This window comes from Ictidomys tridecemlineatus, chromosome 16 (assembly GCF_052094955.1).
Source record: "Ictidomys tridecemlineatus isolate mIctTri1 chromosome 16, mIctTri1.hap1, whole genome shotgun sequence".
Taxonomy (NCBI): Eukaryota; Metazoa; Chordata; class Mammalia; order Rodentia; family Sciuridae; genus Ictidomys; species Ictidomys tridecemlineatus.
The window spans coordinates 45,430,162-45,962,135 of NC_135492.1; the positions used below are offsets into that span (position 1 = coordinate 45,430,162).

At 43.5% G+C, this 531,974-nt stretch overlaps 2 protein-coding genes, 1 long non-coding RNA gene and 1 other non-coding gene across 23 annotated transcripts; 2 read left to right on the plus strand and 2 right to left on the minus strand.

The window, feature by feature from the left end:
• The first annotated feature begins 17,269 nt into the window (after positions 1–17,269).
• Positions 17,270–17,477, plus strand: LOC120891921 (small nucleolar RNA U3). Its single transcript, XR_005736511.1, has one exon. It is a non-coding gene; the product is annotated as a small nucleolar RNA U3 (small nucleolar RNA).
• Positions 17,478–86,402: 68,925 nt separating this feature from the next.
• LOC120891483 (uncharacterized) lies at positions 86,403–101,671 on the minus strand. The gene is made up of 2 exons (XR_005735926.2): positions 101,359–101,671; positions 86,403–90,301 (listed from the first exon to the last, which is right to left on the minus strand). It is a non-coding gene; the product is annotated as an uncharacterized LOC120891483 (long non-coding RNA).
• A 7,615-nt stretch (positions 101,672–109,286) lies between these two features.
• Positions 109,287–410,988, minus strand: Itpr1 (inositol 1,4,5-trisphosphate receptor type 1). Of its 18 annotated transcripts, none has more exons than XM_078033551.1 (62): positions 410,816–410,987; positions 409,908–409,984; positions 385,275–385,382; positions 381,050–381,120; positions 301,168–301,283; positions 292,378–292,464; positions 289,950–290,108; positions 288,081–288,179; positions 286,870–286,953; positions 285,730–285,876; positions 282,858–282,953; positions 281,495–281,539; positions 277,563–277,717; positions 272,339–272,438; positions 271,181–271,341; positions 270,417–270,558; positions 268,991–269,149; positions 266,522–266,694; positions 265,420–265,539; positions 264,072–264,266; positions 262,016–262,267; positions 261,188–261,329; positions 260,329–260,482; positions 259,020–259,207; positions 256,792–256,930; positions 256,085–256,169; positions 255,132–255,297; positions 254,872–255,042; positions 254,326–254,388; positions 252,849–252,986; positions 249,873–249,998; positions 247,204–247,404; positions 244,864–245,115; positions 243,473–243,598; positions 241,819–241,947; positions 238,306–238,426; positions 234,881–235,065; positions 230,873–231,021; positions 229,858–229,969; positions 225,104–225,136; positions 217,373–217,408; positions 215,983–216,030; positions 210,701–210,833; positions 208,568–208,758; positions 180,892–181,072; positions 178,424–178,677; positions 171,533–171,733; positions 169,831–169,941; positions 167,324–167,419; positions 164,498–164,620; positions 163,187–163,291; positions 160,345–160,537; positions 154,382–154,504; positions 148,733–148,908; positions 144,408–144,572; positions 139,795–139,990; positions 138,179–138,271; positions 136,656–136,795; positions 136,068–136,233; positions 133,908–134,068; positions 118,345–118,506; positions 109,287–110,585 (listed from the first exon to the last, which is right to left on the minus strand). In XM_078033551.1, the coding sequence occupies exons 3-62, from the start codon at positions 385,364–385,366 to the stop codon at positions 110,499–110,501; spliced, it is 8,274 nt and encodes a 2,757-aa protein (XP_077889677.1). In that variant the 5' UTR covers positions 385,367–385,382; positions 409,908–409,984; positions 410,816–410,987; the 3' UTR covers positions 109,287–110,498. The 18 variants fall into 18 exon arrangements, with proteins under 18 accessions (XP_077889677.1, XP_077889668.1, XP_021585980.1 ...); XM_078033542.1 differs by having other exon boundaries at positions 215,983–216,033; XM_021730305.3 differs by having other exon boundaries at positions 215,983–216,033; positions 256,115–256,169; positions 260,302–260,482.
• Positions 410,989–431,531: 20,543 nt separating this feature from the next.
• On the plus strand, positions 431,532–514,857 carry Sumf1 (sulfatase modifying factor 1). Of its 3 annotated transcripts, XM_078033558.1 has the most exons (9): positions 431,532–431,830; positions 441,607–441,780; positions 445,552–445,626; positions 465,364–465,446; positions 466,988–467,110; positions 467,837–467,951; positions 474,829–474,942; positions 503,335–503,394; positions 513,586–514,857. In XM_078033558.1, the coding sequence occupies exons 1-9, from the start codon at positions 431,561–431,563 to the stop codon at positions 513,694–513,696; spliced, it is 1,125 nt and encodes a 374-aa protein (XP_077889684.1). In that variant the 5' UTR covers positions 431,532–431,560; the 3' UTR covers positions 513,697–514,857. The 3 variants fall into 3 exon arrangements, with proteins under 3 accessions (XP_077889684.1, XP_077889686.1, XP_077889685.1); XM_078033560.1 differs by lacking the exon at positions 474,829–474,942; XM_078033559.1 differs by lacking the exon at positions 445,552–445,626.
• Positions 514,858–531,974: the final 17,117 nt, after the last annotated feature.

Below are 531,974 nucleotides of genomic sequence, written 5' to 3' on the forward strand. Positions count from 1 at the left end.
GGAATCTCCTATAGCTTTCCAGATTGGGCGCACTAATTTGCAGTCCCACCAGCAATGTATGAGTGTGCCTTTCCCCGAATATCCTTGCCAACACTTATTGTTGTTTGTATTCTTAACGGCTGTCATTCTAACTGGAGTGAGATGAAATTATTTTTTTAATATATATTTTTTTTAGTTGTGAATGAACCTTTATTTTTATTCATTTATTTTTATGTGGTGAACACAGTGCCTCACACATGCTAGGCAAGCGTGCTACCACTGAGCCACGACCCCAGCCTGCTTTTTATATTTCATGTTTGTGTAGTATACTTTTTTCTGTCTACCCTTATACTTTCAACCTGTGACTTTATATTTGAATTTTTTAAATAAAAAAATTAATTGGAGATGGACACAATACCTTTATTTTATTTATTTATTTTAATGATCAAACCCAGATCTCATAGTGAAGGTAAGTGCTTACCTCATATGTGCTAGGTAAGTGCTTCACTGCTGAGCTACATACCCAGCTCCTATATTGACTTTTGTATTCAGAAATAACATATTGTTGGATTTTGCATTGATTTTAAGCTGACAATCTCTCTCTCTCTCTCTCTCTCTCTCTCTCTCTCTCTCTCTCTGGTACTAGGGATTAAACTCAGAGGTGTTCTATCACTAAGCTATATCCCCAGTTATTTTAATTTTTTTTTAATTTTGTGTCAGGGGCTTGCTAAGTTACCCAGGCTGGTCTTGAATTTGCAGTCTTCTTGCCTCAGCCTCCCAGGTTGCTGGAATTGCAGGTGTGCACCACCCGGCCTGAATATAATCTATACTTTTTAAAATTTCATACCAGAGATTGAACTCAGAGTCACTTAACTGCTGAGCCACACAACCCTAGCCCTTATTTATGTTTTTTTTAAAGAGTGACAGAGAGAGAGAGAGAGAGAGAGAGAGAGAGAGAGAGAGAGAGAGAGAGAGAGAGAGAAAGAGAGAGAGAGAGAATTTTTAATATTTATTTTTTAGTTCTCGGCGGACACAACATCTTTGTTGGTATGTGGTGCTGAGGATCGAACCCGGGTCGCACGCATGCCAGGCGAGCACGCTACTGCTTGAGCCACATCCCCAGCCCCCTTATTTATGTTTTATTTTGAGGCAGGGTCTTGCTGAGTTGCTTAGGGCCTTCTAAGTTGCTGAGGCTAGCTTTGAACTTGTGATCCTCCTACCTCAGCCTCCTGAGCTACTGGGATTACTGGCATGTGCCACTGCACCCAGCTTAATCTCTACTTTTTAATTAAAGGGATTACTGTATTTATGTTTGATAGAATCATTATTATTGGTTTAAATTTGGGCTTATTGAACCCATATTGGTGTGTAAGTTTTACTTATCTTAGTTATTCTTTGTTTCTGCTCCTACTGTGTGCTGTCTCACTTTGGCTATGTTGCATTTAAAAAATCATCCTATTTTATCTCTTTCTCTCTGTCTCTTACATACACATGAGCACACACACAGTATTTTTCTGTGACCATTCACCCCGCCATGCTGTAGAACACGAGAACTTACTCCTCCTGTGCAACTGTAATCTTGCACTCATTATCCTCCCTAGCTCTATTTTCTCTGCTCCTGCTCTTCCCAGCTCAAGTCACCACTATTCTACCTGATAGTTCTATGAGATCAGTGTTTTCAGCTTCCACATGAGAGGTCTTGCAGTACTTGTGTTTCTTTGCCTGACTTATTTCATTTACATAATCTTCTCCAGTTCTATCCATGTTGCCACAAATGACAGGAGTATAGTCCTTTTTATTAGAGCTTAAATTTTATGCATAATAGTTGGGTTAATACTGACAAGGTTTATAGTCTTTTATGGCTGAATTACAGCACTATTGACAATATCCAAGTTACAAAATCATCTAAGGTGTCCATCAGCAGATGAACAGATAAAGAAAATGTGGTTTATATATACAACGGAATATTATTCAGCTATGAAAAAGAATGAAATCCTATCACTCGCTTTCAGCTGTTTTGAGGGTGGGATTAATGCTTTGCCTTAGGCAGAGTCTGGGACCTCAGCATGGGTGAGATTCTTGAGATCTGCCTGGACTTCAAAACTGAGCTGACAGGTTTCAAGACAGTGAGAGATCTCATCCTGCTCACAGCCCAGCTGATAGCCTTTTTTATTGCTTTTTGCCCTTTGTCCCTGCTCTCTGCATCTCTGAAGAGCTCCCTCAGCCCTCACTCCCCCAGCTTTGGCTTCTCTCTGGACTCTGTGAGAACCCCAAATGCCTCACAGAGTCTTCCTGAGCCCTTCTTTCCTGCCCTCAGCACTGATGGGCAACTCCTGCACAGGCAGGCAGAGAGGTGCGTGCTCACGTAGGTGGGGGCTCCTCAGCCTAGGAGTTTGTTACCATTTCAGTTAAGTCCTCACCTGATGGTCACAAATTCTTCGTCTGCCATCACAAAATGACCCTGGGTGTCTCCCCTCCTGCAGAGAACTTGTTGCTCTCTTGAGTTCAGTTCATGTAGGCTTGACCCTGCTCTTGATGGGTTTTAAAAAGCAATTATTTTGAGCTTACCTGCCTTGTTTTGGTTGTTAGAGAACAGTGGTCCCTTGGAACCCTATCCATCTGATTCAGATAGAAATGCCCTAGACGGATGGATGGATGACAGCCTCTTAGAAATGAAAGGTATGTGGGAATCAGAAAGAAGAGACCAATCACATCAGAGCTTCAAATTTTAAAGCTGAGGCCAGCACAGGGTGTGTGTGTGTGTGTGTGTGTGTGTGTGTGTGTGTGTGTGTGTCTGGCACTGGGGATTGAACCCAGGGACACTTAACCACTGAGCCATATCCCCAGCCCCTTTTAAAAATATTTTATTTAGAGACAGGTTCTTGCTAACTTGCTTAGGGCCTTGCCAAGTTGCTGAGGCTGGCTTTGAACTCAGGATCCTCCTGCCTCAACCTCCCAAGCCACTGGGATTAGAGGTGAGCACAGGGATTTTAAAAAGGAAAAAAAAAATGAGGATTTTGTTGTGTAGTGCAGAAGTGCTAACACACACACACAAACACAGATTAAGGCAAGGTGGCTTTTATTTTCACAGAATGGATTGTGGGCTACAATGTGCTGCTTTCTTTGGACAACATCCCACTCCCCACTCTGCCTCTTAGGACAGCAGTTCTCATATAGTATTCAGGTTCTTTCTCAGTAGAACTAGGGTTGGGCTGAAGCTTCTGCATTTCTAACAAACTCTCAGATAGTGCTAATGACACGTGACTGACCAGCAATGTCCTAGAGCATGCCAGCCTTCATTTTTAGGTGGATCATAGCCATAGAACTCAATCCCTTTGTGCTAAGAAGAGTTTTTAGTGTCAAGGGAACACAGGAAAGATTTTCATCATATTGACCAAAGAAAACCAATAGTGCAGAACTGGAGGTAGCTAGAATGTGGCTGGCAGTCATGCAAAGAATACTGCGGGTTTAGTGTTGAAGAAATCTAGGAGAGGCAGCCTGTCAGACTGCCTTCTTTTATTTATTCATCTGTCTTTTGGGCTGGGAATATTGAACCCAGAGGTGCTTAACTATTGAGCCACATCCCCAGCCTTTTTTTTTTTTTTTAATCTTTCATTTTGAGTCAGCATCTTGCTAAGTTGCTGAGGCTGGCTTTGAACACACAATCCTCTTGCCTCAGCCTCCCGAGCTGCCAGGAGGATAGGTGGTATGTGCCACCATACTTGTCTTATCTCAGACTGCCTTCTCAGGTGGGGGTTTAAGTTTATTTTGTAGTGGGAGCTGATGCTGGGCAGTTTGTGGCCATACAAAACCAGGCCTTTGACAGCTCTGCCCTCTGACTTCTGTAGGGAGGGAAGGATGGGAAAAGGATAGAGAGGCTTGGGTGGCATTAGGGAACCCCAGAGTCTGGCTATTTAAATAGACTACTGGTGGCACTGACGACTGCAGAAAATACTCATGGAGTGGTTATAAATTAGCGCCCAAATCCCACCACCCCTGTTTACCTTCCAATAACCACATTTGTTTGCTTTTCACCAAAAGAGACTTAGCAATTTGGACTGTAGAGCTCTGATATTAACTACCAGTCCCATGTTATCTACTAATGAATAAATCCAATCCACAGAAGAGAGAATAAATTTTCCTTCATTGTGTGTGCTTGTCTGTGCCATCCTAATCTCAGACAGAGATGATGAAGGTCCAAATCACCTCATCCTGTGTTAGGAAGACACATGGAGAAATCTAGATGAGGATAAAGATTTTATTGAATGCAACTTTACCACTCAAAGAAATACAAAGAGCAGGGGAGTCTGATGATTCGGCCACATCCAATTAAAGAAAATGTGAGGGGCTTCCTTCATTTATTTAATTGAAAACATTTCCTGAGTGTCTAATATCTACCAAATATATACTGTATGAACAAAAATTTCAAGATCATACTCTCGTAGAAATAGCAATTTTATGACCTCTAAACTATAAGTAACCTGAAGTAAGTTGTTATGTCATCACATTCTTTTCTCTTAGGGCAACTGTTTAATAAGTAAAAATTATTCAAAATCATCATTTCTCTCCCTACAAACAAGGGCATTTTAACTAGAAAATAATTTGTTCTCTTAAGCACTGAAACCAAGTTTATTCAGTCATTGTCAACAGTGTTAGTTTGTTCTTGTTGTTGTACCAAGGATTGAACCCAGGGGTGTTCAAACACTGAGCCACATCCCCAGCCCTTTTATATATATGTATATATATTTAATTACTTTTTGTAGTTGTAGATGGACAAAATGCCTTTAATTTTTATTTATTTTTATGTGATGCTGAGGATCTAACCCAGTGCCTCACACATACTAGGCAAGCACTCTACTGAGCTACAACCCCAGCCCTTTTTAAAATATCTTCCTAGTTGTCAGTGGACCTTATTTATTTATATGCAGTGCTGAGAAGTGAACCCAGTGCCTCACACATGCTAGACAAGTGCTCTACCACTGAGCCACAACCCAGCACCCCCAGCCCTTTTAATTTATTTTGAGACAGGATCTTGTTAAGTTGCTTAGGGCCTTGCTACGTTGCTAAGGCTGGCCTTAAACTAGCAATTCTCCTGCCTCAGCCTCCAAAGTCTACGGGATTACAGGCATGTGCTACCACACCTGGCAATGGTGTTAGTATTCTTGATCAGCCTCCACTTCTTACTTAAAGATTTAGTTGGCTCATCTGTAATATAGAGTGACAGTAGTGTCTACTCAGAGAGCCATTGTGAAGGTAGAATTCAGTTTTTCATTTAACATACTGTTTACTGTGCCTAGCATATAAGAATGACTCAATTTATGTTTGTGACTACTGTTTATTTTTATTAATGTAATGCTACTAATTGCTTAGCCTGTCTGAGCATTTAGTCACATGGATGTAGTTTAGACATCAGTAGCATCAATAGACTTTTCTCTGCAAAATGTACTAAAGATGAACTTGGGTTCTAAGACTGGGTAAGTCTATATAAATTGTTAATTGCTGTTTGGGACCATCATCAAGGAAACAATTTAGGAGTCCTAACTTTTTGCCCAGAAAAAGGTAAAATTGACCCCCCCACACACATTTTTTTTAAATTCATGCATTATAGTTGTACATAAAGATGGGATTTGTTGTTACATATTCATACATGCACACAATATAATAACATAATTTGGTCAGTATCACTTCCCAGCATTTCTTTGACCTTTCCCAGCTTATGTGGTTGCCTAGAATAACTAATAGTTTTTTTAAAAGTAAACAAGGAAATTTTAAGTTTTAGTTCAGGGCTATATGAAAATACATTATCCTGAGGACTAAAAAGTTTTTTTTTTGAGACAGGGTCTTGCTAAGTTGCTTAGGGTCTTCTAAGTTGCTGAGGCTAGCCTCAAACTTTCAATCCTCCTGCCTCAGCTCCCAAGCTGCTGTGATTATAGGGTGTACCATGTGCTCAGCTCAAACCCATTTTTGAAGTATTATTTCTTAGAGTTTTAGAAGAAAATATATTCATTTTTCGATTTAGCCTGTATAAAATCGTTTTACAAAGGCTCACACAGTTCCAAGGAGGTGTTCAGAACTCTCTGAACAATTCAGTGTTAAAACTTCTGAACAATTCAAACAATTACAGTTGACCAATGATTAAAAAAAAAAAAAGCTATTTGACAGATAAGCTAAGTTAATGAAGATGTCTGATCTGGTGGCCAGCTGTGCACATGGACTTTGCCTGGATGTACCTTTCAATACCATTTAGTACTAATAGGGATATACGATAAGGGTAGCAAAGAAAAATAGACGAGTCATGTTTAATCAAGCTCCATATCACAATGGCCCAACAGAGTATGAAACTCTGACCAATGGACATTAAGAAATGTCATCTAGAACCACTCATTCTCATTGCAAAACACAGTTAACTCTTCTTTTTTCCTCTCTGTCTTTCCTTCTATCTTCCCCTCCTTGCCCCCTCCACCTTCTCTTTCTTCCTGTGGTGTTGGGAATGGCACCTGGGGTCTTGCCCATGGTAGGCAAGCCCTTTACCACAGAGCCATGTCTTCTGTCCTATAGTTGCATGGGGGCACCTTCCCCTCTTCTTACCTGGCAGAAGGGAATGCTGGTGTCTCTCTTCCTATGAAGATACCAGTCCCATCATGACTTCATCTAACCCTAACCACCTGCCAAAGCCTCCTCCACCCTCCTTCCACCCTCCCCCCAAAACCCAAACAGCACCACACTGGGGGTTAGGGGTTTGACAATGGAATTGGAAGTGGAGAGGGTACAACTCAGCCCCTCACAAATGCCCCACTGCATTTAGCTCCGTATTTGGTACTGGAGATACAAACATGACCCTCCATTCTCCTTCTCCTTGAGGGGAAGGTAGACAGTAAATAAGTAGACAAATAAAGAAGATTTCTTCATTCCTGGACATGATGGAACTGAGCAAGGTTTTGAGACAGACGAAATCTAGACAAGAGGAGTGAAGACCACGGCCTGTTTCAGGACCAGATTTAAGACCAGTGTGATTCAAGAGTCACAATTATAGGATGAGAGGCACAGGAAGAGACTGTAGTGGCACCCAAGGGCTGGATTATTTCTTTTTAAAATTTTTACTTATTATTTTTTTTAATTACTGGAGATTGACCCAAAGGAACTGTCACTGAATTACGCTCCAGACCTTTTTATTTTGAAATCAAGAGTCTTACTACAATGCCCAAGCTGGCCTCACATTGTGATCCTCCTGCCTCAGCCTCCCTAGTAGCTGGGATTACAGGTATGTGCCACCAAACCTGGCTGGCGTTTTCTTAGTGGTTAATTAACACTTGGATGGTGTTTGACAATGGTTACAGGTTAAGCTTAATTAGCTGGGTGAGGTGGTACACACCTGCAATCCTAGAAACTTGGGAGGCAAGACACAAAGATTGCAAATTTGAGGCCAGCTTCACCAGCTTAGTGAGATTTTCAGTTAACTTAGCAAAACCCTGTCTCAAAATAGAAAATAAAAAGAGTTGGGTTTGTCGCTCAGTGGTAGAGTGCCCCTGGGTTCAGTCCCCAGTACCAAAAAACAAAAAAATAAGTTAAACTCAATCACCTTTAACACTGCATGGGGTTTGTTGATAGTTCAATGAAATGTAGGAGCAATGTATGGAATCGACAGTTGTGACCTTCCGGTCTGCAGTTTGGAGGTTAAGGTTCAGTGACTTTAAGGACTTGGTATGTTGCATAGATCCCCAGGGATCAACCAGTTGATTATGGAAATGAGGAGTATGTTGCAAAGCTAGTGGAACTGTGCAGTCTTCAAGGAGAGGAAGAATAACATTTCTTGCAAGGGTCTCATCTAAGGAAATGCAAAGGTGGCAAAAGAGAAGGGACACTTGAAAAATGTAAGAGGGGCAAGAAGAGTCCAGCATTTCACAGGACAAGGCAGACCTGGTGTCCACTTACCTGCCAGACGGAATCCTAAGAAACACAGAAAAGATCTTTTCAGCTCTTGGACCTGGAGTGTTAAGTTCCTGGTGCCAATTCTCAGGAAACCCCATGATTGCCCAGGGAGCGTGTAGATATTTAGTGAATACAGTGACCATTTTAATTCTAGAAATAGGAAATGGGTTCTTTTGGCTGTTTATTCTTTCGTGAATGGGGTGATGACATAGAACTATTTTAATATCTGTTGCTTATAACAGAGTCTAATTAGATCAACTACCAAACAAAACTTTATTGATTTTTTTTCATCTTTATTTTTATTATTTTTCCCATATTTTTATTGGTGAGATGCATTATAAAATATTTGTACATGTACACAATATAACAATATAATTTGGCCAATATCATTTGAAGCTTTGTTTGTTATGTCATAGTACAGCATGTCACCTGAATGGACATGGTTATCACGCCAATGTAGTATTTAAAAGCCATATATTTTTACTATATTTATTTAGATTGTTTTTACCCTGAAGTATTTTCACTTCAAGAAAAAAGGAGGGGCCAAGACACTGAATCCCAGAGCATATTAAGTACCCCTGGACTATGCCTCCATAAGCCCTTCAAAATGATTCTTTTCATGGATTTAAAGAAACCAGAAGACAGAAAATGGGTGAGGGAAAGAAAGTGAGTTTGCAGAGTGTACACACTTTCTTGAACAGTTTGTTCTTTTTGCCCCACCCTGCTTTAGTCATTAACTCTTAAGATCAAACAGGACTTTATATTGGGAGGGACATTAATGAGGAGACTGTACAAATGGAAAATAGCCCCGACCTAAGCAGAACTTCCGGCTCAGCAAAGGGACTCTAGACAGAGGCTGGGGCCTCCCTGATTCCTATCAGTTGCTTCTTTGCCTCTTCTGGCTTCTCTTGTGTTCATTCATTCATTTGTTTGTTCTTCGTTCATTCAACATCTGGGTGCCAAACACTGGCCTAGTTGCTAGGGAACCCTCTGCTGACTTTCTCAGGCTCTCCCTGATTTTCAAGAATAAAGGGGGTCGAGGGCTGGGGATGTGGCTCAGGCGGTAGCGCGCTCGCCTGGTATGCGTGCGACCCAGGTTCGATCCTCAGCACCACATACCAACAAAGATGTTGTGTCCGCCGAGAACTGAAAAATAAATATTAAAAAAAAAATTTCTCTCTCGCTCTCTCTCTCTTTAAAAAAAAAAAAAGAATAAAGGGGGTCGAGCTTTGAGCAGCTCCTTCTGGTGTGGGAAACAGACAAGTTCCACTTGGGCTTGCTTTCCTTGAACTGGTCTAATGGGCAGCCTCACCTGCTCAGAACACCAGCTAGGTCCCATAGCTTTTGGCCAGACCTTCGTGGAAGGCTGTGCCTCAGGGGCAGAGCCAGAAAGGGACACCACTCCAGAACCACTGTGAAATGAGAAAAGAGGATTTAGAAGCCAGTATCATGGTGCACACCTATCATCCCAGTGGCTCAGGCAGCAGGATCACAAGTTCAAGGACAGCCTCTGCAGCTTAGCAAAGCCCTAAGCAACTTAGTAAGAGCCTGTCTCTAATTAAAAAAAAATAAATTAAAAGGGCTGGGGTGTGGTTTAAGTGCCCCTAGGTTCAATCTCTGGTACACCCTCACTCAAAAAAAAAAAAAAAAAAAGATTCAGAAATGTAGCTACATATTGCAGAATGCTCCCCAAATCATGTATTTGGAACATTAGTTTCCTTAATGGTATGAGGTATTCTTTCTGGTCAGAGCCTGGGAGCAGGCAAGTGACATACTTAAGGTACAATTTTTTTGTATGTGTGGTACTGGAGATTGAACCCAGGGGGCTTTTACCACTGTGCTATACCCCCAGCCTGATTGATTGATTGATTGATTGGAGACAGGGTCACACTAAGTTTCCTGTGCTGGCTTCAGATTTGCCATCCTCCTGCCAGCCTCCGAAGAAGCTTGGATTACAGGTGTGTACCATCATACCTGGCTATTGGGGTACTTTTTTTTTGGTAGTGAGTTTTGAATCCCTGGTCACTTTACCACCAAGCTACTTTTCAGGTCCTCGTTTTATTTTTTTATTTTTTTTGTTTTGAGACATGTCCTTGTTAAGTTTCTGCAGGTCTCACTAAATTGCTGAGTCTGGCAATCGTCCTATCTCATCTTCTCCAGTGGCTAACATGCTCAGCTGTTAGGATACAAATGTGACTTGGTCTCAAGAGTTTACAAGTGTTTTGCAAGTGGATATTTTCTTAAATATGGGGCCCTCTAGGTCTCATTTGCCTTATTCTAGTTCTGGCTCTGGCCTCTGTTCCCTCCAATCCTGCCCTAAAAAGTCAAATAAATTTGTAAAATAATGTTTACCATCTATGGTAGATTACTAAATGCCCCACCTTCATCTTCTGGTTCATGTACTGTGCACATGCAGTCCAGTAAAGACTCTGAGAATTCCTGAAGTAAAGAAATTCTAAGACCCTATTTAATCCTGCATATCCCACATGGATTAGATTGTCAAATTCTTTTTTTTAAAAAAGTTTTATTTATTTATATGTGACAGTGGAATGCATTGCAATTCTTATTACACACATAGAGCACAATTTTTCATATCTCTGGATGTATACACAGTATATTCACACCAATTCGTGTTTTCTTACGTGTACTTTGGATAATAATGATCACCACATTCCACCATCATTAATAACCCCATGCCCCCTCCCTTCCCCTCCAACCCCTCTGCCCTACCTAGAGTTTATCTATTCCTCCCATACTCTCGCTCCCTATCCCACTATGAATCAGCCTCCTAATATCAAAGAAAATATTCAGCATTTTTTTTGGGGGGGGATTGGCTAACTTCACTTAGCATTATCTTCTCTAACTCCATCCTTTTACCTGCAAATGCCATGATTTTATTCTCTTTTATTGCTGAGTAATATTCCATTGTGTATATGTATGCCACATTTTTTTATTCATTCCTCTACTGAAGGGCATCTAGGTTGGTTCCACAGTTTAGCTATTGTGAATTGTGCTGCTATAAACATTGATGTGGCTGTGTCCCTGAGCACTAATCTCTAAAGTATATAAAGAACTCAAAAAGCTAAACACCAAAAAAAAAAAAAAATAACCCAGTCAATAAATTGGTCAAGGACCTGAAGAGACACTTCTCAGAAGATGATGTACAATCAACAAATACATGAAAAATGTTCATCATCACTAGCAATTAGAGAAATTCAAATCAAAACCACTCTAAGATTTCATCTCACTCCACTCAGAATGGCAGCTATTATGCATACAAACAACAATAAGTGGGGGCTGGGGGTGTGGCTCAAGCGGTAGCCCGATAGCCTGGCATGCGTGCAGCCCGGGTTCGATCCTCAGCACCACATACAAACAAAAATGTTGTGTCCGCCGAAAACTAAAAAAAAATAAATATTAAAAAAAACAAAAACAAACAACAATAAGAGTTGGTGAGGATGTGGGGGAAAAGGCACACTCATACATTGCTGATGGGGCTGCAAATTGGCACAGACAATATGGAAAGCAGTATGGAGATTTCTTGGAAAATTGGGAATGGAACCACCATTTGACCCAGCTATCCCTCTACTTGGTCTATACCCCAAGGTCTTAAAAACAGCATACTACAGGGACACAGGGACACAGCCACATCAATGTTCATAGCAACACAATTCACAATAGCTAAACCTAGATGCCCTTCAATAGATGAATGGGAAAATTATAAAATTTTCTTTTTAAAGAAATACTTATTAATGTCTCCTGAGATAGTCATAAAAGCCAGGTGGGAAATACCCCAGGATATTTATCTATGGAACATACTCTTTATTTTGAAAAGTTTTCTTAGCTGCAAAATAGTTGGTTAATCAGCCTTGAGTTACTGTGACAAAATACCTGAGCAAATCAATTTAGTAGGAGGAAAGATTTATTTCGGCTCATAGCTTCAGAGGTTTCAGTTCATGGTCACTTGGACCTGTGGCCTTTGAGCCTGTGGCAAGGTAGCATACCAGGGCAGGAGTGTGTAATGGAGGAAGGTATTCACTGCATGGTGGACAGAAGTGAAAAGAGAGAACAGGGGCCAGGGTCCCAATATCCCCTTCAGGACATGTCCCCAAATGATCCAACTTCCTTCCACTAGGTTCCACTTCCTAAAGATTCTGCCATGTCTAATAGCAGCACAGGTGGGTGACCAGGCCTCTGATAGGGGTCTTTGGGGGGTGTTTCAGATGCATGTGATAGCTAATAGCTACTTTCTTTTCTGGGTATAGATTCACTTGCAAATGGCACTAAATCCTTGGCATCTGAATAAGGAAAGGACTTGGATGTTGTTCATGCCTGTTATCTTCTAACTTACTGGTTCAGTGATTTAGCCAGCCCTGAGTAAGCACTTACTGTGTGCTAGGAATGCAAAGACCAGTAAAATGGAATCTATGGAGTCTCACCCCAAGGGGCTCAGGAAGAGCAGAGACTTGCACAAGTCTAAGCCCAATTGCAGTTTGATAACTACTGTAAATGAATGTCAAAACTCTCCTTAGGTCATCCTTCCTAACTAAATTAGTTGCACCTTACAGAGAAGAGTTATTTGTGATATTTTAAAATCCTTTGTATAACATCTGGCAGGGACTATGCACATACTAGATGTGCAATATTTGTCAAATAAATGGTATACAAGGGGAAATCTTGCAACTTAATTGATGTATATTAATAATCACTTGCAAAAACACGTTAAAAAAAGAAAATCCCAAGGAGAACATTTGCCTGTGGCCCTGGGTTTGAACCTCAGGACTGGGGGTGGGATGAAACCCAAAGATTGTACTAACCCCTCTAAGTTTGGTTCCCCATCTGTGGAATAAGGACAACAGTCCTACTTTCCCAGGGTTCTTTTTTTTTATTGTTTGTTCAAAACATTACAAAGCTCTTGACATATCATATTTCATACATTAGAATCAAGTGGGTTATGAACTCCCATTTTTACCCCAAGTACAGATTGCAGAATCGCATCGGTTACACATCCACATTTTTACATACTGCCATATTAGTGACTGTTGTATTCTGCTACCTTTCCTAGCTCAGTTGGTAGAGTGCTTGTCTTCTATACACAAGGCCCTGGGTTCAATCCCCAGCACCACAAAAAAAAAAAAAAAAAAAAAAAAGAATTTTTCCCAGGGTTCTTAGAGGGTTAAATAAGAATGTACCTCAAGCAGTTATTAAGTCCCCTGGCATGTAGCAGGTAGCCAGTGAACGATAGTCACAATGACTACAATACACTATGCTTTTTATCCACAAGGTTACTATAAATGGCACACTCTGATTTGACAAAAAGGTCACGTAGAGCTTTTTTCGGCTCCATCAAATGTTCTCTTGCTGGCTGAGAACACAGTTCTGAAAGGTTGGGCGAACACATGGCTTTTACAAGAGAGCTGGGTAAAGACCTTGTAAGATTAGTGGAATGGCCTTCTCCTCCCCACCAATCTCAATGCACCCTGTGAAACCGATCGGAGCCACATTTACCTTGATACCTCTGCCTGCCCCTGCGCTGTTTCCTAAACCAGAAGAGGCAGACATATTTCCTGGGTGACTTGTTAAGCACACTGAATCTCTTGCAAAAATCTCTGGGGACTGGGCCCAGAGAGCGGCATTTTTTGACTTTGGGGACATTTTAGGCAGCCAGTGTGATGTCGGAAAGCACTCTGCTATGGCACTTGGCTTGATGTCTTAGAGTTGACCTTCCATGTTTAAGGAAAGAATGAATGACGGAAGAGAAGGCAGGGCCTTGAGCAGACATTTGGCAGAGGGCTTCATGCACACACGCATTTACGCCATGGCCTAACAAGTGAAGTTCAGTCTGTGACATAAGATGGTGCCGTCACTTAGAACCAGGGGACCAGGAGCCAGAGATCTCTTAAAGGAGCTGGCACTGAGGACCTGTGAAGCAGGACCTGTGAAGCAGAACCTGTGAAGCAAAGCAGATTGCTTTTTTTTTTTTGCCGGCAGTTGCCAGGCAGAACAGCCCAGCTGCTCACTGTAATAATTTGGATTCTTGGTTGCTGGTTACAGCTCCAGGTTTGCATCATTCTGCCTGGAGCATCCCAGGGGAAAGTAAGAACATCCATAAATAAGTCAAATACCTCCCGGCAGCCATAAATAAAACAGGAGGGTAGGAGCCTGATTGGTCCAGCCTGGGCCTCCTGCCCTTCTGGGGGCTGAGCACTGTGACCAGGGAGTAGGGGACATTGTTGGTCTGTTGTGTGTTACTTATCCATCCTTTGGCCAGGAGGCAGAGTCTCATGATTGGCAACTATAGCAAACACCCATGGAGTGAGAGGAGGTAGTTCCTTGAGGTATGGTTGCTACTGCCAGAGAAGTGGGTCTGCTCCAGCCCTGCCCCTGACCTGCTCTAACCAACCTGGGCAGCTGGCCAGCCTTGAAGGCATGCATCCTTTGTCCAAGAGCAGAGCTTCTCATGCCTCCTCGTTAAAGCACCTTTCATCTTGAAATAGCTTTGAAGATAATAAATTTTTATTTTCTGTGACTCGAGGATCATAACTCAAAGTAGTCATAGTCAGTCTGAACATCTCCTTTACCCTCTTCCTCTTCTTTTTTATCAGTATTGGGGGTTCTATCAGGAGCCTACTACCTCTGAGCTACATCCCCAGCCCTTTTTATTTTTTGGAAAGTCATTGAGGCTGGCCTCAAACTTTGATCCTCCTGCCTCGGCCTCCTGAGTTGCTGGGATTCACTGGAATTACAGGTGTACACTACCACATCCAGCTCCATCTAAACTTCTTTTGGAAGTTTCTTGTTTTAAATGAAAAACATTTTATGAATTCTGTAGTATCCATTTAGTGTTATAATAATGCTTTTCCCTCTATGTTTATTTTGGAAAAACTTCAAGCCTACAGAAAATTTAAAATAAAATTGTACCAGCAATACTCATTACCCTTCAGAGTCAACAGTCAACATTTTACCATATTTACTTTCTTTCTCTCTTCCAAATGTGTATGAGTGTATAAATATTTATATTTACGATAGGAATATATATATATATATGAAGAATCACACAAAACGTACATATTTACTCTTATATACTTTATGCATATATATATGTATACATATATATGAAGAAATACACAAAACACATATTTACTTTTTTTAAAGAAAACTTTTCCCCCATAGCTTTATTGAGGTAAAATTAAAGTACAAAAAATGCACGTATTTGAAATATGCTGTTTGATCAGTTTTGATATGTATACAAACAATACAATCAATATAAAATCAGCTATGCATCACCAAACAATATAAAAAACATTTCCATTTTTTTTAATTTGAAGTCATGCAGTGTTTCCTGCATGATTTATTACATTTGAAGTTAATCACCTTAAGATTATAGAACCCACCCCCACATCAAGTATTTCAAAATTAAATGGCACACTTATATCTCTGAGGTCAGGCTGAGGAGCACCCATTAACTTTACTTTCTAAACCAGTTAAGAGTTAATTGTAGGACTGATGATAATGCACCCCTTAATATTCCAGCATATATTTTGAGATAGCCATGTTGGTTCTTGCAGGTGTCCTTACTGTCCCTTTTTCTTTCTGTGCTATTGGGCCCTAAACCCAGGGCTTCATGCATACTAGGCAAGTGCTTGACCACTGGGCTACATCCCCAGCCATTTTTATTTTATTCTTGAGGTAGGGTCTTGCTAAGTCACCCAGGCTGACCTTGAACTTCTGATCCTCCTGCCTCAGCCTCCCCAGTCTCTTAGGTTACAAGCATATACTACTATGCCTTGCCTCCAGCATATATTTTTGAAAAACAAGCACATTTTCCCACACACCCGCAATACAATTAACAAACCCAACGTTTTCAACAATAATGTAATATCATTCTCTAACATATAGCCCCTACTCAGTTTTTCCCACGTCAGTAGGTCTTTGATGGGTATATGTGTTTTTTCCTCCTGCTCTTTTATTGATAGGTTGCATTTAGTTGTCTTATTTCTTTAGTCTTCTCTCTTGGTCTTCCATACCACTGATATTTTTGGAGCCCAAGTTCCAGTTGTTTTGCCAAATGTGCCTTTATTTGGAACTCAGTGATTTTCTTTCCTTCTGATTAGCATCAACATCTTTGGCTGGAATGCTCCGTACTCCTCAGTGCTTCCCCCGGGGGCACATGATATCAGTTGCATGATCGTTTGGAGATGTTAGCTTTGATCACTTGGTTAGGACTGTGCTTGCCAAGCCCACCAATAATGCAGTACATTTTTCTTGTATAATTAATAAGAAATCTGCATGAGATCCTGTGAAAATTCTGTTGTCTCAAACCTTCTGCCCAATGGTGATTTTTGCTTGAATCAATTATTACTATGGTGGTTGTAAAATGGTGATTTTCTATCATTTATTCTGCATTTTTTCATTGGTAGTCTATTTTAAAAAAGCTTTCCCCAACATTTGCAATTTTAGTAACAATTAGCAACAATAACCCAACACACTGTAATATATTCCTATCTATTCATTTTTGTGTTCATATTGACCAAAATGTGGCCAAGGGCCCTTGCAGGTTGGCACCCCTGTCCTTTTGAGATAGCCATGTTGGTTCTAGCATGTGACCTTACTGTCTGAAGATGTTCCAGACTTATCCTGGTACCATCTTCATCCCAAACCCTGGAATTACTCATTTGTTCAGGGATCCTTGATTTTTTTTCATAGAGAATGGTATCTGGATACCAAGTGCTCTGTGTCCTCAAAATCTCATGTGTTGGAAACCTAATCCCTAAAGCCTCATGCTGATGTTATTTGGAGATAAGGTTTTTGGGAGGTACTCAGGATTAGATGAGGCCAGAGAGTGGAGCCCCCCTGAAGGCATTAAAGGCTTTATATAAGCAGAGGAAGAGAAACCTGAGCTAGCAGACTCGTGCTGACTCACTATGGGACACCCTCTGCCATTTGTGATTCAGCCAGACAGCCCTCACCAGCACCATGCTCTTGCACTTCTCAGCTCCAGAACCACGAGCTAAATAAACATCTTTTCTTTATAAATTACTGGCTCTCAAATATTTTTGTCATAGCAACAGAAACAGAGTAAGACACCAAGGTATAGGTGGTGGGTGTGCTCATTACTGTTGGAATGCTGCTGCTCCCAATCTATATCAGAATACAGGATTAGGGAATAGATGTATATATGTACATACACACAGAGATATATCTACAGCTACTCTATGTTAGAAACTATGAACTTGTATTGATTGCTACCATTCTAATCCAACACCTCAGGATTCGTTCTATTTTTCTCCCTTTCCATATTTGCAATTCAGTACTTCAACAGTGAGAAAATAAAAGAAGAAGATAAAAATCAAAAATTTTGAAGACTGTATCTTCAGGGATCATTCCTTACCAGAGTAGTTTCTCAGAATGCAAAGAGCACAGTGAACCTGAGGAGGGGGTGCCAGTGTTCGCTTTCCAGGATGAAGCCTGCTCTTGGTGTTGCTTTGCTGCAGCTGCCATTTGTCACTGATGATTGTTCTTTCCTTCCTTTTGCGGGAGCAAGAAGAGGAGGGTGCTGCCTGAGTGGTCTCTGTGGGAAAAGAAAAAAAAGGAAAGAATTAATTTTTGCAAGCATTGTATTATGTGCACAGAATAGAATTCTCCTTGGTAATAAAAAATGAAGGAGCTAATGCTCAACACACAACATAGGTGAGCCCTAAAAATTACGTTAAGCCAAAGAATTGGACGCACGAAATAATCAGCTACGCATCTCCAAACAGTTCCTTTATACAAAGTCTAAGGACAAGCCAAACTAACCTGTGATATTAGAGCTCAGAAAGTGTCTGCTTGTGGAGCAGCTGGAGCTGGAAAGGAGCGCACTGGGGTTTCCTGGAATGGTGGAAATGTTCTAGATCTTGTCTCCAGGGTAGTTACACAGAGGTATTTGTCAAAATTCATTGAACCAAACATTTAAGATCTGTACATTTTATTATGTACAAACTGTATCTTAATAAAAGAAACACATAAAAATATATAAAAGACTTAAAAGTTATTAAGCTTCACTCATAATAAGAGAAAGCAAATTAAAACTTCACTAAGATACCAGTGTAGCTATTAAATAGGGGAAAAAAAATCAAAAGCTTGACAACACATACCGTGGGTCAGACATTCTCATTTGCTGGTGGGAATGCAAGAGAGAACAGTCCCAATGGAGGGGAATTTGATACCATCTAAAAATAGCTACTTTTACCCTTTATGCCCCCAACCTCACTTCTGGGAATTTATCCTGAGTATATAGTCTTATGCTGGATTTCCATGCACACTTAGGTCTATTTCTGGACTTCCTAGCCTTTCCTACTAGACTTGTCTATTTATGTTTCAGCACTACACAGTTTTAATTATAGAGCCTTTAAAATATGTTTTAATGTTTTTTAAAATGAATTAATTAGTTTTAATCAGTCATACATGACAGTATAAAGCTCTTTGATTCATTGTACACAAATGGGGCAGCATTTTTCACTTCTCTGACTTGGCATGAAGTAGAGTCACACCCTTTGTGCAATCATATATGTACCTAGGGTAATGATGTCTGTCTCATTCCACATCTTTCCTACCTCTTTGCCCCCTCCCTCTACCTTTGCCCCATCCAAAGTTCCTCCTCTTATCTCATGCCCCCCTCCTCCATATAGATCAGCATCCACTTATCAGAGAAAACATTTGGCCCCTGGTTTTTTGAGATTGGCTTATTTCATTTAGCATGATATTCTCCAACTCAACCTGCAACTGCCATATTTTATTCTCTTCTTTTTAAAATACTTTTTAGTTGTAGATGGACACATATCTTTATTTTATTTATTTATTCTTATGTGTTGCTGAGGATCTAATCCAGTGCCTCATGCGTGTGAGGCAAGTGCTCTACCACTGAGTCACAACCCCAGCCCTATTTAATTCTCTTTTAATGCTGAGTAATATTCCATTGTGTATATGTACCATAGTTTCTTGATCCATTCATCTACTGAAAAGCATCTAGGTTGCTTCCACAGTTTAACAATTGTGAATTGTGCTGCTATAAACATTGAAGTGGTTGCATTACTGTAGTGTGCTGTTTTTAACTCTTTAGAGTATAGACCAAAAAGTGGGATAACTGGGTCAAATGATGGTTCCATTCCAAGTTTTCTAAGGAATCTCCATACTGTTTTCCAGATTGGTTGCACTAATTTGCAGTCCCACCAGCAATGTATGAGTGTGCCCTTTTCCCTACATCTTCATCAACACTAATTGTTGTTTGTATTCTTGATAACTGCCATTCTGACTAGAATGAGATGAAATCTTAGAGTGGTTTTGATTTGCATTTCTCTAATTGCTAGAGATGTTGAACATTTTTTCATGCACTTGTTGATCTATTGTGTATCTTCTTCTGAGAAGTGTCTGTTCAGCTCCTTAGCCCATTTATTGATTGGGTTGTTTGTTTTGTTGATGTTAAGTTTTTTGAGTTCTTTATATATCCTGGAGATAAGGGCTCTATCTGACATATGTGTGGCAAAAATTTACTCTCATTCTCTAGGCTCTTTCTTCACCTCATTGATTATTTCCTATGCTGAAAGAAGCTTTTTAGTTAGAATCCATCCCATTTATTGATTGATGATTTTATTTCTTGCACTTTAATTATCTTGTTAAGGAAGTCGGGGCCTAATCCACCTCTATTAGGCACAGGGTTTCTTATCTAATTCCTAGGTCCTTGATCCACTTTGAGTTTTGTGTGTGGTGAGAGAGAGGGGTTTAGTTTAATTTTGCTGCCTATGGATTTCCAGTTTTCCCAGCACCATTTGTTGATGAGGCTATCTTTTTCTCCAATGTGTGGTTTTGGCGTCTTTGTCTAGTGTGAGATAACTGTATTTACGTGGGTTTGTCTCTGTGTCTTCTCTTCTGTACCATTGGTTTGTTTTAATGTTTATCAAGGTTAATTTTCTCTCTTTGCCTTTCTTTCTTTGCTTTTTCTGCCTATTCTTGTGTGCTTTATCTTTTTTAAATGCAGTGTATTTGAAGGTTAGAATCAACTTTTCTAGATATAGAAACATAAGTGTGCCTTTTGCGTATTGAAACTACAGTAAATTTATAATTTAGGGATAAGTGACATCTTTATGATGGTCCTACTTTCCAAAAACAGGGTATCTTTTCATCAAGTCTCCCCTTACATTTTTTTATGAAATCTAAAGATTTTCTCATTAGTCTTTGCACATTTTTTTAATTAGTACCTAAGTATTTCTTCCTTATTGTTCCTGTTGTAAATGTAGTTTTTGCTTTTATTACCCCTTCTGCTTATGTTTTGTATGAGGCTGTTGACTTCTGTTACTTTCATATCCTGCTCTATTATTGAATTATTTTATTGTTTTAGTCTTACCATTTACCCTCTTGTGTTTTGAATGCATAGTCTCATAGAATCGGTAAGGAAAACTAATTTTACTTCTTCTTTTCTTATTCTTATGCTTCAAATCACTTCCACTTGTCTAATTGCTTTGGCTGATATGTCCAATATGGTGTTAAGTAGGAGGAGAGATAGTTGGCATCCTTTCCATATCATCTGACTTTAGTGGTAATTTCTCTAGTTTAAAAAAATAAAATAAAAAAGCAGCTTTTGGATGTAGGATTTTTGTTTTGTTTTGTGCCAGGAATTGAACCCAGGGGCGCTTATTCACTGAAGCACATCCTTAGCCATTTCTATTTTTTTTATTTTGAACAGAGTCTTGCTAAGTTGCTTAGGGTCTCACTAAATTGCTAGAGCTGGCCTCAAATTTGTGATCCTCCAGTCCCAGCCTCCTGGGTTACTGGGATTACCAGTGTGTGCCACCATTCCCAGCAGCATTTTTCTTTTAAATGTGCTGGGAAACATGAGCACCCATGTCTGAAAGAATTTGTTAGGCATGCAGGGCTTTGAAGTTTTCTCATCTGATTTATATTTGATTGGTTCTCTCCTTCCCTCCATTTTACTCTAGCTACCACAATTGAGAGAAAAAATTCGACCTTCAGGTTTCTGATTACTATTTTCACTTAGCATGATATTGTTCATTTCTATCCATTTACTGGTAAATGTCATAATTTCATTTTTTTAAAAAAAATATATATTTATTTTTTAGTTGTAGTTGGACACAATACCTTTACTTCACTATTTATTTTTTATGTGGTGCTGAGGATCCAACCCAGGGTCTCGCACATGCGAGGTGAGCACTCTACCGCTGAGCCACAACCCCAGCCCCTAATTTCATTATTTTTACTGGATGAGTAGGACTCCATTGTATGTATATACCACAATTTTTAATCCATTCATCTACTGATGGCGTCTGGGTTGGTTCCATAATTTAGCTATTGTGAATTGTACTGTTATAAACGTGGGCATGCCTGTATTGCTATAGTACAATGACTTTAATTCTTCAGGATAAGTACCAAGGAGTGAGTGGTCTAGCTGGGTCATGTGGTAGTTCCATGCCTAGTCTTTTGAGGAACCTCCATATTGATTTCCTTAATAGTTATACTAATTTATAGTCCTATCGATAGTGTAAGAATATTCCTTTTTCTCCATATCCTCTCTAGCATTTATTATTTCTTGTATTCTTGGTGACTGCCATTCTGACTGGTATGAGATAAAATATCCATGTGTTTTTTTAAACATATATTTTAGTTGTAAATGGACCTTTATTTTATTTATTTATGTGTGGTTCTTAGTCTTGAACCCAGGGCCTCACACATGCTAGGCCAGTGCTCTACCACTGAGCCACAGCCCCAGTCTCTCAGTGTGGTTTTGATCTACATTTCCCTTATTGCTAATGATGTTGAACATTTTTTCATATATTTGTTTTGCCAGTAAAGTATTATTAGAACTCAGGTATTCACATTCATTTATATAGTAATTATGGTTGGTTTCTTACATTTGTTAAGTTGAATGGTCATAAGAGAGACTTTATGGCTCACAAAGCTTAACATATTTACCATTTGACCTTTTTCATTTATTTTTTCTTGCAGTACTGGGAATTGAACCTAGGGTCTCCCACATGCTAGGCAAGCCCTGAGCTACATCCCCAGCTCCTTTTAAAAAATATTTATCTTTGAGATAGGGTCTTGCTAAGTTGTCCAGGCTGGACTTGAACTTGTGATCCTCATGCCTTAGCCTCCTGAGTCACTGAGATTACATGTGTGAGTTACTGACTCCTTTTGGAAATTCTGCCCAATGCCTTTGTTAGAGTTCCTCAGAATTCTTTTTTAGATTTCAGTTAGCATTCAGCTGATCTGTCTTTTTTTTCCTTTGTTCTAATTAGTTATACATGACAGTGGAATGCATTTAACACAGTATATAGAAGTGGGGTCTAACTTCTCATTCTTCTGGTTGTACGTGATGTAGCATTACACCAGCCACATAATCATATATACATATAGGGTAATAATGTCTGATTCATTCTACTATCTTTCCTATCCCATACCCCCTCCCCTAGAGGATCTGTTTTGATCCTGCTAATTTCCAGGCACTGTTCTAGGTCCATAGGATATATTAGTGTAGAAAACAGATAAAGAAAATCATGCCTGCTCTTTGAGAAAAGTATAAATATACATATAACAACATGAAATTATTATAAAAGCTAGAAGTTCATAAATGCTTTAGAAAATAAAATAGAGTAGGGGGTAGCTTGAGGGAGAGGGAGAGTTTAAAGAAATATGCTCAGAATAGGGCTTTTTGAGATGGTGATATCTGAATAGAGCCTTAAAAAAGATAAGGCAGCAGACATGTGGACATCTAGAGGAAGAGCTTTTCAGGCAGAAAGAATGGCAGTTTGAAGACCCGATGGCAAGGATCCTGTCTGCGATGCTGGAGAACCAGAAGAATGGATGTCCTGTGGTGGGATGGAGTAGGGGTGGAATGAACAGCAGGACTGAGGGCTCTGGATGTTGTTAGGTCTCGTGAAACCCAGTGGGAGGCCCTGGTAGTGAGTCAGACCAAAAGGGCACCAGTGGAAAGAAAGAGGAGTGATCATCTCTGTTAGGAACTTGTGCTCCCTGGCTGTAGTTACCACTCAGGTAACAACACCCTCCAGTTTGTTCTTTCCAGCCCAGATCTCTCTCCAGAGTTCCAGACATATGTATCTAAACTCCTGCCATTCCTCCCCTCTTTTAATGTTCCATAGGTACTTCAGCCTCTTCTTAATTTTTTTAGGTGGACATACTATCTTTATTTTTTATTTATGTGGTGCTGAGAATCAAACCCAGTGCCTGGTGTGTGCTAGGTGAGCCCTCTACCACTGAGCCACAACCCCAACCCCCTTAGAAAACTTTTTCTCCTCCCGTGTTACCTTTATGCCACTATGAAAGCCAGGCAGCCACATCTTCCTATTAAGGTGTTATCTTAAAAAGCCACTGTCAACACATAGGTTAGTGGACACTCTGTTGACCCATAAACACTCCCCCCATCTTAGCTCACCATGATGGTTTAATTTATTAGATTTTCTGTTTATAATGGTAGCTTAATGGATTGGGCATGGGATAAGGTAGGTTTCAGTTGGGGCAGGATGATGAAATGCTACCTTAGGACACAGCTCAGAGCAGGTTGCCACATGGGAGGGGCACTGGAATCCCTGAGGATAGACAAGGGGAATCATAGACTGAATTCCTTTCATTTTGTAGTTTTGTCCAACAGGGATTGTGATTGGACCATTTTGAGATGGTCACTTTTGTTAAAAATGGCAAAATTATCTTGTAGCTTGTATGCAAAAATTAAGGCTCTCTCTATGTTTCAGAATCTTAATATGGAACTTCAATTTTCTTACATCAGGAATTTTTTTTTTTTTTTTGGCACCAGGGATTAAACCCAGGGGACTGAACCACCAAGCCACATCCCCAGCCCTTTTCATTTTTTATTTGAGACAGGGTCTTGCTAAGTTGCTTAGGGCCTTGCTAAATTGCTGAGGCTAGCCTTGAACTTGTGATCCTCCTGCCATAGTCTTCTGAGATCCTAGGATTACAGGTGTGCACCACCATGCCTGGCTTCTAGGGATATTTTGTTTGTCCAGACCCATTATAATTCAGGGATTTAGTATTCATTTATTTTTTAACTTGTAGCAAAGGAGCTACTTTGCTCTGGAAACTGTTTAGTCAGAAGTATGTGTAATTTCTTTTTCCATGATCCTTGTTTTTTCATAATTTTTGTGCAAAGGAACTTAAGAAATATCTTTGTCTTTTGTATCTAATTCTTCCAAGTTTTTAAATAATAATAATAAATACTAGGGAAATAAGTTCTCCTATATTATATTTTTACATTATACTTCTATGTGGGAAAGAGTCTTGTAAAAATCATTAAAGTGAAACTAACTAGGGCAATGAGAGCTATTATTTTTTATTAGATTATTAACTTCAAAATAAATGTTTAGATGCAAGGTTAACATAGTTAAAAATGCAATTAAGTCTGATTCCTTGACACTTGAAAGCACTTTACATATTTATCATTTATTCAATAAATATTTATCAAAGGCTCGCTCTGTACCACCAAGTAAGCTTATGCATACATGAACATAAACCAAGACAAGAAGCCACCATGGGGCTTGATACTAGTGGGGAAGGCAGACAATAAATATGTAAAAAATAATTACTGTTTGCAATAAGTGCTAGGAAGGAAATGAACACAGCAGCAGAGACAGAGACAAACAGACCTGGGGGGGGGGGCGCTTGAAGGAGGACCTCTCTGAGAAGAGGGCCGTGGACTGAGACCTGAAGGTAAGAGCATCAGCCAGAACTGGAAAATGCCCCCAGGAGAGGGAGGGAAAGGAACAAGGGAAAGGGGTCAGGAAAGGCCAGTGCTGAAGAACAGAAAGGAGGATGCGTGCAGTCCCCAAAAACCAGAGGCACAATTAGGCTGGAGAGTGGGGGAAGCCAGAGTGGCAGGGCTTTGTAGGCCTTGTTTGGTGGCAAATTCGGATTTTATTCTGATTATGATAGAAGGAATGAATGACGTGATGGATGCTGTCCTGTGCTTTTTTTCTTAAAGTTGTAAAAACAGATACACATTTTTAACCATTTTTAAATGAATAATTCAGTGACATTTAGTCCATATCATGGTGCAATGTTCCATCCACGGATCCATCTCCAGAACTTTTTCATCTTCCCCGAATGAAACTCTGTCCTAGTAAATAATCATTTCCCATTCTCCTTTTCTCTTGTAATCCGTATTCTCTGTTCTGTCTTTCTGAATTGGCATGTTCTAGATACCTCTTATGAGTAGAATCATTCAATAACTTTCATGTTTTTCATATTTATTCATGTTGTAGCATACATCAGAGTTTCATTCCTTTTAAGGCTAAAATGATATTCCATGGAATATACATGGTACATTTTGTTTATTTGTTCATCCACTGATGGGCACTGTCCTGTTTTTTAGTGGAGGTTATTATCTCAGTACTTTTTATGGGAAGAAATAACAATGTAAAAAAAGAGTTGTTCAATAAGGGTGCATCATGCAGGATTTATACCCAAAGTAACAATTATTTAAGATGATACCAGTTTGTTTTAATCCCACGTAGAGATAGATAATTCAGGACTACTGTGAGATAGCTCTATAGTTACAAGACCCCAAATCCCTGCTTGCTTTTTTCTCCATCATCAGCACAAGGCATTCATATTCAAGTTCATCTCATGGTCACATTATAACTACAACCATCTGCGCACTCAACAGCTTGCCCCACTGTCTGTGTACTTACTCCAGGCATCAGGAAGAAGAAAGATGGGAGAATAAAATGGCGCCCTTCCAATTGAGTGATGTTCTGTAAGGAGCTCTCCTGCAAGCTCATTGGTCACCCTTTCCTGCAATGTCTGTGGAGTCTAGCTGTGAACCTTGCCACACCTAACACTATCCCAAGATCTTCCAGAAAGGAAATAGAAAAGATATTCTTGCTTTCCTCTGGAATAATGGAAGTGTTCCTAGTGTTTTAGACTGTTGGCTACTTCTGATAGTTGAGTTTTAACATTATAACAGCTCAATGTCAAAGACAGCCTCTTTTCAGGAGGAACCAGTGTGTGAAAGTGAGCTGCTTGCCATTACCTAACTCATGAATTGGCCCATGAGCTATTTCCCTGTCCTATCAATCATGTTTGGAATATACTTTTAAGTGATATAATTCAGAGGTGCATGGATTTATAGCAGAAAAAAATTCTTTTTTCTTTTTACATTTTTTAAAAATATTTTTTAATTGTTGATAGATATTTATTTATTTAATTAATTTATTTATATGTGGTGCTGAGAATTGAACCCAGGGCCTCAGACATACCAGGCAAGTGCACTACTGCTGAGCCCCAGCCCCAGCCCCAGAAAAATAATAATTCTTAAGCAGTTGCAGTGGTTTTTCTCTTCTTTGCTTTCTTTCTTCTTTTGTTTTTCTTTTTCCTTTTGGGTCCTGGGAATTGAACTTGGGGCCTCTCCCATATAATAGTCAAGGAATGTACCATCAAGCTCTTTTTTTTTTTAATAAAATTAAAAAGAACTCAGGTAATTTTGGGAATTTTAGGAGTGGGCATAGTTTAAAAATAAAAACAGCAGAAGAAATTAAAGGGAGAATCTCCAATCAGATGTCCTTTCCTCTTGTTAAAAATAAGTAACACTATTTTTTCATGTTTTCTTCAGCCCACTTAAGAAGCATAAGATGGATTTTCTTCCTCTTTTATTTTGTCTTGTGTGCTAAGGTGTGATTTATATAGAGCAATGCCCCCAAATCTGAAATGTAAAACTAGTTGAATTTTTAAAATTTGCATTTACATTATATACCTGTGTCACTGCCAGTTGGATCAAAGTATAAGAAATTTCCTGCTTCTAGAAGTTTTCCTCAAATTATTTTCCTACCAGTTGATTTTCCCCTAAAATGCAACCACTCTTCTAGTTCTTATTATTAAAAGTTAATTTTGTTTGCTCAGTAAAATACATCTTTTTAAACCTTTATATAGAAGCTTGCAGAGAGGTTGTAAGAATAGTGTGAAGAACATTTTCACACCTTTTACCTAGGTTCATTTGTGGTGAGCAGTTTTGCCTTTGTTTCCCCCGTTTCTCTCCCTCCCTCTTCCTATCCCCCTTCTCTCTCCTTCCTTTTCTCTCCCTCCCTACCCCACGTGACTTTTTGCTGAAGTACTGGAGAGAAAGTTGCCTACATCATGCTTTTTTACACTAAATGAATCAACATGTATTTCCTAAGAATAGGTTGTTCTCTTACGTAACCAAAACAGAGTTATCAGCTGTGTTAGTTAGCTCTCCATGGCTGAGAAAAACAACTTAGAGACTCACAGTTTGAGCAGTTTCAGTCTGAGGTTGGCTGCCTCCATTATTCTAGGTCTGAGGTGAAGCAGAACAACCTAGCAGGAGGGCGAGATGGAGGAGAGCCACTTGGCTGCTGGGAAGGAGGGGGGGAGAGAAAAAGGGGGGAGGAGAGATGGAGGAAGGGGAGATGGAGGGAGGGAAGATGGAGGGAAAGGGAGATGGAGGGAAGGGGAGGAAGGGACTGGGGTAAGAAATATCCTTCCAGTGCATGCCTCCAGTGACCTACTTCCTCCAACTATGCCCTACTGCCTATGGTTGCCATAATCTTCCAGTGTCCTTCCAGCTGTTGGTGGATTAATCAATCCATTGGTGAGGTCAGAGCCCTCATGAGCTGGTCATTTCCCCAAAGACCCACCTCTGAATGCTGCTGCATGGGGGACCAAGCCTTAACACAGGAGTCTTCTGGGGACAGCTCATATCCAAACCATATACCAAAAGAAATTGAGTAACATAATAATATTTTTATTTAATCTACCATCCATATTCCAGCTTTGTTCATTGACTCAATTATGTTCCCAGTGTTTTATTTTCCTTGTTCAGTAGGCTATCTAGTGTGGGATCCAGCATTGCTTTAGTCGTCAGATCTCTTCAGACACCACTCTGAACCAGTTTCTCAGCCTTTCTTTGTCTTTTAGGACAATGACATTTCAGTATTGGGAATGTAGCTCAATGAGTGGTAGAGCTCTTGCCTAGTATGCACAAGGCCATAAGACCAAGGAAGCAATGCCTCCTCAGAGTCAAGTGCAGAGTACAGTCCCATGATGTCCATCTTTTCCTCACTGATGTTTATTTTGATCACCTGGTCAAAGCTTTGTCTGATTTTTCCACTGAATCCTTCTATTTTTTTCTTTACAATAAATCAGCAACTGTGGGTGGTGAACATTTAAAGATCATGCAAATATTCAGCTCTCATCAAACTCATCCCTTGTGTTAGTCACCTTTCCGCTACTATGACAAAATACCTGAGTAGTCAACTCACAGGAGTAAAGGTTTATTTTGGCTCTGGTTGCAAAGGTTTCAGTACATGGTTGCTTGGCCCTGTTGCTCTGAGGCTATGACAAGGCAGTGTGTCAAGGCAGTAGCACGTGGCAGAGGTGGCCTATTCACTTCATGGTGGAGAGAAAGTAGAGAGACAGGGAGGAAGGGCCAGGGTCCCAATATGCATTTCAGGGGTATACCCCCAATGACTTCACTTCCTAACTTCCTTCTATACTAGGCTTCAGCTCCTAAGGTTCACCACCTCCCAATGGCACCACAAGCTGGAGACCAAGCTTTTAATACATGGGCCTTTGGGGACACTTATTCAAACACCCCATAGATTTAATATCCATTGAAATTCTTAATGTCATCTGTATCTGTATTAATTCGATGATGGCAAAATTTATGATTTTCTAATTCTTGTATTCTTCCCCCGACCCAATATTGGAAATTAAATCCAAGGGTATGCTATCACTGAGCTACATCTCCAGCCCCGCTTTTTTTAAAATTTTTTTTTTAGTTGTAGATGAACACAATATCTTTATTTTATTTATTTATTTTTATGTAGGGCTGAGGATCAAAACCAGTGCCTCATGCATGCAAGGCAAGTGCTCTACCACTGAGCCACAACCCCAGTGCCCCTAGCCCTTTGTGTGTGTGTGTGTGTGTGTGTGTGTGTGTGTGTGTGTGCGTGCGTATTTTAGTTGTCAATGGACTTTTATTTTATTTATTTATATACAGCGCTCATAATTGAACCCAGTGCCTCACACATGCTAGGCAAGTGCTCTACCACTGAGCCATAACTCCAGCCTCTCCCCAGTGCTGTTTTAGTTTTTATTTTGAGACAGGATCTTTCTAAACTTCCCAAGATGGCCTTGATGACATTAGGATTTAAAACCTCCCAGAAAGACCAAGCCAATGGCCAATTCCTAATTTCTCTTAACCTGGCTCTTTATTTGGCTTGCTACAGAATTGCATTTCTTTCTTGGTTACTTTCACAGCCAATTTTGGCCATGGAAAAAAATTTCCAGGAATCAGGCTTTTAAGTACATCTAGTACATAATACCCAGGTATTTGATATCCACGATTTTGACCATTAGAGGATGAAGCAACTTGAAGTTTGAGAAATAATCACACATGTATACTTGTGTAAGATAATTATTCTAAAGAGGAAAACTGCATTACTTACTTGTAGAGTAGTTCTTTGGGGGAAGGGGAAGATATAGTTTTACAATTTAATATGATATTTCAGATAAACACTCTGAAGACCAGCAATAGAAGTCAACTGGGAGCAAATTGTTTTTGTTTTTTTTTTAAAGAGAGAGAGAGAGAGAGAGAGAGAGAGAGAGAGAGAGAGAGAGAGAGAGAGAGAAAGAATTTTTAACATTTATTTTTTAGTTCTCGGCGGACACAACATCTTTGTTGGTATGTGGTGCTGAGGATCGAATCCGGGCCGCACGCATGCCAGGCGAGCACGCTACTGCTTGAGCCACATCCCCAGCCCGAGCAATTTGTATTTGGGGTAAAAATGGGAGTTCATAACTCACTTGAATCAAATGTATGAAAGATGGTATGTCATGAGCTTTGTAATGTTTTGAACAACCAATAAAAAAAAAAAAAGAAAAAAAAGAAGTCACCTGGGAAAAACTAGAAGTGATGGGGGAAATATGACGTTGATGTTATGAAATGGAAGCTGTCCTTCTTAGCATCATGATACACAAATTGCCAGTAGATCATCACAAGAAACATTTCAGCTTTTTATGTTACTATAGGAGGTTGCTGTGTTTGAGAATCATTTTCTTTTTTTTATTTTTAACAGAAGAGTTTTTTTTAACATTTATTTTATCTATTTATTTTTATGCAGTGCTGAGGATTGAACCCAGTGCCTCACACATACTAGGCAAATGCTCCACCACAGAGCCAAAACCCCAGCCCCATTGAGAATCATTTTCTGTTCTTTGAAATTTTGTATACCCTGGCTGAGATATAGCTCAGTGATAGAGTGCTTAACTAGCATGCATGAGGCCCTAGGTTCAGTCCCCAGTTGCCCCAAGCAACCAACCAACAAACTTTCCTAGCACCTGGCACGGTGATACATGCCTGTAATTGCAGTGACTTGGAGGCTGAGGCAGGAGGCCAGTTCCAGAAACTTAGCAAGACTCTGTTTCAAAATAAAAATTTTTAAAAAGGGCTATAATGTAGTTCAATCCCCAGTATTATTTTTTAAAAAAGATCCTATTAGGACCTTTCTTAGAAACTCTCCCTAAATGGTTATCTTTCCACTCATTGAAAATTGTGATGGTAACTCCAGCAGTCTTCCTTATTCTCACACCTGTAACTCAGACTAGATCTTGAATCTGTTCTGAGACACTCCTTCCTCATCTCACAAATCAGCTATGCCAATTGGAAAACAGTTTGACACTTATTCTTTTCTTTGTTTCTTTTCCTTTCTTCTTATTTATTTTTTGTACTGGGGATTGAAACTAGGGGTGCTCTACCACTGAGCCACATCCCCAGCCCTTTCTATTTTTTATTTTGAGACAGGGTTTCACTGAATTGCTGAGGCTGGCTTCCAAATTGCAATCCTCCTGCCTCAGCCTCTTGAGTTGCTGGGATTATAGGCATGGGCCATTGTGTCCAGCAGTTTGGTAGTTTTGCAAAAAGTTCCATGTTCCAAAAAGTTCTATGATGTGACCAACACTTCTCCTAGGGATCTCCCCAAGAGGAATGAAAATATGTGTCCACCCAAAGTGTTGCACTTGAATGTTCAAGGAAGCTTTAAGCGTGGTAGTCCCAGGCTGAAGGAACCCAGACATCCACGGCTGGTGAGCAGGCGGATGCCATGTGGTGTCTCCATGTGGTGTTGGAAGAGTGCTGACCCATACCACATCCCAGATAAACCTCAGGAATATTATGCTAAGAGAAAGAAGCCAGAGACGAGTGAGCGCAAACTGTATGACCCCATTCACAGGAGACATCCAAAAGGCACATTTATAAGGACAGAAAGTAAATTCATTGGCTGGAGTTGCAGCTCAGTGGTAGAGCTCTTGCCTAGAGAACCCGTGTGAGGCACTGGGTTCTATTCTCAGTACCACATATAAGTAAGTAAAATAAAGGTCCATTGACAACTAAAAAAATGTTAAAAAGAAAAAAAAAAGAAAAGAAAGTAAGATTCATGCCTTCCTAGAGCAGATCTGGGAACAGAGATTAACTAAAAATGGGCATCTCGGAATCTTATTGTAGGGATGGAGCGCTGTTCTAAAGCTGACTTATGGTAATGGTTGTAGCATTCAGTAAAGTCACTAAAAAACATTGATTATACAGTTGAAGTGAGTGAGATTTATGCTGTATAAAGTATACTTTAATAAAACCCTGAAATCAGTCATGAGGTCAATATCCAGATCAACAGTTTGGGTAAAGTGCTGTATTTACTGTATGTGTTTGGCTGGAGCAGTGTCAAAACATTGGCATCACAAAATAAATGAATGAAATATTTAATTTAGAACTAGAGAGAAAACTTATAATATTGTTGATATGTCTTGTGTGATCTGTGACAATTACATTTCAAAAGCCTCTCAATTTATTTTAAAGGGAGTTTAAAGTCCCTAAAAAACATTTGTTATTTTGAGACAGGGTCTCACTAAGTTGCTATGGCCTTGCTAAGTTGCTGAAGCTGGCTTTGAATTTGCAATCCTCCTGCCTCAGCCTCTGGAGTTGCAGGGATTATTGGCGCACACTATCACACTGGCTGTCATACTTTTTAAAGGTCCTCTGAGTAGGCAGTTTAAAAATACACTTTCACCATCCATTAATTCTCAGACCTGATATCTATTACCTTTTGTCAGTAAAACTGAAAGACCAGCAATTTTTAGTTTTTCTTAAAATATTTTGTTTATCACAAATTTACATGGTACAAAATTCAAAATGAACAAACACTTGTAGTGAAATATTTCCCTTTTATTCTTGTCCCTCAGCTATCTTGCTCCCTTCTCTGCACCTAGGAGGTTTTTTTTTTTAAATTTTGTTTTAATTGTAAAATGTGCGGAATGTAGAATGCACCATTTTATTTTATTTTATTTTTGCAGTGCTAGGAATTGAACCCAGGGACTTCTGCATGCCAAGCAAGTGTTCTACCACTGAACTACATATCCAAACCCATTTCAACCATTTTAAAGTATATAATTCAAAAAACAAGACAAAACAAAAAATATATATAATTTATTTTTTTCTTTTAATAAGTTCACAGTGTTTTGCAATCTTCATCTCTAACTAATTCTGGAATATTTCCATTGCCCCCCAAAATGAAACTCTGTACCTCCCAACTCCCCTTCTTCCAACCCGTGGCAACCACTAATTTACTTTTTATCTCTATAGCTTTGTCTATTCTGGACATTTCATAGAAATGGACTCATACAATCTGTGCCCTTCTGTGCTTGACTTCTTTCACTTGGCCTAGTGTTTTCACGGTTCATCCAAATTACAGTGTGGATCATCCCTTTGTATGACAACAGTGTTTCAGTGTGTAGATGTGCTGCTTATTCTTTTTTTGGTACCGGGATTGAACTCAGGGGCACTCCACCATGGAGCCACATCCTAAGCCCAATTTTGTATTTTATTAGAGATAGGGTCCCACTGGGTTGTTTAGCGCTTCCTTTCGCTGAGGCTGGCTTTGAACTTGGGATCCTCCTGCCTCAGCCACCTGAGCCACTAGGATTACAGGCATGTACCACCATGCCCAGTTTGTGTCAAATATTCTTATCAAATCATCCATTGATTGACATCTGTGCCTTTTGTTTCCTCTCTTGTGCTATTATGAATAATGCTTCTTTGAACTTCTGTGCACAAGTTTTTGTGTGGGCATAAGACATCAGTTCGTTTGAGTGTATTCCTGGGAGTGGAATTGCTAGATTATGTGATAACTTTATGCTTTACTTTTCAAGAAACTGCCAAAGTGTTTCCACAATGGCTGCCCCATCTTATATTAGAAGTGTATGAGGGTTCTGATTTCACCACATCCTCACCTGCACCTGTTACTTTCTGGTTTTCTTTTTGTGTTTTTATACCATTCCTAGCAGATATGAAGTAGTTTCCTCTTGGTGATTTTTACTTGTATTTTCCTAATGACTAACTGGCCATTTCATGTACTTACTGGCCATTTGTACATCTTCTGTGGACAAAAGTTCTTCCAGTTCTTTTCTCATTTTTTGAATTGTATTTGTTTATTGTCAGGCAACAAGAGCCATTAAGTATTCTGGATATTACACCCTTATCAAACATATGATGTGTAAATATTTTCTCCTATTTCGTCAGTTTTCACATTCATGACAGTGTCATTTGATGCCCAAAAGTTTTTAGATTTTGATGAAGTCCCAATTTATCCATTTTTTCTTTTGTTGATTGTATTTATGGTGTCATGTTTAAAAAACATCACCTGACCTAAAATCACATACATTTATAAACGTGTTTTCTCCTAACTGTAAACATAGTTCATAACTGTAGTAGTTTTACAGTATTTGTAACCCTGACATTTAGGTCCCTGATCTACATTGAGTTTATTTTTGTACATGGAATGAGTTGGGGGTCAATATTCATTCTTCTTGCATGTAGATGTGCAGTTATCCCAGTACCATTTGTTGAAAAGGCTATCAATTTCCCCCCATTAGACTATCTGAACACCCTTGCCAAAAATCAATTGACCCTAGATCTATTGGTTTCTTTCTATTTCATTGATCTGTCTCTCTCTCCTTTGTTGGTATCACACTGTCTTGATTATCCTCATTCTGACATAAGTTTTGGAATTGGCAGTTGTGAATACTCCAAATTTATTCTCCTTTTTCAAGGATTCTTTTGGCTCTTGTATGGAGTGCCTTCCATATGAGTTTAAAGCTCAAATTATTGTTTGGGCAAATTGGAAAAAAGGCAAAAGACAGTTGGAATTTTGATAGGGATGGCACTGAATCTGTAGATCAATTTGGGGAATATTGTCATCTCAACAATACTAAACAGTCCAGTCTATCAACATGGAAGACTTTTCATTTATTTAGATCTTTAATTTCTTTCAATGACTTTTTTTAATAGTTTTCAGTGTACAAGTCTTTCATGTCCTTGGTTATATGTGTTCCTGATATTTTATTTTTAAGGCATTACAAATGGAATTGCTTTCTTAATTTCATTTTTTGTTCATTGCTAGATACAAAAATATAATTTTTTTATCTTAATCTTGTATTCTGTAACTTTGCTGAACTTATTAGCTCTAATAGGTTTTGTTTGTGGATTAAGGATTTCTATATATTATATCATGTTATATACAAATACAGATAGTTTCACTTTTTTTCTTTCCTACTTTTTTATAGATGTGTATTCTTCTAAAAAGAGTTTATTTACATATAATTGTTAACATAAATGTTAGCTAATTACACAGGTCTGCACCTTGCTTTTTAATCTAATATTTTTAGATTAAAAATAGCTTGGGGCTGGGGTTGTGGCTCAGGGTAGAGCACTTGCCTAGCATTCGTGAGGCACTGGGTTCGATTCTCAGCACCACATACAAATAAATAAAATAAAGGTTCATCAACAACTAAAAAATATTATAAATAAATAAATAAAAATAGCTTGGAAATCATTAGATCAGTACTTTATTTCCTCATTTAAAAAATAAAGTTGCTTAATTTTTTGTTGTTTTATTTCCTCATTTAAAAAATAAAGTTGCTTAATTTTTTGTTGTATGAGGTACCATTATTTATTTAATCAATCTTCTATTGAAGGATAACCTGGTTATCTGCAGTATTATCATCTGAATTAAAAATCAACAAACGTTTATTTACTTCCTAATATTTATTTAGCATTACTATTGTGCAGGCACAATGAGAATTGTTAAAGAAAATAGGGCCTGCCTTTTATTTGCTTCATTTTCCCACTTTCATTTATGGAAAGTACCATTTCTTTCAACTTTCCAAATTTCAAACACAAAAAAGAACTGAGAGATTTGTATGAGGAAAATCAAATAACAGGGCTGGGGATGTGGCTCAAGCAGTAGTGCGCTGGCCTGGCATGCGTGCGGCCCCGGGTTCGATCCTCAGCACCACATACAAACGAAGATGTTGTGTCCACCGAAAACTAAAATAAATAAATAAATATTAAAAAAAGAAAATCAACGGGGCTGGGGATGTGGCTCAAGTGGTAGCGCGCTAGCCTGGCAAGCGTGCGGCCCGGGTTCGATCCTCAACACCACATAGCAACAAAGATGTTGTGTCTGCCAAGAACTAAAAAATAAATATTAAAAAAAAAAAAAAAAAAAAAAGAAAATCAAATAACAATTACTTAGATTCAACAATAATTAACATTTTGCCATCTTTATCTGAAATGATAGGTATATTTGCTTTGTTTGCTGAACTACATGAAAGTAAGTTGCAAATTTCTTAACATTTTCTCCCCCCAATAAGGATATTCTCCTACATAACTACAATATTATTATCACCCAGAAATTTTAAACATTCTTCCTAAATAGCATCACTTATCTCATCCATATTAAAATTTTCCTATTTATCCCCCCAAATGTCTGTTATAGCTATTTAAAACTAGGACTCTATCAAGGTTCCAGACATTGTCTTTTGGTGGTTACCTCTGTTAAGTGTCTTTTACCTACTAAAACAGTTGCCATATGTTTTTTTATTTTTAATGATACTGATTTTTTGGGCTTAATTTTTTTTTCAGTGCAGGAGATTGAACCCAGGGCCTCACACATGCTAGCCAAACACTACCATTGAGCCACATCCCCAACCCTGATGCTGACATTTTGAAGAGACTAAGCTACTTGGACTCTTAGAATGCTGTACATTCTGGATTTTTCTGATGGTTTCTTCAGGGTGTTATTTACCTTACTCTTATTTTCTGCAAATTTAGAGGTTAATTCTGAATTTTTAGATCAGATCCAAGTTAAATATTTTTGAAAAATTGTTTAGTAACTGAAGATATAAACTCACTGCATTCTATCAAGAGGCATATAGTGCCAACTTTTCCCCTATTAATGATACTATTTATCTTTCTTTTTTTCCCAGTACTGGAGATTAAACCAGGGGTACTCTACCACTGAAGCCATACCCCAAGCCCTTTTTATATTTTTATTTTGAGACAGAGTCTCACTAAATTGCTGATAACTGGGATTACGGGCGTGCACCGTTACACAGGGCTATCTCTTGATTCTAGTGGTGTCCACCAGAACTCTTTGTTGAAGAAACACATTTTGCTCTTTTAAGATGTGAAATAGCCACTTCTTTAACCATGATCATATGTCAAAGATTTGGGGGAGTTGAGATGAGGGGAATCCATTGGTTTCTTTTATTCCTTATATATCTCAACTCCAATTAGTGGTTCAGAAGGCTTTTAGGTACAAATAGAATTTGCGAAGCAGGAGTGCAGTGGATCATGTGGGATTCTATAACCTGAAGTGGTAGGGTGTAATCGTGATGTCACTGAAGGGTCACTGGAAAGGTTACTGCATTGCAACTCAAGATGAGGGACCAAGCTTTCATTTGCTAATCCACCACTAAAGGATCAGTCACCTTAACCCATGTAACTTCTCTGGGTAATAGTCCACTCCTCTAAGACTTAAGATAGTCTTTATAGTTCCCTGAACCTTCAGCATCAGCTGTGGAAAGCTCTAAGGGACTTGGTTACATAAAAAAGGCCTCTGAAGAATATAGACCTCTAACACAAAGATTGATCTGCTAAAAATTTCTGTTCATCTCTTGATTTTGCTGTAATCTTAGAATGTGAAGCTCAACACATGTTATACTTCAATAAATAGTTTTTTAAAAACCACATATGCAAAAATGCATTTGGTTCAGACGAATGGCTTCAGAGGACCATATGGATCTAGTGGTTTCATGGGAATGGCTTCATCTTTTATAAAAGGATAATTTGTTTATTCTGCTTTGGAAGATTTTCCTCACCAGTGCCCTGGTGATCACTATGGTCCCTTCCATTTTGTAAAATAAAATCAGGGCATATGAACTTTTCAAATATGATCCCTTTCAAGGGTGGCAATCTGACCTAGGTGTTTGTCCATTTTTAACAACACAATCATCTTGCAAACCTATCAAAGAAGTCTGGTTTTTGTTATCAAAAACTTAACCTTGTATATCTCTGGCTATGCACTGAGATTAAGAACAAAATACTTAAGAGGGGATTGACAGATCTCAATAAATGAGGGGTGATGAAGGCTGGGGATGTAGCTCAGTGGAGAGATTGCCTAGCATGCAAAAGGCCCTGTGTTCTATCCCCAGCACCCCCAAAGAAGGGGGGACAATAATGAGTTTTTATACTTACTAATGAGTAGAGTTCACATATATCTGCAACAAATGCCCTTTAAGGTTCAAACAAAATGCACTTATCTACCTGAAATGAAGCTCATCTTGCACAAAATAAGAATTTAAATTGGTTCCATTTTGCAAAAGGTAAAGTGTTTGGAGATAATGGGGACTTGCATTCATCCTGAATACTACTGTGGTTCTTTTAGTGGCCAGAGGGTCGCTGACAAAACTCTTCTGTGCTGATATTGAAATGGAAGTGTTTTGCTTCCCTGTGTCCTGGGGAGCGAAAAGTCATCATGCAGAACATCGAAGTTCTACAGTGGCACGGAAAGACCGGGGACTTCAGATTTTCTTCTTCAGAGTCACACAGTGTTACAATGTAAAACAGAAATCAAAAACGAGCTCCTTTGAGTCCAAAGCCTCAAAGACTGTCTTCACTTGCTTCCAGGGAAATTCTTACAAACCCAGAGGAGGCATCATCAGGGCTAAAGTTTATCCCATAGAAACAATCTTTTCTTTAAGGATGCTTCTGGAACCATTAGCACTTATCTCTAAAATTATTCAGAAAATGACTCTATAGTCTGTAATTTATCTCTGCAAGTGTGCATTCTAAGAGCCAACTCCAGTAGTTCCAGTTTCAAACCAAAGTAATATAAGCAGGATTGTAATTTGTCACAATAATAAAGGTAATAATTGGTGACCAAGTTTCATCTAATTCCAGATTTTCTAATGACATTATGATGTTAACAGTGGTTTGGCTTCTAAAAATGATGTAATAAACACACTTTTAAAAAATGCAATTGTTTATATGATCTCATTTCAGGTTACTCGAGATATCTTTAATACATATTGAACATTATACCCTTTATTTGATTATGTTTAGATGCATCTGTTTCTGTTAAACCTACACTGAGTTAGGTTCTTGAATTATGATAGTGAATTTCTTATTTTGATAGTTACTAATTCATTTCTTTTACTATTTTCTAGGCAGTCTGGGCTGCCAAACACAAGCTCTGTGGGGCTTTCTAAAGGCAGGGAAGGATTAACTCTTTAATATAGTCATTTGTTTCTGCTTTCTTCACAGGGATAATGTGTCCTTAAGACACTTAAGACATGCCCCTAGTTTGGGGCCCTCTCATCCCCTTCCTTTAAACTCCCCAGTGTTAGCAGATATGCAGAGATTCAGAGATATAATTGCTCATAAAGTACCAGCTAGTACTCGAAAAGATCCCAGATTCATAGCCTCGGAGCAGCCCACAAGCACCATGCATCTCACCCTGCCATGGAGATGGCATGCAGAGTCCCATTTGCTCCCCAGGTCTGTGCTGACCACGCTTCCCTTTAAGGGCCGAGCCATGTTACATTCCGTGTGTGCATGCACCCTCCTGCACCTGGAGACCCTCGTCCCAGTCCTCTGCCTTTCCTATCTTCAAAGTCCAACTGGAATCCCTTCTGCAGGGAAGCCTTCCTTCCCAGCCTCGGATGGGGTGTGGGCCAGGGCTCCCATGTTGCACACCTGTAGAGGGCGTCCTATACCTTGTGTTTTGAGTGGCTGTTGACCCCGCATGGAGGCAGGCAGTGAAGCAGCCCTCCCCTCCGGCCCCTCTTGGCTGCCCTCGCAGCACCCCCGTGCGCACTAGTTCCACTGATTTCACGGATTACGTACTGGGGAATGAACCCATTGGCACTCTACCGCTGAGCCAGATCCCCAGCCCTTTTTATTTTGAGACATGATCTTGCTCAGTTCTGCAGACTGACCTCAAACTTGTTCTCCTTCAGCCTCAACATCCTGAGTAGCTGAGATTACAGGTGTGTCCTGCTGCACCCATTGAAACACTAATCTTCACATGGTGTGTGCCCAGTAAAGGTTCATAAAGGACTGACCTGCACTGTTCTATCCAGTGGCCCTGCGTCCTGCACTCTTGAGTACAGTTTTCAACAGCCAACGCTGTGGTCTTGCTTTGGAAGTGGGGTGCTACTAAACCCCCTTATGAATGTCCTCTCCTCCCAGGCCTCAGTGCCTTGATGGCTTCTGAGAGAACAGGGCTACCCGAGGTGCTGGAGTGGGTGGGAGGGGTGAATAAATCCAGGAGCCCAGCCTTGCTTGGCCATGAGACCAAGTAAAAAAACAAAAAATAATAAATAAACTTAAAAAAGTCATTCCCCCTTTCTATGACCCACTTTTTTGAGGTTAACCAGTTGGTTCTAAGTTCAAATTTTAGTGACAGAGATTTATATAATCAATAACATCAGGTTTAATATTAATTTTTTGAGTGTATAAGCATATATGGAATTATCAAAACCACTGAAATCAAAGGATTTTGATTCTGCTTTGTGGAAAACAAAGCCTTCTGCTGTAGTACATTTTTCCATTAAAAAAAAAAAATCTGATTTTCAGAGTCCTGCCAACAACACTCTAAATGTAAGTGCTAGATTTGCAAATAGGCTTATATTCATATTTAGAGAATATGCATATTCAGAGACTTATTATTCAGGAAATATTTGGTTATCTTCAGATTAAGTAAAACTTATGGCTAAAAATAAGAGGGGTAAAATATAAATAGTGGGGAAAGATAGGGAGCAGGAACAGCAGCCACGACAAGAATAGGGTGGAGAGGAAAAGGAAAGGAAACCTGGGCGTTATTTTCTGTTTGGGTTTTAGATCTTCACCACTACCTGAAATGCAGATCCATTCCATTTATCAGACATTAATTGTGCCTAGCACACAGAGGATCAGAAAACCTCGTCTGTCCCCATGTTCTCAGGATGGGACAGGGAGAGCACCAGGGAACAACAGTGGGCCTCTCCAATGTCCTATGCTCTACCATTTCATAGCTGCCATGTGGTAGGTAGAGAAAAGCTTGGGCAGTAGTTCCAGGAGGGCTCTGATTGGTCAAAGCCTGTCACAGTGGCCCCACCCCATTCCCGTGATTGGTGCAGACACCCAGCCCTTAGCCCGTGCAGCATTCCTCTGCCCAAGGTGGTTGATTCAGGAATGGTTTTGTGACACATTGCATTGATTTAAGCCAGTGAGACCCGAAATGGACTTTCCCCGAAGGTTCCAGGGAAAGTTCCAGGGAAAGTTCCTTGGCTCCTAAATCAGAATACACAGTAGGGTGTTCTTCCTATAACTCCCACTGGGCATGAAGAGTAGGCCCCCACTTTTCTTGCTTCCTGTCTCAGGATAAAAGTTGTGCACACAAACTGTCAACAGAACCACAGAGAAGTGGATCAAGAACCCGAATCCCAGCTTACTTACACCCACCCTGCCACTTAACTTTTAGTTATATGAATCAGTCAATCATTTTTATGGTTAAGGCAGTTCGAGTTGACTCTTCTCTTTCTGATGCAGGCCCTAAGCACATTGATACCTGTGGCACTTATCGATATGATGTATAGATTCCAAAGAAGAAAGCAGAATTCAGCAGGGATAGGATCCTGTAACTAGTAATCATGGAGTGGAAATAATAATAAAAATATTACCAACTGAAAACTGAAGTGGCTTATGAAAATGAACCGAAATCCAACAGAATAGCAAATATTGAATAAGAGAAACTTAAGCTGGAAATGAATCATAGAATTTGAGACTTAAAAGAGATCTCAAAGGTTAGATAGGAAAACCCCTGTATTTCCTGTAGAAAAATAGGTCCATAGAGGTTAAGTAATTTGCCCCAAATCATACAGCTGTGATGAGTATAAAGTTGGGGGCCCAGTTTTCTTGAATTCCAAATGAGGTTCTTTCTGCTAGTTGATGTAGTTTCCTGTCTAAAGGTATGAAATGAAATAGGCAATTGGTATTTTGAAATGTCAGCATAGGAAAAAGAGTGAGGAAAATACTGCATTTTTATTTGATGGGAATTTGGGAAGCTCATAATAGAAAAATTTGGATATTTTGTTTTTAAATAAGACCGTGGCCTTTACTAAAAGGTTGGACATATGTTCCAGTTGGGAGCCACCTGGGGTAGCAGCATTGCTAAGCACCCCACCCAAAGAAAGGCAGTGCTGGTGGAACCCATCATCATCCAAACCGGAAACAGCTTCCTACAGCTGTCAGTCAACTGGCTCTGTCTCAAGTTGGTCTCCATACATTCTTTGATGAGATCAAAGTTCAACCCACCAGAGTCAAACAAGTACTATATTCAGCCTGGTATTCACCCCAGCAGTGGGACCGAGGGATGTTTTTCTCTTTTCTTCTACATATTCGGTGAGATAGGCGATTCCCATAGAACTATATTGGGCTAAAACTGCAATAAAACCTATCTCCAGAGTGAGAAGTAGGCCCTGTCTCAGGTGCTCTGTTTTAATTGCTCTGAGATCTTAAACATGTCGTTGAATCTCTGCCTTCGTTTCCTAGTCCATTAAATAACTGCCCTGCCTGTCTTTAGGGTTGCAAGGCAGATCAAGAGCACGATTGTGCAAGCAGGGGTGGATTCTACAGCTCTGTTGTCATGCTCTGCGTCAGGCCCCTCTGTTTGGGGATTGAGAGCCAGAAACCACTGGAGTCACCCAGTCTGTTCCTGACCAGTGCACCTGCCCCTTCCTGAGAATGGTGAAAGACAGGCCCCAGTACAGAGGTGCAGAGTCACATTCAAAACAGTCACAGGATCAGTTAGATTCATCCAGTAACTGCCCACAGAAGTTGTATGCTGACGCTGGGTTCTGCCATTTCTTTTCAGACAATGCCCCAAATATAGTAGTAAAACATAAAATGCCAAGAGAGATCAGTGTGAACGGTTAAGGCTAATGAAACTCATTTCAAAAAAATAGTTTACAGCCCCATTTTTGCTTTTTAGCTAAAGAAAAAAAGATGTTCAAAGGACAATCAGTTTAACAAAGGAAACGGAACTCTTCTTTGTGGATTTGCATTAGTATTTCAGCCAGCCAATAAATCCTTCTCTTTTTTCAGACCTTTTGTGAATTCTTCTTTACTCTGAGTTCAAGAGCCCTGCAACTTAAGGGATTTGCTCACTCTCAGGGTCTCCTGGGTTCAACGAGCCATCTCTCTGTTTAGCCAAATAGATGTTTGCCATCTCACCATCTTTCATAGTAACCTCGTTTTTATACTATATTTTATGTATTTCTCTGTTTGCAGCCTTCTGCAGTGTATACAAATATATGTTCTGTCCAAGAATAGAATAAGATGGAGTGTGTTAAGGAGAGACAAAAATATCAATAAGGAAATAGGGTGTTCTGCCAGACATGCATATTCAATAGCCAAACTCAGATGCAGGGGGTGAGAGGCCAGGAGAGACTCAGCTTCCTAGCGGCCAGGGCAAAGATGAGTCATTGCTAACTGGGGATTGCTGATTGGCTTGCAGTCAGCAGCCTGTGCTGAGCTGGAGAGAAGGGGTGGAAAAGAGTGTGGCGTATAGCCAGTGCTGTGTAGTTCTGTGGAGACATTAAAGAAAACATGTAATTGCACCCTAAATTCTGAACATTTGGTTTTAAAATATCCGTCCACTGAGCCCAGCAAAATGGAGGCTTCATCTTTCCCATAAGTAGCTGATGATCAACAAACTCAACTACTCAGAGCCTAGTGGGTCATATCTGAATTCAGAGGCTGCATTTGCTCCTACAGAAGCCACTTGGAGAGTCTGCTGCCCTCCGTAATTTACTGTCCTAGGCAACTACTTTTTCTGACTTTCTTCTTCTCCCAGCTGGAATCATTATTCCAACTTATTTGTATGATAAGTTGTTCCTTGGATATTCAGAAATCTATTCCCAGAGCTTACTCATTAGTCATATCTGTTTTTTTTTTTAACTAATCAATTATGTCCTCTTGTATACTAGCTAATCCCAAGAAAAGTGAGTGAGCAAAGTATTTAAATTGTCGTAATAGAATGTTTCCATGAACAGTGCTTTTGCAGACTAGAGTCTAGCTGTGTATGTGAATGAGGCAAATAGTTCTAGGAGCCCGGGAACAGGTGTTTATCCTAGACTTCCTTCTCTCTTCAGGTGTCCATTTGGCCACTGTGCTGCAAAGACTCAGTCCTTGTTGGCAGTAAAGACTGTGGCTGGGTGTGGTGGTTCACGCCTGTAATCTCAGCTATTTGGGAGGCTGAGGCAGGAGGATCAAAAGGCCAAGGTCAGCCTGGGCAATGTTGCAAGACCCTGTCTTAAAAAAGGGGAGGAGCAGGAGATGTAGCTCAGTGGTAGAATGTCCCTGGGTGTAATCCCCAGTACCACAAAAAAGAAAAAAAAAAAGAAAGAAAGAAAGAAAAGAAAAAAACAGTAACTGTAAAATGGCAGGACAATAGATGTACAGGGTGGTAGGGTGGAGATATAGGAAGCAGCCAATGCCAGCCAGCCAGATTGATTGAGCAGTGTCTACAATCATTACTTCGTGATAATTTATTTAGTCACCATCTGCTTACTAATAATGTTGTAAAAACCAGGACCTTAATTCAACCCCCACAGATTGTTTGTTTTAAATTATTTGGTCTATCTAACAACTGGTGAGAAATTACCAGAAGCTTTCAGAGAGAATTCTTTAATTCATTTACACAGACTTGAATGTTTAAATTAGATGAGCATATCATCACTTTTATTTTAAGTCACAGTTTTCTTCTCTTGTTTTGATCTGCTGTTTGACTTTTTTTGCCTTGCCAACCCAGATTCAACTGTCTTCAGAGATGTCTTTTGCTATCACTTAAAAAAAAATCAGCTCTCTTTTCTTTGGATAATTCTGGAACCCAAAGAATTAAAACAGTATTGTCTAGTTATGCTCTTCTCTCATGTTCAAACTTCAGAAAGCCAAATCATTTTCACATGGCTTATCAGATTTTGTAGCAAGGTAGCCATAAACATATGTTCCTTGGAGAGTGGCAATAATTTTGTCTGTTTTTCTTTCCTGTTCTTTGTAATATAGAAATGTGGAGGATATATAGGAAGGTATAAATGACTTAAGATTCCAAATACCTGTAAAATACATCTTCTAGTCAAAAGATTTTTATTATTTTTGTTGAATTGTATCTTTTGGGAAAAGAAACTATTAATCTATAAAACCAATGTCTGTCATAGTGTGTTTGCTGTTGCTATAACAAAATATCAAAAGCTGGGTGATTTATAAAGAAAAGAGGTTTGTTTTGTCTAATGATTCTAGAAGTCCAAGAGCATGGCACCAGTACCTATTCGGCTTCTGGTAAGGGTCATGAGCTAGCTATGAACAGTGGGAAAGAAGAAGGAACACATGTACAAGGGGGAGTGAGGGGAGGTGCCAGGCTCCCTTTACTGCAACCTGCTCTCATGAGAACTAACCAACTCTTTTTATTTCCTCTTGGTACTGAGGATTGAACCTGGGGGTGCTTAACCACTGAGCCACATCCCTAGCCCTTTTTATTTTGAGGCAGGCTCTTCATAAGTTGCTTAGGGACTTGCTAAGTTGCAGAAGCTGACCTCAAACTTGCAATCCTACTGCCCCAGTCTCTCCAGCCACTGGGATTATAGGTGTGGGCCACTGCTCTCAGCAAAAACTAACCAACTTTTTGAGGGAATCATATCTGTCCCTTTGTAAGGACAGAGCCCCTGCATGAACTGATTACCCTCTCTGAAGATTTCAGCAACTCTCAACACCATCATTATGGGAAGAAAAATTGAACATGAATTTTGTCAGGGGAGAACTAAAGCTCTATTAAAATGTGTTCTATGGATTCTTTTTATTTTTTTCTTGTCCATCTGTTACCACAAACTTACAAATGAGAAATAGCAATTATTATGAAGGCAGAAGAACCAAAGCATGGTCCTTCCTACTTTTGAAATAGGTTATAGTGCTTTGTATTTCTGCCTCTGAAGAAGGAAAATCATTAGTGGAAATCTCCATGCCTCTAGGAAGTAGATAATTTTATATATTATTCTTATAGATAAAGATAATGAAATACTAAGAGGTTAATTATGTCCTGGAGTCATATCACCCAACCCCGAATTAGGATTTCAAAGTTCAAATTCAAGTATCAGAGGTATGATTTGCCACTAAACCACATCAGTAGAGATTGCCACATGCTGACGCCAAGCTGCATTTATTTGTCGTAATCATGGGCATGCAGGTGGGCCTGGCCTGAATTTTGATCCATCTTTCCCACCGCCCCTCCCTTTCATTAAACCCATGTAGATTCAAAAACAAGGTTTTAGCTGTCTTGCTCTCCCCAAAGTTTCATCTCTCAAATAAGGGTTATAATACTAGTTCTGAAGAAATATGAAAGTGGGAAGAACTTGGAGTTTAATAACTGTTAACTATCATTGTCATTATGATCCATCATAAAGGAAAGAAATGGAGGCCTTCAAAACCCTGAGTTGGTGCAGTTGGAATGAATCCTTGTCCTAGTATTTCTTCTGAAAAAGAGAAGGTTCTGGGCTGGGCATACAGCTCAGCTGGTAGAGTGCCTGCCTTACAGGCACGAGGCCCCGAGTTCAGTCCCCAGATCAAAAAGGAAAAAAAAAAAAAAAAAGGAAACTTGGAAGGGATAAAAGACTTGTGTGGCTGTACAGTGCTTAGAGCAGAAATCCTATCCCTAATTACCTATTATCTGTTACTGTCTATCTACTTCCCATCATCCACATGTCTATTATGTATCATTTTCTAGTTTCTGTCTGTTATCTATTATTATCTATTACCCAAGAATGAATTTTTTAATCCTGTAACTGTCCTATTTACCCCTGGCCAATTGACAAGGGTCAAGAAGAGTATGTCACAGGAAGGACAAAGAAGAAACACCCAACTGGTAGCTAGCAACCACTTGTGAAAGCGCCAAAATTTGATGATATTTTACCTGAACAAATGGCAATTTTGTGTGATTCAACTTAACAGACCCTGAATCCAGACATATCAGATTAAGAGTTCAACACCGGAGCAGACAGTACATTCTCTGGGTTTCTTCTTACCCTCTTTGAAAACACAAAACAAATCAGAAGCAAAAAATAAACAATAGAATGGGAAATAGTGATTCACTAGAGTTGTTGGAAGCTTGGAAAGGATAATTAATTCGGTACAGTCTCAGTGTGTTACCTTTTCCATTTTCAAAAGCCATTTTAACTGTAAAAAGTGGCATTTCCTAAGAATATAAGTAAACCACAAGTGATATATAGATTTTCAAATTATAGTGATTGCTAGTGTGAAAACTCAATATCTTTTAATGAGACGGAGAGCTTTTAAAAGTTGAGCATAGATCAGCTTAACTTTTACAGGACCAGGTCATTTTTAATAAAACTCTCTGCTGCCTTATATTCAATTTTTTTTTTGGCACCAGGGATTGAATCCAAGGATGCTTAAGCCCTGAGTCACATCCCCAGTCCATTTTTAATTTTTATTTTGACACAGAGTCTTGCTAAGTTGCTGAGGCCAGACTCAAACTTACAATCCTCCTGCCTCAGCCTCCTAAGTCACTGGCATTACAGGTGTGCACTGCCACACCTGGCCATATATTCTCATTATGTACTAAATAACTCTAACTTCAAAGAGTATTTTAATTACATAATTTTATGCCTTCCTTGTTGTGATCTGCTTCCATGGCAGTCACCTAGCTAATGGAACTTTCTAGTGAAACTCTGGCTTCCCTGTCAAGAGGAAGAAACCAACCTGCTATAATTACTGCTATCTTCAAGGCTTAGATTATTACACTCCTGTCCATCTGACTTTCATGTACACAGAGCATCCATCCATTATAATGTGTGTGTCCCACGCACCAAGACAGACCAGCCTGTTAATGACCTCACTGCCTGCCCTCCAACACACAAACACAATACAGTGCAGATCAGGGCTCAGAGGTGACACCTTTCACACAATTCTAGCTGAAAAAGTTTCCCAAATCATATACTCTGGCAAATCATCAGCAATACCGAGTCAACACTATGTTCAGCTGGATCTCCTCTGGAAAACAGGCTGGAACATTAGCACGAGGTTTTCTGAGCAGCTCCCTGTGGCACCTTTGCTGAAAAGATGTTAGACCAAACAGCTGCTGATATGGAAACCGGCTGTTTGAACTGTAACTCAGTTAGATATGTTAATGGGGGAAGGCTATGATACCGATATGGGAGGCAGGAAATGACTGAGCATTTAGTGCTTACAATTTGCAGCATTCCCAGAGTCAGGAAGATGGTGTGCATGGCATTGTGTGGGCACCTATGGTAGCAGAGTCAGTGAGATTTAGAAGGGACATTTTCTTTGTCCTTCTCTCTGGCGAGTCTGGCATTATAAATATCCACCTGTCCAAGATTCTGCCTGACAGCCCTCATTGACAGGGACAGATGAAACATTTTGCAACACCTTAGGAAAACAATCCTATCAGCGTTTTAGAGCTTAGTTTTATTATCCCACTTCCTAAAAAAGCCACAAGACCTCATTAGCCCTGGAAGAATCTGGGTAAACCTGATGGAATTTGGCCCTTTAATGACGCAAAAGGATGCATGCATGGATTTTGCAAGTTCATAGTTCCATATATGTAAACACTGGGTTTCACCCCTGTTTTCCTTGTTTGGATTTTTGGAGACAAGACAAATGCAGATATTATCCTGTGGAATTTCAGAGAAAAGCTCTCCAGAGAGCTTTAACAAAAAGTTGAGTTTAAAACAAGTATCTGGGGTTGGGGGTGTAGTTCTGTGGTGGGTGGAGTGCCTCCTCAGCCAGCACGAGGCCCCAGCAACACACACACACACACACACACACACTATGTAATTGCACTATGTGTTGCAAGAAATCTAGCCCCCCCCAATTAACCTGGAAGTGAAGAAATGAATTTTATATTTTTAAAGAATTGTAAAAAAGAAAGAAGAAGCATAAGAGATCATTTATGTCTAAAATATTTATTAACTGGTCCCTTGTAGAAAAAAAATGTGCAATCCTCAGATTTCCCTACTGTGTGAGGGAAACTGCCATCTCAGACTAGGCAAAGGTGAGTAAAACTGTCCCTGCCCTAAAGTAATTTATTATCTAAAGGAAAAGGCCAGTAAGCAAGAGGTAAAGAAAGATGGCGTTAGATAAGGGCTTCTAGGGAACAGAGGCCTGGGTTGGTGGAGAAATAGGGAGTGGCTTCTTAGGGAGGTGCTCTGCCGATCAACCTTGAAGATAAAAAGATGTTGTGGGATAAAGGTGGGTGGAGGGGGTGGGGGTCTGAGACCCAGAATGCAGAAGTGTGTCCTGGAGCCCTGAGAATTCCTTCTCAGTGGGGAACTGGAGGATGGATGGGAGGTGGGAAGGTGAGTGAGGGTGATGGGATAGAGCCATGGTGGGCACCCCGTACAAGGGAGAGAGCCACTCCCTGAGAGGCCCAAAGGACTATCCCACCTCTCCTCTGGCAGTTACCCAGAAGCCTTTTATTGCAATCATTGAAAAATTAGGACAAGCATGGTGTGGTGGCACATGCCTGTGGCTGAGGCAGGAGGATCATGAGTTCAAATTCAACCTCAGCAATTTAGGCCCTAAGCAAAGCAACTCAGTGAGATCCTGTCTCTAAGTAAAAAGGCCTTGGCTTAGTGGTAAAATGCCTCCGGGTTCAATCCCCAGTAGCTAAATAAATAAATAGAGCTGGGTTGTGACTTAGTGTACAAGGACCCCTGGGTGCAATCCCTGGTATCCAAAAAAAAAAAAAAAAAAAAGTCACTAAGTGGTCCCTGTTGGTAAATGAATGGCTTTGGCTGTAAGTCCATGAATAACAATATATGCACTTACCAAGTCATCACTAAGAAAGCCCTCAGGGTTTCAATCTATTCATCAGACTTCTTCAAAGTCCTATTTTGAGGCAGCTCAGACTGAAGCGAGACAGCCTAGCCTGGGGAGGCTGCCAGGAACGTGGAGTTCTGCCTCTGAATTCTTGCTCTCCACTGCTCCCAGTCTCAGTTTCCTCCCCAATGAAGTAGGGTCCACAGACCTCAGCCACTTCCTAGGAGTGTAACGCAGAGTAAGGATGTCTGGGGAAACTGCTCAAGATAAACGTCGAAGAGGGAGGGGGAGAAAGCTGTCTTTGGACAATTTGAGGAGGAAATAATTAAATGATCAACATTAAAATACGATTCCCTTTATGGCTTGGAAAAGCCAGGGCTTTTCAAAATAGAAATGATTATTGATGAATGATGAAAAGCCTACAGATTGTTACAGGTACCCAGAATCTACCAAATTCTCTGACAGTGTTTTCTGTAGAAAAATCAGGTCGCCTTTCATTTGTTCTTTCAGTTGATTTATTGATGGGAGAGAAGATTCAAGATTCAATCTCAGCAGCTCTCTTGACCATGCGACCACATGTCTTTTCCACCGGAGCTTACAACTTTTGGAATATTCTGCTCAATGCCCCTGAGTAATGTCTAGTTCTCAAGGAGCAGAGGGAAGACTTCCCTTCTGCACCTTCTTTTCAGATTTTCACAGTCTGTCCTGGAGCAGGACGGTGGCAGGGTCCGCACACCAAAGGGCAGCCTGGCTAGAAGGCTACATCCAGCCTCTGCTGCTCGCCCTCCGAGGCTGCGGGAGATTGCCAGAGTCTCAAAGAAAGTTGCACACAAACTCTGACAAACACCCACACTGCACCTGGAGCTGACTCCTGGCATCTGAGCCGTGCTCTGCTCTGGAAAGCTTGGGTGGGGAAAGATTTCTTAGGATCCTGACAGTAACCACTTGCCTGCCTCCCTGTTTCTTGTTCTCCCTCCTTTTCTTTCTCAAAGAAATCATTACTTAGGTTGGCTAGAGAGGAGAGAGGGGCCAAAATACTTCCATTTGCTATTTTGCTGAGAGGACAGCAGCTCAAAACCACAGAGCCCTGAGTTTGACCCTAGAACTCTAGCTAATGATGACTCATCTTGATAATTATCAAATTGAATCTTCTCTGCTGGTGTGATAACAACTGATGAATGGGAAAAGAACCTCCATGGAGTGCACATGGCTGATAATTGGCCTCCCTTATTGCTCTGGGAAGTTTTCTTTGGGTTACCTAAATTTCCCTATATGTTTAAGAAAGTTATGTTATCCATGAGATCCTCCTGGACTGCTTAGTTAAAAAAAAAAAATTAAAAATCGGGGCTGAGGTTGTGGCTTAGTGGTAGAACCCTTGCCTAGCACGTGTGAGGCACTGGGTTTGATTCTCAGCACTGCATGTAAATAAATGAATAAAATAAAGGTCCATCGACATCTAAAAAAAAAAAAAAATCAGACTGTTTGGAGGCCCTTGCAGAATGCTGCTTGCATCGAGAAGGGAAAGAGGCAGAAGGAACAGTCAGAGGTGCCTGGAATAGGAGAAAGTGCCTGCCTATAAAATCTTGAATTTCTGTGGCTTTTCTTTGCAATAGAATTGCTAAATAGGGAAGTCACTAGAACTTGACTGCGGCATTTCTGCCTTGGGAGCTCAAGGTTACCAATGCCCCTGCTAACCAGTTGTCCATCCATCACTTTTCATCACTTTTTCTTCAAAGTAAGGCACGTCTCCCAGAAAATCGCCTTTGTGACTCAGCAACATTCCAGGTCCATGGGCACTTTCTCTGCATTCCAAAAGCAACACTGGTTTGAATTCAGCTGCTTAAAAGAAACACCTCTCCAGGCAGCAGCTTGAAACTTCCTTAAAGTAATGATTTAGGTTTTGGAGGGAAATCAGCCTCTTTTTAATTGCTTTAACTTTTCATGTAATTAATTCTTCATCCGATTGGGTGTGGTCTTTTCAACCCAACGCTCTGCTAAATTAAATCTCAGCATTAAAGTGGGAACAAGACAGAATTTCTCTCCACTTCAATCATGTGCCTTCTGACATTGGATCAGTCACAGATCCATAGTAAAAACCATGTGTGCAGGATCCATAGTTCTATTCCAACAGGAAGGTGTGTATGCATGCACCCCAAAATTAAATTGTTCACAGCAGCGCTATTCCTAATAGTGAAAAACTGGAAACAACTCAAGCATCCATCACATGTAGAGCTGAGTAAATGAACTGTGATATATTCATGTAGTATGTAGGAACCACTCCTGTGCATACACCAGTAGCATGCTGAGCTAAAAAAAGCAGCCACAAAGCCATGCACACTTATCAATGCATTTGTATGAATATCCTGAACAGACAAAATCTGTAGAGATCTATTTTGTTAGAAGCATGAACAGTGAGTATCTTTGGGAAGAGGGACATAATGAGTGAAAGGGGTAAGAGGAGTTTCTGGGGTTTGGTGGTAGCTAATCAAGTATATATTTACTTTGTGACAATCATTAATGATAATGACTTGTAAATTTTTTTCTATACATGATATACTTTAATTAAGTTTTGCATATGAACATGTTTAGTCTTTTCAATGGTCTGAGTGTTTGTGCCCTGACCCAAATCATATATTGAAGTCTTGACCCTCAAGGTGATGGTAGCGGGAGTTGAGGTCTTTGAAAGGTAATAAAGATGGTTAGGTCATGAAGGTGAGAATGAAGTCCTTATAAAAGAGGCCTGTGGGGCTGTTCCTCCCTTCTGCCATGGAGAACACAGTGAAAGATGGCTGTCTAATGAACCAGGAAGTGGGCCCCTCACCAGACACTATATCTGGCAAAACCTTGATTTTAGACTTGCTAGCCTCCAGCACCACGAGAAAACAAACTTCTGTTTATAAGCCACCCAGTGTATGATATTTTACTATAGCAGCAATTCTGGAATGAAATGAAATAATCATTATTACCAGTTATGGTTTGGTGTTATTTTACTTTTCATTGAAATGAGATCGTGTGAATGTTTTTAAGCTGCCAATAACAGGAGACTCAATTTGAAATAGCTTAACCCAGTCAGGCACTGTGGCACACACATGTGATCCCAGTGTCTCAGGAGGCTGAGGCAGGAGGATTGTAATCTCGAAGACAGCTTCAGCAAATAGCAAGATGGTAAGCAACTGACTCAAAATAAAACATAAAATATGGGGTGGGGCTGTGGATCAGTGGTTAAGCACCTCTGGGTTCAACTTCCAGTACCAAACAAAACCAAATAAGTGACTTAAACCAGGAGCTAGCAAACTTTTCCTATAAAAAGACAAATAATAAAGATTGAGAGGCTGGGGTTGTAGCTCAGTGGTAGAGCACTTGCCTAGTATGTGTGAGGCACTGGGTTCAATCCTCAGCACCACATAAAAATAAATAAATAAAATAAAGGTATTGTGTCAAAAAAAAAAAGATTGAGGTACTTGGTGGCTCATACCTATAACCCCAGCCACCTGGGAAACTGAGGCAGGAGGATTCCAAGTTTGCGGTCAGCCTCAGCAATTTAGCCAGATCCTCAGCAATTTAATGAGATCCTGTCTCAAAGTAAAAAAAAAAAAAAAAAAATTGAAAGTGTTGGGGATGTGCCCCTGGATTCAATTGAGAGGGGGGGGGGGGTGGAGGAAGGTTGATTTTGTGTCGGAGCAAGAAAGCAACAAACTTGTAAGCAAGTGAACAACCCAGTGTTCTAATAAAACTTTATTCACAAAACAGGTGGTGAGCTGGATTTGCAGTTTGCTGGCCTCTAATTTAAACAGTAAGTGGACTTATTATCTTACTGCAAGAAGGAGTCCCAGGGGAGCATTAGCTTGCGGATTGGTTAATTCGGTGGCACCACAGCATACTCTGGAATCTAAATTCTTTCCATCTGCTGCGCCTGGCTTCGTGTAACTGTGTTCTCTTGGGCTCTCCCAGTGCTGAGAGGGCGATGGCCCTCCACGCTTATCTTCACACTGTCACCAAACAGTGTGGGTTTCTTTTGCTCAATTCAGGATAGAAATCAGGAAAAGGCACAGTACAGCTCATTTCAGTATTACCATCTTCTTTCGGTGTTTTCAGCTCTTATTGTTGCCAGTGCATCCAAGTGTTCTTTTGCTCCATTGGAGACAGAAATCAAGGAAAGGCAGCAAACGCACCCGTCAAGGCTTTACGGGGCTTTTCTCCGGTACCAGGCAAGGAGCACATGGGATCATGCTTCTGTACCCACCTTCTGAGAATGCAAGGAGCAAAGCTGATATTATAAAAGTGGATGGGTGTGTGCAGATGCATAGTCAGCAGTTGCACATGATCTCAGGACTCCTGCACAAGTCTTGTCAATTCTTTGCTTTTGGCTCCAGGGTCTGCAATGGACTTAAAAAAATTTGCTCATGCGCAAACTTAAAATTTGCATCATGCTCCTTTAAAATGAGGGAGGTGGTTCCTACAGTCTCCCCAGGAAGTTCATGTATCTGTCAATTTCGGGCATCTTGTGTAGGTGGGGTTGTGGGAAAGCTTGGAGGAGGAGTCAGCAGCTCCTGAACCTGGTCATTGTTGGAAACTTTTTTGAAAGCAGCCTGTGTTAGGAGGGAAACCTTAGTGGAGGAACCAGGGCACTCCTTGCTCTGTCACAGGTATCCAAAGGTCACAAAGATCTCTTATGGGTCTCCTTTTTAGGACCAAGGGGAAACTTTTTAGATGCCATCGCAGAAACTCGGTTTACTTTCTAAGACTGGGAAAGGAGATGAACTATGTGTTTAGACAGGCAATTCACATTATGAGTTTAGTTTCCTATTGCTTTGTAATAGATGACCACACATTTGGCAGCCTCACATAACATCCAAACCAGTTCACAGTTTCTTCGGGACAGGAGAGCTGGCAAGGCGAAAGGTGCTCTGCTCAGGGTCTCAAACGGCTGCAGTCAAGAAGTCGGAAGCCTTTATTTCCTCCTGGAGCCAGGAATCCTCTTCCAAGCCTATGTGATTTTTGGCAGAATTCAGTTCCTTGCAGCTGTAGGACTGAGGTCTCTGTTTCCTTGCTGGTGGTCAGCTGGGGGCCCTGGCAGCTCCCAGAAACCATTCTGTACCTTCCACAGGCCCCTTAGAATAAAACATCTCATTTCTCCAAGGTGGCAGGAGAACAACTCACTCCAGTCTGTAAACAAGGCCTCCCAGAATGTAACCTAACTAAGGGAATAGGCTCGCATTCTAGACTCACTCTGCCCTATCCCCACTGCTGAGAGGAGGGACCTCAGGTGTGTATTTTAGGAGACCCCACAGAGAAAGGCTGAAGCCAGGAGTGGGGAAACTCCTAAAAAGGGACAGATGTATTGTAGTGTTTTGTTTCTTTGAGGGGTTGGGGGGCTTATGGCTTCTTGTCTTAACTACTCAATGTTGAAGCTCAAAAGCAGCCATAAGTAATATGTAAAGAAATGAATATATCTGTGTTCTAATCAAACTTCAGTGAACTGTAGCCCATCCTGGAATTCTGCCCACCACCAGCTTTCCCCTGAAAAATGAAATCAGGTACCTCACTCTAGAAAACCACACATCTAGAAGAAATAGTCTTTATTTGGCACTCTCCAGGCTTAGTGGATGTGTGTGTGTGTATATATACATATATATATATGTGTATACATATATATATGTGTGTGTGTGTGTGTGTGTGTATATATGTATATATATATATATATATACGTATATATAAACATGACAGCTGGACAATTATATATATACATATATATATTTTATATCTATCTATCTATCTATCTATTTTGTTGTTGTTGTTATTAGTAGGTGTTGAACCCAGGCATGCTGTATCACTGAGCCACATCCCAGAGCTTTTTAGTTTGTATTTTGAGACGGAGTCTCACTAAGTTGCTTAAAGTGTCACTAAGTTGCTGAGGCTGTCTTTGGACTTTCAATCCTCCTGCCTCAGCCTCCTGAGTTACTGGATTACTGATGTACACCACTGCACCTGACACAGGATTTATATTTAAAGCACAAGATTGTATATGTACCAAATGAACTACTGTACTCTGTACATAGACATAATTAGAGTGGAAAAGGCTTTTAATTATTTTAAATTTTATTTATGTTAGGGGTGGGTAGATCATTCGAAACCTTTAAATTTCTAAGATAAATGGATGTACAGTGAAAATCTTCTTCCCAATTGTCTTTGGGGATAGAAATGACTAGTTTCTTATTGACTTCTTACTTTGCATAAGATCATGGAAGTCATTTTATATCAATACATAAAGAGCTTCCTCATCCTTTTACCAGCTACATAAATAATATTCCATTGTACAGTTACAGAACCTCTTACTTAACAAATCCCTATCAGTGGGAATTTAGATTGTTTCTCCTCTTTTGCTATTATATACAAACATGTATTCAATAACATTGTACACACAGCATTCCATACATGATCAGGCCAGACCAGATGCTGGATAAATCTCTGCATGTGGAATTTCTGTACCAAAATATATGTTCATTTATAATTAACATGATGGATTGTCCCAATTTATATTGTCACAATGATGATGGAGCATCTGTTTGACAATGCTTTCTCCAACAGTGACTTTTACTTGTTTTTTTTTCCTAGTCAGGGGAAATGGACTCTTGTTACATTAGAAGTGAACTGTACCTTTTTTTTTTTTTTTTTTTTTTTTAGTTCTGGGAATGTGACAGGGCCTCATGCATGCTAAGAACACACTCTGCCACAAAGCTACACTCTTTGCCTTCCATTTGTATTTCTTTTGCATAAAATTTTTAAGTTAAAAATCTTGATATTTTCTAAATGATTTGTAGAGCTTCATAATCTGTTACATGAATGGCAGTTTGTTCCTTCAGTTTGTTGTTTTTCTTTCAGCTTTGTCTGTTTTTCGCTTAACTGGCTTGTTTTTGCCATGGAGAAATGTTTGAGTTTATGTGCAAATCAATCTTTTATGAGTACTGGCATATATTTTCTACTTTTGAAGGCCTCAGGCCCCAAGATTATATTTAAAATTTAATATTTATCATGGCACTCCCAATTTTTTTTCTTTTTAAAGGTATCAATTCATCTGGAATTGATCACATGGACATGTGTGAGTTTGGATCCAATCTGATTTTTTTTTTTCTGCCTTTACAGGGCTGCCCAGTTGTTGAAGTATCTCTCCATCTGATAAAAGATGTCATTTCTTTTTTATTTTTAAAGATGCCATTTCATAATCAACCAAACTTCTTTTTTATATTTGGGTCCATTTCTGGGCTTTTCATTTCTGATCCATCAAGCTACCTTTGTATTCACACATCATAAGCTTTTGATTGTCGTAGCTTGACTTATTTATTTATTTAACAGAATACTGGGGACTGAACCCAGGGGTGCTCTACCACAGAGCCATATCTCCAGCCCTTTTTAATTTATTTTGAGGCAAGGTCTCCTTAGTTGCCGAGGCTGGCCTTGAACTTGCAATTCTCCTGCCTCCCAAATTGCTGGGTTAGAGGTATGTACCACTATGCCTAGCTGTTGAAGCTTTATATCTTAATATCCTATATAACTAAGAGACCCGTTTTTTCTTTTCAGAAGTCCTCTACATGGTCTTGTTTCTTTATTTTTACAAAGTAACGTTATAATGAGCTTGTGTAATTTAACAAAAACTCCTTTTCAAATTGAGTATTTTGCATTTATACATTAATTTGGGAAGAATTGACATCTGTATATAGTTGGGTCTCTTTAGCTAAAAGCACATAGGTTCTCCCATTTGTCAAGGTATGCTTTTTTTAAAAAATTTTTAAATTGTAGATGAACACAATGCCTTTATTTAATTAATTAATTTATTTTTATGTTCTGCTGAGGATCAAACCCAGTGCCTCATACATGCCAGATGAGTGCACTACCACTGAGCCACAGCCCCAGCCCTGTTTCTTTTGTAAGCCCCAGTAGTGTTTTAAAGTCTTTCTCATTAGTTCCTATTCTTAAATTTATTTCTAGGAATATAATCTTTTTGTTTTTAATTAAATAGGGTCTTTTCTCCTATTTCTAGCCTAATATTGTTTCAAGGATTCTTCTTTTTAAAAAATATTTTTTTTAAGTTGTAGTTGGACACAATACCTTTATTTCACTTATTTATTTTTATGTGGATCTCACACGGTGAGGTGAGTGCTCTACTGTTGAGCACAACCCCAGCCACTCAACAACTCTTTGTGTGTGTGTGTGTGTGTGTGTGTGTGTGATGGTGGTGGGGAATATGAACCCAGGGCCTTGTGCATGCAAGGCAGGCACTCTACCAATTGAGCTATATCTCCAGCACCCCTGCCCTCCACCCCAGCTCAAGGATTCTTAGGATAAATCCTATCTCAGTAAGTGAATTTTTTTTTTGTGGGGGTGCCAGTGATTGAACTCAGGGGCACTTAACTACTGAGGCTGGCTTTGAACCTGTGATCCTCCTGCCTCAGCCTCCTGATCTTGCTGAGATAACAGATGTGAGCCATCACACCTGGCAGCAAGTGAAAGTTTCTAAACCACCATTAGTAATAGTACTTGTAATTTAATTCTGTCCCAAATAGTTCATTGGTAAGGAGGAAAACCCTTCCCCAAATTCATATAAGTAAAATGATTTTAGGAAGAACTTTAAAAAACTCTCTAAATTCTTTCTTGACTGTGTGTGTGTGTGTGTGTGTGTGTGTGTGTGTGTGTGCGCGCGTGTGTGTTGCTGGGGATTGAACCCAGCGCCTTGTGCTTGTGAGGCAAGCACTCTACCAACTGAGCTCTATCCCCAGCCCTTCTTGAACTGACTTCTGAATCTTAAAATAGAAACCATATACTTTTCTTGTCCTCACAAGTCCCTCATGTCTGTCCTTTGCCTGGTTGGATACTCATATTGTTTCTTGGGGTGGTCTTTCTGATGGCTTTCTCTCCCCTCGGGGAAGGGGAACCACTCAGCTGTTCCAGTTTTTTCTGAGCTAGATCTTCAGAGACACGCTGTTCTAGGAATCAGAGCTCCCAGCTTGAGCAGCAGAGGCAGCCGGCGCCTCCCCTTTCCCCCACCCCACTGGGGAAGCAGCAGGTACCAAAGCTCTGCCCAGAACTGAGAACATTTCCAGCATCAGCTGGGAACTGGAAGGTGGAGGCATTTTAGAAGACAGCCATATTTGTTTCCTGGGAGGGTGCAGGAGTAGACTGCTATGGGAGGGGGTCTGGACCCGGAAGGACACAGAGTGGCTTGGCCTGGTGGCCTGGGAGTTTTCCTTCAGTGAGTGGCCATGTTATCATGTCATTCTTAGGTATGGATAGCTTGGGTCTAACCATGGAAGAACCAACTGGTTTAGGAGAAGAATGAGTAGGGGTGACTTGCTACTCCTCCTTTTAGTCAGGGAGGGGACTAAAAGCTATAATTGCCTATTCCTATCACCTCCGAGCCCTCTCACAGGCCATAACTCCACTTCCCACATTTGCTTGGGCTACCTGGGGTGAGGTCTCTGTACTTATTGGAAGGAATCAAGAGGCCTCTGCACATTATGCTGATAAGGAGTAGAAAGGCTGATGTCTTCGGAGTACCCAGCCCTGCCCCTGTACATGTAGTCCTTGACCGTCATCCTCACAAGCCCTATAAGCTAAACATACTATTATTATTAGTAGTATTATTTTGAATCAGCAGATGAGAAATCTCAGGTCTGGGGAAATTAAATAACCTGCTCATGGTGGCACAGAAAAAGACAGGGTCTGAAACCAGGTGTTTGACCTTGACCACACTTTTTTCAACATGCTGAGTGAGCTCTTAGGAACATTATAGGTGGACTGGGATGTAGCCCAGTGGTAGAAGTGTGCTTAGTGTGCAGGATGACCTAAATTCAATCCCAGCAGCAAAGAAGAAGAAAAGAAAATTACACTCAATGGCAAACAGTTTAAAATAAAGAGGAACAAAGGGTGTTAAAGTATTTATATACTAGGGGCTGGGGTTGTGGCTCAGAGATAGAATGAACTCTCGCCTACCATACATGAGGCACTGGGTTCAATCCTCAGCACCACATAAAAATAAAATAAATATATTGTGTCTACCTATAACTAAAAAATAAATATTAAAAAAGTATATATGAAATACTTCCTCCTATAGTTTTAACTTGAGTTTCACTTATATTGATGAGGTTCAAGTCTACAAGGGTTGGTGTACACTTATGGGCATGTTTTTGCCTTTGAGTGACAGATACAGTCAGACACTGAGACATAAATAATCAATCACCTAGAATGTTTATTCTACATTGCTTTGAAGAGCATTCTACTTTCGACAATAATTCTGTTCTTAGAGTTGATAACATTCTTCCAGAGCTGTCAGCATGTGTGTGTGTTTATGAATAATGTGATTTCCTTGTGGGTGTAAATTTCATCCTCCTGTGATTCCTGTGCCCTAAACATATTGCTAGGCAACACCAAGCAACACACATCCCACATTTTCCTAATTCTGTTTGATGTTTCACAAATGGACTTTTGCTTTCATCTGCAAGCAGAATAGCACAAGTGAGTTTAGGAATTTGGTTTTTCAAATAATCAAGTGTCCCCTTGAATAGAAGCTAAGTGGCATAACTATCAGATGCTGGCAGAAAAGGGGACACGGTCTGCACAAGTCTTTGTTCTAAGACTTTGGCTGATCATTCCTTACTGATGCTTTGCATGACTCCTGCCCTCCTGACTCTCTAGATGACACAAGGACAGAGACAGGGCTGCTTTCTTTCCTAGGACTTGGGTTTCCTAAGACTTGGAAGGTAATTTTACATGGGGAATACTCTTTCTGATACTGGTGATAATTTTCCAGATGAGAATCTGAGGCACATCTTCTCTGTCAAAATCAAGAACATTTTCAGGTCAGGATCCAGAATGCAGCAGAGTATAACTAACAGATCCCACACCAGAAGCTAAAGGGCTTTGACAGCCCCCCTGCCTTCTGTGTCTAAGGAAATGTCAGAGAGAGGCATGGAGAATGTCAGGTTTGGGGCTACAGTAGATAAGTGTAGGGCCCTTCATCACTACAAAAAAAGATCACAGAGAACTGATTGCCTCACCCCAAAATAGAGCAGTTTAAAACAAGAAACACTGACTACTTCATACAGTTTCAATGGGCCTGGACTCGAGGAGTGGCTTAGCAGGGTAGTTCTGCGTCCGGGTCTCTCATGAGGTTGGCTACTCAGCCTGCAATCCTCAGAAGGTCAAACTGGGGCCAGAGGGTCCATTTTCAAGATGGTTTATGCACTTAACCAGCAAGGCACTGCTGGCTATTGGTAGGAGAGATCAGTTGCTTACAGTGTCTTCACAACACTCTCCTTACAGTATTCTCCAGAGTGATCAGTCCAACAGAGAACAGGGCAGAAGCCATGGTAGCTTTTATAACAAGTGCTGAAATCATACTCTATCATTTCCACAATATCCTGTTGGTGATAGGCGTCAGCTCTATTCACTGTGAGAATGGACGACATAGGATGGGAATCACTGGGGGCCTTCTGCGAGACTACCACCAAAATTTTTGTGCATACAAGACTGAGAAGGGCTGGTTGTGGTGGCACACGCCTGTAATTCCAATGACTCAGGAGGCTGACGCAGGAGGATTGTGAGTTCAGAGCCAGCCTTAGGAAATGAGTGAGGCTCTAAGCAACTTAGTGAGACCCTGACTCAAAATAAAAATCAATTAATGGGGCTGGGGTTGTGGCTCAGTGGTAAAGCACTTGCCTAGCATGTGTGAGGCACTGGGTTCGATCCTCAGCATCACATAAAAATAAATAAATAAAAACAAAGGTATTGTGTCCATAAACAACTAAAGAAATTTTTAAAAAATCAATTAATAATCAAGGGCTGGGTATGTGGCTGAGAAGTTCCCCTGGGTTCAATCCCTGGTACCAGAAAAATAAACAAACAAACACCAATCCCCAACATGATAGGAAATTCTACAAGGTATAAAAGAGTGTCACTAAAAAAAGTCTCTTTTTCTACTTCATCCTTCTAACATCTTAATTTACCTTCCTAGAAGTGATCAGTGTTAACTAGTTTTTTACTTATGCATTCCTTCAGCAACATATGGATATATAAAATATATAGGGGAAATATTTATGTATTTTTAAGGCAAATTAAAAAGATATATACCAAAAGAACAAGTTGACTTCTGATCTAATAGCCAGTTCTCCTGTGCAGATTTAAACACTTCACCAGTTGCTTATGTGTCTCTTTCAGAGATAGACTGTTGTTTTGACAAGTGGCTCAGGTGATTCACATAAGCTGGTGTGTTGTTTGGAATGCCCCTATTCTATGATAATAAGTTGAATCAGCTGGAAAACCTCACTTGGTCATGCACGTGCTGGTATCAGTCAGACGCTGTTCTGGGTACCTTGCTTATATTGTGCACTTAGCTGTTTGCAGAACCAGGCCCCTCAGTGGTGAGCCCAGAGCCTAGCACACAAGAGCTTGCTGTCCACTAGAGTCACCAGCCACTCTCAGCCGGTATACCTAGGGTGTCACAGATGCTGCCTGACACCAGGGCTGAGGGGAAGACTTTGGAAGGTAGGCATTTCCATACTGAGGAAAAAAGGATGAGGGGGTGGGAGCCAATGGAGAGAAAGGTGTTCCTGGCAGAGGGAAAAGAATACAGACAACACTCTCAAGTTTACATCCAGGACATGCTCTCAGACAACCAAACAGGACAGCATTTTGGTGTTTGGGTACAGAAGACCTTAATATGAAATTAGGGAGGCAAACTGAGATCAAAATAAGAAGTGGGCAGGGCATGGTAGCGCACACCTGTAATCCCAGTGGCTCGAGAGGCTGAGGCAGGAGGATCACGAGTTCAAAGTCAGCCTCAGCAATTTAGCAAGGCCCTCAGCAACTTAGTGAGAACCTGTCTCTAAATAAAATATTAAAAGGGTTAGGGATGTGACTCCGTGGTTAAGCAACCTTGGGTTTAATCTTAGATACAAAATAAATAAATAAATAAATAAAAGCAGGGTGTGGGGTGGAGGAGGCTGGTAAATTGTCTCAGCAATAGAGCCCTTGCTAGCAAGCAAGAGGCCTTGAGTTCTATCCCTAGCTGTGCCTCCCCACCTAACCCCAAGCTTTAGAAGATGAGAAAACCATTATGGCTGTGAAGTTAGGTGTTAATTTTGGAATGGTGTTATCAGTGGGGGAATGGGTGTTGGTTTTTAAAAACGAATGGATTGGAAGTGGGTATGTCTGGGGGGTAAAAAGAATTTTAGGAGGTTTTTGTTAAAATTCAATTAAGAGACCAGAGTAGCCTGAATTAGGTAGCCATTATAAAGACAGAGAAAACTGGAAACACTTGGAAGTCATTTAAAAGGTGGTTCTGCAGAAGTAGGCCATGGATTGAAAGGGGGCCTATCTGGGACCTCCCAGATTTCTAGCAGGGGTTTCAACATTTTTTTTACTACAGTAGGAACCCCCAGCAGGAAAGTACTTTGTGGGGACTATGTAGGAGGGTGAAGGATGAGCCTGACTTTTTGAAACTGGAGAGAACAAATTGAGTTCTGGAGGCTCACAGACAAATGAGAGTCAGGTGGCAATAACTAGCCTCCTGATTCCTTTTTAAATCTTGTTGAGTTTGCATCCCACCTCTCCCTGAGCTTTTCTTGCCCGAGTCTCTCCTGCCCCTCATTAAGTGGGTTTATAATCCCAGTCCTTGCACCTTTCTGAACCTGTTGGCGTGACAGGCATGGGTACACGGGAGCTTCTGAATGCTAAGCTTCTGCACTTGGAAAATTTGGTAGTAAAGGTAATCTTTGTCCAGTGGTTATGACTGGTTTCATGTTGATCGGAATAGCTTACAAAAAACAGACTCATCATTGATTTCTGTTATTCATTTGTTCCAGATGGTGATGATACCTCCTTCGAGTTACACTGGCAAGCCGGGGCACAGGTAAGCCTGCGGCGACCATTTTCCATGCCTTTTAGAGTTTGGGCTGATATTAATGGTGTTTAAGCAAATTCAATATATGAAAACACTCACCTTGGCTTTCTGCCGTGAACCACCAGCCAGAGGCCTTTTAAATTGTGACAGTGACTAACAAAATAAGATCTTTGCTGTTGTGGAGAGAAATCTGAAGCATTTTCTCCATTCTTTGGTTCTTGCTGAAAGGCTCATTGTATGCTCTCTGGACGGTGTGGGTCTAGGACAGATTTCTCTCTGAACTTCACAGCATGGGTGGAAGAGAGTAATTTGGCCTTTCGTTTTTCCTGGCAGCCGGTGCCAGTCCATTTATATGGTATGTTCACAGGAGAGCTGACAAGTGTTGAGAGGTTTTATTTGATATGCATTTTTTAAGTAGAAAAAACCTCCGTAAAAATAGGTACTTGTTAGCTAGTTTTCCTAGTTAGTCTTGCAATCATAACCAAATGCTTCATTAAGGAGTTTCACCTCAAATAGACGAGTTTGGTTGAATTATCTGGGCCGTATTTAATTTTCACAATGAAACCATATCCTGCATGGACAGTTTTTAATGATATAACTGCAAAACCACTTTATTTTTCCTGTGTAACTTGTAAAAGTCGTTCCTTCTAAAATGGGGCTGCTTATGCTAATTTGTTATAGTTAGTGAATCGCAGGCAGCTCTGTGAATTTACTTTTCTTGGCAGTTCTAGAATATCCTGCCATAACACATACTGAAAAACTGTTTGACGGGTTATGAAAATCTGGATGTATTAAAGGTACATCTTGTGCAAACCATAAAATAAATAGATGATTACATTTTAAAAAATCTGTTATCTTATCAGGTTAAGGAAGTTACCATTATGCCAATTCAAAGAAAATTCAGTAGTTTTGAATGGAAGATAGACTTTCTGCTTGTATATACTGTAAATATTTTTAGTATCCAACCCTAGTACAGTTCTGCTGGTCTTTCTGCAGATACTGGGCTATCAAATGGAGGTACACTGTCTTTTCTAAGTAGCCCACCTTGGAGATGGGTAGCTAGCTACTCCTTGCTCTAGTTGAGAGTCTTGATAAAGCTCAAAAAGTTCTGGTTTTGGTGCATATTTGATGCAATATATTTTGTATCAAGAATTGTCTGAATGATTTTGTGAAAAATATAGTTTGGTGTTTTTTTACTTTCAATGTAACCATCCAAGTTCTATTTCTTTAATGGTACTGACTTACTGGGCCTGTCCATATTCGTTTTGTATGTGAGTGCTTCATTAACGATAAATGAATTGGTTATAAAATTTGGTTCCACACTGTGTTACCTTTTTTAACCAACCCTTTGGAAACAGTCACCTCTAGGAACGAGTAATTCTAACAGGGGAAAAGATCTTGGAAAGAAATAAATGCAATTCATTTGTTCAGCAAATAGATATTAGGAATCCACTGTGTACAGGGCCCTTGTTATGCTTACTTGGGCACGGGGAATACGCTGGGCTGAAGGGGAGAGATTTGATGTCTGTCCTTGCATTCTATCAGGGAGATAAACAGAAATAATATACAATTAATTATTTAATAATTATGATATTTATTGGGTGAGTTGAGGGTATATAACAAATAGGGTAGAGAAGTGAGTGTGTGCATATGTGTGGGGATACAAAGGGGCTTGAATCCAAGGGCACTTCACCACTGAGCCACATCCGCAGCCCTTTTATTTTTTACTTTGAGACAAGGTCTCTCTGTTTCTTAGGATCTTGCCAAGGTGCTAAGTCTGGCCTCAAACTCAAGATCCTCCTGCTTCAGCCTCCCATGCTGGTGGCATTATAGGCATGCATCACTATATTCAGTTTGCATCCAGCTTTGAAAACAGTTCTTGAAGTTTAAATTGTGTTTGAGATGAACTGGAATAAAATCTTAATCATGCCAATAAAAAAGTGCTTGTATTTAAATGTAAAGGGTCAAATATAATCTGGAAACAAACTATGCAGTGTGATGTGAATCTTATATGGGCAAGAAAATATCCTTTCATATATTGAACACAGTATCTTAGAGTTTGAAGGAAAGATTTTTAACCTTAGGATAAAAGAAGGATTTTATATCCACTCTAGAATGAGGAAAATAGATTTTTAAAAAATGCAGATGGTCAATTAACTTCAGTCAAACTTTATGCACGTGATGAAGATGTAACTTAAACATTAAAAAACTTTAAAATGGTGAAGTGCTTATAAAAGCTTCAGATTGATTAAAATACTCTAGTGACAAGGTTGGCTCTTTGATCAGTGAATGTTCTCACTTGTTTCTAAGCAAAATGAAGCTGAAGTATAATGACAGAGTTAGACACAGCAAGTCGACATTGACTAAGAAAAGTCAAGTATATGATTAAAATAATTTTGCAAGTTTCTCGAAATAATGAATTCCAACCAAGCTGAATTACTTTCTTGTGGGAACTGAACCCAGATCCTCACACGTGCTAGGCATGTGCTGGATCACTGAGCTACATCTCCAACCTGAAGTGTAATTAATTCTAAATGTCTAGTACAACATGCAGTTTTAGAAAATGTCTCACTAAAGAGATATATAATCAGTAGTAAATGTAACTATTTTGTCTCAGATTAGGTAAAAATATTTGAAATTAGTTTGAAATTTTGCTTGTAGTATATTACAGATACATTGTGTCTGCTATCTCCCAAACCCCCACTTATTTCTTGCCAGTAAATGGATGGAGTTGGAGAATATCATGCTAAGCAAATAAGCCAATCCCAAAAAACCAAAGGCTGGGGGTTGGGGTTGTAGTTCAGTAGAGAGTTTGCCTTGTACGTGTGAGTTACTGGGTTCAATCTTCAGCACCACATAAAAATAAATAAAATAAAGATATTGTGTCCATTTACAATTTAAAAAAAGTTAAAAAAAAAAAAAAAGAACCAAAGGCTGAATGTTTTCTCCAATATGCAGATGCTAATTCATAATAAGGAGGGGGGCTAGAGAAGAATAGAGATACTGTGTATTAGAGGGGAGTGAACAGAGGGGAGGAAGTATGGGGATAGGAATGATAATTATCATAATGATAATTATGATAATTAATAGATTCATTATTAATTATGTGCATATATGATTACACAACCAGTGTAAAACTCTACATCATGTACAACCAGAAGAATGAGGAATTAAACTTTATTTATGTATGATGCGTCAAAATGCATTCTACTGTCATGTATAAGTAATTAGAACAGGGACTCAACGGTAGAGTGCTCACCCAGCATGTGCCAGGCACTGGGTTAAATTTTCAGCACCACATTAAAAAAATAAAGAAAGGTATTGTGTCCAACTACAATTTAAAAAATATATTAAAAAGGTAATTAGAACAAATAAAAAAGCTTCTTTAATGTATAACCTTGTGATAGTAATATCACAAGTATATGCACAGAAGTAGAATCCTTAGCCAAAGGAGTAATCATTAATAATTTTGATAATGTCAAAATGTCCTACATAAAAGTTGTAGTAATTTATACTTTAATCAGAAATATGTGAGAATGTTTATTTTTCATGTGATGTTATCAAACTTCTAGAATTTTGTGTATGTGAATAACTGGAGAAATTGCTATCATTTTCTCATAAGATTTTTCTATTCTGTTAGTCTGAATTTATAAGGCACTCTTTTATAGTAGGAAGATAAGCCTTTCATGGGTAATAAGTTACAATTTTTTTTAAAACATCTTATTGCTTATGGTGACTTTTCTTTGTTTTTAAAAATTTTTTTAAGTTTTTTATTTATATATGACATAGAATGTATTACAATTCTTACTACACATATAGAGCACAATTTTTCATCTCTGATTGTATACAAAGTCTATTCACACCAATTTGTGTCTTTATACATGTACTTTGGATAATGATGTCCATCACATTCCACCATCATTTCTAACCCCCTGCCCCCTCATTTCCCCTCCCACCCCTTTGTCCTATCTAGAGTTCATCTATTCCTCCCATGCTCCCCCTCCCTACCCTTCTATGAATCAGCCGCCTTATAGCAGAGAAAACATTTGGTTTTTTTTTTAATTGGTTGTTCAAAACATTACAAAGCTCTTGACATATCATATTTCATACATTAGATTCAAGTGGGTTATGAACTCCCATTTTTACCCCAAATACAGATTGCAGAATCACATCGGTTACACATCCACATTTTTACATAATGCCATACTAGTAACTGTTGTATTCTGCTACCTTTCCAAACCTCTACTATCCCCCCTCCTCTCCCCTCCCCTCCCCTCCCATCTTCTCTCTCTACCCCATCTACTGTAATTCATTTCTCTCCTTATTTATTATCCCATTCCCCTCACAACCTCTTATATGTAATTTTGTATAACAATGAGGGTCTCCCTCCATTCCCATGCAATTTCCTTTTTCTCTCCCTTTTTCTCCCACCTCATGTCTCTGTTTAATGTTAATCTTTTCTTCCTGCTCTTCCTCCCTGCTCTGTTCTTAGTTGCTCTCATTATATCAAAGAAGACATTTGGTATTTATTTTTTAGGGATTGGCTAGCTTCACTAAGCATAATCTGCTCTAGTACCATCCATTTCCCTGTGAATTCCATGATTTTGTCATTTTTTAGTGCTGCGTAATATTCCATGGTATATAGATGCCACATTTTTTTAATCCATTCATCCATTGAAGGGCATCTGGATTGGTTCCACAGTCTAGCTATTGTGAATTGCGCTGCTGTGAACATCGATGTGGCAGTATCCCTGTAGTACGCTCTTTTAAGGTCTTCAGGGAATAGTCCGAGAAGGGCAATAGCTGGGTCAAATGGTGGTTCCATTCCCAGCTTTCCCAGGAATCTCCATACTGCTTTCCAAATTGGCTGCACCAGTTTGCAGTCCCACCAGCAATGTACAAGAGTACCCTTTTCCCCACATCCTCGCCAGCACTTGTTGTTTGACTTCATGATGGCTGCCAATCTTACTGGAGTGAGATGGTATCTTAGGGTGGTTTTGATTTGCATTTCTCTGACTGCTAGAGATGGTGAGCATTTTTTCATGTACTTGTTGATTGATTGTATGTCCTCCTCTGAGAAGTGTCTGTTCAGGTCCTTGGCCCATTTGTTGATCGGGTTATTTGTTATCTTATTGTCTAATTTTTTGAGTTCTTTGTATACTCTGGATATTAGGGCTCTATCTGAAGTGTGAGGAGTAAAAATTTGTTCCCATGATGTAGGCTCCCTATTTACCTCTCTTATTGTTTCTCTGGCTGAGAAAAAAAACTTTTCAGTTTAAGAAAGTCCAATTTGTTGATTCTTGCTATTAACTCTTGTGCTATGGGTGTCCTATTAAGGAATTTGGAGCCCGACCCCACAATACGTAGATCGGAGCCAACTTTTTCTTCTATCAGACGCAGAGTCTCTGATTTGATATCAAGCTCCTTGATTCATTTTGAGTTAACTTTTGTGCATGGTGAGAGGAGGGGATTCAGTTTCATTTTGTTGCATATGGATTACCAGTTTTCCCAACACCATTTGTTGAAGATGCTATCCTTCCTCCATTGAATGCTTTTAGCCCCCTTATCAAATATAAGATAGTTGTAACTTTGTGGATTAGTCTCTGTATCCTCTATTCTGTATCATTGGTCCACCTGCCCGTTTTGGTACCAGTACCATGCTGTTTTTGTTACTATTGCTCTGTAATATAGTTTGAAATCTGGTATCACTATACCGCCTGATTCACACTTCCTGCTTAGAATTGCTTTTGATATTCTGGGTCTTTTATTTTTCCATATGAATTTCATGATTGCTTTATCTATTTCTACAAGCAATGCCATTGGGATTTTGATTGGCATTGCATTAAACCTATAGAGAACTTTTGGTAATATCGCCATTTTGATCATGATAGTTCTGCCTATCCACAAACAGGGTATATTTTTCCATCTTCTAAGATCTTCTTCTATTTCTCTCTTTAGGGTTCTGTAGTTTTTATTGTATAAGTCTTTCACCTCTTTTGTTAGGTTGATTCCCAAGTATTTTATTTTTTTTTGAGGATATTGTGAATGGAGTGTTTTTCCTCATTTCCGTTTCAGAAGTTTTGTCGCTGATATAAAGAAATGCCTTTGATTTATGTGTGTTGATTTTATATCCTGCCACTTTCGGATTGGCTAACTTCACTTAGCATTATCTTCTCTAACTCCATTCATTTACCTGCAAATGCCATGATTTTATTCTTTTATTGCTGAGTAATATTCCACTGTGTAGATATGCCACATTTTTTTAATCCATTCATCTATTGAAGGACATCTAGGTTGGTTCTACAGTTTAGCTATTGTGAATTGTGCTGCTGTAAACATTGAAGTGGCTGCATTACTGTAGTATGATGTTTTTAAGTCCTTTGGGTGTAGATTAAGGAGGAGGACAACTGGGTCAAGGTGGTTCCATTCCCAATTTTCCAAGAAATCTCCATACTGCTTTCCATATTGTCTGTACCAATTTGCAGTCCCACCAGCAGTGTATGAGTGTACCTTTCCCCTCACATCCTCACCAACACATATTGTTGTTTGTATTCATAATAGCTGCTATTCTGGCTTGTAGTGAGATGAAATCTTAAGAGTAGTTTTGATTCAATAGACAAAGGCGCCAAAAACATGCATTGGAGAAAGCCTCTTCAACAAGTGGTGCTAGAAATGAAATTAAACTCCTATCTCTCACCATGTATGAAACTCAACTCAAAATGGATCAAGGACCTAGGAATAAAACCAGAGACTCTGTATCTAATAGAAGAAAAAGTAGGCCCTAATCTCCATCATGAGGGATTAGGCCTCAGCTTCCTTAATAAGACTCCTGTGGCACAAGAATTAATATCAACAAATGGGATGGACTCAAACTATAAAGTTTCTTCTCAGCAAAAGAAATAATCTGTGAGGTGAATAGAGAGCCTATATCTTGGGAGCCAATCTTTACCCCTTACACATCAGATAGAGCAGTAATCTCTAGGGTATATAAAGAACTCAAAAAGCTAAGCACCAAAAAAAAAAAAAATCCAAATAACCCAATCAATAAATGGGACAAGAACCTGAACAGACACTTCTCATAAGATGATATGCAATCAATCAACAAATATATGAAAAAATGTTCATCATCGCTAGCAGAAGTTATTTCTTTACGTAGTGGAATTCATCAAAATTTTCTTAAGATACTTCTTTATTGGTACATTGTAATTGTACATAATAGTGAGCTTTGTCACATATTTGTACATGCATATAATTTGGTCAAATTCATTCCCTGATACTTCCCTTTCTCTGCCTCTGATCTCTTTCCTTTGCTCTATTGGTCTTGCACATGTGAGAGACAACACAGGACTCTTGACTGTCTGAACCTGGTTTATTTTCCTTAAGATAACGCTCAAGTCCTAACCATTCTCCTATAAATGATTTGATATCTTTGTGGCTGAGTAGAATTCCATGATATGTGGGTAAAGAAATGTGGTATATATACATATCTGTTGATGGGCACCTGGGCTGGTTCCATAGCTTGGCTATTGCAAATTGTGGGGCTGTAAACATTGATGTGGTTGTGTCACTGTAGTATGCTAATTTTGGCTCTCTTAGATAAGTTTTGAGGAGCAGGTCATATGGTAGTTTCATTCCTCATCTTTGGAGAACCCCAATACTGATTTTTATAGTAGTTATTCTAATTTACAATCTCACCAATGGTGTGTAAGTTTTGTTTTCTTTGAAGAATCTTCTTTTAATTTGATGTCATCCTATCTGTTAATAATTTGATATTATTATTATTTGATATTATTTATTGAGCTTTAGGATTCCTGTTGAGGAAGTCACTGCCTGCACTTGTGTATTGGAGTGATGAGCTCATATTTTCTAATAGTTGAAAAGTTTGTGGTGTAATTGCAAAAAATTATAAAATTTTTTGATAGCTTTAGATGGACATTATGCCTTTATTTATTTTTTTTATGTGGTGCTGAGAATTGAACCCAGTGCCTCACATATGCTAAGGCAAGTGCTGTGCCACTGAGCTACAACCCAGCCCTCTTTGACCCATTCTGAGTTGACTTTTGTAGGGTGACAGAGATGGATCTAGTTTCATTGTTCTACTTATGAATATCCTGGTTTCCTAGCAGTATGTTGCAAAGACTGTTTTTGGCCCTTTTGTCAAGGATCAGATGAGATTGTATGTGTGGATTTGTCTCTATGTTGTCGTCATCTTTTAAATAGTTGTAGATGGACACAATACCTTTATTAATTTATTTTTATGGGGTGCAGATGGAACCCAGTATCTCACATGTGCTAGGCAAGTGCTCTACCACTGAGCCACAACTCCAGTCCTGTCTCTGTTCTGTGGGTCTGCTTTTATGACTGTACCATGCCACTTTTGTTACTACAGCTCTGTAGTTTAAGTTGAAATTGGGTATTGTGATGCCTTCAGCCACCCTGCCTGCCTGCCTTCCTTTCTTTCTTAGAATTGCTTTGGCTCTTTGGGGTCTTTTGTTCTTCCATATGAATTTTAGGACTGCTTTTTTTTTTTCTGGTTGTGTGAAGAATGGTATTTTGATTTCATTGAATCGTAGGTTGCTTTTGGCAATATGGCCATTCAAATTTTTCTTTCATAGCTTTTGGATTGGTTGGAAAATAATAGTATACTCCAGGGTCATTCTTAATGAATATTCTATTTTATGGAGCTGGGGTTGTGGCTCAGTGGTAGAGTGCTTGCCTAGCATGTGTGAGGCACTGGGTTCGATTCTCAGCACCATTTATAAATAATATAAAGGTCCATTGACAATTAAAAATAAAGAATACCCTATTTTTTTTCTAGGGCTTGGATGCTTTTATGTGTATGTGTTTTTTTGTTTGTTTGTTTGTTTGTTTTTCTCAATTCATTTGGAATCTGTCCTGGCAGATATAAGGGGCTTTTCCCTAGAGTTTTACCCTATTATCTCGGCATCAAATACTAAACCGATCTCCCTCAACTCCAGACTGATTTGAGATGTAATTTTTAACTCCTGTCTATATGGATCTGTTTCTGAACTTTTATTTTTCTTTTCTACTTTTTACATACATATTTTTACATGTTTCAATTCTTAAAAGTGTTGCCATGTGGTGTCTGTTTTTAGGCTCCTTTTAGGTAACTGTGGTGTTCAACAGGAAAATCATCCTTAAGATACAAAATTAAAGGACTAGGGTTGTGGCTCAGTGGTAGAGCACTTGCCTGGCATGTGTGAGGCCCTGGGTTCGATCCTTAGCACCACATATAAATAAATAAAGTGAAAAATCCATTGGCACCTGAAAAAAAAATCTTTAAAAAAAGATACAGAATTAAAGTTTGCCTTACTTGCTTTCTTGAACAATATCTTTAGAATTTACATGGAATGAAAAAAACATGTTTGCAATTATGTGGAAAATATTATTCATATCAGAACCAATTCTGTCAAAGTTGAAATCTTGTGAGAATGAAAAATCTCCTTCACCTGAAATCCCCTCCATGCAGAGGAACCTCCATATATTCACCCCAGAAACATTTTTAGATGACACGTCATGTATTTTAAAAGTGAAAGATGGATCAATGGGGCAAAAGGTTGGAAGTATTTTTGATCTGTGTCAGAATACCCCAGTGTGGTGAGTTGGAGATTTAACTTTAAATGGCATTTGTTATAGGGTGGTTTTGTCAACTTGAAAAACAATTTTAATTGGAAACAACAATGGCTGGCTATGTAATATTTGTAACTGCAGGATTATAATGAAAACATGACGCCTGCAGGTTTCAGATAATCGTGTGCAAGTCACGTATGACAGTGGGAAAGAGAGGAGAAAAGAGATGTCCATTCTATTTGTACTCCATGGGGAATACACAGATTATTTCTGGTGCAATTTAATCTGGAAGATTATGTATCTTAAAAATGAGATCATGGGGCTGGGGTTGTGGCTAAGTGGTAGAGCACTTTCTTTGCATGTGTGAGGCACTGGGTTTGATCCTCAGCACCACATAAAAAATAAACAAATAAAATGAGGGTATTGTGTCCATCTACAACTAAAAAATAATTAAAAAACAACTAACCATGAGATCAAATGGAAATCCCTGAGACACCAGAATCTTACATGTTAGTTGTAAGCATCAGGTACATAGATGGCATTTGATGCTGAGTGATTTGTTCATGTTCTATTCCTGACTTTCCTTAATCAAGTAAGGTCTGTTGGAAAAGCTTGAAATTAGTATTTGTATAAACAGGTATGGATGTGCTGAAACTAGCTGGCATGCTGTAAATGAAATCAATGGAGCAGAAACTTGGAATTTTTTCCCTTGGTTACTTTGCTAGGTTGTCACTATTAATGGCCCAGACCTAATGCAGTGCTGTCATTCTTCCTGGAGAAGACATTAACAATAGCATTTTACAGGGCTTAATGTATGATCTCCCCAATGTATGATAAGTTTAATATAAACATGGATATTTATAAGAATAGAATGACTCTCTGATACTTGGGGGAAAATTACATAGAAACAATCATGACTGGTCATATAATTGTAATTTCAGGATTATAGTGAAAATATGAGGCCTGCAGGATTTGAAGTCTTCCTGGAAGAAATAAACAATTTCATTAGTTTTAGAACATGCAGTTGAAGTTAGTCTTAGCTAGATTTTACATTTGGAATTTAAATTAAATAAAAATTTGGGAGGCATAGGCACAAGTTCAAGGCCAGTCCCAGTGACTTAGCATAGCCCTAAGCAACTCAGTGAGACCCCTTCTTGAAATACAAAATAAATCAGGCTCGGTGGCACATGCCTGTAATCCCAGGGACTCTGGGAGGCTGAGGCAAGTTCAAAGCCATCCTGAGCAATTTAGTGAGGCCCTAAGCAACTCAGTGAAACCCTGTCTTTAAATAAAATACAAAAAAAGGCTGAGGATGTGGCTCAGTGGTTAAACACACCTGAGTTCAATCCCTGGTACAAAAAAATAAATAAAGCTATTCTGTAAATTATGGTCAGAATATCTTTATTCTTCAGAATATTGACCCTGAAATTAAAGAGAACATATAAAAAATATAGATCTGATTTCTTTCTTATAGACATAATTTGATCACTTGAGCGGGGGAAAAATCTCAATAACTATATTCTGGATAGTTTTGCCCATAAGCAACAACACACATCAGTATAATTAAATGAAGTTAATTTTAAGCCCTTGCTCAGTAAATGTATATTACTCTGTATTTTTCATAACTAAAAGGACAAAAAAATCACTTGAAAATGTTCAAACTTAAAAATGAATATGAGCACTGAGCCACTTTCTTATGTGAAAATTGACCAATGTGAATTTTTTTTTTTTGAGTATATAGAAATAAGTGAGTCAAAATAGGCACTAGAAGGCTGGAAGATTGACATGCTATGCTCATTTAAATGTTCTATTGAACTCTAAAAAATAGCATATTGGGGGACTTGTCCATATAGTAGTGAAACAACCTATGTGAGGTAACAACTGCAGTAACTGGAGAGTTGGGAAATGCCTGGGCGGTTACCATTGGTGAAGAAATTACTGCAGTACGGTGGGAGAGGGGAGGGCAGCTGCAGAGTTGCTGATATGAAGCACAAGAATGATTGAAATCATGGGCAACAGGCGATTGTTTTGTGGGAAAACAACAAGGCAGGAATTTCAGCCTTTTTTTTTTTTAATAGCTGCCAATCCTGATATAACTTTCATTATTAGCTGATTTTATTGCCTGAGCACCTTGGATCTCTATCCTGGTGGTTCTTCATTAAAACTGTGAGAAATAAAAAGCTCTTAAAAAAAAAAAACAAAAAACATAGGCATACCAGGCACACATGTAATCCCAGTGGCTTGGGAGGCAGGAGGATCACAAGTTTGAGGCCAGCTTCAGCACCTTTGAAAGGCCCTAAGCAACTTGGTGAGACCCTGTCTCAAAATAAAATAAAAAGGGCTGAGGATGTGGCTCAGTGGCTAAGCACCCCTGGGATCAATCCCTGGTTACTCCAGCCCCCATAAAAACAAAAACCCATAACTCACTGGCATAAGATAAAATTACTCTTTAGCTAGTGCATAACAGAATACAGTCATACTAATTTAAACCTCCTCTCCTAACTTATTGCAGAAGTTCTAAGGTTTGTGTCCTTTTTAATGGATTTAGTAAGTGCTTCCTATGCTTAAAGGGAAGAAGGCTTAGTCCCTTCTCTTTCAGCAAATTATTTTATTTGGGTGACAAAAATCTATCTATGTTCCCTTATATGTAATATTTAAGTCTATATTAAATATCTAAGATGATTCAAGTCTCAGAATTTCAGAAAGAGACTATGTGAACTGTCAGCCCAGGCAAGTTTTCCTGAAAGAGATTAAAGTCAGGTCTTTTCTCAGAGAAGTGAATTATTTGTGCTTAGAAAAAAAATAAAGGGCAGGATTTATGGGACTCAGAAACTTCCTACATAATCTTGGAAACAAGTCTACTTGTCATGGAGGGCACTTTGAGGGTGTAGGGTGTGTGCTCCCCACCTCAGTCTTTTTTTTTTAAGCCCCCGGAAACTTTTCTCTTTCTTGAGTTAGTGGCCAAACATGGCCTAGGTAGGGACAGAGGTGGTAAAGAGAAAGGCCAGGAAAAAGTGGTAATGCACATTTCTGGCTGAAATTCATTTCTAGGAATAATCTCCTCTTTTGAAGAGAACCCCTCATGGTCAGAGTCCAGTCTCCTGCTTTTCACTCTTAACTTATGCCTCAGATGAACCTCTGAAGTCCAAAATGCAGCTCTGAATTCTAGGAATGTTCTGACCCCTTGCTCTGGTCCCAGAATGAACGTTTGCCTAGATCAATACTCAGGTCATTTTCAGTCACTCTGTACACACTATCAGACTGCTGGAATCTAGATCTGGATTTTCTAGAAAAAAATGCTTTTTTAGGGATGTTAGGGATGTTAGCAAATGCAGAGTCTCAGGGTATCTGCCAGACCCTGCCTCTACTGAAGGTTTTATGGCAAAGTGGTCTATTCTTTTAATCTAATTACAATTGAAAAGCGAGGACAATTTACCGTGGTCAATATGTCATCCTAACCCTCATTTAACAAATATCAGTTCTAAGATATGCTTACTACTACAATGGTTTATTCTTCCTCTGAGGAAAGTGTTGTAATGCCTCACTTGTGTTTTCGGACATGTAGGCTGCTGCTTGTCTGGTGTACTTCTCTGCCATCACATTTTTTCTCTAACTTTTTTTGTCTTTTTCTTGTGCTGGGGATTGAACCCAGGAACACTTTGTCACTGAGCTACATCCTCAGTCTCCCTCGCTTTTATTTAATATATTTATATATTTTTATAAATAAAATATATTTATATATTTTTAGTTGTAGGTGGACACAATACCTTGATTTAATTTTTTAAAAATTTATTTTTATGTGGTACTGAGGATGGAACTCGGTGTCTTACGCATGCCAGGTGAGGGCCCTACCACTAAGTCCCAGCCCCAACCCCAGCCCCATCCTCAGCCCTTTTTATTTTTTATCTTGAGACAGGGTCTTGCTAAGTTGCTGAGACTGGCCTAAAACTGGTGATCCTTCTGCCTCAGCCTCCAGAGACACTGGGATTACAGGTGTGCTCTACCACTCCCAGCCTACTATAACAAAGCTTCTGAAAAAAAAATATTATACCCTCCAAATGATACATGGAGACATACATATATAGAAAAATATAATTTCAAAATAAGGTTTCATAGCTCAGAAGCTTTATTAGTAGTGACATCTGATGTTTTTCTAGCATTTCACCATACATGCTATACTTCAGGTGCACTAGCTTTAGTAGTTAGAAGTCACACAATTATGATCATGGCTCTACCATTTACCAGACATAGCTTGGGCAAGCGTGGACCTCCTTTAAGCCCCAGTTTGACCTGTGTCCTATGGTGACATCATTATGGGTACTTGGTGGAATGACCTGTGTAACTCACAGGAACTAGGTTATAGTAAATGTTCTTTCACATTACTTATTGCCCCACTTTTTTTTTTTCTCCCCAACACCCTTGTGAGAAAGTAGGGCATGTGGGATTATCATCATTTTACCAAAGGGAAATCGTGCTCAGAGAGATTAGTTGAAATGACAAGTGACGCTTTAGTTTTTAAACTGAGTTTCAGTTGCAGCCTTACTGCCAAGACTGGAAAAGGCAATCAGGTGAGTTTCCTGGGATCTTTCTCTAGGGTGGGGCAAATAGGGAACCAGAAACACCCGTCAAACCACTCCTGTGGGGTTAGCAGAAGCCCTCAAGATCTGATTCTGTCAGCTTTTCTATTCTATACAGTCACATGCATAGCCAATGGCCTCAACTTCAACTTGAGCTGAGCATTAACAGGACAGACCAAACTCGTTCTTTACTTTTTTTTTTTTTTTTTTGAATGCTGAGTTGAAGGGTATGATGAAAATAAATGTAATAATTCCCATCACTTTCTCATCTCTAAATGAAAATTACTTGTCTGAGAACTTCTGAGAATGTATAGCTATAAAAGCTACTTTCAAAATTCGGCTTCCTTGGTAATGTGGCTTTGAAAGGGGGCATACAGAAAAGCCTTCCCGCTGGAGGTCGGTGGCCCTTGCCTTATTTGGCCAGGAGATATGTTGATCTAGTGGCTTTGTTTGACTGACGGCTCTCATCTGCTTGTAACAAAGATGTGCTCTGTGATTCCTCTTAGCTAATATATTTCTTGTTCAAGATTAAAGTTCCCTCTTCACAGAATTCTTTCACCATTCTCTGGCATTTAACCTAACATTTTTCCCTGACAATTTGAAAACAAATTAATTACTTTTAGAATGAACCAAAATGTTAAAATGTTGCAGCCAGGAACCAACTCCACATGCTATTGTTGTGCTTTTTGCAAAAGTGTTCTGGGATTGCTCAGCTTTAAAAGTGATAAACTATGAAAATGAGAAATTCCCAATAAGCAACTATAAAAGGGGAAAGAGTTCTTTATTCATTGAGTTCTGTTAGCATTATTTTTGTCTATAGCTATGAAACATAAGGAGTTGACCAGCAAAATCTGAAATAAAATTGTTGAAGATGGCTTAAAATGCAAACATTTGATATATCCCAAAGTTTTTAATATCCAACTATTTGGCAAACATGAAAGTTTAATCAACAGTATTTGGAAAGCCAATGTTAAAATATTCATGAAATCATATTTTCAGGTTATGATGATAACATAGCTCAATTGTAGAGGAAAACAAGCTGTAAAAACAGGGTTAGAAATGATAACACAGAAGTCTTCAACAGAGGCAACATAATCTTCAAGGAATTTAGAGAGATTTTTTACTGGACATTTATTTTTACTTTTAAATTTTAAGAAGCTGTCTCACAAAATGACTACAAGATGCCACAGAAGCATAACATCTTTCTGCAATTGGTATAAGTCCTGGGGCACATTTTTGCAGTTACAGAAATGTTAGTTCTGTTGTTCATACAAAATCTTCAGTTTGACTCATTAAACTTTAACCCTTGTGTGATTCCTGTTGGAATTAAAGTAAGATGCCGCATACTTCCTGTCTTGACCATTTGAGTGTTACTGGGCAACAGTTAGAAAAGACACCATGTCCCTTTGGTATGGCATTGCTAGGGTTGAGAAAAAAGGTGCCAATCAAGCTGTGCTGAGAAACTGGAAATCACTTAGGAATAAAAGATACTACATGACTGTGTTTGTGTTTATGTGTGTGTGTGTGTGTGTGTGTGTGTGTGTGTGTGTGTGTGTATAGACCTGCATGCATGTCCATGTAAAACTATAAATTGTTCATATTCATCCAAATCCTGTTACAGAACATATATAACTTATTTTTAAGATGGTAGCAACCAGAACAGATTAAATTCCTAACATCTCTACTATGCTCTCAATATACTATTTGTGTTGAATGTAAGCAATTATTTGAACAATTTTTTTAAAGAGAGCAGCTTACAAAATAGCAGTAATGGTGTGGATTATTCATACTTTTCTTTATTTCTAATCCAAATCCTTAGGGGAGAGGGAGATTAAACTATAGCTCCACACCAAGTCATCTGTAAGGACTGAATTAACATTTAGAAGTATTGCAACTAGCAATGTGTTCTTAAATACTCAAAGCTCTTGGAATTAGATTTTTTTTAATATCAAGGTTTATAGCCCTCAGATGAAATTCATATGCAGAGTTTGGAATTTGAGTGAGGTAAGATTTTGCTACCCAAACATGGCAGTCCCAACCTAGCCTCTCCAGAGCGTTCTAACAATGTGATGTTGTTCTTCCTCAAGTAGTGGGACTTAATATGTTCGGTTCCTTGAATAGTCCAACAGTAGAGCATAAGGTATGCTGTATGACTTTCAAAGTTAAGGCATATCAAGTGACACAGATTCTGCTGGAATTGCTCTGTTGAGGGTCCTGGCCTGCATCTAAAGGCTCAGCCAACCTGAAGCCACCAGGCTGGAAGGCCATACAGAAAGGCTCCATAGAAATACCCCAGGAACCCAGCCATCCTAGCCCTTGCTGTTCCAGTCTTTTTCCCAACACCCTCCAGTTACCAGAGAGCCAGGCTTCAAGCCATCCCTTGCTGATGCTGAATGGAACAGGGATTATTTGATCCCATGGACCCCTTCCCAAACTGCAAAGTAGTCAACTAAATAAGGACAGCTGGCCCTCTGTGGTAGGTTATGTGCAAATATTACACCTTTTTATATAAGGAACTAGAGTGGGTTCTGGTATCTAGAAACAATCCCCTGTGGATACTAAGGAATGATTGTAATGTTTTCTGGAAGTCTTTGGCATACCATTAGATAGCTGGCATATAAGGATTTGAAGAAAATTTTGTTAAATGCTATGCAGGAGGATCACGAGTTCAAAGCCAGCCTCAGCAACTTAGTAAGGCCCCCAAGTACTTTAGTGAGACCCTGTCTGAAAAGTTAAAAAAAAAAAAAAAAAGGTTGGGGTTGCAGCTCAATGGTAAATCATTTGCCTAGCACATGTTGGGCACTAAGTTCGATCCTTAGCACCACATAAAAATAAATAAAATAAAGGTATTGTGTCCATACACAACTAAAATATTTTTTAAAAATTAAAAGTGCTTGGGATGTGGCTCACTTGTTAAGTGCCCCTGGATTCAATCCCTGGTAGGAGGAGGAAAAAAAAAACATTAACATTCTCAAAACATGGTTGGCTGATCATCAAATAAAGAAAATATAATTTATATTACAAATTAATTGTCTGAATTAAACTAGAAAATCTTCTTAATAGGAGTTGTTGACATATATGGAAGCTTTGGTTGTATAGGTCTCTTAATAAGACTTCTCAAACCTAACCATAGACATGTGTTCTGGTTTCTTAATTCTGATGAGTTTATAAAGTGAGGCAGAGGATGCAGCATTCTTTGAGTTGTCTACTTTTGGTGATTCTCTGGGTCAGGAACTGAGGTGGAGCTTGGCTGCTTAGCTTAAGAACGCCTCCTTCCCTCTCATCTGCCACTCTACCCAGACCTCTCCCAGTCCATGCACTGGGGCTCATCACTCAGAGTAGACCAGCTCAAACCTTTTTTTTTTTTTTTTTTTTAAATGTTATTAGAGATTGAACTTGGGCACTTTACCACTGAGCTATATCTCCAGTCTTTTTTTCTTATTTATTAACTTATTTTTGAGATAGGGTCTCATTAATTTGCTGAGGCCACAAACTTGCAATTCTCCTGCCTCAGCCTTCCAAGTTGCTGGGATGACAGGAATGTGCCACTGTGCCAGCTCTTAATGAACGGTGTGTCATGCACGAGTAGGGTGGAAAGAAATTGACAAAGGCCATTTTGGAGACAAATGGGAAGAGCAATTGGCCCTAGATAGGGAGAAAGTAGTTCTAATCCTGATTCTCCCATTAAGTAGCTATGTGGTGTTGGCCAATCAGATGGTACTTCATCTGCTTGTTCAAATGACAGGTGAGGAGAATGTGGAGCTGGACAGGATCTTGCAGCTTACGGCACAAAGTTGTCGTCATCTATATTAGAAGGTGTTGGGAGGGAGAGGATATAAACAGTCACTAAGACTTAATCATACATTTGGTCTTCTGAGCTGTGAGCTGGGGCTATTAGCTGTGGAAAAAAGTGACATCTCCCTCATCAGTCAGCAAATTACCTCTGTTTCTGAGGCCTATTCCTTTATCTTCAGGACTTTGATCCTGTTAAACTTCTTATTCTTCAATGAATTCACAGGGTGGGAATTCAAAAGAGCATTCAATTTTTCAGTAACCATGTAAGGAGTTCCAAGTTTTTGGATTTGGAAAGGAGTTGGGGAAAGGATCCTGGAAACCAGGGTATGGCGTAGGCAACTCAACACTTGAAGAACATTATGTCATGTCGGACACGTGCAACAAGATGAGACCCCCCAGAGTGAACTGAAACAGAGTTTTTGTTAAGAATTTTCAACTATGTTTTTTATAATTTTTGAAATATACAATTCCTTCAGCAGTTATTCTAAAATATAACTACATTTCATTTTAGGAAAACTACAAATTGCCACAAGGCCCTCCTGAATTAGATCTTTGATCAGTATTTAATGAGGTTTGTTGTTATAATATCTATGCTGGGTATAAAGGGCTCACATCTTCAAGACCTCAGTAAATTACTTGGTAAATTAATTTTGTGAGCCTAAGTTTAGGGGTAGCATTTGAGCCCCTACTGGGTATACCTGCTTCAAAAAGTTTAGCAACAAACCCCTGGTTGAGACAGAGTCCTGTGAACCTGGCTTCAGTTCCTGACTCCTGCATTATGGAGACCAAAAAAAAAAAAAAAAAAAAATGGAAACTCAGATCCACTTGAGCCTAGATTATTTTTCTGGCATTAAGCTACCAACTCCTCCCTATGCTGTTCCTATTCTATGGACAGGAACTCTCAGGCCCTGTTTAACCAAAATGACTCCCCAAATGAGGTGTGGTAATTTTTTTTTTTTGGTCACAATGAACAATATTCAAATCCTGGATGCTCAGAAATGTAGTTTATTATAAAACAGAATAATCTGGTAGATGTGCCTCTGACCCTATTTTTTTTTTTTTGTATTTTCTAAATTGTCATTGTATGTCCTTAAACCAAAATCTTTTCCTCCTTTCCCTACTACCTGACACTTCTTCCCACCTCATTTTAATTTTTTAAATATTTATTTGGGCACTGAGTATTGAACTCAGGAAGGCTTTTTCTCTGAGCTAAATCCCCAGACCTTTTAATTTTTAAAAAGTTGACATTCATCCTGCTAAATTTCTGAGGCTGGCCTTGAACTTGCAATTCTCCTGCATCGGATCTCCTGATAGCTGGGATTACAAGCACGTGCCCTCCTACCCCATTTCTACTGCATTTCCCCTGCCAAAATTTCACTATAGACCATACAAACCAAACATAGAAAAGAGATTCTTTCATGTTATGAACAAAGATGTGAATAGAATCAGTTGATGAGCAGTCATCCAGCAAGTTGGGGAACCAAAAAATAAAGGAACCAAATCAGTGAGGGTATTTGTTATTCAGTTCTCATTGTTCCTCAATCCTTGTACCATGCTCTTTTCTCCTTCTAGTACTCACCATAATGGAAGATGGAGGGGGAAAAAAAGGGACTAGTAGCAAATCTATAGTATTAAAAGGAACATGAAATCTGGGGATGAGTAGCAGCTCTTCAGTGACTTCCCCATAATATCTGCACCCAGGTGTCAACCTAAAACACTGTCTACAGAAACTTATAAACAAGCCAAACTAACTGCTGCCAAATGTGATAAATGTGGGAAACATGTTCCCTTAAGTCCTACCCCAGGAATGCCCCCTATTACCACATGTCATCAGGCCAGCTTCAAAGCACTGCTAGAAACATCAGTAACAACACAGAACTCCCTGTTCTGAAAGACCCGTGGTATAAGCATATGCACAGCCCACTCAAGGTGCGTATTTCCGATTTTTAATATCACAGCGCAGTCTGGATATAGTCTTATCCTCCCTGGATGAAAGCACCCGACATAAAACTGCATGAGAATCCATGTAATTGGGTTAAGTTCATGGATGAAACCTGAAAAGCAAAGTTTCTAAGAGCAGGTCACTGCCTAACCGGGTGGCTTCAAGTGAGACAATCTCAAAATCATGAAGGCTAACAGGAGGCCTGAACACGTGGCCCACGGAGTAGATCAATGGGTGATCAGGATATTAGCTTTGAGCTGAGGAGTTGCTTATGTGTCCCCCACACTGTGGGGGTAGTCAGAGGGAGAGTTCTAATGATTTTCATTTAGCCATAAAATGGAAAAATCTGGAGCTGCTCCTTCTGATTTCTTAGTTTGCCAAATGGGCAGTATATACAACCTGGGAGACCCACTTCTTTCCTTTTTGGGAGAACCGCCCCTGCCTCCAACACAGGCTTCTCCTCCTCCGCCTTCCTCCCAGAGCTTTCGGCCTCAGCCTCAGCGTCCTCAACCGCATCCCTCCCCTGGCCCAATCCCTGCATTGCCAGGGTACACTTCTCTGAAGGCGGAGGTGCCACCACAACGCGGAGCCGGGCCTGAGCAGCTGCAGGGGGCGTGGTGAGCACCTGCACGTCCTGGGCGGCTGGGCCATGTGGAGGCCCGCGTGAGCTGCCTCCGGCTGGCCCGCAGCCAGCTTGCGCAGGCGCACAGCAGGGCTGGGGCGAGAACGGAGGTGGCAAAGGGGTGAAGGCAGAGGAGGGAGTGCCTGGGAACTGGCTGTCTGAGTGTGGAGATTCCTTGCAGCTGGCGGTGGATGGGGCTGCGGCTTTCACCCGCAGATGAAAGCCGCTGATGGGGAAACGACTGGGAGGGGAGTGCCCAGGTCCTTTCCCCTCAAAGGCTGCAGGAGCCTAGGTCTACTGGGTAAGCGAGGCAGAGGTTTGAGGCAGTATTCCTAAATGAGTTGCAAAGATCGGGCTTGAGCCCTTCTCTGTCTGACACCTCCCCGTGACCTTTGGCAAGTCACTTGGCCTGCGCCTCAGTTTCCCCAGTCTTCCTGAGGGCCTGCGGCCTGTGACTGGTTCAGAAAAGTCAAGTCGCTAGCTGAGTACTGAGTGTCCAGCCACGCCTTCACCCTGGGACCTGGGTGCCTTGTGTGAGCGCTACGGTGTGCTGCGTGCCAGGGGTCCGAGTTGGGGCGGAGGCGGGGCGTGGGGGTTGCTGCGAACTTGTCTTTAGTTTCCTCGCCAGGGCACAGAACCTGCTTCAGAGGTAATGAAAAGAGGTGAGGTCTGTGACGTGCTTCCTGCAGTCCCTGGCACAGTGTGTGTTCCTAACCCAAGGTACAGGCTTTAAGCCACGCCAGGAGCTGGTAGATGCAATTGTTCTTTTCAGAGCAGCAGTCTGGGGAAGTGGAAATCCAGATCACGTGAGCTGGGTGTGCACACCGCCGAGCAGAGGTCAGTTTCCACTCTGTGGCTAGCCAGAGCGAAGGAATGCAATTATCATTTATTAAGCACACTCCCATTGATCCCTGCCGAAGAAAAGGCTTCCCAACCTTTCTTTTCTAATATCTCTAGTTCAAGCGCTGCTTTAGGAAAGTTAAAGGTAACGTTTCATTGACTCCCCCCACCCCAAATTCTCACATTTAGTCCTTTTCTAATGAACAGGAAGGAAATGTGATTGATCTTTGTGGCAGTTATTGTGTATTGGTAGAACTTGGGATACATTTATCAGGATTTAAGAGTTGGCAAAACCAGATGCTTTTCAACAGTTCCTGTGACCCATGTTAAAAGCTTGAAAAATACTTGTATCAATGCCTGTTGCACTATCAAAAATTATTCTACCTCCTTCCATTTCTCAAGGTGGTCCTTGAAAGCTTTTATTATTATTTTTTTTTGTAGACATGTGTTTGACCTTAATTTCACCTTCTCCTACCAGTAACCACTTTCAGATCCTGTTGCTACAAGAATTAAGGGAAAATCCATTTGCAATATTATTTAGAGAAGGATAACCACACCCTGTTTCTACAGAATGTTGAGTAAATCCAACTACTGTTCTTTCTGGAAAAAACCTGCAATTGAAACTGGGATTAGGGATAAAGAAACCCAGGTGGATTGTACCCTTGATTGCTGGCTTCTGGTCTATTTATCATACAACATGTTTTGCTAGGATGTGACTAGGGTTTTTTTTTTAATATTTTTATTTGTAGGTGGACACAATGCCTTTATTTAATTAATTTATTTTTTATATGGTGCTGAGGATCAAACCCAGTACCTCACACGTGCTAGGCAAGCACTCGACCACTGAGCCACAGCCCCAGCTCTGTGACTAGCTTTTTGTGAGCCTACCTTGAGTACCCATGGTATATGACTGGCTTGCATCTAAAATATGTACAAGTAGCTGATTGATCCTGACTCCCCCTTGGTTTACTGTTTGCTAAAGTCTGTGGTCCGCTCACATGTGACTTGCCTTTAGAAAAAGCAGCCATTTGATTAAAATTATTTTTCATAAATAGCATTAAACTATTTAAAATACATAAAGGGTCCTAGGATTCTGTTTTTTCATTTAATCTATTTTTTATTTCAATATTATAAATAGTTGCTGTAGAGTTGCATGTTTCAGGTTCTTGAGATGGGCATGAAACAGCTAGTTGTCCTTGTTTTCACTTCAGATCAATATACATTATTTAACAGGGAGTATAATTTGTAGAATAACTATAATGATCATAAACATCCACTGAGAATGTATTATTTGACTTATGAATTGTATTATTAGACTTATGATTTCATATTACTTTATTGGACACAAGGAGATAGAGTAATGTTTATATGCTGTTCTACCTTAGGAAATTTATGGTACTATTTTCTGTGTTTTTTGTTTAAGAACAAATCTTCCTGAAAAATTATGCTTTTTAATTGATACAAGTCTTGATAATTCTTTTTTCCCCATATTTTTATTGGTGCATTGTAGTTGTACACAATGATGGGATTTGTTGTTACATATTTGCACAAGAAACACATTATAACAATATCTTTTGGCTAATATCATCCTGCAGTATTTCTTCCCTTTCCCTCCTTTCTTCCCTCCCTCGGGTCCCTTTCCTCTATCAGTCTTTTGCATTTCATGAGACATCCCCCAACCTTGCTTTTTCTTTTCCCTCTCTAGCTTCTACATGTGAGAGAAAACATACAATAAGCCTGGCTACTTATAATATTTCATTAAGAAATACTAGTTATCTCTTCCATTTTTGTTTTAAATGAAATAAATAAATCTGCCAGTGTGATTGGGGCCTTATAAAACACATAATTTCTTATTTTAATAAAGGAATCAGGAATAACTTAAGACATAGCAACTAATTGAAAATCTCTTACAACTGATACCAGATAAGGAAATTTTTAAATAAAGGTCTTAGACTTCAGAAAAGGAAAGGTAAATCTGTATTTATGCTGTCTTTATTAAAATAAAAAATTTGAGAATATAGGAAATTGGTATACAAGAAATTAAAAATAACCCATTAGGAAAGACCTCCCATGTTCATGGATAGGGAGAATTATATTATTAAAATGGCCATACTGTCAAAAGCAACATATAGATTCTACAAAATCCCCATCAAAATACCAATAACCTTCTCCACATAACTAGAAAAAAAGTCCTAAAATTCATTTAAAAGAATAAAAGACCCTAAAAAGCAAGTCTAAGCCAAAAGAGCAATGCCAGAGCTATCACAATACCTGACTTCAAATTATATTAGCAATGCCGACTTCAAATTATATTACAGAGTTACAGTAACAAAAACTGCATAGTACTGATATAAAACCAGATACAGAGATCCATGGTACCTAATAGAAGACAGGGAGACAAACCCACACATCTATAGTCATGTGATCCTTGACAAGAATGCCAAAAACATACATTAGGGTAGGAGAAAACATATAATAGGCCTGGTTACTTATAATGTTTCATTAAGAAGTACTAGTTACCTCTTCCATTTTTGTTTTAAATGAAGTAAATAAATCTTCCAATGTTATTGGGGAAGGAGGGAGAAACTACTGGGAAGTGATGCTGGCCAAATTATATTGTTATATTGTGTTCATGTATAGATAAGTAACAACAAATCACACCAACTTTGTATATGTGCAACTATAATGCACCAATAAAAAAAATGGTGGGGGAAAAAGTAATCTATCAGTCTTTGGGCCCCAGGGATTATTTATGTGTGTATACATACATATGTATATATGTATGCATGTGTGTGTATACATATGTATACACATACACATGTATACAATGTTGGGCATCTTTGTTCAATTTACAAAACTCACTTTATCTCCTTTCATCTGTTTCTCCTTTATCGGTTTGATATTGGTGTTGCTTAAACCATTAAGAAATGAGGAAAACATTTCAGAGAGGGTAAAGGGAATTGCCTAAAGTCATCTGAGTCCAAGTCTTGCCTTTTATAGTTAAAAGACACTGTAGGCACTAATTTTTTGATTGAGCCCTTGGTCAGCATAGTGGACTGAGAATCGGTATGCCTAGATGATGGTCCCCACTCTGCCGTCTACTCCTTTTGTTCTGTAACTGGTTCTGCTAATAAACTAAGAATTACAGAATCTAACAATAATGATAGAGAGTGATGAATAGAAGGAAGAAGTGGAGCAGCTCAGGGCACATGGATGTATCCGTCTAGTGGCGGATTCAGCAAAATTGCTTCAGTGTGTTAAGTGCTAAAGAACACACAACCCAGATTAAGGTTCTCGTACAACTTCCCAGGAGAAGAGTTACTTTAACTGACACATGGAGCATAAGTCAAAGTATTATCAAGTGAAGACTGGCGGAAATGGATTTCCTAAGGAACAGCAGGAGAAAAGACACAGGGCAAAAGAAAGCACCCATCACTTCAAGGCCTGGAAAGTTCAGTGTTCATTTTTATAGTGTGTGTATGTATATGTGTGTGTGGGGGGAGGGCAGTGGCTTCCATGAAGGAGGAAGTGGTGAGAGATGAGGATAGATAAGGAAGGAGGAGTGAAAGGACTTCAAGTCTGTGAATAAAGGTTTTTGGAGAGCAGGGTAGAGAATGAGCTCTATATATGTAATACGAATTGTAATGCATTACGCTGTTATATATAAATAAAAATAAAGAAAGAAAAAAAGAGAATGCTTTAAGTAGGAGGAACAACTCTTCAGAGATGATTGCATAATCCAGGTAGGGAATAATGGTTACCTGAAAAAGAGTAGTAACATGACAGATGAGGTAGGTAAGGAAAAGGGCCGATATTTGAAAACAATTTATTGGGAGAAACTTAATAGGGTTCTTTGATAGGTTTCATGGAGTGAGGAAAGAGAGCAATGCCCAGGTTTCTGGGCTGGAAATTAGGAGAATAGTATTACTGTTCTCTGAGAAATAGTACAACAAGAGTACAAATTTTATTATTATTATTTTTAAATATTTTAAAGTTGTTGATGGATCTTTATTTTATTTATTTGTATGTGGTGCTGAGAATCGAACCCAGTGCCTCACGCATGCCAGGTAAGCGTACTACCACTGAGCCACAACCCCAGCCCCAAGAGTATAAATTTTAAAGAAAGAATGTGGGTGGGAAGATCAGTTCAGGTTTAGACATGTTGAGTAAGAGGTACCTGTAAAACATGCAACCAAAGCGGTTAAGTAGAGTTCTTAGTGGATCTGTGACTGGGAGGTTTGACTTGCAGGAAGGTTTGGGAAGTTACTGAAAGGACAATATTTGCTTCTAGCTATCTCATTGGTGTTGGGAAAAGAATAGAAATGTCAAGTATTCAAGCTCTTTTTGAAGGAAACTATTGTTTAGTTTGCATAACAAGTCTATAAGCCACCTCTAGAACAAGAAAAAGTCATATCACATAGAATTAGAGCTAGTACCTCGAAGGGTTGCCTAATACATACAGACATATAAATTTAAAAATGAGAGGAGAGATGATTTGTTTTCAAAACTATGGCAGTGATTGTCAGTTTGGATTAAAAAATCAAGACCCAACCAGTTTGCTCTGTAAAAGAACCCTGCCTCATATATTAAGAAAAAAACCAAAAACATAGATATGTTTAAAGTAAAAAGATAGAAAACGTTATGCTATATGAAAGACTAATTAAAAGGAAGATGAAGTAGCCATCATCCACAAAGTAGACTTCAGAAAATATTATCAGGAAAAAAAGAATATTACACAGTAATAGTCAATCAAGAATGCACAATAGTCATAAGTATTAGTGCTCTAAATCCCCAAACTGAAAGATCCAAAGGTAAAAAAAGATGAATTCAAAATTTTAGTTGGGAATATCAATGTTCCTTCAGTAATCTACAGAACTAGGAGGCAGAAAATCAGTAGGAATATAGAAAATCTAAATAGCCCTATCAGCCAACTTGATCTTATTGGGTTGTAGGGAATACTTTATATAAAAAAATGGCAGAGCATGCAGCCTTTTCAAGTGCATATGGAAATTTACCCAGTTAGATCATATACTGGGACATAAAACAAACCTCAATAAATTTAAAAAGATAACTCCACATCATATACAATCACAGTAATGAGATCCTAATTGGAGCGAGTTATACTTATTCTATGTATATAATATGTATACATAAAATATACCCTACTGTCATGTATATGTAGAAAGAACAAATTAAAAAATATTAAAAATCATACAAGATACATTTTCTAATAACAGAATCAAACTAGAAATTGATAATGATATATGTATGATTCTCAAATATCTGGAAACTAAAAACCAAACTTCTGAATGATTCATGAATCAAAGAGAAAGGCATAAAGAAAATTCAAGTGGAATTTGAATGGAGTGGCAGTAAAAGTGCAGCACATTAACATGTGTGGGACTAAACTACAGCAGTGCTCAGGACAATGCATAGCCTTAGATGCTTATGTTAGAAAACTAAAAGGCCCCAATCAGTGTCCAGAGCTGGTATCTTAAAGAGAAGAGCAAATTCAGATCCCCCAAGAGCATAAACTAGGAAATAATAAGCAGAAATAATATTCAAAATAAAAATAGAAATAGTTAATGAAATCCAAAGCTAGTATTTGAAAGATAAAACAGATAAACTGTAGCCAGACTATTGCTAGGACAAAAGAGAAGACATAAATTTCAGCATAAAGAATGAAGAGGGGAGATCCATCGGTGTGAATCTGAGAGTGGCTGCAGAAAAGGAGTTGGAGGTGCTGAGGAAGACGAGGCAAGTCCAGCTGCAGGGGAAACGGGGGCATTCCAGGAGGGAAGCGGGAACGAGAATACCTCCGTTCAGGTTCTGTATCCGCCACCCAGGCCAGGGTAAGGACTAGCATTTGTAACACCTGAAAAACGAAAGCAATGGAGAATTACCTGATACAGAAATTAAGATATGGGCAACTAAGTGGGAAGCTATCAGAACAAGGTTTAATAAATTCTTGGAAAAGCAAGCCAACAAACAAAAATGACAGTTGAATTCAACAAAAGATAGTTAGTGGACTCTGAGGAATGTGATGATGATGACTGAACGAAAAATGTTTGGAGACTGGAACTTGATGGGAGAATTCTAGGACAGAAGTTGAGGTCAGATTTAATGTTAATTTTTATTGTCTGTCCACCTTTAAAAAAACATGTCATGAAAAAAAGACATCATTATAGATCCTACAGTTGTTAAAATAGGGAATATTATGAGCATTTTTTTTCATGTCAATAGATTTGATTACTTGGATCGACTGGACAAATTCCTTGAAAGAATTTAAGAAGGGCTAGATTATATAAAATCTTTTCCATAAGAAAAGTCTTAGGGTTTCATGGGCCAATTCTACAAACATTTACCAATTCTACACCAACTTTTCCAGATACAGAGAATGAGTGAACACTTCACAATTTTATGGAGACCACATTACTTTGATACCAAACCAGGCAAATATTTTATAAGAAAAGAAAATTATAGCCCCAATTCCTTCTTGAATATAGGCACAGAAATATTTTATTTTTAAAAATATTTGTTGTCAAGGGATCTTTCTATTTTATTTATTTATTTATATGTGACACTGAGAATCAAACCAAGGGTCTCACGCATGCTAGGTAAGCGCTCTACCACTGAGCCACAACTCAAGCAATACAAAAATCTTAAACAAGTATGGTCAGCTTTCCATATCCATGGGTTCAACCAACTATGGAACAAAAATATTTGAAAAAAATGTTTTACCTGTACTGAGCATATATGGGCTTTTTTTCCTTGTTATTCAAGATACAGTAAAACAGTTAATTTTAAGCTAATGGGAGGATTGTGTAGGTTATATGCAAATCCTATGCCATTTTATATATGGGACTTAAGCATATGCAGATTTTGGCATTAATGGGGTGTTCTGGAACCAGTTCCCCACTGGTACCAAGGAGTGATTGTTTTAGCAAATACAGTCTGTAAAAAGAACAGAAAAGCCTGGGAAGGTGGTGTACACCTGTAATCCCAGTTGAGGAGGGGCTGAGGCAGGAGGATCATGAGTTAAAAATCACACCCTGCAACTTAGTGAGGCCCTGAGCAACTTATCGAGACCCTGTCTCAAAATAAAAAGCAGGATGGGAGATGGTTTAGTGGTTAAGTGTCTCTGGGTTCATGACAAAGTGGGTTTTATTGTGATAATGCAGGATGGTTCAATATTCATAAGTTGGTGATATGTTAATAAACTAAAAAAGAAAAATATAATCTCAATCGATGCAGAAAAAGCATTTAACAAAACTAATCAATTTCTGATAAAATCTTCAGAAGACAAAGAATAAAAGGAAACAACTTCTACTTGATAAGGAGCATGTATGAAAAACCTACAGTTAATATCATACTTAAAAATGAAATACTGAGGGGCTGGGGTTATAGGTCAGTGGAGAGCATTTGCCTAGCAAGTGTGAGGCACTGGATTTGATCCTCAGCACCACATAAAAATAAGTAAAATAAAAGTATTGTCTCCATCTAAAACTAAAAATATAAATATAAATGAAGTGCTGAATGTTTTCCCTAAGGTCATAACAAAGCAAGGGGTGTTGGCTTTCATCATTCCCATTTAGAATTGTCTGAGAGGTTCTAGCTGAAGCATTAAGGCCAGACAAGTAAAGAGGCATACAGAGTAGAAAGGAAAAAATGAAAATGTCTTTATTTGTACATAACATGGTTGTCTGTTACAGAAAAGTCTAAGAATCTATGAAAAGCTAGTTGGGTAACACTATTACTGGTTTTAGTATATTGTTAAGGTCATAGGACACAGATTCAGTATATGAAAATTAAGTATGATTTTCTATGCTACCAGCAAATGTTTTGACCTTTAAAACTTATGAAAGTACTATTAAAATAGCCTCCAAATAATGTGAATACTTATGGATGTCTAACAAAATATGTACAAGAGTTACATACTGAAATCTACAAAACAGAGATGAGCAACATAAAAAAAGACTATTCTATGGCTAGATATACTTTACTCACAGACTGGAAGGCTCAATATTATCAAAATGTTCTTCCTAAATTGATGTATAGATTCGGTGAAAATTCATTGAAAGACAGTTTTTGTGGCAATCTATGGCTATTTATAAAACTTCAATACAGAAGTGGGGAAGGTAGCCAAAACAATGTTGGAAAAGAAAAAGAACCCAATTCAATCAGATCTCAAGACTGCTTCTTAAAAACTACAATAATCAAGGCAAAATGAATATTTTAAAAATTGTGGTTAAATAACATGAAATCTACCCTTTTGACAAATTTTAAATATATAGCACTGATAATTACAAGCACAAAGTTGTACAGCAGGTGTCTAGAACTTTTTCATCTTTTTTTTAATTGGTTGTTCAAAACCTTACAAAGGTCTTAACATATCATATTTCATGCATTAGCTTCAAGTGAGTTATGAACTCCCATTTTTACCCCAAATACAGATTGCAGAATCCCATCGGTTACACATCCACATTTTTACATAATGCCATACTAGTAACTGTTGTATTCTGCTACCTTTCCTATCCTCTACTATCCCCCCTCCCCTCCCCTCCCATCTTCTCTTTCTATCCCATCTACTGTAATTCATTTCTCTCCTTGTTTATTTTCCAATTCCCCACACAACCTCTTATATGTAATTTTGTAAAACAGTGAGGGTCTCTCTCCATTTCCATGCAATTCCCCTTTTCTCTCCCTTTCCCTCCCACCTCATGTCTCTGTTTAATGTTAATCTTTTCTTCCTGCTCTTCCTCCCTGCTCTATTCTTAGTTGCTCTCATTATATCAAAGACATTTGGTACTTGTTTTTTAGGGATTGGCTAGCTTCACTAAGCATAATCTGCTCTAGTGCCATCCATTTCCCTGTGAATTCCATGATTTTGTCATTTTTTAGTGCTGTGTAATATTCCATGGTGTATAGATGCCACATTTTTTTAATCCATTCATCCATTGAAGGGCATCTGGATTGGTTCCACAGTCTAGCTATTGTGAATTGCGCTGCTGTGAACATCGATGTGGCAGTATCCCTGTAGTACGCTCTTTTAAGGTCTTCAGGGAATAGTCCGAGAAGGGCAATAGCTGGGTCAAATGGTGGTTCCATTCCCAGCTTTCCCAGGAATCTCCATACTGCTTTCCAAATTGGCTGTACCAGTTTGCAGTCCCACCAGCAATGTACAAGAGTACCCTTTTCCCCACATCCTCGCCAGCACTTGTTGTTGTTTGACTTCATGATGGCTGCCAATCTTACTGGAGTGAGATGGTATCTTAGGGTGGTTTTGATTTGCATTTCCCTGACTGCTAGAGATGGTGAGCATTTTTTCATGTACTTGTTGATTGATTGTATGTCCTCCTCTGAGAAGTGTCTGTTCAGGTCCTTGGCCCATTTGTTGATCGGGTTATTTGTTATCTTATTGTCTAATTTTTTGAGTTCTTTGTATACTCTGGATATTAGGGCTCTATCTGAAGTGTGAGGAGTAAAAATTTGTTCCCATGATGTAGGCTCCCTATTTACCTCTTATTGTTTCTCTTGCTGTGAAAAAACTTTTTAGTTTAAGTAAGTCCCATTTGTTGATTCTTGCTATTAACTCTTGTGCTATGGGTGTCCTATTAAGGAATTTGGAGCCCGACCCCACAATACGTAGATCGGAGCCAACTTTTTCTTCTATCAGACGCAGAGTCTCTGATTTGATATCAAGCTCCTTGATCCATTTTGAGTTAACTTTTGTGCATGGTGAGAGGAGGGGATTCAGTTTCATTTTGTTGCATATGGATTACCAGTTTTCCCAACACCATTTGTTGAAGATGCTATCCTTCCTCCATTGCATGCTTTTAGCCCCTTTATCAAATTTAAGATAGTTGTAACTTTGTGGATTAGTCTCTGTATCCTCTATTCTGTACCATTGGTCCACCCGCCCGTTTTGGTACCAGTACCATGCTGTTTTTGTTACTATTGCTCTGTAATATAGTTTGAAATCTGGTATCACTATACCGCCTGATTCACACTTCCTGCTTAGAATTGCTTTTGATATTCTGGGTCTTTTATTTTTCCATATGAATTTCATGATTGCTTTATCTATTTCTACAAGCAATGCCATTGGGATTTTGATTGGCATTGCATTAAACCTATAGAGAACTTTTGGTAAATCGCCATTTTGATGATGATAGTTCTGCCTATCCATGAACAGGGTATATTTTTCCATCTTCTAAGATCTTCTTCTATTTCTCTCTTTAGGGTTCTGTAGTTTCATTGTATAAATCTTTCACCTCTTTTGTTAGGTTGATTCCCAAGTATTTTATTTTATTTTTTTTGAGGATATTGTGAATGGAGTGTTTTTCCTCATTTCCGTTTCAGAAGTTTTGTTGCTGATATACAGAAATGCCTTTGATTTATGTGTGTTGATTTTATATCCTGCCACTTTGCTGAGTTCATTTATTAGTTCTAGTAGTTTTTTTTGTAGACCCTTTTGGGTCTTCTAGGTATAGAATCATGTCATCCGCAAATAGTGATAATTTAAGTCCTTCTTTTCCTATTTTTATGCCTTTAATTTCTTTCGTCTGTCTAATTGCTCTGGCCAGTGTTTTGAGAACTATTTTGAATAGAAGTGGTGATAGAGGGCATCCCTGTCTTGTTCCAGATTTTAGAGGGAATGCCTTCAATTTTTCTCCTTTCAGAATGATGCTAGCCTGGGGCTTAGCGTAAATAGCTTTTACAATGTCAAGGTAAGTTCCTGTTATCCCTAGTTTTCCTAATGTTTTGAACATAAAGGAATGCTGTACTTTGTTGAATGCTTTTTCTGTGTCTATCGAGATGATCATATGGTTCTTATCTTTAAGTCTATTGATGTGGTGAATAACATTTATTGATTTCCGTATATTGAACCATCCTTGCATCCCAGGGATGAATCCTACTTGATCATAGTGCACAATTTTTTTGATGTGCCTTTGTATCCGATTCATCAGAGATATTGGTCTGTAGTTTTCTTTCTTTGAGGTGTCTTTGTCTGGTTTCAGGATCAATGTGATGTTGGCCTCATAGAATGAATTTGGAAGAGCTCCCTCTTTTTCTATTTCCTGAAATAACATGAAAAGTATTGGTATTAATTCTTCTTTAAAGGTTTTGTAAAACTCCGCTGTATACCCATCCAGTCCTGGGCTTTTCTTGGTTGTTAGTCTTTTGATTGCTTCTTCAATTTCATCGTTTGATATTGGTCTGTTCAAATTGTGTGTATCCTCCTGACTCAGTCTGGGCAAATCATATGTCTTAAGAAATTTATCGATATCTTCACTATCTTCTATTTTATTGGAATATAAAATAATATTCCAAATATAAAATAATATTCAAAATAATTTCTAATTGTCTTCTGTATTTCTGTAGCATCTGTTGTGATATTGCCTTTTTCATCCCGTATGTTAGTAATTTGAGTTCTCTCTCTTCTTCTCTTCATTAGCATGGCTAAGGGTCTGACAATCTTGTTTATTTTTTCGAAGAACCAACTTTTAGTTTTGTTAATGTTTTCAATAGTTTCTTTTGTTTCAATTTCATTGATTTCCGCTCTGATTTTAATTATTTCTTGCCTTCTGCTGCATTTGCTGTTGTTTTGCTCTTCCTTTTCTAGGGCTTTGAGATGAAGTGTGAGCTCATTTATTTGTTGGTTTTTTTCTTTTTTTGAGGAATGACCTCCAGGCGATGAATTGCCCTCTTAAAACTGCTTTCATTGTGTCCCATAGATTCCAATAAATTGTGTCTGTATTTTCATTTATCTCTAAGAATTTTTTGATTTCCTCCTTTATGTCTTCTGTAACCCCTTGATCATTCAGTAACATATTGTTTATTTTCCATGTGATATTGGATTTTTCCTTCCCTCTTTTATCATTGATTTCCAGTTTCATTCCATTATGATCAGATAAAATGCATGGTATTATCTCCAGCCCTTTATATTTACTGAGGGTTGCCCTATGGCATAATATATGGTCTATTTTTGAGAAGGATCCATGTGCTGCTGAGAAAAAAGTATATCCACTTGATGATGGTTGATATATTCTATATATGTCAGTTAAGTCTAGGTTATTGATTGTGATATTGAGTTCTATAGTTTCTTTATTCAACTTTTGTTTGGAGGATCTGTCCAATCATGAGAGAAGTGTGTTGAAGTCATCCATAATTATTGTGTTGTGGTCTATTTGATTCTTGAACTTGAGGAGAATTTGTTTTATGAATGTCGCAGGACCATTATTTGGTGCATAAATATTGATAATTGTTATATCTTGTTGTTGAATGGTTCCTTTTAACAGTATATAATGTCCTTCCTTATCCCTTTGGATTAACTTAGTCTTGAAGTCGATTTTATTTGATATGAGGATGGCCACCCCTGCTTGCTTGCGAGGACCGTGTGCGTGGTATATTTTTTCCCAACCTTTCACCTTCAGCCTGTGTATGTCTTTTCTAGTCAGATGTGTCTCCTGGATGCAGCATATTGTTGGATTTGTTTTTTTTAATCCATGTTACCAGCCTATGTCGCTTTATCGGAGTGTTTAAACCATTAACGTTTAGAGTTACTATTGATATATGGTTTGTACTTCCAGCCATGTTTGATTATTTATCTTTTTTTCTTTAAATTTAGTTTGTTTCTCCATGATTAGCTTTCCCCCCTCCGTCTGTCTTTACTGAGGTACTTCCCACTGTTGGCTTTGGTTATTGTTTTTCATTTCTTCCTTGTGTAGTGTTTTGCTCAAGATGCTTTGCAATGCTGGTTTTCTGGCTGCAAATTCTTTTAGCTTTTGTTTATTGTGAAAGATTTTTATTTCGTTGTCATACCTGAAGCTTAATTTTGCTGGATACAGAATTCTTGGTTGGCATCCATTGTTTTTCAGTGTTTGAAATACGTTGTTCCAGGATCTTCTCGCTTTCAGCGTCTGTGATGAAAAATCTGTTGTTAACCTTATTGGTTTACCCCTGAATGTAATCTGCCTCCTTTCTCTTGTAGTTTTTAATATTTTCTCTTTGTTCTGTATATTGGATATCTTCATAACAATGTGTCTTGGCGTTGGTCTACTGTGATTTTGTATGCTCAGTGTCCTGTATGCATCTACAATTTGTGTATCTGTTTCCTTTTTTATTTCTGTAAAGTTTTCTGTAATTATTTCATTTAGTAGGTTACTCATTCCCTTGGTTTGAATCTCTATCCCTTCCTCTATCCCAATGACTCTTAAATTTTGTTTTTTTATGTTATCACATATCTCTTGGATGTTTCTCTCGTGATTTTTAACCAGCCTATCTGAGTTGGCTAGACTCTTCAAGATGATATATTTTGTCTTCATTATCTGACGTTCTGGTTTCTACTTGCTCCACTCTATTAGTGATACTCTCATTTGAGTTTTTAATTTGATTTATAATTTCCTTCATTTCTAAGATTATTATTTGATTCTTTTTTATAATCTCTATCTCCTGATAAAGATGCTTAACAACTTCTTTTATCTGTTTATGTAATTCATTCTCAATGTGTTCTTTCACTGCTTGAATTTGCTGTCTTGTATTCTCTTTAAGGCTCCATTCCATCTGTCTAAGGTATTCCTTGAGTTCTTTATATGACCATTTTTCTGATAACTCTATATCCTCCTGAATATTTAGGCTGTCCTGCATTGTTTGTATTCCTTTTCTTTCTTGCTTTTTCATACTGCTCATGTTGCTTCTTGTTCTGTTTGACTGCTGAGTTACTGTTTACTCCTATAAATTTATTTGATGCTTGGGAGGAAAAGTATTAGCAGGGAAAGGAAGAAGTCACCAAAGAGAATGAGAGTAGGCAGGTAGAATTTAATTCCCAGCAGGTCTCTTTTCAGTGGAATTTTCTCAGCAGGTCGCATGTAGGTGTATTAATGGGTCTCTCTGATCCCATTACTGTAGAGGCATTGAAAGTGCTGCCTCCTCGCCAGCCGCCATGTTGGGTCTATCTCTAAACATACATTTCTCTCCAGGACACAGGAAAACCCCAGTTAGTATGTTGAGTCAGTGACCTTTTCTTTGTAGCAATCTCATTCTTAAGTCAGGTCAAGGATGTGAGCCGAACTTTTTCATCTTGTATGATTAAAACTTTAGACCTAATGATCAATAACTGACCACTGTCCCCCCACCCAGGCCCTGGCAGCCACCATTCAACTCTATGCTTTAATGAGTTTGACTCCTTTGACACTTCATGGGAGTAGAATCATGCAGTGTTTGTTCTTCTGTGATTAGCTTATTGCACCCACAATAATGCTCTCATGGTTCATCCATATTAAAGTACATGAAGTAATTCTTTTTTATGAAAGGAAATTATCTATTATTATCTCTATATTGTAGATTCATATTATCTATATATGTCATAGATAAATCAAGATAGATAAATATATAAAATAGATAGGTCTTTATATTTATAGCATTTTTTTAATGGTTAACCATCAGTGGATGACCAGGTTGTTTTTACGTCTTGTCTATCATGAAGAATGGTGCAAGGAATGCGGTGGTGCACATATCTCTTGCAGATCATGATTCCAATTCTTTCGTACAGATGAGCCAGAAGTCTGATTGCTGGATCATTCAGTGGTGCTATTTTTAGTTTTTTGAGGAACATACTATTCTCCATAGTGGCTACATCATTTTATATCCCCACCTACACTGCACAAGGTTTCAAATTCTATACATCCTTGCCCACACTTATTTCCTGTTTACTTTGTTGTTGTTGTTGTTTTTATAACGCCATCTCAACAGGCATAAAGTGACATCTTGTTGTGATTTGGATTTGCATTTCCATGATGATTAGTGATGATGAGCATCTTTGCATATTCCTCTTGGCCATTTGTAGGTCTTCTAATGGAGAAATATCTATGTAAGTTTTTGCCCACTTTAAAAATTAGGCATAGTTTTGTTTAGCTGTTGAGTTGTTGGGTTTTTGGTTGGCAAATATTTTCTCCCATTTTATAGGCTTGTACTTTTATTACATTGTTTGTTATGCCAAAGTTTTTTTAGTATGGAGACTCACTTGTGTAGTTTAGCTTGTGTTGTTTGTACTTTTGGTATCATATTGACAAGTTTCTCCAAGGCCCTCACAGTTTCAGGTCTTAAGTTTAAGTCTTTAATTGATTTTTTTTTTGTGTGTGTATGTGTGTGAGTGTGTGTGTGTGTGTGTGTGTGTGTGTGTGTGTGTGTGTGCACATGATGTATGATAAGGGCCCAGTGTCATTTTTTTGCACGTTGGTATTGAGTGTTCCCTGCACCATTTGTTGAAGAAACTATCCTTTCCCCATTGTATCATCTTGGCACCATTGTTGAAGATGAATTAGACATATATGAAGACAACATAATATTGATAAAAGGGTAGAAACACACAGGTCAACGGGACAGAGTAGGGTCCAGGAATAGAAGCATATTAACACAGCCAATTGATTTTTGACAAAAGTACTGAGATGACTCAGAAAAGATCTTACTCATTTTTATCCGTGGAGAAAAGATGGTGGTTCTACAAAATGGTGCCGGAATAAGTGGGTATTTATATTTTAAAGAACAAGACTTTACCCATACGTGGTACTCTCACAAATATTAACTAAAGATGTATCATAGACCAAAATGTCAAATCTAAAGCTATAACACTTCTAGAACTGTTTCATATACTTTTGTGTGTGTGTGTGTGTGTGTGTGTGGCCATGCTATTTAAACTAAATAAAACTTAAAGTTCGGTTCCTCACTTGTTCTGGCCAAGTGTTAAGGCCTCAGCAGCTACTCTGGGTGGCTCTAGTTAGTGCATTGGTTAGCACAGATTACAGAAGATTCCTATCAGCACAGAAGGTTCTTTTGTGTACTCTTCTTTGAGAAAATGTAGGGGGAAACTTTGGAATCTTAATTAGGCAAAGATTTCCTAGGACCCAAAAAAATATAAACAATAAAAGATAAATTGGAACTTGGCAAAATTAAAAACTTTCTAGACTTCAGGAAACTTAAGAAAATAAGACATACCAGAATCAGGAAAAAAAACATTTGCAAAACATAATTGATAAAGAACTGGCAATGAAAACACAAGAAACTGAATTTTCAAAATTTAGTAATAATTCAAGAAATGTGACTAAAACATTTGAATAGACGTTTCACCAAATAAGAGAGATGGATGGCATATTATTTAAATTTTCTAATCCCATAATATGAGTATGCTTTAATATATATTTTTTAATCAGTAAAGATTATCTTATGGAGAAGTTTTGGATCTTCCTTTTTTTTTTTTTTTTTTTTTAAGTGTAGGGGTTGGATCCCAACCCTTGCTTATGCTAGGCAAGTGATCTACCACTGAGCTAGACCCAAACCTGGATCTTACTCATTTTTAAAGTGCTAAGCCTCACAAAACCTGAGTAAAAAGATTTTAATGTATTTGTCCATGTATTTGTCTAAAAAAAAAAGTAAGCATCTTTTTATGGTTGTTTTTGATGTGTCTTAGAGCAACAGGCTCTTAAGTAATCATATGTAGCATTATTAGTTATATGATCTTTAATGAATTGACTCATTCAGCCTGTTTGGACCATGAGAAAATGTGACCTTTCTGGTTGAATTTAAGTCACTCAGAGCTAGACAAAAAACCCAAACAAAACAACAAAAATATATATACACACACACACACACGTGTGTATATACACCTTTGAGCATTATTGTCTTAAACCTAACCTGCCTAGGTTTTATGTGGGTGAACACGGTACTTGGGATGGTGGCCACAGTAAGCATGTGTCCTAACCACTAAGAGCTATGCTACCAAACATGGCAAAAGGACTTTGTAGGTGTGATTAAGCATCCTGGGGTGGAAGATTTCCTGGATCATGCTGGTGGAAGCCAAGCCAGGTACTCCAGGGTTCTGGTGAGAGAGGGAGGGAGGCAGGAGGGTCAGAGTAAAGCAGGATGCAGGAGACTCACCTGGACACTTCTGGCTCTGGCAGGGAAGGCAGTCAGCCCCAAGAAGCTGCAAAATATGAGGCAGTGGATTCTCCCTAGAGCTTCCAGAAAGAGCCTAGACGGAACTACATGATAATAAATTAGTGGCGGTGTCTTAAACTGCTAAGTTTTTGGTAACTTGTTATAGCATCAATAGGAAACTAGTGCAACATGACATTTACAAGTTCTAAAACACAGGCAGTAAGTAAAAAAAAAAATTTAAGTGGTAGCACACATTTAAAAAAAATTTCAAAGTCCCATTGCCAGCTCTACCAGGCTCCCTAGTGAGCAGATTTTTGGCCTTTATTCTTGTACCCAACTCTGTGAAATACGCTGTTCAAAATGTGTGTGCACTGAATGTGCTAAAAAGGCTGAGTGTTGTGAATCAACCCGAACATGAGGGGCGCTTCTCAGAAGGTGGGCTGTGGGCCACCTGCCTCACAATTAACATTGTAGGTTTCTACCACAATGTATTCATTTATCAGTTGATGGACATGTGGATTGTTTCCAGTTGGGATAGTGTTAATAATTATCTGTTTTTATTTATTTGCTGTGTACTAGGAATTGAACTCGGGGGCACTCTAGCACTAAGCTCCATCCCCAGCCTTTTTTTTTTCTTTTTGAGAAGGAGGCCTTGCTAAGTTATTGAGGTTGGCTTTGAATTCGTGATTCTCCTGCCTCAACCTCCTGAATTGCTGGGATTACAGGTGTGTATCATTGCACCTGGCAACAAAATTGTTTATAGTTTGCATAGAGGTTTTTGTGTAGCCATAAATTTTCATTTCTCTTGGGTAGCTGCTTGGTGGTTGAGTTTCAGGATCAAATAGTGTCGTTCCCCAGCACTCAGGTTGTAGATACTGCCTGATCTTTAGTTCTATAAGCCACTCCTTTTGGGGCCATTGCTAGCTATTCTTTCCTCAGTGAAATACTTCATTGTCCTTGACTCCAAGACCCTCAGACAGATTAAGGGAAGATCCCCTTCAAATGCATTGAGCGCCTTTCTGGGAGGAAGTGTGCTAGGTCCTGAGGATACAGAAATGTTCTAGTGGCCACTTTAGCCCTAAGAACTCCCGTCTGATACTTAAGAGATTTCCTCGGACAGGGGATCAGGGGAGGTGGAGGCATGGGACCCCAGCTGGGTGCACCCAGCTAGTGAAGCCCTAGAATGCGGAAGAATGGAGATGATTTGTGAAATCGGGTGATCTGGCTGTGAATCCCAGATTAGTTCTGTGTTGGCCGCGATTTCTTGTTTGGTAAGATAGGAATATATCAGGAAGGGAAAAAAATGCTATTTTAAAGGCCAGTTTGCTCTGTGAGTTGGCAGCTAAGGACTGCAGAATTAGTCTGTTGGGCCAAGGTAAAGGGCTAATTTAGATGGGAGTGGGATCTACAGAGTAAATAGGAATTTCTGATTTACCTGAAACTGAAGGTTTGTTTTTGTTTGTTTGAGCAAGAAGAGTGGGAGAGAGATAGTGGCCCCCAGCAGGCTGAGAGGTTGTCTGTCCAAAGGAAGGGGAGGGAGCCCTGATGGCTGTTTCAAATTGTTTCCTATTTCTTAATGTAATTTTCTTGCAGTAAAGGTCTTTTCTTCACAACATCCAGATATTAATGATGCTTTGGGGGCAGAACAGAGAGAGGGCTGGACCCACCCTGGGGGTGAACTGCAATAAAGAGAATGGAGATGTAGCCAGGTTTGACAGCACACACCTGTAATCTCAGCAACTCTGGAAGCTGAGGCAGGAGGATTACAAGTTGGAGGCCAGCCTCAGCAATTTATCGAAATCCCGTCTCAAAAAATAACAAGGGTTGGGTTGTAGCTCAGTGGTAAAGTGCCCATGGGTTCAGTCCCTAGTAGTTCTCCCTGCTCCCCACCAAGAGAGAGGGAGAGACGGTGAGAAGGAACAGAGATTTGGGTTGAAATCGAGATTTAGGATTAAAAAGAAGCAAGGTATCATTTGAAAGGTTTAAGTACCTTCTAGGGTCCTTGAAATTACTAAGGAAGGTTCTGGGCCTTTGTAGTTCTGTGCAGTATGGTGCAGAGTTTGTATTTGAATGTTAAATGAAAGATGGTGTCTCTGATATGAGTCACCCCAAGATACTACTTGCCAAAGTTGGGAGGCTCAAATGAGAATATAGGTGACAGCACTCCATAAACTAAGGAAATACATATCCCCAAGATAAAAATTCTTTCCTTGCAGATTCTTTAGAGAATTCAGATTCAAATTCCACATTGATCACAAATATGAGGAATAATTATCTGGAAGTCATGCGCTGTATGATTAGGTTTCATTCTTTATGAATTATTCAGTTTGAACCGATGGTTAAAACGGAATTTGGTTGAGATAAAATTTTAAAATGACTGGATGTGACCCAAACATGTCATGTGAAGACTACAGATATAGGATCCCACAGTAACAACATCAGAGCAATTCAGTAGGAACAGAAAGTAGCTTTTGGTCATGCAGTTGTTAGCTGGGGTTGTGGATAGGAGAGAAATAGGACATGGTTATGCTGCGAAGGAATGGGTGATAATGTGACTTGAGTACGTATTGGACATGTGGCATGTATTGTCTTAATGTTCATCATGTCCAAAGAACCAAATTCAAGTATTCTTTACTCTTTGGAAGGGGGGAATTGAAAATGGAAATGATTAAATAATTTGCTCAAGGTCATAACATGGAAGTGGTTGAGCTATTAAGGCTTCTCAAGTTCAAGGTCTATGTTCTTTCCACCCCACTGTGCTGCCCCTGGGCTCTGGTGCACTCAGCTCCTAAACCCTGGGTGGCTCAGGTCTCCAATGTCAAACCAAATCTTAAGCTTTCTTCTAGAGAGCTTTGACAGAGAATTCCCAGCTTTTCTGAGATGCTATTGGTGATAACATTTGTGAAAAAAGAAATAAATGTCTTGCATATGCTGAGGAGCGAACAGATTAAAATCCTGAATTTTCTTAAGTTTCATATACATGGGACCAACTATAAATATAAGTGAGTGAGTGTGTGTGTGTGTGTGTGTGTGTGTGTGTGTGTGTGTGTGTGTAATTTTCTTTTTTTGGTGAGGTCAATTACAAAAAATGCTGGCAAACTCTTTCCATTTGCGGTTCTTGCATGCAGTGAGCACTGATGTTGTGGGACTCTTTGTGTTATTGTTCAGAACCCACCTTAGGGGTTTTCTCAAACTCTGAAATCTTATTCTATAGTGGTTTTTAGCTTTCTTTTTCTTTCCAGGCTGGGCGGATGAGGAAGTTTCACTTCTAGGTGTGAGGATTCTCTTTCACACTAGTTTGTCATGAACTTAAAGAATTGTTAGTTTCTCCCTTGGTATTTTCTTTTTCTTTCAAGTGGCACTCCAGTAGGCTAGAGATTTGTTGTACCGAATGAGTTTAAAATGCCACCATGGGGAGAGTCCATAGGCATTGTCTGAGCTGATCAAATAAATGTGAAACACCTGACAGTGGTCTACCTTTTAATTTTCTTTCTGTTGTTAGGTTTTTAGGTTCAGACCTGGAGGCTAGTGACGCTTCTGAGTTGGGCTTTAGGTTGAGAGTTGGTCAATATGGCAGCCGGTGCTCAAGGTGGAAAAAGTATTTGTTAGGATCATAATTCTCCTAATTTTAATTGCCATCATTGCTCTCTCCTGTCAGATAATTGATGAAGCCTAAGTCATTTTGAGTTGCAACCACCCACAAAAACCACACACATGGTGTTTTACTCTAAACTTGACTTAAACCACTACTTTGTGATGCAAAACTGGTGGAATTTTGGGTACTTTCTGTAAAATCGAAATCTTGATGGGGGTTTTCCAACATTCTAGTTGATTTTAGCAAGTTATCAGTGTAAAGAAGAAGAGCAAAGAGTTTGCTAATAGATACCAACTTCTGCATTGGACAGAATACCAGCAGACCGGAAACTTTTTGCTTAGAGGCAGCCATCCTGATTGGGTTGAGAGTGATTCTCCTTTGGAAAAATGCAGCTAACTATGAGGTATTTACATATGCAATGTATAGTTGTCAGAAGTGTTAGAAGATCACCTGGTTCTTATCTCTGCCACAGAGTTTTCAGTCTTCATAAGGGATTCCTAGTCAATACTTTCTAATTTGTAGATTCTCTTATGAGAGACAGTTGAAAAGAAATGTGAGTCAATTTGTGTTGTCCCTCATGTAGGAATCAGGGAGAAGTATTCTGGAAAGTAGTGACTGATAAAATAGTAGAGCTCTGTTCTGGAAGGAAGACAGTAATCGGAAGAACTACGTATTTGTCTAAGCCAGGATATCCTGTTTGTTTTGGAGCCAAGTCTCTGGGCAAGTTACCTATTTGGGGCTCAATTTCTTATCTTTAAAACAAGTTTCATTCCTGCTGGGTGCAGTGGAACACATCTCAGGAGGCTAAAGCAGGAGGATCTCAAGTTCAAGGCCAGCCTTACCAACTAAGCAAGATCTTAAGCAACTTAGTGAGAATCTGTCTCAAAAATAATAAAAAGGGGGGCTGGGGATGTGGCTCAAGCGGTAACGCGCTCGCCTAGCATGCGTGCGGCCCGGGTTCGATCCTCAGCACCACATACAAACGAAGATGTTGCGTCCGCCGAGAACCAAGAAAAAATAAATAAATGTTAAAATTCTCTTTTAAAAAAAAAATAATAATAATAAAAAGGGATGGGGTTGTGGCATAGTAGTAAAGCACCTCAGGGTTAAATTCCCAGCTACCTCCCCCCCCCAAAAAAAAGAAAAAAAAAGTTTCATTTGTGTCATGTGGCTTAGTAGATCATATTTTTTTCAAAAGCTTCCAATAAGAGTCTATATGCTTTCTTATGTAAGGTGAGTTCTATTATAAAGTTTTCTAATAAACACAATTTTTTCCCTTTCCTAATCTGTAAAAACATCATTTTGGCAAAAATCCAACTTCTTTCTATGTTATTATGTTCTATATTGGTTTTGAGGATGGAACTCAGGGGTTCTTTACTATTGAAGAATAGCCTTTTTATTATATTCTGAGACAGGGTCTTGCTAAGTTGCCCAGGGTGGCCTCAAACTTGTGATCCTCCTGCCTCAGCCTCCTGAGCCACTGGGATTACAGGTGTGCACCACTGTGCCTGGCCTGCTCCTAATATTTTTAGAGGAATACATTTTCCTAATTAATGATCTTCTGATTAGACTTGAAATAACTATCAGAAACTTTTAGGCTATTTCCTATTAATGCTTTATCCAAAGTATCTACAGGAAAGAATTCAGAAATCAAGAATTGAATTTTTTTGAAAACAGGTTAATTACTTATTGAAAAGATCTTGATAGTGTTCCATTAGTAAAGCTTTGTTTGGTTAGCTGCTGCAAAGACTGAGTTGCTGATCAGCTTTTGCAAATAAAGTCAGCTTGCTTTATTATTTGATAGGAACTAGTAATTTAAATAGAGTGAAAGTGTGGGTTTTACTGGAGCAAAATCAAGTAGTCCGTTTTCAGAAAGTACAACCAAATTTTAAAAATGTCAAATGAAGAATAATGAATAAAGAACATGGTCTTGGAAGGAAAACAAAACAAACAAACAAACAAAAGCAAGCATGTTTGAGAGGAGTAAAGATAGAACTAAGAAAAAATAGAGCTAAGAAAAATCATACAGGAGGGGATATCATTTAGGACCATAGCCAGAATGGCAGCTTTCCTTATAGAGGGAAACAGGTTTATAACTGTACAATTTCAGGAACAGAAGTAGAAAAGGGTAAGACGCCATAAATGTTAAATGGAATGGAATTTCTAAGACCTGCTCTTTAGCCAGTGGTATTAGAGAAGGAAATCTGACAATGTTTAAAACGTGAGCTGGTGTGTGGCAGCAGACTTTTGTTTTGGGTACTGCAAATTGGACTCCAGGGGCACTTGACCACGGAGCCACATACCCATTCCTTTATTATTTTTGAGATGAGGTCTCACTAAGTTGCTTAGGGCTGCAGTAAGTTGCTGAGGCTGGCCTTGAACTTGTGATACTCCTTCCTGAGCCTCCCAAGTTGCTGGGATTACAGGTGTGTGCCACCATACCTGGCTAGGCAAACTTTTAAAATCAAATAGAGGGAAGCAAAATGGCTTTCCTGCATGTTAGTCCTGTACCCCATATTTGATGCTGGGTCTGATGACACTCCTGTCTGGACAGGTGACTCTAAAGGCTAGGAAAGCCAAGAGAGGTGTTGGGAAGGTGGTGAGGGAGAAGATGGGCAGAGTGGCATTTGCATAGCAGGGCCATAGCCTTGACCTTCAGACCCATTTTGAGTGCAGTCACTCCAGTGGTGACCCCCTGACTCCAAGGGCAGGACTTGCTGCATGCAGGGTGGGGTGACATTCCAATTTCAGTGATTTTTCTGCTGAAGCTGGCAAACAAAATGAAGATGTGTATCTTCAGTGACAGGATTCAAATTAAACATGACAAACCTGTAAAAGCTGCCACCTCGACATGTCACTGCAGAACTTTCCAGAGAACTGGCAGGGGCTTGGGAGACAAACCACACATGCTGCCACATTGTGTTGGGCAGCAGGAGACATCAAAGAGAAAGCCCTGGGGAGAGCAAGTCCTTGCTGGCTCAGGTGCCTGTCGTGGGGTTGAGCACCGAAGCCTTTCTGGGTTCAGATAAAAGCAGGCGTCTACTTTGGGCTGGTCTTATGATGGAAAAATTTGGTAGAATTAGACTGTACTGAGAAATTATTCATTTTGTATCGAATTTATGAAGGAGAAGCACTGGTTATAAAAAGTCATCCTTTAGCTGTAACTTCATCCAGATCCAGTTCCCAGCGTTGGGTGGGAATTATTCATACTTATCAAAGTATAGCAAAAATCAGTGTCAAAAACAGCAGCCAGCGTGAGCACTGCCTTGAGGAGGAACAGTTTTTCTACATTTGTTTTCCCCCAAAGCCAACTCTCACATCCAAAACAAAAAGAAAACATTTTAGACTCTCTACTGGAGGACCCTGACCAGGTGGCCCGAAACCAGCTGTTAGTGATGCTTACACCTGGTAGGTACCAAGAGAAAGATCCCCAGCAAAAGTCCAAACTAAGGGTGAAGGGAGAGAAAGGAGAGAAAAAAGGGTGAAAAGGGAATCTCATCAAAATAGAGGAAAGGGCTTGCCTCGCACGCAAGAAGCCCTGGATTCGAGCCCCAGTTCCAAGAAAGGAGAGAGATAAGTAGACAAAGAGGATTGAGGGGGAGGAAGGAGGGATCGGGAGAGGGAAGAACAGTGGAATGTGTCTGACTGAACCTTTGCATGTGCGTGTGTGGGTATTCCACAGTGACGTTCAACACCAAGTACACCCACAGGATAGTAATAAAAAAAAAAAAACTATAAATAAATTACAGATAGATCAGTGGGGGGGGGGCGAGGGCAGTGCTTGGGACTGCCTTAGAGCAAATTATATTTCATGCTTTTGTGATCATGACAAATATATCCCAATATTATAAAGAATTTTTTAAAATGCAAAAAAAAAAAAAAATCCATGGGAAAAGCCTCTGAGACAGAACATGCCTGATTTGTCAAGAGTATCAGGGTAGGGCTGGGGATGTGCCTCAAGCGGTAGCGCGCTCGCCTGGCATGCGTGCGACCCGGGTTTGATCCTCAGCACCACATACCAACAAAGATGTTGTGTCCACCGAGAACTAAGAAAAAAAATAAATATTAAAAATTCTCTCTCTCTCTCTCTTTAAAAAAAAAAAAAAGAGTATCAGGGTACCCATGACAGTGAGACTGGCAGTCAGCATTCTAGATGAAAAAAGGAATAGGGTATCATACTCCCCAATACTTGTTCCAGTGGTTCTCAGTTACTGTCATTTTTTTTAACATCTAGCTCAGCATTTTTGAATCATTTTGATAACCAAACCAGCTGGGGTTGAAGTTGGTCCTAAAGAAAGTAATTCACAAAGAAACGCCCAATGAAAGCCACCAGTTACTTCATATGATTCTGCATCATTTATTAAATACTTTCATATATGCATTTACAAACTTGACTCATTTCAGAACTCTTTTTAAAACATTTTTGCAGAGAGATTCTGTAGTAAAATGAGACCCATGTACAAAACTAGGCAACAGGTATAAAAGTTTCCTTTCATACTTTCCATCCATCCCGAAAAGAAATCATGTGACACAGAAAGAAAATCACAACGTGGCTCTTCCAGAAGAATAACATGTCAGTGTTCAACTCTGGGTTCTAAGGGGCCAGTTCCCATTTCACCTTCATGTGGCTGTATATACTTTTAATTATTTTAGCTACAAGAGCATGTTGATTTGGATGAAGGAAAAACCGTTTGGACTAATACTCTAGAAACCATCCAGTCCTCGTTTCTCTATCCCGTGACATCCAAACTCACCCAGGAGATGACAATGATTCCCAACGTTGTGTAAAAAGTTCCCTTTAAAAACATCATTCCTCACAAGCTACAGTAGTGAGCATCTACCGTGGCCTCTGATTTAAAGAAAGAGTTTAATAAGTGATCAATTTAGAAGTATTCTTGAAACTAAAGTTGCGTTTCTTAAAATGAACGCCAGCTGAACAGCTGATAGACATGGAGCGTTGTCAGGCACGGATGCCACTAGCTATGACAAACAGCTTCACCGTAGGATAATTACATGGTACAAAATGCCCAGGGGCCTGAAACTCACTAGTAATATAATTTTGGCAGCAGCATCATTTGATATTTAACCATTTATTACATAGTATTAACACACCAGCTTCAAAGATGTGCACTCCCTGTAGGACACTGGGGAGTTACAGACTTATTGTGATTGCGTAATTCATATTGCACTGTTTTATAAAAAACATAAATACTGGCTATTCTAGTTTTAAATACAAAATACATGTCATATGCTTTTAAATCTATAATCTGGTTCAAGTGCAAATCAGGTGCTTTCTTTAGTCCTTCCAAAAAAGGCATTTTTAATATTTTTGGCACAAATGAAATGTCATCATGCCGTTCAACAAATCTAGTTACAATACATATATATCCAAACCTTTAGAGTAGCAATCATATACATACAGTATAAAACTGAGTTATTTACAAATATACTAAGCATAAATGTCACTTAGTGGGTGAATCAGAACTAATTAGCCATACCCACGCTAATAATTAAAAAAGGTCAACACAGTTCCTCTCTCATTTGCTTATGCTGGTTGCTGTGGGTTGACATTCATGTGAGGCGGATGTCCTAGAAGACCAATTCTTTGTTTCTGCTTCCTTTGTTCTGTCATCTGGAAAGTTAAAAAGTTTCATCATTAGACCCAGACACTTCCTGTACGTCAAATCATATTCTGAACCATAGATTTACCTCTGTGGTTACGGTTTGTACTGAAACCCACTTTCTACAAATAGTGTACTGTCACCGTATCAAACACACAGCTTCAAAAAGGGAATCTTCCGAGGCAGAATGGGGAATTCTGTGACCTCGTCATGCAATGGTAACAGTCACAGGTACAGCTTGCTCCTTGTTTCACAAGGAAACAAAAAAACGTGAAAAGCATAGGATTCTTGATTGTTTCCCAAACCCATTTCCAAATGACTGAAGGACTCTTTGGAAAATGGTGGCTCTGTACGACAGTGACAACACGCCATACGACCCAGAAAAGCAGCAAGGTCAGAATCCCAGGGTTGAGAGAGAATAAGTCCACGCTCTTCGCTGGGTTCCTCTCCCCAGTGATGCTTGTGAGGTTGGTTAGAGGGGGGAAAAACAAAAAGTGACAGTCATCTGGGAAGATGAGAAATGTCCTCACAGCTCCCTGAGATCCAGAATAACCAAATACTGTCCAGAAGGCCCTGGCCACCAACAGCTGCTGAGTGTAACTGAAGGCCAGGAGAGACCACTTCCTAAGCCAGGCTCCAATGAAAAAAGGCTTGCGCAACCCAAAGCAAAAAGGGAGGGTTCCACTCTGAAATGCTCCTGAGGATGGGGCACAGTCTCGGGAATAGATAGGGTATACTTAATCTTCTGAATTCTGATCTTTTTCCTTGACCCAGTTGGTGCTAGTTCTGGTTTTGAGACTATAGATTTAAAAGGCTCTAGGAGGGATGTGGCTCAAGCGGTAGCGCGCTTGCCTGGCATGTGCGCAGCGCTGGGTTCGATCCTTAGCACCACATACAAATAAAGATGTTGTATCCACCGAAAATTAAAAAATACATATTAAAGACAGAATTTTTTTAATATTTATTTCCTAGAGCCTTTTTTAAAAAAAAATTGTTGTATGCAAGTGGCTTAAGGTCCTACTCTAAGCTTTCTGGTTTCCTAAAACTGGACAGGAGTAAAAAGAGCATAGAGGCTTTGGAACCAGAACTGTTTCTTTGGTTTTTTTTTTCACATTTCCAGGTCATTTCTATCTCATAGGAGGATGGAGGCAGATAACCTAGGATAAGTCAGGTGTGTGGTGCCCACCTGTAACCTCAGCTACTTGGAAGGCTGAGGCAGGAAGATTGCAAGTTGGAGGCCAGCAGCAACTTAGTGAGACCCTGTCTCAAAAATAAGTCGGTCTTTGTCATTTTTTTCAGTATTAGGGGTTGAACCCAGGTGTGCCTTGCCACTGAGCTACATCTCCAGCCCTTTTTGTTTTATTTGGAGACAGGGTCTTGGTAAGTTGCTGCAAATGGCCTGGAATTTGGGATTTTCCTGCCTCAGCCTCCCAAGTCAATGGAATTACAGGCATGGCCACCATGCCTGTCTTAAATCTTAGTTTTTACTTGAACTGATTTTTGGTACAAAATATCCTAGTTTCAGTATGAAATGGTTATTTTTTTTTTCTTTTTTAGAACATCAGTTATCTTCCCAAGTAATTATTTTTAGGCTCTTGTGGAAATGCTTTCTCTCCTGGTAAATCTTATCTAAATTATAATAGACTTTTCCAAAAGGAAGCTTTCAATAGAAGCTTTTTGTAGGGTACTGAATGAGGATGTTTCAGATGCCTCTAAAGTTTCCTTGGGTGAGTGACAACTCTTGAAGAGAAGTGTCACCCACTATACTACATTCACTGGTTCTGCTAGGTTAAGGACAGCTTTGCGTGCACAAGGAATACTATTCCCCATTGAATTCAAACACCAGCCATTCAATCCTTTCACTGCCTGATCCCTCAGATATTTAGCTCGGAGTCCCTCCCTGCCAACTATGCCCTAGACAGGTAATCCTGAGAGGGAATCCAATAACCCTTAAGTGGATAATCCCAAGCATTCAGATGGATTTAGTAAGCCTGATCGGCTCATCCCCTACGAAAAATACTTTTCTGAAGTTTCTATTTAAAGCTGCTGAGCTCTTTTTTTCTGTCATTTTTCTTTCCATAATTATTGGTACTAGAGATAAGCTTTCTTTTATGTATACATGTTTACCTCCCGGTTGTTAAATCGGTGCTCCTTGACTCCTCAATTACTTGGTCATTCTCTCTCTTAAATTTACAGCCTCTAAAACACTATGGAGTCTTAAGTTGCCAGCCTGAGGTCCTGCTCAAGCTTTCATAGGTTTGCCTAAGTCATCACATCTGGCCAACCCCTAATGCTCCCCACTGATAGAGGTTATTACCTAAGAATTTGCCACTAGCCTCTAACGGATCATTACAAATACCAAGTACATATCTATCCAAGATTGTTGTGTTGCCCTAAAAAAGAAAATTGTGGCTCATACTGAAGTTCAAGAGCAATCCCAGAGGCTTTGTTAGAACACAGATCAAAGGGTGTGCAGAGTCTGATGTAGTAGGTCTAAGGTGGGGCCCATGAATTTGCATTTCTAACAAGTTCCCAAGGGACAAAGACGCCACTGGCCTGGAATATGTTCTGAGAACCATTGTTCTAGAACAGCTTTTCATTAATAATTTTCAAAATCAGCCACAATCACTTTGGGTACATTTTCCTATACTTGAATAAGTTGAAAGAGCCCAGTATTTGGTGGTACATATAGTCTTTTTCTCATCTAAAAGGTGGCATGGGAGAAAATTCTTGATAGCTAGTGTATACAGCAAGCACACACAATGTCTAATCCTGTTTTGATCAATCTCATTAGCTTTTTAGATAAATGACAATAGCATTGACTTAACTGCCATCTTAAGTGATAGAAAGAGAAGGAAGTGGACATTGCTAAAGCATTTGGTCCTCTTGTCAGTGGTTATCATCCAATAACAATTAGAAGGGATATAAGACTAAACTGTAGCAAAAGCCCCCTAAGGAGTAAACCTGACCTCTAAAGAATGGGGCCAACACTGCTGACCATCCAGGTTTGCCCAGTCCTTCACGGCTTACATAGCTTCTGGCTGTTATTTTCTCAATTCTGCCTATTCACACACATGCTATATGTATCTATAGTTCTTACTATAACAGCATTCTGATCTGTTACCTATATCAGAGCAAATAGTTGATCCTCTGCCTAACGTCACAGGGTTCTCTCTCTGGACATCTGAAACAAAGCTATCCATTAACATTCACATCTAAAGTAACCACAGTTGAGATTTTAACATCAGAACATATTTAGAAAAGTCCCACTTATAATACAGGTACACTCCTCAGAGTTCCCACATAGTTGAGAATGCGCAGTGGAAGCAATGCTGACCTTGGTATCTATACAAATATATAAACTAGCTTAGAATTCTTTATTCCCCCTTTTCATTCCAGTCTAAATCAGAAGCAAAGAATACTGTAGCTGTATAAGTCAGATGCAACCACACATAGGCCGAGGGCACAAATGGGCACAGGAGGAAGGTTCGCCCATGACACTAAAACACCAGTCTGCTTTATAACCTTTTTTTTTTTTTTTTTTTTTTTGTACTGGGGATTGAGCCAGGGTGCTTAACCACTGAGCCACATCCCCAGTCCTTTTATATATATTTTTAGAGACAGGGTCTTTGTGAGTTGTGTAAGCCTCACTAAGTTGCTGAGACTGGCTTTGAACTTTCAATCCTCCTGAGTTGCTGGGGTTACAAGTGTGCACCACCATGCCTGGCTCTATAACAGATCTTTATAGTGTTTGAAGAGCTGCTTTCAAGTTACAATAGGGTCCTTATTTCAATCATTCTAAACAGGAGATATTGTCAGAGTTGCTTTTTACAGTCCTGAAAAACTGAGACATTGAACTAAAGCGTTTCTTGAATACAAATATTGATTCAATAGAACTGTGTACATGATGGTGTTCAGAATCTGGGAGTGGCTGCCTAGCACTGTCTGCTCCTCTCCCTACCCTGGGCTAGGTTTCTGTGGTCTCGACCCCAGTCCTCTCCCTAGGCTCAGTCGTAGGCATCTCTCTGTTGCCTCATTCCCAGAGCGATCTGTGCAGACCTCTAGTGTACACTGCTTAGGTTTAAGCATAATTGATGCTGAACTTCCTTGTCTCCCAATTTAGACTGTTGGTTCTGGAAGGCAGAGGCTAGACCTCTCATCTTTGTGTCCCTGTACCTGATCACTCTGTGGTTTGCAATGTTGGTTGAGGAAGTGATGTGGATTAACCAGAACATTCTGCCATTCCTGAGCGTGCCATGCATTGTCATGCTTTTGCTCATGCCAGTTCTTTTCCTGGGAAGCCCCTTACTGCGTTTCTCTGCCAGCTCAGAAGCCACCTGCTTAAGGCTATGGAAGCTGAACTCTTCCCTTTCAGCCTCACTGTGGACCCGGGACCTGCTTCTCAGCTCCTCACACCACACAATACTCTGAGACATCTCCTTCTCCATCTCGCTCGCTAATTATGGGACCCGAGAGGGCAGACGTTGTTTTAGTCCTCTTTTATGATCCCAGCATAATATAAGGAACATGAATGCATTCAGTAAGGTCTGTTCAATCCTCCATTCCACAACTTGGGACCATATTCTCTAATCTTTTTTAAAAAAATTATTATTCCTTAAGCAGTTAATGTTGGTAAGATAACCTTTTTGCATGAAAAATGCAAATGCTGTAACATGCTAACATGATCCAGATTTCCAAGCACTTCTTATATTCCTAGCAATGATGGGTGACTGTCCTATGGGAAGCCAGACGCATTTTCTAGAAAGTTAACCCTTTGCTCAATATAGGCTCTTTTGCATTATGAAGGAAACATGCAAAAAAGAAATATTAAGGTCTTACATTAGTTCTCCTCCTTGGAATAAGGATGTAAGAGAATCACATTTAGTATTCAGAATCTCTTGGGAGGGGAAACTTGAAGATGAGATGCATCATTAATACTTACTTAGCATAACAGAAAAAGGACCAACCACCTGTGGACTAATATTCTATAGGAGCAGTTCCTCCCCCAGTTGGTCATTTAAGAAAACCACCACCAAAGAGGTCAGGGACAGTAAGGATTAAAACCAGAGCCAGCCACATTGAAACCACCCTTGTCCCATTATGCTCAGAAGATCTACAAAATATCTAAGTGATGAAGCAGCTTCTGTTTTCCCACATTTTTCTCAGTGAATGGTGTTCTTTCATGGTTGTTTTAGAAAATATCTATTACAGAGTTTCTTGTTCGTTAATCATTCCTGGGGCTTAATTAAAAAATTTTCCCTTTTGAGGGCAAGAATGCTCACAATTATTTCAGATCCAGGAGCTCTCCAACATATCTGTGCGATTTCTTTTTAAATGCAAAATGGTTTAAGAAATTTTGATTGTTATAACAACATTAAAATTCAAATCTATTCAACATGCAAATGCACTAAAGGTTTGTTAGAAATCATATAATTGAAAGAAAACACTGACTGGTTCATTTTGAAGGAAGCAAGTGCCCTCCCTGCAGAAGCTATGCTGAATTTTTCTGCAATTCTGGGCACCTTAGAACTTAAGCAGAGCAATCCTGTGAAAAGTGCTGAAGAATGTGTTACTGATTCTTCATGTTTCTTTGTAGCTTTTGCTATCTTCTAAGAAAAAAATAGTTCAATCTCGATCTTTCTCAGGGAGGGGCGTGCTTTAAAACCAAAAATTGAAAAAGCACTGGGATTAAGCAGTATAAAACCATTCTAGTTCTAACATCTATATTTAGTCAAATCTTAAGTTTAATAGGAATGATTCTATGTTGTATTTAAAAAATGCCAAGTCTGTACCCGTTTCAGGGGTGTAAAATAAATGCAACCCCCATTCCACCAATGGGCAGGATGCAACTTGTGAAACATTACGCCTCTTTTAAAAAAAAAAAATTAAACAGTGAACAAGAAAATGGAGTACAGCAACAAAACAAAGCAAATCAAAACAAACACATACACAACACAAAAACAAGCCCACGCTGGGGGGTCAGGAGCTCCCACCCTGGCAGTGTCCCCTAAAGTTGCATAAGTTTCCTAAGAGCCTCCTGTGTTCCTGGGGTGAAATGACTTGGCTCAACTCTTGCACCATGCTCACTGGTGTGCAAAGCAGGCACAGAAGCGTCTGCTGAGTTGTCCTCGGTGCAGCAGCTTCTCAGAACCCAAAGGACTGGGAGAGGCTGGAGGGAAGGGCTTGTTTGGTTTTACCACAGCAAACCCCAAAATATAGCAGTTTTGTATGACAAATTTTAAGAGACTCTCTAGTAAACTGGAAACATCTAGTTCCTCATATTAAGATATGAGCCCTTGAAGAGCATCCAGGTGTGACAATGAGAATTAGTCACGAATGAGCAAGAACAAACTTGGGCTGCCGTGGGACACAGGATATCCCTATAGCTGGAGTTCTGGTGCCACACGCACCTAACACAGATGATGCGTGTCACCAGACTTTCTGGTGAGCCAGTTCCTTCATTGGTCTGTCCTAGATCAGTGTGAGCTTCTTTGGGAACCTAATTTAAAACATCTGGTTAAATTTAATTTCTTGAAGCCACAACTATCTCCAGAGGGAAAGGATGAGAACTCGAGCTTGGGAGGGTCTTTAAGAAATTGCCCTGGGGACTGGCAAGGACAGAGGCAGCTGCAGCATCACATGTCGGTTCAGTCTTGCCAAGATTTGTCAAATGTTGCACAGCAGGGCGAACAGTTAATAAACAAAGTAATCTAGTTAGATCTTGATTAGTCTTCAGGTATTACTCATTTTAGGATGCCACCAAGCTCAGGGCTGTAGGCAGCCTTCATCAATAAGGTCTGCTTTCTTTATTCATCTTTTTAAAATTTATATCTGAATACATACGAAAAAAAAGAACTTGAGGCCAGCTGGCATTTGGGGGGCTTAGTTGAGAATAATTTACTTTCAAAAGGAATAAACTTAGCTTTATCTCGAAGAATTGGTGGTAGATGAAGTCTTCACCAGTTATGTACTCAATCACCTGAGGGGGTGCATCCTGCAACTTACCTCCGGGGCCAAGTTGCCTGGACCAAATTCATCTAGTCTACAGAAAAAGCTTTCAGAAACAAAATGCTGAACTGTACCTGTCTGTACATGATTATCCCTGTCAGCTACAGAAATGCAAGATCAGTCTGCTAAGGAGCAGGGCACAGGCCATCCTATAACTAGGTCATCACCTGGTGACAGAGTGTTCAATTTAAGGGGTTATACAGGGTTTGGTTTAAATCCCCTTACCTTAAAAGGTAAAGCATTTATCATAGGAGCAGGAAGGGCAGTGTGGACTCCCACCCTCTGGGAAACCTGAGATTATGTCTCTGTCACTTTCTATCACGCTCCTGGCAGCCACTTCATAAGCATTTGGCAAACAGGCTTTTCCATGACTATAGTTTATCCCAGGATGCCGAATTTACATCTCTTGGATGAAGATTTGAGAAATCTGAGGGCTAAGTAGCCAAACAAGAAAGAGCTTTTCATTCTCTGTCTCCGCAAAGAGAACTAGGCATTTTTTTTTTTTTCTTGTCCAGTACTTTGGTAAAGTAGTTTGCATTTTGACTTTTTTTTTTCATATTAAAACCATGTCCTTAGCAGCACTGAAAGTAGTGTGGCCACTACTACTGGCCTTATCTTTTGATGGTGCCAGGTCTGTTCTCTCCTCCCTAGTCCTTTCAGGCTAAGTACTTCAACATGGTAACATGACGACTGCAGAACTGTCCCTCCAGTCCCATTTCAGGGGCATGTGTGTGTTGGGAAGTCGGGGTTTCCCTCCTTTACCTGGTCCTTTAATTCTGACAGCTGTCCAGAGAGATTAGTGACAAGCTTCATGGTAGATTCCAGCTTCTCCTGCAGGTTCCTCAGCTCGTTCTGTTCTCCTTCGGAATCGCTGCTGACCAAGGACATGGCTCTCATCCTGGGGAACCAGTCAAGGTTTCTTTCCTAGAATCCACATGAAGGAAAAAGAAAGAGTGGGAGTTAGTAGAAGGGCAGAAAGGCCGCCGTACCATGCCGTTTGGGGGGCGTCTCTATGTGATCTGTCCCTTGTGAAACAAATGTGCTATTATGCTTTTTAACTATTCAGTAATGATCTTTTAAAGGAACATAATGGACCTCTTAATTCTTAGAAAAGGAAGTTGTTTTAACATTTAACTCGGGGGGGAAAAGAAGGTTTCCAAATTAGAGTCCTCATCTGTAACTCTGAATACTGCTGCGGGGGCTCTGGTCTTTTCACAGGATAGGGCTGGTGATAAGGTCTGTTTTAAATTGTGGTAAAATGTGCATAGCACACTTTAGCCATTTTTGAAATTTTGCAGTGGTATGAAGTACATTCACACCACTGTGCAAGTATCACCACAACATTTTTTTTTTCTTTTTTTGTGGTACCAGGGATTGAACCAGGAGTGCTCTAGCACTGAGCTACAATCCAGTCCTTTTTATTTTGAAGCAGGGCGTTGCTAAATTGGTGAGGCTGGCTTCCACCTTGCCATCCTCCTGCTTCAGCCTCTGGAATTGCTGGGGTTACAGATATGCACCACCGTACCTGGAAACCAGAACATTTTTCAATCTTCCCAACTGAAATCCCAAACCACTGATGGCAGCCTCCATTTTATAATCTGAACTTGCCTACTCTAGGTAGCTCATACTATGCTGCATATTCTTAAAACTTAAATTTTTTTTTACGTAGTACTGAGGATTGAACCCAGGGTCTCACACATGCTAGGCAAGCATGAGCTGAGCTATACCCTCAACCCCCTATGCTGCATATTTTAAGAGCCCACGGGTTCTGGCATTTCAACAGAATAGTGCAATATAATGTGCCTGGTAAGGGGATTGTTGAAGAGGCTGAAAACAAGGCCTGGGGGCTCCCCAATCATTTTCCCAGTTTCAGAGCTTATGGACACCACCCTACTGGTTTCCTGTTCTTCCCATGCTGAAAAGCTTAATGGGAGCTGTCCACTGTAGGAGGCAGAGTGACCGTTCAGCCTCCTTCCCCGAGGGCACAGTGTTTCTCACTGCTGGTTAGCAGGATGGGTTTCCTCTCTTCTGGCCTCACTTCCTCCCACGATATATGCCTTCTCCTTCACAGCTTTCTTCATACCTAGGCTCTATACAGAGAGGCAGGTATGAGCAAAAGAGCAGCTCAATCAGCCGGAGGAAGAAAGCTGACTCATTCCAGAAGTAATCATGCTTCTACCTCCCCAAACACGCACAATAAACATGTTATCTCTGCTTTGTGTACACCAGGGGTCAGGAACATTTTTTTTTTTTTTTAATATGAGAATGTTGACAGTCAATGTTCCTGGCTTTGTGGACCACATGGTCTCTGTTACAACTACTCTGTATTGTAGTCCCCAAACAACCACAGACCATATATAAGTGGATGGTGTGGCTGTGTTCGGTCTGCTGGACAGAGTTTGCCAACCTCTGTTATACACAGAAGGCTTCAACTGGGTGTGGTGGTGCATGTCTATGATCTCAGCAACTAGGGAGGCTGAGGCAGGAGGCGCTCAAGGTTAGTCTGTTCAACTTAGCAAGACCCAGTCTCAAAATAAAAAATAGAAAGGACTGGAGATGTGGCTCAGAGGTTAAGCATTTCTTGGTTAAATCCCCAGTACCCCTCCCCCGAAAAAAAGTAAAATCCATGAGGCATATGTAAATATTATGAATCAAGTGAAATGGTTAAACTGTGTCATGACCTAAGGCAACCTCACAGGGTAGAAACCATCTAAGAACTAGTTGGAAAATGTCACAACAGGCACAGCACACTGGTCACACAGCAGCACATCTACTTTAGGGTGTTTGTTCAAGACATCAGGAGAGTCTCGCAGGCAGGAACTCACTAGCCCGCCTGCATCATGAGGGCTGGGGCCACCTTTGGGAAATCGCGACACTGTGTCCTGTGTGCACCCTTGATAAGACGTGAAAACAGCATGTTGGAGTTGCCTGCAATGACTGCAGGGGAGGAAAGAGATGATCTCTGCCTTCCCAGACTTTGAGATAAGCACTTCATTCAGAAGTGCCTTCACGTACCCCTCTGTTCATTTCCCACCACAGAGTAACAGGCAAAGGATCATTTCACAAAATAACATTTTTTAAGCTACCATCTTAAAAACATAAGTGTTTCTCCACTGGTAATCAGTTTCCCCGGTGTGGCCATCACTAATTAGATTCACTGCCCCAGTGTCCACCCTACAGATCTGATAGCCCCATTTTCCCACCAAGGAAACAGCCCACATTCAATATTGGTGCAACTTGGAGGAATGGAGCTACCTTTTCAGAAGAGCTCTCCCCGCCCCCCCGGGCCAGCTGTGGAGTGGAGATGGGGAGCACCCACCTGAAGGAGCCAGGAGCCCAACCCAGGCATCAGAGGTCCTGGACACCCCAGTGACTGCTACTAATTCCAGAGGAGGAGACAAAAGTCTCACTTGCCTTGTCAAAGGGGGGAGCCCATGGTTAGGCCATCAACTGGGATGTGACAAAATGTACTGCCAGGAGGGAACTTAAGAGATCACCAGTCCCACTACTGTAAGTAAAGATGCGGAAATACGAGGCTCTGAAAGAGTAGTTTGTCAAGGGCTGGGGAGGGTAGGGGTAGGTGGCAGCAAGAAACCAATAGCTATTTTTCAAAGCAGATCCTGAAAATTATCTAGTGCATAGAAATCATAGACTGCTCCAACTGAGTACTTTTTTTTGGGGGGGGTCAGATATTTGATAGTTACATGAATTCGAATAAAAAGTGTAAACACTGGAAAGTATTTAAAAAAAAATACTTCTGGCAAACTCAACAAGCGCTTCAGGAGCCCACTGCTCTATGCTGAGGATACAGCAGAGAGCAGTAGGAAGCCAGTCACACGTGTGGCTGCCATTTCAGGGAACAGCCAGGACTTTAGCTGACTGAGCACGGAGGTGCAAGTGATTCTGACCTCTCCTGGGTGCATTTGCTTAGCAAACCCTCTAGAAAAATAGAAAGTGAAGATTTCCAGAGTCATCTTCAAAAGTCTCTGGAAGATCCGTGCACAAGTCTGCACACAGCGAAAGCTCAGGGAGTAACATCTCCTAATGACAAGTGACCAGACAATGACAGATGAAAATGAGAATTGTTCTGTGGCAGATTCCTACCTGCTTTCACAGTGTATGTGGTTCCCTGGCCCCAGGAAGAACTTTAGAAAGGTGTTTAAACAAATTGGTGCAAAGTGCACAGACTTCCTCCATTTAAGAGCTGTTTAGGGAACTTGCACAATTTCTGTGCCCAGCCCAGGCCTGAGAGCATGAGGAAGTACAGACAGGAAAGATGGGGTCTCTGCCCTGCAAACATCTTGAGTCGAAGGAGCTCCCTAGCTGGCACCAAGGCCTGAGTGCCTACAGGTGTTCTGGGAGTGAGGTGGGGACCCTGGCACGAGGATGACTGCCACTCACCTCATTGTTGAAGCAGAGGCTCTCAGATCCTGTGATTTTTATTTATTCATTTATTTTTTACTTGATTTGTGCTTTTGTCCGAGGATACCTATAATCCTGGGGCATGAAGGCACTGCCCATAAAAGCACATGCAGAAAAAACACATCTTTCTAGAGTGTCCATTTTAGTTGATGGCAGATGATTGAACATATTTTTATATCCAATTCAAAAAATGCCTTGCAACTGAATCAAACTTCAAAATCCACCCCTTCACAGGGAGGCTGTGCTTGCTGGAAACCACATATGAGGGATAACCCTCTCTTCCATTTCCCAGCATACCTTCAATGCAAAGGTAGGAAAGGAGTTTCCTGGTCTAGTTATTTACCAGCCCTCTGCTTCAGGCTCCTCTCCAAGGCCTCCTTATGAAAAGCTGGGGTGGGTGGGACCCCTCCAATATCCCAGTCTGCAGGGAATGGTACGCCCTGGACAGCACACACAGAAGTGGGTAGATCCCGTATGTTGCCACTATTTTTTATACATATCTATATCTTTTTAGTTGTAGTTGGACACAATACCTCTATTTTATTATTTTTGTGTGGTGCTGAAGATCGAACTCGGGGCCTCCCAAGTGCTAGGCAAGAGCTCTACCTCTGAGCCACAACCCTAGCATTTTAATTAAACAAATATCCTGGGCTGTTGAGTCAAATCTCAAATTATCAAATAGTGGCCAGTAGTTAAATTAATTAGTGATTCTAGCCAAGCTGTCCTCTCCCTTTCCAGCTGGTTTTGCCTCCTGCTCAGGAGGAGAAACTCCACTGACCTGACCCACCTGAGCACAGGGAATCCAAATCCCCCAATGAAAACATTTAGACTCTCCCAGTGCCTCCCACAGGAACAGAGACAACGCCCGAATCCAGGGACTTCCTCTTTAGCTAAGACTTTCAACATGGTGAGCTTGTGTGCTCCGTCATTCCAGGGAGGCCTGTCACCCACAGCTCTCCAGCCAGCCGGTGTCCCAAGGTCCAGCATGTTTGCACAATCCCACGTCTCACTGTTCTGGCTTCTACTGCCTTTTTGGAAAGTGCTGTTCAACAAACTCCCTCTGTTTACACAGGGATTCACCTTGGGGCCAGTGTGTGTGGCTGCAGGGCTGGGAGAGGGTCTGTGGGTGGCATGCGTCTCTGCTCCCCTCCCTCTCCTCACTGCTGGCATCTCACATGCCAGTGTGATGCAGCCCTGTCTGCACGGACCTCCTGGTCCAACCAGGGCGGTTCCTGTCACTGCTTCCTCTGTCAGAGCAGACAGACTAACTGAAGCCACAGCCGGAAGCAGGCTGACCACAAGCGCTGGGTTCTGGTTACTTCTTTTCTAGGTAAAGTTGGAAAAGTCCCTGCAAAGGCACACCCTGAAGTTTAGGACGTGGGGGTGGCACTGACCAGCCTCTCGAAACGTCCTTGACTGGAAGGAGGGAGGAGGAGGCTGGACTGTAATGGCACTCTGTTTGCCATTCTGAGAAGTTTTTTGTTTTTCCCCCTTTCCAGGTTCAACTGAGAGGCTATTCTAAGAAAGACTCCTGAGAATCCCTCACCTCCGTAGGCCAACTGGACAGGGGAACACTAATGGTTGTACGCTTTGTTCTTCTCTAGCCAGATGAGAGAATGAGGTGTTTTTGGGGGTGGGGGCTTGATGATGAAAGGGTCATGGAAGGAAGATGGTTTCTAGGAAAAGAGAGAAGTTGCTTCTTTACTCCTGAGAAGCCCCTCTGGGAAGATTCTAGAAGAAAGACTGTCTTTTCAACGGAGGTGGCAGCTGCATTTCTGCCTACCTTACAAACAGGAAGAGGGATAGGAATGACTGGAGGGGGGGGTGGAAATAGGTTCAGTCTCCCCACTCAGAGGATCCCTGGGGGGCGGCTGAAGACAGGGCTGAACTTCACAAAGACAGGAATACAGAACACTGGGTACATTTAAAGCCCCTTTGGTGAGTTAGGATTGTTATTTCCACTGAAATAATTACCAGTTATCGCTCATTTTTCTAAGATCACAGTAAAAGAAAAAGCCACAATCTACCACTCTCAGTAACAAACTAGGGTTGATCTCTATGCTCAAAGAATAAAATTAATCCATGAAAAAATAGATCCCAGCTCTGGGCACATCAAGATAGTGAGGGGCGACTAGGTGAGGCATGGAGGCCTTTTCAGCACACTGTAACTATTCTGTGTGATGCCCTGATGGTGGGAACATGTCATCACACATTTGTAGCCTGTGTATCACCAAGAGTGAGACCGAATGAAAACCTCTAGATTTGCAGTGAGCTGTAATCCCAGAGACTGCAGGGGCTGGGGCAGGAGGATTGCAACTTGGAACTTCGGCCTCAGCAGGACCCTGTCTCAAAAAAAGACTAGGGATGTAGCTCACTGGTTGAACACCCCTAAGTTCAATCATCAGTACCAAAACAGTAAATAAAACAGTGCAGAATTCTGGCCTAGCAATGTATACCACAGGGATGTGAAATGTTAATAATCAGGGAAATGGGGTGGGGGGCGAGTAGAAAGAGAAGGAGGCATATGGGAAATCTGTACTTCCTTTTTCATCCTTCTGTTATTCTGAAAGTCTATTAAGAAAGGTTTCACACCTGGGGATTTTTTGTCTACCCCCAAATTCAGGTACCAGAAAGATAGGGATACTCTGTCACACAGTCCCTATATTTCTACAGCAGCCTGTGACAGGATAGGGATTAGTGCCTGAAATTTCTAGAAGCCAAGGGGAGTCTGAGGTGTGGTTCTTCCAAGTGTGTACCAGAGAGTTAAAGTGTCAGCTCATTTAGCTCCTGGGTTTTTGGTTTTGTTTTTTGAAAGCGATCACCAGCTACTGCACTGAGATCACAGGGCTGTGTCCCATAACCTGGAAAGCACTGTGCAAAAGCGTCAATCAATAATGTCCCCAGCCCATGGTCACAAAGCCAGCATCGAGGGAGCATTGCACTCCAGGTATGAACTCGAGTTTCAATGCTTCTCTTCTGTGCAGCTTCTATCTCTGGGCTTTCAGAGACCCCAATTTCTCTTTTACTAACTAAGCCCCAGAAAGGCTGTCCAGGGTGTTCACAAGGTGAGGTACAGTTCTGTTTTGAGCTCTGAATGACATTACCAAAACAGGCCACGTTATATAATCTTCAGTTAGGCACTAATGACCAATTACCCTTCCCAGACTCGGTTAATAGCTGTTCTTGGACGACAGAGAGTAACAAAGACAAGCTCCTGCCAGCAGGGAGAGCCACACCCACTTCTGATGAAATCCCCAGAAGAGCCAGCTGCAAAATCATTCTTTGAAGTCATTCTGGGGCCACAGGTGCACTATCCCCTGGGCAGTGAAAAGGCAGGGCTCACCACCTTTCGTGGGGGCACAGCTGGGTCCTAGGCACCTGGGGCTGCCATGTAAGGAAACCAGAACTCACAGAGGAGGAGGTGGAGGGCAGGGCTAGCCCGTTGGAGATGCCTAACAACAACCAGGCTGACTCGACCCTCCCTAGTCAGCGTCCCAGCTGGCCCTGGAGATTCCATTTGTGCAACTTCCCGGCCTTCTCAATTAACTAAGAAACTTACCAGAACATTCTCAGTGGTGAGATGGGGGATTTTAGCAATCTTCATTGGTTTTCTCCTATTCTTTTCTGGTTTCCATTAGTTTCTAATCTTGCTCTTATTAATTTGGTACAAAATACAGTTTTTAAGCCCACCTACACAGCTTTCTGAAGTTCTTTGCTCTTATTTCAGGGGAACGCACTTTGCTTATCTTTGTGTACCTTCAAAGATAAACCTGTCACGAGCCTCACTAACAAGTTGTTCCACAGGACAGAGCCTTGCATCTGATGGGTTCATAGATGGGACAACTCAGGACTGCAATGGTTTTACTCAAGGTCAGCCCTGCTGGACACACTGAGAAACAAGTGCTAGGCAGGTGTGATCTTGATCACCGTCCACAGGACTTCATAAGGAATCAAAGCAGCTGTCTGCTGCCCTGAGAGTGGTTTGCCAAGTAAGGCCATGCTATGCTATCTCCTAAGGGTGACAGAGATTATCCTCCAGGGACCATTTCTTCAAATCCCCCATTTCCTAATCTCCCCTGTGCATTCTGACCACAGTATTTACCAGGTCACCCAGGTCTACCTTCTCCTTCTGGATACCTTGTTCCAGTTACAAACCCTGAGGCCTGTGCTGCCCTCTGTGGTACTTCAGGAACTCTTGACTCAACTTTCAAAGTTGCATCATGGAATTTCAGAGCTCAAATGGGGACTACAGCCTCTTTGGTTCAACTTCCTCACTGGACCCATGGAAGCACGAAGGTCTATGTAAGGTGAAAGAAAGCTCAAGTCTGTCTGTCCTTCTCACGTTCCCAGGGGCATGCTAGGAGGCTTCATTTCAAAGAGATTCAGAATTCTGTAAAAATTCTATGTACTTGATAAAGACAGTGAAATTCAGAACATTTTCCCAAATGAAGTATTTTTATGGATGCAAACCTCTCAGTAGCAGAGGACCCTGCGGTCTAGCTCTGTCAAAGTCAATTTTAGAATAAAAAGGAAATGTAGGCAGTAAAAGTAGTTAGTTAGGATGTCTGGAATCTAAGGGGCCAGTGGGACAACTCCGAGTTTGCAGTAGAGGAAGCCTCAAGGTATGGAGGCAAAAAAAAAAAAAAAAAAACGGCATTTTGAGAGTTATCAAACCTGCCAAGTTGAGGAAAGTGCATGTTGTGTATGCATTTACAGACAGACGCGGGCGAACCTGCGTTCCCACTCATATCCTTGGATGAAACAATCAATGGGGAGAAACCAATTCTTTTCTATTGCCAGACCTAACCCTTGCTGTGCACAGGCCCCTGACCAGTAACCTGGCCCTTTGTGCTCTGCCTTAATGCTTTGTGCTTCTGCTCCTGTCACGGTTATAAGCCGCATGTCAATGCCTGGGAGAGCTGGGGTCAGGTGCTAAGTGCTTCAGATAAAAAGAAAGGTATTCAGTGTGGAGAGTGAGGCGACTGCATCCCCTCTGGACTAGAGGGTAGGACATATTACGAGGCTGGGTGGGGACAGTTAAGCTCAGCAACTGCTCTGTGTAGCTGCCACCGGCAGGAACCCCAGCTCAAGTGAAGAGGGTGGGGCGAGGGTCTGGCTGGCGGGGAGGCAGCTCCAAGGATGCTGACATGCTCTTTCCAGCCACAGTGAAGCGGATGCCAAGTTGCTCTCCATCTCTCTCTCCTGTGATAGTCCTGCACTGCTGTGGTGTCAGCTAACTCCAGCAGGCATTCTGAGAATCATATTTAGAGGGCGGCACAGGGGGCCACACATGGCTCTCGGAGCCCAGATGACATTTCAACCAAGGCTCATGGCCTCCTAGGTTAGTAACGAAGCTGTTGATACAGCACTTGCCAACACCCGAACATCCAGATTCACAGCCCCAGAACTAAACACCTGCCCCCCCCCAGCATCCTCACTAGAATTCTAGAATAAAAGTCCAAAACCCCTTCATCTGCATGAAGCAAAGGAGTCAGCGTCACATTACCAACTGCCATGACCTGCCTGCCTGACAAAGCACAGAGGAGGTGCCACCCGGGGCATGGGAACGTCTAGAGAGTGAGGCACATGGCCTGCAGGGCTCGCCCTCCTCTCCCCTGAACGTTACACCATCTGGCAGGGACCCTGATTTCTAACTTCCTTGAACTGAGACCCCTCAGGACGGTGGTGCCAAGTTTCATGTTCCCTTCCTGACAGTGGCCACCACTGTCGCCAACCTTTCCCTCTGACATCCAGGGCCCCACTCCCATCTCATCACGATCCATGAACTCTGAGTCTCTTTTCCCCCCCTGTGGGTCTCCTGGACTACCCCTCTCGGCAAAGCCATGTCCCCACCGTGCATAGTGCCAGCCTGCAGATTTTTACAGCACCAGGCTCCCTCTCGGGTCACGAAAAGGGCAAGACTTTGGCCAGTTCTGCTTTCAAACAGAAAGGAGTGTCGTGTAGGTGCTCAGTTCCCATTTTGATCCCCTGCCCTTGTTAATGCACTGTCTTCTCATCAGATAAACACGGTGCCAGGGCCAGCTGTCCCACTGCATCCTCACAGATGTTCAGCGGCACTTAATTTGCTAAAAGAATTTAGTTGCTTGGAAAACTGACCCAGGAGATGTTTTGAGGCATAAAGACTCACATATTGCTTTTCTCATGCCAACTGTGCCAGGCTTTTAGGAAAGTTCTTTTCTAGGAATGCTGGCTCCTTTCTGCCATGCCTGAGCACCCCACGACCTGACAAAAGACGGAGTAGGGAACCCTCTGCCACTGTGAGAAAGTCGGCCCTGGGATTAAAGGCTGACGGACCAGACGCTGTTTAGTGACTAGAGAGACCTGCTCACGGGGATGAGTCACCTGGGTGTGGAGCTCGTCTGGTTGTGGTTCTGGTGAGTCGTCTTTCCCTGGGACTCAGACACCACTCTGCCCTCCAGATCTGGCCACCAGAAGACAAATATTCCCTGTCTCAAGATGAAGTGAGGCAGTGGAGTTTATGATAATTTAACCAGTCAAAATTCTCATATATTCTAGATCCATCTGTGGCAAGAGCCACACGCTCCCCTTTCCGCCGACTCTGTCCTTCAACAACCCCTCTGGTGCTTGATTGAGGTGGTCGCCCAAGGAGCTGTGCAGGGGGAGTGGCTCGGAGAATGAAACCAGTCCAACTAGAAGCTCCTGTGGAGTCAGCCAGCATCCCCAGGAGATCCTCTTTCACACCCTCCTCCCTCTCCCCACAGGGCCTTTTCTGCTTCTTTAGAGGCTAATTGAGCCCCAACAGTCTGGGAGTTAGGCCAGACTGGGTCAGAAAAACCAAGTGCAGCCAGGCAACCAATGCCACAGGCTGTTGACACACAGGGCCCTGTGTGCAGGTATAGGGGTGGTCCCGCCTGCAGGCACACGGGGATGTGTGGGTCTGCACACCTCAGGACTGAGTTCTGAGTCCAGCTCTGATCCAGCTGAGTGGCCCTAGAGAAAGAAGCTGCCCAGCCAACCTTCTGGAACTTGAAGTTCCCATCTGAAAAGTGGCCGTAGTGCCACCTGCTACATCAAGGGGAGGATTACACAAGATCTTACATTATCTATTTTGCACATGAAGATTAAAGATGACCTGTTAGTGGGCTGGGGACATTGTGCAGTGGTAGATCCCAGGATGCACTAGGTGCTTGGTCCCCAGTGCAGCAAAATACAAAAATAAAACCCTATCATCTGTTGTTATCCAATCAGCCCTAGCAGTAGCAAAGCAGAGCCGGCTCTCCCAGCAGCCGCAGGGTTCCCAGCCACTCATGGCGAGGTGGCTTCTCCCCAGTGGTCTTACTGCCCTTATTCGTGGTGATTGAACATGCCCTCCTGGACAGCAGTGGCCACAGCAGCCCAAGATACCAGCAAAGGAACAATACTCTGTCTCTAATGCAATTTCCTCAAAAACATGACTAAAAGAATAAGATGTGTTACTGAGGGAGGAATCCCAAGATACAGAAGTCTCCTTTTTCAATCAGTTTGCTTTTCTTTAAATTATCCTCTAAAAGCCAAGTGGGTAGTCTTCCAGCATCTGACTTAGTAGGAAAAAGGGACTGCTCCCTCTTTCCTGGGAATCATGTTCTTTTTCCTATAAAACTGCCATTTGTGCAGAATTTCAACACTCTTGGGCAAAGTAGTCATAACGAATTTCTCATCCAATAGCACAGCCTTCCCAATGACCATCTGCAGATTGACCAGCACAAATTCTGTTCTACTGGCACAAAAGGTACTAAAATAATAGGAAAAAGGGGGTGTGTCACCTAAATAATCATGAACGTTTATTTATTAAGATAAGGCACCACCCAAACTCTACGATAGCATCAAAATCCACCTTCCCCTGTGAAAGGGGAACTTGGCAGTCTTCTCTTTCTCTGGCTGGCCAGGGGTTGTGTGAGGTCACTCCACAGGCCGTCTCCTCCTGAGTGGTGCTGTAAGAAACAGTGGAGGAGCCTGAGCCTGAGCCGGCCTGGCCTTGGAATCACAGCAGCACCTGCCATCAGGTGCTTAAGTCAAGGGACAAGTCTACCAGTGAACCAGGTGGCACCTCACAGCACACCCCAAGAACCTGAGACCACTTCTCCAATCAAGTACAGCTCAGATGCCCAGCAGGGAAAGCACAAAGAGACCACCAGACACAAGGACAGAATCCGTAGGTCTCCTTCTTGGGGTCCAAGAGGAAAGTGACATTGGCAACCATGCCCTGCCTCACAGTTCAGGGACAGTTAGAGGAAGACACGGGTTTTCATGGGAGCAGGTTCTGAGAGACAGATGCCCATTCTGATCTCTGTGAGTAACAGCTGACCAAGGTGTGTCTCACAGTCCTGGAACTACAGGAAACGAAGCTTCTGGTACCTCTTCTGTCACCCACGGCCCTCTGCTTCCATGATCTGAGGCCTCCCTCATGAGTGCCCACCACCCACCAGGTTCTGATGGTTCATCTCACTGCCACCCTCAACAGATGTGGAGAGATCAACCCTGATTTACAGACAGGAAGCTCAGGTCAGTACTGTCCCCTGACTGGCCCAAGTTTACATGGCTAAGGACCAGTAGGACTGAAACTGAAAGCTTGGACCTCCTGCCTCCAGTTCCTGGGGAGGGAGAAGTTGGTCATGTCCATCAGTCTAGCCCTGGTTTGGTCAGGGACATTCCCATCTTCAATCAAACAGAAGAGGAGATGATGGGAAGAAGACAACATTCCATCTCCTATTAATTTCTGGGTAGCTACCACAAGGTTCTTAACTAAGACACAGGTCCTCCTTTCCCTCCCTCCAGGGATGGCATGAAATACCCTCTTTCCAGCTGTAGCGAGCAGCAATCCTGCCCCTGACTAGGAGTTAGTGAGGGTGACCCATGTGACCTGGCCAGCCTGTCTGTTTTGACACAGCCAGACAGTGAGCAAAGGAGGAAGTGCACCTTGGGACCTGGGTCTAGGCTGGGGGGGCAACGCTCAGGACACTGCCGTCCTCTCCTCCCCTTCCATCTGTGGTTAGTCATCAGTTATGCCCCTAGAGCCAGCCTGGGTTTCCCAGAACTCATCTCAACATAGCACTCTGGGCAGACTCTACCAGATGGATGAAACCTATCTGCCAATCCTGATGCTACTGTCTGCAAGGGGCTGTTCTGAGGGCACTGGGACCTCCCACGCAGTGACTGCCCCAGGCCCTGGCAGCTGGCCTCTGGCAGAACTGAACTTCCCTGCCTCTCACATTAGGCAAAGGGTGGCTTTCCTGAGGGCCACATACTCCAAAAGGACCTGTCTCAAAGATTTGTTTTGGGACACGAGGCCAGCAGAAGGGTGGCACCCCCCCCCTTTTTCTTTCCTCTGCCCTCAGTGATGGTGAGCTGTCCCTTCTCTCCGATCCAGGAGGCACTCCTGGCAGGCTTGAGGGTGGCTCTAGGAATAATAGATCACTTGATTTTTTTTTTTTTCTTCCCAGGACCAGTGCAGAGCAGGCACACTTCCTCAGAGAGAGGCTCCTGGGGACTTCAGGGTGTGACTGAGTCGGGTCCACCAGGGGGCAGGCAGCCTGCTCCACTGCAGCTCTGAGGGCCCCAGGACTCCCGACCCTGCCAAACAATTCAACGAAGCACCTTAGTTCCTACCTTCATTTGTCTAATGCCCTTTTGGATTCATGTGGCATCAAGGTCAGACACCACTGAAATCAGTGCTGCCCTGAGCGGCACTTCCTGTCGGCTGGTGGTTCCAATACTGACTGTGCCATCGCTTAGCACACACAACACCTGGCTGCTCAGCAGCTTTGACATTCACATATAAGAATTCCTTGATGCCACAGATCCTGAGGCTTTCTAACAGGACGTCTCATACAATCAAAGAATAGTGCTGGCAGAGCAGTGCTCCCAAGACCCAGAGCCTCAGAGCATCCTGTGCAGAAGGCTCGGGTGGCAGGCAGGGTTACCCTGGCTCTTAATCCTCATCAAGTGACTGCTCACAAGACTCATTTAAGTCTGCACAATTGAGACAGAAGCTCACAAGGGCACGAGAGTTTCCTGTGACTGTAAAGTAAGGTGATTAACAGAAAGCATCAGTACTGGTCCTGGAGAGATTTTTTTTTTCCTTCGGTAGCAGGGACTGAACCTGGGGTGCTCTACCACTGAGCCACAACCTCAGCCCCTTTAGAGATGGGGTCTTGATAAGTTGTTTAGGGCCTCACTAACTTGCTGAGTCTGGCCTTGAATTGCACCACCCCACCCAGCACCAGAGAGATTTTTAAAACACGGGGCACATTCAGACACAGACAGAAGGTGACAGAATAAGGAGAGAGAAGAGACAAGAGTAGCTTTTCCATGCAGGTGCACAGATTGGTGTTGGGCTGAGGACATGGTTTGATTTGCCAGTGTCACCAAGTAGAGGAGGAAAAAGCACCTGAGGGCATCTCAGATAAAGTCTCCTATGGAGGTGGCACCGGCTCCCCTCCACAGTCCCAACATCCCGACATACCCTCCGGCTGTCTCCCACAACACAGACCTCAAGTGTCTTCTCTGAATCCTGGCTCAGGACCTTTGGGGCAGTTAACACTCAAGTCACCTACCCACTTCCAGGCTTTCATGTGTAAAAGGAGACACCATACCCTTGTCCTCGGATGTTTCTCTCCCCTTCCTTCTCTTGGTTCATTTTTTCCTCCTCCTCTTTTTCAAGTCATCTTTGCTGTGACCCCTCATCCCTTTCTCCTCAACCCCAAAGTCTCCTGCTCCGCGCTGCCCACTTGGGGTCATCTTAATAACTGAATACAACGCAGGAAGTAAAAGAACCAGGCACGTGGAAGCAGGCACACGACGAGGTATGCTTCCCTTCACCATCCAGGCTGGACCAGGACGCGTCCTGCCTCTTCTGTGGGCTTCAGAGCCCCCCAGGGAGGTGGATGGAAATGGCCAAGCCCTGGCACTGATTGCCTAGTCACAACTGGAGTTTTAGTGAGATCGCAGGTGATTCATATGTACAAGGAACTGGACCCTGAAGACCTCAAGGGTACGGACAGCACAGGACTCCTACATTGTGGACACCCTCAGAAAGCCCTCCAGAACCTGGGGGTGCCAGCCATACTACCAAGTGACTGCTGCCTGCACCACACACACCAGTGGTGCTCACAACCCCTGAGCTGCATGCTGCATTGTGACAAGACAAGCTTCACAGTACATTGTACACGAGAAGCTCAGTTCCGGGTGGTTCGCTAGTCCTTGGGATAGGAAGGAAGGCAGTGGGACGGCAGTCCCCCTCCCCCGCAACAGAGAGCGAGTGCACAGACCCCTGACTTCACAGCTCTGCTGCCTCACGTCACCACACACCCCTGCACATTGTAATGACTTTGGAAAGCACAGGTCTGAAAGCACAGCTGGCCTGGGACCCCCACAGCACGCATCTGGTGCTACCACCAAGCTCTGTGGGCAAGAGCTCTCAAGCCCTGCAGCAGCCTGCCTTCTTCCTGGGATGCAGTGGCCCATGTCCCATCAGCAAGAAGATTGAGTGGGACGCAGATTACTCCAGCCTGTGTCCCTGCCTGCTGAAGAACAGCGCTGAGCCCACGGTCTGGCCAACTGTGCCCCACTGCACCAAGTGAGTGTTTTGCTTTTATGATGTCTTGATGTCTCGGGGAAGCCAGGTCTTATGGAGGGGCAGGGCATTACCAAGAGGAGGGCCGCCTTAACAGAGGTGGAGAGTTGGGCCTGGCCCCAGCCCTAGCCCCACAGAAATGGTCCTGTGCTGACGTCTCTGAGCCTCAGCATCTCCTCCCTGGATGTGGGCTGAGAGCCATCTTCTAGGGGGGCACCCGGCCTCCGTGGTGAGAAGGGCTCAGTCAACAGCTGTATGAGCCTCTGCTGCACAGCTCACCCTCAGGCTGCCTCCCATGTGGTCGGCTTACCTTGATCATCTCTGCCACATAGCTCTCGGGCCCAGTGTACTCGGTGGAGTCCTTCACCTTGACCAGCACGATGAAGCACAGATAGTGCCACATGTTGTGCTCTTCCTTGATGTGCTCCTCAAAGGTGACCGTCTTGTTGTCAAACTTGTCTCTCTCCAGGCCTAGAAGAGACACAGGAAAACCCACTGAGCAACTTTGAAAAATCCATAGTCTCATGCCAACCTTTACAACACATTCACTTTATGATGGGAAAACACAGGCGGTGAGGTCTGACCCAGCTGGGCATGAATCCCACCTCTGATGCTCAATCTCTTCAATGGGCCTTGGTTGCTTTGTCAGCAAAGGGGAAGAAGACTGCCATCTAGGTTCCAGGGGTGTTCAGGGTTGAATGAGAACGTGTGAGGTGCTCCTGCCTGCACAGGCAACCAGGTAAATACCAAGGTACAGACACTTTACAAGATTTTGGAGGTCAGGGACCTTGGCACATGCCTGTAATCCCAGTGATTCAGGAGGCTAAAGATCACAAGTTCAAGACCATCCTCAGCAAGAAATAAAAGGACTGGGGAGGTGGCTCAGTGGTAGAGCACTGAGAGGTTCATTCCCCAGTACCAAAACAAAAACCCCAAATATACCAAGAATAAGAAAATTATCCTTCAGTCACCATTGTGATAACAGATTCAGACAGGAATCATCAGCGATGCCAAAACTAGTGGTTGAAAGTTTCCTTTAAGAAATAAGAGGATATTTACTAGTGTCAAAGTATCTCCCCATAAAGATAAGCTTCATAGTGGAGAGAACTTGGCAGTTACCATGTTAACCAGGTGATCAAAGTGAACAACACCAGCTATGAGACGAACCCGTGTCATATGTTCCTGGTATGACACGCTGACAAGAACACATCTTTGATATTCCTGTAAAAAATGTATAATCTTGACTCTACCATCAGGAAGCACTAGAGAGACCCAAATCAAAAAATGCCAAAGGAGGCACAAGAAAACAGGGCGACCACATGCTACCCATGACCTGGGTCTTAGAAGGGTGAAATTCGAAGAGGGTCTACAGACTAGATGATAGTTTTAAATCTGTTTTGATTTCCCTATTTTGGTAATTATATTGTAGATAGGAGAATGTTCTAGTTGTTAGGAAATATGTAACTGAGACATTTGGGAATAAGAGGACATGTGTCAGCCACAGACACTCACATGGTTCAGAAAAATAGTGTGTGTGAAGCAAATGAGAAACAATAAGATCTGGAGGATCTGGGTGAAGAGTATTTAGAAATTCTTTGCACTAGTCTTATGACTTTTCCATAACAAATTATGTCAAAGAAAAGCTTTAAAAAAGTTTTAAGTGGGGGCAAAAAACAAGAACTAAAAAAATCCTTTCAAAAAGAAATTTAAATCTTTAAAGGGGAAATACTCATTTGGCTTTTTTTTTGTTTTGTTTTGTTTTTAGTGTCCCTACTAGGGAACAATATACGTATTTTATAACTATATTATGAATAATCCTGCAGTGATTACTCAGTTCCTATGTTTATAGGATTAGTTTTCATTTGCATATATTTTCCTGTTATACCAAAAATGATTTTTTTCAGTAGCCAAAGCCCTCTGTGTGCACAGCTCGATACCTGGCCTCGGATGCCTAAGCCAGGGTCTGTGCCAGGTGCTCACCTGAGCGCTCTCCCACTCAGTAATGCAAGCAGCACACATGGCTGCACCCATATCACAGACAAGGAGAACAGGCTCAGAGCAGCTCAGTGATTGCTTCATGCTGGTGAGTGGCAGATGTTTAATCAGAGTCTAGGTCTGGGGCCCGAGCCCTAAACTCTTCCACACACAGTCTGATTCCAACAGCAGTGAAGATGTCTGCGGGCTGGAGGGGACACAGGATCTCCCTTCTAGTTCACTATGATGGAAGCTCAGGCAGCCCTACCCTAAAAGACCCTGAGATGCTTTTATTTAAATAATGTGCAGTCAGGTTTCTGCTTCCAAGAACTTCATTCCTAAAGATAAAGGAGCAATGGCTGCATAGAATTTGTAGGCACTCTGAATACTTCCCAGAACAGAGGTGGGAACATAGTCATTGTCACTGTCCCACAGAGCACCCAGCACAGCCCACCATGACCCCACCTGGCTGTCCAGAGCCCAGGAGGCCACTCACCACAGATGAAGCATGTGGTCTTTAAGATCTCTTCTTTCTTCTGCTTCTCACTTCTCAGGTCAGCAAACGTGTCAATGATGACACCAAAAATAAGGTTCAGGACGATGATGATGACCATAAAGAAGAATAAGAGGTCATAGATCACTCTTGCAGCAAAGAGAGGTTCCTGGAGAAGAGAGGCAAGGCAATTAGGTGCTTCCCTCACTGTCCCCTGCAGGGCTTGGGGCCCAGCACCAACTGGAGTGGAGGTTAAACTGTCTCTTTTCCTACCCTGGGTCTGTCTACACTGTGAATTCTCCAGGTATTGTCTGGTACACCCAGGAGGGTTCTGGAAATGTCTCCTTTAGGCCAGACTCGAGCCTGAAGGAGACAACCATTAATTCTAGGGAATGGGGCAACGTGGGGGGCCCTTCCCACGCAGCGTGGCCCCAACATGAGAAAAGAAGGAGGGAGCAGGGAAGCCTTGCCTAGCTACTTCTGCAATGGCTGCTTCCCCTCTTCCCAGCTCTTCCTCTGTGCCTTCAGTTTACACCACCACCTGCCCCCACACGCCCCCTCTGCCCTTCCTTCCCCTGGGGATACACCTACCTCTTTGGATGGCTTCCTGAGCACATCTCCTACTCCGCCCCCACTCCGCAGCCCATGACTCAGGACAGTGACAATGCACATCAGCAGCGTCTCGCACGTGTGCTCCTTATCCTGTTCCGTTTCTTCCACAGGGACTAGCTCTGTCAGTGGGGCAAGTCATGACAGTTAAAACATGAGGGGAACAGCGGTACTGTGATTCTGAAATGACGCTCCCAAATGTCGTCTGAGCAGCCAGCAGGTGCCAGAAAGAATCAAGAGTCAAAGACCTGTTTTACAAAGGGGGCCACTCTGTTCTCACCCCTTAACCCCCTGCTAACTTCTCAAGCCAGGTCAGGATGGCCCTCCCTCTATGTCCTGCCTATGAACAGAGAAGTCTTTTGAGGTCTGGTAAGTTGTTTACCACTCTGGGTTACAGGCATCTTGCTTCTCAGATGAGGGTCTGTCACAGGATCCAGGTTTCCCTGTTATGGTCAACATGTGAGGTGTCCCAACTGAAGCTCAGGTATGGCACAATGCAAGAAGGTTCAGAGGTGAAACAACTGGTATGAGAGCCTTAACATAACCAGTGCATTAATCCCACTAGGGATTACCTGGGTGGCAACTGTAGGTGGATGGGGTGTGGCTGGAGGAGGTGGGTCCTTGCGGGGGTACCTTCAGGGTTTATATTCTGTATCTGGTGAATGGAGCAGCTCTCCCTCCTTCCTGGTGCCATGTCCTGAGCTGCTTTCCTCCACCATGCCCTTCCGCCTTGCCTCACCTCAGTCCAGAGCTATGGAGTTGGCTGTCTGTGGACTGAGACCATGAGCCAAAATAAACTTCCTCTCCTCTGCATTGTTCTTGTAAGGTCCTTTGGTCACAGTAAAACATGGGAATGCTGTGGGCAGGGCTTAGTGAGATTGCACAGCAGGTCCACTGGCTTTACCCTGGGTTGTTCTCTCTCACTGTTTATGGAGAATGCTGCCCACCTCGTCCCCTTCTCCAGCTGCACCGAGGACGGTCTTGTTAAAACACAGACCTCATCTCCTCCTGCCCCTTTCAGCAACTCCCAGCCCAGCTAGACCCTTCCTAACCTGGCCCTTTGCTTCTGTTGTTGCTTGCTGCTCTTGTTCTGCATAATCATCTCCCCAAGTTTGCTGGATTCCACCATTACGCCTTTCTATACCCTACGCCCGCCACCAGGAACACTTGTCCCTCTCTGCTCAAGAGTCCCCTATTTTAGTAGATGACACTGGTCCTGATGGTGTGAGTGTGGGGGCCTGTCTTCTGTATTCTGTCCTGACTCCCAGCACTTGGCATTCTCTCTAGTGATCCCTATTGACATGTTCCCCCTACTCCTCTGCCGGCTCTCAGAACAACACAGGGCAGGAAGATAGTGGGTGCTCGGATCAGGTGAGCACGGGCCTGCCTTCCCCTTGAGCCCCCTACAGCTGTCACCAGCCTTCCTCTGGGCAGCATGTTTACTGCACTCTGCCTCCAAAATCACCCTCATCGTCTTGGCATCCGAGATTCACATGGGGCCCTACCTTGCTTGGGTCCAGGAGAGGAACAGTTCTCCCCCGTCTCCACCCTGCACACATCAGAGTACAGAAACTCGCCTGCCAAACTCTCGCCGGTTTCTGGGAAAGAGAAGGAAATTTCATGATGAAAAATCTGGCAGCATACAGTTAAAATGTTTGAAGTCCCCAATTCACGGCTGATTAAACAATTCTTTACATAAATAACACCCTTCAGTCCTGCATATAAATTCAAAGCAAGAGATGCGATTTACACTTTCATTTGGTGATCTGGATGGGAAAAAAGCCAAAAATGTCAATTCCTGTAGGCTTACTAGAAATATCGCACTTAAATAGCACCTCTCCGACTTTAAAGACAAACAGCTGAGACTTTCAGACAAACACTACAGTATGTACAGACTCCAGCAAGATTTAGACCAAGACTGCAGGGGAAGTTTCAGTGGGTACCAATGGAGAGCCAAGGTCCAGCCCAGGTTGGTTCAGAACCCGGAGATGGCCAACAGTAAGTGCCACGAAATGTCAACTGGAGGCTGAATGACATGCCAAAAAAAACTTCTGGAAGGGAGGAAACCAGGCTCCTGCCTTCGCAGGCCACCGTCAGTTTGTTCCTGAGATCAAGGAGCTTGATCCAACGCCTGTCATACTTCACTAACCAGTGGCAGCTCTGTTAAGAGGGAGAAGAGAGCACTCAGGCACCGAGTACTGTTCCTCTCTCAAAACTGGAAACCTCTTCTGTCTTTGCTATACATAAAAATAACATCAGCTCGCTATAAAACCTGCATACAATTAAAAAAAAAAAGCCCCAGGATAGCCACTGCTAGCAATCTGATAGTATATCTGTCTACATTTTAAAAGATACATATAAATTTTTTAACTTAAAGAAAAAAAAAAAAAGGCTAGGCATGGTGGTACAATCCTGTAATCCCAGTGACTCAGGAGACTGAGGCTGGAGGATTGCAAGCTTGAGACCAGCCTCAGCAACATAGACCCTGTCTCAAAATAAAAACTAAAAAGGGCTGGGATGTGGCTCAGTGCAGGGGTAAAGTGCCTCTGGCTTCAATCTCCAGTACCAAAAAAGAAAAGAAAAAGTCCTACTCTTGTTATCCCATAATTTCTCATGGTATCTTCTGTGATATTTTTCTAAGATGCCTTATAAAAATGGACCCTTGGTGCAGGAGACTCCACCCAGTGGATGGGCCATAATCTAAGAAAACGCCCCCTGACACTTAGGTTGTTTCCAGTTTCGCACTGCAGAGAACCTTCTCCCAGGTTTTCACATGCACCGTCAGCAGGGGTTTTCCTTAGTAAACCTACTTCTGAGAATTTAGGCTAAGTCAAGAGGCTGCACATCTCGATACTTTCAACATACATGCTCCAACTGCTTTATGGAAAAAGCTGTGCTGGTTTAAAACAGGACGTTAGTGAGCGATCGTAACGTCTGGTCACTTGCCCTCAGCATGTGACACACAACATCCCCCTTCCGGCAAAGGGAGAACCAAGTTCTGTATTCATGACTCACACTCTGGGCATTAGAGAGGCCTACGATGCCAATGGCACTGTTCTCTAGCTGAGCTATAACCAGGACATATCCTTGTAATGATAAAGAGAGAAGATCCCAGACCTACCTGGAACAGCTGTTTCATTGGGCAATCTGTCTACTTCCAAGATAAAATCATCCTTGAAGAAAAGATAGCCCACGATCGAGAACAGGTAAACCAGGATCAGAGCCAGAACCGCAGTCAGGATGATGGACCGTCCATTGCGGGTGACGCTTTTAATGACATTAAGCAAAGTCTCTTCTCTGTACACTAAATCGAACAGCTTCAAAAACAAACACAGAGATGGCACGTCAATTTTTAAGAAGCCTCTATATTACACACACATCACTACCCCATGGTGAAAGCAAGGCTTACAGACCATTTACCCTCTTGGACACTGAAAAGCATTATTTTAAACATTCCACATCTTTTTTTAGATGGGCATAATACCTTTGTTTATTTATTTATTTATTTACGTGGTGCTGGGGATCGAACCCAGTGCCTCACATGTGTTAGGCAAGTGCTCCACCACTAAGTTACAACTTCAGCCCAACATTTCACATCTTGCCTATTTTCACAGCAAGAACTGAGATGGTTTTAAAAAAAAAGAGGAAAAATAAGCATGCAAGAGGGGCGAGGACGTAGGAACAATTTCCAGCACACATGGAGCAGGCTAGGGGTCCTGGAAATCCAGCACGTATGATGCAGAGAGTAAAGGGATACATTTATTCAGGCCATAATTACTGCTTCAGCCAGCGTGGTCCCGGCCTTCCGGAAGCCGAGTGTCTGCTGGGGAAGGCAGACATCATACAAGCTACTGCAAGCAGTGAGGACCTTGGGCTTCCATAATAGGTTTGGATCTTAGCTCCTCACTGCCATTTTGGGCTAGATACTGTCCCCGTCCCCTTTGCAGAGCAGAGGATGCAGTTTACAGACAGTAAATAGGCAATGTGTATCCAGGGCTCAGCATTCATGCCAAGTAAGACAATACATGGTAATTATCAGTTTCCTGAAGAAGAGACTGGGGCAAGGTCACATAATCAGTAGACGGCGGGGACAGGACAGTCATGGTATTGACCTACCAGGAGGCCTCAGCCCTTCTGTCCTCCCCAGGGTGGGGGAGACCCCTGCAGTTTACAGTCTGGGCCTGGCCTTTGCCAAGGGAGCTACTGTTTGCAGGATCCTGTTGGACCATGGAGGTCTGAGAGGCCCTGGCTAGATTTCCAAGAGCTGTGCTATAGTTCTGCAGCAGGGGAATAATGGGGAGTTACAGGAGGAGAGCTCTATGGGGTTGCTCTTAGACATGAAATCTAGTGTGTTATATGGTTATTATTTTTAGTTTTAAATTCTGGGTTTCCCTTTGTTGCCCTCAGCATGTGACACCCAACATCCCCCTTCAAATTTGTGATCCTCCTGCCCCAGCCTCCTAGATATCTGGGATCATAGGTGTGCACCATCGGGCCTGGCTGGAGTCTAGTTTTCAGCACAGCCTCTGAGCTGACGCTGAAACCTCTCTCAAAGGTCCAGCCTTTGCCACAGTTGTTGGTCACCATGAAGCCATTCAGCGGAAAGGGTCTGGCTCCCGACTCTGCTTCCCCTTTGTTACGAGATGTTGATCAAGCCATCTAGCGTCTCTGGACCTCGGTTTCCCACCTGTAAAAATACGTGGACTGAACTAACTGATCTCCGAGTCCCTTCCAATTTAGAATTGTATCATCTGAGGTCATTTTATGGTCAATTAGCCTTTCTGCTGCTCTAACACCAATCTGTGCTCTAAATACTAGTTCTGCCAAGAGAACCGGGCAAAGTTGGGTCCTTAAAAAGAAGCGAGGAAGATGCACTTAGTCAATAGGAGGGAACAAAAGGCTGAGTGTTACTGTTAATGCTGGTTAAATATTTTCTAGCAACTCAATCCTAAGAGGCCAGTAAAAACACCGTCACACCATAACAAAAGAGACTTGTTTTCCGTGGTCAAAAGCAATAGCAATTACACAGCTCCCAATCACAGAAAGGACAAGTGACTTTTCAACCTTCCCCCCCTTTTTAACTTTTTGAATTTCTGATTTTAAAACAATGAACATTTACTATTTATACAAAGGAGAACCTGATTACCTTCACTTGCCAAGTTACTTCCTGCTCATATTTTAAAAAATATAATAGATGCATATTTTTTTTAGAAAAATATTATACCATATTATTTTTGGTACATAGCCAAAATCCCTTATGCCCAGCAGTAATGAGCATTTTCATGTCAAAAATGATCTCCTAGTATTTGTATGAAAAAAAAACCACAAAATAACCAGTATCTTTTTTTTTTTTTAAGTCGTCAATATTTTTAAAATTATGTGCTGTTGTAAACAATGCTGTATATGCCTCTATACACACTTGTCTATTTCTCTTTGGTTCATTTCCAGAAATGGAAACTTGGAGTCACATGTTCTAACATAAGTACATTGCCTACCACCGTCCAGGCAGGCAGGATCCATGCATACTCACACCAGCAAAGAATCATCCCCATGTCATCCCCAGCGTCACCAGTACTAACCATGATAGTGTTTTTTAACTTCCCCTGACAGACATCACAGGTAAGATCTGTGGTGGGACCTGCAGTCATTTTAACCATCATGTCTTGGTTTAGCAGTAAAGATGGACGTCTTCCTGTGTTTGCTGCCCATCTGGACTGCTCCTCTGGCTAATTACCTACTTATGAACTTTGTACATTTCTTCTTGGATGTTAATATTGTTCTAAGGACTTAGCTTGAATGGAGGCCCAAGGTAACAATCAGACAGTCTCTTGGGTTCTCCTGGCACTTTATTTGGCCACCGGATTCCCCTCCCTTCCAGTCTGCTAGGTTTTCTATGCTGCAGGTCTCTCTCCCTTTACAGAAGCCCAGTTTCTGTGGGTGCCTGGCTTTCCTTATTTGGGGAATCATTTGAACAGTTCCACTCTTCTGTCTGTGGTTCTTACCAGGTATGTCCACCAGGTCTGATTTCAACACCAAAAGGGACAGACATATCACTTGAGGCCACTGACACGTCAAGGTTCAGAGGGCTTAGAAAGGTCCCAGAAGCACACAGAGAGCCATCTGTCACCATCTAGACCAACCAAATTCCATTTTTCTAAAGGTGAACTGAGCTCAGGCAATACGGTCTCAAGCTCAAGTTTCTCTGTAACTTTGTGTGACAAGTGAGATTTGATAACATGAATGCAAAATGGAACACGAAATTCCAGTTTCACAGAGGCAGGGACCTTTTCACATGTTCCAAATGAAAGGGGAATAGACTTGGGGATCTACAGTGTTGAGGTGCCATCCTGTGTCTGCCACTGACTGACTGGGTGACAAAATCCACCTGATCTTGCCAAGCCTCAATTTCTTTTCTCCTATATTTTAAAATTGGTTCATTTGGGTTTTACGTACTGGTGGGATTTGTATTTATATATCCATACATGCACACAGTATAATGATACGATTTGACCAACATCATTCCCCAGAATTTCCTAAAGGGGATGTCTTGCCTCTTGGGAGAGACCCCTTAGCAGGGACATGAGAGACGACCAGCTGTGCTCCTGCCACTGGCAGGCAGGACAGGATGATTTTTGGATTGGCAGATGTGGGTCTCCTTGACACACAAGCTGAATCTCCCTCCAGGAACATTATTGCATGATACAAAAAGGCTCTAAATATTTTTGATACAGACCAGGTAATGGCAATAACAAGGGCAGTCCAAGACCTCTTTGCCCAAAACCTGATCACAGCCAGACCTGTTTTAAAATGAGAAAAAAAGGATCCATTCCATTTAGCCCACCAACATCCATCACTAATGGAGTAAGCTAATCCTGGCGAACTCTTCATGGCGCGGTGGATGGGAATGGGATAGAGCCATCTGTGGCTAGTGACCCTCAGGCTATGCTGTTCTATGACATGGACATGAACAGTGGCACATAATTCCTGCCAAGGTCCTGTGGGATGTATGCTTCTCACACCTAGGTGGGGAATCTGAGGCACAGAGTCCCATGGGTAGCACCTCCCTGCAGAACTTTCCTTCTGTTCATCAGTACGAGGCCTTGATCATTTTTATATACATGTTCCTAGTCCTGGTGTGTATAATAGTCATTTTACAGTTTCTGTCATGTGAGACAGGCCCAGGAGATGGTTCTCTTCCCCAATTCTACAGATCTAGGTTTCTCTTAACTACACGACAGGAAGCAGTTATGTGATCTGTAATTTTAAAAAAACCTGCTCAGAAGAAAGGAGATAGAACCACTCACGTGATAGACCTTAACCACGTGGTGCAGTTGGAACAAAAAGAACTTCTACTGAAAATATCTCCTGGGCCTTGGCAAGTCATTCCTACTCTTATGGTCACTGCATAGTTCATTGAGAAATGGATCCCACAAAGACTGCACAGGACAGGCTCATGAATATTGTCCTCAGTAGGTGCTGGCTCATCCTGAGAAACCAAGATGTATGTTGAGGGGACAGCTCCTGAATCAGACAGTAAGCCTCGTACACTGGTGCCAGGTGACAAGTGTGCCGTGCCTGGAGCACAGTGTGACTCTGCACCTCAGATTCCCCAAACGCTGGGTATAGGAGGGGCTTGACCTTGCAGGACCAGGCACATCAGTTGCCATTACAAGGAAGGGTCTCTGATGAGAGGGGGCATAGGACACGTAAAGCATCTTAACACCTGGTACTCACCAGCAAACTGTAGAAGAATTCATGGACAAAGAGTCCCATGGCACAGATCAACAGATACAGCAGGTGATACAGGAACTCGACATCTAGAACCATGGCTCGGTAGCCTCTGGTGAATGTCCCACAGTTGCCCACGAAGCTCATTAGAAAGATGATTTTATTACAGACCTGAGAACCAGGACAGAAGAGTCAGATGGCACAGACCATGACAAAGTGTGTGCGTGAGCCCAGGGAGATTCTCATGCGAATGCAGTTAGGTTCCACCGCCTGACAAGAGCTTGCTTTGGTGCCAAGTGCCCACCGTGTCCAAGAACCATTCTGTAGTTCCAAGTCACTTCACTACTTTGCTTTTTCAGGCATATTACAAATTGCACAGTAGTCAAACAATGTCATGTGCAACGGTAAATAAGTAGCATTTGTATATGGCAAAAACAAAATTAACACATACTGAGATTACGATTTTCAAAATGATATGAATCATTTCTAACATTCTTACGTGAGTTAGTCAAACACAGAAGTCACCTCTACCCACGAACTTCATGATCAGCATGATTACAAGTATTTTCTGAATTTGTTACATTCTAGGCATTATAGGGTTGCAATTTAATGAGAAGCAGGCAATTCTTGTCTTTCAGTGCTTCTAAATTTATAGGGAAAATAAGAACTTTGGCGGGGGGAAGCAAATAAGGAATGTCAAGATGAGTTCAGTTTCCCAGCCCCTTCTTCTGGGAATCACTTCTAATTTCCCTGGGGGATCCATCCCTTTCCAGGAATCGGTTCTTGAGGTCTGGGTGGGGCTCCACCCTGAGCAATCAGAATACTGGAATCTTCTGGGATTGTGCTACTGCATTGTTCAGGGATAGGCATGTGATCAAAGGGAGCCAATAGAGTTTACTGAGCCCTTCCCGGGCATAGCACTAGAAAACAATTTTGTCTCTCCCCTTGATCTTAACAAGACAGAATAACCTCTGGAGCTTTTGGCAGCCTCTTACCATACCACAGATCCAGAGAGCACAACCAGTACACAGGACACAGATCTGAAAGAAGGGACAGAGCAACAGGCCCTGATGCCACTGTCTGAGATCCTACAATCAGCTATGCCTGAAGCCAGGCTCTTGATTTTTTTTTTTTTTTTTTTTTTTTTTGGTCAAAACCAACCAATCCATTGTCTCCTCTGCATAGACTTTCTGGTACCTGTAACTGAAGGAGTCCTAATTGATGTACAACAGTCCCACTTTTGCTAGAAAATACACTACTAGAAGTCTATCGCTTCAACAGGTTGATAGAAAAACTTGAATTGGAGGAGGCTGGACAGAAAGTACCTTGGGCACCCTTGGTAAAGCCACTTTCTGCTACTCCAGCTCCCCTGGCCTCAGGTGCTGGGAAAATTCTGCCAGTTAACCTGGCAGGTCAGTGTAACAGAGCCTCTCAGCAATCAGAGAGGCAGTACCCAAAGAGAACTTCTGGCTTTCTGGGGCTCCGATGTGCAATCTGCCTGTTATTTTTTTCCCCTCAATATTTTCATCTTTGCTGATGAGGGTCTTCCCTAGGGTGGGCACACATTGCTGACTCTGGATGATGCATATTGATGGGGTTTTGGGCAAGGTCCAAGGAGGCAGGGAGGGTACCAGGATACTAGTTAATATCACTGGATGCAACAGCTCCTGTCATCGTAACAGGAAGGAAAGCAATCCACTTCCCCCGAATCCACTCAATCCTTTAACTTCCATTGCTCCCCAGCAAACATCTCCTGTACACGGGTGGTCTCGTGCTGTCCACTCCCTACACTCTGCTTGGCTGGCCTTCTGTTTGCTTCCAGCTCCACCCTGCTACAGAAGCAGCCCTTGTCAAGTCCCCCAGGGAGGCTGCCATCTTCTATCTGCATCTTCCCCTGTCTGTCTGAGCTCCTCACAGCACAACAGAGCTCACCACCCCGTCCCTCTCAGGACAACAGCATGCTCAACGTGCAGTACACCAGCCCAGCCTCCCCCAGCGCTCAGACCTCCAGTGTTCCTCCTCTCTTTTTCTATGACCATCTTCCTTCTCCCATATGCTTCTGGTGGTTGGTCTGTCTCTCAAATCTCATCTAAATATTAATAACTGTCTGGCCCTTTCCCCCTCTAGCAATTATTATTACACAAGAAAATTGTCTAATTTGAGACTTTCCCATAAGCGATTTAGAAGTGATGACCACAGGATGATTAAAGTCTAGAGTAAAAGAGAATGAGGCAGTCCAGAGAAGACGACCTCTAAGACACTGAGGTTTTCCTTTCCATCCGTCTATTGACGCACCCACCCATCCAGTATTTCTTCATCAATAGCTTCCTCTTGCTGTTGGTGATCCCCCTCCCCAGCAACATCTCTCTGCCACTTCTGGCCAGGCTTTTCCATATGTGACAGTTGACAGTCTTAGCACATCTTGTCATCTCAAGCCCAATAAGTCACCAATATAAATGTGTTTTCACCATGAAAACTCAATATTTTCATGACTTCCTTTTTTAGCTTTTACCCAGTGTTATTCTTCTCTTAGTCACCCATGACTGGAAACCTGAAGTCCTATTGGTCTCCTCCGTCACACAATGCCTTCTTGTCCTGAAGAAGAGGACCCAGCTGCACCTTGGTGGGGGAATGCCCTGACTCTGAAGCCCCACCCAGGACTCTTTCCTTCCCATCAGTGTATACTGTACACAACGACCTGGGCTCAGGCTGGCCACACCTGATCAAAATCACCCCAGGGCCTCCCTGCCTCCGGAGTCCACACACCAATGATGACCTTTCTGAAAAATACCTTCGTGTGTACCAATGGCTTGGCTCAAAAACACTTCTCACCAATAGGAACAGAGTGTCCCAACATCTACTCAATGCAAAACCAGTCCCCAGTAATACTTAAAACAACAACAACAGAAACAATCACAGGCAAACGTGGGAAACACAAATACGTGAGTTCCCTTTCCTGGAGACTCAAAATCCATATAAGTATCCTAAAGTCTCTGAAAAGTCCTCTGGTCAGAGATACTCTTCAATTTTGTTTAATTTCTCACAATGACTTGACCACTTTTTTTTGTTGTTTTGACTCAACATTTATCAAGTCAGGTCATACTTTAGAAATGTGGACCTTAGGATGAAGTCTAAAAGCTTCTTCCTAAAGGCAACTCATACAGACAACTACGAATGAGGTCCACCTCAATCTCTAACGATCTCTGGCTCACACCCAGGTGTCCTCGCTGCTCTGCGCTGGCCGAGGCCTACGACAACCAGAATGCTCTTCTAGGTTCCTGTTCTCTGGCTGTGCCCTTCAAGACACAACTTAACCCTGCTTCCTCCCGCTAAGCTTATCTTCTCGACATGGTCTCCTCTCCAGAGTTCTTGCTTCCTGCGCCATAAAAAGACCCAGTTGGGGACATGGTTACCTTATTTGGTAAAACCACCTCCACTGTTGCACAGGGACCTCAGCTTCCTTATACACTTGGGATACAAAACTCTGGACGGTACCTTCAGACACCGACAGTATCTCACATGGCCAAATTTCATCTTTCCCCTCACCAGACACCCTGTCCCATGAATGGATTGACATCACTTACCTCCACCTCCCGATTGCTCCTGAAGAGGCACTGGACTCCTCTCCATCGTACCAAAGCAGCATTTCCCCCAGCACCACCGACTCACTAACTGTCCCTGGTGCTCTTCTTACCTCTCTAGCTGCTCCACCAGCTCTGGACACTCCCATTCACCTCTCTCCTCTTTTCTACATGGCTCCCGCCAGAAATGGTGCTGGGTTAATATCTGCTTGTTTGACTTATGGGCAAACCTTTGGCCAGATTGCCGAAGCAACCTGAAATCTCAGCATGTATCACCCTATCTGCCTCACTCCCGGGAGGGATAGTCCCTGAAGTTGAGCCTGTCGACGCCTGGATGATGCACCAGGAGGCTCAACTGCCCCAAGAAGGCCGAGAGGGAGTATGCGGCCATGACCATCTCTTCCTTTTGTTGTTTTATTTTTTATAACGGGGGACTGAACCCAGAGGCGTTTTACTACTGAGCCACATCCCCAATCCCCCCAACCCACTTTTTTTTTTTTTTTTGAGATTGGGTCTTGCCTATTTGCTGAGGCTGGTTCTGAACTTATGATCCTCCTGCCTCAGCCTCCGGAATCACTGGGATGACAGGTGTGCTCTACTGTACCCAGTCCTTTTGCTCTTTTAGCAGCTGACATAGGCAAAATCTTTCTTTTTCTTGGATTGAAAGCTCAGGCTAAGATGCCAGGCACCCGAACGGAAGGCGTTAACCCACAAACAGAAAACAGCAGCAACCAGGACACTCATACTTACGTTGAACGCTCCCAGCAGAAACAATGTGGGTTGCAGCCCGACCGAAAATATCAATCGTAGAATTGTGGAAGCAATCAAGGCCCGGATGCCGTGGGGCTTGGGTAGGGCAATGACGATGGCCAGGGAGATGAGCATTGCTGTCCACAGGAGGCCTGACCAGTGTGGCTCCAGCGTCCCTGGAGGACAGAGCAGGGCTCTCAGGGATCAGTGCTTTCCTGGAGTGTGGGCAAAGGTCAAGGCAGCTATGCTAACGTTTTCTTCAGTCCCCTGCTAGCCTTGTCTGTTCCAACTGTCACCTCAAACTCTCTGCCACAGTTACATGAGGTCACATCTGTGTTTTCAGACTTCCCAGCCATCACCACACGTTTTTCCCCATGTGGGGAACTCTTTCTTCCTATGCATGGTAGGTTTAGCTGAGAGGTGACCCCTTCTGGGAAGTCTCTCCCACCCCTTTCTCCTTGCAGAATTTACAATCCAGCTGTTCCCTCCAGCTCCACATCCCCCCACATTCTGGTCATCCCTGCAGACGCTACATTCTAATGATCGATGTGTGTTTCTCTCACTCTCCAGACCCTAAATTCCCCGAAGGAAGTGCCTGGTGCCAGGAGGCCCTCACCAAAGGCTTGTTCAGTGACTACAACTCATACCTGGGTCCCAACTCACTCTCAGGCAGGACCAACAGGAAGCCTGAGCTTACTTTCTATTAAAAGTGATGCAAAGGAACACTGCAGGTCCCCTGCCTGAATTGGATTTCTTCAAGGGAAAGAGGAAGACAATTTCCGTATCATCCTACAGATTATCCCTGCAGTCAAAGAGCCTCTACCACTTTTTGTCATCTCTTGCTATTGCAAGTTCTATTTAGAGTGTCCCACGAGATGGCTTGGTTATATAACATGAGCCAATGTGGCTAAAAATACAGTTCTGTAAAACACTCATTAAAAAAAATAAAACACCCCTATTGCAAATGCTGTCACATCTTGAGTCTCCTTCGGATGTAAACAAGCAGCAATACACGATTAAGGCCACTTATATAAAGGGGTTTCACATCGTCAGGACGGCTGAGATTGCAGCACCATCCAGGGAGAGACCAGTACACAGACTCCCGCTCTTCCACAAGCTGTTGGCCGCCCTCTGCACTGAGGCCACAGATGCCTGCACAGATGCACTCTCTCCCCCCACAACTCTTTCCCCAGACTCAGCCACTTAGCTCCCAGCCCCTTAACATTCTTCAAAAGGAAAAGCTGATTAGAAATGAGCACGAAGAGTCACAAGCTCTTCAGAAATCCAAAGTGTCACTTTGTGCACATTTAACAATTACTAAACATCTTATTGGCCCCTTGTTGTTGACTGTCATTTAATCTGTCCTCTCGACTATGCTATGAGGTTGCTACTGGTAGCTCTACTTTTTTTTTTTTTTTTTTTTTTTTTGCAGTGCTGGGGATGGAACCCAGGGCTTTGCGCATGCTAGACAAGAGCTCTGCTGTTGAGCCACATTTCTAGCTCTCTACTTTACTCTGAAGGAAACTGAATCTTGGGTTACATATTTTGTCCAAAGAGAGAGTGTGAATGGCTCGAGTTTACATGTCTCTAAAGTTGATGGTGTGTAATCATCATTTAAATAAAAAAACCTACCCATGCCAGGTACAGTGGCACATGCCTGTGGTCCCAACAACTCCGGAGGCTAAGTCAGAAGGATTGCAAGTTTAAGGCCAGCTGAGCAACTTAGTGAGGCCCCAGGCAACTTAGCGAGACCCTTTCTCAAAATTAAAAAAAATAAAAATTGCTGGGGATGCGGTTCAGTGGTTAAGCACCCCTGGGTTCAAGCCCCAGTGTCAAAAGAAAAAAAAATCACTCAATTTAAAGGTTGCATTTGGTGAGTCTTGGCAGTGTATGTAGCCAAGCCAGTTGAAACTGGCCCCACAATTGAGATACAAAATATCATCACCGTAAAGTTTCCTTGTATCTCTCTGCTTTCCATGTTTTGCCCCAACCTCTCTCACTGATGTGCTCTTCTGCTATGCTAGTCTTTCATTTTCTAAAATTTTATAAAAATGGGGGGAAAGTACACAAGTAGGTAGTCTTATGTATCTGAATTCTTTCACCTATCAAACTTTTTTGAGTCAGGTGACTCTACTGATATTTCATTATTTTTATTGCTCAGTAATATTCCATAGAATGGATACACTATAACTTACCTATCCATCCATCCAACAATGAAAGGATATGTGGGTTACTTCCAGCTTGGAGCTGTTATGAATAATGTAACCAGAATATTCAAGTGAAAATCTTGGAGCAGGTATGTTTCCATTTCTCTTGGACTAAGGTGAGGAAGGAGATTGCTGGGTTTTAAGTATAGGTGTAATTTTATAAGATACTATCATACTGCTTTCCCAAGTGACCGTGCATATCAGCATATGGCATATGAGTGTTCTGCTGGTCCCACATCATCACCGGTACTTGGTATTGTTGGTCTTTTTAGTTCACCCATTCTAGTAGATTTGCAGTGATGTGTGTGTGTGTGTGTTTAAATGTCTTTTTTCTTTAATATTTATTTTTTAGTTAGGTGGACACAATATCTTTATTCTACTTTTATGTGGTTCTGAGGATGGAACCCAGTGCCTCATGCATGCTAGCAAGCACTCTACTGCTGAGCCACAAACCCAGCCCCTGTGTTTTCTTTTGTTTTTAATATTTTTACTAGTCATTGATGGATCTTTATTTGTTTATTTATTTACATGCAGGGCTAAGAATTGAACCTAGTGCCTCACACATACTAGGCAAGCACTCCACCACTGAGCCACAACCCCAGCCCTCATTAGTTTTAATTTGCATTTCCCTAACAACTAATAATGATGAATGTCTTTTCACGTGCTTATTTGTATGTATGTGTGTTGATGTTGTTGTTATTATTTACAGTGCTCAGGATCCAGTCCAGGGCCCTGCGTGTGGATAGGAAAGAGTCCTGCCACTGAGCTATGCACCCCAGGTCCTATGTATCTTCTTTTATGAACTCTCTGACCAGATACTTTGCCCATTATTGTAAATGGGGCAGGCTTTATATTATTAAGTTTTAAGGAATCTTCAAATGTTGTGGATATAAGTCTCTAATTAGATACCTGTTTTCTAAGTATTTTTCTCCCAGTGTCTGGCTTACCTTGCATTTTCTTAAGCACATGAACACCACTTAATATCTCAGTCTAATAAATATAACCATATATGCAGATCCTGAAGAGGCCAATGTAAAAACCTGTCTCCCCACTATAAAAGCCGTGTTAAAAAAGAGTGCTAGATTCCAAAAAGCAACTCTAGAATTTCTAGACATCTTTGAGACAGCTGGAGAAATCTGAATTTGGACAGACTATTACAGGATTTACTGTTAGTTCTGTTAGATATGATAATGACATGGTGATTATACAGATTTTAAAATATGCTTATAAGTTAGAGAGGCACACTGAAATATTTATGGTCAAAACAACAAGATGTCTAAACTTCTTTAAAATGTTTCAGAAAATATAGCAGGGGGATAGATGAAACAAGACTGGCAAAATGTTTATTTTTAAAGCTGGGCTGATAGGTACATGTGGGTCATTATATTGTGCTGCCTTCTCATCATGTGTGTATTAGAAAACTACCATATAAAAAAGTTTAAAAAGTAGTACTCTGCATTTGCTTTAATCATGATGCATGCCTACAAATTCAGGAAGCATCTGAGCCTGCCCAAGTGTCACGCTTTTTAAAGACTTAGCTACTCACCAATTCTGATTTTTGTTGTTGTTATTTTGTTGTGTTGGGGATTGAACCCAGGGCCTTGTGCATACGAGGCAAGCACTCTAACAACTGAGGTACATCCCCAGCCCTTGACAACTCACCAATTCTGAAATGAAAGGGGATGGAGGGGGCTGGGGAGATGATACTTTTGAAAAGGAGCTTTTAAGGCCACTGCTGTTCTTGGCAGCCATGTCTGATGAGCCACAGAATCACATGGCACGCACTATAAGGACATTTTGGAAATTCTTTTCTTAAGATGCCAAATATCCGTGTGTGTACGTGTGTGTGTGTGTGTGTGTGTGTGTGTGTGTGTGTTTTGTGGCAGTGGGGATAGAAACAGAGACCTGTGCATGTGGGCAAGTGGTCTACACTAAGCTGTAACTCCGGCCCCTAACAGATATGGATCTCAAAAAAATATTTTCAGGTCAATGGACCAGGTGTTATTTCTAATCAGGGTTAATAGAAGCCTTCTCCTCCAGAGGTTTACTGGTTAAGTATAGCAAATGCATTCAACACATGTTACAAAAGGAAAGAATAATCTGAGGGTGAACTGATGTGCTTTAGGTAACTTCAGTCACCATATGGTGGAAGGACAGAAAGGGCCCCCTTAGGTCACACTGACCTCCCTTCCCTCCCAGGAGATCTGGTCCTGCTGTCCCACATGCCCACCCCATGAAATCCTGAAGCCCATGTTTTCCAAACAGGAAGCCTCATCTCCCATGAGTTTTTAAGATGCCAACGCAGAGGGCACCATGTTAGAGTTAGAAGGATCCTCAGCAATTAGCTCATCCAGTGGGTCTCAAATTTGATGGGAAAGAAGCAGGAGGCTCCAGGGAACCCTGACTAGGTTGCTAGTTTTCCCTGAATTCTGCAGGAAGTTCAACAGCCACACTCAAGTCTCCCAGCCTCTAGCTTGGTGTCAGTATCCAGAAATGCAGAGGCATGTGACCAGGAGCCAAGGAAGTGGCCTGCCCAGAGGTGGAATGGCAGAGCCAGGCCCGGGTGCTAAGTCTCTGGACTTCTTTGACCATGAATTCCACTGTAGAAAGCTTAACACTGAAAGGTGAGGCCTGTCAACCTACTGTCCCCAGATGCTGGCCTGAGTGCTGCCACAAATAACCAGAGAAGAAATGGTCACGGTGAGTAATAAAAATCTCTTTGAAACATTTTTTTTTTTAAATCAAAGGTAAATACAAACATGATCAAGGCAGTGACTAAATAACCTGTTTTGACGAGCAGGAGTTGGGGCCTCCATCACAGCCAATGGAGTCCTCCACTGAACCCTCTCCTGTTCACACCCCTGCCACCTGGCAGCTTAGTGAGGGCAGACACCCTTCAGAAAATAGCTTGCAGCCCTGTGTTCCTATCAGATCTTTTCAGACATGGGTGCTCATGCTTCCTGAAATAGCATTTAAAAGAAAAATGCTGCTCAGCTCAGTGGCCACACCTGTAATCCCAGCAACTCGGGAGGCTGAAGTAGGAGGATTGCCAGTTAGAGGCCAATCTCAGCACCTGAGCAAGGCCACGTCTCAAAATAATAAATAAAAAGGACTAGGGATGTGGTTCAGTGGTGGAGTGCCTCTGGGTTCAATCCTCAGTATCCAAAAGCAAAACATAACAACAAAAAAATGGGGTTAAGATGATATTTCAAGTTCAATAACTCCTTCTCTTTCTTGACTAAAATACACATACATAGTAATAGAATATTTAAATTATTTTAAGTTAGACTTAAAACTAAAAGCTACCATCTCATTCTTGCCTGAAAATGGGAACCTGCGATCCTAAACATGGCATAAATGCTTCCAGGGACAGTACTAAGGCTGTAGGTCACAGCTGTCCAGTTGCATCTACTCATTTTTTCAAAATTTAAGCCATCGGTACCTCCTCGCACTCCTTTAAACGGGTAGAAGAAGGCCACGAGCAGGTTCATCAGGACGGCCAGGTTGAAGGAGATGCTGCTCCAGAAGGACATGTTGCGGGCACACCAGTAGAGGACAGGCTGGGCTGTGGGAGGGCAGAGGCCACGTCAGAGAGCTGGAACTCCACAGCCCCTCCTCCCCTCCGTCCCCGCAAGTCCACTTGTGCCACCGGTTTCCTTCTCAACAGTAAAAATGATCATTTGTTTCCAAATTGGCACGCAGTGACATCTCATCGGTTCATTTCTGTTTGGAGAACTCGGGAACAGAAGGCCTATTGGGGGACACTGAAGAGGAGGAGGAGACAAGTTGGGACATTTGAAAGCCCTGCGTGCCCCAGTCAACAGCACCAGCTGCAGGGGCTGGGGGTCATCCAGGGTTCATGCACGGAGGGCCTGGTTCCCCTCGGGCTGCTGGGACCAGATGAGATGCCCAGAGAGACCCAAGAATTTAATTAGGTCTCTAGAAATGTTGGGGAGACACAGCGCTCAGAGTTGGTCCAGTTGGGCCTCAAACAAGGACTGGTCCCCTTTTCACATCCCTCCTGGCTCTTAATGCCCCACAGCAGAACAACAATCCCCTTTCCAACACCGAGTCACTTGCCGCCTCCCTGAAGCCTGATGGTCACTCTCAGGGGGCCGGGGAAACAGGAACACAGGGTGCCAACTGGATGGTCAGCTTGGAGTCCACGTTTCCAGCGGCTCCAGGAGAGAAAGGGTGTGGCACCATGTGTCACACAGGGGCAAGGCACCCTGTGGAAACCACTGCCTTCTCAATCCATTGTGCCCTACGGTGACACCACGTGGGCTGGATATTCTAATAACAAGGCTATGTCCATGCTCGGCGGCTCCAGGGCACCTTTTCCATTGGTGCCAGGGTGGAGCCGATTTCAGTGTAGCGCTAGCATCTCACTCAACATCAGCCTCCCCAGAGACAATGGAGCATGTGGGCAGGGGTCCCTCGAATGCTTTTTTTTTTCCTCCTTCCCCAGTGAAGTCATCATTTAACTTTAGCACAGAGGCCAATGACAAACCCTATGGCCCTATAATGATACTTGCAGCTGCCAAGCCTTTGGAAGCTTCCCTTCTGAACTCGGTTAGGGTCCAAACAGACAGATCCCTGGGTGCTTAACAATCGCTCACAGCAGGTCTGTACTTGGTAAGAGGCGATGTTTCCTAACTGCAGAGTCGCAACCCAGCCTTCAGATTAAGAGGCCTCATTTTACACACAAGGGAATGCCCAGCAATGCGTGGAGGGTGTGGCAATGCCATCACCCAGGGGATCGATGCTCTGGGGTCAGTGCCGGGGTTAAAGGTAAATGGCTTGTGTGACCACTCCAGAGAGGCCAACCAGGATCCGGCCAATCACTGGGTAATAATTCATCTTGAGGAAGCGAACTTGAGAAGAAAGATCATCTGGCTTTGAAAACAAAAGCAACTGCGATTCTTTTGGGGCTGATGCCCCCTTTCTGATCTAGATACGAAAACTCCAGAACTGGAAGGAAGAGATGAACGGTAAGGAGGTGCTGAGGCTAAGGAACAGGCACAGATTCGCAGCATCTCTCCCCATCGCGGATGTACCAAAAGCAGGTGGTAAGTTGGGGGGTTGGGGAAGGAGCCGGCAAAGCCTAGGATGGTCAGAGAGCCAATGTGAGCATCCGTTGTAGGATACCTCAGTACAACCTTGAGAAATGTGCAGTTCACAAGTACATCTTATTTTTATAAAACTAGCATTCTACTTAAATTGTACTACCATTTTGAATCTGAACAAACATTCAGCCCTTTAAACCAAGTGGCGTTAATCCAAGAGCAAGAAGGTACTTGGAGACCCACCTGGAGGTGCCATCTCTTATTTCCTGGGGCATGTGGAACAGTATTCCATCCACCTGCCTGGACCCTCTCCCTCTTCCCTTCCCTGTCCTCTGCATCCCAGTCTGGTGATGATTCTGTCTATACAGGTGCTGTCCCTCAGGGCTCCCTGTACTCTTTGTGAGGATCTAAAACCATGTCCACAAGGTCTCTGATACTCTTCCCTTCACAAGGTGTGGCTAAATTCTCCTCCCCCGAGTGTGTGTGGGGCCAGCAACTCACTTCTAATAAACAGAACACAGCACAACTGTTGGTGCCTGACTTCTAAGGGTAGTCACGAAGGGCTCTGTGGCCTTCCTCACTCTCTGGACTCAGCCATTGGCTCTGCTGGGTTGTGAGGACTTGCAGCAGATTCACCCAGAGGCCCATGTGCAGAGGAACTGAGACCCCTGCCAACAGCCACCTGGGTGAGCTAACAACAGGTGGATGTTCCAGTCCAGGCAAATGCACAGATGGTGGCCCTGGTTGGGGTCTCAGTTGAAACACTCTGAGTCAGAACCATCCCCCTAAGCTACTCCCAAATTCCTGACCCCAGAAAGCGGTGAGAAAAATCAATATTTACTTTTTCAAGCCACTAAAATTTGGTGGGTAACTTGGTACACAGTGATGAAATGCAATGAACATGCATTCTACAGTAGGCAAAATGATGGGCCCTAAATGTCCCTATCCTAATCCTCAGGGCCTGTGACTGTCTTACCTTACATGACAGAAAGGACTTGCAAGTCCTTGCATGTGAAAGACGGAAGCAGGAGACTCAGAGCCAAAGCCATGCAACACAAGAAGGGTTCTGCTAGACACTCTGGGCTTTGAGGAGGGAGGGGACAAAAGCCCAGGACCTCAGGCAGCCATGGCTCTACCAATTTGATAACAGGCTCGTGAGAATGGTGTGGTAGGTACCAGAATTCGTGACTAGTGGTTTCGGCAGCAAGAGAAGACGGATACATCTCCCCCTCCTGCAGGCTCTCTGGCTGTGCTAAGTCCCCACTTCCCATCTAGATGCTATTCCGGTCCCACCTGTCCTCCCAAGTCTTCCTTTCCCATATTCGCATAACCTGCCACTGCCTGACTACAGGCCTAATCATAATCAGCTTGGTATGTAGCCACTTAAAATATGCCTGTGTTGTCTGCCCACTTCCAAAGGAAGAAGCCACAACCTTCGCATGTTGGGTTCTCCACTGTAACCTGCAGCAGGTTTTCTATGTCCTTGGGGCTAAAAGTTGCCTGGATCAACAACATCCTGCCATGTCCAGCAAGACAGTGGGATGCCATGAACCCAGATGGGCGAGTGATTTGACTCACTATACCTAGGACACGTTTTGGTGACACTCTTTCCTAGCCTTTTGCTTAAAGGAACTGGGCTTTGCCAGCTGACCTGGATTCCACATATATGTGTATAAGCAGCATTTCCCAGCTCTGTGCCCATCAGAGTGACAGTCACAGGGCACAGGCGTGAGCATGTGCAACTCTATCTCAGTTTCCTCTTCTAGTTTTCACAGCCCAGTCTGGACTTCACCAGAGCTGTGACCTTCAGAGCGGGAGGCAGAGACAGGATGCAGGTGGGAGAAGGGTGTGTGTGCCTGCGTGCCTGCTGCATGTGCTGGGTAAGCAAAGCAGAGAACAGGGTTTCTACAGGGCAGAGCATCTAACTGGGTGTCTCAGTTCTTGCAGAAGAAAACACTAAGCAACGTTAACAGTGGAGTCTCAGCTACAGATGTCCCAAAGCACGGGTGATGTTCAGTAAAAGGTAAAGCTGAGCTGCTATGTGAGTAAGCCAGAAAAGACCTCTTCTGCAGAATTACTAGAAGAGAAGATAAACCCTTGGAAGGGGAGAATGCATTTCAACTTCACTGCACTTCTAATGAGTATACTTCTCCCCTCCCTAGATATGCAAATCATGTTTAATTCAGTTATTATTTTCAATTTCTCTCTTACCAGAGGATAGCTTTGAAGCCAATTAAAATCTTCCAGTTGACAACTATACTTGTGTTTAAGCTTCACAGAAATAAAAACTGTTTTCCAAAAACAGAAAGACTGAAAATAAAGGAAGGCAGGAGTGACACTGTGACATGAATCTGGGAATGCCAAGATGGCCATTCTGGAATAAAAGGAGTCCAAGAGGTCATCCTGCTCCTCGACTTATGGATGAAGGTCTGGGAGCAGTTAACCCACCTGCTGGGGGCCACAGAGCAGGGGGGTGGCAGAGAGAGAATGGAACTGACATCCTCCTCCTTGGGGCTGAGGTCCCCCGATCTCCCCAGCTGGAGACACCATTTCAGAAAGAGCGACGTGAGACACCGTAACAGAAAGGTCTCTGTTGGTTTACCAGATTTTTAGAGAGACACACGTACACCCCCTATATATATATATGGATTGACGAACAATTCTGGGAGATGAAATATATCTGATCCACTCAGCAGCCACATTCACTGATAAGCATAAAATTAATTGATAAGATTTGGAGGCATGAAATCGGGACCATTCCCTAAAGCTGCGACTGTGGTACATCGCGCTGACAGGCAGAAGCCACAAAGCAGTTCTCTCTTCTCTCTAGCACAGAACTAGAAAGGTGAGCCCGAGGCAGATGGGGCTTTTCTCCTCCTCGTGGCAGGGGCATCTCTTTCTTACAGCCCAGCATGGTGCTATCAGGAGTGCCAGTGTTCACCATGATGCCCAAATTGGAAGAGTGTCGGAGGAAGAATCTACAGGAGGCTCCAAAGACAGGCAGTGGTAGAATCGTGCCTGCATCCTCTGAGGTCTGTACCAAGGAGGATACCCATGCTCACTGCTGTGAGCCTTTGCTCCCTGGGTCAGACTCGAGACATGTGGGTACAGGATGGTATGGCCCAGAATGTTTTAAGATGCCCCTTAGGGACGGACGAGAAAGGAATAGGGATGGGGTGAGGTGGGAATAGGACCTTTTGGCCAATCTGCTTGGACAACCTTCTTTGTCACTAGCAAAGCTAAGGATGCAGGTGGGTGAGGAGAGAAGTAAAGCAGCAGCAGAGGAGACATGTCTGGTCCTCAGATTAGCAGGGATCAGGGAGAGGATGAGAGTTCCCCGAAACTGACCTATGACACATCTCTCCCCAACCCTAGTCGCACCCCATAGAAAGAGCCAAGAAGATCACAGTCGTAGCTGGACTTCAGCGTTTCAAATAAAAGCCTGGCTCCTGACAGAAATAAAACATGATCCTTTTCAAGTTGGCCACAACAGCTGGTGCCAAGCTCGTCGTTGGGGCTGAAGGACCATATTAAACCCCTAATGAAAACCAGGAGCAGGGGAGCCCCCTGCGGAAGCCCTATAAAGGTGCCTACCATGAGTCATTTCAGACAGGCCTGCCTGGGCCTCTCCATAGGACTCGCTGGAGGGCAATGATGTGTCGTACATAAAAAGTTATTCTGCCCATAAAATGATTTAGAGCCTCAAACCTGAGCTCCTCGGTATGAGGGGAAACATGGGAGACTCCAGAGCAGGTGTGCTAGTAAATGAGCAATCAGGCCGAGTGCACTTTCTGCCCACTGAACCATCCTGGGCGCTCAAGGGCCTGGTCTTTCATCGCCCTCTTTATTTATTTATTTATTTATTTGGTGCCAGGGATTGAACCCAGGGATGCTTGAACCACTGAGCGACATCCCCAGCTCCTTTTTAATTTTGACACAGGGTCTCGCTGAGTGGGTTAGGGCCTCCCTAAGTTGCTGCAGCTGGCCTCAAACTTGCAATCCTCCTGCTTGAGCCTCTTGAGTTTCTGGGATTACACCATGCCCCACTTCTATTTCTGACATGGAGATTACAACAAAAAAGGGCATTCTAAGTCATCCATGGAACTGCCACACATCCAGTCAGGACAGATGCTGCATGAAGGAAGCCTCTCTGGGGAACTGCCACACTGAGGCTTGGCCCCATTTATCAGCTACTAAAGGGCCACCACTGGCCTCCAGGAAAGCACACAGATGACCCCCACGTGGCTTCTCTTGGGAGGCAGAGGCACCCCTCAGCTCGAGTCTATGAGACACCCAGGACCACACCTCTTAGGAGCAAGTCCCCGGCACTGGGACCCACCTCGCAGCTTCTTCTGCCAGTTCATTTCGTTGAAGAGGTCTTCCGAGCGCAGGAAGAAGTCGTTGATCTTGCTACCCTGCTCGTCCCGCTCCGTGGTGTAGTATATTCGCAGTTTTGACTCCTTGGTTAGGAATTCACATATGCTGGGTACTGGGAAGACAATCTGTTCCATTGTTCGGTCTAATCGGACAATCTGGTTTAAAAACAAAGGAGAGACTCAGCGGTCGCCTCCGACACCTTGTGTAGGCTGCAGGCGGACTTGGGGTTCGAGGTTCAGAACAATAAAGAACAAACTTTTCAGATTCGATGACTTTGGCTGGGCCATCTCACTCAGACTAATGTAAAAACCAGTTCTGGTTAACTCTGCTTTTCTAACCTCAGACCCCATTCGTTTTAATGTGACCAGCTTTTACCGGAAAATCACATTGCGTTTCACATACATATTCACATGAGGCTGCTATTGCCTGACAGAACTTTCTCTAAGATGGGATGGTTCTCCATCTATGCTGCCCAGGAGGATGGCGGGCCATAGGTGGCCTCTGGGCATTAGCACATATGCTTACTGCAACTGAGGAGCTGAATATTCCGTTATATTTCATTTTCATCTCAGCAGCCACACAGAACTCTCACACTGGACAGGGTGAAATGACTGGACTGAGAGCTGCAGCCTCAGCAGTCCATCCTAATGGGCTGACGGGTCCCGGTGACCACAGGCAGGTAGGGTGTGGCTGGAAGAGGTGGGTCACTGGGGGCGTGCCCTGGAAGGGTGCATTGTTCCTGTGGCCCCTTGGTCCCCTCTCTCCTCCTCTGCCTTCCTCCTCCCTGCTTCCTGGCTGCCACGAGCTGAGAGGTTTCCCTTAGCTGGGACCTGGTGTCATGATGTTCTGCTTTGCCATGGGCCCAGAGCAATGAAACTTTCTAACCATGAACTGAGATCTCTGAAACTGAGCCCCAAATAAACTTTTCCTCCTCTAGGTTTTTCCTATCAGGTATTTTGGTCACAGTGACGAAAAGCTGACTAACACAAGTGGGAAGGTGTCCCAGAGGTGGGACGGGTTCCCAAGCCCTGGCTCCATATTCTCTGAGGGACGTAGACCAGTGCTTCCTGAATCTAGCTGGAACTCGGGTTTCGGAAGCCTTTGTTCTCACACTAGTTCTGCCCACAACCTAACCTCATAGAACTAGAATCACAATGTGAGGGGTTAGTGACCAGAACCTGCCCATGATCCAGCTCTCCAGGTAATTCTGGTGTAAACAGGGGTGCAGGGACCATTCTGCAGTGTCCTGCTATGGAGAACCTGTCTGCTCCACACAGTCAAGCCACTGGGAATCAGTCCTGCCTTCTTCTGAAGGACATCATGAGAGATGTGCATCTGGGCTCAGGAGGAAAAGGAACAGGAGGAGTTCCCGAGCCTGGGGCCACCTAGCCTGATTCCCAGTGAGGACACTGGGGCTGCAAAGAAAGCCCCAGGAGGTGGGGAACTGTTCCCTGGTTCCCTCAGGTAACCACCAGGGGAAACCTGAGGGAAGGGGAGGGTGTTGGCCAAAGGCAGGGACATCTAGGCATTTCTGTCCTTTTTTTTAAAAAAGCCACTTAAAAGTGGGAGGCAGGAGAACTTCTCTAGTGCTTCTCCAGCCTCTAGTGGGTCTTCTCCCCAGTAAAGCATGGAGCTCAACAAAATGACCTCTAAGGTTCCGGTCTCCTCTGACATTCTAAGGCACCAACACCTAACACTTGTCTTCCAAGGGTTCCAGAGGACAGAACTGGCCCTGTGGCCAAGCTCCTCGACACACATGATGAATCAAGAATATGTGCTCACCTACTCTGGCACATGAGTGAAATGATACATGACATTAGGATGGCCTGGAAACCTGATTCATCAGAGAAGAACACATGAAAAATCTCCATCTTGAACATGCCGCTGCTCAAAGGAATGTGCTAGTCCTTGTGAATGTGAACCCTCCTTTCAATGCTGATGCTGAGCTTGGATATTTCCTTGTTGGCAAAACGTGACGCATCATCCCTTACTGCTGCAGGACTGATGGAAGCCCGTGTTCCCTGGGATGCTAAGAGACAATTCAGGGGACATAAAACACATCCCCAGGCTCAGGGGTCAGACAGACGGGGATTAAAATTCCAGCTCTGAGAGTTGGAGAAGGAACATGACTCCCCTGAGCCTTACGGCAGTGACTCTCCATGTGAAAAATGGGGACATTACCAACCAGTTCAAGGAGGATTATTAGTAAGACCTTTTTTGTTTGGTTTAACATGCAGATGTGACTGTAGTGTGGCTGAGTGAGGCTCCCTAGTGGTCCCATTGCCCTGGGTTCCAGTCTGGACTTCTCCCAGGGATGGTGCACCAGTTCTGCAGGCTCGGGGCTGCCCCCTCCCTTCAGCTCCCTGAACTGCAGCCCCTGGGCCTTGCTCATCTCCATCCTCCCGAGAATCTCCCCTCCCAGGGTCTGAGAAGCTCCTCGCCCGTTCATGAGGGTCTGCACTCAGAGGCCACCTCTTCAGAACAGGCCTCCTGGGCATCACAGTCTGCAGCACGTCCCCTCTGCTGAGCTTTCTTTTATGCCATATCCTTGTGGCCTGGCCACAATCTGACATGAGTGAGATGTCTCTGTTTGGCTCTGCTCAGAGCCCACTTCATCTCCAGCCCTCAAGAGACACGACCGACGGCCATCACTGGTTAATTCACACCTTACACAAGACCTGGTATAGAGGAGGTGCTCACAGCACCTTCACCGCTCAGATAAAGAATGTGCACAGGCCTGGCACAGGGCATTGCTCAGTGGAGGCCTCAGCACTGAAGGTCGGCGCCAGGCTGACCACGCTTACCTCGATCTGTGCCGTGTGCTTGGCATAGAACTCCAGAGCTTCGTCTCCATCCACCTGGCCACCAGGCTTCAGCATGGTCTGAAGTTCTTTGTTGTGCCGAGCCAACTAGAACACAAGTACAGAAACACAGGGGCGACATCTCCACAACAGGAATGCATGAGCTCTTTCTAGCTACGAGTTTCAAACAGTGCATCGCAACCAGCAGCAAGCAGAGGGCAAAGGAGCTGGGAGGCTTGCTACCTTCTCTCCAGGTGCCTCTGCATGGGGGTCACTTGGAGAGCCTGGTAGAAAAGTCCTGGAAGCTCATACAGAGTCCTTGCTTCCCCTTGGTTTCATTTCTTTTCTTTTTACAGGGAGCAGGGGGTAGCAGAGATTTAACCCAAAGGGGCTCGGCCTCTGAGCCAGATCCCCAGCCCTTTTCATTTGTTATTTTGAGACAGGATCTTGCTAATTGCTGAGGGCCTTGCTAAATTGCTGAGGCTGGCTTTGAACTTGCGATCCTCCTGTCTCGGCCTCTGGAGCTGCTGGGATTACAGGGCGTGCCACTTCATGAAGGTCCCCTGATTTCTATGTAGACAGGAGGGTTTTCTGGACAGTCCTGCAGAGCCTCCATGTGGAATGTTCAGAAGCCCTTTTGGAGGTCAGATGCTAATCATGGGATAGAAATGGGGTGGGGACCTACCAACCTCGGGCCCAACCCCATCATTGCTTATAGCCGGGTCTCTGCTCGAGGGACAAGGGGGACAGGAAACAGGAGCTGAGCTACGGCCTGCCCAGACCCCCCAAAAATCCAAGAGACATCAGCACCCGGAAAGAGGATTAAGAACCTCCTACAGGGAACAGGATAAAGAAAGGAGACACTGGGATGCCAGGGCACGGAGCATCACCCTATCCCCCAAGGCAGAAGGAAGTCCTAACGACAAGTTCCCACGGACCTCACATACGGCTGGGGGAGAAGCTGGAGTTTACTCCTTTAGATTGTTAAGAAACTTGGCTGTATTTATAAGAAAGGCTGGGACGCCTTTCACAGGACTCCAGACAAGATCATAAACCACCGACTGTTACTGCCCAGGGGTGGGTGCTTATAAGGGGGATTTCCAAGTCTGTGACCTCAGCACAGAAAAGTCCTGGGCCTCAGATCAGATGCCAAAACTCCCGGGAGCCACACTCTCATGAGTGCAGCCAGCCCTCAGAGAAGGCCATCAAGGAGGGCCAGTCCCAGGCCCACAGCCCTCAGTTCCGGAAGGCCCTTGGGCTTGGAATGGTTGGTGGCCTTGGGCGCAGAGTCTGCAGGGGCGTAGGAGCTCATACCTGGTGTGCTAATATGTAGATGTTGTGCCCCACATTCCTGGGGGAGGCAGCTCCGTCCTCACCATTTTCTCCATCCTCAAATTCGACTTCGCCTTGCATGTAAGCCTTCTTGATCACTTCCACCTGCAAGAAGGGCCGAGGGGACCCTCTGAAGACTGGCGTCTGTAGCACCCAGGTGGTAATCTTCCCTCTGGGGCAGATGCTGCTCACCCAGTGCAGCAGCATTTCCTAGCGGGCTTGGAACGCAGCCTCAGAATCCTCCTAACACTGCTGCAAGCAGTCGAGACCTTTACCCTCCACAGACAAGAAGCAAATTCATTTACTCTACTTGGAGCAAGAGATATTCTATGGCTCCTAATTTAAAAGGGGGCAATGGCTATAAAAGCACTTTGAAAAGGCAAATATGATATAAATGTAAGTTAGAAGCCTGAATTTTCCTATCTCCACATTTCTTTCCATCAACTCTCCTTAATCCCAATTTTGTCCTTTTAGGAAAAATCTGCTAAGAAATCCATTTGTTTTCAGAACAGCTTGTTTTCTTTTTTTTTTTTTTGGTGCTGGGGATTGAACCCAGGGTCACTCCACCACTGAACTACACCACCTTTTTGCAACAGGTCTTGCTAAATTGCTGAGGCTGGCCTCAAACTTGTGATCCCCCTGTCCCAGTCTCCTGAGTCACTGGAATGTGCATAACTGTGCCTGGCTGTGAAATATTTTTCTTATTCAGTTCCCTTCCCTGACAAGCCTACACTATGTGAAAATAATAGACAACTAGTAACATCTATTGACCGCTTCTCCTTGGTGCCAGGCACCGTGCTTACTATTTTCATGTTCTTTTTAAAAATGTAATGCTCATAGGGCTGAGGCTCTGGTTCACTCGGTAGAGTGCTTCCCTCGAATGTGCAAGGCCTTGGGTTCAATCCCCAGCACCACCCCCCCCCAAAAAAAAATTAATGCTCACAAACATTTTATAAAGTTACCAGAGGTTCCATTTCTTTATGGACAAAGACACTAAGAGAAAAGAACACTGATGAAGTCACAGTTAATGAGCTTGGACGCCTTCACAGTGCCACAGCTCTGTCCCTGGTTCTATGCACTTGGCTTGGCTCATGCCTCCAGCATCCTGGAGCCTTTCTGTCCCTATCTTGCTGTTTCCACTCACCTCACCTCCCAGGGAGCAGGAGCCAAGTCTGCCTGTATCCAGACCCTGCCCTAGTGCCCAGCACGGTGCCCTAGCTGATGGAGGGCCTGGCCAGGATTTATTAAATGAACAAATTGTTCAGGATTTCATCATTTAAAGAGTAAGAACACCTCCACCCCCTAAATCGTATGAAAGATTCATTTTTTTTTGTTTGTTTGTTGGTATTTTGGCTTTTTTGACGGTTCAGAAGGCAGTTTAGCCACAAGGCAGCAATCTGGAATTATTACTCATTACCCCAAATCAAACACGTGGAGAGCCACCCATTTCTGCACTGAGGCCAGTTCAGGCACTGGGTTGAACTTTGGAGACAAAGCCTCCTTCTCTGAGCTTTGATTCCTGCCAAGTTCCCTCCAATATCCAATCAGGCAGACAGCATGTTGTGTAGGATGCAGGGCCACAACACACACAGTGCACGCTTGCACACACACACTGGACATCTGAGCGTCCCTCTATCTAGACACTTAGAGCCATATTTGTTCCAGGAAGTCCGACTCCTCCTGTGAGCCAGAATGATGTTCTCCAAGCACAACGGGGCCAACCAGGAGCTAGAGGCAGCCACAGCATGGGGTGCTGGCATTTCCCCACCCAGGACAGGCCAGAAGAGCTGGGTGCTTTCTTAGTTCATGAACGGGATCTCTGCAAGGTCATGCTGACCCTACTCAAGAAAGATAACCCTGAGTCCCCAGCACTCCCAGTTATACAAGCTGTTACGCAAACGCACAGAGGACTCCCAGCTCGGGCTGAGACCTTATTCCCTGACCTCGGAGATCAAAGAACTGGGCTGCTCTTAACTTTAAATAAAGAAATACATGAAGGGACTTTGGCCTGTGCACATCTAGGTCAGCAGGAGGCAGAGCTGTTTTAATGCCCTCATTTAAGTCTGTCAGCTGCAGTTTGTTTGTATGGGGAAAAGTCCAAAAAGAGAGCTCTGCCCTCTGCTCTTGTCACCATCTCTGAACGCTCCTCGTCTGACAGTCTGCAGCCCCAACTCCAACCTGGAAGTCACAGCCCCCTGTGAATATCACCCCTCAAAAATAAACCAGATCGTGTTTTCTCCAAAGAAAACTCAAGCCAAGAAAGCACGCCAGCCACCCAAGAAACTTCTCTTCCATTGTCCAGACCACTGGCAACAAGAACGGATGTGATCTTGTCACCCCTGGACAAAGATGTGGCAAAAATATCAGCAAAGAATAGGGGTGAGCAGAAAAGGGGCTTCGATTCACAGAGGACTATCGTGTGTCAGCACTGCACTGGGCTAGATGTGAACCTTCTCATCTAGTCTTGAAAACAACGCTTTGGCCCAGGTGACTTCATCTTTCTTTTATGAATCAGGGAAGTGTGAGGTTGGAGAGGTCAAATGGCTGCCAAAACCTCACCGTAATGCATCTGAACTTGGCCAGTGAACTTGACCATGCTCTGCACCCAGTCCTCCATGAGCGGAAGACAGAGAAGGTGGCTTCTGGATGCTCCAGGGACAGGGAACACATGTCCAGTGCCCTACGCTTCACCTCCCCACCGGCTCAGGGGCCTGAATTGCAAGTTTTCTTCATCCTTCTGGTTTGATGAATCTTGAAGAAAGCTTCCTTGAGTGGGTCCCAGGTCCTACTTTGATGTTCCCAACTCACCAGCTCCTTCGGCCGCATGTTGTAGAGGATCCTCTCGGCATTCTCACTGTCGTGTCTGCTCTCCATGATGGCCAGCAGCAACTTGGAAGCGTTGTTCTAGTTGGAGAAAAGCCAGGGTGAGAGAGGCAGGGGAGATGCGAGGGCGGGGGACTCAGGTGTGCAGCCTGGCTAGTCAGACAGGCATCCACCTGGTGGGGAGAGGATGGCACAGACGCTCTGCAACAGGCAGAGGAGGTGCTACCTTCAGACCCCGCGACATGCACACAATCCGATTCAGGTCAAAGAGACACAGGTGTCAGCTGTTGGAAGACTAGCAAGTATTGGAATTCTAAACCTGGGTGTTGGCGGGTGCCAGTCACCCACCAGTCTCCATGGGGGATCGGTCCCAGGACCCCTGGGGAACCAAAACCCAGGGATGCTCAGGTCCCTTATAGAAAATGGTATAGTCTGTGCATATAACTGAGAACATCCTTCCAAATACTTCTTCTCTGGACTATTTATGATAATACATAACACAATGTAAAAGTACAAGGTCAATAATTGTTGCTGTGCTATATTTTTTTAGGAAATAATAACAAGAACAAGACTGTCTGTACGTTTTCAGCATAGGTGCAATAATTTTTCCTCAAATATTTTGATCCTGCGGTTGGCTGACCCTGCAGATATTGAGAGGCACACGTGGAGGCCTGACTGGACTGTCACTCTTGGTGACATGGCTGTGCACAGGCCCATGCTGACTTGATGCTCCTGAGGAGTGGAGTGGCAAGTTCTCTGCAGGGGCAGATGAGTGTAGGGACACTGCTGCTCAGCCCAGCAGGCCAGAGAAGACAAGGCAACCAGGATAGTTCTTCGTGGTCTGAAAATATTTCCATCAGTACCCATAACTCCAAATACCATGAGAGTACAACTAACACACTTAACCAGAGTGACCCAGAGGAACACTGCCTGCCTGCCTGCCAAGCTCTGTGTTCCCATCCTATTAACAGTGCCCATGTGGCTACACCCTGTGGATCTTGGCTTGACCTCACTTGAGGTCCTGGGCCATAAGGATTTCTATGCTTTTTGTTTATAGGACTCCAAAGATCTTGGTTTTTTTTTTTTGGGGGGGGGTGTTCCTCCCCAAGCTTCACAGCAGCTCAGTTAGGTTGCTGTGCTGTCATAAGACAGAACTTTCTATAATTATCCTCAGATCATCAGACTGTTGAATTAGTGGAACAGGTCACTGAAATGCTGCCCTGGAGCACATGAATGTCTCAGAGTAGTCCAGTGGCTGATAAACGGTGTGTTTGCACGATGCTCAAATCAGGTGTAAAGCAAAATTTCTCGAAAGGAGCTAAAACCACTGCCCCCTCCTCCCCCAAAAATCCATATACCCAAATCAACTAATTAGACCCTCCACTGAAGTATTAAAGAAAAAAATAAAAATAACTGGGCCTTCCATGCAACCAAAACAGAGCAGTTTTTCAGTGAACCCTGTAGTTCTGGGCCTTTCCATGATAATGACGAAGTGCTCAATGCTGTATGTGGCTGTAAGCAAGGGTACAGATCTCAACTCGCACCAACATGGGGACAGCTAGGAGGAAATGTGCTCAGTGACAATAACACCTTTGCACACACCAGGGTGGGTTTCAAGTACAAGTTTCAGAAGTGAACCTCTGGATTTTTTTGGGGGGGGGGGCTGGGTAGGGTGCTAGGAATGGAACCCATGGTCTTGTGCATGCTAGGCAAGTGGTCTACTGCTGCACTACACCCCAAGTCCTAATTCTTTGGATTATGTGAGAACCTTTGGAACCTCAAAGCAAGGGGAGAGTTTGGGGGCTCACTCAAGAAGTCACTTTCCGGGATGGTATATGTGTTGTTCACATATTTCAAAACCAGATTATAAACCCTGCAGCTTAGGGACCTTGAAAGCACTGCTTTTACTCTGAAAAGCTACTTCAGTGTTTACGGAGAGTCAAAAGCCGGTGGTGCTTCCGTATCAACTACATGAAGGCCTCCATTCACACATGGGTCATCATGGGCCTGAAGGCACATTCTCAGTGTACTGTCCTTACTTTAAACATTACTAGCCACCTTTCTGCTAATTCAGGACCGAATTTTTAAAAAAATGTATTATCCTGATTAAGTAAAAATGGATTTTTTGAGTTGCTAGATTGGTTGAAGCTTAGTACAACCAAACCTATCCTTTATCCTCAAAGGGGGAAAAATCTGGAAACCCCAGAGAGAAGAATCTTTCCATCGTCTCCCGGCCTGTAGCTTTTGGAATGTAGGCTTCTGGTTCTTGGATGCCAGGTTCGCTTCTCATCTCTTAGTGACATGTGACCTAACAATTGAAAACCTGGTACCTGCCCCAAGGCCCTTATTTGGATAGTGCCACATTTCAGTGAGTACATGTGACTTGGCTCTTTCATGCAGCTCAACAGAACCGCCACTACTACCTAGCTCAGGACCCTGATTGTGTCACGACGCAGCACCAGCACCCCTCCTCTCAGGTCTCTCAAACTTGCCTTCAGTTCTAACACGAGGTCCATGCGCTTCTTCCCCAGAGGGTTGATGTCGTTGAGGATCAGGGCTGTGATGATGTCGATGCCATTGGACTCGTGGGTGGCGATGCAGTTCTGGGCAGAGAGACACACAGACATTCACACAAATGCCGGACATAAATCAGAAGTCAAAGGCCAAGAGGCTCAGCGGCTATTTCAACACAACGTCTGCTGCTCCCAGCAATGTCTCTAGGGGAGGGCTGCAATTTTCCGTGAGAAAGTAGTAAAAATAAAAGATAGATGAAAATCTCTAGTTTCAGAATTAACAGTAAACAGCAGGAAAGTCCCCATGCATGCTAACTGATAAATTGGTCTCATCTGATCCAAATAGTAGTGTGCAGTAAGCTTTTGTTCTTAAAAGGAAAATACAGTGCGTGACTGATACCAGGGTCTGAGCCCTTTTTCCCCTTTAAAAGTGTATTCCATTCCCCTTGACGTCACTCATTTTGTTTTGGTGTCTTTGCTTAAGGCATAAGTTTGGAAAGCAAACTTCTGGTTTAATTCACACAATATCAAAATTAATCATCTTCCCAAAGCACAACCCCCTACAGCCTCTTGCTTTCCAGGCCTCAGTTTGGCAGAAGAGCAAACCCGAGGTTTTAAGGAAATTCCCTGCAATGTCAAAGAGAGCCTTTCCCTGAAGCCTGGGCATTTCTGTGCTCCTTCTCCTAGCTAGGACTGCACCATCGGCTCCATCAGGACACCAGGAGGGGAAAGCAGACGTAGCAAAACACTAGTCTCACATTCCCAGGTAACCGAGGCCAGGTTTTATGCAGGCCACCAGACGTCTGTGAAAAACTACTCTCCTTGGAGTGAAGGTCCTGTCTCTCCAGGTAACCAGCACTGCATGCCTTCCCGGCCACCTGAAGACTTGCTCTGCCCACCACAGCCAGAAAGGAGCTCCAGCGTAAAACTGTGAATCACACTCGGTCCCACACCAAGGCTCAAACTCACCCCCTCTTCCAGATGCCACCTACAAGCCACAACCCTATCAGGAAGAGAAGTTCCGGGCTCCACTCCACAGCACACTTCCAGGGGGCCAGAGACCCACCTGCTTTGCCTCAATATCCACAGCGTTATCATGGCAACTAGAAATGTCCTCATGTTGCTTTCAAGCTGTTTTGTGTGGAGACCTTGTCTCTATCTAAGTTCACATCACCTTCAAATAGCCTCTTTTTAATCTTTCCTGGTATTTACAATAAATCACCATTTTTTCTGGTGCTAATGTAGCACCCCTCTTCCACTTTATCACCGACCCCTAAAAAGTCAAGTTAGAGTTGAATGTCCAACCAAACCAAACCAACCCCAGAGGCCAAGGTCAAGCCCTCCAGAGTCCATCATTAGGTGAATCTTCTGAAGGCTGACAAAGGGGGGAGTGTTCTTTCCACCTCAAGTCCCACTGACTCCCTAGGGCAGCAGACAGATGTGAGGTGACTTCTGAACCAGCCTCTTTTTTTCCCCCTGTATTTTTATCGGTGTGTTTTAACCATATCTAACGGCAAGACTTGTTGTTACCTATCTGTACATGCACAAAACAAAACCATATAATTTGGCCAACATCATTTCCCATTTCCTCTCCTCCACTGATATCCCTTCTGTTTTCATGAGACCTGAACTAGTCTCATCAACACTTCCAAAATGATAAAGCAATTGCAGATGGAATCACCTGGTTTTCATGGCAAGGTCCCTGACAGTATTCAGTCAGACTTTCCAGGGTTTGATTGATAAGCGCGACATTCTTCTCGTTGATGTACAGTCCAAGGAGCCCAAGGCCACCAGTCGTGCTCCCACAAATACAGTCCAGAAACTGCAGCGTCTCACACACCAAATTGTAGTTGGTCTTGTTATTTTGGCAACGAAGGAAGTTCTGCAGGTGGAGGTTGGGGAGAGAAGAGGGTCAAGGTCACTGCCATGCTTACAATCTCTAACAGGTTGTGCCCTGGACTGGTCAGCAATTAGGCAGACAGATGCAGCATGGGACAGAGAGTCTGTATGATTCCCATGATGGTCCACTAACCATGATGGACTTAATGAGTGGCAATGGCCATGAATGGTGTGGCTTGCTCTCCAGGGTTTCTGCTTGGGATGTAGTGGAGGAGGGCTTCTCCTTGTAGTCCAGTTCCAACTCTTCCAGTCTTTTCGAGTTCTCATTTCTCCATTTAATTCTTACCCCTCTGTACCCCTCCCTCTACCAACCTCCCACTCAGTGATGTCTGACATTTTAAAGGTGGTTCAAAACTACACTAGGATTTCATCTCCCTCTAGTCAGAATTCCAACCATCAAGAACACAAACAATAATAAGCATTGGTGAGAAAGTGGGGGAAAAGGTACACGTGTACATTGTTGGTGGGACTGCGAATTAGTACAACCACCCTGGAAAGCCATACAGAGACTCCTCAAAAAACCAGGAATGGAACTACCACATGACCCAGCCATCCCACTCCTCTCTCTATATCTAAAAGAAGTAAAATCAACAGACCACGGTGACACAACATGCGCGTGAGGGCTTACAGGAGCACGATTCCCACCAGCCAAGCTAGAACCAGCCCAGATGCCCATCAACAGATGCATGGGTCAAGACAATGTGGTGTATGTACACAATACACAATGGAGTTTTAGTCAGCCATAGAGAAGAATGAAATTATGGCATTTAGAAAATAAAAAGAAAAAAGGGATGGAAATGTAGAACATCATGTTAAGTGAAATAAGCCAGATTCAGAATGTCAAGGGCTGAATGTTTTCTATCATATGTGGAAGCCAGAGAGAAATAAGGGAAAAAAGTGTGCGTGCATGTGTGTGTGTGTGTGTGTGTGTGTGTGTGTGTGTGTGTGTAAAGATATCATTAAGACAGGAAAGATAAGAGGAGCAGAAGAAGGAAATTGGGGGGGAAGGGAAGAAAGGTGGGAAAAGCAGAATGAAGGTAGGAAAATTATGCTCTGTGTGTGTGTGTATAAGTCTACCACAGTGAATTCCACCTTTGTGCATCTGTATCACTACCAAGAGCCAATCAAATAAATTTAGATAAAGGAGTGAAAGGAAGACCAAGAGGGAGAAGAAGGAGAATATCAAGGGAGGGAGGAGAGAGAAGGAAAGGTGGGGGACTTGGGAATGAAATGGAGTATATCAAATACCCTGCACGTATTATTTTTTTTTTTTTTCAAAATGAACCCAATTCTTATATATATATCTGTAGTGCACTAAAAAAAGAAAAAAAGAGATGATGGTGCAGCCTGGGTGCTGAACACGCATAGCCTAGCAGTGGGGACAGTTCCCCATGGAATTAGATGTTACAGGTTGGTTTATGGGCCATGGAGGGAGCCTAGATTATCCTGCTTGGCCATTCCCATTCTTAAAGCACGGGGAAATAATAAGGTGATATTTTTCATCTCACGGTTATAAAAGTGACACCTTATTTACTGCAGAAAATGAAAAACAGAAAAAGATAAAATCACAAGATGATATGAACATAACCTCTGACTTGGTAATTCCACGTTTGTGAAATACTCATTTTTACTAACAAAGTATGTGCATGGGGTGCTCACCACAGCACTGTTGATAGTGGTGAACAACTATAAGTAACCTCAAGGGGTGTGGTGGCACATGCCTCTACTCCCCACAGCTTGGGAGGCTGAGGCAGGAGGATCACGAATTCAAAGCCAGCCTCAGCGACTTAGTGAGACCCTGTCTCAAAATGAAAAATCATAATTTTCAAAAGACACTGGGGATGTGGCCCCCGAGTTCAATTCCTGCTATAAAAAACAAAACAAAACAAACAAAAACCTCAATGCCTACCAATTGAGGTGTAGTTAAAAATAAAAGTCAGGGGCTGGGGTTGTGGCTCAGTGGTAGAGTGCTTACTTGGCTTGTGTGAAGCCCTGGGTTCAATTCTCAGCATCTCATACAAATAAATAAATTAAATAGAGGTCCATCAATGACTTAAAATAAATAAATAAGTAAATAAATAAAAGACACTACCCATATCATTCATGGTTGTAAACTAGAAAGACCAAGCCCATCAATGTGTGTCATAAGGAAAGATCTAGGGCACAGTGTTAGGTTAAAAAGAAATTGGCAAATAGGTTAATTGGTGACACAAACACATTTGTATTAAATGTTTCCTTTTAAATATAAAGAAAAAAGTCTGAGATGATGCTTCTTGGATAGAAGAAAGAGAAGTCTGAACTAAAACTATTTTTTTATTCCTTTATGCACTTTTTATTTTTTTATGGTTGTAATGCATTCCACTATTGTCATGTATGTAAGAAATTAAAAAAAAAACACGTGTATTTTTGTTTGAACCTTTATAAAGAGGATATATTCACGTATTCCTGAAGTCAAGGATTGTTTTTCTCAGGACTACAGGCAGCCAGAGGAGGGTTTCAGACCCATATTACCCACTCCTCTGGGAGGGTGCTGTTGCCTAAGGGCCTGGAGGAGCCCCTGGCCAGGTCTGGTGGAGGAGCACTGGGTGGAGAGGGCCTCCTTCTCAGCATCTCCTTCATATTCCAGTCACTGTTCCCACCACACCCTGCTCTGCTCATTGGGGCCACCTGAATGACCACACCCTCTCTGCTTGGTGACAGCTGGGTTCCCACCACACCCCTCTCTGCATTGAGCTTGCTGCTCATCAAGCACTCTGTTCTTTTGCTTCTGGGGCTCCAACTGCGCCATCCCCCTGCCTCCACCCCCTCTAGGATGTGGCCAGCCCCCAGACGCTGCAGCCCCACCTCTGTGACACAGCTCTAGATGGCTTTCCCCAGAACCATATTGACAGCACCGAGTCCCCAGGCAGCTGGCACGGGGGCTGGTGCCTCCTGGGCACTTTACAAATGCTGGCTGAATCTCTGCATTTCACGGGACAGAGGAAGGAAAGGGCCCTGGGGAAGCCGCCTGCTAATACTGCACCCACGTTTCCAGCTCCCCATGGAGGCCAGCTAGCTGCCCTTTCTCCAAAGCCTGTCCCATTTCCCAGGGTTTCTGAGGCGACTTGCTGGAACCTCCCATTCCCTAATTCAGACCCCTGTCCTCTTGTCCTCTACAAACACAGAGGGATGCTGTCAGCGTACCCAGGGGCTGCTCCCACGTGCTGCCAGCACCAGCCACCTGCTGTGCTGGAGAAGTCTTCCCATCAGCCAGGCCAGGCAGAGAGAGAGTAAGTAGGGAAGGACAGGGAAAGAAGCGAAGGCCCCAAGCCCAGGCTTAAGTCTACCCAGAGATCTGGACCTGCTTTCCTTAGAGCAGCAACTGCCACTTGGCACAAACTCCGTGGTGGCCTCTCTACTGTACATTTACCAACAGCAAAGTTTAGGTTGTACACAGGACAAGAGGCTCTGGGCAGGAGCCCGGGGGCTGCCGCTTCAGGAGGCCCGTTCCTTCTCTCTAGTCAATATGCTCTTCTCAAACCAGGGAGCCAGAAACCCCTCCAGAGACAACTCCACTTCCCTGGGACCCACTGCCAGGACGGAACGCTAGAAACAGGTGTCAGTCACAAGAGTGGATCCCCACGGAAAACCGTCACAGGGGAACTGCACTCCTGAAAATCTGATTTCACTGGGGCAAGTTCACCACCTGAAGGATTTCGTGGAAGGTGTTTTTGTTTGTTTGGTGGCCCTGGGAAATGAACCCGGGCACTCTCCCACTGAGCCACATCCTTGGTCCTTGTCATCCTCCTGCCTCAGTCTCTCCAGTAGCTGGGTGTGTGCCACCACACTCAGCCTGACTTTGTGGGAGTTTTGACCTACATCCTTGTGACCCATGGGTCCCGTTCACTGGCTTTCTCACTGGGCCTGTAGAACCTTGGGAGAGGTCCCTGGAATACCCCCACCTTCCAGGGCTCTTACAGACGGAGGGGGGCCTCTAACACTCTCTGGTTTCCACTCTGAACAGAGCAGCTTTACTCTCATCTGCTCAGTGCATTTCTGCATAAATGTTCTTCAAACAAAGGATTCTATGGCTTAAAAAAAAAAAAGGAATTTGAAAGCACCAAATTGGATCATCTTTATATACCTTGAAATTAAATTACCAGGTCTTTTTTCCCCAAATATATGAAAATATCTTTTAACCCCTCCCCACAGCACCGTATCTCACAGAGCTGCAGACAGGAGAATCAAGTTGGAAAGACTTCATTAGGAGGAGCTTCTGCCTGTGGGCTTCCCGGGGCGCTATTCTGAAGGACAGTTGTGGGAAGAGCTAGAGTATGAAACTACAATTCTGAAGACTTCCAAATAAGAAATAATGAATTTTAGGCCTCACTCTACTCCCCCTGTGGAGGAGGGCGCGTGTGCTGGCGAGGGAGAGCTTGGGAGGTGAAGAGCAGGGCAGGGGCACCACCCAGGACCATAACCGGGAGGCTCACGGCTCTGCCCTGGGTGGCAGGAGGGTCCACCTGGGCAGCCCTGGGCGTGGTGAGCGCAGAACTCCCATATCATCACCCCCGAGAAGCCCTCCGGGGCCGCACACACGGGGCGGCCCCCTTCCTCTGACCTGGTGAATGCCCTATGATGAACTCGTGCAACACCCAGCACTGGCTGCCATCTCTGGTGGGCCCACGGGCTCCCGACCAGACACTCAGGACTGTGACGAGGTCCCGTCACCAGGTGCCCCATAACTGTTCACTGGCACAATCATCCCATCCCTGCTTCCCTACTGGTGCCCACTGGTGATGTCACACAGAGGAGCAGCACAGGGAACTGTCACTATGCTTAGTCTAGAAATGGCCCCAGAAGCAGGGTGGGCCCTTTACCCACAAAGATGCCACACCCAGCCACCCTGGCTCCCCAGGGCACTAACTCCACCTTCACAGGCCTCCTTCAGAATTAACGGGGTCCCTTATAAGACAGAGGGGCAGATGACATCTGGGCACAGTCACCTTTCAGACAGTGGGACCAGCTAACAAGGCAACAGTCACACCGGGGTGTCCGGGCAGGAGCGTCTTGCTCCACTTGACTGAGCCACGCAGGTCCAACCAGGGGTCTGGAACTAAAGTGCTCTCGGCCACAGGAAGGGAGCTTGCAGAGGGGCTAGAAAACTGACAGGCAGGATCCCACACGCAGGGGTTGACAGAGTGCACAAAGGTCAATGGCTGATATCAACCAGCAGCAGGAGAAAGACCCTGGCCCCATCTGGAGGGACTGACTCTGCCTCAGCCACTCATACCCCCTGGCCCTGCGGGTTCAGCGTGGCCACCTGCAGAGTCTGTGGGCAATCTCTTCCTTTTAAGTCGTGGGTCAGACTTGGCCAGACAATGACCTCAGATCTGAGATGCTTTTTCCAAATTCTGGCTCTTCACTCCTCTGCCTTCCTCCATAACAAGTCCTTCCTATCTGGCTGATCCCCACAGAGACTGGGTGGCAGCAACTCACAGTGGCAACACCAAATGGTCTGCCACAGTCAATGTGTGACAGGCCATTGTGTCACCTGTGGGAAAGCCAGCAATGGCAGTACTTATAGGTGACACCTTGCCCTTGCCAGATGTGACTAGTGTCATTTCAGCCTCTGTTTTTTTCCCCTTTTTTATTCTAAGCTCAGAAACTCCCAGTGCTGACTGTGATCCTGGGAGGAAGCATTCCACGTGGGAGGAGCTGTCCAACATCTTTTCCTTATTCATCCTCCCTCTATTCGGGCAAACGCAGGTGGTGTCCTTGGGCTCAAGAGTTGGCAGCCAACCCAGGCAGTGGCCATGGGCCCAGGGCTCCAGAATGCTCTCCTGGGTGGGACTGGGCCTCCACATACCTGGGCCCATTTGGAAGAAAGAGGCCAGTCTCTGGCACCCAGCTGGGGCACTTTGGCTGGGAAACTCTGCAAGGGAGTTAGCGAGCCTCTGATGCAGCGTGTGGTCAGCAGCTCCGGCCTTGGGACACCTGGGTCCAAGGCCCTGTCCTGCCCTCCTTCCCGCATCCCCTGCCTGCACTTCAATTTTCTCATCTCTGAAGTACGACAACTACGTATGTAGTTACCCAAAGCCACACCATGGCACCCAGGGCACTCAGAAGACCCAATAAACCTTGGCTATGGTTATCATCCCCAAACAAGAAGTGAACAAAGAATTTCCAAGAGTGTGAGTAATGATTCCTGACTATCTGTGGAAACTCTGGAAGGCAACTACTCCATTCAACTGGTAGCCATGCTTTGCTTGAGGATGGGGATAACTGCTGAGAAATAAGATGTTAGGCAACCTCTTGGTACCAGCGTCACAGAATGTACTCACGTAATGGCACAGTCTACTACCCTCCTGGGGCAGATGGCACCTACCATCGCAGGTGTGGTCTGCCACTGACCGAGGTAATGTTGTGCAGTGTGCGACTGAGTTCATGAGAACTTTCTATGCACCTGATTTTGTAAGGCTAACATCTTTGATTTTTACTTGAGACTCTAGATGCTGCACAGTGACAGGCTACAAGATCCCCTCACTCACAGGCACCTCCCCTGGATGGGGACCGAGGCCTGGAGACTCCAAAGTCAGCCACCCATGCTGCAGCTCAAGCCAGCTGTCCGCAGGAGAGGTGCTGAAGTGTGGGAGGAAGGTGGCTGATGTCCCTCACCTGCCCGGGCCCTCACCTGCAGGTCTCGGTTGTGGTTTTCACAGAGCAGCTGCAGGAAGCGCAGGATGGGCTGCATGATGGTAATGACCGCGCTCATCTCCAGCTCGTCCTTGGTCTTGTCGGTGGTGGTCTGGGTGCCCTCCCCGGACTGGTAGTGGTCGTCGGGGTCAGCCTCCCTCCGGAAGGTGGTGAAGGCTTTCCTGGTGGCAGCAGAGGCCTCCAGGAGCTGATCCCGGACCTCTTCTGTTATCTGTGTCGTAGGCTCTTTGGCTGGAAGGCAAGCGTGAGATGATCAGTATTGGACATCCTCAGGAGCGCCATTCTCCTTTCCAAAGGGACCTCAGAAACCTGGGTCTCCACTGGAGACCCGTGAGGCTGGCACAACATCCTGGGAAGCCACAGTCTCCTCAGTCCTTAGGCAGGATAAGGGTGGAGTGGACCCTGGCCAGCTGCTCCTGGTCCCCGTGTCCCGTCTAGGCTAGGCCCATGTCTAGAGAAGAGCTTGGTACAGCTCTGTGGACCCCACGACCAAGGCTCTGGGTCTCGGGTCCTCCTTTGCACCCTGGTGAGCACCAGTGAACTCTATCTCAGGCAGCTGGGAGAGGCTCACCATGACGCCAAGCGGTCACCTAACACTGGTGGTCCTTTGTGTGGCTTGTCCGACCCAGTCCTCAGGATACCTGAGCTAAGTGTGGCATCGTCGTTAGGAGCACAGACTGCAGTCAGATCGCCTAGGCTCAGATGCCAGCTCCACACCTTCCAGCTGCATGTCCCTAACAAGTCAAGGACCATGTCTGGGCCTCTGCTTCCTCATTGGTAAAATGGAGACAGCGTTCTACTTAGTTTGCAAGGTTGGCTTGAGCTTTAGATGAACTGAACAGGAAGAGGGGCTCTGCTATGCTTTGGGTCTGCAAAGTTCCCCAGTGGGTTAAAGGCTGGATCCCCATCCCAATGTGCCATTGGAAGGTGATGGAATCTGTAAGAAGCATGGCCTCTTGGGACATCTTAGATTCACTGGGGGGATGTCCTAGAGGGGGACTGGAGGGCCTTGGTCTTTTCTGTTTTTCTGCTTCTTGGCCATAAGGTAGGTGCTTCTGCTCTGTCACATGCTCCTGTCTGACATGCTGCCTTAGGACTGGACCAAAAACAAAGAGGCCAACTGGTTATGGATCAAAACTTCCAAGTTAACCTTTTATCTTTATAACCTGATTATCTAAGGTATTTGTTATAGTGACAGAAAGCTGGCTAATATATGACTAATTCATTTCAGTCCTTAGGCATCCTTCATGTTTCTTCCATTTATCCCCATTCTAGACTAGTTGTTCTCAATCAAGGGAGATGTCTTCCCCAGTCCCACTCAGGGAATAATGACATTGTATCTGGAGACACATTTGGCTGAGGGTGGGGATGTGCTACTGGTATCTAATTGAGCAAAGGTCACATATGCTAATAAATATCTTATATAGCTGGGCATGGAGGCACATGCCCATAATCCCAGCAACTGGGGAGGCTAAGGAAGGAGGACCACAAGTTTAAGGCCAGCCTCAACAATTTAGCAAGACCCTGTCTGAAAATAAAAAAATAAAAAAGGGCTGGGGATGTAGCTCAGTGGTAAAGCATTCTTGGGTTGAAGCCCCAATACACTGAGAAAAGAATTTTAAATAAATAAATAAATAAATAAATAAATAAATACCTTATAATGCACAGGACAGTCCCTAAAACAAAGAAGCTTCCAAAGGTCAACAGTGCTGTGGTTGAGAAATCTAGCTCTAAACTTGAAAAGCAAGATTCACAATGGTTAATTTATTCAAGATTGTCTGATTCCCAAAACTGTGGGTCTTCCACTCCCTGTAGCACTACTGGGAGATGTCAGACAAAAAGCTCTGTCCTTTACAAAATAAGGAGAGATCACCTGACCAAGGACAGACACTGGTAGCTTTGTTTACTTGTTTGTTTGTGTGGCACTGGGGATTGAACTCTGAGCCACATTCCCAGCACCCCCTCCCCACCCACATCTTTTTAAAATTTTGGGACAGGGCCTTGCTAAATTGCTAAGAGTCTCACTAAGTTGCTGAGGCTAGCCTCAAATTTGTGATCCTCCTGCTTCAGCCTCTGGAGTCACTGGAATTTCAGGTGTGCACCATTGTGCCCAGCTCCCTAAGACACCAGTTTTAGAGTATGCATTACTCTAAGACTACATGGAAATGACAGGAAAAGAATATCCACAGATTCTCTACCGATAAAACCCTCAGCTTGACCAAAAAGAATGTCCACATATTTATTAAACAAGAAGACTCTCCTACGCAACAGGACTTCAGCTCATGTCACCTAGGGAGAATTACTTCAAAACCAGAGCAGTTGTTTTCTTCAGAGAATTCAGGTCGTGATGCATCCTAGAGTCTAAAAAATGATGAAAAAAACTTAAAGGAAACCAAGCCTCCTCTCCCTTTCCCAGGCCAGCAGATGGAAGATGGGGAGCATTACCTTTTTTTCGGGACGGGGCCTCCCTGTCCGCCTCATCATCTTTCTTTTTGTTTCCCAAGTCACTGGTGTTCACAGTCACAGTTGCCTTGATTTCCTGCTGGGCCATTTTCATTCGGTCATAAAAGACCTTAAAGAATCTCTCAGACTTCTTATCTTCTGTCAACCGGCAGAAAAAGGAGTGCTGGAGGGGCAAACACACAGAGTTTCAACACTAACAGGCCCCCCCGTAAGCCCCACTGGCCACCACACTGACTGGAGACCAGAGCCAGCCCCAAGCCTTGCAGAGGACCCAGGGTCGGCCCCAGGTGAAACATGGTGGCCCGACTCTCGCTCCCTGGGTCGAGCATCAGAGATCGTCAACACAGACTTCTAAACCTGTGGTGGTGGAGGAGGCACATGGGCTTTGGAAGCCTGCCCAGGGGTGGTGGGCAGACTGCAGCCTACTGAGAGCCGCTCCTCTACTGCAAGCACACAAAACAAGGCTGTTAACAATGAAAACGGAAAATGGTTTTGGAGACAAATGCAGGGCCATCATTTGCTCGAGGAGTCCCCTGGGCTCCTCCCCAGCACAGAGCCCCGTGAACAATGCACAGATGACTCAGATGGGCCACCTGCCCCACAGGCCTCCGTAACAGGTAAGGATGACACATTCTTAAGTCAGACTTAGTCAAAAGCACCCAGGGAAGGCCTGTGAGCGTAGATGCTTAGAGCTGGAGGGGCTGACGCTGGGCCGCAGCCATCTCAAAACCTTCATGGAAACGGTGGATTTTCCAGTAAGTGTCGAAGGGCAGGGAAGAGTGGTTAGAGGAAGAAGCTCCAAATGCACAGGTAGCCCGCCTCTTGGAGACACATTTGCTTTTGGACCCACTGCAAGCAATAGTATACACTGTTGATATGAAAACACAATATGGTATTTCAACTTCATTTATGAGTATTCTCTTTTCACCCCCTTGCAAGTTCCACACTGTTGTGAGTTATTTACATACAAATACAACACGGTCATTTCCAGCGGAATAAAACAAAGCTCCAAACAATGTATTTGCTTCTCCAGGTCGATCTTCCTGCCAATTTTGCATCTTCCCATTTGGAAAGATGGCGCTCCCCTGCATGGTGGTCTTTAGCTTCCAATCCTAGAAAAAACTCAAGCCTTACCAGCCCCTCGATCCCCCCAGGCTCCCCCACTGTAGCCTGTATCCACCTGCCAAGGGCTGATTCAGTCACCACCTGACTACTACACCTTCGTCTGCCACCACACAACCGCAGCCACTCTGGCCCTCTGACCCTCAGGCCACATTGACTGACATCTGTCCCATGAGCACTTCTCCATCAGGTCCCTGCTTCTCCCCTCCCCGGTCTTGACTTTGATGCTTCTTATACAGGACCAACTTCCTACCTGTGTTCTTTGGTCCTCCTGCCTGCCAATCACTCCCGAGTGCTCCCCCAGGCTCCATGTCTGCAGCTGCTTAGCCTTGAACCAAGCAGAAGTCTTGAGTGTGTGTCCTCCACTGTCCTTTACTGCCTTATTTCCTGCTAAGTTTCCTACTGTTCCTTCCACCCACCATCATGGGGTAGGCATCATGATTGGGGCATGGTGTCAGACACACGAGAGAAAACAGTGAGTGCAAAAAGAAAACCATAAAGCCAGAAGCCTGGTGAGAAACAGACACAGTACTGCCAGTCACCCTAAGGACCACTGACCACCCTATAACACAGCCTTCTGTCCCCATGAAAGTGACCCAAGAATGTGCTAGTGAACGGTCCTGTGGCAGACACGTGATGCCACTGCCCTAGTGTCTTGCTCTCCCTGGGTCCTCATCTTCTGGTCTCACCACAAACATCACTTTCTCAGTGAAGCCACCATGAATGTCACTTTCTCAGTGAAGCCATCTCTAATGCTCCCAGGCCAACTGCTGTGTTCTATTCTCTTCACTGCGGAACACTGTTGAGTCGCACCGCTGCTATATTTATCGTTCACCTGCTCACATCTGTCTCACACAGAGCAGAAGCTCTGGGAAGGCAGGTGCTTCACCTGTGATTGACAGCTGCCTCCAGAGCACCCTGAAGGGGCCTGGCACACGCAGCACTCCTTAAATGTCTCATGAAATAGTGACTCTAATAACTCAGAACGTGGTGGCTCCTCCTAAGTGGATCCCCCTGCTCAGATCTGTATACGGAGTGGACACGACACAAATAAGTGCCACCAAATAAATTAATTCTGGGAAATTGCTCAAATACCCGGAACCAAGTTTCAACCCTTCATCTCTTTTAGAGCCAACACACCCACAGATACAAGATGATGTACATGAGGGCAGAGAAAGCAACCTCCAGCTGCCTAATCTCAGGGACCCAACTTCTGCACCAAGACCCATCTTCCCACACCCAGGGTCACAGGAGGCTGCTCACTAGTGCGGTGGGCCACCAGAGGGCTGCCCCTTTAGGACACACCAGTCACCTCTCCAGCATGGAGGCTGCTTGACAAGCGGGTGGGGACGAGCTGGTCATTCAAGAAAACAAAAGCACTTTCAGTAAGAAACTAAATACGACAAATGAAGCCAGCCACCTGTCATCTACAACCGCTCAACCCGGCTGCAAACCACGCTGCTTAGCATCCAGCCAGCCCAGCCAGCCCACGTCAGCTGACACCTTCAGGGTAAGGGAAGCGCCTCTGAAATGGGAGAAGGGCAGGGGACGGAGGATTTTGTGCTTCTATATATGTTTCTGCAATGGACAGTATGTTTATTCTGTATTATTTATACCAGTCCTCAGTAATCCCTTAAGGACTGGAAACAGCTTTACCAACAGAAGGTGCTCAACAAAACAATCCAATGGATAACAAGCTCTAGAAGACACGAAGAAGATTAGAAAAGCAAAATTAGAAAAGGATGGGGATGGGCAGAGAGTCGATTCAGGGGAGTCTCAGGTTTGGCTCGAATCCCTGGCCACGGTCAGGCGGAAGCGAGAGGCCTCAGTTATGCCACTGGAGAAATTCAATCAGCACTTCAAGGGGAGGTCAGCAGGAGAGAGCAGGAGAACAGGGCCCTCCACATGGTTCCTGGACCTGTTCAAACCTGTTCTGTAGTAGTCTGTTTGCAGGACTTAGGACAGGGAGAGGGAGTGCTGTGCTCAGGACACGCATGCTAGGTGGGACCTAAGACCAGAGCAGGTGGGTACGTGGAATCCCAGCTTTGGTCTGCCTGGCCAAATGCCCACTTTTCTTCCTATTGAACCTATTTCAACTCATCTCCCCTTCCCCAAACCAAGAGCTTATAGTCACAAGGAGGTTTTACCTCTCCAAATCTTTCCCTCCATCCCACCAGGCAGGGGTGGGGCAGCCCTTCAGCATAAATACGGCCTGGAGCAGGCAAGGTGGGGAGATAGAAAGAAATCAAAACTGTGGTTGCCTCAAGGGGCATGCATGGGAAGGGACTACAAAGGCAGCAATGGAAAGTTCCAGAACAAATCATCTGGATGAGAGTGAAGGTTACACAGATAACCACCAGAATAATGTCCCCTCTAAGGCATCCACATGCTCATCCCTGGAATCTGCAAATGAGTCACCTCACAGGGCACAGTGGCTTGGCCCAGCAGAGGGCACAAAGGCTGCTCACCAACCTCACCACGAGGAGCAGATCCTGGATCACTCAGGGGGCCCAACGTCATCACCAGGGTCCTTCAGAGTGGAAGAGGGACAGACACATCATGAGAAGGACCCAACTCTCTGCTGTTGAATTGGAAACAGGGGGAAGAGGCCATAAGCCAAGGACTGTGGGTGGCCTCCAGAGCTGCAGGCACCTCCAAAAATGAGGACAGCCCTGCAGCACTCTGGTTTCAGTCTAGTGAGTCCAATTTGCAAAACAAAAAATTCAGGAACTCAAAGCCACTACATTTGTGGTCATCTATTGCTGCAGCCATAGCCAATGACACAACAGGCATAAAACAGCTGTCAACTGTAACTGAGCTCTACCCTGAGCTGGCTATTACTCGTAATCCATATCACAATAAAGAGAGAGGGAAGAGATACTTTGCTTCTGGAAAGCTAGGGAACTACAAAAAGATGTGCAGACAAGGAGCCGCCTTCAGAGACTCCCTGACCCCCAGGGGAACAGCACGCACAGCCCCACGGCTGACCTGTCCTCGCCCTGCCGTTTATCTCCAAATCACATTTTATTCCAAAGCCCTTCTAATAGGTGCTGTCTCATCCGAGCCCGAGGAGATTGCCAGGCCAGATAGCATCATTCATAAACCCGTCAGAGTGCAGAGCAGAGCGCCGGGGTCAGGAGAGGCCGGTGGCTTGTGGCGTGGCCCGACATACTCTCCACCTCCTGTCTGCATTCTCAACCCACATGAGCCGCCTGGCCCCCACCAGACAGGAGCAGAAGGTTGGAAAAGCAGAGGAAGTGGAGCTGGTGGGGGGCAGATGCTCAGCGCCAAGGCCAGACACCATGGACAGCAGGCCTGCCCGGGACATGCTCAGGGGAAGGAAGTGGGGTCAGGGGCAGGGCGAGGAAGTGACCAGTGGCCCAGGGCATCTCCACAGCAGCTGTGGGAGAGGAAGCAGGCATGGCTGCGGTCAGCAGAGCTTCAAAATAAAACAAAAGAGCAGGCTTTTGCACATCACGGAATGTGGAAGCCGGAAGCCCTCTGCTCCAGCAGTTTCCAAATGGTTTTCCCAGTAGGGAAACTCCTCGCTCCCCTTTCCAGATACATCCTCTATGAAGACGCCAGCTGGGCAGGAGAGAGACAAGGCAGAGTGACTCCCCTGAAACAGAGAGAGGACCCTCCGTCACGCCATGGGAACTAACTCTGGACTCTGCTCTGCAAACCACCACTGGAGACTATCCTTCCACTTTTCAAGATGAGGAAACTGAGACCCAGGCAGGAAAAGGGCCTTGCTGAGGCTGCAGAGAGATCAACTCCTCAACTTCCCAAGCCACCCCCTCGACCTGCCTGGATGGGGGTAGTTCAAACAGCCTGCGCTGACCTTCCTGCCCTCTGGTAACACCAGAGGGCACTCAGGTGTCCCTCCTTGGGCTGACTGAGCTGGATAGGGACCAAGGAACAGAGGTCTTAGATTAAAAGGATAATCAACTAGCTCTTCATATCAAGTCTTGAAATAATAAGATATTGGTTAATTAGCCTAGCAGACACCCACTACCAATGCCCAAGTCCTTTGCAAAGAAATGAAACCTGCTTTCGGGCAAGAAGGCCCCTGGGATTAGGGCCTAGCACTCTATAGACAGCAGGAAGGCAGTGGATAGGGGGTGGGGTAGACACTGCCTTTCTTTGGCACAAGGAGGTCACAGCTTGAAGCAAACTAATCGGGTAAGGGATCCTGGGGAGAAGACTTACAGGAGCTGAGAGACTGGACACAGACCTTGGAACATAAACCAACAACGGGCAACATCCTCTGCATCAAAAAGAAGGAACTTCGGGGGAAAGACCAGCTTTGAGCTCTAAGGACCATGATGCTCCCTGGCAGACCAGGCAGCCTGCCCACACCTGCCCAGGCAGAGGCCACTCTGATGGCAGGAGTCCCTCTGTGGGCATCTCGGCTAGGGGATGGGGCAGTGGCAGGAAGCAGACATAGAAGTGATCAGAAAGTCACCTGGCAGGAGAGGGAGGGCTTGGGGACAGCAGCCGGAGCCAGTCTGGCCGCGGGACTTCGTTCCTACCCTAAAGGAAGGCGTTTCTCCCTACAGCTGGTCCACCTTCTGGAAGCGCTTGCTCTGGGCCTTGGGAGAATCCAGAGAATGAGTTTTTCCATCTGACTGTCTTCCAAGACCTGACCCTGGCCAGCACAGCCCGTGGCACTCGCTGCCCTTGCGTGCTTATCTTCTGGGACATGAATTAAGTCTTTAGGCTAAGTCCAAGAATTCAGAAAATGTGGCTGCCGGGCAGGGAGCCAGCACCCAAGTGTCCAAGGGCTGATGGAAATTCTTCCCTAGAGTCTTTGCTTGTCTCTTTTCACACCAGCTCTGGGATTTAAGAGGACATCTCCACTAGAACAATGTGTCCCTGCCCTGCTGGAACCAAGTGATGTCAGTGGCCACCAAGATGTGGGTTAGGCCTCGGCTCTCCACCCGTGATGAACTGAGAATGCACCACATCCCAGGGACCCTCTGTCACCCAATTACAGTGATGGCAACTGAATGTCTCCAATTGGCCAGGCACTGCCTGAGGGCTTGACACACACAAACAACATCCCAGGAGTAAGTGCCCTTATCATCTCCGCTCTACAGAAGAGGAAACCGAGGCACCCAGAAGTTACAGAACTTGCCAAGTTCTACATCTACAAAGTGGGGTCATGCACCTGACCCTCAGCCCAGGCCCTAGACCACCTTCTTCGTGCAACAGTTCTCAGCTGAGCACGCATCTCTGTCATACCGTGAACACCTTTTGGGTTTTATAATTGCCCTCATCCTCACCCTCCAAGTCCCTCCAAGAGGCACAGTCACCCACTGCTCTCTTAGGAAACAACTGCTGGGACAGGTTCTCATGCCAATGCTCGACTCACCCAGGACAGATGATACATCTGTTCATAGGGACTCCCAACAACCTGTCTGCTATTTGAAGGTTTGCCGAGTTGGGGGCAATGAATTGTTAAAAAAAGCCATTGTCACACCATGACTGCTGTCATGAGTCTTAGAAACTAAGGAAAATATCCAAAACTTAAAGATCAGGAATCACAAACTAAGTAATAAAACAGCTGGTCAGGCCCAGAGCACTTGGAGAACCGGAGGTGAGCAAACCTACATTTCAGCCTTGATTCCCCACTGGCCAAGATTCTGATCTTGGGAAATTTACTTGTTCTCATTTGTGCCCTGGAGGCTCCTTATCTGAAAAAAAAAATGAAGGTCAGACCACCTTCCTTGTCTGAAGCTGAGGGTCCATCAAGGTTGAGGTTATGAACAGTAAGTATAATATTGTTACTTAACAATAATACCCTGTTCAAAGGAAAGGCTCGGGGCGGTGGGGGGGGGGAGATGGATCTATGAATGAGCTAGTGTGATGGGAAGACCAAAATCTGATACTAAACAACATCCATTGATAAATAATTCCAGCTGGGCCTGGTGGTCAAGATGGCCTCCAAATTGACAGTGAAACACAAGGAACAGCAATTCACGGCAGCTTTCGCAATATAGGAAGTTCACAGAGAAATCTGGCTGGAATTTCTCTAGCTACAGAGACCATCCAGACTTCCGTAGATGGACAGGCAAACATTTTTTCGCTTCCATTTCTCAACATTCTCACCCAAGAACAGAATTTAAGATCTTCCTCTTAGATAGTCCCCAGTCTTTCAAGGTGAACTTTCCCCTGGTATTTGCAACAACTGTGGACTTCAGGGTCTGATAATGAATAAAATGGTCATTCAGAATTGAATGTTCCCTAGGAAAAAATTATTGTACACTTCAGAAGTCAAGTTTTCCAAGGTTTGATGGGCTTTGACCAGTGAACATCTGGAGCTCTCGCTTTACCAACAACCTCTCTGAGGATGCCTCCAGCTTTGATGAGTCCAGAAATAAAATGGACTTCAAAGTGGAAAGGGAGGAGGTGAGCAGGTGAACCAAGCGTGCATTGGAAAGGCTTTGGCATTTCAACGTCATGGTCCTGAAGCGAGGCCCTCCTTCACCCAATGGAGCCACCTCTTGACAGCTTAGAGGCAAGCACTGTTTCTATGACTGGAACAGATGTCCTGGCCCATGCCTGAGAGATGGGATGAGGAACAAGGAGACCTTCAATCAGGATTAACAGGGACACTGGACCTCAGGGTCAAGGCCAAAGCAGGGGACCTTCATGATAGCTGTCTGTGTAGATCAGAACACAGAGATGCTCTCACCCACATTCATCAGCACCTCAGCCAATAAAATTAAAAAGGCATATCTTAAGGCTGGGGGTACGGCTCAGCAGTAGAGCACTTGCCTAGCACATCTGAGGAACTGGGCTCGATCCTCAGCACCACATTAAAAACAAATAAATAAAGGTATGGTGTTCCTCTCCAACAATTTTTTTTAAGGCATATCTTAAAAAGCTCCCAATTGTGTAGGTAAACTGTTAGCGATCACCATCTCCCGTAATATTTAACAGTCAAACCAAACACATTTCAGATAGAGGGCTCAGACACATTGCTCCGGAGGACCCTGCCCCAGAAACAGGAAGTTAAGGAGACTCCAAACTTTCTCTAGGTTCAATTATCAACACTTGTATGTCTCATGGGGATCCTCTGGTATAACAGTCTCCATGAAGAGAAAAATTGAAATCTTCCAAGGGAAAACAGAGACAACCCATGGAATGCAACCTACATGTAACCCCGCCCCTGCCCCCCCCCCAAAAAATAGATGCAATCCAAAAATTTGCAGAAATGGAAAGAGCGACAGTAGGGACCACTCTGGTAATCTTCCATAAATGCAAGGATTTTGGTGCCTCTTTGAATGAACACAAGGCTTGTTCTTAAAAGGTACTTTAAATCTCCACTAGCCTTCAGGAAGGACTTCTGTTACAACTACTCAAGGAGGCTTCAGAATCTTGGTCCATGGACATCCCAGAGGGGAAGAGAATGAACCACCATCTGAATTGTGTCTGGGGCTGCAGGAGTCACTGGCCAGAGGGTAAGGCTGATTCTACAATCCATCGGGCAAGTCTCTTAGCAGTTTGGGTGAAACCCTCAGGCTCCCAGCAGCTTGCCCACAGCCCTGCCACAGGCGGTGCTCTGGGGACACACAGAGGCCTCTTCTCATGAGGCCTCCAATCTGTACCATGAGTCCCTGAAAAATGCCTGTGGTGCTTGGACATCCCCCTCCTCACCCAAGAAATGCATCCTGCACCTCAGCCTAGGAGGGTGCTGGGGAGCCAGGAGCAGGGCCCAGTACTGGGGCCTGGCTGCCACCAGACTTTGTTCTTTCCCACGGTGGGGGCGGGAAGGGGAGGTGTCCCAAACCATCAAAAACAGGACTGAAGCAGAAGCTGGAGGGTCTGAGGAGTTGGGGGACGAATCCTCTAGATCACATTTCCATTTTCTGTACCTGAGGGATTACACATTAGCACTAATCCATGTTTCCTGCCCTCAAAGCTCCAAGGTTCCCAGGGAGTGTGACTTGAGATCTACACCAAGGTCAAGAATCATCCTGACCCACACATTTTCTATACTTGTGCAGAGTCACAGGCCTGAGAGAGCACCAAGCCTCTCTCCTAGAGGCAGAGACCCTATATCCTCACAAGGGGTGGCTGAAGAACTGGGTGAGTCTGGACTAACGTCCATCTTCAGTTTCCCACCTGCAGTGGGGAAGGAAGAGGATCAGGACCTTAGGAGAGGCCTGTTGAGAGGAGTCAAGGACAAAGCACAGGTGAGAGCCCCTCTAGCACCTGACACCTGGCAGGTGTTCACACTGTCACACTCCTTCCCTGCTCTCAACACACCCAACCGCACAGCAAGGCCACTGGACCATAAAATGCAAAGAAAAATAAACACACCCAGGCCTGCCAGAGGCAAGGACATTGGTTCACAACAAAAAAGGATCAGCTGAAATGACTGCCTCTTTGACCAGGACCTGCAGTCACCCCGTCAACCTGCTCCCAGCCCCGAAGGCCTATTTCATAGCACGCCAGCCCATCAGGACACAGCCTGGTGGCTGCAGAGGCATCGGGCAGTAACACACGCTGATGGCAAAACAGACGGGGGTGCAGGATGGAATTACACAGCGCTCATCCGTGTATGCACTGCTCTGTATATTATGGCCCTGGCAGGGGTAATGTGTATCCCAGCAGGTGACGGGCCTGAGCCAACCCGGTGCCCTTTAGAAGCACTGACTCGGGGCTGGCAGGGATGGCCAGGATCACCTAATTGAGCCTCCCACCTGATGACAGGCGTATTACCGTGGCTGACAGTCACTTCATGTCCCACCACCTTGGCCTGCTCGGCTCCCCCTGTGTGCCAAACCCACGGCAGCCCAGCTGTCCAGAACACTCCTGCTCTCTGCTCCTCTCATCTGCAAGGGCTCTGCTGAGAAGGAGCCTCCCTAGAGAAGCCTTCCTGACCTTCCTAGGTGAACCCTGTGTGCTCACCCATCGAGGGCTCCCAACCTGCTATCCACTCGATGAACTGATTCCCAGCTCTCTGCTGCGCCCCCCAGCAAGCTCCCAGAGGAACTCCCTCATGTGGAGCCAGTCCCCACCTGTATCACAGCCACCTCCCACGGTGCTCAATAAGTACCAGATTACCTCCTATGGTGCTCAGTAAATATTTACTATATGAGCAAATGAACAATAATCCTAAGGGTGGTGTCATTTCAAAAATGTCAAGCTTCAGGTCTCCGTCTCGGGAAGCTGAAGTTTAACTCAGTGACCAGAAGATTCCTCTATGTGAAAGCTAAAAGTCCTGCTAAACGGGGACAACACAGCACACCAGGGACCAGCTGAAGGTGTCGGATGTGGTACTGGCACCTCTCAGAGGCTTATCAGGTTTTTGTTCATAACTCTGGCTGGGGAGCCTTAATCCACCTAGTTAGTGGTTCACTACTGTGGCCCCACTGACATAATTGCCCACATCGTTAACAAGGGAGCAGGCAGGACAATCACCCATGGGCCTCCCACCTCAGAACCTGGCTTCCTCCCAGGATGGTTGGCTACAAGCTCCTGACTGAACAGGTAGTGGGCTTGGGCTGCAGGCAGACTAATAAAAACATGCTTCTCGAATGCTGGATGGCGAGGGCAGCTCAAACACATCCTCCTTGAATAGCAATAGAATTTTTGAAAACCCTGAATTCAGAGGGAGACGTGTCCCCATATTAGGAGTCAAGCAGCTGGTAGTTTATAATGAGAAAACCACCGGCCGTCACTCACCGGTAGAGCACTCGCCTAGCATGCACAAGGCCGGAGTTCTATCCCAGCCCTTCAAAAAAAATAAATGAATTAAATGAATTAAAAGTTGCAACCATAAATTTAACCCTGCTGTTGCTAGAAGAAGTCCAAAGGGAAAGTCCCTCCAGTTACTCAGAGCAGGGCAAAAAATTACCTACATGATCTGGAATCTGGGGCTATTTTATGCAAATGTCTGTAGCACAAGTTAATAAGGGGAAGTCGGCCTGCCTTTGATTATTCCAACAGGCTTCTGCTGAGGACTGCAAAACTCTAAGCAAGGCAGGGGTAGGTTTGGCTTTGCAGATTTTTTTAAGTTTTCTTTTCTTTGAGTCTTTCATCATGGAACTACTTGTTCTTTTGTAAAGATCTTTCATTCCAGAATCTATTCTGGTGGGACAATATGAAGCCTCCTCAGAAGGCTCTCTGGTCCCCAGCAGCCAGAGTTTTGCAAGTTCAATAGGACAGCGTGTTTGGCTTTCCTGAGGAGAATCTGATGGAATAGTCATTGTCTTCATTCTTTCTTCTTCTTTCTTTTTTGCAGTGCTCAGGATCAAATTCAGGCCTTGCACATGCTAAGTGTGTGTTACCACTGAGCTACACCCCTAGCCCACCCACTACTTTTTTTTTTCCTTTAAATGTGGGTTGAGTAATTTCAACTCACAACCTTCAGGTAATAGTTGCCCAAACTCCAGGAATTATCAAACCCACTCTCTTGTTTTCTTGTGGTTCTATTTTATGCCGGAGGAGACAGGAGAGGTCACTCTGCCTGAGGAGAGAGCACAGAGGATGACATACTGAAACACAGCAGCTCTCCTCCTCCAGGGCATAAGCACAGTGGAATGAGCCACGGAATCCACCTGGTTCCAGAGCAATCCAGCACGGGAGAGAGGGAAGACGGCCAGGACAGGCCCCTCTAATGGAGTGAGTGACCTTAAACAATCAAGGAAGAAGAAATAGAGATGGTGGGAAAAATACACTTTACCGGGGGAAAAGAAAACCCCAAACTCTTGTGATGTCCTGGAGCTCCACAACTGGGGAGCTCTTGACAGGGAAAGGGAAAAATATTCTGTTTCCGGAGGCAGCTCCAAGAAATCATGAGTAGGTGCAAGAAACAAGGAAGCTTATGGATTAAAAAGAAAGGAAAGAGAAGAAAAGGAGGGGAGGGGGGGAGGAAGGAGTCAGGGAAGGGGGAAGTGAGACTTTTGAGAGACAGGGGAATTAAAAAATACCATGGCAACAACTCAGTCCACCTACCCTGGCCGCCCACCCACAGCCGGATTCTTTACTGACGCATTTGAGAACAAGCTGGTTCGTACCAGCTCAGGAAGGTGAGCAAACCCATAGAGCTCATTAAATCCCTGTGCAGCCACTCTTGTCTGCCTGCAGATAGTGAGCAAGGAGGATATAAATAGAAGTTATATAACATCTCTTTGTTGATTCCTGTGCTCACCGAAAACATGCGGCATGACCCGGTTTTCCTTTCCAGTTTGCCGCGGCCTGCTGCTTGAGGACTGTGAGCCACTGAGGAATCGTCTTAGAGTTCCAACAGCAGGATGCTCATGGCCAGCTTAGAGGAGCTCAGGGTGGGTGCCCAAGTCAGAAACCCTCAGGGCTGAGTCCTCCTTGGATTAAAAAAAAAATCCACTAGGTATACTTCAAAAAAGTAAGTAAAAAGGTAAGGAATCTTGGGGCCACCTCTTGGAACATCTCCTCATGAAAATAAAGGAATACCAACTCAGCACCCTGGGTCCAAGAAAACCATAAAAAATGGCACTGGGGTTTTTCTAAAGGAGGCCGAGATCCAGCTCTGCAGAGCTGAGGGTTTCTAAATACGCCCCTGACAGAAACAGTTGTCTTTTCCTCCTTAATAGGCCAGGACAGGTAAGAGTCCAGGGGACTGAACGTGTCTGCTCCCCAAGATGCTGAAACAGAAGACAGCTGCACTCAATGCTCAGACCAAGGGCCCCCAGGTCCAGTCCAACCTGGCCAAACCCTCCAGGCCTGTCAGGCTCCCTCTGTGTCCTCCTCCTTTCAGAGGAGCCTGCACTCATCAGATACGCTGCGGAGCCCCAGGATGGACTCCTTATCTAACCTGTTGATGCCACCAGACTGCTTCAGAATCGGTTACCATGGGAACGCTTCCCTCATGAGCATTCCTTAAGACACTTTGCAGGTGCTGCAGAATTTGCTGCCATTGGTCTCAGTTGGCTTTCTGTCAGTCCTCGGATGTGTGGCTCCAACCGGGAAGACATTCACCCAAGGATTTCAGAGGCAGCTGTCTTCAAGGGTTAGGCAGGTAGACTGAGGCCAAATGGGAGAGGGGAGCTATGCTGACTCTCACCCCCAAGTATGTGGAAGCCCCCTTTAGCATTCGAATCTATCTGTGAACCAAAAGACCCTGCAGGACTCTAATCAGCTCAGACTGTGACCTTAGCAAGCCATGGTGTGACTGTCATTCCTACTGTGGGATGTCTTTTCCCATCAGAACTAGTGGGTGGCCAAAAAACACAACAGTGCACGCTCTCAGGCGGGGAACTGGGTATCAGAGACGAGCAATTAGAATATCAGGGAGCTGCCATTATAGTATTAGGTGTCTAAATGATTCATACAATGACCAGAGCTAGGGTTTGTTGTTGTTTTTAGTTGAAGGAGATAAAGAATCAGCAAAAAAGGGCTGCCACTCAGTGGCAGAGCGTTTGCCTAACATGTAAGGTCCTGGGTTTAATCCCTAGCACCGCAAAAAAAAAAAAAAAAATCAGAACGTATCCAGTGTTACCTAATTACAAACCCTCTGCTATAGTGTGAGGAACCAGACACAGAATTCAAGGGAGGTGTTGCCAGACAGGACAGGGGGCCATACTTGCTGCCCAAACCCTGGTCTGAGGTCTTGCCTGAGCCCCTGTGCCTTCCCCTATTCTGCATCCCGCAGAGAGCACATGTTCTCCCTTCTCCAGTCTGAAGAGTAAGGATCTGGCAGGAACCACTACGTCTTCATGTGCCGACAGAGCAATGTTGCCAGGTAACAAATGTAGAAATGTACTCTGAAAACTGTATGTGACAATATACAACCTCCGCTCTGCAACTGATAACCGAGGGAGTGTTAAAACACCATGTTCTCTTAACACTTGGGCTTTTGGTGTGAAAATAAAATTAAATGGGATACTTCCTCTTGTAAATATGACACAGGCACACAACTGACACATGCATCCACTCACTGGGAAGATAAGAGCCGCCTGAGCAGCCATCTGCAGTGCACCCTTCTGTGTCCACGATGGATTCCAGAAAACCAAGAACTAATGGATCAAGAGCCTTTCTAAGGGACAAGTTCACCTCTGACCAAAGAAAGCTGCTTCCTTTGTGTAGGTTCACGACTACCTTTAAAACTCACTGGGTAACTGGGCAGAACCGACTTGCCTTGAAGATCTATTAACCCACACAAACCCTCAACGACGAGACATTGCTCCCTAGCAACAGGGCACCACAGTGACTACAGACCACAGGCTGGTGTCCTCACAAGGGACCCATGCAAATAAAAGCTTGTGTAGCATGAGAAGCAGTCCAGACAGACCTGTGTTCAAATCCCTGCTCTGCAACTGAGTGATCGTGGATAAGACACAAGCTCTTCTGAGACTCCATTTCCTCCCCTAAAATTGGGACCATACCATGTAGCTCAGATAAAGCACATACCAGCACCACGAACAGTTACGGGCACAAGATAGAGACAAGAAGTATGCCCTTCCTTTGCCTTCCCTCAACGTGAATATTCCTCAACCAGCAAAGGCTCAGATTTGGGGAGAATCTGGTACATTTAGCATTGCTGAGCAAAACGGGCAAACGCTGAGATCTGATAAGCCTCACATTATGCCAATGAACATATGCTTCTTTAGATGCAAATAAAAAACAAAACTCGTTGGTAATATAATCTAACTTTTCACAAGAACCCTCATTAAATGAGTTGCCCTCGATCTCCACGGAGCGAAAGTTACACAGGAGAGTCTTCTCATTAACTTTCATAGACCCAGAACCCGGAACTCGCAGGAGGGGAAGCAGCGAGCACGGCATGTATAATTTTTAGGTGGCAAACGAGAGACACCTGGTCTGAAAGAAAAAGCGTTTCGGTTTCCTCCTCTCGTTCACAGCCAAGTTTATAAACAAAGTCAACACATGGGCCGGCAGAACTGTCTTCTGATGTATCATGAGGAGAGGGCGTCTTCCACAGAGGGCCCACCACCCAGGGGAACACAGGCAGGAAGCCTGAGAGGCCACTTTGCCAGGTGAAGAGGAGCAAGGTCCTTGAAGAAGCCACATCAGAAATGGTGGTTTCTTTAAAAATAAGGAAACAGGGGTCAGACCTCAGGTTCCAGAAGGAAACACCCCTGAGGCAGCTACTGGCTAGCTCGGGATTCTGAGCTAACAGCTTCACCTCTCAGGTCCTGTATCCTCATTAGCAAAAATGGGTCAGATCAGCGCCAACCTCAAAAGGCCACTTAGAAGAGGACATGAGCTCAGGTAGAGAACACTTCTTAGCCTGGCTCCTCAGATTCTGGAACCCATCATTAGGATCTATAATTATGATTAAGAAGAGGAGGAAATGAGCCCAGGGAGGTGTCTCTGACCTTGCAAGGATATTTCTCCAAATTGACATTATGTATTTATTTCCCCTGGGCTCACATTAACTTACTTCTCTCCCACTCCTGAAGAAGTCCCCTGTCAAAATGGTAACAAGCATTAAGACACATCTTCATGTTGACATTCAGGATGGATAAGGAGAGCTAAAGTAGCACTGACCTCACAGGGTCAGACTATTTCCTCCTTCATGGAGCACCCACCAAAGCCCATGTGCTGGGAAGTCAGATGGGGAATAATTCCGGAAGGAATTACAGTCTTGGGTAAGTAAGTGGGAGAGGGAAGATACACAACCCAAAAGTGACCAGAGCTGTTATTCACAAGCAATGACTATGTGTCAAGCACCAAGCTGAGCCAAGCTTTCTGCATATGATCTCACTGGGTTCCCAGAAGAAGCGACAGGATAGGAATGTGCACACTGATCAGTCACACGCAGGCTGAGCACCCTTCAGCTACCACTTGTGGAGACATCTCCAGGGCACTTGGAGGTGAAGACAGACTTGGACTTTGCCTGGTGTGGTTGGACCATCAAACCGGAGTGGAGAAGCTGTCACTGCTATAGTTGGGGAAAAAAATTAACAAAAAAAGCACTGTCCGGAGGTGGAGACCATTACCTCTGCCTCAGGGGGTTAGGAGGAAGTTTTAGGGAAGGAGACATTTCAACCAAGACTTGGGGAGCCTGCCAGGCAAAGGGGAAGCAAGCACGTCTCACTGGGATGCAGAGAGGCACCCCAGTGCGTGGCCAGGCCTGGGATGGAAAGGAGGCAGACACAGTGGAAGGACCGAGTGGAGGGATTAAGTGCAGGAACCCAGGCAGTGCCAGATCCTGCAGGATGCCATGGATTTCACCAAGGTGGCAATGCATTCCATCCTCTAGGGAATGAGGTGGTCAGGCATCCCTGGGGGGCCTCACTGACAACACTGATCAGAGAGAAACACCCAGAGGCAGTGGAGCCAAGGGAGTCTGTCTCAGTCTCCAGGTGAAAGGCCATCAGCCCCAGGACTCAGATGGCCCTATGCTGGCAAGTGATATGCAAGGTGGTCTAGAGGACATTCAGAAGCCACAGGGTCTCATTCCCAATCCTGCCTCTTCCATCCCTGCCTGGGCTACTTCAGACATGATATTTACTTCACAGTGCTGATGCTTCCTGAATGCCCTAACCGGGTGCTGGGTATCACACCACCGGAAGGCAGAATGGGCACAGAATTGGTTCCTGGAGAGAAAGGTAGCTAGCTGGGGTGACCGGGACCCACTGACAGAGACGTGACACCAGAAGAGGCAATGAGCTGAGGAGAAGGGACACTGGGGTCAGGCCAACTTCAAAATTCACAGGTGGAGACACCCAACAGGGACTGGAACAGAAATCAAGAAAGTGGCAGAGAGGTGGGGTCAGGAGCTAGATCTTTGGGAACTGTTGGCATGAATGTATCTGGAAGGCTTGGGAGCAAATGAGATCACAAAGGAAGTATGCAGAGAAAAGCCAAAAGGGCTGCAGGTGAGATTCCCACGTTTCAGATATTTTAAGGGCATTTGCCTCGGGGAGCCTGGTGTTAACCACCGAGAAAACCTGTGTGGAGGCTCAGAAATAGAATGTGAGGCCACCAGGAAGTGACTAACCTTAAAATGAGATGCATTGGGTAGGACAGTGGGAAGGGCTCGCATAACACAAGCCTGGAATCTCAGGTATCTCAACTCTCAAGCTGCTTGTAGGATGATTCCCTGGAGGATGACCACCTTGCCTGCCTCCCAATCCCTGTGGAAAGGCGGCAAGCAGGGGCGGGGGCACCGTGAAGGGAAAGGGAGGACCAACCTTAGGGAGGACACTGTCCTCTGAAAATGAACCCCATCTGACCCACTCCACCCCCTCTCCCCCTCCAAAAAAAAAGAAAAGAAAAAGAAGAGATTTCTCTTTCCCTTAATCCCCACTTAGCTAAGTGACTGAGGACATGGCTCTTCTGAAGAATATTTACCTAAAACCTGTCATCACCATTTCCGGGATGGGGAAGACCATACACCAGAGGGGTAAAAGTTCTTTCCCTTAAGCAGCTTAATGTGGAGGTAATAAATTCAGCAAACCCAGGAGCTGGCAAATCCAGGAGCTGAAGGACTAAATGGCAAATCTCTTAGGTGTTGTCAGCCACAGGGTTGCTATCACAGCTGCCTAACTTTGTCCTTGAGGCACAAATGCAGCTGCAGATAATCCTGAAGGGCCAGCCCTGGCTATGTTCCAATAAAGCTTCATACAACTCAGTCACCGGCTGGATCTGGCCCTGGGGCCACCACTGCCCATCCTTGGACATGTCACAGATAGAGAGGACATAGTGGGGTCAGCTTGGCAGTTCCTAAGAGGTGTCCCATACTCAGAAGTCATTAGAGAAAGTTAGGAGGGGCACAGAACTCTTGCTGGACCTGCAGGACAAGAAAGAGAGGGCGGGGGCTCAGTGGTAGAGTGCTTGCCTCGCACATGTGAGGCACTGGGTTTGATGCTCGGCACCACATAAAAAATGAATAAGACAAAATAGAGATATTGTATGTGGGACACCACCCATAAAGCTACTTGAGTGGTCTTTAAAAAAAAAAAAAAAAAGAAAGAAAAAGAAAAAATGGCGAGCAACCTAGACCCAGTGTGGACCCAAGCACATAAAATGAAACGCCAGCTTAGTAGCTTAGTTTACTGCGGATAGTTCCCCCCCCCTCCCTGCTTCTTATTCAAATTTTGGAGACCACAGAAAACAAGAGGGTTCTTTTGAAGACATCTCCCCTTAGAAACTCCTTCCTGATTATAGGTTTCCCAGGAAGGCAGGAAGAATTAGAATTCTGCTTCCAAAGATCTCCTCCTCCCCCACAACTGCAGTCCTCAGGGAAGATGTACATCGAGGTCCCCTCCTGCTCATGTGGTTGGCTTGCCACTCACGAAGGAAGAGAATAATACCAGGTTTCTAGTTGCTCTATGAACGCAAAAAGGGTGAATTCGTCCACCTCCAAGGGACAAAGGGACTGCGCTTCTTCTACCCCAGGTGAAGCAGGCTGCTCACTGCTACAGTAACATCCTTCCTTAAAATGCAAAACCGAGGGTCAGTAGGTTCAGAAGTCACTGCGTGTGTGCTGACACTTCAAGAGTCAACATTCATGACAACCAGGGCTGGGCTGAGCTGCTCAAGGCTGACGTGCCCAAGAATGGTAACTACTTTTGGAATTTGGAGCTTCTATCTCAAGACCTGGATTAGACGGATAATCCTAAAGAACTTGTTCAAGGACCCTCTGGTTTCTTGGGAATAGAGAAGATGGTAAAGTGCTTATGTCCAAAACACCAGAGGGACAGAAGGAAGGTACGGGGCCAGGGAGCCCTGGGCACCACAGAGAAGCCAGGGCACTGTCCTTCTGCCTTCTGCTTCATCCCGAAGGAACGCAGGTCTAAGCCACTTGTACTGAAGGCAACCAAGTTTCCCAACCCTCTGGGTCTCCAAACTCATTTAAAATATACAGACAATGGGATGGAGTTAGGGAAAATGAGTGTACAAACAACAGGAAAGACAGCATCCTGCAGGCTCACTGATGATAAGCCACTTTACAACACAAAATAAAAACCAGAAGTAGAATTTTTTTTTTTTTTTGGTACCAGGGACTGAACCTAGGGGCACTTAACCACTCATCTACATCCCCTGCCCTTTGTTATATTTTATTTAGAGATCTCACTAAGTTGCTAAGGCTGACTTTGAACTCAGGATCCTCCTGCCTCAGCCTCCAGAGCTGCTGGGATTAAAGGCATGAGCCAACACACCCGGCCAGAAGTAGGATTTTTGACAGAAAACAAATGTCATAAAATGAAGACTGCCTCTGAATAACAAAATGTCACTTATCAATAAAAAAATAAGCACCATGGATCTTGGGTGTGCTGCAGGAGTCGGCACATGGGAAGTCCTCTCCGAGATCTCTTGTCCACTGGTCCAGAAGCCCCCTGAGGTAGGCGCTGCCATCAGCCTGCTCTCCAAGAACCAGGCAGGGAGAGGTCAAGGACTCTGCCCAGAGGCCTGGGGTAAACTGGGGGCAGAAGCAGGGACCTGGCCTTCCCACTCCATGGAACTTAGACCAGCAGCAGCCACTCTGCAGGGTCCCCTGGGCCATTCAGTTGACCCCTAAGTTCTTTCATTACTCTTCTCAATCACCCTGAGATGGGAGGACCAGGTCTTTCTAACCCTCATTTTAGAGGATAAAGAGTTCCAAAGGGGTCCTGGGAACAGCCAGGGTCATCCGAGGCTGGCAGGACAGAGCAGGACAGGCCGGCGAGGGCCCTGCCTGGGAGGCCAAGGTTCTCTCCCCAGATTCCCAAGCTTCAGGCCACCATTTCTCAAAGGAGGGTCAGCACCCCGAGTGGGGCCCCCACACCCATCCTGGGGCAGACCCCTCCTGGCTTCCACGCAGGGGCTCAGCCTCCGGGGGAGTCTGCAGGAGACGGCCAGCTGCCTCCCTCCCTCCTCATTGCCTGCAGCTCCCTAACCCCCGCATGCTGGGAAGAGAGCTGCCGACTCCCCTGCTGGCCAACTCCTTTCCCACATGGATAAAACCTGAGGTTAGAAAACACCACTCACACTGACTCATCTCTGACTTCCCTGCCAAAAACAACACCCATTTACGTAACTCGCTCACACACCAATCTTTTCCTCCTCCTCAGGGTGACCGCCCTGTCCAACCAAGGCCAATCTCCTCCCAAGCTGACCTTCCACTGCCACAGAGGCAAATCAAACCACCCTCTCCACCCTCGTCTCCCTGCTCCGTGGGGTCAGGGGCAGCCCAACCCACGCGTCCCTCCCACGCTGGGCTCCAAGACGTAGCTCTTGGAAGGGGTGCGAGATGTCATCTCTAATACCGGCTCTTGGGCTGATTTCTTAAGTCAGTCTCAGAAAGCAAAAGAGTGATTGGGGGAAGGCCCCAGAGAACCAGGGATCCCTATCCCAGGACCCAATTTGCAGGCCAGCTTCCTGAAGGATTGCCTCTCACATTTTCCATCTCTGGTTGCCTACGTGCAGAAAGGAAAACTCTGTTGGGGTGTGTCTGGAGCTTAGACCTTGGCAAAGAAAGAGCTGTGGGCAGCCACTCGATACATAAAATTCACTGAGCTTCTGTAAACCGGAAGCAAGTCGTCCAAGAAAAAAATTTAAAAAATATGTACTCCCTCAGTCGGCTCTGAAGTCCTCCACAGCGGGGCTGGCTCACACATCTCACATCTGTATTTGCTTTGAAAAAGAAAAAAAAAAAGCCAAACATGTGCAACCACAGACTCTCCTCCTCTGGGTTCCAGGTAAGGACAGCCCTGTCCTCCTGCAGGCAAGAGGAAGCAGGGGGATCTTCCCCCTGGGTGCTGGTGGGAACATCTTAGGAGGAAGGAACAGAGAAATTGGCAGGGACTCGAAGGACGGATATAAAGTGCTGTGAGGCTTGCGGAGCCCTGTGTGTGCCAGAAATTAATTCATAAGCAAATGCTTATTTTATAGTTTCCCACTTGCTACAAAACATCAAGCAGAAAGGAAATATTTCTTCTGGGGGCTGGCAGGAAGGGGGTGGCATCACAGTGGGGACAAAGAATCAGGAAGCACGCTGGGAGACGAGCTTCATCCCACGGCTTGATAACTGTGTCCCTGTTTCCGGAGAAACCAAGGTCTCCTCCAAGCATCGGGCTCAGTGTGACACCTGAGCCGCTTGGATGGCACCAAGTAGGAGGGTCTAGAGGTGAGATCCATCCTCAGATATTCCCTCCATTAGAGAAGCTGGAGCAGGCAGAGAAGATGCTGGAAGCCTTGGAGGCACTGTCCCTAGGGGCCCATTCTGCCAGACTGGGAAACCACCTCCATTTGCCCTCCAGGCATCCCAGGGCTTTGGGTGGTGAGGGCAGAGATGACTGGGTTTCAGAAGAAGGGAGCGGACTGCAGGGAGGCTGAGCAAGCCCTGCTTCATCATTATTTTTGGTTTCCCACAAACTGAATCCTTCGGGTTCTGGGCAATGAGATTCACAATGTCTAAAGAGCTGTGTCCCAGGGACTTTACCCTTAAGACAGGACTGAATTTTTCACACACCTTCCAAAAGGGGACGATGAATCAACACTTTTGCAAAGGAGGAAATGAACTCCCAAGGAAAACCAAACTCTTCAGTTCCCCTAACGATGGTGTCCCTCTACTCTGGAGCTGCAGCACCGTGCTCGGAGGCTTGAGGGACTCATGATGGGTGCTCCCTCAGTCACAATCAGCCCCCTTCCCACAGGGTGACAAGGAGACCCAATTGCCTCCCTCCTGCTCTGCATGTCCCCTTCACAACCTGAGGCCCAAGTGTGCTTCCTCACCCTTGAAACGGGACTCACCACCAGCTTTGAACCACACCATGCGTGGGGCAGAAGTGACATTCTAGGAATTCCAAACCCGGGCCAAATACGGGCTTTAAAAGGACTGAGGGACAGAGCGCTTCCACTTCCTGTTTCTTGAAGCTCTGCTCTCAGAACCAGACTTCCATGCTCTAGGAAGCCCAAACCACATCAAGAATCAAGTCACAGCACCAAGTGCTCCCCCGGCTTTCCAGCTGGATAGAGCCCCGGCAGCCCTGGCCCAGCCACACGGAGCCTAAGAAACGCCCAGCTGAGCCCGAGCTCAGGAATCATACTGTCATGGCTTAAGTTTTGAGGTGGTTTCTCAGATAACAAAAATGGACATGGTGGGTGGGGAGGAAAGAGGCTTAAGACCCCTGGGGTGGAATCTTATCTATTCAGTAGCTCTAAGTCAAAGCTTCCTTGAACTTCTCAACCACGAGGATGCTGCATGCCCAGCACATCTCACAGTGGCCCAGGGGCATTCAAATGAGCTGCCTTGAATACAAGGGCTTCCTAAATGGTAAACCACCAACAGAATGAAGCTGACCACTAGTCCTATTGATCTTCTCTACTGAACTCTCCAACTCGGACTTCACTCCCTATGCCTCTGTCTCTGGAGGTGACAAGCTCTGACCCTTCCAGGAGGAGCCACACCATCCTCCTTTGTAGGGCACCTGCCACTCTTGCTGCTCAGATCATGCTGAAGAATGAAGCCACAGAGTGATGGAGGAGTTTGGGATGTCAAGAGCCTTGGTTCAAATCTTAGCTCCGCTTTTTCCTGCTCGTATCTACTGCCGGCAAATTCCTTAAGTTTTGCTTTCCTCATCTATAAAAAGGGACATCATGGATTCCACCTCTGAGGGAGACTGTAAGGATCAAATGAGATGCTCTATCCAACGCAGCTGCACTTAATTCTTACCACTTTATAAGCACTTAATGAATGTTGGTTATAATTACGTCCTCAAATTTTTACTTTTTTCTTTTTTTTGGTACCAGGGACTGAACCCCTAGCCATTCAACCACATCCCCAGCCCTTTTTATTTTGAGACAAGGTCTCACTAGATTGCTTACAGCCTTGCTAAACTGCTGAGGCTGGCTTTGAACCCACAATCCTCCTGCCTCAGCCTCCTGAGCCGCTGGGATTACAGGGGTGTGCCACTATGCCCAGAAAACTTTTACTTTTCTTAATTTCTAAAACTATCATATGGTAATAATTGACTTTTTGGTTTTTGATTATATCAGTTCTCACACCTGTGTAGATTTATGTGCTCCCCCTCCCCCCTTCAAAAGGCAGACAGAGAGTTCTCTCTCGCCAGATACTTTTTGGTGATATTCCTTTATAGCTAAATTCTCCTCTTACCCCAAACCCTGGTGGGTGGTGTTCTGTTCTTTTTTCACTAGACTCTTAGAACCACTGTGTGTCACCTTCTGTGATGACTTCTTTCACTGAGCCTACTAATACTGCTCAGATACATCCAAATTACTGCATTTATCAACAATGTGCTCCTTTTTAATTGCTGGATAGTATTTTGCCACATGGCTATACTGTGGCTGACTTGCTGAATTATCACTTTTTAAAATAATTATTTCCACAAGCCAAGGAAGGACTCAGCTGTGCTTCACTCCTAGGTTCTAAGACTCCCTGGGGAAATTTTGATGATTGCTGAATAGTGTCCTGGCTCAAAGCATGCAAGGGACCCAGAAGTGCACACATTCTTCATACTCGAAAGACATGGGAACCAAAGCCTAGGGATAAATTGCCTAACCTCACACAAAACTAATTCTGAAAGCTGGTCTCTTTTTCTCCTGCCCATGGGAAACCAGGTCCTGGGAGGATTTCTTGCTAGACATATGTACCTTTTGCAGACGACACTTGGACAGGCAAGGGCTAATCCTGCCTGCCTGCCTGCCTCCTGGTGATTGCCCTTTCTGCCACCTGTCACTGGGAACACTGGGAGCCCACCCGACCAGAGGCCAGTTTCCCTTCCTGGGGCTGCACACGTCATCACATCATGCAGAACAGGAAGTGATAATGTGCACGGAGTTCAGCTGGAGCAGCCCTGCCCTTAATGGATGACAGCACTTCAGCAATCATTAACAGCCACCGTTGCAGGCTGAGCCAAAGCCAGACTGGCCTCCCAGCTGCTCATTTACTACTTTGAACCAGCTTCGCTCCAGCAAGATGAAACTGTGAATCACCCTCCCTGGGGCTTCAGGGTTCCTGTCCTCAACTGGCCCCAGACACAACCCTAGTTCCACATTAATTTCTCAGAGAAAGAGAAGCCTGGGGACAAGGGGAGCTCACAGAGTCAACTCCAGGCTGGAAGAAATTTTCCTATGAGGCACTCTGTCAGAACAGGGCCCCCAGAAGTCACAGTGGGTACAGAGCCACACCCTCCCATCCTGGCCCGGGGCCTGCGGACCACCACCCCAGGCCCCCCACTCCTGAGCACCGGTTCCCTGGAAGGATGGCAGCTCCACTTTCCAAGAGGCTGAACTCCTACCGCTCCATTGAGGGGTTTCATCTGGATCCCAAGCAAGTGAGTCATGAATGTGTGAAAACATGAACTAATATTCATAATCACTGTACAAGTTAAAGAACTCGAAGGAAAACCAGCTTCTGTGTGCCTCGCCATTGCCATCTGGGGTGCACTGTGGAAAACACAGCTTCTCACCGGAATCCCAGACTTCATCTCCCCAGCTAGCCCCAGCCCTGGCAGCCCTCAGCCCCATGAATCCTTCATCCATGGCGTCTCAGGCACCTACCCATCCCTGGGATGTGCAGCCTCCAGAGACCCTGGGACCTTTGACTCCACTGCCTGCCTCCCATCAGGTGCCACTTCAGTCAACATCCACTGGTGCCCAGGCTGGACCTCAGGAGGGAACATCATAGTGTCCCTGTCCCTCCTCCCTCCCCCATCGGTCCCAAGAAGGCCCAGGTTCTCTCTTCCTCCACCACAGTTTTCTGAAGTATCACTTAGGTGCAGCGAAGCACGCCAACTTCAAATGTAGGCGCCATATGTCAACCTGGGTGCGCTGGTGCAACCGCCACTCAAACACACAGGTTGTGTTTCCAGCACCCGAGGAGCTCCCTCATGTCCCTCCTAGAGAATGCCCTCTCCTAAGCTGTGGCCTGAGATTCATCTGGAGTTCAGGTTCTTATTACCTCTCCCCTAACTTACTAAGTAATTTCAATAGATAAATTTTATTGTGTATACTTAAGGTCTACAACATGCTATTATGAAATGCACACAGACAGTAAGAGATTGCTATAGCGAAGCAAATTAACCATTCATCGCAGCTGTGTGTGTGTGTGTGTGTGTGTGTGTGTGTGTGTGTGTGTGTGTGACAACAGCAGTTAAAGTCTTCTCATTCAGAAAGAAGTCCACACCCGGTGTGACTTCATTACCCAGAGTCCTCACAGTGCTCATCAGATCTCTACACCTGTTGATCTCACACACCTGCCACTTGGCAAATTAAGTTTGCAATTACTGACTGCCTCCTTTTCGACCCTGGGTCCCTGAGCTGACCTGTGCTGTGCTGCTGGATTCCTGAGGTACAGCTCCGAGGCTCATGGAGGCTTCAGGGTAGGGCACACACCTCCAGCCTCAGCCCTTCCCCTCTCCTGCACATCGTCCCCTGGTTTCTCTGGGTCTTGTCTTTCATGGAGTGTGACCAAATCTCCCTGGGCTGCAAGCTCCAATCCCAGTTTCTGTCTCGCAGACCCACGGACTCCTCACCCGGGTGTTGCTGCTACCTCTTAGATGCACACTATCGATCCTACTCTGTGGCTCACACTACATAATGTGCCAGCCAGAGTCTCCTGTGTCTATATGCACTCTCACATCCTTGCTGTTCCAGTTCTTGAGATAGCTTCTGGAACTCTGGAATTTCTCAAATTAGCTTTTTTAGAAATTGGGGAAGGGAGGAAATGACCTAGGATTTCTTATTTGGCCCAATATGGGGGGCGGGGGAATCATCACCCACTATCAATAGTATTTCATCCATGTAAAGACTCCGGAGTGAAAAATGAACACTGCAGAGAGATAACCTCAGAATGAAAGGATCTGGCATTCCGTCAACACACTGGCCTATGAAAAACCCACATTGCCCTCATTTTTTTACACTTGCTCTAAAGAAAATTCCCGTAGACCAACTGATTCCAGGGCCTAAAGACCCCACTGCCCTGCACCCCCTAGTATAGAGACACCGACACAGGAAACGCTCAATGGGTGCTCAGTGCAGCTGCTCTGGGCACAGAAAACCATGGGGTTCACAGACAAGCTGCTTTTCAGCACTCCAACACGTGAACCCAACACCACGAGGTTGGTGAGGGGTGACACCCCAAAGACCAGGAGGACAGAGGACCTGGCCATTCTCAGTGGCAGAATCGAGAAGCAATCCCAATGTGTTATGTGTCCACATGACAACTCAAGATAAGCTGCAGGCTCTGATGTTGGCACAGGTGACTGTCATTATCACTAATCTCAACCCTGCATGGTACATAATAACCAATCCTGAAGTGCTTATGGGGGTAAGTGGAGGCCAGAGGGCCAGGAGGTAGGGCCACCACAGCCAGCTATGCATGGCTGAGAAGTGAGCCAGGCTGAAAGCTCACCTGTGCTGCACCCGCCGTGCAAGTGCCCTGGCCTGGGGTCCTTCTATCCCCTAGAGGAAACGCCCTTTTCTGATTTGCACAAAGAACCAAGATTCTAGTGACCCAGAACCCTGGATTTCAATTCAAAGCTCACAATACCTCTGGTCAAATATACACATACACATATACACACACACACACAAACATCCAGTGAATCCAGTGAACCCTTGTTCAGAGAGCCAACAAAGGATGCATGCAGAACAGGATGTTAAAAGTATTTAAGGGAACCACCTTAAATGACATTTCTAGTTCAACATGGAGGTGGGGCACACACAGCCACTCAGGAGGCTGAGGCAGGAGGATCACTGGAGCCCAGGAGCTCAGGGCCAGCCTGGGCAACACAAGGGACTCCCTTATCTCCAAAAAAAAAAAAAAAAAGGCCATTTTTTTCTTAAAAGTTGTATTATTTACATGTTTTTAAAATTCATTAAATTGTCTCTTGAATGACTTCTACCAAGGTTCTAGCTTTAAACATTAATTTTTAATAAATATTACACCCAGTTAATAAAAACTCATCTACTCATATTTGACTATTCTGGTTCTTCCTTATTTGTTCCTATTAGTTTAAAATAGTTTTATTTAACTTTAGTGAAAAGGTAGAGAAATCTATACTAAGCAGCATCTGAAGTGTCTACAGATATAAAAACTGAATTTTTTTTTTTTTTTGTACTAGGGATTGAACCAGTGCAGTGTTTAACCACTGAGTCACAGTCCAGCCCTTTTTGTTTTATTTTGAGACAGGGTCTCACTAAGTTGCTTATGGCCTTGCTAACTTGCAGATGCTGGCTTCCAACTTGCAATCCTCCTGCCTCAGCCTCCTGATCTGCTGGTATTACAGGCACTTGGCTAAAATTTAAATCTTCTACATAGTACACAGAGCCCAAACACTCTTTGGGTCATCTAGTGATGAACTCATCCCCATTGTTGGATGAAAACTATAAATAAAATTCATTTTAACGGTTCATTCAACAAACCTGGGTCAGGTTTGTTTGTACATCCTCAGTGTTTTCTCAGTTCTCAAATGAAACTCATGTTTTGGAACGATAAGTGAAATGACGAAACATTTGCAGCGAGGTATCAACGTGGGCGGTCCCTCGTACAAGGCCTGGCCCTTCCCAGGTAAGAGGCCCCAGAGGATGTTCCTCCCGCTCGGCAGACATGTTCCAACAGCTGTCTTCTTACCTGGATGGTGGTGTTGCCTCCTTCCAGAAGGGCGATGGCCAGGAGGATGCTTTCATGGAACACCCGGTCACTGGATGCATTCATGATGAGGTCGATGACCAGATTGGAGGCCCCCTCCTTGTCAAGGTGACACTGAACCTCGGCCAGGCTCATTTCACCCCTGCTCATGGAGTTGGATCCCGAACCTCCCCCTGAGAAGACAGAACATTGCTCTCACCAAACGAGACAGGGTAGTGAATGAACACTTCTGCACGCTCACACTGCCGGACACATCAGACACTCACGTTTTCCCTGAACGAGCTCTCCTTACCCTCTCAACACCCCCCAAAGGAAGTGCTACTTACTAACACAGAGAGAAGAAGTGGGGTGCTCAAGGATGCCCATCTTCCAGTAAAGTGGCAGAGATGGTGCTGAGCTCAGGTAAATAAGATGAAGGAAAAATGACATTTCCTTCAAAGTCCTCTAGCCAGGACTAGTCCATGAAAATGCAATCACTTGGGGAAGAATTATCAAGTACTGGTTTAAGAGATGGACCACACTGACCCACTATGAAACACTCCTAAGGAAGCATGACTGTAATGATCATTGCAGCCCTCTTTCTCCAAACCCACCATAGCCCCAGACTCATCTGGTCCACTCATTCAGCATGGAGCCAAGCACTGGGGACAGGGAGAATGGGCTGCTGAACTGACAGAAAGACCATCCCTATCACATAATGGGCAACTTGGAAGCTCCGTTTTCATACAGCTTCAGACTAAATGGATACACCTAAGAAAATGAGCCTGTGCCATTCCTTGGAAAGGATTCTGCATGGTTGCAAAGTATTTAAGAACATGCCTTGTATGACCATGGGCAATGCCACAAATGTTAGTGCACATGGATAAAGGGGTTGATCGGAATCAGGAAGCAGAAAACTGTCCATCAGCCCTTCCCTGCCGAGGTCAAGTAAAATGCCCTTCCTTTGCACTGCTTGTCCAGTGAGTACAAGGTGGAAATGGCCTGCACTATCTTCTCTGCTACAGCTTCTTACATCTGAATCTGTCTCCTCGAATTCCCCCATGATGCTTCTCAATGCCCTCACCTATTGTCAAAGGACCCTACTATAGAAGGTAAAGAGAAAACACTTTCAGATGTTGCCCAAGAAACATGAGAACGACATGGGATTTTAAGGTTTGAAAAGCTGAGCTCAGGGATGTGCCAAGAGAACCCCATTGTTCCCAAAGTGCACACAGCTCCAGGAACTGAGCAGACAAACTTGAAGTTCCAGCTGGTGAGGAATCCCCACTCCCTCCCTAGGGGCTGCTAGGATAAATGTATTCAACCTGAAGCACAAAGTATCTCTGTGCTTTGCTTGGGACCCATCAAGGATCTGAAGATTACTTAACAATCACCAGGCAATCAGACAACTCTCATTGGTGCTCTGGGCACTGAGCTCCCAGATCACCCCAAAACTCAAAACTATGTAGGACCCAGCATGGCATAAACGTTTTTAAAATTTTTCACTTTGATTGTGCTTACTCTGATTTGGAACATCTTCAAAGATCTGCTCTTAAGCTCTTTTGAATAGGAACCCTTAGTTATCTTGTCAACTCCCACAGGAGTTTGGGGGTGCACATGGCACGCGAATTGGAACTATATATGCCAGGTTCAAATTACAAATGAGCCCTCACAAGCTTCCATTTCCTCTGTTGAACTGACATAAAGACAGTACCCCTCACATGATGGGCAACTTGAAAGACAAAATGAGACGAAGGATACAGAGCACTTGGGAAAGCCCCTGGCACTCAGTAAGTACATAATACATGGCACTTTTCACCTTCCTGGCTGCCAACATCCTCCTCATTTTATGGGAAAACATGAGTCCTAATGGCCACAGGGAAATGTACAATAAAATCTAGTTTCTTGAGTCATTCAAACATCACCAAGAGGGCTATCACTTGGGAAAGAGGGACAAAGCCTTCATCAATACTTAATTGCGGGGCAGGGCTACTTTTCAGGGAAACAGGTTTAGACCTCAGTTTGACAGCAGATCACAGACCAAACACATTGCTAAGAAAACACAAATCCATCTAGGTTCAACCTGTGGAGCAGCAGTATACATGCAGCTACTCATCAGCACGGTACGCAGCCTACCTCCTCCCCCAGGCTTGCTGGGTCCTCCTGGTGACAGTGGGCCATTGCCAAAGCTGGTCAGGCTCTCTCTTCTTCCTGAAGGTCTGATGTTTCCATAGTAACGGTTGACCAGAATTTGCCTGAGCGCCTCACCCTTGATTCAAACAGGATAATGAAATCAGGTTCTAGATTTAATGCATAACTGAACGACTAATACTCAAAAAAGAAAACAACAGCAACAACAACAAGGGGGTATTTGGGTATAATTGGCCCAGTTTCACTCCATGAACATAAATAAATGATTAATAAAAGCATTTGAAAACTCTGATGTTGACTTCAATATTTTCTCCAGAAAAATGGATTTTTTAAAGGACAACAATCTAGAATATGACATATCTGAAGTGATAATCACACATTGATAAAGAATGCTAATTTTGAAGAGCAAATAACAATAATAAAGACGTATGGAAAATGTAAAAACACTGAAAATTCTACAGGTCAGCTTCTATATGCTGATATAAAAATGCTACTCCAACCACAGGGCTTCCTACCAAGGTCCCAAGAAAATACTAAGATACCAGAGTAAGAGAGAATAAGCCAGTATAATGACATAAGCCCAAAGTAAGTCTTTCTTACAATGATAGTTGATAGGCTAAATGGTAAAGAGAAAATAACAATATAGGGGATAAGTTAGTGGCAGGTGTCAAACATGTCAATCAAAAATAATCATCAAATGACTTTGTGGTCTGGAATTTGCTTTAAAATAATATGGGAGGAGAAACTGGGAGGAATATAAATATGGTAAGTGGATCCGATTTGGCGTCTTGGTGAAGGTGAGTTAACCACAGGGCTTGTCAAAACAGTCTCCATATTTCAACTTCTTCGTCATAAAAAGTTTTGACAATATAAACATGCAAGGAATACTGGACCAAGATGACAATAACTCTCATAACTAAAATAGATGATTGACTTTCTCATTAATACTAGGATGCTGAGCTAGCAGGGACCCATATTCTAATCATTCTGATTTTCAGGCATTTTCCCCCAGGGACTCCCATTCTACCTCTTTCTGAAAGTCAAAGGCTTGGTGGCTTTCCTCTGGATTGTTCCCCAGGGACAAAGCGGGAAGGCATGGAGATCCTGCAGTGTGTCATGGAGAGAGGTGAGTGAGAAGTCTAGCAGAGAAAGGTGCTGAAATCTAGCAGGTCTCTAAAATAGAGACGCCAGAGCACTCCAGAAGGGACCTGCAACTGTAACAGGAGCCAGTCCGACTTTTAGAGACCTGTTAATAAGCTCTGAGAAGACCTGGGTCTGGAGACTCCAAGGGAGGGTGTCTGGGGAGGTGGGGCCAGGGAGGGAGGAAAGGGCAGAGGACACTCCCACCCTATTGACTGACAAAATCACCTAGAGTACCTGGCCATCCAGCTAGGTTCCTCTCCCTGGTTCACTCACAGTTGCTAATCAAAGATTTTTCTCAGGAACAAAAAGAATGAGGTAAACAGGTGTGGTGAGGGACAAGCCAGGGAAGAGGGATGCTGAGTTTTAAACGAATGTGAAGAAAATGAAAAAAATAAATTCCAATTTTCCCTTCTCCATTCTGACCTGTATGTTTCTAAAAGTCAAAGCCTTTCCCCCCCACCCCCACAAATGAGGGAAACAGCTCATAAAACTCATTTCCCATCTGTACTATCAATTCAAAATTCCAAGACCAGATCCAATGAGGAAGTTCCTTATAATGTCTTATGTACTTTATTAAAAAGAAACTGTTTGCCCTGGTGGCGGAAAAAGCTTTCCTTACAAGATTCTTTGATGGCTGAGAAAACCCCATTTGGATATTGAGACACCTTTTCTGGTATTGCCTGCCATCTCAGGCACCAGGAGAAACACAACAAAATTCTCCAAAGTGATCACTGGGAAGTGGGGGATTTAAAAGCTGGTCTTCCTAAGAGAAGCAAATTTTAAAGAACATTCAAAGAAAGAAACGGGGAAAAGAAAAAGTCAGCCACATGTTAAATACCAGAGATGAAAATGATTTCCCCTTTTAAATATATCCCGGGGCATCCAGCTGATGTTCTTGGAGGAAGAATAGACTTTAAGTTCCCAAGAGAGAGGTGGCTGGCCGGACACCCTCCCCAGTCGCTGGCTGAATCCCTGGGCACCCTGAGGAGGCTGTTTGGAAGGCAGATGGCTTCGATGACAGCTGGAGGCAAGAGTCGGGAAGACCACAGGGCCGGATGGTCTGATGAATGAAGTCTGCTGGGCACCTGCCCTGCGCCTCCTGCCACCATGCCACGCATGGGCCAGAGTGACTCAGTTAGGTTTCCACCTCCTGGTGGATGTTTTTCTCTTCCTTCCACATAGTGAGGAGGGGAAACAGCAAGACCTTGGGCAGCGGCATGCAGTCCGACAGGCAGGAGGGAAAGACAGGAGCACGTGGACGCCAAACAGGAAGTCCACGTTTATGAGGACTGGATGCCAGGCTGCAGCTACGGAGGGACTGCACATTACCATTCAGCCTCTCCTCTAGCAGAAAAGCCCCAGCAGTTGCCATGGTAACCGATGCATCAAATGGTACATCTCCCCCAGAAGAGAATATCATGAACCGTTCTCGTTATGGGGGGGAGGGGCAAAGAAAAAAAGGAGCACATTCCCCACAAACTTTGCCCCCTCTTAATTATAAGGTCTCAGGCGCACAGTCATCTCACCTGCTCTCTGCACACATGCAAAATTTAAATGTATACAGAAGGAAAAAACCCAAAGAAACCAGCAAGGGGGACTTACTTTTGTTTTGTTTTTTTAAATAACAAACGAGATGCTTTTATTTTCCTCAAAGAAAAAAGATGGAAAATTTGAGGTAAGGAGGAGAATTGGAAGAGAAAAAAAAAATGGCTAAGCATCATTATTAAAAGTTATGCAAATCCCTGGTGTGAACACTTAGGTTCAAGGAAAATTTCTGTGGTTGTTTTCCTTTTCCTGAGCCATTGGTTTAATTTAAAAAAAAATCAAAATCTGCAGAGAAAAGCCCTTCCAATCATCTTGATAATCATCACTCAAAAGGAATGAGCTTATCACAATCTACCAGGCTAAGAAATCTGATGGCAGAGGAGGGGCAAATGTCTTTCCAAATAGTGTCACCTCTAGAGCTTTAGCATTTGGTTGTGCATTTAAAAAAAAAAAAAATGTGGGGCTGGGGTTGTGGCTCAACAGTAGAGCGCTTGCCTAGCACGTGCAAGGTGCTGGGTTCAAGCCTCAGCACCATAAATAAATAAATAAATGGATGAATGAATAAATAAATAAATAAATAAAGGTTTTTTTTAAAGCTAGTTTTTCCCCTCCCCAGTAATTTACATGTACAGCATGCAAACAAATATTGGATTTGTCTCCACTAAGAAATTCCATACATACTGTTACCTAAGACTTAGAAAAAGGAAAAGTTACAGGGAGTTTCATTTGGAATAAAACATTGACGAAATCCACCCTGCCAGCCCCCTGAGTTTTTATTTCTATCAATTAAACCAGGGACTGTGAACTGGGTGGGAACAAAGCCACTGAGTTCACACAGCCAAGTGCAAAGAAGAGGGAAAGCCATCTTTTGGGTTCCCAGGTCCCAGCCATGTGCCTCCCGCAAAATGGGTCTTCTCAGGTGAGCTGTGAGTCTCTCACACCCTGGTCAGTGCTAAGGTGGCATCTGAATTTAAAAATACCTCCCTTTTTCTACTTCTGCTGTGAACAAGACAACCTAAGCATTTCAAAATGCAAGGCTGACTACAATCCGATAGATTCTCCTTCACTGGATGCCAGACGCTGTGCTCAGTGCTTTATGGATCAATTTGTATGACCGTCCAAAGAGGGATGGAGACTAGTATCCCCTCCGTTTTGCACAGAAGAAACTGAAGCACAGGGAGGTTAACTAACTTGCTCCACAGCACACAGCAAGTACCTGGAAAACAGAGACTGGCATCTGTTTCTAATGCCAAGGGTTTTCAATACTCAGTCTCCTGAGAGCTTAGACCTCAAGGGACAGCTAGGTGCCTTTGCCAGCTACTTCTAAGACCTAGGATAGGACATCAGTGGCAGCCAGGATGGAAACTATGAGAGTTCAAGGTGCCCATGGTTGATGAGCTGCAGGAGACACAGGATGCTGGAGGGGCTACAGGACTGTGCCCTGAATTCTGCAAAATGCAAACTTTCCCGGAGCTCCTCTCAAGCCACAGTCTGAGGAACGATAAAGATCGTTTCTCCATTAGAGCAAGAGAACAAAAAGGGATGTGGTAACGCTGGCCAGCGCATCAGTGCGTGAGCATCAGGCTGCCCATTTATAGCAGGTGTGAACTCTCTGGGACACGGAGGCCCCCCAATTCTTTACCGTGGCTGTTCATTTCCTGACCCCATGACCTTGGGCAAGTCATTGAACCCATCTGAGTCTCAGTTTCTTAATCTGTGAAATGGCGATAAAGGTCATGGCATCGGGTCAGGGCAAGCATTAATAAAAACTGATGCATGGACATATGACGCCAATCTTAGCATGGCCATAGGCAGATGAAAAAGCTCTCACAAAACTGATTATCCTCCCAAAATTGATATGATGAAGATTGGTGCTGGTCCAGGTGCCGGTAGATACAGATGACTTTTTAGAAAATAGTTCTGCAGGGTGGAGTCAGCACTGTAAGAAAGAACCACCCTTTGGCCAAGACAGTCCCCTCCTAGGAATCCACTCAGATACACGCCTGCTCGCCTCCTTGTCAAATGAAAACCTTACAAGCTGCACACGAACCTGAGGACCTGTGTGCAGCTGTTAACTTTCGAAGACTTTCAACAGAAAACTCAGATGCAACAGTAAATGATGAAAGCCAGGAATAGAAGCGACATGCTTAGAATAATCTCAGAGAAAACGTGCCCATGTTTATTGGAACATGTGGTCCCATGGTTGAAGGAAAAGCCATCGGCATTTACAGCTGGGTAGTGTCACTATGAACTACCTTCGTTATAGTTTTGTGTTTATTGTTATCTATAAAATCATCAGTTACTATAGGAAAAAAAAACTTGTTTAGACTCCACCTAAGTAGAAAGGAAAAGCTTACGTGGTCCTTATTTAGAGCCCGGCTGGTTACAGTGCCCTGATTGGGTAGATAATAGGTAGAACTGCTAGTTACTTTCACTTACACCAAAGGCCACGATTGGGCCAAGGAATGTTTTAACCATAGTAACAACAACAAAAGCTAACTTTAAATCTCAGGGTATGGCTGAGAGGGCAGTAAGGGTCAGTCAAGAGCTCCCAACACAGAGGACTCTCGGCTACCTACCCTTTTATGGTCTTCCAGTTGTCTCAGGGGTGGACTTGATTCAAGCTCCTGCTAAGTGTGCAGAAATTTCTTTTTAAGTATCACACTGAGGAGACTACCATCTTCACCAACACACAGCAGGCTCATACACAGCCACAGTCAGACAGACAGCAGGCCTCTTTGTGCATTTCTTCAAATACAATACCAATGCTAAATTATGTTAGGCCCAACCAACTCTACTGCATGTTTTTAATAAGACTTTCTAGAAAACAAAGTCATCATCATCATTATCACTGGTATTGACCTCAGAGGTGCTTAACCACTGAGCCACATCCCCAGATTCTCTTTTTTTTTTTTTTTTTGGAGACAGGGTCTCACTAAATTATTGAGACTGGCCTTCAACTTGCAATCCTTCTGCCTCAGCCTCCCAAGTGGCTGAGATTACAGGCGTGCATCACCATGCTGGGCTTGGCTATCATTTTTTTGCATTATGTTTTGCAGAGGTTATAAAATGTATGTTCTGTAAGCTACGGTATCATATTAACCCCAAAGGGGGCTGACAAGCAAGACTCAATCAGGCAGGCCTCAGGATTCAGGCATGCATTAAGGCACGGTTCATGCAGTACACACGCTTCTGGGTAGACGGACGCACACACAGACCACAGCTCCCTGCAAGCCCCGGACAGACAAGTAAGTATTCTAATCAAAACTGAGTGCAGAACTGATTAGAATATGATGAACTGATCATTAGAACAATTCACTCAACACAGTCATCTACGTCTGTGCTTCATTTTTAAGATCTTCCGTATGCGACTTTCCAACAAAGTGCATCTCATTCTAGCTAGAGCTCCTGTGATCTGCAGTTTCTGAAAGCAAATTCTGATACCTAGTAAACACAGCTCCCCCCAGAGCTTCCCTTTGATCTTGCACACTTCAACACATTCTAGCCCCTCGTTTAGTGCGCAGTGTTGGCGGCAGGAAGGACAGGACAGAAAGGAGGTGTTGGTTGTGAAACTACAACTTTCTCCACAGTTTCGACTCCAACTATAAATCAATATCCAGAATTTCAAAACCGGATCATCTTTGTACAGGGTCCAAAGTCAATTCTGTGTGACAAGAGAAAGATCTCATCGTCCCAGAATTTCTCAATGGAACACCTCAACGGAGGCGGGTTCTGTGTGAAGACCTTCCAAGAGGCACATTCATTCCCCACCTGGAGGACACTTGGCACAAGGTCCATCTCTGGGGGCCTTTCTTTCCACACTGAGAGTCCCATCCAGCACAGTCATGATCAGTTCCCTCCCACGTCTACCACGGAGACAGACATCCCCCTTGAAATTCAGACACGCAGCCAGGACAACCCAGAAGCACCCGTATTTGCTGGCACAACCAATACAGGTGAGCGACACACCTCTGTGGCGTTCTCGGATTCCGGAGCTTGTGGCAGCTGGTTGGGAAGAAAAAGCAGTGCGTTAGTCAGGGCACCTGCATCTCACAGGCCGCAGAGAAGGGCAGAGACAACATTGCAGGACGAGACACATGGCGAAGACCAAAGATGAGGTGTTCCTGCTGCATGGCCCACTCCGGTCACTAGGGTCACTTGCTCTTTTCAACTGAACGTGGTTGTGCGGGAATAGATGACCAGCCCGAGAGGGGGAACACATTCAAAATAAGAAATTAAAAAATGTGTACTGCTGACCAAGAAGGAACGAGTCTTAAAAAGCCCCTGAAGAAGAACCACACACATCAAGGCTCAAAGGGAACAAAGCAAACCACGCCGTGCGCACCCACGGTGGCTCGTGGAAGAGAGGAATGGGTGGGTGACAGGCGGCCAAGAGCTTGCAACAGTGGGCACTACTGCTCCTCGGGATGGGGGTCTGTGGAGGGCTTCTGCTCTCTGCCCTCTCCCCTTTCCCACCTACACGCGGTGGAATGTGTTGCCTGGGCTCAGGGCACAGAGAGTCCCCTGCAGTGTCTCTGGGAGAAGGAGGGGAGGCTGGGATCCAGGGTACTTCGTGCACGCCCATCCCCTCTGCCTGTTTTCCTTGGGGGCCTCATGGGCTGGGTTCCTCGACCCCCCGCCTGCCTTACCACAGAGACAGCCACCCCGCTTCCACCGCTGCCTCCTTATCACAATTTTTAACCCACAGAGGAGAGAAGGTGCTGGCAGGGACCTGCAAGTGACCTCGGAGGAGCATCTGGTAGCTCTAAGAAAAACGTCCACCACTGCATGTTGGGACAGCGCCACAAGTCTGGCCAAAGGACACGTGCCCAGGGAGGAAGCTGATGTGGGGTGTGACTGCCACACTGTGCACGGGCTGCCCCAGACCCAAGCCATGCACCAGGGGCATGACTGGAACAAGGTGCAGACTGGGGCTCTGGATGGCAGCCAGGGCGCAGGGCGCTCACGCTCACTGCAGGACCTTGGCCTCCAGCAGCCCTCCCACAATGCAGGGCAGCCCTCCACAATGCAGGGCAGCCCTCTCGCAGTGCAGCACAGTCCTCAGAGGCCAGGAGGTGGCTGCAGGGGACAGGCCAGGGCATGTGTAGAGAGCAGCAGGAACTGCAGTGTCACAATCCGCTGGCATTATCTTCCAGCGGATTGTGAAGGTGCAAAAAACCCTCTTAATCTAAGACCACTGTCACGTGACCTAAGAATTTCTGGTTTATTTTTCAATAGGTAAAATGCAGAGAGAGAGAGAAAAAAAAAAAAACAAAAAACAAAACAGGGTATTCAAAATTGCTTAAACAAAGGCAACCGGATGTTCTTGAGAGCTGCTCACTTAATTCTCCACAGAAGACCTTTTCTGTCAGAGCCCAGCTCAGCAGTCTCAGGGAGAAGAGTCTCCCCTTGGAAGACCCAGCCTCCTGCTAGGGGGTGGGACCCAGGACACCAGTGTTGGAGGGAAACCAAGAACAACCTAGGGGTCAGTATTTCCTAAATACTACAAATAACAACACAATCCAATTCTTCACACTTTAGGGTGAAGAATTAAAACTGCCAACGTTTGTGCTTTCTGAAATAAATAAATAAATAAACAAACAAACAAACAAACAAATAAATAACTGGTAAGAGGAAGCAGAATGAAAGCCAGGGTCAGTGTGTTTGAGAAAACGGTATTATCTTCTATATTACATCAGCACACTCCTGCCGCCATAGGGATGGGGTTCCACAGACTCGCCTGCCTAGTCCCCCGTCAATCAAAACCAAAGCTAAATAAAAGAGCTGGAAGTGGAACAGTGTTGCTCCTGTTTGCTTTAGTTCTCCTCTTGCCTGGGCTTTCTTAGTCCAAAGAAGCATCTAGAATTCTTTCGCAATGATCACAGGTAATATATTCTTTATTTCCTAAACACTCTGAAAGTAGGGGCTTCTGATTTTTTTTTTTATGATTGTGATCTTATTCTATTTCCTCCAAAATGATTGTTGGGCTTGCTTTAAAATGAGTTTAATTGATTGTTAACAATAAACATTAAATTTAAAAATAACTGCATTTTTTTTCTCCACCTTAAAAACATCATGAAGTGGTTTGAGAGAGCAGGGGATGCTTTGCAACCTCAGGAATCATTATCTAATCAGAAGGGTGATTTTCTTTTCTTTTTGATTATTTTTTTGATACCAAGGATTGAACCCAGGGGTGTTTAACCCCTAAGCCACATCCCCAGTCCCTTTTTTGTATTTTATTTAAGAGACAAGGTCTCACTAAGTTGCTTAGGGCCTCATGTAGTTGCTGAGGCTGTCCTCAAACTTGGGATCCTCCTGCCTCAGCCTCCCAAGCTGCTGGGATTACAGGTGTGCACCCCTGTGCCTGGCAGGCAGGGAGGCAATTTTTAATGTGCTTCATTTGGGACACTGAATGGAAAAGTCAAGAGCACCGGTAGGTGTCCATTGACTGAGGACCATCAGGGTTCAGCTCTGGATCTGTGAGACCCTGTGCCATTAGTGAACATCTCTGGGCTTCCACTAGTTACCTGTTCAAGGAGATGGGGGCAGGTACTCCCTGGGATTCCTTCCAGCTAAAATATGAAGTCTCGCTTTGTGTATTTTCAGTAAACTTCATAAAAATCTAACAGGCAAGTTCCCTAAATAACACAACCTGCTAAAACAGAAAATGCTCTAGGCATGGGAAAGACCAGATCAAACCTAATTTATATTTTGGTAAAATAACCAACAGTCTGTCAGGATTTCCTCTTAAGAGGATTTTAGCCTTTGAGGAACTATCCTTGAGGATAAAGTGATTTTTATGGCAGGAAGGTGTTATTTCAGTAAATAGAAGCACATTGATCAGCTATACATGTTCAAAGAAGACAGAGGCACCTGAATATAATACATAATACCCAACGTACAAGGTAATACTTAATAAATTAATTGAACTTCTCAGCACAGTCTTATTATCAAAGGGTTTTTTTTTTCTTTTTTATATGAAAGGTAAAGGCTTCAGTAAACATGTTAAGGAAGACTGAGGGTATGGGCATGTATGAATCTCTTCTGTCCTGTATTGTCCCCACAGGGAGTGCCAGAGCCAGCCATGGTAGTCAAGCCAGCACCGCCTTTCAAGGGAGCATCTCCCAGATTATGAGTGATCAGCACCAAGCTGATCCTGCCCAGCTCTGACCCTGGAGACCTGGCATGGTCCCGACTGCCTCTTCATGTTCATGCTCTTGGGTTTTAAGTCTTCCCCATGTTTTCAGACAAGGTCAGCAAAATCTAATTTCATAGGAAAAAAAAAACAAAACAGTCCAAGTGACTGGCGCACCTCAGGTCACCAAATCCTAAGTGTCATCTCGGTAATCAGGGCCTCCAAACTAGGGTACCACAGCAGGACCCAGATCTGTTCCAATAAGACGCTGCTACGTTTGTTTTCAACATATAACACACCTAATATTTTATCAAGGGATGCATTTCTACCGCACTTTATAATTCTCAAATGAAAGCAAGCCCACACTTTCTGAATAACTATTTCTTGGTGTTTACAAAAACATTGCCTTCCCTCACCTGTCCGTCCTTCCATCCATCATTTCAGGTATGTCACAAACCAGCACAGAGCACCGTATGCAGGTACCCTTTGTTCTCTGCTGGCCTCAACAGGAACCCCTTTACGGTCCCCGGGCTCCTACAATGTTCCTTCAAATGGAAGGTCTCTGCATGGACTCTCCTGGCACCAAGTGTGACACATGTCAAGAAATTTAACTGTGACAGGTTCAGATATCAGCACGTCACAGAAAATTTACCACCTCTAACCCTTGAATAAGTCTTCAGCTCCTTTTTTATCCACTTACAACCTCAGGAGAGGGAGATCAACAAAAGTGGATAAGTTTGCAGGTAGATTTACCAGGACCTGCCCTTCGCTAGCCTTTGAAAACCCTTCATTAAGAGAACAGAAAGCTTTCAAAGCAAATTGAACCAAACTAGCATTTTACTCGAACAATTTCAAATCTTCACACCTACTAACATAATTCTCTTTAACCCTATTTGCTTTTAGAAACAAAAATAAGTTGCTCTGTTCCAACAACGTGGCCCTACCTACGTTAGCTAACACAAGTTTCAGAGTTCGATGGTGCTGTTTGTATTTTTTTTTTTTTAAGGCATTGATTTGACTAAATGAGACAACTTGGGTTATGATGGGATAATCTCAGCGTTAAGACAAAAAGTCATGCTCACAAGGCCTGTGCGGGCTTCTGTGCGCTCCGAGGTGAGCTTTCTCTGTGGTTGCCAGTGTCTGACAGTAAACAGCTCACTGCATTTATTGGCAATTACTGCTGAAGGTCACACATCAGCAGTGAGCCTAAATTCCAGGAAAAAAAGCAGCTCTTATGTAACTGCCACCCGAGTGTTGGCAGGTGCCCAACTCAGCAGTTCACAGCGATGTAAAAAAGTAGGGCACCTCCACCAGGGTAGGACGTCATGAGAACGCCCCCTGAAGGTGGAAATTCACAATTCTTATGGCACTCTCCTTTTTATTCCCGGCTCCGAGTTTGACCAAGTTCAGTGGCATCTTTGCAGAAGCAGCTGGGGGCGGCAGAAGTTGAGGGCTCAGTTGAAGCTGGCGGCCGCCTCTCTGGATAACTGGGAACGTCAGTCTAGCTTTTTTGTTGGGCAGTAGGCAGCCCAAGTTGCTAGTTGTCCCCAGAAGCTTCAAGGGACCACGATTCAATGGAGAGGAGACCTCAAATGCATAGAAACGGACACATGCACCGAGCAACAGCCCACACTTTCTAAACTGCCCATACCTTTCCAAGGACACATGGGTGACACCTAGGTGGAGCTTGCCACCTCTGCCTCAAGTCTGAGCCTCTCATCACAGGTTAGAAAAGTGGCTCCCGCCATCATCTCCTGGGGCTACCATCCTACCTGACCTCCTGCATAGGAGTTCCCAGACCACATGTTCTCACGGTTCCATGGACTTCTCTTTTTTGACATTTCTCCTGACAGCTGTCATTTTACACTAATTTGTATCACTGTCTCTCTCTCCAATGAAAGTGCAGGCTCCAGGGTGGCAGCTACTGCATTCCCTGGGGACACTGTTGTATCTGAGTTCTCCAGCACCTGCCTCAAATGTAACAGGCCCTCGGGACCCGAGTCCTAGAGATGCATGCCTTCACCACCAGCTGGGGTGGTTCTAGGGAGGTAGACACATTGTACACCTTGGCCTGGGGGATGGTGACGCAGGCGTGTGCCCACAGAACAATCTATCAAGACTCAAACCTGAGGAGGAGCTGAAGGGACACAGGCAAGCAGTTTCCTTCCGCAGCCCCTCTCCCCACTGTCCCCCAGGGCCCCAGTGGAAAGGTCAAGCCAGAGGGTGAGGGGACTCTGCCCCTTTATTTGCCAAGAAACCAAAACCCAAACCCCAAACCCCTCCTCTTCCCGGTGTCAGATGGAATTTTATTCTAGAAGACAGCTGCAAAGGGCCCATCGCATGTACGTTTCTTGTCCCCACTTCACCCTGTCTTCTCGGGAGCCTGGACGGGGATGCAGCAGGCACTGGGCCTTTTTATAGGCTCTCTTGGCATGCCCCCCTGGCCTTTATCATCAAAGGGCAGGGCCTGTTCTCAGTGAGGGCTGCTGGGGTGCCAGGCAGGCCCTCCTCTGTCCTTGGGGCGTCCCCCATGTCAGGCTCTGCAGTGTGGCCACCCCAACGCTGGCCCAGCCTGAGCTCTCATTAACCGCCTGCAGAGCCATGGCTGTGACTGCAGGCTTCCAGCAGAACACACCCACTAAAGGACCAGTAGGGGGAGAAACCACAGGAGCCGAGGTCGTGCCCAGAACAGCATCGATGATAAGACCAATCCGTCATCTCTGCCTAGAGGGCCAGACCCAACAGCCTGAGGGACTGGGGACAGGGTGCTAGTGTCCTGGGGCTCTGACGGTTACCAGGGTAACAACGCAGAGGGGATCCACAGTTGCCTCCTCAGGGAATTTTCAAAGAATCCCAGTGCCCGCCAGAACATTCTTCTTTTATAAACAGACAGTATTCTATTTCCTAGAGTATAATTATAAACACACCTGCTCCAACTGTGGAATCTTTCCATAAGCAAGCCATAAACTCCCAGCCAGGAGGACAAAGTTGTATCTTGAGCAAGCAAACACAACAACTCATTACTACAGTGCAAAACAAGAGTATTAATAACACCACGGACTCTGACCCGCCAGGGAAGGGCTTCTTTCCTTGACTTTATGTGTACTTCAGCAGAGAGAAACTCATCCTCCATATTTCAGGGGAAAAAATGCAAATCAGTGAGGCATTTACAATGTTAGGTAGAGACAAGATTTCGAAGGCTGCCAACGTAGAAATCAGCATAGGGTATTTTTCAGTGTAGTTAAAAAAAAATTAATGAAACCGCTGAATCCCTTTTTTCTTCACCTTCTGTTCTTTCCAGAAGGAACCGCCTCCTCCCCTGCCCATGTCTGTGATCTCTGTGCTTCAAAGATTCACTGTGCTGACCTGCCAGGAGCTGAGCCCGCTGCATGCTAATTTGCCACTTTCTTGCTGTGTGGGCCGAGACCTGCCACTTAGCCTCTCTGTGCTCCATTCCCAAAGCAACCAGACCAAATTCACAACCATTTGTCTTGTTTTGATTTTAAGTCTCTGATTCCAGCTCTCCATTGGTGATCTGAACTATTTCTTAATACCTCTGACATTAGCGCGAATTAATTAAAATACATATCATGGTAGACAACATGTTCTGTCTGATAGTGCTCTCTCTCACTCAAAATAAGGTATTAATTAGTCTACCAAAAGAGGAAGTAGATCATTAAAACAGACCAGAAAAATGACTACAATATGTCAAATGAAATTCTATTCCAGTGTGCTCAATTTGCAGATCAATTAAACGATCTCAATCACACACATTAGGTCCTCAAATTAATTTTTTCCCAATACCATTCACTCAGCCTAAAAACATGACAAGAAATGTTGGGAAAAAAATTCACAAAACAGACAATATGCAAGGAGCCCCCAAGTCCCACACAAAATGGCCACCCCACTTTTCCGTCTCCAAGATAATTTTGGGTAAATGCAACGAATGTGACACATCCCTACAGAAGCCACTAGGTGACCTCTCAATTTCTGGATGTACAGATAAGGGAAGCCATGGGTACAGGGCATTCCTCATTTCAGGACTAAACACCACTTCCAAATTCACAATGCCTCTCGAAGCCGTCTACGTGGGCCCCCAACTCAATACTTATCACCAGACACCCAGAAAGCAGTGTTCCTTTTTGTTGTTGTTGTTTAAAAAAAAAAATAGTTTAAAAGTGGTTTAAATTCTCATTGCATCAAAAGCTTTACAGGGCAAAAAGGTTCCTTAGGCTAACATCAAGATGGAGTTTCAGAGATAAGTTAACGGCAATGTCAACCACAAATTCAGTTTAGATTCTAGACGTTGAATGAATGGAATCTTATCAGAGTTTTAAGAATCTTTGTCCAGACTCAGATGGGATCTTCAGCGACAAATGGCAAACAAACTCATGGGAAATGCTCACAGAGACAGGAGAGATTCTATTTACTCCACAAAGGACGCTACACAGAGTCAGGTACTTAGACTCATGGAGACCAGAAGACAAAGGCACAGGCTAACTGGAAGAGCGTCATGGAAACGCCACCATGGGACATTCAGAACAAAAAAGCAACCAAATTAGGACCTCAGCATTATCCAACTCATCAATGGAAATTTGCTGGAAAAGAAAAAAGGGGGAGAAAAAGAAAGAGGTTAGAAAAAGAAACATAGCCTGCTAAGCATTAGAGACTCTGCAAATGTATTCTTGTGGGTCACCTTAAAGGGCTATTGGATAGTGACGGTTTTTAGGGTCTGGGGCATCGTGGACATGACCACAGCTTGCAGCAACATCTGTGAACATCCAGATCAAAGCAGGCAGGATGCTGCCACAATTCATTCGCATCCAGGTATCAAACCTCCCGAGTCACTAGGCCACAGGTCCAGAGGGCCCTGCGCTCCCTGACAGGGACACAAGGTGGAACTGGGTGGGAACAAGGGCCAATTCCCCAAGCAACGCTTCTTTTGGCAGAGGACAGGAAGAACAGAGAGGAAGTCTAGAGTAGGACTGACTCAATTTAGAAGGAAGTTGTTGCCCGAGACTCATTTCAATGTTTCAGTGGGGTCAGGAGCTCACCCTGCAGATGAGCCCAATGAGACCCAGCAGTCCTAGGCTAATTAATACTGCTGATGACCGAGGGACGGGGACAGCACAGTTGGTGCTGACCCAAGTCACACCCGTAACACAGCACGTATTAGCTCAAATACTAGGGAAAGGAAAGACTCACGAGAGAATGATCACAATGATCCCTGTTTCAGGATAGAGGGAAGACTCTCATGTGATTTTACCACATTTTGTATTTAGTATGTTCTGCGAATTGAAGTGGCTGTCGGAAAGATTACTGGCTTGAAATGTCAATGCTCTACTCACCTAGAACAAAGCAGCTTTGGTAATTAACTAGGATTACAGGAAAGGGAGACCCCGGCCTTACCTGGGATCCTGGCTCTCTACTACCAAACAGCTAGGACTATTCAGGAGGGAAAATGGAATTTTAAAAAAATTCTGAGTTATCCTTTTACACGAATTCCTGGACTCCAAATTCCTTCCCAGAGCTCTTTAATAATTTAAGTCAACAGTAGCCAAATAAAAACCTAGTCAAGTACAGGTAGCCAATTCATGAAATAACCATGTCCCCTTTTCCGGCATGGCCCAGGGGCCTGAAGATTTTTGTGTGTGTGTTAGAGACTGAGATTTGAATTAAATTTAGAGATGCTTAGCCATGGAGGTTTTTAAATTTTATTTTATTTGGTTGTTCCTTAAATATGGACTTGGTTTTAATCTGTAGATTAAAAGCAGAGTTTAATAGGAATCCCTTAAAGTATTTATAAAGTCCTGAGATAAACTCAAATAAATTGGAAGTTTACTTTGAATAGTCAGGTTATACAGTTACTATAAGCATCGTACAAAAATGTATTCCACCATCATTTCAGTGATGATTTTTAATATTTTTTTATCTCATATTCCACTCTGAGAACACTCATTTCTGGTCATTTGCACTTTAGAGTCTTAGTAACTAATGATATTTTTGTTCCTAAGTGATTGCTAGGGTTTGGGTATGTGTGCCCCTAACGGTCACACATAGGAGGTTAGACCTCAGTACAGAGATGCCAGGAGGTGGTAGGACCTAGCAGGATGCCTTTACGTCACTGGCAATCCTCCCTGGAAGAAATGAAGGTTCTTCTTGTACAATTTTGAGTTACTTGCCAAAGTGAGTTCCCTCTCCATCAAGAAGCTGGCTCAGAATGCGATTTCTGGCTCCCCCAGAGGGTCCACCTGGTGCCAATCCCCATCTGGCCCTTATCAGAGGGCAAATTAATGAGGTCGCCTGATCTTAGACTTTAAGTCTTCCAAACTGGAAGCTAAATAAACTTCTTTGCTTTATAACATCACCTGCTCCTAGTAATTTATTATAGTAAGAGAAAAATACACTAGCACAGGGATCAGAAGTAAGCTAAAGCCTAGTGTTTAAGATCTGCTATACCTGATTCTGTTGGGTCCAGTGGCCCGGTTGACACTATCATGTAACATGATGAAAACTTAAGATGTTAAACCTGTAGGTGGACTTAAAACACTCAAATGGTGTCTGTTCACTTAGGTGGGATCCAGTTGTGCCGAGCTGGTCTCTGGAATCAGCCTGTTGGTCTGGGTTTAAGTTCCTGTCTTGCTGGTTATTGGATGTGTGACCCCAGGCAAGTTTCCGAATCTCTCTGAACTGGAATCTTGTAACTCATGTTTAAAAATAGTAACAATAATGATACCTATCACTGAGACTGATCTGAGATAAGGTAGGAGACGTGCTCAGTGTAGTCTGTGGCACCCAACAAGAAGCCAATAAAAGTTACCATTGTTATTAAAGACGTCCTCTACCAAACTGGTGGGTACACATAGTAGTCACAGTCTGAAGGGGACTCTGGTATATTTTAGTCGATTTTTAATACAGGTAACAGTTCTCAATGGCTTCTTCTTTTTTAATTTTGTTTCCAGACAAGTAGACTCATCTAAGCACACCACTGTTTTTGAACAGGAACATACAGGATGATTTCAAGTGTATTATTTATGTGTGACCCTGACTCTATCCTAAGGTTGAATAAAATGTAGAGATGAGGGAAGGCTACCTAAGCCTCGTCACTTATAAGGATGACAGCTTAGAAAAGACAAGACAACATGGTCCATGCTGGTGGACGACCCTTGGGGAGGCTGGAGACCTTGGTTCCAGCCCTGACCCCACCACAGACACTTCATGCAACTGTGGACTCTCGTCTTAGCCCTCAGCTTGGGCTCCTTGGGTGCAGGGGGAGGGCAGGGAAGCCAAACAGCCCTGGCACCTACAGGAAGGTGACGGTCATGGGAAAAGCTGCCCATCGGAGGCAGCTGAGATGGGAGGAGGAAAACGCCTCAGCTCCCAGGCCAAAGAATACCTCTTTGATTTCACCCACGAGAGCCAACTGGTTTGCTTGGGAAAGGTTAGTTCTTTGGCTCCGGGTGACTTCCACCCTTGACGAAGTTGGCCTGCCCTGTGGATCACGCTTCTTCTGTCAACGGGAACAGTTAGTAAGGTGTCAAAAATATCTTCAGAAAGCCTGGGGGGAGCGGAGTTAATACTAAAGACCAGAGGAGGAGAAGTAGAGTGCTTTAGTGTCCTCAGTCCCCTCTAGAGTGGCACTCATGGAAATGGCTGGTTGGCATTTTGCAGCCACCAAAGCTCTTTACTGGGAGCTGCTGGACAAACATAGGTTTCCAGAATGCCTTCCTCAGCTTCATGACCATCCTCATCCATAGGATTTTCCTTTTGGTGATGGGGGATGACAGGCCCAACCTCTGGAAAGAAAGCTCTCTCCTCCCAGCCTCTCTGCTTGGGTATGATGAATTTCTTCACCCTATTAAGAAACTTGAGTTAAGGGGCTGGGTACAGGGATGCATGTCCACAATCCTGCGACTCAGGAGGCTGAGGCAGGAGGATGGCAAGTTCAAGGGCAGCCTCGGTAACTTAGCGAGACCCAGCCTCAAAATAAAACATAAAAAGAGCTGGGAATGTGGCTCAGTGGTTAAGCACCCCTGGGTTCAAATCCCCAATGCTAGAAAAAAGGGAGGGAGGGGGAAGACCTGCCTAGGTGTCTAGGCAACAGCTGTTTGAATAGACCCTCTCATATTTCTCCAATGTACTAGGGTTCTTTGCTTCTATTTATATTTATAAACTCTTGCCTGGCATGATGCCTCCAAAAATTCCTACTGAGTTATAGAAAACTGTTTTCTAATTAGTCACTATTTGTTCACCTTTTAATTTATGTATTTTAAACTTTAAGAGTAACACTTAAAAGCCTCGTGATTGGGGTGCAGTGGAGGAAGACTGAGCACTTGGAGGATCAGATGTTTTCTTATCCAAGGACCCTCTCGTCCGAAGCTGTTCTAATATGAATGAGAGGAGTCCTGGAGCTCAGAAAGCAAGGTTCCTGCAGTTGTTGATACGTGGGATGGCCTGGTGGGCACCACCTATTCTGACAAGGAAGGCTGTCATTTAATTATCAAGGCTTCTTCATAGAGCTGAAAAAAATCAGATCCTGGGAATTTTGAAAGGCCACCAAGCTCTGTGTATTGACCTATCACAAACCACTGCCAAAGGGCCCAGCAGACATTGAGCAGACTTCGCACCTCCCAAGGCAACCAGGTGTCACTGGAGCGCAGGCCTGAGATGCTGTGTTGGAGACTGAAGGGACAGTGTGGTTGGAAACGCCCACGTGGCCCAACATGGGAGACAAGGAGGACATCCCGGCAGATGCCTGCTCACTGTGTATCCTCAGCAGCAGCAGGTCTTGGGGATTGTCCCTTTCACAATCCCACTCAGAAATGGTGTAGCGTCTGCCTGCTGCTGAGTTTCCAGTTAGAACCGGACGGTGTTCCTTCATGCTCTGGAGGGGTTGTGCAACCCCTCGTTGGAAAGAAGCAAGCAACCCCACAGGTGCACTTAGCTGGAGCCCCAGTCCAGGAACATGGACTGTGACACTCAGAGGTATGTACTTCTCACTGGGAACTTAAATGAGGAAAACCTCTGACTTTACATGTCGAGCAGCCCTTTAGAGACAACCAAGTACATTCAAGCTTTCTGGATGGAACCCAGGGCTTCAGACACCCTAGGCAAAAGCTCTACTAGTGAGCTACATCCCAGCCCAGCACATCTGACTTTTAAGGAGACACTCATATGATTCAACTACCTTTAGGAACAGGTTAAACAGCTTAAAAAAATTAAGCTCCTCAAATGCCTGAATTAAGGTTATTTCTAAGCACTCTCATCTCTTCAATTTAATAGCAAGGCATGTTTTTCACAGGAAAATAAAACACGGTACCTTTTCTCCGTAGCCTCTATCTTTGGTCATCATTTCTCTGAGGGTCTGTAGGACTTTAATGCAAAGTTTCTCCTCATTTTCTTCTAGTAGCTGTTTAGTATGCTTTATTAACCTGAATGAGGGAAGACCACAGATTACAACCCTGAAATGATCTTTCCGTTAAAAACACTTTACAAGAAACTTATGGAACTCGTCGGTTAAAGAACCAATATTTATTAAAGTTAAACAGACTTGAGGACATGGTCACTGCGCCCAGAAGAGACCCAGACTGTGGCTCAACAGCGACACCTGCTGGCCATTAACAGCCCACGGGCTCAGCAGGCAAGAAGTGACCATGTACAATGGAGAGATTATATGCAGCTGAGAAACCAGGAGGTCCACTCATGAAGTGAGGCTCTTTATCCACTGAAGACTGCCGCTGGGATATGCCAGCAGGGTATAAAAAATAACCTCAACAGGATAAAGTTCCCTAATCCACAGCCTTTGAGGGGTTCTCCAAAGGAAGAAACTCATAGGCAGGGGCCACCCCCAAGGTAGACAAACTCAGGGTAAAAATCAAACAGAGCTCCCTAGTCAAGGAACCACTTGCATCTTTCATATTATGCCCCATGGCACAAACTAAGAACTACCCAACTTTTCTGTTAGGAAAAGATCTGAGGTCATGTGGGCCTGAGATTTGTAAAAGCTGAGAAGTCATGATTGTTTTACGTCTGAGCTGCTGAGCGTGGAGGGTGCTCTGTCGAGACTTGCTGGAGGTCGAATGAATGGGCATGCAATGAAAAGGAGAGTCTCACCAAAAAAAAAAAAAAAAGAAAGAACAAGGAAAGAGAAAAACAAGTTGTCAGTTAAGTATGATTTAATAGAAGGACTGACATTGGGAAGGTCAGAACAGTACTCTAGCACATGACCTTGCAAAGTCAAACACCAGGACAGCGTCTCCTTCTGTGGGAACAAAGGCTCAGTCTGGTCACCAGACTTCTGGCCACTGACTACCACCAAGAAGGGGGCCACTTACTTGCAAATGAAACCACCACTTTCACATTTCCGTCGGGCATCTGTGTTCTCTGGGAAAAGCAGCTCGGGCCTGTGCAGGACATCGACGAGCACAGACAGCTCGGCTTGTACCAGTGGCCTGAGGCGGTCCTCCAGGGCCGAGACAATGTCCTGCAATGGAAGCATGGCTTGGTTGCCAACTCTGGCCAGGGCTGGTGGCAGCAGGGCCGGAGCCCACTGCTGCCCTAAGCCACAATGCACAGGCTAGGCTGGGTTAGGGTGACTTCAGTACTGTGTGGCATTTATCTCACAGGCTCAGACCCTGTGCAATGGTCACCTGAAGCACTGCCTCCTGATGCAGAAGATGCCGAAAGGACAAATCACGCCCCGCCTCCCCTTCCTCTGAGATGGTTTTGTGCTACTCGGGGGATCATTCCACATATTTTAAGATAGGATGCAAAAATGCAATTAACAGTATGGAAAGATGTCTACGATACAAGTGTAAAAATGGTCAAGCAACACCATGGACCATGATGCTATTTTTATAAGCAAAATCCCAAACTAAAGGATACATATGGACTACTTTGAAAACATCATTAATGCTTTTCTCTGGGTGGTGGCATTACAGGTGATGCAGATTCTCCTCTATCGAGTGTCAGTGTCATGTATTTTCAATGAGCATGGATTACTCACACAATCAAGTCATATCAACATGAGAACACACATATGAATGAACATGCTGTATCAACATGCTAAATACATGTACCCTGATAGCATGATGGTCTTCAAATGCAAAACACACAGCTGCAGGAAAGGAAAACAGAGAGAAGTTGAAAGAGCAGCAAAACCAACAAAACAAACACCATTTAAAGGCAAATGATAGAAAAACAGATGAGAAATCATCTTCAAAAGATGCTAAGCCTGTTCTGTGGCTCGCCGATTAGAAACTTAACTGGAAGCATGCTAAGATGGGCAGAGAACACTGGATCATCGGTGGGGGTTGGAGGGGGGTGTTTAAACAAGATTTGCAATAGCAGAAGCTGCTTAAATCGGCATTCACCTCCACTGGGGACCCACTGGGACCAAGAAAGAATTGACTAGTCTTTTATTCAGAAACTAAAATTAAACCACATGGAGAGAAATTTACCTTATATTTAACAAAATTAGGTGATAATTGTAACCACTCAATAATGTTTAGTTTACGTAAAGAATAGATAAATGAACCAAATATATATATTGGCATGGGGCAGGGAGTGGCAATTTTCCCAGTAAGAACTGGAAGACAATAGATCGCAATATCTATTAATTTGTGTGATTTTCATAGCAGTCAAAAAGAGGGGTCATTTTTGCAACATTCTCTGGGGGTCTTTTTCCCTAATAGCTTCCCCTTGAGAAGCACTCAACTTTCTCTTCTTCACTAGCTACTGGCCCTAAGACTGGCAAATCTTTGTTTAAGGCACTGGCATGGGACGGACTGAAGTAGCTCTTTCACATGACATCCACGTATTTCATGAAATCTTGCATCTTTTGCAAAATCTGAACTTGACACAGCAATTGATCTGCATTGTATTGTCAAATGCAGGACATCCAGCAATCAGGAGGGGCCAGCCAAGACGGCAAAGCGATGGGTTGGGGAAGATGCTCAGGGGAAGAGTGTCTAAACAGGACTTAATTGTACAAGGGGTCAGTTTCCCAGCAAAAGTTCTTATATCCTGACAGTTCTTGTTGGATCATGGCAAGGCTTGGATAATAATTTGCAGAATGGGGATCCTGTAAGCCCCTGAGCAAGGCTTTTTAGCTAGTATTACCTACATACGTGATCTATTTCATCCCAAGAATATGCATAATAGATGGAAGAAAAGCACAAGAAACGGCTATGTTTGACTGCAGTAATTGGTGTAGACTGAATGAGAAGATTCTGTGCATTCAGAGTCATGAGTATATATTATTACTCCTCCCCTTTCTAAAAGCATAGTGAAGTCAGGAAGCATTTCCATTTGGAATCCAGCTACCTTTGCTCAAGAACAGGTTCTATCATGATACAGGATAGATTTTTTTTTTTTTTTTTGGTAACAGGGATTTAACCACTGAGGAACACCCCCAGTACCTCCCACCCCCTAGGTTTTTTTTTTTTTTTTTTTTTGAGACAGGGTCCCGTTAAGTTGCTTAGGGCCTCACTATGTTGCTGAAGCTGGCTTTGAACCTGAGATCCTCCTGCCTTATCTTCCCAAGCCACTGGGATTACAGATGTGCGCCACCGTGATGGCTAAGGATGGCATTCTTAGTTGGATGTGTGAAGCCTGCCAGCCTCCCTGGTCCCCAGAGCGCCAGCCGCACCAACCTCCCTCGTATCTCTGGATGCTCCCTATTCTTCTCCGTATAATGGTCTTCGCACGTGCCGTTTGCCTGCCTAGTTCTTTAAATCCTACTGTTTTCTGGCCTGGTTCAAAAGTTATTCCCTCAGCAAAACCTTCCTTGTCCCCTCCCCTAACCAGCCCAGGCAAGATCGGCTCCTCATCTGAGACCTGCAAGAGCTGCTCACTTCTCCATAGGATTTGTGCCTCTGCCATTTTACATTTACCTGCACAATTAGCTGATTAATGTCTGCCTCCTCTCCAAACGTGAGACTCTAGGAGACAAAGATCATTTCTGGGTTTTCTCCTCACTGTATATCCCCAGTATGCATCAAGGAGCTGGTGGACGCATCTGCAAACTTGGCTGTCTAACCTCACAGAGGCTCAGTTACTTCACCTAATAATAGTAATTATTATTATAGTCGCAGCAGTAATAAGAGTTGTAATAATAATAATTACATTGGCAGCTCTTAATAGAGTGCTCAGGACGTGCCAGGGACTGTTCCACTAGCTTGATGGGTTCTGAATTTTCCAAGGATGTCTACACGTTATCCCGTTTTCCATATTGTTCTCACATGTGTCGCTGACATCTCTCTCATTCCATGGTGGTCCATGTTTCCTCTCCTTGAAACAGAGTGGACCTCTGAGGCTACTTTGACCAAAAGAGCACAGGCCAAGTGATGCTGTGTGCTTTTTGACAGCCAGGTGATAAAGACAATCAGCCTTCTCTCGTCTCCTTCCAGAAATGCTCATCTTGGGTCCCAGCTGCCATGTTGTGAGGAAGCCCAGGCCACATGGGGAGGCTCCATGTGGATGTTTCAGACTCTAGCCCAAGACCCAGCTGACCATCAGTATCCAGTGATCAACACGTGATAGAACAAGGTTTAAAGGTGAGTCTAGCCATGGCCACCACCTGACTGCAACCTCATGAAAGACCTTGAACAAGATACTTCGCTGGGCCAGTCAATCCTCATAACAAAGAGAATAAAGTAACTATCATTCTTCGTTTCACAAGATGTAGAGATCTGGGACATGCTATCAACTCTCTTAATGCTCACATCACCCCCAGGAGGCAGGGGCTACCATCATTCTATTTTACAAATAAGGGAAGTACAGGGGAGTTAAGTACCTTTCCCAAGGTGGTACTACTTCTGAGCAGTGGTGCCAGAATCTGAACCCAGGCACTTGCTTGAGACCATGCTTTAATGGAGGGAGGACAGAAACAAAGAATGTAGTCCAGCTAATACTTCTGTTTTCACGTTCTCATTCTGAAGTTTCATTTCTCACAACTTCCCTCAGGGATCAGCTATACTCATTTGTCCACTGATTCAAGAGCCTAAATATTCTGGGGTGTTGGGAAAAATGGACCTTTGATGCCCTTATTCTGAGCATCCCTTTGTCATAATTAAACACACCTTGCACATGAGGGCAGAGTCCCCAGTGTTCACAGAGAGAGCTGCACTTCTGTGTATGACCTTGACCTCATCAGGAGCAGTAGGCTTCCTAAGCAGCTCTGTGTTCCTGCTACTCATCTATGGCCACCTGTGATTCTTCACATACTTCATGGATGTCTCCCTGTGCCTGAGCGTGGACGCTCCTAGGCTTAAGGAAGCACAGGAGCATGTGGGAACACCTCAGCCAGGTGAAGCGCCACTTCCCTCAGCACTAGGCATTACCTGCAGTCTCTCGATGATATTCCGGTAGTCTCTGGAAGCTGCCAGAACAGAGTCTCTGCGAGCGGCATTGCGGGCTGACAGGCGCCAGTTCATGGCCGTTTTCTGCACAATGTTGTGTGACTTCAGGAAGAGGTTGTTGACTTGGCTGTCCAGGTCCACAGGAATGGCAATGGCCCGGCTCTTGGCTGCACAGGAGAGAGGACTTGTAAAGGCCTTACCCCTCATCTCCCGTCAGGCAGATTGTCCATGCCGACCACATGCCAGCTTGCATGGTATCGAGGGTGAAGACTGAACATCCTGACACTACCCCACCATCTTTGTGGCACTGTGGATGGAACCCAGGGGTGCTTCAGCACTGAGCTACATACTCAGCTTTTGGCACCAGAGATTGAACCCAGGGGCACTTAACCACATCCCCAGCCCTTTTTTATATTTTATTTGGAGACAGGGTCTTACTGAGTTGTTGAGATTGACTTTGAACTTGAGATCCTCCTGCCTCAGCCTCCCAAGTTGCTGGAATTTCAGGCATGTGCCACTGTGCTTGAATCCACTTCACTATCTTTTAGGTTTGGGCTTCCCAAGGTTCTGGGGATGGGAGCTCTTCAGAACACTAAAACGATCTCAGGTCATCAAGTTTGGGCAAGTTAGGGTTGACCGATTCATGGGTTCCCTCCATACATGCCTTCTTCAGTGCACTAATGTGTTCTTTTATTTTAAGAATCAAAACAGGGAACTCGTTTGGCCAGTGGATTATTTTTCTAAAGATTCTCTTTCAAGTTTGTTGTTTTACACAGCTATCCACAAAACGCTGATGTGAGATGAACATCACACAGGTGGCATTCACGATGACACATAAAACTCTTTTGAGATACTCTTCTTTTCCCTTCTTAAAAAAAAGACTAACTTGGACTGAGGTAGCTCAATGGTAGAGTGCTTCATGTGAGGCACTTAGTTCAATCCTCAGCATCACATAAAAATAAAGAAATAAAATATAGGGATTGTGTCCAATCTACAACTTGAAAAAAAAGAGACAAACTTCATGCTGGGCATAAGGGTGTACACCTACAATCCCGGAGGCTCAGGAGGTTGAGGCAGGAGGATGGCAAATTCAAGGTCAGCCTCAGCAATTTAGTGAGATCTAATCAACAACACCCTTGTCTGAAAAAACATAAAAAGGGCTGGGGACGTGGCTCAGTGGTTAAGCACCCCTGGATTCAATCCCTGATACAACAACAACAAAAAAGCAAACTCCAATCTAATCATGAGAAAAACATCCGTTGATCACCACAGGAGACATTCTACAGGATACTAACCATCGTTGGCAAGACGGCCATTGAGAAACAAGCAAAGAACAAGAACAGCCACAGACCAGAGGAGATTTGGAGAAATGACAACCATGTGCAAGGTGGCAGCCAGGACTCGCCCCTGGCATGAAAGGACATTCGTGGAAAAAACTGGTGAAATCCAAACCAAGTCTACAGCTCAACTAAGAGCCGTGCCAGTTCCTTGGTTTAGACCAATGTCCCCTGGGAGGTGCTGGCCCTGGGAGAACTGGGTGAAGGGTACACAGGAGCTCCCTGCACCATCTCTGCAACTTTCCTATAAATCTAAAAATATTCCTAAATTAAAAGTTTATTTAAAAAAAGGAAATCGAGACGGACAATTCTGGCTGCTCTATGGGAAAACCTCCAACATCAAAACAGTGATTTCCTGTGGTCAGGGCTTCCAAATGTCAGAAGGAAAGAAGGTGCTCTATTACCTGCATCTAATCCAAGGAACAACTTTAACATCTTGGAAGAAGAACCACAGAAACAACTGTTTAAATTCTTATAAAAAATACACCACCTAGGGCAAGAACTATTAGCCTTTCAAGAATTTCCTAATGATTGAATACAGAAAATGAGAAGTTTGGAAGCAAGATACAAGTGATATAAAAATTAAGAAGCAGGACAGGACACAGGATTCACTCATCTCAGCTAGAAATCCTATGCTTCATCACGAACTTGTAGCACCTAGACTTTCAAATCTTCATCTCTTACTGTGAAACACTGCCACCTAAGTAAGAAGGCATCAGTACCTACCATGAGGGAACAAAAGAAACCAGGCAACGGGTCCTAATAAACACGATCTATCCTTGCTGAACAGGCACTCAAGAGTGCCAAGACTCCTTTGCAGGGACCTAAGTAGCTACTCCGAGGTGACATCCTTCTCAAGAAGAGGAAGTCTTACCCCCTGCACACGGGTCTTATAGGGTGGGAAATGGGTACACGGCAGGCTGGGTGCTTAAGCAGATCTCACAGGAGGAGGAGGACAGTGGTCATTAGGGGCTGGCAACGGCAAAGGGGAGAGACAGGTTGATGCTAGAGTTAGATGGGAGGAAGTAGTTCTAAAATGTGCTCTAGCACACAGCGGGGTGACTACGGCTTACAACAGTTAACTGTGTGTCTCAAATTAACTAGAAGAGGGTCACCTGAAGCTCCTACCAGAAAGAAAGCCTCATTCTGCCCACGGGATCAGTACATACTGTATTATGCAAGTATCAAATAGTCACACTGTATCCCAGAAACATGTGGGGTATCAGGTGGAAATTAGAGAGGTTTTGTTTTGTTTTGTTTTTTGGGGTACTTGGGATTGAACCCAAGGCCGCTTAACCACTGAGCCACATCCCCAGACCTTTTTTATATTTTATCTAGAGACAGGGTCTTTCTGAGTTGCTTAGGGCCTCGCTAAGTTGCTGAGGCTGGCTTTGAACTCGAAATCCTCCTGCTTCAGCCTCTGGAGCTGCTGGGATTTTATATATATGGGAAGGGAGTGTTGCTTTTGTCACATATGGAGGCCCTGTGTTCTGTCCCTAGTACTGGAGAGGAGGGGACCACTAATAACGTCAAGAGAAGTAATTTTCTTAACTTTTTTCTTAACTTCCTTCAAAGCCACCCATGAAAGGTGACAGGAGAATGGATAGGGGACAGAGGGCCACTTATCAGAGAAGGGCCAGCGGGAAGGAGCGTCACTTCTGAGAAGGGATGTTCCTGGGGTTCTGACCAGTACTTTCCAGGAAGAAGGGCTAGGACGTGGTCAATGTTTCTGTTGGATTAAACACGCGAGGGACTTCCCAGGGCCTTCAAGAACCCACCCGCCCTGAGACTTGCCAAGAACCGCCCCACACTTGACCACGGACTCTTTCTCAAGACCTAGCTTACTTCTGGAGGTGTGGTTCTCACTGCAGGAAGTGCTGGCCTGGCAGATGAAAGGGAGGCCGAGGACCCAGGAGACCTTTTCAGGGAGGCTCTGTAGTGTCACTCTGTGCAGCCTTAGGAGGCCCGGGGAGGGCCCAGGGCAGCGGGCGACGCCCATCACCCCATCGTCCACACAGACATCTCACATACATCCAGAACACCGGGATCCCGTCACCCCAGACATCTTACCTACGTCGGAGAGCACCCGGATGCAGCTCTCCACGGAGGCCTTCTGGCTGGGCATCAGCCAGTTGCAGTGGTAGACCCGGAACACGCCCTGCAGCAGCTGCACGAAGACAGGCTGGCGAGTCTGCAAGAAAGGACAGGAGGGGGGGGGGCACGGGGACAGGGTGACTCTTTGGAGGTCTCCAATGACCTGACTGGAAAGAGACGCTGCCACAAGCTAGTTACCAGGCCCCAAGGAGGATTGGGAGGTTCTGGGGCCAAAGCCCAGGGTTCCTGCTCTAGTTCGGATGTCCAACATCTCCCAAAAGCCCACACATCTTGGTCCCCAGAGTGGTGCTGGCTAGTGAGGCCCTTAGGTCACTGGGGACACTCCCTTGATAGGGGACTGGGGGAATCTGGTGTTTTCCTCGTGCTCTTTTGTACCCTGGCTTGCGATGAGATGGGTGGTTCTGTTGGACCACATCCTCCTGCTATGGCCTGCTGCTCCCCCAGGCCCAACCACTCACACACTGCAACTTCCAGAACAACGAGCCCAAATAAACCTTTTCTCTTTATAATTACCTCAGATGTTTCATTAAAGTGACAGAGAGCTGACCAACAGTGCCTACCTGAGAAGAAACACTGAGAAGCATTTGAAGGCAGTGATAAATGTGATGTCATCTAATGGAGTCTGACCACAGAAATGGACAGTGGAATCAAAGTCCCAAAACTTGTCCAGTTACCAGCTAGCTGTGTGACCTGAGGCCAATGACTGCATCTCCCTGAGCTTTAGCTTCATCCCAAAGTAAGTGGATGCGGGCAAATTAACTCCAAAGTTAACTTATACTCATTATATCCTGTGAGCAGAACATATATATTTTAATTGGTGAAAAACAAACTGAGAAGAGAGTGAATGACAAGTCTCTATTTCTGACAATATCTTCAATGTATAAAGACAAGAGAAGTCTGATGGGTATTCTTCACTTACTAGGGAGGAATACTCAGAAGTTAATTGCATGGGAGGATTTATCCCTCTAGGAAGAAATAAATTTGTGCTCATTCTAAAGTACAAGACCCCAGACATCCACTCATTCCACCTCACACTGATTTTTCTGAATGTATGGAAAGTTTGTAAATTTTGGTCTCCATCCAAAGGAGGCTTTGGGCCTTCAATGAGAAGGCCACTATAAATGGGGAGCTGCTCTGCTGGTCTTTGCTTTGGGAGAGAGGACTCACAGAGCCCCTCCAGAAAACACTGGAATTTAATATAACAAAGAAAAAAAAAACATTGAAAACTCTGAGCTAAAAGAAAAACAATGGAGGGCTAGGGTTGTGGCTCAGTGGTATAGTGCGTGTCTAGAATGCATGAGGCCCTGGGTTCGATCTTCAGCACCAAATAAATAAATAAATAGATAGATAGATAGATAGATAGATAGATAGATAGATAGATAGATAGATAAAATGTGTTATTTAAAAAAAAGAAAAAGAAAAACAATGGAAAGTGCTAGGGGGTACAAAGGAAGTCCATTGTGCTGGGTGTGGGGGTGCCACAAGCTTGTGGTCCCAGCAATTCAGGAGGCTGTGGGAAGTTTGGGGCCAGCCTCAGCAACTTTAGGGAGATCCTGTTTCAAATTACAAAAAAAAAAAAAAAGGGTCAGGACGTAGCTCAGTGGTATGGTGCTCCCGCTCGTTTTTTTTTTTTTTAAAGGTATATTGCAAGAAAATGGAACATTAATAAAATATTCAGAATCTCCCCGATACCTCAAGCCATCCAAGACAGGAACACAGGGAGGCTGGGAAATTGGCCAACAACCCTAGTTTTAGCCCCTGAGCTTTGTGGCTCCTGAGAACTCCAAGGACCCAAGGAGAGCGGCCGCTGGGCTGCACCCCTGTCCCACCTAGCCTTGCCAGGACCCTGAGGAGGTGAGTGGTCCCACAGGTGCTGGACGTGGGATGAGAGCCCGGCAGCTTGACTCGGAGAGAAGCATCCCCTGACCAGTTCACTCGAGTGAGCCAACATTTACTGCACATCTGCTTGGTTCCCTTTGACATCTGAGTAGAGACGAGATGAACAGATGGCTCTGAAGACCTGCCTCCTCATTGCTCAAAAGCCATGGGCACTCTGGGGGCATCAGCTCACTTGACCTCTTATGCAGAAGGGCATGACTGCTGCTATGATTTGTTGAGTGTCCCAGTAGGGGCTAAATGTAATTGAAGGCTTTTCCCACAAGGTGGTGCTATTGGAGAGGTTGGAACCTTTGAGAGATGAGGCCTAGTGAGAGGTCTTTAGATTATGGGGTCTGTCCTTGGCAGAGATTGTAGGACTCCAGTTCCCTCTGCCCTTGCTGCTCAAGTTCAGCTCATTTTGCTCCTAAATTCTCCCAGCATCCTTACCAAAACTGAGCTAATCTAAGTACCATGTCTTTGAACCTCTGAAAACGTGAGCTAAAGAAACCTTTTCTCTTTATAAGTCAGTTGTCTCCACCATTTCACTGTAGTAACTTGGAGCTAATACAGCAGCCCATCACCTTCTTCCAGGCTTTAACAAGGGACATAACACTGAGAATCACTGTGGAAGGGTGCAGAGTTGTGCACTGCACAAATCCAAGAAGCGCTATTGGTAAAGAATTCCATGGGAACAGTGCATGGGGAGCTGGGCAACGCAGCAGCCCTGCTGTCGCAGCTCATCAACTTCTCATTCTAGCCACACAACGCTTCGGAGTAACTCTCCATGTACATTCCAGCTTACCAGGGAGAGTTCCAGGTGTTTGGGTTGTTTTAAAAAGAGGTGATAAGCTAGCAGCTATTTAACAGGTTCTTCTCTAAGACTGGAAGGAGGGAAGGGAGCACTGACAAGGGGAAAAGAGATTTTAAGGAAAATCAAAAAATAACCAGGCCTGGAGACAGAGCTCAATGGCGCTACACCAAACAGGAGGCCTTGGTCTAATCCCCAGTTCAAAAAAAAAAAAAAAAAAACACCCCCCAACAACAACAAAACCTACAGCCAAGAGAACCGTTTGGGATAAGGAAACCTCCCAGGTACTGTCAGTCCTGACTACAGGTATCCCTCTCTGCAGGCTCCCCCCCACCGAGGATGGGAACTCTGGGATAAAAACATTGCACCTGCACCAATCCCACGTCCACTGTATCTTCCTGTCATTGTTCCCTCTATAATACCATGTAACCACTACTTTCCCAGCCCTGACGTTGCAGTAAGTACTACGAGTAATGCAGAGATGAGTTAGGATCCGTGGGAGGTATGCGTGCAAGGCTGTGCCATTCTATAGAAGTGGCTTAGCAGCCATGGGTGTTGGAATCTGGGTGGCCGGCCAGCCCTGGGACCAGTCCCTACTGCTGCTGAGGGGTGGGTACTCTGTCTACCCCAGGGCACCTGTGATACTGGCCCTCAGGGAGAGGAGTGCCTCTCTGATCAGTGCTCTGCCAAGTGGCTCACTGGCAGCTGCAGGCTCCCACGTCTGCATCACCTCTGCCCTGTGGGGCTCCTGCACAGACCCGGCCCTTACCCGCGCTCCTCACCTGCAGAGTGGTGCTCTGGTCCGAGAAAGGCGAGCTGAAGAAGGTGGTCACGATGCTCATCACGATCTCCGTGACGTACTTCTCGAGGATGGAGTCCGCGTGCTTCCTGTCACTTGTGTTGTTGCAGGCCTGGAAGATGAGCAGGCGCTTAGAGTGGACCCTAGACCTACCAAAGGCCTTTCCCACTGCCCACCCACGACAAGGGCAAGGGCAAGGGCAGAGGTACTCATCCCTCTAAGAGATCACAACAATACAAAGTAAGTTCTGCAGAGTGGAAAAGGAAGGTAGCAGGGTGCAGAATCACAGAATGTTCAGAGTGGGAAGGGGCTGCAAGGCCATCGTCAGTCACTTCCTAGATGTGCCCAGGGAGCCTAAGACCCCCAGGAGCAGGAGGCAGCAGGGGATCCCCCAGAGTCTCCATGGCCCCCATAGGTGAACTGCTCTCCTGAGAAAGGCCTTCAGCTAGGGTAGGCCAGACTGTTCCCGCCTGGGGTCACCATGGGGCTCTGGTCCCACCATATTGTTTTATTTTATTAGAGTTTTACTGAAATTCACTGTTCAAAACAGTGGGCCCTGGGGGCTAGGCTGTGGCTCTGTCATAGAGGGTTTGCCTAGCACGTGTGAGGCACGGGTTCGATTCTCAGCACCACATGACTATAAATAAATAAAGGAAAGGCATTGTGTTCATTGGAAACTAAAAAAATATTAAAAACAAAAACCCGTGTGCCACAGGTCAGCACCACTGACCACGTGGGTTTCAGGGTGAGTAGACACCTGAGGTTTCCCCTGTAGCCTACTTAAATTTTGCTGCTTAGAGTAAGATTAGCCATTTATAGGACTGGAGACTACGTCTGATTATTGGATTTATTAGTCCTATAATTTCAGATATAGCATTGGTTAGAATTTTAAAATAATGGATTTAAAAAAATCAAGCTTCATTCTCAGACGGTCATGCTGTAATCTGAACACGAGGCGGTGTCAGAACCCATTTGTCGAATCAGGTAAAGAAATGGTTTTACAGCGTTTCTCAACAATTTAATGGAGGGCTCCGCAGATCGAGGACCAGTTGCCGTCTGTATAAATGAGGTTCATTGGAACACCAGCCACCCCCCTGGTTCTCAGGACACGGACACAACTCACAAGGCTGACTGGCCTTTCATAGAAGAGCTAAAAGGCCTGGTTTAAAGAAACCCAGGAGACCCCCAAGTCTAAGCCGGAACCTTGGACTGGTGGGATTCAGACTGGGAGATATTGAGAATAAATACTAAGCTCATTGTCAAAACCACATAAGTGTCCTGAGGTCCACCCTGCCTCTGGGTCAGGAAGGCCAGAGACAGGTGACGGGCTCTGCGGGACCCTCAACACCAGACTGGGCTCAAGTTCAGGGAGGTGTCCCCAAGCACAGATGGATGATCAAAAAAGGGCTTCATCTTCATGTGACCCAGGCCATCATCACAAACCCAGCTGTGAGGGGGAGGGCAACCTGTCCTTCCGGAGGTTGACCACTCACATCCATACTCAGTTAAAAGGACAGGAAGGAAGGAGACGTGAGAGAAGAGCAGCAGGCACCTCTTCCCCACAAATGTCTGCACAGGGCTGTGGCCAGCGGGACACACCCTCACCACCCTCCCTCCTGGGTTCCAGAAAGACTCACCCTGCAGATGTCCACGAGGAAGTTCTCAAACAGCTTCCACATGTGGTTGCTGGTGTAGATCTCCTTCATCTCTACCTCCGTGTCCACGTAGCAGTGGTTGAGGAAGTTAATGTAGGCGATTTTAACCTGTAGGCAGAAACACACCTCTGGGGGACCGTCCTGGGGACGGAGGGAATCAGCTTCCAAGTGAGGAGCCGGGGACAGGATCCATCCATTTTCTTAGACCCTCAGTGTATGATTATAAAATTCAAAAGCACAAGTTTTAGGAAGCGAGGTTGTTCATGACCTCCAGGTAAAGACCCATGCAGACACCTCGACCACAGGAGGGCGGCAAATTTGACCACATTAAAATTAAGAACTTCTCATTGAGATTGAAATGGAGTCAATTATGTCATGTGCACTGATGAATATGTCAAAATGAACCCACTTATCATGTATCGTTATAATGCACTAACAAAGACATTAAGAACGTGTGTTCATGACAAGGTACCATTGAAGAGGTGGCCTGGGTTGGGAGGTGATTGCAATGCTTGAATCAAAGAAGAAAATCTAGAGCAGCAGCTATGAGATGGACACCCCAAGAGAACAAACTCGAAAAATGTGATAGAATGTTTTCTTAAAGGAATATTATATATCTCAGGGCTGTGGTTGTAGCTCAGTGGTAGAGCACTTGCCTAGCATATGAGAGGCACTGGGTTCAATCCTCAGCACTGCATAAAAGCATATATGTATTTGACATCTAAAAACAGTAGTATAAATATCTCGTTTGCATCATATGCTACACATGATTTTAGTTTACAATATAAACTAAAAATCTATCTTTTCAAATATACAAGGAGAAGATATATACAGTGTGATCCACTTTTCTGTTACCAATATATGTGAAAAGGGAAAAAAAACAAAGAGGCCTGGGAGGATTAAATTCAAATTTTAACAGTTGGGGTGGGATTCTGGGTCATTTTGATTTTCTTACTGATTACCTGCTGTTTCTGAGTTTCTCATAATGGTCGTTCATTATTTCTATCGTGAGTTTTCATTTTAAAGGATTCCCTCCTGGACAGAGCTCAGGGACACTCATGTGACCTGTATCTCACTCCACTCCCCACCCGTGTGCAAGGTGGTGGCCCAGGGCACATCCTCTTTGCACACTGGTTGAACTAGTTCTACAGAGCTGAGGCTGTCTCCCCCTGGAAAGGGGACAGAGAGAAAGACTGACTTTCCCCGTGTTCCAATCACACCAACTTCATGCCCAAGAAGCTGCTGTCCCAGCAGAACAGTATCCTTCTGCAAAATGAGTGCAGGTCTGAACACCACCAACCGCCCACCACACCACGGCCCCAGGTGCCACGTGGAGGCAGCTGGGGAGGTCCCACTGGGCTGGGCTGGCTCACTTCGGGGATGCAGTCCTCGTGGGTGACCACACGGACGATGTCATCCAGCGGGAGCAGGGAGTTGCACTTGATCTCCGTGTACACATTCTTGCCCTCGGTGCACACGGCCAGCAGCTCCACCAGGTGGATGTGGTACATGAGAGGGCTGTTCTCGTCCATCCGGTCCCGCTCAGACCGCATCATCTGGATCAGAGTCTGGAAGGAGGCTCTGTCGTTGTAGAACACGAGCACGTCTTCTCCAGAGTTGACCAGCTGTGGAAAGGGCAGGGGTCAGGCAGCCTTATCAGATTCCATGTGCCCAGAAAGAGGCATGCTCTGTTGGCCTTTACCTTCCCAAACCCATGGAACCTGTATTCCTAGACTCGTCTGGATTTTTTATTCATTCACATAACTGACCGACTAAAATCTCCTAAATGATCCTTTTACCCCCAGGATACAGAAATACCACAGTGCTCCTAAAAAAATATTAGGGGACAAGAAGGTCTACACACCATGTACACATCAGTCAGAAAGACAGACTGCAAACTAGCACCTGTATTCCCAAACCTAATGAGGCTACGGTTTTTCTGTTTTAAATGTTTCATGTCCTTGTTTTACTGAACCAAGTATCTTTACAAGTCTTTCATCTAATGTCTTATCTCTCCGATCACCAATTATGAACTGTCAATTCAGATATGCTTTCAACATTCAAAGAGCCTGAGGACTCCTGTTCATAAACGTGCCCCTAGGACACAGTTCTTCGTAAGTCGAAGACAAGACACCGACTCAGCACGAGACGAGTTACAGAAGATCCCAGGAGTCAAAATAAAGAAGGTCAATGTTACTTAATTAACCACAGCTAACCTTCATGCTCTATGGGCCAGATATCAAGATAAACTCCTTAAATGGTGTGACAGTTTGGATGTGAGGTATCCCCCAAAAGCTCATGTGTGAGACAAGGCAAGAAAGTTCAGAGGACAAATGACTGGGTTGCGAGAGGCTTAACCTAATCAGTGCCTTAATCCACAAACAGGGATTAACTGACCTGTGCTTGTGGCTAGGTAAGATGTGGGACTTTGGGGAATATATCTTGTGAGCTTGGTCTCTCTCTCTGCTTCCTGGTGCCACGTCCTGAGCTGCTCTCCTCCACCACACCTTTCCACCGTGATGCCCTAACCTCGGGCCCCAAAGAATGGAGTCAGCCATCTATAGATTGAGACCTCTGAAACCCTGAGCCCCCAAATAAACTTTTCCTCTTCTAATTGTTCGTCAGATCTTTTAGTCTCAGCAACGAAAAAGCTGACTAAAATAGATGGATTACCTAACCTTGCTGTGCCTCCATTTCTTCATAAATAAAAATGGGAACGAATACAATCTCTAACTCAGGGTGCTGTTTTCTAGAATAAGTAGATTACTGCCTATTCCAGAATATGGCAGGCTTCTAGTAGATGTTAGCTATTATTGTCATTTTATTTCATTTAATCTACATACTGACTCTTTCAAGTGAACACCGCTGTGCATTCACTTTATGGGAATGCTCATTGAGGTGTCAAGTAACGCAACCAAATCATGCAGCTGGGACAGCGCCCCAGCCAGCTTTCCTATCCTCTCCTAAGCCCACTCTCCTAATCACACCATTCTGCTGCCACCGGAATCACAAAAGTAGACCGGATTAGAAATCCAAGCATTACCGAGTTGACTTGGTATCAGATTTTATTTTAAAGGATTCCCTTCTGGACAGACCTTTTTTCTAAGGTGAAAAGATTAAATACACTGCAGTCATGGTTCGATAGGATGATGTGAGATAGCCAGGAGTGGTGGCACACACCTGTCATCCGAGCAGCTCAGGAGGCTGAGGCAGGAGGATCATGAGTTCAAAGGCAGCCTCAGCAAATTAGTGAGGCCCTAAGCAACTCAGCGAGACCCTGTCTCTAAATAAAATACAAAAAGAGAGCTGGAGCTATGGCTCAGTGGTTAAGCACTCCTGGTACGAAAAAGAAAAAATTCAAGCTAATGATTCAGGTAACTATAGATAAAAGTCATCATCTGTGAGCAGGAAAGCTGCACTGGCTTCCAGGCCCCTAACCACATTAAAGCCCCATGCACCACGTTCTTGGTTTACTGTTCCTCTTCCTTTTCCCTCTCAGAGGAATTCAAGTCAAATGTCCTTAGAGTTAACAGCTTCACTGCAATGAAAACCTGGATCATACTCCTGCTGGGGCCCCAGACACAAAACCATACGCACACCATCACAAGCTACCCTCCCGTAGGACTCCTGCCAAGGATGCAGACCACGCAGCGAAGACCAAACCCGTTTTACATTCCTACAGATGGAGCTTCCCAGAAATGTGCGATCGTCACCTCAGCCATGACCATGTCTTGGCACTTCTTAATAAATTTCCCTTCGGCCTTGACGATCGTCTGCAGGAATTTGATGTACTGGACATTGCGGCCGTGGGTCTCGATGCAATGGACGAAGTGCTGGACCACCCTCTCATTGATCTCACTGCAGAGCTGGAAGTTGTTCATGAAGATGTGCTGCATGGTCACGGCTTCCAGGATCTGCCGCAGGGAGGGATGAGAGCATGGGGGACAGTCAGGAGGAGGCAGGCACAGGTCAGTGAGAACAGTCAGAGGGAGGCCTATGACCCCCAGGGAGGCTTCCTGTTCCACTGTCTCACCCTGTGCTTTTTCATTTTTTTTTTCTTTTTTTGTACGAGGGATTGAACCCAGTGGCACTTAACCACTGAGCCACACCCCCAGAGCCCCCACCTTTTTTTTTTTCTGGTGACAGGGTCTCACTGAGTTACTTAGGGCCTTGCTAAGTTGCTGAGGCTGGCTTTTGGCTTGGAACTAATGATCCTCCTGCCTCAGCCTCCCAAGTCAATGGGATTACAGGTGTGCACCATCGTACCTGGTTATCTCAACTTTTCCTAAGATAAGTGCACAGAAAAATGAACCACCCAAGAGCATCCACCTCAATGGACGACAGAAACAGGCCTTCTCCACACCCATCCCATGATCTGACTACCACACATTTGTTTTGGGTTCATACCCAAAAGTAGAATTCAAGTCACAGGATATGAATATGTTTGTGTTTAGAGGGTTTGAAAAAGGTATTTCCTGTCTACGCTCTACAATACTGCTACTCCACATTCCTGTGGGTGCTCAGTATCAGACTTTTAAATTGTAGTCTTTTCTTACAGCGCACACAGATGCATCAGATAAATTTGCATTTGATGACTCAACTCATGATACGGAGCATGCTGTCCTATCTATTGGCCATTTCAACATTCTCTACTAACAAGGCCCTGTTTGAGAGCTTTGCCAGTCTTTACAAGTGGGTTGTCTATTTTTTCCTTCATTGATCTTTTTGAATTGGTTATGCATGTTCTGCACGTGAATTCTTTGTTGAACATGGGAGATGTGATGTCTTGTCCCGTTCTCTGGCTTGCCACTAGGAATAATGACCAGAAGTTAAATTTTAACAAACTCCAATTTGTTAGTATTTTCCTTTATAATCAGTGATATTTACACACTGTTTAAGAAAACTTTACTTATCATACAGTCATGAGATATTCTCATGCTATCTTTCAGGAGCATTATCTGGGACCCTTTATACATAGCTGCTGAGTTTTATGCTTGGTGTGAGGAAGGGACTTCAATCTTTTTATTATTTCTTTTTCTTTCTTTGGTACCAGGGATTGAACTCAGAGGCACTTAAGCACTGAACTATATATGCCCAGTTCTTTTTTATTTTTAGATAGAGTCTCACTAAGTTGCTGAGGCTGGCTTTGACCTTGTGATCCTCTTGCCTCAGCCTCCTGAGCCACTGGGATTATAGGAGTGCACCTCCACACTCACTCAATCTTTCCGTCTTTTGCCTTTTCTTTTTCTTAATGAGGCAAACAAGTAATATTATCCTACAACCCAGCAATCATTTTTCTGGAAACTTCTATGTTTATGTACATGTACAAAGATGTCCTCCACAGTATTATTTACAAAGGCCAAAACTATAAATTGCCTCATTACCCATTAATATACAAATGGTTTTTAAAAAGCTATATCCATTTAATGGAATGCTGCTTGGCCATCAAAAAGAATGAGAAAAAATAAGAATAGAATTATGCCATTTGCCAGTAAATGGATGCTAAGCAAAATAAGCCAATCTCAAAAAACTAAAGGTTGAATGTTTTCTCTAATATGTGGATGTTAATTTACAATAAGGCAGAGGGCACTAGAGAAGAACAGAGTTACCTTAGATTAGGTAGAGGGAAGTGATGGGAGGGGAGAGGGAGGAGGGTATGTGGGGATAGGAAAGATAGTAGAAGGAAACAGACATTATTACTGTATGTATCTATGTGACTGCATGACCTATGTGATTCTGCAACATGTACACTTTGAAAAATGAGAAATTACATCCCATCTATGTATGATATATCAAAGTGCATAAATGCATCCTATTATCATGTATAACTAATTAAAAAAATTAAAAATTAAAAAGAAAAAGAATGAGAACAATGTATAGAGTTGATTTGCAAAGGGAGCCATTGTGCGTTAAATTTAAAAAAGGAAATGCAAGATAAAGTACTATTTAAAACATGTAATACATATGTCATATATTTATAAATATTTTTAAATGTGTAACACATATTTAATATTTCTTTAAATATGTATTGAACAAACTCACATGGAATATAGATTTTTTTGTAGATACATTATGCATTTGGCTAGGTAGTAAGACTTGGCATTTCCATATTGCTAAGTCTGATACAATAAGAGATATGATTAGGAAAAACAAAGAAACCCATCTTCTTCTGCATCTATGGTTTCCTCCCTTCTCCCCTCTCCTGCACCACCCCTTTCCTATCCTCAAAATATGGGGGATATTTATGTCCTCCTGACAGCTGGTCACAATGTTCCCCTTTGGAATGAATACTGCATTACAAGTCCCAGAAGTCATAACAGCAAGAGGACAAGCTGTTCCAGCCCCCTCCCCAACAGCTTTGCAGACGGGCCTCCAGCCTTACCCCTGGGTTGAGGAACAGGTTTATGTGTTTATGCAGCAATGCTTGATTCTGCTGGTTGCCTGCACAGAAATTCTGCAAAAATTCATGAGCCAGCCTCATTATCTCTTGCATCTTGGTATCTTCAGCCTGTGGCGGGGACAGAGACAGAAGGCACTGATAACCAGGCCAGGCAGGACACTAGCTTCCAGGCAGGACACTTCCCATGAAGGTAGAATTCAGGCCCCCACTGAGGGCCGGCTGTGGGTAAATGCTGAGGCACTGCATGGTCCGTCCCAAGAGGCAGCCAATCACTTATCTAAGCCTCATCCATGAGCCAAATTCTCTCCCACTAGCCTTAGGGTACAATTAGAAAAGACTTTATTCATTGCCCAGTAATGGCTATGCCTTCTAAACCCCCAATTCTGAAAATGGCTGAGAGCAGGCCAGGCCCACCTCCTCCCAGCTGGTGAGCGCTGGTCTCCCCAGCTCCTGGGCTCACCTGTTTAAGTTCCCAACCTACAGTGGCACATTACTCTCCAGAAGCAGGTAACAGGGCAGGGTGCATCAAAAACAGGAGCAAGTGCACCTGCCACACCTCCTTGTCACCTCAGGCATGCTGTTTAAACCCAAGAGTTAGCAGTCCCCTCAGCAAAATGGGGACAGTACCTTCCCTGAGCATTGCACATGCATCATGATGTGACTCTCCACAAACAAAATGATGGGATTCTCATTCTATATAAAAAAAGTATTTCCTGCATTTAAAACATCAGTTTGCAAAAAAAGTTAAATATCCTGTAATAAGACAATTATATATAACCAATTGTTATTCTGCCCAATTCTAAGTTAGAAAACATTTAAGAGAGCAAAAACAGAAAGAGTCCATCAGTGGAAATCATCCTTCAGATTCCTGCAGCCCCCAAGAGTCTCCCCAAGACATGTCACATCCATCGTCCCATCAAAGAGGCAGGAGAGTGGGGAGTGCAGAATGCAGACCTGGAAAACAACTCTTCAGCTCTTATCCCAGCTTGACAACTTCCTTGCTATGTGACCTGGAGCAAGTTACATAACCTCTCTGGGCTTGTTTCCTTATCGTAAAACAGATACTAAAAGCACATCATGTTGGCCATTGGTTCTGGACTAGACTGGGGTCAGCCAAATTTTTCTCAAAGGGCAAGACAGTAAATATTTCAGGCTTAGCGGGTCCAGGAGCAAAATCAAGTAGAGAGAGTACTCAGGTAACAATTCCAAAATATGGCCATCATTCTGACGTGTCCTACAAAAACAGACAGTGGGCTGCATATGGCCCATGCTAATGGCTTTGTCTCCTCTGGTCTAAAAAAAATAACTCTGGAAGAAAACAGGACATACCCGCCAGGAACAAGTGACAGAAGGAATCTGAGTGACCAGCTCTGATCATGGAACAACAACAGGAGAATAATAAGGGATCCGAATCACAAGTCCCAGCATGACAGAGCAGGGGTTACATTTGTCCCTTGCCAGTGGGAGTGGAGAGGTGGCAAACCCTCCAACTGGAAGAGATCGGAGGGCTCGGGACAGAGAGCTGCTGCCTTGGGAACCTTCAATAGTACCACGCTTGCCTCTGCCCATTGAAAAGCAACCTCCAGGTGCTCAAGGCACCAAAGAGCCTCCCGGGCTTGAATTCAGATTTTTTAAGGCGAATAAGCTTTGAAGACATCACATCTCACAGGGTTCCTTGTTGATGGGCTCCCTGTATACCACTCATGCACAGGGATGTCTGTGCCCATCCCAAAGTGAAAAAAGGCAGGCGCACGCGCGTGCACACACACACACACACATCTTTAAACCACAGACTGCAATCTTATCTGGGTGCATGGAGCCTGATGCTGTTCTGAAGATGTCCACTGCTCATTAGGGAAACCAATGATATTAGGAGACCCAGCTATGGTTGGCAAAATCCCACACGAGGAAGCAGAAGCACCCTTCTGGTCCTCCTGGCAGCCAGACTTTGAGAGACAGATGACCCATGTTAACTGCAAGTTAATCTTTCCAGCCTGCACTGTCCTATTGGGGCACTGAGCTTACATTGGACTTGTGGCTGTTGAGAGCTGAGACCAACCTGGCTGATTCTCAAGGTCCTTGTGACTGAGGGGGAGGGTTCTCTGCAGGAACTTTCTGGAATATAACACAGCAACAGGCCCAACTCCATGGTGGAGCAGAGCTGGCCCTGCTATAGGTAGCTGTATCCCCCTGAACCTCCTCATCTAAGGTGGGCTGATGACATCACGTCTCATCTGCAGGACCACGAGAGCTCAAGAGAGCTTGCGAGCACTCTATGGGCAGTGAGCCCTCTTCAGGGGCCTCTTCACCAGCAAGCCAGCCTCTCTGAAGTCACTGGTGAACTTGACACACTTGAGTTGTGGCCCTTGGACTCCAAACCTGCACAAGCCTCAGTTTCTGCCGTCAAATGGGCTCAGCATGAAGCCCCACTGGCTCTTGCAGGATAGAGTGAGCAGGGCCTGAGCAGCATCGAACCAGATGCCAAGGAGTTAGGCTCCTGCTTCCCTAAACCCAACCTCCATCCACTACAAGGACAATCTATAGCAACCAAATAGAAGACCTCAATCCAAGTGTCTTCACTTGAAATATGCACCCAGAAGATGTCAAGGATGGGCAAGTCCCATGTTCCCACCAGCATTCAGCAACCTGTGACACTTACATTGCTGCCGCAGTATTGTAAATGAAACCACAGAGGCCCAGGCCATTGCAGGTGTAGGGTTGACCCCTGATAGACACACTTCTATGCAATGTGGCTTGGGAATCAGAATAAATGGACTCTTCTTCCATCAGAGAATCTTAAAAATGGTGCAGCTGGCTGGTCTGTTTCATTCAAGCTACCTGAAACTGCCTTATAGTCACAACAACCCATGAGCTGCATGGGTTTCCACGGATGATTTCCATCAGAAGGGCTAGAGGAATCCCCCTGGGAGCGCAGCCCCGAGCCAGGGGCCTGTTCACCTTCTCGTAGGGGATCTGCAGCAGCTCCAGCACCACGGCGTGGGCGCCCATGTTCCGCAGCAGCCTCTGCTGCTGCTTCCTACTCTTCTTCACAGAGGCACTCTCCTGCACACAGAGCTTGCTGAGCCGGATCAGAATCTGGGAGAAAAGAAGCACCTCAAAAAATTAGAAAAAGCACCTCAGAAATTAGAAAAAGACCACAGGGCAGGCAGGCGGAAGGGACCACAATACATTAAAAACCTCAAATAGCCAGGCATGGTGGCGCACGCCTGCAATCCCAGAGGCTCTGGAGGCTGAGACAGGAGGATCCTGAGTTTAAAGTCAGCCTCAGCAAAAAAGTGACGCGCCAAGCTACTCAGTGAGACCCTGTCTCTAAATAAAATACAAAATAAGAATGAGGATGTGGCTCAGTGGTCGAGTGCCCCTGAGTTCAATCCCTGGTACCACTCCTGTCCCCTGCCACCCCCCTCCCCCCCCAAAAAAAACCAGGGCAAACCCACACCACACTGTATGCAGCGTCCCTGTCAATTGCATTAAACCAAACCTATGCAAGATCAACAATGTGCCTTCTAGAATTAGCCAATTATGGCTTCAAGAACAAGCGGGACAGTTTCAGAGAGAGCACTGCCAATCCTACGAGCAGGCCTCAACAGCCGAGAGGGGGAAGAGTTTGCTCTGGGGTGTGAAAACACAAAGACCCCAACCTGCCAACTCTGAACCACCTCATGCAAAGATTTCCAAAGAGCTGTGGGTGTCACTGGTGGGTACCATGGTGCAGAGACACACACCTGACGATCACACCAGCTAATCCTGTATCTGACTGCAAAGTTTCAGGAACACGGAGTGCCTATAAAAAGGCTGCATCTCTTAGAGGCGAGGAACGGACCACACAAGAAATGGCAGGGCATGTTCAAACTCAGATGCTGAAAGCATTCGACGCCTGAGCTCTACTTTCTTTCTGCTAAATTTTACATGAAAAAGAAAGTGCAGGCGTTCCTGCCTTCCACTGGACCACCAGTAACTAGAGCTCCCTAGAGAATAATTTATTTTGTTCTTTTTAGTAGCCTGACAGTAGAGTGAATTTTGACATATTATACACACATGGCAGATAACTTCCCCTTTTGGTGTTGAACGTGATGTGGAGTGGAGCTTCACTGCTCGAGTATTCACGAATGAACACAGGAAAGTTAAGTCCATTCATTCTACTGTCGTCCCTATTCCCATCCCCCTTCCTTCCCCTCTGTCTAATCTCCTCCCCACTTATTGTGTGTTAGCACCCACATGTCAAAGAGAACGTCCTGGGGCTGGGGTCCGTGGCTCAGAGGTAGCAGTGTGAGGCACTGGGTTTGATTCTTACAACCACATACAAATAAATGAAGGCCCACTGACAACTAAAATAAAAATTAAAAAGAAAAAAAAAAAGAACATTCTGCCTTTATTTTGGGGGATTAAAGAAGGGAGAAGGCCAAGGGCTTACCTCTTTCACCACTCTGTAGTTGTAGCTGCTGGTGCTTTCTTGCTTTTCTGACTTATTCCCCTCCTAGAGACCAAAAGGAACACAACTGTGGTTTGCACAGCTCTCAGGCGAGTGTGGGATTGCTAGGGTGAGCACCACCTTTCATCAAAGAACAGGAGTTCTGTGCTATTGTCCAACAGCCATGGTGGGTCTGCCCCTAAGACATCTACACTCAACAGGAAGAGGATGCCAGGCCTTGGCTGCAGAATAGGTTTATTCCTGGGGCATCAGGAAGAGAAGTATGGCGCTAATTCCCTCCACATCCGGGTCTCTCCTACATGGCCCGGGTCTCTCCTACATGGCCCCGGGTGGCCTAGAGATGCAGGTAACCTTTGATTTTGTACCTTTTTTTCCTAGAAGAATAGTTGCCACCCTGGTGTCTTAACAAGGAAAACTTTTGCAAATGAAGCCCAGCTATAATCTGCATTTGTATCTAAGGACAACAGAGTGTCCTTGCTTTGAGAGGCCCGTCCACCTGCCCGGTGCCCTAACCTGTGCTCCTCTCACCTCGGTTTTCTTATGTTCGTTTTCACCAGACACACCATCCATGGTCTCATCGGGGCCTTGCCCTTTGTAAACCCAGAGCTCAGACTTTTCCACGATGGACCGCAACTGATCCAGGTCTTGTTTGATCTGTTTGTAGTTGTCCACATCCTGGCTGGTGACCAGCAGTTGAACCTTGAGGAGTGCAGTGCGTCAGCGGAACGGGCCTTAATGGACACAGTCCACTAGTCACACACCACACACCCGCTGGCCACGTGAGCTACCTGCTTGAAGGCCTGGAGGACCTCCTGCCTCTGACTGAAGTGCCGAAAGAGGAGCTGCAGGGCCCCGGACACCAGGGGCGGGTAGTCGTGCATGGTCAGGTGGAGCAGGACGCGGAGGAAGGTCCGGCCGCCATGATCGTCCAGGTCCAGTGGGGTGTTCTCCTCACTGCAAGAGCACACAGGAGAGGAGAGGAGAGGCCCAGTGAGCCTCGGGGGTCTCACTCATACCCGGCCTGGACAGGTTTCCAACCCTCTATCCCATTTCTCAGGACTTATTCCTTTAGTGCTAAAAACTTACTTCACCTTCAACTATTCCATTAGGGGAGGGGACAGTAGGCTGTTTAACTGTCAAACTTTTTTTTTTAAAACCCCTGAGCCACACGAAACTCTAAGCTTTTGAATCCTCAAGGCTTTGGGAGGAGGCTATTACGCATCAACAAAGAATCCCCCCAATGTGGGTTACTATAAGAATGATGGAATGGGGTATTTATACTAAATTCTAAGCTGCCAGGTGTATGCGTTTACAACAATAATAATATTTTCATTCAAAACTGAGTACTGTGATATTTTAGGAGGGATTCAACAACAGGAACAAGGAACAGACAGACTGTTTCTTTGCTGCATTGCTAACACCACGGCCCACCAGTGAAGAGGCTTGTGGTGTTTGGAAGCTCTGTTTTGAGTCCCCTGTTTCTTTTGCTTCTATTTTCTCACTTAAACATAATTTTCTCATTTAAACATGATCTTGTGATGTATGCACTTGGGGGGACACCTCCTTAAATCCTTTCTTCCCTGGGCAAGAAACACGCTCAGGCCACCTCACAGTGATGTGAGAACTAAGAACACAGAGATCAGCAAAGCAGGCAGAACCCAGAGATTAAGAAGCTACTAATGTGGCCGACGACAAGCCGTTTAGAGCTGGAGAAGAGTGGCCTTCCACCTCCCGGTCCCACCTATGACACAGCAACTGAAAGTGCACTTTCCTTCCTCCAAAGATGCCCTCCGCTTGCTCCTCGATGTGTTCAAAGTCAAGAGCCCCTGAAAAGTTAGAGAACGTAACTTGAGACACGTGCGTGGCTGGTGAACCTCTCAAAAGGTGAGCAGGGAAAAGCTGCGGGGCTAACCCACATCTTCCGGAATCACCCACTGCCTAGGTGGGGGGCCACGCTAACCCAGGGGACACCCTCTAGAGCCTCACTGCTGCCACTTCTCTTCGTGCTGAAGGGGAGGGTGGTGACCTCACCCAAGGAAGCGTGGGATTAGAAGAGGATTTTTTCCTACCACAACCTTCTGCCTAACCTGTCTCCACTACTTCCTGGGCAGAAAAAAAACTTTCAACATGAGTAAAACTGCTCATGACACTGAAATTTATTTTTTCATCATTCTGTTTTATGGGGACTTTGTAGGTAACCACAACACTGAAACCTTGGCTGTCTCAAGTCCCCAAGACAGGAGGAGATAAGATCCTTCAGTGAAGCCATGTGGGGTCTTTCCATTATTTCTCCTGCCCCAAAAGAATCAGTCTCAGGTACATGTCTCTGAAGTATAGTTGTCCTCAAAAACACTCCCACTGTACACTCCTTTCTAGAAGACACCGTTTGCATCTCTAGTTTTCCCAGGTCCCATTCTATGGCCAAAATCCCACTCTGGCATCACCAACCTGGAACATTACTGGGCCCTTCTTGGCTGCTGTTTCCGGAGGATGTTTCCGAGGTCTGGGAGTTGCTTTCATCAAACTCGCGCTTAAATATACACAGGAGGCAGGAGATCCTATAATCCAGCCTCACATTCAAAATGAACTAAAGATGGAAGAGGAAACGGAAACAGGTTGGTTATATGAACATGCCACCTTCAGCCCCTCGCCAAGCCATTGTGCTCGGGCAGGGCCCAGCATTAGCTGCACCAATTCCCTTAAGCACTAAGCGAGGCAAATACTTGGCTTAGATTTCAAGTCACGTTAACAACAGCAGAACTTCCATGGGACCTACCAAGTGGGCCCACATCACCTTAGTTTCAAGGGTGCTTCGGCATCCGGCAACTCACTCAGCTACATCACCCTCTCCCTGCTCCACCCCGTGAAGCAGGACTTCTCAGCCACTGCTAACCGCCAGCTCTGGGCCAAACACAGGGGAGAGTAAAGTTGGCTGCTTTGGAGAGCCCTGACAGCAGTTTTCTTTTTACTACTGAGTTTATGTTTTGAACATGTTTCTGGCTGTTTCCCCTGAATTGGGGAACAGATTCCTGGGCTCCCTTTTTTTTTTTTTTTTTTGATGTCCTGTGTTCCCTCTACGCCAGCAGAGTCACTTTTCCCAGGATGGCTGCTCAGGTCAAAAAGAAAGAACAGTCACCTGGCTCTGCTGAAGGAGCTCACGTTCTTCCTTCCGTACTGTCTTTGTTTCTGGGTAGCCCTCTTGGCAACCTAACCCCATTTCAGGGCTGTTTGGCCTGCCTCCCGACTCCCTGTCTGTTTCCAAACAACTTCTGTACATCCCACTTGGTATCTTCCCAGAGCCTCAAAACTCACTACGATGGTAACTTGTAGTTGTCGGCATGAATGGGTTACGGGGTAGCCAGGCGGCTGACAGGAGGAGTGAACACACTGAACTCTTGTGGGTGAGCTGGCTGTAAAGATGCACAGAGAGGGAGGAAGGTGGGCAAGGAGCAACTGCTGGTAACAGAAGGATTTCATTTTTGCTGTAATCTTTTTTAAGTTGTGACACTGTAGCAAGTTTGCATGGCACATGGAAATCATCACAGAATGAGGGAGAACTTGTTGACAAAGGCCGGGAACCATTCCAAGAGCACGGTCCTTGAAGAGGCAAAAGCCGGAGACTCCGTGCACAGGGGAGGGTCTGTCCTGGGTTTGTGACCCTCTTGGCTTCACTACAGCTTGAAACCCCTGCGCCTGTGCTCCCCCTTTCCGCTCCTTGTAGGCGATTTTCATTCCTGAACAAAGTCATCTTCCAAATGGTAAAACTCTGAGCAGGTTTGGGTTAGAGCAGACACACAGAAGGCATCCTGAGTCGCTCACTGTTGAATTCATAACATCCAAAAGCGTTTCGGGCATTCTGTCCACCTGAGCCACCCTCTCCCGTCTGCCCCTGAACAACCTGTTCCCCAACTTGCCCCCACTTCAGGATCTTTGAATTTGCTCTTTGTCTTGAGACTCTTCCTGGATATCTGCAAGGGCAGCTCCTCATTTCATTGAAGTCTCTGATAGTGACATCTCACTAGAGAAGCCTTCTCTGATAATGCCATCAAAAACAATGTCCCCCAAAGCCCAGCTACCCACAATTCTGAACACCATCCCAACCCTCCTTTGTATTTTAACATCTGAGCACCGATTTTTAAAAATATATATATATGCCTACACTTGCTATCCAAATGAGCTCCTTAGGAGCAGAAATTTAATCTACTTGGTTCATTGTTAGGCTTCCCAGTGCTTAAAGGGACTTGGCACTGGCTTGGGCTCAAATATTTTACAAATGAATGAATGAATACAAGAAAAATGGCGGGAATAAGGAAAAGAGGAAAGTTCGCAAAACCAGTGGAACCCCGAACAGATTTAGGATCCCTGACAGGGAGCTCAGGGAGCAGGAGGATCAGTGAATTCCAAGGCAAGGGGACAGAACAGGCAGAGACAGGGAGGCAGTGACCTTAGGAAGCTAAGGGGAGTCCAGCAAGTCCCGGTGTGGCTGGAGGGACAAGGCTGTGCTGGGCAGGGGCAGAAGATGGCAGTGAAGGAATCGAGGAGTCAGCTCCACAGCAAAGGGAGAGCTGAGCTAAGAGACTTTCCCATTTCTTCTCAGAATGCCTTGGACTCTGTCAGAGCAGAGGGCAGATGCAAACAGTACCTCTGGGAGCATCTTCCCGCCCCTCCTCCCATACCTGCAGGATCTCGATGATCTTCAACTTGGTGTCCATCACCATGATGTCCTCCTTCTCTGGCTCCGCCTGCTTCACGTTGCCTTCAGGGGCAGCAGTCATGGGGGTCATGGGCAAAAAGCCACCTCCCCGGAGCACCACCTGGGTCATCAGCTCCCCGACTCCGTGGATGGACCTCATCACGTTACTGCCTGGGAAGGGCCAGGAAAGACCTGGATCAGACCTCTGCAGAGTTCCCTGAGCACCTGGCAAGGGGCAGGGGCGCTCTGAACAGGTCCTTTAACCTGGCCCCTTCCAAAACACTCTCGGGACACCAGGAACCCGAAAAGGTGGGTGCCCACCCCAAAGCTGAAGACTTCTGAGAACAGTAGAAAGAACTTGGGTTTTGTTAGCCAAAACTTGTTTTGTTAGCCCCCGTGGGTGAAATGAATTCACCCCCAGGTTTTATTCCTCAGCAACATATGTGCTTGTTAATGTGCAAAGTACTTAAGATCTCAGCTCCAACCAGGCACAAAACCTGGCACTGCTCTCAAAGGCAGCTTGATCATGGGGACGTCATATCATCCCTCAGTTTTCTCACATATAAATGAGAAATCTTTGTGTGTATGTGTGTGGTGCTGAGAATCAAACCCAGGACCTAGCGCAAGCTAGGAATTCTATCCCTAAGCTACACCCCAATCCTTAAAGCAGAGTAAGAGCTCAACAACAGAATTAAATAGCATTATTATGCATGCAAAATGGCTACAGCACAGGGCTTAACAAAGAGCAGGAGACACATACAGAAAACCAGTTGAAAAATGAGACCAACTCTGTGCTCACTATGTTTCTTCCCACAACCGAGGAATAAATAAGCATATAAAGGGGGTTTTCCTATTCACAAAGTGGAAACAAATACTAAGACACAAGCCTGGATCATGTTTCATGTGTAACTATTATCATCCAGGGTCCAAGAACATCACAAACAAACGAGGATACGTATGTTTTTGAGAACTAAACACTGAAAATGCCAGGTGACTTTCCAATGGTTCCACAAAGTAGACACAGGCTCTCATAGGTGAATGCACAGGAGAGACCCCAAAACACTAATCATGAGACTCGATGCCAGGGGTGTGGGAATTCACACAACGGTCCCTGGGACTTTTCTTAACATTTGAGAATGTTCATGATGAAGAGCGGAAGGAATGGAGGGGGGAAGGACGTGATGTCACAAGGCAAGGCAGGACATGACGGGGACAGGGAAGGCTGGGAGGGCATCTCAGATGTACGGGCACCATCAGATACTCACTCTTCAGCTTCTCCACATCATCGTTACCTTTATTCTCTTCTCCTTTCGCCATCTTGCTGATGGGGAAAATGGTCGTCACATGCACACAGTCTAAGATGGCGAGGAGGATCTTGGTCAGCCGCAGGAGGTCAGAGAAGTTGTAGAAACCAAAGTATATGAGGTTCCTGGCTAAGTTGACAACCTACCGTGGGCGAAAGAAGATGGTGTTAGAGGAACAGCACCCTCCTGCTCCACCTGAGGTCGACTAGTTAGTAATAGATGAGAGACCTGACCTTCCTCATGGTAAGAGAAGGCAGGTATTTCCCTTACAGTCTCTGTTAATGAGTAATGAGAAACAGAACCCTGCAAATCTGCTCATTTGCTCTGATGACTAGTTAATAAAATTGTCCTAGTCACCAAGTGTGTGCAGCTGCCCCAGGCTAACACTGAGCAAACCAAGTAATACCAACATGGACACAAATACCACTACTACAATCCTCAGAAATACAACCCCAAAGGCAGAAGTGGTCCCAGAGACATTTTAGGTTAAAGGTAATAAGGTTTTATGTTCCTCAAAGGATTAATCTATGGCAGATCCCAAGCACAGTGTGTTTCTCCTTGACATTTTTAACACGAATACGGAGCGCACGTCACATTCTGTCATTTTGCATCACCCAATTGTCTTCCTGCGTTTCTTCCAAGAGCCTCCTTGAGCCACGTGACTGGTGTTGGTTCTGTTTTAGGCTGGAACAAAACTGAGTGGATATTCTTTTTGATGACACCAATCAGAGCATCGTGACAAAAATCACCACTTACTAACATATTTTATATCTGCCCCATTGCCGTAAAACGTTCTTCATGACCACTGAAAAAGGAACGAAAACACACAGGTCACATCGTGCGTTACCTCAAACGTAAGCTTATTCTTCTCCTTATCAGAAAACGGAAACCTCTGGCAAACCACGTCCCGTAAATACTCCTCCACAAACTCCATGGTCTGAGCAAACCTCTCCTTGATTTCATCTCGGGATGCTCCACTACTGTCATAGCTGCAAGGAGGGACAGGGGAAGGGAACACCGTGTCACGCTGTGCCCAGGCTGCTCAGCCCCAAAGTCAACGTCCCTGACACTTTGTATCCCTGCACCCTGGTTCTCCTCTTCCTCCTCAGCACATGTCACCACATACACATCAGTAACTGACCTTGTTCTCCCGTCCTCCCCACTAGCATAGAAATAAGGTGTCCAGCTTCTTCATTAATATTCTTTGATCTTAGCACACAGTACACATTCAAATGTAGAGATTATTAGAGATACACGAAAGGTATAAAACACAATCATGCCATCTCTTTCAGGGGACTGAACCCAGGGACACTTAACCACTGAGCTTCATCCCCAGCCCTTTTTATTTTTTGAGACAGGGTTTCACGAAGTTGCTTAGATCTGCTAAGTTGCTGAGGCTGGCCTTGAACTTGAGATCCTCTTTCGTCAGCCTCCTGAACTGCTGGGATTTAAAGGCATATAGCATTGTGCCTGGCCATCTCTTACTTTAAGGAATGAAATAATATTTGCCAAGCAAATGATTTCACTTTAAATTGAACAATGCCAAAAAATAGATAAATAAAAACTTCATCTTTCTTCCATGATTCAGTAGAAATCACACGTGGCTTAGCTACTACTGCACCGAACATTATAAACACGAGGTTTTGGGGTCTCCACAGGAAGGAGCCAGACTCACTCATCAATGGCGATCTCCGAGGGGATCTCGGACCAGAGGCGGGCGTATTTCACGGGAGTGACTTGCTCCTGGGGGTCTCTGTCCACGTGCATGTGGAGCATGAGACGGCAGAAGGAGGCTCGCAGGTCGTAGGGCAGGTTCTCGTCAGACATGCAGCGCAGGATGAGGTCCACATCCAGCTGGCCTGATATCTCATTGATGGCCAGGTACTGGCGGTCCAGACACATCCTAGCAAAGAGGTTCAGCTGATACCTGAGGAAAGAAAAGGGGCATCGGGTTGGCACTCTAGGTATCCAGGCAGGCCCTGTTTCCCTGGGGGCACATTTGGCCATCTGAACTTACACCCACACCCCCATGTGACTCTTCTACACCCAACTTTGGCTCCTGTAATAAAACAAAGTTCATGCTATGCCAGAGAGCCAGGAGAGACAGCCGTCTCACGAGTCCAGCCATGCTAGGGCAATCATGTCATAACTTGATTCCATTTTACCCTGAAATATTTCATAAAATAATCAGAGGAACATGGCTAGGCCTTCGATGGTTCTTTTGGATGGTACATTAATAAAAGAGAATACCACCTAACTCAAAATTAAACTGTCTGCCTCTATTAACACAGATACGTTTTAGAAACAATATTGAATGATCAAGGCCAGTTTTAGAAGGATACCTGGTGTAGGGTATAATTTATATGAAATTTTAATAAGGGAAAATTATGTGATTTATCGGGCATACGGATGTAGTAGAAATTGAAGGGATGAATATCATGTACAATGGGAGGGAAGAAACTGGAATGCTTGAGGTAAGAAAAGACATTTTAACTGCTAAGTTTTATTTATTTTATTAGAAAAATACTAGAAGCACTACTTTCTTCTCTCTTCCTCTTAGAAGTATCTACTGAATTACTTCCCTCTTGTTTCCTTCCTTTCCCCTCAGGAGGCAGGGCGAGAAGCCTCAGAGCTGGGGGTGGGGTGACATCCTCAGAGCTGGGGAGATGACACAGAGGTGGAGACTGGTGGCAGTGGGCATGTACCAACAGGAAACTTCCCAGGAGTGACGAGAGTAGGGGGAGTTATGATCACAGGAAGGGTGATGGCTAAAACAGACCCCGCAGTGTTGTAAGAATTTGGAAGCAAAGGTCACGCATCCCTTGTTGGAAATGCTCAGGAGCAGAGTTTCAGGCCTTAGAGTTTTCTAGACTTGGGAAAACCTGCAGTCTATACTGATCTGAAAGTCTGAGAGGCTCCGAAATCTGAAACCTTTTGAGCATCATGTCGGGGTTTGAAGTTTCCGATTTCAATTTCAGATTCAGGAGAAGGAATGTTCACAGTTTTCATTCCGTACTCGCACAGAGGTGTACAGATAGATATAGTAATGCAGAGGTATGTGCACACATGGGGTCATTGTCTAGCTCGGTCTGTAATCATTCCAAAAGGTGGGTACAATCACCACTATTCTACAGATAAAGAAACTGGAGGATGAAGTCAATCTTGGTCAATGTCAGAAAACTAGTAAGAACATAGGTCAGGATCTGAACCCACACAGATTGACGCTTAACTACCACAATACATGCAGCCTTCACTGATAAATGGTGATGAAGGGTGATCCCAGGCCCTGACAGGCTCTCGCAAGCCTTCCTCCTACTTGTGACCCCAGCATGCCCTGCTATCAATGAATTACATATTCAGGAGATCATATGCTTGCAAATTGTTTTGTTTTGTTTTGTTTTTGTACCAGGGACTGAACCTAGGGACACTTAACCACTGAGCCACATCCCCAGCTCTGTTGTGTTTTATATATAGATAGCAAGGCTCTAAGCAACTTAGCAAGGCCCTAAGTTGCTGAGGCTAGTTTTGAACTTGTGATCCTCCTGCCTCAGCCTCCCAAGCTGCTGGGCTATCAGGGTGTATCACCAGGCCCAGCTTATGCTCTTAAATTGAAAACACCACCCCTGTCTTTCTGCTGGGCAATCTCCCAGAACGAGCAGCCTGGTGACTCCCTGGAGCAACCAACAAGCAAGCAGCATATTCCAGCCGAGCCCCCCACATCTCCCTCGCACCTGTAGTAGCTGAGGACATCACGATCCTCCTTCTGCCCTTCCTTGGCATCCTGCGCCAACTCCCTGACGCTCTTACTACGAATTTCTTTGTTGCTGTCTCTCCAGAATAGCCACACCTCCTCCTCGTCCTCCCCGGCCTCCAGAGCATTTTCCCCGGTGGAGACGCCTTCGAATTCAAAACGAGAGAGAACCAGCCTAGAGATGGGGAGAAGAGGAAGGCGTTATTTCTGAAATCCTTTGAAATCCAGCTCCATTACACATATGAAGCAGCTTCGTATTTTATCCTCCCTCCAGCAGAGCCACATGGAGCAGAACCTCCACCTCTTTCTCAGCTAGGTGGTTCTGCTTTTCCAGTGGACCCCTGTAAATGTCTGGAGACTATTTGGGTTCTCACACTGAAAGAGAGGGATTGTACTGACATCTAATGGGTAGAAGTCAGGAACACTGCTAAACATCCCACAACACACTGGAAATCCCCCACCGCAAAGAATTACCCAGCCCCAGAGAAGCTAAAACATTGCATTAATCCAAGCCACATGATAAGTTATGAATAAGAAACAAAAAAAACACAGTTTTTAAGACTACCCATGCTGGGCACGGTGCTGCATGCCTGTAATCCCAGAGACTCAGGAGGCTGAGACAGGAGGATTGCAAGTTAGAGGCTAGCCTGAGAAACTTAGTAAGGCCCTAAGTCACTTAGCAAGACCCTGTCTCAAATTAAAAAAAAAAAAAAAAAAAAAGGAGGGTTGAAGGTATAGCTCAGAGGTTAAATGCCTGAGTTCAATCCCTGGTACCATAATAAATAAAAGACTATCCACGCTATTGCATTATACTTACCAGAAAAACTGCTTCGTAAAATATAGGAAAAAGACCAAAAAAAAAAAAAAAAAAAAAAAAAAAGCCTGCTTTCTTCCTAAGACAAACTACTGCCATACCTAGAACATCTATGGACCAATGAACACTTGTGAATAGTGATCATTTAAAACTCTTCTCAATACTGATTTCATGTTTACACTGAATATTAATGATATCCTTTAAAATTTTTAATTGCTCATCCCACTTAAAGAATTTTCACCTCTTAAAATTAAACTAGCATCTGTCTAGTGCTCCCCAATGAGCTTACATGATGTTTAAGCCAGGACGATTCGAAATCTGCAGAGAGGCCACCCCACAAACTCAAATGCACACCCCCGCCCCCCCAGAGAAGAGCTGCAAAGTGAAGAGTGAAAGGCGGCCAGCCTGACTCAGATTGACTCAAGAAATGAAGGGGCACAAACCTCCATGGAGCCTCCCCGTCCACCCACACACCCCTTCTTCCACTTGACCCTAAGCCCCAGCTCCGACTCACTTGGTCTCAATCAGGATGTCGGCGTTGGTGGGATTCAGCACAGCTTTGCAGATCAGCTCCTGGGTCACTGGGATGGATTTGTTCATGGACACGCAGAGGTCAGAGAGGTAATCCAGGAACCTAACCAGAGACGGAAAACAGAATTGGAGAGAAAGCAGAGGCTTGGCAAGAGGGGTTGATTCCTACTCAGGTGGGTAGTTCCCACACGAAGGCCAGGGTGCCTGTGACCACGGCACCACCAGAACCCCGGATGAAGGAACAAAGGAGTCAAAGAAGAGAGATGACAGTGATTATGGTCAAGGAAGAGCGGATCAGGCCAAAATGAGAAGGAAAGCAAGAGAAAGAGTCCACGTCAGGAAGAGGTGGTGGGAGCCTGAGTGGTTGGGCTGGGCTCTGGGGCTTGACTACCCAGGGAAGCCTGGCCGGGGTGCTGACTCACTGTGCTGATAGGGACTGTCATTTGGAGAAATCACTTAACCTCATTATACTTCAATTTTCCTATCTACAGAAAAGGAGGTTTAATTCCAGAGCTCCATCCTGTGGGTACAGGAAGTGCCTCCTGGGCTCCCCTCCTGGCCCCCAGCAGCCCTGTGAGATGCAGGTTGTTTTTATGGGTGCAGTCATATCCTCTAGCAGCCCTAAGCAGCTCTCCAGTGGGGGCACTCGTAACAGCAGCAACAGCTGTGTCTGCAAAAGACTTACTGATGATATCCTGGGGGTGGGATCTGCCTGGTATTCACGGGGTGCCAAAAAGGAAATGAGTGGCCAACCGTAATTCCAGTTTACTCTGCATCCATTACAGGCTAACCTCTCTTCACGAATAGTTACTTGTGTCTGATTTTCATAACTACCTGTTGAGCAGGTGAGGGAATTAAAACTGGGGAGGAAAGCCACGGTCCCCCAACAGGGAAAGATGTTGGTAGCTAGGATCCCACCTGGTACCTCATCCACTACTGCATCCCTGCCAATCATCCACAGCCACCTGAGACCTGCCTAACTAAAACCTACCACTGGCAGCCCCCAGGACAGCGAGCCCGGTAAAAGCACCAACCCGTACCTGAGATGCCCAGACACCTCCCCATCCACCCCGCTAGTATCTCACCTGGGCTCCCTGTTCTTTCGCACCAGACTGACGAACGTGTCGATCTCAGCCGCTGTGATGTGCTTCTCCAGGAGTTTCCGGTTATTGTGGAGCAGGGCAGTAATGGTGTCCTCGGCCAGTACATCATAGCCGATCTGCTTCTGCATGAAGCCGAACTGCTTGGCTATGTACTCCTGTAAGGGGCAGAAAAGAAAGGTCAGCAGAATGATTGACAGTGTGGCTCCCATGTAACAGGACAGCAGCAGCACTCCCGGAAGAGAAGTACCCCTTAGCAGGCAGATCCCAGGGCCACCTTCCACAGCTTTCTGTCCTGGGGCAACAGCTGCCAACTCTCTGGCACCCCTTATTTTACTAAACCTGCCCCACAGATATCATTAATCAAAACTCCTTGTATTTACATGTGGATTTTTGAAGTATATGGTATAAATTTTAATCAGATGACTTATTTTTCCACAAGGTCAAAAGTTATTATTCAGTTCTGTGTTCAGTACTAATTCAACAGGACTTAACTGTGCCTTGTTCCTCTGTGTGCTGTTGAATTGATACCGACAAAGCCTATCTAGACATTTGGAATCGTGTTACCATATTTTGCTTACATGGGGTGGGAGGGTGGAGATAATAATTATTATTTTTATGGTACCAGGGATTGAACCCAGGGGTACTTAACCACTAAGCCAACATCCCCAGCTCTTTTATATTTTTTATATTTTGCTTAGGCCCTCACTAAATTGCTAAGGCTGGCTTTGAACTTGCAATCCTCCTGCTTTAGCCTCCTGAGCCACTGGGATTACAGGTGTGTACAACCATGTCTGGCAAAAAATTCATTTTTAAAGTCAATGAATAGAAGAAAGTTGGAAATATCTAAGCCAATTGATCATATTAATAGGCTACTTCCTATTAATAAATAAACAAGCCCATCTTTGGCCTTCTTTCTTTGGGCTCACACATCACATTCCATAAAAAATATCTGTGAACTCAAGGAACCTGTTGCAAATAGTTGTTTGCTTTTATTCAAAAACAGCTCCCTGCCCAAAAAAAGACTGTTTCCTATGGTATAATTTGCCTCGAATCCATTCCAAGTTGTATATTTGTTTTCCAATTAAAAAATTACAATAAAAAAGATTGCATGCTCCAAGTTCAAGTGACTCTTCAAACTGGCTTTATTTTTTATTAGTTCTTACATCTTGGGGGCAATTCAGGATTAGCATGGTGGCTGTGGGGCACATATACTCAATAAGAGTACATGTTTGGGAATTCACTGGCCTTCAGAGATACAGCTCTGCCAACTTGCACAGGATCCATAAACCACTAAGGAAAGACATCCACTTCAGCAGCACCAAGAGGGACTGGTTTAGTTTCCTCACAAACAAGCAACATGTCCTGGTAGACACGATGGGGCCTGCAGAATCCTCCTCCCAAGAATGAGAGAGGAGCAGAGTAAGATCTCCATCTATAGTATTGTACACAGAGCAGGCTTTCTTAATCTCAGTATTATTATTATTACTATTGCTATTATTCTGGTTTCAGTACTGGGGATTGAACCCCAAGGATCTTTACCACTGAGCTACACCTTGTGTTTAGTTTTGAGACAGGGTCTTGCAAAGTGTTGGAGGATGACCTCAATTCACTATCCTCTTGCCTCAGCTCCCAAATCACTGGGATTACAGGCTTTAATCTCAGCACTATCAACATCTGGGGCGAGATAACTTGTTACTGCAGAGGGCTGTCCTGAATATCGTATACCATCCTGACCTCTACCAACTGGATGACAGTAACACTCCCCAGCTGTAACTGTCAAAAGTGTCTCCAGGCATGCCAGCTGCTGCTTGAGCTCACAATGACCCCTGGTATAGAACCAATGATGTAGCCACAGAGTTCTCAGTTTCATTGGATCTCTGTTTTTTGGAATGCCACTCCAAGAAGTCACCCCATTTATTTCATGGGGAGAATATATTGCATTATGTGTGCATAGACACAAAAACAAACACACACACACACACACACACACACACACACACATATATATATATGGTTGTAGTTATAGTTAATAGCTTAGGATATCATAGAACATGAGCTGAAACCAAACTAAAAAAGTTATTAACAGAGACACAGGATCTAGAAGGCAGTAAAAAGGCAAGATTCCACTGTACTTATAGCATAATCACTTTACCACTCACCCTTCAGGGAAGGGAATATGCCATAAAAAAAAAAAATACCATAAATGTCCTATCAGTTTCAAAATCAGAAATCTCACTGAAAGGGGAATTTCTGGTACCTCTTAATTTTTTTTTAATTTCTTATTCTTTTCATTTTCATAATTGGACCTATTTTGGTGGCACCATATGATGTTTCTCCAGTGTCTTTCTATAATACATCTTCTCCCCAGGCTTGCAAACCACCTGTGCTGCTGAGCAAGGCACATGAACTCCAGAGAGGAGACAGTCGCTTCCCATCACCCTTGACCCCCACCTGGTTCTTTCTGTAGTCTTGCTGCGAATGTCGCAGGACCCGGTAGCAGAGCCGGCAGATGTGTCTGAAAGGAGCATGCCGCTGGTCCCCCAGTTCCTCCAGGCGAAGCATGGGTCCATCGCCACAGTCTGTGAATGGGGCCTGTAGCAGCTTGAAGATCTGCGTGTGAAAATCAAGAATATAGACTGCTCACTGGATGCTTGGCAGGAGCAAGCCCTCCTCGGGACACCTGCATCCATCCCATCAGAGAGCTTTCCCACCCCAGCAAGTCAACAGCCTGAGACCTGCATTCATTCCGTCAATTGACATCAGGGGCTCAGTCAGCATCCCTTCCTGGTCCTCACAGGCATGAGAGGACACTGCTGAGAGCAAGGAAGTGAAGGGCAGAGGCTGCCCCATATAGATTTCAGACGCACCTCCAGGACGGCTTCTGAATCCAGGTGTCTGCAGGTCTCCATCCAGGTACATGCTGATCTTGGGAAACAGCTGACCTGTACCTTCTGGGAAACTCACTAGCCTTTGTAACCATCTGTGATGCCATTGCCCTTGCTTCCTGAGACTCTGTCTGGTCCCTTTCTTATAAGACAGGTTGACCTTTACTGCACCAATCAGAATTCCGGATGAGATGTAATTAATAAACCCCCTCACAGTTCGGGCTATCATTAGATTCCATCTTATAAAACCTCAGAGCATTTTTTCAAAGATGCTTCATTTGGATGCCTCCATAATTGTACTCAATGCGACGGAGGTGAACATCGTCTTTCTTTATTCTTAATTTGATCTAGGTAGATACTTCTTAGTAGTACAGATCATGGTCAAAGTAAGATTCTGTCTTCTCATCAGTAAAATGCAAAGAATAATACCTGCATCACAAGGGTGCTAGAGAGAAGAGAGCAGATAACTGTCCATCTGGAAGCCCAGTGGCCTACGTAGAGATCGCTGAAATCTCCTGCCACTGAATCACACTGCCTTGGCCCCTCAAGGAACTGCTGTTGTGGAACTGAGTGTTGGCAGTAAGCCAGATGTCTAATTTGTCTACTCAACACTTGAAACAGCTGGATATAATTTATTCTTGGATTGAAAATCCTTGTTTAAACATGAATTTTGTCTATCACAGACCCAAAGGAAAAGGACTTCCAAATGCCTAGTTCCCAGGAAGAACTTTGGGGCTTGTCACTAGTGCATTTCTCTTTTGGCTCTATAAGCCAGCAACACCCGAGACAAGACTGTAAGCAAATCTCCAACCACTTAGAGAACTGGTATGTATTTCTACATATTTATTCTATCCTGGATTCAGGACTTTCCTGCCTCAAATTTGTCTTTACACAAGTATGTTAAAGTTGATACCATCTCCGTATTTCCTGCAACCACCGATCACTCTATGGAAAGCACACAGCTAATCCCCGCTACACCACAGCTCACCTACCTGCTTCAGAATATTCTGTTCTCTCATCAGCTTCTGCCGTTCTCTGTTGGGCTTGGAGAAGACCACTTCAAGCACATCTTGGCCAGAGTTGGTTCCACCAGTGACAAAGTAGACCAAGTCCTCCAGCAGCTTGGTTACAGACCTTAGGAGGAAAGAGGCCAGGAGAGACAGTGTTCACCCTCTAACAGGATGGAAGCTTCTCCTGGGCCTCCTCAACCCCCTGGACAGGAAAGGACCCTTCTTTCCAGTTTTCTTAAAATCCACAACCAAGGGCTGGGGTGGTGGCTCACTGGTAGAGCATTTGCCTGACACTTGTAAAGCACTAGATTTGGTCCTCAGCACCACATAGAAACATAAATAAAATAAAGGTATTGTGTCCACAACTAAAAAAAAATACTTAAAAAAAATTCACAGCCAGGTCCATTTACTCGAATGAATGACATCTAAACCAGGCAGTGTTTTCCATAAGAGGATGACCACCTTCACAAAATATCAGCCATGAGAGTAACCCCTGACATTTAGTAAAGTAATCCCAGGATGGAGGGAGGGGGGCAGAGAAAGAGTGGGAAGAGGGAGCTCTTCACAACTGTGGAAGCTCTCAAGAAACCAAATGCAAAATGACCTATTCCTGGGAATCACAAATGGAAGCCACCCAGGGACACTCAGAGGCGCCACCAAAGACATGGCTATTTGAAGCCACCATCCTCTCACTCCCCAGGGGATTTCTGGGATCCACAGGGGTGGGGATACGCAGGGGCCCTCACCTGCGCTCATTCTGGGTGATGGTGCCCTTCTCCAGCTTCCCAGCAATGGAACCCAGCACCTTGCTGGCGTCGTTGGCAAAGTCCAGGTCCCGAACTTCAGCAGGAGAAACTGGAACTATGGCAAATGCCTCCTTGTCCTCCTTCACGGGAGAGGTGCCAATCTGAAAGTCAAGATGGTCTTTGTGGGACAATCTTGGGTGGAGAAGGTAAGGCATTAAGTGGATAACTCATCAAGCAGGTATCGGGCAATCCAAGCAACTTGGAGCTATCTTGCAATTAAATGAGATTCAGGAGCACATCTTGAAGGATGCACTTCAAATGGCTAATAGCTGTCTCTAAAAGCTCGTATCATAGGGACCACTCAGGTAGGAAAGGGGCACTATTATCAGTTTACAGCTTCACTTGTCAAAGGAAGCCTATGAGATTCTTGAAATTAAAGAAAAAATGTTTATTATTACAGAAAAAAAAATACAAATGGTGGGTGATTTTAATACCAATTACAGAGTACCATAATGATAGACAACTGTGCCATTCTTTCAACTTTTCTAGAAAGCTGAAAAGACTCAAATAAAAGAAAAAAGAATCCAGTCACCTTCCCCATCACCGCCACCCCCCAAAAATGTTATGTTAGACCATGCTTCCATGTTTTAAAGACAAGTGTGTTTAGGCTGTATGAACCTGGAGGCTGTGGGGTAGGAGAAGAGGGGAGAGGGAATAAGAGACTGGGAGAAGTTTTGAGAAACAAAAGCATAAAATTAAATACATAGAGAGATAAAGAAATAATAAATATTGAGGGAAATTAACTGGATATCTGAGGTACCTCAAGCCACAGCAAACATTCCTCTCGCCAAAATTATCATTCAGACAGACATGAGTTACAGACAATTGTTCAACTGCTGGGGCTGGAGCCATCAACCAACAAATAAATCAATAAAAGATTCTGGTTATTTCAAAAGCCCTGACTTTGCTTCATCCAGGTCCTATAGAGAAAATTCTTTCATCATATTCAAGTTTGGCTATAATCATGCTTTTGTTAAAGCTAAAAAAAAAAAAAAAAAAAGAGCCCACTTCACAGCTCCGTATTTCCATCTGTGCTCAAAGGAGCCCTTTCAGGAGGGAGCATGGGGCAGAGGGGAGGCAGCTGAGCGCAGGACTCACCTTCAGCATCACGGGCTTTTCCTCCTCCTTGTCAATGGGAATGTTTGTGCTGTGGACCCAGGTATTTGTGCACAGGTGTCTGAGTCGGACATAGGAGTTTCTAAAGGGTAATAAAAGAGAAGGGTTTAGGGACAAGAAGAGTTAGGTTTACTCCACAGCCCTGGGTCTAGAATACATTCTCTGAAGAGAGAAAGGGACACCCAGGTTTTCTCCCTTCATACCGCACAGTAGGGACTCAGGAGTCCCTGGCTCTGGTCCAAGTCACACACAGTCTGATGTACTTACAAGAGAAAATAATTCATAAGGACTCTAGGGTTACTGTAACAGTCTATATTTCTAAATGTAAGATTGTACCCTGTGAATAAACATCTCAGTAAAAATGGAACATGAGACAGAGCAGCAAGAAGTTCTTATTCAGTATCTATTAGTGCTTGTCACAAGAGGCAATAACCGAGATTTCCATATACACCAATAAAGAAAGAAATGAAATCACAAAACTCCTGGAAGAAAATTATGAATACTATTTGCTAATCTTGGGAAGGAAAGCTTTCTGAAGTATGTAATAAAGTATAAAGTCTCTAAATTTTTAAAAGAAGGATAAATTTTATATCTTCTGTAGAAGGCTGTGTGTGTGCGCGCGCGCGCATGCGTGTGTTTATTTTGAACAAAGAAAGGTAACACATAACATAGAAAGGTAATTAACTAATCCACATATATAAAGAACTCCTACAAATCAATAAGAAAAACCTGATGTAAATGGGACAAGGACACAAACCAGTAATTCAAAAGTAAAATAGAAATGACTGATTAACAAGGAAGTTTTACATTAAACATTTGCAGTATATAATTTTCTCAAATTATGACAACATACCATTTTATTCCATCACATTTCAAAGATCTTAAAGTCAGATAAAAGTTAGTATCAAAAAGAGCTTAGGGAAATAAGTTCTCTTGTATATTTTTTTGTTTGGTGCTGGGGGTGAAACCCAGGGCCTCACACATGCTAAGCATGAGCTCTACCACTGAACCACACCCCATTCCTGTGCACTGTTGGTGAGTTGGTGAGAGTATAACCAGGTAAAACTGGGGAAGAGTCTGGCTCTTTGTGTAACATGTACCTGTCCTTTCATCTAACAATGGCAATTTTACATGTCTCCCTTAAGAGATAATAGCTAAGGTGTAAAATGTGGCCCAAGGATGTTCAACAAAGCATTATGTATCATAGCACAAATCTATAAACAATCTCATGCCTCAGGAAAGGAGGAGTTAATTATAGTACAGCAAGAGAATACTACACAGTTACTTAAAATGATGATCATTGATGATTATTTACTTGGAAACATGTGCAAAACATGTTATTTATAAATTAAAAAAATGTTAAAAGTGTTGGGTACAGTGGTGCATGCCTGTAATCTTTGGAGGCTGAGATAGGAGGATTGTAAGTCAGAGTCCAGTCTCAGCAACTTCACAAGATTGTCTCAAAAAAATAAAATTAAAATGGCAGGGAGTGTCGCCCTGGGTTCAACTCCTAGTATCCCCCTAAAAGTCAAAAATAGCTTATGATAAATCACAATCATCTCTGTGTGCCCAGAAACCTCACTAAAACTACCTGAACCAAAATTTTAAGTCAAATTCTGAATGGTTGAGTTTTACTTAATTTTTACTTGCTTCTCTGTTCTCCACAGGGTTTATAAAACTGCTGCTGTTGTTCCTACAGCAAGTGTGAATAATGTTTACCATGCTTTTCTTCTGAAGATGTAGCAGAAAAAATATGACATAATTCTTGCACTTCAAGAGCCTATCATCATCCCCTTAGGGAGACAAGGTGAATATACACCAAGTGATTAGAAGTTAGAGGACTGGACAGAGGCACTGAGAGGACCCAGAGAAGCACAAAGTTCTCTGTACCGGCTGGAGCTGGGACAGGGGCACAGAGGGAGAATGGAAATCATTTATACCCAGAGGAGTTTAGAACAATCACAGGCTACCTTCATGGGACAGGGGAGCAGATAAACCAGACATACACCTGTGTACACCCTCTGCCTGCCGTCAGAGCTGCCCCAAACCCTGCAAGCCAGGCCAGAAGGAGCAAACCGGGGTGGTATTTACTCTGATGAGCATGAATATAAATTCAATGACAGGAACGAGATGTTTAACAAAGAGATCGGCATTTATTTATGTTTTGTTGTTGTTCTGAGTGACTTGAATTCATTTTCTTTATTTTCAAGGCAAAACCAAAGAACAGCGCTTAGCTTTTAGCTGGTAACATTCTACACAGTTCTAGATCAGATGTCATTGAAGACCCAAAGGGCATGCTACTGATTCTTTTAAAATCTAAAATCTCATTCCCAATCCTTAACTCAAAAACCAGGAAAGAGGGGCGGGGTTGTGGCTCAGCAGCAGAGCACTGAGGCCCTGGGTTCAATCCTCAGCACCACATTAAGATAAAGGTATTATGTCCAAGTACAACTAACAAATGAATATTTTAAAAAATATGGAAGAGAGCCAGGACAAAAAAGCCCAAGCAGATGCTCTAATGAATGCATCCGATTTATGCATGCTGCAATTTTATTATCTTGCTTAGTATATCCAGGGTTGGCCATTAACCCTCTCACTTTGGCTCAGAGGATTCTTTCAATCAGTGACTGCCACTGCCACCAAAATGCTCTTCCCACTAACAGCTCTCATATGTTCATGCATTTAACCTGATACTTTCTGATCCTCAAGCAAAATTTAGCATGACTTTAAAATGGAGAGAAATAAATATGCTCCTTCTAAAGGTCTTTCTTGGAATCTATGAATAAGAGGCCTTGTTCTCCTCTGGCTCTGAAGTAGGAGGCCAAGGGCAAGAATGAAGGAAAAAATGTAAGAGCTAAGACCCAGTCCAAGACCACAGGTGAACAGACGAGTGGACGGAGCCAGATGCTTCCCCTGCAGGGCTGAACACAAGCCTTCCTTGGCTTCTGAGTCCAGAATCAGTCTAAGGACATCTGTCTACAAAGAAAGTCGGCCAACAGACAGAAAAGAATGGAGGGAACACAGAGGCTGGGGACACCAACCAGCCAAGACTGCTCAGTCAGCTGATACAGACACTCCTGCTCTCCCCGTCAAGGGGATTTCCAGCCCCCGGGGGGACAGGCCAACCGGTTCCCCATTGCCTGCGCCAAGGGAACCCCTTAAGAAGGTTCCCATGGAACACATACCCTTCTGTTCTCTGCCCTCACAAACTTCTACATTTAGCATAAAATAAGAACATCTTTGTCCTGTCTTCTGAGATGCTAAGAAAAACTCCTTAAAGAACTTTCAGAATTGAAGATACATGTAGAAAGTCACTTAAACTAAATGCAGGTGGGTTCTCCAGACCAATACCCATCCAGGTGTGACAAGGAGGCCATCAATGAGAAAGGAAGCTTTTGAAAAGCAATAAACCCTACATCCAAGACACTTTAAAGGACCTCAAAATGAATCAAAGACCTACGTGCAAAGAATGAAAACTGCAAAACTGTTACAAGAAAACGCTACCATCGATTTTTTGAGAGCTTGTATCAAAAACAAAACCATGAGTTCAGTAAAACAGATACATTAGACTTCTACAAAATTTATAACTCTCGTGCATCAGGGAAATAAAAAGACAAATGGGAGAAAATATTTGCAAGTCATTTATCTGATGAGGTATTTGCAGCTGAATAAAGAATGCCTATCACTCAATGATAAAGACATAAAACTTAAAGTTGTTAAATATAAAAGAACAGCAAAGGGCCGGGCACAGTGGTGCACACCTGTAATCCCAGCAGCTCAGGGGGCTGAGGCAGGAGGATCAAAGGTTCAAAGCCAGCCTCAGCAACAGCCAGGTGCTAAGCCACTTGGTGAGACCCTGTCTCTAAATAAAATACAAAATAGGGCTGGGGATGGGGCTCAGTGGTGGAGTGCTCCTGACAGTTCAATCCCCAGTACCTGCCCCCCCCCCAAAAAAAGCAAAAGATCCAAACAGATATTTTTTCAAAGAAGACAGACCAGTAGCCAAACACATGGAAAGATGATAGACATCATCAACCATCAGAGAAATGCAAATCAAACCTACAACAAGCTGAATCTTGATGCCACCCAAGCTGTGGTTGTTAGCTTCCTTGAGCAGGAGAGCTACAATGCATCCATGAGGAAGGAAACACCGAGAACTACTCAGTGAGAGAGTCCGACGTAGAGCCCACCATCATCAGGGACATTCCCACCCACCAATCTTGTGCTGAAGACTTAGAGGGGCTGCCCCCACGACCCTGCCATAGACATGTAAGATCTGGGTTCTCCTATGAGACTCTCTGATGTGCAACAAGTTGCTTTATAGATAAAGTGTGGACACTATATCTGGCAGAATTTCTTGCAGTGACAAAATTATATAAGTTACATACTCAGCATTGTGCTGGCCATGTAGTTAGTGTTCAATAAATGCTAGCTATGAGTAATAATATTGCTGTTCACCTTAAGAATAGGCTTTTGTCCCATCTATAGTCCAGTTATTTAAAAATGTATTCTCAACAAACTGTGCCATGTGCATGCATGAATGTATCATAATGAATCCCACTTTATGTGTAATTATAATGCACCAATTAAAAATAAATAACTAGGAGGGAGACCAGGAGAGGAGAGGAAAGGGGCAGGGTGGGGGGAAGAAAAGGGGAGTATTTGGGCATGAAACGGAACAAATTATGTTACACACAAGTATGAACGGGTCACAATGACACCTGCTATTATACCTAGTTAAAATGCCCTAGTAAGAAACCTAATAAAAAAATGCATTCTTAGGCAACAAAGACAAGAGTTAAATCGAAGATTCAAAGAATGCTGATCTAACTTCTCACTACTTTGGGTAAAACTTGACACACAGAGTGAATTTTAGTAGTTTGTCTTCTAAAATTTCAAGTTTTTATTCAGTTGATCAAGAGGTAGCCCAGGTATGGGGAAGGAGGGAGAGGAACTTAGGCAATAATGTGCCACTAAGGGTTAAGGTCTGGCTTGTTACCTACAGATGATAAACTTATCCAACCATGGAGAACTTACCACTGCTGACCATTTAAAAATCAGGTGCCCTGTTGGGGCGGCCAGTCCGAATCCTTTATAAAGGCTTAAAGAAAAGGCCATTAGGATTTGGATTCCAAGAAGCATGACCCAGTTGCCTTGACCCCGTCCCCCCATCCTCTTGTTTGATTAAACAACACTTAAATCATACCTTGGGACAAGGCTGTCACCTCCACGGAGCGTGGTGGGGTCGAGCTCAAAAATGGAGGAGATGTCATTGCCTTCAGGCACAGAGACCAGGGAATAGACCATCTTTTCCTGGGCATTCCGCAACCTGCTTCGGGAGGCGTCCTGATCGGGGTCCACCTGTGGGTCAAAGTCATCCAATGAAGACCTGCATATGCCAAAGCCCTCACCATAACCATTCCTGGGTCCACGGGAGCAGGAGGGACACAGTGAATGGAACGGTGGCAGCCGGCAGGAGGACCAGGTTCAGAGCAGTCCTGAAAGGTGATCATCGGCCACCTGAGAGGAGAACACTGGCTCTCTACCTCGTCGCATTGCAATAAAGACATTCACGTGAAGGGGGCGACAATAATCTCCATGGAAAGAGAGGGGTAAAGATCTTGAGAGAGCTGCCCACCTGCGGCAGCTGGGGACAGGGGACACTTTGAGGAAACTATCTGGTGGATTTAGTCATTCACAGTTGATGATCTATAGTGACAGGTGTCTCCCAACTACACAGAACAGCTGCTTCCCAGGAGAGAAAATACAATGAAACCCAAATCCAAGTGTTCATAAGCAGCAATCCCAGTGTGGCTTAATCACAACCAAAAATTATATACAGATGAAGTCACGAGCCCTGAAAAATACTATGTGCAATTAACTGGGGGACTGCTGGGACTGCTGATGGCCGTGCAGGAAGAAAGGGCTTTCTTAGTACACTGAACTGTGGCTGAGGTGGAAGAAAATCCCTAATGGGCAGGCTGAGGAGCAATGACGAAAGCTTGCCTGGGAAAACAGAGCCCATGGGCCCAAGGACATGGAAAGAGCGGGCTCAGTGTGGGCACCTGCTCTACGTGAGCTTTGCAAGCTCCTCCTCAGCACGGTGACTGTGCATGGGACCATTTTAATGCACGACAACCCTGCAAGATGACAACATCCACCCACATCTACTGGGAAGACCACATTCCCCCCAGCAGTAGTTTGCTTCTGTCAGGCTGAAGCAACATCTCCTTCCCACTCAGAGGAAGGGGACCAAGAAGACAAGAGAATCGAGAAAACCCAGTCAATTAAAGGCAAAGGGGAGGGCGTGAGAGAGTTGAACTCAACCGGCCTGAGACCCAGGAGCGCAGGCAGTAGCCTGCTTATTCCTTTCATTGGCAGCCCTGATTTCTGTCCGTTAGAACCAAAAAGTTCTTCAGTAGGGTAGACAGGCCTGGTGACTACCCGCAGGTGCACCTGAGGCCCCAGCTGCTTAGCAAGCCAAGACAGGAAGATCTCATGTGCCCAGAAGCTCGAGGCCAGGCTGGGCAACATAGCCAGACCCCTTCTCAAAAACAAATAAAAGCTCTTTTAATACCCCCAACCTCTGTTCCTTTCCTCCCTCCTGCTTTGCCCTCTAGTAAACTACACCTCTTCCTAAATGAACCCAAGCTCCTTTATTCTTTCTACGCTGAATTAACAGCTGGAATACGGCTGGGCCACCTCTGCACCCTTAGCTCAGAATAAAGGACCTAGGGCCTCTGTTCTCTCCTCACTGCCATCACCTGTCAATCACTCCACAAACTACCTTCAAAATCAAGTCAGACCCGATTTTATGGTTTGAGACACAGGGTTCGGCTCCAAGCAGCTCGTGGCATCTCAGAGACCTGCAGCAGCCCTCCAGGAAAATGTGTGAGGAATTCTATTGGCGTGTGTGGAAATTCCACAAGCTCACACTGCAGCTGCAGTCAGCGCCTGCCACCTAGTGGGGAGAGAGTGCTTGTGCAAAAAGAGCAGAAGAAGCCTAGGTGCCCTTTTCCTCGCCCTGGGAGCAAGTAAGTGGCCTGGGGGTGCCATTGAATTCAGAATGAGCCTATGAAAGCTGAGGTGTTGTTTGAAGCGGAAAAACCAGAGGCAGGGGAGGCCAGCCTAGGGGACGAGAAGGAGCAGAGGAGAGTGAGATGCTTCCTCGACCGACTATACAACCCTAGCTTTTCCCTCTAAGTTTCCAAGCCAAGAAGAGGGTTCAGGGTGCAGGATCCTCCCCAAACTAAAGCCCTGCCCACAGATGCAGAAGAAGGTGTGGCACTGGTCTGAGGGGAGCAGGTAAGGTCCTCTTACACTCCTGCCCATGGGACCACAGCCTGAGCCATCTCAGACTAGCTAGCAATGCAGTTCCGACCTGCACCCCACCCTGCAGTTCCTCCCACCTCCCTGGCACAGAGAAGCATGAGACATAGAAAGACTGCTGAACCCGGAAATGCATGAAGAGTAACTCAAAACAGCAGCTTCCTCCTCTGTCAGATGAACATCTTAAGACCTGTCCTAACCCCCTCCATGCCTCTGCACATAACCTGGTGGATGTGAAGGTCCTAAAAATGCTAATAATCTTAGACAGCTTTTAAAAATGTCCTTGTAGAGAGTAAAGAATTGAGGCTCAGAGAGGGAAAGTACCTGGATTAAGGGGGCACAGCTTCTAAATGGTGGGACTGGTATTTAAACTCAGGTCTGTCTTACTCCCCTGCTCCCTGCTTGTCATTGCTAGGCACTTCTTCCTGCACCAGAAATGCCTGTCCCCCCTTGAACACCAAGAGCCCAGGAGGGCAGTCCTTCTCCCCCCAGCACCCAGGGGTCACTAGGATAGCAGCGCCCACTGCAGGAAGCCAAGGCTTGCCTAATCTCAGAGGTGACGCTCCGTATTACCTGATGGCACCACATACAAGTTGAGAGAGACAGTCCCTGCTTTTGACATTAAGAAGGTGCTAGATAGAAGTGGAAATGACATACAAAAAAGAAAGCCCTGTCAGGCCAAGCTGCCCCATAGTGCCCACGTGTCCCAAAACCTGTTGAGGGCTTTTAGGATGGGTTTCCTCACATGGCGCCAGAAAGCTGGATGAAGTCAGTGCTTTCCAAGCCACAGCAACCGTGCAAGGTGAGCTTTCCAAATGCCTCCAACGTGAGGGTGACGAGGACAAAAAGAAGCAAGGGGGCTCCACCATGCAGCAGGAAAAGGAACAGAAGCCTCAGCAAGACCATGTATTCACAAGCAGAGGCCCTGAGAGACAGCGTCTAAACTTCCTTCAGAGCCAATCTCCCACCCGAATACAACTAGAAGGTAAGCCGTTAGTGCAGAATTCACAGTTCCCACTCCACCTCTACTCCCTTCATTCATGTGTATTTTCAAGTCCTTCTGATGTTCACCAAAATTTTTCTAGAAAAATACCCAAGATCACCTACCACATCTACCAGATGCACAGAACGTCACATGAGCAGCCACTGTTGGTTTTGTTTTGTTGTTTTTCAATCCCAGACCAGAACCAAGCACTCCACAAGAGAACTATTTTATACCATAAAACACAGCCACTGCCTTCTTCAGCCGTGACCATGGACTCCTGGACCCCAGCGCCTACGTATCAGCATGACCTGGCAGATGATAGTCTTCAGAGAAAACTCCATCTCCTATTGCTATTCCAAATCACACTGTAAATCATGTTATACCCTGAAGCCTTTTCCTGACCATGTAAAAAGCAGGACAGGGGGTCAGACAATTATCCCTCAGACATAATGCCCGCCAGGCCTCATGGGCTACTTCTACTATCCATTTAGCCTCATTTCTTGAAAAATAGTCACAGATTAAGGTTTACAGCAGTAAGACAACTGCTTGCCAGAGCATCATCTCCAGCCTAGGAGGACTCCAAAAGATGCCACGTGTTTCTCCAGCCTAAGAAGTGGGACACTGGACTGAGCACATAGCCCAGCAATCCCTTGGACGAATTGGGACATAAGAGGACATGATTTCCTTTAAGAGAAGCACAGAATGAGACCCTCTTTCCCCTTCCCAGTGCTCCATGGCCACCCTGGTAGCTTCTGAAATGGGGTTCCAGATCATTTGGCCTCACCCTACCGCATGGACACAAGAAGGCTCTTTCCCATACTTACTGAGGGCTGAAACTCCAGGCACTCTTCCTCAAAGTCAGGGTCTACCTGATGAAAAAGAATCATGAGGATATTAAAACATCCGTTCCGGCTTTCACAAGGAATGGGACCCATCTGCAGGAGACTTCCACTCCTGCAGCCATCCTGGGACAGCTGGGCAGCTGTCCCCCCTCTATCCACGAAACCAGCATGCCACAACACCACCACATGCCACACAGGTGCGACACACACGAACAATCCACCAGCCACCAGAGGACGCTGTTGAGTACACACAAGGAACACACCACCAGGTCACTGGCAAAGCAACAGGCAGAAGCCTGCGGTGAGTAAAAGATCAATACGCGGTCCCTGACAGTCCCGCTGATTGTTAGTTAAAAAGAAAAAGGAGGCCTCTAAGAAGAGCTACTTTCACCTCAAGACATAAAAAGCAAACACCATTGATCTTCAGCAAACCGGGTAATCAAAGTTTCTCACGATGGATTAGCTGTGTCTGTAACTCCCTGAGGCTCCATTATGAATTTCAACTTAGCCTTCTTGATCTTTGGTTAAATATTTTGAAATCACTGGTCCATTCCAGTCTCTGGTGCCCCAGGGAGTCACAGGTTAGAGTCCCCATTCCAAGGATGAGGGGTGAGCAGTGGGGTGGGGGGGTGGTCAGCCACACAAGCAATACTAACACCCTTATGCCCACTGGGAAACCCCTGGGCAGTCCTTTTGGGTGGACCAGGTAACAGGAGGGGTCATTTGAGGCACAAGTAGAATCTGACATGAATTTGCATCATACATGATCCAGCAGGACCAAAGACAGATTCAACATCTGCCACGCAGTAGGACAGCTCCTTCATTTAATATAAAAATTAAAAGGCAAATTCCTCCTGTCCTTTCATCAGAGGCCCTTTATAGACAGGTAAGGTCAAGTTAATTTCTCTGATTTCTGACATTCTATTTCACTAAGACTCTGAATAATCAGAATTTTTTCCTAAAACTGTCCATTTCTTGATGCATTTTAATGCTTATGACTTTATATACCATGTGTCCACTATGGCTTAGTCTCAGGACAGGAGTGGGGCTGACAGATGAGATGTGAGGACAGGGAAATATCCCAGGGCAAATACAAAGATCATCGTCCAAACACAGAAGAGCCTTATTCTCTAACTTGCTTTCTCCCCACATCTTGATCAAAACCCCTGCCAAGTTCTTAAACGTGTGAGTCATTTTTATATCTTTTCTTCTAGGAAAATGAGGCAGAAGGATGCAGAAAAGCAAGTTGACCGAGCAGAACCCGGAGCCTCCATCTACTAGGTGAGTCGGGAACGTCAACCGGATGCCTCAGCTTCAAAGCGAACAACCCAGGGCTGCCACTTACCTCTGCTGCTAGGTAGTGTCCTGTGGCCAGGTGCTTGAAGCGGAAGAGGCTGTTCCAGTACCCGGCTCCGCCTCGGCACGGGTCATGTTGGACTACCTGAGAGTGTTAGAAAAGATCAGTGAGTCGGAGAAATGCCAGCTCACACCAAGCTGGTGCGATCTGAGACATCACAAGTTGAGTTCAGAAAGGGGCATTTTCAAGTTGGAAAAAAAAAGTATCAGTATCTTCCAACAAACCTACTGCAAGTGTCACATGTAACATTCAAATTCAAACACCTGAAAGTATTAAAATGATACTTTTCCAGAGAAGGTGTAAAGTCTCCCAGTTAACATGCAGTGTTTGGGGTAAAAGCTTCATTGGATTTCAGATTCTTTACCTCAATGCTCATGAAATAAAAGATTCTGAAACTCATCCACAAAACACACAGCTGGTAAAAAGGATTTTCATGGGGAACTTTCAAAGCAATCTACATATCCTCCTGTGCCAGAAAACACGGTCAGGCCTGTGCTCAGAAACACAAATCTCTGGGCCAATTGATTGAGAAAATACGTGTAACTTCAGTTTCTAGCCACAATACAACAATCAGCATCGACAGGTGGCACTGTGACAATTAGATACCATACGAAATAGTGAAAATCTCCATTCAGAAGTAGAAAACTGGGCAAATCGTCTCAGATTCCCCCACCTCACCCCCCCCCATACTGGGGATCGAACCCAGAGTACCATGCATGCTAGGCAAGTGTGTTACCACTGAGCTACATCCCATGCCCAAATATCTGGGTAAAATGTATGAAACAACCTGTCGGACAACAGGTGACACACATGTGATCTCTGAGAATAGAGGCACAAACAATGCAAGCTCTAGGATGTCTCTGGTTTTCTCACTGGGGAATTCAAGCTGAGAGCCCTAGGTTCATGGAGTTGAGGAGATGAAGTGAAGTTTAGAGAAACCGAGGCAGCTGGAATTTGTGGGGTAGAGCTCTGAAGAATATGGAGTTACATCCAGAATGAGCCCCAGAAATGTGCAGAGAGGCCTCCTTTGAGTTGTGGGCTGAGTATCCAACAGTGTATTTGCAAGACAAGACCCCACGAGGCCCAATCAAAAACAAGAAGGGGGACTGAGGGTGTAGCTCAGTGGTAGAGCACCTGCCTTGGCATGTGCCAGCCCCTGGGTTTAATGCCCAGCACCACAAAAAGTCAGAATGATAAGAAAATGCAAAGCTCCAAAGTCCCAGAGCTCATGCAATTGGAAGTCTCCTCATTCGGAAAGCCAAGGCAGAGAGATTCTATGGACCACCTGGAGCACTAACGGAGACAGCAGAAGGGTCCCCTTTAGTCATAGGGCTAATCCAGTCCCAGGATAAAGGCTGCACTCTTCTGACCTAATATAGCATGAAAATGATCCTCCAAAACACCATACTGATCCACCACGGTGACTTGACTGTCAAACAAAACTCTCTAGATTCTTTAAAGGAACAACAGATTCCAGACACCCAATAAAACAGTGGTACCATGTTCAACAAAGAATCACAAAGTACTGGACAAACAATCAGGAAAACATGACCCATAAACTCAATCAGATAATATCAAATGATATAATTTATGTCTGGGTTTATGTCTGAGTGGATTGGTGGGGGCAGAAAAAATATTTGAGAAATCATGACCTCAAGTTTGCCCATTTTGTGACATACCCACAGATTTAGGAAAATTGTGAAATACCCACAGATTTAGGAAAACTGTGACATACCCACAGATTTAGGAAAATTAAGGGACTCCAGCAAGAGAAACATGTATGCACATATATCCCAAGTCAGATCATGAACCTATTCATGCAAAACAGAAATTTTAAAAAAATCTATAAGTAACTGATGAGAAAGGGAAGGGAAAGAGACTACATATTAGGAATGAAGATCTTAAAAATCACTGAGTTCACATCAAAAACAATGGAAGCTGAAAGCTAATGGATCAAAATCTTGGAAGTAGAGAAAGAAAAAAACTATTCAACCAGAATTCTATACCCAATAAAAATATCCTTCTGAATTCAAGGCCACATGTAGAAATTACAACTGAGATACACTCCTCCTGGGAGAATAACATGGCGTAGACCTTTTGGGGCTCCTCCAACACGCATTTACACGTCACCCATGATTCCTCTCCCAAAGGCCTGGAAACATGCACACCCAAAATCTTATATAGGATCCTTCACAGCCTCCCTCTTCACCACAACAATGATCCAAACGCAGTCACATGATAAAAGGATAAAAAGTGGTATATCCACACAAGAGAATGTTATTTGACAAGAAATGAAGTGTAGATACATGAGGCAATATGGTTGAACTTTAAAAACACCATCTGTGGGGCTGGGGTTGTGGCTCAGCAGTAGAGTTCTTGCCTGGCAAACACGAGGTTCCTCCTCAGTTATCGAAACCTCCAGAGCACAGGGAACGAGCTTCCTACTACCCTGACCATCTGCTGACCATCACCCTGACCATCCTGCTGTGCGCTCCAGGTACCTGAGTGCTTGTCTGCTCCTTTGCCAATGGGGAATCACCTATCAGGTGGACATTTGGCTAAGGTTTGTGGTGACAGATAAATGAGCAAGGAAAGGAAAAGAAATAGAAGACATGATTCTATGACCTAGAAAAAGAGTATTTCCAGTCTGTCTGAATCCTTCCCAAGTGGATACACTGTTTCCACACAAGGACACACAGCACCTCACTGCTAGGTCAGAGTGCACTTCGTTTGCTAGAACACCCCAACCCGCTTTTGGGATGAGGTAGGTTTGAGGACCTGGGTGTGATTTTCAACCATATGGGGTTAAGTCCTATGAGCCCCCATGTCCTTTCTCCTGTCCTCCCATCCCACTCCTTACCTCCACTTCCCACAGGGCTTTTGAACTGGTGGCAGATGTGGCCGACTGCCGGCCCGTGGTCCTCAGGAAGACGTGCTGCTTCTTCCTGTGCTCATCACAGGTGAGAAACTTCTCTTGCTCAGCGTGAAACAGCCTCACCACATCACCCTAAAAGTCAACACAAGGAGGAATGAAAATCTGCATACAACAGGCCTGCACCCGCGTCAGTGTTCACAGCAGCACAAGCCACAGTTGCCAAGTGAGGGAACAGTCCAGAAGCCCATCCACAGATGAATGGATCCAGAAAACGTAGCGGATTTACACAGTAGAGTTGGACTCAGCCAGAAGGAGGATGTAATCATGGCACTGGCTGATGGAGGATGGCACTGGACAACGCCATGGTCAGTGAAATAAGTCAGACTTAAAAATCAAGGGTTGGGTGTTTTCTCTCATGTGTGCAAGCTACAGTACAGTGAGGGAACAACTTGGGGGGAGGTTGGATATTGTAAAGATACAGGGAGGATATCAGTGGAGTAGGAGGAGAAGATCAGAGGAAGGAGGGATGGGAAAGGCAGGAAATAAGAAACAAATCAATTCAGCTTTGTGGATTCCTACATGTAGCACAGTGAGTTCAACGCTTATGTACACCTATACAGCCCCAATCGAAAACACACAGAGGAACAGGGGAAAGGAGACCTGCAAGGTCGAGGAAGGACCATAAGGGGTGGAGGTAAGGAGGGAAAGGGGGTGGCTACTGGAAACAGAAATGAAGTCCATGAAACTCCCTGCACATGCTGCTTTGTCAAAATGAACCCGAATATTATGCATAACTATCATGCACTGAAAAGAAAAAAGAATTAATGAAAGATGGTTTAAAAAGAAAATGGCCTTGCTACCCCAAGAAAAACCAAGTATCAAAAAGCTGCCAAGCCCATAAAGCACCAAACTAACCCCCTTTTTCTTTCTTTTTTCTTTTTTTTTCTTTTTCTTTTTCTTTTTCTTTTTTTTAAGTAAGAACCTTTGGTTTCACTAAATCATGATCCTCGGGTACACTTTTGAAAATGCTCCTTGTGATGACTTGGGGAGCACACTCTGTAGTCGTTAATTTCGTCTTGCCCAAAGAGAGGTCTGGTACTTCTCCTGGGCTCAGGGAAAACTCACCCCCTTTAAAATGTCATCTTTGTTGTCACTCCATTTCATGAAAAGGACTATTTTCCAGCTTGTGTTGCAGTTGACGGAATTGACCTAGAAAATAGATTAGTTATCACATTTCTCACCACGATGTGTTACACAGCCCCAACATTCCAGAATCAAGGGTGTGCCTCATCCCGAAACCCCTACAGACTTAACCATATCAAGATCCCAGCACCGGCAGAGTCAACTGGCCAGTGAGAAGTATTTCATCATAAATGGCTCATCTATGCTCTCAATAAGACCAAAGGAACACCATGGTAAGTGAAATAAGCCAGACTTAAAAATCAAAGCTTAGATGTTTTCTCCCACATGTGCAAGGTACAGTAAAATGAGGGGAAAAACTTCCCCACACCCCTCCTGCAATGATCTTTTCCTTTTCTTCCAAGTCTCTCATTCTGTAGCCAAAAAAGTAAAGGCCAAACAAAAAGGACTGGTCAAATAGAATGAGCCACAAAGCCAAGAAATGAATCCAGTGTATACAGATGAAAATGTTAATGACCATCATTATCAGAAGGGCCATTACTTGTGCATTCAGCTGTGTACGAACACTATTGCATTTAACACTCAGCAATACCCTAAAGAGCAGGTACACCCATCACACCCATTTCAGACAGGGAAACCTTGAGTGGGGTAACTAATACACAGTACCAGGGCCAGGGAATGACAGACTTGACATTTGAATCCCTATCTGTCCCACCCCAAAGCCTGAGTTCTTATCCATTAAACAGATACTCATGTCACCAACTAGTTAATGTCCTATGTTCTGTACCTGTCAATTTAAAGGCTAAGCAGCTATACTGCAAAAGCAAGACACCCTTGCAGGGCCACTCATGTATTATAATGGACCCTTCTTAGGAATTAGAAAAAGGCACCCTCTTCTTTAGAGAAGCAAATTAGAAAGAGGCATCCTGGTGGTCAGGAGAAACATACTGGCAACAGAAGCCCTCTCAAGATTAACAGATGAGGAAACGGTGCGTCCAAGGCACTGGGCACTGGGGTGAACTACCCGCCCCCACTCACTGCAGAGACATGCACACCTAGTGTGGCAGCTCCAACTTTGGAGCTCAGGTTCTTCACCTGCAGGATGTCACAGAGCTTGAAGTCCCTTTCAGCATGCACAAGCTCCAGCCCCAGGAAGGCCTGCCGCTTCCCAAGAGCCATGACTTGGTTTCCCTTACCTCGTTGCAGCCAGGGTTGTCCACCAGCTGATGGCTGCTGGCATGCAGGGGCTGGCCAGCATTGACGGGGTTCAGAACAACCTTGTCACCTATGACCACCTGGAAAGGAAGGAGCAACAGGTTTTCACAGGACGGATCTGGACTACAGACTGAAAGCTGGTCTGGTCTGAGAGTAGCCAGACGGGCAGCTTTAAAACCTGGCTCTGGGCAGGGGGTGAGGTGGGGTCATGCCCAGAGGCTAAGGCTGAATTCTGGTACAGGACTGTCAATACTTATACAGTGTTATAGTGCAAGTTGGTCCAGAGCCGCAAGAAAAATCTCATATCTCCATTCCATTCAGTTAAGGTACGTATACAAAAATAAGTGCTTGACTAAATTTTAGGAAAAGTAGGCTACTAAGTCTTTTCCTTTGCAAACAACAAAACCATACTTACATGTTTCTAAAGTAATGACCTTCGTACTTTGGTGACTGTAATAGATTTCCTAGTATGACTCATTTACATACAGCAACACACACTCTAGTGCGTGTATGTGTGTGTGAAGCACAAGTTATTCCTAAAACAATATTTGCCTTCATGGGTATCACACTCTGGTATTTTCCATTGTATCCTACTTCCCAAAATTATTGTTACATGCCACTAAATTGATTCCGCAGCTTAGGAATAGGTTATGACCTGCTGTATGAGAAGGACTTTTCCAATAGTATAACTATTTGAGTCATCTTCTCAACTAAGTCACAGCTAAATGGATTAAAGAATAGGAAAGCAAAGAACTGGCTGAAAATGAAATTCAGAACAAGGCACATTTGTTTTTCATTGTAGGGCTGGAAGAAAAGGGAGTGGAGGAGATGATTTCCTTAGACGTAAACCCCATCTATTTTTGGTGCGATACTTTTGGGGATCATGCATTCCTAAATTTTCTCCAGAAGAATAAACAAATATTTAATAAAACCATCACTTGTGGTGAAGCCTAGATATTTTTTTCTCCTATTCCCAGTCTGGGTTCAATATTCACTGTACACCAATGGTGAGGGAATGCTTTCCTCTATCTTATAGCACACACCCACACACACACACACACACACACACACACACACACACACACACTCTTAAACTGCTTACAGCTTATAAACTGAAATGGCAGTATTCAAAAAAATGTTGAAACCTAGTTTTAGATTAAGGCTAGTTCAGTATTTTGAGAACACTTGATGCTGTTTAAGGCACAAATTTCTTTTTAGCAAAAATGCAACTATTTTAGAACCTTAACAAGGTCAAGAATACAGCTGATAGCTTTCAAACATATTCATTGTTAAGTGTGTGCCCACGTAATGGCTCACTAATTTAGCTAACAAATATTGGGACTATTCTAAGCAGCCCTGAAAAGAGGCTCCTGTGGCTTCCTATTCTGTAGAGACCTCAGGACTGGGGCCAGCTCAGGACCAACCATGTCAGCGGAGCACCTGGCTGCTAATCCACACGGAAACCTCAAGTCCACTCTCCTTCCCCACTGCTGTCATTTCTTCTCCATGCTCCTTCCTTACTAGGTTTATTTCCAAAACAGACATTGCTATCCCGCTGATGGATCTGGAATGACGGGGATCCTCCCCAGGATGTTAACACGGGATGGCTGTTTTCGTGGTAACATGAATGAGGTAATGGACCCTCCGTAGGAGTGTTTCAGAGGCCCAGGAGGAAAAACATAGCGACCGTATTTAGGTCACATTCTCTCCACATTTCCTTGTTTCCCAAACACTCGTTTCCATAGTGATTCCAACTTCTCTGGTTCCAACTTTAAAGTTCTCCGAGTTGATTCCCGTACCCAGGGATGGCGAGAGGCCTGGTGTCCAGGCCTGGAGTGTGCGACACTTACGCTGTCTCCAATGGACCGCAGCTTGTAGAAGGGCTGAATGTAAAACCAGGACCCCTCGTTCCCAGCTTCGTCCAAGGTCACCCTCATGGCGTTCTTTTCCAGCAGAGCCGGAAGCCTCTTGTTCACAGTGAGGTATTTATTACTCTTTAAATGCAGGAGCTAAAAACCCAACAAGAGAAAACCAGGAGTGTCAGCCCACCTCTGAATTCCCTGACATTTCTTTCTCAGATGTATAAAATATGCATCAGATGTTCGTTCAACCACTGAGCGGCTTGTGAAGAACAAGGCCCACAAAGTACCGGAGGCTGGGGATGATGTGAAAAGAAGGAATAGCAAAGGAAGCAGAGGGCAAAATAGAAGAAAAAATTTGTTTTCTTTCTCTGCACGGCCTTGGACAACATGGATTCTGCTCAGGTCAAAGGTACTGTCACCGGCCAGCTGTTGGAGGGGAGCAACCTTACCCTGTGCAAAGGAGCTGACGAACTGCAGTCCGAGTATGCCCTGCCACCAACGTGGAGCTAATCAGGACAATTCTGAGCACAAGAAACAGGGTCCTTTAAAGGGTAACCCCATTAGGGGACTGTCACTTCACATGGAAGAACATGGTAACCATGGACTTCCACCTCGTAGTCTCCCACACTTGAGTCTTGGAGGATGGCGACGAGAAGGGATGGAAAGACTGGAGATGGAGTGGGAGACAGCTCGCCTACAAGCTGGTCTAGACCAGGAAGAGCTCACCATGGCTTCTCAAGTCATGAGTCCAGAGAAACAATGGAGGGGGACATGAAGGATTGCCCAGTTCCTAAACAAATGGCAGGACCCCCTGGAATTCCAATGCCAACTCCCATACCCCGTTCACCTGCTAACAGAAACCACTGCCAGGGCACTCCCAGGACGTCCCCAGATATTCTAACAGGGTCGTCAAGGGAGGGTGACAAGCTTGTCTGAGCCCCAGACAACCTCTGGCCAAGATAAACACAGGGAGACAATGTCCTTCCAAATCCTCACTGCTCAAGTGAGTGGCCTCTGATCCCCATGAAGAGGACAAACCAGAATCACCAAGAGGTGGATCCCCAGCTGCAGGTTTGGGGGCAGTAATAAAAACCATTAGTTGCTAAGTCTCAGGCTCACTCTCCGACAGGCTCCTCTCAAGTACCCAAGGAAGCAGATACCATTACCATTTCCATTTTGTTGGAGAGCAAGGTGAAATATAGCAAGATTTCTTGCCCAAAATCTCACAGATCCTTCACTGAGATGCATTTAGGAGTTTAGGTGCTTGGTCCCTGTATGCCTCTTTCATTCTCAGTTCAAGCCATGATCTCCAGTCTAAACAAACCAGGGACCCTGCGCTTTGAGTCTCAGGACACTGGCTTTGCTCAGCAAGAGAGCTCATGTTGAATTCCAGGCCCAAGTGACCCCTGTGGCCATTCTCAATCAGATGGAACTTAAAGAGGAGTGGGACCAACAGGACTTAACCTCCAAACAGATTTTGGGAGCTACTTTCACTATTCCAGAAAGCCTCATCTAAATAACCCATTTAACTATCACAAGTTCCTTTTAAGTCTGGGGTTTTCTTTTTTAACTACTTTTCCCATTCTCCTGAGTAGCACTATTAGCAATAAGAATGGGAAGGAATTCCTTTGTAACAAGTAAGGTTCAGGGTAAGCAAAATTTTTCAAAAAGGGAAATAATGAAGGAAACCTAACGGGCCAAGTATTCCGAAGTTGGTAATCACTATTCTTTGTGCCTGGGTCAAAATGATGTGCTAACTGGACAAAGGGAGAAGGTCCCCAGGCATTGGGATTCCTCACATTCTCTTCTGCAAGACTAGGATCCACTCAAATGGATTTTCTGAGCCAGACCTGCAGAAGCTGTTTCCTGGCTTATGTTTTATCCTGGTGACGAATTGAAGAGCAGAGATAAGTCAAGTAAACCTTCCAACCTGTAAGATTTAGGAATGATCTAATATTTTTCATTAATATAAAATGCATCAAAATGATAAATGCTTCTGACTTTAAAAATTTGGAAGGCTCAGAATTGGTCATATTATCATCTCTAGGCAAACAACTCTTGAACAAAAGATAGAAGTTACAGGGAAACCAAAGAGAAAGAACTTCCAAGCTCCTGAAAGTTCAGCAAAACTGTGACAGGCTCCTTTTCAGGTAGGAAGGTTCCCACTTGAACTATCTGGACCGATCTTAAATTATCAGGTGGAGGTAGCCAAAGCAGATGGAGAGATGGCCAGCTACAAAGCCCAAGAGTGCATCACTGGTAACCAACATTAGGCTTTTGCAACAAACTGCCTGACTCCATCCGTGGAGTCCTTCTGCACAGGCAGAGTGTCCAAATTCTGTTCCGTGTGTTTACTTTCTCAGTGTCATTCTTTGTCATGCGTCACCTCCAGAAGAGAAGATCACACTTGACCTACCTGGATCACGTTGCCATACTGGATCACAGTCCCCAGCAACTTCCTGTTTTCTGTCTCGTTCTGTTTCTTTTCCAAGTCCGCGGCATGCTGTGCGGGGCAGGGGGACAAAGATGGTCACAAAGAGGCATCTATGGGTTCTGCTCCTCTGCAACACTGAACCCATGCCCGCAACACAAGAACCACACAGGCAAACCCCTCCGTGCGCCCCAGGCTGTGGCAAAGGAGCCTCCACCATGCCTCGGCCCTGTTGGTCTCTCTGACTTCTTTAAAATGAGCTTTTTCTTAACATGGACATTTGCTTAGGGAAAGACTTCTTCAAAGTTTGTATTTTTTAAAGAAAAGAGAGTGAGGGTAACAGCACTGGAGCACCCTTTTGTGATTAGCAAAAGTCCTCTTTAAAAGTTCTAGAGTAAAATAAAACTGGATTTGAATGCTGGGTTTGGGGGTAGTTTGTGCTTTTGTGACCTTGAATTAGTTATTTAACATCTGTGAGCCTGCTTCCTTCTTTTGTAAAATGATAATAAAAATGATACCTACACCTCACATTGCACGTGGACTGCTGGCTAGTCTTGTCGGACATTAATTATAATCTAGGCAACTTATGCAGTAGTTTTTGAGGGGAGATCATTAGCACAATTTACAAAAAAAAATGATAATAAGAAGTCACCAGGGTTGTTTAATAGAATGTGGACTTGGTAGAAACAAGTTTCAGAATTTGAGCCTTAGCACAGAGAGAGAGAGAGAGAGAGAGAGAGAGAGAGAGAGAGAGAGAGAGAGAGAGAGAGAGAGAGAGAGAGAAGGGAGAAAAAGCAAAGAGACACAGAAGGGCTGGGTTGTGACTTAGGGGTAGAGCACTTGCCTAGCAAATGTGAGGCCCTGGGTTTGATTCTCAGCACCACATATAATAAAAATAAAGTCCTATCAACAACTTAAAGAAAGAAACAAGACACAGAGAGTTTAAGCAGTGTGGTCCACGTTCCACAGCCAGCGTTGGGTTTGTTAAACCGTTTTCTCTACTGAGGACAATAGAAATTTTGCTGAAATATTTTTAGAATCACCCATTTATGAAGTGGCTGAGAGAATTCTCAAATTCACAACTGGGTTCATTCCAAATCTGTGCTGTTACAGTGAGGCTGGGAGACAGGACCAGTCCAACGCTGGCAGGCAAGGAAATGTGCACAGGCTGAATAGAGTGTTCTAGAACATTGCCAGGGCCTGCATCCTGAACAGTTGTCTCTTGTGCATTCTCCTGGGCCACTCTGAGGGCACTGCTGTCATTTTCAGTGATGCTGAAGGAGGAATAGTTAGGCCCCGGCAGTTAGCATACTGCTGTCCCCATCCCCGACTCTCAACCCTGAACTGAATGACAGAGAAGTCAAATAACGGGGTAGGGTCAGGATGGATCTGTATGGAAGGAAACCCTGATGACCACAGTGTGCTTCAGGAACCTTCCAAACACTCTCCCCTTCCCTGGGGGCTGTGGAGGTCAGTGGGTCCCTCTCCCAGGAAACCTGTCTTTATTTTGCCCTTCTGGACTTCATCATGGGTTTCTCTGTGCCACCTGTGTCCTTTTGCCCTGGTCACTTAATCTCACTCGGTGTAGTCATCAGAAAATGGGAACGCACGCTAGGCTTTGAGACAGTGCCTGCTAGGGACATCATAGGCATTTGTAATATTTTATTCAATAAATAATGGGGCAATGCTGGAGACAGAACCCAGACCTCACATGAACTGGGCAAAGAAACCGTCTACACTGGGCCCCCCTTCTATCCCCTTCAATGACTTTGCACTATGATCATGATGTACAAAGCTCTAAAACTAAGAATGTTCTGATGATCAAAATTTCAAGTCAGCTGGGTCAAGGATCTTCCCGTTCCCTTCAATTTCAGCATCTGCTCCAGCTCCACCTGAGGGGTACGTGTTTTTAGAAAGGCACATCTTTTGAAAACAGTGGTAGGTCAGGAGGCAATCCAGATCCCCTACAGAACTGTACCCCAGGAAGGAAATGATCTGCCCACGTGCGTGGGGGTCACCCCAATTCAATGGAGCCACTGGGTTCAAGACAGGTCCAGAAACAATACCAGGGCAGACCCACGTGGCATTGCCCGGGGCCACAGTTCTGCCCTCTCTCCTTCCCCTCCATAAACTCTCTCCTCTTCTCCCTATTTTCCTGCCTGGGCTTCATTCCTTCCAGAGAGCTCCACAATACCCACAGATTCTGAAGCCGTTTTCCAAACAAAACACTGGAGTGGATCCATTTGGAATGGGAGTTTGTACTGTACACAGGGTGATTTGTTCTTTCTGCCGAGTGGTTCTCAGCAAGCACTGACTGGAAACTCAAGAGGGGGAAAAAAAGTCAAAGGAAGAAAAATAAAATCAATGGATTCTGTGTAACTAAACCTAACATTTTTCAAGAAGCAAATAAGGATCTTCCTCTGTTCCAGACATCACCCTGGAAGGGCTCTTAACCACTGGGCCACATCCCCAGCCCTTTTTATGTTTTATTTCAAGACAGGGTCTCCCTAAGTTGCTTAGAGTCTCACTAAATTGCTGAGGCTGGCCTTGAACTTTCGATCCTCCTGCCTCAGCCTCCTAAATCGCTGGGATTACAGGTGCGTATCAACCATTGCATCAGCTACAGAACTTGTAAGTAGCATTTCTTGGACTCAAATTATTTAAGGGAAAAAAATTCTTGTGGACATTCCCCTTACTCTTAAGAAATTTCCAAAGATCTCAATTTAAGACAGTTTAATATACAATATTAAGTTCCTACCTATTAGACTAGATGTAAAAGCAGCAACTCATTGAACACTACTATAACTGAAAAATGTCAAATAAGCATTAGAAAGGTGCCTGAGTAATATTAAAGACAGCAGCTTTATGGAGCAAGTACAGTTGTCTAAAAACACATAGAAAATAAACAGAAAAATCAAACAAAATTGGAGAAGGACTTCTCTTCAACAGAGATATTCTCAAATGTGGCATCTAAAATTCAGTTAAGGCTCTCTGTTAGAATAAAAATTAAGACTCTCTTCATCTCTATGAACAACTTTAGTGGCAACCAGGTCTACATGTCACTACTGAAGAAACGCTAAAGGCATTCAACTTACGGGACCATTCTAAGAATTCACTTTTCCTAGCCCTTTGTTTAGGGAGAAAAATCTGTAATTCTCCTTTTGCTAAATACATAAACATCAAATGCATTCACCGGTGAAGGCTGGTTCTTTGGAAGGAACACATGCTATGTTATACCTCATAAACGTATTCCACATGCTGACCCACACTGCCAAAGACTGACACTACCCTTCTAAAGGGGAGTCCAGCAATACTGACCAATGCGACCCTTCAGTGGGTCTAATTTTGACCTACCAATTCTACTTCTAGGAGTTTCTCCTGCTTACATAACCTGGCGTGTGCACATTTTTTTCCCCAAAGTGGCAAAAATTGTCAGGATCCTGAATGTCACTTCCTACCCTGTCACAAGGACTAGTTATTCAAAACTATAATCATGCCACACAATGGAATAATCATGTAGCTATTAAAAATAAGGATATAACCAGGTTTGGTAGTGTACACCTGCAATCCCAGGTACTGGGGTAGGAAGATCTCACATTCAAGGCCAGCTTGGGTGACTTAGGAAGACCCTGCCTCAAAACTGAGTTAAATTAATAAATAGATGGATAGCTGACAATGTAGACCAGTAAGCACTTGCCTGGATATGTGAGACCCTGGATTCCATCCCCAGTACTGGGGTGGGAGGGTAGATATAGATTCCTGTTTATCCATGTCAGAGTGAAAGAAACAAGTTAAAGCAAAGTTTAAAAGTATATTTCTACTAACTATATAAAAATCTCCTTGTGGGCAAGCAGGGCACATACCAAAATAAAAATCAAGGTTATCACTAAGGAGTTTTGTCTTTTTTAGGGGCAGGGGGCACTTAATCACTGAGCCACATCCCTAACCCTTTTTAATTTTTATTTAAATTTTGAGGCAGAGTCTCACTAAGTTGCTTAGGACCTCAATAAGTAGCTGAAGCTGGCTTTGAACTTGTAATCCTCCTGCCTCAGCCTCTTGAGCTGCTGGGATTACAGGTGTGCACCATAGCACCTGACCAAGGAATGAGATTTATAGATCCTATCAATTAAGTTTCTTTCCTTCTGCTACTCATACCTACTTTGCAATTCTTCTCCTGCAGTACTCATGTGTGTAAATTCTAAAAACATCTTGGTTGTGTGTCTGTGGCGAGTAACCTGGATTTTTTTTTTTTTTTTTTTTTTTTTTTTACCTTTTCAGTCTTTAAAAATCCTGACAACAGGAATCCCCGGGACTCCCTTCCTTTCACACAGGTGGGGGTGGGGGGAGGGCTCTTTTTCCATGGGGAAGGAAGAGAACAGTCCATGTTAGGATTTCTGCCACACTATCCACCACCTGTGTTCCCTGAACAACATCAAGGTCAACCCCATCATAGTCACCTGCTAGTTTATTTTAGAAACACAGAAACCATTACTGAATCACCATAGAAAGGTCACTGGAACACTGAGGAAAGGTTAGTTAAGGTCATCGAGCTCTGATCACATCATGTGATAATGAATCCAGGCTCCTGAAAATAATAAACAACCAAGCTTTAAAAGACAGTGAAGATCTGTCAGTCCTCTGGTTCTCCTTATCAAAGGTACGGCTTAATCTAAGTGATCATTTGTCCTAATCCAAATAACGTAGGTGCCTGTTTCTTGGGGACAGGTGGACGGCTTTAGGGAGCTCCTGCTTCAGGAGGAATTCGGTGATGCAAGGGCCTGGGAAGCTCATTTTCCCAAGAGTCTTCTGGGAAATCATGACCCAAAGACAACATCCAGTTCTTTCTGCAGAGGGAGCAAATGCCGGGACCAGCCACTAGATGTCATTCTCCTTCAAAGGGCTGTTGGTGCTGCTTTTCCTGGTCAAAAGGAAGTCAAGTGGTCTAGACAACCAATTCCTTAAATGGCATTAATTTAAAATAATCTGACCTCTGACTGGGATACTGCACAGCAGTGGACAAAAATAAAAATGAAGGCCGAAGGCAAGTGGCTGCCCCCAAACATAGCCCTTTTAATGACTATACCGAAACATAATGACTTTCAGACAACAGGAGGACAGTTCCAGGGACCTACACAAAATCCAGCACAGACCAACACGCAGGGCCTGGAAAAGTCACACGGGTAACCCTCATTCGGGGGAAGACGTGGTCTTCTTTGACTTCAAAATACAAACAGCCTGGAAGATCCTCAACTCTCTCTCAAAGTTCCTGATCACCTGAAGGACCAGATGGGTTTTTTCCCCTACCTTTACTACTTATTTCACGATCCACTGGCAGAAAAGGAACATCAAAAGGAATTACTGATAAAACACAGCCTGAAGATGACAGGCTGGGGCTCAGTGGTAGAGCATTTGCCTAGCATTATGTGAAGAACTGGGTTCAATCCTCAGCACCCCATAAAAATAAATAAATAAAGGTATTGTGTCCACCTACAACTAAAAAGTATATTTAAAAAAAAAAAAAAAAAAGATCACCAGTGGCAAATGAGACTCCACCATCCCATTCGGCCTGAGCCATTTTGGGATTGGTGTTGAGTGCACATTTTCAGCTTTAATTGAATCAGCTGCCAACATGTTTTCTAAATGGAGGTCTTAAACGTAAAAGCATGGATTCCCACACAGTCACCGCAGGGAGAGAGAACTGCCCCCTCTAGACCCGCACACAGGCTCCCTCCGTGGGCAACAGTGCCATCCAACCCCCTTTCTCCCCGCTGGTCTCCTGCTTGGCCAAGAGGGACACAAATCTGCACCCCCTGCTGAAAAAGTGTAGAAGAGAAAGAGTTGGAGGTACACGAAGGTGACCTCGTGGAACAGAACGATCTTTAGAGAAGCAAACGCTCAAGACACGCAGAACTTCTACAGAGACGCCCCCTACACCCAACAGCTCTCTCCTAAGTGACATGCAAGGACAATTTCCTACCCACTATTCCCAGCATAGACTTCAGGGGGATTCTGCACGGGGACAAGGACTGCAAGAGGAGAAGGATGCTACTCCTACAACAGAAGCCAGGCACGGTGCCCGCCATCAGAGGCTAGCCGAGGCTCAGATCTATCCAAGGAATTGCCACTCATGCTGTTTAAGTGCAGGGCTGGCTGGACATTCACTTAAGTTAAAAGGTGTCTGTGACCGTCTTAATCTAGCACCTCACTCCACTTTACACAAAGATAAAATCTTGTGTAGTTTGATTAACACTGTTAATAGATTTTACAAAAGGGCAAGTACTATTGGACAAAGGAAAATGTCACTTTGAATTCTTCGTAGTGCTTCTGAGAGCTGCTGGCCCTTTTGGAAAAATCACAACACAGGTAACATGCGTTCTGCATAACTAGGACTGGGTACCTGCAGCGTGCAGAAATAGACGCAGGGCCAGATTCCCTCATGTCTTCTAGAATCGTTGTCCTGAGCATTAGGTATCCAAATTTTTATGCAATTTATTCTTTTCCTTTTATTTGTCCTCTATAACTGACTTTTTAAAGTTTAGCATTATGAACTGTATCACAGATTCAGAAAGTTATCTATTTCCTGTGAATAGGGAGCAATGGGCGTGTGGAAATTAAGTCCACGAAATACCATCACTGCTATAAGGATGATGCTGTTCTTGAAGCGTTCAGAGCAGTGTCTAGTCTCCTGGGTCTCACCTCCTGTGTCTTCTTCTCCCCTCTCACTCCCACAGTCATCTCAGGCTCAGGTTCACGAGTCCCTTCCTTGTCCCCCTAGGAAGCCCTCCCTGACCACTGAACCGCACCTCCTCATCCAGCAAAGCCAGACTGTGGTACCCTTTCTGTGTGCTTTCCCTCCCTCAGGTGGTCTGCCCTGCAGAATGGCCTCTGTCACACTGTCATTACCTGATTTCCCCTCTTTGGGGCTGGGGCCCGGGGCCTGGTGCCTCCTCGGCCGGTGCTCTACCACAGAGCTACACCTGCAGCCCACCCCTTGACCCCTTCTTCTCTAAGGAGCTCCTAGAGGGCTGAGACTGTCACTATTCTGTCACCAGCACCCAACACAGTGCTCACCCACTCAACAACTGTTTCCAAAGCTCTGACTACGCGACAGGCACTGTCCTATCAAGTCAACAAACAGGGAAGTGACCGTGCACAAGACAGACGATGCCCCCGACCTTGTAGAGCTGCTGTTCTAATGAGTGACCGATAATTAAAAAATGATTAAAAGTAACTACAGCCTATGATCAGCGCTGGGGATGGTATAAACAGAGAGGAAAACAGGCAGGTCATATCTTAGACTGGCAGGGGTGGCTTGCCAAGATGAGAGGCACAGTGAGTCAGGAAGGATGCAAGGTCCCCGCTCAAGAGAAGCCAGGAGACGCTTTCTCCCAACAGGACACACTGTGGGTGCAAAGGTCAAGCGACTGGTATAATCCTGGGGTGTTCAAAAAAAGAAAAAAAAAATGAACTAAATCTCATCTGTCAGCAACTCAATAAGGCCCTAAGCAACTTAGGAAGGCTGTGTCTCAAAACTTAAAAAAGTAAAAGGGCCTGGGGATGGGGCTCAGTGGTTCAGCATCCCTGGGTTCAAATCAATCAAGTCTGGCTGGAGGGCAGTTCAGAAGCTTTGGAGGGTCAAGCAGGGTCTGGGCATGTGGTCTTGCAAATCACAAGAAGTGTGCACTTATCTTTGGTGCAATGCATGTCCTCAGGCAGGGGCTTCAGCTTACTGAGCCTAGGTACCTGGGCTCTCACTCCTCCTGGATGACCGCCTCGTGAGACAGCAGGTGCTGAATGAAGAGGACAAACCTCCACCCAGCCCCTACCTTAGTGAATGCCGCTGGCTAGGCCACTGTCCTATCAAGTCACAAACAGGGCAGGCGGACCTAGGGGACCTGGCAAGGTCCTTGGTGCTCACGGCTACTCTACTGAGGCCCATCACCTCTATTCACTCACCTATTTGAAGGCCTACTATGCGTTACTATGCTGTAGGCACAAGGGACACACAGCAACAAGCAAAATGCCGCATGCTGGTTATTTCCTTGGCAGGGATGGACAACCAGGGAATGAAGCACATTAGGAAGACCACAGGGACGTGGAGAAGAACATGATGACAGATGACAAGCAGGAGCTGGGTGGCAATTTCAACACCACAATAATGGATGTCCATCCAACCCGCCTTCTAAACATCTAGAACTTCCACACAGATTACCCTCTGAGCGCCGGGTACTAAAGAAATCATGTCAAGAGAAACAGGCTCAGAGAGTTACAGAAACTTGCTGTAGTCACACAGCACAATAGCAGTGGCATAAGCACATTGCTTAGGTGACAAATTGGATAAATATAATGATAAAAGTCAAAATTTAGTAAGCATCATTCATGTGCCTTTTATGTCACTTTTCCTATAATCCTCAGGTCATCCACCTGAGGCATACATTACCATCATCCCCAGTTTACAGGTAAGGAACAGAGTTGGAAAATAGCTGTGAGACTTGCTCAAGATCGCATTCATGATCTTGTGCTGGTAGCCATTCTACTGCCCAAAGCTGCCCGTGAAAGGGGATGGCTGGGCCAGAGTGGCTCCCAGACATCTCAAGAGGGCTACAATGAGCCTCTCCTCCGGGTCCTCTCCCTCGTACCCCTTTTACAAAGGAATATAAGAAAGCCAGAAGCTGGAGAGGAGGGTTGAGCCAGGTGCCAGCCCTTGTGCTCGGGCACCACCCAGGGACCGGTCAAGGTCACCATCACCCACAGCCCGGCCATCCCAATACCTACGTGCAGTTTGTTCAGCAGCACTGCGTCGGTTGTGCTGTTGGCCCCTGGCTTGGCAGCTTTCCAGAACTGCTTCTGGGCCGAGTAGCGATTCATAGGACACAGCTTGAAGAGGCAGTCTAGGAGCAAAGTGACAAAGGGCAATGGTTACCATGGAGGCCCAGAGGCGACCCAAGGACCCAGGCTTCCCACCTGCACTGACGTAGGGTATCATCACCTACGCTGCTCTTCAGGAATGCTGAAAAACCCCTCTACATAGCTCTCTTTTAAATTCTCACCACCACAGTGTGAGGTCACAGATTAGGAAACTGAGGTTCACAGAGAGGAAGTCAATCGTCCCTTGTCACAGAGCCACTAGCACAGCTGGGCTCCATGTCCAAATCCAGTGTTCTTAATAACCCCCTCCCCCCATCTGCTTCACTTCTTAGTGGAAAAACAGAAGGACAGCCAATCCTCACTGCACAAACCAGTCTCTTTGGTGCCCCTAGCTTCATTTGGCCTAGGCCTCCTGGGACAGAGTGTCGGTTAAGAGGACCCCTGGGGTGCAGAGCAAAAACACTTCCCTCCCTTGAGACAGAGTGTGCCCTTGCTGACCCTCATTATCAATATCCTGATGTGCTTCTGCTCAGGGTGCCTGGGCTCATGTGACTTTGTACCGTGTCTTAGGCAGCACAGCCAACTCCTGCAGCATGGACCAGTGGCTTCCAAAGATTTATGTGAAGAAAGCGAAACATCAGGGCTAAGGTGGTGGCTCAGTGGTAAAGTGCTTGCCTAGCATGTGTGAGGCCCTGGGTTCCATCCTCAGCAATGCATACAAATTGATAAAATAAAGGTCCATTGACAACTAAAAAATATTTTTTTTTAAAACAGTAAAACATCAAAGATAGGAGGGGTACAAGCCCAAAAAATAAGAAAAAGCAGAACTGAGCCCAGTTTTCTGCAGCCACTCAAAAGGTAAAAATAATGATGATCTAATCAGATCTGAATAGAAGTCACCCAGAAATTAAAAATCACCATTTAAGACCCTGTCTTTAATGACGAACTCTATCCTTCTTATCGCATGTGTGTGAAGTATCAATGGGCATGCGGTCTTGCAAATCACCATGGTGAACCCCACTCTGCCTCACTAGTTTTATAATGTGTACAATATACTAGGGCAATAATATGGATATGTGGCTTTAAAAGTACATACACACACTCACACACACATACACAGAGTTGAGGACTATGTTCACCCAAATTTGGGATGGAGATTTAAAAAAAACAAAAAAAACAGTGGGTTGGGGGTTTATTCCAGTGGTCCAGCAATGCTCAGCACACATGAGGCTCTGGCTCAATCCCAGCACAGAATAAAACAAAGCACAACGAAAATACGTCCAGAAATAATTTCCCGAGAAAACTAATATCCAAAATTGACACTTGCCTCCTGAAGAGCTTACACTTTTACATCCTGGGTTTTTGAATGGTTAAGTATTTGTAGAGTAAAATTAATAAATTTCAAGCAAATACTCAGATTTGGAAAAACTGCACCTTGAAAACAGGTCAGAACTACCCACAGGACTTCTCTGCTCATTATGAAAGATTGTCCTTGAGGACCTTTCACAGGTTAATACCTAGCTATTGTTCCAGACAAGTAAATATCTGAGAATTAGAGAAATCCATTTGCTGTCAAGTTCATCAACACTAAGACTTTCCTTCTACTCCAGATGGCTCCTCCTTCCAGTCATGATCAATGAACTGTTAACCACGTGCTCCAGGACCAAATTCTCAACAGTATTCAGGAAAACAGTGAAATAGCACCTAACTGTAGCAGCAAAAGGTACTTCCTCTATGGCTATCATCTCCTTCATCAACTCAGGATCTCCACCTAGTCAGGGCAGTCATAAAATATAGGAACGCTGATATTCATCTTTATCAGAAACCTGATCCATCTACTCCAAGTAATTTTCAATGCATATGAAAGATACTGGCTAGTTCTTGGGAAAACAAAGGATATGGCAGAAAAAAAAAAACAGTTTAAAAGTCGGGCTGCTCCGTCTCTTCTGAAAACCACAGGTCATGGTCATTTACTGTCTCAGTGGAAACTTGACTACAGAGATTTTCTACCAACCTGATGAGTATGAACGTCCATAATAACCACAAACCATGAGACCATTGGCCAGAATGCCCCATCTTTGACACAGGGCCCAGGGTGTCATCTGGACTGGACCGGGATAACTTCTTTAATAACTAGATGTCTTTGTTTAAAAGATGTCGCCAGCCCTGTCATTTGACATATTGCTTACCTTGTGGACCAAATGGAGCTAACGATGTCAATCTTCATCAATAGTAAGACATGGAGAATACAATGACCTATTTTTCCCCTTCTAACCTATTCTCAGACTGATAGCTAACTGCTCTGCATTCCAACAAGGAAAAAAAAAATTGACTTAAGTGGATTTGGGGAAGAGACAGGCTGGATCTACAAGGGTGAGGGGAACATGGTCCAGGAAGCACTACTTTCCAACTGTGCACGTCACTCCCAAGCTGGGCCCCTTGCTTAATAACGGGTGACAATACAAGTACAGAACTTCAGGTAACTCCTCGGTCCCTTAAGGTGAGCGAGTAGATTGAAAGCACCATCAATCCAAACAAAGCCTCGATATAGCTTCTGCACCAACTATTTTCCTTGAACAGAACAGAGACCTGCATTGGCTAAAGTGTATTTACAACCGTCTATGTAAATATAAGAGATGCTAACATACTAGTAACAGAACCAAATTAGCCTTGCTGATTTTGCCCTGTCTTCCTGGTTGCTTAGCAACAGATTCAAAGTGAAAATTAAATTAAGCAATTCAAATGTAATGTTAAAGTAACCTTCCGAAATTCTGCAATTCAGCAGCTCCATGAGGCCCTTTGCTATTTGGATGGTACAGCGGGGCAAAATTGAAAGTTTGGCTGGGTCCTAATAGTGCACTAGATATTGAAATGCACAAATAGAGGAAATCCAGAAGTCTACATATAATATCTTTGTGGAAGAAGGTGAACGCGTACATTTATGTGTGCAAGCGTGCATGCACACTGTGGTTTGGTCTCATCCCAAAAAAATGCCACAAAGGAAATCTTATGTGACAGGTGTTATTTTGGGGCCTTTGAGGAATAAACTAAACTTAGCTTTCAAGAAACTACTTTGGAATGTTCTAAAGCTTTAGCGTATGCCGCATTCAGTGAGCAGATAGAATTCAGCTGAATAGAGGGGATGGGCTGCATGTTCAAGGGGCCACAGGCAATCTGCCATGGTGAAAGTTGCATTCTAAAACTCTCCTAGCTGCTGAGAAAGGAGTTAACTATCAAATAGGGACTGGTGTGTACAGTGAGGAGCAGATGAGAGCAAGAGGAGCCACAGTGTGCCTCGAACACCCTGGGATAGAACAGAAGGAGGCAAGGTCACAGAACGTGAGCAGCCCTTGAGAGGCGTCCAGGTCTGAATCTCTCAGAGAATGAAGGCTGCCCAGGGTGAACCCTGCATCTCCACACCATCCTCTCTATCTCTACTACTCTGCACTCCTGAGCCCAGGTTCCTGGGGCCAGGGTCTCAGAGGTTAGGCAGGACAGCAGGAACCCAACCAAGGTGCTGAACTCATGATCCCTGGGGCCCCTGAAGCAATGGCAGACAGGTCCTCTGGAGCCAGTTCTGGCTCTCAGCTTCCAGGATTCTCTTCACAGATTTGATTTCTGATTATCGAAATGCCTCGTGTGTGCAAGCTCAGCCCTGGATGCTCAAGGTAGAACACTGAACCTGTCGCACAAACTTCTTAACACAATCCTGGTGACACACACTCGAGTCCAATACATGAGCTGAATTGGGGCAGATTCAAATTTCTGCAGAAGCAAGAACCATCTCTGGACACAGTATGCCTGGGGTGGAGGCAGCCCACAGCAGGGGTACTACGGGAAGCATCTGAGACTGAATGCAGAGCTGAAGGACAGCAAGGAGGAGTCAGCCTGGAGGAAAACCTGGGGGCAAAGCCTTCCAGGTAGAGAGAAAAGCAAATGCAAAGGCCCTGGGCTGGGGAGAAAAAAACCTGACAGTGGCAAAAGAATAGAAAATTGAGGCTGGAGGATAATGAGGGAAAGCTGTGACTGCAGAAGCAGATGGATAAAGCCTCACGCAGGGTGCACAGGCCTGGGAAGCCATCTGAGTCATTCAAAGCAGAGGGATGCCACTCAAGGATTCTAAGCAAAGGACGGACTTGCTCTGGCTCACGTTTCCAAGGGAGCTTTCTCATCGCTGACGGCACCCAGCAAGAAAGGAAAGGCTGGGGAGGAGCAGGGCTGGGGGAGAGCGACAGAAGCCAATCATTTCATTTTGGCTCTGCTCAGTTGGCGCTGCTCATGAAGCATTCATGCTGACTGAGGACCAGGCCAACCATCCAGAGACAGGCCAAAAACACAGAACAGCCGGGTATCAAAAGGTGCCAGGGGGCCAGGCACGGTTGTGCACACCCGTGATCCCAGCGACTCGGGAGGCTGAGGCAGGGGGATCGCAAGTTCAAAGCCAGCCTCAGCAATTAGCAAGGGTCTATCTCAAAATATAAAATAAAAAGGACAGAGGGTTTGGCTCAGCAGTTAAGGACCCTTGGTACTCCCCAGTTAAGTACTCTGGGTACTCTCCGCCCCCAAAAAGATCAGGAGGCTAAGGCAGGAGGATCACAAGTTTGAGAGTAGAAATTAAAGAAAAATTACAAGAAAATTTCCTGGAACCAGAGATGACTCTCCTAGGTAGGAAAAAACAAAACAAAACAAAACCCCCACTAACTCCCCAGAACTGAATGAAGTTAATTCTCCACTTGGAATTCTGAGATGTGTTCAATGGGTGACCTCATGTGGGAGAAGAATCAAGTCAAGTCTGCAGTCAGGAAGCAGCTAAAGGCCGCCCTCCACCAAACACAGAGAAGACATTTCTTCAGTCCTTTGGTCAACAAAGAGGTGGCACTGGCCTAGTCCTGCTCTGCGGCAGAGATAGGAGGCTAAATTCTGGTCACCAATGTCACAATTGAGGGAAGTCCTATGATGATGCTGGGCAGGGCCTCTCGATGCCACAACCTGGAGCACAGGTACAAAAGTCTTCAGGGACAGAGGACCACAGTAAGGGGGGCAGGTCATGGGATCTAGTGCCACATGGAAAATATACTAAGGCTTTTAGAGAGAAGACTCAGCAAATGCTGCAAAGACGCTATGCAAAGAAAGAAAAATAAGATTATTATTCACTCCAGGGGAGAGTTGCATATTAAAATCCCGTGCTCAATGGTGAACCGTATTTACGTAGTCATAAAAATATGAAGACTGAGTATTAGTTTAGTGCGAGAAAAAAAAAGGGAGGGTGAAGAGGAGACAGAGTCCCAGAGCCAAGCTCATCTATAATAATAGTAAACCAACAAATGATATTTAAAATAGATTAATCTACAGACATCCAGGGACACTCCTCATCTAGAACTATAGTGGTAAATGCTAGAAGGAATGTTAAAATATTCAAAGTGCTGATCCTGAGAAGTGGGAAGGGGTGAGGCATAGGCCTGTTACTTTTATTCTGTATTTTGCTGGTTTTTGACCTTTTGGGGGTGACTCTCATGTTACATAAAATCAACCATTTAACACATTTGCAATGTCTTGTGACCATCACCTCTGTCAACTTCCAAAATACTTTCATCACCCCAAGAGCAAACCTGGTACCTAGTAAATGTACACCCATTCTCTAGACTTTTTAAAGGGATGTGCATGTCTCATTGACAATATTTAAATTTTTAAACTGCCTTCTGGTACTCGCCTGTTCTTCAGTTTTTACTGAGACATTACTTTGTGACGACAGACGCTACCCTTTAATTGTCTGACTCCTACAAAACTCACAACCACCGACAATAGAATAGCCTTGAAACCTGGGGCCCTTGGAAAGTGGTGAGGCCATGAGGATGGATTTAATGCCCAAATAAAAGGGGTTGGCAAGTGGGCTTTTGATCATGGACTGTCCTGCCATGTGGGGAACAGCGCCTCCCCTTTGGGGTGCCACGCCCAAGGTGCCATCTTGGCAGCAAAGGTCAGGTCCTCACCAGACACTTCCAGCCTCCAGAACTGTCAATCAATATGCTTCTGTATGAACAGAGTCACCCAGTCTGTGACACTGTGCTGCAGTAGCACAAATGGACTGAGATCCAAGTCTCAGAACAGAGAATACTGTTGATGGGTACACAGACATGGGGCAGCCACTGTGGAGAGCAAGCTGGCTCGAGTCAGAGAAGGAAGATACATGGCCTCGGATGTACCAGGCCATGAATTCTGCTACTGGGCACACATTCCTAAGAAATTGTTCCACAGGCCTCGGGCTCACACACCCCGTGCAGGAGCATAGAGTGGGAAAGACAGCAGCAAGGAGGCACTCAGCTCTAACTGCCCTGGATAGGACATCAGGTGACAGCTGCATTCACACAACATCCCTGACCATCAATCCCAAGACCTCACCAGGGTACACGAAGTGCATCTCTGTGCCCAGCCAGCCTCGGCCACCGTCCCTCCTTCAGGGCGACCACACCGTTCCTTCTCTCACCACCCGCCTCCTGCCCCACCCACCACGGGAGTGGAAGCCCTCCAACAGTGTCCTCTCTCCAGAATTTCAACTCTTTGAAACATCACATGACCAAAAAGGAATCAACAGAGGCTCAGTGGTGGAGCACTGGTCTGCTATGTGTGAGCCCTGGGTTCAATCCTCACCACCACACAAAATAGACGAATAAAATAAACGTCTTGGGTCCATCTATGACTAAAAATATTTTTTTTAAAAAAATCAAATAGCTGTCACTATTTAAAAATTTTTTCAGTCAGCACATATAAATTCAGTTTTATATAGAAAGAGATCAAGGGAAATATAAACACACATTAAAATAATGTAAACATAATGTGTATTATATATAATATATAAACATGACTAAATTTTGGTTATATATTTACACATTATACATAGCATATAATATATAATCATATGTATAATTTATATATTACTATAATACATGCACAATATATAATTTACATATATGAATTATGTGTATATATTTACATATGTATCTGTAGTCTATAGTGAATAGATATATAACATTTAATTTACAAATATGTTTATAAATATGCTGTTATATACTTAATACATATTACATTTAATTTGTGTACATACAAATTATAATACATATTATTGTAATATCATAACTGATACATATAAATATGTTGTAATATAATATAAATGTAAGATATTAAACTTAATTGGTATATATATAAAATATATATGTAATATATATTAAATATAATATGATTACACATTTATGATATATAATGTAATGTGTAAATGTTTTACAGTTACATATTTATACATGATGTGTTACATGTATAAATAATGTATCGTACATCTGTATTACACACATATAGTATATGTTAAGTATATGTAAGCTATAAATATGAAGCATTTCAGTGCTGATTTTTCACAGCTTGCCTATTTTGAAAAGGACAGAGTTGATGGAACAAAAATTATAGAAGACGACATGACTGACATCCAACATCGAGAAACAGGGGCATCCTTCCCCACTCAGGTGATTCACTCCCTCCAAACCAATGAACGGGACATAGTGAGATAATCCATGCTTGAACTCTGTCTCAACCACTCTGTCTCCCAAGGTCAGGACTTGCCTACTCTCTTGCCCTTCTGTGCCCGGCCGGGGCGCTCATTGCACAGGGGGAAGTGGACGTGTGAATAAAGGTGCCAGGGGAAGGGCAGTCTGAAGTGGCAGTGAGCGAGGGGAGAACCCACCTCTACTTCAACAGGCGCCTCCAGAGCAAGCGCTCCACTCCAGTCATAGTGAGCGGAAGCCTGTCACCCCCTCCTATGTCTGTACGGCACCCTAACCCTGTTTCCAAGACGTGACAAAAGCTTTTTGAAGTTAAGTGACATTTACCGATTGGGATTGCCAAAGAAACCTTCCATTACCTTCTGCAAAAAACATAAATATTGTTTTTAAGAGACAAAGGGCAATGCAGTAATCTTTTTCCACTTGAGAGGAGTGAAGGCTTTCTCTGAATAGAATCCCCAAGCTGACAACACCCACGGTTATCACCTTTCCTGTGCGGGACCATAGCTCACAGGCACTTATGAACTGGAAACGTGGGCAGCGACTTCCTTTACGACCTCCTCTGGCTCAGGCAATTACATTTTGATTTACCAATTTGCAAGGATTATGGAACAAGGATCGGCTCTAGCCCAGCCACGGATCAGCTGGCAAGGCAGCTCCCCTTTCTGCTGTAGGAAACAGCAGGGGCCAGAAGTGGCTTCCAACCAACAGCCTAAACATAGACACCGCTTACACTGGGACAATCAGACTTTCCTCCCCGGCCTCTGTGCCTGCAGAGATAACTATAGAGTTCCAGGGCCAGTGAGAGACCTCCTGTGGACACGGGGTGACATGGCCAGGGGCAGTGAGGGTAGTAGCATCTGGAGGGCTCAGAGGTCACTGAGAGCAGGATAGCACCCCTTTCAGAGGGTTCCTAAGCATTCACCTGGCTGCACAACACCACCACCCTCAGCACTAGGGCCTGGCTCCCAGCCTCCCTACTGAGTTACCCAATATCCTGCCACAGTTTCCTTTTGGGGCTTCTGTTAGTTGCTACTATTTGAAATAAAAAAATCCTAGGAAAGCCAGGCATGGTGGCACATGCCTGTAATCTCAGCAGCTCGGGAGGCTGAGGCAGGAGGATTGCAAGTTCAAAGCCAGATTCAGCAACTTAGGGAGGCCCTAAGCAACACAGTGAGATCCTGTCTCTAAATAAAACATTAAAAGGGCTGGGGGTGTGACTTAGTGGTCAAGTACCCCCAAATTCAATCCCCGGTTCCCCCCGCCCCCGCCAACCCTAAAAAAAAAACCCTAGGGCAATCTGCAGAGAGAGAGAAAATATTTGGCCCTATTTGACTCTGCTGGCAATGGAAATAAACAAAGGCTTTTACCATCACCAAAAAGAATGCCAAAAAGATGAGACAGGGAATCTGCACACACAGGTTCCAGCCACAGCCTGAGCAACCTGGCCTGGGCAGCCAGACCTTTCTGTGTCTGTGTGTCTCCTTGGGTCAGCAGGTCCCTAGGATCCAACCAAGGATGTGCAAGCTCACGTTCCACACCATGCAACGGAGAGACCCAGATGGGCAGGTGGTAAAGCGTATGCTGGCTGGAACCGGCCGACAGGTCTAAACCAGCTCCAACGTGTGTCAGCTGTATGATTTCAGGGACAATTATTGAATCGAAGTTTTAGGTTCTTGCCCATAAAGGGAATAATCACAATGGCCAACTCACTCATTAACTCAGAAGACTAAATTAACTACTTCTCTTAAAGCCCTTCAAATAGATCTCGGCGCAGAGGAAACACTCAATAAATACGGCTGCAGTGACCAAATGGGTAAACAAGCAGCAGATTCATGTGGCACTGCACCACTGGAAACCGCTGCCTCGGAAAACAAAGATAGTTTCACAAGACATGAGTAAATATCACCGATATTATTTGAGTGAAAGATGCCAAAGCAACAAAGAGTCCATTTGTATTCAATGAATCCACTTTTAGAAGTTTCTAGAAGAGGCAAAACTCATTGATGGCATCCAAAGAGTGGTGCCCTTTGTTCAGGGATGAGGTCTGAATTCTTGAGAAATGCTTTCTGGGGAACTGGAAATGTTCTCCACCTGGGCAGGGGTCTTACGGTGCAATCTACAAATATAAAATTCCATCGAGTAACACGCCGCAGCTGTTATTCACAGTAACATATAAGTAGGCATGCACGCACACATGTGTGAAATACCTTAATCAGAGAGGAAATGAAATACCTTTCATGTTCTCATGAAAAGAAGCATGATTTTGCTGACAATGAAAAACCAATCTTTGCCTTTGTGGAAAAGGTTAAGAGGGTCCGATTTCCATCACTAGAAAAGCATACTCTGTTCTAACAGGGTTTGGGGTGGGGGGTTCATCAGCCAGGCCCCCCATGGACTCCATCACAGGACACTGGCCCAACTGCTAGTGCCCAGAGGGACTGTGCCCGAGGGGGCTTTCTGCAGATTCCCTGTTCTTTGCCAAACAGCTTTATACTTTAAAGGCAATGGCTGGAAAAGGTAATCCTCAACGAAATGATATTCTGATATCTGCTTCAAAATAATTAGGGGGGATATAGAAAAATCAACACAAGCACAGGCAGGTTATTGTCAAAGGTGGGCATAAGAACATGCAGATTCATTACATTACCATCCTCTCCAACCTGCCTAGGGGCTTAAATGTTTGCATAATAGCATGTTTTAAAAATCACCTCTGAAATTTACTTTTGAGTATAATTTCTTTCGTTTTTTAGTTTTTTACAAAAACTAAGCAAAAAGTATTCACTGAGTTCGTTCAAAGCTGATTAAAGTTTATTTTTTCTTTGAGTCCTGATTTAACACCAAGTGGGGGAGGGGTGGCCTTCCACTTGAAAACTAGCATATTCTAGGAAAGAGAACTGGGCTGGGTGGATCTGTCTTGTAAAAATCTGACAGACAGGAATGCAGGGAAAGTCAGAGGAGATGCCTGGCTGTATGTCAGACCTGCACACAGCGAACACTACTGTGGCCTTGGGTTGAAAACTCTTGCTGTGTGGAAGGTGCTGAGGATCCAAAGAGTGGTCAGCACATCCCTAGCACCTCTCAGAGTTTAAGGCACATGACAGCCCCCGTCCACTGTCCTCACTATTTCAAATCTCACAGCCCTGAGAACCTCTGGGGATAGGTCCACACAAGTGCACTTGGGAGGCCTGGAGAAGGAGGCAGGATGAAGGTTGCATAAGCTGCCAGGCTTGGACATCTGGAGATGGACTTGCTTTCCCATCAGCAAGTCCCACTACACAAAGGAAAGGGGGCTGCTTCCCTCGAAAGAATTTTAATTTCTCCCTCATTCTACAAACATGGATCAAGTGCCCGTGTGCTGGGGAGACAGTCAGTGAAACCTGGTGCCCAACAATCATAGGAGGACAGAGGGGCTAATTGGTAAGCCCAGGGTGTTTGAGCCCAGAGGCGCACTAACCCACCGCACGTGCAGATGTGGGAGACTGCTGACGTGAGCTTTGCAGGATCTACTGGACAAGCCACTGGACAGGGCAGGAAGAGGAATGGGCACTATACAAAGGATGAGAAGTCAGAGAAAAGGGTTGTATGGTAGCCAGCACAGCGCTGAAGAATAAACTTCCTCTTCCACCTGGCAGCCCTGTCTAGACATGGAAAGGTGGGGTCCGATCCACCTGCAGGTCCTCGTTCCTCCGACACCTGCACCACAGCATCGCCTTTCCCTCCAGTTCTTCACGTGCAGGTCAAGGCAACATGGCGGCTGGGCTGAGCTGCCATTGCTGGTTTGGACTCATTTCTCCACAGACAAACACAAAGGACCACAGGAAGACACTGCCCACCCGTTTTCCTCTGTTCCTCTGGTTCCTGCTCCACTAAAGTCCTGGTGACTCAACCCTGAGCACCTCATTCCTTCCCCGCCATCCCAGCATTTCCCAACCAGCCCCTGCTAAGTGTGAGCAGAGACATTCCCTCACATATTTTTGAAATTTCTACATCTTAATCCTCCCCTCAATGGAACAGATTCATCACAAATAGAGCCTTTACCAACCCTAAATGCAACAACAACAAAAAAGGACTAATTTTAAAAAATCAGGAACCACTCCAAGACAACATGTATATATCTCAAAAAAAAAAAGAGAAAAGTCACTTTCTTAATTTATTTCATGACCTATGTTTCATTTGCTTACACTTTATTTTTATCCTTGCAAACACAGCCCACCACCAAACTGCCTTTCTAAGTCAATGTATCTGCCAAAAAAGAATGACTGTCAAGCCTTTTCTCTCCCCAGAACGCCTACCTGAAAGATACTTTGCATTCACATTCCTAATAGTGGCTCATTATCCTCAAGATTCTCCAGGAAGGCACTTCAGGAATGATTCCCACCCTCCACGAGGTGCTTGGATTAGCACAAGCTGTCCCAATGCCGACATTTACATCCTCAGCATCATCTGTAATTCTTGGCTGTGAAGAACTGCCCCCATACACTGTAGGATACTGCTATCATGTGATATATGATACAGTTTGTCCCCTAAAGGTCTGTGTATCAGAAACTCGGCCCCGGTGTGGGGGTGCTGAGGTGGCAGAACCTTTAATGGGTGGGGCTTAATGGGAGGTGATGGGGTTATGGGGCTCCAAGCTCATGAATGGATCCATGTTGTCTGGAAGGAGAGGACGGGTACATTCCTGCTGGAGAAGGTGGTTATAGCTTCTCCCAGGCCTCTCACTTCCTAGTTCCCTTCTGCAAGCAGCCCTGACCCTTCAGGAACAAGAATCATGAACCAAATAAACCTCTTACTTTATAAGTTACCCAGCCTCAGGTATCTTCATAAAGCAACACAAGAGCAACTATGAGATGCTGAGCAGCATCCTCGGGCTTCCCAGGTAAGTGGTCTGTAGTGCCCCACCTCCAGTTAACAATCCAGAGTCACTGGGGATTTTGCCAAATGTCCTCTGGAGGCTAAAATCATCCCCTTTCAGAATCACAGGATTAAATCTTCTTCCCCATTCATTTTGTGAATCAATGCCAAAAAAAAAAAAAAAAAGATGAGAAAACCCCACTGAGAAACAAAAAAGAGTGGCAAAGTGCACGTAGCTGCTTTTAAATCGTGTCTCAAAAGGTCTTTGCTGGCTATCCTCAGGATTCTACCTGATGGCTGAAATTATCCCTCCAAAACTGACTTCCTGCCTAAAATCCTGCAGGGCTGTGACTTTCTATCCTGTCTGCTCCTGACAGTCACATGGGGAAGTCCTTCACCAAATACCATGCTGCAGCCCCTCCCTCTGAGATCCTAATGCACTGATCTGGAGGTGGGGGGGGACATGAACAAGGGCCCCATGACCCTTCCCGGTGATTTCAATTAGAAACCACTTCTTCACGATTCCATATCACAGCCGCCAAGCTCAGTCCTGGGAGTCGATCATAATTTGCAGGAGATTTTACCAAAATACAGATGTCTGGGTGGCAAGAATGGCCCTAGGAAATCCTCATTTTTAACAAGTGGTCTAGGTGACTCTAGTGCAGGTACCCTCTAACCACGCTACAATGTGTGCATGCAAGAATATGTAACAGTAAGTCCCACTGTCATGCACAACCATAAAACACCAATTTAAAAAAAAGTGTATCAGGAGTGGGACACAAAGTGATACAATGGGTCAAATATTAACTACTGTCCACTGTCAGAAGAAATTCAGTCAGGAACACAAGGGTCTCCATTTGACTCATCCACGTATCCAGTTCCATTTCTTTAAAATGCCCCGACCCCCATGAATCCCCTACTCGGCTCTTCCAAAGTCACACAGCTCACAAATAGGCCATAACAGCACTCTTCTGGTCCTTTACCAAGCTGTCCTCCTCCTGTGCCAGAAATCATACTCCATGCCAACGCCTCAGCCAGCGTCACTGCCACACCCACTGAGGACAGTCTCCATCTATCCTGCACTAAGTTCACCTCAAAGCTCAGCCCCCCCAGGGAAGGCTGACCTGCCCTCTACCCCCTGGCCCCATCCCACAGTGCCCACCGTTTCTCCCCCCAGCACCTCAAGTGCCTTTATGCTAGGAGCGCCTTAGAATGTGTCCACGTAATGGGTCTGTCAACCATCTAAGACTGCTTAGGTGACACAGTGACAAAACATCTCTGTCTCCCACCTTCCCCGTTACTGTAAAACATTCAGCGGGGAAAGTTCTTTCCCCTGTTCCTGGATAAAAGAACAAAGAAAAGTGGGTCAAGCCTCTGGTCACAGGAGTAACTGCAAAGAGCAAGGCAGAAACTACAAGTACCCAGACCCAGGAGAGACCAGAGCCGCCAGCACCGTCTCCACCTGAGGTTCTGTCCCCACCCCTCCTCTCCTGTCTGCCCCATACCTGCCCCTCTCCTCAGGGCCACCTGCACTTTCTGGTCCCAACTGAGAGGATACAGAGGATGAGAGAGGTGACCACAAGCAGAGCAGGACAGGCTGCAGGAGCAAGCTGGCCCCACGCTCCGTCCCTTTGACCTCTCCTTTTACTTGTTTTGTAGCAAAAAGTTGATCCTTTATTATTTTATGTCTTGCTGAACATGTTGTGTGACCAGTAAACATGAATGTTTTATATGTAGCCATTTTCATTGAAATTTCCTTCACCTTCAACAAAACTCAGAGCGTAAGTTAGCAGTTTTTAGAAAATGCATAGTTGGTACCACTGTGACTACAATCCAGTTCCAGAATGTCTGCATTACCACCCCCAAACCCTATGCCTATTATTAGTCTTTCTCCCCTCCCCTCAGACTCTAGCAACTAGTAATCTACTTTCTGCCTCTATAGATTCTGAGCATTTCATGTAAATGGAATCATGAAATACGTAGCCTTTTGCAACAGGCTGCTTTCACTAGGCGTAATGTTTGCACAGTTCATCCTTGTTATAGCATGTATCAGTACCTCACTCCTTTTCAACACAGAATAATATTCCATTATGTTGCTATACCACATTTCGTTTATCCAATTATCAGTTTGCTGCTATAAACATTCAAATATGAGTTTTTATGCATATATAAGTTTTTTGTTCTCTTGGGTATACACCTAGGAGAGGAAGTGCTGGGTTGTAGGGATACTGTATGTTTGACCTTTTGAGCAACTGTCAATATGTTTTACAAAGTTGTTGTATTATTTTACAATCCCACCAGCAATGTATTTCTCTACATTCTCATCAATACTTATTATTAGTCTTGTCTTTTTTATTACAGCTACTCTAGTGATTTCTCATTGTTTGTTTGTTTTTTAGTTGTTAATGGACCTTTATTGATCATCTATAGAAATTCTTTGAAGAAATATTAATTCACACCTTTCCCTATTTTAAAACTGAGTTATTTGTCTTTTTATTGTTGAATGATGAGAACTCTTTATATATTCTGAATACTAGTCCCTCATCAAAAAACTGATTTACAAATATTTTCTCCCCTCCTGGGAGTTGTGTCATGCCTTTCTTGACAGAATCCTTGGAATCACAAAAGTTTTTTTATTTCTTTGTGGAATTTCAGTTGTCCCAACATAAATTGCCACAAAAGAACATTTTTGCACTCCTTTATTTTGGCACCTATCTTAAAAATGAACTTATGAAAATCAACTTCTTCCATCCAAACATGCAACCACCAACACCACAAGAGAATTTTCTCCATCATTAACTTTAAAAAATAATCTAGGGCTTGGGGTATAACTCAGTGGCAGCCCCCAGCTTAGCATGGCCTTGGGATCAATTCTTACTACCAAAAAGTTAGCTTCTAGAAACTAAGGAAGCCTATACGTGTAAATTAAGGACACTTGAAAATGTAAAATTAGTATAATTCCTCTGAAAATTAAACATAATATGCAATAACAAAATACCCCTATGCACTGTAAGAACATGAGGTGGAACATCTGGAAAATCCAGGTTTTCAAAGACAAGAAGAAGAAAGGTCTTCAAAGTAAGTCTAGTTGGTGGATAAGACTGACATCCATGATGTTCCTAGGCCACTCTTCCTGTGAATGACTTTTCCGGCAATCAACTAGAGACTGTGTTTGCTAAAGTTACCTCTGATCAAGTTCTCTTCCAGGAACAAATACAACTTGTAACACTGCACTGCTTTCCCAGAGGACCACAAAAATCATGACGTGGTTCCAAGTGCTCTACGCCACAGTTAGGAAATATCTCCATTCCTGAGCTGTGAGGGCCAGCGAGGTCTACTGGGCTCATTCTTGGAAAGCAAATCAATCTTAGAGGGACAACCACAAGACTAAGCTCTTAGGACCCAATCTTGATGTCCTTCCAAGGAATAGTTAATGATGTCCACCCTCATTAACTTTACATTCCAAGACACCACGCTTTACAGCGAGATCTCCCTGAAATTCCTCAACAGTCCACAGACTATCATCTTAGGTGGAAGACTCAAACACTCATATATATTTGATGAATGCCAGGAAGGTTTTCTCAACTTAGGAGCTAAAATTTAGAGCTCTTTAAATTCCTCTTTAAAAAAAAAAAAATGGCAGGTCCAAAGAGATGGTATTCTTTCTGAGCTTAACCTGTGGCCCTTCAAAGAGCCCACCCACATGCTCCCCAATAAGGTCATTATTATGGTTGGAATGTTCCCTCCAAAATTCTTGTTGAAGTTTGGTTGACAGTGTGATGGTATGAAGAGGTAGAACCCTGGGCTGGGGTTGTAGCTCAGCAGGAGAGCGCTCACCTAGCACGCGCAATGCCCTGGGTTCAATCCTCAGCACCACGTAAAATAAATATATAACAAAAGTATTGTGTCTAATTACAACTAAAAAATAATAATAATAAAAGATAGAACCTTTAAAAAGTGATAGGTCATCACATCTCCATCCACATGAATGGACTAATACCATGCTGTTATCTCAGGAATAGATTCCCAATAAAAAGAATGAGTCATTGGCTGGGGCTGTAGCTCAGTGGCTGAGCACTTGCATAGCATGTGTGAGGCACTGGGTTCAATCCTCAGCACCACATAAAAAATAAATAAACACATGCTGTCCATCTACAACTATAAAAGAAAAAATAATGAGTCAGGTCCAAGATTCTCTCTCTCACACAGGCTTGCTTGCTGTTCTGCTAAGTTACGGCTTTTGCCATACCTGTACCAGATTCTTGCAATTCACAGCCTTTGGAACTATGAGGAATAAATTTCTTTATAAATTACTCAGTCTGTGGCCACCTGTTGTATCAGCAGAAAAGAGACTAAGATAGCGTGTGAGTCAGTTTTCCATTACTACAACAGGTATCTGAGATAATCATATTATGAAGAGAAAAGGTTTATTTGGGGTCACAGTTTTGGAGGTTTTAGTCCTTGACTAGTTGAACCCTTTGATTTTGAACCTGTCCCTATCATGGTGGGAACACATGCTGGAGGACACCTGTTCATCTCCTGGCTGGGAATGGGGGAAAAAAAGAAATGCAAGAGACCACAGTTCCATCATCTCCTTTGAGGGCACATCTCCAGTGGTCTGAAGTCCTCCCCACCTCTCAACAGCACCAAGCCTGGAAACATTCCAGGTCCAAAAGACAGTAGGCAGGCACTCCAAATAAAATCTGAGCGTTGGCATCTTCTTTGAATTACTGAGAAACCTTGGAAATCCTCAACATGGATTCTAACCCACTGTGCACAGCAAATGGCTGTGTGGACCAGAAGCCAGGTGCCAAGGTGTCCCAGAGGAAGCACATAACAGGTTTTTTTTGGGGGGGAGGGACTGGATTATTGATACTCAGGACACCTCAATGGACCTTACAATCACGCTGCGTGAACGAGTCCAGGTGACAGCATGTGTGCCCATGGCGCATCTATCTGCAAGTTCCTCAGCTCTGCCATAAGTTCCCACCACCTGGCACTGCCTTGCCACAGACCCAAAAGCAAAAGGGCCAACCGATCGTGGCCTGAAACCTTCAAAATGGTGAGCTCCAATAAACCTTTCCTCTTCATAACACGGTTCTCTTGGGTATGAGTCACAGTAACGGAAGGCTGACTATCACAGGCCCCCGTTGCCCGGTCACCTTCACAACCGAAGCTAAATGCCCTCTTTCCTTGGTGACACTGGCTGGAAGTCACCCCTCCAGCTTGGCAACTCCCACAGGACAGGTCTGCCCATTCTTTATAAATGGCCCTGGGTTACTGCCTCATCTACTACATGAGGAGTTCCACGGTGGCTCCAGTGACACCGTCAACACCATGTGTACCCCAAGCCCACAGAACTTCCCTCACTGCTCTCTGCACCAATATACGCACTGAACTCAGCGTGGCTTCATCTAAAACATAACACTAGCTAAAGCAAAATCTGCCATCTGGTGGACTTCGGTACAGTCCGGCTCTCGGACAGTGCGTCTGCGGGATGTTTTGAATGGACTATCGTCGTCCACTTTAACTGCCACCCTGCAGAAGCTGGGCGATTTCCCATTTCAGGCAGCGGCAGTGGCTGGAGGAGAGGGGATCCCCGAGACAGGCCATGCACTCAACCTTCCCGTCCACCCAGCCAGCGCTCCCTGAGTCACCAACCGGCTTACTGCTCTGCACTCCTAACTCATGTTTGCTGAATGCCACACGCCCTAAGCCACAAAGTCCCCGCTGACTTCTCAACACACTGAGGAGATTAGCCTCTAAAACCTTGCGCAATTTTATTGACACAGAGAAACAACATGAAATCAATGTGTCATAATGTAAACTACACCCCTTCCTAGTCGGCTGGAGAGGGACAGCTGTGTAACAAGCTCCCTGGGCTTCCGCACTGACCTGTGTACCCGGGGAAGGTGACTGTGGGGAGACAGGCAGCTCAGGAGCATTTCTGATCACAAGAAGCTACCCGGGGTTTTAGGAAAGGGACAGATTTCCATCGTCATCATCGTTAGGAAAAGGGTTCCCGCACAGGAGCAGCCTTTGGATCCACCCAACACCAAACTACCGAGGGAATACTTGACACCTTTATTAGGATGGTCACCTGGTTCTGACACCAGAAGTTCCATCTGTGAGCAGTTCCTAAGCCATTCAGAACATAAATAAATCCCAGGTCCCAACCTTGGCTCCTGTAATCAAGAATCTTCCTACACAAGACCTCTCGGGGGAATGACAAACTTCTACTATTTCACTCTGCTACTAAGTTCCAGATTTGCAAACAAAGATGACACAAATGTTGCTAAAAACTAACACTTGAGAAGCCGGAAAGCAAAACTCATGGAAAGCCCTTATCAGTTGGCATAAAGACCTGGCTTTACACTCTCGAGGCAGACCCTCCATGCAAACTGTTCATGTAGGTTTGTATGTGCATAATATGAACTGGGACTGAACCCTGGGGCACTTTATCACTGGGGCACCTCCCACCCTTTTTTAAAATTTACTTTTGAGACGGGGAGTTGTCCCTAAGTTGCTTAGGGCCTCACTAAATTGCTGAGGCTGGCCTTGCGCTTGCAATCCTCCTGCCTCAGCCTCCTGAGTCGCTAGGATTACAGGTGTGCGCTGCACTTAGCCTGCTGTAACAAACCCTAATGGACTTGTCCTCCATCTTGGCTCCTAGAGGAATTTTACTGTAGACACTTGCCTGAGAGAGACCGACCGACTTCAATCTGGAAGCTTTCTGAAACAGAGGCCTTTTCAGAACAGCACTCATCTGTAACTGGGCTGATCACCATACGGTCAACGCCCCTGGTGTTCAAGAATGGAGCTGGACTGAACGTCTGCTATTGCTGGCAGGTGTGGTGGGACAGGGAAACACTTAGCAAATCTCAAAGAAAAACAAACACAGAACAGAGCTCCTCATCTGGGAAACCAGGCATACCTGGCTGGTCTTTCTGGTTTCAAAAGAATATCGTGCCCCAGCCATGCACCCAGAATTCTTTCAAAGGTCATTGATGACCTAGATCCTACAGATCCATCTTGGTACCATTTGGACCCTCTTCATCAGCTCCCCATGAGGCACCCCTCTCCCCTGAAAATCCCAAGCCCCTACCCTCTGGCTCAACCTTCACTTTAGGCATCTTCTCTATCTTCTCTTTCTCCGTCCTTAAAAATGCCCCTGAACCCCCATTTATAACATGGCCCCAAGTAACTACATTCCACAGGCTACATGGGGTCCTAGGCTGAGAGTTCTGCATGACGTCTGCCCCCAGGAACCCTCACAAGTACCTCTTGAGCTAGGTTCCCCTGTTACCACCAGCCTCACTGTTTTCAGATGAGGAAACTGAGGCTTAACAATTAGCCTAAAGGTATGCATCTGAAAAAGAGCAGCCTGAGGACGGGGTGCCATGTCAGGTCTGAAGGCAGGAGGACACCCCTGACCCCTCTGCTTTCCTGCCCCACCCCTCCCAGGCTCCTGTGAGCAGCACCACCTGTGATCTGTTTCCATTCTGATGTCTGAGGCTACTTAGTGCCCCGTCCCCTCTTTTCCTCACCACCAGTCCACTTTATCATGGAGATGGCCACGGGTCCAGATTCAAAAACACAGAACAGCACACATTTCATAATCCCTTGTACAGGGACCAGTGGCCGGGGGGAGAGGCTTTTAGTCGAGGGTTGGAAAGGAGGCCCTTTCAGTAAACAGGGGATGCTTGTGCCCTTTCTTCTTTCCTGGAATGTGGACATGATGGCTGGAGCTAGAGCAGCCATCTGATGATACAGAGACAATCTGAGGATAGGCACACACCCTAAGAACAGGAGGTAAGAAAGAGACAGAGGCCTAGCTCTTGCTAACCATGCAGCTGCCACACTAGACCTGGACTTCATCTACCTGAGATAAAAATGAACCTCTATCTCGGGTTACATCCTGCAGAAGGGAATCCTGGAACAAAGATTCACATACAGGTACCTTATTAAGGAAGAGTTGCAAGATAAATTCACAAGGGGGTTGAAGGAGCAAACCAGGAAGGGGTCACGGCCCACCAGGGTGGAAACCTGTGCAGTGATTACGGAGGATGACTTCAGCCTGACCCGACAAGGATCTCTGGAGTAAATGATGCCTCCTGGAGTTCTGAGCCACATGAGGCTGGGTCACTGGGCGTTCAGCACAGCTAGTCCCTGTGGAGGGTGGGGGACAGCCAAGACTCCCCATCACTCTGGCCTCTCAGAGTCTGAAGACACTCCTCTGAGCCAGGAGCTCATGCTAGAGCAGCCGAGTGACCCCCAAACCCGGGGGAAACACACAGGTCCCCAGGGCTCCCAGGCAGAGCCCTGGCAGTCCTGGACCACCCGTCTTGTGATCTGTGCGTCTGTCCCAGGGGGCCTCAGGGCCACAGCTTCTTGGCTGGAGACATTCAGGTCCGAACTCCACACCAGAACATACATTGCTGGTGGGACAGCAAATTGGTACGACCACTATAGAAACCAGTGTGGAGATTCCTCAGAAAACTTGGAAAGGAACCACCATTTGACCCAGTTATCCCACTCCTTGGTTTATACCCAAAGGATGTAAAGTCAGCACCCTACAGGGACACAGCCACATCATTGTTTATGGCAGATCAATTCACAATAGCTAAACTATGGAACCAACCTAGGTGTCCTTCAACAGATGAATGGATAAAGAAAAGGTGGTTTATATATTCAGTGGAATATTACTCATCCTTCAAGAAGAATGAAATTACGGCATTTGCCAATAAATGGATGGAGCTGAAGAATATCATGCTATGAGAGATAAGCTAATCCCAAAAAAACCAAAAGCTAAATGTTTTCTCTAATTCACAATAAAGCGAGGGAGAACAGAGTTACCTTAGATTAGGTAGAGGGAGTGCAGGGAGGGGAGGGGATGTGGGGCTAGGAAGGATATAGAATGAAACAGACATTTTTACTTTACATATTTATGCGAGTGCATGACCAATGTGATTCTATAACATGTATACTCAGAAAAATGAGAAATTACATCCCATCTAAGTATGAATCAAAGTGACTGAATGCATTCTACTGTCATGTATAACTAATTAAAACAAATGAAAAATTAAGAAAGTAACATCTGAAATTCACACATAATTATTTGATGTGTGTTTCTGAGTCAAAGACTATCAGAAAAAAAATCTGTCACTAGCCTCCTTGAAATTGTGTTCAATCTTTTGTAATCTCAGCCCTTAGATAAAACACAAGACACCACCAGACTCTACTCTTAGATAAATCATAAAAGCCAACCGACTCTGGTCACTTGTCCTGTTGGATGTCACACAGCTTCTCTGAAAGCAGAGGTAGAGATCTAAATGACAGTATCAGTTTGGGGGATAAAAGTGATCTCGCCTACGGCTCCCATTTACAAAATGTAACAGATACTCAGAGAAGAGAAATATAAGTCCATATTCACAAATGACAGGTATCCCACGTGGATTCTATATGACATTTATCACATGAAACACCAGATATCATCAGGCATGGCACCAGGCACCAAAGCAGCCATCAGAAGAGCCCAAGTCTCCCTTAACACAATGCCACATCTTGTCATTCAGTGGATTCATAAAGATGAACTTCAATTTCTACATCCCAGTGAGAGAAGTGAACCTCCTGGTTTTGAGCAGGTTCTCTTGTAGAACACAGCATGTTCCGAGCCAGGAGAGCACGGACCACTTTCCCGTGATCACACCAGAGAAGCTGACTATCCCCAGCTCACCCAGCCAAGGGTAACTCCTACTCTCTGAATAACACTACTCTTGTTTTCCAAGGGAACTGGTCCTCAGCCACTCAGAAACCACGGTTCTTGGATGGAGCTCACTCAATTCCCTGTTCCAAAAGTTGGCCTGTGACCCAGTCCTGGTCAAAGAGGAACGGTGACCCTGGACTCAGCGCTGGGAGCCCACGGCCCCAGAGCCTGCAGATCTCACAGGTGGATGAAGTGGGAGGAGCCACTCTCCTGGGTCCAGCACAGCTGGGGGCACCTGAGTTATGGACAGGTGGGACTGGGCTGGGAAGGCAGCCCACAGTAGACAAAAGACCGTTCGTGTTATAGGGAATGAGCAAAATCTAATGCCAACATTTATGGTGCATCCAATAACACGACCCATGTGCTAGCATGTGCTAGCATCACAAAGCCCAGCTGAGATTCAACACCCTATACAAAGCAGGACTGTGGGCATGAGGACAGCACCATCTCCCACCAGAGCAACAGGTGCTCCAACGAGTTCCTGGCCTTCTCAGGAACGGCAGGTGGGCACCAGGGGGAAACCGTCCAGAATAAAACTGACGCAGTCCCCTGCCCTCCCCCAAAGTCTGTTATTGCATGTGGACTTTCTCTTTTAAGTTGAAGAATCCCTCAGAACCCTAGTTTGGAATTAACCTCCCAAAGAAGGAGGCACCGGTGGTGAAAGATGAAAAGCAGGAGGACCAATCCTCAAAGCAGACCAAATAAAAAAAGTTCAAAAGCCTAACTGCAAAGCCTTTTCGATTTGCATCCTGAAAATGTCTGGTTATGTAATCTAGTTACGTCAGACCTGACTGTTCAAACGACGTTGCTCCAAATGAAGACTTTAAAAAGATCAGCCAAGTCTGAAGGGAGCCATCACGCTCCATACGTCACCTCCAAAACCAGCCCAGGACCACGTCTGACATTTAACACTCGGATATCAACCCCTAGCTGCTGTGGGGACCCAGAAGAGGGAGGAAGAAAAGATATCAGCCAGCCCAGGTAAATGAAAAAGTCTTCCAATCCCTATCCAAAAAGCAAGCCCAATACAAGCCAAAGTTCTGGTGATTTAAAGACAGTCAGATTCCATTAAGAAAATAATCACATTATCCTACCATATTTTTCTTTCTCCTCTTTACATTCTTCCCCTAAAAGCAAACCAGGAAATACTGCCCTGAATCAGAAAACATGAACAGGACCCATGTCATAAATTAGCAGGGACCATTCTTCCTCCCTCTGCGCAGACCAGGGAAGATTTGGTGGTAAAGATCAGGATGACCACAACTGGATCAACCCCCAACTCCAGTCTCCTTCATCCACAAATATGCGATTCAGAGGCTCCTTTGGGCTGGACACTAAGGACTAGTGGACACAGTCCACCAGGCACTAAGGACAGTGGTAGGCAAGACAGGAATGGTCTCTGTCTTCATGTCACCTGAATTCTACATGGGGACAAGAAGTCAAGTCAGGAAGCAACATAAAATCTAGTGAGAGTAATAAGTTCTCTGAAGATACCAAAAAACACCCCCCGAGGCAGCTAACGGGATAAAGAGGATAAGACAGGACAGGAGGTCTCTCTGAGTTGCTGACATCTACACAGAGAAAAGCAGGAAAGTGATGGGACAAGCCCTGCAAGGGCCACAGAGGCAGCAAATTGCAGCCAAGAGGAAAGGTAAATGCAAAGGCCCAGGGGCAGAAAGGAGCCAGCTGTATGCAAGGAACAGAAAGGTGGTCATGATGGTTGGAGCCTTAGGGAGGTCCATTCTGAGAGGTGGGAAGGGGCCAGCTCTTGTCAAACCTCTGTTCTCAATCCTGGCTGCATAGACAGAGATTCTAGGCCAGTTGCGTGATGCATCCTATCATTTGGTTTTTGTGTATTTTTAATTCTTCAGGTGATCTTTATGTATAGCCACCCTGGGGCAGACCCTGACTTGATAGAGCAGAACTCTGTAGGAACCCCTAAGTGAAGGGGAGAGGCTGTTAACACAGGGACATAGTATGACATGAATGGTTATTTGAGGAGCATTCCAGCTCCATACTCTCAATGGAGAAGACTCTAAGCCAAGGGACCTACGGCAGGACCACAGTGGACATTCCAACCTGCCAGTCACTTGGGCACATCCTTCAATGCAGGTTTTGATTCCACAGACCCACAGCAGAGCTGAGAGCTGCATTTCTCAAAAGCTCCCAGTTAATGCCCATGGTGCTGGCTTTCATGGGTCACCTTAAACAGGATTCAGAGCTGTGTTTCTCAAACTATAGATTGTTCCTGAATGAATGAGGTGGATCTCAACCAGCATCTTTTTTTTCATGGAATAACAGAATAGAGTGTCAGGGTCTGCTCCAAACAGGAAAGACTAAGTGCTGCTTTGTAAACCTTTGGGTGAGATATACGGAGATTATAATGTGAAATACATTTCTCGATAAGAGGTCCCCCTGAAGCCTGAGAACAAATGATGGTGGCTTAGAGCAGGATAGGGCAGCTGGCCAGACTGGGAAGTGGGTAGACCAGAATTGTCACCCAAAGCTGAGCGGACAGGCCTCAGGTGGCTCAGATGTGTGAAGAGGAACTGGATACCATATGCAAAGGTCACCACCTGAGTCAAGAGTCACCCTACGTGGAGACGGGGAAGACGCGGTGGAACAGGTGTGGGGCAGGGAAAACCTGCTGCTCTGAGGCAAATCATGAACTTAAAATGCCTGTGAGGCCCATCAAGTGGAGGTGTCAGCTGGATATGCAGGTTCAGCTCTTGGGAGACAGATGGGGACCAGGAAAAACCCATTTCTTCGTCATTAGCACATTTGACTTCCAGGACTACATGAGATCAACCACAGAGTGAATATAAATGAAGAGATGAGCCAGGGTGAAGCCCCAGAGGTAAGGGACAGGCAGGCAGGGAGACCCGGAAGGTAGATCAGGGAGATTCTGGAGAACAGCAGACAACAGTGTGAACAAAGCTTCCCCAAAGACAGGACTTACCTGCTGCTTTGACACAAGTTTAAAGGCCCCATGTAATGCCAAGATGCTCCCTGAGTAGGAGACTCTTTTACAGACACGTGACCATGTGTAAAGACAGAAGTCTGGAAAGTAACTGAGCCATCTCGACACAGTGGCTAACTCTAGGGTCAGCAGGGAACGCACACATTTACCGTATTTAAGTCTTTACTGCAGCACGGTAATGTCTATGAGGAGACTATACACTCCTGCTTCTTGGATAATGATAAAGACCAAGTCTTTTTAAACCTTAAATGACTCTGATAAGCAGCCAGGTCCAGCGATCACTGGGTGGAGATGCTCCAGGTCGTGGACCAGCATCAAGTGTCAGATGGAAGTGGATGTCTCTGAGGGCTTTGTGGTTTTCTGTGATTGATGGCATCCCCAGGGGTACAAATCGATACAACCCTCATGGAGCAGGCTTGGCAGTTGGAAGAGGCTCAGGGAGGATCTCCCTACACAGCTTCTATTTTGGATTCCAGCAGGCTATTTAACAAAAGTCAGATGAGAGGTGTTAACAACCTCTGCAGCTAAAAGCTGTCCTCGGGAAGACTCCAGGCATCATGATTTGCAGGCTTCAGTGAGAAAGATTAGACACCAAGCTACCAATTAACAATGCTGCCTTTTGAACAAGTCCTTTCCAAATGGAGGCGGTTTCTCCTTCCATTCTCTGCCCACCTCTCTCCCCTTTACTTGGGAGGCGAGAACCTCCAAGAAAGTCGCTGGAAACCATTCCAGCCACCAGGGGAAGCAGCCCACTGAAGGGTAAGAAAGGTACCAGAGGACCGTCCAGACAAGGGGTCCAGCCCATGCATCGGCACCCCAGGGCCTTGTAGAATGCAGGATCTCCCCTCCCACCCCGACCCGCACGGACAGGACAATAGGTTGGCCACTTCAGACTCTGTCTTTGAAGATGTCTGTGTAGAAACACTGCCTTAAATTGATGCCAGATGGTCACTAAAATCTCCAGGGAAATGTAAAACAAAATCATTCCTATGTTGGGGCAGAATATAATTTCTGTGGTCTCCGAGGTCATTCCTGGAAATCAAGGCCTTCACAGACCTGCAGATCAGAGACAGACCTGCATGATAAATGAACAAGACAAAAAGCAAAACAAGAGCCATACATGGCGGCGCACACCTATAATCCCAGAGATTTAAGAGGCCTGTGCAGGAGGACTGTAAATTCAAGGCCAGCCTCAATAATGTAGCCAGATATTCTGTCTCAAATATTAAAAATAAATAAATAAAAAGGACTGGGCCAGGATGGTGGCACATGACTGTAATCCCAGCAGCTTGGGAGGCTAAGGCTGGAGTTCAAAGCCAGCCTCAGCAATTTAGCAAGACCCTAAGCAACTCAGCAAGACCCTGTCTCTAAATAAATTTTATATAAGGACCTGGGGTGGGGTGGGGGGGGTGGTGCTGGAGATGTGGCTCAGTGGTTAAGCGTACTGGGTTCAATCCTTAGAACTGCCTAAAAATAAACAAAATAAAGGTATAAAAAATAATAATTTGTGCTCATTCAACCAGGGAGTCCTTGAAGTCCAAGTTCCAGAGACTAGTTAAAATAAGAAAAAGCACTCAGACTATCTGGGTCCAGAAGGTGACTTATTACACATTGTTAAGAGGCGTGTGGCAAGGAGGCTGGTGGGGCCGTCTCCAGAGTCTGGCTGCCAGGGCCGATGTTTCTAGCTGGCTGCGGCTCTGGGCATGCTATTCTCTAAGGACGTTTCCTCAAGGGGAAAACTAGGATCTGCACAGCCCCAGCCTTGCGGGAGACACAGAAATACGTGGGTTAGCATCTCAGTGCAGGTGAATGCTCAGTAGCTACTGGTAGCAGCAGCAACCCTTAGTAGAATGACCCATAGCAATGGACACCTGGACAGATCAGAGTTTGTTCAGAAGAACCAAGGAATGAACTTTCGCCAAAAGATCATCTTCTCCAGTGCAGAAAGGACTTTGGGCAATTAAATCAGAACACTCCTACTCAGCCTGTAGGATAACTGGCTGGTTGTACACAGCTGCCCCAGCGTCAAGCACACATGGCCATAACGTCCCTAGCATACTGCTTTGGCCATAACGTCCCTAGCATACTGCTTTGGATCTCCTCATTTTTGGAAACAAAATGCCAAAGATACACAGGACCAATCAGAGTATTCAGATGCCATAATGCCTGATGGGCAGGGGCAGCACCCGGGAGTCCCTCTGGGGAGGGCCACAGCAGTGCGCCTCCCCCAGGCTTGGGTGGCTGAGCACTGCATTCTGACAGTGTCTTCTGCTTCCTGGTGGCAATGACATCCTCTCTCTCCACCCCAATAAAACTGCTTGGCACCCCTGTGCCTCTTCATAAGCCTTCCGGGGCATCTCTGAGGATGCTGGCATCCCTCGACTTCATGTGCTTCCACAGGGAAGGGTGAGGTGCGGTGGCGAGGAGAGCAGGGGCTGCTTCTGCCAGGGGCGGGGCTCAGGGGGGAGAAAGGGAGGCAGGACAGAAAAAGCTTCCACCAACAGGTTCCTGAAAATGAAAGTGAGTGCAAGAGCTTGGCTCCTTCTCCCACTGAGCGGCAGCCTCCGCGTTCCCGGAGGGAAAGACACTTTCTTCAGCTCTCTCCCTCTGAACGCTGCACAAACTCGACTTCCTTCTACAAGGGGAAGAAAATAAAGTGCTTTGTGGGCCAGAGTGGAGGGTTGGCTCACACCAGCTCCACTCCCTCTCCTTCCCCTTCTCCATCCACCTTTCCATCCGGAGGACATAACTATCATCTGGAGGGTCTAGAAACTTCCTTTTTAGGCTAAAATACAAAACAAATAAAGGCTCCAAGAAATAAGCCACACCTCATCTCCATATCGCTTATGGTGTTTTAAAAATTACTTTTAAAGCAATGCTACTTAAGATATCCCAAAAGGGTGTGCCGTCAGGATTCTAGGTTCCGTGTGGTTAAGGATTTGGGACTGGTCAGGAGTTTAGAATGTGACTTTGTATATCATGAATAGGGTAGGAAGAAGTTTTCCTAAAAATGACATCCAAAGAGGTACTTAAGGGGCTGGGGTTGTGCCTCAGTGGTAGAGCACTTGCATAGAAAGTGTGAGGCCCTGGGTTCAATTCTCAGCACTGCATATAAATAAATGAAATAATTTATCAACATCTCAACAACAACGAAAAGAGGTACTTAAGAGAATCGGAGACTAAAATCAAAACGCTGGTATTCCCCAGGAGTCCCTAATTAGAAAAGCAAGTTTCCACTGAAGTATTTGGATCACGAGGAAACATCTCTTTGGTGAGGGGGCATCCCCAGCAGCCCTGTGTATCATGGGGATGCCTAAGGATACCCCAACCAGAAACAGATGCCCCAGCGGGGCAAGCAAGCTCTAGTTCCCAGCTCAGGAGGAGATGAAAGTGGGATGCAGCCCTCAAAACTGGTGAAACAGTCCTTTCCAGGAATCCAGAACCCCACAGCTTTACCAAATAAGGCAAGTGAAAGCTAAAATCCAAGGGGACCAGCTCAGGCGGCATCTTTGCTAAAACCAGCCAGCTGGATGATAGAAATGCGAGGACCCCAAGCCCACCAGCCTGGATCACACACAGGAAGAGAAAATGCTAGGAAACTACCAACAGAAGAGAACTTTGCCAAGGAGAGGCCTGGGACTCGCTGAGCCCAGCCCAGCCACAATCTTTAGGAAATTTCAAAACCACTGAGTTCCATGTTGCCCCGTGAAACGCAGAAGGCCAAAGGGGGGGACAGGGGTTTGTGCCAAGTTTGAAACACTTGTTTCAAACTCCACATTTGTCCAGGTTCATATTATAAAGTTCAGATATAACATAGTAAGATGTTGTTGTGGATGAAGTCACACAAGAAATTTCCATTTTTCAAAGTGAAAATATTTACGAGACTACTTCCGTTTAAACATTTATTTCACTGTTTTTTTTTTTCTTTCAAATTAGGTCCAAATTTCCTGTTTCAGCAATCTCCCTTATAAGAGAAATGGCTTGATTTAAAAAAAAAAAAAATCATTTCCTCCCTACATACACAAAATTCCTGGATATGCTGAGAAATTTTTAAATAAATATTGGAAAGACAGTTAAAGGCCGACGGTGTTAAAAACAAACAAAACAAAACAAACCGCTCCCTCTAGGGTTCTTAGATTTCGCCCCTGTCCTCTGCAGGTTTTGAGAAGTGCCATCGGCCCCAAAGCCAGACACTTTAAGAGTCACACACAAATAGCTGGGAGAAGAACACATTCCACAGATTTTTCCAGAAAGTCTAGCATTGCTTTCACTTCCCCTGAGTCACTTGGGTTTCTGAAAGCAAATCATCTCACAGAGAAATCTAAGAGATGCCAAAGAAACTTTCATTGCCACAAAGGGATGCCTGCAAAGGGTTAAACAGCCTAGGAGAAACCACACGGCCCCTGTCAATTGCCAGTGCCTTCCACAAAGCGAGTCCTCTGCATTTGCCTCCTTTTCATATCACACAGTCACTCACTTATCAGCTTCAGTTTTTTTTTTTTTTTAAAGTTTGGAGATAACACGGATCTCAGCTAAAAATAGAGAGGCGCACAGAACTCTGTCCACCTTCACCCACGCTGCAGAACAGGCTGAATCCTTGCATGCGGGTGGGCGGGCAGAGGAGGAGGTGCTACCCATCTCCTCCCAGCTCGCTGAGAACTGGGTCAACTGGCTCATCCTGAGGTACTCAGACTGGGGCTAGAGCATTTTCCTACACCCGCAGCAGGAACACAGCCTTTAGGCATTAAATTAACCAGCTGTTCCTTTGGCATGCACGGACATTTTCGGATCCAAAAGCTTGTTTATCTCCTAGGAGGAGAGGGAAATTGCCTATTTGATAAAATGAGAGGCATCGAGCCTCTTGAATGCAGGGCTCATCTCCGAGGTCAGTTTTGTGATTTGACAACACACGTTGGATACTGGGATACCCTTCCTGGTCGGGAGCACTGGTCTGTTCAAGTTGCCTGCACAGCATAGCCTAAGAGCTATCAGGAAATGTGCTGAACATCAGAAAAGGCAGCACAACCTTGTCTTTAGATGACTCTAGCCTCTCATCTATTTATCTCTATCCCTGCCCATCTTCTATTTTTTCCGAAAATAATCTGAAAAAAAAAATCACAAAATCTTCAATACCCAAATCGAATAGAACACTTCTTTTAGACAACTTTTTAAAAAATTGTCTAAATTATTTTAAGTGTCTTTGACAGTCTGTGTAGGCATTGTGATGTTTCAAGCCCACGGGGAAAATGTGTAGGGCCCTCCGACACCAGAAGAGCCTTGGACTGACCCCACAGTGGTAGCTCTAGAGGACACAAGTTCTGGCCTGCAGGGTTTAGTTATAACCAGGACAGAAAACAACACAGTTCTCCCCGACAGTAATTTTTTGCATCACAAATGATTTCTGAGCATTTAGTTATTTTTAGCCCTTCATAGAGTGGAGACTGCACAATGCAAAAATAGATGTTTGCTTCATATAAAACTTGTAATGGGGTGGGCGTTGCTTGTTGTCCCAGACTTCTTTAATACTGAATTATGAGATGGTCCCAATATAGATTACCACTATCATCCCAAATTTTCCCAAAAGAGGTTTATATAGAACATGGCAAGCCAGGGCACCTGTGTGAGCAGCCAACATCTACCATGCTGGGCTGGAAACAACAGAGACACGTCTGCTGGGAGTTTTTAACCCTATACTGGGGACATGCTTTGTGGCTGGAGGCAGCCCTCTTGCACAAGAGTCTCGGGGGCTCACAGGAGTGTATGAGCCGCCGCCATTTCACAAAGTTCCTCTGCCCTGCTCCGGCTGCCCCGGCAAAAACTCATCCAAGCTGGCTGGGCAGTAGGGACCGATCTGGGCCCCTGTGGAGAGGTTCTTAGAAAAAATTACTTGAAAATTTTTTTCAGTATTTGGAACAGGTGGTATTTGAGCTCTGAGTTTGGCACAGAAGGGTGAGGACTGGTTTCCATCTTAGGGCCCAGGCAGTGAAGTACTAAGGGTTATGGAGTCTAGTGTTAATTAATCAACTTCTCTGGGCTTAATTAGCTGCACCTAATATAATGCATGGTATTTGTAGGGAAAAAAAAAAACGCTTCTGTCTGGTCTGAGGTGGGCACTTTCAGTCCTTTACTTGACGTGTCCCATGAGAGCAGAGTCTGCCCAGGTGTAGCCTCTCTCTGCCCCTTCAATCCCTCTTTTCCCAGGGAGAGGTGGCCCCACTCAGTGATGGGCAGGCTGGGCGAGTTCGTCTAACCCTGCAGCTTGCCACACAGTGGGACGGTTCTGATGAGCTCTGCAGTAGGAACTCTGCTTCTGCGTGGGGTAGGAGGACAAGGACAGCTGGGAGGGACTTTTAAGGAGCCTGTGAGACAACTGGGTGAAAGCCACTTCTTTCACATGCCCTAACAGTGAGCTGGGGAGCCCAGGCCTGACATACTCCCCCGCCTCTGCTCACCCATCTCCCTGAAACACTTTCTCCCCACCAGCCACATTTGGAGATTATATCACTATGCTAATGGGAACAATTACAGAATAAAACTGGGAGAGTCCGTGGGGTTCTCCTTTTTCCTATGGGGAAGGGCAGAAGGGAGAGCAAGATATGTCCTTTGAAACACCACTGGCCTAGACTTGACCACAGCTTCGTGTTTAACCTGGAACTAACCTTCCTCTGCACCTCCGAGTGTTTCATCATGTTAATGTTCTCCATGAGGAGCTCTGTGAAACATATCATATGGCTAAAAAAAAATGTCTTCAAGGCTTAATTCGATTTAGCCATTCAAAAATGCAATTAGAGCTAATTGTGCAATCCAGATAAAATGTGTCTGTAATCTGCAGGGAATGGGGAATGGCTTTTAAGAAAGAGGAGGATCACCATTCCCCCATAAAGTCCACCTCCAACCTCAGGGCATACAGCACCAGAAAAATCTGAGCACCGTCATTCCATCAGAGAATGCCAGCTTTCATTTCTCTCTCATTAAAACCAAAAGGCTAGCTCAATACACTGAACCTTGCTGCAGAAAGGAACCTAGATCCGTAACAGGCTTTCGATTTAAAGGGACCCCACAGAAGATGGACACACTGGATTGATGATCAGTATTTCCCTCCTCCAAGCACACCCGGGCCAGCATGTACATGTGTATTTATATCCTATACATATTAAGGTGTTTGATGTAGACAGCACTGAGCCTTCTATCGACGATGGTTCCACATCTATGGATTCAACCTAGCGTGAGGACCAAAATATTCAGGAGTGAGCATGTACCAACTCATTTCTTGTCACCGTTCCCTGAACAATGCAGTAACACAACCATTTACATAGCATTTACACTGGATTAGGTATTGTAAATTCTCTAGAGATGATTTACAGTATACAGGAAGACTTGCTTAAGTTATAGGCGAATACTACACCACTCCATCTAAGAGACTTGAGCTTCATTAATTTTGGTACCTCTGGGAGTCCTGAACTCAATCCCCCATAGATGCTAAAGGATGACAATTTTAGAAATATTTACTTATATTAAGATGTAATCATATCATTGTGTGATCGATATTTACAGAGCTCAACTGACATTCAAGGGTTCTAGTTATACTGGGGGTCGATGATGGGCTGTGCACACACTTTACAGGATCATCTCATCTCACCATCAGAACACGGGTCTTTCAGTCTTTGGAAACTTGGGCTGAAAGAGGGTCGGCGCGATTCCCAATATCACATGGCCAACGAGCCATAGGGCTCGAAACCAAGCCCAGGCCATCTGACCCCAAGCCCAGCACAAGAAGCTCATGGCCAAATGTTGCTTCTTTGAATCAGGATGTTAAAGGACAATCACAGAGTAGCCACAGGACAGTTACACCTGAGTGCAATATTTTGATAGCCTGAAATCAGTAATATCACATTGGTCAAATTGTTTGTTTCAGTCAGAATTACAGAAACCTCTGAATGACATGATAAAAACCAAAGATGGCCTAACCCCTGGAGCCCCACTCTCTCAATGACATATACCTTCTTCATTTGGTGTCTGCCTACACAGACCAGTGCAAAGATCCAGGGCTCACAGAGAAGACAAAGTACACAGAAAATCCACGGTAAGGAAAACCTGTGGCTTTAATTCTTTTTCTGTTCTTTGGAAACCCTAACATTTCATTATGGCAATCACGGGGGTCCCCGTCAACATATCAATCTCAGGTACAAATGTTGGCTGGAGCATTTATGGCACTGTGATCAGCAACAACTCAAACACTCAAGAAGCCCACCACAGAATACGGGACCACAGGGCTGGGTCAACACCAAAGCCCCTGCTTGCTCTGGGAACATTAGGAATCCCACAGTTCTCACTGGCAAAACCACCTGGAAGAACAACTGGATTAGCACCGCTGTGGTCCAAGGTGGAGCTTCTCACCTGAACACTGAGGCCAATACACAACGGGAGGAAATTAATGGAGAGGGTCAACTGAGCCGTTCCCTCCAATATCTTTGCATTCTCTGTCACTCAAAAGAAAAGAAGAAATGTCTCCAGAAATTAAAAAAAAACTAACAAGAATCTGTTTATAGAATTTTATGTAATTATGTTTTTAACCTCATATCAGACAATTTAAAAAAAGAAACTCGCCTACACAAAAGCTCAACTTATTCACTTATGACCTTTAAAGAGCCCAATAGTGCCGAGCATTGTACTAATATGAAAGTAATATTTTTTCCTCATTCTCCTTGCTCTATACGAACTATGATCTACAAGGACAAGTATTTCAAACTGCATATGGAATATGTAGTCTTTATTGTCACTGGTTGTCAGATAAGCTTCAGATAAAAACTGCTAATACTCTTCAAGATTTTCTGTGCCAGCATATGCTATTTTATGCATTAAGATGGGGGGGGCTTAGATACCAAGATACCAAGATGGCACCACTCAAATGTACTGCAGTGATAGTACCCCAATACTCACCCCCTCTAGCAACCATCTCATTTCCTTTATAACATCTGTTATTCTTGTGATTTCAGTAGGTTCCGTTATAACGTGACAATGAGTGAACTCGAAATCTTATTTGATTGAAAATGATATATAATTTTTTTCCATGAGGTCAAAAGAGATTGGAAGTGAGAGGACTTTCCATCATAAAGTCATTTTCCTGGACAAATCTCAATAGCAAAAGTACTTTTTGTAGTTATTGAGCACCTTGTTATAATAAGCTATTATTATAAACCTTGTGGTCACAGAGCTGAAAAAATACAATGCAGTTGATCAAAACTAAGGAAAATCAAAATATCATTCAGGAGTTTATGAGTGATCCAAGGGGGTCTCTCCAACCTCCTGATCTCTGGACTCTTGCTAGTCAGCGTGATTGTTGAGGTTGGATATGAGATGTCTGTCCCCTAAAAGTTCATGTGTGAGACAATGCAAGAAGGTTCAGAGAAGAAATGACTGGGTTATGGCATAAGCCTTAACCCAATCAGTGGATCAATCCTATGATGGGATTAACTGAGTGGTGGCTGAAGGTGGGTAGGGTGTGGCTAGAGGAGGTGGGCATCGGGAGTTTTCCTCTGGGGCCTCTATTTTGTATTTGGTGAGTGGAGTCTCTCTCTCTCTCTCTCTCTGCTTTCTGATCATCATGTGATCCGCTTCCTTTCACTTCACTCTCCCACTATGATGGTCTGCCTCACCTGGAGCCCCTAGGAACAGAGCTGGCTTTCTATGGATAAGACCTCGGAAATCCTGAGCCCCCACGTAAACTCTTCCTCCTCTGCCATTGTTCTGATCAGGTCTTTGAGTCACAGCAGCAAAAAAGCCAGGACAGTATTCTACATATTAGCAGCATCAGTATTCCTGGGGGCTTGGAGAAAATGCAGGGCCTCAGCCCTCCCTGCAACCCACACAATCTGCATTCCTTACAAGACCCTTGAGTGACAGTCTTGTACATTAAAGTCCAAGAAACGCTGCTGTACACCATGCACAAAACCCAAACAGACTGCATTCAACAAAGGGACCCAGGGCCAACTAGCAACGTGTGACTCCAACAGTGTAGCTATAGAGAGAGTTCTAAGTGTCTTTTCTTTGTGTACTTAAGTCCCCAATCTAATACTGTAACCAGTGGGGGAACTATGGAATGCAAAGCTTTTCCCAAACAACCTGAAACTTCCCCCCCTCACCACAGGGGAAATTCCTGTACTTGCTCTACAGTCACCTTCATTAGACTGCAAACTCCCGAGGGCAAAGATTTTTTTGTTCATTCCTTTGTTTTTATACAGGAGGATCCCTGAGCACACAGTAGGGACACGTTACATAAGAAATAGGAGAAAAAATGACTCATCAAGAAATTCCTGATTTTTAGCCAAATCTCTGCGGATCCCTTAGCAAATGACTTCCCTGGCTCTGGGTGTCCCAGTGTCTCCTAAATGACAGGGTGGGACGAGCAGAGCTTATCTAGAAGGTTCGTTCCAGCTCTGATGCATGCGGAGGAAAGTTCCTTCAGAGCCATAGCTCCACTGAAATGTCAACCTCACTCTCAAGCCATCTTCAAATCAAACATCAAGCACACAGCGCAGTAGCCCACATGTGACAGTGCCTAACGGCCGGGACCTGTCCCACGACCTTCACTCCTTCTAGTTCAAATTTTCTTTTCCTGTCTCAGAAACTTGCCTGCCTCCTCACAGAATGATGGTTTCCTCCTTCTAAACATTTGCCTTCCACGGATGCTGCCGTCTCTCCCTACCAAAATTCCCCGTTATCCCTTCTCACAGCTCCGTGTGTGAACCGCCTACACCTGCCTCTGAGCAGGCATGGCTCTGGGCCCTGCCCACACCCACAGGATCCAGGGCTGGAACTCAGGAACCTACATCTTCAACTTATCACCGAGTATTTCCTTGTTAGATACCCTTGAGTGGCGTACCTAACGATCCAAAGACCAGTTTGGGGCCTCTCTACTCCAATGACTCTAATGGCCCAAGGATCCATGCCCCGTCTATCAGTATCTTTTTTTTTTTTTTGTAGTTGGACTCAATACCTTTATTTTATTTATTTTTTATGGGGTACTGAAGATCAAACCCATGTGCTAGGCGAGTGCTCTACTGCGGAGCCTCAACCCCAGCCCCTCGATCAGTATCTTTTATGAGGCAAATGTTTCCAGTAATTTATTTTCTACCACCTTGCAAGGCTTGCTGATTACTATTATAATTTTGTTCATTCACCAGGACGAACAGAAGCAACTGAGAGTATTTGGGGTCTAATTAAACTAGGAACCTCTTGCAGAGCCAGCGTAACATTTTTTAAAGACAGAGGTCAATATTTTTAGCCACTACTACCCTCACCACTCTTACACACACACACACACACACACACACACACACACACACACTCTCTCTCTCTCTCTCTCTCTCTCTCTCTCTCTCTCTCTCTCTCTCTCTCTCTCTCATCGCCTTCCTCTAATGCAAGGTCACTATAAGCTCTTGATATTAAATAGTCAAAACAACAAAACAGATCAGCGGGAGGTTACCCAGTCTTGAGTTTCAGTTATTATTCACCCAGGCAGAAAAGTATACAAATCCCAAGTAGAGGACTGAATTTTCCCAATGAACACACTTATGTAAGTACCCAGACCAAAGCACTGGACGTCACATGCATGTCAGGGGTGCTCCTCCCGTGGCACCTGCAAGTCATCTCTGACTCTCATGCACAGACAGACCCCTGACTACCTACCCAAAGACCCTTGGTCTCACAGGCCCACTGTAAATACCACTTCTTCTAACAGATCAGTAAGACCGAAATCGCCCACTGAAGGCCATGAGACAAAGGCGATCTCCCCATCCTCTAACATTGCCACCGTGCCTGACGCATCCGAAGTGCTCCTGGATGGCAGGGAAGACCATTTAAGGCAGAAGGACACCGGTCACAAGGGTGTGCAGCTCTGCTGGCATTCACTTCATCATAAACCCAGCAGGGAAAAAACAAAGCTATTACACATGATTCGAATCCAAGAGCTCCCCAAGTTCAGAGAAACAGGTAGGAGGATGCCAGGGACATCCCAAACAAACTGGGAAGAAAAGCCCATTGTTTGATACTTTGGTATCTTTTACGAGAAGGAGAAGAGGATTTTGCTGCATAATTCACAGACTTGTCCGCAGACCATCTCCCCTGCGGCAGGAATGCCTGGCTTTGAGCTGGGATGCCCACTTCCAGCATTCATTGTGCAAATGAGGCCTGTCCTCCCAGTGCAATAGGAAATGTGATCGCAGGTGAGGAAGAGCAGTCAGACTTGGCCAGGAAGGGTGAGATGGAGCCAAGCGAACAGAGAAGAGCAATCCTCTCCCTCCCTCCGAGGCATCTGCGCCTTCCCACTCAGATGTTGTGAGGGATGGCCCACAGAGGAACCAGGGCTGAAGAAGCCAGACACGGAGATGACAGGCATTTCCCTGGAAATAACCCCCACCTAGGGTACCACGTCCACACGTGGTATCTGTCAGGATGGCCTGTGCAGTTTAGATGCAAGGACACAAAGCATTCTTTTACTAGGTACCTTCTAAATGCTACGCACTCTTTCAGATACTGAGATGCAAAGATACTCTTTCATGTGGTTTACATGCTCTTGGGGGAGGCCACCAGTAAGAAAGTCACAAATAAATGCAGCATGGGGCAAGGCAGGCACAAGTGCTCAAGAGAAAAGAGCAGGGTAAGAGAAGAGGGATCTGGGTGAGTGTTTTTAGAGCAGGGATTTTGTGACGGTCTCTTGGGAGAGGTCACTGCTGAGCAGATCCTGAATTTAGGGAAGGTATGAATCAAGCAAGTTGTCAGTGAATAAAGCCGCTCAGGTTGCAGTATATCGAGTGCAAAGGCCTTGGGGCAAAAACGATCTTAGTGTTTAATGCCCAGTGGGAAACCAGGATGTCTTAAATCAAGTAAACTAAGGGATCAGAACATTTTAGGACATTATTAACTGAAGGGATAGCTTTGGATTTTCTCCTCAGCGTGATGGAAGTCACTGGAAGGTTTTATGCAAACAAGTGACAAGATATAGCTTAGTTTTTAAAGTATCAATCTGATTGTTCTGTGGAATACAGACTGAGGCAGGTGGGCCGGCAGGGACACCAGGTAGGAGACTAGTGGCAAAGTCCAGGCAAGAGCCAATGGTGATTAGGACAACGTTGGCATTGATGGACAAGAAGAGATGCAGTCAGAAGTGGGACATAATCTGAATATAAACCAGCAGGATTTGCTGATTAAATCAGGATTAGATCCAGGGTGGGAGAGAGAAGAGAAACCAGGATAGACATGAGCAGAAACATGTCACAACACAGATAAACTCAGTGAAGTTACCTGGTGAAACACCCCAACGACAGAAATGCAAATACAACATGACTCCTCTTAGGTGAGGTAGCTCTAGGAGGCAAAATCCTAGAAACAGAGGGCAAGTTGTACCTGCCCGGTAAAAGGAAGTGGATAAGGATAGTCAGGAAGTGGGTAAGAGGGGAACTGTTTATTGGATTTGGAGTTTCAGATTTGCAAGATCAGAGAGTTCTGAAGAAATTCTTTCCTGACAATGTGAAAATAGTTAACACTACTAAACTGTAGACCTAAAAATGCTTCAGCTAGGGCTGGGGGTGTAGCTCGGTGGCCGAGCACTTGCCGATCAAGTGCAATGCCTGGTTCCATGACCAGCACTGAACAAAAGAAAATGCTCAGGACTGGTGTAACTTTTGTGATATTTGTTAAACCATAATTTTTAAAAAGTCAAATAACCACTGCATTTAAGACATTAAAATTTTTTTTTAAAAAATGTTAATTAGCAAGACTTTAAAGATCTACTTTATCTCATCACATTATCACATTATATTCTCCAAGGTACTTTCCTTTATAATGTACATATTAGAACTATAGTATGTGAATATAATTAAAAATTATTTAGCCAAGGGTTTTTTTTTTTTTTTTTTTGAGACAGGGTCTTGCTAAGGTGTTTAGGATCTTAAATAAGTGGCTGAGGCTGGCTTTGATCATCCTTCTGCCTCAGCCTCCCGAGCCACTGGGATTATACGTGTATGTCACCATAACCAGTCCACTCGCCAGGATTTTGAGACAGGAATCAGACACAGACCATGAGATCAGGGTGGGGGATCAAGCCACAGGCTGAGAAGAATTGGGATTGAGGTGGTTGCAATGAGTCAGGAGAGGAGGGATGAGACAGAGGATCACAGATAGACAGAGGTACGCGGACTCTCACAGAATAAAGAAAAAGCTCCAAAGTCCCCGTTCTGGTGAGACCAGCGCAATCTTGCTCTCCTATTCTCCTGTGCCTGGTGCCCGTACAGTCATCCTGAAGCTACCTGAGCAGGTTTCTGTTCTTTACCACCAAGCAACACTCCCTGATGAACCGCTAAGGAAAGCAGATCACATGTATGGGATTTACGTAAAATCAATTGTTCTCAGTAAAAACTCCAAGTCTCCTGAGATGCGCTGCATGTCCTGGCCTAGGTTTCCACTCCCCGCTGCATCCAGGGCCTTGGCATGTGACTTGGCAGTGCCTTGCCAGCAAGGGGGAGGGGGCGCTGCTCTGCCCCTTGACTTTGGACTTGGCCCTGCGTGACCAGCTGAGGTCAGCAAAAACACGAGCAGAGGCTTCACAGGCTTGTGCACCAGGACTCGCTCTCTGGAACCACTGGCTTTGCCATGGACTAGAAGACCAGAGCCATGTGGAACACAGCCAAGTCACCCAGTCACCTCGCCCTGTCCAGTGTCCAGCCAGCCAGCCCCCAGGCACGTGGACAGGCTCATGCAGGATCAGCAAAGTTTCTGTGACCCAGATGCTCGAGCAGTGAAAGCCTGCAGTGTGTACCCATGAAGTTGTGTAACAGCTTCGTGGCAAAGACGACGGATCCATCACAAATACACAGATTAGATTTGGTCAACTGTTTGCCTATCCACAACTATCACCCTTAATAAGGGAAGACAATTTGACCCCCCCCCAAAATGGCCAAGTATGAACAAAAAAGTCAATGATAACGCAAATGTTGGAGCTTTGAAAAGATCAAAATGACCCAGGCTGATCTGCCCCATGTAGAGTAACAAATCAATAAATTAATACAAAAAGGGGAGGGTGGGGGTATAGCTCAGTGGTTACATGCAGTGCTCCAAATCCAGGAGACACCCAAGAGACGGGAGAAGAGATGAAGTGAATAGCAATATAACCCTTACCTGTTATACCAGGGACTCATTAACACAAAAATATAAATAAATATCAGCTTGTGATTAGCCAACAGTTCAAAAATATTAAATCCCCACAGAAAGGTCTTGAGCCTGAATATAATTATCTTCAGATCTTTCCTAGACTTTCAAAAAGACCTAATTAAACATGCATGAAGTGGTATTTATACACAATGGAATATTACTCAGCCATAAAGAAAAGGAAATTATGGCATTTGCCAAAAAATTGATGGAACTGGAGACTATCATGCTAAGTGAAATAAGCCAATCCCCCAAAAAACAAAGGCTGAATGTTCTCTCTGATATATGAATATTAACATACAACAAGGGATGGGAGGAGTGCAGGTTCACCAGATTGGAGGAGCAGTGGGATGGGGGAATGGGAGGGGGAATGGAAGGGGAAACTCAGTAGAATGAATGGGACATAACTTTCCTACGTTCATTTATGAATACTCGACCACTGCTAACTCCACATCGTTTACAACCACACGAAGGGGAAGTTGTACTGCATGTTCGATATGTTAAACTACATCCTACTGTCAAGTACAACTAAGAAGAACAAGAAAAAATAAACATGCATGAAGGCACAGCGAGAGCTTGTTTTCAGAAGCCACAGCTGGAGTTCAACGTGAACAAAGTTTAAGGTTGAAAACTGAGTTCCAAAACTCTGCAAAACTCACAGATCAGCAATGAGAATCAATCGATCCTCAGCACCACATACAAAGATGTTGTGTCCGCCAAAAAACTAAAAAATAAATATTAAAATTCTCTCTTTCTCTTTAAAAAAAATTAATCCATAAAAAGTCAATTCAATCAACAACTAAATTTGCTGTCATTTTGCCTGTTGACTTGAGCCTTTGAGAACCAGCTCAGGCGCCACCTCCCCTGTGAAGCCCTCCTAGACCCTGCCACAAGCGTACGCCACAGGGTGGACTACCGTCTTCCTTTCCAGCTCCACTCTGGGTTTCCATTGGTGTCTACCATGTTGTTTTCCTACAACAAGTTAAGTTCCAAGAGGAAAGGAATGTACCTTCTCATGCTGTATCCAACCTACAGCTTCAGGAATTCAACCAGGAATCAACCTATTAGCAATCAGGACTTTCCTCCTTAATCGTTACTATCACAGTAAGAGATTAAAGAGAGGAGTAACTAAAGAAAACCATTGATAATAAAGAATGAGACTGTCCGATGTTACCTATGAAACAGGTATTATTAATAGCCCCACTTTACAGGTGAAGAAATTGAGGCAGAGAGGTGGAAGGACTTTCTCAAGGTCATATGGGTTATTAAGTGGAAAGGCAGGGTTCCAGGGCCAGCTTCCCCTCTCCTCCCGCTCCAGATGTGCACCCAGAGGAAAGGCTGGGACAGGAGGAAGACAGGTTGCCCAAGCTTCTAACCTCCAGAAGGCCCTACAAATGCCTTCCCCTCACCTTCTCTGTGTCCTTCCACCTGTCCAACCTGTGTGACGCTGGACAGTAACCAACTCACCCTGGGCCTTGGCCACTTCTAGATTTCCTTCTGGCACCAAGAGCAGTAGAGACCAGTTTTGCTTCTCTTAATTTTCTCCCTGGGAGGTTAGAAGCTTGGGAAACCTCTGCTTTTGCAGTGAGTTTAATTGAGAGTGTGGCAAGGGGTCTGTCTATCCATCCTGGGCCAAACAGTGCTGGCTATTACTCACCCCCTGCGTCTCCCACTCTGACCTGGCTGCAAACTCTGACCTTACCTGGCCTCAGTCTGGCCTCCACTGACCCCCCAACCCATGACTTGACTTTAAGCTCTCTATTTACTCAGAGCTGAGGTTCTAGAAGCTGATTCAACAGATAGAGGCTTGCTCATAGGGGAGACTGGAATAAAGGTCAATAAATTCCGGGAAAACAAGTCCTATGCAGCAAAATATTGCTCATATAGACAGGCAGGGTTCCTTAACTGCTCATTTGAAAAGCAATGGTTAGACATGGGTGTTGAGGGCTGCGTTTTCAGAACCTACCCAACAGGCACAGGAGAGAGTACAGTCTAAAAAATATTTAACATTTGGTTCCCAATGTGGCTTACAAATTCTTACAAGTCACTGACTTTTTTTTAATATTTATTTTTTAGTTGTAGTTGGACACAGTACCTTTATTTTACTTATTTATTTTTATGTGGTGCTGAGGATCGAACCCAGGGCCTCGCAGGTGCCAGGTGAGCGCTCTACCACTGATCCACGATCCAGCCTCCAAGTCACTGACTTTTAATTTTTTTTTTGGGGGGGGGGTCCTATGAATTTAAGGATTTGTCCTCCCATCCCCAACATACTTTTCTGCAGTTCATTTGAGGATAGGTAGCAGTTCATCCTGTAGAGATTTGGCTACCAGGAAGGGCTGTGGGCAAGACAGAGCCAATATTACGCCACCGTTTTAGTCGGCTTTTTTTGCTGCTGTGACTAAAGTACCCAGCCAGCACAATTATAGAGGAGGAACAGTGTATTTGAGGGACCAGGGTTTGGGCTGACGCAGAACAGCATGGTAGAATAATGTAGTGGAAAGAAGCAGTTTATATGACAATCAGGAGGCAGAAAGAGGCCTCCACTTGCCAGATACAAATATATACCTAAGGCCACGCCCCCAATGCCCACCTTCTCCAATTACCACTCAATTAATCCCTTGGGGTATTAATTCACAGATTAGGTTAAGACTCCCACAATCAAATCACGGCCTCTCAGAAGTTTCTTGCATTGACTCACATGGGAGCTTTTGGGGAACACCTCACATCCAAACTATAATATGCCACCCAGATTCACCATGAGCCAATCTGCACTTCCTGGCACAAGCCTGTGCCATCCTGGTAATGAAAAGGCTAAGGGGCACCCCTGCCCCCTAATGTGCTGAAACATCGATATCAATTTTGGTGCTGATCTCCATAAGAATTTGCTTTTCAAACTACTTGGATATTCATCTCCAAATTTCAGGGATTGCACTTGATTTAATTCCCTAGAAGTTCTTATTTAAAATCTGTTTCAATATCAATCCTACTTCCATTTAGCAGAGTGTCCACTATTTACTCGTTTGCAGACCCCAAAGCAGTTCAAAAGCGAATCTGCAACCACTCGTATGCTCCTCTTGGGAAGATCATCAATAAGCCCGCTCACCTTGACAACACTCTCTCCTGCATGCAGAGAGGCGTTTCTGGCCCCAAGCAGGAATGAGAAAGGCTGTTTATTTCTTGGCATCAAGAGGCAAAATTTAATTTAAGTGTTCATGAGCTTTTCATCTTCAAAGTGCCTCACAAATATTAACTAATTAATCTTTGCAGTCCTGCTGTATATTACGTAAGATCTTTCAGGGATACAGACCAAGGGAGGCATGGACAAGACTAGAGGGTAGAAATGGGAAGCTCAGAAACATTAAGAAATCACTGGGAACTAGGGCTGGGGCTCAGTGGTAGAGCGCTTGCCTAGCTCGTGTGAGGCACCGGGTTCGATCCTCAGCACCACATAAAAATAAATAAATAAAGGTATTGTGTCCACCTACAAGTCAAAACAAAAATAAAAAAATAAAAGAAATGCCTTTCACCTGGAGGGTTAGTGGATGCAGTGCACACCTATGTTAGAGGTCATGGCCAGTCCAGCAGACACAAGTTTAAAATCAATAGGAAAAACAGAAACAAACACCACAGCTGACAAGGTCATGAAGCCAAAGATTCTTGGGTTCTCCCAAATGTAAAGTGAGGACAAGAGTAGAGTCATCTCCGGGGGTACTTCCATGGGAGGAGGTGCCTGCTGCCCAGCAGAGCTCAGTAAATATGGGCTGCTAGTCACCGGAAGTGGGTCTTGGCTTCAGGGTTCAACAGCTTCAGGAAATTTGCAGGCAATGTCCATTTTACACTTGTGAGTGCCAATGAGTTTAGCCAACTTACATGCAGCTGTTCAGGGTTGAAATGTGCCACCCCACAAAGCCTGAGGTGAAGCCCGAACACCCAGGAATTCAGATAGTTCCCTATTCCACTCAGGCTGCCCAACAAAACACCCTACGCTGGCTGAACAACAGCAAGCATGCATTTCTCACAGTTCCGCCGGCCAATTCAGAGTCTTGCAAAGGTCCATTGCCTCTTCTTGCTAGGCCCTCACCAGACGGGATGAGTGGACACTAATAATACCAGGGATGGGGGTCACAGCCCCCAAGGCCCATCACCTCCCAGAGACTCCACTTTCTAATGCCATTACATTGCAGATCAGGTCTCATGCTTTCACTATTTGATTTTTTTAGGGGGGTACTGGGGAATAAACCACGGGGATGCTTAATGACTGAGCCACATCCCCAGCCCTTTTAAATGTTATTTGGAGACAAGGTCTTGCTGACTTGCTGAAGCTGGCTTTGAACTTGCGATCTTCCTGCCTCAGCCTCCCAAACTGCTGGGATTGGGAGGTGTGTGCCACCATGCTTGGCCTCACTATATGAATTCTGAGGGCACAAACCGCAGCAGAATGTGACATGTGGTAAGAGATTCATTGCAGAAATAAGTAGTGAAGATGAGGTCACACTGGAGCAGGGTGGCCCCTGCTCTAATATAGCTGATGCCCTTAGAAGAAGGTGAACTGGGAGAATGACACCTGCTCAGGAAGAACAAGAAGGTGGAAGCAGAGATCAGGGCCTCATAGCAGCAGAACAGTGCCCAGTGCCCTGGAGGCACGGAATGTTTTCCTGAATGAACAAATGAGTCCCACCTTCAAAGGTGAGCTATTTTCAGCTAAGTGCAAAGTCCTGCAGTTTATTCAAGGAGGAACCACCAGCAGCTGCCATTGTAAGATTCTGGAAAATCTCAACATACAGAGCTGGCAAAAGGAAAACCCGAGATATTGGTAATGCACATTTAAATGATCTCTACTATAAACAATTTGTTCAGTGTAATATAAACATGTCAGCTATCCTTTCCTAAGTGATCTCAGTTTAAACAATTAGGCCAACTGCTTCACCCACTCAGTACTTTTTTTTTCCTGCACACTATCAGAAAAAATAAAAATTAAAAAACCTATGGTGATCACAAGCCAAGCTTTTATAGTAAAACTGGGGACTAGTAAAATCCAAAATGCAAGACTACTCATTGCAACTTGACATTACGGTTTAACAGTTTTTCTTATACAAATGTAAGAATTAAGAATTTTTTAAAATACCAAGATATTTTATTGAGATGCATCTAAATTCCAATCTTCTATATGGCTCAGAAAGTAAACAAGGGTTAAAGACAAGGTGAATGTCAACCACCAAAGAACTGTTCAATTCACCTTGTCTAAAACGCTTCTCTAAGAAAAGCAGGTATCCAGAAGGTCATGAACTCTAATTTTTTTTTAAGTTATAGACACAATACCTTTATTTTATTTATTTATATTTATGTGGTGCTGAGGACCAAACCCCAGTGCCTCACACATGCTAGGCAAGCACTCCACCACTGAGCCACAACCCCAGCCCATGAACTCTAAATCTTTTAAATGTGTCTTTTATAGAAAACAAAAAATGAACAACAACTACAACATAATAAAAGGTTCTCTGTTTAATTTTTAAATAGCTATGGGGAGGTCTATTGTCCATGTTCTTTTAATGTGCATTAAATTTTTAAAAATCCTTTACATTATTCAAACTAAACCATTAATATTACAAGTCAATGCCATGACAAAAATAAATAAAAAGTAAAAAAAAAAAAAAAAAAAAAAGAAGCCAGGTATGGTGGCTCACACCTGTAATCCCAGCCGCTCAGGAGGCTGAGGCAGGAGGATCACGAATTCAAAGCCAGCCTCAGCAAAAGCGAGGCCCTAAGCAACTCAGTGAGACCCTCTCTCTAAATAAAATACAAAATACGTCTGGGGATGGGGCTCAGTGGTCAATTGCCCCTGGTTCAATCCCCAGTACGGAAAAAAAAAAAATCAAATAAATAAATAAAAAGAAAAAAAGAAGTTCCTAGGCAAATTTAACACTGTCCAAAGCCATCCCAGATCCAAAAAGTATCAGAGATAAAATTAGCTAATTTCTTTTGTTTTTTTTTCAGGCTGTACATCCCTCTGGATTTCTCCCCCCAAGAGTCATTAAGTGTGAATCCATAAATGTATTTTAATGACTTTTGCTTCTTAGTACCCAAATTCTAAATACAGATTACATATCTGTAAAGTTGAAAAGATTTTTTTTAAAAAAAAGACAGTCAAATACAGTCAGGATTTCTTGAGCTCACATTATCATTATCATCATCAGTCCCTAGAATTGGTCATGCGTCTTTGGTACAGTGACGGAAGACAAGGTGAAACTCCACGTGGTCCTTCTCACTTAAGGAGCTGTCAGAGAAGACCGGATTTCACTCCTGTGGTCACCAAATCAACTGCCACCCCAAGGAGATCATCTTCCTATCCAAGATTCCTTTATCCCAAACCAACTGGCCCTTATAAACACACAGGACACTGGAGTAATCAGAAGATCACAGCGAGCCAGGTGAGCTGCTGAAAATGGACCAGGAGACACCAAGTACAAGGTTCTAGACTTCATCCTGAAGGATCTGTGAATGCCAGAGTGAAGGTAACAGCCCGAGTCTTCCAAGCATCCACCTGCAAACCTGCAAGCAATTCGCTGATCTCCCAGGGTCCAGTCTCCTGGACTCTAGCAATTGTGTAGCAGTAAAATTCAAAATATTAAAAAACAAAAAAGTCAAACCACAATAGTTCTCAAGAATTGGCTGACCACATGAGTCACTTTATCACAACCCACTATCACCTCTCCCTGTCTTCATGAGACCTTGGGGACAGATTACGTGGCAAAGGCCAAATGACTACATCTACAACCCACTAGATGCTCCTCTAGAACCTTTCAAGAAGATTTTTGAAAGCTGTAATATGACTTGAGATTTTTTTCTCTTTCTCCTTGAGAGAGAGGCCCAAACCCAGTTCTGTTTTGCTCCACGTTGAAAAGTGATCACAAAACCAATATGAACATTGATCATTAAGAAATCTAGCCCAGGGGCTGGGGTTGTGGCTCAGTAGTAGAGCACCTGCCTAGCATGTGCGAGGCCCTGGGTTCAATCCTCAGCACCACATAAAAATAAATAAAAGACATTGTGTCCAACTAAAAAATAAATATTTTTTTTAAAGAAGAAATCTAGCCCAGCGAACGCATATCTATAATCCCGGCAACTCAGAAGGCTGAGACAGGAGAATCAGAAGATCAAAGCCAGCCTCAGCAACTTAGCAAGACCCTGTCTCTAAATAAAAAAAATAAAATAAAAAAGGGTTGGGGATGTGGCTCAATGGTTAAGAGTCCCTGGGTTCAATCCCTGGTACCAAAAAAAAAAAAAAGAGCAAGCTACAAAATTCATCATGTGCATGAATGAATGAATATGTAACAACGAATTCCACTATTACGTAAAATCATAATGCACCAGTAAAATACAGAAAACAAAACGTTTTAAAAGTAAACCACATGGGGTTGGGGTTACAGCTCAGTGGTAGAGCGCTTATCTCACACGTGCAGGGCCCTGGGTTCGATCCTCAGCATCACATACAATAAATAAGTAAAATAAAGTTTAAAAAAAAACCAGTAAACTACAGAATAATTCATAATACCGGTAATAAAATTTTATTACGATTTTTTTTAAATCTATGAAATCATCTGGACTGATGGAAAAATCTTGTCAATCCCTTCATTGATAAAATAGAGAGAAAAGTGGCCTAAAACTTGCTTCTCATTTTTTCTAATTTATCCAACCATCCCATTTGTCCATCCTTCCATACATCTGCCAGGTACAGTATTTCTAGGCTACCGTTACTTAAGCAATTTTAAAACTTATTTACACGCCAGGAACTATTCTCAGGTCTGTGAAAATGTGAAGTCATTAAATCTTCATAATAATCCTATGAATCAGGACCTTTATTTCCATTTTACAGATGGGAAAAAACTGAGACAACTCAAGGTCAGATGACTCATCCAAAGCCACAGAAGTACCGTTAGAGCCAGGGTCAAAGCCAAGCAGTCAGGTGCAGAGCTCATGCCGGGAACCATAGTGGGTGACGTCTATTATGCAGGGAGAGGAGCCTCTCTCAAGGGGCAAGAAGTTCTGTCCAACTTGAGGATGCAGATCAGCAGGACTGTTCCTAGGCGGAGTCACTTAGGGGCTCGGACATTACTTAACCTTCCTTGGCTTCAGGTGGAATCTCCTGTAGTCTGTGGTTAGGATTCAACAACATACTTAAAGCACTTGGAGCAGTGGCTTGGCCCCGGATAAGCTTTAAACACAACTATGACTCCCCACGGCAGAATGCTTTGGGAGTTCTCAGCTTGTCTTTGTTAACTAGGCTGAATATCCTAGAGAACAATTATACATACAGTTAGTTGTGGATGGACCTTTATTTTATATGTGGTTCTGAGACTCGAACCCAGTGCCTCACACATACTAGGCAAGTGCTCTACCAGTAAACCCCAGCCCCAGCCCTAAGAACAATCATTTTTTAATTCAATTTTATAAGTGAAGAATCCTGCCTAAATAACCGATGAGTAAATGTTCCTGCATTAGAGATGGTTAAATTTAGTCTCTGAAAATAAATTTTTAATAAAATAGAGTTCAAGTTAAGAAGAACACAATTAGGACTTTATTTTTTTAATAGTAATCTCTTTACTCATTCATCTATGATTTTGTTTAAAATAAATCTACATTTAAAGTATTTTACTCATGCAATGGACACGCCACTATAATAAAAATATTCTTTAACGTGAAATATTTTATAAAGTAGGTGCATTGTCATTTAGGATTTTAAATATATATATATCTTCAATACTCTTTAATTTTTAATCTAATTAAAGGTTCTTAAAATTATAAGTGTATAATCAAATTAATATAGGTGTACATTTTACAATCAAATATTAAGCAGTAAGTCAATGACATGATAAAAAGCAAGAGTCCTTTTCCTGTTGCTTCACTACACAAGCTCTCAACCTTGAGACTGTTCGTGGCCCTCTCCATCTTTGTCTTCATATTTTTCTTTTTATATCATGCAGGCTGAATTAGCATTGTTTTCAAACCATGAGCTTCTTGCTTTGTCTCTAAATTGCATCTATATTACTTATGGCCGTATAAATATTGTCCAATACATATCAAGTACACATTTCCTCCTGAGCTCAGTTTTTTTATTTTTCCTGGAGTTCCTAAGTGCTTTTCTTTTTCCCTGTACTTTAATGAACCCTCAACTTTTTCCCCCCATTTTTTTTCATCATATAATAAGACTGGAATAAGTTGACTTCCAATGAAACCTCCTCCTCCATTTTACACGAACTAAACCTGTCAACGGACAGAAAAATTCCCACTTAAAACATCTGTTCCAAAGCATGTTTTTCCAGCTTTTAAAATGAATTGAGACGCTGGCCAGTTTGAGGATGGTCCAAATACTATTCTAAACTTATTCAGAAGGAGTGGAGGATGTTCTGGTAAGAAACGAAAAAGATGGTTAAGAAGAGTACAGCCGCTTATCTGACTACAATACAGCTTACTCGTGGATTTGCATCACGAGTTGATTGTTACTCTCAGTAAATTTACCATCAGTTGCTGAAATAACCACACAAAATCCTTAATTTATATTTACATTTAGAACTGAGAATACCCCTACCCCTATTGAGTCATATCATTATATGATAACACAGAGGGAAAAAATATAAAATCTCCAAAAATAATCAGAGAGGAAAAAGGAGACTGAAACAAAATCACTTAACTTTTCAAACTTACCTCCATATGCTAAAGAAATATAATATGCTCTAAGCTACAAAGCCACAGCTCACTATTTAGAAGTCCAAAGTTTTAACCAATATATTTCATCATAAGAAGACCCAAGCCAGGTGTGGAGATGCATGCCTGTAATCCCAGTGCCTCCAGAGGCTGAGGCCGGAGGATGGCAACGTCAAGGCCAGCCTCCACAACTAAGCAAGAGCCTACTGCAAAATAAATAAAGGGCTGAAGGTGTAGCTCCATGGTAAAGGGTCACTGGGCTCAACCCCTGGTATCCCCACCCCTCAAAAAGGAGGCCCTGCCAGGCATGGTGGCACATGCCTGTAATCCCAGCAGCTTTGGAGTCTGAGGCAGGAGGGTTACGGTTCAAAGCCACCCTCAGCAAAAGTGAGGTGCTCAGCAACTCAGTGAGACCCTGTCTCTAAATAAAATACAAAACAGGGCTGGGGATGTGGCTCAGTGGTGGAGTGCCCCTGAGTTCAGTCCCCAGTACACCCCACAGCCCAAAAAAAAAGGAAGGCCTAACTAAACACCATCAAAAAGGATGTTGAACAGTGATCTAGAGATGAGGCTCCAGGTCCAAGTCATCAACTGATCTGGGACCACAAAGATCTTACTACAGTGTTGTTTAAGAATTTCTGTCTGACCAGATGTCTGAAGAACCAAATGAGGCAAAGCATTAAGCACATGTCAAGTGAAGGTTAGTCACCGACATTACTGTAGATGCTCAGAAGTGACCTTGGTTTGGACACTTGGACACTTTTCCATTAAAAAGTTTCCTTGAAGATCTATGATATTTACCATAGATGATATACACATAGGTCTCCTCTGCTAAATAAATTGGGAATGTTGTTCACGATAGTAAAAAAAAAAAAATAAACAACTGAAATGTCTTTGATTAAGAAATAAGTACAATCTGGTGTATCCATACTATGGAGTAATCCTGAACAACGAAAAAGAACCAATGGGTAGGAATATAGGCACTGACAACGCCCTCCCCCCTTACCCCACAATAAAGCTATAGAAAAGTTCTCCCAGGCAAAAACAGCAAGTTGCAGAAAGCAATCACAGGTTTATTAAGAAAACTCATAAAATTGTGCCTTTGTATAGATTTCTACATGTCTTCCACTGAAGAGGAAATGTTTCGGAAAGATCCACGCCAAACCCCTCACAGTGGAGACCCAGGTGTACCCTGGTCTCTGCAGTCACTGGCTGCACATCCTCACCAGGGACACGTACCTTAAGAACACTCAGGGCCGTTTCCCCATCTTCAAGGAGGGAGGGAAGAGTGACTTCAGTCATCCCTGTGACTGCTTCCACTCCCGCAAATGCCCTGACTCGGATGATGGGATGCTGGTGCTTTCTATAAATAAAAAATACCAAATTCTTCAATGCTATCACCCTGCTAAGTATTTACCAGGAACCCCATGGAACAGGGCGCATCGTTTCAAAAGCACAGCCGGTGCCAGATGGAAGCGCATTCGGTGTGGGTATAGTCCCATCCCCCCACATCATGCTCTCAGAAACAGAATCCTCCTCCCCTCCAGCCTCCACGTGCTCTCACAGAAGAGAACTGCTTTACCCACTGACGAGTGAGAAAGGTTCCTTGTTTCACTGCCATTTCTGCTTCTCTTCTGGATTGTCATCAGAAACATATTGATACCATCAATTCATAAACAAATGGAACCCAGTTCACCCATCACAAGCAGGAAGACAGGAAACTGCTGTTTTAACACCAGGGTCACGTCCTCTTCATCCTCCCAGTGGCCAAGGAGAGGTCGCTTCTGTCACTTATCCCCATCATGACTGTGGGTCACCCCAGGGTGAACTGAAACTCATGGTTCCATCTCCAATGCTGCCCATCTCTTCTCCCTCCCATGGATGCAACTGTCAATCTCATCCTTCCTCCTTCCTGACTGGCCTTCCTGCTGCCCCCAAACCTCTTTCCCTCGAGCCCCACCCACTCCTGAACTGAACCATTGTGATGGGTCCCCAACACCTACAACTGCACATGGCACCCAGCTAGTACCAGAAAATATTAACCAATTCATGCTGTACACACACAAAAAAATATTTATTAATCCTGTGCTAATACAAAGGATTACCATACTGATTACACTGTGACTGGGCAAGAATTCCTCATCTCAAAAACTGGAGCACCCATCATGTGCCAAGCACTGAGCTCATTTCTGACAATATCAAGGTATGCTGCTTCCAATCTTGCAGAAAAATGCTAGGCTCATGGAAACTAGCAGGCCTCTGCTCCTACCAAGTGGACCAGAATCTATCACCAACTCTGCCACTTGCTGGGTGTAATACTGGGAAGTTACTTAAACTGGCTAAGCCTTCATTTCCTCATTTAGAAGATGGAGACACCTCCACTATATTTTATGGGACTGCCTTATTTGCTAGATGAGATAATGTACATAACTCATTTAGCATAGTGAGGCATTATGAAATGCTCTTTTTTCAATGAATAATAGTAGTAACAACAAGACCCAAATGTCTCAGTCAAGATCTTCAAAATCTGATGCCAATCAACCACTCAGTATCATATACACTGTCCACCTGGAAAAGAAGATACCTCTAGACTCTTGCCCATCCTTGGATTGGGGCTTGTAATTTGATGTTTAAGAATGTCCCTCTCCTTTCTACCCAAGTCCTCTCGCTCCATTCTTCTTTAATTTCCACCCATCCTCATAACCTAGCTCACCATCTCACCTACTCCTAAAAGCACTCCTTCCCAACAGACTCTATCAATCAGTTACAGCACCTGGTGTACTTTCTCATAGTACATTCATTCATTAAGGTTTGGTTGATGACCTTTTTTGGGAGGGTGGGAGGTACTAAGGATTGAACTCAGGGGCACTCCACCACTGAGCCACCTCCCCAGCCCTATTTTATATTTTATTTAGAGACAGGGTCTCATTAAGTTGCTTAGCACCTTGCTTTTGCTGAGGCTGGCTTTGAACTTGCAATCCTCCCATCTCAGTGTACTGAGTCTCTGGGATTATAGGTGTGCTTGACGACCTTTTTTTTTTTTTTTTTTTTTTTTTTTTGGTGACTGATATTTAATTTTGTGTGAGGATGCTAGGGTCAACAAGAAAGATAGAGTCACTCTGCCCACAATTTACCAGGGGAAGCAGGCAAGAAATAAATCATTTCCCAAAAAACTATTCTTCCTTCAAATTTGATAAACACCCTAATCAAAACATATAAACATGCAAACAGGACAACTTCTGCTGTTGAGAGACTCGGATGAGAAGCAAGCCTGCTTCAACAACCCAGAGGTTACTTAACCTTTTCTACTAAAAGTTCAGTTGTTTAGGAGCAGAGATCTTGTCTCAGAAAACACAGAAGCAGCAAGAAGAAAAAGGTTAGTTGCAGCTTTAGATGATGCACAAAGGGTAAGGTGGGTAGAGGCTCTTGCTCTCCACCTTGACCTGACCCCCGGATTTTTAGATTCCTCACTGGAGTAAGAGAAGGAGCCTTTAGAACCTGTTGGTGCTTCCTCTGCATCCACTGCACTACGTTAGCACATGCAAGAAATACGGCAAGAGTCTGGGAAATGTTTTTGAATGAGTGTTCAGTCCTTGACCAAAGCCAAGGAGCAGTTCTGTCATGACCTTGTCTCATGAGCAAGGACCCATGTCAACCCTGAAACATCTACTTAACTCTTCAGAATTAAAACATGAAATAAATTCTCTGAGTAAGAAACATGGACGATTTCTTGGCCACGCTGAGGCGATGAGAAAGATCTGTCCTCATAAAAAGTTCCATGCACCAAAGCTATCAGCAGGTTGTTTTCATAAGGGAACATTCTGGAATAGCTCCACAGGCTGCACCTCTCTCGCTCTTAGCCTCAAAAATGGGGTGCAAATATACAAGAGCTCACCCCATAACGACAGTGATCCCAGCACCCTCTCTGCATTCCTGTTAGTTCCCCTTGCAGATGCCAGAGGGTCTTTTTTCTTGTTACATGTACAATGGGACCAGAATGGGGACCATTGAAACACAAATGCTGTGGAGAGTCATTTCCCTGCAGCTCTGTCGTTGGCCTCCAAACCTCCAATGTGAGAAGCCACAGCTGGCTGCCTCTCCACGTGGCCACACCCTGACATATGCACCCTGGAGCATTCGGCCACATCCGCTCTGCACAGAGGGGAGGCCACTCTGTGTAATCAGAGCCAGGTGGCGCTACCTCAGCCAGCCCTCCTCCCTCTCTTCAGCCATTTGGGGTTCTACCAGAGTCAACTGCAACTTGAACAAGTCAATGTGGCCTATTTACTTCGGCAGCCAGGGCTGTCACTTGTCTCGTGGATGAGCTCCAACTTGAAGACAATTGGTCTCATTATTCTTTTAAGGATCTTTGGTTCATTTAGTGGCTTAAGAACATTTACCATGTGCCAGGCGCCAGGATACCGTAGTTTGCCATCATTGATTATGGAGGGGGCACTACACGATTTTCATGAAGCACTCTGTAAAACCATCACCATGACCCCGTCAGGTAGATGCCAGTGGATCTGTGTGCTCTGGTGGCACACCCGCGGTGCCATGTGCTCTGGGGTACGTGCACCTTCAGTGTTCCCACTGTGGGGAGCAGCCACACACGTGTTGGAAACTCCCATCCGGCCCTGCGCAGAGGGATCCTAGGTCTCGGGGAACTTTTAAAGGCCAGCAGTCCGCCTGGCCAAGAAGGGCTTTCTTTTGGGAATGTGCCAAGTTCTTGGCAGATTCACTGACAGGTGAATGTTGTAACTATAAAGAAAGATTGAAAGCACAGGAAATGCTGCAGACATGGATTTCATAAGCAAAAAACAGTCTTCCAAAGAAAACAGGGGCACTGAGAGGTTTTCTCAAGAAGAAAATTCTTGCTTTGTTTTCCTGGGGCTAAAGCAAAAAAATCCAGCAAGACTTGGCTCTCAGGTGGTAAAAATACCCCCTTCCTTTCCTTCTACCTTGGGCTCACACAACATGGGGCATTTTCTAACTGAAAATCATCCCCTTCCCAGAGAGGAAATGCAAAGAAATGGCCAGGATAAACAAAGTGATAGCTAAACTCTTGACAATTTGTTGCTTCTCAGCATCTAATCACAGTTTCAGGCAAGAAGGAGCCAGAAGGTTCTGACGAAAACCCAGGATCAAAGACTTCAACTGCACCAGAATTCAATTCTGTCTCCCCTTCAGAGTTCTCTACCCCCCAAAATGGAGAGGGAGCAGCCCCACATCTCATATAAAAGATGGTATCTAATATGCTTGGGAAAAATCTGTGCAGAGATACCAAAGTCTTTCAGGTTAAAAAAAATAATAATAACTTCAAACTTCAGATTCACGTTGGTAAGAAATTAACAAAAGAGTTGGGTGTGGTGGCACACGCCTGTAATCCCAGGGGCTCAGGAGGCTGAGACAGGAGGATGGCGAGTTCAAGGCCAGCCTCAGCAACGGTGAGGCATGAAGCAACTCAGTGAGAACTTGTCTCTAAATAAAATACAAAATAGGGCTGGGGATGTGGGTCAGTGGTGGAGTGCCGCTCAGTTCAATCCTCAGTACCCCACAAAGAAAAAAAAAAGGAAATGAATAAAAGAATTTAATGGTTCATGTATGCTGGAGCTTCCAGAATATTAGAAGCACAGAAATCCTTTAATTATTTGATTTATTTTTGTCAGAGAAAAATAATTTCAAGTCCCTCTGCTTACACAGACCTGGTATGTTTTTAAGTTATCTGTGATTTCAAATATTTTAAACATAAATATTCTGGTGACAAAGGGGTAAGAATGATTACTAAATACTCCTGTCAGTGCATCTTTCTATTGAGAAAAACATCATATTTAGGGGCTGGACATGGTGGCACATGCCTATAATCCCAGCTGCTCCAAGGGTTGAAGTAGGAGGATCACAAGTTCAAAGACAGCCTCAGCATCTTTTCAAGGCCCTCAGCAACTTAGTGAGACCCTATCTTGAAATAAGAAAATAAAAAGGGTTGGGGATGTGGCTCAGTGGTAAAGAGCCCCTCAGTTCAATCCCCAGGATCCCCTCCCTACCAAAAAAAAAAAAAAATCATGCTTATTTAAGTTAGTTATTGCAAATTGGTATTTACAAGTTTTTATAAAACACTTGCAAACTACAACCTTCATGTAACTTCTAAAAGTTAAAAAAAAATCAAGAAGGCTAGAATTTTTTTCCTGCTGCCTTGCCTAGTATTATCTGTGAAGTGACTAAGAAGAAAAACAGGTCCAACCCTACTGACAAGTGAGTCCTCTGTAACATGAGAACACACACCGGGCTTCAAGAAGTCATTTTTTGCTGAGAAGGGAGCGTTAACAACCCACTCTGTCTTAATCAGGTTTAAGGATTAGGAGAGAATGAGAATAGTCCCACTCTAAGTGTCAACTCCAGACTCCCTCTTGAAATTTGTTTCTGTGACAGTAAGAATGTGGGGTTTTCAAAATGGTCACGTGGCCCTAGCCCTAAAATGGAATGCAGGATCCGAGAGAGACTCTGTCTCTATAAAATGCCTTTCATGTCACCTTGAAAAAAACACTGAAGGTGGCCACTGGCACAACTTCGGTCAACAGGATGAAGGGTTCATTCATCGCTACCTGTACGGTTCATAAAGACATACGGGCTGCGGGGAAAGGTGCTGAAAGCCACTTTCTGCATGAGGGAGATTAAAGCTGCTGAACTCAATGGGCTCAATTAAAGCTCAATGCCATCAGAGAAATGAGACAAAATAACTTCTTACTACAAAGACAAGAATATGCTGCTTTCGCCCACATGCATATACCTCTTTATTTTACAAGTTTTTGAGTGCCACTAAAAAAAAAAAAAAAATGGGGAAAAGTTAATCCAAATATGTAACCAACCCAAACTCGGTGTTTGACCACAGCACAAAGGTGAAAAATGAAGATGAACGCTCAGTCGCTATTCAGCATTAATTAACCAGATTCAGTTCGCCTGGTTTTAATTCAACTGAAACCTAATCTTGGCAGTGTCTCTCTGCTTACAGTCAGATTAAAGTCTTATTCACTTTATTCTGTACTAAGAACAAACCTGAGCTGAGCTGGGGAGAAGACTCCATTCAGAGGAATACAAATAAATGGTGTTTTCCAATAACCTCTCGGCCTGTGCTTTCTCAGTCCCCTGCATAATGATGACCAGAGTTATTAAAGAGGGTGGAGTTAAGAAAGCACTGGATTATTAACCCAACAAAAGGGAGAAAAAAAAAGTAGGATGGTTTAGTCCCAGAAAAGAACACAGAGTGAGCTCAGTTTGTAGCTGTGCTTCACAGGTTGATAAGTAAGTAACCTGAAATCAACAGAGTAAAATAATCTAAGTGATAGTCTTCAAGGCCATCTTCCAACAATGTATATGTGCAGGGGATGTGGCTCAGAATAGGGTACTTGTTTTTGTTTTTTTTTTTTGTTTGTTTGTTTTTTATGTGCAAGGCCCTGGGTTCCATCCCCAGCCCTGAAAGAAAAAAAGAAAAGAAGGAGAAAGAGCTCAGGGGATATCCCGTTTCATATCCTGCCTACTATCCTGCCTCAGGAGGAAATGGAGAGTTTTCTGATGCAGTTGAGGCACATAAATAACTTAGATGCCTGGGTACCTGGGTAGGAAAAGGGTACAGGTCATACTTACTGCATGCATAACAGACTGTCTTCTTTGATGGGATGCTATACCGTAGCTTAGGCAGCAGTAAATGGCAATGCTGAACAAAATCAGACAATCAAGCTAGGCAGGTGGTGCACGCCTGTAACCCAGCAGCTCAGAAAGCTGAGCCAGGAAGATCACAAATTCAAACCCAGCCTCAGCAACTTAGCAAGGCCCTAAGCAACTCGGCAAGATCCTGTCTCTAAATAAAATATAAAAAGGTGCTGGGGATGTGACTCAGTGGTTAAGTGCCCTGGGTTCAATCCCAGGTACCAAAAAAAAAAAAAAAAAAAATCAAACCATCAACTCTAGTTGCATTTGGTCTCTCTACGTGCCAGAGTCCTTTGAAGCTAAACTGCACTGAGAAACAAATAAAAAAAGGCAAATCCATGACATCTAGAGGGAAATGGAATTAGGGGATAGCATTAACAAAAGGGGCTTAGTCTTTGCATTATTTATGTTAGAATTTTCTATTGAAACTAAGTTTAGAAAAATACAATTTCTTGGCTAAAGCGGTTTAATAAATGCACATATGTATTATTTATTCACAGAAATGAATATGAGTAATAAATCTGATGGATTATTATGTGCTACTTAAAACTATGATGCAAGAACAAAACGTTAGAGCTAATCTTTCATAAAACAGAGATTAAAATTTATCCGGAACATAAAGAACTATGAAGAGACCGCAGATACAATTGTAAAATGAAATCGTAAAACGGTGCTTGACCCAGGCCCAGCGTGGCGAATATGCACAACAAAAGCATCCTGTTTCCTTTTCTAGTCCAGCAAACTCGCATCACAGATGAAGAATAAAAGGCCCAGAACAGGTTGAGGGTATTGCTGGGGGTCAAGTTGCTAGTCCCAGCAAAGGCTGGGCCTCCAGCTCCTCAGGCCGGGCTGCTTTCTGACTGCTGGGAGTCAGCCCTCGGGTCCCCTGTCCTTTCTTATATGCCCACACTTCTCCGCACAGCATGTCCTCCAGGGAGATACGTCAAGATTCATATCGGAATGCAGTGCCCAGCAATTCTAATGGGAAGAAGAGCCACAGTTCTCTCAATGCCTTTCTCTTTTTCCCCACTGAGTTATAAGCATCCTACACCTCTGCCGTTCGATTATCTGTCCATTCTGAAGACAGACCCTTGTTTTAGTAGATGATCCTTACAAGGAGACAACAAAAAGCACCCTACTGCCTGCAGATTCGTGAGGGAAGGCAGAGAACACACTTGCTTCTGAGAGGCCAGAGGAGTGTGAATTCTGAGGCAAGCATTTCTGCAGAGGAGGGAAGATTCAGGAACTATTCCTTAGCTTCAGTTCAAGTGCAGGCTCTACCTGTTGCTAGAATTTTTTTTGGGGGGGGGAGGGGGGTTGGGGCAGATTCTATCACCTAGGAGGCCATGAGCTTCTCTCTGCTAGGAAAATGGGTGTATTCCAACTTTATCAAGGTGAGAGGAGGGAAAAAAACAAAGATGAATGAGAAGTCTGTATACACACACACACATTCCCATGCACCCTCATCCTGGGTCTTCTTCCAGTGTCCGGGCAAAATCCTTTCTGCTCTCCTCCTCTATCCTTCCAAAGAAGAGAAGACAGAAAGAAAACTAAAACTCTATATCCTTATCATCATGAGACTATTGAACAGGAACCGCACACTCAAAATGTGCTTCACAGTGTTCTAAGAACATTCCCCATACCCATAGTCTCCCAGGCTCTCAAAAGGTGTCGTGCTGTTGTTACCACTTACTTAAATGTAAGTACAGACAGAAAGGTATTTTGCACAAGGGAGCACACCAGTCAGGATTGGAACCCAATAAACGATGCTTCCAGAACCAAAGTCACTCAAACAATATATGCATCCACTTACACATAAGTATAGATAGAAAAAAACAAAAGGCTTCTCTACCAATCACCAGCAAAAAAAAAAAAAAAAAACTACCTCCTGGTCAGGAAGAAAGGGAAAAGACAGTGAATTAGAAATAGATCATCTCATTTACTTGGAGTTTTTCTGTCATTTTTTTGAGGATGAAAAGTATTAACTGAACTATTTGGATATGGCAAATGAGGCTTTGGTTCTTAACAAAGCAGCTCCAGGGCAAGCAAACCTACAGGCAAGCTGAAGAATGACCCCCCCCCCCCGAAGGACCATCACATCAAAGGGACAAGAGGCCAAGAGGAGATTTGGTCTATCCATTTCCCTTTGCAAACCTGGTAGTGCCTTCCAAAATTATTGAGATGAATGGTTCCTAGACTTGATGGATGGAAACCCAGTCACTTACATGAAAGGCTTCCCTTTACCTAGCCCGACTTATTTAACCCAACTAAGGAGTCACAAACAAAAAGCATAAATTATTAGCTTGGGGCACACTTATCCAATGTTGATAAATGAAACAAAGAAAATGGCTATTACTCACTAAATTCTCCATTGTCACAAACAGTCACACTACTAATGGTATATGCCAGCAACTGGCGAACACACTGTTTGCTTGTGTCCATTTAAGAGGACTTCTCAGGGGTAACTTGAGCTAGAGAAAGATCTGTTTGTTCTTATGGATACTGCTGACTGACAGAGGCCAGTTATCTTCAATCACCAACACTCTAAAATAGACAGAAACTCAGGAGGAACTTTCGGTGTACAATCAATACATCACCATACAGAAACTGCTGTCTGTGCAAACAATTTCCAATACCTCTCTCTTTGGTTGCTTCCTTACATGGAGCCTAAGAAAACAGAATCTTGCTCCTGCTCAAACTCTTGGCAGCCTGCAATGAGATGATACACAGCTCTGATGGATGACGTGAAAGGAGACTTCCGGAGCATGAAGGTAGTTTTTTTACTAAGGACTATCCAGGCATCACGGCACACACCTGCAATCCCAGCTATTTAGGAAGTTGAGGCAACAGGATGACAAGTTAGGGGCCAGCTTGGGCAAGTTAGTGAAACCCTGTCTCAAAATATAATTAAAAGGGCTGGGAATGCAGCCCAGTCCTTCTATTGCCCATCTCTGAATTGCTAATGCATAGTAATGTCCTTTTGCTTTAAACCATCACCTGCAGTCAGAATCATTCCTGACAATACTCAAATATTATTCCTAATTCTCTGTTTACCATCACAGGGGACATCTGGGCCATACCTTCTTTTGTTAGGAACCGAATCTGTCCCAGATGGTTTTCATGGGAACTTCCATATTAACACAGGTAACCCTAAGGTGACTGATCCCAACGAGGAAATCTGACCCAAGCTCAACTCTGAAGTCCCTTTCTTACAATATCCTATCATTTAAATTTTCAAATTAAAGAGCTCTGTCTCTCTCTCATGATTGTAACTATAAAACAATAAACCTCAACAGCTACTAGCCACCATGTTTCCTATCACCCAGAAAATGAGAGTTTTCAGTGAGACAGAGTAGAAGGTACACACTTCCATTTTTTTTCTAGTGCAACAGAAGATATCCAGAATGAGCCTCTCAACTAAAATGCAAAAAGCTCAGGGACTGGGGTTGTGGCTCAGTGGTAGAGTGCTTGCCTGGCATGTGTGAGGCCCTGGATTTGATCCTCAGCACCACATACAAATAAATAAGTAAAAAATCCATTGGTAACTAAAAAATATTTTTAAAATGCAAAAAGTGGGCTGGGGATGTGGCTCAAGCGGTAGCGCGCTTGCCTGGCATGCGTGCAGCCCGGGTTCAATCCTCAGCACCACATACCAACAAAGATGTTGTGTCCGCCGAGAATTAAAAAATAAATATTAAAAAAAAATTCTCTCTCTCTCTCTCTCTCTCTCTCTCTCTCTCTCTCTCTCTCTCTCCTCTCTCTTTAAGAAAAAATAAATAAAATAAAATGCAAAAAGCTCGATGATTTATTACAACACATTTTAAAAAGATCTGTTGAAGGAGTGAGCCAGTAGGGAATTTGGAGAGGCCAGTACTGAAGCAGAATTTCTAATGCATAGTACTGAATTTCGAATGCATAGTAAAGTCCTTTTGCTTTAAACCACTGACACCCTGGGTGTCAGTCCTAGAGCTAGCACTGACTCTGGGGACATGTGGAAAACCTAAGGACCCTCAGCTTCCATTGCGATATTATGCCAAGCAGAAAAGATGAGGCTCTGAGCCCATTCAAGATCAGAGTTCTCTAAGAGAACCTTGTATCTATCTCAGACCTCCAGGAAACTACACCTACAAGTCAATGGTGAATAACACCCCAATTCACCCTGAACAATGGAAGGGAAAGGTAGTTTTCTCTTTCTGAATGTGGCACTGGGTTTAGGAGAGAAAAATCAACAATTTATAACCCGGGTGGGCCCCCACATTGGGCTGTCACCATGGCTCACATGCTGTTGGAAATCCTCGAAAGTTCAAGAAGAAAACAAGCACAACAAAACTTCAAAAACTTAGGCTGAGAATTCAACTTAAAGAAATCCTGAATTGGCAGAACCTCAGGTGACCAGCAAAAGAAAACAATTTTCTGTGAAGGAGCATAGCTTTAACTCAGGCCTCAAAGAATTAAGAATTCCCACAGATGAAATTCCCAAAAACAACATGAGCTGATAATCAAAATCACAAAATATGAAAGTAAATAAAAAATCATTTTTAGAAACAGTCAAGATAGAAAATAGAATGATATCTACAGAGATTTCACCCACTGGAATTTATAGAGACAGAACATTTTTGAAAGTATGCCTTTTATGTAGCAAGAAATAAAAGAGGCTTGAAAATATAGAGGAATAAGAGTGACGGATCATCTTCAGAAGATTCAAATGGACTGTTTAGAAATTAAAAATATAATTCAAATTAAACTCTCATAGAAAAAAGAGCAGATTAGAACAGAGTTAATAAATAATAGATTCTTATTATTATGGGGGCTGGGGCTGTAGCTCAGTGGTAGAGCACTTGCCTAGCATGTATGAGGCCCTGGGTTTGGTCCTTAGTACCACATAAAAAATAAATAAATAAACTAAAGGTATTTAAAAAAATAGATTATCAAAGATTCTTGAAAGTCCATCCTAGAGAGCAAAGAAGAAAAAAAAAAAAAAAGACAAAAAAAACAGCCTAAAGTTCCTGAAGGTAATAGAGTACAGAAAAAGATTGAATTTGCACAATGGTTCAGAATTCTCCATGGTTGTTAACAAAAAAAACAACCTCAAATCTAGAAATCTAACAAATATGATGCTGGTGAAATGAAAATACCACCTCAACTCATACTCATAAAATTGCAAAAAAAACTAAAGATAGAGAAAAGATCCTGAGGAAAAAATACAGAGTACATACTCTATTGCTCTTAACAGGTACAATGGAAGCCCCAAAAAACAAACAAACATACGAACAAAGTAATGCTGAGAGAAAGCACCCATTTTTAATTCTATACCAAGCAAAATTAATTTAACTCTAAATTAATTCAAAATTAATTTAATTCTATACCAAGCAAGGCAGAGTGCTTGCCTTGCATGCATGAGGCCCTGGATTCAATCCCCAGCACCAAAAAAGAAGGAAAAAAAAATTATCCAAGGAAAACGCTCTTAGTAAACATTCACTAATATGTAGGTCGATTTTCAAAAATGATATTAAACATCATATCTAACTTAAAAGTTTAAGTTCATAAGCAATTCTACTATGAACAACCAGAGTTTTATACCAAGAGAGGGTGACATGAGTATAAATGTTCTCATTCCTGACACTGCAGGAGAGAATGATAGTTATCAATCTCAGACTTAATCAAATAACAAATTAAAACATGTGGGATAACTGGTAAAATAAACAGATACAGTATGACTTCCAAGCTAAGAAGGGGAAAAGTGGAGAGCAGTAATAATTTTTTTTTCATTTTTTGTTTTATTTAGTGGCAGGACAATACAATCTTTTACCAAACTAGTTCTATGGTCTCCTGATCATAGAGACAAACTATTTTTTATTTCTTAATTTTTTTTTAATATTTATTTTTTAGTTGTAGGTGGACACAGTATCTTTATTTCATTTTTACGTGGAACTGAGGATCAAACCCAGTGCCTCATGTGTGCTAGATGAGCACTCTACCACTGAGCCACAAACCCAGCCCCAGCCACAACCCCAGCCCCTTATTTTTAATATTTCTGAGTTGCAGGTGAACACAATACTTTCTTTCTTTACATGTGATGCTGAGGATCGAACCCAGTTCCTCACACGTGCTAAGCAAGTGTTCTACCACTGATCCGCCACCCCAGCCCCAAAACAACTTTTGATGAAACTTATGTCAGGCAAAAAAAAAAGAGGGGGGGGTCCAAAACAAACTAAGATTATAAATCCAAATACATTAGTAATTACAACAAATATAAAAGAACTAAATATTCCAATCAATAGACAAAGACAGCCAGAATGGTTTTTAAAGATCTGGTTACATACAGTTTATGAGACACATGTATTCTAAAATATGACAGATACTTTATACACATACATATTCTAAAATATAATAACTGAAAAGTTAAAGAAAAGTTATACCTAAAAAGAAATACTAACTAAAAATATTCTAATTTTAATATCAGACAAAGCAGACTTCAAGACATTAGACATTAGAGATAAAAATTCCCTACATAATAATAAACATTTGCTTCACTGGGAAGTTAAAAACAATTTTCTAAGTCTAAGCCAATACTAACATAACCTTATTATACATTTAAAAAAAAAACTTTAAAACTACAAGGCAAAATAGCAAATCCACTGTCATGATGGAAAACTTTTTAATCTTTTTCAACATTTTACTTACGGTAAAATTCACTTTTTTTCTCCGAACACAGTTCCATGAGTTTTAAAGCAAACATAAATTCATGTAATCACTCCCATAATCAGGATATAGAGCAGCCTCACAACAACAAAAGTTAACAGCAGAAAATCTTAGCAAATGTCTTTCAACAACTGATAAATCAAGCAGACCAAAAAAAAAAAAAAAGTGAAATTACATAGAGGATACTGCATCCCAGATCATAAATAAATACTGCCAAGCACAGTGGAATATGTATAAAAACTGATTACACGAGACTCTAAAGCCAGTCCCTTATGCTTTAAAGGACCAATAAAACAATGATCCTACTATCTACCATACAAATAAGTTATAAAGCACCTTTTTTATATACATTTTTTTTAGTTGTAATTGGACACAATACCTTTATTCTGTTTGTTTATTTTTTTATGTGGTGCTGAGGGTGGAACCCAGTGCCTCCCTCGTGCAAGGCAAGTGCTCTACCACTGAGCTACAACCCCAGCGCCATATAAAGCACTTTCTTAAAGTGAAAAAAGTCAGAATCCTGACTAGTTCGCCATGCCACCAACCAGCCTGGCACATGTAACCTCTCCAATCATATATACTAAATGGCACCTCCACCTCTGATCAGGAACATGAGGCCTGAGAATGCATGGGTAAAGAGACAGGAAGTACTTCAAAATGCAGGCTGTCACTTTTCCTGTGAGCTCTCTAACTGCATCCTCTTAAGCTATCATTTAGATGAATTCAAATTATTTGGGCACAGGGACCTGGCGGAACAGATGAAAACAGCAAACATCAGGGGAGTAAAATCGTGTCTGGAATTCAACATTTCCCAAGAATCATCTGCAAAGAACTTCTCACTCATCTCCTCTCCTAAGATTGCAAATTCCTTAAGGGCAGGGAACATTTCTGTTCCATCAGGTGGATGAGCATGTACACAGTCAACAAGTTTGCACAACAACGACCTCTGGGGCTGCATTTTGGAGAGTCTTGCTAAGGACATACTTTCCATGGCCATAGTTAAGATGCCGCCACAGAAACATGCAAAATGGTGCAAGAGTCGAAGAGAAAAAGTTTAGCCTTCTTTAAATATACCTCACCCTTCCAAATTCCACTAAGTTACCATCTTAAGGCAAAACAAGAAGCTACATCATCAAAATAAAACTGGAGAGAAACATTCATCAATATGTCATTGAGATGGAGCTATAGCAATGACGATTCCAGAAAAGCCAGGGCCACATTTCCCATCCATGATAAACCAGGAAAACTGATGAACACATCTGCGCCTTCGCGGCATTCATGGCATGGGATGAACCTGTAGATCAGAATGTCAATAGAGGACCAGAAACCTCACTGTCCTAGAGCCACAAGTTTGAAAGCCACTTCACTCCAAGAACAAACAGTACCACGGCTTCCAAGCTGACACAAGACTGGTGACACTTTCGGCCAGCGTCAGAAGGACAAACTCTTGCAAGCGTTCTTAATAGGTAGTTGACAAGAGATGCCAAGTTTTACGTAATTGACACAGAGCTCGCTGTCTGAGGCTACATCAATGACGAATGGGCCGTGGAGCTGGAAGGGGCAGAGCCCAGTTGCTTTCACGACGCAGAGATGCTGGCTCTGCTTAAGGACACACTAAGCATTCAAAAGATCAAGAGTCTACAAACACTTTGCTCGAACAACGCCCAGACTTCAGCTAGGAAAGAACTTCCCTTCCCAACAAGTGGCCTGCAAGTCACCAAGAACTGCCCTTGGTCAGAACGCTGGCCCCACATTATCTCTACGTCTTGCACTCTGTACCCTGTGGGGGACAACTGGAAATAATGTTGAAGGTTCTGTTTTGCTCTCTCTCTCTCTCTGGGAAAGCTATAATACATTCATTCCTGACAGATTTGAAAATAAAATTAATGCTAACATCAAATTTAAAAAAGTAAAGTTCTTCAGGCTCGAAAAACACCAGCCCAAAAGGATTATGGGTTTCTTCCCTCGCCCTGCCCAGACCAGGACACTGCATTCCCTTGGGCTTTTGTATTCTTGTATAATATTTAATTAAATACTCTGTTCCTACTGGTTTATGTACTAGAGAACACTAATTTTAGAAAACCGATTAGCTGGTTCTTTCTAACTGTATGTTATTGTAGCGAAGGTCAAATTTTTCACTGAAACTATGGCAACAAAACCCCGGTATTCTTTGCTGACAAGACTCAAGTTCTCAAAAGCGTGCTCCGCATAATGCCTAAACCTGGGCTGGATTATTCCACTTCCTACCTTTACCTCAAACGCCATGCTGGTGGGGATGGTGAGGGGAGGGAGGAGGAAACCTTGGTGGCAGAGATTTGCTAGCACAAGTCCAAGTGGGACCGATCCATGTGTCATCACCAATAACATTTTTAGACACACATAATTTTAGCAGCACAAAACATCCAGACATTTCAGAGGCACCCAAATTGGAACTCAGATGTACCCGGAAAAATACCAGACGGGAAAAGGGAACTTTTAAATCTCGGAAAGAGGAATAATTGCCCAACTTATTTTCCCAACTATTACAACTGCTCAAACTGGAGGTTTTCCTCACGGATCTCCAGCTATTGCTTTGGAAAGGAAAAAAGGTTTGGCTCTTGGACGAGGTGCCTTCTTTTCTCCATACTGTGGCTCCTTCCTCCCCACTCATCTCCCCCGCCCCTCCGGTGTCAATCACACGAACACAATTTCTGCATCCTGATGGAGCCTTGTTGACCTCTCACCTTGGAGAGACACTGCCACCCTCAAATGCCAACGAAGACGTAACCACTGGACATCACTTCTTGGAGCACAGCTACCCCCAAAGTCAGGTGGAGAATAGCATCCTGCGTGGCAGGAACCTCTCCAAACTTGCAAAAAGGAGGGGAGAAAATCACCTCATGTGGTGAGCAGAGACGGGCAGCTCTAAGGGAAGAGCAGACTGGCAGTATCTTCAGTGTATGTCAGGAGTCTCTGGAATGCCTGCTGTTTGGGTAAGATAAACACAACTTCCTGACTAGGCTGGGCTTGCAGCTCTACACAGAAGGCAGCCTCACCGTCAGTCACTTACTCAGACTGACAAGGCTCGTGGGAGGACAGCAAAGGTCTGATGGCTTCTCTTCCAAAAGCCACAAGGCCTAGCATGTCCCGATTTCCAGCCACACTAGAGAAAATCAAAGAAATTCAGAAATCCAGTTAGCCCGTCCATGAATACCTTTAGCTACCTCCAAGAACTGAATTCTTAGACATAACCAATGTTTGACTAGATAACAGGATCCCTGATGGGTCTTCTTGAGAGATGTCCTAAAAGTTGCTAATTGCAAATTCAGTCATAATAGTGAATGCTTAGGCTGTGCTACCCGTGTTGGTGGGTGACACATGCACCCTCTCATCTTGAAATAATGCCCACCGGTTCCCTGCTATTATAAACCATTACCATTATCAGGTGAAGAAACTCAGACTTTGCAAGATTCAGTGACACGTGCATGGCCACATATCTAGTCAACAGAAGACAGGGCAGAGACCTGGATCTGTGTCCAACTCCAGGGCCAGTGTGTCTAACCACTGTGCCCTGTGTCCCCAAAGCATCCCACCTAATCATTAAAACCAGACTTGGCAGGACCTCAACTTGGAAAGACCCTTGTTTTTTTCTATTTGCTCATCTTCTCAAGCACTCAATAACTCCATCTTTCCACTGCTTTGCAATGCTCTCCACCTACTACCCAGAACACATTTGGTTTCCTGAGAGCTGCTCATCTAGGGCTGGATCTGCACTCCCTCAGCTGTTTGGTGACCCAAAGGCCCAACCATAGGGCTTCCTCCGGAAACCAGAACAGAAGAACAGCTGGGTCCTGTGGTGGGAATACACAGACACTTACAGTCAAATGGGATCATCCACCTAACCTCTGCCCCAGAACAGAAATTCCCTCTCCAAAATCCCCAACAGATGGTCAGTCCCATGCAAACCAGGAAAAAACTCGGGGAAACTCAATAATTTGATGCAGGATTCTTTCTTGGGTCACCAAACAGCACTTACAGTCAGAATCAAGTTCCTGACACCTGTATCAACTCTGGTCACTTTTATCCACTGGCCCTCATTCTCTATTGCTCTGGTCTCAGAACATCTGTCTTTTATATGATAGACCCTAAAATAAGGGAACACAAATGTCAGTGGTTCCCTGAGAGACTTCCAGGAGCAGGAGGCTGTTTGGATTAGGTCTACTAAATTAGACTCAAAGTGAGACCTGCATTTTAACAAGCCCCCAGAAGGCTCCCATGCACACACGTTTCAGAAGCAATGCCTAAAGGCTGTCTCTCCATCTATTCCACAAATGTCTACTGTAGGCCAGGACCTGTGCATAGCTTTAGGGAGACAGGCACAGGTACCAACCCCTCAAATGTAATGGGGTGAAATAAGGACTAAGGGAAAACCAGCAATAGGCCCGTGTAGTGGCAGGGGGTGCTGAGGCAGCCTCAGGTGCAAGCCCTAGTACCCCCACACACACCCTGTCCCCAAAAAAAGAGCAAGTAACAATCTGTTGAGACTTGGCAAAAACAGGGTTGTGACATTTAACACTGGGCACTTGTCCTAAGCTTTACATGGATTAACTCCATCTCCTCCATCCTTAGATGAGGAAACTCAGAAAGCAAGAGGTTAAACAGTTGTCCGAGATGACTTCACCAGTAAAAAGCAGATCTCAGAGCCAAATTCACAGTTTGGCATCCGTCTGTGCACAAGGCAGGGCAGGGGTCTGCAAGATAGCTCTGAGGACATTTCTAGTGTTAAAGGATGAGTGGGCATTAGAAAGACTGGGGGTCAAGCCGGGTGTGGTGGCGCACGCCTGTAATCCCAGTGGCTCGGGAGGCGGAGACAGGAGGATTGCCAAGTTCAAAGCCAGCCTCAGCAATTTAGTGAGACCCTGTCTCTCATAAAATACAAAATAGGGCTGAGGATGTGACACAGTGGTCAAGTATATCCGAGTTTAATCCCTGGTACCCCACACCAAAACAAAAGAAAGAGAACCAAGTGGGGTGACTTGGGCAGAGTTATGTGATCCCCGTGACACAGGATGTCTCTGATCCAAAGCACAACTGGGGACTGTGAGGGAATCCAGGAGGCCTAGTGGTACCTTCAACTCTGCACTGACCGCTCTGGTGCACTGAAGGATGGTACAGGGAATGCCCACACTCTGGCACAGGGAACAAAGGTAGAAATGCAAAAATAAGGGAGGAGTCTGCTGCCGATAAAATTTCATCTGTATTATCAATCTGAGACCTTTCTTCCTAGAGACCCTCTTATTAGCTTTATTACCACAGGGCAATATGCTTCGTAAAATGTTACGAGGAGGTCAGGAGAGGGATGATAAAGAGCAAAAGCATGCATGACCCTACCAGGACTCCATGAATAAAGGAGGAAGGTAGTTAATAATTGTTTGTTTTTCCTGATCAGATATTGACTGTAGCCAAGGAATCGCAAAACTACATGCATGAAGGAGGAAATCAAGATCAAACTTGGGGCTGGGGCTGTAGCTCAGTGACAGAGCACATGCCTAGCATGTGGGAGGCACTGGGTTCGATCCTTAGCAACACATAAAAAATAAAAGTATGCTGTCCATACACAAAGAAAGGGTAAAAGAAAATAGGACAATGAGTTAGTCAGCTTCCCAAGACTATAACAAATACCCATGATAATCAACTTATGGAGAAAAAAGGTTTATTTTTGTTCGTAGTTGTGGAGATTCCAGCCCATGATCAGTTGCCCCTGTTGCATTGAGTCTGGATCAAAGCAGCACCTTATGGCAGGGGCATGTGGTGGAGCAAAACCACTCAATCCATCAACAGGAAATGAGAGTTAAAGAAGAGGGAGCCAGGGCCCCTCAATCCCCTTCAAGAGCACTACCCTGGTGACAATTCCTTTAACACACAGGTCTTTGGGGGCCATTCAAGACCCAACCTATAGACCAGGATGAAGCCAATCAGAATCCACTTTGTTTTTTCTTTCTTTCTCTCTCCCAACCTCTAGTTACTAGGAATCCAACCCAGGGCCCTGTGCACACTAGGCAATTGCTCATTACACCCACAGCAGTGAGTCCATTTTCCAGGGCAAAGATAATTCTTCTCAGAACTGCCAGGCTCCACTAGTTTGGACAAAGATTAGGTAAAGTGTTAGATAGTCAAGTAAAAAACTTAGTGCCCCAAAAACCGGGAACCATGAAAAACAACATCAGAAAAGACACAGATTCCTCTTCCACGGACTTTTTAACTAGGTACCACCATGATACCAGGCACCGGGCCATAAGTGCAGGGCAAGGTGTTATCCCCACAGGTGCTCAAAATCTAGCCCACGAGACAGAAAAAGAAGCCAGCTGTGATAAGTGCTATGCTCCAGGTTAAGCTAGTGGTAAGCATGCATCTCCAGCATAGGGATGTCTGCTCCCCGCAAGCTCAGAATGACAAGTTCGGGAGTTTTTGAGGAGAGAATGATTAAGAAACCCAGTAATTTTGTTTAGGTTTTTCTTGAGGCCAGTTCCCTTCTAAAGTTTAGAACAGGTGTGAAGAGGAAGGTTTCTTGGCCACTGCTTAGCTGTGTGGTCTTGAACCCAATGCTCAGCATCTTGTATGTTTCCCCATCCATAAAATGGTCCCTTCCTTACAGGGTTGTAATGAGCTTAAACAGACTGATATACATAAAGGGAACTACTCAGGGCTTGTGGTTCAGTTCAGTGGTCCAGAGCTTGTCTAGCATCTGTAAAGCCCTGGGTTCTATCCTCAGCACTGGGAAAAAACAAACAAACAAAAAAAAAACACAACAAAAGAAAAAAGAAACAAACTATGCAAATTAAGTAACTAAATTAAGTAATACCTGTAAGGACTTGGATAGTATTGTATGCATTTATAGGAAACAGATTATCATAGATTATCATAAGTTACACAGAGAGATGGGGCCAAGAAATATTTGTTTTAACCCATGATCCAAAAGTGTGTCAGGAAACTTGAAGTATGACCCAACCCTAGCTTTGACCCAGCATTGCTCTTTGACTCCAGAAGACTTCCTAAATATTTCTAATTTCCTCACTTGTCAAATGAGGAAGGGAAAGAGTTATCATGGGTGCAAGCCATTCACTGCACGTCTTCGTCAATGCTCAGCAGACCTTAAGAACCCTCTGCCAAAAGAAAAGTCCTTCATCAACCACTACACGCTGCTGTCAGGAGAACCGTGTAGCAACATGATCACGGGACCCAATGACGCTGGGATTTCCAAATCCATTTTTGCCTTGGAAGAAGGCACAACAGCAATTCTGAGATATAATCAGATGACAAGATAAATGTGTTTGTTGCACTGCAGGTATTTTATGCAAACAGAGTTGAAACTTGATCTTCATTCGCCACTGAGTTAAGCAGACAATAAATCAACATAAGAAGGAGGTCTGAGATCAATTTTCTAAGGGTGTCACAGGAAGTGAAAAAAATATGTGGATCAGGGTATAGTGGCTCATGCATGTAATCCCAGTAATTCAGGAGGCTGAGGCAGGAGGATCACGAGTTCAAAGTCAGCCTCAGCAGTTTATTGAGACCCTCAGGAACTCTGCAAGACACTGTCTCTAAATAAAAAAATAAATAGGGTGGTGGATGTGGTTCAGTAGAATAGCACCTCTGGGTTCAATCCCCAGTGCCAAAATCAAAAATGAATGGACCCACGCATAAAGCCCACGCTCAGCATGCCCAGAGCCCCAGCCGTGCATCTCAGCTTTGAGCAAGTGGGTGGCACTCTATCAAGGGACACACTGCGTGTGTGGGACTCCTGAATAATCAAGCAACATCCCTAGTGACTGTGTAACATGCTGTGAGCGTTCCATGCTGCCCAGGGAATCAATTTAAATTACAGTTTTGTTCCCTTTAAACAGAGTCTGTTGGTGCAAGATCGAGATACGCTAGTAAGTCTGAAATGAAGATCATAAAAAAACCTACTAATCTTTTTATTAAATTTGAAGTGATTTTGTGAATATAGAAGTTGTAAAAGACTCTCCTGTGAGGCAACTTCTTGCATGCACAAAAAACCTTAAATATGCCTGGAGGCATCTGCTTGACAGGCACCTTAAATAGCTGATTTTTCTGCCTTATTTAACAAGACTGGCAGAAATGAAGTCCTGTACCCCTGCTGTGAAAGGCCCCTCAAGGATTAGAATCCAAAGAGCAAACAACATTTAAGTGAGGCCCTCCTCTTTGCATATGGGTATTTAAAAACTAAATAAGATATGGGTTCATTCCTTCTAGGCCTTGCCAAAAGAAAGAAAGAAAAAAAAGAAAAAGAAAATGTTGCTTAGCAACAATTAAAACAATGTGAAGCCAAGGAGGATCGTCTGAAAGCAAGCTAAGCCAGCAAGTTGGTTACTGCCACCCTGGGCGACCTGCATGATCCAAGATCCTGGCTGTGTCCCCATGTGGCCTCTGGTAGGGCCTGTTTCCTTCACTTTCATCTTGACAAAGACAACTGTAATCCCAAAGAAATAGAACCTACTAATGGACAGAAAGAGGCTCCCGAATTCCAGTCCTTTCTTGTGCAAGGTCAACCTGCCTGATTTTTGCCACCGACTGCAAAGTATCAAGCTGGAGGTCACTTCGCATAAACTCAAGTGAACAGATGGGCTAACTGAGGCCTAGAGAGAGGAAATGACTCCCCCAAGGTATGAGAACAGTTGGCAGCAGTCACTGGGCTCGACTCTAGCTGACTTCTTCACCAGTCTTAGCAGTTTTCTTACATATGCTGAGAAGTGTTCCCTGCCTTCGACTAAACTGCAGGCAGCACCATGATCAGATGAGTAGGTTACTGACACTCCAATATTTCTTCTTGCTGCACCCTGAAAAAGGTCACTTTTAGTTAGGCTCATCTCAGAACTGTCAGGAGGTTTTAAAGCCAATTATACAGCAGTTTCATAAGATGTGAAATGCTTCTCTGTTTCCATCAAGACATCCTACTAAATCCAAAAGTACCCTCGCAGGTGGGCTGACATCATGCTAGTAGCCCTCTGGGACCGGAGGAAGAAAGGTCCAGTAAAAATTTTTTTAAAAGGCCACGAATCTGAGCCTCTGAGCCTCTGATTCACAGCCATGAAACCTCTTCTCCCAGCATCATCCTGACCAGGCGGCTCCCGGGCTCTCTCTGCTTCATATGGGGAACATGCTGGGGAACCAGAGGCCTTAAACCAACTTCTGCTTCTAGACAGGCCCAGGCTGGACCCTCACTGGCACTACAAACAGAACTCAAACCACGCAACAGGCTACACAATGTGCATCCTATAGTGTGTCCTCGAAGTGGCTAAAGATACCTGAAGAGGAAAGGGTCCGAGATCTCTGTCTTTCCACCTGGTATTCTTCCCAATTTAACTGCTCCTAACTTAGAGCTGGGAAGCAGATGAGAGCGGAAAAGTCGGCTTTTGCCCTTCCTCACTTAGAGACTTTGGAGGTGACCAGAGAAACTACCTGTCCTCTATGAGGTTTTTAATCAACATTAAAAATGGGAGCTACTGTTACTTACAACACAGACCTCTCCCTAAGATTCCTGAAAGTCAGAGGGTTGTATTTCACTCATCTTGTGCCTGCCCCTATCACCAAGGCAAGCTGCTGTCACACAGTAGGGCCTCAACAATATATCAGCTGAGACTGGGTAACTGTGCTTGAAGCCTGTTTCACTGGAAGAGAACAGGAACCCAGGTGACGAGGCAGGCGCTTACCGAGAAGACGCACACTATCAGTCCGATGCCAGGTCCTCCCTGTTCATGAGACCACTTGATGATGGAACATGCTTCCTGTTACCTCGCCTGTCTCTCCCCAACTTAAAAGTCGGCTTCCCTTCAAACAGGTTTTCTTCTGAACATGAATATGGCAACACCTCTCGTAAGCCAACAATTTGGGGCAGGGTTGGTCTCTTGAAGAAAATGGAAAGACCAACTTTTGAGGGCAAAAAAATCTGAAAAAGGAGATCATGCAACAAACGGCTTGAGCAACTCTGAAGCCAATTTTATTTCCCCTTAGTCCCTCGTTTCTACTCTCACACCCCTGAAGGTTCTGCAGAAAACAGCAGAGACTCTGGGATCAACATGGAGACGGCTGTCAGTTTCCATCTTTCCTTTGCGAGAGACACCTTTTATATTTAGCATCTTGGTGGGGGGAGGGGTAGGCAGGAGTGGGAAGAAGGAAAAATAATGTAGAGAAGAGAGTTTGCTAACCACCGAGTTTCTATTCCTAATTTCAATCTGTCTGCATTCCCTGTTCTTGAAAGATCATGGGCAAAGCCGATGCAAATCAGGGAGAGCAGAGATTCTGCCTCATCTTCCACGACACCTTAACAAAGGAACCAAAGTAAATCAATTACTCTACATCTCAGCTCTCCTTGTCACCTGGAGGACAATGACACTGTCCAAAATTCATTCAGATGATGAAAAAGATTTGACTTATGTGAAAACAGATGTGCAGCCAATCTTTTCTTCCTACAAAGTTAGGGGCAGGAGATATATTCAAAGAAATCAGAAAGAAAAAAAAAAAAGAACCAATTCATTCTGGATAGGCACTTTAAATCATGAGAGAAAAGCCAGTGTGTTCCATTTTAACCCTTCTCCATCTACTGTGAAAGACAGCTGCCCATCACTGAGAAATACCATGTCCCCAGGACTCTATGAGGTTTGTAATCAATATTATCTTTAATCCTATTATCTTTGTAAGGAAGCAATTGTTTCTTCCCATTCTACAGACGGAAAAACAAGCTCAGAAAACTTACACCACCTCTTAATGGTCATTCAGCTCGTATAGAGGAGCACTGGTCCTCAAATCCAGGCCCCTGGGATCTATGTGCACATCCTTACCCACGAACCATTTAAAGACAACAATAACACCACCATATCATTACAGGATTCACATACGGTTCCCTTCCTTCTGCTCCCATTTATGAGTACCAGGCACTGTTGTAAGTACTGGGAATGAAAAGATAAGAAAAATTATGGCTTACTGAGCCCTTAACAAGGGCCAGGGCTTCCTCAGCATTCATTTTTTTTTTTTTTTTACCTTTAATCATTTTTATTTTTGATCGACATAGTAATTGTACGTGATTGGGATGCAATGTGATGTTTCAGTTCATCTATACATTTGTGAATACTCAAGTCAAAATAATTAATCCATCACCTTAAATGATACTTACCTTTTCTTTTTTTCTATTTTTCTTTTTTCGGTAGCATGGATTATACCTGGAGTGTGTAACTACTGAGCAACACCCCAGCCCTTTTCATTTTTCTATTTTGAGGCAAGGTCTTACTAAGTTGCATAGGCTGACCTTGAACTTGCTATCCTCCTGCCTCAACCTCCCAAGTAGCTGGGATTACAGGTGTGTGCCTCTGTATCAAGCTCTTCTGCTGCTTTTGAAAGCTGGGGATCAAACCCAAGGACTCATGCGTGCCAGGCAAATGCCCTCTCACTGAGCTACATCCCCAGCACCTTATCATTTCTTTCTCATGAGAATATTCAAAAATCCTCTCTTGTAGCTATTTTGAAATAGACAATGGATTACCATTAACTAGAGTTCCCTACTGTGCCTGAGAACCTCAGAACTCACTTCTCCTCACAGTAACTCTGTACCTGTTGACCACTCTCTCTCCATCTCCTACTATTTTATTCTCAACTTCGAAGAGATCAACTTTTAGGATTCCCCACACGAGTGAGATCATGCAGTATTTGTGTTTTTGCGCCTGGTTTGTTTCACTTAAGCTCAAGGTCCTCTAGGTTTATCCTCATTGTCACCAACGATAGAATTTCGTCAGTTCTTACACATTTAACCTTCACAGTAAGTCTATGAGGCAGGGACAATTCTCTTCTGTTTTACAGAAGAGAAAACCAAGGTGGGCAGATCCCACTAGTCCAAGGCCACATGGATCAGCATTAGTGGGACCTGGACTTGAACCCAGGAAGCCTGGGCCGAGGACTTGTGTTATTAACCATGGCACTACAGACCTCAGGAGGAGCTGCCAAAGTCAGGGCCCTAGAGTGAGGCCAGGGAAGCACGACATAAATAGGACCCTGATTCCCATCGACTTAAGAATGAGGTACGCTGATTCTCCATACAGAGAATCATTTGACAAGTAAACAGTAAAATTGTGGGGGGGCGACCCCAATGATTAAAGGCAGTTCCTCTGACTGCTGACCTAAGGGCTCCATCATCCCATTGGGCTGTGGCCAGCGTCTCTCTTTTCCATCATGTGTTTGTTAAACTCCAGGGAGCAACAGCACTGCACGGAAATTGTCTAGAAATGCCTCCAAATTGCCCAACTGCCCTCTGTGACATTTCTAAACATCAAAATGACTTCAACCTCAAAATATGCTTATATTTGAAAGGGCAGCATTCTCATCCAAAAGAGACATGGTTTTCCCTCATTTTAGGAAAAAAAATTGTTTTAAGTCTGCTACACCAGAGCTGAAGGGATATTGTGAAATCCTCAATGCCCACGTCGCACCTGGAAGAGCCGATCCTCCCAGCAATTGCAGCAGCTGCAAAGGCAGGTGTGCCCGGGGCTCTCACCTAGGTTCAGGGGCCTCTGGTCCAGCACATGGCGTCAGGACATCCTGACCCACATTCACAAGGCCACTGCACAGCTAGCTTGGAACCACATTTTCCCACCAGTGCAAAACAGCTCACACAACCTAGAAACCTTTATTTTAATTTATGGAGAAAGGCGGTCAACAAATCAAGCCACTTCCATGTGACCACCTGTAGAAACAGGCCCGGCCATGAAAGGAGTTTGGTTCTTCTAAATGACCTGTATCAGACTGCTGCCTTCATCTCAAAACGGTCCCTTCAAGTCAACCACCAGATAAGACATCTAAGCAAGAGGACTTTTACCCCAAAACCAAGAAAACATCTTTCTTCTCACTTCCCCTATGATGGTCCTATTTCTTTGTTTGTTTTGGGTACCAGGGATTGAAGTCATGGGCACTCGACCACTGAGCCACATCCCTAGCCCTATTTTTTGTATTTTATTTAGAGACAGGGTCTCACTGAGTTGCTTAGTGCCTCACTAAGTTGCTGAGATTGGCTGTGAACTCACAATCCTCCTGCCTCAGCCTCCTGAGCCACTGGAATTACAGGCGTGGGCCACCGTGCCCAGCTACATGTGGAAGGGCTGAAGGACTCGGGAGATGTTGGTCCAAAATACAAAATCTCATTTAGAAGGATTCTATTCAAGAGGTTGACTGTAGTAGGGGCTGAGGTTGTGGCTCAGTGGGATAGTGCTCGCCTAGCATACGTGAGGCACTGGGATCAAACCTCAGCAACGCATAAAAATGAAAAAAGATATTGTGCCCACCTTCAACTAAAAATAAATATTAAAAAAGAGGTCCACTGTATAACAGGGTGACTATAGATAATAATACAACATCTACTTAGAAAATCTTTCATGCAAAGATTTTAAATGCTCTCACCAAAAAAAAAAAAAAAAAAAAGGCATGGGAAGAAATGTGTATATTAATTAGCTCAATTTAGCCATTTAGCCATTCCGCAATGTACACATATTTCAAAATATCATAATTAGACACAATTTTTATTTCTCAATTAGAAATGAAACAGTATTCTCCACTATTTTTACAAATAGAAATAAACAACCACTGGTTAACCGCATGCTGCACTACCATCTCTCCCAGGGTCACTTCCCCACCCCCAAGACCTTCGTGAAAAGGGACAAGAACCCACAGTGGAGCCCGGCGACAAGCTCCTGATGCACATTGCTCCACTGAGTCCCCAACGCAAAAGCTGAGCCTGGATGAGCTCTTCCCCCAAGCAATAAAGCTGGCAGCTTACAGCTCAGGCACCATTAGCAGTGGTTCTTAACCTTGGCTACACGAGAGAATCACCTAAGGAGCTTTTAAAAATCCCTAGGCCCATGGAAACAGGATCCTTGGGAGTGTAATTCACACACACTGTATTTTTGAAAAGTTCTCCTGGTGCTTTCTCTGTGCAGCCAAAGTTGAGAATCATCCATCTCCATCTGCATGACCCAGACAAGGTATCTGTGCCTGAGGATACCTATCCACCCCCAGGGTGCAGGGCGGACTCCCTGGGCTAACGCAGGCAGCATCCTCAGCATTGCCAGGCACTGTCAATCAATCTTGGAACAGGGAATTAATTCTCTAAGTGGCTGCATCACCATGATGGGATCAAATCTCTCCCTTCTGCACTCAAGGTCTTGTTTTGGAAGGAGACACGGAGGAGAGATTAAGGCTGAACAGGCAGCCAAGGCAACAGCCACCTCTGGCTTCTGTTACTGAGGGCCTGCATCAACAACTCTTTTTTCAAAGTCCCCCTGTCCCCCCCGCCTCCGCATCTTCAGATGAAAACATTCTCCTGACAGCCTCGTGCCAACTGGATACAGGTCAACACCAATGGCCTCAAATGGCTTCTTTCCATCTGAACGTCTGCCTTCTTAGTCTCCTCTTTTTAGTCTTCAACTTTAAAAAGCCAGTTTCTAAATCACTCAGCAATAAGGACCTATAACTTAAATGATCCAATCTGCAAATGGCAAGATTTCAGTCCTTTGAGGAGGAGGCCATAAGTCAAATGCTTAACCCAGGGGGTCCTCAACACCATCTGCATAAAACAATCACTTAAGAAAGCCTCAAAGAACACCAGTACCCCAGTCCCAACCTCTGGAGATTAACTTATTTGATCTAGAGGGAGGCCCTGAGTATCTACTATATTTGAAAGTTTCCCGAGATAATTCCAGTAGGTGGTTATCACGAACCCCACCACATCAAAAAACAAAGTGCTTATCCTGGGAGATTGCAACTGTATTTTAAACACCTTCTTCAATCAACTGAGCTACCTTTCAAGACACCAACACCAAGAGGCAAAAAAAAGAAAAGAAAAGAAAATCCAACATTGGTGGGAAAGCTTCCTGCCTTTATCTTTTCACTTTAAAAACCAAGCACTATAATTAAGAATGGCTCATTCCAGGTCAGGTATCTAAAACTATCAGGTCCCCCCCCAAAGGGACAATGAGATCTACTGAAATAACTCATATTCCTGTAACTGGATCCATACATCCTATCCGGCTGGAGGAATACATGCACAAATGAAAAGCTTTAAACTGAATTAGTGCAAACATTTTTTATAGGCACATGAAAGCCCTAGGAGAACCCATCCCATTTTTGACAATAAATTTATGTCTTATTCAAGAAGCTGTAATGCTTCACACTGTGAAAAAAAATAAGTAAATAAACCTATCATTGCTTTATCACCTTCCACCCTCCAGCCCCCACAGAGCCAATGCCCTTCAAGCAAGTCAAGGTGACCCCTCCAGAAGGCCACCACCTTACCTCTGAATTTCTTAGGTGGGTTGTTAAGGTCTCCAGCTTCTGGCTGTACAACACAACGATCATCAACCAGGCTGCAAAGAAAACAGAGACGAGTGCCAGATCAAACTAAGTCTAGGAAAATAAAACTCTCGGCGCTACACAAAAAATTAAATATCCCAGAGCTTTTTCTGCACAAAATGTAGACTTCGTGTTCTTCTGCCAGGGAGCTATTTGCAATAAAGGAAATGGAGTTCCATCTAATCCAAAAGCCCAAGGTTCTGTTTCTATGCTGGATGCATTAGGCGACTGTTCTCTGCCCTGAACCATATTCGTGATAGATGTGGGTACAATCTGCTCACTGCCAAGGTCAAAAGACATCAAAAAAAAAATAAAAGGGCGAGTGCAATCCAACAAATGGTTAGCTGAGGTGCCAACTTTGCACCAGGCACTGTACTAGGCCCTGAGATGTGAGGGTGAAAATGAGCCCGGCCCCGTTAAGGCTACTGCAGAAGCCACAAAAGCAAACTGATAAGGACAGTGTAATTGAAAAGGCTGTAAAAGAAGGAAGAAAATACAGCCAGAAACCCAATGTGGCTGAGGCCACGAGAGCAGGAGGCAGAGGAAGTTACGCTAGAATTAGTGGGAGTGTTGAAATAGAGGTGGGAGGACAAGGAGGGTAACGTCTCTAGGTGCCAGAAGCACAGAGAAAACCCACAGAGATCGGGAGGGAAGGATTTGGAGCTTCAAACATGATGAGTGGACAAAGCAGGAAAATAAATTACCAATAAACAACCAACCTCCCAACCTCCCCGGCTGAAAGCAAAGCTGCTCTAGGCTACGAGCGCCATGGAGGCCATGGGAGCCTGGTGTGCAGCCCACAAGATGCCCAAGGCTGGAAGTCAGTGTCCATTTGGTGAGTGAACCAGTGTCCAGAGTAGCCACCCGCATCTAGCCTCCTCGGGCTTCAGAGCATAAGACCTCAGTGTGCATCAACAGGAGCGCGGATGTGGTCCAGGGTCTGAGGCTTTCTGTTTCTTTTTCTATCACTTATTTTTTTATTATTTATATTTATTTATTCATTTATGTATTTTTGCAAAAACTCAAAAGAGTATAAAGGGCACATATAAAAACTCCACCCTGGGGTGTAATCACATGAAAAGCAAATGGAGATCAGCAGACCAGAGGAAACTGACCTGAGGTGGGGGGGAGGGGTGGAAGGAGGGGCGAGAGGGAGGGAGAAAGTGCAGGCGATGGATATTGACCAAATTATATTGTTACATTGTGTGCATGGACTAAAATGCAAAGGCAAATCCCATCATTAGATAACAGCATAATGCACCAATAAAACAGACCCACCCTCAATCCTGTTAGTGGTAATACCACCAAAGCCAACAAAAGACTTGAAAAGGTGGGCGCAGAACCCCAGGCAGGGCTGTCATGCATCCAATTCTCAAACCAGGAGGAAGGAGGAGGACAAAAGGCCCTGTTCAGGTCTAGACTGCTGAGGGCTCTCTGCCACCTGCAGATGTGACTGTCCTTCTCAACCTTTCTGATCTCAGTCTCTTCATCTGTAAAATGGAAGAATTGGTCTCAAAGATTCTCACCTTTGCTCATCAGTTTTTCTCTGTCTAAATAACACTCATCCCAGGACCCTGTCATCCCCCAGGCTTATTGAAGAGAAGGGACCCAAGAACTTTTATCTCTAACAGGATCTGGAGGTGACTCAGAAGCACATCACTAGTTAGCATCTGTGAACACACTGGCTCGCTCTCTCTTCTGAGCTGTGACTCCTTGGGCTGGAGTTCTAAAGCTCAAGAAGCAGATGAAGCCACTCGGAGGTGAGCACACCCATCTCCACCAATAGGAGGGGCCAAGGAGCCAGATACCAAGTCCCACTGAGCCCCATGACTGGTCCTCCATAAAATAACATTAATCATATCAAAAAGGAAGAAGGGGGGTTCAAACTTAGTTTTCCAAATCAATTTTGATGCCAACTATCCTCCAATATATGCAGATAAAAAGGTGAACACAGTATTCATCCAAAGCAAGTACCAGAGCTGGGCACACTGACACATGCCTGCAATCCCACAGACTCAGAAGGCCAAGGCTGGAGGATCACAAGCCTCAGTAACTTAGTGAGACCCTGTCTCAAAAGGAAAAAAATAAAAGGGTCTGGGGATGTGACTCAGTGATAAAGTGCCCCTAGGTTCAAGGCCCAGGTTTAAAAAAAAAAAAAAAAATATTAGAGATCCAAATTTTAAAGAACAGCCACCCTCTCTTGACTGCATTTTAAATTTTTTAAACATTTTTGCAGGGTTGGGGTTGTGGCTCAGTGGTAAAGCGCTTGCCTAGCGTATATGAGGCACTGGGTTCGATTCTCAGCACCACATTAAGTAAATAAATAAAATAAAGATATTGTGTCTAACTACAACCAGGAATATTTTTTAAAGACTAATTTTGCAGTGCTAGGGATCAATCCATATCTTCACTTTATGTGTGCAGGGGGTGAGGGGGCTCATTCATTAATTAGTTTGTAATACTTTTTAATAGGAAAACATAAAGCAAAGAGTTCGAACCTTGGAGGAGTTTTAAGAGGTAGGACCCTAAAAAGAGGTACAATCTCAGGGGCTGACTGGGACTCTGCATCTGATCCACATGCATGTGAGCCTGGATGGCTTGGTGGGACAAGGGACCCTGAGGAATGGTGAGCATACAGTGGGGCAGAAGTCTAACAGCCCTGACATCCAGACCAGAGCTGTGGGCAGAAAGCGAGGAGGGGTGCTCTGAGAAGCTAGGAAGGGAAAGGCTGCCCTACAGAAGGTAACTGTCAGGACCCCTGGCCTTGGAGACGAGAGCCTTCCAAACTGTGAATCCTTGGACAAGCATCTGCACCTCTCTGAAGTGCAGAGGTGTTGCCTCCATGAACCATGGTGACACCGTGAAGAGGTGGGTGTTAAGGATCAAGAGGAGGGTGTGGGCATGGGACCTAGTACAGCACCTGGCACACAGTGAACACCCACGGGGCTCACGCAGGGCTTACCGCTGCTGTATGTTACTGTCGCCATTGCTGAAAAATAAGAGAGTGAAAAATTCAACCATGGTGGATGGAAAGGAGGAGAAGGCAGCCGGGATGAAAGAAGGGGCGGTCAGAGAGGAACAAGAGGTCCACCAGGTAGGGACATCAAATGTAGAAGCATTCACTAGACTGGTGACCGGGCAGACCCAGTGACTTCTTTTTTTATCAGATGACTGGAAACCAAACTTTCTGTACAGTGAGAACCCAGGTCTAATTGAGCTGTAATTCTGTATTTGAAATACTTTCCTCCTTGAGGGTGGAGTAAGCTGACTGAGGCCTTGGGAATACTCATGGCACCAACACCAGAAAACAAGCCTGATTTCCATAATAGCTATAATTAAAAGGAAGACTCTGGCTGCTGTAAAACAGAGGATTTTGGAGATACTATGGACCTGCCTTCTCCCCATTTACTTGAAATCAGCTCTTGCCAAATTCAACAAAGCCTCCCCAGGCCTAAGTACTCCTCCGTACAGAGTACACACCATTCCTGACTGTCCGGAGTTCACCATGTTGATCCTCCATACTGCTCTTGTCTGCCTTGGGGGCCACTTGGCTTCTCATTTCCTCTTTTTAGACAATAGGAAAGGGGAGAAGATAACTCAAAGAGGGCATAATGGCATATATTTATATCCTTAAAAGTGGAATCAAGGGCTGGGGCCATGGCTTAGAGGCAGAGCACTGGATGCATGCATGAGGCACTGGGTTCGATCCTCAGCACAACATAAAAATAAACAAAAATAAAGGCATTCTGTCCACCTACAACTACAAAAAAATTTTAAAAAGAAAAAAAGTGGAATCGAGATTGAAGAAAGCACAAATAGAGAAACCCGATTGACACAACTTGGTGCAATTTGTAACTTTCAAATGCATTCGGCAATTTAGAGTAGGAAAGTTAAGGAAGGTTCTGCTTCAAAGAGACCTAAGCATCATAGAAGTTCTGAATTCATAGAGTCCTAACTAATGAGGGGTTTGTTCTTTCAAAACAGATGGAAAACAGTATTCTTGTGTAAGAGGTTAAACTTGGCTAACTTGGGATTTGGAATCTGTGATTTCAACCGCCCTTGGAAAAGCCGAGTAAAACAGGAACATGCTTATCTTATTTTTTTTTTTAAGCAGATGTTATGATATCTTAAACAAGATCCTGCCACACAAGAAACTGTGTGCTCTTACCCCAAGGTGCTGATAAACCCATTTGTCGATCCCTCGGCGTACAGAGAACAAATGTCTCCGATATGTAGGAAACTGGCCATTTTGTCAGACATGGCTTCCTTGAAAATCCTAGACAAAATAAAATATGCAACATGGTTAGAAGCCATGCCAGGTGGTGGGGGTATCGGGGATCACCGAGAGCTGGCTTAATTCAATGTTCCAAAGTGCCTTACTTAAAAACCAAATTTAAATAGGACTTTGACAGGCAGGAGATTCCATGAGCCAAGAAAGGACATAGGCACCACAGTTTTGCTCATAGATTATTTAATCTCAGGACATTCCAACCACAGTAACATTCGTCTCTAGCAAAACCAGCCTGAATCAGATTGTACAAGTTGCGGACCCTCAATAATAAACAGTGACTATAAAGACTGCAGGAACTTGGCCAAGAACTTGCAGCAATTAAGGGGTTGGAAAGTCTGACTTATGAAACATTAACATAGTCAATGCGCCTCAGGGAATGTTAAGTTAGAAGGAAACACCTGGTATAAAACTTGAATCTGGCAGGGCTATTAGCCCAGGGCCAAGGTACCAAAGAACAAAATGATATTAACAAAAGGAAACCCTGTGTCATAAATACCCCCAAACCCTAGCTGCCTTATTAAAAATTCAACTGTTCACCCTTCACCCAAATGTTACTTAAATGGTTTGTTGGTGGTGGTGATGGTGGTGGTGCATCCTTCACCAAAAATACTTCCATAGAGAGAAAGGTCGTAGGACAGCACCTGGTTCCAAACCCTTCAGTATTTGGGTGAAAATAATAAGGTTCCCAGGCCAGTGACAGAGCTAGTCTTTGAAAATACTAAGTTCCACAAAACCTTTACAAAGCCCAGAAATCATTACACACACACACACACACACACACAAATATCAACAAAAACATTGAAGTGATTCATAAAAACAGCTTTTCATCAGGGCCATGAATACTGAGGAGTGGGAGCCAATTTTAAAAAGCTGAACTGACATTGACCAAACAAACTCCTTCACGTGGGAGGATGGCGGGCTGCTATGGATAGCAGCTCATTCCCCGCAGACACCTGGCTGGTAGATGTGCAGAGAAACAGAGGGCTCCCCCAAGCCCAGACCCCTTTAAACACCTTTACCACCTGCTCCCCTCCCAGGAGTCATTTATCTGGCAAAGCCCAAGGACTTGCAATGGTGTGGAAAAGTGCTCTCTCCCCTTCAACTGCTTTCTGGGTGCCAAGTTTTCTTTTAGGAAGAATCAGGCAGCAGTGATCACCATGGAACTTGGGGAAGCACTCTCCTCCTTTAGCAGGAATGCCAGCTGCTGAGAGCAAACCCTTTCAGCTCAGTCCCCTGCTTGTGAGAAGCTGCAGGGGAGGACTCATTTTTCCCCCTCCACACAATGCAGACCTTGCAAGAGAGATAAAGAGCATTTCACCAGGCACAAACTTATTAATAGAGGGAGAGAGCAACTGAGAATACAGAATAAACTCAAACCAAAGAGCCAGCATCTGTGAACCTGAAGGAAAGACACAGAAAGGGCTGGCCAAGGGCTGCCCTCTAGAATCCTGTCAATCACTGGTTGTTTCCTCTTAACTAAGTACTACACCGAAGGGCAAGGCAATTTTTAAGAATTTTTAATTAATTAATTAATTTATTTTTACAGTACTGGAAATTGAACCAGGGGTGCTCTATCTCTGAACTATGTGCTCAGCCCTTTTTGAACTTTGAGACAGGATCTTACTAAGTTGCCCAGATTGGCCTCTAATTTGCAATCCTCCTGCCTCGGCCTCCCCAGTAGCTGTAGTAATTACCTCCCCACAAAGGTTTTAAACAATATCCCTGCTGGTGGCACTAGTGGCAAACACTAACGGGTATTAATATTTTCCCCGTGAGTTTATCTTTAAAAGTTTTATCTTTAAAGGACCAGAAAGTCAGCCTATTTTGGGGACCAATTTTTCCCCCTGCTATGGTACTAGGGCTCAAACCCAGAGCCCTGCACATGATAGGCAAGACTCTACCAGTGGGGGACACCGCTAGTCAATTCTGATATATTTTAAGGAAAACAAAAACAGGGTATTATGTATCATGAAGGCACAAAACAATTTTTCTTTCCAGCGCTGGGGAGTGAACTCAGGACTTTGCACATGCTAGGCAAGTGCTCTGTCCCTGAGTTACATTCCCAGCCCCTGGGACCAATTACTGGAAAACGATGTTTGAATTTTGAGTCAGACCAAATCTGTGTCTGTACACTCCAGCCTCCCAGAAGGACAAGGGGGAACTGCCAAATGCAAAAGAGCAGGTATGTGCTTGGGCAAGACGACCAGGGCCTTCCTTGTCCAGGGTGACTAACACTCTCCTCTGGGCCTGCCTTTCAAATGGGCATTGGGTCCCAGTGGGGACCAGGTCAGGAAAGAGCAGTGAGACTGCTGTGTTAGGAACTTTCATCACCATCTGGGTACCCTACTGAAAGGTTTCAGGCCCGTAAAGCGAAGCAGCAGACACAATCCAGGATTCTGGAATGACAAAGTGTGACGTCACCAATGTCGCCTGCAGCTGATAATGGCAACAGATACTTAGATACTGAGTTTCGACGGCAAGATTCTGCCTGACTTGCATTCCTGATCGCAAGAGCTAACCATAGCCAACCAAGCACTCTCATGCCCACAAATGTTCTCTCGCTAAATCTTCACCACCATAGCCTGGGACAGGCACTGCCATTATTCTCATCTTTTGCTGGGCAAATGACCTCCAAAGAGGTTAAGATACCCAAAGCATATAAAATTAGAGAGCAGGTGGACCAAGGTTTTTAACCCGAGTCTGACTCTTAAATGAAGTCTTCATTAACAATCCCTAGAACACAGGCCAAACTGTTCGCTATTCTTCTTCCCTGGATAGTGAGATTATGGGGGACCAATTTTCTTCTTTATGCACAATTCGGTTTCCTGATTTTTCTACTGTGACATTTCCTAACTTTTCAATGTAACATTTCCATAGGTCACAGGGAAAAAATTAAGCAGATTCTCGCTCACCAATATGCTTATTAAGTTGACAAGATAATTGAACAAGTAACCTTTAGCCACATTTTACATTTTCCCCTGAAAACACAGGCCCCTGCCTGCCCCACAGTCCTCAACCAGGCAAGCAGCCAGTAGGAGACAGATTCTTCCCCAAGGGAATCGGCAACAATCCCCCTTGCTGAGAACCAGAAAGAAGGCTCCGGTCTCTCTGGTAACCTCTGGAGGTCTCCCCTGGCCTACCTTTAATGAAGGGCACGGGAGGGAGGGGGCTGGTGCAATTACCAGTGAGGTCCGGGAAGGAAAAACAAAGGCCGGGGAAAGTCAAGAGAACAGACCGCTGGGGTTGAGGGGAAGAGGTGGGAAGCAGGGCCCTGAGAGCAAACTTTAGGAAGACTTCCTGTTGTTGGGAAGCTGGGTGGGCGAGCCTGACTCTTTATCAGATTCTGGACCATTTGTGTCTGCAAGCCTGGAGCAGCTGCATTCAGGGCTGGGTGTCACTCACACAATGGCTGGGGACCACACGGGAGAAAAACAGAGCCAGCCTGCCATGGAGCTGCATTATTGTGGTGCCTCCAACTCTGGAGACACACCCGGGGCTCTTGGCTAACAAGCTCTGACACACAGGAGAACAGGCTGGGTGGTCAGTCTGGGAGGGCCAGCCTGGTGCTCTATAGGTAAGCTGTTGCTGTTAGCTCTCCTCCACCTTGGGGATAATGCTAACTTCAAGGGAGTGTCTCAGCAAAAGAGGAGAGCTTGCTTGCAAAGGGCCCGGGACAGTGGCCCTTTGCACTGCTCAACACTACCTATTTTCTCTTCAGTGAGGAAAAAAAAAAAAAAGTAAAATTGTGGAAGACTCCAGGGTTTCAAATATTCTTCATAAAGGTGAGGATCTGCTGTATACAGAGTCAGCTGGGTATTTTAATAAATCGTCTCCTGTCTGACCCATGACATGTATTTTACTTCAGGGAAGATAATTATCCTCCTTAATTTCCCTGTAGGGAAAAAGCTGAACAACACAGAATTATATGCAGCTCCCTACCAGAGGATGCTGGCCTTGCAAAATACACAGACTTGCAGAACAAATGCTGGTATAAAGCATGCAGTGACATCTCTCGTCCAGCAAGGCAATCCCCCCACAGCGTCCCTTCTGGTTGGACTCAAGTTCTGGCTCAGCATCTGACCTTGATAGGAATACCTCTACTGTCCCCCCCCCCCCCCCCCCCGTCACACACACACCCACAAGGACAGGCGTCTCCTGGAACTCTGGCTACTCATCTATCCTTTGACACACCCTTTGCCCCAAGGAGCTGATGGTACGGCTTCAAAGTGACTGCATCCAACCCAACTCTGCCATTTACCCATCATCACATTCACCAAGCACTCAGCAAAGGACCCTGCATGCAGTGGACATGCTATCTACAAAAGCTTCAACTATGAGACCGCAGCTGCCACCAGCCACTACCACTGGGAAGGCTGAAGCCCCTGGTAAAATAGGTTTATTCCCAAGGGGCATGGCCAGGGCAGCAGAAGGTGGAGTGCTGCCCCTGGGAGGGGATCCCACAGATGTAGCCCTAGCAGCCATCCTGCCCACTGGCTGAGCTCCCCTTTGCCCTGGGAGAAATGTCTAACCTGGGTGATGTTTGAGGAAAAGGGAAATGGGAGTCCGTTCCTAAGCAGGGAGCAAGAACAGCAGTCACAGATCTCCTGGGCAAACAGAAGCCAGGGGTGGTGGGCTTCCCCTCTGTGTCGCTCTCTGCCCTCTCTGTATCTTCCCTGCATCTCCTGGTGCACTCTGCTGGCCCCAGCCACCTCCGTGTGTCCAGGGTTCCCAGGTCTACATCTCACAGCTTGTAGATACCAGGGTTCTGCTCCTGGATGCCCACAGCATCTCAACTGCAAAAAAGCACCCACCTGCCCACCCAGCTGCTCCTCTTCCTCTGCCTGTGCACTGTCTCAGCTGCCAACACCAAGGCCAAGTGACACCTCCAGTCTCCCTTCTCTCCTTATGGTTACTGCAGGGCCTTTGCCCATGTTTTGAGCCCAGAGCATTCTCAACCCTGGCCCTACCTTTGGCTCTAGTGAAGGCTGAGTCTCCCTTCAGATCTCCATCAACTGCCATTTCCACCAGAAATGCTCCCCTCAGCGGCCCCCCTGAAGACAAACCCCACTCTTACACTCTCTGCCCTGGGAATCACTCCAGCCCATCTCCAGTTCCAGGTTCATATTTGTGATGCTTCGGCCTGAAACCCTCAATGCCCATGTCTCATTTTTGAGATCCACTGTAGGATCTGTTTTGTACAAAAATCACATCCCCAACACCAATTTCTAGCACGCAGTAGGTGCTCAGTCAATATCTGTCCAATGGGGGAGAAAAATGAAGAAGCTGAACTGACCATCAGATCTCACCGATTTTAATCTTTCAAATATTGCTGAACCTTCCAATTCTTTGTAACCCCTTCTCACCTCCCGCTGAGTCTACCATTTCTTAACTGGACACTCACTATACAGCCTTCCTATTCATCTCTTTGAAGCTATCAAAATCAATTCTGCATATAAGAGCCAGAATGATCTTTTAGAAACATGAATCAGACCACATCACTCCCCCCACCCCCCGTTTAAAAACCCTCCAAAATCTCTGGGCTTTGCAGGATCCAGTTCTGCCCACCTCTGGCTCCTCATCTCTCTACTTCCCTTCCACCCTCTATACTCCAAGGCCCCCTCAACATGCTGGATGCTTCTCTGTTCCCTGGGCTTTGCACACACTGTCCCCAAGGCATTAGAGCTTTCTCTCCCTCCTATGCCAACACGACTTCTCCCTAACTCCCGCTCATCTTTATAGCCCCAGTTTGATGTCACCACCTCTAGGAAGCCCACTCTGTCTCCACTACCACTGTCCCAGCGTGGCCTTATTCACTTCTTTGCTGACCTACTTCTCTTCTCCACTGACTACAAACCCGAGAGGGCAGGGACTGGTGTCATCTTCCTAGCGCCTGCACCAAGCCAGCCCCCAAGCCTGGTTTCAATGGAACAGTAGTACCAGCCTATCTACCGCCTAAGTGAGTTGAGACTTTTTTTTAGGAGTCTGTTTTCTAAAGCAAATTAAAAGCCAAGTTGAACGTCACTGAATCGAGGACAGAGAACGGAAGCCTACCGGCCTTTTTTTTAGCAAATTTCTGAGAAATATGGGAGCAAGAACAAAAATTCTTAAATTTCACCCCTGGAAAGCTACTCCAACTTTCGTCCTTGTTATGATTCGGATCTGGGCTGTGCTCGAAAGTCTCCTGTAGATGCAGGAATAGTCACCGGAGAAGTGACGGGACTGGGAGAGCTGTGACCTCAGCAGTCCATCCAAGTCTGAATACATGGACTGGTGGGGACGGTAGGCAGGCAGGGCGGGGTAGGTGGTGGGTCACTGGGGGCCGAGACCTGGAAGGGTGCATCTTCCCTGTGGCCCCGTCCCTTCTCCTCTCCTCCCTCTCCACTTCCAGCTGCCATGAGCAGAGCTTCACTTCTGTACCACAACCTTCCGCCATTTTGCTCTGCTCCACCTTGGCCCAGAACAATGGAGCTGGCCTACCATGGATTAAACTTCTGAAACTCATGATCCAAAAGAAAAGTATACTTCCTTTAAGTTGTTCTCATGGGGTATTTTAGTCACAGCAAGGAAAAGCTGACTAACACCATTCCCATCAGTGGAGAAGAGAAGCTGACTAACACACTAACACCATTGGCCATCCCCTCCATCCTTCTAAAATGGCTTATGAATGCTGACAAGTGTGCATACCCAGAGACACAGACTCAGAACCCTGAGTGTGACTCTCAGCTTCATCATCTACCAGCTGTGTGTCCTTAAACAACTTTGAGAGCCTCTCTGAACCTTACCACCCTTATATGTAGGGTGGAATGGGGGTGATCCTTCACCTCTCCTGGGTTTATGATGAAGTATCAACTACCACCATCACATGCTCAATGCCATGCCTGAACCTTACTAAGAGTTCATTTTTGTACTCTCGAATAAGACTGAAATGAAAACATTTACTCTGTTGCTTCAAAGTTTTCACTCACCTCTGCCTTTACCTTGTGATTCCTATGCTTGATCTACATTTCTTACTTGCTAGAAATTGACCCTAAGACAACATGGACCCCAGAAACCTCTGGATCTTCTGGACGCCCATGAGGTAGCTAGTCTTGGGACAGCATGGCCCAGGTCCTTGTAGTTTTCTGGTACCCAAATTCACAACCCAACTCCCTCTTTTAACATCAAACTGGGTCCCCTGCAGGGGGTGGGGAGGGTGGGAACATCTTCAAAGGGATGATAATTCAATTATTTAGACTCTTTCCCATTGTGGTGTTATAAATGGGCAGAAGCATAGCTTTGCTGCAAAAGAAATGCTTCATTTAATTTTTAAACAGCTCAAGATAGGTTTTGGAAATTTTTTTTCCCCTAAAAGCTTTGACTGTGGCAGAAAACTCACTTATTGTACTTTTTCTCATCTTTTATTTCTCCTGCACACACGTTAATTACATTATATTCATTTTCCTAAGGGGGGAAAAAAAACTTTTTAACTTTCGCCTACACACCATGCAGCATTTAAAAGTTTAGGAACTCCTGAAACTGAGACTAAATTAGAACACTTTCATTAACTAAGACATTACCTAAGGTATCACGTGTCACTTCATCTTTAAAGGTGGACAGATGAGGGAGAAATGGTAAGATGACTTAGAGCCAGCTCCAGGACCTCAAAGCCACAGACCTGTAGAAATCCACCAAGAGGCAAGCTTCCTTCCTTCAATTCAGATGAAGGCACCTAGCCATTGTGGATGAGCAGTCTGGCTTTCAGAAATGGGGCAGGCCTGGGAGTCTGCATCCTTTCCTGACTACCAAGCTTTTCATGAGTGCTTTAGGGCCCAATGACCAGAGAAAGTCGTATCTCAGCCAAGACATAGTCTCCAGAGGCCCGAATGGGAATCATTAACCCCTCTTAAACAGTCAAGCTGGCTCGTGTGGCTATGTCCTCTGTTATAGAGTTTTCACCTGGATTCCTACCACACGGGTTGTAACAGACACCCAAGTGCAAAGCAGCTGTGAGAGGACCTCATTTCAGAAGAAGGACCCACCTCACCTGAGACCAAAAGCTCTAAGAAGAACTTTGGAGGGACAGCAGAGTAACAGCCATCAGGGAATTTACACTTGAAGCTGCTATTCTCACAGCGAGGAACCCATGCTCCATCATTTTCTCATGTCCCCTCCCACTGCAGAACATCTAGGCTGCTTGGTATGATCTTGCTATGAGAAAGAGATGAACATTGGGGCTGGGGATGTGGCTCAAGCGGTAGCGCGCTCGCCTGGCATGCGTGCGGCCCGGGGTTCGATCCTCAGCACCACGTACCAACAAAGATGTTGTGTCTGCCGAAAACTAAAAATAAATATTAAAAATTCTCTCTCTCTCCTCTCTCTCACTCTCTTTAAAAAAAAAAAAAAAGAGAGAAAGAGATGAACACGAGACCAGTATCATCGGCATTCAAGTTCTCTGTGTTCCTTTATATTTTAAGGGAGATTTAGCTGGAAAGTTTTTTTTTTTTTTAATTTTGCAAAAATAGCTAAAAAGCATTGCTTGTACATTTATTCCTGAACAAAGATCTGATACAATATCCAGACACAGGGACATTCAGCTGCACCCTGCCACTAAAGCCTTCAGCTTCTCCCTCTCACCTGTTCCATGCCGCCATCCAGCCTTCTAATGACCCATGGATCCCAAGAGCCAGTGGCTCTCCATGAGCTTCCTGGGACTCCTTCAGGGGAATTTCAAGGTCAAAACTCTTTTCCTAAAAACCACCGAGACGGTATCCGCCTTTTTGTTCAGTGTCTTACACACATACAGTGGAGTTTTTTCCAGGGGTTGCAAGACTGTCATGACACACGGAAAGCAGTTCAGATATGCACTGGGCGAATCCTTGATTCAGCCAGACCTTACGACTATTTGCAAAAATGTAAAATGATGTCATTCATCTCAAAACTTTAAATATTATTTTTCAAGAGAAATGTTACTAAGTTAACTGGTCAGGAGTTTTCTCAGTTACAGTGTTGTTAATTTCTAATGTAAAAATTAACATTTTTTTGAGGTTCCTCAATAGTTTTTTAATTATGTGAAGAGATCCTGAGATCCAAATGTTTGAAAAACACTGCTATGGGGCTAGGGATGTGGCTCAAGCGGTAACGCACTCGCCTGGCATGCACAGGGCGCTGGGTTCAATCCTCAGCGCCACATAAAAAAATAAAATAACGATGTTGTGTCCACCGAAAACTACAAAATAAATATTTATTTAAAAAAAAAAAACAAAAAAAAAAACACTGCTATGAACTTTCCTCTGGGATTTGCTCTAGCAATGGCCGAGTGCTTAGGACTCATACTGTTCAAATAGGAAAAATTAGCTACAGGAAAATACAAAACATAAAACTAAACAGCCAGGGGTTTAGAGAGTGGGACCCTCAATATGAAACTTACATCTTCTGTTTTATCCAACACACGTACTGATCTCTGCCAAGTGCTGTCACTGTTGCAGTAGCTGGGGATACAGGGTAAAACCAGAAAAGGTCCCTGCCCTCCTATACTATGGAAGGCAGACAGACAGCAAATAGACCAGCTAAAACAAGAAAGGCAGATCAGATATGAGAAGTAGATACAAAAAATTAAAATGGGGTGATTGAGCACCAACTTAATTTTGGCTGGTCAGGAGAAAGAAACAAAAACTAGATGAGACATTTAGGCTAAGATCTGAAGGTCAAAACAAAGAAAGTTATGCAAATTTAAAAAAAAAAATTTTCAGGCAAAAGAGCATTGTGACAGAAGATACAGCTAGTCCAAAGACCCAAAGGCAGAGGCTTTGCAAGATCTTGGCAAGTTCAAGAAAGAGGGCTGGCCACAGAGTCTGCAGAATTGATGAAGAAAGCAAGAAGGTACAAAGTAAGGTCAGAGAAGAGGGAAGCCGGGGCCAGAGAACTTCACCAGGCAACTTAAAAAGGCCTGAAATGTTTGCCACCTTATTTTATTGCTTTGTGTTGGAGATGGTGCCCAGTCCTTGGGCATGCTGAACACAGGTTTCCTTTTATTCTAAGAGAGAGATGGACAGTTCGTGGCCTTGACCGATGTACTTCCTTTCTGGCCTGCAACTTCTCTGCTATGAAATGGAGATGAAGAGGGGCTGCCTCCTGGAGTTATGCTGAGGGTTAAATGAGAGAAGGTGATGTGCACGTTCAGCACACAGGAAGTCCAAGAAAGCAAGTTCCTCCTGGTCGCCATCACTCTACCTTCTCACCTGCTCTGTCTTCTGTTCTCATAAACTACTCTTTCCAAACATCTCAGGGTTCATAGTCAGCTGAGGATCATCCCTATCCACCAGCCAGTCCAAGTGGGTGCAATTAGAAAAGGGACCCATTATAAGATGCATTAAGCTGGAATGTTCTCCTTCTAACAGAACCAGAGCCACCAAAGCACAGCCAGGTGAGGAACAGGAGCCTGCATGCCACTCAGGGAGCACTGCTCTGCCGCCTGGCCCCAAGCACCCTGCAGGTAGACAGTCTTTCTTCTATGGAAACATGTAGCTAGTAAAGGTCCATCCTTTCTATCTTGGCCTCTCCATTCTAACGCATCCTCTGCAACACTAAGGGCCCCTGGCAAAGTCCTTTAGTGCTGGTTTTGATTACTGCTTGCTTTAAAAATAACAAAATCAAAAAGGTTCTTTAACATTAGCGATCACAGACAGGGGCTCAGGCATGAAGGCTTAAAAGTACCTGGGGATCCGAAGGCTATCAGGCAGCTGGCCCCTGAGAACTGCAGATAAGGATCCACACTAAAAGGTGCCACTTCACTTTGGGGTGGAGCATCTGCCACTGGGGCGGGTTCATGACGGGCAGAGCAGACAAACCATGAAGTCTTTCAAAGAGAAAATAAAAGCATGCCCAGGAGAAGGAAGACCCACTGGCGTCTGACCAACCTCCAGGGAAGGGGCCAAGGAAGCTCCCTCTGGAGGAGCACAAGTCTCCTTAAGTCGCCCTCGCCCAGGTACATATATGGGCATAAGCTGTAAATACAGGGTAGCGCAAACCCAACACATTTATGCTGGACTCGTTCAAGATTGAGAAAAAGGTTTTCCTTTTGATAGCATTGGCTTCTGCTGCTAGGCTCCCTCGGGGTTAATTTCAGAACTTCCTTTTGAGTAGAGATGCTTGGACAATATCATCTGCTTTATGAAATGAGGATCGGCAGCAGGACATTTTTGGGCTGGACACGGTGCCACCCTCTTCACACCAGACACACCCACACGCAGCCCTCTCCTGGGCCTTCTCGTCCCATTAGCTGCCAATCAGACCATCCTGAGAAACACAGCCCGTCCCCACCACGACATAACTGGTTCTATGGTGAAAAACCCCTTCTCTCAGAGCACACATCATATTCTGCTTTCGTTTTCAGCCAGTCGGAAAGGAAGTCAGAACTTTCGGCTTCAAGCAGAGCCCTTTATGACAATCTCAGAAACAGCCGCTGTAAATCTCAAGTTCAGAGCGATTCTCTACCTTCAGTGTTGCTCCTTAAACACACACACACGCTCACACACCCAGACACACAAAGCTACTTTTATTCACATACATGTCTGCTAAGTAGTCTGTTCCCATAACAGATGACACCTCCTGCCAGAAGTTATTCCTTGAAAAAGATGCCCAAACCGACATCTGCTCTTAACTTCTCAGAACCAAAGTAAGAGAAGCCAATCAAAAGCTCAAAACTAGCCACTAAGACAACCTTAAGATTTGGTGGGTAGACAGCACTGAGCCAAAATTCCTCATTTTATAGGTGGAAAAAACCAACCAACCAACCAAGTTGAGGTCCAGTGATTTCTTACAGGTCACACGGTCCATTAGTGGTGAGACCTAGTCCAATACCACAGGGCTCCACACACCAAGGCCAGTGCTTGTGGGAGGAGGGAAGAGGATGTTTATTTTTTTGTTTAAAAAGCAAGGTACAGAGAGCTGGGGCTGGGGCTCAGTGGTAGAGCGCTTGCCTAGCATGTGTGAGGCACTGGGTTCGATTCTCAGCACCACATATAAATAAATAAACAAATGTCCATAAACAACTAAAAAAAAATTTTTTTTAAATAGAGATAGAGAGCTTCTTTTAAAAAAAAAAGGGAGGTACAATGGCTCATGTCTACAGTCTCAGCTATTTGGGAGGCTGAAGAGGGAGGATGGCAAGTTCGAGGCTAGCCTCAGAAACTTAGTGAGAGACCATCTCAAAACAAAATATAAAAAGGTCAGGGATGTTGCTCAGTGGTAGAGCACTCTTGGGTTTAACCCCCAAAACCACAAAAAAAATATATATATAAATAAATAAAAAGGAAAGAAAGTTTAAGTCCACCTCAGTCTAAGAAGATACCCTTCTGCCTAAACCACAAAAAGCCAGTAAATCCAATTAGGTCAATGTCCTCAGAAAGATAAAAATCAACTCCAGGACAGTTTCTCAACCCTGCCACTATTGACACTTTGGAGCCCTAGTTCTTGGTCGTGGGGAAACTTCTGTTTACTGAAGTGTGCTGAGCAGTCTCCCTGGCCTCTACCTACTGGATGCCAGCAGCACTCCACCTAGTTCCCCGGATAGGGCCACAGAAAGTCCCCTGACAATGCCAAACGTCCCCTGGAGGGCAGAACCACCGCCCTGGTGGAGAGCCACTGATGTGGCGCACAGATTTAGTGCACAGATTTAGCTTTCTTTGTTGTTTTCCTCTAAGATCTTTTGCAAACATTTATCACTATACATCTTGGCACCAATGACCCGAAGCAGGTGTTTTTGTACCTCGTCTACAGAAAAGGAAACAGGCACACAGATGTTCTGGTTTTGCCTGTACCCACAAAGCAGTCGACGATGGGGGCCCAGGAGTCTGCATCCTGCAGCCCGGCACTCATTCCCTCCCCTGTTATTAACACTGACAACTCCCCAAAGCCACACATGCCCTAGAGAGTGGTACTGAGCAACATCTCAAAACACATCAAAAAGAATAGCTTAACACCACTCTACCTGGTCCCCACATTGCTATCCATAGCAAAGGGGCTTTTGAAAGCCAAATGCCAACAAAAGAAACATTTCATCAGCAGAGAGAAAAAATTAGATTCCTCTGAGAAACAGCCTACAATCTTCAAAAGGAGAAAAAACATGTATATAGATGACTTCATTGTCCAGCAGTGGAGGCTGAGGCAGGAGGATAGCATGTTCGAGGCCAGCGTGAGAAACTTAGCAAGGTCTTGAGCAACTTAGTGAGGCCCTGTCTCAATATTTAAGAAAGGGCTGAGGATATAGCTCAGTAACGAAGTACCCCTGAGTTCAATCCTCAGTATTTAAAAAAAAAAAAATACTTCTTTCAACAAATATTTTATGAGTACTTTCTATGGACGAGGTACACTTGTGGATTTTTTTTTTGAAGGTCCTTGAGAAAAACAGAGATCAAGTGCAAGTGCTATGGAATTTCAAATAATAGAGTTTCAAGTATTAGGAAACTTCTTAGAGGAGAAATCATTTGGGCTGCATCATAAGGAACAGAAGGACATGGCAATGGCCAATCAGAGAGGGTGTGGAAGAACACAGCAGGCAGAGAGTAACAGGCAGAATGTGCATAGACACACCACAAAGCAAAAAGATGGACCTCCCTCAGTCTGGGTGTCCTATCAGGTTTTTCCGTTCAGAAAATAGGTGCCTGGGGGCTGGGGATGTGGCTCAAGCAGTAGCACGCTCGCCTGGCATGCGTGCAGCCCGGGTTCGATCCTCAGCACCACATACAAACAAAGATGTTGTATCCGCCGAGAACTGAAAAATAAATATTAAAAATTCTCTCTCTCTCTCTCTCTCTCTCCTCTCTCTCACTCTCTAAAAAAAAAAAAAAAAAGAAAAAGAAAATAGGTGCCTGGGATGCTTCTTGGCTGTTTTTGCAAAACAAAAATCACTTCCTAGATAAAAAAAACTCTTCTTGAAATGCAAATAACCAATAACCAATGACCACCAAGGAACTTGGAGGCTAGTGATCATTTTCTCGTATGTTCAGATTTTCCTGATGAGTAGTAATTAACAGTACCGAGTCCATGAATCTGGCTGACGAGACAGGTCCTAAAACATAACTTGCCCATTCCTCGCAGTATCTGAAAACAGCAGGTTGAAATGCAGCTGTTTTGCTGATGTTGTTGTTGTAGTGTGTGTGTGTGTGAGAGACAGATCTCACAGCCCTCGTAGGTTCCCCAGGTGGCCGTGTCTTTCCACAGCTACCTGAACAGCCAATGAAAGCATCACTAAACATATGAAGTTTCCATTTTGGTCAGGGAGGAACCTGACCACCCTGCTCAGTCTCCTCTCGGGCTGTGCTTTGGGCTCCCTTTCCACTTCACTGAAAAGGAGAAGGCTGCTGGCGAAGTTCAAAGGTCAGTCTCAACAGGTGAGAGGCAGCCCCGAAAAAACAAGGGAACTATAAAAAGACAAGTACTAGAAAAGCACCAGGCAAGCAAGCAAGCATCCCCCGGCACAGCATCTCAAGGGTGAGCTTGTCACCTGGAGATGGCACGGAAACCTCCAGTTCTGACTCAGTGGGGCCTGAAGAGTCTGCAGCTGCTGACAAGTTCCTAGGTGAAAGCCAGGAATGGTGGCCTGGGATTGCACAGTGAGGAGCACAGATGCAGCACAGTGTTGTTGGAACTCTTGTGTGCAACCCACAGTAAGAAAAAAATATTGAAATCACAACCCCACGTTCACTGTGGGTGAGAGAGAAGAAGGAGGGGGGAGAATATTTTGTTGCAACATATACCATTCATTTTTTTTTCCCCCAAAGGTACAGCATTCTTTTTTTTTTAAACCTTTATTTTATTTATTTACTTTTATGTGTTGCTGAGGATCAAACCCAGGGCCTCACACGTGCTAGGCAAGCACTCTACCACTGAGCCACAACCCCAGCCCCACATACACCATTCTTTTTTAAGTATGGGTTGAATGCGCTTAAGCCGGAAGCTGAAATGCTACAGAATTCAAAGTTGTTCAAGCAATGATGTGATGCCGGGACTGGAAAATTCCACACCATTGTAACAAAGTTTCATGCACAAAATTATTTAAAATATTGTATAAAATTACCTTCAGGCTGTGTGTATAAGGAGCATGTGAAATTAAATGAATTTCATTTTAAGACATAGGACCCATCCCAATATATCTCATTACACGTATGCGAGTACTCCAGAATCAGAAATCTAAAACACTTTGGGTTCCAAGCATTTCAGGTAAAGAATATTCAACCTGTATCAACACAACACTCTTTGATACTTTCTAGTCTATTTAATCCACTTTAAAAAGTCAATCAAGGCCCATGAAATGGATTTCCCTACTTCTTAGCAAAGTGTGACACAACTAGACAAACAAGCATGTGGAACAAGGTAACATTCCTACTAAAACTCAGGACAATTAATAAGGAAGTTGAGATTATGTCAGAATTGTAACAGGCAAAGGTGTACCAAATGTTCTGTGAAAATGCTTTCATTAAAAATGTTTAGGTGGGGCTGGGGCTGTAGCTCAGTGGTAGAGCACTTGCCTAGCATGTGAGAGGCACTGGACTCGATCCTGAGCACCACATAAAAATAAATAAAGGTATCATGTTCATCTACAACAAAAAAGATATTAAAGAAAAAAAAAACTGTTTAGGTGTTTGACAGCATATTGGAATACGCCAATAGTCCCCACTAGCTGGGAGGCTAAGGAAAGAGGATCACTTGAGCCCCGGAGTTACAAAGAAAAACAATTCAGGTTTTTCTTCAATTATTAATTAATTTATTTTCAGAGTCTAAGTTACTTAGGGCCTCATTAAGTTGCTGAGGCTGGCCTCAAACTTGGGATCCTCCTGCCTTAGTCTCCTGAGCCACCAGGATTCCATGTATACACCACATGCCCAGTCAGAGTTTTGTTTTGGTTAATGTATAACATAATATTTTAAGAATCTCTGCCTTATAACCTCGTCAATGAACCACTACTAGGTGTATTCTTCTTTGAGTCTGCACTCTTGGATAAGCAGAACTCTCTAAATACCATTTCTCTCTTAAAAAATGAGGGCCCCTTAATGAAATGGCTGATTTGAGAAATACAGAAGATGAACTTGGAATATCTTGTCATATACAACGCAAGAATTATACTGAAGACCTTTAGGGCTGTATCCAAAGTCTCAGGAACCAATTTGAGTGACATCCCTCTCCTTAACCAAGGACAAATAATGTGAACTTCAATCAAGATAATGACACAGTGTAATCCCAGCCACTTGGGAGGCTGAGGCTGGACAATCGGAAGTTGGAGGCCAGCCTCAGCAACTTACCAAGGCCCTAAGCCACTTAGTGAGACCCTGTCTCAAAATAATAAATAAAAAGGTCTGGGATGTGGCTCAGTGGTTAACCCTGAGTTCAGCCCTGGTACCCGGAAGGAGGGGGTGAGGGGGAAACTACACAAAGTAAAGCATAGAACACATGTTTAAATGCATGGTTCACAATGATGTTCACAAATAACCACGCGCATCAGCCACCTCAGTGCAGGGTTCTCAACGGTGGCACTACTGATCCTGTGGAAAGGGAAACGCTGAACAGTCTGCTATCGAGTAGCTACCCATGCCTCTAAACATAAAATGCCAGCAGCATCCTCGACCTAGATCTTCTGTGACCACCAAATATCTTCCCAGATATTGCCAGATGAGCCTCAGTTGGGAACCAGAGTCATGAAGATGCTACGGATTCATTATGGGTTCATGCTACAGTTTTCATTAAAAATTAATGGTATCCAACTGGGTGTGGTGGTGCACACCTATCATCCCAGAGATTCGGGAAGTGAGGCAAGAGGATCACAAGTTCAGAGACAGCCTGGGCAACTTAGTGAGACGCTATCTCAAAAAGGTTCAGGGATGTAACTCAGTGGTAAAGCACCCCTGGGTTCAACTGCTGGTACCAAAAAAAAAAAAAAGGGGGGGGGCGTTTCACAGTATCTTTCAAGTTGTTAAAATAAAGAGATTCAGCAGGGCTAGGGTTGTGGCTCAGTGATAGAGCACTTGCCTGGCATGTGTGAGGCACTGGGTTCGATTCTCAGCACCACATATAAATAAATTAATAAAATAAAAGTCCATGGACAATTTAAAAATATATATATAAAAAAAAAAAAGTGGCTGGGGTTGTGGCTCAATGGTAGAGTACCCACCTAGCACCTGCGAGGCCCGGGATTCAATCCTCAGCACCACATAAAAATAAATAAAGATATATATATTGAAAAAAGAGATTTAGCAGTGGTCTTATCTTTCCTATATGAACTCTATCCTGGAATAACCAAAAACTCAGTGGAACATTTTTTTTCAATTTATTATTATTATTATTATTATTTTTGTTGTTAGCAAGGATTGAATCCAAGGAGTGTTTAAACAATGAGCCACATCCCCAGCCCTTTTAAAAAATATTTTCTTTAGAGACAGGGTCTTCCTGAGTTGCTAAGGCTGCCTTTGAACTCACAATCCTCCTACTTCAGCCTCCTGAGCTGCTGTGATCACAGGTGTGTGCCATTGTACCCATGAAAATTTATTCTTAAAAAACCTTTTTTTTTAATGCCTCAGGGGCAGTATTTTGCATTGTATTTAGAGACAGGGTCTCACTGAGTTGCACAGAGCCTAGCTTTTGCTGAGGCTGGCTTTGAACTCGTGATCCTCCTCCCTCAGCATGGTATTACAGGTGTGCGCCAGCGTGCCAGGCAAAGTATTTTAACTAATAAAGAAAACAGGACAAGTAAGAATGAGGAGTTTTATAAGTTGAAACAAACTGGTGGATTAAGGCAATGAGCAGTCACCAACATCAAAATAGGAGACATCCATTATGAGTGAATGTGACATCATTCCCGAGTAAACCTTACCAAGCAGACTTAGAAAAAAACAAGACCTGACTCTGATGAGGACTACACATCTAACTACAAAATGACAACAAACACAGGGAACAGAGAAACACAGCTAAATCATACTAATGAAGTCGGTAAAATCTAAACCATAGGAAAATACAAAACCCAGTCTATTCATCCACAACTACAAACTGCATAGGAAACAAGAGGTGCAGTGGAAACACATGAACCGAGATAACCATTTGAAGTGTATTTACTTAGATATTAATTCAAACTGCTATGAGCTTAAATTATATGCACTCTTATTATTTGTGTGTGTTTTATACCTATGTGCATATAATTTCAAGAAGTCCGATTTAAAATTAAATGTGTCTTTAACAAAATTACAAGTAAAGTTAAAATTGGTTTTGAAATCTAGGAAGCTAAGCAAGGCGGGGCCTGGTTAGCATTTGGATGAGAGAACTGTAGGTTTGTTAAGTGTTTTTTTCTGTCTACATAAAGAATCTCAAAGTTACCTACTAAAATACAGATGAACTTCTCTGTCTGGGGTGTGCTTCAAAGCAATCCAAGACTCAAGAGAAGTATGAAGATAACAAGACGGGTCATCCATTGATCATGGCTGAGGGTACAGGATGCATATGAATAAAAAGGGTTCATTATACTGAGACCACTCGCTACTGGCACATGTCTTAAAATTTCCTATGGTCAAGTTTTTCTTTTAGTTGCAAGCAAATAGGAAAGAGTCCCTGGTATCACCTCACAGAATTAATTTACTTGAACAAATGAGAAATGTGATACTTAATACAGCCTTGACTTCTGTGATAAGATAGTAACATATGAGTAATGTTTTATCTTCCAATTATTTTTCTGAAAAGAACAGAATAAAGCAAGTGAGAAAAGCTGCACTCGGTGGTGATGGATCTGAATGATGTATTTTTTTTTTCCACCATAGGGATTTCATACCTGCCATCATTCAGATGAAATCCCATCAGCAAGACACACAACTTTCAGAAAAATGAAGTCACAGATGTCTATTAAGAAGGTATTCAAGATGTTCTGGGTACAGAAAATAAGTTTCCATACGGAAGCTACTGAATGAGTCCCTTTTTATGAAATTTAAATACACACATAATTTTTACACGTGTATAATAAGGAGAAAGCCAGGAACCTAGTCTTGGATGGTTGGAACTGTTGCTATCCCATTGCTTATCTTCCTAATGTTGCACTACAATAAATACGTGTGTGTGTCTCTTCCCTAATAACTCAGTCTGAGGTTTGCACCTATGAAGATGTCCACTGGGGTTACAAGCAAGAGTCACTGATATGGAGTTTCTTATTCCCCAGGAATGTTGGAGAGCACAATGGTGGTCTTCTTCTTGTAACCTTAAAATGAGACTGGACAGAAGATAGGGTGGCAGGAGGGCAGAGAAGGCTTGTGCCGAACCCCCCGTGTTACCATGAGATCCTTAGAATCTGAGGTGCAAGGACTGGGGTTATGGCTCAGTGGTAGAGCGCTTGCCTAGCATGCATGAGGCACTGGGTTCGATCCTCAGCACCACATAAAAATAAACAAATAAAATAAAGGCATTTGTCTATCGACAACTACAAAAAAATTTTTTAATATAAAAAGTAAAAAAAAAAAATTTGAAGTGCAAACCAAATTAGGTTTCCCTACTTATCGACAAAGATTCCTTTCCTACTAAACTGAATTTCAATCCCAGGTAAGTCATGTGAGTAACCATACAGTCTTGAAGTCTGGGTTTCCCACCTAGAGAGTTCCCATCTGATACGGGATCTTGCTGGCCTCTCCAGAGGCTCTTTGGAAAGGATGATGGAATCCAGCCATGTTGAAAACCACACTGAGAATTCTCTCAGGGGCTAGAAATCCTCAGGAAATCACTGGTGGCCTGAGGAATCTGGCCCTCTCACCAGGTGACCTCGACTCTCCTGCCTACCCAGACTCCTGTCACTATCCCTGAGCTGTGCTCACCCTGGCCCCCTTGCACTGCCTTCAACAGGTCCCACTTGCTCCTGTTGCAGGGCCTTTGCACAGGCTGCCTAGACTTAACAGGTATCCTTTTTCCAAGATAGCTCCACGGCTAACTGGTTGACCTTCTTCAACAAATCTCTTGCTCACACATCACCAAAGTAGCCCTTTCTGATCTCAACCCCTACCTAAGTACTCCCTTAGCTGTCCCCACCATTCCCTGTGTTGTTGCTATTATTATTTTTTATTGTGGTAAAGCACACATAATTTTCCACTTTTAAGGATCACAATTCTGTGGTGCATTCACCTCACTGCCACTCACTTCCACAACTGTATCATTTTTCCAAACTGAAACTCTGTATCCACTGAACAAACTCCCTCCTTCCTTCTAACGCTCCCACCCCCTGCCCCAATCAGCACACTATATTCTGGCTCTGTGATTCCTACCTTACTAGGTACCCCAGGTAAGCAGGATCATAGAGTTATGTGTCTGGGTCCTTGTGTGTCTGGCTGAATTCATCAAATCATCATGTCTTTAAGTTACATCCATGTTGTAGCACATGTCAGAATTTGCTTCTTTTTTAAGGTTAAATAATCTTCCACTGCACCCACACACACTTTGTTTATCCACTCATCCATCATGAGACACTTGGGTTGTTCCAACCTTTGACTACTACGAATAAGACTCCCGATAACAAGGGTGTGCAGATACCTGCTCAACTCCCTGGTTTTCAATTCTTTTAGATACACACCTATGAGTAGAAGTGCCACATTCCATGGTGATCTATGTTCAGCTTTTTTGAGGACCCACCATTCCACTTTCCATGGAAGCTGTGCCACTTTGCATCCCCCTCATTCTTGTTGACGCTTGTTATTTTCTGTTCCCCTAACCCTCTCTTATTTTTCTCCATAGCACTTAACCCATCATACTCGATTACCTGCTTATTTAAATTGACTCCCCCCTCCCCAACTAAAACTTAACCTCTTAGGGACAGGACTGTTTTCTCACTGCTCTATCCTAACAACGGGATTTGCACATAGCAGATGCACAAGAAAATCTGCTGAACAAATAAAATGCTTGAATCCCAACCACTTTAACAGGCTTTTGAATCTGCTAAATAGATAACGCCACACCAAGTTCATTAAACTCTACCGGGTTTTGGGAATCTCAAAGTCTAACCGGTGATGATGATGATGACGGCTGTATATTCAGCTGATCCTCATTAGCAATCATCCGGGAACCACAGACACGGTGACAATTAGAAGGAATCATAAAAATTGTGTCATTCGTGCCTTTAACTTCAAGCCTAATCACAGTGTCACCAAAAGAGCCACAGCAAAACTTAAAACAGCAAAGGGGGGGGGGGGCGAAGCAGGGCTGGGGATGTGGCTCAAGTGGTGGCGTGCTGGCCTGGCAGGCGTGCAGCCCGGGTTCAATCCTCAGCACCACATACAAAGATGTTGGTCCGCCGAAAACTAAAAAATAAATATTAAAATTCTCTCTCTCAAAAAAAAAATTTAAAAATAAAAGCACTTTTAGTTCATAGAAACCCTGCAAATGCAATGTTTTAAAAGATCAAACCAACAGCAAAAGACATGGGACAGTGGCCTTGTGTAGACTCCTTAATTAGACGTATCCAAGGATAGCTTGACCTAGAAACCTAACTTTAGGCCTACTTTTAAAATTTTTTCCCTGTCGTTCATATTTGGTGTTTGTTGTTTCATTTGGTTTGTTTTTTAAGAGCTGCATGTAAAAAAAAAAAAAAAAATCAGAATTTCCATGAGCTCATCATAAATGAGCTAAAAAGCCACATGAGTTTTTTCTCTGGAAGTCAGTGGGTTGTATTCCATGGATCAGAGGCAGAGTCGGTCTCTCCTCCAGATCTACCTCAGCTGAAAATACTTCAAGGGAAAAGGCCACAGATCTTTCTTGTAGAACTAGTCTATTCTCCTCCGAGCAACCATCCCATCTCTCAGTCTTCAACAGAAGACACTCAGGCTGGAGATTTTGTGCAACAGTAGAGCACTCACTTACCCGCCTATGCCTGAGGCCCTGGGTTCGATTCCCCAGCACCAAGAAAAAACAAAATAGAAATCCATCTCCCTCCAAAAAAACACCCATTCTATTTCAAATGGATGATACTATTGTCAAGCTTTAAAGACTTTCACCGGACTTGATGTGAAGACTAATCTGGAACATGACGATCTTTCCCAGCAAGATAAAGAAAATCTTGATGAGATTTTATGTACTGAACTGAATTGGTCAAAGAACAAGTTGTTCTTTCAATGTGCACACTCACATGCGCAAATACGCACACTTGAAAGAGATGAAAAACTGAAATATTCTGCGCAGCCGGTGACGAGCTAAACTGGAGGGTAGATGAGAAATGACCAGTATTTAACAGATCAGACTAAATGCGGTTTAAACTCTTAAATTCTCCACATGGAGAAACACCTGACCCTTTCAACCTGCGTGGACACCTTGATGTAAATGATCAATATGTAGTTCAGGTGGGCACAGTGGCGCACTCTGTATTCCCAGTAACTAGGGAGGCTAAGGCAGGAGGATTTCAAGTTCCAGGCCAGCCTGGGCAACTTAGTGAGATCCTGTCTTTAAATAAAAAGGGTTGAGCCGCTCACGCCTGTAATTCCAGCAGCTCAGGAGGCTGAGGCAGGAGGATCATGAGTTCAAAGCCAGCCTCAAAAATGGCAAGGCACTTAGCAACTCAGTGAGACCCTGTCTCTAAATAAAATACAAAAAGGGCTGGGGATATGACTCAGTGGTTCAGTGCTCCCGAGTTCAATTCCCGGTACCTAAATTTAATTTTTTTTTATTAAAAAAAAAAAAAAAAAAAAGGTTGGAGATGTAGCTCAGTACTTGCCTAGCATGAGAAAGGCCTTAGGTTCAATTTCAGCACCCTCACAAAAACAAAAAATGTCTACCTCAGGTACACATCGACCTCAGAGAAGCCTAATGCTGAATGTGGACAATGTTCCTGGTGATTTTGTGTGGTACTCTGATTGACTTTCGACATATAGTTTTCCAAATGAACTTGTCCACTATTAAAGGCCTCCTCAAATATCCACTCTTTTATCCCCATCTATGACTATGTCATTTCCTCCTTCTACCAAGTATAGTTAGCTCATCATCGGTATGACTTAAGAATATTTCATTAACAGCAGTTTACTCCCACCCAGCCACTCCTGCAATACTGCTCCAATGTTTGGGGTCACATGTTGCTTCCGAGCAATTTCACATTCTATACCTTTTCTTTACATACCTGGCTTAAAGGTACAGGTAAAGATATAGATATAGATATAGATATATATATCTATATGAGCCACATGACATATGGCTGTGCATCTAGGTTACAAGAACGTAAAGTGCCAGTCTTGATATTTTAGCAATCTAGTAGTGGACAGTCTATGGACCAGTTTCTCCTTGTCTGCACCTCACTCTGAAGGGAAGAACTCTACCTTGTCTTTGGCCCTATGAGCTCGCACACAGTCATGAGTCAATTAAACTCCAAGAATGAACTAGACCTTACACATCCAAATGCTTCTCACTCCACCAGCACTCCTGAGGATCTTATCAACAGGAAACAAAAGCACTATACTGCTATAATGAAGCGTCTGGCTTTTATTTTCTAATTAGAAAAGCCCAAAGATTGTAGCCCAGGGAACAGCTAAATATTTAGAATGTTAAAGAAGTTACCAAGACCCAGGCGCCCTCTGCCCCCCCACCCCCATGGCCCTGTTGTTTACCCTGCTCTAGACCATTTCAGAAGAAAAAATTTTGTCGGCCAAATCTGCAGCAATGGGGATGTACGTGCACCCGTTGAGACCTCCCTCGCCTGAAGTGCAGTCTGACCATTTTGGGGAAAAAAAATAGGAGCTGTTGTGTTTACAGATAAACGCTGCCCTGGCTCCTATCCCACAAGAAGCACCAAAACAGTAGAGACACATCAGATTCCTTGACATGCAGGTAGTTTCAGTCAGGGTATTCTTCAAGAACTAACTTCTCATTTTAATGTTCTAATTCTTTCAACTTGCCAGCAACCACTTTCATTTCTTGGAATTCAACCTACTCTAATTAAACACATGTTCACACTAACAAAAAAAAAAAGTGACTGTTTTTGAAAGAGAGAGGCATTAAATTTTTGCTTACATATCTTGGCAGATGAAACACACTGCAATCATCAGAATCTAAAACATCAGCTTGCTTCTCAGGTCAGCGGTGTCCCCTGCCCCCTTTATAGCTCCATTTAATGCTTTACACCCTCAAAAGCCTTCATGCTGTTTCACTTTTACACGCCTGTAATCCCAGCCATTTGGAAGCCGAGGCAGGAGGTTTGCAAGTTTGAGGCCAGTCTCAGCCACTTAGCAAGACCCTAAGCAACTTCGGGAGACCCCATCTCAAAACAAAGAATAAAAAGAAAAGACTGAGGATATGGGTCAATAGTGAAGTCACCTCTGGGTTCAATCAGCAGTACAAATAAATAAATAGTGCAAAGCAGGGCTATCCACCAGCTCTCTGCTTCCCTAAAGCCCTCAGTAAAGGCAGTGACAAATTTTGAAGACCCAGCCATGGAGTTACCTTTCTTTCCTACTCCCCACTCCCATGACTGCTTAGAGAAAACTAAACAGATTAACAACAAAAACTCATTATTGACTACAGCACTCAGGCTTCCACACTCACCTGACCCCGGGTCAGGCACTCTGTTACCAAAGTACGCCCAGCCAGGAATGCGAATCCTGCTTCTCGGTAGTCAGCGCCTAGATATTTAGAAAGAAAGACCACTGAGTATGAAACTCTCTGGGTCTCTTAACAGAAATGCTCCTCCTAATTTCACCTGTTTTCCTTCTTTAGACCCCTTCTCTGGAAGGACTCTCTCCCCTCCAAATTTGGCAGAAAGGTTGGTGGGATCACCTGGCAAAGATTACAGGTAACTTCGCTTGTTTATTTCCAGGGCATAACTGACAAGTGAGACCGGGCACGCACAAACTTCGAACGTGCATGAAGCTGGATCTAAGCCAAGTGTTTGGTAGATCCCAAAGCACTCGATTCCCCGCGCGGACGACAAGTATCGGAAACCCGCATCCTCATAGGGCAGGAGCTCAGTCCAGACTTCTGCCCTCACCGCTCCCCCAGTTTTCTTCCGTTTTTAAAAAAAAAAAAACCCTCCCCGCGGGGGCCCCCACGCATGCATTATTCTCCTAACCATGCAGCGCGAGGGCTACATTTTTAGAAAGATCGCTTCCTTGAGCAGACTCACTTATGACACCCCCTCAACCCCCCTCAAAAAAAAAAAAAAAAAAACTATTTCCTGCAGCTGCTCCAACAGTTTCCAACTTGGGGGAATGCCATTTCGGTGCAGAATGGGGAGCCCTCAAAAGCCAGGCACAGGAGTCCAGGGAGGATATCTGGGTTTGTTTGGGGTTTTTGTAAAGCCTGAAAGGAGACCTCCAAATAAACTGCCGACAGTAAAAGAACCCCCACATACATGCCAAGTGCATGCAAGAACTCCCAGAAAGCGGGGCAAAAACTTCTGCGCCCGGGGAGCCGATGCCAACTCCCCGCGCCCTCTGCCCGGCCCCAGCCTCTACCTTGGTGCCCAGGGAGCCACTCCGACTTGGGGGAGCAGGACGAGGAGAGGGGTTAGCAGCCGCTAGGTAATCCCATGTCCGCGAAGAGGGAGCTCGTTCCGTTAGGATGGAAGCGGAACACCCACACCTCCTCTCGGCGTGCGCTTCTCTCTCTCTCTCTCTCTCTCTCTCTCTCCACCCCCTGCCTCCACCTCCTCCACCACCACCTCCTCCTCCACTCCTCCCACCCCAGCAAGCTTGAGGAAACGCTTCAGCAGAACATCCACATGGTTACTGCACTTTGAAGCGGCTCCCGGCGCTTTATATAGGCCGGGAAGCTCCCTGGGCAATGTAGTCCGAGTCCCTGGTCGAGCCGGCGCCCAGGGCTCCTGGGAGGAACTACAAGTACCAGAATCCCCTGGGCTCCCGGGCTGGGCTCTAAATAGATGCGCGCGGGGACGGGGGAGGGGCGTCCTGCGGGGCGGCCCCGCTGCAAAGTCGGCTCTCCTCCGGGGCCCGCCGGACTTGCAGCTCGCGATCCCCCAGGACACCCAGCCCGGGGCGCTCCCAACCCCTGGGGACTTTTCTCCTGTGGCTGTGTCCCTTACCCTGAATCCAGGTGACACAGGAGACCGGGAAGCGGGGAGGGACTTGAATTTCTGCTTTGGGAAGTTTTTTTGTTTTGTTTTGTTTTTTTTACAAGCTGTTGTCCACCGTTCCACCCCCACTACCCCCTCTTTGGGTCCCTGAGCCAAGAATTTCAGAAATCCGGGGCACAAAAACGCCAGTGTTTGCGGTCAAGGATTAAAGGCGCGAGGTTGTCTTTACTTAATCTGCTCTGCCCTGCTAGTGTTTCTTGAAAAAACAAAACACAAAAAAACCTAAGTCTGGAAGGGACGGTCCACTCAACCGGGAAGAGAGGCGGGTCGCCTGAGAGCACTTTTCTGAATTGCGTGCGTCTTTCGTCGCCCGGCAGGAGGTGAAGGAACGCAAACCTCTCTGGTGCGCAAATAAAGGAACCGTGTTGTGACTTGCCAGCGCAGCGATTGAGACGCAGAAAATAAATAGAAATAGCAATCTCGTTTCTGAGCCTGCTTCTAGCAGACCCCCTGCTCCTGGAAGCTGTAAATGCTTAAGTAAATAAACCGCAAACAGAAAAATAAGGGCTTTGAACAGAGCCGCTCGCGCATGCACAGAGATGCGCGTCCAGGCGAGGCGCCCTCCCAGCATCTACAAAAGGGGCGAAATGGATTTCAGCCCACTGCCAACTAGTGCTTGAGGTCTCAGGCTATGAGATGGCTTGGGCTCTGGGTTTTGGAAGGAGAGGAAGGGCTTTGCTCCCTACCTCAGATGACGTGTATTCATTCCACAAACGTTTCCTGAGTGTCTACTAGGTGCCAGGAGCTGGGGCACAGTGGTGAGCCAAAACGCAACACAGCATCCCAGACAAGCGCTGCCTGCTGCTGCATAAGACCTGCTAATAACAGTAATAATAATGATTAAAAAGCGGCTATTTTATCGAGCCCCAGACCACGTGCGCTTTCCATGCATCTTGCATGGAAAGTTTCACCATCTCTAAGTGTATTTTATTATCTTTGTCTGGCAGGTGCACAACTGAGGGCTCAGAAAAATCAGGTAACATCCCAAGATGTCACTCACAGAGAGTTAAATCCTTGCATGCTTGCCCCCTAGAGTCTGGCTCCATCACCACTTCCTTAAACGGTCTCCCTCCACATTTTAGCAGCAGTCTTTGAGCCCTTAAGCAAGTCATTTTCATCTGTTTGCTCCTGTTCTGCCACCAGAGAGAGGCAATTACTCATTAGAATTTGCCTACTTTCTATCTGGATCACTTGACAGAAGAGCCTTGTGAAGCTTTAGGTACAGATTAGAGATGCACCACCGGTAACAAATTATTACTGTGATAATAATGCCAAAACTAATAATTACTGGCATTTATTGGGTGCGTGCCAAGTGCCACTCATTGTTTTAAACTGTTTATGTATATCATCTCACGAAATCCTATTAGTGACCTTTTTTTCTCCCCCCCCCCTTTTTTTTTAATCTGTGAGAAAACAGGCACAGAGAAGTTACATCACGTTCTCAAAGTCACACAGGTGGCTGAGCTGGACTCCCAAAACCTTGACCTTTATTACTGCCCTCTACTGGCTCAGAGAGTTTAAACATATGCAATGTATTATTTAAGGCAAAGCTCTTAAGTTGACCAATTTAGGTTCATTATGTTTCCTTCCGCCCCCTCCTCTCAGCACAATCCCCCAGTTATTGGGCACAATAGTCTAATGCCAATGTCTCCCCTATCCTTCCCCATCATCAAGAACACCTCCCAACTGGCCACAACAAAGGAGTACAGAGCTTTATCTGTTCTAGTGAAAAGCACCTGTTCCATTTTCAAAAGGTTGTCAATTCTACTTTGCTAGCAAAGAAAACAAGTCTGTGAAAATGTAACAAGTAAATCAAGAAGGGTATTCATTTCACATGCTTCTAACTCAGAAATGCAATGAAATTTGTGTGTGAGTTTTCCAAAGAATATTCCCATACATTTAAGAGCTGGAGTTAGGCAGCTTTCATCTTCGATGTACAGTGGACATTTGTCCCCTGTTTGCTTTACCACTGTTTTCCCTCCCAGTTCACAAGTTTCATTAAAAGTCCAGGACCGTGTCTCATTTATGCTCACATATCCCACTTTCCCCTACCCAGCAATACTTAGTCTTCTACTTTCACATTTTGGCAGATGTAAAAAAAAATTGTTGAAGCCTTTAAAGGAAAGGTGTGTCAGGCGTATGGCAGGCAGCACGACTGTATTTTTGAGCAATGGAAATCTCCCAGCCCACTCATATCATGGCCTGCTTTCTCTGCCTGTTTGTGCATGCAGTTCTTTTCATCATTTTGCAAGTTCTGGAAGCTGCTTAGTCACTAGAAAGTAATTTTACTAATTTTGCTGTGATGAAAGAGATTCTCTGTGACGTCGTATGATTGATGAATGTCAGAATAAAAGGGTCATTTGCACACACACTAATTCAACGTGTAAAGTACACATTAAATTTCAAAGATAGTGTCAAAAAGAGCAACATATCTCAATAATTTATATATTTATTACATGTTGAAATTATAATATTTTGAATATATTGGGTTAAATAAAATAGATTATTCAAGTCAATTTTGCCCATTTCTTTTTATTTTTTTTTTTACCATGGCTACTAGAAAATTTAAAATTAAATATGAAGTTCATATTCTATGCTATTAGACCATAAAGATCTAGAAAACTAAAAACCTGATTCTCAAGATTAAAATTTAAGATGATGAGCAGCCACGAAAATTGCTGTTCATGACTCTGCCCTTGAAATGCCCATTCAGGGAAGTAGAGGGCTTCACAGAGTCACTATAGTGTTATAGAGTGAGCCAAAGTCTGAAGGAGGCTCAAAACTAGCACACCAGCCTACCCCCAGGGAAGCCCTACAAATAGAAACAGGTTTCATTAGCAGTCTATGGCTGAAAACTGCGGCTGAATTCATCTGCCAAGACGCCCACCCTCAAGTGTTGCCCTGATTAAAAGGGCAAGATGTGCTGGAAAAAGGGGGACTCGGGGAAAAAAATGGACTTAACACATAGTAGCACTCTTAATATCAGGTTTATGTTGCTGAGTTGATTGACAGGGTGATACCTCTAATCCTTCCCCTGCAAACCCAATGAATCAATGCATTATAGGACAGGAAAGGACTCTCAAAGTTCACCTGAGCTGCACAAGAATAAGAGAATTATCAATTAGTACAGAGAAACTGATGTGTTGTGATTCATTACTCCCCTCCAAACTAAACCTCAGCTTCTCAGGACAGCACTATTCCCAATTTTTTCCCAGGCAGGAGACTTCCATTGCCTATGAATATCACAATAAGTCTCATGTGCTTTAGTTAATAGCTTCTCTAAGTCACTCTTAAATGGCAAGACAGAACTTCTAATACTCAAGTCATAACAGTCTATTTTTTGGTGCTAACTTATTGCCTAGTGTGATAGATTGCCATTGACCGTGAGAAGTGTCAGCAAAGAGAAATAGCTACTATACAGCCAATACCAATATGGTCTTTCTTGGTAACTTTACCCATTTCCTGTGGTGGTGGGATGGAGTCAGTCTAGCTTGAGAATTTAATAAAATTCATGAACGTTTGTCCCAGCACAACACAGACACTCAAAATTTTAGCCACTCTGAGTTTTTTTTCCTAAACACCCACAAGAGTAGATTATCTTCTAGATCCATCTTTTATTTATATATATATATATGTATTAGTCATAATTGGATACAATATTTTATTTTTATGTGGTGCTGAGGATCGAACCCAGTGCTTCACGCATGGTAGGCGAGTGCTCTACCTCTGAGCCACAACCCCAGCCCTGGCTTCATCTTTCTGTGATTTTATCTTGCCAACCTGATAAGATTTTTGAAGACAGGGACTTGGTTCTATATTTATGTGTCTTTTATAGCACCTATGTCAGATCTGGATAGAGAGTGTGTGTTCAGCTTTAGCAGCTAATTAACAAGTAGGGCTACAAGAGTTCATGGGAGAAATGAGCTACAAACACATTGCAGTCCTACTTGAGATGGGAAGAATGTAGTTGGTATTCAAACAAGAGCAGGAGAGAGAATCATGTGGTATGGAGCTAGGAAGAGAAATACATTTTCTCAGACCAGTTTCCTGGCATCCTATGACGCTGGTACAGGTCATATTTGTGTTGTGCTATCTCTGGAGTGCAGAAAAGGTTGCTCTTCAATCACCATGTGAGTGGTGGGAACTTGGATAAATTATCAACAACTTAACATCTGGAAAGCAGCCTCGCTACAAATGAATGCAAACCTGGGGCTGGGGATATAGTTCAGTGGGTAGAGCATTGCCTAGCATCGTGTGAATGGCCCAGGGGTTGATCCTTAGAACTGGAAAAGAAAGAGCTACACTTTATACCATCTCTGATGGTAACATTGTCAATCTTGTCTATAGTCACCTAAGCAAAAAAAGAGAGCTGCTAATTTTTTTTGCACATTATTTTCTTGTGAAATAGGCAGAATCCAGGGTTTATTATCAACTCTGTCACTTTTCTCAATCTCCTGCTTCCCCTCTGTAAGACTGTCCTTGTTAATTGCTCTAGTGGACAAGCTGGATCTAGAGCTTTGGAATGTCTTATTGTCTTATCCTACTGTTCAAACTGAAGTGAAATCTGTGTGTCAAAAGAAAAACATGAAGCTCTTCATTACAGAAGAATTCAGCTAGTAGATGTAGGAGAAATAATAAAATTAAAAATCACCATTCTGTAGCTTCCCGTGGAATACTTTATTTAGACTAAGATTTCACAAAGTATAATCTCATGTTATCTAAAACTCAATCTCCCGAAAAATGCCTATTTAATTTATAGAATATAGAACATTTAGTAATTTTCTACGTTTTTTCCTAAATTCTCTACAGAATTTACAGAATATAGAATATTACTTCTTTTTATATTTACACTTGTCTATCTTCCTCAAAAAAGCTATGTAGCTTTTGATGATGGTGCACACCTATAGCCCCAGCTACTGAGAAGGCTTAGGCAAGATGATCAAGTTTGAGGCCAGCCTCAGCAACTTAGAGATATCCAGTTTCGAAATAAAATGGAAAGGGCGGAGGTGTGTAGCTCAGTGTTAGAGAGTTTGTGTAGCATATGCAAGGCCCTAGTACTAAAGAAGAGGAAAAAAATAAATGAATTTTTTGAAATTAGTAGATATTTCTACCTCCTTTTGTGAGAGTTTCACAGGCTGTAAGAGTAATTATTTAGCTTTTGGGGTTTTATATGTAAGAAATAAATTTAAAAAGAAAGAAAAAAAAGCAAGCTAGTTACTCTAAGTAAGCAACTTTTATATCAATAGCCTCCAAGTTATGAATAATTCTATTACTGTAATACATCCTTCTTAGGGTCTTTTCAAATCAACCAGAAGAGCAAAGGGAATTATGTATGCAAAAGGGTTAATGGAAAACCTGAGAACTTTTGCTGGCTTCTTAATGATCAACAGACTCAGTCATTAACCCAGGAACTGAATTCAACCTAATTCAGTTACCAATCAAGGGGAACCTGTCACTTCTTTCACTTCCCATCCTGTACCAATTATGCAGACTCAAAAAATAATTAACTGCTTCCTTTTGTTTCCTATTAATTTTGTTCCCAGATTTTAGGTAGTATTTCCCTCTAGTTGTATTTTTAGGATACGAGCAATTCATGAGGCTAGTCCAGGTGAAGAGCTGGAGGCCCATGAAACAGATCTTTAAGGTAGGTCCAACCCTGGGAAGTGAGATTGGATGGGTAGAGGGTCAGGAGGAAGCATCCAGGGACACTTTATTGCTTGAGTGCTGGGCTGTCACTATTAGATTGATATTTAATGGGTAGCTACCTACTCTAGCAGGTGCTACTCTGGGTACTGGGGAAGATGGAAAGAAGGAGTAGAATGTAAATTATTATTATTATTTTAATGCAAATTATTTTTGCTGTCATTACTTTCCTTGCAAAAAAATTTCAGACAGGATGCTTAGAGGATGACAAACAGGATGCAGAGACAAAAGATGGCAGGTTCAAGGCCAGCCTCAGCAATGTAGCAAGGCCCTAAGCAACTTAGAAAGACCCTGTCTCAAAATAAAAACTAAAAACTGTGGCTCAGAGTTAGCATATTCCTGGGTTCAATCCCTAGTACCACAAAAACAAAGCAAAACAAAACAAAAAAACTGTACCTGTGACAAAGATGATTCTTTGTCAATGAAACATTTATATTGAACATAGAAAGTGAAGAAAGTTGCTTCTGAGTAGCTTCTCTAATCAACAGTCCCCTTGACCTATCTTTTTTTTTTTTTTTAGAGAGAGAGAGAGAATTTTTTTTAATATTTATTTTTTCAGTTTTTGGCGGACACAACATCTTTGTTTGGATGTGGTGCTGAGGATCGAACCCAGGATGCACGCATGCCAGGCGAGCGCGCTACCGCTTGAGCCACATCCCCAGCCCCCTATCTTTTTTTTAACATTGATAATTGTGATACCTTTTAGGAGGAGAGAAGGATGAGGAATTAGAAGGTGAATGTATTTTAAAGGTAGTCTAGGTCTGAGTCAACATCTGAAAAAACTGACTATCCTTGAAGCCATTCTGTAAAGATCAGTTTTCATTAGGAAAAAAAAAAATGTTTTTAACTCTATAAATTTTATCATCAAAAATCAATAAAGGGGGCTGGGGTTGTGGCTCAGTGGTAGAGTGCTCACCTAGCATGTGTGAGGCCCTGAGTTCGATCCTCAGCACCACATATAAATAAATAAATAAAATAAAGTTTTAAAAAATCAATAAAGGTATTTAATCCAAGTGCAGTGGCGCACACCTGTAATTCCAGCGGCTCAGCAGGATGAGACAGGAGGACTGCAAGTTCAAAGCAGCCTCAGCAACTTAGTGAGGTCCTGTCTCAAAATAAAAAGGTTGTAGCTCAGTGGTAGAGCACTTACTTAGCACATGTGAGGGACTGGGTTCAATCCTCAGAACCACTTACAAACAGATAACTAAAAAACAAAAGGTGTGTCCACCTACAACTGAAAATAATAATAATAATTAAAAATAAATAAATAGAGTGGGCCGTGGGGGGGGGAGGAGTAGGAGGAGGAAGGAGGAGGAAGGAGGGAGGAGGGAGGAGGGAGGAGGGAGGAGGGAGGAGGGAGGAGGGAGGAGGAGGAGGAGGAGGAGGTATTCAAAAGAAAATAGTTAATGCTTCTTAAAGAGTCCTCCTCATAGGAAAAGCTAGCCCTTTCTTTCTAAGATTCTGAATACAATGTCTTGTACCCGAGTAAAGAAACATTAAAACAAGGCTCAGTGAAAGAATTTTTATGTAGTAGCAACTAAATATATTTGTTTTTTTTCCAAAAAATTATTCTGGTAAGAATTCACTAATTATTTTTAACTGTGCATCACTGAACAATTATTTGGCTTTCAGAAAAAGCAAAGTTGTAAAGGCCATCTGGTTTTGGTTAGAGAATTGGGATGAGAAGTGACTATTAGAATAATCTTTGTATTACAACACTGGTCCTGGCTTTTCTTTTCTTTTTTTAAGAAGTTGTACATTCTGACCCCAAATCACTATTAGAAACTAGGTTCTCAGATTAAATGGGCTTTTATTTCCCTCCACTTATTTTCAGAGCATATCACAAGGGAAGAGACACCAATGCTAAAAAGAAAATGGGATTTCTTACAATGCTAACCTATTTGGGAACAATGTTTTGAAGCAATAGTGGTACTGGTGATGTGTTAATCCACAACGCAAGGTAAAATAAATAGAAAAAAACCCATTTTCATGTGTTCTATGGAATAACTTTTCATCAGCAAGTAAAGTTGATGAATTGCAACCGTTAAATTATGAATCTTGTATTGTGTCCTTCCAGTTAAAATGTGGTAGAGTTGGGTGTGGTGGTACACACAGATAATGCCAAGTCCTTGAATGGCAGAGGCAGGAGGATTGCAACTTTGAGACCAGCCTGGACAACTTAGCAAAATTCTCTCTCAAAATTTAAAAGATATTAAAATAAAAAGGGCTGGGTATGTGGTCCAAAAAAAAAAATTGCACTGTAAGAGACTCTTGAGGAAATGAGAAAAAAAAAAAAAAAAAATATATATATATATATATATATATATATATATATATATATATTTTAATGTGGTGCTGGGGATTAGAACCCAGGTCCTTGTGCTTGTGAGATAAGCACTCTACCAACTGAGCTATATCCCCAGCCCTCTTTCATATTTTTGAAACAAAAGGTATGATTCAAGTTCTAATGCTACTTGCTTTATTACATAAATTTTATTATATAACAAGTTGAAGCTGAAGGTATAGCTCACAGGTGGAGCACCTGGTTACCATGCACGAGGTTCTGGGTTTCATCCCAACACCTACAGCCATGTACACTCAAAAATAAGTTATAATAAATCCACCTTTGATTATAATGAGCTTCATTCCACTGAGTTTTGGGCTTGTCCATTAATAGGACTAATTTCCCCCAGGCACATTTTTTCCACAGGGAACTCATAGAAACATCCCACTTTCCCAATGACCTAACCTGTTCTGTTCCTGTGACCCAGAGAATGAATTCCTCATAATGGAAAGAAAAGGGTGACCTTCCAGGGGTGACCCCTTTTGTTCACACAATTGTAATAGCAATTATCCTAGAATAGGAAGAGAGAGAGAGAAAAAAAAATATCCAAACCCTTTCTTTCTTGTTAAATTTCCCAGAGGAGAGAGCCTGGCATAGTTTCTTTTTATTCTCTTCAATTACTTGCAAATTAATTTGCTCCTGGTCCAGTTTACTTCTATTCATTTCTACAGCTATTGCATCACACCTAAATGAATTTCCTCTTTCTATTGTTAGACACATTTTTTTCCACAAAATATGTGAAAACTTTCTGCTTCCTCTTCATTCTGCTTTGGGGGCTAAACATTTTATTCAGACTCTTTCCTCACAGAGTGCTCTGGAGTAAAAGAAGTAAGGTGATAATCCATAGGTGGAAAATTTGAGTGTTGTGGGGGGGAGTTTGTGAGGGCACACTTATTGTCTACAAATGGCTTGTCCGTGGGTGTTCTTCTGGTGCCTTGTAGGTTTATTACACTCAGTAGCTTGTCTTTTAATCATCATAATAATGGTAAATGCATTATAATAGAAACTACTTATTAAAATATTACTATGTGCTCAGTGCTTTGCCTAGACCAACCCTTTTTTAAAAATATTTTTTCTAGTGGTAGGTGGACACAATACCTTTATTTTATTTAGATGTGGTGCTGAGGATAGAACCCAGTGCCTCACATACACTAGGTGAGCACTCCACCGCTGAGCCACAACCTCAGCCCCTAGACCAACCTTTTGAATCCTCATTATAAGCTTAAGAGATGGGTTTTATTTAACTCTATTTGTTGGGTGAAGAAAGGTAAAAATTCCAAAATTTACTTATATTGCCAAGAGCATTTAATGGGAAGGAGCACGGGTTGCTTGATGAGCTAAGCCAATCTGTCATCAAGACACACCAACCAGCTCTTCTTTGCAGAGCTGGAGTCGGTCACCAAGCTGTCTGTACTCACATGCAATCAGATAATAAGTAACCTCATGGAAACTCAAAGCAGGTTTGAAGGAAAGTCAAGAACTGCTGTCGCCATTTGTCCCGGGAGCAAATCAGAAGCAGAGATGGGACTCGCATGGGTTGCTTGAATCCTGAGCTTTCTTTTCTTTTTCTTTTGAATCCTGAGCTTTATTTTTTCTTTCTTTGTCGTCATCTTCTTCCTTTTCTTTTTTTATTATGATACTGGGGATTGAACCCTAGAGCACTTTATCACTGAACTGCATCCCCAGCCCTTTTAATTTATCTTGAGACAGGGTCATGTTAAACTGTTGAAGCTGGCCTCAAACTTGTGATCCTCCTGCTTCAGCCTCTTGAGTCATTGAACCAAGTCCTCACTCTGTGATTCTCAAACTATAGTTTTTAACATCTGCAGCAGCAGCAACATTACCTGGGAAGTTGTTAGAAACACAAATTCTCAAGCTACACCTCAGATCCACTGAGTCTGAAATTCCAGGGGTTGGGGGCAGGGACAGGTAGGCAGCAATCTGTGTTTTAACTAGCCCTCCAGGTCATTCTGATGGACTCTGAAGAATCAGCAGCACCTGGCTATGCGTTCTATACACTGTGCTTGTAATTAGGGAAATGGAGTCTGTCTGGAAAATGACTCCAGAGCTCTGAGTTGCCTGGCCAGGAACAGGCAGGGGCTCATGACGTCCTGTTTCTCAGTGGGAGGCTGCAGAATTTCCATGGTTTCAGAGACCACCTCAAGAATCCCAGGGGCTGGGCAGTTTGGCAATCTTCTGAATTCCCTTAAGCAGGGAGCTCAGACTGTTCTAAGCACCATGGGTATGAACACCATTAGCCCATGCAGATCAATTACTCTCCTCTCCTAGCAAAAAAAAAAAAAAAAAAAAAAAGCAAGGGGAAGAGTCCCTCCAGTGGCATACAGCTCCTCTGTGATCCAGCTGTGTCCCCACCGAAGCACATCACCTCTCTCTTCCAAGTTTGCCAAGAAAATGGAGACTCATGCATCTGCTGGCCTTTCTGCCCACAAGTTCCAACCTTCACCACGTGAAATTGCTGGAACTGAAATATATATTTGGACTAGTTTCCTCTTGCAGCTGTACAATACGCACAAACTCGCTTTCAATGATACAAATGTATGGACTTACAGTGCTGTAGGATCAGAATCCCACGTGGGTTCCACTATGCTAAGATTCATGTTAGCAAGGCTGTGTTTCTCTCTGCATGTGGGGGGCTCTCAAGGAATCTCTTGTTTTGTCTTTCCCAACTTCTAGAGCCCTCACACATTCCTGGCCTTGGCTCCCTTCCTCCACCTTCAAAATCCACACTGTGGCACGCCTGACCATTCTTCCACAGCTGCATGTCACTCAAGGCACCGCCAGGGCTGGTTTGCCTGCTTAGGAGGACCCTTGTGGTGGGACATTGGGTAATACGAGTTAATCCCCCCATCTCAGGGAATCTAATCTGACCACATCTCCAAAGTCCTTTTTTGCCATGTAAAGTAATACATTTGTAAGTCCTAGAAAAGAGGATGTGGACATCTTTGGAGGCAATTTGTCTGCTTGCCAGGATTTTCTCTTATAGTATAGGGCAGTCTTCTCTTTTAGAGATTACATTTGCAAAATTCGGTAGGAACAAGAGAAGATGAACTCACATTTTATTTGTCAATCAGCAAAGTGTGGAAAGGAATTTTCCCTTATTCCATTTACTGAAATACAAACCTCTAATTTTATCTTTTTATTTTTGGGGGGTACTAGGGATTGAACTTAGGGGCATTTAACCACTGAGCCATTTCTCCAGCCCCATTTTATATTTTATTTAGAGGCAGGGTTTCACTGAGTTGCTTAGCACCTCACTTTTGCTGAGGCTGACTTTGATCCTCCTGCCTCAGCCTCTGGAGCCATAGGGATTATAGCTGTATGCCACTGTGCCCAGCAATACCTCTACTTTTAAAAGGAGGGAAATGGAACTGTACCAAATTATAGGTATTGACAGCTCATAAAATATATCCAGATTTCAGAAACCATAAAATGGGAAAGAAGCATCTCTTAGAAGCACCGTGATGCCACAGAATTATCTTCTAGTGTTCATGTGTCTCTTCTTATACTTGCACACTTGATCTCAGTAAGGCACTGTTAGGAAACAAAGAAACTCAGGCTCATGGAAGTTTAACGTATATAATGAGTCAAAGTCCAGTTTTCAACTCAACTCCGTGGTAAGTTCCACCACATTAAGCGAGGCTGCTCCACATAGGGATGATGATTTTCATCTGCCTAGAAAGAAGGTATTCTGCACGCCTGTAATCCCAGCGGCTCAGGAGGATCCCAAGTTCAAAGCCAACCTCAGCAATAGCAAGGCACTAAGCAACTCGGTGAGACCCTATCTATAAATAAAAAAACAAAATAGGGCTGGGGATGTGGCTTTGTGGTCGAGTGCCTACGTTCAATTCCCAGAACTAAAAAAAAAAAAAAAAAAAGATAATGAGTTCAAAGCTAGCCTCAGCAACTTAGCCACTCCCTAAGCAACTCAGGGAGACCCAGTCTAGACAAAATATAAAAAAGGGCTGGGAGTGTGGGGCTCAGTGGTTAAGTGCCCCTAATACCAAGAAAAAAAAAAAGTTCTTTTGTCATTGATCTTCCAAGTTTTGGTCACAGACTCACAGGAAACCAAATGACAAGAATTTGTGCATATGCTCAGCATTGGTGGAGGCTTGGAAGAGTGTGACGCATATTTGTGACTTTTAAAGATATACAGGTGGCAATGTGATTTACTCTGCAGTTTCCTTTGCTCGTATACTGGCTCCATGGCAGCATCTTGACATTTCATTTTCTTAATAAATGGATACGAATAAAAATGCTGTTATAGAAGCATCTGGAATATCTATCGATCTTGCCTTTACAATTGAGCTCTGATTCTTGAAAAACCCGGGACTCCCTTCTCCCTTGTGTTACTTGACTTCGAACAGTGTGAAAGCTAGGATTTTACAGGGACCCAGGATGGGGATTTCTGATAATATTCCTTCCTGTTTCTTTCTAAAGATACATAAAGCATGTTTTGCTTGATCTAAATTTCTTTTGGTCCCATTCTAGCTTCTTCTCATCTTTCTTTCCAATTACTACTGTACAGGAACATCCAGAAGATAAACATATGGTAAGTTTGGAGAAGGGTAATTTAAAGCTGTATTAGAGTTGTTAATTACAGAGCCTACCGCACCCCCAGCATTGCTAAGAGGTGGTTGGGGGGAGCCTTACCCAGCACAGGTACTGAGGGCTAGTGCAGGAGGCTTACTTTAAGAAAGGGGCAGTTATAAAATATCCAGATCAGCAGAATCAGCATCATCCGAGGACATGATAGACATGCAAATTCTTGTGACCCATCTCAAGCATTTGGGGATAAGCCCAGCAATCATTGCTTTCAAAAGACTTTCTAGTGCCAGGTGAGGTGGGGGTGGCTCAAGCCTACAATCTTAGCTACCAGATAGCCCTAGGCAGGAGGATTTACAAGTTCAAAGCTAGCCTGGGCAACTTAGTGAGACACTGCCTCAAAAGAAAAACTAGGGACTGGGGTTGTGGCTCAGTGGTTGAGTGCTTGCCTAGCATATGCGAGTCCCTAGGTTCCATCCTCAGCACCACATTAAAAACAAATAAAATAAACGTATTGTGTCCAACTACTCCTAAAATATAAATAAATACACAAATAGGAAAAATTAAAAATGGTAGGGCACCCCTGGGCTCATTCCCCAGTACTGTGAAAAAATAAAGATGCCTCTCTGTGATTCTGGTGCAAGCGCCATGTCTGCATGACCTACTGATTGGATAGAAGAAGGCTAACCTGACTCCTCTGAGGGAGGTGGCATGAGGAGGAGGAGCAAGGCAACCCAGGGTTCCCCATAGTGGCAGCTGCATGGGGAAACAGACACGAGTTAGCAGCAGCTGAAGGAGGCTGCGTGGTAGTGTTGAGGCCACCTAGGTCAAGAGCATGCTAGAACAGGAACTGTGACTAAGCAGAAGCTGTAAAGCCAACAAAACAAAACAAATTATTAAAAGGAGAGGGTGAGGAAGGCGGGCCAACCGGAAGAGAAGAAGTAAGCATGCAGGGAGAAGCAGATCTTGGAGAGGTGGGAAGTAAGTTCAAGTGCTTCTGCCTCTGTGGTCCCCGAGCTGCCTGCTGTGGCCTTAAGACAAGGCAAGTGCTTTGCTCTGAGTAATACCCCTATCCACTGAAGCCTGACATTTTTTTTTTTTTTTTAGTTGTAGATGGACCCAATCTTTACTTTTATTCATTTATTTTTACGTGGTGCTGAGGATTGAACCCAGGGCCTCATGCATGCGAGGCAAGCACTGGACCACTGAGCTACAGCCCCAGCCTGACAATTTTGGTTTTTTATAGATCCTGTCTTAGATGTTTTTGTTTTATTTTTGGTTAATGGGGAACTGAACCCAGGCAAAGGCGCTTTACCATTGAGCCACATCCCCAGCCCTTTTTATTTTTTTTGAGTCAGGGTCTCACTAAGTTGTTTAGAGCCTCACTTAGTTGCTGATGTTGGCCTCCTACTGGGATCCTCCTGTCTCAGCCACTGAAATCCCTGGAATTACAGGCATATGCCAACACGCCAGGCTTAGGTTTCTTTTTTTGTCTTAAAATTTTTAAAAATGTTTTTTAGTTGTAGATGGACTCAACACCTTTATTTTATTTATTTATTTTTATGTGATGCTGAGGGTTGAACCCAGTGTCTCACATGTGCTAAGCAAGTGCTCTACCACTGAGCTACAACCCAGACCCTTATGTTTTTTTTTTCGTTGTTGTTGTTTTTTATTATTCTCTTTGTGGTGCTGGGGATTGAACCCAGTGCCTCATGTGCCCTAAGCAAGCACTCTACCACTGAGCTACAGCCCCTGCCCCATGGGTCTTTGAAATGTATTTCTTAGTATTTTAAGAACATGTGGGCACACATATGCTTTCCAGGAGGGAGAGAAGACAAAAAGTATTTGAAAGACAAAAGTGGAAACAAATACTAACACAACATTCTCTGAATACCACCTTCTCTCTGGCTACACCACAAATTAGCAAAACTGAAAAGCCTAAAGCTAGCCCTGGTAAAGGGTGTGTATCTTTAGACCTAGCTAACTGGAAGGGGACTCAGGAACCATGTGGGCTGAGTCACATGGGAGCCAAATTCTCTACCATTAACACACAACCTGGCCCTCTGACCCTCTTTCCCATAGTCTAACCCTTGCTGATGCCACTGTCACCACACCAGTCTCTTAGCTGTTCAGTGAATATACACGGCACTTCCAGACCCAGGGTCCTTCAACTAACTTCATTAGAGAGAAGTGGCATCTAGGGCTATAGACACAGAAAAGGGGGTGTAGCTTAGAGGTAAGACATTTGCCTCGCTTGAGAGAAGCCCTGCCTGTGATCCCCAGTACTGAAGCCAGAATTAGACAGTCAGTCAGTCTAGACAGGTAAATCGAGTCAGGTAGATCAAAGAGGCCAATTTTGAGTGAGCCCAGGAAGTTGGAGACTGTCCCCTGACGGATTGAAATGTTAATTCCTTCAGATTCCTTCCTCCACCCTGATCAAGAACCTGCCCCTGCGCCAACCTGTTGCTAAGGTAACCTTCCCAGGAATAACCCCTCCCAACAGGGAGCTATAAGGTTGTTAATTAAAGTGTCCAGGACTGCTCCATCCCTCCCTTCCCCCTTCCACCCACCTGTTTCCCACTTTTTGGCCATCCCACTGAGCATTCCCGGGCCTAGTCACATAGGGAAGCAGAAAGATAAGGGGCAAAAGGCAGGAGAACAAAGGAATCCTAGGACATATAAAAAGGGCAGAACAGCTTGCCTCTTGGGATATCAGGATACCAGCTATGGTCCACTTCTCCCTCCTGGGAGAAATCTACATTACCCCTTTTTAAATAAACCCTGCTTTATCTGCTTGCTTCAGTGTGCTTCTCTAACATTCAAACTTCAATGTGTGAGGGAGCAGGACTCAGTCACCCATAACTGGCAGTATCAGTAGCACCCAAACCAAACACATATGCACATACAAACCAAAGAAAACAAAAGACTTGTATCTAAAAGTTATAGCAACAGATAAGAATTTTTGGGTTGGGGATGTGCCTCTGTGGATAAGGCCCTGGGTTCCATCCCCAGCACTGACAAAGGGAAAACAAAGCTTGCATAAGGACTTCAGGGGGAGACAAGGCAGGAAAACATCTAGAGAATCACCCTAATTTATACAGAGCTGACTGCGCAGAGGCCTCTTCACCTAAGCATTTCTCAGTTAATATTTTTCACTCAGTGACAACAAATAAGTTCTATGATGGACAAAGAATGTTCTTCCTGGGGAACCCACAAAGTTCCATCTTTGACAGTGATTCCTAAAAACAGCAAACGTTTTTGGAGACATGTTAAATGTCAGGCATCAGGCTAAGCCTCATAAAACCTCTAAGAAGGAGGGTCTGTTTGTTTGTTTGCAGAGCTGGGGATTAAACCAGGATCCTGGGCTCTGATTGTGGCTCAGCAGTAAAGCACTTGCCTAGCAAGTGTTAGGCACTGGGTTTGATCCTTAGCACCACATAAAAATAAAGAAATAAAATAAAGGTATTGTGTCCAACTTTCGATTAACAAAACAAAAACCAGAACCTCTGGCATGTGAGGGAAGAGCTCTACCATGGAGCTGCACTCTTAGCCCAGGAAGGAGGTATTATCATTCTTATGCACACATATTTCTTGTAAGTGGCCAGTGGTTTTTTTTGTGTGTGTTTGTTGAGGGTTGAGCCAAGGAGCACCTTACTGGTTTATCCCTGAGCTACATCCCCGGTCCTTTTTAATTTTTGTTTTGATACAGGGTCTCCCTAAATTGCTCAGGGCCTCACTAAATTGCTGAGGCTGGCCTGGAACTTGCCATCCTCCTGCCTCAGCCTCCTAAATGGCTGGAATTACAGATATGCAACACAGTACGCTGCCTAATTTTGCTTGGTTTTGCTGAGACATAACCTGTTAAAAATGAGATTATTTGGACACTGCTCATCATTTACCTAATAAAGTTACTTTATCTTCTATAATGGCTTACCTGAAGTTACATGAGAGCCACTGCGCCAGCTAAGTGAGCAGCTTTAAACACAGTTCTATGCTAGTCTGCAACCCGTATTATTTTCTTAAGAATTTTCTTCCTCTTCGGAGAAAGATAATGATTTCTGTCATTTACTCATATATATCCATTAATTCAAGAAATGTGCACCCTGAGGGCCTATCATGGGGCCGACCTTTGCCACGTTGTGCCTGGAAGGCGCCTGACTCACCTGAGGTGGAGATTCAAACAAGAGATTTAATGGGGTGGGGGGGGCTGCCTGAAGGGAAAGAAAAGGAGAGGCAGAGAGAGGAGAAGAGGAGGGCAGAGAGAAAGAGAAACACCAGAGGAAGCGAGCAGAAAGAGAGAGAAGAGAAAAAGGAGATGAAGAGGGCAGACAGCGTGAGCTTGTGAGCTTCCGCTTAAGAAGGCTTGCGTAAGCCACGTGGCGGGTGCTGATTGGCAGGGTGACGCTCTTCCGGTTGGCGCCTTTTGGAGAGGGATGAGGGATTCCGTGATGTTCTCGCGAGATGGAATCTAGTCTTGCGAGACGGAAGCTATACTTCAGCACGGAGTCTCCCACATACCCAACGTTGCCAATATACAGACGAACAAAAAATATCGGGGTCCTCACCTTTATGGAGCCTCTAGCTTATTGCTGTCACAGGACGACAACAAAGACCTTCAGGTCTCTGATGAGCAGTTGACCCAGCGTGTGCTGAGACTGACCATTTGAAAGAGATGAATAAAGATGACCTTTGACCTAGACTGTGGAATATAGATTGTGCACAGTAAATACATAAAACTTTGGTTCAGACATGGAACTTGCAGCCTCATCAATGATGAAATGGGCAGAGTACAGCTCGCTCTTGTCAACTGGTTGCAATCGAATGAGAAAATGTGTAAAAGCTGTTGTAAAATAGCCCACAAGGAGGAAAGGACTTTTCTTTCTTTCTTTTTTTTTTTTTTTAATTTTTTTAGTTGTAGAAGGGCACAATACGTGTATTTTATTTATTTACTTTTATATGGTGCTGAGGTTTGAACCCAGTGCCTCACACGTGCTAGGCAAGCACTCTACAGCTGAGCCATAACCCCAGCCCAGGAAAGGACTTTTCTTTAAAAAAAAAAACAAAACATGTTAAAGCCAAGAGAGAATAATAAAATAAACACCTGGATACTCATCAAGCGACTACAACAGTCATCAACTGATGGCCAATTATACTTTTCCTTAGCTACTCATCTCATTGCCCATTTTGGGGGAGACAAATTCTCAATGACGTAACTTTTGCTCCACATATATACCTCTAAGAAAGGGACTTTTTTTTTTCTTTCTTAAAAATTTATTTATTTATTTATTTTTATGTGGTGCTGAGAATCGAACCCAGGGTCTCACACATGTGAGGCATGTTCTTTACCACTGAGCCATAACCCCAGCCCCCCTCTTTTTTTGCTGAGAAAGTAATTTTTAAGGAAACACAGTCACAAATACTATTGTTACTCCTAAAAACCTAAAACAAATTTTCAGTAATTATTTTTTTCAAATATCATAATTTGATTCAGTGATCACATTTTCATTCTTATAAGCTGAATATCATTTTTGAAATCCATTCAAAAATCCAAAATTTAGGGCTAAGGATGTAACATGCTTGAGGCTCTTGCTTTGATCCTCAGCACTGCAGGAAAAAAAAAATTTCAAGATTGTGAAATTGGAAGATTTTTGAGTGTTAATGTTATGGTCAAAAAGTTTGAGAGTTTGGACCATTTTGGATTTTGCATTTTTAGATTAAAAATGCTTTACCTGTGAAGTCTATGCCAGAACTCCAAAACTGGAAAAAATCTGACATTTGAAATACTTTTAGTTCAACTAGGTGTGGTGGTGCAAACCTGTAATCCCAGTGGCTCAGGACGCTGAGACAGGAGGATCAGGAGTTCAAAGTCAGATTCAGCAATTTAGTGAGTTGCTAAGCTGCTCAGGGAGGCCATGTCTCTAAATAAAATACAAAATATGGCTGGGGATGTGGATCAGTGATCAAGTGCCTCTGAGTTCAATCCCTGGTGCCAAAAACAAAAAATGAAAAACAAAAACTTTTAGTTCCAAGCATTCCAGATAAGAATAGACAATATTCCAGATAAAAATAGACAATATTTCTATTGATTCACCAGGTGGTACAGATACTGTTGGTGTGGGATAAAACTTTGGGAGGTACGATTTGGCATGTCCTGCAGCCTGGATTTCTTTAACTCTATCCCTTATTCAAACTATCTCAAAAAACTTTATATCAGTAGGGCTGGGGTTTTAGCTCAGAGATAGAGCGCTTGTCTAGCATGTGTAAGGCACTAGTTTTGATTCTCAGAGCCACATATAAGTAAAATAACGGTCCAAAATTAAATAAAACAAAGATCCATCAGCGACTAAAAATATATACAGATAAATAAATTTTATGTCTTCAGTTTGAATCATTATTTAGATATTGCATCTGGGTGCTGTTTTTGGTTTTGTCTGTTTTTTTGAAATAGGGTCTGGCTATATTGCCCAAGCTGGTCTCCAACTCCTGGGACTGAAGGGATCCTCCCACTTCAGCAGGCTAAGTAGCTGAGACATTGCCACCAGGGCAGACGATTGCTAGGTCAATTTTAATCAGTAAATTCTCTTTTCATCTTTTAATTTTGCATTTTGTAGCTCTTAAAATTGAACAGTGCTTTTTAAAACTGATGTACATTAGAATCATCTGGAGATTTTGTTAAACCACCCATTACTATTACTGTTTCCAGAGATTCAGTCAAGAGTACATTTCTTTGCTTGCTTATTTATTTTATTTACTTTTTTGGTGGGGGGTAAAAGAGCTTGAATCCAGGGGCACTCAACCACTGAGCCACATCCCCAGGCAGCTTTTGTATTTCATTTAGAGACAGGGTCTCATTGAGTGGTTTAGTGCCTCGCTTTGCACTCATGATCCTCCTGCCTCAGCCTCCTGAGCTGCTGGGATTATAGGCCTGCGCCACTGCGCGAGGGAAAAGTACATTTCTAGGGCTGGGGTTGTGGCTCAGTGGTAGAGCGCTTGCCTGGCATATGTGAGGCACTGGGTTCCATTCTCAGCACTGCATATAAATAAATAAAATAAAGGTCCATTGAGAACTAAAAAATATTAAAAAAAAAAAAAAGACAATATTGATTCACCAGGTGGTACAGATACTGTTGGGGTGGGATAAAACTTTGGGAGGTACCCTTTGGCACCTCCCGCGGCCTGGATTTCCCTAACTCTATCCCTTACTGTGGTATCTTTCAACATCTCTATTTCCGTCAAGGGAAATTTATTGAATTCCATGAACGAGATGATAACAGTTTAAAACTCAGAGTTTGAAGTTAGATTCCCTAAGTTTAAATTTCGCTTTTGACTCTTCGCTGCCATGTGATTTGGGGCAAAAAACCACTCCATGGCTCTGGGAAACCCACATCACAGGAGAAATGTGAGGATGAAATGAGAAAATTTTGAGAAAGGAAGGGCTGTGCCTTTAACGAGAGCTTGGCCACGTGACCCACGGGGTCACATGGCTCATGGAACAACATGGCTGCGCCCGCGCCAGGGCCGGCTGGTGAACGCCGCGCCGCGCCCGCTCGCGAGCTCCTGCTGCCGCTGCTTTTGCTGATGTGCGGGGCGGCGCGGGGCGAAGAGGCCGGGGCCGGTGCGGGCGCGGCGTCCCTCGCAGGCTCCTGCGGCTGCGGCACGCCTCAGCGACCCGGGGCCCCCGGCAGCTCCTCAGCCGCGCACCGGTACTCGCGGGAGGCGAACGCCCCGAGCGCGCTCCCAGGAGAGCGGCCGCTCGCTCCCGCCAAGGTGCGCCCTCGACTCCCCTCTGGCGGGTGGGGGGGGCTGCCGCGCTCTAGGACCGGGTCGCAATGGGCGCGGTCAGGGGAAGGTTACCGGAAGGCAAGTGGAGGCTAGAGCCACACCCGCGCCACGCACCTGCCGCTCCCATTCGACCGGGCGCTCCTCCTGCCCGCCCCTCCCGGGCGGGCTGCGCCCTGGGGCTCCGCGTGGTTGTGAGCCCTGGACTCAGTTCCCCGCCTTCCTCCCTCCCCGGTCCCGTGGTCCACCCAGGAACTTTAAGTCGGATAAGTTCGGGTTAAAATCCCCAATTCCTCTCTTACTAACTGTAGGGAAATTAGGATCAGCGTCTCCGACTTTGCACTGCACTGATTTGCCATCGCCTGCCTTGTACGATGTGCTACCTGAAGACAAGGACTTGGACAGTTTATTCTGTCACGTTGAACACTAGGAAGGTCGCAGCCAACTGGTTGCTTTATTATATCTTACTTAACTGTTATGTGTTGCACAGTGGCTGGTTGTGGAGGGGCTAGGATTTGTACAGAATAAACAGCAATAACAACTGGTGGTACTGATCCTACCTGCCACGGACTTTTGCATTCTGGTACATCTGTATACCTCGTGTACCCTATTCTTTTTTCCATCCCAATTTTCTTTCCTTTGGGATTTTTTTTTTTTCTGGACAATATTCAGGTAGCATCCATTGCTGATTTACCTGACCTCCTCTGCTTCCCTCCCCTTCATTATTTCCATATCCTGTCCCAGTAATATGTGTTTATTTTGACATAACAATTACTAAGAATATTTGTCTCGGGGCTGGAGATGTGGCTCAAGCGGTAGCGCGCTCGTCTGGCATGCCTGCGGCCCGGGTTCGATCCTCAGCACCACATACCAACAAAGATGTTGTGTCCGCCGAGAACTAAAAAATAAATATTAAAAATTCTCTCTCTCTCTCTCTCCTCTCTCACTCTCTCTTTAAAAAAAAAAAAAAAAAAAAAAAAAAAAAAAAAAAAAAGAATATTTGTCTCTTCCCTCAACTAGACACTGAGAGTGGTGGAGTTAGGACAATGATTTAGTCCTTGAGGTATGGAGTATAGGAGGTTGACAATTGGGCTTCTCATTATTTCTGTACACTTTTTGGCCTTTAAAGATTTTTTTTTTTTTTTTTTAAAGATAATGTGGGCAAGGGCCTCATTATTGGTGTTTACCTTTTATGGAGGTCCTGATTACTTTTTTTTTTTTTTTAGTTGATATTGATCATACTTAATTTTAACCCCCTCTAAGTTACATGCTAACTGGTAATCTCTTTCTAAGGAGAAAGCCTATTTATTAATCTATTTTGTAACTAACAGGACAGCTGTCTTATTTGCATATGCATATTGATCTTTTTCAAAAATTTGTCTTGAAACTGGTAGCCAGTGTTGAACATTTCTCATCTTTATATGCTCTGCCTTTCTGTGGGTTCCGGAATGGAATGTGAGTCACCATCATCTTTTGAATTAAATTTACAAGACACATATCTTTTGTCCCTATAGAGTGGTTCTGTGCCCTTACTGAATATTGCCTGGGTCATCTTTGACCAGTCTTGTATTCACTTTCTATAATATTTGGAGGCATTCCAAGCCGTTCATAAAATTAGTAGATGATGAGAACACAGCTTACAAACTTTCAACCCAATCATTGATCCTAAAGTAACTTTGTTATCAAGGCCAATGTCTTCATGGGAGGTAGTTCTTCACCTGTTTTCCTTGGTTTTAAATGTTGTAGTTTATATGCAAATGACTAATTTAATTCTGGCAGCATTTGTTCTAAATTTTAGGAAGTACAATCTTGCAGGAGAGTCTAATGATCATAGTGGTAGTTCTTCTATTCCTCTTGGTTTTCTGTTTATTTGGTTTGGTTCAACCAATGTTTGTTTGGTACATATATATATATAACTCTGTTGTGTGTGCTGGGCATACAGAACAGAAAGAGAACTGTTCTTCACCTTCATAGCATTTCCACTCTGGTAGGTTCTGTCTCTCATTCTTTCAGATACACAAACACATTTGCACATACACACACACACACAACTACACATAAGTATAATTTTGTGAATAGTAACAGTATAATTTTGTATATAATGATAGGCAGAGTAATGTACAGAGTACATAGAGAGGAAAAAGGGTTTCCTGCTTCTTGAATATGTTAAGAGGTGCCTTTTAAAAAGGTCATTTGAGCTAGGTCTTGGAGGAGATATTTTCAGGAGCTGAGGATTGAGGGTCAGATTAAAGGACATTCCAAGGAGAATAGCTTTGGCCCAAAGCACTGTGTAGGAAGCATTGTGTGTTCTGGGACATGTAAATGATTTAAGGTTTCCTGGGAGTGCCATTTTTCACACTTTTTTTTTTTTCTGGGTACCAGGAATTGAACTCAGGGGCACTCGGCCACTGAGCCCCATCCCAACCCTATTTTGCATTTTATTTAAAGATAGGATCTCACTGAGCTGCTAGGCACCTTGCCATTGCCAAGGCTGGCCTTGAACTCGAAATCCTCCTGCCTCAATCTCCCAAGCCGCTGGGATTACACCTTTCTTAGATGCAATTCCTTCTTTTTTTTTCTCTCTCTCTTTTGCATTAAGACAATTTTTTTTTTTAGTTGTAGATGAACACATACCTTTATTTTATTTCTTTGTTTTTATTTGGTGCTGAGGATTGAACACAGTGTCTCATGCATGCTAGGTGAGGGCTCTACCACTGAGTTACACTCCCAGCCCTCTCTTTTGCATTTTAATTGATTTAATGAGCACTTGGTAAAGTGGGGACACAAAGAAGCAAGTAATACGAGGCTTTCAAGAAATTTGCACTTTCTCTGAAAATTATGGTAGTTAAGAATCTCCTGGAAACAACATGCATTATAAATTTGACTTAAATTCCCTCTGATTAAGAAATACATTTCTTACTGAGAAAATTATCCTAACAATGTTTCATATCACTTATTCTCTTGTAACAAAGTGACAGGATGTTTTAGTCTCCATGGATCATTTAGAAGAGGAACTTATAAGGCATTTAGGGTCATGAGGTGCCGAGAGTGTGTATGGTGCTTCTGTGCATAAAGTCAGTTAATGGCTTGTCTGAGGATGTTTCTGATGGTGTGACACTGCCTTGGCATAAAAGCACAATTGATGGCCATCTCTTCTGTGAAACCTTTCTTCCAAAAAGTAGGGTTTCTTTCCTCTGAATTTCCGTAGCATATTTTGTGGTGGTTGTCTTCTGATGGCAACTTATCTATTTAGTTTATTTGCGGAGTTGTCTATCTCCGCCAATAAACTAAATAGATAAAATGAAGGCATTTTTAGACCCGTTCTAGTCTCTGCGTGTCCAAGGTACCTCACGTATCTTAAGCATTCTGTAACAATTCCTCCAATGATCTGTTGCCTTTTATGTGGATAGAATATTGAAAGATTACCTGAGGAATAAAGGATATCAGATACTTTTGAAAGACATCTTTATAAAATGTACTTTTGCTGTACTTATCTTCCCCAGAACCCTGTGAGACTTATGGAATCTCCCACTTTACAGATGAGGCAACTAAGGCTTCATCGGGATGGAAGAAACTTTGAATGTCATTCCATGTGTGATTAATGTCTGTGGAGGCAGGAGGGTGAGAGAATGGTAAAAATAAATAAGCTCTGTATGGGTGGATAAGGCTGCAGTTTGTAGACCGATCTGGAGAGCTTATTTCTTTTCTTTTTTTTACCAGACTTTCTGCTTAGCCTTTAGCATTTGATTTAAGTTTGAGGAGTGGAAAGAAGGAAAAGGAAGCAGACCTACACAAAACGAGTTGGCTATGATATTCTTTTTGTGTATAAGACAAAAATCTTATAGGAATGACTAAAAAAAAAAATGATAATTAAAACTGGTGTAAGCCAGGTGTGGTGGTCCATGCCTGTAATGTCAGCCACTTGGGAGGCTAAGGTAGAAGGATCACAAGTTTGAGGCCAGCCTTAGCAACTTAGTGAGGCCCTAAGCAACTCACTGAGACCCTGTCTCAAAATGAAAAATAAAAAGGGCTAGGGATGTGGCTAAGTGGTAAAGTGCCACTGGGTTTCATCCCCAATACCAAACCAAACCAGGCAACCCAACAAAAAATGAAAGCAAAAAGCCAAACTGATATAAGCAGTCAAAAAAAAAAAAATTGGTTGGACCTCTTATGGACTCTTCTTAGGCTTGTGAAGTTCAAGAGTTTCTGTGGCCTCAGACATAGTGAGATTTCAGGCATCAGGAACTTCTGCAAGTCTCTCTGTCTCTTGGGTCTTCTTTCTTTTGTATTATCTTTGCCTTCAGGTAATCTCTTTTCCTACTGATAAACTAGTTTGGAGGAGAAAGAATTCCTCTTTCCTGGTAGCTCCAGCAAACATTCTAAGGTGAACTTTCCCTGGGTCATGGGCTTATTCCTAGTTTCATCTATGTGGTCAAAGAATGCCACAGGTCATGTGCAATGGTACACGCCAGCAACTCAGGAGGCTGAGGCAGGAGGACTGTGAGTTTGAGGCCAGTCTGAGCACTTTAGTGAGACCCTAAGCAACTTAGTGAAACCGTGTCTCAAAATAAAAAATAAAAAGGAGTGGGGAACGTAACTCAGTGGTAAACTGACTAAAGTACTTCTGGGTTCAGTCTCCAGTACCCATCCCCCCAAAAAAATAAAAAGAAAAAAGAATGCTATGATTGGCCAGGCCTGAGTCACAGGAGGTGGAGTCGGGCCATCCAGTTCCACTTGGGCCACATGTACTTAGTTTAAAAGGTGATTTTGTTTTTTTCTCTCTCTGTCCTTTCTTGGTGGTGTTTGTTTTGCAGCACTAGGGATTGAGCTCAGGGTTGTCCTGTTGCTAATTTATATCCCCAGTCCCTCGATTTATATCCCCAACTCCCTTTTATCTTGAGGCAGGGTATCACTAAGTTGCCTAGGTTGGCCTTGAACTGAGATCCTCCCGCCTCAGCCTCCTGAGTAGCTGGTATTAGAATCATTGCCTGATAAAAAGTGGTTTTCAAAAAGGACTTTGGGTACTTTCACAAGAAGTAGAGGAACTGGCAAAAATAGTAGGGACAAGGGGCGTAACTCAGTGATGGGGTCAGGTCATGGGCTCAATCCCTAGCACTGAAAAAAAAAAAATATAAAGATAGATGCCCGTTGCTCTTGGCCTGAGTGGGTGGCCCATTCACGGTGATAACAGAGTCACTCTTGACCTCAGGTAGGCTTCTGGCTTGAGTGGCAGTGGCAGATGCTGTGCGGTGGCTGAAGAGGTAACTCATCATTAGATTCAGGAAGAATGAATTCCTTGACCCTGGACTTTCCATAAAGACTCAGTTCAAAGGGCCTTTTTATTTGGATTGGGGTCCTGAAGAGTGAACCGCCTCTGCTACGGGTTTTACTAGAGGGACATTTTATATTGATAGGACAGAAAACTTGACTTTATCGGTATACGTTAGAAATTTCAGCAGTGCAGAACTATTTTGTGTATCGCCTCCGGAATGGAAACTTAGTCTGTTCAGTGCTGTGGCGGTTAATGAAAGAAGAAAAAGGAACTAGGCCAGTAGTCCACAGCGGAGGTGGCAATGGTATTAGCTTTGTTGGTATTCACCTTGAGGCAGAAGGGGATGAAAAAAATTAGGTAATTGTAAAAATCCATTAGGCACAACAGGCAGAGCTTCCTGTGGGCCTTGTCTGAGCCCAGGGGTGGACAAGTGTTCTCATTCCAGGCCCCACTTGCCTGCTCCTGGAAAGCGTGATTTTTTTTTTTCTCTAAGTCCTTTATGGAACCTTTTATTAGATCCTCTTAATAATCATTTTAAGAGTATTCTGGAAACTTTTGCCTCGAGTCTTTAGTTTTCCTCCTTCTTTGTAGAGCTGCTTAAAATTCTGACTTATAAGGACTGCAGAATCTTGTGTCCCAGACACTTAGACAACAATGAGAATAATGGGGCCGCCCAGTTCAGTCCCTGAGCTGAGGCTGGTACCCAGGTTTCACTGCGACACAGACATGTCACCCATGTCTAGGACTGTGTTATAAATGAAATCGAATTTCTATAATTATAGTTATGAATAATTCAAATAATAAATCCTCATTATATTCATGATTTCACTCTTTCAGTCAGTCAAGATTTTTTGCATGTCTACCAAGAACTGCACGCCATGCTAGGTGCTGGGGAATATAGAAATGAGAATATGAACTTCCAGTTCCCAGTGAGCCTAGGATCTAGGGGGGATGAAAACGGCTAACTAAGATACCAAGAGAGAGAGAATTGTTAGGATAGATAGAGGCTTGGATCAGAGGAACCTAAATGGGACATCCGTAACCCAGGCAGCCAGGGATGGGAAGGCAGGCAAGTCTTCCTGGGGGTAATCCTTGAACAATGATACCATCTACAGAGGCAGAGTGGTTCAAGAAGTGCAGCTGACGTACAGAGTAGGAAAGGTGGAGAGAACTTAGACTCTGATGTTTAGATATTTTACCCTGAAAGGTCATGGGAATTCCTGAATAACTTAAGTAGGAAAATGATGTGATCAGGTTGACCCTTATATTTCAAATAGATGGTACTTTGAAAAATTTTTAAAATATATGTGCGAATACTGAGAAATTTTCACCTTATCTATTAACCTTCCCCTCCAACAACCACCCCATGCATTTCTTTTTTCAGAGCTGTGTTCTACAAATGGGAGCAAATACAAAAATATATGAGTCTTGTATTCTCTCTCAGCCTCTTTCCACAACCTCTCTTTACAAATGACAGCACTTCCTTGTACGATTGTGCAATGTGCTTTGTTCACGTAGCTCTTTATCTTGGTCAGATCGCTTCCTATCAGAATGTTAGATATTTCCTTTTTTTCTTCTTCTGTGGTATTAGGGATTCAACCCAGGATTGCTCTATCACTGAGCCACATTCCTAGCCCTTTTCATTTTATTTATTTCGAGATAGGGTCTCCCTAAGTTGCAGAGGCTGACCTCAAACTTGTAATCCACCTGCCTCAGTCTCCAAGTCCTTGGGGTTACAAGTGTACACCACTGTGGCTGGTTTTCTTCTTTCTTAAGTCTGCTTAATTTCCCATTTTCTAGTCCACAATTAATGAACATTTAGGTTGTGGAAAGAGGCTGAGAGAGAATATTCCAGCCTGTTTCTGTTACGGAGCTGTTATAAATTGTGCTGGATGTAAAAGGCTTGAGTTTTGCAGAAAGCCCTGCAGGATTTTTTTTTTTTAATGATCTTTTTACCTTTATTTATTTATTTATTTTTATGTGGTATTGAGGATCGAACCCAGTTAGTTCTTCACATCTGCTAGGCAGGTGCTCTACCACTGAGCCCCAACATCAGCCATCCATGGGAATTTGATACTTGCTGAATGAATGATTGAATGGAAGGTGGATGATTTAGAAGTAAGGAGGGATATGAACCTGCACAGTTACCTGGGAATAGAAAAGAGGGAGAGATGTGAGGGAGATATGTGTAGCAGCATCAGAAAGGCTGGGTGACATATATATGCTGTGATTAGGGAACGGAAGTAGCCAAGGATGATTTCTTGGAATAGTAAAACACATTGGGCAAACGCTATGTTTATTACTCACATAGATGAGAATAGTACCATTTTTATCAGGAAATGCATGCACAGAATTGTAGCAACCACCAGCAAAGAGAGTCAATTGGAATGGAAAGTAGAATCAAGGTAATCATTCATTTCCTGATTTCTGTTTCTTCCAATCTTGTTTTTGTGATTCTTCCACTCCTATTGCTAAGCTGTTTTCTTTCTTTTTATCTCAACTCATTATCTCTTTGACTTCTTTGTTTTTTCCTCTTTGATTTGAAGTCCTGTTTGTAGAGACTGACAATTCCTAAGCTGCCAAGCAGTCTCTGAGGTGACTTGGACCCGTGATTTTAAATTTAGACATTGCGTCCGCAGAGTGCGCTTCTGACAGATGGTATGGTTGAGAGTCTGCTTTTTATTGAGATGTAATTGACCCATCGTACAATTCACTCTTAAACTGCACCAGTCACTGCTTTTTTAGTGTAGTCACACCATTATTACTATCTAATTCTAGAACATGTCATCACCCCTGAAAGAGACCCCATACTCATTAGCAATCATTTCCCATTCCTATCTCCCCCAGCCCCTGACTGTCACCAACTCCTTTCTGTTTGTGTTTTCATTCTGGATATTTCACATGAATCAGTTCACACAATATGTGACCTTTGAGAAATGGATTCTTGCATCTCGAGTCTCATTGTCGAGGTCCATCCATGTTGGAACATGAATCAGCACTTCATTCTTTTTATGACTGAGCATTATTTCCAATCAAGGTACACCACGTTTGCGACATATGCATCAGAGGATGGATATTTGAGTTGTTCCCACTTTTGCCCATTATGAATAATGCTACTGTGAATGCTTTTGTGTGGACATAGTTTCATTTCTCTTGGATAAATATCTGGGGGTGGCAAGGGGGCGTCCTATGTTAACTCTTTGTTCATTTCTTGAGGACCTGCTGAGTTTTTTATGTATTGCCTTCACCATTTTACATTCTTTTTTTTGTAGGGGGTGGGTATCAGGGATTGAACCCAGGGGTACTTAACCACTGAATCACATCTGCAGCCCTTTCATATTTTATGTCGAGACAGGGTCTCACTAAGTTGCTTAGGGCCTTGCTAAGTTGCCAAGGCTAGCCTCAAACTTGAGATCCTCCTGCCTCAACCTCCAGAGCCTCTGGTATTACAGGCATGAACCACCATGCCCAGCTCCTGGACTTGCATTTTTTAACTGAAAACTTTCTGTACCATCCTCAGACCCTGTGCTCAGTGCTGGGAATACAGCTGGGAACTGGTGAACATAACAGTCCCAGTCTCTTCCCCCTGGGAGTTTAAGTTCATGTGTGAAGGTAGATAGGAAAAAAGTAATTGCAATTTGGTAAGGAATTATACAAAACATAGTAAGGAATTATTCAAAACATAAGCCCTTAGTAAACTTTTCAGATTTTTCTGTTTCAGTGATTCACGCCCTTCCCATTATCTTTAATGGGGAAAATTCATGCAGAGATGCCTCTGAGTTTAATCCCCGGTGCCCACCCCCCCCCCACAAAAAACAGTCTTTGGCTAATTTGACTTCTTCATAAGAGGAGGAAATTAGGACACACAAAAAAGATACCAGTGATATGCACACACAGAAAAAAGGCCACGTGAGCTCATGGTAAGAAGGTGGGCATCTAAAATCTCAGGAGAGAGGCCTCAGAAGAAACCAAATCTCTGACACCTCGATCTTGGACTTCTAGTCTCTAGAACCCTAAGAAATAAATTTCCATTGTTTAAACCAAAAAAGAAAAAAAATTCATGCAGTGAGTATTTGGAGATATTATATATGGCATTTTATGTTTGTTTTTAAAATTAATTTGAAAGAAAAATGTCGAAGAAAATATATACATGTATGTAATGAAAAAACATGGCATGCTCTCCCGGCACCTGTGGCTCCCCATTAGACGATTTGGTTTCTATTAATCCTGTTTGCATCCTGGGTGCAAATTTAGGACACGTAGAATTTGGACTAAACAAATTACTTTCCTAAAGAATTTTCACCTTTTTTTTTTTTTTTAGTTCATGGTTCACCTTTATTGGGCGTGGAGTGATTTTGCTAAATTTATGGTGATTTCCTGGTGGGGGTTACTAAGCAAGCATATGTGCTTACTGTGGACTGAGAACTATACGCCTTGCCCAGGTACAGTTTGTCTGCAATGCATGACTTCTGTGTCTCCCTGTTCACTGCAGATGGTCCCCATCCCTGCTGGAGTGTTTACAATGGGCACAGATGATCCTCAGATAAAGCAGGACGGGGAAGCCCCTGCAAGGAGAGTCACTGTTGATGCCTTTTATATGGATGCCTATGAAGTCAGTAATGCCGAATTCGAGAAGTTTGTGAACTCCACTGGCTACTTGACAGAGGTAATGTGGTTGGAGACAAGAGGGGGAACTTAATCCTTTTCCATCGCTCTGAGAAATGCTTTAAATCACAGTGAACATAAGTCCTTTATTTATGTATTTCACTTAATTTCTCCAGAAACCCTGTGCAGTGGGTTTTTCTTCAGGTAGCAGCTGAGGTTAGAAAAGTGATTTGCTCTAAGTTGTGGGGCTAGTTACTGATGGAACTGGTATTCCAGCCTGCACAGTGGTACCCCAGAGCCTGTGTCCTTAACCATAAAGGTATGTTGTGTAAATGCTCAAGCATGCTAGAGATGGTGACTGTTCACTCAACTTTTTGAGATAACAGACATCACATAAAGTAAGGCCACTCTTCCCTGTCAATAACGTGCAACTTGGATGTTCCAGAAGCATTACATGTTTTAGGAATGATAGATGCCGGAGTACAGGTTTTCATTTTTGTGGCTTTATTCCAGTGCCTCGACGGTTCACAGGATCCTCTGTGGTAGTTCCTGGCATTATCCTGTGGTCACTGAACCACCAAGCAGGGCTCTGGAACTGGATGTTTGCCCTAAATGAGAACAGGAAGGGGAAGCTTTGGAGTTTATGAGCGTTTCTATGAGGCTCTGAAATAGACTTGTTTTCTAAAACGCATCCCATTTTCTCTTGCCAAAAACTTTCCCCTTGTCTTGAGTATGTGGAGTTCCTGTTTTCTTTTTTTCCTTTTTTAAGCACCAACTATCTTTTTTTTTTTTTAATTTAAAAGCATTAATTTGAGAGTGCATATGAAAAGCAAAATAATGTTCAGATAGGATTTTGCATTCTCACATTTCTTTGAAATTTCCCCAAATACACAAAGTGGTTGTAAATCTTTTTTATAATATTTGTCATAAGCAAACTTCCGTGTTCTTTTTGTTTGGAAAGAATATTCCAAGGTCAAGTTGCCAGTACTCTGCTAAAGTTAGAAGAAGATTTCCTGGGAAGAAGGCTTTCCTTAGACCAGGGTTCTCCTTGAAGATTAGATAAAGTAAGCAGAATTTAGGCATCCATGAGCACAGAGGAGGAAAATTTTCATCTGGATATTTCTACCTGAAATTTAGCATGCCCTTCCATTATGACACAGACAACAAACCATGGTAAATTTAGTACCTGTGACTTTGTTACCAATAGAAATCACAGACTTCATCAGGTACGGTGGCGCACACCTGTAATCCCAGTGGCCCAGGAGACTGAGGTAGGAGGATTGCGAGTTCAAAGCCAGCCTCAGCAACTTAGCCCTAAGCAACTTGGCAACACCCTTTCTTTAAATATTTTAAAAGGCTGGGGATGTGGCTCAGTGGTTAAGTACCCTTGGGTTCAATCCCTGGTACAAAAAAAAAAAAAAAAGACAAATCACATATTTACTTTCTTATTGTTATTATTCCAGATATTTTGATATTATTCCAGATATTTTGAAAGACTGTTTGCATTCGTCCCACTTTGAAATAGGATAATTATGAGAACTAGTACCAGATCTTACTTAATATGTTAATAAAAAGCATACAGGTGGGACTCGGGTTGTGGCTCTGTGGTAGAGCACTTGCCTGGCAGGTGTGAGGCACTGGGTTTGATTCTCAGCACCACATAAAAATAAAAGAATAAAGTAAAGGCCCATCAATAACTAAAGAAAAAAAATATTTTTTTTTAAAAAGCATACAAGTAACTGTAACAGCCATTTGTTTTATTAATATTTGGATGTAATGATTGCTTTAATAGTCTTATTGATTTTATTTTATACATTTAAATGTTTCATTCTGAGAAGGAGGTTTCTAAGCTTCAGTATGATGCCAGAGGGTGTTGGGTACAGGGACTCAGAAGCCCTACCTTGGACAAAATGCTTCATTTTTTTGTAGCACTTTACAGATTCCCCCCCCACCCCCACCCTTCAACTTTATTTTGCATCCCACGCCTCTTCCCAGTCCTACTGGTCTTGTTTTTACTCCTTGAGAACCAGACCTTCTTTCCCAGCCTGGGAGCTTGGTTCGTATTTTTCCTCTGCTTGGAATCCACAGCTGCTTTACTTATCCTCTTTTTACAAGGCTGTCTCCTTCTCCTTATTTTCCTTTTTTAATTTTTTGGGAGTCAGGGTTTTGCTAAATTGCTGAGGCTGACCTTGAACTTTCGATCCTCCTGTTTCTGTCTCCCGAGTAGCTGGAATTGCAGATGTGTCCACTGTGCTTGGCTGCTGCTTGTTCTTGTCATCTCAGCTTGATTATCACTTTTTCAAGGAGACTACCTCTGTTCACTCTGTCAGAAGGAGGCTTTTGTTGAACTTTTTTTTTCCTTTTTTTACCTTACAAGGTGAAATGAAGTTATAATCATTTTTTTCTTTCTTCATTGGGCATGATTTTTTTCTGTATCGGCACACGTAAGCACAATGAAGACAGGGATCATGCCTTTCTGATATTGACCTTGTGTCCCCTCATTTAGTTCCAAATCCAGCGCATAGTGGGTGTTGGGTAGATAGTGTTTGTGGAATGAATAAATGGCTTGGGTTCTTAGGCATGGTGATGTCACCAGCAAATACAACATCTGGGGCGAGGAAAGGATGGTAAGCGCCACCCAGAAGGGGAGCTTGAGGTGCCAGGGTAAGGCCTGAAGTGCAAGGATGCAGTGCTCAGTCAGTCTCCTCAGGTGAGGACAGTATGGGACCGGGGCAGAGCTCTGGAGTCATGGGAAGTGCTGGCTATAATTAAAGTAACAACATGGGAAGCTGCCCAGCGGTTGACCAGTGTGTTTATCTGGAACCACTAGTGTCAGGACTACAGGTGTGACCTAGGCAGAGTTTTTGAGCCTTGCCACAGCCCCCAGAATCAGAATCCCTAGGGATGGAGAGCAACAGCCTCTGGTTTTCACAGGCCAAGGTATGATCACAGAGCTGGAGGCTGCTGGCCCAGTGTGAGAAGTGCAGAAAGCAGGGACAGTGCTCTGAGAACAGCAGCATCTTAGGAACAGTAGGAAGAGCCCATGTATTTGAGGGGATGAGGATGAATAGCCAGATATGTGGAGGAAAACTAGAGGAGGAGTAGAGTCACGGACACCAAGGGACAAAGGACTCGGTTTTCAGAACCAGGTCTCACGCAATGAAGAGAACCAGGTCTGTGAGGGATTGAGACGTTCATATTAAATAGAATTATTAAAGTTCAGGTTTCCATCTAGTGCTTAAATTAACCACTTGATATTTATAAACACATTTAATACCTTGGTGGAGCCAGAATGTGTCAGAATATCAGCAGTGGCATTTAGTTATTTTTGCTGAATTCCAGGAGGAGGACAAAGGACAAGGCTGGGTTACACAATCTCATATGTATAGGTTTCTATTATTTCCCTGGGCTATTTGTAAACTTGGGTAAATGTGAACAGTTTGTTCTGAAAAGCTAATCTCAGCACCCTGTGCAGGGGTGCATGCCTGTAATTCCAGAGACTGAGGAGGCTGAGGCAGGAGGATTGCAAGTTTGAGTCTAGCCTGGGTAACTTAGCAAGACCCTGTCTCAGAATTGGAAAAAGGGCTGGGGATATAGCTCGGTGGTAAAGCACTCATAACAACTAAATGAAAATAGGTTCAAAGAGCGACATTAACCTGTTTTAAGAGGGAGCCAGATGACTATAAGTCATTTCTGGGTCTCGTGGGAAGATGTAGGAAAAACTCAGGTTCATTGGGAGAAGAATCCCGTTAGCAGTGTGCAAAGAAGATGGCCTGCGTGCACCACATCACTGCAACCTTCTCTGGGTTTCTATTTCTTACCTTCCCTGTAGGCTGAGAAGTTTGGCGACTCCTTTGTCTTTGAAGGCATGTTGAGCGAGCAGGTGAAGACTGGCATCCAGCAGGCAGTAAGTAACCTTTAACAGGCTCTCCTTTACTGCTCATGGCTCCTTGGAAAAGGTCTGGGTGAGAAATCCAAACTCAAGGGCCCCCTTCCTCTTCCTCCTAATACCTAGCCATTCTGTGGCTACAGATTTGCCCAGAGTGACAGGCCCACAGGTGGATGGTATCTGAGGAAGTGTCTGTCTGCCTTCTGTCCTGGGCGTCCCAGTTATGCATTGTGTTCCTAAGTGCAGCTCCAAAAACTGGTGGGTGTCCCTTATCGTAGGTGTGTGGAGATTGGAGAGCTAACTGAATGTCCGTTTCCATGCTCTTGATATCATCAGGGGCCAGGTGGAGATGGAGCTTCCTGTTCTGACATTCATGAACTCACATGGTCATGGCAGTTTCTGCAGAGGGCCCTTTGCTATGAATGTTCATAATGAAGGCTGGGAACTGCTCCTTAGAGGCAGGGGTATACTGTGTCATAGGAGGACCCTTGGGATTTGAACTAGGAGTGTTTCTCTTAGTCTGGAAATGGTGCAGTGTGCTTCCATAATAATAGAAGTATTTCATACATTGGGTGGACAAGTGAATTCACAGCACTATTTAAATGATTACCTCCTTGTTCTTTTGAATGTTGATCAAAATTAGAGAAGATTCAATTTTATGTTAGCTGTACTACTGCAGTGTATATATAGAGATTATGTATTAATTATATCATAATTAATTTAGACTCCTGTACCAGCCATTTCAGCAAGGTCGTGACGTTTATGCATTTGCTTGTGTATATATCTCACAAAAATTTAAGAACAAGGGAAGGTGTGAGGCCAGGCTGGAAAGTCACACAGAAAAGGGGGGCAGAGAACGCAGAGGCAATAGCAGACAGTGGGGGAGGGGTTAGTCTACTCAAGGGGGACTGACTAAGATGCAGATGTGCTGGGTATGGTGGCATGGGCCTGTAATCCTAGCAGCTCCAGAGGCTGAGGCAGGAGGATCGCAAGTTTGAGGCCAGCCTCAGCAACTGAGGGAGGCCCTAAGCAACTTAGAGACAGCCTGTCTCAGAATAAAAAGGAAACAAGACTGGGGTGTGGCTCAGTGGTTAAGCACCCCTGGGTTCAATCCACAGTACCAAACAAACAAACAAACAGATCTGAAGATGAATCTAGTTCCAACCTCCCTATAGTTTCCTTTGAATTATTGCCTGCATTTCATCTTTTTATTATTCTCAGTGCTGGGGATGGAGTGCAGCATCTTGTGCACGCTAGACAAGTGCTCTACCACTGAGCTCCACAGTCCCACTCCTGAACTTCATGTGTTGGCAGCATTATGTCCTCTCTGGAGAGCAGCACTACCCGAAAAATTGAGCTATCCTGGCTCACATTTTCTTTCTTTCTTTTTTTTTTTTTGAGCTAGTGCATTCCACATTTTCTTTCATTTCAAACTAATGTAGCAAGACTTGATGTGGGAGGGGAATAAAGTAAAACAAGACTTAGTCTCAAACCATGTTTTAGTGAGTCAGGTCACTTTTTCTGTATTTGAGATAAGTGTTTGAAAAATGTGATTTGGCCCCATTTGAATTTCACATTTTCTTTGCTCTTTGCAAGTTTATATTACAGGTCTGTTATGTAATCTGATCTCCCCATCTTTTTTTTTCCAAGGGCTTGGTGGTCAGTTCTTGCTGGTGTTGATGACCCAGCAGCTTGGGATATGGTGTCTTGTTTTAAGATACAGAGTTGGGGCGAGGGAGGGCATATGTGCTTATTTCTGTTCTTTGTGTGTTCAGATACAGGACGTCTTGTCCCTGGAGAACCTACAAACACATTGGGCATGAAGGCAGAGGTGAATTATTGCTGGGCTCCAAAGGTGCCCTTGTAAGTGCATAGGGAAGTATGTGCACCAGTAACCAGGATGAGGACAAGTACCTCTTACTGGATCTCAGTGTTGTCACTTGCTTAAATGCTCATAATGGAAAAGCAAACCTTTTAAGCTTGTTTGGAGAAGGCTGAATGAATACAATCTGTGGGTGATAGAAGAGCTCAGGTTTGTTTTCTTCATCTCCTGAGGCCTGACTTAGTTTGATGCATCAGATCTCTCCCCATCTCAGTAGTGGGGTTGAACCTAAGGGCTGTACCACTGAGCTACACTCCAGCCCTCTTCTAAAATTCTGAGACAGAGTCTCCCTAAGTTTCTTAAGGTCTCATTAAGTTGCTGAGGCTGGCTTTGAACTTGTAGTTCTCCTGCCTCAGCCTCCCCAGTCGCTGGAATTGTAGGTATGCCCCATCATGCCTCGCACTAGATCTTTTTTAAATTCAGTGTTTCTAGAAGCATAGGACATGAAATGATTCATAAGATAAATTTAAGATGATATTAGGTGGTATATGGGAAAGCATAAAATCACCTTGAATCATATAATGAGCAGTATCTTCCCTTTTCAGATGTGTCTCAAGATTTGATTAAGTCATAGAGTCTCATTTGAATGCTGTCATGTCCTTAACATTTAAAAAAAATAAAAAAATATATTTATTTATTCTAATTAGGTATATATGACAGCAGAATGCATTTTGATTCATTGTCCACAATTGCAGCACAGCTTTTCATTTCTCTAGTTGTACAGGATGTAGCGTGACACCATATGTGCAGTCATGCATGCACCTAGGGTAATCATATGCATCTCATTCTGCCATCTTTCCTGCCTCCATACCCCCTAGCCTTCCCCCCTCCCCTTTGCCCGATCACAGTTCGTCTATTCTTCCCCTTTGTCTGTTCCTGCTGTTATGGATCAGTGTCCACTTATGAGAGAACATTCAGTCTTTGGATTTTTGGGATTGGCTTACTTTGCTTAGCATGATATTCTCCAACTCCATCCATTTACCTGCAAATGTCATAATTTTATTCTCTTTTAATGCTGAGTAATATTCCATTATGTATATATACTACAGTTTCTTTATCCATTCATCAACTGAAGGGCATCTAGATTGGTTCCACAGTTCAGCTATTGTGAATTGAGCTGGTATGAACATTGATGTAGCTGTCTCACTATAATATGCTGATTTTAAGTCCTTTGAGTATAGACCCAGGAGTGGGATAGCTGGGTCCAATGGTGGTTCCATTCCAAGTTTTCTAAGGAATCTCCATACTGCATTCTAGATTGCTTGCACTAATTTGCAGTCCCATCAGCAATGTATGAGTGTGCCTTTTCCCCCACATCCTCACCAACACTTATTGTTGTTTGTGTTCTTGATAACTGCCATTCTGACTGGTGTGAGATAAAATCGTAGAGTAGTTTTGATTTTCATTTCTCTAATTACTAGAGATGTTGTGTTGAGAGCCAGTCAGAATGACGCCTGGCATTTGTTGATCGATTGTATATCTTCTTCTGAGAAGTGTCTGTTCAGTTCCTTGGCCCATTTATTGATTGGGTTGTTTTTTTTTGATTGTAAGTTTTTTGAGTTCTTTATATATCCTGGAGATGAAAACAGGGCTTGGAATCTTTCTCAGGCTATAGTTGTAGCTAAAAATTAAATAGTATTACTTATTTTCCTTATTTATTTTAAATGTTGCCTTGCATTTATGCAGGTTATGCTAGTGATACAATGCCCCCCCCACACACACACACACTTTTTAAGACCTTTTAATTGCAAAATAAAATACAAATGGAGAAAGGTGACATAACAGAGGGGTAGCTTTCTGAGTTATCCTAGGGCAGACATGTCTGTGACCATCACACAGGTCAGGGATTAGAATTTGGCTACCTAGTCCAGCAGCCCCTACTGTCCCTAAGGTAGCCCCCATCTTGCTTTTTAAAGCAGATACACCCTTAAGTTTCTTTCTAGTATTATCACCCAGGTTATGTCCCAAGTTTAACCTTACCCATTTTAAAGAAATCTGTGTCTTTTGAGACTCTTATAATCTGTAGGTTTCCTTTCCGTTGCTCCATCCCCCTGTCTTCCCTCCTGGTTTATCCCTGGAAGAATACAGGACCTGCAGACTGGCCCATATCTGAATTTTGCTGATTGTGCTCTGACAGTGCAGTTCAGCTCTTCTCTCTGTCATCGGTGACCTGCTAATTGGTAACCACATCCTCAGGTCTGATCAGACCCATGTTCGCTCCATGGCAAGACATTAAAGTGGTGTCTTCCCCCAAAGGAGGCATCAGATACGTGTTCCTTGAGCTTCTCTTCATGCTAGCTCTTGTTAATGCCTGGTGGCTAACTCCAGGAATTTATTGGGGGTTGTAAGAGAGATTATCTAAATAGTTCTTTTTCATTTATTTATCTACTCTTTTCATTTATTAATGGGAATATTTTCATAAAGAGGTCAGTTCTCAGGCTGGGGCTGTACCTCACTGAGGCACTGGGTTCAATCCTTAGCACCACATAAAAATAAATATATAAAAAGATATTGTGTCCATTTACAACTAAAAATAATAATAATAATAAAAAAGAGGTAAGCTCGCTCCTCTTACTATTTTCTTAACCATTCATATGGGTCATAGAAGAAAAATAGGTAAATGAATCTTTACTAGCTTTTAAAATAATGAGTTGATTTCCCATTACTCTGTATAGGTGATGGGTTTTTTTCTTTTTTCTTTTTTAAATTGAACTTTTCATATTTCAGGTAATTATAGATGCACATGCTGTTGCAAAGAAATAATACAGGGAGATCCTGTATACCCCTTGCTATGTTTCCTCTATTGTTCTCATAGTAAATAATTATACTATATTTTCACAACCAGAAAATTGGAAATTAGTCCAACCCACTTGTCTTCATCTGATTTCACCAGTTTTATATGTATTCATTCTCTGTGTGTATACAGTTCTGTGCAGTTTTATCATAAATGTAGATTTATGTACTTGGAACCAGATTCTTAAAATCATTCTTTATGAACTCAGAATTTAAACTCATGTTGTGGGTTTGATTCACTTGGAATCATGATCCCTTGATTTTTGAGCACTGGATGCCATTTCAAGTTCTTGGGAATCCTTTTTTTTTCTCTCTCTCTTTTTTAACAGCTATACTGAGATATAATCTACATGCTATGAAATATACCTTTTAAAGCAAACAGTTCCAGGGTTGTTTTACCATGTATGTATGGAGTTGTTTTGCCATGTATGTGCCATCGTCACAGAATGGAATAGGACACTTGCACTTTACTCCCCATTCTGACATTCTGCTTTGGACAGCTGATTCTGAGTCCTTTTGAACTGACCCTAGGAGCCCTTTGTAGTTTGTTTGCTTTTTCTAAGGCAGGGTATATCATCCTCCCCTGCCTGGAAGTGCCCATTACTCTAAGCAGACACTACTTTTTGTAGAGAATAGTGTTTCTAGAACCTTCTCCAGGTTCCACGTGAACTTGCTGCTGTTAGGTTTGTGGTTGTTTCTAGATCTCCCAGTGGACAGAGCTAAGATACAATGTCCTGTGAGTCCACATTGATACTTCAGGTTTTTAAACCTGTTCTGCATGACATCTTTTCCTCCTTTTTTTTTTTTTTTTTTCCTTTTCTTTTCCTGACACCGGTAATCCTGATTCCCAAGGACATAGGGGATAGAATTAGAGTAGTCCATAATTACTCATTTGTTTCATCCCAGATTACATACATAACAGTCTCAAAATAACAACACCAATGCTATCATCACCAGTGTAATTACCAAGAACAGGTTTAAAAAAAAACCCAGACACTTATATATGCTTTTCCTGTTTCTCCCCAGTTTTAAAATAGTCGCACTAGTTCTGTATTATTGGAACATGTGTCCATGCATAGAGTACTCTCTGCTTTTTAGCTCCTGTTGAAGCTTAACTATACAAGAAACCACATGGTTGGTGCTTGTGACAGTGTGGCCCCAGTCATTTGACTTGACAAAGCTCTTCTCAACCAGGTTCTTCAGGGAGTGGCCAGGGGACATTGTTCTCCAGACTTTCACATGTTGGCAGTGCTTTGTTAGTACTCTTTCTACTTCACAGTTACTTTTGTTGGACATGAAGTCTTTTTTTTTTTTTTTTTTAAGAGAGAGTGAGAGAGGAGAGAGAGAGAGAATTTTTAATATTTATTTTTTAGTTCTCGGCGGACACAACATCTTTGTTGGTATGTGGTGCTGAGGATCGAACCCAGGCCGCACGCATGCCAGACGAGCGCGCTACCGCTTGAGCCACATCCCCAGCCCTGGACATGAAGTCTTTAGTTCTCATGTTTTCCTTCAGTGTTTTACATACTTATTTTTCTTTTGGATTGAAGTGCTGATAATCTCATGTTCTTCATCTTCGGAGTTACTCATTACTTTTGCCTGAAAACCCAAGGATTTATTTTTCTTTATTATCTAGTATCTTGCTGTTGGTCCTTGTGGTTAGTGTTTTTCACTTACAGTTTACTTTTTCTATGTGTTATACTTTCACAATTTTTTAAACATCAAGAGAATTTTAAATAAATTACTATTTTCATGTCCTGTCTTCAGGAATCTGTAGGATTTTTTTTTTTTTTTTAGAATTTTTTTAGTTGTAGGTGGATACAATTCCTTTATTTTTATTTATTTGTTTTTACGTGATGCTGAGGATTGAAACCAATGCCTCACCCTCACTAGGCAAGTGCTCTACCACTGAGTCCCAGCCCCAGCCCATGTAGGATTCTTTTTACCCGTTTTCAGTGTTCATTCTTTCTTTTAAACAATTTTTATCTTTTTCTTTAACATATTCTTCGTTTTTGTCTTTTGCCTCTTAAACAATATTTCTGAAAAGACTTTTTGTTTTATTTTCATTTGTATTTTTTTTTAATTTCCATACCTCATCTGAGTTCACAGATTAGGATTTATTTTATTATTCACATATCATTTTCTTAATGCCATTCCCATCATTTTGAAACCGTGTGCTGGATTTTTTTTTTTTTTTTTTTTAATTTGAACACATCTTCTGCTCTGGTTTGGATATGGTTTGTCCCTAAAGTTTCATGTGCTAGGAACTTGGTCCCCAGAGTGGCACTATAGAGAGGTGGTAGACCTTTTGGCAGTAGATCCTAGCCAGCTCTCTTGTGCAGGCCTGAGATGCCAGCCTCATCGACAGGGTCCTAAGCAATTTAGTGAGACCCTGTCTCAAAAATATAAAGGGCTGGGGATGTGGCTCAGTGGGTCAGCTGCCCTGGGTTCAATCCCTAGTATGAAAATAAATAAATATAAAATTGATAAATAAAATAAGAGGTGGAGCCTATTGGGAGGTCATTAGGTCATTGCACGTGCTGCCACTAAAAGGATTGCTGCTGGTCTCACCAAGGTGAACTGTGAGGAAGGAGCAGGCCTCACCTCTGAACCCCGCTCTGGCTTCCTGTCTTGCCACATAATTCCTTCCTCTTGAGTGTGCTCCCACCATGATCCCATCTGCCATGACATGGTGTATCCAAGGAGCCCTCCCCAGTGTCAGCAGATAGTGGTGCCGAGTTCTGGGGCCTCCGGCACCGTGAGGGGCTTCCTGGGGCAGGACTGTTGTAGTGTGTTCACTCCTTCTTCCTGTGGGCTCCCCCTCACTTGTTATTGGTAGGCACAGTTCCTCTGATTGTGCTGTTCTTCTCAAACTGTCCTGTGCTTTTCTGTGACACCTATTGGCTGCTGGGGATTTTCCAAGCTTATTACTCTGGGAAGGTCTGAGTGAGGAAGAGGTATTTGAAGGGACCCTTGCAGATGAGGAGGAACTCATTTTGGAAACCACAGGGCAGAGCTTGCAGCAGAGGGCCTCCCGCGCCCATCAGTAACTCCCCGCTTCAGGTCTCAGCTGAGCCTACCCTGGGCTGTCATTCAGAACACCCTCCTGACATCCACATTCTCCGGGTGTGTTCCTGTGGCTCCTCATGCCTTCCTTTCGTAGTGTTCATCCACTTATTTGTGATGACACTTATTTGTGTAGATATTTCTTGAATACTTTACCCTCTCTTAGATTCATTCTGTGAGGGTAGGTGGGAATTCACGTGTTGTATTCACCATTTTGTCCACAGCACAATAACTGTCTCTTAATAAGCACTTAATATGTGTTTGTCAAAAAAAAAAAATCAAAGCATACCATTGGGTATCATCTGCCAGGCATTTAGTTTTTGAAAGCCGCAGGACTCAGACCTGATGTGACCTGTGTCGGTTACACAGTCAGCTTTTCCTTGGCGAGAGACACTGGTCTGTCATCAGGGTTAAGGTGGGTTCACAGTAACTGAGTTCTGGGCGAGGCAGTCCAGGCCTGGCCGATTGGATGTGATAAGAAGGTAACACTGTCTCTTGTGCCTTTCTGAAGAGAGCATTTGTTCGCCTGACTGAGCAGTCAGTGTGGCATGAGCTCAGGAAGTGAACCATGATAAGGCTAGAGGAAGAGAGCCCCATACAAGAGGATAACAGACACAGCTTCTCTTTTTCCCCAACCCTTTCCAAGGCACTTGATCACAATTAATTTATTTGAGACATGCTGAGCCCCAGAGGTTCAGATTAGAAATGCCTGTGTAAGGTATCCATGAATTTCTTTTCAAGTCATGGGCCTTTTGATGCTTAACTGGGATTAAGAAATAAAAACGGCGGGCTGGGGTTGTATGCCTCGTGTGGTGAGGCACTGGGTTTGATCTTCAGCACCACATAAAAACAAATTAAATAAAAAATGAAAGCTTAAATTTTTAAAAGTTAAAGGGGAAAAAAAAAAAGAAAGAAAAATGGTGCTGATATCTCCTGGCCCCAAATGTTGGGGTTTGTACCATCCACCTCCCTAGTGAAACAGGTAGACTGTTGATCAGAAAGCCTGGCCAGTTTCAAGATCAACTTAAGAATTAATAAGTATTTAGAATGAATCGAACTTCCAAAATGACCCAGCAGAAAAGCCTTCCTCGTATAGGTGAGCTATGGCCCAGGAAGGGGAAATGGTTTTAGTCAGTTCAAGATCCATGGGAGGGGGCACCTGTTGCCTGCCACTCTTCCCACCGCAGACTTCTGCTTCAACCCTTAAGCCAGGAGTTGATTCTCTCACTACAAAAGGATATTTCACTGAAAAGACTGTATTTAAAATTGGTGTTTATCCAGAAGAGGGCCACCCAAGATGAGGTGGGGCTTGGAGCCAGGTGGTGGGTTACAGAGGAATCTGAATGTCATCTTAACATCAGTTAGAAGCCATTGGATCTAACTGACCTTTTAGAGAGACTACTCTGGCTTTGTGTGGCTTTGTGATAGTCCAGAGGGAGAGGTGATAGTCCAGGGTGGTTGGAGTAGAGATGCTAAAAAGTGGTCTGATATTTGAAAATAACTTCTGAGAACCTAGAAAAGGAAAGAGGAATCTAAGGGCTTTTGGATTTTGGCTTGAGGAACTGGGGAGAGATGGGGATGTCCTTAACTTTGAGATGGGAGAGCTGAGAGAAGGTTGAATGGGCTCCCAAACCTAAAGAAGACCTAAGAGGTCAATGAGTGTAGCTGATTCTACAGATGTTTGAGAGGCAAATGAAAGAGGAATTTGATTCATGCTATGTGACCCCTGGAAACCTAATCAGGGCCAGCAGGTGGGAGGTCTCTGGGAGGGATATCAGGTTAGCTGTAAATCAGAACTCTGTTTCTTAGAAGGATCTGCATGTGATGGGCTGCCCGTCAGAAAGTGATGTCTGACAGATTGTTCATACTGAGACTGCGGGGACCAACTGTTGGTTGAGTGACTGTAAAGGCTCGACTTGGGGTACTTTTGGGAGTGAAATGAAATGTTTTTAATTCTTCTTGGGTAACAGGCATAAATCTGAATCACCAGGTCACATAGGAACCAGTATCCATCCTACCTCATCCCTATTCTTCCCAGAAACATGGTAGAGAGGATGCCTTTGGGTGCTGGTTGAATCTAGTTGATCGCCCCACACCCTCCAGAGCTGAGGTTCTAAAAGATCTTTGATACATTTTACTTGACAAGAAAAATCAATGCCCACCTTTGCTGGATCATGTGTATAGTGGTGGATGGCCTCCAGTGTGGAAAGCCCTGCGTGCACCCCCACCCCGCCTCTACTTTCTCCACCTCCTCACCTACAATGGGAAGAATCCGTGGGATCATCCCCTGACATTGATTGGGTGCCTTTCCTTGGACTCCCGTGGCTCACTGAGCTCCTCTTGGCCTCACTTACCACAAACTTGCAATTATTTGCTTATTTATCTGTCTCCATTCTAGATCATATACTGTATCCCCAGGGCTGAGCACAGAGTAACATCATGAATCCATACTATAGATGTCCAGTAATTACCAACACCTGGCTCAGTCCTCACAGCAAGCCAATTAAGTAAGTTTTCTTGGAATACTGATGTTACCAATTGAGAAAACACAGGCTCTGAAACTTCTAACTGCCAAGCCAACCTCACGTGGTTAATCCTGTAATAGGAGAGTCAGGATGGGGACCAGGAATGCTTCACCTCTCACTCAAGTGCAAACCACATCCTGCATTTGACCAAGACTTAGCCCACACTACATTAGCATTTTAAAGACTCCCAGAAGTCTTGTAGTTAAAAATAGTTTAACTTTGATTAACCTAGGACCTTTCTACCCACTGTGACTACTTTCATGATAAACCATTTCTCCCCACCAACATTTTTTTTAAAATTATTTTTGTAGTTGTAGATGGACAACATACCTTTATTTTATTTGTTTATTCTTATGTGGTGCTGAGGATCGAACCCACTGCCTCACAGGTGTAAGGCAAGCACTCTACCACTGAGCTACAGCCCCCCACCCCTAATATCTTATGGAAGATACTTACAAATAGCCCCTGGGAGATGCTTGAATAGTGGAAAGAGTTATGAACTGAAAGCCTGTGTCCATAGTTCTGCCACTACCAAGTTTCCAATACTTACATTTCCATCTGTAAAATGAGGGACTTTCAGTAGAATGTGTCCTACATCCTTTCTACCTTTAAAATCCTGTGGCATTGTAAGCAGTTATGTGTTAAGCATGTAGCAGTGTTGGAACTTCAGTCAATATCTGGCCTTGGGGGTCCGGGTTTTCATTCTCCAACCAACCCTATTTTTTTCTCCCTATTCTTGCAGAAATTTGCAAAATGCACAGTATCATGAAAAGTATACAGGTATTTCCTGCACAGTGTGCTCCCCAGGGAGTCACCCTTCTGCCACTGGTACATAGCATCCAACTGTAGGGAGAAATAGTATTTGCCAGTCCCGCAACCTAGGAGGTTAGCTGTGAAGTGCTCACAGCCTGTTCTCTGTCCTTGCAGGCTTGGCTGAGATTAGCTGATACAGTAGCAGACTCTTGTTTAAAGGGGCAGCAGTTGATCCATGGCATTATATGGCTTTCTGCAGATGCTTGTCTCTAACCATGGGACAGAAGTAGGTCATCTCCAAATGTGAGCCTGGGTTGCCTTTGCAACAAGAGTGCCTGTCCTCTTTTATTATAGTGCTGTGTGGGGTGAGGATGCTTTTCTTTTTTCATTGTTTTTCAAATAATAGGTGGTGCTATGGTTTGGATATGGTTTACTAGGGAAGTTCACCTAGGGAAAGCTTGGGCCCAGTGGTAATAAGCTGTTGGAACCTTTAAGAGATGGGTCCTAGTAGGTGATCAAATCATGATGGCACTGCCCTTGGAAGGGTTTAGTGCCCATCTTTTAGGGAGTGGATGAGCTATCATGTGCCTGGATTAGTTCCCAAGAGAGCTGGTTGTTACTGTGTGAGACTACCACATGTGCTTGGCCCCTTCTGCATGCATCCAGTTTCCTTTCCACTTACCTACCATGTTGTGATGCAGCCCAGTGACCCTCATTACTCCCAAAGCCATGCCATTTGGACTTTCTAGCCACAGAATCAAGAGCTCAGTAAGCTTCTTTATTTATTATCCAGCAACGAGTGGTCTGTTACAGCAACACAACGATGGACTAAGACAGCTCTGATTATTTATTTGGATGTTTACTCTAAAGGCAACCTGTGTAGGAGAATCTTCTCTTAGATCACCTTGTCTATGTTTCGCTTTCTGTTTGGCCCTTCTCAGAAGCTTCGGCGTTTGTAAAGCATCAAGAAATAACTCAGATGCAATCAATTGGCATTCAGACTGTATTTAATTTCCCTGTCTCATACATTGGAAAAAAAGGTTCAAGTAAGCCATTAGCAATTTAAATATCTAAATAGATCCTCCTTCTAAAGAGTTCTAATAAACACCTTCATCTGGGATGCCATGATTAATACATATATACTCAGTTTTCTTTCCAGAGGGAAATTACCTATGCCATAAATTAATGTGATGAGTTTTTAAAGATGATTTTTTAGCAAGAGTTATAAAGACACACTCTTAGGTAGAGTCAAGCTGCTGCTTTTTTAAAAAAAATATTTATTTTTTTAGTTGTAGTTGGACATAATACCTTTATTTTATTTATTTATTTTTATGTGGTGCTGAGGATTGAACCCAGGGCCTCACACATGCTAGGCGAGCACTCTGCCGCTGAGCCACAACCCCATTCCTCATGCTGCTTCTTTAATTTTTTTTTAATTTTCTTTTTTTAGTTGTGGTTGTACACAATACTTTCATTTTGTTTATTTATTTTTATGTGGTGCTGATGATCAAAGCCAGTGCCTCACATATGCGAGGCAAGTGCTCTACCACTGAGCTACAACCTCAGTCCCTGCATCTTTAAATTTAGCAGAAGGAAATGAAGATGTTTGAAGATGTTCACTGTCATGTTATTGATAAAGCAAAAAGGCAAAGACAAACTTGAATATAACTGAGTGGTTCAATGTTTAGAGATTGGTAATTTGTGATAGATTGTCTTCAGAAATACTGTGAAATCACTAAAAAATGATTGTTGTGAGTCCGCTTAAAACCTAGACAAATATTTAGTAAGACCAATGAAAATGATCCATATATAATTTGAGAAAACTATCTAAAACGTATATGCTTATTGGTGAAACTGGAAGATGAATATAAAAGTGAAATGTTATTTCTTATTGATGAATTAGTAATTTTTAATGAACATTTAATATTGTCTGCTTTTGTTTTTCAATGTAAATTCTCACATCTGTTAAAAGGAAAAACTGTAATTACTTGTATAAATCTTCACCATTTACTAAAAGTAAAATAGCCAATTATAAAAATGTCTGTATGGTAAAAGTTCAGTAAAAGATATGTCAACATGTAGAGAGACACATCACAAAATTATTAAGTAGCCTATATATGGAAATGTTTGTAATCATTATTTCTGGGTAGTGAGATTGGGGATGATGTCTAATGGAATTTTTTAGGCCATTTTAAGTATCTGAATTATTTTGAGTTAGCATATTTTTTACTTGGTTGTTTTAAATTTTTCCTTTTTAAGTATTTTTTAAAATATTCTTTTATTTTTAGTTATATATGAACATGACACCTTTATTTTATTCATTTATTTTTATGTGATGCTGAGGTTTGAACCCAGTGCCTCACATGTGTGAGGCAGGCACTCTGCCACTGAGCCACTAGAAATGTTTTTCTGCATATAATTTTAATGACTGTGTTGGCCTATCTGAAAAAGCATGCATTTTTCTTTCCATAGAGTGTATCAAGTTGTCAAGGTACCCAATTTAAGATTTAATTTGAAATAAGCTGTCAGACTCAACTACCTATCTGTTTTGATGACGAATTCACTCTTTCCCTTTATTTAAGGCTCCTCTCCAACCTTCTGCATTGTATTGGGTGTTCACTGTTCCATTTGATTCTTTCAGTTGTTAGATTCCCCTCCAGTTTTATTTATACTTCATGAATTTGAATGGATCTGTAATTTCTCATTGTTCACTGGTGCCAGTTGAAAAATTCTCGCAGGCTGTTTTTATAGGGGTAACTGTCATGTTTATACTACATTTCAAGAAACGTCCATCTTTTTAATTTGCTTGTCTAAAAGCATTAAATTTTTAAGAGAGCAGTTGTAAAGTTGTGAACTTGACATCTTTACACTCGACGTTGCATAATTACACCACACTCTGTCTTTTTCCAGTGCCATTTTTATTCTGGGCTGTGTGTGTATAAGAAGCATAATTTATCACCTCTGGCAAGAATAAAGGCACCTTTGCTATCTTCCCCTTTCCTTTTCTTTAAGCTGTTACTACAGATCTGGGTATGTCTCTTGGGAGAGGTGGGAAAGGATGTCTTTGCTCTCTCAAGTCTCATGTCTCAAGGGGACATCAGTGCCCACGCAGATCCCATTTACACTGTAATTGGTCACTGGCTGGCTGGTACAGCTGTTTCAACTTAAAACCCAAGACAGTTGCTATGGAGATTTGACTAGAAATAGGTCATGTTAAAGTCCTTTTCCCCCTGGATATAAGGGAGTCTGTAACTCTGGAAGTTGTCTCAGTCGAGCAGAAAATGTGTAGGTGGACAATCACATCACACACACACACACAAAAAAAAAAAAAAAAAAAACCTTCTCTTTTTATGATGCGTTGGAGCATATATGTCAGTCTATTCATGTTGCTTCTGCTCTGTAAAGAACACACCTGGAGATTATTCCTGAAAAAGGAAAAGGAATGGAAAATGTCATTGTTTGCATGTAATCTTGATAAACTAGCTAATCTACAACTCAAAAGTTGTTCACAAGTTCCTAAATGTACTAGAATAACATTCATTTTTCAAGGCAGAACCAGTGTTCAAGAACAATTTTTTTTTTAATGCTGAGTTAAGAAACAGTGACATTAGGAAAAGAAAGATGTCTGGTGTCATCAGGTGGGAGTTGCATGAATTTGACCAGAAAATTCCTTGGCTCTTCCAGGGCCTGCTGGTAAGGATGAGGGAGGCCCTGCCTCCGTTCCCACCAGTCCTTCCTGTCAGATTCTGATTACTTGACTTCCTTTCTGCATGTGTCAGAGGGGGACTGGGACTCTGCATCTGACCGTTCCAGTGGTGACTTGTGGCCTGTCTCACAGTCGGTGAGGTGTGTTGTTTGGTGCCCATACCGGTGCCCAAGCATCACCGACACCCTCATTGTGCATTTTATTTCAGGGAGTGGGTCAGTTTCCCTGAACATGACTCTCACATCGTGGGTTCGGTGGAAGACACCACTCCATACTCTTCCCTAGAGTTCTTCAGCGTGTCCTTGACCACCTCCTCTTCTCTGGCACTTTTCTTAGCCTGTCAATATTCTGAAAGGGTGAAGTGGTGGGTGGGTGAGCCTCACTGAAGAACTGCTGGGGTAGGCTTTTGACTAGTTAGGATCTTGTTCATTGAAAGCTCCAAAAGAATGTTGCACCCTGTAGTAATGTAAACGAAAAATACCCATAATGACGCTGACACTGCTGCGATTCTTCCTCTTTACCTGCCCGAGTGCTTTTCATAGGTTTCCTTATTTAGTCCTCACAGCGAGCCTAGGAAGTAGATGGTAGTATTTTTTACATCTGTTTCACAGATGGGTGAGCTGGGGCCTGGAGAGGGCAAAGAGCCAGAGGAGCCTGTGTCTTGTAAATGAACTACTGTGCTTAAACCCCAGGCAGCTGACTCTGGGTAAGATGCTTTGACCCTCTGTTACTATGAACTATATGTTAACACTTAAGAAGAGTAATCTCTTCCCCTGATTATTAGTCCAGCTGGTGATTTGCTCCTTTCAGGGAACATCTGGCAACAGTGGAGATATTTTTTTTGTGTTCTGCAGTTTTGTGCTACAACTGGTATCTAGTGGGTGGAGGTCAGAGATGTTGCCTAGAGTGCACAGGCACCCCTCTGCACCAAGGGAGTATGTGGCCTAAAATGTGTGCCATCATGGCCTGTAGCACTATGGATGCCTGTAACGTTAGTGAAGGTTGAAGCAGGAGTATCACAAGGTCAAGGTCAACCAGGGTGATTCAGACAGGGGGCTACCCTGTCTCAAAATGAAATAAAAACGGGGCTGGGGATGTCGCTCAGTGGTGGAACACCACTGGGTTCAGTCCCCAGTACCAGAAAAACAAACAAACAAACAAAGTTGGTAAATGCCAAGGTTGAGAAAACCTTTTGGTGTTGCATGTTCATTCCTAAAAAGTATTCCTCTCCCAGTCCTTCACCCCTGCATAATGCATGTATATTCTTCTAGAATCTTTTTCTTCTGGTCATGCCAGTATCATTTTATGTATGTATTTGTAGAAACAGAATCAGTGTGTATGGTACATGTCACCTTTAATACACAATATGTGCGTTCCCATGTCAGAGCATTCTTGGGTGACTAGCTGCGCAGTATGTTTGGTATGGATGAACACCAGGGACAGTTGGGTTATTTTGTAATTTTTGTTTAGAGCAGTGTCATATGCTATGCACATGTCTCTGCAAACTTGCTTCAGATCTCAGTGTTTTGAACCAAAGAACTAGGTTTTGATACTTGGTCAGGCACAGTGGTGTCCTGGCTTCCCCATGCCCGAGCCAGGCTATGCCCTGTTTCTCTGTGCACATCACTGAGATTGCCAAGGATCTCATGGCTCTATGACTGTGTGACTTGCAAGCTAACAGTCTGTTTCGGATGGGTTGCTAGAGTAATGTGATAAATTTCAGAAAAGAAATAGTCTTTTTTTTTTTTTTTTTAAAGAGAGAGTGAGAGAGAGAGGGGGACAGAGAGAGAGAGAGAATTTTTAACATTTATTTATTTTTTCTTAGTTCTTGGCGGACACAACATCTTTGTTGGTATGTGGTGCTGCTGAGGATCGAACCCGGGCCGCACGCATGCTAGGCGAGTGCGCTACCGCTTGAGCCACATCCCCAGCCCCCAAGAAATAGTCTTTTTCTGCAATGGAAAGCAGACGTCTAGAATGAGAGAGAAGTGAGAGAGACCCACTGATTTGAATCTTGGACGTGTTTTTGAAGGAAAAAGAGATGACTGGGTTCACACTTGTATTCCACTTTTTGCAATCACAGAATTAATTATTTTATGTAAAACAGATAATTGTAAAAATTGTGACTGTGCCAACTGTCCTCAGTGGTACTCTGAGGTTTTCTGGGATTTTGAGATCCCCTTCAGGGATTAGGCTCTGGGACTGGCATACAGTAGCACTCAATAAGTATTTGTAACCAGTTTGAATTAGGGGAAAAAGATAAGAATGGCCTGACTGGCCCCTGGAGCATAGGCCCAGGCCTTCTGTTGGTAAGCCACCTGGGGAGCTCCCCTTTTAAAAAGGTCCTGAAACCCTGGGGGAGGGGGAGAGGGGGCTTCTGCCTGATAGGCTTGTGTTTGTCTCTGCTGAAGCTGGGTGTGGGTGTCACGATTCAGAATTGCTCTCCACAGTGTACAGAGCATGGAAAGGACTGTGCATGTTTATTAAAGGTCACAGACTCTTCGAAGCAGCACAATTCAAAATAGCTCCAAACTGGAAATGCCCAAGTACCCATTAGTAGTAGGAAAGATAAACCATTGAGATTTTTTTTTTCTCTCTTCTGTGTACTGGGGATTGAACCCACACGGGTATTCTATCACTGCAACTATAATCTTAGCCCTTTAAAAAAAACCTTTTTAGTTTAAGACAGGGTTTCACTAAGTTGCGAGGGCTGGCCTAGAACTTGCGATCCTCCTGCCTCAGCCTCTGGAGTAGCTCTGCTTACAGACTTGGGCCACCACACCCAACTGTGAGTTGTTTTTTTTTTTTTTAATTGCTAAAGAGAAAATATTTCAAAACACAAAAGGGTCTGAGGAGAAAAGCTACCCCAAATTTAACAAAGGTTTACATGTTTCTGTATTTTGCCATTTTTATTTATGCTAGCCTTTTTTCTTTTTTAAACTTAAGAACTAGAACTTCCTGTGGGGTGCTTAGTGCTGGGGGTGGAGTTGGGTCGGGTGAGTGATCTGAAGGTCGCATTGAAACACAAGAGTGGAGTGACTGCGGCTCTCTGTGCACATCTTCCCTTGACATGTGGCAAACTGTCTGTCACTGGCACCTGAACATGGAGTGGTCCAGTCAAGGAGGATGTCTCAGATGAGTTTCTGCAGTGCCACAAATGAAACAGAAAGAAACTCTGCCTTTCTGCCCTGTGCTCTCTGGGGTGAGACCCCGCGTGCAGAAGTGCTGTTTGAGGACATAATGCCTTCTGTGTTGAAATGGACTTTGCCATCCCATTGTGATCTAGACCTTGCATGTCCTGAGCTCGTTGACGTTGTTAGGGATCAGACCGATGAGGATAGTGGGAACATGAGATGAAGAGAATGATTCTATAGAATGGGCCCATGGGCTTTGTTTTCCAAGAAGCCATTTATCTGCAGCCCTGACTGGCCTAGGTGCTTTCCCTCAATAAACTCATTCCTTTTACTCTGAGTGTCATGTGTAAATCTTTCTGACTTGGTCTCAAGAATTGGGGTTTGAAGGGGGTCTTCATGTGGCCTCGGTTTCTTGGAAGATCCCAGCTCTGAGAAAGGATGAGTGAGAACCGAGTCTGGGGCTTCCAGTTACAGCTGTTGCTGGTAGCAGGGACACAGCTCCCTGTCACTTCCACTCAGCCATGCTCAGCAGAATGCTGTGGATGGAGAGTACCATTGTCATGGAGATGACCTTGACCGCTGGAGTTTATATTAGAAGACTCCTTTGCAAACTTCTGTTCTTCACTTACTATCTTTTGAGCCTGTCCTTGTTACTGATTGTCATGGGGAAGATCATGTGAGAATGGTTCCCTTTACTGACTGCTCCTTGAGTCATTAGCCTAAGCTGCTAAGAGCTGAGGTCCTAAGCCCTTTGTGCTGTATTTCCTCTTTGCTAAAACTCAACATGTAGGTACTGTTGCTGTCTCAAGCTTAAACATGTTGCCAAGGGTCACACTGTAAACTGCAAAGCCAAGATTCACATCTAGTTTTGGTGGCTTCAAAGACTTGTTCTTCACCACTCACTAACTGAGGACCCTTGCTGTTATTATTTTTGTTAAGAAGATGAACAGAACCTTAAAGATCCAAGTAACAGTTTATTGAGCCTTTCCAAGATCTGGCCTCCTCTGGTATTCTGAGGTAGGGGAAGCATTTCACAGATGAGGCTCTCAGGGGCTGGCTAGCTAAGTAGTGAATTTACCCCAGCTCACACAGCCCATGTGGGGCTAGAAATGGAACCAAGGTCTTTTAAAAACATACTCCATTTTTCCTCAGTGATTCAACTTGATTTCTGACCACCTTGGTTCACTTTTGGCCCCACACTTAATGGTAAGGTTAATTGTTTCCCCATGTTTTAAAAAGGAGAAGTACAGGCTGTCTTCCTTTTGTCAGAGATCACAGAGGATTAGTCAGCAGTGCATTTTTTTTTTTTTAAGAGAGAGAGAGAGAGAATTTTTTAATATTTATTTTTTAGTTTTCGGTGGACATAACATCTTTATTTTTATTTTCATGTGGTGCTGAGGATTGAACCCAGTGCCCCACGCATGCCAGGCGAGCGCGCTACTGCTTGAGCCACATCCCCAGCCCCAGTAGTGCATCTTTTAAAAATTCTTAGAAGCTAGGCACTGTGGCACACACCTATAATCCCAACAACTTGGGAGGCTGAGGCAGGAGAATCACAAGTTTGAGGATAGTCTCGCAACTTAGCAAGAACCTATCCCAAACAAACAAACAAAAAAAGGCTGGGCATGTAGCTCAGTGGTACAGTGCCCCTGGGTTCGTGCCAGATATATATATATATATAATCTTAGAGCCACGCATCATTTAAATACATACTTATTTCACCACTGTGACATTTTATAATATCAATTGATACTTTCATTGAAGACTTATTTACAAACCAATCTTTTGATATTTTGGTAGAGGTATACGTTTGGTAACCCAGATGGGGCTTTGGTGCCGAGTGCAGTGTTCGACCGTCACAGTGGCTAACATCAGCCTCTTCTGGGTTGCTTCAAGGTTGCAGCCGCTCCCTGGTGGTTACCTGTTAAAGGCGCTAACTGGAGACACCCAGAGGGGCCCGACTCTACTGTTCTGCACAGGTGAGTCAGGTGAGGCCCAGGTGACACGCTTCGTTCCATAACAGATTTCGGTGCTCTTGAGAAAGAACCCAGTGGCCATCTTCAGCTATTAAGATTATAGCAAGAGTGACAAACCATCAGTGATTGGTAGGAAAATGAGATGACAGGAAATAATGTCTGTGAAGACCTGAACACTGCGGCCTCCCAGCAGGCTCTTAATAGATGGCCTATTTCCTTCCTCATTTGCCTGTCAAAGAGTATCTTCTTGCAGATTTCCCCCTTTGTCAGGCCTGTTACAGATCTCATGTCATGTTTAATCTTTCCAGTCTGTCCATTTGTTCTGCCTCGTGAGTGCATCTTTATGAGGAAGGACTGACTGTCTCATGGATGGGCACTTGTGTCCTGCCAAGTGGCCCTTGAGTGTGGGATCCATGGGCTCTGTAGTCCTGGGCTGACATACTTTGGAGCTACCATCTGACTACAAAACCACAGAGCAGCAAGTCGGTCAGCAAGTCTCCAGGGTGGCAAGGAAGTAATTATCTCGGGCAAAAATAGAGTCGACTTGAAGCCCGGAGGTGGAGAGGGTTTGGGTTAGGATCCGTCCCTCCACAGCCCAAGCAGACTGCTCTCCTAACCTCATTTTTCAGGTGGCATTTTCAAGTCTCTATCTTCATAGCATTCCTGGTGGCTCTCCTGATTGCTGGAAGCTGGGAGGACATGAGTTCAGCTTTAGGGATAGGCCCCTCGACAAAAGTCAGAAATCTTTCAGGAGGGCCGGCCCCTGAGCTCCCTATTCATAACTTCTTTCCTGAGTTTATGGGGAGAGGAAAAAAGCAGGCAGAAGGGAGGCAGAACAATCCGAAGAGGATTATTTTTTGCAGAGTTGGGGATCAAAGCCAGGGCCTCGTGCATACTAAGTACGTGCTCTACCGTGGCGCTGCCTCCCCATGGGATGTATTTTTAAATTCATGTAGTAAACTGAATGGCTGGCTGAGTCAGTCTTCTGAGAAAAGTGCATCTTTTATCAGTGCTGGGAATAGTATCTGGCACATAATAGCTACTCAGCAAACATTCGTTGAAAGAATACATGAAAGTCCTGGTGTAATTACTGTAGAAAACTCAAAGATGTATGTGGAAGGAACTCAGAATGTGTAGACCACTTAAAGACAAAGTGAGCAGGGGATTCAATCCCAAGAGGCCTTCCCCTTCCCTCTCTCCCTTGAGGAAAAGGGAGAACGAGTTGGGATCTGCTCCAGCCAGGCAAATATGACGAGTCAGTCATTTGTCGAAACATGCAGAGTTTGAAGCTGGGTGTCCTAGGTTGGGTTCTCTGGAAACTGAGGCTGAGATAGAGTTGACCTGTAGAATATCCATTGTGGATCCCCCTGTGGAGGGGACAGACACTCTAATGCAGGCCCAATAAGTGCATGGAGCTCTGGGGTGTGCATGGTCATGATTTTCATCACGGGGTCACCAACCAAACCGAGGATGAGTAGACATGCCAGTTCCTGTTTCCTGTTCCGGTCGGAGCCTCTGTTCACTCTGCTCTCCCTCCTCCTCAGGCCAAATCATCCGGTGCTCCACGTCTCCTGGAATGACGCAGTGGCCTACTGCACGTGGGCAGGGAAGCGGTTGCCCACGGAAGCTGAGTGGGAGTACAGCTGTCGAGGAGGGCTGCAGAATAGGTATTGACGGCCTCATGTTGCCCAAACCTTTTTTGTTTAACTCCATGGAACTTTCTTTGCTCAGAAAGTTGAACACAAACAGCTCTTGTTCTTCCAGGGTTTTCCTCTTCCCTGTGAGGTTACTTAGGTGACACTGGTGAGCGACCCCCTGACCTTTTGCAGTCCCCAAAGCCAGGTTTTGGCCAATAGGGCTCCCTGCAGCCCTGAAGCAACTTCCATCGGTTCACGTGCTGCTTGTTAGTCCCTGGAGCGGCTTGGCAGGCTGCCTCGCTGCTAGCATTTTCTTATTTTAGGCATCTTCTGAAGCGATGGTATTTCTTCGCTTCTAGAGCTATGAGACAGAAAACTCATGTTTGGGTCACATCTTCTAGGAAAAGCTCCTTAAAATAGCCACGGCTTTATAAAAAAGTGTGGTGTGGCGCTGCCTGATCACGCTACCAAATAAGTCCAGGATGAGGCCTCCTTCCCCTGCTCTCCCAAGTCCTGCTGTTAGTGATGGGATTGGCCTCCAGCCTTCCGAGTGCTCAGGAAGGACTGAGGTTGTTGGTAACTTGACATGAGCTGTTACAAGGAAACCAGGAAAAGCCGATTAAAAGCTCTTCTCTCTCTATATATATGTATATTTTAAAAGCTCACTCAGAGTAAGAGTGTCGTTCCCTCGTCCCTTGACTTTAACTCAGAAGCCCGTTCCCTTTGGCAGGCTGATGCCCATGTCTCTTCCAACAGACTTTTCCCCTGGGGCAACAAGCTGCAGCCGAGAGGCCAACATTATGCCAACATTTGGCAGGGCGAGTTCCCAGTGTCCAACACTGCCGAGGACGGCTTCCAAGGAACTGCACCCGTGAGTAGTGACCCTGTGAAGGAGGGTGGCTGCGGCTGCGTTCATTGCTGTCACAGGGACAACACTAGTATTTAATCTGATGTTCTCTCTCTCTCTCTCTCTCTCTCTCTCTCTCTCTTTTTTTTTTTTTTTTGTACTGGGGATTGAACCCAGGCGTGCTTCACCACTGAGCTACATCCTCAGACCTTTTAATTTAATTTTGAGACAGGGACTTGCTAAGTTGCTGAGTTTTCTATTAGTTGCTGAGGCTGGGCTTGAACTTACAATCCTCCTGCCTCAGCCTCCCTAGTAGTGGGGACTATTGGAGATTGGCCACCAATCGCCAATAGCCCCCAATTTTATAGTGTATTTTTTCCCCCTGATCCCTTAATAAGGTAGACTTGTACAAATTTTAGAAAAACAAGACCACCGTAAAGAGAAAGCTAAATTGATCTCGTATTGTGCCACCCAGAGAGAATCCTTGGTAGCATTTTAGTGCTTTTTCTTTCTGTTCATTCTTGGCTAGTGGATGTTGAATGCTTTCAGTGTGCCAGGCATAGTGCTTAGCCATTTGCATGAATTGTCCCTTTTACTGTTGATTCAATTCTGTAAGGTAGGTACTATTTTCCCCATTTTCCAGGTGAGCATTCTGAGGTGCAGAGAGGTTAACTACTTGCCCAGGGTTACACTAGCAGGAAAGTGGCACAGCTGGGATTTGAACCAGGTCGGTTTGTTTTCAAAGCTCGTGCTCTGAACTACCATATTGGCTGGCATACGTGTTTCTGGTGTATGTACATCATAGATTTTTTTTTTACATAGCGCATTTGGATCACACTGGACACAATATTTAAAATCCTGTTTTTACCTACTTAATATAGGGAACATTTTTTTCTTCCTTCCTTTCTTTCTTTTTTTTTTTTTTACATGAATAGTTGTCACCAATACATTTCTTTCAGCAGCTGGATAAACAGTATAAACAGTCAAAGGAACAAACTTTTATTTAGCTCTGATTGTTGCAGATTTAGGTTATTTTTTTTTTGAGGGGATAAAACATACAGTGAGTATCTTATACATAAATATGGAGCTGCATTGCTGTCTCTGATTTTTAAAAGACAGATGCGTAGGGCTGGGGTGTGGCTCAGTAGCAGAGCGCTTGCCTAGCACGCCTGAGGTACTGGGTTCGATCCTCAGCACCACAAAGAAAACTAAATAAACAAAACAAAGGTATTAAAAAAAAAAAAGACAGATGTCTAGCAGTGAAATTAAAGAGTCAAAGGTTAGAAAAATGTTCTTTTTTTTTTTCTTCCTTTTTCTAGTGCTGGGGATTGAATCCAGTGCTTTGTGCATGGCTAAGCACATGCTTGACCGAGCTACATCCCTAGCCCTACAAAACTTCCTTGGTTAAAACTTTGGAATATGTGGTCCTGTGTTTTCCAGAAGGCCTGCAAGAGTTCCTGTCTCCCTGCTCTTCTGCTGCATAATCATACACTAATGAAACCGTGTTAAAAAACTGTCTTAGCCCATTTGTGCTGCTATAACAAAACACCACTGGCAGGCCAATTTATAAACAGAAATGTATTTCTCCCAGTTCTGGCAGCTGGAAAGTCAAAGATCAAGGTACCAGCAGCCGTGATGTTTGCTACATCCTCTAGAGGGGTTGACCGCTGTGCCCTCACCTGTCTGAGAGGCAGAAGGACAGGGGAGCACTTCCTTCAACCTAGAGCTGTTTTGTGAGGGTACTCATCCCATGCAGAATCACGCAGCATCCCTTAGTCACCCTCCCTGTAGAGACCACCCCTCTTAACACTGTTGCATTGGAGATTAAATTTCAGCATGAATTTTGAGGGGGACGCCATCACTCAGAGTAGAGCCAAAACATTTTCATTTTCTCATAACACACTGAGGAAATAAATCCTCTGGGAAAATAGCCTTATATTAAATTTGTTGTTTAAGAGAATCATTTTTTTTTCCAACAGTCTTTCAAACAATTGTCATGTTTTGAAAGCATTTGTATTTTTGTTTGACACAAAAATAACGCTTCCCAAATCCATTTGTGTTTATTTGGTACATGATCAAAGGATTACAAAATTGCTGCTAAAAAATGAAATAAGTGAACGACCAAGTCATTTTTGGAAAAGATGAAGGACTGAGAAGCTTGTGACCTACCAGAAACTGAAAATTAATGTGACCTGTCCTGATTTCAGCATTGTATTTTTTTTTAAGATTTAAGAGCAGTAAGTTTATATACCTTACAGTACAGCTTCAAAATATCTAAAATAAAAGCTGATCAAAGTATAAAAATGGTTTATGATCCAGCTTACTTGGTTTAGAAGACATGACACGAACATAAGCTTATTATAGTTGTACACTGGAAACACATGTGAAAACCAGGACCTTTTACGCGCTCATTGAACAAACCTGAATGTGGGGGATACATGTGACCACACTTCACCCAGCAGACAGACAGCAGTAAGCACTGCAGAGGGTGTGGAGGAGCTGGATCTTCACAGGGGCTCGTGGGAATGTAAGAAACTGCAACCATTGTGGACCACAGTTTGGTGAATCTTCAGAAAGCTGAACATTAGAGTTACTTATCACTTCGTGATTCCACTCCTAGGTATGCGCCCTTTCACTTTTCAGAACCAGTGACATCCTCATCATTTAAGTGGCACTTGAACTTGGGAGGCATACCTTTTACTCAAAGTACTCTTCTATTTCCCAGGACAATACAATATCCACCACCTGTGAGCTGGGGCGATCCACAGTGCTCCCAGCAGGTGGGCTGAGTGGGGAGAGGGAGAAACAGCTCAGGGCCCAAAGAGCCAGGCTGGAGGGGAGGCCACGGCACCCACCTCCTTGACCGCTTTGCCCCGATCCTCAGCATCATAGTTTTCAGAGCAGAATAGGAATAAAAAAGAAATTGCTTGAGAATAATCCTTTAGTAAGTGTATGCGTGCATTTATGTGTGTGCATCAAATTCCATATGTGTGAGTTATGCATGTGATTAATTAACACAAACCCATGGGAAATGCATGATTGCACAGGGGCAAAGACTAATCAAACCATGTGGTAGCCAGTTCCTCCCAAGTTTCCTTCAGGATGGCTGCTGCCCTCCCAGGACATAGTTTTATTCAGTGAAGACCATGCCTGGAGGTCTTCGGGAAGAGATGATCTCAGCCCTTTTCTCCACTTCAAATGGGAGAAGAGCCCAACTTGCTGTGTGGAGCACTGTGCTGAGGATGCCTAGTGGGCCACCTTGGGACAGCAGAAGTGGCACTGCAGGGTGAACAGAGTGCCATTGGAGGTGCTGATATGGGTGCTCGTCAGACCCCAGAACAGGGGATGGCTGTTATGGCCCCGCAGCAGTCCTCCGAGTTGGAATCTGCCAGGGAGTGTGTGACAACTCACCTGTACACACAGCAATCCCTGAAAATGGATGGCACTGCAGTGTAGAGCTGGCACCTGGCCCTCTTGGCTGTGGATCCACGAGAGACTGTCAGGAGAAGGGCTTCAGCAGCCTGGGTCCACTCAAGGATGGCATGCTGTGACAAGGAAGGCCACTGCTGTAAACCTCGAAGCCAAGAGGGTGCTCCTGGGCGGGTGGTAGGTGCAGGTCTCAGTAGTCAATATGCACATGAGATATCTTTGAAGGCCAGAGTGTGGAAGCAGCCACGTGATCAGCAGTTGGGCAGGATCACGAGGTCCCCAGATGGGCCAGTCCCAGTTGAGAGGGTAATGGCCTCCATCCCTGCTCTCATTTGGATCGGTCTGTGATAACTGTTTCTGAAGGATGGGACAAATGATGGAAATGCCTGTTTTAGCAGAAGGCCACGATACAGCTGTCTTGGGCCATCATGCACTTATATTGTACAGCACTTGCCACTACAGCAGCGCCTAGCTCTGTTTACCTGGCTGCCGAGGAAAATCGAGCTAGGTCCTCTCCCCAAGTCAGTGCACTGTTGCAGAAAAACACGAAATTTGTGGCAAAATAAGGACATTCTTCTGATATTTAGAGCTGGAACATTGGATGGGGGGAGATCAGCACATCTTCCTACCTGAAGAAGTTGCCATGGAAGCTACTAAGACAAAGTTAGAACAGTTACCAGGAGCCTCGAAAGAACCAATTTTTGAGATGCAGGTGTGGTGGTCCATGCCTGTAATCCCACTGGCTCAGGAGACTGAGGCAGGAGGATCACCAAATTGAAAGCCAGCCTCAGCAATGTAGTGAGACCCTAAGCAACTTAGGGAGACCCTGTCTCAAAATAAAAAATATAAAGAATTGGGGATGTGGCTCAGTGGTTGAGTGCCCTTGGGTTCCATCCCCAGTACCAAAAAAGAAAAAAAAAAAAGGACCAATTGGAGAAACCAGACCTGAGGAGAAAGCAAGAAAGCCAAGGAGAGGTGACCCCCACTATGTTTGGATATTTATTGTGACCTCTGTGTTTCAATTGAGGCTTTCCTTGAGTCCCCCTGAGCTGCTCTGCTGCTATTCATGTGCTCTGGACAGTTGAGAGCACATATGTACTGTCGTAAAGTGGCCTCCTCACTGGATAACTCATACATTTAATTATTTCATATCTGACTTGAAACCAAGGAAAATACTTGGACCACAGTGAGCCTAAAGAATTGAATGCAGGGGCTGAGGTTGTGTCTCAGTGGTAGAGCACTTGCCTACTATGTATGAGGCATTGGGTTTGCTTCTCAGCACTGCATATAAATAAATAAAATAAAGGTCCATGAACAGCTAAAAAAGTATATATATATATATAAAAGAAAGAATTGAGTTTACATTTTGCTGGGTCACCCTCGTACCGTTGAGTTCTTTCTGGTTTTAATGGGTATCACTTTGTTCACCTGAAGGTTAGCTTGTCAGAAGCCCTTGTCTTGTATCTGTTTTCTTTTGAGGCTCCTGAGGGTAAGCTCTGGTTAATATGATTAATTTAACTTTGAGTTGTTGAAATTTTCACTTTTCCTAAAGAAATACATACAGTAATTTAGGGGCTGGTGACCTTCTGATTTTACCTCAGTTAAACATCAGATTATTTAAAGGGGGGAGAAAAACACCCAGATTTTTTGGGTAGGTCCCATTATTTTTCCATTTATGGATCAGCAGCACCCAGAGAGGTTGAAGTACTTGCCTGATGTTAACTGGTAAGCTGGGACCTCAGCCTGGCTCTTGAGAGTGGCTCTCTCTGTTCTTTCTAGAAGCACCCCGGTCCCCCAATAAATCCTTCCTCCAGGATGTTTAATTTTAAAATTGTGCTTATTCTCCTGCTTCTCCCCTTCCCTTACTGAAGCACATGAATTTCTTCTTTCTGACCCTCTCCAGATTTTTTTAAAAAACAGGTCGTGTTGTGGCCTCTCCCTGTCTCACACCTGTCTTCCAGTGTCTGCTGAGACACCTCCACCTCTGTGGGGGACAGTACCTGGGGCCAGAAATGTTTCCCTCTTGGAATCCTTCTGTGGCATTTTCTCTCCCTCTGTTACCCCGCTTGTCCCTTCTGCCTTTTAGAACTGGATTTTTAGTTTCCGGTATTTTCTTCTCTCCTCCCTCATTACGCTCTTGGGATCTTAGTCACACTGAATCTCTCCCTGCCTGTAGTTGCTGGGCTTGGAGTAACTGAATGAAGCAGTGCCCAAGTACTGCTGTTTCCAGAATGAATGGTGATTGTGGAGGCAGAGCGTCAACAGTGTTCGACTTTCCAACTCATCAGATGAGCTTCTTTTCAGAGTAGCTTCCTAACTTTGATTGAAATGCTCTGAATTGCCCAAGCAGCAGATGCTTCCATATTCATGTGTACATGTGAAACCATCTGAAGCCACATAGAAATGAATGTTATTTTGTTCATTCTTTCAATCCTACTTCGTTAGCATGGAAAAAGCACACATTTACCAAAAGATAAAAGGCTCCAAGGATAACCTGATTTTTTTTTTCATTGAAAAAATGAATTTTTCCTTTCCACTCACAATTTCTTTTAAAATATTGGAGGGGAGGGAAGGAGAAGGTACTGGGTAATGAGATCTATCAAATTAAGTGCATACAAAAATATGGTATAATGAATCCTACTATTACGTGTAATTATAATGCACCAATAAAAATTTTAAAAAAAGATTGGGAGAAATTTTAAGTTATGAAACTAGCGAATCTGTTCTGCATTTACTGTTGTTTAGTTAAAGATTTTTTTCTTGCCCTCCTTTTTTGGATGCTTTCAGGCTATGACTGTGACAATTTTATGCGTCACTGTCTGACCTGCCTTTCAAATGTGGTATAATTTCTAACCTGAATATGTAATTTGCTTCAGACTTCCATATGCCAGAGACTGCAAACCCACTATTTCAGGTACACTCAATAAGGAGTTCACATTTTCCATAAAAACAAATCCTCTCAGTTTTTAATGGTCATGGCTCAGGCAGGTCGGAGGGGGCTGATGGAGAAGACAGAGCGGACCTGGGGTCAGTCAGTGCTGAAAGACACTGTGGCCAGGGAGCTGAGCTCAGGGGACAAGACTCACAGTGAGTCCAGTGTGCTGTTCCTCTTAATGATCTTGAAGGTCTCACTGTCATCCGTGAACACGTGTGTGCACAACACACACAAACACACACCATTGGAGATTTGACATATGATCAGCTCTAGTCAGTCTATCAGAAATAATTGCACAGCCTTCCATGCTATTTAATGTAAACTCCTCTTAGATTCCTACAATCCCTTTGAGGACTCAAAGTAAAATAAAAAATGCCTTTTTCTTTGTTTTCATGTTGGTCAAATTGTATTTTGACTGTTGGGAATGAAAATTAGTATTTCTACTCTGAAATTATAGTTCTTAGCACATTTCTGCCCCAGAGAGGTTCTTTTGAACGAGGGCAGTGCTTTGACAGCATATCCCTTCTCTGCTTTTAGGTGGACGCCTTTCCTCCCAATGGTTATGGCTTATACAACATAGTGGGGAACGCGTGGGAGTGGACTTCGGACTGGTGGACCGTCCACCACTCTGCTGAAGAAGTGCTCAACCCAGTGAGTAGTTTCCGCTGAGCTAGTATCCTCGAAGGTAGCTCTGTCCTCTGGGCAGACAAGAACAAGGATTTCTGTTCTCACGACATCAATCTTGAATTTCTCTAAAGGGACACTAAGCATACCTCGCTTGTAGCCTTCAAGTGTCATATAAAGTGTCTGTGAGCATTTTTTTCCCTTTTTGGTGTCAAGGATGAACCTAGGACCTCATGCGTGCTGGGCATATGTACCACTGAGCTACATCCCCAGCCCCTATGATCTTCAGTTAGCTGCTGGATGGTAATGGTCATTAATATTTGAGAAATTATACTCAATCTCATAAATTTGATCAGAGAATGATATATAAATAACTGTGCAAAATTCATTAATGTTTTAGTATTAACTCCTAAGATCTGTTAAGTGGTATTTTTCTTGTAGCTACTTGGCTGAATTTTGATGGGTTCAAATTTTTGATTCAGCAAATTATTTTGACAAAATGAGAATGTTGAGTAAATGTTGAGCCAGAAAGTTGGGTCCTTCAGTGATTATTTATTTCTTGAACCTCTTCATATATGAGACTTTGTATGACATTATTCACAAATTTGTCCCTTCTTTCTGTTCTGGTGTGGGGATTGTTGAATGCAAGCTAGTATATTTTCCTGCCTCTGAAACCACTCTCTCGTACAAGATACATAAAAATTAAAACGCTAAATGGGCATATGTTTGGAAAGCTCTTCCTTTAAAAAGAACATCTTTGAATATTTTTTGTTGTGTGAACAGATTGGGGGAAAATTTTATGTAAAATTCCATATCTAGAAAACTAGGCATTCATAAATCAGCCCAAAGGACAACAGTAAGCTGTCCACGCTGAGAACTGGGTGTGCTTGGTGAATACTTTTGGACAAGCACAAAACACAATGATAAGGAAAATGAATTCTTCCAGCCTCTCCCCACTGGAGGGTCAAAAAGCTCAGTTATTGAAGAACTTGTCAGACTCTGTGACTCAGGTCATTTTTCAGAAAGTGCAGATAAGTTTCTGTTGGATATGCTTAATTTGTTCACAGAAAAAAAAAATGTGCATAATCTAGAGACACAGATCTACTTTTTTGGGTATGAAGGCAGCAGCTGAGTTCTTCAGAAATTGTTGTTCTCCCTCCTTTTCTTTTACTTTCTTGGGGGACCTGTGGAAGTAGCACTGAAAGACAGCCTGTCTCTTCAAAATGAGAATAAGATTGCAACATTCTCAGGGAGTTTGTGGATGCCATTCTCTACTGGCAAAATGTGACTTGGCATTTGCTATCAGAATCTGAAATAGGTTTTTTTTCCCTCTCAGATAAAAAGCATCTGCATGTTTGGAAGGGTGCACAAGGCTTCAGAAATCCTGGCAAGTTGTGAATGTATCTATCTGACCATCTGGTGTTGAGCTGAGTGCTTATTAGCTTTCAGTCTTATAACTGCTGGGGCTTCTTCTAAGGATTTGCAGAAAAATCCAGATTTTTTTTTTTTTAATTTTTATTTTACCAGTCCCAGGCTGTGTCCTGGAAGTTGCCCTTGTTCTAATGGAATCTCTCATACTTTAGATTTGTGATTGTCTCAGTGGCCTTGATTTGACCGGGCAGCAGTTGTAAGGACTGAAGAAAACTCACTCCATCCTTCGGATCTTTACAGCTTTCCTTCATTTCCAGTGCACGAGCTGTCATCATCTTTCACCTGGCTTATTGTACCAAGTTTCCTGGCAGCTGGGCTTCCTACCCTCACCCCATTTGCTGCCTTGCAACTAGAGTGATCTTCATGGAGCAAGTCAAATGCTGTCACCTCCCTGTTTAAAATCATAAGGGGTTTCTTACTGTCTGCAGAATGAAGATTTCTGAATCTGACTTCTGAAGCCTAAAATAATCTGGCCCTTGCTCATCTCCCTTTAGCCACACCTTTTTTTTTTTTTAAACATTTAATTATGAAATGTCACAAAAATCCAGAAGAGTACAGAAAATAGTATAATAGATACCTATGTACTTACCAGTTAGATTGAAGATGTGTTAACAGTTTGCTATATTTACCTCCATTTTAACCAAAGAAAAGGAACAAAACTGTTCTTTTCAACACTTGGTGAACTTCCAGTTATCCATTAGCTTAGAGTCCTGCTCCCCTGAATGCTGAAATGTAACATCAGACAAGCCCCCGAGGAAAGTGGAGAGTAAAGTAGTTATTTAAAGGGTAGTAGAACAGACTTCTCCCCTAAGGAAGAAGGGGACCCAAAAGGTGGAATCCCTGGGATGAGGAAGTCCCATCCCTTTATACATTTAAAGTTTTCTTTGTTCTTTTACATTCTTGCCCCTTATCTTGTTCATTTCCCTTCATCCTGTACAAGTGACTGGGAGATGCAGGTGGGGAAGGAAGAAGTGGTAAACAGGTGGGCTGAAGGGGTGGGGGGTGGGGGTGTGCGTGGGGGGAGGGATCCCAGCAGGAAGCAGGGTGCAGGGTGAATTAATTAGCAGTTCCCTGTCTGCTCAGGGGTTGCTTTATTAACATTTCTTTGGGAAGGGCAGTATCCGCCAGGGGACTTTCACATTTCAATCTCCCTCAGCAGAGTTTTGAACCTTTTGGACCTAAACTGGTTTGGTCTGTTTTTCTCAACTTGGGCCCATTCATCCATCTATGCTGACTACCTATTTTTAATTCTGGCTTCATTGGTATTGTCTTTTCAAAAATTTCATCTGTTGTGTTCAAGGTGTACTGTTATTTCACTGTGGTTTTTTAGTTATCATTTTTTTAAAAAAATATTTGATTGTAGTTGGACACAATATCTTTATTTTATTTATTTTTATGTGGTGCTGAGGATCCATCCTAGGGCCTCCCACATGTTAGGCAAGCGCCCTATCGCTTAGCCACAACCCCAACCCCTTAGTTATCATTGTTTAATGTCTTCTTCCTCTGATAAGGAATGTCAGTTGTTGTTTTTGGTTTTTGGTCACATCTTGTTTTCTTACATGTTTAGTTATTTTTGATTGAATACCAGACATTGTATGTAAAAAATTATAGAAGTTATTTGAGATCTAGATAGTTTGATCCTTCTCTAGAGCATGTTTACGTTTGCTTCTGGATACTTCTATTTCATCTTAGTTCAGTGCAGTCAGGAATTGAGATCTGAAGTTGAGCTTTAGTCCCTTGAGGACCGGTCTATTTTTAGTTCAGCCTGGGAAGAGTTTTCAAAGTGCCAGCCACTTTGTCTGGGGGGTTTTACCATGATTTCTCTTCCTTTCAGGCCTGAACTCCTTTTCCCCACCTTAGGCTGTGAGTCTATTGAAAGTCCTCTTTCATATCTACTGCTATTTGAATCAGTTGACCTCTAGGGAAAATAAGGTCACCTTTCTGGGTTTCCCTTCTCTCTGGGATTTGAACTCAAATTATTCCAGCTCTAGTAGTTCCTGTCTGGTCTGATTAATTCCTATTTTTCTTTTAGGTCTTAATTTATTTGCCTTTCTTCCCTAATGGCTGCGTATCTCTAGTGCTTAGCAAAGAACCTAGTTTGTAGTCATTGATTCTTCAATATTCCAATTCCAGATATGTAGAACTGGTGGGAGGGGGTGGGATCACTGTTCAGACTCCAGGCGTTTCAAAAGCAAACTCTGGTTAGGAGCTTGCATTTTTAAGGGAAATTTTGACCCCAAATACACCTATGATTAGTAAGCATTTCAACCCAAGATCTGACCTCTTCAGGTGTCACATATTTATGTTAGCTCCAAGACTAAGTCCTGGTGGCAAATAATTGTAAAGGTTTTTATAGAGCTTGGGAAAAGTCAGTTCCCTCTATGCAAAGGCTATTCAGGAAATACCTGTTTTCTTCTTCAGTGGCTTTCAGGGAGCAAAAGTTAATCATTAATTTTTATTTTATTGGGCAGTCGTTTATGGCAAAAGCAGTTTATGGAAGCAGCCTTGTGTGCTGTGTACACACAGTCCTGAGAGGATGAGGTATCTGACCATATGAAGTGAGGGTTGGTTTGGTGCTGGGTGTGTATATGTGTCCCTGTGGCTGTCCTTTTCTGGTGGTTTCAGAGCTCCCATGTTAAAATGGTATTGTGTCCTTCCACACAGGCGCTGCCCACAATGTGGCCATCACTGTGATATATTTTAACCCAATAATGTTTTATTTTATTTTATTTTTGGTACCAGGGATTGAACCCAGAGGCACTTTATTAAAAGAGTTGGGGTATGGCTTAGTAGTATTCTTTTTCTATTTTATTTAGAGACAGGGTCTCACCAAGTTGTTTGGGGTCTCACTAAGTTGCTGAGACTGGCTTTGAACTGTGATTCTCCTGCCTCAGCCTCCTGAGTTGCTGGGATTTCAGGCATGCACCACCATGCCCTGCTAATGTTTTTTGTTTTGTTGGTAAATGTGGTCTGTATTTTTTTTTTCAGTTGCCTAAATGCAAAATCCATAAAATCCATAAAAAAATCTGTGACAGTACGTAGTGCTTTCTAAAAAAAAAAAAAAAAAAAAGTAGACCTTATGTAACATCCTAGTTTCTCAACATCTGCCTCCTCGCCCTCAGTAGACAAGTCCCAGGCTGGTTTCTGAGGAAGACGGAGATGTGATGGGACAGAGTGATCTAAAATATTTTCTTCCTGCTCTGAGAAAACACTGCTGCACTTAAGGGGCTTCTCTTCCCCTGCCACCAGGGAAAGACTCCAGTCTTGGAATTAGTCAAAATATTAGGTTTTTTTTTTTTAATTTTTTTTGCTGTTGATGGACATTTATTTATTTATTTATATGTGGTGCTGAGAATCGAACCCAGTGTCTCACATGTGCTAGGCAAGCACTCTGCCACTGAGCTACAATCCCAGCCCCAAAATATTAGTTTTAAATAATAATAATATTTTAATAATAATGTTTAATAACTTTACTAATAAAGTTATGTTTCTAAACTTAAAATATTTCTTAAACTTCCTTATGTACGAATTGGGAATAATGATACCCCTCCCATGAAACTGTTGTGGAATTAAGTTTCTTAGTGTGTGGGAAAATACTTTCTATACTTTGAAGGCTCTGCTGTTGGTGTTTTCCTTGTTTTGTTTATGTTATGTTTTGGCTGTTTTATTGATATATTACATGCTTGTAGGGGAGATAATGAGGAATGTTGGCCCGTGGAAGCAAGGGAAAGAAAATTATAAATAATGATTTCTTTCTGTTTTTTTTCTTTTTTTTTTTTTTACTGGGGATTGAACCCAGGGGCTTTACCACTGAGCCCTCCCTTTTTTTTTTTCTTTTCAGCCAGGGCCTCACTAAGTTGCTGAGGCTGGCCTTGAACTCTTGATCCTCCTTCACTGGGATTCTAGGCATGCGCCACCTATCTGGCTCTGTAAGTGGTGATTTCTTGGTATTCCTCCAACCTGTGTCTTTTGTTGGCATATCAGTCATCCTAACATCGGAGCCTGGGGGAACAAAGTGTTCCAGAGTGTGTTCCTCCTCACCCCTGCAGCTTGCCACATGTTAGCTAGAGATCTGTTTTGTTTCTGTCAACAGAAATAATATGAATCTGTTACACAATGGATTTGGATTTGGTTGTACAGTAGATTATATTAATGCTGGACATTTTGGAAATGTGTGCCTTTTCTCGGAGCTGTTTCCATTTGGCGTAGAATTTATGAGAGAAGCTGTAAACCTGCCTTCTGTGCCCTGGTGGTGCAGAGTTTGATCTTCAATTGTTTTGAAGTTCACCTATCCACATGTGGCATGTTAAATGAACTTTGGGCACGTGCCAGTCTTCTGACTGAGATCCACATGTGGGCAGGTGCCAGACTTGTTAACCCTTCTTAGATATTTCGCCGTCCCATGATTGGCCTCGGCTTGCACGTGCATTCCTTTTTTGTGTCTCAAACCACCATGCTTGAATTGCTCCTCTTCCCTACATCCCTGCCTCTGGCCTCCCACCGATGCATGTCTCAGTGTGTAAGAAAACACTAAAGAGCTCTGCAGACTGTCTTCTAGTCCTCCTCTCCCTGTGGCACTAGATGGCCCTTGATAAGACAAAGCCTGGCACCAAAGGTAAAAGGTCAAAGTCACTGCATCCTCTGCCTTTGCTGGGATTGCCTCGCCCACCCACAGGCTCACCTGCTCAGCAAGCACCCTCCAGTGTCCAGTAGGTGCTGAGAAGGAGCCGATGAGGAGTCCTTACCTCCCCTGAGGCCTTCACTCACTGTTTTCAATGAGGACGTTCCTGGGGCAGGCACAGTCAGATGAAGGAGTAGCCTCTTGTTCAAAATGCAAACCAGCTTGGAAATGTTAATGGCATTCACTTCATAAAATATTAATGTGGCTGCAAATTATACTTAAGAAGGGCTAAGGGGAGGGCTTAGTTGTGCCTCAGTGGTAGAGCGCTTGCCTAGCAAGTGTGGGGCACTGGGTTCAATCCCCAGCACCACATAAAAATAAATAAATAAAATAAAGGCATTGTGTGCATCCACAACTAAAAAAAGTTTATATATATAAAATATTATTTTTTAATGTGGTGCTGGAGGTCAAACCCATTCCTCATGCATGCTAGGAAAGCACTCTACCACTAAGCCACAACCCCAGCCTAAAAAATATATATATATTGGGCTAGGGATGTGGCTCAAGCAGTAACCCGCTCACCTGGCATGCGCAGGGTGCTGGGTTTGATCCTCAGCACCACATAAAAATAAAATAAAGATGTTGTGTCCACTGAAAACTAAAAAATAAATATTAAAAATTTCTCTCTCTTTAAAAACACACACACACACACACACACACACACACATATATATTTTTAAGATTTTTTAAGAAGGGCTAAAGGAAAAGCAAGGGGATCAAAATGTCAGCCTCTTGGGACTGTGTTTCAGAAAATAACTTCATCTTTTTCTCCTTAGAGGAAGATGAAAATCTTCCAGAAGAAGTACTATGTTTCTCCTTTGCACTTTTTTCTTCATCTAGAAAAACAAAAAGAAAAACCAAAAAAACTATTGAGAAATAGAAATAACCATGAATGTAGATGGCTTAGATATTTACATCCTGTATACACATTTTCCAAATACATTTTTCTTACTTGAAAATGGTGTTAATTCTTTCTAGTCTATTATTATAGAAATAGTCTTTGTTTTTACTTCACAATAAAATTGCCTTCAGAACCTCTTGTTATAACTGTTGATTCTCCTTGAGCAAAGAGAACAGGACACCAAAGTACACCCTGTACTCCTTAGTTTGGGGGAGCAGTGGATACAGGAATCCCTTCTTTGATGCCCTGGGCAGCTGTGATCCTGCAGCCTCAGGGTAAAACCTTCCCAGGGAGCAGGAACTTTCTGACACCTGGCAGATTGCTGGGTGAGCAGATGTCTCACCTTTTGAAGGTGCCTGTGTGCAGCCAAGACAGTCCCCCTGGAGTATTGACTCACTGGTCCTCATCCTGCCCTAGGTGAGAAAGGGAACATGTCTTCCCTCTGTCCTGAGCTCAGAAGTTCCCAGATGCCTGAATGCAATTATAGCATTTATTTGTTCTCTTTCTAGATAACTCTCTCCATTTCTTCTGCTGCACCTTGGGTAACTTACTATTCAGGGCAACATAGTTACAATCCTCTGAATATCATGAGTGAAAAATAAAGCCCCCCCCTTTTGTAGTTGTGTATGGACAGGATGCCTTTATTTTATTTGTTTATTTTTATGTGGTGCTGAGGATTGAACCCAGTGCCTCACATGGGCAAGGCAACAACTCTGCCGATGAGCTACAGCCCCATCCCTAAAGTCCCTTTCTATGAATGGCACCCCAGATTACTTGGAACAAAAAGAGTTTCAGATTTGGGATGTTTTGGGATTGTGGAATATTGCATATACATAATGCAGTATCCCACGGATGAAACCCAAGTTTGAACAAGAAATCCATCTGGTTCATATACACCTTAAACACATAGCCTTCAGGTAATTGTATATAACACTTTGAATAATACTGGGAGGAAATAAAGTTTGTGGACATTGAACTATCAGAGTTGGAGTATCATTTCAGTGCTCAAAATGTTACGGATTTTGGAGCATTTTGGATTTTGGATCTTCAGATTAGGGATGTTTGATTTACAGTAGCTTTACCTTCCAACTTGTTATAACTAACAGACTGGGCTGTTTTTAAGTTGCTGATTCATTGTGCATGGAACAGGGTTCAAGACAGAGTCTACTAGAGTCAGTCCACATTCCTGAGCACTTGGTGTGTGTTGGAGCTACACCTGCTTTGGGGGATATAGGCATGTATGACAGGTCCCACTGTAAGATTGGATGATGAGCACAAGGATCAAAAGGTCCATCAGGTTAAGATTTTCTGTGGGTAACACTGAGGTGGAGCGACAAATATTGGTGAAATATTTGTTCTCTGCAGTGGGACCTGAAGGCTTCTCAGCAAGTTCTCCTTAGAACACTGGCAGCAATCACCAGGTCACTTTGCTAGGTTAGGGGGCTCCAAAGATAAGAAAGACAATGCTTGACCTTTTGGCGACTTCAGGACAAGCAGTTCCTTCAGTGAGTGCCTTGCCTTCTGCACCCTGAACCATTGCATGGCCCTTCAACCTTGAGCGGGCCCTCCTCCGTGCTCCGGGTGGCTGTACAAGAAGCCGGTGTGCATTGTGTGCGCTGAGTTGTTTCTTTCTGTCTTTCTGCAGTGTGTTCCCCACTCCTTGTGGGAACATGGAGCTGTTTATGGAATTTCTGTGGGCTAACCCACTAGGGGTGTTGCAGTGACTTGTGAATCGTCTTCCTTGCTTCAGTATGTGCAATAAAAGGCTTTTGGTTCTGTTTTTCACAGCGCATCACCCTCCTGGGAAGGGAGAGCCATATGCTCTGTGAATGAGGTGGCAGAAGGTCAGCATGATGGGTTGGGTTGTAACAGAATCGGTCAGTGACAAGAGCAGAGAGGTTGCTAATGTGGCTGCTTGTTGTCCTTGGTGAAGTTCCCCGCGTTGCACTGAGGAATGGGACACTGGTTAAGTGACAAAGGAGAAGTCAGGAGCCTGTTTCCATCTGCCATGTAGCTGTAAAATGTCGCGGGCTGCAGGGGAGTCCTCTCGCCCTCCTGGGGCTTCATGCTTCCTCGTGTGGGCTGTGCTGAGCCTGGGCAGGCCCTTCCGGGGTGCAGCTGCCCTTCCAGGGTCTGTGGCTGCTTTGGAGAGTAGGCCGTCTGCGAGCATGCCAAGCCGAGGGTAATACGGTTTTAAAATGATTCACACCTCGGTCCACATCCTAGCTCTGCCACTGTTGGCATGGTGACTGGGACAGCATGGTGAAGTCCTTTGACTCTGTTTCCTCATCTATACAACAGAAGGAAGAATAAAATTCACCAACACTGCGTTGTTCTGAGTATTAAAAAAAGTGACTAATGCTCTTAGCATTATGCTTGCCATGTAGTAAGTGCTCAATAAACGAGAACTAATGGTTATTTCCAGCATCTGTCAGTTGGGACATTGCCTTTAAATTCTTCCCCTGTCAGCATCACTTCTTGTTGTTTAATAGACTGGATTATGTTGTCTTCTTTTCCTCTGTTTAACAGCATTTTTAAGTACTTACTCTGTGCTGGCGGCAGACACAGACATCCCCTGACCCTTGCCCACAGAGTTTGAATTTCAGATTCCTAATTGCAGTTACCATTTGCACAGTAATAGGCAGTTTTGGTCCACTGATGCTCAGAAAGCTGGAACCAAAGTCCAGGTTTATGGCTTCTTTTCAAAGGTGGTTTACTCCTTCGCTGCACCTTTCTTTATGTGGAATGGACTGGGGCAACAGGGCCAAGGGTTTGCAGAGCCTCTGTCTGTTGGCTCCCTTAGTTATGCCCACAGCTGATAAAAAGTCAGGTGTGAACAGTTTTTCTGTGCTGAGGCAGAGACTCTGAATTCTAGGTGGAGCCAGGCCTCCATTTTGAGTGAATTCTCTCTTTATTTCTTCTAATTAGGTGTATATGACAGCAGGATGCATTTCTATTCATTGTCCACAATCTCAGCATGACTTTTCATTTCTCTGGTCATACAGGATGTAGCGTCCAGGCATATGTGCCGTCATGGATCTAGGATAATGATGTCCATCTCATTCTACCATCTTGGATTTTATTTTATTTTTTTAATACACTAGAAACTGAAATCAGGGGCACTTTGCCACTGAGCTATATCCCCAGAGCTTTTTATTTTTTAAAATTTTAAGATAGGGTCTTGCCAAGTTGCTGAGGGTCTTGGTGAATTCTTGAACCTGGCCTCTAATTAGTGATCCTCCTATCTCAGCCTCCCAAGTCCCTGGGATTACAGTCTTGTACTGCCGGGCCTGGCTTTGCTTGAGTTTTTTTTTTTTTTTTTTTTTTTTTTTATCTTCTTGTGTTGGTGTGCTTTAGGGAGGAACTGACAGCTTAACACTCATCTAGGGCCAGCCCTCCCCTTCCAGTCTTAGCTTCCTGTCTTCCACCTCTGTGAGCTTCTTTCCCATGACTTCATATCTGGGACCTCCCTAGACTGATTGTGTTTTGTTGACACTACAATTTATCCTTCATTATTCCTGCGGTATTTCTTCCCTGATTTTTTTTTTTCTTTTTGCTTTGCATTTTCATGTAAGTCTCTTTCATTACATTTGGTGTTCAAGAGTTTAACGTGCATCTATATTGTGATCCACAGAATAATTCTTCTTCACGGTCCATATACGTGAATGATTTTCAGTTCTCCATAGTCGTGGACAATTTTCCCATGGTACTCCTGAGCCAGAGATGGAATCATTACAAATGGATTGGGAAGGAGGAGAGGGGTCTCTTCCCACTTGAAGATGCTTCTTCAAGCCCTTCTCCATTCATTAATAATCTAGATTATTAATGTAAAATGTAGACTGGATTAAATGAAGGGACATGCCTAGGACTCTGCATCCTGGCGTAATCGTTCAGACTGTTCCCCAGACTGCCTTGTGCCTTTGTGAGAAGTAAAGTCAAAGTGCATTTATGTAGTTTTTTTCCCCTTCTAAATTGTACAAAATGCTTTCCTGTGTACCTCTGTGCCCCCCACCCTTCACTTACACTCAAAATGTTACTATATGTGAAAGAAGGCCCACGCTGCACACTCATTTCTTTTTTTTTTTCACATTTAATGAACATTTATTTATTTATTTTTTTATTGGTTGTTCAAAACATTACAAAGCTCTTGACATATCACACTCATTTCTGATGTTAATTCAGGAAGGGGAAAGAGTTTTTTTTTTTTTTTTTTTTTTTTCTGGTTAGGAAGGGTACTGGGGATTGAACTCGGATGCACTCGACCACTGAACCCCATCCCCAGCCCTATTTTGAATTTTATTTAGAGACAGAGTCTCACTGAGTTGCTTAGTGCCTTGCTTTTACTGAGGCTGGCTTTGAACTCATGATCCTCCTGCCTCAGCCTCCTGAGCTGCTGGGATTACAGGCGTGTGCCACTGCACCCCATAGGAGAGAGGTTTGACTTTGTTCCAGATTCTGAGCTTCCTTTACCATCAGGATTTAATCCCAGCTCTTATGATCCCCAAACCTGTCCACGTTTACTGGGCTCCAGATATTATTTCAAATACAAAATAGAAAGGGATGCTCCTTCCATGTACTAATATTTCACCACTAACCTTGTATGTTAGATCAGAGTTTCAAGAAATGTTATAAATACGAGAGATAATTTAAGAACCGTGGACTGCTCTGTCATGCTGTGACTTCTTCCGAAACCAAGTGGGAGGCAGAGAATCATACCGACAGCTTTCAAGATCTTGAGATTCTAAGTCAGTTTCTTTTGTTTCTTACCTTGATCTCTTATTTCCATTAAGTTGTTCTTAAAAAGTGTTGACAAGCCAAGTTGTTGTTTTTATATCTGGCATCTAGCTTATTAATGAATTGAAGAATAATGTAGTGTCATTTCCCATTCCTGTAGCTTACCTGTAGTGATTTCCCTATATCTCAGTGTGACTCATTTGTTCTTTCCCTAAGGCTCTGGAAATAAAACCAGAAGAGAAAAATAGAACAGTTAAATTATCTATTTTTTCAGGTTATGCTGTGATTTTTTAAAAAGGTGGACTCATTTTTAATATAGTGACGTGCATATCCACATGTCATTCTTTGCATAAGTGAATGCGGCCAGGTTTTCATATCCTTGACTTCTTCATTCAAGGATTCTACCAAGTGCAGGTTGAAAATATTCAGGAAAAAAAATTGTGCCTTTTTGAACATGTATCAACTTCTTCCCCTGTCAATATTCCCTAAACAATATAATATGACACCCATTTATGTGGTATTTACATTATATCATGTATTGTAAGTAATCCAGAGATCATTTAAAGTATAGGGGAGGATGTGCACAGGTTATGGGCAGACACTTCACCATTTTATACAAGGGACTTGGAGGGCAGGAACCCGGCCCCTGGGGACTCTGAGGGATGACTCTACTTTTCTCTGTTTAGCAAAAATTATCAGCAATGTGCTAAGTGTGTCAGATCTGTGTGCTGGGTTCAGGGAATCTACAGACATGATCCCTTTCCCTCATGGAGGTTGTAAATGATAAGGAAGCCAGCAAACACACGAAATCCATAGAAATGCAAGCGTATCTAATTTCATGCAAGGAGGAAACATAGTAGGAGTGTCAAGAGCTTGTAGTTTGGAAATGGACCCGTGTTTAAGTCCCAGCTGAGTCATCCAATAAGCCAAGGCAGGTTTCTTAGAATCAGCTTGCTCATTTGTAAGAAAGGAAATGGTGGTCTCCCTTGGGGATTATCAAGAGCTTGCAATGTGATACTGTAAAGAAAATGTTCAGCAGAGAAGCCAGTGTGTAGCAAGCTCTTGATAAATGCCAATTATGACTATTGTGTTTTAAATGTAAGGGAAATTTAAATGAAATAAGCTAGAAAGCTATGAAATTATACCTTGCTCTGAATCTAATCCATGGAAGACATTTATTCTGGGCCTTGTTAGGGATGTGGAAAGAGAGATGCCATCTGGTAGCATGCAATTATAAATTACAACACTTCTTTCTGTGGACAGTCTCCACATTATACTCAGCACAGGAAGTAAACACTGCATGTAATCAAGTGCCAGAACATACAGAATTGAGCTTTAAACACTTATGCACTTTTGAAATGTCCAAGTAAAAGCATGGAAGTTGTCAAGTGGTTCTTTGAAAATAATGTTTAACTAAGAATATCATTTGATACAAGCTACTTGCTTTATTCTCTCCTAACTTGCTAATGAATTGTCCCTGAAAACAGAACACAGAAGACAGAGAGCCTAAGAGAATGTGATAAAGCCTTAGTGTATGTAACTGGTTATTTTTCTCACTTCAAATGATGGTTAGAGCTATATTTGGCCTTCAGAGGACTGAGCAGTTTCACAGTCAATCTGAGAAATAGAAGTGACTGACTGAGTCTGGAGCAGATCTCTCAGCCAGTGTAATCTGGGTGTTGGTGTCATGTTGATGGTTTGGTCCAAGTTGACCTAGAAGTTGTCTTTGTGTCAGATGATGCCACTGTACACTCCTGTTCAGGATGCAGCAGACTGAAGAGTCTAGAAGGAATCCCTCTGGGATTGGACAGACCGTAAATGCTCTTTTCTGTTGTTCATGAGCATTGTAAAATTTCTGGGATTAAAGAACCACTTGCAGTAGTAGGAGACACATTTCATCCAGCTGCTCATAGATGATGATAAAGTTTCTTCTTGCAGGGTCCACGCATGACATTCTTTCTCTTAACAGTGGGTGTTCTGGGTTTAGGTAGACTGGTTTTCAGCACCTAGATGCTTCTTTTTCTTTTTTGTTCTAATCAGTTTTACCTAACAGTCAAATGCTCTTGGATTCATTATACACAAATGGAGCACAATTTTTCACTTCTCTGGTTGTACATGAAGTAGAGTCATACCATTTGTGATCTAGATGCTTCTTATCCTTGCATTGAGAAACTACCATTGATTTTCCACAGTTGTACTAATGCAAGCCTCTTAAGCATACGTATCTGCCATTGCACAGGGGAGCACATGTTGCCATTTTTCTGGGGCCTTGTTCCACTTTGTCTTCTCTCCCTCCTGCCTGCCAGCTGGGGAGAGTGGCCAGGAGAGCTGAGACCTTTGAATGAGGTATCTTATAGAAGGTTGCAGTTATTTATCTCACATCTCTGCAAAAATCTGAGGAAAGGCCCCCAGAGTATGTGAAACAGCTTGATTTGAAAAGGTGCCAAGATGCAAGGATCTAGGGATCCCAAAGATCCAGCTCTTGGCAAATGGCAGTGGAGGAAAGACTTCATGGGGTCTCTGGGGCAGCACTAGCCTTTGACAAAGGAGGGAACTCAGTGGAGTGGAGGGACCAAACTAGACACTGGTTCTCCCAGTACTTGTCCTGGGTGGTGGCAGCACCCTGGTGATGCCTCCTGCCTGGAGTCTTCCTGTGGGATCTGCCTGGGGTCTTCCTGTGGGGTCTCTAGGTTTTGTGGTCACTTTCTACTTGCAGTCTGCCTTAAGACTTTTTATTTTGTGCTTTTATAATGATGAATCATGGGGGCCTCTTAACATATTTTTCTTCTTTCTTCCCTTGTTTGCTGAATCTCTGCTTTCTGGCCAAGAGTCATTACATAGAAACTTAAGTGCACGCTGATGGTTTTAGTCAGTTTTCTCATTTCAAAAAACCTGACAAGGGGCTGGGGATGTGGCTCAAGCGGTAGCGCGCTCGCCTGGCATGCGTGCGGCCTGGGTTCGATCCTCCTCAGCACCACATACCAACAAAGATGTTGTGTCCGCCGAGAACTAAAAAATAAATATTAAAAAATTCTCTCTCTCTCTCTCTCTCTCTCTCTCTCTCTCTCTCTCCTCTCATTCTCTCTTTGGAAAAAAAAAAAAAACCTGACAAGAAGAGTTTTAAGAAGGAAATATTTATTTGGCCCTCATGGTTTCAGAGGTCTCAGTGCATAGACAGCTGGCTCCTTTCCTTGGTGCTCAAGTTGAGGCAGAGCATCATGGCAGAAGGATCAGTTATATGTGACAACAGAATGCTCTTGGATTCATTGTACACAAATGGAGCACAATGAGATGAGAGAGAGGGGTGCTTTGCTCAAAAAGAACCAAATAAAAACCCCAAAGGCCCACCCCCAGTGACCCATGTCCTCCAGCCATGCCCTACCTGACTAGTTACCATCCAGTTAATAATTCCTATCAGTGGATTCACAGACTCATTGATTAGGTTAAGGCTTTCATAACCCAATCCTCTTACCTCTAAACCCTTTTCATTGCCTCACCCACGAGCTTTTGGGGACACCTCATATCTAAATTATAACAGTGTCATCCACTGATTCAGCAAGTAGCTACACATCACTAATCTCAAACACTGTTTAAAGTTCTAATGATAAATATGCTGTCAAGCTATCTGCCTTGTAGTAGAAGAAAGATAAATTTATTATTTTTCAGGAAGTGATAAGAGCTAGTATGTTTTGTTTGTTTGTTTCTTTTTTTTTTTGCATCAGGGATTGAACCCAGAGATTCGTAACCACTGAGCTATATCCCCAGCTCTTTTTTATATTTTATTTAGAGACAGGGTCTCATGAGTTGCCTAGGGCCTTGATAAGTTGCTGAGTCTGGCTTTGAACTTGAGATTCTCCTGCCTCAGCCTCCTGAGCCGTTGGAATTACAGGCAAGCATCACCATACTTAATTATGTGTTTTGTTTTTTCTGATACCACTTCTGACACCAAATGTGTGGGTATTTCTCCAACAGGGAATGCATATTTTTTTCTTATACCTGTTCCCCAATTCTCCAGTGACACTGGGTGTCCAACAGTTAATTCAGTTCTGACACTAACTCCTCAGCTCAATCCTCTAAGGTTTCCCCATTTCAGATGCTAGCTGCAAATGGGGTTCCCAGGACACCTACATTTCTGCCTCACCAAGTACAAATTTGGGAGTTCCCACAACCCCCTCCTTAGGTTTCATAATTTGTAGAACAACTCATAGGACTCAGAAAAGCCCTTTGTTTGTGGTTACTGGCTTATTACAAAGGATACAACCCAAGTAGAACCAAATGGGAAGATGCGGCAGGCAAGGTAAGGGTGGCACAGGGCTTCCGTGCCCTCTCCAGGAGCTTGCTCTTGTTAGAGGATTTATGGGAGCTCAAATGATTAGAAATCATAGGCCATGGGGGATTTAAACCCGTGTCCAGTCAGGTGGGGCCAGAAGTGCCATCCCTCCAATCTTGGCCCTGCTTTTGTGGCACCCAGCTCTATCCTGACGCTTGCTGGGCCTCTCCTCTGTCCACTCTCCCCTCTTGCCCTGAGTCATCTCATTAGCATACTGAAGAAAGGTGCTCTCCATTCTAGAGTTGCCAAGGGTTTCAGCAACTCTGTGCCAGGAACTGGGAAAAGACCAAATATTTAATTTTGGTTACACCACCACTGGGATTAAAGGGGAGAGAGATGTGGTACACACAGGAAGGAGGGATTGGGTGAGGTGTCATTTAACAGAGACCCTGGTGGAGTGGCAAATCAAGTCCTGTGTCATGTGAGGACAGATAGAACAGTAAGGGCAAAGCACAGTAGATGTCGCTTATAATGTGAATGTGCACTACAACATTGCTTAAACCGCACGTCTATTAGCAGTCTCAAAACACTGCCCACCCGAATTCTGGTTCATTGAAATTTTAGGGCAATTGTCATTTATTTTTTAAAGAAAGGAAAATGTCAAACTCCTCTGTATTTATTACTTTATTATTCCTGTCCATGGAAGTGTTTGAAAACCATTCCAGTCAATGAAACTCGACCAAGCAGTTTTGTGAAGTGGAGCAGTGGCGTCCATGGTGTGGGAGAAAAACCCAGGTGGCCTGAGTCAGTGAACCACCCCTGACACGAGTGGTGTCACCCTAAGTACGGATGTCCTAGTGGTAGGTGTTGCTGCTTTTGGTGTGTATAACCCTGAGTGGAAGGAGCAGGAGAGCCTGAGAGTTGCTCACTGAGCCAGGGGCAATGTTGGCTCCATCCACAGGCTAATGAATAGAAACAAATATGGAGGCTGGGATTATGGCTCAGTGGCTTGCCAGGCACGTGTGAGGCAATGAGTTTGATCCTCAGCACCACATAAAAATAAATAAATAAAACAAAGGTATTGTGTATATCAGCAACTAAAAATATTTTAAAATGAAAACAAATATGAACTCTTGACTCACATTTCCCTTGGATTTAAGCTGTTTTCTCGAAAGGGGTTCATAAATATAGAAATATTCATGCACTACAATTTGAAACACTTGAGAGACTTACTTAAAAAGTATGGTACTCTATGAGGCAGCACAGAGTGCTGAAGGCACAGGGTGCACTTCACCGAGGGGTGAGTCTGACCTTGGAGCTGCAGCCTGGACTGGAGCCCTGCTCCTCCACCTACTAGCTGAGTGACCTTGGGAGGCTGTTCAGTTCCTCATTTGTAAAATGGGACAAAAGACTCAGTACCCAGACATTCATGGTTTCTGTCTGTGTCTGGCACGATTGTTGATAGCTTCCCTTTCACTCCTTGAAAGTATTCTTATCTGAATAATAAATTACGTGATTTTACACAACTTATAGAAGTTGTGTCTAAGGTTGTTTTGCAGATTGAAAACAAGAAAAACAATACCCAGGTAGAACATGTGCTCAGTAAATATCAGCTACTGTTATTTATGTAGGTGCCATGTAGAATTAGTATTTTAAGTACCAAGTTTTATGCATTACTCTGAAACTGGCAAGAATTGTTACCATAGACCTTGGACTATGAAAGGTATATACTTTCTTGGGAAATGAAGAGCCATTATGGTGTGGTGTTAGTTTTGAGAATTCTTTTCCTTTTAAACCTAGCATGGAGGAAATGACTGTTTTCATTCATTTCACTAACAGGGTCATTGCTGTGACGGTGCGTGCTAGTTTCACAGAGAAAATAGCATGGGGGTTGTTAATTTGGTTTATGTGTTTAATGTGCGATTCTTTTGTCTGATCTCTGCTTTTCTATCTTTGACCTTTCTTTAGGCTTCACCTTCCTCTTTTTTCTCTTCATGCAATAACTGAAGCTAATTGCAGTTTCTTTTTTGTTGGTCCTTATCCTAGGGGATAAATAAAATTCCACATGATTCAAAAAGCTTTATTTGAACTAATGATTTTATCTGCCCACTCCTAAAATCCTTTGTCATGTTGACACTGGATATAAAAAAATGAAATTATTGGGATAGTTTACTTTATTATTTCACATACTCACCTCCATTACAGGTGCTGCCAAGCCTAGAAGGCAGTTGGTCTGGTTAGGCACTATTATGGTTTGTATATGAGATGGCTCCCAGAAACTCATGTGTGAGACTATGCAAGAGTATTCAGAGGTGGGATGATTATATTTTGAGAGCTGTAACCTAATTGTTGGATTAATCCAGTTGAATTGAATAGATTTAACTAGATGGTAACTATATCTAGGTAGTGGCTGGCTGGAGGAGGTATGTCACTGAGGGCATGTCCTTTTGGGTTTATATTTTGCCCTTGGTGAGCAGAGCTCTCTGTTTGCTGGAAGTCCTGTTCTGAGCTGCTTTCCTCCACCATGCCCTTCCACCATGTTCTGTCTTATGTTGGGCCTAGAGCAATGGAGTTGGCCAACCACGGACCGAACCTCTGTGAACCCAAATAAACTTTTGTTATTCTAAGCTGTTCTTGTCAGGTCTTTTGGTCACAGCGATGAAAGCCTGACTGGAATCGGCAAGGTGGGGTGGATAAGTTTGAAGGTGTGTGGTGTGATGGTCTTTGATTGATGGTTCTCTGTTACCAGCCGTGTGACCTGACACCCCAGTTATTTCATCTTGCCAAGCTTCAGTATTCCTCATTTCTAAAATAGGCATAATGATACTTCCTGCTTTCCAGGGTTATTGTGAGAATCAGATGAGATGATGAGGGTTGGGATGCTTCCAGTAAATATCAGGTAGCATAATTAACAGAATTGCCAGTCATTTTAAATTCTGGGATGCTTGAAACAAAGTATTTCTGAAAAGATAGTGGAGATAATTGAGAAGAGAATTCCTTTTCAAGGTAGGTGAGCCAAAGCTGTCTCTGTTGATACAAACACTGCTCCTGTTAGCCGGTTTCTGAGCTGCTTATTGTTGTAGTGCCTGGTAACTTAACAGCGATGCTACTTCAGCGTGCATGGAATCTTTCAAATAGACAGCAAGATGACTTTTGTGTTACCCTAAACTTCAGGCTGCTGGAACCAGGCCTGTGGGAGCCCGTGTGATCTGCTGGCTTGAAGGCTTGCCTGGAAGCCAAGTGTGCCAGGGAGCCCCTCTTCAGCCAACCAGGGCAAGGGCAGCTTAACTCTCCAAGGATCACACCCACCTCTCAAGGTTACAGAGTGGAGAATAAAATCTGTCCTTATGAACTCTGAAGTTTTTTGCACTTGAACTTCTAAGGAAGTCTTTCCTAACATTTTTGAGCCCTGGAAAGCATAGTCTTTTCTTCTTTTCATTTATCCTGGTTCACAGTTTTGTATCCTTTTACTTTAAAAAAAAAAAAAATTGTTTTTTTTACAGAAAATTCCAAACATGCAAAAGTAGAAAAAAAAATAGTATATTAAACCCCAGTGTCCTTAATATTTAGCTTTAATAGTTATCAACTCATGACTAATTTTGCTTTATTTGTGTTTTCAACTTCCTTGTTCCTGGTAACTTTTTCTTCAGGATTATTTGAAAGAAATCCTAGACTTCATATTTTATTTAAAAATGTCATCTTCTTGGGGCTGGGGCTGTGGCTCAGCGGTAGAGTGCTCGCCTAGCACATGCAAGGCCCTGGGTTCAATCCTCAGCACCACATAAAAATAAATAAATAAATAAAATAAAGGCATTGTGTCCAACTAAAAAATAAAAAAAAAGGTCATCTTCTTTATTTTCATTTTCAAACAGCTTTATATTTAAATACTTTAAAGTAACATATGCCCAATATGTTAACATAAGTACACACTGTCTTTATAATAGAAGTCATTAAAGAATTTTTTTTAAGAACGAATTTTTTTTAATATTTATTTTTTTAGGTGTAGATGGACACAACACAATACCTTTATTTTTATGTGGTGCTGAGGATCGAACCCGGCCCCGCCCGTGCTAGGCAAGCGCTCTACCACTGAGCCACAATCCCAGCCCCTAAAGAATTATTAATGCTGATAAGCTTTGATGGAGAGAGGGAAATACATCTATGAAATCACCATTTAGGACACTAAAAAAGTTTTCTTGTGCCACTTTGTAATCCCTTGGTCCGCCCTTCTCTGCCTGCTATACCCACACAACTCCTGATCTGCTTTCTTTCTGTCACAGTAGAGGTACCATTTTGGAAGCCTCAAGACCTGTTAGGAGGCTATTGTAGTTGGTCCAGATGAGAAATGCTGGTGATCTGGACCAGGCAGGTTACCATGGAGATGATGGACTGTAATCCTTTAGAGATCTTCTTTGGAGGCAAAGCTCATCAGACCAGTCGGATGTTGGGATGAGGGTAAGGGAGGAATCTAAAATTACTTCCCAGGATTCAAACACTTATAAGGTTGATAACAATAGGATTGCTGGATTTTCTCACAAATATTTTAAATAAAGGACAGCTGCCCTTGTCAAATTGAAAATAATGAGCTTTAGTTTTCCTCTCAGATGTTCATGGTATAATTTGAGTTGGGTGAGGGAAAAGAAAGTAGTGCAAAGGCAAATAACATCTTCAGAGTTTTAAAAGTGCCTCGAGGTTGAAGTTCACTCTACTGTGTCTAATGGCCACAGGATATTTGTGTGCAGGTATAGAAGTGACTGCCTCTGTACCTTGCTAAGTACTTTCATTGTAATATAAAAGTCTGTCTTTATCCTATAAGTTATTAATATGCCATATATTTTATTAGAAACTTGGAGGCCATTTGGGAATTTGACCTTTATAAAACTAGGCCAAGTGGTCTCTGAGGGTTTAGAATTTAAAGAGTTAACTATATGCCACCAAGATTACTAAATTTATGGTTACCTTTGGGAAACCTGAGTTAGTTATTAACTAATAACTTGTAAAAGTATCATCAGTGTGACATTTATTCTTCATTATTTGCTATGTGCTTCCTGTATATTATTTAATTCACATATTAATACAGTAAGTAGGCTCAAATATTATCTTCATTTTACACAGGAGAAGCCTGGGAGATAGAGGGGTTCTAACTGGCCCACAATCTCATAGTCAGTATTAGAGTTAGGATTTGAACCCAGGCAGGTTGTCTGAAATTGGAGCCAGTGCCCTCATAAAAGAGAACATTTGAGGCCAGGCAGGGATGGTAGACATCTTCAATCTCAGCTACTCAGGAGGTTGGGGCAGGAGCATTGCATATTTGAGGTCAGCCTCAGAAACTTAGACCTTATCACAAAGTAAAAATTAAAGAGGGCTGGCTATGTAGCTCAGTAGTAGAGCATTTGCCTAGCATGCACAAGGCCCTGGGTTCAATCCCCAGATCCACCCTCTTTCACACAAAAGGTAACATTTTATTTATTTTATTTTATTTATTTATTTATTTTTTATTGTTGGTCGTTCAAAACATTACACAGTTCTTAATACATCATCTTTCACAGTTTGATTCAAGTGGGTTATGAACTCCCAACTTTACCCCGTATACAGATTGCTGTATCACATCAGTTACCCTTCCATTGATTGACATATTGCTTTTCTAGTGTCTGATGTATTCTGCTGTCAGTCCTATTCTCTACTATCCCCCCTCCCCTCCCCTCCCCTCCCCTTTTCTCTCTCTACCCCTTCTACTGTAAATCATTTCTTCCATTTGTATTATCTTGTCTTACCCCTCCTTTCCTCTTATATATCATTCTCACTCCCTTTCCCTCCCACCTCTCATCCCTGTTTAATGTAAATCTTCTTCTCAAGCTCTTCATCCTTACCCTGTCCTTGTTTACTCCCCTTATATCAAAGGGGTCATTTGGTATTTGTTTTTTAACAATTGACTAGCTTCACTTAGCATAATCTGCTCTAATGCCATCCATTTCCCTCCAAATTCTATGATTTTGTCGTTCAAAAGGTAACATTTTAACATTTGGATGGATAATGCAAGATGAATTGGAGTTTAATGAACAAGTGCAGATGAGCATATTAGGCAGAAATAATCAAGTATCACTGCAAGAACAGGAGAAATTCATTGTCCCAGGGCTTGAAGATAAATGGTAGTAATGTAAGGTAGGAAGGATGTAGGGTTTGTAGACCATCTGTTTTGGCTAACCTGAGCAGATATTTCATCAATAAATGTTAAAAGGTCTTTTAACATTCTCTTGGAAACTTGAAAAATTTCAAGGTCCAAGTTTTATTTTATTGGATGCAGGGAATTTGCACTCTTTGCTTCCCAAAGGCGTTTTCTAATTTCTGTTACCTGGACCTTACCCCTCAGAAGTAAATCATTTGCTTCCACCTTTTCTGTGAAGCTCTGATTCCCATTAGGGGTACAGGAAGGATCCAAATGGTTGTAAACTGCATCGTCTTTCCGAACCTGCCCACTGTCCACCAGTAACTGACGGGCTATCAGCCAGTATCTGATGTTTCAAGAGGTGACGGGTATAAAGGGAAAGTCTGTGTGGTGGATGCTTCTTCCCGAGCTACCCTGATGCATGCCAGAGCATTTTGGATTTTATTCCACTGAATGTGTTCCTATTTTTTTTTTTCATTAAAAAACAAATAAGTAGGGCTGGGGTTGTGGCTCAGTGGCAGAGAGCCCTTGCCTTGAACGTGTGAGGCACTGGGTTCAATCCCCAGCACCACATAAAATGAATAAATAAAATAAAGGTATTGTATCTATCCATAACTTAAAAAAAAATAACCCCAAATAATTCATGAATGCAAATTTTCAAAGGTACAAAATTCATACCCTGTCGCTGAATCTCTTCTTTTTTTTTTTTTTTCTCTTCAGGTAGCAGTGTAAGAGTTCTTTAATGGCTGCATTTATAAGGAGAGTATGTGCTAATGTTAACATATTGTGCCTATGTTACCTTTTTGGCTTTTTGTTTTAAAAATACTAGAATATAACTGAAAATAGAATATGCCCATAAATCAGCTTAATGACTGTTCACTCTGCCAGCCATGATTCAGTCACATAGGTGTGTGAAACGCAGAATCTGTTACAGAGTGGTCACCTTATGCAGTGACTCTAGTCTAGTGCAGGGACTTGAGGTCTGGGCAGAAAACAGTTGGAAAGAAAGGTGATGTCCAGTGGGGGAGCAGAGGTGAACTGAACTTTGTAAACATGCCCTCGAGTCCATCCAGGTGGATTGGAACCAAGGCTTTAGCCTTGATGATGTGGGTTCATGTACACGAATCTACTGTTCTTTATCCCAGGGCTCAGACTACACCTGCCCCAGAGTCACAAAAGCCAAAGGAGGATCCAGAGCAGGGTAGCAGGAGCTGTAGGACAGCCTGGTGTCCGCATATCAGTCTCCTGAGCATGAAGACACCATGGCTGCTACTTCTCTTCTCTCCCAGCTTTCCCAGTAAATGTTTCCTGTAGGTCACCCTCATCAGAAACAGAAACGGGAGAGAATTCGGGGACATGAGGTTCATTCTAGCGAAGATGATATATTGTAAAGCTGTCACATTAATAATTATCTACTTTAGTTTAATCTAACACCTTTGGGTTATTTTAAAACAAATCCCAAATGTCGTTTGAAATTTTTTCCTAAAAAAACTTCAGAATGCTTTTTAAAAAAGTAAACAACTCTTGTGGTATTCTCAAATCTCAAAAAAGTTTAACAGTAATTCTTTAATATTACCAAATTTCCTTAATATCTGATGAATGTTTTTCTGTAATTGGCATGTCGAAAATCAGGATTTCAACAAGTTTCATACTTGTTGGGGGATCTGGATATTTTTGATTGGGTCCTTATTTCAATAACTACAATATGAAGAGATCAAGTGATTCCTAAATCAGAAAACAAACATGGCACTGGAAATCTACCAAAGACAGAGAAAAAATTGAGATGTGTTTATTCTTGAGAAAATTGTAGACCTTTGGGCAAGAATGGTTGGGAATACCTGACATTCTTACCTGGGACTAATCTCATATCCTCTATCTGCAAAAATAAATTGTAGCTTTGAGATGGTGGTAAAAATCATTCGCCTTATAGCCAAGGGTGGTAGTGTTGACACCGGATGGAGAAAGTGGGCACTGAAAATGTGTGGCTTTGTTAGCTAAAGTCATCAGCTTCACCTCAGAATACTTCCTGAAATCCTGCAGCATTACTAACCCAAGTTAGCAGTTCTGATGTGGAATGGGTGGAGGACCAGCCAGATATTTAAAAGGGAGATCATGGACGTAAGAGACCTTAAAGGGATAAGCTTTGCTAGGCTCAGCCATCCATCTTCAGTCATTGCTAAGTGTAAGGTGGGGAAGACCCAGGAGAGCCAAGCAAGGTGAAGGTCTGGGGGATTTGATGATTCACACTTGGAATGCTATTCCTTATTAGCCTATGGGCTCAAGGTGTTTTATCAGAACCTTTGCTTAAGTAATTGGCTGAACATTAAAGTATGCAACACAGGTATGACCTCAAGGGAGCCAGGTTGGAAAATAAAAAATTTGAGCGGAGCCATCAATGGTTGCAGATGATGAAAAAACAGATTAAACAGTTAATATTCAGGTAAGTTATTAAAACCACATCCTTCAGAAAAATTCAGGAAAAAAAAACAGTTGCTGTTATATGTATTGATCTATACAATAAACACAAATAAACACACACACACACACACACACAAAAAAAGCTATACAAAGGGATGCACTGAAAAGCCCTATAGTAAAAAAAAATTGGAATTCTTGAACAAAATATTGTTTGAGGAAATCCAAAGGAAGGCAGGAGAAAGAATAGGTAACAGATGGGAAACAAAAAATGAAATAAAATCCACAAATGTAAGTCTCAACATCAAAATTATATTAAAAGTACATGGTCTAAATACATTAAAAGACAAGTCCAATAATAGACTACAAAAAACTCACTTCATGTATAGTGATAGAAGCAAATTGAAAATGGAATAAGATATTATGCAAACATTACTCATAGGAAAGCAGAAATGGCTTTATTAATAGCATTTAAAGAAGACTTCAAAGCAAAGAAAATTACTAGTCAGGGAAGGAGATTATCTAATGACAAAATGTTTATTCCACTAACAGGACAGAGTAATATTATAGCCTAATGAATATACCTGAAATATGAGAAGCAAAGACAAATAGGAAAAGTAGAATAATCCACAAGAATAGTTGGAGACTTTAGTTCCCCTTTTATCAACAATTAATGGTACAATTAGAAAAATAGCAAGTATATAGAAGAATTCAACAATATTGTCAACCAACAGGATCTATTTATTTGACATTTCTGGAACAGTTTACCCTGCAATAGTAAAATACCGATTCTTTTTAAGTGCTCATGGGATGTGTACCAGGATAGACCATATCATATACCATAAAATGAACCTCACTAAGAAAAGTTTTAAAAATGGAAATCACATAGGATGTGTTTTCTAACCACAGTAAAATCCAACTAGAAATCAGTAACAAATGTAATAGGAAACTCTCCCAACACATAGAAATAAGCAATGTACTTCTAATCCTTGGGTCATAAAGGAAGTTCAAGGCAAATCAAGCCATAGATTGAAGGGAAGGAAAAGGGAAATACAACATGAGAATTTGCAGGACTTGATAAAAGCAGCACTAATCAGGAAATTTGTAACAGTGCATGTATACATTACAAAAGAGGAAAGGTCACCAGGTGCTTAGCCTGGTTCAGTGCCCAGCACCAAAAGAGGAAAAAAAAAAAAAAAAAAAGAAAGGAAAAGCCTGCAAACTAAGCCCAAAGTAAGCAAAAAGAAGGAAATAATAAGAGCAGAAATCAATGAAATTGAAAACACAAGAATCAGGGGAGAATCAGTGACATAAAGAGCTGGTTCTTTGAAAAGATTAATGAAGATTAGAAAAATCTTCATTAATAGAGTAGTAAAATAATTCACAACTTTTAAGGCTCTGAGTGACCCTGAATTTTTGGAACTCTGTTCAATCTAGTCCATCCTCCTAGTAATTTTTCTGCCTTTTGGCAAAGTGGTAAGCATTTTCGACAGTTGTGGCTAATCTTGCGTCATGACGTTTTCCAGCAAAAATAGTCTTATTTATAGCAACCAGCTGAATAGTGTTAACTGCTGCTATCAAATCAACATGGGATGACTCTCAGTAGTGCTGTCACTGAGATGAGTGTTTCATTGATCGATTGCAGCCTTGGGTTATTGGAATAGGTTCTCACATCTTCCTGTTGGCAAATCAGCTCCTTGTTCTTAGATGTATCTTGACGGAAGAATTTAATCTTGCATACTAGCAGGTACGGTGAGGCTTCAATCAGAATTAATCTGTCATTCAGTACATGGTCACAGCATTTGGAGAACCAGCTGAAGTAGTGTAATTCAAAAATTTCCAATCAAGGGTTGGTGTTGTGGCTCAGTGGTGGAGCGCTCTCCTAGCATGTGCGAGGCACTGGGTGCAATCCTCTGCACCACATAAAAAAAAATAAATAAAATAAAGATATTATGTTCATCTACAACTAAAAAAAAAGAATTTGCAATCAAGTTTAATCCAAGAGAGTGTGATCGTTTTATGGGACAGATACACAGCTGTGAATACTTTCATTTATGCTCTGGTGAATGTCTTGCTTTTATATAGTAAACTCACCAGAGGATTCTTCTGCGATGTCTGTCAGGTTTGGGATATTCCTGGAAAGAAAGCTGTGATGCTAGTCCTTATTTTTTGCATGTAGCTTTCTATATTTTTCCGCTTGCCTATTATAATCAATAAAGTTTATTAATTTAACATTAAGCCCTTAATGCCTTGGAAATACCATGACCCGGTAGAGGAATAACGAAGAGCCAGTGACTTTGCCTGCGACAGTTTCTGAGTGTCTGGAAATACTTAGAAGAAAACATGCCCACACGTTACATTCACAGGACAGCTACGTCAGCCATACTTGGAGAAAATGTGGTTCTTGTAACTTTTGCCACTTATGCAATGGCCATTGACAATAGGTTGTTGACAAGAAATAGGGAGATCAAGACAGGAAGAGGGTTGTCCAGCTTCTCTTGTTTTCAATGAACAGAGCAGAAGGCTGTGCTATTAGTTGTCTTTTTGAAGATCAAAGCAAAAGCATAGCTATCCTTACCCCAGCCTGCTCCCCTGAGGGGCTCTGGCTCACAGGAGCTTGTTGGTACTTCTCAGATGCCCTTTGCGTGGCTTTCCTGGTGCTGAGGCGTTTAATCTGGCAGTGGAAGCTGCCGGATCTTCATTTGCCTTGCCCTGTTATCTGACGCTCTTTCTAGAAGAAACAGTCATCTTTAGGCTGCTCAATCTGGATCCTAATTTAATGACAGTCACTTCTCCTTCTTGCCTCCTTTAGGCTGTCCCCAGTTTGCTTCAGTTTGGGTTGCTAACTGGGAGCAAGGCAGAGTGATTGGGAGCATGGACCCTGGAGTAGGGCTGTCTGGGTGTGAATCCCACTCTGCCACTTACCTAACCTAACTGCAGAGTGGTTGTGGGGCCACGTGAGTTAATATTTGCAAAGTGCTCAGAACTGTGCCTCGTTCAGAGTTGACACTCTACAAATCTATTTTTTAAAGGTACTATATTCTTTATTTTTGATTATCTTATGTGGCTGTATATAGTTGTCAAAACTCATTGATATTGTATTTTAAAAGGAGTGATTTTAACTGGGTGTGTTGGTGTATGCCTGTAATCCCAGTCATTCGGTATAGGCTGAGGCAGCAGATCAAGAGTAGCCTCAGCAATTTAGCAAGGCTATAAGCAACTTAGTGAGACCCTATCTGAAAATAAAAATAAAAAGGCCTGGGGTTGTGGCTCAGTAGTTAAATGCCCCTGGGTTCAATCTCTGGTCTTAAAAAAAAAAAAAGTGTTTTTTACTCTTTATAAGTTAGGCCTCAATAATAAAAAAATTATTAAACTGGCAATGGGTTTATTGGGTATTGCAGAGTGGAATTATAACAACATATCATGCAAAAAATCTTTCCTTCTGGTTGAACAAACTAGTTATAATGCAGGATAAATTTGCATCTCAGTATTGAGAAGGCAAGAGATGTTTCCAAAAGGGCTTTGTACCCAGGCATCTAGGCTAGAAATGGGATTAGAGAGGGGATTGCTCCCTATAGTCACAAAGACTTCATCAAGGAGTGGGAACTTGACATACAATTTAGAAGTCAGTGGGAGGGCATTTGGGATTGTGAGCATTTGGGAAGGTGTGAGGATACAGGTGCAATGCCCAGGTAGAAATAAATGCATATGAAGAGTTGAAGTAAACTCAGGATGGCCAGATGAACCCAAATGGACTCTCCACTGTGTGAGGGGCACCCATGTTGTCTGGACTAATGGAGTTTTTTTCTCTTTATCCTTAGAAAGGCCCTCCTTCTGGGAAAGACCGAGTGAAGAAAGGTGGTTCCTACATGTGCCATAAGGTAAGTATGTTACTACGTTTTGTTTTGGCAGTTTATGGATCCATTATAGAAATAGCCCCAAACTCACTTCTGCTCATACATATCTATCCCCACTGAAACCAGAACACAAGTAGGAGAGTTGTGTCAAGTTTGGTCACAGGCATGGGGAGAAGTGGCAGAAACAGAGGTAGAGGTTTTTAATGCCTATTAACCAAATGCTATAGGAGGCCTTTGATGTCCCACGTGTCAAGGTGGGCTTAGTACATTTTCTCGCCTGCAAGTTCTACAACTACATCCTTAATATTTGAGCCTTCTATAAATTTCTCTGATAAGATTTGGGTGAGAGTTTTAAGTGGGTGGTGTTCGAGGTATACCAGAATGGAGGCACCCCAGATGTAAAGATGTGCCTTGTGAGATAAGTGTCATTCTGTCATTTTGTTTGAGAACATGTCTGCTGGTTGGGCTTAATTTCATAGTCCAAGCTGACAGTTCTTGGTTAGTCTGAGTGACTTTGTGTTTTCTTGAGTAAACTCGGTGGAGCATTTTGAAATCGATTCCTATCTCCTCCCTTTTTTCTTCTAGTCATAGAATTTTAGCTTCTATCTCTGTCCCTATAAGAAGATGGTTATTGCTAAGAAGCTTTGCCCGGTATTTTACTCAGACAGGCTGTTAGAGACTTAAAACTATCTATAATGGCTCTAAATTAAGTTACAAATTTGATAATGGAAGCACTAGCGAACTTTGCCCTAAAGTCTTAGCGCTCAAACTTTATTTCACTTTGGAATCAGCTGAGATCTATTAAAAAGTGCTGATGCCTGCCCCCAACCCCCAGGCCTCATCTAATTTGATTTTTCTGGGGTGTCACATGGATATCAGGATTTTTTAAAGCTTTCTAGGCATTGAAAATCTACAGCAAAGGTTGGGAACTGCTGTCCTAAAGAGAATCTCTCTAGATTATGTACAGGTGTGAGTTTGCAGTAAAAGTGCCTTCTGCATTTTAACTTAGAATTTTTTTAATATTTATTTTTTAGTTTTTTAGGTTGGCACAATATCTTTATTTTATTTTTTATGTGGTGCTGAGAATCGAACCCAGTGCCTCACGCATGCTAGGCAAGCACACTACCACTTGAGCCACATCCCCAGCCCCTAACTTAGAATTTTAATCCATTGATTCAAGTGGAAGTTCATAGAATTGATTTCAATATATTATTTACACCTACAATTATAACAAGAAGCAGACATTTTTAGCTTCATAAAAGCCTTTTTATTTTATTTGTTTATTTATTTTTGAGATGGGTGTTCCTCTATATAGCCCAGGCTGGCCTCAAATTTCTGGGCTCAAGTGATCCTCTTGCCTTAGCCTTCTGAATAGCTGGGACTATAGGTGTGTCCACCTTAAAATCCTGTTTTTAATTTAAAATTAAAAGCATCACCACATGTGTTCTAATATATTTATTTGTTCATATACATATCACAGTCTTTAGTTCCAGATTATTTATCTTATTAAAATTGTTACTACAAGTATATTTTAGTCTTCTTGTTGGGGAATCAGACTTTCATGGAAAACAGGTGAATGTCTCTTTGTAGTGTCTCAAAACCTGAAAATCACCAGTTATGTCTCTGATATCTGGCACTTTTCTTAATTGAGAGTCTATTTAATCTGAATAATTAGGAACCAGATTATTCTATCAAGAATCAGTAGGGAAGATTAAGATTATAAAACAAGCAAACATTTTAAATAAGTAAAGATCAGTAAAATATATCAGTTCCATGTTCTTCCACTGAATTACATCCTCAGCTCCCCAGTTGACTTTTTAAAATGTCTTTTAACTTAATATATACTTTTATAAAATGTACTTATGTGGTATAACTGTTTTTTGGTATTCATCTTGAGTTCTCCTCAACCTTGCTAAACTCTTCTATTAGTTCTAGTAGTGTTTTTATGGGTTTTATTAGTTTTTTTACAAAAGTGATCATATGATTAGTGAATATAGACAGTTTTCATTTTTAATCTGGATGCCTATTATCATTTTTTCTTGTATATTACATCATCTAGAATTTCCAGGATAATATTGAATAGATATGGTAAAGCAGACATTTATACACATCTCATTCTTGATCTTGGGAAATAAATGTTCAGTTTTTTTTAAATAAGCCATGGTATTAGCTCCAGTTTTTTCATGATGTTCTTTATTAGAGTGAGAATGCTTGTTTCTGTTCCTAGTTTATTTGTGTTGTTTTGTTTTTGTTTTAAGTTAGCAATAGATGTGAATTAGCAATGGATGCTTTTTCTGCATCTATTGAGGTAACTGTCTGGTCTTTTCATTATGTTAATATGATGACTTATACTAATTGATTTTTACTTATTAAACTCTACTTACATTCCTGGGATACATTCCACTTTGTCATGGTGTGTTATCCTTTTTACATAGTTTGGACTCAGTTTGCTAACATGTTGACCATTTTTGCATCTAGTTTGTGGTTTGTATAGGTCTATTGTTTTATTCTGATATTCTTATCTGGTTTTAGTACAAGGAATTGCTGTGTTCATAGAGTGAATGAACTCTTTAATTTTCAGAAAGAGTTCATATAAAATAATATTTTTTCTTCTTGAAATGTTTGATGAAATTCCCCAGTGAAGATATTTGGGCCTGGAGTTGTGTATCAGTCTTTTTTTTTTTTTTACTACGATAATGAAATACCTGAGGCAGACTAACTTTTAAAGAAAAGATGTTTATTTTGCCTTATGGTTCTGGAGGTCCAAGGTCAAGGGGCCATATCTGGTGAAGGCCTTCTTACTGGCCCAGTTCTGAGTGGTGTAGGGCATCCAGAGGCAAGATATGGGGGTCTATATTCAGGGCATATATGTGTGTGTGCTGGTCTTTCTCCTCCTTCTTATAAAACCCCCAAGATTTAATCATGGGTTCTCTACCTAATGACATTATCTAATCCTAATCACTCTCAAAGGCCCCACCTTGAATACTAGTGGGGTTAAATTTCCATCTTCTTAATACCTTACAATGAGGATTAAATTTCAACACATGAAGTCTTGAGGGACACTGAAACCACATTCAAACCACAAGTTGTTACTATAAATTTATTTAATAGATGGGTTATATAGGATGTTTCTACTCAGTTAAGTTCTGATAAGTTGTAACTGTAAAGAAATTTGTCCATTTTATTCAAGTTATTGAATTAATTGGCACAATATGCCTTTTAATTGAGGTATTTAGGTCAGTTATATTTATTGTGATTATTGATATGGATGACTTAAATGTGCTTTCTTGATATTTGTTTTTCTCTTTGTCTCATCTGTTTTTTGTTACTTTTTTTTGTTCTTGTCTTTTTTGGGCTAATTAATTTTTATCACTCTCCTTTGATTTATTAGCTAGAAGTCTTTGTTTAAAATTAGTGGTAAGCCAGGTGTGATCTGTAATCCCAGTGGCTTGGGAGGTTGAGGCAGGAGGTGCACAAATTTAAAGCCAGCCTCAGCAACTTAAGCAAGACCCTAAGCAACATAGCAAGACCATGTCTCAAAATAAAATATAAAAAGGGCTGGGGATGTGGCTCAATGGTTAAGTGCCCCTAGGTTCAGTCCCAGTACCAAAAATAAATAAATTAAATAAAAATAGTGGTGGACTTAAAGTTTTTATTTATATAACTTAAACTTTTCTTAGTCCACCTGAAGGGTAAGTTTGAATTTAGTCAGGCTCAGAGTGATGAGAGTATCCTCAGAAGAAAAGAATAGAGAATGACAAAACTTAGTGGAATTACAGCCTTTTCCAGAGAAAAATGGCAATGCCATGATCTTGGCCAGTAAATTGTACATACTATAGGTTTTTGTGGTTATTTCAATGAATTTAGGAAAACAGCAGTGTTAGCCTTTCTACCAGATTAAGAGTGGCAGCTTTTACAAAATGATTAAGAAATGAATTATGGAATTAGATCTGGGATGGAGATCCACAAGAGTTGCTTGCTAGGTATGTGACCTCGGGCAAATTCCAATCTTCAGTTTTCATATTTGGAAGAGGCACATCATAATCACAGTCACTCTGAGGTTTTATGAGGAATAAATGGGACAGCACATCTAAGTACTTGGTAAAAGTTTAGTAATATTTAGTGCCAGAGGAAACCAAACACATGCTGGGAAGTGGGTTGGCAGAGCTGCTTCTGCAGAAGGGCACCCTCCCAAGGGGAAACCAGGGAGCAAGCACGCCTGCGCAGGCGGTCCACCAGGGTTTACCCTAATGAGGTACTGCCCCTTGCTCCTTATAGGAAGAGTTTGGGGGTACAGTCTACACAATTAGCTAATTTTAAAATTGGGGTGGGCATGGACCAGGGCCCAGTTGTGATTAGGTACCTGTTAGAGAATTTTTTAAATGGCTCCATTCTGATCACATGATTCCTTAATTTAAGATGGCTCCATCTGACATTTCCCTAACTTAAGATTGCTCCACCCGGGAAACAGTAAATACGACTTTGTTGCATTGCAGGTTTAACTTTGATAAAAAAGAAAACATAAATCATAACAGTCTTGGCTACTTGGGAGGCTGAAACAGGAGAATCTCAAGTTTAAGGCCAGCCTGGGCAATTTAGTGAGATCCTGTCTTGAATTAAAAAATAAAGAGGGTTGAGGATTCAGTTCAGTGGGAGAGTGGTTGCCTACCATGTTCAAGACCTTGGGTTCAGTCTCCAGTAAACACACACACACATGCACGCACACACACATTACTCCTCTCATCTTTATCCTGAATCATTATCTTTATTATAATTGTTTTACCCCTTCCGTTTTGAAGAAGGAACCAAAACCAAACTCCTAAATAGTTAGAATTCTAGAAATATTGTCATGTCATAGCTGACAAATCAATAAAAGAAAGGAATTCAATAAGAAGGAAGAAAAATATAATTTACTTTTTATTATTACCTTGCTTAGAGGCAGGCTCTGTGATGGACTTCTAATCCCAGCTGCTTGACTGGGACTCAAGGCCAGCTTGGGCAACATAGTCTCAAAAAGCAAAGCAAAAGAGAGAGAGGAGAAAAATTACCTTTCACAGAAGATAGCTTACTTTTGGTCCTGGGCCACAGCTAGTTTGCCTGGGAAAGTGAACTCTGATGACCTCTATAAGTTTCTGAAAATCTGTCTAAAGTATAACTTTAGTGAGGAGATGAGGGCATAGAAGCCGTGATGCAGCAGAATGTAAGTTAGGAGCAGAGGTGGGGATGGGATTCAGCTGGCTAGAATCCTGGATCCATGCTTGTGAAGCAGTGTGACCGTAGGGGGACACTGTTAACATCTCAACCTCCATTTTTCCTCTTGTATATAATGCAGATACAAATAATTCCTTCCTCATAGGATCATTGAGAGGATTAATTGAGTGAATACAGTGAATACGCATTTGAGGTTATTAGAACAGTTCTCATAGTAGGTATTTGAGAAACACTAGTTTTGTGGTTGTTGGTGGTGTTAGATTAAACCTCTGGGGTCTTGAGAGCAGTCCATGAGGAAATGCTTACCCACCCACCCACCAAGATGGTGAGCGAAGGAGCTGGTCTGGTGTCTGTCAGAAGAGCAGTAGGTGGGAAATCCAGAGACCTGGGTGGTGGGGCATGGTTCCCTAGAAGGTTTTATTCCAGACGTGCTGCAATTACCTTAAAAATAACCTTTCCCTCACAAGAGCAATATTAAGGTCCCACTTGACTGCAGAGCCCTAAGGCTGCTAAGTCATTATCTTAAAGGGATTGATTTTCTGAGTCCAGGGTCAAATTCTTAACACAGATACGGAGACCAATTTCACAGAGTAATTAGCTATTTTGATGAAATGGGGCTGAAACAGGCCCTTCCTACTACTCCTGTTCTTAATTAATAGAATGACCCATTTTTCAGCCACCTTTTAAAAGTGAAAGTGCTAAAAGTAGAGTTAGGATAAACAAGAAAGAGCAGTGAGGGCATTTATAAGCAGGCCATTTACTCTTCTAATTGTCTGCTCTATTAGTTGCTCGTTATTAACATTTAAAATGAACAGCTTATTAATAAATATTTGCAGAGTGAATGAGTGCATTTGAAATGAAATGATGGTGGGAATTGACTCTTCACAGGTAATGAACCTGGGCTCTCAAGGTTTATTGCAGTGAGACTTGTTTTAAGGATTAAGTTCTTCACTTTTCTTTTTTTAAGCTTCTCTTTGTATTAGCAAAATTTTTTTTTGCATAAAAATGGGAAAATGAATATAAAGATAAAAATGAAAATATCAAAAATCATCCATCTTCTTCCTAAGGAAATCTATTGATAGTTTTCTACTATTGATGATATTCTTTTCTTTTTATTTTTGTAGTGGGAATTGAACCCAGGGGTGCCTAACCGCTGAGCCATATCCCGAGCCATTTTTCTTTTTCTTTTTGAGATAGGGTCTTGCTAAGTTGCTTAGAGCTTTACTAAGTTGCTGAGGCTGGCTTCGAACTTTCGATCCTCCTGCCTCAGCCTTCAGAGCCCCTGGGATCACAGGTGTGTGCCACTGTGCCCTGCCATTTGATGGTTTTCTGTCAAACTTTTTATGTACTTTTTTTTAAAAATGAAGGAATTATTTTTCCTTCAAATATGGCCATGGTAAAAGTTTTTTTTTAATCTATCACAGATTTCTTTTCTTCTACGGCATAGCTGGAAAATCTTTCTCAACACAGTGCTCTGGATGAGTACTAATAGTTCTTCAGAGTTCTTAAATCTTGGGTTTTGTAGTACATGGGCATAGACCCATTCAACAGAAATCAGAGTCTTATATCATAGCATTGGAGATACCACTCAGCTTTGCCATTGATGGAAAAATAAAACTTTCCTACAGTCAAACACAGCATCTCTAAGAGCTGACGAAGAAAAGCTGGCCAGTGCTTCCCTTGTCTTAGCGAGGAGGAGGTGACCCAAGAAGTCAGATAAGACAAGCAAAGTGAGTTTGTGTGATCAAGAGTGTTAGTAACAGTTATAAGGACTTCATTTGCCTAGTGCTTTACATGATTTTGTAAAGGTAAAGGTGAGGTGTGTTAACAGTTCTGGAAATAGCTCCATTTTATCAGGAGGGAACCGATCTGGAAAGGCTCTGCCTAAGGTTAAATATTAAGGAGCTTTGGATTTTGCCCTTGCTGATGAGTAAATCAGAAAAATATAAGTTCACCACAGTTTTCATTTCTACCAAGTCCAAACTCCTCTCTGTGCTGAGAGTAGTGTAAGGTGACTCTGTCCTTTTTATCCACCTGCATTTCCTGCCTCTTATCATTACCTATCTTTGTACCAGTCATGGCTATCCCCATTCTCCAAGCCTTTGGGCAACTCAGCTCACGTGCCACAGCCTCAGCACTCTTTCCAGAACATCAGGTCAAGCTGCCCCCGTCACTCTCAGTCCTCTCTTCCTGTTTCTCTTTCTTTCTTTTTAGTTCAAGATGGACACAATACCTTTATTTATTTATTTTTATGTGGTGCTGAGGATCAAACCTAATGCCTCACACATGCGAGGCAAGTGCTCTACCACTGAGCCAAACCCTAGCCTCTGCCTCACTTTCTTCGGAGATGACATCTGCCAGAAATAGTCTTGGGTTTATCAGTGTTTTATTGTCCAGCCACTCCCTGTGGAAGGTCCCTGATAACAGGTATCTTGTTTGTCTTACTCTGATTATATCCCTCATGCCTAAAATAGCATCCAGCATATTAGAAGCTGTCATATATTTAATGAATAAATAAAGCATGCTGTGACTTGGCCAGGTTATGGTCTTGCTGTCATCTTCTTAATTTGCCTGACATTTTTCATTTTCATGCTTCTAACGTCATTGTTGATTCCACTTACTCTTTCTTCCTTCCTCCTTTCTAAATCCTATAAATCAGGGCCACTCACAGTGTGCCCCATGAGGAAGCTTGTTACAAATGCAGATTCTTGGGCCCCACACCAGACTTAGGAAATCAGAATCTCCTGGTGTGTGGTGTAGGAACCTCTATGTTAAATGAGTGTTCTGGGCTGTTCTTGTGAGTCCCAAAGTCAGAGAACTGTTGTTGCAGTCATATATGTCCCACCTTGGTCAAGTATTGCCTTCCACAAATCTTGTAGTATTGCCTCTCCTGACTTCTGCAAGGCCAGTTCTTGCACCCCTGTGATGAGGTGGTGTAACCCGAGCGTGTTTGGTAGCTGTTCGATGTGTGCTCTTTGTTTCCTAACCAGCCTGTGCTCTCTAGCAGACTGGACTGGGCCTTGGCTTGGATCTCATCTCTCGGTGCATACAGTAGGCGGTCAGGAAATGCTGGATTGTTTCTCAACACATGTGACACAATCACAGGGAAGGAACGTCAGAGTTGTCTGCCTGCCTGTCTCCCCTGGAACTTGATCCTTGATGCACTGTGGCTGCTGGCACCCTGGGGTATCTGTGGGAGCTGCTGTGTCCCCGCAGCCCATGGGTAGAGCCCGTGTGGAGTGAGGTTTCTGCTGTGTCCCCCCATGTGGCCACCTCTCAACGTCTGAGAGCTTCCATGCTGCTGGGGTCAAACAGTGATAGATGCCTTTCATTTTTTATTATTTTAAGTACTTTTTAAAATTCATTGTCCCTTTGTCTACCTGAGGTAATATGTCATATTCTTCTCTGGCCACAAAGAACATGAGAAGATTAGTCACTATTGTTTTTCTGTCTCTAGAACAGAAAGCAAATGTCTTTCTTTTTATGGTGGAAGTGCTCTAAATAATTGTTCTGTCAACTTCAGAGATAATTTTTATGAAGATGAGAAGCCTTTGACTTTTGTGAGAGAAGAGAGAATAATAGAGATTTTTTTTTAACTATGCATGCCGACCTATTTTCCTTTCCACAAATTATCTCTTTTGCATGAGTTCCATGGTTCTTGTGCAGAGTCTTGACCCAGCTGGCAGGGACCCGAGATTGACCCCGTCAGCTCAGAATTTGTGCTCATGATGTGCAGGATGGCTAGTTTATTTTTACAGTTATGTTGGATCACAGAACAATCCCAGTTTTATGTCTAGTTATATTTGGAATCGGGGAGCTTTTGAAGTGTTTGTATCCAGTGATCTATCCTCATTCCCTGAATACCTACTGTGTGCTGTCCTGAATGTGTGTGTGTGTGTTTTTTTTTTGTGTGTGTACATTGCAGGACCTGTGTGTTGTATGGTGGGAAAAGAGGGTGGTACCTTTCCTTGTTCCTAAGTATGGCAAGCACGCCATACTTAGACCCGAGTTGGGATCTTACTTCCTTTGTCAACTCTGTCATCTTGAATAACTTGTTCAGTGTCTCCAGATTTTGTAATCAAATGAAATAACAGAGGAATACACCCAGCACCTTGCCTGGCATGTACTTGGTGCTCAGTGAGTTTGTGTGCTTTTATGTACTTGTACCTTGCTCTTCGCAATTTATTTATACATAAACAAAACACACAGACAACTGTATAGCTCCATGAGTTACTGTAATTTCAATTTCACAAGGATTTTTTTTTAAAGCAGTGTTTCCCCACAGCCTTGCTTGTCTGTGGTATTCCTGCTAATTTTTGGCAGTCTGTTGGCTTGTAAGTGATGTTGTCATGTTGTTCTTAATGTTTTCTTGATTGCCATTTGTCTTTATTATTATAATGTCAAAACTAATATATGCATACTATATAGAAAATTTGAAACCCTATTGCTCAAAGGAAAATTTGAAATCCTATTGCTCATATATAGTAGTGTGTTCTAAGTCTTCCAGTTGCCCTCCACTTTGGCTTCTGTGTTTATACAGATGGGGGGTCAAACCATATATACCATTTAGTGTTCTTTTTCATTTAACACCACAGCATGAGAATTGCCCGTGTAATTAAATAATTGCATAAGAACACGATTTTCAGTGGCTGTTGACTCTCATCAGTGTGCCATAAGTTACCAAGGGTGTATAGTTTTCTTTTTTGCTGTTATGAGTAATGATGACACCAGCTTCTTTGTTCTGTGTGTGTGTGTGTGTGTGTGTGTGTGTGTGTGTGTGTGTGTGTGTGTGTGATAAGGTCAATGACACTGGTGGGTGAGGTTAACCGGAGCAGGCTGCTTTTTGCAGAACATGCCCGGTAAGCATCACAAGGGAGCTTTGTGGGGAAATCCAGCTGCGGGTGGCATTGCTTGTCCACAGCTGGTGCCTCTGTGCAGTTCAGAGCCCTGAGCCCTAAGTTGAGGGTTCCAGAAGCACTTACATCACCTCTTCTCTCTGCACAGACCTACTGCTATAGGTATCGCTGTGCCGCGCGGAGCCAGAACACACCCGACAGCTCTGCCTCCAATCTGGGATTCCGCTGTGCTGCCGACCACTTGCCCACCAGGGACTGACAGCCAAGAGGAGCCTTCCCAAATCCAGGAAGTCGGTTTCTCACCTGCACTTGGCTTCCCTCAGAACTTTGAACAGTCTTGTGCAAAGAATTCCCACCCTGAGATGGAGGTGGGTGACATATCTGCCCAGTGGCCAAAGGAACTGTCTTACAAGACCAAATCGCTAGCTTGTGTCAGCACATGCGCTTTATGGTGTGGTGCATCTTGACAGATCATTGCTGTATGTTACTCTTGAGAGCCTTTTAAATAAGAGGAAGGGGAGAGCAGGGGCCTTGCACTGAGCTTCCGGAGGCCTGTGTCCTACCCTGGCTCCATTACAGGGTTAGATCCCAGGGCCAACAGTGCATGCCTGGGCCTGCGTTTCCTCACGTATTGAAGCAGAGGATGGACAACATCATCTCTGAGGTTCTCAGATTCTGTAAGTGGCATCAGATTCTACCATTACTGCATAGTGAAAATTTATGACAGATTATTTTTTAGCTATTTTTTTTCTGTATGTGAACCTGGGGTGATACTAATCATGTAAAGTGAGAGTTCTAAGTATTATTTTCAGAAGAGGGTGAGGGGGGGTAAGTTGTTTATATTCACACTGCACTTTGTTTTTCCAAGGAAATCGGTGTCTTTTACATTGATATGATGAATCCCACGTGGACCAGCGATGGTATGTTACTGTTCAGTACTCTGAACCAGGAATGTCCGTGGGTGACTCTACTGTGCTTTATCTTTTAATATTAAGTGCCTTTGGTTCAGAGGGGCAGTTATAAGTCCGATTTACCCCTCTCCCCAAAGCCTCTGGTGAATGTGAAATATGTACTAAATGGGGAAACCTGTTTAACTCTGGGTATAGAAGAAGAAAGAGACCTTGGATTAACCATATCCAGGGCATGCTGTATTTTGTAACAGAGACCTGGGAAATCCTGGGGGTTATGGAATATCAGATGCTTGAATCATGTTCTGTGTCAAATAAACTGGTGTCCACCACGTCAGAGTTCACTCTCCTTGGTTCCTTTTCTCATTCCCTACTTTCTGTTTTTCTTTAAAGAAACAACTTTGTGATCTTTGTGTATTTTATTTGCTAGAAAACTTTCCCACATGCATATATTTATGTATAGTGAGGATATTTTGACTTTTTCTCTTATTAATAAATATATTTTGACTTCTTCTCTTGTCCATTAGCTAGTTGTTAACTTTGATATATGGGCAGTTGATGACAATTTTTATTCCAAAAAGCAAGGCTGTTCTGCCAGGAGCCATACTATGATCTTACTTCTTAATGCCACTGTAGATAGTGCAAATCCAAGGCCAATGCCTCAGTCGGTCGTCCTGTCAAACCCAGCAGCTGCTTCACTTCCAGGACAGCTCCTTGTCTTAGAGGGATGGCTTCCAACCTCAGGTCCCTGTTGTTAGAACCCATCCAAGTCCCTTAGTCCTAGGGATCCCTGAGAGCTCATCACTTGAAGGAAAAGCTTGTTTTTATGTCAGTTTTTCAAAAGTAACTCAAGTCACATTCTTAAGTGTTTACATGTGGTTGCTACCTTGTGCATAACCTTGTAAGGCATTGAAACTTTTGTCGTGAACAATCTTGAACAATGTCTGTTTAGCTACATTTGTTGGTCAGTTGTTTTGTGGATATAAAGTGTTTCTCTGTGAACTTCCAGGAATCGATGATTAATCCCAGGCAAAAGGAAGAAACAAAGAAACCTTGGTAAAAAGTAGCTAATGTAGGAGTGAAGGTATTTTATTCTCAAAGTCACCACTATGATTGTACAGTTTCTGTTTTTACTTGTTACCTCCCACCTGCATTCATTTCTTACAGTATTATATTTATAGTGAGCATATTTTGACTTCTTGTCTTGTTAATTAATGTTGTGTAGCATAAATATTTTTGGGTGCTTTTGGGCACAGCCTTTTAGAATTGCATGTTTTAGCAGCAGCATAAAAATCAGCACATTTACATAACATCCTAACAAGCCCTTTATTTCAGAACCACAAGTGTAGGTTACCAACTGAAGAGCACCCCGATGACAGCAGTAGTCACTACACTTTATAATACTGATATATGAGCAGACTGATGTTTTTGTCAGTATGATTATTTTGGTTTTAGTGCCATAGAAATATTCCTGAAGAACCTCATCTCCTGCAAGATTGTGCACAAATAGCATAAGGAAAAAAGAGGGGCAAAGGCAGACCACTCAGAACTTAAGGAACTTCTTTCATTGTGCCAGAGCACTAGCAAAACAATTACCTGAATGAAACCAGCACTTTAATTAAATCTCCACTGGCATTTGCAGCCAGCGTTGTAGCTGGCCAGTCCTTTGCAGCACTACCCTCGAGCCTCCTTCCCCCGCCTCCAAGACATAAGCTCCTGTAGGCATGTGCTCCTCAAGGAGGCTGCTTCCATCAAAAGGTAAAAAATCTGGGCTTGGGGATTTGGCTCAAGGGAGTATAGGCTCTTTTTTTTTTTTTTGTACCAGGGAATGTAATTAAGGGCGGTTAGCCTTTGAACCACATCCCCACGCCTTTTTATTTATTCTTTATTTTTGCTTAGGGCCTCGCTGAGTTGCTGAGACTGGCGTCTTACTTGCAATCTTCCTGCCTCAGCCTCCTCAGTTGCTGGGATTGCAGGTGGGCCTCACCACGCCTACCCAGTGAGTATAGATGTGGTTACATGATTTTTTTATTGGGGGGGGGCAGTGTCTTAGCATCTTTATCTGCCTTTTCAGTCCTTCAGAAAGCTTAGCCTAGTGGAAAGTGTTGTAATTCTAGAATCCACAAAGGTGCAGTGCTTCCAAAAAATTTTTAATTTTTTTTCTTAAGGTTTTATATATTGCTAAGATTTTCTCTTAAATTACAAGGAAATTGCTCTTAAATTGTGCCTCTTTGTTCCAAAACATTTTTCGGATCATCTGTAATCCAGCACGACTTCCACATCCTACTATCCTCCATCTTCAGTTTTCTAGTCCCTTAGAAGGGTATTTAAAAAAATTTTTTTTAAGAGAGAGTGAGAGAGGAGAGAGAGAATTTTTAATATTTATTTTTTAGTTCTCGGCGGACACAACATCTTTGTTGGTATGTGGTGCTGAGGATCGAACCCGGGCCGCATGCATGCCAGGCGAGCGCGCTACCGCTTGAGCCGCATCCCCAGCCCTTAAAATTTTTTTTTTTAGTTGTTGATAGGCTTTATTTTATTTATTTTTATGTGGTGCTAAGGATCGAACCCAGTGCTTCACACATGGTAGGCAAGCACTCTACCACTGAGTCACAACCCAAGCCCAGGAGGGTTTTTGTTGTTGTTTGGAAATTGAGCCTAGGGGTGCTTTATTACTGAGCCACATCCTCAGCTCTTTATTTTTTGAGACAGTCTCACTGAGTTGCTTAGGGCCCCATCAAGTTTCAGAAACTGGCCTTAAATTTGCAGTCCTCCTGCCTCAGCCTTCCCCATAGCTGGAATTATAGGCATGCAACTATGCCTGGTTTCTTACTTGCATTAAAGAAACATATGTAAAATGGGTGTAGTGGCACATGCCCATAATCCCAGTGACTCCAGAGACTGAGGCAGGAGGATCCCAAGGCTAAGGCCAGTCTATGTAATTTAGCAAGAACTTGTCTCAAAATAAAAAGGATTGGGATTGGGGATATAGCTTAGTGAGCAAGGCCCTGGGTTCAATTCCTAGTACTGCAAAACCAAAACCAAAACCAAAAAAAAAAAAAAAAAAAGTTATAGCAGAACAAATCATTTGTCTGATGGGTGAATTTCATTATTGAAAACTTTGGTAGCTCTCATATTAGGTTGGTTTCTAACTCTCATTTTTCACCCCCATGGAAGCATGGAAGGAATCTGAAGCTTGTTCTCCAGTCTGTTTTGGTCCGGAGTCCTGGACAATCTTTCCTTATTTTCAGGGTGTTAGTTGAGTGGGATGTAGGCGTATTTTCCTTCTTGTCTTGTAAACATGATTAGAAGGGGTGGGGGAGGCCGATGATGGTGGTGGTAATCAAGAGTGACATTTCCTTCTTGGAAAACATCAAATGGCATAGATGTCTCAAACTTCGCACGGTTCATTCCACAGCTTAGAATAGAATGCAGATCTACATCATTATAGACATTTCCCTCCTCCCTGTTCCCCACCCCTTTTGGACAAAGCAGTTCAATTGTCCATATGACCCTTCAGGAAAAATAGAAATGGAAAGGAACATTTATTTACGTAAGTGTTGATTGGTACAAGGGTGTGGGAGAATAGTGTGTTGCTCATTTCTATTTTCCAGAGACTATCTTTCTGATAATTCTGTTGCTAACATAATATAGTAGTGGCCTTTCATCCATGAGAATTCCAGAATTAGTTCTTTTTAATCACCTTTTCAAAAGAGATCATGTTTTTATCCTGAGTTGCAATTTAAAACTTTGTGTGTGTAGTAAATCTGTAGTTGACTTAGCAAAAGGAATATTTTGGGAGAAAAAATATACCTTCAACAGTTTATGGTGCTTTCTGTTCTGTAACCTCAGGAATTTTATACAAGGGACCAGTATGGGTTTTCTTTCTTTCTTTCTTTCTTTGGTACTGGGGATTGAACCCAAGGGCACTTTACCACTAAGCTACATCCCCAGCCCTTTTTATTTTTTATTTTGAGACAGGATCTCGCTAAGATGCTGAGGCTGGCCTTGAACTTGGAATCCATCTACCTTAGCCTCCCAAGCCACTGGGATCAGCCATCGTGTCTGGCATCATTTTAAATATTTAAGGGATATTGTGCTTGTGATTCTTTCTCTTTGCTTCCTTCAACAGATATTAACTTTGCTATGAGTGGTGTGTCTTGTGAGAGAATTGACGTCCAGGCTGGCTCTCAGGAGGCTGAAAGGAGGTGCAGAGCCAGGCAAGAAACGTCACTAGGTAAAGCAGGCTTCGTGGAGTTGCTTGATGATGGGACACTCGGGAGGAGCAGGATATTAAAAACTCATCAAGTCTTCTGAGTTTTTAATGTTGGCAGCCAATTCAGATTTTAAAAACACTGTGAAAGCTTAATAAATTGCTTCTGTAGCCAGATTCAGCCTGTGGGGTACCAGTTTACGACGTAGGTTATAAAGAGATGATTCATTCCGTGGAGCACAGAATCTCGTGTAATGTACAAGAAATAAACAAGAGTGAGGAAGAGGTGGTGGTTTTCCAGGGAGCTCATTTTACTAGAAATTTTACAAGACTCTGTTCCCCTGTCCCTGATGGGTGATCTCAACAGAGCCACTCATGACTCATTTTCATTAATGCCAGTGGTTATTACAAAGTTTGCAGATTAATATCAGAAAATAGAAGAAAGGCCAGTTTCTTGATGGTTTCATTTTACTTATGAAAACTTAATTCTCTGTAATACAAACTGCCCCCAAAGCAGGCCTCGTTTTTATGGGTTTGCCAGGATCGGTTGTGCTATTAGTGAAATCTGGCCTTTGTTGTTTTTCATGCTTAAAATGCCATGGAAATTATTAACTCCAGGAGCCTCAGCTGGAGCCTTGGCAGCTAGCCAGCACTCCTTCCTTCCTGTGACTCCTGTTTAGACCATTAGGGCAGGAGTTTAATTAATTTTTTGATTAAGCAAAATTGTTACAGACGATATTCAGGTAGGAGATGAAATGAGAAATGCTATTTTCTGAAACTTGTCCTCTTTAGGATTAGAAAGTTCAAGGGATTAGCACCGATGAAGGGTGGAATTTTTCAGCTTCAGATCAGATTCTAATCTGCCCCCAAATGGTAATTGACCCCAAAGTCATCATGGTGAGAAGGTCGGTAGGACCTTTGGAATTAGTCACAGTTGTCAGGCAACAAGGTGATTCCGTTTCAGAATAATTGAAGTTGGGATAGGATTGCTCTCCCTGCCCTGGATCTGGGCCATGTTTGACAAACCCCTTGTTTTCTTTGCTGAGGGAAATGGAAGACTGATCAGAGGGACTCTCTCGCTACATGTCAGGTTGGCACCTCAGCAGGGTAACTTTAGACACTCTGAATTAATGCTTAGGGGAAAAGTAAAACCAGCTAACAGGCCATCAGGGGAAAAGAGATAAGCCTTTCCTTGCCAGGTGGCACTGATAAAAAGTGCACCTACACTTCCTTTGTGCCTGTGGGGAAGGCCCCTTGTTGACTGCTTTTTCAAAGTCCACAAATTTTCTCTACTCCAAAACTTGCCAAGTATGATTTTATCTATTTAACTTTAGATGACATAGAAAGGATGCCTTTTAATTTCTTCAGTTGCTTTTTTTTTTGAACAGGCAGTTGGGCATCTTGCAACAAGAGCATTGGTGTGAGGTTGCCTGGGATCGTATCTCGGATGGATTCCATACATGACCACCTACTTACCTGGGCCACGTTTAGGGAGATAGTGTTCTCTAGAGTAAAATGTAATTAATTAATGCTTGCCTTAAATTGTTTTCCACAAAACACTTGGGTAGGTGCAGGAGTTGACCAGATGAGTCTGGTCAGCTACAGAGATGCAGCTGTCAACAGACAACCAAATGGATTTAGAGCAAAGAAAAAAAAAAAAAAAGACTACACTTGAACGTGTGAATTTGACCCCCATTAAAAAAATAAAAATAAATGCTGGCATCCAGACCTCTGAGTTTGGAAATTCCCCTGTACTACACGGCCTATCCATCCCATAAAATTATCTTCCTAAGGGAAAGTTGGATCTGGTCATTAATATATTGTGAAATTCTGAGGCTTGTCCTCTCGAATCTACCTCATAACTGACGAAAATGCCATTTGTGGGCATAACAGTGATTAAAAAGGAAGGAGAACAGAAAAGGAGGGCAGTGTGTTGGCCATGAGATGTTGATGAGCCTATGAGATGTTTTCTGTGGTGTTTTCGAGCTGATTTGCATTTTAGTTTTAGAGAGTACTTGTTCAGGTACTTCTGCCTTGTTTTTCAATTCTACATTCTCATTTTATTCTTCCCTGGATCCAGATTCTAACTTCATCAGTTACCTAATGTAAACATCAAGATGCTGTCTAAAGGACAATAGTTTAGGGTTTGGCATAGGAGACTGATGGGAATTGGTGTAGTGGGTTTTTTCTAACTTAGCAGTTCTTAAAGTATGGTTTAGGGACTCTGGCCTCCTTTTACGTGGGTCTGTGCATCAGCATTATTTCTTTAGTAATATTTAGATGATGTTACTTACCCTTTTCACTCATATTATCTCATGAGTATATAGCAGAATTTTCCAGAGACTACATGGTGTGTAGCCTGAGAGCTCCTGGAGTGGGTTTATAAGTTTTTATGTTTAAAAAATTCCCAGTCTTAATTGTTAATATGTTAGATGTCTCCAAATATAATCCACATTAAAAATGTTCTTCAGAGTACTATAAAGGAATCCTGAGACCCCCAAATTTGATAGCCGCCAGTCTAGGGAAAAAAACAAGACTAGGTCTTTTCTGGGAGAAAATGACCATCCCTTCTCCAGCTCTTCAGAGGATGGTGATGAAGAAGTGGGTTCCAGTGACTATAAGAGCAAGTTAAGAAGCTGTCTTGGGCTGTCATATTTTTCATAGAGACTGTGATAATGGATCTAGTTTCTCCAAAAGAAAATTCTGAGCATGGCCTACCCTACCTAGTTCTGCAAATGCAATCACTTTGCTATAGGAATCCCAAAAAGTGCTTCACAAAGTATTAGGTACATGTCAAGCAAGATTCTTGGACTGGGGCTGGGGTTATGGGTAAGTGGTAGAGCGCTTGCCTAGCCTATGTGAGGTACTGAGTTTGATTCCCAGCCCCACATAAAAAAACTAAATATACAAAATAAAGGTAGTGTGTCCATCTACATCTACATATATTTAAAATGGGTGGGGTATAATTGGTAAAATGCTTGCCTCAAATGTACTGTGTTCAATTCCCAACCCCATCAAAAAAAAAAAAATTCTTGGACTATTACAGCCTCCACCCAATGTTACATGGTGGGTTACATGGTGGTGGGACTCTGTATTTATGCCCTTCCAGTGGTGACTGTGTTATAAAGCCAAAAAAGGTCAAAGTGTTTCTTTCTGAAACAGTTTGCTTTTGCATGCTGGACCCTGTCTTCATTGTGCTGGAAATTGTTGTCTCTGACATCTTCTCTGGTTTACCTTCCAGCTAACAATTTGGTACATCTCTTAGGTGCCAGGCACTATGCTGGATGCCTTAAGTCCATGATCTGATTTAATACAAAGCACAGTAATAGGGGGAAGTAGTTATTCTTGGTTTGAATTCCCTACGTGTACATGTAGGAAAGAAAGTAGGACTCTAAGTGTTTGCAGGTGCCTGGGTGACAGGGCTGAATGAGGCAGAATCAGGACTCATGCCATTTTTGTAATTTCTGTCCTATTGTTTTACTGAATCTGCAGTTTTATTCTGCATGTGGGGTGGGAAGAGATGGGTCAACTAGAGAATTACTAGGGCAAGAGATAGCCTCAGGGAGAAAACAAGGGAAAGAGTGAGGAAGTGGAATGGATTAGTGGTTAAGAACATGGGCTCTGGAGCCAGAGTGTCTAGATTTAAAGTTTTATCCTGTCACTTACAGATTCGTGACTTTGGTCACAAGTTGCTAAGCCTATTTGTTCTTCAGATTTTGAGAATTAAGTGCAAGTACTTCTAGGAAAGGTCGTTGAGGCAGGAGGGTTGGAATAGTTTAGAATAATTTACACGTGAATCTCTGGCCTGCTTTAAATCCATAGCAAACTCTCAAAGTTGGTGCTTAGTCACACTGCAGCATCTCACTGTGGCCATGAAACATCCAAGTTAGGGCCCCACATTTTCAAAAGAAATGTTTTCATCACATCTCCCCCCCCCCCCCTGAAAGTACTACTTTTTTTTTTTTTTAACTAAAGGATTTGTTTTAGGGGTGGAGTGGGAGAAGGCTGAGTATATGGGACACATTCATTCCTGGAAGTAATGAGGATCAAATGGTCCATTATCAACTTATTTGTGCCGGGCTCAAATCTGAGAGGAGTGCAGCTGATGAAGGTCTGAGATCAGGGAGTGGAGGATGGAGTGGAAAGTGTGAGGCATCCTGCTTCATTGGAAAAAGTACGTGGCAGGACATCCCCCGCAAGATTGAGTCCTTGGTCTTTGGGAAAAGATGCTGGAGTTTCTTAGTCGCTTCTCCTAACTCTACCAGTGGCTTCAACATCCGTCATTGTTTCTTAAGACAGTTTCAGGGCAGCTTCCAACTGCACATTTGCTTCTGTTCAGGAACATGTGTTGATTTCCAATTCAGCAGGAGGAGCTTTGCTAAGATGCAACCACATTCACAGTGGGAATTTGATATTTATTAATGAAACCTCTGCTTCAGGACATATTAGGCAAGCTACAGGCTGAATCATTGGTTATTGGCTTGTGGGCTTTTAGCCTTGAACAGTCTCTTTGGGAGCCCATTGTTGTGCTACCATCTGTGGGAATGTTTCTGTGAAATGTCAGTTTAAAGATGTTTTATGTGTAATGTTCCCCCTCTAGTGGCAAGATTGTTTTCTTGATTGTATTTTTGTAGGTTTTGTTTTTGTTTTTTTAAATCAATGATCTCCAAAGTTGGGAAACCTTTTATTTAGGGGAGCTGTGGATTTGGGAGGGTTGGGAGAAGAGAAGAGATACCTAGAATGAATTCTCATCTTTTCACTATTTTCTAAACTTCTTCTACTGCCTTTATTTATTTGGTACCAGTGATTGAACCCAAGGGCGCTTAACAACTGAGCCACATCCCCAGCCCTTTTTAAATATTTTATTTAGATACAGGGTCTTGTTGAGTTGTTTAGGGCCTTGCTAAGTAGCTGAGGCTGCTGTGAACACATGGTCCTCCTGTCTCCGCCTATTGAGCCACTGAGATTACAGGCATGTGCTACTGCACCGGGTTCTACTATCTTTATTAGGAATTATTCCTAAACATCAAGTTTCTTTAGACAAAAGTTTGTAAAATTATTTTTAAATTATCAGAGCAATAAAATGCATAAGACCAGAAACTAAACAAAATTTTTTTAAAAAGTAGTGTAGGAGTCATTTATCATTTGACTTCTGTTCTTCTCTTAACCCCATGCCAGTAGGTTACTACTATCAATAGTTAGTCCATCTTTCCAGACTTTTTTGTATGCATTTATAAATATATATAACACATATATTGATATATAGTGAATACTGATGATTTGTAAACATATACACATATAGTCACATAGAAATCATACATAAATGTGTATATTTTGCTTATAGTTTTTATAAAATAAAATCGAACCAGGTCAGGGATGTACTCAGTGGGAGGATGCCTGCATAGTATGTGTGCTGTCCTGGGTTCAATTTCCAGCATCCTAAAAAAACAAGTCACATACTATGAATATTATTCACTCAATATTTTGTACACCTCATGAAAGTATTATATAGGTGCAGCACATTTTATTTACTTTAAAATTTTTCCACATTTTTATTTTTGCATTATAGTTGTACATAATGGTGGAATTTTTTGTTACATTTTCAGACATGCACACAATAAAACAACATAATTTGGCCAATATCACTTGCCAGCACTTCTCCCCCTCTCTTCCTGTCTCCTACCCGCTGGTCCCCTTCCTCTACTATCTCCCTTTGATTTTTATGTGGTCCCCCCTTCCAACGTTTCTTTTCCTGTTTCCTCTCTAGCTGGTTGTAGCTCTGGCTGAATTGGGGTTGAAGGGATAGCTCAGTGATTGATCCTGTGCCCATCTACAACATATGAGGCACTAGCAAGAAACAAAAAAGAGTTAATTTATTTAAGCATTCCCCAATTGATGAATATTTGGCTTATATACAGTTTTCATTGTTAAAATATGTTCCAAGAAACCTCATGGTATCTGTTAGTTAGCCAATTTGTGCAAATGTTGCTATGGTATGCAAACACCTGGGAGTCTTAATTACTGTATCAAAGCATATGGTTGTTGTTTTTATTATTATTTTATGGTGCTGGGGATCAAACTCATGGCCTCACTTGTGCTACCAGTAGTGTACCACTGAGCTACACCCTCTGCCCCTGTGGGTATTTTAAATAGTGACTGATATTGACAGCCCTCTGAAAAGACAGTAGGAATTTACATTCCCAGCACAGGGAATCTGCAGCATTGCAATGGTTCTTTGTCTTAAAAGGAAACTGAGGACAGCTAAGGTAACTCAGCAAAGTGGGTATTCTTCTGTGGGGTTCAGAAACAGTTGTTGGGGGAATGAATGAAATCAAACAGGTCCTCATGTGGCCCAGTGCTGCAGCCTGCCTGCTTTCTGTGGCTGACATTCAACCCTAGGCATCAGAGCAGTTCAGTCTTGGTTGCAAATGACTCCAGTCTGCAAAAGTGATTCAGGGTTAATGAAATCAGGCTTCAGGAGTAAAGTGCTTCAACTCTTTCTGCCTACAGTTTACAGTGGTCTCTTAACTGGCTGAGGTTACCCTTTTGCTTCTCTTCCTGATGGTTGGTGATCTGGAGCCCTTCACGGGGTTCATAATTCCAACCTTTCCTACATATGGCTTGGTTGGGCTCCTTCTGACCTCATATGCCCCAGAGAGGTTTTTTTAAAATCTGGGACCTGATATACCTAGTCTCATCAGCTTTGTCCCCTAACTATCCCTCTTCCCACTCTATGTGATGGTTCTCAGAGCTGGTCCCTGGACCAGGCCTGGCTTGTTGTGTTAGAAGTAACTGGGGGAGGTAGGGGAGGACTGAGGATATAGCTCAATAGGTAGAGTGCTTGCCTTGTATGCAGAAAGCCCTGGGTTCCAGTAAAGTATATGCAGAAAGATGTACTTTCTTGTGCAAGATTTCCCTCTTGAAAGCTAAGTATAGTGTATAAAAACGAGGCCTGGGATTATATAATTTCACATCCCTCTTCTCACTCCTAAGCTGTGGGACTCTTGTTTCTTGGGAGCTTTAGTTGAATTATCTATAAAATGAGGGCTGTGGAGCTCTCCTGTAGGGGAAGGAAAGGAGGGTTGTGAGATGAGAGTTGCTCTTGGTGGGCACTACCGAGTCCATCTTGATGGCCCTGTTACTGGAAACTTCCTTATTTCTCTTCTGAATAATAGAAAACCAGTCAGGAGGAAAGCAAGGCTAGAGAAACCACCCGCATTGGCATGGCCCTGTTGCAGAGCCTTTATTCACATTCTTTAAGGACCCCTCTACTCTCGAATTCTGTAAATAGGACCCAGGGCTGATGTAAAACCTGACGCCAGTCACATATGACTAAGGAGTGATTCTTACTTTATAGTACTTTTGAACAATGAGGACAGAAGGCTTCATCATAGGATTGAATGAAGGGCCTTGACAATAGCTGGTATGTGGTGGGCACTTAATGTGAGCTTATGACCTCAGCCTTTGGCATTTGTTGAATTGAGAACCTGAAGCCAGCCTGCTGGCAACTTCTTAATGCTATACGGCCTTTAGGATCTGCTTGACACATGCTTTCTTTTTTGGAACCTGTGGATTTTGCAATATGAACTTGGAGCTTTGGGACTTTTATATCCCATATAGTCTCTATGAGACTCTCATAATTAAGTTGGGTTTGTAAAAAGGAATAAATGATTTACTAACCTGTAATGTTCCCCAGAATGGTGTTACTTATAAATGAACAAGGTGAGACTGGGATTGGAGTATTCCTAGTGATTTTTTTCTTAGTTTAAAAAAATAGTGCAAAAAGAATTTATTATATATTTTGTAGCAGTGTCCAGGAAAGAAGGCAAGAAGTTACAGAAATATAAATATATTGGCAAAAAGAAATATTTAAATGAAAGTAAAAAAATAAAAAGTGTTTAAAATGGAAAATGAATCCATTTGATTTTTGGCCAGTAAGAGATGACTAATGAATACTTGTCATAACTTAACCCATTGCAAATGACAAGTGCCCAGGTCTCCCTTGCTTGTAGTCTTACAAGACTTCCAAGAGTCTGATATTTTTTAAAACCTATTTTTGTCTGATCTAACACTTTTTGTTCTGAAAACAAAACACTTTTTGTTCATTTGGTAGATTTTTTAAAAAAGTATATGTGTGTGTGTTTGTATGTGTATCTACCTTTATCTATCTATAAATATATCGTTATGAGAACTAGAGAAATACTCCTAACTCTTAAATCTAAGTTTAAAGCCTGACATCCTGGCATTCCGTATTCCTTTTATTTTTTAAATTTGTTTTTTCCATATTCCTTTTAAATCACCAAGATATTCTTCATCTCCCGGGGGCATCATTATTCTAAGCATCTCTGCTTCAGGTGGGAGACATGCTTGAACTGATCACTGTGTCTGCACTGTTTGATCAGACTGTCCTTTGTGTCATCTCTTCTTTTCTCTTTCTTTAATGTTGCCATCACAGTGGCTAGAGCTGGGTCTGAGGTGAACAGATTTGGCGAGATTCTTGTGCACTTTCTGGCAATAGCGCCAACCCCTGTGTTCTTTTTTCTTTTTGGTGCAGCCAGGTCGGAACGAGATGTTTCTTTCATGAACAATTAATTAAATCAGTTTTTTTTTTTTTTTTTAAAGAGAGAGTGAGAGAGAGGGGGGGGACAGAGAGAGAGAGAGAGAGAATTTTAACATTTATTTATTTTTTCTTAGTTCTCGGCGGACACAACATCTTTGTTGGTATGTGGTGCTGCTGAGGATCGAACCCGGGCCGCACGCATGCTAGGCGAGCGCGCTACCGCTTGAGCCACATCCCCAGCCCAATTAAATCAGTTTTTGACAGTCAAATATTCAAAGAGGCATTCCCTGAAGACACACACAAGAGCACATACATCTCCTTATGCTAGGAATGTTGTGTGTGTGGGGAAAAGTCAATGTGTGTACAGAAAGAACAGAAATGAAGCAATTAAAGAGGTTTTTTTTTTTTTTTAACTTTTGCAATTTGACTTTTAAGAAGAAAGAATCAAAGTTGTGAATGCTCTGTGTCTGAGGCTGTCATGTCCTACCAGAAGTTTCTCTTCTGTGTTTGGGAAATGCTCAGTTCATCCAGTTATATAAGCAGAATCTGTAGCGCCTTCTTCCTCTCAGCTATTTTCTTATCCTCCATGTGTAGTGCGTCTGTTGCCGCTTAAATAATTACTATTTTTCTCCATCTTTAGTAGTTCAAGGTGATACCTGTCTTGGTCAGCTATTTCACCGTTATGACCCAAAGACTTGACAGGAACAACATAGAGGAAGAATAGTTCATCTGGGGCTCTTGGTTTCAGAGGTCTCAGTCCATACAGATGCTGGTTCCATAGCTCTGGGCCAGGGTGAGGCAAAACATCATGGCGGAAGGTCATGGCAACCAGAAGTAGAGCGCTTCACTCACTAAGGACAAAATATTTACCCCAAAGACACAATCCTGTACCCACCTCCTCCAGCTACACCCTACCTGCTTACAATTACTACCCAGTTAATCCTTATCATGGATTAATCTCTCATGCACAAGTCATTTCATCTCTGAAAATTCTTGCATTGTTCTACACAGCTTTTGGGGACACTTCATTCCCAAACCACGCACTGTCAACCCTTACTGCACTACTCTAAACAGCCTCCTAACTGCTCTACTTGAATCCTCTCTGACCACTTCCCTCTGCTCCCCGACTCTAGTCTTCTCCCCATTGTAACCGTATTTTAAAATATGAATATGGTGATGTCCTCATTCTGCTCAGATTCTACAGTGGCTCTCCATGTACTTACTGAAGAACATGAGCCGTAACATGTGCTCCTAAAAGGATGCCCAGGGCAGCAAGCGGTGAGCTCCATGTGAAGGGGCAGAAATGAGTGGCTGAGCTTTCTGTGCTTCCAGCATGCAGAGCAGTCGAGCTCCAGGTGTGCTCCTCAGCCCAGCATCACCTGGACACTAGCTGGAAATGCACAGTCCCAGGCACCTGCCCATCTACAAAATCAAGGCCTGTATGAGTCTGGGCCAAGCAGGCTGTTTTATGTAGTAAGCCTCCTGGGAGACTTGGGTGGGGTGTTGTGTGCACTGCCAGATCCCCCTGAAAGATTTCTTCTTTTTTTTTTTTTTTTAAATATTTATTTATTTATTTTTTTTAGTTTGTTTTCGGCAGACACATCTTTGTTTGTATATGGTGCTGAGTATTGAACCCGGGCTGCACGCATGTCACGCTAGCGCCCTACCACTTGAGCCACATCCCCAGCCCCAAAGATTTCTTCTTGTAACTGCTGAGAGTGCTTCAGCCCTCATAGGCAGCCCTCTTTCCAGGGGCAGACTACAGCAGATGGCTGGTCGGTGCAGAAATGTGAAGGCCACACTCCAGGCTACAATATGGAGCAACCCTGAAGGGCCAGCCTCGTTCAGAGCTCCTTGGGGGTTGCCTGAGGTCTTGGATGAGAGTCTACCTCACCCTTGTCCACTCTTCTTCCCTCCGTTCCATTCCACAGGTGTTAGTCCTAGCAGCACCCTATGTTAATATCTTCTGTGCTGCAGTCTTAAGAGTCTGCTTCCCCTGCTGGCCTGTTTAGGAACAGGAGGGCCACCCACATGGGCCAGGTTCCAGGAAGGAAGGAAAGACTGGGTAGTAGGAGAGATGGCTGGCTCTCTTGTTGTTTTAGCTGCCTCTTAGCCATGTAAACAAGCCTGGAGATGGAGCTTTAAGAAATTCCAGCAATATCCAAAAAAAAAAAAGACGTCAGAATGAGGAAAACAGAGTATTCTGCAAAGAAGGCAAAGATAAGTGCAGCACTAAGTAAAGCTGCACACACATTGCAAGGCCTCTGAAGGCCAAGTTAAGCCACCTGCACCTTGAAGCTTCCTCCAGAAAGTATCGCTGTTGTCAAGGTTAAGGGCAAGGCTTGGGTGAAGGGCAAGGTGAAAGGCAAAGTGAGGGAAGGCTCATTTTTTTCCTCAGAGAAATGAAGGAAAAGAGGGAGAGGTGAGGTGCAGAGGTAGGCAGGGACCTTCTGGTCAGGTTTAGAAGTTTGGTTGTCATCCTGAGCGATGAGCAGTCATCAAAAGTTTGAGAGTCCAGAATGCACTGTGGGGAACGGACGGACGGGAGAATGTCAAAGCTGGAGGCTGAGCGGCTGTGGCAGGGAACAGTTGACAGGGGCTTGAAATATGATAATGGGGGTGTAAAGTAGCCTCTGTGTAATAATTTGACTCTGATAACAGGGAAGTGGATTCCTTCCCTCCCGCAGAGCATCAAGGCCAGGAGAGTCTGGGAGAAGCACATGCAGTATGTGGGAACATTTAAAAGTCACAAACAAGTTATTTTCCTCCTCAGTGAGAGTATCCTCATAACTACAAGGATGAAAACCACATAGTGAGCCTTGGTTTTATGTGACTTAAAGTTGGCAAAAGTGTGGAAAATGTCTAAATTTAATTATCTTTGCTCATGCCTGGGCAGCAGCTCACCCAATGGTGTTTGGATTGGCAATAAAATAATGACCTGATTCATAAGTCATTTTATATTTTCCCATAAAATTTGTTTTTCTGGCCTTTTAATGCAATTATAAATTGTATTGTTATAAATGAAATTTTCACATAGCTATTCTGTTCATGATCACAAACAAGACCCATTTTTTTTGAAGCACTGTAGCTCTTTGATTTTTTTTTTTAAGCATCAATTTGAAAAAGCTTTATTGAGACAGAGTTGACAACTAACCATGAAAAAAATTTTTTTTTTTTTTTTTTTTTTTTGTACTGAGGCTTGAATCCAGGGGCACTTTACCACTGAGCGCATTCAGTCCTTTTTATTTTGAAACAGGGTCTTGCTGAGTTGCTTGGGACCTTGCTAAGTTGTTGAGGCTGGTCTTGAACTTCCAAATCCTTTTGCCTCAGCCTCTGGAGTTCCTGTAATTACAGGTATGCACCACCATGCTAGGCTGAGTGCATGAATTTTATATATCATGCTCAAATCTTGTAACGGGGTCATATATGATAAATTATTATTCAGTAGGGTGTGGTAGTGCACGTCTGTAATTCTGTGACTGAGGAGGCTGAGGCAGGAGGATTGCAAGTTCATGACCAGCCTCAGCAAGGCCTTAAGCAACTTAGCAAGCACTCTCTCAAAATAAAAAGGGCTGAGGATGTAGTTCAGTGGTAAAGCATTCCTGAGTTCAATCCCCAGTATCCATGACGCTGGAATGTGATGATCATTATTATCCAAAGTACATGTATGAAGACATGAATTGGTGTGAATATACTGTGTATATAACCAGAGATATGAAAAATTGTGCTCTGTGTGTGTAATAAGAATTGTAATGCATTCTGCTGTCATATATAAATTAAAAATAAATAAAATGAAAAGAAAAACAAAGATTTCAGAAAACAGAAACATTTTAATTTCATCATATAAACTACTACCACTTTATTGTAATTTTCTCCAGCTCTTAAACACATGTAATAATAAAAAGAGCCAGTATCAAACTTCTAAATTCATAAATATGTAAATATAAATGTAATATGAATTGTCAAAAATTGCAAAATATTTCTCAGCCTCCTCATGCGACTATAATAAATACTTTGCTAGTTTGTGAAGACCTTTGAAATTACAAACTGGAAGAGGAAGCAAGAAAAATGATACCCTGCCACAGCCCAGCCCCAGCCCCCTATAGCAGTATTCTTTTTTTTCTTTTAGTCGAGCACTTGCCTTGCAGGTATGAGGCCCTGGGTTTGATCCTCAGCACCGCATAAAAATAAATAATTTATGTTCATATACAACTTATATATATATATATATATATATATATATAAGTATTGTGTCCAACTACAAAAAAAAATGAAAGAAAAATGATACCCTACACTATAAGAAAAACAGACACAATTATTCAAGGATCAAGTGTATTCCTGCTAAGAAAATGGATCTAAGTTAATGGACTTACTTCTTTTCTTATCAAACCAAGCATGTCTGTTCTTCTCATTCTGCCTGCACCCAAAGCAGTGTCCAGCTCTGAAAGCAAATGGCCCAGTCCCCAAACATCACCCAGCATTAGGCACAGTTAGGTTTTATTTTGTGACAAGCAGGTGGAGAAGCATTTTCATGGGGCCTAAAGTGTGTTAATACTGAGACAAACATTCAAGAGTTACAGACTACCAGGTTCCAAGTGAAAGGCACCCATGTGGGACATTATCCCCCTCCTCCTCCTACATACCCTCCTCCTCTTCTTATAATAGCTTTAGAGATATAATTCACAGAACATAAAATCCACCCCTTTAAGTTATCATAAGTTGTATAATTATGATCACTAAATTCTAAATCCTTCAAAGATGCTAATGTACCTATTCACAATTAGCAGAGTCACTCCCTATATCCCCACCCCATACCCTAGCAACCACTGGTCTCTTCTATCAATCATATTGCCTAT

Bases quoted from the DNA above. Each gene is read 5' to 3' on its own strand.
- Itpr1 (XM_078033540.1), bottom strand. From the start codon at position 385,366: ATGTCTGACAAAATGGCCAGTTTCCTACATATCGGAGACATTTGTTCT. The intron at 216,034-217,372 runs GTGTGTCGCTCA...CTGCACACTTAG, and splicing joins AATCCGAGAACGCCACAGAG to CAGGAGCTTGAATCAAGTCC. The intron at 136,234-136,655 runs GTAGGTGTATCC...TCTCTTCTCCAG, and splicing joins TCAGGAAGCCATCCAAAGAG to GAACCTCTCTTTGCTGCAAG.
- Sumf1 (XM_078033558.1), top strand. From the start codon at position 431,561: ATGGCTGCGCCCGCGCCAGGGCCGGCTGGTGAACGCCGCGCCGCGCCC. The intron at 465,447-466,987 runs GTGAGTCAGGTG...CCTCCTCCTCAG, and splicing joins GACTCTACTGTTCTGCACAG to GCCAAATCATCCGGTGCTCC. The intron at 467,111-467,836 runs GTATTGACGGCC...CTCTTCCAACAG, and splicing joins CGAGGAGGGCTGCAGAATAG to ACTTTTCCCCTGGGGCAACA.